Source organism: Bos mutus, chromosome 10 (genome assembly GCF_027580195.1).
Source record: "Bos mutus isolate GX-2022 chromosome 10, NWIPB_WYAK_1.1, whole genome shotgun sequence".
NCBI classification, from domain to species: domain Eukaryota; kingdom Metazoa; phylum Chordata; class Mammalia; order Artiodactyla; family Bovidae; genus Bos; species Bos mutus.
This window is the reverse complement of record NC_091626.1, coordinates 19,175,362-19,667,765: the sequence shown is the minus strand read 5'-3', so window position 1 is coordinate 19,667,765 and position 492,404 is coordinate 19,175,362. Positions and strand designations below refer to the sequence as shown.

The 492,404-nt window shown below is 42.5% G+C and overlaps 2 protein-coding genes across 3 annotated transcripts; one reads left to right on the top strand and one right to left on the bottom strand.

Annotated features, from left to right (window-relative positions):
• The first annotated feature begins 70,814 nt into the window (after window positions 1-70,814).
• On the top strand, window positions 70,815-112,630 carry HCN4 (hyperpolarization activated cyclic nucleotide gated potassium channel 4). Its single transcript, XM_070378502.1, is given in 9 exon segments — window positions 70,815-71,605; window positions 95,609-96,032; window positions 105,498-105,659; window positions 107,684-107,902; window positions 109,839-109,985; window positions 110,083-110,323; window positions 110,749-110,913; window positions 111,025-112,040; window positions 112,042-112,630. Coding segments are annotated over 9 exon segments (3,606 nt in total). The 3' UTR covers window positions 112,483-112,630.
• Window positions 112,631-131,247: 18,617 nt separating this feature from the next.
• Window positions 131,248-368,452, bottom strand: NEO1 (neogenin 1). Of its 2 annotated transcripts, none has more exons than XM_070377403.1 (29): window positions 368,178-368,452; window positions 295,215-295,532; window positions 287,176-287,451; window positions 283,165-283,318; window positions 268,191-268,327; window positions 228,342-228,496; window positions 226,680-226,800; window positions 195,601-195,820; window positions 188,800-188,954; window positions 186,728-186,733; window positions 184,322-184,464; window positions 183,800-183,938; window positions 180,896-180,945; window positions 179,799-179,946; window positions 176,659-176,769; window positions 175,394-175,588; window positions 168,153-168,248; window positions 165,234-165,457; window positions 165,013-165,151; window positions 162,843-162,950; window positions 157,533-157,727; window positions 153,596-153,664; window positions 149,187-149,334; window positions 145,370-145,608; window positions 144,730-144,822; window positions 140,559-140,717; window positions 136,534-136,797; window positions 134,509-134,645; window positions 131,248-133,813 (listed from the first exon to the last, which is right to left on the bottom strand). In XM_070377403.1, exons 1-29 carry the CDS (start codon window positions 368,302-368,304, stop codon window positions 133,730-133,732), a joined length of 4,410 nt encoding a protein of 1,469 aa, XP_070233504.1. In that variant the 5' UTR covers window positions 368,305-368,452; the 3' UTR covers window positions 131,248-133,729. The 2 variants fall into 2 exon arrangements, with proteins under 2 accessions (XP_070233504.1, XP_070233505.1); XM_070377404.1 differs by having other exon boundaries at window positions 195,601-195,760.
• Between the last annotated feature and the right edge of the window lie 123,952 nt (window positions 368,453-492,404).

Genomic DNA, 492,404 nt, shown 5'->3' with positions numbered 1-492,404 from the left:
GGCTGCGGATGCTGTCAGACACCCGTCACAGGAGCAGATGGTGCTCACAGTTGGGACCCTGTCAGTGCCCAAGGACACCCAGGGCCCTGCTGGGCTCCCACCTGCAAGCTCCCTTCCTAGACAAAGCACCTGTGCTCGAGCTTCTGGGGCCACCAGCATCTGCCAAGAATGGATCATGTCTGCAGAGGGAGATACAAAGCCACAGCTCAATACAAAGCCACAGCTCAATGCACAGAGGCTTTTAAAAACCTCTGATATTAACAAATGTGACTTGAGCATTCACGAGATCCCAGACACAGTAGTAGGTGCTGGGAATACAGAAGATAAAACAGATGTTCTGTCCACCTGAAGCTTACGACCTAGTGGCTGAAGGGGTGGGGTAGACAGAACACAAATTAATCCATGTTTTTAATGGCCATTGTGTTTTCTTTTTTAAAGATATGTCTGTAATATTTATTAAGGTATAATTTTATACAATAAAAAACACAGATCTTATATATTCAATTAGGCAAGTTTTAACACCTGTATACATTCATGTAGGCACCATCCAAAAAAGATGCGGAACATTTCCGAACTTGGAACACCAAGTTCCCTTAGGAGCGCCTCCTTCCAGTCAGTCTCCAACTCCCAGGGGCAACCATTGGTCTGATTTTTTTCCACTGGTCTGACTTTAATCACTGTAGATAAGCTTTTTTATTTCTGGACTTTATACATATATATCTATGTATATGCTCAGTCACTCCATTGTGTCCAACTCTTTGCAACCCCATGGACTACAGTCTGCCAGGTTCCTCTGTCCATGGGATTTTCCAGGGAAGAATACTGGAGTGGGTTGCCATTTCCTCCTCCAAGGGATCTTCCCAACCCAGGGACTGAATCCACATCTCCTGGACCTCCTGTATTACCACTGAGCTACCTGGGAAGCCATATATATATATATATAAACCACAGGATATATTCTTTTATATCTGCTTCTTTTGTTCAGTGTAATTTTGTCTTTTAGCTTCATCCATGTTGTATAAACCAGTCGCTCATTTCTTTTTAGTGATGAATAGCATTCTGTTGCATGATTATATCACGATTTGTTCCTCACTTGTTGATGGGCATTTGAATTGTTTTCTGTTTGCTTGGCTTTTTAAGCTGTTGTAAACACTTTTTGTATTAGTCTTTTTTTGTAGAGATGTGCTGTCATTTATCTTCATTAAACACCAAGAATGGAATTTCTAGTTTCTAGAAATAGATATGTTTAACCCCATAAAAACTGCCAAAGAGTTCTTCATAGTGGTTGTACCATTTTGTACTCCTACCAGCAAAATATGAAAGTTCTAGTTATCCATGCTGACATTTGCATGTCAAGTCCTTTCAGTTTTAGCAACTCTACTGGACCTATAGTAACATCTCACTGTGGTTTTAATTTGCATTTCCCTGATACCGAATGATGTTGAGCCCCATTTCAAACAGCTTACTGGCCATTTGTGTATTTTATTTCATGAAGTATGTGTTCAAATCTTTACCATTACCGATGTGTAGGGGGTTCTTTATATATTCTAGATACAAGTTTGTTGTTAGATATATGTATTGAAAATACTCTTCCCATTCTATTACTTGTCCTTTCATTTTCTTAACAATGTTTTCCAAAGAGCAGAAGTATTTAATTCTGAATGAAGTCAATTTTATTAATTTTTAAGGGTTTTTTTTTTTAGTGCTTTTTGTGTCCTGCCTAAGAAATCTCTGACTACTCTGAGGTTGTACATATATTCTCCTATGTTTTCATCTGAAAACTTTATAGTTCTGTCTTTTACATCTAGACATATGATCCTCCTTGCATTAAATTGTTTGCATGAACTGAAGTGAGAATTAAGGTTCATCTTTTTTTTGCATTGACATACAATTACTGTTATACAGGAACTGCCCTCAACCAGTGACTGATGGAAACTGGGATATAAATACCCCAATTTCCTCACTCCTCAGGTGGGACAACTCTGAGATTTGTGTAATATCCCATTCCCCAGGCTTCACCCGTGGGATCAGGTTCCAGTTACCCATGATATAACTTCTTGGTAATGATTCTTTTTTTGGCTTCCCTGCCTCCCTCTCCTACTAGTGTTTCCTGTAATCTCCTCTCAAATAAATTGCTTGCACTTAAATTTTGGTCCCAGCATCTGTTTCTCAGGGAAGCCAAACTAAGACAGTGACAAACAAGGCAGACAGTTCCCTGCCTTCATATATTTAGCAATAATTTAGGCACACGTAAGAAGATGGTACAAAAGGCATTAAGAGGAGAGAGAAGTCACATCCAAAGCAGACCCTTCAATACCTTGCTGACCAACAGCAGTAGAACAACAGTATTTATGATCAGGACTCGTGCATGACAGGTAACTATGAGCTACTCTGATCCCCTCTTAGAAGACTGTTACTAGCTTTTTTAAACATTATTTTTTTATCCCAAATCCTTTTCCTGTGTAACTCTATTTTGTAGGTGGCACGATGACAGAGATGCTTGTCTCATGAGTAGTCAGCATCATATTGGAGGCAAGCTGCAGGGCTAGTTTCAGAATCCTAGCGAGTCTTTTTCAAAACAGGCTAGGGACCCCATGTATCCCCTCTTGCTAGGAGGATGAGACAGCAAAGAAAATGATGGCTTCAGTCTCCTAGATGACAGAGAAATAAACATCTTTACTCTGCCTGCTGTGTCCCTCAGCCACAGCTCCAGGAACCACACAGGGACTGGAAACTGCAGGCACTGCTGGTGTCTGTGGGGTTTCCCAGAAGAGCCCTGTTTGCATAAGTCAAGCCAGGTGAGGTGTCTCCATGATGTCAGACCTGGGGATGCTGTGTAAGAAGGGGATGCTTCCGTGGAACTCTACACACACTGGTAAAAAGCAATTATTTTCAGGTTTCTGCTCTGTTTCTTTCACAGGCAAAAACTAACTGCTCCATTTCAGGTAATTGAAGGGATTTCAATGTGACTGGGCACAGACAATCCCAACCTGTCCACAGGTTGCTGATCATTGGCACAACATGAAGAGAGATTAACACAGACTCTTTCCATTTATTAAACACACAGAGAATAATAATAAGCTAGTAAAATGTTTGCCTGCTGGTAGATTTAGGGGCACATTTTACCAAGTTGGATTAGAGTCAGAAAGAGGAACTTCAAGCAAACCCTAAAGAAAGACTATGAATTTCCACTTTGAAGGGCGGGTTTATATTTTACTTAGGTTGGAATCCAGAGTTCCTGGCACATGGTAGGTCCCCAATTATTTTTAACAAAAGATTGCACATTTTAATATGGAAGAGTGAAAGGGATAATTTAAAAGTCATTTTGAGGATATAAAGCACTGACATGGGGGAGGTGGTTTATAACCCTTTCCTATCTTTGTCTCCACACAAGTTGGAACAAGAAGAAACATATCAGTGAAGCTAAAGTTGAGGAAGAAATTTTTGTACCTCAAAATCTCAGTCTCAGAGCTGTGTTTTCAGGAAATTTACAACCCCAAAGCCTACAAATATGTAATCATATATAGGAGCATAGACAGGAAGACCCCCTTGAAGTCTTTCCCAATTTGATGCATCACTTATTCCATCATTTGTTGCCTGACCCAGGAGAAGTCATTTAACGCAACTCTGAAGAGTGAGGCTGCGATATTTGCAATTTACGCCTCAGAGGACAGATGAGAGCCTCATAAAGAAAACGCTTTGTGCTGGAGAATGACTCAGCAGAAGCATTTCTGAGCTTCGTTATTGAGAATATTTTGAATATTCTGTAGCCATTGCAGTTGCACCTCCAGCAGATGGTAGGTTAGGGCTGGCAGAAGCCAGGAGGTCAACATTCTCAGGGGACCCCAGGGAACGGTCAGGGCCCCTTGCGCTGTTTTCTCACACCGAAGGCTTCAGCCCTGAGAGTGTCACAATATGTTTCCAAATGAAAATCCTTTCCCCAGGGGAGCATTCTAACAATAAACTGAGAGACCCTGAGGAAGGGCGATTTTATTTTTTTTGAGTGCTTTTGTTTGAGTTCAGCTAATTTGTTCATTCATTGATTCAGCAAGCATTTGTTGGGCTTTCTCTGTGTCAGACACTAAGCAAGATAACAGAGAAACAAATCTGAATTGGACACAGCTCTTCTACTGAAAATGCTTATAGTCTGACAGAGGGATAGACACAGGTAATTTGCAATGTAATGTGGAAGATACGCACTAAAGGGACAAACCAGGTATCGTGCTGGTGCAATTAAGGAGTGATGCATTCAAATGGGAGCAGTAGGAAAGGTGTGCCAAAGAATAGAGACTCTTTTTTCGTCTTGTGGTAAAATTCACATAACACAAAATTCATTATTTTAGCCATTATGAAGTGTGCAATTCACTGGCATTTAGTCCATTTACAATGTTGTGAAACCATCACCACTGTCTAGTTTTGGGATATTCTCATCACCCCAAAAGGAAACACCATACCTCCTATCAGTCATTCCCCCTTTTCTGCTCCCCCAGTTCCTGGAAGCCATCAGTCTGCTTTCTGTCTCTATGGATTTGCCTGTTGTGGATATTTCATATAAATAGCATTATACAATAGAAGCCTTTCATGTTTGGCTTCTTTTACTTAGTATATTTTCAAGGTCCGTCCATGTAATTGCACATATCATCAGTACTAAATTCTCTTTAACGGTTGACTAATACTCCATTATATAAGTATACCACATTTTGTTTACCATTTATCAGTTGATGGACATTTGGGGGTATATCCACCTCGATGGGGACTCTTGAACAGTGCTGTATTGATCTGAATAAAAATGGCTTTGCTATCCTTGTAAAGCAAAGCAACACGGACTTCCAGGCGCCATAGTATACAGTTGTTTACTGCTCTACAACTTCTTCCATCTCCAGAAACAGCAAGGACAGGTTGAATATTAAAAGATAACCAAAAAGAGATAACTGGGATTAAAGGCAAGGGAAGCATCTCTGGGACCAGAAATTTGCAACAGCAAGCAAGGGTGAAAGCCAAGGGCATGCTGGGCTCCAACTCTGGATCCAGACAATGGTGGCAGGAGACCCATTCCAAAAGAGAAACAGGAGCCAAAGAGCTTCACGCAAGGCTGGAACAGAGTCAGGCTCCCTGCGTGAAGCCAGGAGTAGGAGTCGGTGCCCCTTTTTTGAGGGGGGCTTCGCAAGGCTGCCACCCTGCCTCTTAGTGTAACTGTTTCCAGGTCAATAGGAACCTGAGGAGACAGCAGAACAGACACAACATCACAACCAGAAACTGAGCCAAGTCTCCTGCAGGCTCTGAGATTGGATAGCCCCATGTTGCAGCAGGAGAGGGGTGCCGAAACGTGCCTATATCGGTTCTGGACTGGGACTTGGGGAGTTAGAGGAAGGCACAAGCACACCCCTTCCACCTCTAGAAAGTAAAGGTAAGAGTGATGTATAACTGATTCACTTTGAATGGCAGAAAGTAACACAACATTGTAAATCAACTATGCTTCAATAAATCTTTTAATTAAAAAAAAAAAAGGAAAGATGAAGGAGCAGAGAATTTCTCTGTTTTAAGGTCACTTAAAATGACCTTAAAAATCAAAAGTCTAAAACACATGAGGAAATCTAATTCTAAGAAAGACAACAGAAGCAACAATAAGAATACAAACTCACTTCTGAAAAAATTTAATCAAATAACACAGACTGACAAAAATGTTTTAAAATGATAAATACAACATGGGTGAATATAATTCATAGATTATATTATAAATCATATATAACAATTAAAGTTGTATTGAAAGTGAAAGTTGCTCAGTTGTGTCCGACTCTTTGCTACCCCATGGACTATAGAGTCCATGGAATTCTCCAGGCCAGAATACTGAAGTGAGTAGCCTTTCCCATCTCCAGGGGATCTTCCCAACCCAGCGATCGAACCAATGCAGGGAACTCCTATTCCTGCATTGCAGGCAGATTCTTTACCAGCTAAGCCACCAGGGAAACCTATATAATAATACAGACAATATAATACTGAAAAAAGCTGGACACAAGAGTATACAATACATGCTTACACTGACATAATGTGAAAGAAAAAAAACATACTACAAACTAATCTATGATGTTAGAAGTCAGGAGAGTGGTTATCCTTGAAACAGAGCCCAAAGGGGTGCTAGAAATCTTTCATTTCTTAACTTGGGTGCTTGTTACATAAATGTCTTCACTTCATGAAAAGCCACTGTTACATATATAGTCAATCCTTTTTATTTGCCAATTTTATATCTGCAAATTTGGCTACTCATTAAACTTTCCTTGTAACTCCCTCAATCAATATTTGCCTCCCCTTTATGGTCCTTCATAAACTTACACATTGAGGGGAAAATTCTGAGTCATCAGATCCTTGAAGTCCCACCAAAGATGGAACAAGGCAACACTCGGCCTTCTTGTTTCAACTCTCATATCATAAATTAGGGTACTTTTTGTAGTCTACCTACTGTAACGTTTTTCACATTTATATGCTTTTTGTTGGTGATTTCACTGTTTGAAATGACTCCCAAGCGTAACGCTGAAGTGCTGGCTGGTGTTCCTGAGCTCAGGCAGAGATGTGCCTTATGAAGAAAGTAAGTGTGTTGGGGCTTCCCTGGTGGCTTAGACAGTAAAGAATCCACCTGCAATGCAGGAGACCTGGGTTGGGAAGATCCCCTGGAGGAGAGCATGGCAACCCACTCCAGTATTCTTACACGGACATAGGAGCCTGGCGGGCTACAGTCCATGGGGTTGCAAAGAGTCGGACACAGCCAAGCAACTAAGCACAGATAAGCATCCTTCAGACATGAGTTATAGTATTGTTGGCTTTGAGTTCTATGTTAATGAATCAACAAATTAAAAACTTGCAAGCAAGACATTTTCCTGGTCTCTGCTTTGTGGGTGAATCTACACGATGATGTGCTTCCCTGATGACTCAGAGGGTAAGGAATCTGCCTGTAATTCAGAGACTGAGATTTGATCCCTGGATTGAGAAGATCCCCTGGAGAAGGGAATGGCTACCCACTCCAGTATTCTGTCCTGGAGAATTCCTTGGACTATGCAGTCTATGAGATTGCAAAAAGTCATACACAACTGTCAAAGATTCCCAAATTTATCATAATTACAAAAAAAAAAACCCCTTCTTTATTCTTTTATGTGTTTCCATGTAACCATGTGTAATTTATTCTCTAGGGTGTAAACCTAAAAATATTATTGCTCAATCACATGTGTGCATTTCCAATTTTATTAGCAATCCTCAAGTTATTTTCTCATGTAGTTGTACTAATTTAAACCATTGTCCATACTGTTGAAAATTCACATTTCCCCACATCTTCAATATTGATATTGTCTGTTTTAATTTTTGCAAATAGTCATTATTGTTTAGATATCCATTTCCTTGATCACTAGTGAAATCAAGCAGCTCTTCATAAGCTCACTGCCCATTTTGTTTTCTTCTTATGTAAATTCCTTGTTCAGCTCCTTTGCCCATTTTATATTGTGTGTCTTTTTGTTATTAATTTATAGCAGTTCTTCATATATTCTAGATACTCTTCCTTTGTCTGTTAAATATATTGCGAATATTTTTACCGGTGTTTTAGTTGTGTTCTAAGTTTGTCTATGATAATTAGTTTTTATTTTTAATGGATTCAAATCAATTTTTTCCTTTATTGTTCATAATTTTTGTGCCTTATTTAAGAAATCCTTTTTTTTTTAGAAGCTCATAATGATATTTACTTATTTTCCCTTCTCATAGTTTTACAGTTTGGTTTAACATTTAGGTTTAATACATCTGAAATTTGTTTTCATGCATGGTGTGAGGAATCAGTGTTTTTGAGCTAATAATCATTGAGAAGAAGCTTTTTTTTTTTCCCAAAAACATCTTGGCATTTTGCATAATGCACATGTGTCAGACTAGAAATGGCAGAAAGTTTGCAAAGGAGGGAGGAAGCAGGAAGAAACTGGGGATAGTAGAGGAATTCCATGTATCGTTCAATTGTGAGTGCTGCGACCTTGTGTAGGCAAAGCAATCATACAACAACCACTCTGAAGAGGTTTACAGTGGGTCTCAGTAATTTACAATGGAACATTAACAAATATTTTTCCATCCCCTCACCCCCTCTAGTCAGTTGAAATATGTTCTGGGACATTGTGAAAACTATGAGAAAAGAAAATAAGTAGTTTTACTCTGAACTAAACACAACGAAAAAAAGGAGGTCTGCAGCAAGAAGATCCCATTTCAAAGACTAAGCTAGTGGGTTGGGAATTTTCTGCTATTTTGGAATAGCTTTGAAGCTTATATTCATTCATTCATTCAAAACACATGTATTGATAACCTGCTCTATTTTAGGAAGTAGCTTGGGTACACAAAATACTCCTGTGTATCTTGGGTACACAGGAGCTATAGATGAATAAGTCCCACTTCTTGCCCTCAGTGAGCTCCCTTCTAGGCAAAAACACAAATACAAGGAAATAAGTCTCCATCCTAGGTGATAAATGTGAAAAAACAAACAAACAAACAAACCAACTACAGGGTACCACACAAACTTAGCACAGAGCACAGAGGAATGATGTTTTCAGGTCCAGGAAGGCAGGAGATCAAAGACATGTTTCTGGAGAAGCTAACACATGAGCAACAACTCATGAAGGGAACGAAACAAACATGGGCTGAAATTTACCTTCTTTTGCATAAATCCCTAAATTTCTTTCATTCACTAAGAAAGTTTTTAGTTAAGTGCCTACTGTGTGCCAGGTGGTAGAGACACAAGAGGAATACTTGTGAAAAGATGGTCATGCATACTTAAAACTAATACAATGTTACATATGAATTGTATCTGAGGGGAAAAAGGGCAGACAGGAGTACAGAGGTTGATAAGACAAATCCTCCAATGGAGAGTTGTACCCAGGTCCAGCACCCAATTCTGTCTGGGAGAATCAGAGAAGAGGGGCCCAAGAAATATGTGGTTCTTGGGTTCAAACTTGATAGGTGAATGGAAAGTTTGCCAGGCAGAAAGGTGGGAAGGTGTCCATTCCATGGAGATTGTAGGATATAAGGCAAGAAGCCTGATCACAGCCTCCCTTCCAGCTGTGCTGCCTCATCCATAGATCTGACTCAGAGAAGAAAAGCAAAGCCATTCTCTGAAGTATTGTGGCCACTGATTGCACAAGAGATGACCTCCTGACAAGTAGATAAGGTCTAATGCAGTAACTGGGCACAAAGGGCTTTGCACAATTAGCAGGCACTGGAAACTGAATTCAGTCTGAATTCCTTAAGAATTTAGAGAATACAGAGTATTCTGCATTCACCTTATTAGCGAATGAAAGAAATTTAGGGATTTATGCAAAAGAAGGTAAATTTCAGCCCATGTTTGTTTCGTTTGCTTCATGTGTTGTTGCTCATGTGTTAGCTTCTCCAGGAACATGTCTTTGATCTCCTGCCTTCCTGGACCTGAAAATATCATTCCTCTGTGCTCTGTGCTAAGTTTGTGTGGTACCCTGTAGTTGGTTTGTTTGTTTGTTTGTTTTTTCAAATTTATCACCTAGGATGGAGGCTGCGCTGTCCAGTCAGAGTAGAAGCCTGTGCTCAGAGATAAGAGGGCACCTGGTTAAAGCCTCTGGTGCCTGGAGTACCCTCAAGTCCTGGAGAGCTTTTGGATGCTAGATCAGTCCACTAGTAGCCTCATGACTCTAGGTCTTATAGTCAAGCCCTGCACAACTGCTCACACTCATATACAGTGTACAAAGTAATAGAGAGGGTAGCAAGACATTTTAGGGAACTTGTGAAAAATGAAAGTGTTAGTCACTCAGTCGTGTCCAACTGTTTGGGACCCCTAGCCCACCAGGCTCCTCTGTCCATAGAATTCTCCAGGCAAGAATACTGGAGTGGGTAGTCATTTCCTTCTGATCCAGGGATCAAACCCTGGTCTCCCCATTGCGGGCAAGTTCTTTACTGTCTGAGCCACCAGGGAACTTGGAATCTAGGGCAACTCTGGGTAAGATATAAGAAAGGTCAGGGACTTCCCCGGTGGGCCAGTAGCTAAGGCTCCACGCTCCAATGCAGAGGCCCTGGGTTTACTCCATGGCCAGGGCACTAGGTCCCACATGCCACAACTAAGAGTCTTCATGCTGCAACTGGAGATCCCCCACGTGCCACAACTAAAAGGTCCTGAATGGCAGAAAATAAGACCCACTGCACCAAATAAGTGCATGAAATTTTTTTTAATTAAAAGAAGAAATCATAAGAGTTCACGGTTACTGAGTGTTCACTATGTGCCAGGATTGTTTTAAGTGCTTCACAAATATACTCTTCTAATTCTTAAAAGAGCTCCATGAAGTGCTATTAGCGCATTTACCAGTAAGGAAATGTAGGGACAGGGATGTAAAACAATACACAATGCACAGCTATTAAGTGGCAAAGAATTTGAACGTGGGTGGTTTGACTTAGCTACCAAACCACACCCATTCTAGAGAATTAAAAGATGTTGCTGTAGAGGCAAGCAGGGAACAGATCATGAAAGACCTTGTATGCCTTGCTAAGGAGTCTACATAATTCAACAGAGCAGTCCTGCATTTATCTGTTTTATATATTGCACTTCTGTTTGAAGATTTCATTTAGATACAGGGTCTGCTTCTAAAACTGCAAAGGCAGTGGCAGTGACTGAGGAATTTTGAATTAGAGTGTGATGTGGTCTTTTGATTTGCCTTTTAGAAAGATCAAGCTGGCAGCAGTATGAAGAGTGAACAGGCGGTATCTACAACTAGAGGGAAGGCCATTGCAATGTTCCAGATGAGAGATGAACAGGCTTGATGAAGAGTAGGGTAGCAGGAATGTGTATGCAATGTATTTAGGAGGGGGACTCAATAGGACAGAAGAGACTGATTGAATGTGGAGGAAGAGAGTAAGGGGCCCGGGAGGCTAGGACTTCACACTCCATAGTCAAGGGCATGCTTCACACATGTGCACATTGGTTTGCATGCACACACTATGCCTAGAGGAGCATTACTGGCTCCAGGTAGGAAGACACACACTCAGATTCACAAATGTATTTCCACACGAGGTGTGGGAGTCTGCAGCTCTCCTCTCTCCTCTGACCCTCTGTCAGGATCCCATTCTGAAATCTGATGCTGTTCTATTACAGATAAACTCGCCATAAATCTATCTATCTGCATGGTTCTCAGCCTGGGGCATCCCACCCCTCCACAAAGGGAGGTTTGAAAACGTGTGGAGGCAATTTTAATTGTTACAATGACCTGGTCATGCTGGTGACCTTTAATGCCCAGGGAACAGAGTTGCTGAACAGTGTGCAAAACGAAACCGTACCCATAGCACAACCTCTGAGAAATACTTGAAGAACTTTGTACCCCCAAAAGTCCCAGACTTGAAACTTATCACCTCCCATTTACCAGATGGGGCAAATTATCATTTTTGAGCCTCAGTTTCCAGACCTGTAAGATAGGAATCTATTACCTGCTTCCCAGGATTCTTATGAGGATTCTGCAAGGGAACCTAATACTTAACATGGAGTTCTTGATAAGAGTAGTTTCCTTTTCTTGTTTAGCATCACAGTCCTTTTCTCAACTTCCTTTTATGGGTCATGAACTAGTGTTCTAATTTCCAAGAAACAAATGTTGCTCCCGCCCCTCTTATGATCCTGGATGCAGAGCAGGCTGTGCAGTCCACTTCAGGGGTAAGTGATTGACAGCAAAATGTCCCTTGAAATAACTCATGAACAGCTTGTGGAAGTTAGCTGTCAGAAATTCCAGTTCAGGAAGAGTTCTTTCCAGCACTAGTGGCTGTCAGCCCATTATATTTATAGAGACAGGGCAGCGTGGATGAGTGGATGGTTCAAGCCCAAAATGGGGGTGAAATGCTGGAGAGGTCTGTGCCTGAGTTTCCTTTACTTTAGAAATCAGAGGACTAATCCTACAATTAATCACTGAGTTGTCTGAAGTTTTCCAACCAGTCTCTTCGAGATGGTAATAACAGATACTTATGTTCGATTAACTCAGTGATTAACTAAAATGTCTAGCACTTAGCTAAACACTTTATTTGTGCATGTGTGTTTAGTTGCTAAGTTGTGTCTGATTCTTTTGTCATCCCACGGAGGCTGCCAGGCTCCTCTGTCCATGGGATTTCCCCAGCAAGAATACTGGAGTGGATTGCCATTTCCTTCTTCTCCAGGGGATCATTTTTATTTATATTACCTCTAAATGTTCATTAGACCATCACCAACTTGATGGACATGAGTTTGAGCAAGCTCCGGGAGCTGGTGATGGACAGGGAAGCCTGGCAGGCTGCAGTCCATGAGGCTGCAAAGAGTTGGACACGACTGAGTGACTGAACTGAACTGAAATGTTCATAACAATTTTCAAGGCAATTCTTGTATTACTTATAGATGTGAACATTGAAGCTTGGCAAAGCAGAGTAGCTTACCCAAGATGACACTGCTGCAAATGATCAGGTTCATTTTGACATTGGCTTTTCTTGACTGTGATGCTGTCTTTCTTCACTAAATGCAACAGAGGACCGGGAAGGCTTCTGCTGCGTTTTTTCATTCTCTTCAGCTCATACTTCCCTTTGTGTTTGACAATAACAGTCCTGATCTCTCTTGAAGTGTGTGTCTGGCTGTGGGGATCCTCTGTCCAAGTTCGGTGAAAGGCTGGGTGTCAGTAAGGATCCCTGGGCTATGGTGGGGTGCCCAGCACTGGAGACTGAAGGTAGACCAGATGGTTGGTTGTGGTACTCTGTGTTGACAGTGACTGCTAAGTGATAATGACTGTAATTGTTGCTGAGGTCACTGATGCAGTGTTAAGAGCCAATGATCCCCTGATTGATTGGGTGACCACTCAGACTGATTTATATTTGTGCCATGCTGTTCATTGAATATTTTGAATATCACCTCTCATTGTATTATTAAGTGAAGTCTGATTTAGAATGCTGGCCTCATTCTATACATTACTATGAAGAAGGCTAGTAAAAGGAGTTTGATATTTTTTGTTGCATAAAGAACAGTATTATTGTGAATATCAAAGAGCATTTATACATTTATGTTTTCTTCAGTTCCCAAAGAAATACAACTTCTTTGTAAAAATCTGGAATACACTTAACTATCTTTATCTGTTAGCTGCCTAGCCAGCAACTCTAGCAATACCCAGGATTTTTTTTTCAGACCTCTCCCGCTCCTGACTGTAGCCCATCTCCTTTGGGTGGGTCCTGATTATTTGGGGATAATCAGGATAATGACTCAGAAATGGAGATGGGACACAATATGACCAATGAGACTCAAGTGTCAACTATCTGGGCCATATGAGAAAGAAACTTCCTCTTGTTTTAAAAGCTCTGCCTGCAGAGGGATCATCTCCCTGGGACATTATGGTTCAGTTCGGTTCAGTTCAGTCACTCAGTCGTGTCCGACTCTTTGCGACCCCATGAATCACAGCACACCAGGCCTCCCTGTCCCTCACCAACTCCCAGAGTTCACTCAAACCCATGTCCATCGAGTCAGTGATGCCATCCAACCATCTCATCCTCTGTAGTCCCCTTCTTCTCCTTCCCTCAATCTTTCCCAGCATCAGGGTCTTTTCCAATGAGTCAGCTCTTCGCATCAGGTGGCCAAAGTATTGGAGTTTCAGCTTCATCATCAGTCCAATGAACACCCAGGACTGATTTCCTTTAGGATGGACTGGTTGGATCTCCTTGCAGTCCAAGGGACTCTCAAGAATCTTCTCCAACACCACATTATGGTAAGCAGATGCAAACTTCTGCAACCACTTTGGCACCATGAAGGGAGCCAGCCTTGGGATAAAGCTGCAGCCTTGGAAGGCAGAACAGAAAGAGGGAAGGAAACCAGACTCTGAAGGGGAACAGCATCAATGAACCCCTGAACCAAATAAGCCCTGAAGCTCTACTCACCTCTGTCCCTTTCAGCTATATGAACCCATAGATCCCTTTATTTTTCAAGCCAGTTCAATTTGAGTTTTCCATTTCTTGCAATTAAAAGCAGAGGTGGTTGGTTAACTGCCATAGAAATCTAGAAGGAACATAAATAACAAGCTCATGACAGCCTACTATCAAATCAAGACACATTGTGAAGTCCATCAAGCCTGCATGGCAATATTTAAAGTGATTCTCATTACCTTTAGCTAGGGGACAGATTGTGCTAAAAATCAGACCAAGATCTGATTGTGAAGGAAGATGAATTCATAGCCCTAACAAATCTATGCTAAAATCAGGGTCCTGGTAAGATAAAATCAGGATCCTGACACGTAGGATAGGCATATTTGGATAGATGCCTTTGAGAACCTGGAATCCTCTGGACCAGCAGAGGTGCCCCACACTTTTAGGAGAGTAGCTTTCCGTTGCCAACCCTAGATTGATAACTGGGGTTGGGTTTCAGCATGGCTTTAGGGGGTAAATATTGTCTTTTTTGTGTAATAAAAGAGATTATTCCCCAAAAGAGCTTCAGATCGTGACAAATATATGACAAAATATATATATGGAAATGGATCTCAAGATTACTGGACAGAAAGATTTGATATGAGGCTGGTAATAGAAGATTTAATGATGTGGAGACACTTCCATTGTGCCATGCTGTGCTAATTTGCTTCAGTTGTGTCTGGCTCTGTGTGACCCTGGGGACTGTAGCCTGCCAGGCTCCTCTGTCCATGGGATTTTCCAGGCAAGAATACTGGAGTGGGTTACCGTTCCCTCCTCCAGGGGATCTTCCTGATCTAGGGATCAAACCCATCTATGTCTTCTATGTCTCTTGTATCGGCAGGTGGGTTCCTTACCACTAGTGCTACCTGGGAAGCCCTGACACTTCCATTACTTTGTCTTTGATATGGCAAGGATGCCTGGAGCTGGCACTAATAAGCTGCTGGAATGGTTCCCTGAAGCTTGGAATCAATGATGGTCTACAGGAAATAAGGTAGAGATGCCTTGGCAGAGTGTTAAGGAGGAGGTCAAAACCCTCAAAGAGGTAAGCATTTGAATGGGCTTCTTATGTAATGCCAGAGAGCTCTCCAGCTGACTGTGTTCCCTGGGAAGACCCAGAAGACACTTCCTTCATTAAGGCAACGAGGAACATGCTAGAGAGAGGGCTCAGTGCTGTCGGTCTTCTACAGGCCAGCGTTGATGCTAAGAGATGCTGCTGCAGAACTGGCATCCCTAGTGTCAATGAGATGATAGAATTCTGGAATAGGGAGGTCAGGAGGCAACACTTAACTTCAGAGACAATGTGGGTGTAATAACCATAATGAACATCAAAGTCAGTTGGAAATCAAGGGCCTTGATCCATGGGGATCAGGGCAGTGGCTAATACACAATGATGTTTCTAAGGGCAGGAAGTGGACAGCCAATGAAGATGTGGCTTAACTACTGTGATCAAAATAAATCAGTAGAGGATGAGCAGCAGGTTGATTGCAATGAAAAAGTCATGATTTCTCACCTATTTTCCAAACCTGAGCCAGATTTTAGAGCACATGATTGAAGGGGCTGAGCTGTGTTGAAGAAGAACCCTGCAGTGCCGCATCAAGAGTATGTAGCAGATACTCTCCCAATCCTTCCTCCAAAGGGACCTACAGTCACTAGTGTAATTGCACACTGGGTGCAGTGAGAAGATCCAGATATTTGAAGGCTGCTGGACATAGGATTTTAGTTGACACTGCTATCATGGGGACCCAAAAAATGCCATTCTGGTCCCCATGTCTAGGGATGGGGTATGTGGAGGCCAGGCATTACTTGGAGTCCTGGCCCAAGTCCATTTTCTCAGTCTCTGATTGCATAATTGAGATGGATATACTTAGCGTCTTGTTCCCTGGCCTGCGGGGCAAGAGTCATTATAATAAGGAAGGTTTAAACCACCGCCCCCTGGGCATGATAGTAAATCAGAAATAATACTTCATCCAGCATGGAAGAGGAGAGATTAGTGCCACCCTGAAGGACCTAAAAATCAAATGAATCAGGGCAAAGATGGTTCATTGCTTTTACCATAAGTCTAAACAAATCATAATCCCAATTCCAGCTGTTATGCTAGATATGGTATCTTTACTGAGAAGATCAATACAACCTGTGGTACTTGATAGGCATCTATTGAAATGGTGAAGGTGTTATTTTTAATCTCCATCAGAAAAGCAAATCAACAGCAGTTTGCATTAACCTCCAACAGAGAGAAGAACACATTCATAGTCTTGCCCTAGAGCTAGATTGCTTCTCCTACCGTCTGTCTCATTGTAGTCCAGAGGCACCTTGATAATCTCCACATTCCACAGAACCTCATGGTGGTTGGACCACTCTATTGATGAAATCATATTACTTAGAGCTGGTAAGTGGGAATGATAAGTATTCTAGAAGCTTTAGTAAGGCACCGGAATGCCAGAAGGTAGGAGATAAATCCTATAAACATTCAGGGGGCCTAACACACTGTGAAGTATTTGGGGGTCCAATAGTCTGGGGTGTGCTGGAATGCCCCCCTCCAAAATAAAGGAGAGACTATTGCACCTCATACCCCCAGCATTGAAAAGGGGCCACAGTGCCTGGTAGGTCTCTTTGGATTTTAGAAATAACACATACCATGGTTGGGAATATCATTCAGTCCCATTTATCAGATGAATCAGAAAACTGTGGATTTTGAGTGGAGCCTAGAGTCAGACAGGGTGCTTCAGTAGGTCCAGGCTGTCACAAAAGGCTCTGGGCTCATATAACCCACAGAAGTCAATGGGGCTAGAAGTATCTGTGGCAGATAAAGGTGCTGCATGGAATCTCGGGCAAGTTCTATTGGGAGACAGTAGCAGTACGAATTCTTGAGGTTCTGGACTACTCAAAGCTATGCTGTCTGCAGCAGAGAGATGTTCATCATTCAAGCAACAACTCCTGGCATGCCATTGAGCCCTGGCAGAAACGGAGTATATGACCATGGGGCACCAGATGACGATGTAACTTATGAAGGTGGGATCCCGTCACTTCCACTGAGTCACAAGCTTGAGAGGCACAGCAGTAATCAATCGTATGAGAGAACTGAGTTCAAACAAAACTGGAGAGTTCAAATAATTTACACTATCAGGTGTTCCAAATCCCCACGCCACCTCCTTCTGTGGTACTAATACCTCTCCCTCAGCTCAGACCTAAGACCTCATGGGGAGTTCTATATGACCAGCTAATATAAAAAAATGTTAAAACCCGATTCTCATTCATGAATGATTTGTTGCTATGAGTCAAAGATATACTGCTGACCCATTATGGCTCTACTCAACGCCATAAACCTCCTAATAGACAGAACGCTATGCGGTACATCTGGTCATCGACTTTTGTGGAGGGAAAAAGCAACCTGAGGTAAAGTGTATTAACATTTCATCGCATGATTATCCTTTGTTTATCCATTTGAGTTGATGGACATTTAGGTGCTTTCTACTTTGACTATTATGCATAATACTGTTATGAACATCTGTGCATAAAGTTTTGTTTGAACACATGTTTTCTAATCCTCTTGGGTGGAATTCCTGGGTAATATAATAATGCTATGTTTGACTTTTGGGGAAACTGCCAAACTTTCCCACAGTGGCTGCACCATTTTACACTCTCACCAGTTATGTATAAGGGTTCCAATTTCTCTACATCCCACCAGCACTTGTTATTTTGTATTTGTTTTTTCAGTAGTCATCCTTGTGGGTGTGAAATGGTATCTCGTTGTGGTTTTAGTTTGAATTCCCCTGATGGCTAATGAAAGATTCACTTTTCTTTCTTGTAAGCTAGACCACACATTAAAAAATAATACGGGTTGTTATATTTCTTGTCAAAGTGTTTGTAGTGGACATACCCAGAATACTTTTCCCACCACAGAAGAGTCTTTCTCTGCAGTCAAGGATTATTAGGGTTAAAGGGAAAAACAGATTAGAGTTAAGTATACAGATGAACAGCTAGAGGGAACAATATGTTTTCAGATAGCTAGAATTGGTATCAGGAGAGGATTTCACATAAAAGATTTTGACATATGGAATAACTAGCATAGACATGAGATGGCTAATAGCAAGGCAAGAGTTTGTTGAGGAGATTGCCTCCCCCGTTATAACAGAATGCTCATTTTGGGACCATATTCATGTATTCAATATTTGGAGAGATATAGAAACTGTTCAAACCTAGTTTTTCCTATGTCCAGAACCTTCTCATGCTCTGGATCTGAAAATCATATCTTGAAATACGGGATTTAAACTATATCCAAGTGACTACCTAGACTACCCCACTGGATTGTTAATATGACAACACAGCTGCAAATCATTCATTCATTCATTTAAGAACTAGTTATCAATGGGACTTTCCTGGCAGTCCAATGGTTGGAACTCCATGCTTCCACAGCAGGGGACATAGGTTCAATCCCTGGCAGGGGAGCTAATATCCAGCATGCCATGCAGCATAACCAAAAAATTAAAAATAAATAAAAATGGAAAAAAGAACTAGTTATCGAGCATCAAGAACCAGCATTGGGAACAGCGGCAGTCATTGTTCAAGGTACAGAATATATGGGATTCAACATGACAGAGCATGTCCCTGGTCTCCCAAGTCTTATATTATAGCAACACTGAATACACAGTTCTTGCCTGGAGAGTCCCAGGGATGGGGGAACCTGGTGGGCTGCCGTCTGTGGGGTCGCACAGAGTCAGACACGACTGAAGCGACTTAGCAGCAGCAGCAGCAGAGAGCCTCTAAGTGTTCCTGGACCTGCTCCTCTCCCTTTTAGAGTTTCTACCCTCACATAGGACAGTCACTTCTTCAGAGCCCCCATGGCACCCTCTCAGAATGCAATTAGAATGATCCAGATAGAGACTATCAAGTGTGCACTTTCACAAAGAGACAATCTCGATTTAATTAGACCGAGGATGCCATTAACCCATTATTCAATCAACTGAAAGGCCCTCTAACCTAAAAATTTGGAAATGCAAATGAAGGCAGACACAGTTGGAGAGATTTTTAATATCTAAGTGTCCAAGGGCCAGATGACAGCTCACTCCGCATGCACAGTTCACACTCTCTGAGCCTTTTCCCAGTAATTACTGTAAAAAGCTTTGAGATACCTTGAGCATAATCACAGTTCTGGGAAAACAAATTAGACAGTACATTAATTATGTTGGTTGCTGAAAATATGGGGGGCCAGGGGACCAAATGCAGAAGGATTGGGGCCTTAGAGACAGCCAGGATGGAACTGTGTACTTCAACTTGTTAAAAACACAATCCAGGACATCTGGGAGAATTGTCATCTGGAATTCATATGGTCACAAGGAAAAACACTGCTGACAGAGAACTTGATCAAAGGCGGATTCGGCAAACCACCGAACTAGTTATTGAGCGTCAAGGACCAGCCCTGAGAATGGTGGCAGCCATTGTTCCAGGTACAGAGTATATGGGAATCAACAAGGGCTGGGCTGGACCCTATAGATGAAGCAAGGTGTGATGTGGGAGAGCCATGGGGCAAAACTCTCCTGAATGCCAAGTCAGAAAGGGCAGAGAGACACACTGAATTGATACTCTCCAACCTGAATGATTGCTGAGGGCAAACCAATCATCATTTCCAAAATTGGCTGGAGTTTCTGCACATCACCGCCATTGCCAATGCTATAATATCTTCCACTCTCTTTTGCCAATTATCAATTTCTGTTTATCTTTCAAGACAGTTCCAATGTGATTTCTTCAACCAGATAACCTACATTAATCTCTCCCTCCCCCAAGCACTGGTGGCTTACTTCCAAAGCCCATGTACTGATCATGGACTGCCTTAGGCAAAGAATGGGACCTTTATTCAGCTCCCCATTTCACTCCCAGCTCCTTCTTGCCCAACAGCTATCCTAGGCTGGCCATTCAATTAATGACCACCCAACCCTCATTTAACAAATGACCAATCAGTATTGCTGGAGCTCTTTCTTTGTGCCAGTCCCTGTGCTGGACGCTGGGAATATATTGCCTTTTGGACAAGTCTAATATGGTTCTTGTCCTCTCAGAGCTTATACTGTACATCTCTTAGGTTGTTCTCTTCTTGACTGAGAGGTAGTAAAACATGTAATTCACAAGAGCTGATTACACCAGCCAGATCCTTTAGGTCCAAAAGGGACAACCAGGGAATGTGGAGCAGGGCAGGGAAATAAAACTGTGTGGATCACAACAAACTGTGGAAAATTCTTAAAGAGATGGGAATACCAGACCACCTTACCTGCCTCCTGAGAAATCCATATGCAGGTCAAGAAGCAACAATTAGAACCAGACATGGAACAACAGACTGGTTCCAAATAGGGAAAGGAGTATGTCAAGGCTGTATATTGTCACCTTGCTTATTTAACTTATATGCAGAGTACATCATGAAAAATGCCAGACTAGATGAAGCACAAGCTGGACTCTAGACTGCAGGGAGAAATAACCTCAGATATACAGGTGACACCACCCTTATAGCAGAAAGTGAAGAGGAACTGAAGAGCCTCTTGATGAAAATGAAAGAGGAGAGTGAACAAGCTGGCTTAAAACTCAACATTCAGAAAACTAAGATCATGGCATTCAGTCCCATCACTTCATGGCAAATAGATGGGAAAACAGTGACAGACTTTATTTTCTTGGGCTCCAAAATCACTGTGGATGGTGACTGCAGCCATGAAATTAAAAGGCATTTGCTCCTTGGAAGAAAAGTTATGACAAACCTAGACAGCATATTTAAAAAGCAGAGGCATTACTTTACTGACGAAGGACTGCATAGTCAAAGCTATGGTTTTTCCAGTAGTCATGGATGTGAGAGTTGGACCATAAAGAAAGCTGAGTGCTGAAGAATTGATGATTTTGAACTGTGATGTTGGAGAAGACTCTTGAGAGTCCCTTGGACTTCAAGGAGATCAAATCAGTCAATCTTAAAGGAAATCAGTCCTGAATATTCATTGGAAGGACTGATGCTGAAGCTGAAGCTCCAATACTTTGGCCACCTGATGCAAACTGACTTATTGGAAAAGACCTTGATGGGTCTTTTTTGCGAAAGACTGAAGGCAGGAGGAGAAGGGGACAACAGAGGATAAGATGGTTGGATGACTTCATCGACTTGATGAGTTTGAGCAAGCTCTGGGAGTTGATGATGGATAGGGAAGCCTGGCGTGATGCAGTTCATGGGGTCACAAACAGTTGAACACAACAGAATGATTGAACTGAACGGAATCCTTATGTACACCAGGGTGAAGCTTCCAGCTTAATACTGGAGTCCCAGCTTAATACTGCCTGGACCATCAGTATGGGGCTGGGACCCTCGGAGAAGAATGAGGCTTTTTTACCTGCCCTTGTGATGACCCAAGTCACCCAGAAATGCCCTTCTCTCAGCTGTGTGGCTAACCCTTTCTGAACCGAACTACTGATGTTTGAGTTGAGACAAATGTAAAGTAGACGGAAAAGTCTTTACCCTGAAGACAAGAGGGTATTCCTGGTTCTGATGGTTACGAATTAATGGCCTTAGATGACTCATTTAAAGATCTCAGATTCAGTTGCCTCACCAGAAAATGGGGATGGGCTTAAATCAGAAGGTCTCTTAAAGTCTTTTCTGAGTATAATTCTGAAATGTAATACCCAGGGAAGTACATAAAACATGAATGTAGATTTTAATCATTTTCATGTAGTGACCACCCAGATAATCAACACAGGTCAAGAGAAACTATATCTAATACCATTGGAGCACCTTTACATGTCCCTTTCTAATTATCTCCCCTTTTTCCCCAAGAGGGGTACACTATCATGATATGTACAATAATCACATCCTACTATGCCAAAGCCTTTGACTGTGTGAATCACAATAAACTGTGGAAAATTCTGAAAGAGATGGGAATACCAGACCACCTGACCTGCCTCTTGAGAAACCTATATGCAGGTCAGGAAGCAACAGTTAGAACTGGACATGGAACAACAGACTGGTTCCAAATAGGAAAAAGAGTACGTCAAGGCTCTGTATTGTCACCCTGCTTATTTAACTTCTATGCAGAGTACATTATGAGAAACGCTGGGCTGGATGAAGCACAAGCTGGAATCAAGATTGCCAGGAGAAATATCAATAACCTCAGATATGCAGATGACACCACCCTTATGGCAGAAAGTGAAGAGGAACTAAAAAGCCTCTTGATGAAAGTGAAAGTGGAGAGTGAAAAATTTGGCTTAAAACTCAACATTCAGAAAACAAAGATCATGGCATCTGGTCCCATCACTTCATGGGAAATAGATGGAGAAACAGTGGAAACAGTGTCAGACTTTATTTTTGGGGGCTCCAAAATCACTGCAGATGGTGACTGCAGCCATGAAATTAAAAGATGCTTACTCCTTGGAAGGAAAGTTATGACCAAGCTAGATAGCATATTGAAAAGCAGAGACATTACTTTGCCAACAAAGGTCCGTCTAGTCAAGGCTATGGTTTTTCCTGTGGTCACGTATGGATGTGAGAGTTGGACTGTGAAGAAAGCTGAGCACCGAAGAATTGATGCTTTTGAACTGTGTTGTTGGAGAAGACTCTTGAGAGTCCCTTGGACTGCAAGGAGATCCAACCAATCCATTCTGAAGGAGATCAGCCCTGGGATTTCTTTGGAAGGGATGATGCTAAAGCTGATACTCCAGTACTTTGGCCACCTCATGCACAGAGTTGACTCATTGGAAAAGATTCTGATGCTGGGAGGGATTAGGGGCAGGAGGAGAAGGGGACGACAGAGGATGAGATGGCTGGATGGCATCACTGACTCAATGGATGTGAGTCTGAGTGAACTCCGGGAGTTGGTGATGGACAGAGAGGCCTGGCGTGCTACGATTCATGGGGTCGCAAAGAGTCGGACATGACAGCGACTGAACTGAACTGAACCTAAGTATGCAAGCCTAGATTGAGGTAGTTTAGTTTTGCTGGTTTTTAAATGTCATATGGATGAAATCATGTAGTGTTTATTCCTTTGTTTCTGGCTTTTTTGGTCAAATTGTGTTCATGAGATTCATCTATGTTGTTGTGTATAATAGCTGGGTTCATTTTTTGCTGTATAATATTCCATTGTATGCATTGAATATATAATACAGTTTATCTATTTCACTGTTGATGGACATGTGGGTTGTTTCCAGTTTGATACTTTTGAAAGCAACACTGCTACGAATATTCTTGCTCATGTACATTCTTATTTAGGAACTTCTGAGTCACAGGGTTAGCAAATCTTTAATGTTATTCAAATATGCCAGGTTTCCAAAGTGGTTACACCAGAATTATACTCTCTTATGTGGAATCTAGAAAAAGGTTACAGATGAACCTACTTGCAGGGCAGGAATAGAAACATAGAGAACAGACTTTTGGACATGGTGATGGGGGATGAATTGGGAGATTGGGACTGAGGCATGTGCACTGCCATATGTGAAACAGACAGCTGGTGGGAAGCTGCTGTGTGGCACAGGGAGCTCAGCTTGGTGCTCTCTGGTGATCTGGATGGGTAGGGTGGCTGAAGGGTGGGAAGGCGATCCAAGAGGGAGGGGATGTATGTATACATATAGCTCATTCACTTCGTTGTATAGCAGAAACTAACACAACATTGTAAAGCAACCATACCCCAGTGAAAATAAATAAATAAAAACAGTGTAAGAGCGTTCCCCACCCTAGCCATTACCTAGTGCTGCCAGACTTGAGAATTTCTTTAACCCATCTCATGGATGTGTAACAGAATCTCACTATGGCTTTAATTTGTACTTTTTGATTGCTAATAAGACTGAACTCCTTTCCTTAAGTGTATTCACCATTTTGACTTCCTTTTTACAACACGTCTGTTCGAGTACTTTCCCATTTTAAAATTGTGTTGTCTTTTCTTATTGATTTGTAGGTGTTCTTTATATAATGCCAGTTATAAGTGTGGAAAATATCTCTCTCCACTCTATGTCTTGTTTATTCACCCTCTTAATAGTGCTTTTGATAAACAAGTTTTTAATGTAGAATAATTTTCTCTTTTATGATTGGTACATTTTGTATCTCTTATGAAAATTTTTCCTTCTCTAAGGTCATGAAGGTATTCTCCCATATTATCTTTTAAATACATTATTATTCTATCTTTAATTTTTAGGACTCCAATCTATATAGAGTGTTCCAATTCATCAAAAAAATTTTTTTATAGATGATATGGGAATAGAGTCAGATTTTTAACCACATGGATACCTATCTACATGCACCTCTCATTTCTCATGTTTTCCCCAGTAATCTGCAGTATTATTTTTCTCATATATTCAGTATCTCTACATGCAAAAGCTATTCCTGAGTTCTCTATTCTACTCCACTGGCTCAATTTTCTATCTTGGCACCAAGATCATACTGTCTTAATTGCTGTAACTTCTTAGTAAATCTTGATATCTGCTCGAACAATTTCCCTTATCTTGTTCTTTTATAAGAATGTCTTGGTTAATCTTCACTTTCTATATTTCCACATAAATTTTAGAATCATCTTGCCATGTTCCATAAAAGCATCTTGTGATTTTAATGGGGATTGCACTGAATCTAGTGATCAGTTTAGGGAGAGCATTTCTACTTTTACAATATTGGCTTCCAGTCTGTGACTATGGCATATAGCTCTTTTTATTTAGGCCTGCCTTAAGTCTCTCAAAAATTCATAGTTACCTTCCTTGAGGTCTTGTAGTGGACCATCCACAATAGCTACTGACCTCACAACTATCTCAGTGCTCCTCTCCAGCACTACCGTTCACCCCAGGTCTCTCTATCCACTCAAGTCCAAGCCAGTTCAACAGGGGCAAAGACTCTTCTTCCAACTCTACCTCCTCAAGCCATCTCCTTTTCACCATTTCTCTTCTAAGTTATCCCAAATGCTGTAACCAATCTCTACACCAACTCGACCATGAGCAAAATTCTCTGTTAGCCCTGATGCTCCCTGCTGGTGCCACACAAATTTACTGGCATGTGGCCTCGGTCTGCTGGCAGCATACACCCCCATGGTAATGCTCCATCACCACCATCTGAAAAGTCAGTTTCTCAAGAGAGATGCAGTGGCCTCAAGAATTCTACAAGTCCACGGTGCTTGTCCAAGATCTGGGGATGACCGCAAGGGACAATGAACCAAGGAGGCTGGGGTAGACACTGATGAAGGGTACTCCTTCACCTCCCTCTGCACAACGCACAAATTCTCTGCAGCACAGACTGACATTGTCTGTGGTCCACATTCTCTTAGTTCACTCAGGCTTATCATGTGACTTCTTTCAGCCTTAGCTTCCGTATCTGGAAAATCTGGACAACACCTGCCCTGGCAGCTACCTGTCCTGCATCAGCCACCTGATTCAGCATTCATTTCAACCATGTTATCTTCTGCCTTATTCTACTACAGAGACTCGTCAGTGAATTACTTACATTTTGGTTTCTTTTTCAGATAGAGGTGGCCATGACATGACATAGCTCTACTGATGAGATGCAGGCAGAGGACCCCAGGGAGGCCTTCCCTTCCGAAAAAAAGGCAATGTCTGACCAAGAGGAGGCTGTTGCTTTTTACCCGTTACAGTTTGTGTCACTCAATCCCCTTCCTTTCTGTCTGTAACATGGATGGGATGTCTGGAGGGGCAGCATCCATCCTATTCTATTCAAGAAACAAAAACACACTAATGGTGGCAAAACAGGTAGATAGAAGAAAATTGAGCTTCCCTGGTGGCTCAGACAGTAAAGAATCTGCCTGCTATGCAGGAGACCCAGGTTCAATCCGTCAGGAAGATCCCCTGAGGGAGGAAATGGCTACCCACTCCAGTATCCTTGCCTGGGAAATTTCATGGACAGAGGAGCCTGGGGGGCTACAGTCCATGAGGTCTTAAAGAGTCCGACACAGCTGAGTGACTAACACTTTCACTTTTCAGAAGAAAATTACTTCTTCATAATGACTTTAACCAGTCAGACAGTGCTGAGTTTCCTAACTTGAAAACCCATTCATGTGAGAAAAAATAAACTCCTTACTTGTCTGAGTAAGTGGAAGGGTTTTCTAATGCTTATGGCCAAAAGCATTCCTGATACACTTACATGACAAGGTTGTGATAAGAAATAAAGAAGAATGCATGGAAAAACTCAACAGTACCTTCAGCAGCTATTATTATAGACCGCTGTGTGTGAGCCTGTTGCTTCTTTAGACAGACTACTGCTGCTGCTACTGCTAAGTCACTTCAGTCGTGTCTGACTCTGTGCGACCCCATAGACAGCAGCCTACCAGGCTCTTCTGTCCCTGGGATTCTCCAGGCAAGAACACTGGAGTGGGTTGCCATTTCCTTCTCCAACACATGAAAGTGAAAAGTGAAAGTGAAGTCGCTCAGTCGTGTCCGACTCCTAGCGACCCCATGGACTGCAGCCCACCAGGCTCCTCCGTCCATGGGATTTTCCAGGCAAGAGTACTGGAGTGAGGTGCCATTGCCTTCTCCACTTTAGACAGACTAGATACTTCCTAAAGGCAAGGGCCAAGAAAATGGACTGAGCACAGAGAGGAGGTCAATACAGACTGAATTGAACTGAAATGAGATCTCTCCTGGGCAAAATGTTTCATACTGACATGCCTATTTTAGCCTTTGCTTTATTATATTTTTTACAAACTGAAGGTTTGTGGTAACTCTACATTGAGGAAATCCACTGGGACCATTTTTCTAACAGCATTTGCTCACTTAGTGTCTTCAGGGTCATATTTTGGTAATTCTTACAATATTTCAAAATTTTACACTATTATTATATTTTTTATGGTGATATGTGGTAAGTGATCTTTGAGTTACTACTGCAAAAGATTACAACTTGGAAGACTAGATGATGGTTAGCATGTTTAGCAATAAAGTATTTTTAAAAATTTCTGTTTATTTACTTGTTTTGTTTTTGGCTGTGCTGAGTCTTCAGGGCTACACATAGGCTTTCTCTGGTTGTGTTGCATGGGCTTCTCATTGAGGTGGCTTCTCTTATCGCAGAGCATGGGCTCCAGACACATAGGCTTCAGCAACTGCAGCACAGAAGCTTAGTAGTTGTGCACAGGCTTAGTTGCCCCATGGCATGTGGGATCTTCCCTGACCAGGGATCAAACTGGGGTCCCTTGCATTGAAAGGCAGACTCCTAACCACTGGACCATGAGGGAAACCCAGGTATTTTTGATTAAGGTATGTATATTTTTTAAAAACATAATACTATTGTACACTTTATAGACAATAGTGTCAACATAACTTTTATGTGCACTGGGGAACCAAAAAATTGTTGTGACTCACTTTATTGCCATATTTGCTTTATTGCAGTAGTCTGGAACTGAACCTGCAGTATTTCTGAGGTCTGCCTATTCTTAGGGGATCTAGCAGAGGACAGATGCATCAGTCTGTTCAGTGTAATGAACAGAAATCACTCTAAGTATTTTGTCCGGAAGAAGACTTAATACAAGGAATTAGGTATGTCTGGGGAAGAGATTTGTGGTGTGGAAGTCAGGGTTCTGCCACCAGACTGCTGAATAAACGAACACATCACTGAAGTTATCAGCAACCCTCTATTGCTGCCCCCTCTACAGATACCACAACTGGACTTTAATCCCACAAATATGGACACTGGACACAAGAAGCCAGAGTCTGGCTGCTGCCATAGCAGAAAGAAGTCCCCTCCCCCTCACTTCTTATTTCCAAATGTAATTTGAGAGCATTTATTGGTGATAGCTACTTTGAATCCAGGAGCTTAGCTGCAAAGGAATCTAAGAAACACAGCTTTTAGTTTTCTCATCAATCTAACTAGAAGGTAGAATGAAGTTAAGAGGCCAATCTTCCCCAGCAGGGACATGGAGAGGAGATGGGTAACAGGAGGGGAGGGAGGGAAAATTGTGATCCAGGTTTTCTTGCGGTTCTGTTGGAGGCACCAAGGAAAGGGGATCAGCCACGGTATTTTCTAATCACTGATGGTTTTGCAAGAATAAGTTCTGACAGGCAAGCTGACAGCTCCTGGGAAAGGAGAAAGCAGCCCACATGCTCGTATCGTCTCATTTTCTTAGTGAAACAGAAATAAATAAGGATGAGCTGGGGGAAGCCAGACCAAGGAGAGCAGCCTCTGTGAATTGCTGGGCTCCTGTCACTTTCCTTTTGTCTGGCTCCACTGCACTTCAGAGGGCGTGCACAGGGAGGGGAGGGGAGAGAGGCTGGAGCTGCCCTTTCCCTGCGCTCGCTCATCCTGTGCTTGGTCAGGGAGACACTCTCGGTCTGAGACTTGGCTAGAAAGTCATTCAGGGTCTCTACTCACCTAGCAGCTCTCCAACCAGCGCCCAGAGTTACCATGATGGTTTCTACATCACTGTGTGCCAGGCCTTGTGCCCACCGCTTTGTGTACAGGTCTCACTCAACTGGCAATGAACATCCATTTAACAAATATTAGAAAGGTAGAATGCCTTTCGTGGAGTAGGTTCTGATCTAGATGATCAAAGGAAACACAACTATCTGACCTTATGACAGATATAAATGAAAGTCATGACCTTCAGATGCAGGAATTTGCACATATATTTATTTTCACAGGCCAAAACAAAGCAACCTCTGAAGCACCTCAACCCTTTAACATATAAAAACGTGCTCACCATGTTGCCCCAATGCTTTGCCTCCTTCTCCCTCACTACTGGGCCATATTTGGATTCCAAGGTTTATCTGGAGTCCAGTCTTTAGCCCCATGTGGTTAACATGGTTCCTCTTGCATATTTTTCTGTTCCCCATCTCCTCCCCAGGGAAACCCGGTATGCTACAGTCCATGGGGTTGCAAAGAGTCGGACATGACTTAGACACTGAACAACAACAATCTCCTACACTTTTGGTCTTTATGGAATATTGGCTCACTCATTATAGCCATCTACCTACTGACCACCACCCCTGTGCCCTTCCTCCAACTCAGTCTGCCCTACTGCTCTGAAGGTGCATGTCTCCCATGACAGAGTGGGGCCTTCCACTTGTAGAAGGACCCCTGGAAAAGGGTTTTCTGCTTATGTGAGTGTTTCTCAGAGAAATTCTCCCATTATCTAAGTGAGAGGAAAAACGGTTCTTCAGAGAGGCATCTGTGAAGCCTGAGGACACTGCCTGAGTCAGTGAGGCCTGATCTATATTATCATGAATTCTAACTGGAACTGGAGAAAGAGGAAATGTACCCTGTTCTAATAGCGGCAGTCACCATCCTCCTGCATCCTTGCCAAATGAATCTAGCATGCATACAAGCCCATGCTAAAATTCTGAAACTCAGAACCATCAACACATTAGGGGAGAAAATTCATATGACTCTCTTAAGAGATGCAGAAAAAGCAGTTGATTCAACACTCATTCATGATTTACAAAAAAAAAAAAAAAAAACAGAAACAAAACCAAAACCCTCTTAGCACAATAAGTCTAGGAGGGAGCATCATCAACCTGATAAAGGATATTAATCAAAAAACTAGAGCAAATGCACAAAAAGCATTCCTTTTAAAGTTAGGAATAAGACAAGCAGGGCCACCAATGCAACTTCTTTTCAATAAGGTACTGTGAGGTTCTAGCCAGTGCAAAAGAAAAAAAATCTTGGAAAGAAAAAAAAAATACCTTTAATAGAGCTGTCAAAATGTGTTAAAAATAAAGAAGCAAAACTATCATTATTTGGCAGAGAAATTTGCATTGGAAAATCATTTTCATATAAAAATCTAAGACAATCTGCAGTTAAATTATTAGAACTAAGAATAGAAGAAAATGAAAATACTCAAGTATCAATTCCAGTCATATACAGTAGCATTAATATTTATAAAATATAGTTTAAAAATATAAGTAAAAGAGCAAAACAAAACAAAACAAAAACTAGTAATTAAGAATAAACTTAATCAAAACATTAAGGGCCTTTAATGGAGAAAATTATAAAACATTATTGGAAAGATTTTTAAAACAGACCTAAATAAGTGTGTGTATATATTTTTATATACAAATATATAATATTTATATTTGGATAATTATAATATTTGTTTAATTTATTAATAATATTTATTATTATATATTTGTATTTGGGTAAAATAAAAATTATAAAGATGGCAGTTATCTCAATCAATGGCAGTTATCTATAATCAATATACTTTCAGGCAAAATTTCAATAAGGTTTTTAGTGAAACTAAACAATCTGATCCTAACATTTACATGGAATGTTGAAGGATAAAAAAAAAAAAAGCCGAGAAAAATTTGAAGGGGAGAACTCCCCAACTATATATCAATATTCAGTATAAAGCTATAGTAGTTAAGGGGCTTCCCCAATGACTCAGTGGTAAAGAATCTGCCAGCAATGCAGGAGCCACAGGAGATGCAAATTCGATCCCTGGTTCAGGAGGATCCCCTGGAGCAGGGCCAGGCAACCCACTCCAGTATTCTTGTCTGGAGAGTCCCATGGAGAGAGGAGCTTGGTGGGCTACAGTCCATAGCGATTTGGCATGCACACATTGTGGTTAAGAGAGTGTATTATTGGAATAAACATTAACAAATTGAAAACCCTACATAATAGAGAGCCCATCAACATGTCTGTGCCTAAATGGATGTTTGATATATGATAGAAGTAGAATTTTGAATGAGAGTGCTGTTGAAAACATCGATCATATTCGTATAAAAGAACTCTAGCTCATACCACACACAAAAATAAATTCCAGATGGATTAAAGATCTAATTTTGAAAGTCAAAACCTCAAAACTTTCAGAGGAAAATATAAAAGAGTATCTATGTGACCTTGGAGTAGAAAAGCGTGTCTGAAGTTAGAGCGGGAAAAAAGCATTAACAATAATGGAAATCAGATAAATTCAACTACATTGTAAAATAGGAACTTTTGTACAAAAGAGCTATGATGATTAAGAAGTCAAGTTATTGACTGGGAGAAGATCTGCACAACACATAAAACCAACCAAGGGTCAATGTATAGAATATACGAAGAACTTCTACAAATCAATGCAATGAAGGACGAATAATGCAATGGAGAAAAATTGACTGAACAGAGAAGTCACAGAATAGGAAGTTTCAGTTACCAATACATGGGGAAAGATGCACAACCAGGCAAATAATCAGTGACCCAAAACTGAAACAATATGGCATACCATGTCAAACTCAACAGAAGGGCAAAAACTAAGAAGTCTGATGCAACATGGACTCATACATCTACTTTGGAGAGAAGTTACTAAATATAAGATGTGTACACTCTAAAAATCAACAACTCTTTTACTACCAACGATATAAAATTCCAGCTGCATACAGGTGCATGAGAAAACATGTACAACAATTTTCATTTTAGCATAGTTTGTGTTAGAGAAATATTTGAGTTGACATAAATGCCCATCAACAGAAGAATAACTGAATAAATTGTGATATAATCAGGATCCACAGATAAATCTTGTAAAAATGTGAGTGGAAAAAAAGCGAATTGCCAAAAGATATTTGAGTGTGATACCATTTATATAAAATTTAAAAGTAGGCAATCCAGTGCTAATTATCATTTGCATCTAGATACATACCTAAATAGTTTAGGTGTGAAACGTTCATAGGAATGATGGACACCAAATTCAAGCTAGTGGTTACCTTGGAGGAGAAAGGGAAGAGAAGAGAATTGGAAACAATTCATAATGGCTTCAGCTGTATCCTTAATATTTTATTTCAATTTATTAAAAAGATATCAAGTAAAGATGGCAAAATGTTAAGATTTGCCACGCTGAGTGGTAGGTGCATGGATGTTAATTCAAACTGTTTTATGTTCTTTCTTTGGTTCCCGAGCTGTCTCCTATTTTCTTTTTTTGGCTGCGTCGGGTCTTAGTTGTGGCATGTGGGATCTTTCGTTGCAGTGCGCAGACTCTCTAGCTGTGGTATTCAGGCTTAGTTGCTGCACAGCATCTTAGTTTCCTGACCAGGGATCAAAACTGCGTTCCCAACATTGCAAAGTGGATTCTCAACCACTGGACCACCAGAGGAGTCCTCTAATTTTTAAAATTATATGGAAAAGAGCTACCAAGGCGGTCAATCCCTAGGTTCTCAGGAACTCTTCTGTCATCTGTCACTCCAGGCACGCTTGGTCTCCTAATCCTCAGTCTTCTTGGTGTAGAAAACGAAAGTTCTAGTCTCTCAATCATGTCTGACTCTTTGCGACCCCATAGACTATAGCCTGCCAGGATCCTCTGTCCATGGAATTCTCCAGGCAAGAACACTGGAATAGGTAGCCATTCCTTTCTCCAGGGGATCTTCCCCAACTCAGGGATCAAACCAAAGTCTCCTGCATTGCAGGAAGGTTCTTTACCATCTGAGCCATCTGGGAAGCCCCTTCTTGGTGTAACCTGATCCTAAATAGAACCTTCGTTGTGGAAGGGAGGGTTAGAACAGCGTACATCAAAATCGCCATACCATCAGTCAGGTGGTGGCATGCACCACTGGAATACTGGAAAGGATTAATCAGTCCTTTACTGGATTCAAGTGCTATCATCCCGCTTTTATGAAGCTGGTTGTTAGGAAAGGTACTTGGATCTGGGCCCCTTCCTGGGTGACCTTGCTGCCTTCCTCCTCTACTCTGGGGAGAAGTGTGTGACCCAGGAGGCAGGAACCTCTCTGCACCCTCCCCTCTCCCCCACAATCTTCCTGTCCTTATTTTAACTTTGTATCAGGAAAGATTTCAACATATAAAAGTAGAGTGAATGGTAAAATGAACCCTCACATTATCACCCAGTTTCAACAATGATTAATATTAATACTTGGCCAATCTTATTTCCTCTATCTCCCTGATTTTTTTTTTTGCTGCAGTATTATACAGCAAATCCAAGACATCATTTCATTTCATCCATAAATACTTGTGTTAGCAGATGACTTTTAAAAATTACCATAAGATCCTTATCACATCTAGCCAAATTAATAATAATACCTCAATATCTTCTGATATAATAATACAATATTACTTTCAGATCTGAACTAGTCCCTATTCTTTAGAGGTTTCCACATATTTCAAACACACAGAACATAAATTCATTAAGGAATGCATGGGCACCTCTACCCCTGTAGACACTGTGGTCTGGCACAAGTAACCCAAAACCCTAACATCCACGCTTATAACTAACACATTTTAAGCCCCAGGGAATAACTTATCCACACTTTTTGCCCTAGAACCTCTAGGTAAAAGGTTCGCATTTGAATACTCAGTAGACATCCGAACTCTACTGCTCTTAAGGTTGGAGATGCGTCCACTGCTGAAAGCCCACAGGATTTTAGCAGCAGAAGCACTTAAGTAAAGACAAATTAATTAATCCTTCCTCTTAGACAGCATGTATGTGGTAGATTTTACACAATGAACATCCATCCTAGTAGTGCCAAGAGATCATTTTCTTGCTTCTCTTTATATTCTAGTTCACAGTTCTGGAGTCATTCATGAATTTGCACAGTAGTTGCAATAATTGTACATGGTGACTGAGGAACGTTTTGCAAAATTAAATAATTTGTATTACTCTTAAATTTTTATGTTAGGTCTAGATGTGATATCCCTGAAATATGATGCTGATTCTTAACTTTAGCAAATAGAAAAACAAGGAATGCTGAAATTGTGATTTTTTTTTTTTTTGGCTGTACATTGCAGCTTGAGAGATCTTAGTTCCCTGGACCAGGGATCAAGCCCAGGCCCCAGCAGTGAGAGCACTGAGTCCTAAGCACTAGATCACCAGGGAATTCTCATGAGTATTTTTTTGAAAAAAAATGTTTATTGAAGTATAGTACAATATTGTTTTTAATTTCTGCTGTATAAAATTATGAATATTTTATAAAAATACTTAAGATAGAATATTTAAAATAAAATTTCAAGTTTAGCTAAATAATTTAGATTTAAATTCCTGATATTTTTACTTTTTCCTTTTAAATTCAATAGATAATTTAGAATATTTCAGACAAAGGGTGTGGAACCCTTTTCCGTAAAAATCTAGATTAAAAAATGGCCTAATATAGCATACAGTTTCTGTTCTATAGTCTTTGCTTTTGTTTGTTGCTTGCTTTTGAAAGTGAAAGTGTTAGTCAATCAGTCGTGTCTGACTCTTTGCAACCTCATGGACTGTAGCTGGCCGGGTTCCTCTGTCCATGGAATTCTCCAGGCAAGAATACTGGAGTGGGTTGCCATTTCCTTCTCCAGGGGATCCTCCTGACCCAGGGATCAAACCCAGCTCTCCCACATTGTAGACAGATTATTTACCAACTGAACCACTATGGTTGTAGCTTTTACAACCCTTTAAAAATTTAAAAGCCAACCACAAAGAGATACCATTTTATAGCCACTGGGATAGCTAAAATAAGAAAGACAATAATACGTGTTGACACAAATGTGGAGAATTTGGAACCATCACACTTTGCTGGTTGGAATGTAAAAGGTACAAACTCTTTGGAAAACAATCTGGCAGTCCCTCAAAAAGTGAAACATGACCCAGCAGTTCTATTCCTTGATGTGTACCTAAGAAAATGGAAAACATATGTTCCCACAAAAACTTGTGTGTGAATATTTACAGCAGCATTATTCATAATAGTCAGAAGGCAGAAATAATCCAAGCAGTCCCTCTGCTGATGAATGGATAATCAAAACGTGATATGTTGTGGTATGATAAAAAATGCATTTAGTCTTTGTCCCCTGTTCCCGGCACCGAGCTCCTATAACTCTTGGAATGTCCTGTGTGATAGAAGTTTGTTGTTCTTTATAGATCTTTCAGACCACGCATGATTTTATGCTAATGAGGTGACTCACAGTGGGAATCCCTAGATAGCTTCAAGATGGGGTTAGTCATCAAAGAGTCCTAACACGTGGTTAGAGAGGGAAAACTTTCAGCCCCATCCTCTGACCGCTGGGGAGGAGAGAAGCTAGAGATCTCAGTGTTAAAATTCTTGAGCCAGAAGATTCAGAGAGCTTCTGGGTTGGTGAATACAATGACCTGCTGGGAAGATGGTGCCCCATAGAGAGGGCATGGAAGCTCTGTGCCTCACTGCCTATACTCTATACTTTGCTCTACGCATTTTTTCCAATTGGCTGTTCATTTGCAGCCTTTATAATAAGCCAGTCATTATAAGTAAAGCATTTTCCTGACTTCTATGAGTTGTTCTGGTGACTTGCCAAACCTGAGGGAGGTCAGCTCCTGAATTTGTAGTCAGAAGTGTTGGTAACCCGGGCACTTCATTTGTGGTTGGCATCTAAAATGCAGGCAGTCTTCAGGAGCAACTAAGTCCACCAGCGGCAGCGCCTAGAGCCCGTGCTCTACAACGAGAGAAGCTGCTACAATGAGAGGCCTGCTCACGGCAGCTAGAGAAAGCCCGAATGCAGCAACGAAGTACCAGCGCAGCCAAAAATAAACAAATCTTTAAAAATAAAGTAGTATAACATGGGGGCGGTCTTATGGGACTGAGACCTTAAACTGTGAGGTCTGTACTAACTCTAGATAGCTAGCATCAGAACTGAATTGAAGTTTGGACCTGCAGTTGGTATCTAAGAATGGTTTGTTGTTGGTGTGGGAAAGTGACATGTATTTGGTATCTGAGAAAAAAACCACACATGCGGTGTCAGAAGTGATTTCAGAAAACATGACATCTATATCCATAGAATGGAATACTATTCATATGCACTACTTATATGGCACATGTTACAGCATGGATTAATCTTAAAAACATTATATTCTAGATCATCACAGAGGACGAGGCTGGGCCCCCTACGTTATACAGCAACTTCTCACCAGTTATCTATTTTACACGTGGTAGTGTATGCTACTTTCTATACTAGTCTATGCTACTTTCTCCATTCCTCCCACTCAGGGAGGTGAGGGGGGCTCAAGAGGGAAGTGACATATATATAATTACAGCTAATATATATAGCTGTTTATATATTATATTTAATGTATATATTATATAGCTGTATATAATAAAACATATATAATTATAGTTAATTTGCTTTGTTATACAGCAGAAACCATCACAAAACTGTAAAGCAATTTTCCTCCAAATAAAAAAAAACATTCAGTTCATTTCAGTTCAGTCGCTCAGTCGTGTCCGACTCTTTGCGACCCCATGATTGCAGCACGCCAGGCCTCCCTGTCCATCACCAACTCCCGGAGTTCACCCAGACTCACGTCCATTGAGTCAGTGATGCCATCCAGCCATCTCATCCTCTGTTGTCCCCTTCTCCTCCTGCCCCCAATCCCTCCCAGCATCAGAGTCTTTTCCAATGAGTCAACTCTTCACATGAGGTGGCCAAAGTACTGGAGTTTCAGCTTTAGCATCATTCCTTCCAAAGAAATCCCAGGGCTGAAAACATTATGCTAAGTAAAAGAATTCAGGTAGAACAGGTCACATAGTGTGTGATTCCATTTAGATGAAATGTCAAGAATAAGTAAATTCATAGAGACAGAAAGTAGATAACTGGTTGTCAGGGACTGGTGGTATCGGGGGATGGGAAGTGACTGTTAATAGATACAGATTTCTTTTGGGGGTGATAAAATATTCTGTAATTAAATAGTGGTCATGATTGTATAATTCTGTGACTATACTGAAAACCACTGAACTGTACACTCCAAGAAGGTGAACTTTATGGTGTGTGAATTATATCTCAACAGAGCTGTTATTTAAAAATGTAAAAGGACTCAAGTGAAAGTGGCTCAGTCGTGTCCAACTCTTTGTGACCCCATGGTCTATACAGTCCAGGGAATTCTCCAGGCCAGAATACTGGAGTGGGTAGCCTTTCCCTTCTCCAGGGGATCTTCCCAACCCAGGGATCAAACCTGGGTCTCCGGAATTGCGGGTGGATTCTTTACCAGCTGAGCCACCAGGGAAGTCCAAGGGCCATAAAAAAGCAGGCCAAGAGCTGAATCTGACCTGCAGACTGCAGATTCCTTTTTAGATGACAAAACTTTTTTTTGAAACGTATGAAAAAAATAACTGATATTTCTGGTCTTAGTCTGACCTGTGTAAATGTAAGTGATGTTCCTGATCTAATATCTAATCTATTTTTAAACTGTCTTGATTTTTTTCAAAATGTCTTTAACACATTCATTCTCTCCTCCCAAGGTTCTGTCCTCTCTTGTGTTTCCCTCTAAAGCCAATAGTTGGTCCTTCCTTATCTGTTGTTTCATCTGGTTCCATATCAATGGGAGGAGAAGCGAAGTGGGGAGAGGTCCTGGATCAGATATCTAAACGACAAGCAGATTTTTCACACTGTGGAGATTCAAGAGCATCAGTCCTCTGTATTTTATGGAATGCTGTAATTACGGCGATGATGGGAACACACTGAGGGTGCTCATGCGTGCTGATGGTGGGGGGAGCGTGTTGATGGTGCTGGTGGCAGGGGAGGACAGGGTTCTGATGCAGATAACAGCAGTCCATAATGGGATGATTACCAAATAGGAGATGTTTTGAGAAGAGCCCCTTTTTTTTTCCAGGCAATTCTGCTATTTTCTCTTATTCTTTAGTTGGCCTGGAAAATGAGTCTTTGCCAGGGTCTGGGCAAGTAGGAGTCTGCAGTAATATTTAGAGTTCTATTTTGTGATTTTATGGAACTGCTGAAAAGGTCAAGAACATTTCTTTAAATGTCAGTGGCCTGAGGGTCCAATTACCCAGGGGAGGACATTCTTGGAAGAGATGCTTTGTGAGTCTAGCAGAATGGTGTGGGAGGAGCTCAGTATGGAGGGATCCACGGAATGGCCCCAGGCTTCCCAGGGAGAGGGTCCTGGGAAGAGAAGCAGAGGAGGATGGGCTCCTGCAGAAGCTGCTACTGCTTCCCCCTCATAGACAGGGAAGCCCAGCTGGGCTGCCTTTTCTAAGCAGAGCTCACTACTCTCTCTGCTCCTCTTGTACTCCTGGGTCTACAGTGCCTATTCATTGGAAAAGACCCTGATGCTGGGCAAGACTGAAGGCAAAAGGAGAAGGGGACAGCGGAGGGTGAGATGATGAGATAGCATCACCAACTTAATAGTCATGAATCTGAGCAAACTCCATGAGATAGTGGAAGACAGAGAAGCCTGGTGGGCTATAGTCCATGGGTCACAAAGAGTCGGACACGACTTAGTGACTGGAGAACAGCAACAACCGTGTCTACTGGAGCTTGAGGAGCACCCTCCTCCCAAATTTCAAACTGTAGAGATCCCTGGGACTGATGTAAGAAAGGCCACGTGTTCAAATCCCTGAACAAGTGTTTTCAAAGTTTTAGTGAACATAGGTCTCTCCTGGAGCATGTATTCCAACGCAGAGTTCTGAGCCCCACATGGACTCAGAGATCTTACAATGAGCAGTATCACTATTTTATAATGAGACAGGAAGATATTTTTGTGGGAGTTGGCAGCTTGCTAAAATTCATATTCCCAGGCCCCCAACTGCATTGAGTCAATTCCCAGAGAAAGTGGGTGCCTGGAGGGAGGGGATGGGACACCAAAATTTGCATTTTCAGCAACTTCCTCCAAGGATTTTGAAGCTGCTGCTGCTGCTGCTGCTAAGTCCCATCAGTCGTGTCCGACTCTGTGCAACCCCATAGACGGCAGCCCACCAGGCTCCCCATCCCTGGGATTCTCCAGGCAAGAACACTGGAGTGGGTTGCCATTTCCTTCTCCAATGCATGAAAGTGAAAAGTGAAAGTGAAGTCATTCAGTCGTGTCTGACTCTTCCCGACCCCATGGACTGCAGCCTACCAGGCTCCTCCATCCATGGGATTTTCCAGGCAAGAGTACTGGAGTGGGGTGCCATTGATTTCCCTCTAAGAACCATGCATTTGACCTAAGGATGTTCTGACCCCTCTGAATCTCTCCTTTGGAAAACTGTGTCTGTTGAAATACAGAGTGGGCAGTAAGATAACAGAGCTATGAAATCAGAAAGATCTGAGGTTGAAAGCTGGCCCTGCCACATTCCATATGACCTTGGGCAAGTTACTCAACCCTTGAGCCTCTATTCCTCCATCTGTAAAACAGAGATATTAATGCCCACTTCTAGGGGTCATGGAAAGTATTCACGGAAATCATGAAGGCGAAGAGGTTATCCCAGAGCCTTGTACATGGTGAGCGCCCTGTAAATACAGCTCAATTACTATTATTAGGCATCTGGGAGGCTTCAGGTAGGGCTCTGGTCCTGGCCATCTGTTTCCCTCTGCACACAGGGCCGGCAGTGTGTGGGTGCCTGTGTGTGCTCATGTCTTTGATCCTCCTAGCTGTACCCAACCCACCCGTCACTTCTATGCCTACCATCCAGAAGCTCAAGGATGCTGCCCCAAAGAAGAGGGGGTGATGTGCTTTGCCAATACCCCATACCTGGTCAGGGCCAGCTCCTCAGAAGTGGCAGCCAGTGTTGATGGACAAGGCTGCTTTGAACACAGAAGCAGACCATGGTCCCATGGGACCCTGTGTTCAGGGTTTTCTCTGTGGCCTGAAGCAGATGTAAGAGACACGGGTCAGGAAGATCCTCTGGAGGAGGGTATGGCAACCCACTCCAGTATTCTTGCCTGGAGAATCCCATGGACAGAGGAGTGTAGCAGGCTACGGTCCATAGGGTTGCAAAGAGTTGGACCTGACTGAAGCAACTTGGCGTGCTCACCCACTGTGGCCTGAAACATTTGGAAGTTGAAGCTTACTCTGGACAGAGGTGTGAGGCCACTGGCAGGCCTCAGAGCTCTGAGGCCGCTGGCAGGCCTGAGAGCTATCAGCTTGGCTTTGGCCTTCTCTCAGCAAACAAGGGGCTCCCCAGGGTTGGCCTGAAAGGATGTGTGTGGACTCAGTTAGGGAAGTGGATTGAAGTTCCCTCCCCTAGCCTGCTTCCAGGAGCCTGGAACTGGAAGATAATTCTGCCAGCCTTACCACCAGCCACAAATTGCTCCTACTCTGGTACAGTGGTCTTGCTGCTTAAAAAATGAGCTGAGAAGACTCTACACCTTGGCATGGCTTTTCTTCAGGCTACCACTTATGAAGTGCCTACTTGGTTCCCAGAGCCTACATCCACTACCTCTTATAACCTGTACCATAACCCCGTTGATTAGGCACTATTATCTTCTTCATTTTAAAGGTGAGAAATCAGGACCTCATGGAAATTAAGATCTAATAGGTAGGGAATTCCCTGGTGGTCTAGTGGTTAGTATTCTGCCTTTCTACCACAGGGACCCAGGTTCATTCCCTGGTCAGAAAACTAGGATCCCACAAGCCATGCGGCACTGCCAAAAAAAAAAATCCAACAGATAGTAAATGGTGACACTTAATTCAAACTCAGGTCTGCTGCTGCTGCTAAGTCGCTTCAGTCGTGTCTGACTCTCTGCAACCGCATAGACAGAAGCCCACCAGGCTCCCCCGTCCCTGGGATTCTCCAGGCAAGAACACTGGAGTGGGTTGCCATTTCCTTCTCCAATGCATGAAAGTGAAAAGTGAAAGGGAAGTCGTTCAGTCATGTCCGACTCTTAGCGACCCCATGGACTGCAGCCTACCAGGCTCCTCCATCCATGGGATTTTCCAGGCAAGAGTACTGGAGTGGGGTGCCATTGCCGTCTCTGAAACTCACGTATAGCAAACTTCAAATCCCAGGCTTTTATCTTCGAATTTTATCCCAACTGCTGGTGGCTCAGTTGGTAAAGAATCTGCCTACAATGCAGAAGACCCAGTTTCTATCCCTTGGTTGGGAAGATCCCCTGGAGAAGGGACTGGCAGCTCACTTCAGTATTCCTGCCTGGAGAATTTCATGGACCATGGGGTCACAAAGTCCGTGGGGTCACAAAGTCCATGGGGTCGCAAAGAGTCAGACACAACTAAGCAACTAAGCAACTACTGAGCAACGAGTTTCACTTTCAAGTAAAGCTGACTAAGACGAGAGGATGCCAGGGCAAGATGGCAGGTGTGGGGCACCAGGGCCAACATGTGGGGTGACAGGTGAGAGCAGTCCATGAGGCAGGTTGACAAGTTAGGAGTTGTAAAGGAGGGAAGGGAATACATCCAGCTTGTCTGTGGCCCTAACAAACCAGAGCTGGTGACAGTAATATTCACAAAACTTCTATAGTAGGAACTGCAAATATATTCCAAAGGCCCGCTAGTGACAGGGCAGGTGAAGTAGGTACCTACTCTCCATTCCTCCTCTCAGTGTCTGGGCAGAGCCCCACCTCTTCTAGTAAATTGCTCCTTCTCCCTTTCCACCATAGGGTTCCCGTGGGAGCTGCCATTTTGTTACTTGGTCCACTGGCCATAGCTGAGAGCTCCAGAGGCAGTCTGATGTCTTTTCTGGGACTTTTTGAACTGGTACTGAGATAAAGACCTCATCTCTTTCAAGGAGGTAAGGCTGTTAGGGATGAAGCTCAGGAGGTGTAGGAAGTTGATCTATAGTCAGATCGGAGCAGAGACAGGAATGCAGATGTAAGGCCCCCGATTCCTGGCAGCATTCAAGACTTGAGCTCAGTGTTCCTGAGGCCCAGTGGTATTCCTGCTCCCTCTAGGTTGACTGTTCAATGCTTCTTCGGGTTGGAATGTTTTGCCAGTATCCCATATATGACTCCAGCCAGCTTCTCATGAGGGACAACCTGGGACCAGCCCATCTACCAGTAAAGTCTCTTTTGTGCCCAAGGCAGTATGACCTGGGTTCCCTTGCCACCAGAGACCTGACCAATCCATCCCCTCATCCATCACTACTTGCATGAGGAGGACAGAGCCAGCATGTTCCAGAAAGCTGGGGCAGTGAAGCCAACCAGAGAGGCTCAGGTGCTCAGTGGTGACACAGGGCCAAGTCCAGAGAAATCTTAGACCTGGAACAGCCGGCCCCAGTTCCGGGCTGCAGAGCCCTGGTCGGAAGCCAAACTTCTGGGCTAGGCTGGCTCCTGGTACCCAAGTGGAAGCCAAAGGGGCTGGGCTTAAAGGTGGCCACTCTAAGTTTGTCATCACTCCAATACCTGAGCCAGAAATGATGCCTTTCCTCTGACCTGGGCAGCAGGGCTGACTTTCAGGGAATCGCTGTGAGATTCACTAGACTTTCCCTGGGAGTCCAGGGCCTGCTCAGATCCCTTAGAACTCCTCATCCAGTCGTCCCTCAAAGCCAACGTGGCTGGGGAACAAAGAAAGGATGGGAGAGAGAGAGGCAGAGAGGAAAGGAAGAGGAGAGAGAGGTACTCTGAGAAGTGAGAGGAAAAGGGAGATAGGGAAGAGGAATCCGCAGAAAAATCCGTCTTTATTTCTTTTGTCAGCAGCTCCCAGGAGGTTCTTCCCCCTTTCCTTCCTTCAGCAGACACCATGGACTTAATTCACCCTTTAAGAAAGAGCTTTTCTGCTCGGCTCGAAGGAGTGGTCAGGAGTGTGGGGCTGAACAGGCAGGCTCAGCAAGGCTCCTGAGCACCCCTCTGGGTCTCAGCTACCCGCAGGGGCTTTAGGTTCTAGGGGAGGATCCTAGAGCAGGGGTCCCCAACCTCTGGGATCTAATGCCTGATGACCTGAGGTGGAGCTGATGTAATAATAATAGAAAGAAAGTGTACAATACATGTAATGTGCTTAACTCATCCTGAAACCATCCTCCTCTCCCTGGTCCATGGAAAAATTGTCTTCCACAAAACTGATCCCTGGTGCCAAAAAGATTGGGGATGACTGTCCTAGAGGATACCCATTTTTGGATGGAGAGCTAGACCCTGAGACTCTGCAGCCGGCCCTCCTGCGCACTGAAGACAGAACTGCGTATTTGGGCCTCAGTTTGCTGCCTGTGTGTAACTGAATAGGGTCCAACAGATGCTGTCCTGGGGGTCCTCCTGCTAAGGGTTCAGGGCAGAAAAGAAGAAATGCCCCGCCATCTCCCACATCCTCACTACCCTACCCCAGTCTCCTTTTGGCTTACACTAAACTTTCCATCGGGTTTTCTCAGGGGAAGGTCACCGGAGTCCCCAAGGGAAAGCCAAGCAATAGCCAGCATCTCCACATCTCTACATTTCCAGAAGGATAAGCAACCAGAATGGGAGGTTCCCTTGTTCAGAGCTGCTCAGCATGTCCCCATGGAACTGAGTTCTGCCCACTGCACCACTCTGCCCTCTCCTGCAGCCCCAGCCCCACCTCTGTGCCACTCCGCAGCTTGGCACTCCCCACCTAGTCACACGCCTTTCACAGGGTGCTTCTAGCTTTTGTCCTGGGCTAGCTTTTCACATGTTGTGCTCAGTCTCTGACTAGAGTGAGCTGCAGACGTTCAAGGCTGTATCTCACCATCTCTCTATTCCATTGTCTCTCGGTGCCCCCCTCACACCCGTTGCCCCTTCCCCTCTGAGAGCAGCCCCGGCCTTAGGACACAGTGGAGCTCCGAGATGTTAGGGGAATGGCGGGCTGACTGGCGGAGGAGCATGCTGTGCTGTGAAAAACTGTTTGGACCCCATTCTAGCCCCTCTTCCTTCCTCTTTAGCCTTTCCAGACACCGCTGAGGGCTCTTCAAGGCAGACCAAAGGCTGGTTAACCCCCAGGGTGCTTGGGAGGGAGGGAGGGGAAAGAAGATGCTTCATTAAAATTCACATCAAGAGAAATAACTAATCAGAAGACGTTTGTTGCTTAATTGGTTTTAAACTTCAGGAAGATTTCTCATTAGCCTAGGGGTGACCTCTGCAGAGCAGCCCAATTGGGAATGGGAGAACAACGGGCAGCGGGGAGAGGGCAATGAGAAGGAAGCCCTTTCCCCTCCTGCCACCTGCCCCCTTCTCTCTAGCTGGGCCATCAGAGGTGGTTCCCAGAGCCAGGCTCGGGCTTGGAAGTTTTTCTTTCTTCAAGGCTCCCTCTTCCAGGAAGCCTCCTCTGAATTGTCAGGGGAATGCCTCCCAGCCTTCTGCATGTCCAGTCTGTGCCGTACAGGCTGGGTGCCTTTGACAGGAATTGATGGTCCTTTCCAGCCTGAGAGCTGCTAGAGTGCTGAAGCTTCCTCCCCATCACCACCCCCCACACCCCTACCCCGCTCCTTTCCTTCTCCTTCCTCTGTCTTCCTTCCTCTCTCCTCTCCTCTCTTTTCTCCTGTTCACCCTCCTCCCTCTGCTCACTCACTTTCTCTGTCTTCATTGTCCTTCCTCCCCTTGTGCGGCTAAAGAAAACATCATGCTAGTGACCTGCACAAAGCGATAGTAAAGTCCTCATTATTTTCACCAGTATTCCAAAAGCTACTTCTCAAGCCTGGCCCCCATTCTACCAGACTGTTGCCTTCAGCCCAGGAGTGGAGGAGGAAGGGGGTTGGAAACCCATTGTACTCAGAGAGATGGAGGAGCTAGAACAACTATGCTTGGAGAAAAGAAGATTGGGCAGGCCATAATGACCCTTCATGTCTCTGAGGAACTGGTTCTGCAGAGTGAACAGCCTTGTCTTATGCAGGACAAGAGGACAGAGCTAAGGCTGGTGCTGAACAGAAGGCTCTCAGAAGGACACAGATCAAGCCTGATGTAAGGAAGAGTAGTGAGCATCCACTGATTTTCCCAGGTTTCTAGAAACAGCATTCCTCCCTTTGGGGACCCTCTCCTCCCACAAAATGGAACCCATTTTGGTTCCAACATGGCTACCACACAGAGTACGCTGTCTCCCATCCTTCAGTCACATGATAGGGCCTGTCCAATCATAACTGTCCATGGCCCTGCCCACAGGGGCTTCCCTGGTGGCTCAGATGGTAAAGAATCTGTCTGCTATACAGGAGACCCAGGTTCAGTCCTTGAGTTTGGAAGAAACCCTGGAGAAAGAAATGGCTACCTACTCCAGTATTCTTGCCTGGAGAATTCCATGGACAAAGAAACCTGGTGGGCTACAGTCCGTGGGGTCCCAAAGAGTTGGCCATGACTGAGCAACCAGCACACACACTGCTCACAGTGATTGGAGGTTGATAGGCATGTGACTCAAGGCTGGTCTGTGTTAATCATTCCCTATGAGTCGATGTGTGGTCACTGGGAGAAAGAAGCTGTCTTCTGGTTCACAAAGACGTGATGATATATGCTGAGAGCTGTTGACCGCCTTCTCCCTAGTTACACAGAAAAACAGAGTCAAGAGCTGCAAAGGGAGAGAAGGAACGTCCTGACAACATTATTCGGCTCTCTAGAGCCCTTGAGGTCACCTCTATTCCTATCCTTCCCAATTTCTTAAAACAATAATTCCCTTTTTTGGTGAGCCATTTGAGTTGAATTTCTGTCACTTCAACTCAAAGAGTTCCTGACTGACGTAAGGACTTTCTCACAGTCAGAGCTGTCCAAATGGGCCCTGGGCTGCCGCAGGACTCGGCAGCTCCCTGGGCAGAGCTGGACAGCCTCTTGCCAGGAATACTGTGGAGAAAATTTCTGGATCCAGTTGTGCCAGATAACAGCTAACATTTATCGAGTGCCTGTCGCTAGGGAACCATTACCTCAGCTAATTCTCACAATGCCCCCTGTAGGGAGGCATTATTCCCCCCATTTTATAGATGAGGAAACAGAGTTTTGGGGGAGGTTCATCAACTTGTCAGTCAAGGAGGCGCAGATCCAGGGTGAAGTGCAATTCTTTTTTTGACTCTAGGACTCAGGCTTCTTCCTATAAGCCCAGAGATTCAGAGGACTTTTGCTCACACCCCACCTCAAAGCCTGGCCACCTCTGGAGGGGGCGGATGCAGACCTGGTTTCTGCAGTCAGCTCAGCAGCTCCTAAATAGGGCAGTCGATAGAGGTGCAGCACTGTGTCCAGGTGAGCAGAGAGGCACACGGCCCCAGCTGGCTCTGGGGACAGGCTGCCAGCGGAGCCACAGGAGTGGAAGAAACACAGAGGGGAGGGCGGGCCTCGAGGGAAGTGGCCGGCCAGCAGGGGGCACGTCTCCCTGCAAAGATCTGGATGAGGGGCTCCACACCTATCTGTGTGTCTCAGATGCCTTTGGGAATCCAATGAACCTGTGGGCCTTCTCCTAGAGACAAAGATACATGTGCAAGTCTGAATCTTTGAACACAATTTCAGGAGACTCCCCTGGAACAATGCGTGAGACCCTAGAAGCCTAGTTAAGAAGTCCTGATCAAGAAGCATGAAAAGGGCTCAGGGGCCTGCCTCAGGCCAAGTGGCAGTAGCAGTAAAATCTCAGAATAGCGACCGACCACAGCCAGCGTGTCTACCTGAGGAAGGTGACCAGATGTCTCTGTCCCCTTTCCTTAGTACCCTGCCTCCCAGTGTCTTGCTGACCCACAGTTGTCTTGTCTCCAAGAGTGTTCCGGTCCAAGTGAAGGTGGAGGGATGTATCTGATGAGTTTCTTCAGCTTGAGATGGGGAAGGGCAGCTGAATGCCTCCTCATCTTTTCTTGGTCCACATCTACCCCAACCTGCAGCACCATGACTTTGACAATCAATCCACCCTCCCCCAAATTTTATGAGCTGCATAGTGACATGGGGAGCAATTCTTCCCTTCAGGATCCAACAGCCAAAGGTCCACAGAGTAAGGTTTGGTCCAACATGGTAGCCACACGTGGCCATGTAAACAAAAATGAATTAAAGTGAAATGAAATTTAAAACTCAGGTTCTCACTTAGTCACATAGCCACATTTCACATGCTTAAGAGCCATATGTGGCTACTAGCTACTACATTGGGTAGTGTGGTTATAGAATATTCCCATCACTGCAGAAAATTCTATCTGTCTGGTTTCAACAGATTCTGAGCAAAGACATAGACAGAACAACAATCTAGGTGCCAAGCTGCCTTGGTTCAAATCTATATTCTAGCTGAGGATTAGGGTAAGTTCCTTAATTTCTCTGACCTTCAGATTCCTTCTCTCTAAAATGGGGATAATGCATAGCTCAGAGCACTGTCATGGCCATTAAATGAGATGACCCACGTGGCACTGTGCGCCCTGCACATAGTCAGATGAACCGGAGACCTTCAGTTGGTCCCTGCAGACCCATTCTCTGCACTTCTCCACCCTACTGTGGCATGTCTGAGAAGCTGACCTCATGGGACTGCATCAGGGGATCTCCTTGCCCTCTGGCCTCTGGTTGGATTTGTTCATTGGAGGGGACCACAGAAGACCAGCGGGCAGGTTAGGGCATTTGTTCCAGGGCATCCTCCCTGCCAGGCCACTGTGGGTGGGCTCTGTGAGGGGCCACAGCTCCTGTCAAGTGGCCCTCTTTGGACACATCCTCACTCCAGGCTCAGTAGCTGCTCCTTCCATTTGCCCCTTCCGGCCAGGGGCGGAAGCTGCTTCATGCTGTTTCTCAATGTCCCTTGTTGGTTTCCCTTTATAAATATAAATGTATATATACATATTTGACTGCACTCCAAGACAGGGATTGAACCCACACCTCCTGCAATGGAAGTGCAGTCTTAACCACTGGACCACCAGGGAAGTCCCTATAAATGTTCTTTATTAACCTCTAATCCATGACCTTCCCTGGTGGCTCTGTGGTAAAGAATCCGCCTGCCAATACAGGAGGGGTCAGGAAGATCCCTTGGAGAAGGAAATGGCAACCCAATCCAGTACTCTTGCCTGGGAAATCCCATGGACGGAGGAGCCTGGTGGGCTACAGTTCTTGGGGTTGCAAAGAGTCGGACACGACTTAATGACTAAACAACAACAACAAACCATGACTTAGTGTGAATATGTCTTCCTTGTCCTGTGGGGACGCAGCTGACACAAAGGCCCCTGCCTTGGTTAGCCCTCCTGTTAGGGCTGGGAAGAGGAGGAGGATCATGGGTGTTCCTCTTTTTCCATCTCTGCCTCTGCCTCCAAACCTCCCCAGAAGAGAATGAGTTTCAGGAGTGATCCAAACGAAGAAGGCTGAGAAGCCTGGAGGGAACAACTCAGGATGAGCTGATAAGGCAGGAGCAGGTAAGTTGATAAGAGAGAGGGAGAGGCAGAAAATAGGAGGATGGAGGTGAAAAAGGAGAGCAGAAAGATGAGGAGACATCTAGGACCTCCTAGAGAAGCTTATCCCAGGGACGGGGGAGCCTGGTGGGCTGCTGTCTATGGGGTCGCACAGAGTCGGACACGACTGAAGTGACTTAGCAGCAGCAGTAGCAGAGAAGTTTTGGCTTCGAAACAAAACAGACTAGAGGTTGAAGAGCATAACCCAGTTTGACTGCCTGTGGGAAGAGGCTGCTGAGAGGGCCATGGAGCTCAGGCCTCCACTGTGGGGTCCACACCTCCCCCGCCACACCCCCTCAAACAGGACAGCAGGTCCTTTCCTTTTCAGGAGCCTGACACCCCTGCCTGAGGCACCCGCCATCTGAGCAGCTTGCCCCACTTATCTGTCCCCTTAGACTCCAAGCTGTGACTCTTATCAGGGTGCCTGGGCTCGTGGAGCCAGGCTTCTCAGAGAAGATGGAGACAGAGTGATGCTGGATTGCTAAGGAGGTGGCCCTAAACAGGCTCCATCTAACAGGACTGTCTGCTCCCCACCCCAAGCTCCCCAACCCAAACAATCACCCCATGTCTATGCTCCCCTTGCTGGGTACAAATTCCTTATCATAACTGCCTGTCTCTTCTCTTATCAAGGCACTATCTAGTTACTGTTATATCACATCACTAGCATCTAGTGACTTGCTTGACACACAGTAGGTATGCAACATCTGTTAAGGGTTCAACCAACATTTATTCATAAGAGAAACTGCCTTCCCGGAGCAGAAGACTCTAATCCCACAGGCACTGAGGGTGGGAAGAACCCTGCAGGGTGGGAGCCAAAAGGCCTGAATCACACTTCATTCCATCAGCCTGGTGGCTTTGGACATTCTCTTCTCTTTCTGGACCTCAGTTTTCTTATCTGAGACTTAGACGTGATTGGATGTGATAATCTATGGTTCTACTGCCAAGGAAAGATTATTTAAAGTACCATGATTAATACATATAAATGACTAATACAGGAAAGTTTTGAATCACAGTCACAAACCTTATCTGAGTCTCTCTTTTTAATTCTGGCCAAAAAGCATAGGTATTTTTATATACTGTTCCCATCCTAAAAAGAATACATCTCCTTGGCCATCCACGTAAGGCCTCTGTGCCCACAAAATTAGGTAATTGATTAATTCACTACCATACTCATTTATTTATTCAACAAATATTTATGGAATGCTTGTCGTGAGTCAGGGATGCATCGCCCATTTCCTTCGCTGCCTTTGTGGGAAGACCAGAGAGAGCTAGCGGTAACAAAGATGACAAAGAATTTCACATTGGCATGGAGGTGGCTTGGTCTTCCCAGGTGTCACAGATTAAAGAATCTGCCTGCCAACGCAGGAGATGCAAGAGACTTGGGTTCGATCCCTGGGTCAGGAAGACCCCCTGAAGTAGGAAATGGCACCCCACTTCAGTATTCTTGCCTGGGAAATCCCATGGACAGAGGAGACCAGTAGGCTACAGTCCATGGGATTGCAGAGAGTTGGACGTGAATGAGCATGTGCGCACACACACACACACACACACACACACACGGAGTGGGTCAGGGGAGGCCCCTCCCTCATCACTTGCCCATTTCACTCCTCCTATTATTCAGCAAAGGTGCTTTTCCTGGGAGACAAACCCTGTTGCACCAAGCAGAGGTCTGTGGCTGCTTCACAGGCTTCCTAAGGGACATGTGATGACATCTGATTGTGTTCTAAAGCTCAGAAGTCTGGAAAGAACAGGGGGCCAGGTAACCCGCAGGCCTTTCCATATGGCCCAGTAGAGTCCCACTCATACCCATCAACTATGCCCTGACACACACCAGCCAGATAGAGGTAGGAAGTGCCTCCAATGAGGCTGACCTGGAAGAAAGCCTCTGAACCCAGCAAGGGCCCAAAGGCTTTTCCTGAGTCACAGTCATTGATCTGTGGAGGATGGCCAACACCCCAAGGCAGAATAAGCATGCTCACCATCCAACTCAAGGATGGATGCTGAATAGGACCCGCCAAGGACTCTGGCTAGAACTGAAAGGGCCTTTCCTCTGAGTGCTGGGTTCTGGTCTGCCCATGTGACTCTTTCCCACATAGCTGTGGAAGCTATCTGACTGTAACAGAGTTCTTGCTCCTCTGTCCAGTCCGTCAGTACAACCATAGCTTCGTACAATGGGGCAAACACAGCATTCACGTAATCAGAGTCACAGCCACAGCAAACAGCAGTCTATTCCTTCCAGCAATCCCTTGGATATTTCAGCCTTCCTAAAACCTCCTCTCTCTTTGGTCTTGGGCTAAGCATAGTCATCTGCAGGGGTGGGAGGAGGGAGAAAATTTCATTTATGGCATCTGGATTGAAGATGCTGGCTCAAGGATGGTGGGCTGTCTGTGGAGCCCCAGATGGGCAATGTGGGACAGCTCCTCTAGGACGTGTCCCATGGGTGGCACCCAGCAGCACTGGGCTGGGTACAGTGCTAAATTTGGCCAGGTTGTTTCCCCTTTGGAAAGAGGAGCTGCTGAGGGCAGCTGGAGAGAGTGCATCCAACAGCATCCACCAGCCCCTCAACAGATTCCTCCCTCAGGCTCAGGTGGGGCCCTATTGCTGCTTGGCAATTTTTTCACAAAATAACCGTGGTATTTAACTTACCAAAAAAAAAAAAAAAAAACCGCAATACAAGCACATCATAGGAAATTTAGAAAATAAAGGTAAATACAAAGAAAAATCACCCTTGATTCCACACCCAGAAATACACACTGCTACCTGGTATATATTCCTACAGTCTTACATCTGTCCATAGTTAGACCTATTACATATTCTTCTCAAAAATCAGATTGTCGTGTTTATACTAGTTTCTCAATGAACACATCCTGAATATTTTTTCATTTTATCAAATACATTTTTTTCCCTAATATCATTTTGAATGGCTGCATACCATTCTATTACATGAACCTGCTTTATCAAGTTGGGGTACAAATTAGATGAACATTTCATAAGCATTTTTCATTAACCACTTAAGCCCATCTGAAGTAAAAAGAAATACAGTATCTCTCTTGAGTTCATCCTCCACCCTGAATTGCTCAAGCAAATCCCTTGAAAGGGTGGTACACCCAAGGCCAGGTGATAAGAGCACTGGAGCCTCTGATTGCGTGACTTCTGTTGCTACTCCCAACCTGTCCCTGTAGAACGTGGTCCTGTACAGTCTCAGCATCTTTGTCCACCAATGCAGTGACGTCCTCACTGTCCAGATTTCTAAGAGATCTCTAAGGTAATTCTCCAATGGAGGTAGGCACTCCATGTGCCAAAGCGCCTAGGAGGGAGGGGCTTCCAGCTCTACACACACACAAGCCAGAACCCTGACAACTTAGCACTTGGCTCTAAGTTTGGACAGCCTATCAATTCCCACCAGCAGTGGACCTCATTCAGAACAATCCTTATCTAGTAGAGAGAGTCTGACCATGTTGATCTCGAAAGGGAAGAAGTTAGATGTTTCCAGTCCTTTCCTTTTGGAGGCTTTTGCATGTATGCTCGCATGCTAAGTCACTTCAGTCATGTCCAGCTATTTGCGACCCTATGGACTCTAGCCCACCAGGTTCCTCTGTCCATGGGGACTCTCCAGGCAAGAATGCTGGAGTGGGTTGTCATGCCCTTCTCTAGGGGATCTTCCCCGGTCAGGGATCAAACCCGAGTCTCTTACATCTCCTGCTCTGGCAGGCGGGTTCTTACTAATAGTGCCACCTTGGAGGCTTTTGGCCTGATATCAATTTGCCTCCTTCTCAGCCACTACTCTTAGAAGTTAAATGAATTCCTTCAAATTCTCTCTCCGCACCTCAACTTTTCACTGGTTTGTCATGCGTTATTTTATTTGCCTCTCATATAACAGAACTGTCTTCTCTTCCAAGCTCAACTCATGTCTTGCATGGGCTGTTAATATTCCTTCCATCCCCTCCTGTATGTCTTCTCTTTATTATTTATCATGTCTATATCTTGCATCTTCAATCTCTCCCTCTTTACTAAGTTCTTTTCCTACCCAGACAGACAAATTCCTCAAGACTCCAAAACCAACAAGCAAATGAACCCTCTTCCAATCTTAATTTCCTTGCAGCTATGACCCAACTCTCTTTTCTGGCCAAACTTTAAAAAAAATTTATTGGAGTACAGTTGATTTACAATGTTGTGTTAATTTCAGGTGTGCAGCAAAGTGACTCAGTTATACATATACATGTATTCATTCATTTTCAGATTCTTTTCCATATAGCGTATAAGTCATTACCCAAACCTCTGAAAAGAAGAAGTGAGAATCTACTCTTACTGTCTTGACTCTTCAACCCATGCACCTGGGCACCTTAGCTATCATCAACTAAGACCACTTTCTCAGAGGTCACCACCAACCAGGGTCACCGTGTGTTCCAGTTTGCCAGGAATAATCCTGGTTTATTCCTGTTGTCCAAGAGTCTTCTCCAAGTGTCCCAGTTTAAATACTAAATGATAAGGTTACCTTACCAGTAACCAACTACAACCAACACAGCCCACGGCTCCACCGCAGTCATTCTCCACCATCTGCCAGAACACTGGCCTTTACTGACTGTGCCATTCTTGAAATGTTCCCTTCCTCTGACTTACTTGACACCTCTCTGCTGGTTTCTCACCTCTCCTTTCCACATGCCAGCTCTCATTCACATCCACCGCTTTCACTTTCCCCATAAATGCTGGAGCCTTGCAAGCTTCTGTTGCTCTCATTTAACATTTACTCTCCTTCTGAATTTCACCCACACCCACAGCTTCAGCTCATCATCCCCGCCTTCGCCCTCAATTCAGTGCAAATCTAAAGACTTCTGGAATCATGGTAGCTTAAATGCAGGTTTACAAAACTACCCTCCCCAAACTTGACAGAAATGAACAAAAAGAAACAAAAATGAGAGAAAAGGCTGCACCAGGGCTGAAACCATGGCAGGATGCTCCTCAGATACAAAAAAGATTTAAATAGAGACAGATCTTCCTCTTGCCTTGATATAAAGATACATATATATATACATATATCCCTCCTACATTAATTTATAAATTTAACACAGTTCTAATCAAAGTACCAGCATGGTTTTTAATATAATCAAATAATTTTATGGTTAATCTGGTAAAAGAAATAGGAGAATTCTAAAAGAGATGAGGAGTAGGGGATAGAGATTCCTTTTTTAAACAAAAAAAGAGAGAGAGAATAGTACATTACAGTAATGGGGTGGGCAAGAAATGATATAGGAAGAGCACAAGGAAAGGAAATCATGGAGCATATATAGACTCCAGAAATGTGTGTAGAAATGCAGTATATGAGAAAAGAGGCATTGCTAATTAATGGAGGAAGATGGATTATATGTGTATATGAAAATGCATTTACAGACAAGAAAATGTAAGTGAGTATTTCTTGAGGTGGGGAGGAGCTCTTTAAGCATGTTATCTAGGTCAGAGATCATAAAAGCAAAGTCTGATATGCTTCACTTCATAAAAATGAAGATTTCTGCATGACAAACCCTCCATAACAAAAGTTAAATAACAAACAGGGTGAGGGGGAATAAGTATTTGTAGCAATAAATGATAGAAAAAGGGAGTATTCTCCCCAATATAGAAAGCATTTCTTCAACTCTATAAAGAAAAGATGAAAACTAAATAGAAAGAAGGGGAAAGGGATGAGAAGGGTTTGCAAGTCATTATTTGCTTAATCAGCTACCTTGGATAAAGGCAGGGAGGGTGTAGTCAGTTGGAAGAGCGACAGAACACAAATGTTATCAAACCCTCCCGTCTGGGACTATAAATAAAGTTCCATTAACATCCATCACCCAGAGTTCCTGCTGTTTCTCTTCTGGCACCTACAGGACCTCTGCCCTCTTCCTCCTCTGCCACAAGTATTTCTGGGAGTTCCAAAAAGGGAGCCCACATATGCTGAAGCATCACCCCAGCAGCCACAATCCCCATATGGCTTCTTCAGAATTCTTCCTCTCCTGTCCTAGATCAGTGCCTGCTGCCAGCAAAGCCATTCCGACAGTGACCTGTGTGTGATTACCGCTCTGAGGAGGCATCTCCCTTCCCAAGTTCCCAAAGCCACCATTCCCTGGAGCCAGAGTGCACTGGGCTTCCTTTACCACCCAGTATCTGGCCTCCCAGCTAACACCAAGGGGATTAGCCCAACTTCAGAGGAAGACGTGGGGGAGGGGTCCAGTGACCGAGAGGGAAGGTGAAAGGGACTGCATTCGTTTCCCATCACCGCTGGAACAAATGACCACAAACCTGCTGGCTTGAAATAATACGCCTTTGTTCTCCCACAGCTCTGGAGGCCAGAAGTCCGAAATCAGTTTCCCTGGGCTGACGTTGGCAGGGCCACACTCCCTCCAGAGGCTCTAGTGGAGAATCCTTGCCTTTTCCAACTTCTAGTGCCACACCGTGTTTCTTGGCTCATGGGCCCTTCCTCCACAGTCAAAGCCAGCAGCATAGATCATACTTCAGGGGTCATGTTGTCTTTTCGTTCTGCGTCAATCCCCTTCTGCCTCTCTCTTATATAAGGACACTATAAGAGGTGCTTTTAGGGCCTGCCCAGAAAATAAAAAACAATCTCCCCACATTCGAGATCCTTAATCACATCTCCCAAATGTGTTTTATCATGTAAGGTAACATTCACAAGGTTCCAGGGATTAGGACGTGATTATCTCTGGGGACCGTTATTCAGACCATCACAGGGGCAGATGCCTTTTCATCATCTCCTTTCTAACTAACCCCAACCACCTTCCCCACTTTAGGAAAATCACCTTCATGCATATTTAGAGATGCAAAGAAATGGTAATGTTGTCCATACCAGGAGTATCAGATCCCTAGCCTGACAAACCAAGTGCCCCTTGAAGTGGGTTAGGCCACCAGTCCTGAACGTATATGGAGGGTAGTCGGCTAGTCAGGGCTACCGATCGAAGCCTCTGAGGACAAAGCACCCCGCAGGCTGATCACAGAGAGTCACCGCAGAGAGAGGGCTTGGGGCACCAGCTGGCTGGAGCCCTTTCCTGCAGTCCCCTGGCAGGTCTTGTCTGTCTCCCCACCAAGTCCTGACAGCAGCCGCATCTTTACATCTACCACCTTGCTCCTCTACCATCATGGTTACTGCTGCTCCTTCAACAACATGCGGAGCCCAACTCAAGGCTGGAAAGAGATGCACATTGGATGTAGGTTAGGGCTGATATCTAAGAGTCAACATGGGACAACAGTCCTGACCAGAGACTCCGAAAATAATCCCCAGGGGAGATGGTCCTGAGACAGGCACCCATAAACAAATAGGAGATAGGAGCAAGGGAGCACATGGAATGGGGTCTGCCTCCAAAAATTGCTTTAAAGTGAGGTGGGCAATGTTTTAAAGTTATCACCATAATCATCAACAACTGACATCTTCATAATCACCAGCTCAGCCATTAACAACAGAGTCCCCATCATCACAAGCTGAAAGCCTATGAGTGTGCGTGGGTGGAGGGTGCCAGGGTAAGGAGGGCATTACTGAGAGGGAAGTCTGGGGAATTACTGTCAGCCAGGCTGGCACCCCACTCTGGTACTCTTGCCTGGAAAATCCCATGAACGGAGGAGCCTGCTGGGCTGCAGTCCATGGGGTCGCTAAGGGTTGGACATGACTTAGAGACTTCACTTTCACTTTTCACTTTCCTGCACTCGAGAAGGAAATGGCAACCCACTCCAGTATTCTTGCCTGGAGAATCCCAGGGACGGGGAAGCCTTGTGGGCTGCCGTCTATGGGGTCGCACAGAGTCAGACACGACTGAAGTGACTTAGCAGCAGCAGCAGCAGCAGCAGGCTAAAAAGCAGCTTGCTTACCAAGTCAGAGACTTTGGGTTTTATCCTAATTCCAGAGGAAGTCACTGAAGAGTCTTCAGTAAACATGGCCATTTTTACATTTTGGAAAACCACTCTGGCAGCACTGTGGATAATGGATTCTAATAACACAAGGCTGGATGCGGGGAGAACAGTTATGAGGCTGCTGCCACAGCCTAGGAAAGAAATAATCTGAAGCTGTGTCATTGGGCATGGGAAGAAGTAGATATATTTGAGAGATACTTCTAACAGAAAAATAGCAAGATTTTTGAATTGATTGGATGTGGGAAGTAGGGGGTAGAGGAAGACATTAGGAATGATGCCCAGGTTTCTGGCTTTACCCCTGGAAAGATGTTGGCATCATTCACTGAGTGGGAAGAACAGGGGGTCTTTGGAGAAGAGCAGGTGGAGGGGTACTTGTAAGACATCCAAGAGGCCATTGGTCAAACAGGTCTGGAGTCCAGGGGAGCAACCTGGGCTGAAGGCAAGGATGGGAAGGCCTGGATGTGAGGGTCCAGGGACACAGATCACACAAGAGAAGAAAGGGCTGGCAACAGACTCAGGAACAACGCCAACAGGTGAAGAGCCAGAAAAAGAGGCCTTCTTCCCCCACAAGGGAAATCAAGGACTGGCCAGAGGTATAGAAAGAAAATCAGAAGAATATGTATTTCTGAAGTCAACAGAGGAGAATGGGGGAGGACGTGTGGTCAGCAGCATCACACGATGCTCAGGGGCCACATAGGAACAGGAATGAAAGGTGGATTTGGCCTTGCTGAAGACACAATGTGTAGTGAAGCCCAGTCTGTGGGCTAAGGAAAGAGTAGTAGTTGCTGTTGTTGAGTCACTCAGTCCTTTCTGACTCTTTGTGACCCCATTGACTGCAGCATGTCAGGCTCCCCAGTCGTTCACTATCTCCTGGAGTTTGCAAAACTTCACATCCATTGAGTCGGTGATGTTTTCTAACCAGCTCATCCTCTATCACTCCCTTCTCCTCCTGCCCTCAATCTTTCCCAGCATCAGGGTCTTTTCTAATGAGTCAGCTCTTCATATCAGGTGGCCAAATATTGGAGCTTCAGCATCAGTCCTCCTAATGAATACTCAGGGTTGATTTCCTTTAGGACTAACTGGTTTGATTTTCTTGCAGCCCAAGGGACTCTCAAGAGTCTTCTCCAGCACCACAAATCAAAAGTATCAATTCTTCAGTTCTCCAACTCTCACATCTGTACATGACTGCTGGAAAAACCATAGCTTTGACTATATGGACCTTTATCAGCCAAGAGACGTCTCTGCTTTTTCATATGCGTCTAGGTTTGTCATAGCTTTCCTTCCAAGGAACAAGCGCCTTTTAATTTCGAGGTTGCAGTGATTTTGGAGCACAAGAAAATAAAATTTGTCACTGCTTCCACTTTTTCCCCTTCTATTTGCCATGAAGTGATGGGACCAGATGCCATGATCTTAGTGTTTTTGAATGTTGAGTTTTAAGCCAGCTTTTTCACTCTTCTCTTTCATCTTCATCAAGAGGCTCTTTAGTTTCTCTTCACTTTCTGCCTTTAGGGTAGTGTCATCTGTCTATCTGAGGTTGTTGATATTTCTCCCAGGAATCTTGATTCTAGCTTGTGCTTCATCCAGCCCAGCATTTCTCATGATGTAGTCCACATAGAAGTTAAATAAGCAGGGTGACAATACACAGCTTTAACATACTCCTTTGGAGAAGGCAATGGCACCCCACTCCAGGACTCTTGCCTGGAAAATCCCATGGATGGAGGAGCCTGGTAGGCTGCAGGCTATGGGGTCGCTGAGGGTCGGACTTGACTGAGCGACTTCACTTTCACTTTTCACTTTCATGCATTGGAGAAGGAAATGGCAACCCACTCCAGTGTTCTTGCCTGGAGAATCCCAGGGATGGGGGAGCTTGGTGGGCTGCCGTCTATGGGGTCGCACAGAGTCGGACACAACTGAAGGGACTTAGCAGCAGCAGCAACACACTCCTTTCCCAGTTTGGAACCAGTCAGTTGTTCCATGTAAGGTTCTAACTGTTACTTTTTGGCCTGCATTCAGGTTTCTCAGGAGACACGTAAGGTGGTCTGGTATTTCCATCTCTTTAAGAATTTTCCACAGTTTCTCATGATCCACACAGTCAAAGGCTTTAGTATAGTCAATGAAGCAGAAGTAGATGCTTATCTGAAATTCCTTTGCTTCCTCTATGATCCAGGGGATGTTGGCAATTTGATCTCTGGTTCCTCTGCCTCTTTGAAACCCAGCTTGTACATGTGGAAGTTCTCGGTTCGTTAACTGCTGAAGCCTAGTTTGAAAGATTTTGAGCATTACTTTGCTAGCATGTGAAATGAGCACAATTGTATGGTAGTTTGAACATTCTTTGGCATTGCTCTTCTTTGGGATTGGAATAAAAACTGACCTTTTCCAGCCCTGTGGCCACTGCTGAGGTTTCCAAATTTTCTGGCATATTGAGTGCAACACTCTAACAGCACTTTTTAGGACTGGAAATACCTCAGCTAGAATTCTATCACTTCCACTAGGCTTGTTCGTAGTGATACTTCTTAAGCCTCATTTGACTTCATATTCCAGGATGTCTGGCTCTAGGTAAGTGACCACACCATTGTGGTTATCCAGGTCATTAAGATCTTTTTCGTATAGTTCTTTTGTGCATTCTTGCCACCTCTTCTTAATCTCTTCTGCTTCTCTTAGGTCCTTACCACTTCTGTTCTTTATTGTGCCCATCCTTGCATGAAATGTTCCCTTGATATCTCCAATTTTATTGAAGAGACCTCTAGTCTCTTGCTATTCTCCGGAACTCTGCATTCAGATGGGTATATCTTTCCCTTTCTCCCTTCCCTTTTGCTTCTCTTCTTCCCTCAGCAATTTGTAAAGCTTCCTCAGACAACCACTGTGCCTTCTTGCATTTATTTCTCTTTGGAATAATTTTGGTCACTGCCTCCTGTACAATGTTATGAATCTCCATCCATAGCTCTTCAGGCATTCTGTCTACCAGATCTAATCCCCTGAATCTATTCATCACCTCCACTATATAGACGTAAGGGATTTGGCTTAGGTCTACCTGAATAGCCTAGTGGTTTTTCCTACTTTCTTCAATTTATGCCTGAATTTTGCAATATGGAGCTCATGATCTGAGCTACTGCCAGATCCAAGTCTTGTTTTTGCTGGCTGTATAGAGCTTCTCCATCTTTGGCTACAAAGAATATAATCAATCTGATTTCAGTATTGACCATTTGGTGATGTCCATGTGTAGAGTCATCTCTTATGTTGTTGGAAAAGAATGTTTGCTATGACCAATGCACATTCTCTTGACCAAACTCTGTTAGCCTTTGCCCTGCTTAATTTTGTACTCCAAGGCCAAACTTGCCTGGCATGAGTGGCAGTTGAGAAAGGAAGGCGAGTGAAGATCACCCTTTAAGAAGATTAGGGACAGGACAGAAAGTGACAGTGGAGTTCAGGGAGGACCTTTTTTGGAAAGAAAAGATGTGCTTAGGTTTAAATGTGGGTGGGAAGGATCCTGCAGGAAGAGGTTGAACACTGTGGGGAACTAGTAACTGATGGATGAAGACAAGGCAGATAGGAAAACACAATGGGGTTGCCAGGCGCATCGCACTGAGGCAACTAGACAATGAACTTGAGCAAGAACAAAGTTGGGTGGCTGTGGGGCTTTTTCCCTGGCCATCTTGGCAGGGCTGCTGTAGCCCAGAACCTCAGAGAAGGTGGGTGGCTGCACTGACCCAGGGCTGGTGTTTCCAATTTGACAATCAAAAAAGATTGTGAGGCTGGAACAAGAGAGCAGAGGGCACTGGAGGTGAAGGCTGAGGTGGTTGGTGGGTCTTGAAGTCGAAGCTGGGGAAGGAAGGGATGAGGCTTCCTTCATGTGGGATGTGGACAGAGCTCACTGTACCATCAAAGAGCAGGTGTAAAGGGAAGATCCAGAGAAGGTGGAAGGAGCGGAGGCTGAGGTCAGACCGGGGAGCCTGAACTTCAGATTGCAGAAGGTGGAGCAGTGCTAAGTGATAGCATGGAGTGGGTGACTGAAATTGAGAAGGGCTCTGAACATCCAGAGTCAGGGCCATGGTTCATGTGGAGCCCTCTCCAGGTGGGTAGGAAGCCAGGTGGGAATGACCCTGGTGACAGCCATGAGAGCTTGCGGCTTGCAAGCTTCAGAGGAGCAGGCGGGTAGAGTGTTATGGACGGTAGAGGTGCAGTGGTCTGGGAGAAGCAAAAGGGACTAGCCATGTCACCACCCCTGACCTCGGGCTGGGGGCGGTCTGTGATCCATCCCTCAAGGACAGCAGAGTAGGGTGGTCTCTGTGAAAAGATCTGTATTCTCAAGGGACCTGGCCGAGAATTCCCTTCTGAACATGACTCCAGAAGGGTGTTGAGACAAGGGGCCATCAGAACAGATTGCAGAGTTAGCACAGCAAGACAGGACAGTGACTCCTTGTCTAGAAATGTATGACCCACGTTGGTCAGTGAGAGCCTGACCAAGAGCTGCAATGACCACCACAGCCTTGGAAGCATTATTCTGTGCTCTCCTTGAACAGAAATCATGTCCTGCTCATCACCAATCCCCTGCAATGCTGCAGACCTGGGTTCAATTCCTGGTTCAGGAAGATCCCCTAGAGAAGAAAATGGCAAGCCACTCCAGTATTCTTGCCTGAGAAATCTCAGGGACAGAGGAGCCTGATGGTCTGCAGTGCATGGAGTCACAATTGTTGGACATGACTTAGCGACTAAACCACCGTCACAAGGAGTGGCAGAGAGGAGATGAGTCTCCAAAATGCCCATGGACTGGAGGAATGCTTCCCAGTAGGTCCAGTTGGAGTACAGGGGCCTCTTTTTCACTGAAAAAAAATTCTGACTTTGAAACCTCAAAATATATCTGACATGGGAACAGCTGCAATGGAGAACACTGGCAGTGGTAGGCGAGGGTAAGAGACTGGGTCAGACGTAACTGCCTGCAAACCCTGGCTCTTCCTCCATCCATGGGAATGTGGGCAACTCAGTCATCCTCTCCAGCCTCAGTTTAATCATCTGTAAAATGGGGATAATTCACCTTACCTGGCAGGGATCTAGCAAGGATTACACAAGCTAATCCATGCTAAAGTATTTGGCGCAGCGCCTGGCACTCCTTAAATGTTAGTTATCATGACTATGAATTCAGTTATGCTTTAAAACACATTTCTGTTTTACTCATCACACTAGCACCCACACACGGGAGAAATGGTTGTTCATATCCATGGAAGGCACATTTCTTATTCAGTCAGCAGGCTGTGCCTGGAGAGGCCATGGAGATTCAGGGACCCCTTGCACTAACTCGAAGTCTCGCAGGGCCCAGCGGTCAGTCCACATTATCCCCTGTCTCACCCTGTGATCTGACTCTCCCCAAGGCAGGCATAGTAAGGAAACTGCAACCCAGAAACTTGCCCCTGGAAGGACGAACAGGAATGCTCAGAAGAGTTGGTGGAAATCGGCCTCGCTCACCTCCCTCTCGCGCTCTTCCTGTGGCAGCTTCAGCCTGTTGGCGGCTCCACAGACGCCTGGGCCTGGCTGGGCCTGTGTGTTTGCAGTGTTGCTGCTGTCACCGCCAACTGCGCCGTCGGCCGTGGGAGTGTGGGCCTGGGCTCCAGGAACTGTTGTCCCAACTCTGACTGTGGCTCCAGACTTAGTCACACTTCCGTCTCAGCCCCGGCCCAGTCCCTGTCACAGTTCCTGTGTCAGACCCTGTCACAACATCTGTCACGGTGTCACAGCCTTTGACACAGTCTCCATCACAGTCCTGTCACAGCCTCTACCACAGCATCTGTCATAGTTCCTGTCAGCCTCACAGCCTCCGTCATAGTTTCCGTTACAGTGTCTATCACAGCCCCGACGCAATCTCTATCACAGCCTCTCTCATAGCTCCTGTTACAGTCCCTTGTCAGGGCCTCTGTTACTGCCTCTGTCACAGCCTCTGACACAGCCCATTACAATCCCTGTCCAACTTCTGTCACAGCCTCTGTGACAGCCCTTGCACAGCCCATCAAAGTCCCTGTCACAAAGTCTCTATCACAGGTCCTGGCACAACTCCTATCATAGACTTTGTCATAGTCTCTGTCACAGCCCCTGTCATAGCCCTGCCACAGTCTCTATTACAGCCTTTGTCATAGTTTCTGTCACAGCCCCATCAGTCTCTGTCACAGCTTCTGTCATAGCCCCTGTCACAGTCCCTTCATAATCTCTATTACACCTTGTGTCATAGCCTCTGTCACAGCCTCTGTCATTGTCTCTATTACACCTTGTGTCATAGTCTGTGTCACAGCCTCTGTCATAGTCTCTACTACACCTTGTGTCATAGCCTCTGTCACAGCCTCTGTCATTGTCTCTATTACACTTTGTGTCATAGCCTCTGTCACAGCCCTGTCATAGTCTCTACTATACCTTGTGTCATAGCCTCTGTCACAGCCAGCCCATTGTCACCTTGTGTCAGCCTCTGTCACAGCCCTGTCATAGTCTCTACACCTTGTGTCATAGCCTCTGTCACAGCCCTGTCATAGTCTCTACTACACCTTGTGTCATAGCCTCTGTCACAGCCCTGTCATAGTCTCTACTACACCTTGTGTCATAGTCTCTGTCACAGCCCTGTCATTGTCTCTACTACACCTTGTGTCATAGCCTCTGTCACAGCCCTGTCATAGTCTCTACTACACCTTGTGTCATAGTCTCTGTCACAGCCCTGTCATTGTCTCTACTACACCTTGTGTCATAGCCTCTGTCACAGCCCTGTCATTGTCTCTATTACATCTTGTGTCATAGCCTCTGTCACAGCCCTGTCATTGTCTCTATTACACCTTGTGTCATAGTCTCTGTCACAGCCCTGTCATAGTTTCTATTACATCTTGTGTCATAGTCTCTGTCACAGCCCTGTCATAGTCTCTATTACATCTTGTGTCATAGCCTCTGTCACAGCCCTGTCATTGTCTCTATTACACCTTGTGTCATAGTCTCTGTCACAGCCCTGTCATTGTCTCTACTACACCTTGTGTCGTAGCCTGTCACAGCCCTGTCATAGTCTCTACTACACCTTGTGTCATAGCCTCTGTCACAGCCCTGTCATAGTCTCTATTACCCCTTGTGTCATAGCCTCTGTCACAGCCCTGTCATTGTCTCTATTACATCTTGTGTCATAGTCTCTGTCACAGCCCTGTCATAGTCTCTATTACACCTTGTGTCATAGTCTCTGTCACAGCCCTGTCATAGTCTCTATTACATCTTGTGTCATACCTCTGTCAGTCTCTATTACACTTTATGTCATAGCCCCTGTCACAGCCCGTCATAGTCTCTATTACACCTTTTGTCATAGTCTCTGTCACGGCCGCTGTCATAGTCTCTATTACAGCCTCTGTCACAACCCCAGTCACAGCCGCTGTCATAGTCTCTGTCATAGTCTTCTCACAGTGTCTATGATAGCCCCCATCAGTCTCTGTCACAGTCTCCATCACCCTCTCCCTGACTCTGACTCCGCTCTAGACCCTGCAGGGTAGTCTGTGGGGCACAGCTTTCATTACACAGCGGAACTGTCTCTCCCTGGAAGGCGTCCAGCAGAAGGCTCATGTAATAGCAGGTTATCCTGATGTGCAGGGTTTGTGGGAGGGAGGTTGGGCCGTGGGGCTCATACAAAAGATGTGCTTTGCAGGAAGCTGGAGAGCAGATCTCCCCACCAGCCTCCTGGCCCTGGCTGTGGCACATTCCCCGCACCCAGGGGTGGGAGGGGGGTCCATGACTCTGTCTCTGGGAAGATGACTAAATGGTTTTGTGGTTTTCCTTCAGTCTCTGCAATCCCACTATGAGCTTCCAAGAGCAAAGACTGTGTCTGATTCTTTTCTCATTCCCTCACTGCAGAGCTGAGCACACGGCTGGGCTCCCAGGCACAACTTGAAGGTCACACCCAAAGTCCTGGCTTGTCTTGAACTGGTTCCAGTCGCTTCCGTTTGCCTCCAGAATGAACCCACCGTGGCTGCTCACTGCTCCCTGACGCCAGGGCTGAGGTCTTCCAGACCCAGCCCAGTGCACTGGGTCCAGTGCCTGGTGCGCCCACCACTCTGCCTCCACTCTTCAAACCACACATGCCTTCTTCAGAGACCAATTCAAACCTGACTGCCTGCCCTGTTCCCCTCCTCTATGCCCTTCCCCCTCCTTCCTCTGCTCTCCAGCCACTTGTCCACATCACATGACCCCCGTCCCTGGCTTCCAGGTGGGAGTTTCTGTATCTGTCTTATTCCTTCCACAGCTGAGGTGCCTGGAGTTCAGGCGCTGGACCTTCTAGCATCATGTAGGAAGTTCTCTACATTGGGCTAGATAAATAAACCGGCGGGTGACCGAACAAATGAAAGGAGTGACGTGAAATTGGGAGGAGAACATGCAGAGGCATGGGGAGGGGACAGAGGGCATGTCAGGGAGGATGGCACGAGCAGAGCTTGGCAGTGGGGAGCCCAGTGCTTGTGGGGGGCGATGAGCCCACTCCCTGGGCCACCTCATGTTCCCGGGTGAGCGCCACCTTCCCAGCTCTCCTCACTACCCCTTCCATCTTTCCCCATTTGCCCATACTCTTCCCCCTCTCCCAGGCCATCCTGTCTCTTCCTTCCCTCCCTGACACCTCCTGCCTGGGCTGCTGAAACCACCCCCATGGCTCCTGTCTAAACTCACTTCAGCCCTGATAGATTGTGAATTCCAGACATAGGGCAGAGGAGTCTCTAGTACTTACTTCTTGGCAGCTCGGCTCCGCCGGCACCTCGGGGGCCTCCCCCCACCCCAAATGCCTCACTTTCCAGCCTGGCTCTGAGTCCAGGTGGCCCAGACGCCCTGGAGCCCCAGCAGGACACAGAGACACAGTCCAGGCCTGGCTGAGCTGTCAGCACATCTTTCTTCTGCCTCCCTGGGAGCAGAGGGGCCTGGTGTCCCGGCCAGGGCTCTGGCAGAGTACTGGGGGAACAGCTGGGAGTGCAGGATAAGGAGCTGGGGCTGGCCTGCAGATGAAAGGCCTCTGGGCTCAGCTGGGCACCGGGCACTCCCAGGTGGGGTCCTGCACAGAGGCGGGGGTGGAGAAGAGGACAACTGAATAGTCCACACTCCCAGATCCTACAGAAAGCAGGCAGAGTTGAGAAGAAAGCAGTTGGCAAGGCCAATACGAAGTTGAACTTGGCAGGAGGCTATCTTTCACTAGTGCCTTAACATCACTGAGGAAGGGTGGGCATGGGGGCTCCTGGGGGAGGTTGTTGGGAAGAGGGGATTGGAAGGACTAATACCCTTTTTCTATGGGGACAGCAGACTTTCTTCTAAGACAAGCTTAGGATAACAGGTAGTGACCCCTTAAACTAGATCTTTAGCCCTGCCTCGTTTACCCCACTGAGAGAGGCCTCACCCCTACCAGGCTGCTCCACATACTATTTCCCCCTTTCTTAGGGGAAATACACCAGTAGAAAATCCTACTAGAAAACTTGGTTTACTTTCCACCTCCTCCAGGAAGCCTACCTGGACCATACATGCTCAGGAGTACCATTGCTCTGAGCTTCTGAGCCACTTACTCTGATCCTTGATTGCAAACCTCTGGGGGTGATAGCCTTTCTCTGCTTCAACCAGACTAGGAACTGCCTAAGCTAGAGAATCTTTCTGCCTTCTTGGCCTCCATCCATGTTGTGGCTGTGGTCAGGGGTGGACACCCAAGGGCTTGGTCAAGACTGGGTGATTGACTTGTTCTCTTCATACATGTACAACCTATTGGCCAGCTCCCTGTGTGTCCTATCCCCCCGCCCAACCCCTTCCCATTTCTTCATCAGGAAGCCTGAAGATAGGAAACCTGAAGGAATATAATGGGTTCTTGGGGGCCTAGTCCCCAGATCAGGACTCTCAGTAGGAAGTGGATACATCTCTGATCCAGCCCACAGTGCAGACCTGCTTCAGAGGAGAGCAGAAGGGGCACAGGCAGAATGGTATCTATGATAAACAGAAAGATGAAGTTGTACATGTATTGGGGGCATGGTCTCGAGCACTGGCTCAAGGGTGTGACCTCTGAGTCAGTTCCCTCTGATCCCACTTAAAAAAGTGCCTACCCCAGAGAGAAGGAAGCCTGCCTTCTGGACACCTGGCCAGGATATATCAAGGATGGAGAATTCGGAAAAAGCAATCTGTATAGCAAGACATCCCTTTCATCCCAATAGCAATTTTTAAGATGACCTAAATTGAATTCCAAAGGCCAAGTGTCTCCCCCTCTGTTGGCTAACACAGGTTTCATTCAACATTCCATCACTCAGTGTTTATTAAGAACAGACCACACTTGAGAAGCCATGCCCACTGCATTTGTTTTCTCATATAGTCTTCAAAATAATTTAGGAGAGTCACATCATTTTTTTCCTCCTTTTTGGCCATGCCATGCAGCATGCAGGATCGTAATTCCCTGACCAGACACTGAACCTGTGCCCTCTGCCGTGGAAGTGCAGAGTCTTAAGCACTGAGCCACCAGGGAAGTCCCAGGTGGTACAGATCATTAAACCCATCTTACACACAAGGAAGACTGAGGAGTACAGGGCAGTAAATGACAGTCTTTCATTCCACAGCTTCTGTTTTCCGGTCTCACGCTCTATTGTTTATAGCAGGGGCTCCCAGACTTTTGGAATCCACAGACGAATAACATTTCAAAAATGATTCCGGGGAACAAACACAAAATCCTATGCCAACTTTTTATTTAGCCAAGGACATGAAAAATACCCTCTCTCAGCACTATGATTTCATAAAAGGGCATTTTAACACAGAAGATGCAACAAGGATATAACAGTAGGATAAAGACAGCTTTCTAAGAAAGGACGTTGGCAACCTTACCCTAAAAATCCTACATTGTTCTCTCTTTTTCTGGTTAAATTTCAAGCAGAACTGGCCAAAACCTTGGCATTACACAGTGTGGGAGCCACTGCCCTATCCCAGACTTGCCCCTTTAAGCAAGAGCAATGCCCTCAGACCGTGAGCAAATAAACTTCCGGAATTTTCCATTCCCCTCTGCCCATGCAGATTGCCACTGCTGTGGCAGTGATCTGAGATTGGTATGTAATAGTCAGCTACATCCCCACCCTATCACCAGCAGGTCTTCTGATATTCAGCATTCCCCCCAGGGAAGGAAGTCTATTCTCCCCAGCCCATGCTTTCTTGGACCCACATCTTTTCTGGATTTGCATTCCGGGAATACCCAGGCCCCCTGCAGCCTGGCAGGGTACACATCTGTTTCCCAGAGGTACTCAGTTCTCCACTGCAGCGGAGAGTCACAGATCTCCTCCTTATCTCAGTCCAGAGTAGGGCCTTCCCCTTGCTGGGGTCCCCAGATCTTGTGTATTATGTTACCAGATCAGTGCAGAGCAGATGTCAGGCTTTCTAGGCAGTGCTGGAAAGGAGAGTGTGTGAGACCTGAGTGAAGCAGGGGGGAGACTACAGACGTGGGGGCTCCATTCTTCACTTGCTCTCTGCTTTAGCCACACTAGACTCAGAACTGCCTCTCCCTCCTGTACCTGGGCCTGCCCCCACCCCATCTGTGTGAGTCACCTGGTCAGCAGAGAAGAGGCTGACCTGTAGAGCCCTAGGTGGGGCTCCAGTTCCATCATATTCTTGCTGTGGGATGTTTAGCAAGTCACTTAAGTCTCTGTGCTTTAGTTTTCTGGGTTGCAAATGGGAGTACGAATGTTAGGCTGAGCTTTGTGAAACTGGAAAGTTTTGACCATATTTGGCCCACAAAAATTTCATATGGTTTAATAAATGAAGTGTAAGCTGTAAAGCGCTGGATACATGGTCTCTCACCAAATCTGACACCTCCTCCAGGAAGTGCTCCCTAGCTACCCCCAAGCCTCAGTGAAGTACCCCTCCTCAAATCTCATTGGTCAAGGCATGATTTAGCACACACTTCTTTTCTGTCTTGCGTTTTCTCCTCTTTCTTGAACATGATTGTAGATTCTCCCCAACATTGAGCCCATCAAGGGCAAGACCTGGGTCTCCCCTCCTAATTCCCTCAGATTGCTGGCATGCCACAGCTATCCTCTATAACAGTTTTCACAGACAGGAGACCAGGCTTCACAAGGGTTTTCCATGAACCTGCTTTAATAAACAGTCATTTCTTCACCCAAGGGTGGTCCTGCTGCTAAGTCACTTCAGTCGTGTCCAACTCTGTGCAACCCCATAGACGGCAGCCCACCAGGCTCCCCGGTCCCTGGGATTCTCCAGGCAAGAACACTGGAGTGGGTTGCCATTTCCTTCTCCAATGCATGAAAGTGAAAAGTCGGACCATGTATCTGACTCTTAGCGACCCCATGAACTGCAGCCTACCAGGCTCCTCCATCCATGGGATTTTCCAGGCAAGAGTACTGGAGTGGGGTGCCATAGGGCAGTCCTAGATAGTCCTGAATGGGTGGTATTAATTAAATTGAGGGGAGGGGAGGTGCTAGATGGGGAGGAATTAAGGGGCCCTGACTCCTGGCCAGCCTGTGACACCAGTGTGCCAGGAAGCAGAACCCTGATTGAATCCACCATGTACTACACAGAGCCCCTTCAGTGACATTAACTAACTTCTAGGGTCCCTCACTCATGTATTGAGTTGATATTATGGATCTGTTCTCTGCCCCCTCCACCACCACCACCACTCTGAATTGGTGCTGAGTTCCCTGAGATGAGTCTGACCTGTCCTCCCCCTAGGGAGCTCAGTCCTGAAGGGGACACGGACTACACTGTGTAATCAATAGTCAGGCTGATGGGAGCTCCTGGGCCATGGGACCCCAAAGCAGGGACATGGCCAAGATTTGGGTGGTCAGGAAGGGGGTTCCTAGATGAGGAGATGTCCCTGCCATGGGTCACTGGGGAGCTGGTTTGGGTTGACTTCCTAAAGCTGGGGTAAGGCAGCCTAACTCCTGGCTGACACAGATACCCAAAGAAGTGAGTTAAATGGCACACCAGGGCAGGCAGGGCTCACCACTGGATAAAAACACTCCTCCTCAAGGAGACCCAAGGACATTCAGGGATTAGGCCTCCCAGCATCTGTGCAGAGAACTGTCAGCTCAGAACCGCTCAAAAGTAGAAATGCCAGCAAGCAGTGATGTCATCACCCTAGTCATTCCCTCTCCCCCTGGGAAGTCCTGTAGTCCAGTGGGTGGAGAGCAGAAAAGCTTCTGCAAGATTGCAGAAAATTTCTGCTCTGAATGGGGTGCGAGAGATGGTCACAAGTGGGCTAAGAATGAGAATTCAAAATTCTTTGAAGAAAACCTTGCTGTTATTCTTTAGAGAGGTGGCAGGGCTGGGGGACCTTTTTGTCTTCCCCCTGTCAGTGCTGAGAATCCACTTCAGCATTAACACGAACTCCAGCCTTCTCCAGCCAACCCCTTCCCATCTCATCTCTGAGCTAATCTGGCGCGTTGGCCCTGACAGGGTCTAAGTAACCCCTGGGCCATCTCGGCAGCCCCCAACCCCGGGGGGAGGGTCTGGCCAGCCCGGCTTGTGAGGATGGGGGTCAGGGTGTCTCTTAGAGTGCTGGAGAGGAGTACCGCTGTATCTCTGGCAGAGCTAGTGGGATTTGTCCATAAGCCCGGAGACTGCACGGAGAGAGATAAGCACCGAGAGACTGCACAGCTGGATCGCCTGCGGGCCTGGGGGTGGGGGTGGGGAGCGGACTCAAAGGGAGTGGGGGCTGTGCAGCTGCTCAGGGGTAGGGGGCCTGGGTGGAGAAGGAACTCCCCTAGCGTTGGGGTGCCACAATTTGCAGGAGAACCCAGGGAGAAGGAGGTCCACAGCTAGTCCCGGAATGCCAGGTCGCCCAGGAGAGCCCGCTTGCTGGCTCCCCGCTGCAGCCAGCTAGTCTCGGAACCCGCATCGGAAGCACCCCGGAGTGCGTGATCCGACCCCGCATCCGTGACTGCTGCAGGAGCATTTCCTCGAAGTCTTACCTCGAAGGGTTTGGGTCGCACCCGCGCGCCCTGTGCCTCCTGGAGTTTCCCCCACGCCCTCCTGGCCGGGTCGCCGCGAGGTTCCGCAGGGGAAAGACCAGCGGGGGATTCGCCCCCGCCCGTGTCACAGGAAAACCCCGGGAGCAGCCCCGACGCAGTGCATTTCCCGGAAACCCCCTCTCCAGGCGCGCTGCGGGAAGGCCCGGGACTCCGCAAACAGACGGCCCGCCTCCCCGGAGGAGGGTCGGAGACCCAGCCGAAAAGCATAACCGCGGGGGAGAGGCGAGCCCGGAGCTCAGAGAAGGAGAGACCGGGAAACCCGGCCCCACCCCCCTATCTTGGGGTGGGGAATTAGCAACCCAAGCCCGAGCCCTGGGCTTGGGCGCGCTCCCAGCCTTAGGCCAAGGAAAGATACTCGAGGGTTGAGGATTAAGGTCGTCTCTCACCTCAGCCCCTAAAGTCCGGCAAGGGTCCACCCTGCTCCCCCCGCCGGGCCCGCCTCCGCCCCCCTCCCGGCCCCTGGCCCGCGCGCCACTGCCCCTTTAAGAAGCCCAGGTAGGCAGGCCGGGCTGCGGGAGCCGCTCCTATGGCAACCCGCGAGCTGCGGCGGCTTCATGAATATTCCGGGGCGCGGGAGCCGAGGGCTGCCGGAGGGCGCTCCGGGGGAGGCGGCCGCTGATGTAAGCCCGGCGGGCCGCTGGGCTCCGCTTGGCTGCAGCGGGAGCCCCGGGACGTGCTGGCCGGGCTCGGCCAGAGGAAGCGAGGCGAGCTCGCGAGCAGCAGCTGGCCACAAAGCCCAGGCGGCAGAACAGACAGACAGCCCGCCTGCCCGCGGGACACACGCCCCAGAGGAGCGCTGGCCGTGCGCTCTGCGCTCCGGAGCGGTTTTCCGAGCGCCGCGGCTGCAGCGCCGTTTCAACCCGCGCCCATTGTTCCCCGCGGGGGCGGGGCGCCTGGAGCCCGGCCGCGCGCCGCGCCCCTGACCGCGGGAGTGAGGGAGGGAGGGAGAGCGGGGTCCCCGCGCTCAGCTGGACCTGGGAGGAGGCGCAGCGCGGAGAGCCCCGGGACCCGAAGCCGGACAGGGAGCCTCCCCGCTGCTCACAGCCTGCCTAGCATGGGCGCCTGAGGCGGCTGGCGCCGGCGGCGAAGGACGCGTCCCTGCGGGCGGACTGACCGGCGGGAGGAGCTGGAGCCGGTCCGCGGCACCGCACCCGCGCCCCTGCCCCCGGCCCGGTTCGCGCCCCGGCCCCTGGAGCCATGGACAAGCTGCCGCCGTCCATGCGCAAGCGACTCTACAGCCTTCCGCAGCAGGTGGGGGCCAAGGCGTGGATCATGGACGAGGAAGAGGACGCCGAGGAGGAGGGGGCTGGGGGCCGCCAGGACCCCAGCCGCAGGAGCATCCGGCTGCGGCCGCTGCCTTCGCCTTCACCCTCGGCTGCCGCGGGCGGCACGGAGCCCCGGGGCGCGGCCCACGGGGCGGCAGACGGCGAGGGGTCAGCCCGCAGCGCGGGCAAGTCCAGCACGAACGGCGACTGCAGGCGCTTCCGCGGGAGCCTGGCATCTCTCGGCAGCCGGGGCGGCGGCGGCGCGGGAGCGGGGGGCGGCAGCAGTCACGGGCACCTGCATGACTCCGCGGAGGAGCGGCGGCTCATCGCCGAGGGCGACGCGTCCCCCGGTGAGGACAGGACGCCCCCAGGCCTGGCGGCCGAACCCGAGCGCTCCGGCGCCTCGGCGCAACCTGCAGCCTCGCCGCCGCCGCCGCCGCCCCAGCAGCCGCCGCAGCCGGTCCCCGCCTCCTGCGAGCAGACCTCGGTGGACACCGCGATCAAAGTGGAGGGAGGCGCGGCCGCTGGAGACCAGATCCTCCCTGAGGCCGAGGTGCGCCTGGGCCAGGCCGGCTTTATGCAGCGCCAGTTCGGGGCCATGCTCCAGCCCGGGGTCAACAAATTCTCCCTGAGAATGTTCGGCAGCCAGAAGGCGGTAGAACGCGAGCAGGAGAGGGTTAAGTCGGCCGGGTTTTGGATTATCCACCCCTACAGCGACTTCAGGTAAGGGGCCCCGGCGACGGTCCGATGGGTTCTCTGAGCGGTCGCAGGCATGCTTGTCTTCTCGGCCCTGCCTCTCAGCCGGAGTTAACTTTCCTTCCTCGCGCTGGGAGCTTGGGGCGCCTCGAGGCTCCGAGACACCCCCAGACCTCCTCTTGCACCGCGCTGAGAACTTTCCTCTGTGCTCCAGCCTCCCAACCTCATCCTTTCCCGGTCTCGGCCGCATTAGAGGCAAGCTGAAAAGGTGTTCTGAGCCTGGCCTAGCCCTGCCCGCAGCCACGATGAGGCTCTGCCACCTTAAGCCCCACATCCCGCCTCCCTCTTCTGGGCTGCAGAGTCGGGGTGGACATCCCCAAGGCTGCTCCAGGTCTTTCAGCCTGCAGAGCAGGGCCCGGAAGACAGAGACTGACCTTTTGGCAGCTGGGCCAGCTCCTTGGGCGCTGACCCCAGGCATTATTATCTGCCTTCTGTTGTCCTGGGAAGCTGCAACTGGGGAGGAGCTCCAGGGAGACTGAGGTCACTGGGGCCTCAGGTCCAGGGTAAAAGCCTTCTGCACCCACCTTAGCCCTGGGCCCAGCCCCCCATGCCAAGTAGTGGGCCAGGAACAGGCACCCTGGGCAGCTGGCATCCAGATGAGCAGGGCAGCATGACCTTGCTTGTCGTGGTCAGTGAAGATGCCTGGTGCCCTGACTGATGAGCAGTTGCCCCGTGCCCCATTCTCACCCCAGTGGTCCAAGCACCAGCATCTGCTAGGTCTTTGATGGGTCAGCTATGGTTCCCCAAACGGTCTAACTACCAGTCAGGGAGAGGAACCCCGCCCCCTCCTCATCACCAGAGTAGATGCCACTCTGGGCCTGAGGGGGTACTGTGCAAAAAGAGAGATTGATGATTTTCTCTGAAGTTAGAATCAGCGATGCCCCTACCCTCATCAGGATGTTGGGGCCTCCCTGGGCTTTCCTGATGCACAGCATTGAAGTGAGTGTCGAAAACGTTCACTCTTTTGAGGTGGGTTTAATTCATTCTCTCCCTCTCTCCCTCTCTCCCTCTCCCTCCCTCTCTCCCTCTCTCCCTCTCTCCTCTCTCTCTCTCTCTCTCTCTCTCTTGGGGCCCTGCCCCCTATTTAGCTCTCTTCCCTGCCTTCCCTGCTCATCTGCCAATATAAATGAACATTTTGCCAACGCAGAGCCCTCTTTGCAAACTCCAGGGAAGCTAGGTTTGTAATGAGAGCAAAGCCGTTTTCCATCCAATGAGAGAGATTTCTTATGCTAGGAATGACCAGTCAGGCAACACTCAACGGCTTAAAATAGGTGGTGAATGGAGGGCCCCTACCTTTTCCTATTTTGAGGGATCGCTCTACCTAACTCTAATATCCAAGATTCCTGTTCCCAGAGGGCATGGGCATCCAGAGGACAGACTAAACAAACAGCTACAGTCCTCAATGAGCTGATGTGTGAGCTGATGGGAGACCCTCCCATGAGGAACTGTGGCTGCTTCCCTATACCAGTTTCCTAAAGTGTGGCCTCCCCTCAGTCAGTACTGGAGCCTGAGGATCCCAGCCTGAGCTAGGGGAGGTGTGGGAAGGTGCTGTTGTCTCCTGCATTCCCCCTTAAGGCGGGGCTTGGGGGGTGGTATCCTGGGCTCCTCCTGTCTCTGAACTCCCTGGTGGTGCTGGCAGGTAGGCCATGTCAATATCAACCTCCCTTCCCTTGCTTGGCTCCCTGCTGGCTTTGTTGTCTTAAAGCCTCTGTTCAGAGTTCTCACCACCAGCCTCATTGCCTGGGATGGGAGACTGCTAGGGACCAACCCCAGGTATGCCTAGCTTCTGCTTACAACAGGCATTAATGGAGCACCTTCTGGGAGCTGACTTTTACCCTCCCAGTTGCCCCTTACCCGGGATGCTGAAGGGGTGGGGCCGGGCTGACTGCATCTATCCAACCTCCCCTGCCTTCCTGATCGAACTCTGCCTATCTTGGCATGTCTGTCTGCAGTCCCCTTGCTGCAGAATCTCCTACTAACCACAGGCCACCTGGGACATGGCGGAGAAGAGGGTGGTAGGGATAGGGAGGTGTGGCTGCAATGGGATTGATAAATGGGCAACCAAAGAAGGGTCAGACTGGGCTTTGAATTTGGGTTTGTGCAACAAGCTACAGGAATTGGGAGCAGCAAGCATACACCTGTGTGTAGCCTGATGCTAGGTGCGGTGCAAGAGAAGAAATCCAAGAAAAACTATGTGTGTGTGTGTGTGGAAGGGTTGTGATCATGCCTCTAGACCAAAGCAGCTGGTCTCATCTTCACAAGGTCAAAGAGACAAGGACTATGGCCAAGTCTTCCAGGCTGAGAACACCCACCAACTCAACCCAGCCTCACTCACCACCCTGCCCCACCCGCCCCAGCCAACCCAGCACCCTAAGCCTCAGTCCCTTGAGTTTCAGCCACTGGCCTTGGGCCTCTATGTGGAGCCAATCCCCAGTGTCCAGCTCAGGCTTCACAAGAGCCTCTGTGAGCATTGTTCAGGCCCGTTGAGGATTGATCGATCATTTTGACGGGCAGGAAGCATTGATCCAACAGAATTGGTTTAATAAAGAATCTCCAGCAAACCACGATAGATTGAGTTTGTGGTTTGGAGTTCAGGGCTTGCTGTCACAGTCTGCTTCCGGCATCTCCTCTTCCTAGGGGAGAAAAGTTGGGTGCCTTTTCCAGGGGCTGGACTTGGCTACGCTCTGAAGGGCCTACGTAACTTGGGGCCTGGAGATAACAGGCTTTTCTTGGTTGCCTCTGCTTCTGCACATCACCCACTACATGCACACATACCGTGTCCTGGCTACCCGCATGACTCCTCCAGTCTCTACACGCTTGTCTCACTTCCTCTCCCCTTCTACTCCGCACTTGCCTTTTGAACCCATATTTAGGGTTTGGTAAGGGAAGAGACCAGAACATGCAGCCCCTCAGGACTTTGCTCCCCAGGCTCCTGCCCAAGGCTGGTTGGCCCTTGGGTCCTGGGTGGGTCCTTCCTTCCACATGAACCATGTCTTGGAAGCTGAGCTTGGTGGTGGGAAACTGGAACAAGTAAAAAATAGTATCTGTGTGATCTTGTTTTCCCAAGAGGAGAGGAAAGGAGTGGGGAGACAGCCCCCCTTGCCCCAGTGAAGATGTACCTGGTTTTGTTCCCAGAAACTAGTCAGGCTTTCAAGTGTCAGTCTCAGGGGGTTGTCCTGAGTATGTGACCTCTAGGTGTCTGAGCAGATATCTTGGGGCTGTGTGTGTGGCCTTGGGGACTGGAGGGAAGTCCCTATGTAGGACGTCAGTTCGAGGGCTACTCCTATGCCCCAGACTCCAGCTTGGCCTTGAGAGTGGAGACAGGCAGAAGCTTGACTCTTCTCATCCCCCTGCCCATTCCATCTCCTCGCCTAAGCTTTCTGAAGCTATAAAGAAAGGAAGGAAAGAGCAGGCTCTGGAGGGTCCTTCTGCCAGGGGCAGAAACAGCTGGGTCCAAAACCACATAAACTGGGCCAATGGCTGGTAGGTCCCCGGGTTGGCCTAAAACTGACTTTCTGTGCTGCTCGATGGCCCAGGAACTGCCACCGCCCACCTCATGTCACTTCCTAGCCTTGTCTGCTAGGGGCGCCTGCTTGGGATATGAGCCTTCCCTGCAGCTCAGTTTTCCCATCCAGAAAATTGGTGTCTGCCAAGCCAGACACCCATTGTCCAGCTGTGGTCACCCGGTGGAGGTAAGGTGAACTGTGAGAGAACAGAAATGTGGAAGTGACCCCCGCCACCCTGGCCACACTGCTTCCTTCCCTTAGATCTGAGCAGACCAGATGGGCCTCTGTCCTTGGTTCAGGCCAGTGGTTCTGGATCTGCATCAGAGAACTGAGAACCTGCTGGAAACTATAGAGTTTCTATCCAGAAAGACACACGTATCCAGACACACTTGATATGCACTCTCTGAATTTCTGGGGTCTGTGGACCCCTCCTAAGTTGAAAACCATCTAGGTTGTGAGCCTCACTCTGGGCCAGCCCCAAAGAGAGTCTTGGCCTGGGAGGGGCAGAGGCTGGCCTCCAAGAGCCTTCACTGGGGCCCTCTGTAACCTGAGGCTTGGGCTGCCCGTGGCCTGCAGCATGCAAATGAAAACGGGGCAGACGAGATGCTTTAGGAGGAAAGGTGCCCTGCTGGGGGACGAGTGATTTGTCTGCCTCCTCAGTGCTCTGCCTGTCTCTCTCCCTTTCACCATGGGAAGGGTTGTTCAGGTCAGTAGTGAGGAGGAAGCAGGCAGAAGCAGGATGCTGGGCCTGGGGCGTTCTGGGGCCTTCCTGGGGGGTCTTGTCCAGGACTGTGCTTCTGCTATCAGTGTGGAAAGCCAGGAAAGACACTGCAGGCTGCTGTGGCGCTAGGGGAGGGGGAAGGGCGTTGGTGCAGAGGGGAATTCCAAGGTGAGCTGCCTGGGTGGTGCTGTCAGCTGGCTCAGTGGGCAGCAGGATTCTCCAGTGACGAGGACGTGCTCCACCTGCTAAGACTCGGGCAGGTGGAGGATGTGCTGCAAAGGCCAGCATCCAGCGCAGGGCCAAGGTGCTCCCGGGATGTCGGGTGCACAGAAACCCAATGGGGCCGGGGGACCAGGACCCTCTGGGTTCTCCCCATTGCAAGGCTTCAATTCCCTGTCCAGCTGCTGCAAGATGAGGCCGGGGGCCTTTCTCCTGCCCGGCCCCGCCCCATTTGTTCCCTTGGCTGCTGTGAGCGCCAGGCTTTGGGGCAGTCAAGTGGGCTGTCTCACACAATGCTGGGCCCCCTGCCTTCCATGTGCCCTCCTCTCCCAGGCTGAGGGCCCTGGGGTCTCCTGGGATGCCTTCTCAGCCCAGTGTGGCCACCCTCATCCATCTCCCCCTCCTTGCCCATCACATGGCATTTGCATAGAGCTCTGTGTCGGTCACAGTGCAGCGCTTCTCATGCCATCCTGGCATCCTACTCACCAAGGGCCTGTTAAAATGCAAATTCTGACTCTTTAGGTCTGGGATGGGTCTGAGCTTCTGCATCCTGATAAGTGCGCAGGTGAACCGAGGCTGCTGGTACCCTGCCTAGAACCATGCTGAGAGTACTGAGGTTCAGAGCGTGTGTTCCACGCATAACCTGGGCTCCCTGACTGAGTTTCTTGAGACCAGAGACTCTCCTCCTCTTGGCCTCGAGGACACACAGCAGGGTGAGTTCTGTGAACTGAGTTGAGTGGCCCTCAGCCACAGAGGTCGGCACAGGCTTGGGGATGTCAGATCCACGGCCTCCCTCCCTTCCTGCATCACTGTCTGGACACTGCCGGCCCCGGATAGTGGCTGTTGGGATGGGGCGAGCAGGAGGAGGCCAGGTGGCCCGAGGGCCCTCATTAATCCGTCCTGTCCCACTGTTTTCACAGCTTCTTGCCCCTTCAAAGGGCCGGAGGGGTGGCCGGCTAGAGAAGGGGCGGGGAGTATGGTGACTGCTGTGTTGTAATGAGATTTCTGGGAAGGAACAGATGTTGTCAGTGAGGGAGTCCAGAGGTGCCAGGCAGGCGAGCTGGTGTGAGGGGAAGCTGATGGTGGCCGGCTGGGAGGAGGACAGACACATTCAGTGAGAGCAGTGGCCTTGGCACCTTCGGAGGGGGGGGTCTCAAGCTTAATGCCCCTTCCCCCACCCCAGACCATGCCTAGCGGCCCCACTGGGCTGGACTTGCCTGTCACTTCTCGCTGCCACTGCCCAGCCTGGTAAGCATCCATCTTCATCTAGATGACAGGGCTGACAAGTGTCATCGCAGCCTGAGTGGCCCTTGTGCCTGTCACAACACTGGCCACCGTGGGAGAATTCACCCACAGCAGAAGGTCTGGCCCCAGTCCCCCGGGGGACTTGTCATGTAACTGAGGAGGCAGCCGGCTCCAGCACACATACCCCTTGGCTCAAGGGCTCTCACAGAGCTGCTGCTGCCAGCTGCTAATTAATAGAAGGGCTACTGAGGCCGGCCAGGCGGTCCTGCTTGGGCCCAGGGGATGTTGAAGAATCCACATTTCCCAGCCAGAGCGGGCCACAGGGAGGCCAGGGGCACTGCCTTGGCTTCAGAGAGGATGTTCTCTGCCAGCCAGGCTTTACCAAGAAAGCATTGCCAGGGCCGTGGAAATCTGTGATCCTGGAGCCTAGGCGGCCACTCAGAGACACTCTGTATCATCATCACTTACCCAGAGCCGGGGCGAGAGTCTGCCCAGTGAGGTAGTGAGCTCCCTGTCACCGAGGCTGCTCAAAATGAGACAGCAGTACTTACACCAGAGGTTGCTAAGCAGCATCCTGTGGACCAAATACAGTGCCCAGATGTGTTCTGTTTGGCCAGCACAGCGTGTCATAACAAGTCTGAGACAATGTTTAAAACGGAAGGATGTCAGACAAAGATTTGGCTTCCCAGCTTCTCTTGAAAAATTGGAAACTGGCAATGCCGGCCCCACGTTCCCACCCCACGGCAGGGAACTGGCGCTCAGCAGAGGCCTTAACCTGGCTTTTGGTCTCCAGGTGCCCACAGTCCCCTCCGGTCCTGTGGTCTCTGGCCTGCACCCAGCCGTATCACTTGTGCGCGCTGCCTGACCCCACGGGCTTCTGAGTTTACAACTCTGGACTCCAACCAATAGAGACCGAAGGTGGGTGGACTCACAGACCAATAACCACCACTTACGAACCACAGCCACGTGCCAGACTGTGCTAGGAACTCCATTTCTCATGTTTCACTTATTCTTCACCGTGGCCCGAAAAATAGGTTCTATTGTCCGCAGCTTACAGATATGGGAACTGAGGCTCTGATGGGGGAAAAAAAAAAAGGATTTGCTTGAAATCACACAGCTCTGAAGCACCAGAATTTTTAATAGAATTTGAACCTGTTCTCTAGGACTCAAAACTTGTACTTGTCCCTTTTCTCTCTTCCTTCTTTTCTCTCTGTGTGTGTGTATGTTAGCTTTTAAAAGCTAAATTACAAAAGTAGTTCAAGAAAACATTCTCCTAAGGATGAAAACATGGCAGATAATACTGAGCACACATTATCTGTGTGGAGGAGCTCAGCTGGCATGGGAAATTGAACAGGCCTCAGAGTACCAGATCTGGACAGGGCTTAGCAAGCTCCTGGCCTAAAGTCTTTATGTTATAGGTAGGGAGCAGAGGACCAGAGACGGACAGTGACTGGCCCAAGGTCATAGAGTAAGTCCAAGTCAGAGATGAAACCATAACCCAAGAAGGGTTTTGGCTCAGAGGTCTTAGGGCTCCACAGCCTACCCCACCCCCAGCCAGAGAGGGGTCCAGGGAGGAGTTCTGAATGGTCTCATCACTGGGACGTTTTTTGTCTCCCCAGCCTCATGCCTGAATTTTGGACTGTTGAGTATGTTCAGGATCCATCTTAATTTAAGCTCATGCCTATCCTAATCCCCCACCCTGGGGCTGCTGCCCCTGGGGATCTGGACTGGGACACTTGCCCACCTGCTTCCCCTGCACAGCCTGACATGGAGACCTTTGGGATTTTGGAACTACATCTGGATGCCACTGATGTCTTTGGGGTTCAAAGGGGAAGGGGACAAGTAGCCAGTGGTGTCTGTGTCTTCTCCACCAGAGAAATATATGGTCACGGGGTCTGTGAAGAGTGGAGTCAGTCTGTGGCTTAAGGCTTAGTGTGCGACCAGGATCAGGGCTCAGCCTGGGACCAAGATAAGGCCTTGGTCTGAGGTGAGGAATTGGAGTCCTTGAACAGAGTCTTGGAGCCAACCTCAGTGCCTCCCTGAAACACTGGGGCTGGGGACAGGGTGGGCAGGTTGTCCATTCCATTCTCTGCCCTGCCAACCCCACCCCCAAAATCCCCCCTTCTTTTAAGCTCCCAGAGCTCCTACACCTCTTAGCATCTGAGCCAGCTGCCTGTGGTCTTCTCAGGGAGGTAAAGTACGAATTATAAATACTCAAAGGTTCTACCGCTGCCAAAGCCAGAGCCACCAAACCTCACACGTGCCCACTCCTGCCATGCTGTGGTCTCTCATTGTTTGGAACTGTATCTATCTTCCCAGCCAGGCAGCCAGCTAGTGGCTCCTGCAGAGTAGTGCTCAGGCTGGGCAGAGAGATGTGCTGGCTTGGTAGAGGCAGTCCCTATTTCCCACTGCATCCCCACCTCTGGGCTCCCACAAATAGCCGAGCAAGCCGCGGGACCTCCAGGTCTGCTCTCGGCAGCTGCGGGGGCCTGATAATTGGCTGATGATGATTTTGTGTCTGTCTAAGCATTTACCCGTGTGGGTGGATATGTTATGTCTGCACAAACGAGGTTTTCAGAAATTAATACATAACACAGGACTGGCTAATACCTTGTCTTCTGGGCTTGGAAAGGGGTGAATGAAGGGAGGTTGTGCCCACTGGGAGATCAGATGCTCCAGTCCAAGATTATTTTCACCCATCATGGAGAATGGGGATCTCTACCCGTCTGGCAAATAGGAGGGTAGTATTTCAGCTCCTCTTAGCTGAAATAACCCTGGTCGGCTTTGCAGGAGGGCAGATAAGAGATAGACCAATTTGGACTGATGGTCGGGGAAGGCTTCCTGGAGGAAGCAGAGCTGAGCTGGATCTGAAGGAGAGAGAGACCCATTATGCACACTTTCTTGGAGGCGAGTGCCTGGGACCTTGAGACGCCTGACTGGGTATTGTCAGACAAGGGGGCAGATTACTCCAAACCTGCCCTTTTGGACCTCCACTCGTGAAGCTTAGCCCTTGAGGACTCTGACCCCATGACCCCGGGTCTTGCCCCCCAATGCTGCCTGAGTATGTGTGTGTGTGCATTTGCAGGTAAGTTTGTCTGTGTCTCTCTGGCCTCTGACCCTGGGTCCTTGCAGCCCAGGCCAGCTCTCCCAGGCCTCAGTCCCAGCTGCACAGCCTCTGAGAAGACTGCTTTCTTCTGCCATCCTAGACCCGGAAGGCAGATGTTACCACTGTAATAATGTCACTGAGTGTGTGGCCTGGAGCCCAGAAGTAATTACCCTGCGGTTCCCCATCACAGGCTGGAGCAGCCCCTGTCAATGATTAACCTGAGTCCCCGGCCACTTGACGCCAAAGCCAGCCATGGGCTTCTCCTACCTACGATTTGTCAGAGGATACTAGGTGATATCCCCTTCCCCACGGACAGGAAAGACCCTCCCCCTCAAGCCCACAAGGCTCCTAAATGCCACTGGCAGCTTTTTGAAGAAATATGGTCCAGGAGGAGGGACTCTGCAGCTGTGGCCTGTCCTCATGTAACATCAGGGCCAGCCCAGCCCGGAACCCTGGGCCTCTCATCCCAAGCTTCTCCGGCTTGTAACTGTCCACCCTCCCACGCTGGGTTTGCCTTCCTGACCCTCATCCTGTTCTGCCGGGTGACCTCAGCAAAGTCCTTTCCTCTCTCAGAGTCCAGCGTCATAGCTCAGTCTGAGGCTGAGAAGGGAGCAGAGCTAATTGGCCAAATAGGTATTGAACCCGTAATCCTGACCCCATTAGTGCAAATTGAGCCGGCAAAGCAGGGACCGTGCTGCTGACAAGTAGAGCTGATGAGAATCTCCTGCCCTGTTTCCTGAGACTCTGAGAGGCCCATCCAGGCGTGATCTTGGATTTACATGGCCCCTGTGCTCCCGGAGTGTGTGTGGGGTTCCTCTTTCTGTGGCGTCTCCACCAGCCCCTATCCTGGGGATCAGGGCCGGGGCTCCCTAGCACATTGTTCGGTTATGCTGTGTCTGTTGCCTTCCACCCCCCCAGCCATTAGATCACAGCCCCTGTGGGGGTGGATATCAGGCTTTTCTCTGCGCAGAGGCCCCCACCCACCCCTTCCTCCCAGTCACCTCTTCTCTGGGGTCGGGGCTGCTGTCTCCTCCTGGAACTTTCAACATGGTCTCAGTTTAGATAGGAGGATCCACGGAGACCAGGTCACATGGACAGCTAAGGCTGGAAGAGTCCTGCAGGGCAGAGCAGTAGGACCATTGGCTTTGGAATTGGCAGGGGAAGGAAATGCGACAATGTCCATCCTGTCCCAGAGGCTCTGGGGAGTCATCTTCCTGCCATGTTGCTCCAGGGCTTCTGTGGACAGAACCGAGGGGGCCAGCTGGAAGAAGAGGCCAGGTGAGACCAGGCTGTGCCCCATGTAGCTGGGTGGGCTGAGCCATGCCCTTACCACCTTGGCTTTGCTCTCCTCATCTGAAAATGGAGCTGGAGAGGGGTTGGGTTTTAGCATGACCCCCAATCTGAAACTGGTGGTTGAAGAGTCACCTGGGAGCTCTCTGCAATTATGGATGCCTGGGTCTCCATGCATGAGGCCTGGGCAGGTAGAAGTTTGGGAAGCACCCAAGTGAGCTGGGCACCCCGAGTGCCCTTTCTGCGCTAACCGTCTGCCAGTCTCCCACTGCAGTGTGTTCACCACAGCCCTCCAGTGCTTCCCAGAACCTGGTAGTGAATACCGCCAAGCCATTCATGACGTTCTACTCCCCAGGGAGTCATTCCCTTTCCTTCCTCACGGCAGGAGCAAAGAGAATCATAAAACTCTGGGCCTATTGGGACCCCAGGGAACATGGCCCTTGCTCTGTGTCCTTGTCAAACTGTGTTTTCCTGGAGGGAAGGCAGAGTCCCATCCAACTCATGTCCCCAGAGCCCAGGCACTCCCGGGAGAACCCCATCCTAACAAGAAGAGGGGTCCGTAGAGAGAGTCAACGTTTAGCCACGGCCCTCCCCCCATCCCCGCCGGTGCCCTTATTCACCGTGTCTGCCACCTGCTTGGCCTCAGGAAGTTCTGCTCTGAGTGCATCCCATCTCCTCCTTGATGAGGTGTGCCTTCCTGCAGAAGCCGGTGAGCCCTCCTACCTGATCTCCCTTGAGCTTGTGCTCACGTGTGACTCCACAGCAATATTCTATTTTTACTTCATTCTCCTAAGTGGGAAGAGCTGTGCTGGGGCCTTTTTTGTTTCTTGTAAGCCAGCTGAAGAAGTTCTCCATTGCTGGCCCCCTCTACAATTTCCCCCAAATGGTCTTAGTGACGCTCAGAGAGGTTGGACCACTAGCCTTAAGGAACACAGCATCCTGGCAGTTCAGGGCCATTGTAGAGTAGGTGACCCCTGCTGTATAGTTTGGTGTGTGTATGTGTGTGTGTGTGCACGCGTGCACGTGCATGCTTTTATGCTACTGTGTGTCTGATGAGTGCACAGATTTAGAGTCTCCAGTACAGGGCTGGGGCCTTCAGAGAAGCAACGGGTTGATGTCTTGGGTGCTCCTTATGGCCAGGGCTGGGCTTGGCTGTGCCGTTGAGAAGGTGCAATAACAATTCTTTCCCCGAGGAACTCTTTCCTCTGCACCTTCATGGCTCCCCATGTCCCCAGAAGAGTCCTGACTACTCAGTCTGACATTCAGTATGCCCCCATCCTTTCTTTGGGTCAGGATTGAGTTCAGGGAGGGAGTGTCATGGATTTCTGAGATGGGTGCTTTTCTCTCAGCAAGCTTTCCCCCTGGCCAGCTGCCCTTGGCTAGCCTCTGCACTGCAGAGATCCATGGAATCAGCATGTCTTTAGAGAGTGTCTGGCTCCATCCTCTCATTGTACCACTGTGGACACTGAGGCAGGGATCGTGGGAGGCAGGGACTCCTTCAAGGGCACACAGCAAGTAAGAGACTGAAATGGGTAGAACCCAAGACTCTTGGCCCCTGGTCTAGCTTCCTTCTGCTGGATAGCACACACCTCCTTCTTGCAACCACAAGGCCAGCCTTCCTGACCAGTGGGCACTCTCAGGTCCCATCCATTTTGGGGCTTTTGTGCCCAACAAGCCACGCTGCTCCCCCCTAGACTGAGGGCTTCTCGAAGAGGGACTGAAACCGCTAGGTGGCATTCTGGGGGGCCCTGAGGAGCTCCAGTCCTTTATGTCTCAGCTCAGAAAGATTTCAGCAAGAGGCAAGTGATAGATAAGAAGTGATTTATTAGAATAGGATGCTTGTGAGGCTTACAAGTGGGTGGGTGAGAGGGTACCATGCCAAGAACTTAGTGGGCTACAGTTTTATAATCAAAGGAGACTAAAACCACCTTATTCCTCATTCTTGAGTAGACATCACACTTCCATCATCAGTTCCTCCTCTCTGTTGTGTGGGGGAATTTTCTTGTCCCTATATGGTCAAGCCAGGACTGTCATGGCACTATGGAAAAATTATCTCAGGTCTCAGTACAGTGAGGGTCTTACACTTTGAAATGTTCCCTTTCCACACACCTCTGGATCCCCTTAGTCCTGAGGCCAGGACCTGCATCTGAGTGGTTGTAAGAATAATAATGATGATGGTAACAGCCAGCATGTGCTGATTACTTGCACTGTGTAGTACATTATTAATGTTATCTCATTGAATCATCTTGGAATCCTGTGAGATGGGATTAAAGGTCTCATTTTGTACATAAGAAAACAGACTCAGAGAGGTTGAGGGATTTGTCCAAGGCCACACCGCCAGGTATCCGGACACTAGAGAGCGTCTCTGCTGCACTGTCTGCTGTGACCTAGCTGCTCCACGTGTGGCCCCTGGACCAGTGGCCTCAACATTGCCTGGGATCCTGTAAGCAATACAGGTGTCGGCCCTCACCCCACACCCAGTGAATCCGAATCTGCATCTTGGTAAGATTCCCCAGGTAATTTAGGCACTGTGCAGTGTGATTAAAAGATCACAGAAGGGGAAGGGAAGGTTCTAGCAGTTTCAGCCCTCACACAGCTCACCTTCTCCTTGGGGAATGGCTGCAACTAGCCCTCATTGTTTGCTGAGGGACTAGGAACTCAGCCCAAGACTGAGAGGGACCAGGTAAGAGTTACCAGGGAAGAGGCAGGGGTAAAATGTCATTTTGTCTGGGTCTTCAAAAAAACAGAAACAAAGCCAAATTATGTTCTTCAGGTAATAGCGCATCCTCACAGGAAAGCGAGTTCCCAAAAACACTCCAGAATCTGGATAACCCACCATAAGCCCAGCGTTAGCTGGATGCCCTTGTCTGAATCGCACTGGTTGGGAGGCAGCCTCAGGCGGCCGAGGGAGCAGCTACCTGGGAGCCCTGTGATTCTGAGTCAGAGAGTTTGAGGTGGGTTAAAAATAGAGCCCTAGTGGCCAGGCGGGGGTGGAAGACAGCAATTCATCTGCTGTAGGGGAAGACCCCAGGCTGGGTCAGGGGACGGTGGACCAGAGGAGGGGGGTTGGGGAGGCGTTTATTCCTCTCAGAGGCCGGAGTTGAGGGCGGTGGGAGGCAGAGCTTTCCAGTGTGAGAGGGGCGGCGAGGCAAAAAAATACCCGACTCCTGCGCCGCGTCCCCCTCGGGTGGGTGGAGCGTGGTGAGGGGGGCTGGGCCGCAGCTCTGCCTCGGAGAGCCTGCGATGGGGAGGGGCTGGTCCCTGCTTCCCAACAGTTGTTATTGGTTGTGGGAGAGGGAAGGCAGGGAAGGTGTCCCACGTGTGTGCGTTCCCGCGCGGGGCGTGCGTACGTGTGTGTATGTGTGAGTTGTGGGCAGGCACGTGGTCTCCTTTGCCGGTTACACCTGCCCTTCAAACGGCCTCCCTCTGTCTCCTCATCCTTAACCGCCTCCAGAAAATCTGCTCCTCCTGCCGTTGCGTTAAGACAACACCTTTGTCTCAGCGCCTAGGAGTTCCCCGCGGACCCGTGTGTCTCACATCAGCGGACTCTTCACCACATGGGTCACTGGTCCGTGATTAATTTTTTTTTGGATTATTTTTCTGATTAAAAGGTAATATTTGCCCATTATGGGGAATTTAGAAAATAAAGAAAGCTATAATATAGAAAACAAAAATCACCCATAATCCACTACTTAGAAATAGCCATGTGACTTCATTTTTAAAATTTTTGACAGTCACCCCCTCTCCCCACCGCAACAGTGTTTAATACACGCATTTATTGAACAATAAGACAATTTTACTGAGACCTCACTCCCCCCATCCTTCTCCTTCTGGGTGCCGCTATTGTGTCTACATCTGGGAAAAGGAAGAGGTGTCATTTCTGCTCTTGGTTAGCACACAGCAGGTGTGGGGAGACGAGACTAATCCTGGGTCTTCAAAGCGGGGGCGACGTAGGGGAATTCAAGGGAAGAAATGGAGCTGCCTCTTCTGTGCACCCCCCCCCCCACCTTCTGGATCTCTGTGCAAGCCTATCAGGTAGATGGGAGAATCTGCCAAGTCCCCACCAAGGGGGCGTGCCTGAAAGGAGGGGGCGTGTCTGTAATGAAGGGGCGTGCCTGAAAGGAGGGGGCTTGGTGTGTTCTGCCTTGCCAGGCTTGTGCTGGTCAGGATGGAAACACAGTCGTGGCCTTGGTTGACATCTTTAGCCTCAGTCACCCCCCACCAGCCCCTGTCATCCCTGTGTTAGAACCCCGACCCCACATTCTCCTGGCCCCTCTCTTGTTCATCTACCTTCCCCACCCCAGCTCCCACTCCTCCTCCGTTACTTTTCTGCCATCATCTTCACTAGGTGGGAGCCGTTTGCTAGTGGATGTTGTTGGGAGTTTTCGGGTCTTGGCGCGGGGGGCGGGAGGGAGGCAGCGGTTTGCATGGGATAAGTTCTCCCTGCTCTTGGAGGAGGCCTGTGAAGGCTTCGTGGGAAGGAGTCAGGGTCTCAGAGGGCTGCCCATTTTGTGTAGCTTCTGCCGGACCTCCTGCCACTCAGTCTCTGGCTCCCAAGGGACTCATTCAGTCATTCATTTATTCACTCATCCACCCATTCCCAGGCTTTTTTTTGGACCTACCTCATAAAAGGAACTGCACTAAGTTCAGAGAGTCAAGTGACTACAATTACATCCTAGTGTGATAAACTGCTCAGTTCAGTTCAGTCCTTCAGTGGTGTCCAACTCTGTGACCCCATGGACTGCAGCACGCCAGGCTTCCCTGTCCATCACCAACTCTCAGAGCTTGCTCAAACTCATGTTCATCAAGTCGGTGATGCCATCCAACCATCTCATTCTCTGTCATCCCCTTCTCCTCCTGCCTTCAATCTTTCCAAGGGGTACCTCGCCAGATTTCCTGGGAGACAAAGAAGACCTCCCAGGAAAAATGACAGCTCCTCTGAACCAAGTGGCCTGGAGTGGGCAAGGCTAGGGAGGGTATCTCCAGGCAGAGGACAATATGTAGGAAAGCCTAGAGGAGAAGAAAAGTCCTGGGTGCCTGGGACACGGAAAGCTGCTGAGTGTGTCTGGAGCAGAACACCCAGGACAGGGCTAGAGGAGGCTGAGTCAGATCAGGAAGTGCCCCCAAATGACAGCAAGGAGCTTAGATTTTAGCTGGGCGCCTGGAAGGACTTTGGGTTTGGCAAAGCATGGAGAGGATGCAGACCCTGAGGTCTGTGGGGTCCTGGGAAAGGCAGGAGCCCAGGTAAGAAGATGCTGAAGTGGGCCAGGTGGTGGGTTGATGAGCCGTGCTGGATCCCACATGATTGAGTGTTGGAAGGTAAGCAAGATGGGAGAGTCGAGGATAATTCCCAGGTTTCCAGGCTAAGTGTCTGGGTGAATGGTAGTATCACATGCTGGGAGCACAGGTTTGTGCAGGGAGCTGCTAAGTTATATCTGGCTCTGTCAAGAATGAAGTTCCCATTGGACATCCAGGTGTAGGTGTGTAGTCAGCAAGAGAGCACATGGCTGTGGGCTCAGGACAGAGAGGTATGGTTTGGAAGCCAGCCGAATAATTTTGAGACCTTGGGAGTTGGTGAGGTCACCCCAGGAGAGTGTAAAGAGGGAGAGGAGGTGGGGGCCCCAAGAAACAAAAACATTTAAAGGTCACGGAGGGATAGAGGAGCTCCTGCAATGGGAGGGAAAGGAGAACCAGAGAGAACAGAGAAGAGCCAGTGGAGCAGAGTGTCTCAGCGGAAATGGTGCACAGTGTCAGATGATACAGAGGGTCAAGATGGAATGGACCGGAAATTGTAGGATTTGGCAGCAGGATGTGTGCCTCGGCAGTGTTGCTGCAGGATTGAGAGGCATGCTGGGGAAATGGACGTGGAAGTGAGAGAGTGGGGACGGCCACACGTCTTTCAGGAAGCTTGGTTCTGAGGGGAGAAAAGATAAGATAGTGGGGGTTCGGGAGTGATTTTATTAAGTGCGAGATCTTAAAAGCTGATCAGAAGGGCCTGAAGATATGGGCGAGAGAGGGGATAACCTGTTAATGTTCCTGGGGAGGAAAAAGGGAACAGTGTTGAGAGAGCAGATAGTAGAGTCATCAACTGATTCCTTGTGACTGGGGGGTGGAGGGGGAAAGCGGGGAGGGAGAGAGACAAGCAAGGGAGTAGTCAGATGGCAGGAAAAGAAGGGGGCATTTTGCAGGCTTCTGTTTCCTCTGTGAAGAAGTGCTGTTATCTGCTGGGAGGGAGGGGGAAAGTGGTGGTTTCAGAGCTTTGAGGAGAGAGGAGATAATTTGGAAAGGCCGCTGTGGAAAATGGGTGGGAAAGGCTGTTAGGGTCTCCTGGAGGATAGGCTGGCAGAGGTGAGGACCCTGCTGAGTACAGAAACACTGATGAGGAAATAGAGACACAAGGAGCTAAGGCACTTGGTATTTAGTAGGACTGGTCTGAGGTTGTGAGGTTTTCTGTACAGCCCACCCCCCTCCATGGAAACAGGGGAAGAGCTGATGATGGCTCTGAGTTACAGTTATGATCTAGTGAAGTCGGGGCCAGAGGACGGGGCAAGAGAGGTTGATGAGCAGAACCACTATGTGTGGGGGGAATGGGAGGAGGCAGGAGGGTTCTCACAGGATAATTAGAGGGCCAGTGACTGCAGGCTCCTGGGACACCAAAGAACAGACTTAGCATGATTGGATAAGAGAACTAGCAGAAAAGGAGGTTAGGGTGGGAGAGAGCACTGCTTATCTGAGATTAAAGATGGACCAACTGCAGACAGTGACCCAGTCCAGGATGTGCTGTTGGAAGGGACTGGAGCGAAGACTTTAGAGGCAGGACTTCAAGCCAGTGGGAGGCTGGGTGTTATTGCTGGTTGATGAGGGGGAGTAGAAGTCACCCAGGATGAAGGCAGGATTCGCAATGGAATAGAAGATTGTGAACCAGGTGCAAGCCTCACCACGGTCCCCAAGAGTGGCGAGTGGATGCTGTAAAGAAGGCCAGCAAATGACAGGATGCTCAAGAGATCTTGTAGACATTCCTACCACAGGCAGGAAGAGGCATTAGCATGGACAAAGCTGCTCACTCCACCCTAACCTTGAGGTCTGTGGGGTTTGGGAGAGTGATGTCCTTAGGACACAACTAAAGTTCAGGTAAGGGAAAAAGCAGGTGGGTTAGAGGGTGAAGAAGTTGAGAGTGAAGGTACTGTGGAAGAGAGCACAGGGGACAGGTTTGGGAGGGAGAGAGGGAATAGGAGGAGGCACAGAATTTAGGAAAGGGAAAATACTATCGACTGGGTTTATATTTGTATAGAGCGATAAGAAGTGGGACTCTGGAGTCAAGCTATTTGGGTGTGAAATCCCGATCTACCATATACAGCAAATTTCCCAACTTCTTGAGCCTCACTTATCTCAACTGTAAAATGGGCGTATTCATAGTATCTACTTCATAGGATTAGATGAGATAGTCTATATAAGGGTCTCAGATGAGTACCTGGCAAACAGTAAGTTGTTGATGGCTGTCCTGAATTCTCATCAGCTTCATGGTCAGCTTGTGCAGTTATCTGTGCTGGGCCTAGAATGGAGGGGGAAGCTCTTAGCTCCCATCTAGTTCTCAGACATGAAGATGCCTGGCTTCTTTGTTTTGGGGCTGGAAGGAGAGTTAGGTAGTACCTGGTGAAACGGGCAGAATGTGACGACTGCTATCGCAGACACACTGCACAGTCAGGTGAAGTTCATGGAGGAGGAGGCAGTTGAACTGCCTCCTTTTGGATGAGAGAAGGGACTTCAAAAGACGGGGGTTCAAGAGATAGGGGCAGTTCTCAGAAGGAGGAGGAACCACAAAGTGGACGGACATGAGGCCACAAGTTGGGTGTCCCGTTGGCTCCTGTGAATGAAGTGGAAGGGAGAAGAAGGAAGAGGAGTCAGGGGTGCGGATCTAGGAGCTTGAACCTTCCTCTATAGCCACTGGGGTCTCCAGAGTGGAGTTCAAGCATGGAGTGACATAATCATAATGTTGTTTGGCCAGATAACCCAGAGAGCATGTGACATGGAGGGAAAGAAAGAGGAGGCAGGGGACGAGGTGGGTGGCAGGGACAAAGTCTGCATGAGGAGTAGTGAGGAACTGATCTAGGACAGAGCTTTGGGGACAGATTCAGAAGCTGTCATTGAAGGGGCCAGACAAGACTTGATTGCTGCTAGGGGGACCTGCAGGGGCAGGTGGGAGGACAGAGAAAGCAGCTGAGGGTGGCTGTGAGGTTTCCAGCCCAGGTGATTGAAATGCTGACTGTGCCCTTCAGCTTTGAGGAGGAAGATGCTGAGCTCAGCCTTGGACTTATTGGGTGGAGGAGCCAGCAGGCCCTCCAGGTGGCAGGCGGGAATGCAGTCTGGTGCTAGGAGTGGTGTCTGAGCCAACTGCGTGGGGGGCAGGGGGAGGGGTACAAGATGGAGCTGTGGGTGTGCTGCTTATCTGAGAGAAAGCACGGGAATACCTCCCCTTGCTGCTGCCAGCCCTGCAGGGGCACAAGCATGTCTGCGACAAGGCCCCTGCACTCAAGAAACCCACAGCATTCTAGGAGATCCAGGGCCAGACCTTGGGCTGGGCTTCAGTGAGAGGCTGAGAAGGCTCAGAAGTGGTAGCACTTCAGATGAATGTTGAAGATGGAAAAGATCTTAGCAGGCAAAAACCCAACATTCTCTTCCTTGCAGCCGACAGGATTCCCAGTGGCTACCATTTGTGTCAAAATGTATGCAAATGGATGTGCAAGAATATGTATGTGTGAAAATGGATATGTGTACAAAGGCAGAATTGCCAGATGACCCTCCCCATCCCATTGTTCCCTATGAACAGTGGTACAAAGATGAGAGCGTGTGTACAAAAATGTTTTTGTGTCTGTGTGTGTGTGAGAAAACATATGTGCTCAGAGGCAAGCGTGGGCAGGTGTGGACAAGAAGAAACTAAAGGAGGTCATCCCTGCTCTGGGACTTCCACTTCTGCCTCTGTTTTATCACCCTTCGCATCCTCTTCAGCCTCCAGGGAAGAAGAGGGCCCTTGGTCTGGCCCTTGAGTTTCTGAGTTCAGGGTCAGGAGCCTCCTGTCTTCTCTTCCCTCAGCTCCCCTGAGGCCATAACCTTCCTCTCAGACTGTGAACTGTTCCAGGTATTAATGGAGTGGGCTGTTGGGCTTTGTGCCACCCATCTTCCTTCTGCATGTGCCCCCACCACCACTCCACTCCACCAAAGCCGACCCACAGGCCATTCCCTCCCTTGCTGGCTCCGACTTCCTCTTAACTTAGAGAACACTGGGATGGGGAAGGTCATCTGGCTTTGGGGAGACCAAGTCTTCTAATTCAGGTTTGTGCCAACTCCAGCATGCCTGAGTCTGGCTATCCATTGCCTCCCTGCCAGGGCCTGCCACCCGCCACCATGGATGTATAGAGTCTGGATTGTGAGATTTATTCATGAATGATTCTACACCCAGTGGGAGTGGGCAGGGGAGCATTGGGCATAAAGCTTGAGGCTTTGGAATGTTACTATTCCTTCCTTTGTGAACCTCAGTTTTCCTTTTTACAGGTTGGGTACAATTTGCCCTACTGGCTGCTGATGACTGGGGTGCTTTTAATACTCAAAAGTTGTGTTGGTTTGCTCATCCAGGAAGTACCTCAGGAGTCCTGGTGTCAGGAGGATGAGTCCCCTTGAAACCTCTTTGCAACCTTCTTGTCTCTGGGGTGGGGACTGTACCTGCTGTGGCAGGCTTACCTCCCCAGTGTGATGCAAAGATGCCAGAAAGGTTTGTCCACCTCCCACATTCTGCTGAGGTGCCTAAACTTGCAAGAGGTCTGACTCAGGAGTTCCACTGACCTCTCTGAATTTGGGGTCTGCTCCTTCCTAACTGTGTGGACTAGGGGAGATACTGCTCTCTTGAGTCTCAGTGTCATCATCTATAAAATACAGATAATAGCAGCCACATTAGTCCTGGTGTGAGGAATAAATTAAGTAATGCATTGAAAGCACCAAATATTAGCAAGTGCTTGATATACAAGTTTTGGGGTCTTTTTGAATAGAGTGTTGTCAGTCACCAAGGAGTCCCCAATGAAAATGCCCAGGGACATTAAGGAATCACTTGAGATGCTTCTGATCACTAAGACTGGAGGAGAAGAGGGGCCAGAGAGGTGTGGAGGCTGTTGCCAAGTTCCCCTGGCTGGACCAGTGCGGTTGGGCTGGCAGGCACACCGGGAGCTGTCCGTGGTGCTGAACATCAAAAAAAATTTTTTTTTTTTTTTTTTTTTGCTCTTACCCAGCCTTCAGAAATCTGTGCAATCGTCTGGCAAAGAGTAAGGAACATAGTGTACACGGCCAAGGTCAGCTCCCAAAGCCCAACTCCGATTACCTCTTCCAGGAGCACTTTATGACCTCATCCGTCTAGGCCCCCAGGAGCCCACCTTTTCAGATGCCTGGGCTGCCTGAGATGGTTTCTTACATCATTGCCCAACATGTCTTCTGTCTAAACCTTGTCCTCTGATTGGACCATGAGCTCCCTGAGATCAGGGCATCTCTCTGCTGAGTTAAATAGATTCTGCCATCCAGTTGTCCAGGGAATATTTTGGGCCCTGACTTCCACCACTGGCTACTTGAACCATTATAAGTTCCCTTTCACCACCCCAGCAGATGCTTTGCTTTGACTCTTCCCTGGAAGATTTCACTTACCTTCCTCACCTCTTTCCTGTTGACTTGAATTACTTATTTACTCATTTAAAAATATGGGCTAGGCATAGGTCAGAGCATTTTACAAATATCAATTCATTTCACTCTTTAAAAAGTTCCACTAGTTCGTTAATATTATCCTCATGCAGCAGATGAGGAAACTGAGGCTTAGAGAGATTAAATGACATACTAGTAAATGATGGAACCAGGAATCAAGTTCAAGTTGGTTGGCCTAAGAGCCTGTACTTCTTTCTTCTTACCATATTATGCTGCCCTTTGAGTTTCTCTTTGATGTTCCAGAACAGTGGTGTGTGGGAAGAAGTGCTCTAGTATTCTGACCCCAGCCCAGATCAGGCACCAGAAATATCCCTTAGCATCTGGAAACTCATGATTGAAACAATTAGTCAGAATGCAAGGAAATGGGTGTTTTTGCCTCGTGTAATTTGGTTTTATGAAGATCACTAAATGCAAACATTCTCCTGTTAATTACTGCCTCAAATTTGGGCTGTAATTGAGAGAACTAGAGCTTGGAGAGTGTAGAAACTGCTGGAGTGGCAGGCCTACCCGAGTCAGCATTCCCAGCCGCCTTGCACCCGCTCTGTTAATTTTAGAAACTCTTCCAGTCTGGGTATATTATTAGCTTTATGTACAGAGGGCCACAGGGCCCTCCATGGCCTCTATGTCACAATTTTTTGTTTTGTTTTTCCCAAGAGATTAAGTAAAAGGAACAATGACCATGTGTATATAGGGGTGTTTGCACACTGCCTGTGTGAAAGGGGATACCTGTGTATGGCACTAATGAGTTGTCAGCAGCTGTTTTTGAATGAGTTCACGAGGCTGAATGAAGCATGTACACAGCTTGAAAGCAGCATAGAAGCTGAAACCACTCTCGCAGGGCCCACGAGTCATTAGCAGGATGCTCCGTGTGCTGTGGAGTGGGTGTGAAGGCTGGGGTGGGTTTTCCCAGGTGGCATAAGGGAGTGGGGCTGATGAAAGGGTGGTGGGCTGAGGGGCAGGGAAGGAAACAAAGTTGACCTCTTGGCACCAGACTTAGAATGAAAAGCCTTAGCCCAGTGAAGCTCTGACTTGAAGTCTCATCTTGAGCCCCTGAAGAACATGGCTTTCAAAGGAGCGGCCAGAAGCTGTCTTTTGGGAAGCCGCACTTGCCTGGGCTGTGTGACATGGGACAGCCGCCTCGCCCTCCTTCCCTGAAGCAGGCCCTGCCCTCTTCTTGACTCATAGCATCATTTTGAGTCTGACAAAGAAAACAAGTTGCTGTGGAGTAATTTTTTTTCAAACTTTGACCTCATTAGGCAGGGACACTTTGGTTTTGTCCTGCTGTCCCCACTCTCTTCCTCCTGGCTTCCCTGCGGTAGAGAATTAAAGATGGCTGAACTGTTATTTCTCTTGGGAGAAGATAGGCTATGTCTGCCCAACATAATACCTTTATCTGTCATTGTGTAACTGTCTAAATTACTAGCAGAGAGAAAAGCTCTGCAGTGCAAGTCTTTTGTTTTAGGGCAGCTCTGGAGTGGCCGGTGCTTGGGCATATCACGCCTCTAGACACAGGGTCTACGCTTTCCTATGCTGTCTTCATACTCCCTGCTGCTGCTGCTGTGAAGTCGCTTCAGTCGTGTCCAACTCTGTGCGACCCCATAGACGGCAGCTAACCAGGCTCCCTTGTCCCTGGGATTCTCCAGGCAAGAACACTGGAGTGGGTTGCCATTTCCTTCTCCAATGCATGAAAGTGAAAAGTGAAAGTCAAGTCACTCAGTCGTGTCTGACTCTTCTCGACCCCATGGCCTGCAGCCTACCAGGCTCCTCCGCCCATGGGATTTTCCAGGCAAGAGTACTGGAGTGGGGTGCCATTGCCTTCTCCACTTCATACTCTCTAGGGGCCCTTTTTGGGCCAGGTAGGAGACCTGTGAGTTAGTTTTTACCTCCTCATATTGCTTAACCTTTCAGAGGCTTCACCCTGAGGGTCCCTCCCCACCTCCCCAGGAAGTATTAGCAGTTGCTTTGAGGCCTTGGGAGAAGTGATGCTGGAAGCCCCCTGGTCTCATTATATTGCATTGAGTAGTACTTGAAATCCCCCATTAACACTGCCTATCACTTTGCTGTACACCTGAAAGGAACACAACATCAACTCTCATAAAAGTTTAAAAAAGTTTTTTATCACAAAAACTTCCAGTTAACTGAAACAGTGTATGTACCTTCTACCAAATAATGTTTAAAGGAAACTTTTTAAGAAAAAAAATGAGAAAATATTTCTAATAGTTTATTGTGATTAATGTATTGATTGTGCAATCTGTGTTTATTTAAATGTGTACTTGAACATGAAAAATATCTACTTTGCTAAGTATAAATTATTTGTTGGAAAAAATGAAATTGTTGAAGTATATTAGAAAAAAAAAAAAAAACAACCCTGCCTGCATTTGAAGATATCACTGACTTTCCTGACCACTGTGTTAGAAGCAAACCTCTAGGGGAGAGAGATGGTCAGAGGTTTTCTGACTGTAGGGAATAGACTAACAGGAGACCTGCCCCCCAGCACCAACCCTGAGAGCCAGTGTGGGAGAAGGCCAGATCTGAATTATAGGACTGAGTGTGCAGACCTCATTGCACAGTGGGGAAACTCAGGCCCAGATGGGGAGGGCACCGGCCTGATGTCACACAATGTTAGTGACAGAGCTGGGACTGGATCCCACGCCCACAGTCTCCCAGACTCCCGCTGTGCGTCTGATCCTCCCCTGTTCTCTGGTCACGGTCTGTGGCATGTCTAACTGCCAGCCTGTCTCAAGCCACAGTTGACCATCAGGGAGGATGGAGCAGCCTGGCCTGAGCCTGGGGGTGGTGTGGGGTGAACTACTTCTGCTGCTAAAACAGCCTCTCACCTCTCTCTGGATGTCATTATTTAGTTTGCTTCTCAGCCTCTCACTGGGGTATAGGGATTGGAGTAGGAGGCTTGTCATCGGGGAGTTCATGGAGAGGCAGGCAGAAAGCATCCCTAAGGATGACTAAGGAAGAGCCTCTCGCTATGCCAGTCACTACATCTTGCCCCGGTACCCATGCGCCTATCTCCTGCAGGACTTTGGAAGCTCTCAAGACTTCTCTCTCCACCCTTGCTCTCTTTGAGCTTTCTTTTGGGGTCTGTCATTCATTCCCTCTCTCCTCCTATGACTGACCGGTGTGTCTCTGGGCAGATTTTACTGGGACCTGACCATGCTGCTGCTGATGGTAGGAAACCTGATCATCATTCCTGTGGGCATCACCTTCTTCAAGGATGAGAACACCACACCATGGATTGTCTTCAACGTGGTGTCGGACACGTTCTTCCTCATCGACTTGGTCCTCAACTTCCGCACAGGGATCGTGGTGGAGGACAACACAGAGATCATCCTTGACCCGCAGCGGATTAAGATGAAGTACCTAAAGAGCTGGTTCGTGGTGGATTTCATCTCCTCCATCCCTGTGGACTACATCTTCCTCATTGTGGAGACACGCATCGACTCGGAGGTCTACAAGACTGCCCGGGCCCTGCGCATTGTCCGGTTCACCAAGATCCTCAGCCTCCTGCGCCTCTTGCGTCTCTCCCGCCTCATTCGATATATTCACCAGTGGGAAGAGGTGAGTGTTCAGATCCAAACCTCTTCAGGGGAGAGGTACCTCCCCACCCCGAGGGGAGTGATGAGTCAGCAAATAGTTGGATATGGGCTGTCGGATTGTAGTAGGCACATCTCCTCCAAGAGGACAAATATTAGTAATTTCTTGACTTCTTACCATGTGCTAGATACTACACAAATCACTTTACAGGCAGTATCCCATTTAAGTTTCAAGCATGGAAGGTACCAAATAGGTACATGTAAGTACTCATTTTTCACATGAGGAAATATAGAAAGATGAAGGGATTTAGATAAGGGATTTATGAAGGGATTTATATAATGTCACAGAATTATTAATTGGTAAATCTAGACTCCATAGCTTGTACTGTTAATCACTGCACTTTATTGTGGGGTCTGAAAACTCATAAGCCTGGCAGAACATATGAAAATGGCCATTTGAAGGACAATAGGGAGTGTGGTGGACTGGGGAAAACTGGAGAGCATATCTTCCATCTGTATCAGGCACTTCTGCTCATCTCTGGCCACTGCAGCCAAATGGTATGGGCCCAGGTTTCTAGATCTACAGATCTATCATAAGAAGAAGAAATGGGGATTTTGGTGCAAATTTTGTTGACAACTATCTTAGATTGGGCTCTTCTGGTGCAGACCTTCAGGTGAGGATTTGTATAAGGTGATTTGTGTGTGTGTTAGGGGGGGAGAAAGTGTTTCTAGGAAAATCTGGTAAGAGATTGGAGAAGAGGGACAGGGGAAGGAAGGAAAGGAATAGAGAGGAAAGAAGGAAGCCAAACAAGGCTGACACCAAGCTAAGTCTCAGGGGACACTCTCTGACAGGACACAGCACACCTCAAGACCTCAACTTGCAGGCAGCAGAAGCGGTGGCAGAGGATGAGGGGGTTGGATGGCATCATCGACTCGATGGACATGCATTTGAGCAAACTTTGGGAGATGACGAAGGACAGGGAAGCCTGGCATGCTGCAGTTGGTGGGGTCCCAGAATCAGACGTGACTTAGTGACTGAACAACCACAGCAGCAGCAGCTCGCCTGGGACTTGTCCCAATCAGGGCAAAGGAGGTGGGCGTTTTATATCCCTTCACCAGTCAGTCACAGGTTCAGGGCACTGACAGCGCTAGCAGGCAAAGTGGTTTCCTGGAGCCAGACCTCTGATAAAGAGCTTTGAGTGCTGGCTGTAGGGAATGCAGGCCTGGTGCGTTTCTGGAGACGTGTGAGCACAAGCTGTAAAGGGCTGCTAGGGGCCCTGGGCAGAGCACTGGCTATAGAGACTACATAAAAATTGTAAAACAGCGAAGTGGCCAAAACCATCTCGAACAAACCTAACTCATCTGTGGGCTGAATGCAGTCATCTATGGGAGCAAGAGAGGGCTATAGGCTGGCAGCAGCAGGCAGGCCAGCCTGGAGGTACCAGGCTCAGGGTCCAGCGTGGGCCCCCACCTGGGGAAGCTTCTGCAGAGGGCCATGTCTTGCCACGGCTCACTGTTAGGCTCCTGTTCTTTGGAACCTCTGTGTGATTGGACGTAAGTGCCATGCCCAGGACAGCAAGCCCCGCCCCCTGCCCACTCCCTGCAGCAGCCTGGGCTGTGGGCAGCAGTGCCCATGGCTGATAGTTAGGGCACTGGCAGATTGAGGTCAGAGGTGTCATGAACACCTGTGCTGCAGAAGTGCCTACACCAGCCTGGCAGAATCCCTTCATGACAGGAATTCTCTTTGGGCTGAAAAGTTTGCATGATTTCTGCTGATAGAAGAAGCAATGGCTTGTCCAAGGTCACACAGCAGACCTCTAGCAGAGCCGGATCAGGTCCAGTTAGCGCTTTTGGCTCCCAGCAGTGTGGTCCACATCCCTGCAGAGCGTGGTGAAATATGTGTGGGCTTTGGGGTTAGGATTAATTAGACCTGAATTAAAATCCTGGCTGACTGACTAAGAGGCAGCCTTACCCCCAAGCCTCAGTCTCTTATCTGCAAAGTGGGAGTAAGTCATCCCTTCCTCAGTGGATTGTTGCGAGGATTAAAAGAGATAACGTTTGCAAAACCCTTGGTGTGAAGCCCGGTGCAGAGAACTGTTTAATAGACGCCCCTCCCCACTCAATTTTCTTGTAACCCCCCTGCTTCTATAGGGTCTTTATTTTTCTTAAAGACTTTCTGTCCATGGTTTCTTTGGTTCCTCACACCTGGCTGACAAGCTCAGCAGGGTGGGATTTATTATCCATATTTGTCAGAGGAAACCGAGGGTGAGGGGGTCAGCTGCCCAGTGGCAGGATTTTGACCCAGGTCTCCCGACTCCAGTTTCCTGCCCTTCCCACGTTCTCAGGCAGCCTGAAAGGAGGCTGGCTGGGTCTGTTACCACTCCCTCTGTTGGGAGAGACTCCCCGCTCAGACTGGGGAGGCAGGCAGTGGAGGGGAGGAGCGTGGGGTGAGTTCTTTGGGAAGTTTGGGTTTGAGGAACCTGGGGGACTTGGTGCAGAGAGGGGTTAGCATGTGGGTCTGAACTCAGGGCTAAGAGGGGACAGTGCCTGGGGGGGCTCAGGGTAGTGGTGGCCAGGGCAGCTCTGAGTGGCTGCCGAGGGAAGATGGAGGTGAACCTCCTGGAATGCCCTGATGGGCTTATCTCTTGGTTTCTGTCCCAGGTGGAAATTCAGAACCATGTGGGGCCCCTCAGTCCCCAAGAAACCCCAGAAGTTCTGTGTGTCTTGAAATTACCGCTAGTCTGCGGATTAAAAGCAAAGGAGTCAGGACTTCCCCGGCAGCCCAGTAGTTAAAATTCTACACTCCCAGTGCAGAGATGCAGGGGGTGTGGTTCGACCTCTGGTCAGGGAACTAAGATTCCACATGTTGTGGAATATGGGGGAAAACAAAGCAGAGGCGTCGCTCTTTCCCTTCTCTGACATCAGTGCATGTCTCCAGGCCCCAGACCCCTGGGGGCGAACCTTGCTCCTCACCTATGCCAGGGCCCTGGGGACCATGTATTCTGGGGAGAGCTGGCTGAGTTGCCAGTGGCTGGGCAGGGTGGGCCCGTGGCCTGTTTCCCCTCTGGGCTACCCAAAACTGGCCAGGCAGGCTCTCACCCTGAACAAAGGCCCCAGGTCGGGGCTGGAACTGGACAACGTTACCTGCTCTCATGGGCAGGAAGGGAGATCCTGGGAGGCCAGATGGAAGACTCCCTGCCCCCCATCCACACACACACCCTTATCTTGCCGACCAGCTGGGAAGGAAATTACTTTGAGTTGGTGGCTGCCAGGCACACTGTCTAGCCAAGGGCTCCCACTAAACCCCTGGGATTGGATTGGGGTTTCCCAGCTGGCCCCGGGAGCCCTGATTCCAGATTCTCAGTAGCCTACCCAAGTCCTGGGGCTGTTCCCAGTTTCACTTTGGCTGGGAGGAAGCAGCAGGGAGACCCTCTGAGGCCTCCAATCTCAGGCTGAGCTGAGGAAGGAGGTATTTCACAGGGAAGACTCGGCTCTGTCTCCTCCACTGACTGTGACTCACACGCATCTCTTCCCTTCTTTGGACTTCAGTTTCCCCACCTGTCACATGTGCTCCGATGTTCCCGGAGGCTGGGCCTCAGGCCCCCTCCAACCTCCCTGGGCGAGGATCACGTTAGCTGGTCGTCCTGAGGACACAGTCATGGCCCTGGATGGGGGCTGGGGAGCTGGCCTCCTGTGGGGAAGGAAAAGCTTCTGAGAGGCTGGGGTCCCGACCCTCAGCCTTCAGACCCTCCCCGAGCCCAGCCCAGCCCAGCCCAGCGCAGGCCAACCTCCCGTCCAGAGGTCCTGAATGTTAGTATAGCTGCTCTTAGGAGTCAGGGCAGGTGGAGGGGCTTGGCAGGCGTGGGCGATTGTCTCCGAGGATGCCAGCCTCTGCCTCCATCCTGGGTGGCTCTTAGGAGTCAGGGCAGGAGGCCAGCCTCTGCCTCCATCCTGGGTGGCTCTTAGGAGTCAGGGCAGGTGGAGGGGCTTGGCAGGCGTGGGCGATTGTCTCCGAGGATGCCAGCCTCTGCCTCCATCCTGGGTGATCTAGGTCAGCATCTTCCTCCCAAACCTCTTCCAGCCAAGCCTCTTCCCTCCCTCCGAGGTGAGAGCTTGTTAGAGGCACAGAGGCTATTGTTAGAAACCATGGTTACCCCCCTTCAGATGTTCCCTTGCAGGGCCCAGCACCCCAGTGACCCATCCCAGAAGCCTCTTCTTTCCCTCGGCAGCATCTTGGAGTGGTGGGAGGGGCTGGAGGCAGAAGGTCAGGCCGGGGCGTGTAAACCCTGATAAATATCTTCTCCTTTTGGGGCTCAATTTTTCTACCTCTCTCAGAATTGGGAGTTCAGGATGACCCAGAGGCATGGTCCTGGGGGGTGGGAGTGGGTCTTCTCTACAAGCTCCAGGAAGGGACCTAGCATGATGCTCAGCTCAGCCACCTCCATTTGGTACCCAGGAAACACACACACACACACACACCATCCACTCTCTCCAACCCTGGACTGCTGTCCTTAATGTGGTCACTTGTTCCAGAGACACAGGGAGAAGGTTTTCCCTCTTCCCTAGGAGGAAATGAGTCTCAGGAGGGAACTCAACCAAGAAGAGGCCTTGGCAGAAACTCCAGTTTCTGGTCTCTCCCCAGGACTGAGGAAATCAGCTCTTTGTTTTGAGGGCTGGGAAAAAGATGGAAGGAAAGGAACTACCATGTGCTGAGTACCTCCTGTGTGCCAGCTGATCCCCAGGACAGCCCTGGGAGCTGGCATGAGGAAACTGAGGCTCAGAGCAGAGAAGGCACTTGCCCACTGTGGGAGGCAGTGGGAGACACATGCTGCCCTGTGGTCCAGAAGATGCAGAAGGGAGCAGGAGTAGGAGCATCCCTTGAGTGCCATGCTAGGCTTGGAGAGGGAATTGCCCAGGCCACCTGCCTAGCAAGCCTTGTGGGGCCCTCAAAATGAAGACACTCAACCCCTGGAGTCAGAACTAACATCATAAAAGGGGGTTTTAATGAGGTATAAAGAGCAAGACAAATATTTGCACAGTGCAGCTGACTTGCAGGTGGCCTGTGGCCCCAGCTCACAGTGGGGACACACGAGTGTTTAGCAACCTCTCCCAGCAACGTTCAGCCTTGCTCTCAGGAACCACACCTGGGTGCTGTGGAGTGTTGGGGGAGGGGTGAGTGTCCACTATCTGGGGTCTCCTCTTAGACTGAATGGAAGTGCCCCCCCAAGCTCTTTGCAGAAAGCTCAGACTTTGCATGTCGGTGCCCCTAGCTTAGTGTGTGAGAGCCATCCACGGTACCCCTCACACCACCAAAACTCTCACTACCCACCCCTGCTGGACCTGCTAGCACCTGCACCCTTCAGCCAATACGAGGCACACTGCCACCACCACCACCACCACACTCTTGTATGAGGATACGTGAGTCTGTGCCACGTGAAGGGAAAAGCACCTTTTTCCTTCCTGCAAAGCCAAGTGTGTGCATGCTCAGCTGCTCAGTCGTGTCTGACTCTTTGCGACCCCATGGACTGCAGCCCGCCAGGTTCCTCTGTCCATGGGATTCTCCAGGCAAGAATACTGGAGTGGGTAGCCATTCCTTCTCCAGGGGATCTTCACAACCCAGGGATCAAACCTGGGTCTCCTGCATTGCAGGCAGATTTTTTACTGTCTGAGCCACCAGAGAAGCCCAGAGTGGGGCCTTTTTCAAATGCCACCGTGCACCCTCATGGCACCTCTGGCCCCTATCATCCCCATCACTGTCTTCCTCACCTTTGCCTTTGTCACTTAAGCACGTCTCAGTTCCGGAGACCCTGCCACTTGTCCTGCATACTTGTTGCTGAGATCCTGATAAAGGCAAGATTAGACAGGGACCTGATCTTGGAAGAAAATTAGTTACAAAGAAAAGAAAAACAAGGATGATAGAAAAAGGAAAGACATTGCATTAAAATGTGCCAACCTTGATCTGGTCTTTAAGACCCAAAGTAAGACATAGGAAGGAGCCATTATCATAGGCTGTAGAGTCTGGGATGTTTTCTAAAATTGGTCCAAGGCTTTCTTCAGTGCAGTATATGGTTCAGGCTATTAGAACAAGATACCACAGGCTGATGGGCTTAGACAACAAATATTTATTTTTCACAGTTCTGGAGGCTGGAAGGATATTAGAATGCTGTTGTAGTCAAGTTGTGGTAAGGGCCCACTTCCTGGTTTATAGATAACCATGCTCTTTCTGTGTCCTCAGGTGGCCATATATTGTTTCATATGTCTCTTCTTAAAAAGGCACTAACTCCATTCATGGGGATCCCACCCTTATGACCAAATCCTCTCCCAAAGGCTCCACTTCCTAATACCATCACATTGAGGTTTAGGGCTTCAGTGTATGGATTTTGGAGAGACAAATATTCAGTTCATAAGAGTCGGAAATGAAGGAACTTAATAATAATGATTCTGTCCCCACTCCACCTCCTATGTATTTCTGTATGGCCCAGAGCACTTTCTTAGCCAGTTTAATTTCTTGAACAACCCTGAGAAGTGAGGGCAGATATATAGCTTTATTGTAGTTGAGGGGTGGTGGGTGGTGAGAACAGATGCTAGCCATCTCTGAGACTAGGTGGTTCCATGTCACTCCCCCTCCCCCTCCCCCCAGAGTAGGGGAGCTGGTGTCACCCTTATCGACCAAGACTGTGAAAGGTTAGTGAGTCGAAGGTCATGGAGCTACTGAGTTTACCTAAGCAGGTACTGAAGAGACATAAGTGGAATATTCCCTTGGAGCTGCATCTGGGGCGCTGGTCCTCAGGAGCTGCCTGCCCTGCCTGGTCTCTAGTACCCACCTCTCCTTACACAGGGATATGTCAACTTAGTCAGGCAACGGCATGCTGACAACCCTGGGGCTGGGATATGGGCCCCACTGGGGCTAGGCTGCTGGGCACACAGCTCTGTCTATGGTATTACACTGTGTGCCAGGCTTCCAGGATGAAACACCTGAGGTCCAGCTTGCAGTGTGGATCGGGCCACATCACTTGGTCACTTTGGGTTTGAATTGTAGGGCTTCCCTGGTGGCTCAGATGGTTAAGAATCTTCTTACAATGCAGGAGACCTGAGTTCAATCCCCTGACTCAGGAATATCCGCTGGAGAATGGAATGGCAACCCACTCCGGTATTCTTGCCGGGGAAATCCCATGGACAGAGGAGTCTGGGGGGCTACAGTCCATGGGGTCACAAAGAGTCATACACAACTGAGCAACTAACATTTTCACTTTATTTACAAAATGGAGTTACTGAAAACCACCCTTTCTGCCCTGGACCAGTCTAAGAATTTTCAGGTAGCCCTGGGTTCCAATCTGCCTCTTCTGTTGCCACCATGACTGAGGGCAAGTCCCTTTACTTCTCTGAGCCTGGGTGTAAATGGGTTAACATCTTCAGCAAAGTGTTGTTGTGAGTTTGAAAGAGATGATGAATGAGGGACTGGGTGCCTCCCGGCAGGTACAGTGTTACTGTCCCTCTGTCCCAGGGATGTAAGGGGCGATGGGACAAGCTAGAGCTGCCATGGTTCATGAAACTGTCCAAGGTCTGTTTCGTCTTTTCAGCTGGTACATCCAGAGTCATGCTACTAAGGGGGCCACAGGTGGGCACAACCCAGGGGGTGATGGACAAGACGTATTCATCTTCGGTTTCTCCAGACCAAGACCCAGGCTAAGCCCACATTTCAGAAGGGGAAACTAAGAGGCTTCCCTGGTAGCTCAGTGGTAAAGAATCCACCTGCCAATGCAGTAGACACAGGTTTGATCCCTGGTCTGGAAAGATACCACATGCTGTGGAGCCACTAAGGCCATGCACCGCAACTCTATGAGCCTGTGCTCTAGAGCCCGGGAGCCACAACCACTGAGCCTGTGCACTGTAGCTACCGAAGTCCGTGCGCCTGGAGCCTGCGCTCCGCAACAAGAGAAGCCACTGCAGCAAGAAGCCCGAGTGCCACAACTGGAGAGGAGCCCCTGCTCGTCACAACTGGAGAGAAAAGCCCACGCAGCAACGAAGACCCACCACGGCCGAAAAGAATAATAATTTTTTTTAAAAAAAGAAAGCAAAACTAAGGTCTCAAGTATCAGAATATCCTACCACCAGCTACAGGGCTGTTACTAAAAGACCACTAGCCAGGGGTTGAAATATCTAGAGTCTGTTTCTTGAGGTCTCAGTTTCCCCCATCTGAAATGGACTTGAACTAGCTCTCTGTGGCACTTGACAAGTCTCCAGTTTTTGCCCAAAGCCCCTCTCCAGGAAGGCTGTCTACCTGGGAGTCACATGGAGGGACCAGAACTCTGGGTGGGGCACCCCCAAAGTCTCCCAGGCCAGAGGCAAGGTCAGAACTTCCAGAAGCTTCCCTCTAGACTTCCTTCCACCTCTGTCCCCTCACCATCCTGTCTCCAGGATGACCCCTGCTGAAACTGGGCCAAGAGGCAGCTCTGGGAGGAGGGGATGGGGCAGGGGTGCTGGAATGTGCCCCTCGGGCCTGCCCAGCCACACTTCAGCCCCTCACTTTAGAGCCACAGGAATAGAGATGGATGGGTGGCCATCCACCTGGGGATGGCCTGGGGCCCCTCTGGGGGCTAGGTGGGCTGGCGTTGAGGCTGACGTGGGCTGGGGTTGAAGCTGCTGTATTTTATTAAACTGTACAGGAAAGTATTACTTCTCATACATATTAACTCATCAGAAGGATTAATTATTAACAACTTATCAATTAATAATGGTTTGCAATTTATTGAATACTTCCATACCTAGTACTAAGCACTTTATATGTATAATTTAATCTTTTTGACAACCCACTCAAAGTTAAGAAGTTATATTGCATTTTCCAGATGAGGCAAAAAGGATCAGAGAGGTTCAGGGACTTTCTCAAGGTCACACAGCTAGGAAGCGGGCAGGAGTGGGGTCTGGGATCAAGGACTGTGGGAACTTGGAGCCTGTGTGTCGATATGGCTCCCCCTCAGTTCCGTGGCTGCCTTAGGCAGAGCCCACTTTCCCTGGGGTCTACTGAGAGACCAGTGACGGATTTAGGGAAATACCATTTGCCTGGCCTGACCACCCACGGTGGTCCCCTGAGAAGCCTCTGGCGGGCTGGCTCTTCTGCGTGTTGTCCTCACAGTCCATGCAAGCTGAGGAAGCAGTTTCTCTGCCCACTTTGGGCCTCATGGACCCTGCAGGCCCTCCCTTCATGTGTCTGGCCTGGGCAGCTGGACGCCCCATGGGAGGTACTCGGCATCCATGCGGATCCCAGATGGCATCCCTCTGGGGCCCCACTGCCTGCAGGCTGCTTGTCCCAGTGTCTGGCCTGATGCCTTCTCTCCTCGTCACGGCTGAGGCATGCACCAAGCTGGGCGCACTGCCCCATGTGTGCAGAGCAGCGGGGGGCTGCAAACAGCTGCGGGATCTGCCAGGTCTGGGACCAGGCCAGCCCCCCCACCCACTGCCCAGTGGGCCACTCTCTCCCCTCTGCCTGCAGATCTTTCACATGACCTACGACCTGGCGAGTGCTGTGGTGCGCATCGTCAACCTCATTGGCATGATGCTGCTGCTCTGCCACTGGGACGGCTGTCTGCAGTTCCTGGTGCCCATGCTGCAGGACTTCCCCGACGACTGCTGGGTGTCCATCAACAATATGGTGGTGAGCACCGGCCCGGCTGTGGGGTGGACTGAGGACGGTGCCCCGGCCAGAGCAGACCCCGTGTGGGGCCCTTGAGTCGCGGCATGCAGGACCTTCCACCGAGTGCTGGTTAGGGCGGCGCCCCCGCCTCCCTGCTGCTGCCGCTGCCACCTTAGAGCCTCCACCAAGCTTCCCCAGGGCCCCAACAGCACCAGGGAGACTAAGACCTGATCTCCCTCAGATTATACCAGGTGCGAGAAGGCCGGGCTGGTGGCTCCTGCCCTCTTACACGTCTGCTCCCAGGGGCAGAACAACCTTTAACAGCCTAGGAGAGAGAAGCCAGGGAGGGGCGCTGTGGGCAGCCCACACAGACCCCAGATCTCATGTGGCTGCCGCTTTCTGCTCCAGCAGCAGCCCAGGGCTGCCTTTCTGCCTCCTTGCCCCTTCTCACCCCCCTCCTTTCCCTGCCCCATAGACCCACACTCTGGTCACGCGTGGGGGTCCTGAGCAGAGAAGGCCGGTTAGATGGAGCCTGATCTCCCTCCCCCTCCAGCCCTGTGGGTGGGTGAGAAGAGCCATGGGGCAGGGTCCCCCAGCCTCCCAGGGACAGGGTGAGCTCCAGGCAGGATGGAGGATCCCCTGGACCTGTGAGCCTTTCTCTGGCTCTGGGAACCCTCACCTCCTCCTCTCAATCCCAGTTAGTTTGGTTTGGTCTCTAGGGATCCCAGGGGTGGGAAAACTGGCTTTGAAAGAGGTGAAAGAGACCCTGAGGCATCTTTCAGCATTTTGATGAGTTAAGTGTAAATGAATTGGCCAAATGGATCGAATTTCCGGGTCCCCAGAGGCTCAGCAGTAAGGCCGGAAGCCCTGGTTGGAGGCAAGTGGGGGCTGCCCCCCCAACCCTGTGCCCCAGGCCAGGAGCCCAGGGCCCTCCACCCCTGAAGATCATCAGCCCTGCAGACCTCCCACCCTTGTCTGAACTGAGAACCCCAAGACTAGCTCAGCTCTGTCCAGGATGGTCAAAGTGACCTTGAACTTGGCAGCTCCTGTGCCTCCCTCCAGGTGCTGGAAAACAATCTTGGTGACCTCTGTAGTGCTTAGGGCTCTGGGCAAGAGTCTGGGGGTCATGCGTGAGGGTTGATTTCCACATCAATGCTAATGCACCCACCTTGTGGGCAGAGAGCACTGGGGAGGTGGGGTGTCACCACCTGGTGGCCCCCTCATTTGGGGCAGTTAACTCTGCTCTGTGTGTGGGTGACAGGCCCACACAGGCACTAAATTTAGGAGGTGGCCCTTCCAAGCCCAGTGTTCCCACACTGAGCCTTCCTTGAGACACGGACTGGCTTTGCAGACAAAAATAGCCAGGAGCCTCGCTCCCTTTCTCTGTCCTCCCGCCCCCAGCATTGTGTGGGTTTCCGACCATCCACCTTTGGGGTAGGGGAGGGTAACAAGCGGCGCAGCCCTGGCTGGATGCAGGCTGGGTTCACACAGGAGGCACCTTAGCTCGGCAGCTCTTTAACTTTGCTCACCCAAAATGAGGACAGCGTTTTTGGCTCAGTCTGCCTGAGCTTGTCCCCCCAGGGGAAGCATATCTGGTTTTATAATTGAGGTCAGTGGGGAAATGGGCTTCACTTGGCAGTAGCTTGGTGGGAGGGATGGAGCTGCTTCAGCAAGTGCAGGACAGCGGGGTGGCCCAGCCGGGAGCCCTGGCTACTGGGGAGACTCCCGGCTGCCCCAGGGGCTGAGACGTCAGCCAGGGGCTAGGCTGAGCCCATTCCTTTGCTGGGACTCCCGGTCTGAGCCCTGCCCTCCCTGCCTTGCCAGAGAATGGCCTAGGTGAGGGATTCATTTGGTCACCCTGGGCTGCCGAGCCTCCTCGCTCCTTAACCAAGGTTTTCAGCTGACAGCAAGGTTGGGAGCCTGGGCCCCAGCTACTGGGAGTTAGGCTGGGGGAGGGGTGTGGCTTTTCTAGATGCTGAAGAGAAGGGCCTGCCTCTCCTTGGCCTACCCCTTCCCCATCTGCCCACCTGTGCATCTGTCCACAGAACAACTCCTGGGGAAAGCAGTACTCCTACGCCCTCTTCAAGGCCATGAGCCATATGCTGTGCATCGGATATGGCCGGCAGGCCCCGGTGGGCATGTCGGACGTCTGGCTCACCATGCTCAGCATGATTGTGGGTGCCACCTGCTACGCCATGTTCATCGGCCATGCCACCGCCCTCATCCAGTCCCTGGACTCCTCCCGGCGCCAGTACCAGGAGAAGGTAGGGCGGAACGCCGGGGTCCACCCTGGGCTCTCTTAGGAGAACCTGCCCGTCGCTCCTTCCCACAGGGAGCACAGGCTGACAGGCACGGGGCTTCCATGGGTCCAGCCCCTTCTGATGGGGGCTCCCTGGGTGGGCGACAGAGTGGGGGACTCCTCTTAGGGGACGCTCAGCTCCCAGCCTTAAAACACCTCTAATGTCTTTTATCTGTACCCCCTTTCCTCCTGCTGTAATGGGGGCCTGTGTCTCTTGCCTGAGGGCCCCTTTCCCACCTGGCCCCCTATGCTGTGTCCACAGTCCCCTCAGGCCTCCTCCTCTCCAGGGCCCTCACACCAGCACTGACACTTGCCCCATCTCTCCCTTCTTAAAAATGTCTGTCCATCCACCATCATTCGGCTTCGGCTGCTATCTTTTCTGCTCTCTGCCTCTTTCTCATGGACAAATTCCTAAAACCAACCAATGCACCATGCAACCAACCCAACTTGCATTGTTTGCGGATGCTGAATCTGCCCTTCTCTCAGCCTGCTGAGTCTGAGGTCATCTGTGCCCTCTGTGTTGCTAAAGCCAGCGGGTCCTGTGGGGTCCTTGTCTTGCTTGGCCCCTGACAGTTATGACTCCCTGCTGGGCTTCGTACTTGTTTGCACAACCGCGTGATCTCTGCTCGTTTCCCCACTCTCCTTGGCTGGCTCATCTTCTCAGTCATCCCACGCTGGGCGCCTGGTGGCGTGGGCCCAAATCTCTGCTTTTCTCTCTCCAGTTTTCTTAGGGGTTGCTGTCTTCCCACCCCACCCCATGTTCTGTGTCCATCTCACTGCAGTGGGACCCAAATAGTATAATCAGCCCCCAGCTCCTTCTTAAGCCCCACAGTACTTGATGCCTCTTTGGACCTCACCCTCATCACGTCCAAGATGAGAACATTCTCCAGCCTTCTCCACTCCAACCTCCCCTCATGCCTGTCTTCTTAGTGGATACAGTAGTGCAGACGCCCAGGCCAGAATCCGGGAGCCATCTTTGGTGCCTGGTAGCGGCTGCCCTGTCATCAGCTCCTTCTCCTTCATCCCAGCTGGCTCCCGCCTGGGTCACGGCACTTGGAAGAACCTTAGGGAACATCACCTCCTTCTTGTCATTGCTCTGTCGCAGCACTGTGTCCCCCTCTTTGGAGCGCTAGTACATCCTATTTCTGATGGTTCCTGGGGTACAGGGACTTCCCTTACATCCCCCTGTGGGAACATCTGTTTCTTGCCTAATTGTGCCTCCTATCCCAGCTATGCACCTGAGGATCCCCACTCTCCACCCACAATCCAGGGGTGGCTGGAGCGGCACCCACCCATCACCCCGGGGGGCCAGGGGCAGGAGCGTTTCTTAGTTGGTTAAGTCCTGGGCACTTAGGTTCACAATCTTTTGTCCCTAAACCTTTACTTAACATCCCTTCTCTACCCAGCCCCTCCCTCCAGCTGGTAGGCCTAGCTGGAGTTGCTCTTTAAGCAAAGACTCAGCCTCACCGGAGCCCATGGTTGGACACATGCCCCACCTGATGCGTCAGGCATCCTGCCTTCAGTCTCCAACCCCTCCAAACCTCTAATGCAGCCCATTCCGCTGCCTCTGCCAGTTTGTTACAACTGCTGGGAAACAGCTCCTTCTAGAGTCTGTGAGCGAGGCCGCGCTGTCCACAGTGTGACATAGAGGAGACTGACCTTTAGAGGAATCATTGTATTGAACATGGTGAAGACTGGGTGCTCTAGTGCCCCTCCTCTACCCCAAGTGGCTGGGAGTCAGGGCCACATCCACGCTGAGGCCCTCACTCTCAAAGGTCAGCCAAAAAGGCCCACGGGAGCCATGCTGGCTCTAGTCACCAGCAGCCGAGACAGCGTGGTGCCAGCTGGGGCGGTCAGACTGGCTGGCTAGGAGGTGACACTCTCTCTCTCCTGGCACTCAGTACAAGCAGGTGGAGCAGTACATGTCCTTCCACAAGCTCCCGCCCGACACCCGCCAGCGCATCCATGACTACTACGAGCACCGCTACCAGGGCAAGATGTTCGACGAGGAGAGCATCCTGGGCGAGCTGAGCGAGCCACTGCGGGAGGTGAGCTTGGTGGCTCGGGAGGGGAGCCAGGCCTTCCTGCTGGGCGGTTCCCCTCACCTCCGCCTCCCTTTCTCAATTCACCCCATCTTGGGAGCAGGAGATCATCAACTTTAACTGCAGAAAGCTGGTGGCCTCCATGCCACTGTTTGCCAACGCGGATCCCAACTTTGTGACCTCCATGCTGACCAAGCTGCGCTTCGAGGTCTTCCAGCCTGGGGACTACATCATCCGCGAAGGCACCATTGGCAAGAAGATGTACTTCATTCAGCACGGGGTGGTCAGCGTGCTCACCAAGGGCAACAAGGAGACCAAGCTGGCAGATGGCTCTTATTTTGGAGGTGAAGCAGCTAAGGGGTCCTGGGGGGACAGGGGAATGAGTTGGGGAGTCACCAAGAATGACATCACAGACCCTCACGCCACTGCCTGGGAGTGGGTGTCTGTGAGGCTGGCGCATGCTATCCGACTCTTTTCAACCCATGGACTGTAGCCTGACAGGCTCCTCTGTCCATGATGGGATTTCCCAGGCAAGAAAACTGGAGTGGGTTGCCCTTTCCTCATACAGGGGTGGTTCCAGAGATGGGAGTTAGTCTGGTACCCATTTGGTTGCAGGCTGGCATCCGAAGGGGTCACAGCCTGGGGATGGGGCCTTGTGAGCCTGTCAAGCTTCTGTCCCAGCAGCAGGGCCCAGGTCAGGGTGGGACGGGGTGGTGGTGGGGTTCTGTGGAATCTGCTGGGAGGCCACTGACTCCTGATATCCTGGCAGAAATCTGCCTGCTGACGCGGGGCCGACGCACAGCCAGCGTGAGGGCTGACACCTACTGCCGCCTCTACTCGCTGAGCGTGGACAACTTCAATGAGGTGCTGGAGGAGTACCCCATGATGCGGCGGGCCTTCGAGACGGTGGCGCTGGACCGCCTGGACCGCATCGGTGAGCTGCCTGCCGGGAGGGAGGTGGCGGCGGGGCGGGGGCGGGGGCGGGGTACAGGCTTCTGTCTGCTCCCACCCCGGCCTAAGTGCCTGATCTTGTTCGGTGGTCCAGGCAAGAAAAACTCCATCCTCCTCCACAAAGTCCAGCACGACCTCAACTCAGGCGTCTTCAACTACCAGGAAAACGAGATCATCCAGCAGATCGTGCAGCACGACAGGGAGATGGCGCACTGCGCGCATCGCGTCCAGGCCGCCGCCTCCGCCACGCCGACCCCCACGCCGGTCATCTGGACCCCGCTGATCCAGGCGCCGCTGCAGGCCGCCGCCGCCACCACCTCCGTGGCCATCGCCCTCACTCACCACCCGCGCCTGCCGGCTGCCATCTTCCGGCCTCCCCCGGGGCCCGGGCTCGGCGGCCTCGGGGCCGGGCAGACGCCCCGGCACCTGAAGCGGCTGCAGTCTCTGATCCCATCGGCGCTGGGCTCCGCCTCGCCCGCCAGCAGCCCGTCCCAGGTGGACACGCCGTCTTCCTCCTCCTTTCACATCCAACAACTGGCTGGATTCTCCGCGCCGGCCGGTCTGAGCCCGCTCCTCCCCTCGTCCAGCTCCTCCCCGCCGCCAGGGGTCGGCGGCTCCTCCCCAGCGCCCACGCCTTCCACCGCCGCCGCCGCCGCCACCGCCGGGTTCGGCCACTTCCACAAGGCGCTCGGGGGCTCCCTGTCCTCGTCCGACTCGCCCCTGCTCACCCCGCTGCAGCCGGGCGCCCGCTCCCCGCAGGCCAGCCAGCCGCCGCCCCCGCTGCCGGGGGCCCGGGGAGGCCTGGGACTCGCGGAGCCCTTCCTGCCGCCCCCGCCGTCCGCCAGGTCCCCGTCGTCCAGCCCCGGGCAGCTGGGCCAGCCTCCCGGGGAGCTGTCCCCCGGGCTGGCCGCCGGCCCGCCGAGTACGCCAGAGACACCCCCGCGGCAGCCTGAGCGGCTGTCCTTGGTGGCAGGGGCCTCAGGGGGGGCTTCTCCTGTCGCCTTCACCCCCCGAGGAGGGCCCAGCCCTCCTGGCCACAGCCCGGGCCCTCCAAGAACTTTCCCAAGTGCCCCGCCCCGGGCCTCTGGCTCCCACGGATCCCTGCTCCTGGCCCCCTGCATCCAGCCCCCCGCCGCCCCAGGTCCCCCAGCGCCGGGGCACGCCGCCCCTCACCCCTGGTCGCCTGACCCAGGACCTCAAGCTCATCTCAGCCTCTCAGCCGGCCCTCCCCCAGGACGGGGCGCAGACTCTCCGCAGAGCCTCCCCGCACTCCTCTGGGGAGTCGGTGGCAGCCTTCCCGCTCTTTCCCAGAGGCGGGGGCGGCAGCGGGGGCAGCGGGGGCCTCGGTCTCCCCGGGAGGCCCTATGGTGCCGTCCCTGGCCAGCACGTCACTCTGCCTCGGAAGACATCCTCAGGTTCTTTGCCACCCCCTCTTTCTTTATTTGGGGCAAGAGCCACTTCTTCTGGGGGGCCCCCTCTGACTGCTGCTCCCCAGAGGGAACCTGGGGCCAGGTCTGAGCCGGTGCGCTCCAAACTGCCGTCCAACCTATGAGCTGCGTCCCCTCCCTCCTCCTCTCCTCTATTTTTTCTTTTTCTCCCTTCTTTTTTCCTTCAGGTTTAACTGTGATTAGGAGATATACCAATAACAATAATAATTATCATTAAAAAAATCCACACCAGAAAAACAAAAGACAGCAGAAAATAACCAGGTATTCTTAGAGCTATAGATTTTTGGTCACTTGCTTTTATAGACTATTTTAATACTCAGCACTAGAGGGAGGGAGGGGGGAGGGGAGCAGGCAGGGCCCAAGTATAAAAGCCAGAGGAAGGCAGGTGGGGTCTCTGGGGCTTGGCAGGGGTGGGGATGACCCATGTTTGGGGTTCCTAGCGCAGACCGGTCATTGTATTCATTTTAGGGCAGTAGCCACCACTAGGCCCTTAGCTGTGAACCTGGAGCCCCACTCTGCTGGGAGTCATCTCCGTTCCTCCAGGAAGGGCTGCCCATGAGTTTGTTCCTAGGGAGCCTCAGTTGCCTGAGTCCTGGGGACAAATGGGTCAGGGTCCTGAGAGTCTTGCATTTTTTTCTACTGCAAATTTAGCAAGATGTATATGTATATGTATGTAAGATGTGTATATGTATAGCTATGTAGCGCTCTGTAGAGCCATGTAGATAGCCACTCACACATGTGCACATGTGTGTGCAATCTAGTTTAACCCCATGTTGCCAGGACACCCAGGTCACCTTCCATCCAGTAACCTGCCTTGGCCCGCAGGCTGGGCACCACAGGGCCTGGGGGAAGTATCTTCTCCAGTCCTCAGGGAAGAAGACCCCAGGGCCTCTCGGCAGGCCTCCTCTCTCCCCATCTCTGGTCTCAAATTCAGCCCCAGCCCAACCTTCCCTCATGGAAGCGGAAGACTCCAGGCCATGCCTCTCCTACCCTGCAGGGCCTCAAGCACATCCCATCACCTCTGCGGCCCTCAGTTTTCCCATCTGTAGAATGGGAGGGGAGGGAAGCTTCTATTTATTGAGTCTGCTCTGTGCCAAGCACTGGTTTAGCACTTTACACATATTAACTGCTTCAATTTTACAAATTGAAGGAGGTGTAGCTACTTTGATTCTTCCCATTTCACAGACGAGGAAACCGAGTATTAGTCATTGTTCCAGAATCGGATAATTACAAGTGGCAGAGCTGGGACTGATTTGAGATTGTAATCTAGGCCTACCTTAGGCTAAAGCTGATGTTCCTTTCATTAGAAAATTGTGTTGACAGGAGCTGAATTTGACACCCATGCAGGGTATAGAGGGAAGAAACCACATTTTGGAGGTAATCAGACCTGGATTTCAATCCCAGACCTACCACTTCTTAGCTTTCTGAGCTTTCTTAGCTCATCTGAGCTTTCTGTTAACCGTCTGTAAAATGGAAGTACTCGTGGTACACCTCACAAGGACCTATGAGGACCAGATGAGAACTGTAGCACACGTGACATGCCCAGCCCAGCACCTGGCACATAGCATAGGAGGTGCTCAATAAATCATGTTTCTTCTGCTTCTCATGTGCCCAGCACCTTGCCCCAGTGAGCTATGGTGAGATCCCGAGGAGCTTTGGCTGCTGCTCCAGGACTTACAATCTCAGGACACAGGAGGTAGCTGGAATTTTCTAAGGGTCTAAGGAAGGTGTGTGGCCAGTGGTGGGCTTGAGCCAGGCCTCCAGGTGTGGGAAAGTTAGAGGGAGGGAAGGAGGGGGCAAGGAGTCAGATGGTGTGCACAGTGGGGAAATGACTGAGGTGGATGTGGAGTTGTGGAGTCAGGGGGTTTGGGAAGAGATCTAGAAGCTGTGGTCAGAAGGAAGCCTTGTGTGATAGGCTAAGGGAACTGACTTGGATTCTGAAGGCAACCAGGAGCCAGAAGCAGGTCCAAAGTGGAGGCCATTGTGAAAACAGCTCAGAGCCATGGTTAGCGGTACCTCCACTGCCTAAAGCGGGAGAAGAGGTTCGGCTGCCAAGGCCTGAATAATAAGAGGGGCTGATGTTGCCTTGTCCATCTGAAACACTCCTCCACATTCTTAAGCCAGAATGTTGGCGAGATCAGGCTTTGTCCTGGGATGTGGACAAAATTTCTCTATAGATGGGTCACGGGGTGTGAGGCAATAATCCAGGAAAGAAAAGGGGGAAGGGTCCTGGGGTCTTCGGAAGAGCCACCTAGCCTTGGTCTCTACTGGGCAGAAGAAGGCCCCCTGAGTTTTCAGGGCTGCACATAGCAGCACCTTCTATGAGTGCTGCTCATAGAAGTTTGGCACCTACCTGTGCCCCACAAGGAGGGCAGGACTGGATCCAAACTCAGCCTAGACCTGGAGGTGGCAGGGGGTGGGGAGGGGATAGGGATAGTGGGGGGTGCAGGGCCGTGAGTAGTGAGGACCCTCCTAGCCACCAGGACTTGGTCTCACCACCCTCCACACACATACAGAGACACAGATACACACGCAGTTTATGAAAGCTCTGACTCAGCCCAGCCACTCCAGAGAGTGGGAAAGCCAGGTCTGGTCAGTGGACCCTTCCATCCCCCATCTCTCACAAGCAATTTTCAAATCTTCCACTTTTAAAACAGAAAACGGTAAATGCACCGAGTTGTATATTTTATTTAAATAAAAAAATTCCAGCAGATGCTGCCTTCTTCTAGGGGCAAGGGATGCGGGGTGCAGCGTGGATTCTGAAGCCTCAGGAGCCTGGCCGTGGAGGGCAGTGGGACACTGTCCCTAGAGCAAGGTGTGCTTGTACGCACAAGACTGTGCCCCCAAGATCAGGGGGCGGGGAGCAGAGCTGTGAGAGAGTGTGAGGTCTGGCTATGGACAGAAGTGTGCACTGTTGGTGGGCTGGTGAGAGAGAAAGCGTGTGTCCTTGGCTAGTGTAGGCATGAGACCCTGACTGAGGTCCTTCCCACCCCAGCTGTGGGGGCTGTCCTGGGACTCCTTGGTGCTGCCTGGAGAAGGATAGTGTGCACATGAACTCCAGTGAGATCCTGAAGAGGGAGATGCCATCTCAGCCTGATCAGATGGGTCACAAAATGTTACCAGGCTGGGAGGAGGGTGTCATGGCCAGGGCAGAAGGTTGCATGTTAGAGTAGCCAAGGAGGCAACACAGCTGCTGGGTTCTTGCGGGAGTTGGGGAACCAGAGAGGCCTCACTGTAAGGAGGTGTGACATGGCACTCCCGACTGTGGGTGCTGGAGGGGGTGCCTGACTCCAGACCCTCTGAGAAGACCCTCAGGGCTGCTTCCTCCACCCCTTGCTGAAGAGGGTCCCAAGGGCCCTCAGAGTTGTACCTTGTGGTGTAGGAGAGAGGCAGCGATCTGAGTCTGGAAAGCAAATTCCCCAGGGCCACATGGTGGTGGCGGAGGATTGCCATGTTGCCCGCACTCCAGAGGGGAAAGTCCTCAGAAAAGGGCAGGGAATCCGTTCCCATCCCCATCAGTGATCGCCTAGTAGATGTTGTTGCCATGGTAACTGGCCTGGGAGTCCCGTTGCTAAGCAGGCAGCTGCAGCAGGCCCTGCATCCCCATGACAACTGCCCCCTGCGGCCCAGGAGGCCACGGGTCCTCAGGGACCCACCAGGAGGGCAGGGCAAAATGCAGGCCTGGCATCTGGGGCTATGGGGAGGCCTTTGCAGACAGCCAGCCACTGGGGGGTGGGACGAATTAGCTACACACCCAGCCAACTTGCAAGGGGTAGATCCAGGCTACTTGCCTCCACTCAGCCCCTCAAGGATCCACCACAGGCTTGCACTGGGCCTTGCTCCTCCACTGAGGGCTGGAGCAATACCAATCACTATCTTCTCTGTTCCCTGACTACAAAAGGACACTTAGTAAGCACCCACTGTGTGCTGGGCACTTGGTGCTTTCCTGTTCTCTCATTCCATCCTCAAAAATACCCTAAGGGAGGGCCTCAATACAGTAAGCCCAGGGGCTCAAAGAGGGAACCTGCCTAGACCAGTTGGCTGGAATGTGAAGGAGCCAGGGTGTGCACCTGGGGTCTGGAGACTCAAACCTGATCACTCCCATTGGTGGCACGTACCAAGGGCTGAGTGCCAGGAGCAGTCTGTAGAAAGGTAGGGGTGCACAGTCTGTAGAAAATTTTTAAAACCGCATATAAATGACTAAATGTGGTTTGCTTTCTCTTACCTTTCACCATCTCCAGCTAGCAGCAATTCTGAACAGTCAGTAATGATACACTTCTCCCCACCAGGGCAGTCAGCCGGCCCCTCCTCGAAATGCCACTGAACCCCCTGCTTCGACTCCAGCGGACACCTGCCAGGCTTACAGCTGCCAGTTGCCCAAAGACACTCTCTGCCCTAGTGGGGTTAAACCAGACTGGGAGTTTTTTTAAACAAACATTTTAAAAATTGAATAAAATCCCTCCTTGACTCCGAGTCTCTTCCCAGCTGCCGCTCCTCATCTGTCAGCCAAACTTCTTGAGAGCTGTCTGGATGCCCCACCCTCATTTCCCTTCCTCTGAGTCACTTCCTCCTCCACAGCGATCTGGTGCTGCCGCTTCTGCACAGAATGCGGTGGACGAGGTCCTCCCTGGCCCCCTGGTAAACCTAAGGCGGATCTCCGCCGGTTTTGTCCTGCTGCCCAGCCCACCCCAGCTTTTAGGACCTGCTTTCCTCTCACTGCTCTTTCTGTTCAAAGAAAGAGCTCTTCTTTCTCCTGAGGCTCAGTGCTTTGGGCCCTTGGCCATGACCCCACCGTCTTCTCTCTGCCCACCTGCTTCCTGGAAGCCTCACCCGTACTCATGGCTTTCCCCTCAATTCAACCCCCCCCCCAAACATGGCTCCTCATCGTTTTCTGGTCAACCGTGGTCCTTTTATTCTTTCTTGAGTTCGCAGTTTCCAGTGCATCCAGTGGAGAAGGCAATGGCACCCCACTCCAGTACTCTTGCCTGGAAAATCCCCTGGACGGAGGAGCCTGGTAGGCTGCAGTCCATGGGGTCTCGAAGAGTCGGACACGACTTCACTTTCACGTTTCACTTTCATGCATTGGAGAAGGAAATGGCAACCTACTCCAGTGTTCTTGCCTGGAGAATCCCAGGGACGGGGGAGCCTGGTGGGCTGCCGTCTATGGGGTCGCACAGAGTCGGACACGACTGAAGCAACTTAGCAGCAGCAGCCGCAGCAGCAGTGCATCCAGAGTGAGTCTTCTCCAATCCCGGCCCTCCCCCTGATGTGGCATTTTCAATTTTCTCTCGAGGGTGGAATATTTCATAACACAGAGCAGAAGATATAACCATAACAAATACTTAATATTAAAAATGTGATAAGTAGCCATACACCAATCATTTGGTTTTAAAAATAGAATGTAAGGCATACCTTTGGAAGCATCTGCTGGTCCCCAACTGTATCCTTGTCCTGCTCTCCAAGATAAACCACTCAGATGAACTTTAGTCATCCCATTGCTACTCATGATACTTTTTTTTACTGCAAAAATAAAATGTCTCTAAACAGTGTGCTCAGTTGTGTACCAAGACGGAAGTGTGGGGACTGGAAGTAGTTGTCTTTGTGGGGAGGAGGGTTTCATCAATAATATTGTTCAGAATCGCTGATGCATAAGGATAAGCAGCAGCAGATTGAGTCTGTTTTTATTATTGCTTAAAATTTCTTTACAAATATCTCACCTTTTCATTGCCTGCACCAGGAGTGGACCATACCGCTTCCACTTACATACACCACTGAATGTATCTGTAAAATTTTGAACTTTATATAAGTGGCACCCTGCTGTATGTATTCTTTAGTAATTTGCTTTTTTTTTCCATTCAGTATTGTAATTTTGAGATCTTGTTGATGCCCGGAGCATAGTTCACTCACCTTCACCACTGTATAGCGTTCCAGTATCTGAATATGTCACCATAGACATATGTGTTCTTCTGGAGACAGATATTTCAGTCATTTCCAGTTCTCTCTATTACCAACACTGTTGCTACAAATGTTCTTATTTGTGGCTCCTGATACAGATATGTCAAAGCATCTCTAGGCTCTGCATCTGGGAGAGGAAGAACTGAGTCATAGGGGGACTTAACCTTCACTTTACGAGATAATGCCAAGCGGTTTTAACTAGTTCTAACAATGTACACTCCCACCTGCAGGGTATGAGTTACTCTTAATCCACATTCTTGCTAATGATTGCAATCATCAGACTTTCTTATTTTTCCCAATCTAGTGACATCCAGTTGTGTTTTAGTGTGCAAGTCCCTAATTACCAGTAAGGTTGGCATTTTTTTGAATATTCATTTGCCATTTGTTTCCTCTTCTGAGCAATATTTTTTCATGTATTTTTCCTGATTTCCTATTGTCTTTTGTTGAGTCATAAGAGTTTTACATACATACATATATTTGTTCATTGTATGTGTTATAAATATCTTCTTCCAGTATATGGCTTATATTTTCTTTCTTTCTTTTCTCAGTGTTCTTTGGTGAACAGAAATTTTACATTTTAATGAGATCAATATTAGCAATATTTTTTCAAAAAGTCTAGTACTTCCTTAGTGCCTTCTTTGTTGGTTTAAGAAACCTATTGTACTCTGTTGTTATAAATATATTCTGTGTTAATTTTTAAACTGTGAAGTGTTGCTTTTCACATTTACTTAACCTAACTGACCCAGACTTTGGGTATGATGTCAGGACACAGTTTGATTTCATTTTTGTCTTATACAGACAACCAATTGTTGCTACTAATTTAAATGTCACTTATATGTCACATCTGGGTTTATGTCAAAGCTCTCTATTCAGTAACATTAGCTCGTCCATCCTGTTCCAACCATCTTAGTTACTGTAGCTTTATAGAGTGTGTAGATCTTAGTAGAGCCTGTGCTCTCACCTCCTTCTTAAACAATGTCTTGGCTACTCTAGTCTCTGTGATATCATATACTTTGTACAGTTTGTTAAGATGCATGAAGAACTCAGTGGACTTCTGCTTTGAAATTACATGAACATTATTATTAAAATTTGTATTTCTATGGATAAATGAGACCCACATTTGGGTCTTCTTTACTGTTTCTTTTGTATTAGGACAATTAGCACTAATGACCCCAACAGAAAAACCCCAATCTTTCAATGGTTTAACACAGTGAAGATTTATTCCAGCTCAGGTTAAGTCCCCAGCAGGCCAGGCAGCCACTCTCCTTACTGACAGCAGCTGGAACCCATGGTCTCCAAGATCATGTGGAAGGAGAAGAGAGACCTGGAAGAGACCACGGATTCTGAACGACTCTTCTCCGGCAGTCTCCGGCAGTGACACACCTCACTCCTTCTCATCCTGGCCCCAAAGTAACGGCAAAGGAGGCTGCTCAATGTGGGCGGGCAAGTGGAGTATTTACTGGGCATTAACTGTCTCTGCCAAGTCTTCACATGGCTTTCCAGTTTTCTTCATGAAGGTTTGTGCATTTGGCTAGTTTTATTCCTAATACCTTTAATTTTTGTTGCTATTGCTAATTGTATCTATTTTTTAAATTGAGATATGATTTATAGATAACAAAATTCACCAATTTTCAGTGCACAGTTCACTGAGTTTTGACACATTTTCCCAGTCCTAGAACCACCTTGATAATGAGGATAATCAACATTTCGCTCACACCTGCAGATCCTCCTCCACCTCTCTGAAGTCAGCCTCCTGCTCCTGGCTCCTGGCAATCTGCTTTCTATCACTAAAGTTTTGCCTTTCTGGCAAAATATAGGTAGAATTTCATATAAATGGAACCACGAAGTGTGTCAGCCCTTGTGTCTAATTTCTTTCCTTTAGTCAAAAGCCTTTAAGTCCTGTCCATTTTGTTCTATGTTCTGTGGAGCAAGTGTCCCTGGCTGAATATGCCAGGATTTGTTATTCCTTCACCCACTGGTGAGCAATTGGGCTGTTTCCAGTTGGGCTACTAAGAATAAAGCTCCTATGAACATTCATGATCAAGTCTTCATGTGAGCCTGGATTTTCATTTTTCCTGAGTGGCACTGTTGAGTCATTTGGTGAGTATAGATTTAACTTGATCAGACACCACTAGATTATTTTCTGAGGTTGGAATACTCCTTTGTATTCCCACCAGCAACTGAATCAGAGTTCCAGGTACCGCAGATCTTTGCAATATTTGATCGTGTCTTTTATTTCTACCATTCAAGACAGTGCGTTATATTAACTCCTGGTTTAAATTTCCATTGCCATAATGACTAAAGATGCTGAGCATCTTTTTGAGTGTTTATTTGCTATCTATATGGGTTCTTTGATAAAGTGTTCAAATCTTTATTCATTTGTTTGAGTCATTTGTTTCTTATTATTAAATTATAAATAATATATTCAGGAGACAAGTCCTTTATAAGATGTATATTTTGCAAATATTTTCTCTCAGTTTATGGTTTACCTTGCCATTTCCTCAACCATGTCTTTCAAAGAGTAAGTATTTTTAACTTTGAGGATGTTCAACTCATCAAATTTTTCTTTTATAATTTGTGCCTTTTGACAAGGGCATTAAAATGGTACACGGAAAAATGGACACAACACAAAGGACAGTAACAAAGTAACAGAGGGACAAAAACCCAGCAATCCCACTGCTGGGCATACACACCGAGGAAACCAGAATTGAAAGAGACACGTGTACCCCAATGTTCATCGAAGCACTGTTTACAATAGCCAGGACATGGAAGCAACCTAGATGTCCATCAGCAGATGAATGGATAAGAAAGCTGTGGTACATATACACAATGGAGTATTACTCAGCCATTAAAAAGAATAAATTTGAATCAGTTCTAATAAGGTGGATGAAACTGGAGCCTATTATACAGAGTGAAGTAAGCCAGAAAGAAAAACACCAAATACAGTATACTAATGCATATATATGGAATTTAGAAAGATGGTAACAATAACCCTGTATACGAGACAGCAAAAGAGACACTGATGTATAGAACAGTCTTTTGGACGCTGTGGGAGAGGGAGAGGGTGGGATGATTTGGGAGAATGGCATTGAAACATGTATAATATCATATATGAAACGAGTCGCCAGTCCAGGTTCGATGCACGATACTGGGTGCTTGGGGCTGGTGCACTGGGACGACCCAGAGGGATGGTACAGGGAGGGAGGAGGGAGGAGGGTTCAGGATGGGGAACACATGTATACCTGTGGCGGATTCATTTTGATATATGGCAAAACCAATACAATATTGTAAAGTTAAAAAAAAATTTAAAAAAAAGAAAAAAAATTGAAGACATAGAAAACAAATAACAAAACTGCAAGTGTAAATACTACCTTATCAGTAATTAACATAAAATGTAAATAGATCAAGTACTTGAAAGGAAGAAATTGGCAGGATGGATTTTAAAAAACGATATCATTTTGAGATATACCTCTCTCAAAATTATATTACATAGCTTTAATATATAATTTATATATTACTAATAGCCATTAATATAATATTAATAATATAGAATACTACTTGTTGATATTATATTATTTAACATATATATTTTGGGCTTCCTAGGTGGCGCCGGAGAAGGCAACGGTACCCCACTCCAGTACTCTTGCCTGGAAAATCCCATGGATGGAGGAGCCTGGTGGGCTGCCGTCCATGGGGTCGCTAAGAGTTGGACACGACTGAGCGACTTCACTTTCACTTTTCACTTTCATGCGCTGGAGAAGGAAATGGCAACCCACTCCAGTGTTCTTGCCTGGAGAATCCCAGGGATGGGGGAGCCTGGTGGGCTGCCGTCTATGGGGTCACAGAGAATCGGACATGACTGAAGCGACTTAACAGCAGGTGGCGCTAGTGGTAAAGAACCTGCCTGTCAATGCAAGAGATGTAAGAGACGTGGGTTCCATCCCTGGGTCAGGAAGATCCCCTGGAGGTGGCCATAGCAACCCTCTCCAGTATTCTTGCCTGGAGAATCCCATGGACAGAGAAGCCTGGTGGGCTACAGTCCATGGGGTCTCAGATAGCTGGACACGACTGAGGTGACTTAGAATGCACACAGGCATTATATATTTTATGGGCTTCTTTTTGAGACAAAATTGTTGCTAAAGATGAAGTCTACTTTAAAGTGATAAAAGGATCAAAAAATGATAAAAGGAGCAATCTGTCAGGAACAATTAACTATTTAAACATATATGCACCTAACAGCAGAACCCCAAAATTCATGAAGCAAACTTGACATAATGAAAGGAAGGGATAGACAGTGCAACAGTAATAGCTATAGACGTCATGCCCATTTTCAATAATGGATAGATGAACAGGATAGAATATCAGCAAGGAAGTGGAAAATTTGAGCAATATAATCAGGGCATCTAGAACCCTCTACTTAACAACAGCAAAATTCATATTCTTTTCAAGTGCACATGAAATATTCTCCAAGATAGACTCTGTGTTAAGTCACAAAACAAGTCTCAAGAAATTTAAAAGGATTGTAATCGTATGACATATGTTCTTTGACCATCATACAATGGTTTTAGAAATCAATAACATAAGGAATTTTGGAAAATTTGCAAATATATGGAAATTAATGCATTTTTACTGAACCAGTGGATCAAAGAAGAAAGCACAAAAAACATTAGAAAGTAAATTAAGATGAATAGAAACAAAAACACAACATACCAAAACTTATGGGGTATAGCAAAAGCAGTACTCTGAGAGAAATTTATAGGAGCCTACTGCTATCTAACGGAGAAGGCAATGGCACCCTACTCCAGGACTCTTGCCTGGAAAATCCCATGTACGGAGGAGCCTGGTGGGCTGCAGTCCATGGGGTCGCACAGAGTCGGACACGACTGAAGCAACTTAGCAGCAGCAGCAGCAGCAGCAGCAGCTCTCTAAAGATCTTAGATCAGTAACATAAGAAACTAAGGAAAAGAGCAAACTAAACAAAGCAGGTGGCAGGAAGGAAGTCATAAACATCAAAGAAGAAATAAATGCAATCGAGAATAGACAATCAGAAAATTGGCAAAATCAAAAGTTGGTTCTTTGACAAGATGAACAAAACTAACAAATTTTAACAATTTGATCACTGACCCTGTTGGAGACAGTAAGGCAATTGAGAACATTTTTCAAAAATGATGTCATAGAAATACGAACTCTCTTTGCAAAATGCACATTCTTTTGTATAAAAGGATGGACGTGGTATTACAGAGCTGTCAGAACTCTTACTTAGAGAACATTTTTTCCCCTGGTAATTATGACTCTGGGATAGAACTGCTGTTACTGAACCAAAACCTGGATCCCCTTGCTCACAGGGCACAGTAAAGCCAATCTACAGACACCAGGTTGTGGTGAAGGAAAGTGTAGCATTTATTGTAAAGTGCCTTACAGGAGTCCAGGACATCAGTGCTCAAAAAGCCCAAACTCCCTGATGGCTTTGAGCAAAGCGTTTGGTGTCCCAGGGTATGTGATCAGTTCAGTTCAGTTCAGTTGCTCAGTCGTGTCCGACTCTTGGCGACCCCATGAATTGCAGCACGCCAGGCCTCCCTGTCCATTACCATCTCCCGGAGTTCACTCAAACTCACGTCCATCGAGTTGGTGATGCCATCCAGCCTCATGACAGTTCTCTGCCTGGTTGATGGTAATGTAACAGGGCAGTGTCATGGGGTGAACATCACCAGTCCTTCAGTGCCAGGAGGTGCACATGGAGTATTTGGTCATCAAGTAGTTAATTTCTTCCATTTGGTGGGGGTTTTGACATCTATGAAACAACTCAGGAATTGTACATCAGATACCATAATCAGGCACTTCAGAGAGGAGTTAAAACTATGGGAGGGAGAGGTGTCTGTCCTGGGAAGGGCCCCATAGCATCCTGCTCAGTTTCACTGCCATTTTGAAACTTCCCAAATTAACAAATTACTTCCCAAAGTAACAAATTTTTGATTTATGTGAACAAACTTGAAATTTAAGTTTCTTTGATCTGACAAGCCATAACAAATCTGAATAAGTGTTTGAAGGAAAGTTTTCATATGCAAATGTTGCAGCATTACCTCATTTGAGGGGCATCAAATTAACTCTGTTAATTCTTTTTTTTTTGGTTGCACCAAGGCATAGGGGGTCCTAATTCCCCAACCAGGGATCGAACTTGAACCCCTTGCATTGGAAGCACAGAGTCCTACCCACTGGACCACCAGGGAAGTCCCAACTCTGTTAATTCTTTATCTAATAAAATAAACCTGCTGCTTGAAAGTTTAAAGAGAGAGAGAGATTTACTGCCAAAAAAGAAAGGAGAAAGAGAGAGACAGACGCGGAGACAGATATATTAGGTTGTCCAAAAAGTTCATTTAGATTTTTCCATTACATCTTATGGAAAAACCCAAATGAACTTTCTGGCCAATCCAATACTAACAGGAATGAAAGATGGGATGATACCACCAACTTTTAAGAAATGAAAAGGGACATAAGGGAACCCTATGAACAATAGTATGCTGAAAAGTCAGATAACCTAGGTAAAATGGACAAATTCTTAGAAACACACAAACTACCAAAAGTGAATGAAGAAGAAATAGGGAATCTGAATAGACCTATCGTAAGTGGAGAGATACAAATAGGAATAACACTTCTCATAATGAAAAGCCCAGGATCAGATGGCCTCACTGGTGAATTCCACCAAACGTTTAGAACCATGGACACCAATCCTTCACAAACTCCCAAAAAGTAGAGAGGAGGGAGCACTTTCCTTACTCTGCTGCTAAGTCGCTTCAGTCGTGTCCGACTCTGTGCGACCCCATAGACGGCAGCCCACCAGGCTTCCCTGTCCCTGGGATTCTCCAGGCAAGAACACTGGAGTGGGTTGCCATTTCCTTCTCCAATGCATGAAAGTGAAAAGTGGAAAGTGAAGTCGCTCAGTCGTCTCCGACTCTTTGAGATCCCATGGACTGCAGCCTACCAGGCTCCTCCATCCATGGGATTTTCCAGGCAAGAGTACTGGAGTGGGGTGCCATTGCCTTCTCCTTCCTTACTCTAGGAAGCCAGTATTACACGGATACCAAAACCAGATTAAAAAAAATTACAAAAGAAGAAAACTACAGACTGATATCCCTTATGAATACTGACACAATAATCTTCAACAAATTCTTAAGGGAGATGAGAAATTTCACCTATTTTTTAAAAATACAGTGGTGCCAGTCAGACTTTCTTGGTCTCCTTTCCTGACAGGCTTTGGCTCCCAGCTCCCAGTGCTCCTCTCCCTGCTTCCACATTCCTGTTTATTTGGCTTTTCCTTAGGGAAGCACCAGTTCCTCTTTCTGTTTGACACTTGTGTTCAGGTTTCGGGTCCTCTGTTAGGGAAATCTCTTACTTTCTTTTGAACAAATAATTCACAAGTTTCTCTGTTGTTATTTGGACTTCACAGATGGCGCTAGTGGTAAAGAACCCCATTGCCAATGCAGGAGACTTAAGAGATGTGGATTCGATCCCTGGGTCGGGAAGATGCCCTGGAGAAGGGAATGGTAACCCACTGCAGTATTCTTGCCTGGAGAACCCCAGGGACAGAGGAGCCTGGTGGGCTACAGTCCATGGGGTCGCAAAGGGCTGGACACGACTGAAGCACCTTAGCAGTGTTGTTATTTAGCCAGTTTCCAGATCTAGTATGAGCAGTGCTGGAAGAAACAGCATTTCCTCTCTCCAGTGCATCCCCCACCATTCTCACCGTCCTCAGTGGTACTTCCTCGGTATCTGGCAGATGCTGTAGTCCGGGTTGGAAGCTCCTTCCTGGCCTTGCCAGATCACATGGTCAGGCCTCTTAGCACTATTCATCCTGGACGGTAGCTTCTGTCCGTTCCATGTCTGAGTCCTCCTCCAGACTGTGAACACACCAGCAGAGATGGTCGTACTCATTCCATGCTCACTGCCTCACCTGTAGTTGGTCCCTGTAATAGGGACAGAGTCGGAACCAAATAGCTCAGAAATCCCATTAGAAGTGTGGCTAGACAGGGAACGTTAGGGGGATTTGGGAGATCCCTGTAAGTTAATGATCACTCAAGAAAACAGGTTTGCTTGACCACAAAACCAAGCAGGCCTGCTAAGCAGCAAAACCATACCACAGAAGCCTGAGACACGCCCCAACTCAATAAAACAATGGTGGCTGAGACCCACATCCTGCCCAGAGAGCTCAGCAAGTTAATGACCCTTAGGACATGCTCTCTGCACACATAAAAAACAATAATTTATGGGAGAGGGACATTTCAAAGTGAAAGACCCTCCTTGTACTAAGACCTGAAATAATTTTCCCGTAGTGCCATGACAGTTCTTGTTTGACCATTTAGGAACAAGAAAACTCCCCTGTCTCACCTGGAGGAGGAGATGATGATGGAAGCAAGGCGTCTACTCAAGAATAAGGAAGAAGATGGTCTTTTCCATCTCCCCACTTTTCCTTTGATTACAAAACTCTAGCCCATAATGCTTGCCCACCCACTTGTAAGCCTCTCAAGGACCCTGTTCTAATAAATCACTTCTTATCTATCACTTCGCCTCTCACTGAATTCTTTCTGTGCTGAGAGAGACATCAAGGACTGGAGCCCTTCAGAGCCCTGCAAAAAGCCACGTAGTGCTTTCATTAGGAAACACTCGTGAAACCAGGAATGATTCCCAGCTTCTCCAGGGAGGAGGGCTTTTCTGACTGGCCCATAAAATTCCTTTTCTCATACTACCTACCCACACTGAGATCTCTTTGGTTTCAGTTCCAGTTTCCCTCCTGTGTGTTGGTCTGGAATGCTCATCAGCTGGTTTTCTTGAGCGTGATCCATCATTTTGCCTTCAAGAATAGATCCCAGCTCTTTATGTCCTCTTACAGGAAGCTGCCCAGAATTCTCTGTTAGACCCCGGGGTTTGAGTTTACGGAAAAAACTCACCTTATTCTTAACTCACTAGGATTGACCCCACCAAACCCAGCTCAACACAGCCCTTGCAGTGTTCAGGGCTTTGGGGAGCAGAGCACTAGCTCCACGTGTTAACCATATCCAGGGCTCCCAGCACTTTATCTAGTGCCAGGAGCCCCATACGGTCCTAGAAGTCCCAGTGCCATGCAGGATGGCTGGATCCTCAAGGTATCTCATGGCCATGTGGAGCAGGTTAGATTCCCAGCTCTGCATTGGCCGCCTCCTCCCTCCAGACAGAAAGCCTCATTAATTCCTAAACTCAGCTCAGCCTTACCTCTGCTCCAAAACCTTTCTGAATATATCCTCTCCAGCATAATTAGGATTTTGTCCAATTACCCCAGCACTGGCCCACAGTGACTGCAAGTCCATCTTCCTCACGAGGCAAGTTCATCAAGTGAACACCTCTAATGTGCTAGGCGATGGAAGGGAGGATACAAACGCAGGCCTGTTTTCCTGAAGGAGTTCACAGTGTATTGGTAGAGACGGAGACCAGGCACAAGAACCATCAGGGGACTGAATGGTTAGGCTGGGTGTTTAAAAATAAATAGAAATTTATGAGGCAGAGAAAGCCAGCAGTGAGGGTAGGTAGGGGTTAGGGAGACAGTTTGAGCAAAGGGAACAGTACAGAGGTCAGACACCAGGGTTTATTCTGTAAGTGCAAATTGCTCGGTATTGCTAGGGCCAAATTTGGGTCAAAAGCAGACTAAGGGGCAAACAAAAGCCAAGAGGCAGCAGGGCCACACCGGATTCTATTTTGCAGGGCAGGTGACAGGGGAGCCACCGCATGATGTTGAGCAGGGGAGGGAGGCCAGATGTTAGAAAAATCAAATCCTTTTGTGGAGGCTGGACTGCCAGTGAGGCTGAGGTGGGGGGATGGGTCGAGGAGGCATTTGCACAGTGGATGACAAAGAAGCTGTTTGGGGACATTATGATAGCTGTGGGGGTTGATGAGTCACATGCTGGCATGTTGAGGGGAGAGTTTAGAAAGGCTCCCAGAATTCTCCTTGGGGAGATCACCTCCACAAAAGGCAGGGACAGTAACGAGAGGCAGGCACCTGTGTGTACCAGGACGGGTGATGGGGCTTTGCTCCAGGCCACTGAGTTGGAGGGTGTGGAAATGCAGAACGGTGGCAACCCAGACACCTCCTGAGGTCAGTCTGCCTCTTCAAACCTGGATAAGGCTGGCTGGGATTCTCATTTCTTGACCTGGGAAAGGCCTCGTGCCTTCTCCTGTGTCCCCTGATTTCCATGAACTTTCGGGTTTTAAACTCTCTTGGTCACTTCTGGCTCATGCCAATCCCATGTTTGGTCACCCTCACTCACCATGCCACACTCGTGGTCTCTCACCGTGGTGACTCAGATGCTCCTTCCTTGGAAGGGGGAAAGTCAATAATTTGTGCAAGGCCTGTGCACATGGAAGATGTTATGTAAGACGAGGGGAGTTGATGGGGTTCAGGTCACGGAGGTGCAGTGAGCACACGACATTGAATTCCCTCTCAGATCTCATTTCTAAACCTTCTTTGGAGTGCCTCAAGAGAAGCCCCTTCCCACTGCAAGCATCCTCCCGCCGGCCCTCGTTCTCTCATCTTCTTGTTGATATACCTGCTGCTTCCCCTCTCCCGATTATTTCAGGCAATTCCAAATTCTTCTCACTACAGCACAGCAAGAGCTCCTATCTTGAGCTTAGTCTAGGCCCATGTTTTCATTTCTCTAATCCACAGTCAAGTAAGAGAGTGTCTTGAGATGAACATCATCCACTGTGCTTGGAGGGTAATTGTAGTTGTATCATTTTTCAACATTACACACTTTTACAAGATTATGAAAAATGTAAAGGACTATTTCCTTGAACTATTCTCTCCCACGTCTCCCCCTTCCCACCCTCACCTGTGGAGACCCAAGGTACCGAGATCCTTTGTATGGGGTAGGGCTGGCCTGCTTGTCCATTCCTGCCCATGTCCTCTCCCCATCAATTTGATGGCTGAGGCTCCCCTGGGGCTCAGATGGTAAAGAATTCACCTGCAATGCAGGAGATCCAGGTGTGCTCTGTGGCTCCGGAAGATCCCTTGAAGGAGGGCATGGCAAGCCACTCCAGTATTCTTGCTTGGAGAATCCCATGGACAGAGGAGCCTGGTGGGCTACGGTTCATGGGATCGCAAAGACTTGGACACGATTGAGTGACTTAACACTTTCAGCACAGTTACCGTCTTTCCTGATGGCTCCACACCCCTGACCGGCAAGTGGCTAAATTCAGGAGGAGCTGATGGACTGGGAAAGGAGGGCATTTCTTCTTCATATAGAGCACTGTTCAGTGTTCGTCTTAGAACCAGTTCTTAGTTCCCAGCACCCAGTCCATCATTGTGGCATCAGCTTCATTTCTTATGACTGTGCCAGGCAGACAGGTCTTTGTTACCATTGAAGTTCACTGCCGGATACCAAAGGGCCGGTAATAGTAACACTAGGGACCTACAAGGGTCCCTCTAAGGGAGGGGGTGCACATGTGGGAAGCCTTCTCACACACTCCAGGCCTTGAGTTCCTGAGCCTGTCTGTCCATCCACCTGGGCAACAAGCATCTGCTATGTTAGAATCTGCCTCTGGCATTAGGCCTTCGGAGAAGAGTGAGAACTTCTGTCCCCACTGAGTCAAGTGGGAAAAGACTGAAGACAGATAAACCACTATGAAATGTGCCAAGAGCTCCAACTAGGGATGCAGAGGACGGCCCGGACGGCTTCTCTGGCTGTTCGAACGAGGCAGTAGTGGTGTTCTGTGTGAAAACACTGAGAAGCGTGTCCCAGGCTGCCTTCCTCTCAGCCGGACGCTGGGTGCACAAGGCTATCTGGACTGGGGGGCTATGGCAGACGGGCACAGGCTCTGGCACTGGGAGCTCTGACTCCACGGCTAACGGGAGTGATAGGATCCGGGTTTCCTACTGATCACTCGGCTGCAGAGCAGATGGAATCCCAGAGCCAAAGGGGCAGTGAATAGGGATGCTGGGCTCCATATCCAGCCCTCGCCCTCCTCCACATCCAGGCAGGGCAGGGCCTGTGGCTGCTGTGCTCACCTGAGCCCAGACGCTCACCCTGTGAGAAAACTTTCAGTGCTACAGACTGAATGTGTGTGTCTCCCCAAATTCACATGTTGAAATCCTAATCCCCAACATGTGAAGGTGATAAGGCTGTGAGGGTGGGTGCCCAGGATGGGATTAGTGCCCTTATAGTAATAAAAGAGACCCCGGAGAGCTCTCTCTCCCTTCTGCCAGGTGAGACACAGTGAGAAGATGCGAACCAGGAGGCGGGTCCTCACCAGACACCCCGTCTGCCCATTCCTTGATATTGAACTTCCAAACCTCCAGAACTGTGAGAAAATAAATGTTTGGTGTGTAAGCCTCCCAAGTCTATGGTATTTTTGTCATAGCAGCCCAAGCTAAGATGCAGTGAACATAGTCAGCATGTGAGGCATCCAGGACAGGCAGGGCTCCTTGCAGACACCTGCTCTAGGGCTCAGCCATCACACTCTGGTGTGAGGTGTGGGTGGGGTCAGGAAGGCCCAGGCTGGGTGTGGGTCCAGTCTGTGCACCAACACAAACCAAGCTGCTTCCCCAGACATTGCCACATCAGGGACATGGCCTACACACCATTTAGGAATGGCTGTGTTTTCCTGCTGGGGTCACCTGTCTCTTTCTGACAGGTGTGGCCTTCAATCCCTCAGACTCTCAGTCCCTGCAGGGGAATATCGGGGGTGGGAACAGGACTCATCTCCGGGGCTGGTGGACCCCTGGATCACCACCTCGCTTCCCCCGCTGCACCACCCTGTGTGCCTCTGGCACTCCTGCCTTTACGGTGACGAGGGCAATGGTGTCTGCTTGAGGCTGGGAAATGGGATTCCCCACCCCCGCAAGTTCTGTTTCCCTAAGGAAAAAGGAAAATAACTCTTTGTCCAGACCACAGTTTGATTGAATTAAAAAAAGTGTATTGGATTTCCAATACTAAATAAAAACATGAAACTGTTTTTCAAAAAGCCATAGAGTTTACAGCATCAACTACAGAAAAGGCCAAACAAGTGTGTACAGAAACTAGTTCCCAGCAGCCCTCCAGGCCCCCCTCCAGCAGGCAACAAGGCAACAGACACGTTCGTTCCAGATCTTCCTGAAGGAAGCTGCTGGCCAGCAGCTCAACTAGGACATGACAAGACACACAATGGTTTAATTTCAAAAATCACAGGAAAATGTAAGAAAATGTATTAAATTGTGAAAAGGTGCAATACAGAATAGCTTTCCTATTTCTTACTTTTAAAAAAGTCCCCCAACTTTGAACAGTTATTTAAAAATAGGTCCCTCCCCCCGCCCCAGTTCTGTGGCAGTATGCAGGTACCAAGGCCCTGAGGTAACAGAAGTATCAGGGTTCATGGGAGGGAATGCCCCGAATACCGAGCATGTCTCTTTGGGCAAAAGGTAAGACAGTTTCTGGGGAATCTCGCGCTCCTGGTGTCCAGAGTGCTCTTCTCAGGATCAGCTGAAGTGCACTGCATTCCAGAATCCTGCCTGGCACTATCCTCCATGACCAGCTAGCAGGGCAGCAGGAGGTCCCGCACTGCTCTTTTCACTGCCCCCAATTAAGAGACAGAGAGTTTATCTCCTAGAAGAGCCAGTGTGCCATGAGACCTAAACGGGGGAAATGACCAGCGCAGAAAGGCAAGCGGGGCTCCTGCCTGCTGCAGGCTGAGCGCCCCCTGCTGGTCCCAGCCAGTAAGATGCTAGTTCTTGGCTACATCTCCATCTGCCTTACACAGCTCCCTCAGCCTTACACACTCTCTTCTAGGATTTGCTGGGGAGTCAGGGAAGATGCCTGAGGGTCAGTCCTGTATTTTTTCTTAATATATTCTTAATATATATTAAAAAAACTCAGCTTCTTTCCTTTTAAAGAAGCACACGAGAACCACCTGTAAAAGCCAAAGGTTTCTTGTATGGCTGGCCTCCCAGAGCCCCTCAGAGACCTCCTGCTGCCTTCTTGGAATCAGGGGCTTAGCTGAGCTGCTGGGAGGGTGCGGGGGGGAGCGCTCTCCTGGTCCCCTGCTACTTATGGGACAGTGTTCAGAAAGAACTGCGAGCCTCACTGGTGCTGCTTCATTCTTGCTAACGCCGTCTCCACAGGGGCTCTGAGACATAGAAACGAGGGCTGGACTGACCGAGGACAGGAACTAGGGAGAAGCAAGGAGTCTTGTGTGGGAACAAAATCCCCACCTTAACATCCGACTTCCCCAACGTCAGAGGGTTAACAGCAGGACAGGGGGTCCATCCTCTTCTCTGATTTCCTAGGAATGTGCCAGGCTTGTGCCCTGAACTCCATCACTCCTGTAATATGATGTCTGACTCCTCAGCGTGGATGTTATTATCAGGATATTACCAAGACACCAGGCAGCTACATCCTTGAACCCACCTATTGCACAGAAGAACTTTTTTTTTTACTAGATCCAAATGAAACTCCAGTTGCAACTTAGTGACAATAGAGATGGACATGCCAGGACAATAAAGAAGATGCTTCCGTTCTCTGCAGGCTTCTGGAAGAAAGTACAATGACTGAAACATTCACAGGATCTCAGCAGCCCCTCCATTTCCAATTCCCAACCCTCCCAGCCCGCCCCCACCCCAATACTGAAACTGCACAGAAACCAACAAACAAGTCTTTTCAATGTTACATTTCATTCAGATAGATCTGTAATCTCACAGTGATGAGAGGAGAAAGTCAGGCCTTTAATAATTATAAAAAAATAATAAAAAAGCTTACAAACAGCAATGCAGTATTTCCTCCCCCCTTCAAAGTGATGGATTAACAGCTGGTAGAGGATGCAATGACTCAGAATCAAAAATAAAAACAAAAACAACAACAAAAAAAACCAAACCAACCCCTGGAAGAACCCACACTGTCAATGACTTTCCATACATAATTCAAACAAGTAGTCAAATGTCAACCACTTGTGGAGAACACCACGGACTTCCTTGGTTTTGATAGTGTTTTTCTTTTGAAGGTAAAATAAAATAGAACACAAATAAAATTGTACAGAAATGCCAATGTCTACACTCCATAAAGGCGATGCTGTCGCAGCATGAAGACACGGCCTGTCCACCAAGTCAAACATAGGTTGCACTTCTTGCCTCTTCCCTGGACACAACATTCTGGCCCATGGTGCCCAGTCCTGCAGGGTATCGGCAGGCAAAGGGAAGCTGCCTCAACACGGGCGTCTTCCAGGCTGACTGGGAGAAGGCAGGTGGCCAGGCCTGGAGCCAGCCCCACGCCGGGGCACTGGCCGGGCGGCCTGCTGACTCCGTGTTCTCAAGTGCTGTCCTCTGGTGCTCTGTACAACTCCTTGATTTCAAGGCTAAGTCCCAAGACTTCTGGACTCGGGCCGGGAGTCACGTCCCGGTCAAGGTGGTCATGCTGTCGTGATGGCGTTTAGGTCCTTCATCAGTCCTTCCAGGTGGGCCATCTCTTTGGTCAGCTCATCTGGTTCATAGCTCTACGGAAAAGAGAACAGTGTTACTGGGCACGATCCAAATAGCCGTCCAGAAGCAGGGCCCACAGAAAGAGGTCACAGTGTCGAGGGATGAGTGAGAAAACTGCTGGACAGCCTGGACTGCCCACGCCCCTACCAGCCCGGCAGAGTCAGAGGCTGCAGGATGCGCCCAAGCCTGCAAGCACGCATTTCTTTCCATCGCAAAATACCTTTCCTCCAACTTGTGCTGCCAGGGTCACAAGGACCTCACAGGCCCCACCGCTTGCCCCTTCTAGTCTCTGTTGGAGCCAACACAGTTGGTACAACCCCTTGATCTCTGTGCCCCAAGCTCTCCTCCTGAGAGAGTCCTGTACCAGGAAATGCAGAGGTAGGGCATATTTATTGGAATGCGGGAGTGAAAGATCAAGGAGAGACTCTGTTGATGTTGTTTTGAGAGCAACCACTCAGGCAACTTCCTCTATAGCATCCTGCTCAGGAAAGATCATAAACAGGGGCTGGGGGGTAAAAGAACATGTGGACAGTTCAAACCAAGACAAGAGGATCAGAGAGACAGGCCAGAATTGAAAGGGAGGCAGGTGTGATAAGCTAATCCAAGCAGATCGAGCCTGCGGCACAGCCCAGGCTCAGGGGAGCAGATGAGTGCTCGCCTGTGGAATGAGCGAGCCTGCCCCACACTCTGGGCCAACACGGGAACTCACACTCTCGGAGTCTTCCAGCATCCTTGTGGTCTCCTGCACTTCAGGGGCACTGGGAACCACCACTGGCATAGGAGGCCGGCTCCTTCCTAAAGTCCCGATGGAGGCCGTCTTCACGGCGTGGATGTGATGATTCAGAGCTGCAGGGGGAAAGGGCACCATCAGGGGTGTGTCTGAGCCTGCTCCCCTGGTCCTCACAAAGGTATCTGAGGTCCAGATGCTGCTCAGGGTGAGGGATGCACACACACCCAGCACAGAGCTCCTGCTCTGAAAAGGGACTGGAACAGGATGGAAGGAGGGAGAGAGCAGGGCATCCAAGAGCCAGAGAAGATGTTCCACTTGGCTTTAAAAACTCATCTCTTGGACCAGTGGTTCTCACAGTGCAGAGGTTCCAGGGCCCCTCGCAAAATGTCTGGGAGGGCAAAACTCCTTTCATAATGATACCCAGACACATTTTGCCCTTCCACTGATGGTACAAAAGCAATAGTGGGAAAAACTGCTGGAGCCTTAGCACAAATGAAGGTATTGGCACCATGTTGTAAAGTCATTCATGAACACACACACTTGACAAGTTTAAAAAAGAGCCAGTGTAATTAACGCAGAAAAAGTTATGTTATGAAATTGATTACCCATCTTTTAAATATTCTAAAATGGAAATACGGGTAAAATACTACTGCACACCAAAGCATGATGGCTGTCTGCAATAAAGGCACTGGTAATTGAGTTGTGAGCTGAACTGTTGCTTTCATTACGAAACACCAATGTTATTAATAGTTCAAAGAAAGACCAACGCACAAACAGGTTATTTAGACTTGAGCATTTGGCAGACATTTTCTAGAAAGTGAAAGAAGTCCGTCAGTCACCTTAGGGAAGACAATGGACAGCATTTATTTCCAATGATAAAATTTAAGTTTAAAGTGAAAAATCAGAATTTTGAAAAACTTGTATCTGCTACCATGATCTTGAGGGCTTCCCAATATTTAGACTAAAGTGCAGGCTAGACGGATTTAGGGGACAGAGTACAAATAATTATATGGTTTTGGATTCCACATGACAAAGAAATCGATAAAAAAATCACAGTTTGCTGAGTTTTGCTGTAGTGTCAAAGAAGAATACCCACAGCAGTCTGAAAAGTTTATATAAATAATCTTTCCTTTCCAGCTACATGTCTGTGAGGCCAGACTTTCTTTGACCAAAACCACACACTGCTTGGTTTAAATGCAGAAGCAGGTGATGACAATCCGGCTGTCTTCTATGAAGCTAGAAACTAAAGAGATCTGCAAAAATGTAAGGCTGCTACTCTTCTCACTATATTTTTATTTTGAAAGTTATTTCTCATGAAAATAGGTTATTTACCTCAACGTGACAGATTTATTGCTATTTTTATATGAATACAATAGTTTTAAAATGTTTTGATTTCTAACATAGTGAATAATGACAGGTATAACTCGTGTGAAGAAAAAGTTCCTTTGCAGCTTCAGTAGCTTTTAAGAGTTAAAAAGGGTCCTGAGACCAAAAGCTTGACAACGAGTGACTTATTCTGAAACAAATCATCATAAGAGAGAAATTTGTGTGAAAGAGTAGGAGGCAGAAAGCATGCCTTTGAGGCGAGAGGACCTTTGTTGAGCTGTGTGAACTCAAAGAGTTAACAACCCTTCTGCAGGGTTATTCCTGCAACCTTGGTTTTTTCCTTGCTTCCAAGTCTTGAACTCCCTAATCCTTCTCTAGCTGGCAGGAATCCTATGGAGGCAGGCAGTTCTGGGAGGCCCAGATAGGTTGTTCATACTCATGCCACTGGATTCTACCACCAAGGGTCCTGCACACAAAACATACTTCAGAAAGTCAGCCTTTGCTTCCTGCTGAATTATTCTCTTGTTTATGTATGCTCCCAAAGGAGGAGCCCATATCCTCTCCGAGAGGATAAGGATAGGCTTGGAGGACATGAGCTTTGTTATTCTGCAAAGACGTGGCGACTGGTGTCTTGAGCCAGAGCCACGGGGCCCCTCCGATGCTGCTCTCCTTGCTCACCTTGCTGGGAGAGTAACGGTGTGCTTGGCAACGCTGGATCGTAGGTGGGAGGCCCGGTGGGTGGGATTGCCGGCACAGCAAAGCTCTTCAGTGGGTGGGAAGGGCGAACGTGGGCTGTAGGGAGACTCTGGCCCGAATCTTCCTCTTGGGAGCTGGCCAAGTAAGAAGAGCTGGTAGCACCTTCAGGATCCTGATGATCGGTACAGCATGTTTGAGATGAGGAGGCTGGCATGGTGTCAGTGCTGGGGGTGTTTCGAACAGATTCTACAGCAGGAAAGTCTAAATGTTAGCATTTATTTTACCACTGAACGTATGCACATTCTGGGGTTCTGGCTACCTACCTCTGAGGGCCCCTGAAACTGGCTCAAAAAGCACTTCGGGTCAATGCTAGTTCAAGGGAACACAGATTGGCACCACTGCCAAGGCTAAGTAAGAATGGTCTAATTTCAGAGTCCCCCCAGAATCTGTCCACCAGATGCTGGACTTTTTTCACCCATACAGCTAAGTGGTCACAATTTTACAGATTTAAAGCTCTTCTCAGTACTCACTATGGAACACACATAAAGGTTCCTGATATGTTGTCTGTTAAGATGTAAACAAGAAAATTTAAAATTTTATTCACTGACTGACAGCCTCTGAGACTAGCCTTTCTCAGACAACACATCACCAAGGCCTCCTGGGTGCCTGACAAGGAGCAGCTCTGCCCCGAGGCCTGGTGGTCCCTGCAGGAGAGGCCGTGCCACAGGCCCCGCACGCGCGCTGGCAACTGCGCAGCCTCCCCAGAGCCAGAGCCCCACAGCTCAGGTGAGGCCTGGACAGCCAAAAAGTCCAAAGGTCTGCCGAAGGCTTTAAGATAATGCCACGAGGTGTTTGGGCGTCCACAGGAAAAAACAGGGGCACAATAGCCTGAAGAAGGGGCAGCTCGGGAAAAACATGACAAAAATCTCAAAATAAGTGAAGAGGCGTCAGAGCTGTTCTGGAAGGCAGCATGCTGGGGTACAAAAAGCACTGGCTCTGGAGTCAGATAGACCTGAATCCTAATCTCTTCCTATGAGCTGAGTCAACTTGGCGGTAACCAAATCTGTTTCTTCACCTACAAAAATAGGAAGAATAACACATAATTTACTGAGGATTAATTAAGAAGATGAATAAAAAGTGCTGAACACGGGGCTTGAATGACTGATAAGACTTTTTTCTTTGTAGATTACCAGGTGCTTACTCTGAGCTAGGCACCACACTAAGTGCTTTATTATTCATTAGCTCATTCAATCCTCATAGTAACACATCAGACGCTGGGAGCCTAAGCATGGCCCAAGGACACAGACCTGATGGGCGGAATTCCGAATCCTGGCCCGAGTCCCAAGCCCAGGCTCCATCCACTGAACACTGCCTGCTCTTCCAAGCCCAGTCCACACGGCCCCGATGCTGCACGGGCAGAAGCAGCACCAGTTCCCAGGGCAACCACAAGAGGAAGGCTTTTCACACAGTGTGAGCTGGTGCAGACCACCATCCGCACCCTGAGGAGGGGCCTGGAGGACACCAGGTAACCTGAAGGAAGACCTCCTTTGACTCCTAGAGTCCTCAACCTTATCAAGGAAAATTAACCCTTTTAAGTAGTAATCCATGAACAACCTGCTGAAATCCAACCTCTCCCAGCCTTTGTTGCTGAGGCAGCCATGAATCTGTTCCCTTGGGCTCTCGGGAGATGGGCCATGGTGGTCAAGAGTGCTACTCAAAGATCTGGCCTTGGGTTCCAGCAATAAGGGACTCATACACCCTCCCCGAGTGGTGAAAGCCTGGCTATCTTAACCTCCCAGGCCTAGGTCACTTCTTGTCCTTTCCAGGGCTGCGCTGAAGGTCTCATTTCTCTTGCCTGCTCAGGTCAGCTGTCACCTCACCTGGGGAGCTGCTGGTCCTGCTCTGTGTGATCCTGGGCTGGGTGGAAGCTGATTAGTGAGGGTAACAAGGATGAGGAGAGAGAAAGCACGAGGCTCTAGCCCTGACCATGTACTGGCAGATATGTTAGGACAGCTCTACCACAGCTGCCTCGACTGCCTTACTTAGACGTATAAGCTTCCGAGGGCCAGAGATGGCAGGAAAGGTGAAAAAGGAGAAGAGGCCTGCTTACGCGGAGCAGAGTGCAGTGCAACCCCAGAGGGCATGGTACGCTGTATTCTCTGTGCAGGGTGCGCCCTGAAATTGCGCAACACCCCCGGCTCACAAGGGAAACAATGCTGTAACTAGAATTTCTACCTCCTGACTGATCTCTCCGAGTTGTCTAAGACACCAAGTGCACAGCGGCTGGGTACCTGGGCACGTGGACAGTGTGTTTTCTGCATCAGGTGGTAGTGACAACAGTAAACGTCCAAGGAAAAGACAGAAAACACCCTCTAGGCAAGGACGGCCCGGCCCACGATGGGCTCTGCAACACTGGGGTCTAGAGACACAGGGAAATACGATAGTAGCAGAGCTCTGGTCACTCTAGACACCTGCTCTACATTTCAAATCCATCTTCAGAGGCTCTGTTAGTTTTACCTGCTTTTAACCCCTCTGGTTATTAAAACAAGGAACCGTTTAGTGGAGGAAATCATTACTTTCTCCTCTTTTTGCTTTCTGCCTAAATACATACAGAACCAAACTTGTATCAACACTGACCCTTTGGGTGAGGGGTGGGTGGGAGCTCTATGCTTCCTGCCCAAACTTCAACCTCCTTCTCGTCCAGGAGGGAGGAGGCAGGGGGCTGACCTGACTGGGAAGACCCTGCCATGCACTTAGGTATGCTCATATCCCAGTGGGGGAGATTTTTCTGCCTTAAAAATGGAGAAATATAGTCAGGGCACAAAAACCTCTTTCTAAGAGCAGGTCTGGAGGGCTGTTTCTGGTCTGTTCTGAGATTATGTCTGCGAGGCAGAGTCTGGTTCTCCATACAGCCTCCCTCAGGCTGTCTTTCCCTAAAGGCAGGAACCCACACCTGGACTGGAGGGAGGGAAAGGCCAATTTCAGACATGAGTTCAAGCAGCATTCTCCAAACAAAGTAAGAGTTTGGGAGCAGGTAACTTTGGGAGTTATCAGGCATGTCTTAGTAAGCTTGGATCTCCATCTGATGCTTTGCGTATGTTTATAACTGACCAAAACTTAAAGGAGGAAGGGATGTTACTGTCAACCCAAGCTTCTAAGCATGAAGTTTTGAAGTTCTTTTAAAAAATGGGATTCACATGAAACTCCCTTATTTTCTAGAACTACCAAAACTCAGCTCTACTACTAACATCTGTAACTATTAAAAGACAAGTTTCAAGTTTCAAATGATGGAAAAAGAGTAAACTGTATATATGAGACGTTTTTTTTTAGCACCTTAAAACTGATAAAGCTGTTTCTTAAGATTTTCAAACTGAGACACGGTGGTCTAGAACGGTGTATCTTTACATACACTGCAGATTGTTAGGCTAATGTCCCATCTATTTTCAGAGATGATCTATGCTTGGGAGCCCTTTTAAATTTCACTCCACTAGGCAATCTGAGGTTTACAATCTGCATAACTCCAGCGTGGCAGCTGGCCCTGCTGCCCCCAGGTTGTTGCTCTTACTTTGATTCCCGGCAGATATACGTAATTAAGAGCTCACATTAGAAGTACCTTACGGTTGCCCTAAGAATTCTCCCACCATTAGGCAAAGGCAACCTCTAGTGTTTAAAAATCATCCAGATTACATTTTCCTTTCAAAGTGAAGGATTAAACAAACTGAAAATATGATGGAATTAAGATGCAAGTTGATGGAACAAGACATGGCTGTGTGATTACAGTTATGTTTCTTACTAAAACAACACCTTGCCCTGAGTACTTAAAACTCTGGGAGAAACATGAAGTGAATTTTATAGAAAAAAACTTGAGTCAGTAACAGAAATGTTATGATAGACAGATAACACTGACAAAAACTCCAAATCCTTCTAAGTGGGGCAGGTCCTCCCCCTTGCAGCCTGCCGACTCTTTCAGAATGCTTTCAACCTGGCGCTCCATCCTCATCTCTCACCTGTGGAACTGGCCCTGTCTGAAAGGGACATGGATGTGCCAATGGGCCATGGGCTGCCCGGGTGGTAGAGATGACTGCGAGCTGGAGAAGCGAGGCTGCTGGAGTGGAAATGATGGTGAGGGTTATCGAGGGAATGGATGGGATGGGCACTAATCACAGCTGTGAATGAACACAAGACAGAGAAATGCTTAGCATGCTTGCACGGACACACACACGTCACAGTCAAGAGCAGTGACCCCGCACCCCCTGCCCCTGCAGTTCCACCATTCCCTGGTTTTGCGGTGGCAGCTTAGGCAATTAGCCACGGGTTTGGGCCATTAGCCGTGGGTTTTACATTTGTCTTTAAAAAAAATCAACACACTCTTATGCATATGTCTCTATATATACACAGAAAGAAAAAAGCCTGATAATTTTTACTAAAATGTTAACACATTATCTTGTAGGGAAGAGTGGTGAAGATTTTTTTTTTTAATTTCTTTTGGTTTATCTTTATTTTCCAATTCTTCTACAGTAAACATGGATTACATGAGTTATTAAAAATACCTACTTGAATATGTCACAAAGTATAAACCCATAAGCCAACAAATGATGGTTTTGGTATCTATAATTTTTTTTCTCCTGCTTATAAAGATAGAAGTCCCTTTTCCTTAGAGTATATTCCTAATTCATTCTGTCTTTTCTTACTTGCTGAGTGAAGCATGAAATAGGTATTTAGGCTGAATGAATAAGTGGCTGTTTAATCAGTTTTCATATCTTAAAAGGAATGCAAATGGAAATGAACTGTTAAGGTCCAATCTAGTAGTAGAAGCATGAAATACAGGCCTAGGGCACCATCTCTTCCTGCTTCCAGTCTGGGACCTTAGCCATATCTACTCACATTTTAAAATATAAATGGATTTTTTTCTAAATTCTCTCTTTCCTTCCCACACTGGCTAAGGAATTCAATTTGCTGCATTTAGCAAATGAATCCACATTTTCACACAGATATTCCACATACAACTTTCTAAGAATACAAAGTGCTTCTTTAATGAGCTTCCTTATCAATCCCAGAGATGGAAAAACAAAATCAGAAGCACAGCCGAGGTACAAACTTTTCTTAGGTACTCCCTTAGAGTAGCTGTGGAAACACTAAGTTTAACATCAAGATGGTGGTGGTGTAATTGCTAAGTCATGTCTGACTCTTGCGACTCCATGAACTCTAGCCCGCCATCAAGATAACCAGTTCTAGATTCTTGAAATAGGCAAACAGGTAGGGTTGATCAGAAACAAGTGGGATCTTTCCCACCCACCCTCCCCTTCCCTTTAGCAAGGACTTCACAAACTTTGTGATAAAACTCAGTTAGCCCTTGGATTCTATTAAAATGTCAGGTCACCAAGAGTCTCCCTGATCTTTGGCAGCAGGGGGGGGCACTCAACATTACTTAGGTGAGGAAAATCCCAGGCAATACAATAGAGGGCCTTTGTTCTGCAGCATTCTCCTCACCACGTTCAAGCAAGCAGGTGGCACAGCCAGCCAGGGACCCTGGAGCAGGGCCACCCTCTCCCCTCCTCAAGGCCTGGGAAACTAATCAGGGGCTTTCCCTGCTCTCAGGGACCAGAAAGTGAAGGCGGGCCCCTGGAATAAGATACAATGTGGTAAAAGCTGGCTGAGGAGAGGTCTCAGGGCAGCTGGGCAGTCAGCATCTCCTCCATGGGAAGACAGTAAGTTTTCAGAAGTGGGGTGTTTCAGAATCAGTGTTTTTCACAATTAAGGCCAGGGTGGGGGGAAAGACGCCTGACGTTTTACCCAGGAAGTGCAACTTGAAAGTGTTTTAGGTATAGAGACTCTCACAAAAGTAAAACAAAGCTGATTTTTGTTAAGGCTTTGTCAGTTTTTCCAAATTTAGTAAACCAAAAAATAAATAAAAGAATGTGACAGTGCCTGTCCGGAATACAGTTGGCAAGCATCAGCTATTAGTTGAATCAGAATCCACTGCTTCTGTGCAAGGCCTTTGATGGAACCTCATCCCACCACCACTAAGCCATCCCAGCAATGCTCAGACATTTATAGCCACGGTAGGTGGATGGGGGATGCAGCCTCCAGGGAATCCTGGCTTGTAAAAAAGGACTGAAGCCATGTGGGGAAAAGCATATCTCAAGCCCGATCCCAAGTATATCTGGGCACTTGGTATCAGATTCTTGAATTAAAGAATCCACTCACTCAGCTGCTGGGGCACAAATGAAATACCACTGTATATTTATACGTACTCCTTCCCACCACCAAAAAAAGAAAAGGAAAAAAAAACAAAAACAAAAACCAGGAATGCTGTCAACTAGTACAGCTTATCTTTTCTCTGTAACATATTTAAAAGTAACAACTCTAGGAATAGGGTAGTCAAATTTTACAAGTTTTAAAAATAAGCTAGTTCAGGCAAGAACTAAAGCCTTATATAAAACAATCAACTAGTCAAGCTACCATCTTCTTATAAATCAAAAGTAACTAGAATGAACCAGTCTACTCTTTTTGGAGGTTCCCCTGGTGGCTCAGATGGTGAAGAATCTGCCTTCAATGTGGGTGACCCAGGTTCAATTCCTGGGTTGGGAAGATCCCCTGGAGAAGGAAATGGCAACCCACTCCAGTATTCTTGCCTAGAAAATCCCATGGACAGAGAAGCCTGGGAAACTCCAGTCCATGGGGTTGCAGACAGTCGCACACGACTGAGTGACTAACACTTTCATTCTTTTTGGACATTGCTAAACCTGGGGACCTTGTCCAGGGAATGTCTGAGGAGAGGAAAACCTGTTTTCCTTGCACACATCCAAGTACAGGCCCCTCTTCTTATCATGGACCCTAAGCAAAGAGTACTTTGTGCAGAAATGAACTATTAGTAAATGAGTCTTTCAGTCTTCCAAGGCTGATTTTTAGACTCTTGCGCGAGCGACAGCGTGTGTGCAGACAGGACGTTCTCAGGGATCCCACTGGTTTCCAAGTTTACAGCGCCATCTTCTGTGTGTAGGATATCTGTGATTATTTAAAATCTCTGTCACTTGTGGACAGACATGGCCGACAGTCCTGAAATGGGACATCTTTTAAGAAATGAATAAAAAATTCCAAAGTTCATTTAGGTTAAACTGAAAAGTGATTTTTCAGGATTTAAATCTAGGTCTGACACTCAAATGGTGAAGAATCTGCCTGCAATGCAGGAGACCAGGGTTCGATCCCTGGGTCAGGAAGATCCTCTGGAGAAGGGAATGGCAATGCACTCCAGTATCCTTGCCTGGAGAATCCCATGGACAGAGAAGCTTGGCGGGCTACAGTCTGTGGGGCTGCAAAGAGTCGGACACGACTGAGCAACTAACACAATGACTGACAGTATTAATGTTTGCTGACCTACTGTGCAGCCCAGAGCAAATTTCAAAATTAAATAGTTTCTTACACTTGGATTTGGTATTGGTAGGCAGGTGGCTGCTTATCTCTTTAGAATGGCTCAGAGGACCCTCAGCTGGAAGCCCCAATGTGCCAGTTCATCTGAAAGGCTTCCTCATCTTGAAAACAGTAACAAGGGAGAAGAAACACTAGTGGAAAACGTAATTGGTTTGTCCCATTGCATTTTGGTTTTTAATCATGATTATATACTTGAGTTTCAAATACTGCAGGAGGCTGGGCAACTTTTATGCTTATCAAAGTGAGGCACAGGTCAAGCAAGGTTGAAAAATATTGCTATAAAAACAGAAACTCCATGCTATCTACCTCAAACTCCTCTAAAATATACAGTCTATTGATTAAAAAATATTTTGCAATGCCTATCAACACTGATCATGTATCGGGAAGCCTAAGGAACACTGTGACATCTGGCCATCCTTAGCCCCAGCCTAGAGCGATGACGCCCCATCTCTCCTGAAGAGACTTGATCTACTTTTAAAGAGACTGGTTACTTCCCTAATGCCTGGGAGACTTGTGGAAGTTGGCCTTGCAGTTTATTTACACTGAAATTAAAGAAGCTACTAGTAAGAATAAACACTAATCACAAAATATGGCAAACGTTTGATTCTTCTTCTCTCAAGGTGCCAAAGCTTTGGTAGATCAATTTTTGCATTAGGATCAAGTGAAGTCAAAGAGATCATTTGTAGCTGTTCCCCAATATGACTGGATAATTGGCAGCACTTGGGAAAAGAGAAGCTTTTAACTTACGCTGGGGTGGCTGGGAGTCAAAGGGCATCATCATTTTTGGTCTCATTCCCCGCCTTCCTGCCAGTGTAGACATGCTGTCCTCTGATTCATGCCCTAGACATCAAATATGGAGGTTGGTTACAAACATGCATCTAGGCCAGTGAGCAGCCTCAGCAGTAAAACATTTCAAGTGAAGGAGATTCAGGACTCACAGACACAGAGTAGGGACAAGGTGTTTTCGCAGGAAGTGAAATAAAGAGGAAAATGAGCACCATCACATTACAGGAACCCCTGCTGAGTCAATAAAGTTGACACGATGCTGCCTATCATGTTTCAGTGCAGGTCTGTGAGGAAGAGCAGGGAGACCAAGAATATGCCAGACACGACAATGAGAGCTGGGCTCCAAGTGAAGGGATGGAAATGCGCAGACATGTGCTAGGCTGTCTCAAATCTTGAGCTGATGAAGTGTGATGAGAGACCTGAGAGAGCTAGAAGGCTGTTTCGTCTGCGTACAGAACCTCTCTCTCTCAATAGGCCAGCTATTCTGCATCAGAAGTTGCTGCTGCAACACACGTTTCTCTAAACCTAACGTCTCATACAAATTACCAAATTAAGGCAACTTTACAAAATGGAAAATGGTTTAAATGAAAAAAACCTGTACCTCTATATGAATTCCGCCTTTGATGGATGTTGCTGTCCATGGAATTGTCAACTGGTGTGATATCTTGAGAATTACGAGGAATTGGTGTATCAGTCATGATGGGGTTTGGGTCTGGAGACTTATCAATGGGTTTGAGCTCCAGTCTCTCGTGATGGATCCAGAGGTCTGGGGGTTTGACATCTTTGGAGTTCCCTTTATACTTGTGGGAGCCATTCACTGATTTGCAAGCAGCTCGTTTCCTAGGTACGAAATTAAGAGGATTTTAAAAAGTAACTTGTGAATATTATTGGTCAAAAAAGCTTTAAGGTTTAAAACAGTCCTTCTGAGAGATGCTTCAGGCAAAATCAGAAACTACAAACAAATAAGAAAAACAGGCAAGAAGTTTTACCCTGAGGAGAACGATGTGAAATGATGCTGGCAAGATGGGCTGGGGTCAGATCATTAAGGAATTTTAGAGCCAAGACCAGAGTCTGAACTTGCCTCTGTGAGTAAAGAGAAATCCCTAGATGGTTTTAAGCAGGAGAGTAAGGAGATCAGTTTTGAGTTAAAAGTTTAAACCAACTGGGATGTGAAGAATGGATTTGAGGAGTAGGGGACAAAGCAAGGGGGCCGTTAGGATGCAGCTGCAACAATGGCAGCCTGGTTGACAGTGGCCTGGGGCAGGGAGAATGGAGGGGAAAGGGAGGTCTGATGGTTATTAAGGACCCAGAAATGACAAGCCTTGCTGAAAAAAATGGATGTGGGAGAAGACAGAAATAAAGACACAAGAGGAATAAAGGATATTGCCAAGGTCTCTGGCTTAAGCCATTTACTAACACTGGGGAGAAGTAGGTTTGACAGAAAGAATTATAAATTGTTTTGAACATACTAAGTGTCCATCTGAGACATTAAATATAAAACATAAAACAGGCAATTGGGTCTGAGACTGAAGCAAGCCTGAGATTCAGAAGAGAGAAGTCTTGGCTAGAGATAGAAATATGGTAGTAGTTGAAATTCAGAAGTAAATGAAGCCACAGGAGCAGGTAACTCCAGGACCAGGCCCTGAGGAACGTCTATCTGATGGCAGAGTAGACTGGAGAAGCTGTGAAAAAGAACACACAATCATGCAATACGAGAAGAGAGTGTTTTAAGAAGGAAGGAGTAGTTGACTGTGTTAAGTGTTAAGAGAGTAAGATGAGGACTGAAAAATTCCCTTTGGCTTTCGCAACACAGAGGTCAGTAGTAACCTTAGCAAAAGCAATTTTGGTGAAGCAGTGGGAGCAGAATTCGGATTAGAAAGGACTGAAGCATGAGTGGGCAGCAAGTAGAGGAAAGGCTATAATTCTTTCTTAGGATGGAAGAAGTCTGAGCACACTTGAATGTGAGAGGGACGGAGCCAACGGAGAGTGAGAGGTCAGTTGTACTGACAGAAGGACAACCACAAGGACAAGGTCTTTGAAAGCAGGAGGCACTGGGATATGTCAGGTAAGTGGAAGAGCAGGTTTCAGATGGGAGGAGGGGGAGAAAATGACTGCTGCCGACATGGAAGGGCTTTAGACCTAACGGTGGTACACTGAGGTAGGAAGTTCTCGTCTGTTGAGTGAGGGGGCTCTAGAGGGACCTGCGAAGAAACTCTGAGGGGCTAGACTCTAAACGCTCTGTCGACTTTGAGGCTGTGAGAGTCTATACACAGCTACAATTGAAATGGGAGATGCCTCAGATGTGAGAGAAGACGAAAAGTACTAAGAAAAGCTCACATTTTTCCACAGTCAATGGAACACTTGGAAAGTAGGTCACTCGGGGAGGAGGAGGGGAAAACTCCATAAAGACTTGATGCAACTCTTTTAAACAAAGGGACCCGAACTGTAGGACCTGCAGATTCAAATACAGAGTCCAGAACCTATGACAAACTCATTTTCCTGCCTCTTAATCTGAAGACTTAAGTATTTTAGGACTTTATTTTTTATTTACTTTGGATTTTAGATTCCCCCAAATAAGAAGGAATTCTGTCATTTTGTTTATTCAGATTCTTTTAAATAAAGATCTCAAGGTCTTTGATTAAAACTAGATGTAAAATCAAGTTCATAAAGATAGATAAATGGGAAATGCTGAAAAAGAAGCTTGTAGAAAAGTTCTAGCATAGAAAAATATGATTTTAGAGGTTTTAGGGAGAAACGGTTTTCTACAATCAAAGGCAGGGGAAGCCGTAGGAGGCAGTGATCAAGAGGCAGTGACACAATGTAAGCTGCTGAAAGCTATTTTACTTGGGCAAAAGAAAGATTAAAACCATCACATAACCTATAAACAATAACAAAGTCATTACTAGCAGCAGTTAGAATGTAGCTTGTACTTGACCTCTATACTGAAAACAAACAGATTTATGGTTATTAAATACATGCATCCTTGCCTTGGGCAGAGTTCTGAGGATAATCACATAGACATGAATTTCTTTCTCTCTTTATGGAGCAATACCTCCATCTTATGATCTTTTAGGATACTGCAGCTAAAGTTGTTCTATTACTCATACTGTGTTTTTGCTATTAGGGGTAACTCAAGAATCTTCTTTTTTTAAATGGCACTGTCTTGCTGGCCAGAGATATGAATAGAATGTGACCTAGGGTCAAGGATTCCCTCAGTTTCAGGAGTGAAGGCTATTATCAACCACCACATAATGGTGATCACCTTGCTATCTGCTCTAAACAATTAGCCACAAGCCTCAAAATCCCAGGTGAGTTCAGGGCTAGCAGCCACCTTACCTCTCTGCTAATATGATACAGTGATTATAAATAATCCTTTCTCATTCATTCAATCAATACATCTCCCCATCACACCCCCAACCAGCTCTGCCTCCTGTGGTCCCAACCTCAACTGCTACTTTTGGTGAGTGAAAGTCGCTCAGTCATGTCTGACTCTTTGCGACCCCATGGACTTATACAGTCCATGGAATTCTCCAGGCCAGAATACTAGAGTGGGTAGCCTTTCCCTTCTCCAGGGAATCTTCCTAACCCAGGGATCAAACCCAGGTCTCCTGCACTGCAGGCGGATTCTTTACCAGCTGAGCCTTTGGTAGCACTTCTTTAAAAATACTCTTAAACTTAGAACTAGAGGTCTATGGTGTCCTTCCATCTCAGCTGGCATTTGTGCCATGAAATTCCACAGACTCCTGTGTATCTGGTTCGGTGAGTGCCCAGAGACAGTCAGTCCTCCAAAGGGGCTCCCAACAAGGCTGGACATCATCTACTTTCCTCTCCTAGACTGATTCTGTACACTTGGCTCTTGTGACTTCAGAGGCTGAGTTAAATGAACTATATCTGCTTGGTAACTCTGCCCTGGCTTCCAGTTCAGTGTGGCCAGTAGAAGGCACAGACAAGAGACTGGAGGGCGGGAGGTTATTTCCTCTTCTGCCCCATCCCTGCTGGGCTAGAGGGTGGCAGTCGTTACATTCCTACCACCATACGTGGTTCCTGTTGCAAGTCCTCTCCTGCTGCTTCAGAGCTCTGGAAACAGCTCTGTCTTCAGAAAAAGCTCTCACCTTTCTAAGGATGACAGGAGCCTGTCACCACTGCTGCCTAATGCTAACTTCACCTTGGACGCTGTAAATGGTCCCTTCACTAAAGCCCCCTTCACCCACCTTGAGTGTGCCCCTCTTCCCTTCCCGAACCCAGAAGGACACATATTTAGCAAGAGGAATCATTCTGCATTTTCTTTAAAAATATTTAAAACATTGCTTTTCACGTATTTTATATTTTAACTCTGTGTACAACTCCGGACACAGAGGTCACACAGAAGCAAAAGAATACATACAAAACATGTATGAGCTACATCTGGGGCTCCTTACTTTTTCTGGTGAGAGGTAGTCCGCCGGGTGCAGAAAACAGCAATGATCACGACCACCACGATGGTGATGACACCAACGGAAACGATGATGACCAGCAGCATGTTACTGTCCAGAGGAGAGGTGGGGCTTCCATGAGGGCTGTTACTGCCTGGGAAGGGAAAGACCGTATGCTTGTGAGTGTTCCAGAATTCTAAAGATGCATACAATCAGGCTGCAGAACCTTCACGTGAGTATAGATAACTTCTGTGAGCTTCTGTATGAAAGTAGTCATTACTGTGCATTCTATAAAAATGCCTTATGAATATGGCCATCTCCTCCAGATGATGAAATCTAGAGAGCTGAGTTTCTGCCCTGGGTGTATCTGGCACAAAGTCGGTGATCAATAAAAGTTGCTCAGATTGTACTGAACTCTAAGCTTGGACCAGTAAGGGAGTCTGTCCCTTGGTGTCTTATATATAAGCTCATCTTATAAAGCACCATTTGTAAATCACTTAAGTTTTCTGACTTTCAAAACCTTTAAAAAATGCATACTCATAGAAAACAAAAGTCCCCCCTCCCAACATATAGCATTGGGATGCGGTCAACTTGAATCACAAAGTCTGTTTTTATAAATACACATTCTGTGCAGAGTTAATTTTCTTATTCAGTTTCAGGAAAACAAAGGTCTGTACATATGCACTAATTTGACAAATATTTACCGAGTGGTTACCATGTGCCAGGCATGTTCTAGGAACCAAGGATGCAACAGTGAGCAACAAAGATGCGAATGCTGGGACAGGAATGGGGGCAGACAATACACAAATCATTAGTTTGTAGTAAGTGCCATGAAAATATAAAAGGGGATATGGTACAGAATGACTGTAGATTAAGTGGTTGGGAAAAGCTTCTCTGAGGAAATGGCATTTGGGCTGAGATTTGAATGATCCTACCATACAAAGACCCAGAGGAAGAACTTTTCAGAGAAGGGGGAACAGCTAGTGGAAGGCTCCTGAGACAGGAATGAGCTTGCATGTTCAAGGGAGAGAAAGGCAGCTAGTGTTGCTGAAACAAAGAGAGATATGCAAAGTTAGAGGGAAGGACGTGAGCAGAAAAAAAAGATGAATATGAGGCTGGAGAGATGTGCAGAGGCGAGATCATTTAGGACCCTGAGGAAACAGATCTTCTTCCTATTACCGTTCCTCCGTGCTCACTGGGTGCGGTTCAGCTTTTTTTTTTACGAGGCCATTTGTAATCCTGCTCTATTCTCAGTCTTGCTCTTCCATGTTCTGAAACACTGTACTTTGCTTCTCACCTTGTTACAAAAGTTATGCATGTTCATATTATAAAATATGGAAAATCCTACAACACAGATTTAACCACCATGGATGTCTGCCATCTTTTCTTCCAGCTACTCTCTCTTATTGCCCTAATAATCAAAGCTGTACCATAATGGGATGAGCTTAGATTTGCTAAGTAATGAGTGTTCAGTCACTAGAAGTACTTAAGAAGAGTCATCCTACATGTCTGGAATGCTGTGGAAATTTCTACCAGGAAGGTGTGGCCTGGGAACTGATGTTCTTAGGAAGGCTCCTAAAGTGATTTTCATATACAACCTGGTTTATAAACTCATGATCTAATTCAAACTACATTTACTGTGGGACTCCCATAACAGTGGATTAGCTGACCTTCTGCTTCTTATTCTATGATTTTATAGGCTACATCCAAGCACAGTGCTAAAGCTGGGCTAATTTTGAAAGCTTAAGAGCTTATTCTTCTACATTTGGTTGAATCACTTCTATCCATTTTGGAGAAGGAGATCAGCAGACAGACAACTTAAAATGGATATAATGACCTTCAATAAAATAACATTTTTATATTTGGGAAAGACTATGGAACTAGGGGCCAATACAATGAGACCAAATGAGGGCTTTCCATAAAACCATTATAAACAGCAGTACTGAGCTATTGGGTGGGGCAAGCGGTAGAGCAGGCGCTGTGAATCAAAGGCAGGGAATCTAGGCTTTGGGAGGCAGTTCTTTCCTGCATTCCCCAGAGATAAATTCTCATTTAACTGCAAAGGGCCTCTACCTTCTGAGTTGGCCAAAGGCTGTCTTCTAAACTAGAGTAAGAGTGAGCTGCAAATGGGACCCTAGACCCTCCTACTAGGGATATTTATTAAGCCTCACTTTTTCCAGTGGTCATGTATGGATGTGAGAGTTGGACTGTGAAGAAAGCTGAGCACCGAAGAATTGATGCTTTTGAACTGTGGTGTTGGAGAAGACTCTTGAGAGTCCCTTGGACTGCAAGGAGATCCAACCAGTCCATTCTGAAGGAGATCAGTCCTGAGTGTTCATTGGAGGGACTGATGCTGAAGCTGAAATGCCAATATTTTGGCCACCTGATGCGAAATGTTGACTCATTGGAAAAGACTCTGATGCTGGGAAGGATTGGGGGCAGGAGGAGAAGGGGCTGACAGAGGATGAGATGGCTGGATGGCATCACCGACTGGATGGATGTGAGTTTGAGTGAACTCCGGGAGTTGGTGATGGACAGGGAGGCCTGGCGTGCTGCGATTCATGGGGTCGCAAAGAGTCGGACATGAGTGAGCAAGTGAACTGAACTGAACTGGACTGGACTATTGCGACAGTCTCCTAACCACTCTGTTTTGACTTTGTACTCCTGGCACCCAACTCGTTCTCTACTGTCATCAGGGTAACAACAGATACTCAATAAGTGGGACGTCATAGTTCACCAGTAGTATCAGACATCTTACATTTGTTACTCACATGAGGAAGCTCAACATTTCTTAGCATCAGCACCTGAGCTTTTGACAAGTTGGTTTTAACCTACCTTCTCTAACCTGAGCCTATCCTGTTTCTAAGCAGTGTGGTTCCTGGAGAAAGCAGGCTGTTTTAAACTTTTTTTTTTTTTTTTTTTAATTTGGACCATTTTTAAAGTCTTTATTGAACTTGTTACAATACTGCTTCTGTTTCATGCTTTGTTGTTGTGTTTTTTTTTTTGGTTGTGAGGAATGTGGGATCTTAGTTCCCTGACCAGGAATCAAAACTGCATCCCTGAATTGGAAGGTGTAGTCTTAACCACTGGACCGCCAAGAAGTCCCAAGCAGGCTGTTTTAAATTGCCACACTTCACACATGTTCTTACTGCACTGCATCCTAGAAATGTTTGACCCCCTCCTAGATATTCAATAATTTTCTCTGTGCCTTTTAAAATCTGGGTCAGAGATCTCTTCCAGAAAGCTTTCTCTTCTCTCTGTCAAATAGCTTGTTACATACTCCCCCTGCTTCTACAGTTTGTTACAGCACCTGAACCTTTAGAAATACGTGTGAATAAATGAATGAATACATAAGCAAAAGAAAAGACAGAGAAGTAACTGCTTTTCTCACAGTCTTGTGGACAGCACATAAATGTAACATATGCATTCCAGGAGGAGAAACTCATAAAGTCCTAGAAATCACAGCCTAAAAATTTCTTGAAGCAAGAAAGTCTGTCTGGCTCTCCAAAGAAGTGGCCGATTTCACTGAAGTCTGGGCAATACTTTTTATTTAAATTGATAGCTGGAGATTGAGGGACCATTTTATTTCTATAATTAGACCAGGAGTTTCTGGAGGACTAGAAACTCTTTTTCCCTTCTCTTCCACGTGTTTCTCATGAAACAGTAAGGTTCATGTGGACATTTTACCATCCTGGATCCCCACGTCTGATCTAGAAGGCTGCGAGCGACAGCAGAAAAGGCACAATATGAAGTCGGAAGCCCTGGGTTTTGGTTCTAGGGCTCCTATAATAAGTGGGTAGGTCCGGGCACATTACTTCTCCCGAGTCTCTTAATGTAAAACCTGGGAATAATGATACCTGTTCTCCCTCCCTCACAATGTTATGACAATAAAATATGATTTCACGTGCAAAAGTAACTTACATATGGTGACGCTGTACAGAGAAGCAGGTGCCACCATTTAAGCTCTTAGGATGGCTAGGAGAGGGAATAATTTTTCAGAATTCCCAAACTAAGAACACCACAGTAAGCAGAGTGGAGAGAAATGAATGACTCCAAAGCGTTTCTCAGGCTCATTTTAGATGATAGCTAATTCCACCAGAGGGTTTATTTTTGAAAGTAAGGTTCTAATTGTTTTGAAAAGAGGCAGTGGGCAATGACAAGACTGTTTGTTTAGAATCATTTTAAGTTGTATACGCAAATTGAAACAATTTTATTTGTGAATCTATAATAAATGGGTTTACAGTAATTCGGCAAATATTTGTCAGAAAATGCCTAAAGCCAGCTCTGTCGAATAAAAAGAAATAGGTAATAGGCTACAATTCACAAGACAGGAGCTACAAGAAACATTTCAAGATTTCAAGCAGAACTGCATTGTGCCCACAGGAAGCCAAATAAAGCCAGAGGAAGGGCTTTACCGCTCATTGGAGGTTTGTAGTCGGATCCCAGGTCTGGCAGTCGGCTTCCTTTCCCTGCAGACCCCGAGGCTGAAGAAGAAGAAATCATGTCAGTAACAACCCACTCCACTGGTGTGACAAGTCTACTTCACAGCTAGTGAGTGTAAAAAAAAAAAAAAAAAAAAAATTTTCAGTCTACGCTGTCCATAAGAAAAGAAGTAGCACGTACACACGACAGGGGAAAATACAGCCTATTTATGCAAAACAAACTATGCACTGAGGCATCTGAAAGGCTGACACTCCTGTTCCATGGCCGTGTCCAGGGTGTTACAAGGCTGCCCCTTGCTGTTACGGTTTCTCTAGGCCAAGAAACAGTTGCTGAAAAACTGCTCAGAGCACGTAGGGCCAAAGCAGCTTCTGGTGGAAAAGGAACCAAGGGGACCGTTAAAGAAATGGGTTCTTCCAAGGGACTGGCTTGATCTGGCTGAGCAGGTGTCAGTAGTGTTTGGATTCTTTTCTCCAAATAGGAAGCTGCCTTTCTAAATATAAAGTTACCTTAAGTGGGAGCAGGAAGGCAAGCAGAGGTTCAGATTAGGTTCTCAGTTTCTGCTCAGTCAACCTAAATACCCAAAGATAAAAAATAAAAGTCTCCCCTCTGGTTGCTCACAAAGACACTGTCTCCTACTCCATCATCATGGAACATAAGAAGTGAGGCTGCTGACCTTGAGCTTGGGGCCACCTCATATGCTGGACTTCCCTGGTGGCTCAGATGGTAAAGCATCTGCCTACAATGCGGGAGACCTGGGTTCAATCCCTGGTTTGGGAAGATCTCCTGGAGAAGGAAATGGCAACCCGCTCCAGTATTTTTGCCTGGAAAATCCCACGGATGGAGGAACCTGGTAGGCTACAGTTCATGGGGTTACAAACAGCTGGACACGTCTGAGCAACTTCACTCATATGCAGGCCTCAGAAGACCCCTGGGGCTGGAAGGCAGCCTCAGACTTCTCTTGAAGAGGTCTGCAGGAACTGCAAGGTAAGGCTGATCCTTGGCTCATCCAGCTCAACAGATTGCCTGTGCTGGCAAACCAGCACCATCAGGCACTAACCACTGGACTTCTGGCCAGTTATTTAGCTACTATTCTGGGGCCTTGGTTTCCTCATTGTAAAGCAGTGATGATAATGGCACCTGCTGCACGAAAGGGTTGTGAGGATTAAATAGAAATTTAATCCCATAAAATATTTTGAATCCTGCCTGACACACCTAAATGTTTTATAAATATTAACTACTAAATAAATCTTAAGGGAAGAATCTCATCTTACACTCCGCAGAGAGCATGAAGCTTCGGAAAATGCTTATAAATTAGAGTTATTTCTACAAATAAAGCTAGACTAGAAATGCATAAACAAGATGTGTTGCTGTAAAACATTACAGCTAATATCAAGTACCTCTATTAAATTATCAGACATGGAGGAAATGGAAGGAATTAAAGTCTGAAGGTTCCTATGCGTAGTTCATTTAACAGAATGAATCTAGAAATGAAAACAAAAACAAACCTACTTTCTATGTTTCCAGAAGCTCAGTGTCCCCAAAGGCAACAGAAGTTCCTGGGTATCTATGGGGCATATTCCAGAATTTTAAACTCACAGTCCTCAAACCTTTTCCACTGTCCACACCTATGACTTTACTTCACTTCTACTGTCACCATTCCTCCCCAATGACACACACCACATGTCACGATTCCATTTTTCTTTTCACTATAAGCTGGCAGAGATGACACAGCCCGTGTAAGGCTCTTCATAGTTGAGGTACTTCTTCGTCAGGTGGCCCATATTTAAGTCAAACTACTCAGAGTAACACGTTATATAAATAGTTACCAATGAACACTTTTGCCAATAAACCAATTGGTTTAACGCCTATATTTCTTAATGTTTTCCTTTTATATTTAACTTATGAACAAGAAATCCAAGGATTAGCCAAATACCAAAATAAATATGGGCAAAGAATTTTAAATACCAAAGGGGTGGTGTAGCTGAGAACTGCAGCCTGGCTTATGGGGTGAAGTGAGGGAAGAAAATGAGCACATATATACTCTGTACACATTCAGTGTTGTCACTGTTCTAGTCTCGTGCTTAAGGTTAAGGTTCTACCATAATCAGGGTGCTTTACACACACACACACACACACACACACACACACACGGGCATGTTTGCAGTTTTCCCAACATACAACAAAAGACTCACTGAATGCAAACACATTTCCCAAACCCTGAAACTTGAAACCTCACACACACACACACACACACACAGAGGCATGTTTGCAGTTTTCCCAACACACAACAAAAGACTCATTGAATGCAAACACATTTCCAAAGCCCTAAAGTTTGAAACCTCAAACTCTGAATCTTCCTTGCCATTAACCAAGATCCAAAGACTTTGTATTTCTAAAAACTACTCTTAAAGAATAAAAGAAACCAATTTACTTTAACTGCTCCTGCTATAGAAAACAGATAACCAACTTTAGCCGACTTTCCAGAGATGAAAATCACAAAGTATAGTTCTCTCTCACCACAGCAACTGCAGTGAGGAGACTATGCTGACAGATAATTCCAGAATGGTGACACTGAGGCCCGTACTTCCTAAACTTCCATTGTACACTGTCTCTATCCTCTTATAAAATAAGCAAATATATTTAAGAGAAGAAATGGAAAAAGAGCCCTGAATTAAGCTTGCAACAAGAGAATGGAGAGCAGTAATTTTGTGAAAGATAATCATACAATTCAGTAGGATACATTTGTACATTCTCTGTTGAGGGAGGAAAAAAGGGTATTCAATTGAATTTGATTAAACTTTTCATTTAGAGACATCAATAAAACTCTAGATGCTACAAATATGACAAATTGGTGTACTTGTTCTCATTATGGCCCAAATCCCTATCTGTATCACAGAATTTTAGTATCTTAGCACAAAGGATAATCTGACCCACATTTAAGGATTATCTCCTCACATCTGCAGAAGTCCAACCCAGTTTTTTTTTTCCTGCCAGTCTGTTTAGCTCCTAAGTAGATTCTCCAGCTTTTCAGATACCCCAGGTGCCACAAACATGGACTCAACTCTACTTTGGCCAATAAATACGTGATTTTTAACACATAGTACTGGTACTGATTTTCAGGAAAAAACAAAAACAACAAAAAGCTAATAATAGGTCACAAAAGAGAGAAAAGGAAAGAGAGGCCAGCTACTCATTTACCTTGATCATTAGCCATTTTATCAGAGGAGTCCGCTAACAGGCCAAGCACAGGGGAAGAAAAAGACAAGAGCAAGGATCACAAGCTTTGAAGATGGGACAGGCAGAATTTTTAAAGGAAAAAAATTAAAACCCCGCAAACTTCCAAGCACCTTGAGTCTTCTTTTTCGTGCTAACAGAAAAGAAATCCATGTATGTTTTCCATATTTCCACAGACTCAGTCCCCAACTTACTGTTATTTCCTAAGCTCACCTGGTTCAATATTTTACTGTCACTTTCTTATCTAGAGTTTTCTTTAAAGGGCCCCTTTTGTCTCTTTCTCTCTACAAAGGTCAGTGAACAAGCCTTTCACCGTTAAGAGCCTGCATGTGTTGAAAGAGAATCATCCATCACAATAACATGCTACTACTCTATCTAGGAACCAAGAGAATCCCATCTGATCTGACTGGCTTAGATCACTGCAGTTCATCTGCCTTGAGCAGCCCGGAGTCAAAGTTCCCCTGTCAATGATAGGTTTAGGTCAGTAACCTAGGGAGCACTGATCTGGTGGTCAGGGGGTAGGATCATGTTCAGATAAATGCCCACACGGTAGCTTGTAAGCACATCATCAGGATTTTCTGTATCATCCACAGTCTCTACATGCTAAAGTGACATGTACACGCATAATCCCACTCAAGAGACACACAATGGAACACTCTGTTTGGGGGCCTTTACCTTTGGGTGTTCTGAACTGGACAGCTTCAGACATGGGCCCCATGCCCTTTGAGTTCCGGGCTTGGATTTTGAAGTAGTATGGTGTGTCAAGTGTTAATTCCTGTATCTGGTGAGTCAGCCTGTTTCCCACAACAGGCTCGATAACCCAGTCATGTATCTCTGCATTCACATCCGTGCTGTAATATATGATGTAACCTATCCAAAGGGATTAATGGAAAAAGAAACCTTATTCCTGCTCTTTCTTTTGTGATCAGTAAGTCTATAAAAGATATATGTCACAGCATACACAAATAGAGAACTAGTTACAGATTAAATTAACAATAGTAACAAGTATTTTAAATGCTACACTAAATATAATACAGAGAAAACCACAATTTCAACAGTGCCAGACTATAAATTATTATCTGTATCAGCAGCTGAAGTAATAAAAGTAGTTAAGGTAAAAATATAGGGTTAACTACTCTCAAAAGCTAGGAAATTATATAAGGAAACCATACTAATCAACATTCCAACATTCTGTACTTCAACGGTCTACTTCAGTTAAGTTAATGCAGTTTTGAAAAAACTTAATGGCCATTACCATCAGTAATGGCCTGACAGTGCTATTTGAACTGTCACCAATGTGATCTCCCAGGAGAAAAACTCCGAGGAGATGGGCAGCCACCTTTGCTAGATTCTCCCAAACGTGAGGTAGGTGAAGTCACAGTGAAACATCACCTGATCGCATCCACCAGAGGGCGCTCTATATCCACAGTTGAGGAAGGAAGAACTACACCCACAAGCGTACACAGTGCAAAAAGGCACTGACAGCATCATTTCTGGTTTTTAAACACAAAATGTAATGTAATCCATGTCAAGTCACACTTAATTCCTTTAAGGAAGAGGCAAATTATAAAACCTAAATTAAAAATGACATAACGACTGGGGATTTAAGGAAAGGGATTCCTAAAGAAAGCTGAATGCTCAGTTCAGTTCAGTCGCTCCGTTGTGTAAAACCCTTTGTGACCCCATGGACTGCAGCACGCCGGGCCTCCCTGTCCATCACCAACTTCCAGGGCTTACTCAAACTCATGTCCACAGAGTCGGTGATGCCATCCAGCCACCTCATCCTCTGTCGTCCCCTTCTCCTACTGCCTTCAATCTTTGCCGGCATCAGGGTCTTTTCAAATAGGTCAGTTCTTCACATCAGGTGGCCAAAGTATTGGAGTTTCGTCTTTAGCATCAGTCCCTCTAATGAATATTCAGGACTGATTTCCTTTAGGATGGACTGGTTGGATCTCCTTGAAGCCCAACGGACTCTCAAGAGTCTTCTCCAACACCACAGTTCAAAAGCATCAATTCTTCAGTGCTCAGCTTTCTTTATAGTCCAACTCTCATATCCATACATGACTACTGGAAAAACCATAGCTTTGACTAGATGGACCTTTGTTGGCAAAGTAATGCCTCTGCTTTTTAAAATGTTGTCTAGGGTGGTCATAACTTTTCTTCCAAGGAGTAAGCGTCTTTTAATTTCATGGCTGCAGTCACCATCTGCAGTGATTTTGGAGCCCCCCAAAATAAAGTCTGTCACTGTTTCCTCTGTTTCCCCATCTATTTCCCATGAAGTGATGGGACCAGATGCCATGATCTTCATTTTCTGAATGTTGAGTTTTAAGCCAACTTTTTCACTCTCCTCTTTCACTTTCATCAAGAGGCTCTTTAGTTCTTTGCTTTCTGCCACAAGGGTAGTGTCATCTGCATATCTGAGGTTATTGATATTTCTCCCGGCAATGATTCCAGCTTGTGCTTCATCCAGCCCAGCGTTTCTCATGATGTACTCGGATAGAAGTTAAATAAGCAGGGTGACAATACACAGCCTTGACTCCTTTTCCAATTTGGAACCAGTCTGTTGTTCCATGTCCAGTTCTAACTGTTGCTTCCTGACCTGCATACAGATTTCTCAAGAGGCAGGTCAGGTGGTCTGATGTTCCCATCTCTTGAAGAATTTTCCACAGTTTGTTGTGATCCAAACAGTCAAGGGCTTTGGCATAGTGAATAAAGCAGAAGTAGATGTTTTTCTGGAACTCTCTTGCTTTTTTGATGATCCAACAGATGTTGGCAATTTGATCTCTGGTTTCTCTGCCTTTTCTAAAACCAGCTTGAATATCTGGAAGTTCACGGTTCACATGCTGTTGAAGCCTGGCTTGGAGAATTTTGAGCATTACTTTACTAGTGTGTGAGATGAGTGTAATTGTGCAGTTGTTTGAACATTCTTCGGCATTACCTTTCTTTGAGATTGGAATGAAAACTGACCTTTTCCAGTCCTGTAGCCACTGCTGAGTTTTCCAAATTTGCTGGCATATTGAGTGCAGCACTTTCACAGAATCGTCTTTTATGATTTGAAATAGCTCAACTGGAATTCCATCACCTCCACTAGCTTTGTTCATAGTGATGCTTCCTAAGGCCCACTTGACTTTGCACTCCAGGATGTCTGGCTCTAGGTGAGTGATCATGTCATCTTGATTATCTGGGTTGTGAAGATCTTTTTTGTATAGTTCTTCTGTGTATTCTTGCCACCTCTTCTTAATATCTTCTGCTTCTGTTAGGTCCATGTCATTTCTGTCCTTTATCGAGCCCATCTTTGCATGAAATGTTCCCTTGGTATCTCTGATTTTCTTGAAGAGATCTCTAGTCTTTCCCATTCTGTTGTTTTCCTCTATTTCTTTGCATTGATCACTGAGGAAGGCCTTCTTATCTCTTCTTGCTATTCTTTGGAACTCTGCATTCAGATGGGAATATCTTTCCTTTTCTCCTTTGCTTTTCACCTCTCTTCTTTTCTCAGCTATTTGTAAGGCCCCTCAGACAATCATTTTGCCTTTCTTTTTCTTGGGGATGGTCTTGATCCCTCCTGTACAATGTCACGAACCTCTGTCCATAGTTCTTCAGGCACTCTGTCTATCAGATCTAGTCCCTTAAATCTATTTCTCACTTCCACTGTATAACTGTAAGGGATTCGATTTAGGTCATACCCGAATGGTCTAGTGGTTTTCCCTACTTTCTTCAATTTAAGTCTGAATTTGGCAATAAGGAACTCATGATCTGAGCCACAGTCAGCTCCCGGTCTTGTTTTTGCTGACTGTATAGAGTGTCTCCATCTTTGGCTGCAAAGAATATAATCAATCTGATTTTGGTATTGACCATCTGGTGTTGTCCATGTGTAGAGTCTTCTCTTGTGTTGTTGGAAGAGGGTGTTTGCTATAGCTAGTGCGTTCTCTTGGCAAAACTCTGTTAGCCTTTGCCCTGCTTCATTCTGTACTCCAAGGCCAAATCTGCCTGTTACTCCAGGTATTTCTTCACTTCCTACTTTTGCATTCCAGTCCCCTATACTGAAAAGGATGAAAAGGACATCTTTTTTGGGTGTTAGTTCTAGAAGGTCTTGTAGTTCTTCATAGAAATATTCAGCTTCTTCAGCATTACTGGTTGGGGCATAGACTTGGACTACTGTGATATTGAATGGTTTGCCTTGGAAATGAACAGAGATCATTCTGTCGTTTTTGAGATTGCATCCAAGTACTACATTTTGGACTCTTTTGTTGACTATGACGGCTACTCCATTTCTTCTAAGGGATTCTTGCCCACAGTAGTAGATATGATGGTCATCTGAGTTAAATTCACCCATACCAGTCCATTTTAGTTCACTGATTCCTAAAATGTCGACGTTCACTCTTTCCATCTCCTGTTTGACCACTTCCCATTTGCCTTGATTCATGGACGTAACATTCCAGGTTCCTATGCAATATTGCTCTTTATAGCATCAGACTTTACTTCCATCACCAGTCACATCCACAACTGGGTGATGTTTTTGCTTTGGCTCCATCCCTTCATTCTTTCTGGAGTTATTTCTCCACTGATCTCCAGTAGCATCATGGGTACCTACCAACCTGGGGAGTTCATCCTTCAGTGTCCTATCTTTCTGCCTTCTCATACTATCCATGGGGTTCTCAAGGCAAGCATACTGAAGTGGTCTGCCGCTCCCTTCTCCAGGGGACCACGTTGTCAGACAATGCTAAGAGATGCTTCTCAGTTTCCTTTGTTGTTCAGTTGCTCAGTTGTGTCCGACTCTTTGCGACCCCCATGAACTACAGCACACCAGGCTCCCCTGTCCTTCACTGTCTCCCTCAGTTTGCTCAAACTCATTTCTATTGAGTTGGTGATGCCACCCAACCATCTCATTCTCAGTCACCTCCTTCTCCTCCTGTCCTCAATGTTTCCCAGCATCAGGGTCTTTTCCAGTGAGTCGGCTCTTCACATCAGGTGGCCAAAGTTTTGGAGCTTCAGCTTCAGCATCTGTCCTTCCAATGAATATTCAGGGTTGATTTCCTTTAGGACTGGATGGTTTGATCTAGTTGCATCCAAGGGACTCTCAAGAGTCTTCTCTAGCACCACTGTTCAAAAGCATGAATTCTTCGACATTCAGCCTTCTTTATGGTCCAACTCTTAACATCCATATGTGACTACTGGAAAAACCACAGCTATGACTCTATGGACCTTTGTCAGCAAAATGACAAAGGTCACTCTGCTTTTTAATGTACTGTCTAGGTTTATTACAGCTTTTCTTCCAAGGAGCAAGCATCTTTTAATTTCATGGCTGCAGTCACCTTAGGCCACCTTTTCATACAAAGGAACTTCAGGAGGCGAATTCTGGCTCCACAGCATATATTATCTGGATCAGAGGCAGGTTTTTCTCCTTGATAAAGATGAGGAAGGCATAGTGCCTTCTACTCTGGAAGTCCAAGGGAAAATTCAAGGTCCTGTCAGAGGTCCAGGCCAACTCAGACTTTTAACTTGAGTTGTAAGAGCACAGGAAGCTGAAGTAGCAATTCTGGATGAAAAAAGAAACTATAAGCCTAACGGATATTTTTGAGCTTTGGGGTAAAAGAGGTGAATTTATATTTATTGGGTATCACCCTGTAGAATTAGGCAGCGTCTTCAACCCCAAGACCCTGGTCATGTAGTCAAAGACAGAGAAGAATAGCTCTCTTGAGGACAATAAATAAGTCTGTATGTTCTACCATAACCAAAGACCGTCTAGTGCAACCCACACCATTGGAGTTTCATGAAATATGGGTCAGAACAACCAGCTGGCGACTCCTTTTTATGTCATTGAACAGCACCCCTTGCTTCAATTTCCAGGACCATCATGTCACATAGCACCCCAAAAAATGGTCAGGTCAAGTCTTGAGACCCCCATTCCTCCCAAGAAAAAGGCATTCTCCTAGAATGCAGGAACAGGGAACAGCCACACACTCACAGGCATCTCTGGCCTCTTACCTGTAATCTTGCCATTGGCTTCAGAGGGAGGCTGCCAATTTACAATTATGGTCCTAGGTTTCCCCTCTTTACTCACAACTGTCACATCCTTGGGCGGAGAAGTAGGAACTACAAAAGAATAACACTTTTAGTAATTCCTGTTCATTTCAACTGAATTCACCATTTCCTCAACCGTCTCCATTTAGAAGGCACAATAAAGGGTACAGCCTCTTGGCTTCAAAGAACTCACTGTCTGTCTATAAACAGCCCCAAGAAAAAGAAGAATATGCAAAGTACCAAAGAGGAAATACCATATTGAGAGGACAAAGAACAGGCATCCCAGACGGGGAGGTCAGGCAGGATGGTTAGGTAAAATTAAAAGCCACCTGCAGTCCCTGCTTGGTAGATCAGGAGACAGAAAATGAGAAAAGTCATGTAATGTGCCCAAGACTACGTTTTCTCCCCTAATTTGGATTATTTTGTTAGAAAATTTTTAAGTGTAAAGTAACTTTGTCTCTACCTATATATAGTTGGCTTTCCAAACCAAATATGATATTTGAAAACCACCATTCCCCTAAAGAATAAATGATTTACAAATTAATGTTTTATTATGTTAAATTTGCACCGAAAAGATAGTCAACCATTAAAGGTTATTGCTCTGAAATGTAAAGCTGTTTACGGAACAGAAAAGCCAATTAAACAAAAACGACAGTGAGTCTGGGTTTCCATGGTAGTGGTGGTGAAGTTTCTAGGTCGTGTCTGGACCTTGCGACCCCATGGACTGTAGCCCCACCAGGCTCCTCTGTCCATGGGATATTCTCAGGCAAGAATACTGAAGTGGGTAGCCATTTCTTCCTCCAGGGGATCTTCCGAGCCAGAGATCAAACCCACATTTCCTGCATTGCAGAAGCCCCTTATGTTTCCATATTATGGCTGAAAACTTTTAATGTATTAATACTAGTTGGGAAATCAGCATATTAAGTATATCCTTACATTTATTCTTTTCCTGAAATACTAGAAATCTCCTGGTATGAAATGGAAGGAAGCCAAGCCCAGTGAAATGTAAACTCCTAATGGAATATCATTTATTACCTAATGGGCTGGAATGAAAGCACAAAGGTATTTTTAAAACTGGCAAAGAAAGCAAACTCAAGTTCTATTTACGTTTTTGTGCACTGCATTTCTTTCTCTCCGAATCTATCCCTTTTTTTTCTCTGTAGGAAATTCAACCAACTGTGCCAAAGATAAGACATCAGGGCCAAACCCAGTCTGGAGAGACTTTATAGCTCCGTTTTTTTCATTATTCACATAAAGGAGAGAAAGAAATAGGGAGGTGGAATAGACAGAGCCTCCCAATGGTTACACATATCCCCATGCCAGGGAAGTATAAGGGGCAGAAGGGCAGGCCTACAAGTGAGCAAAAAGCAAGCAAACCTTTCAAATTAGATGGCTTGCTTTCCCCTTAATTTACTTAGCTGTATTTTTTCTTTCATGTTTACTTACAGACAAAAACCCTAAGAATACTCCAGTGGGAGACTTTATAAGACACTAACCAGTTTGCAAGAAAGCTTCCAGGGAAGTTTAGGAGAGCTCTGGTAAAGTGCTGAGGCTCTAGCAAGCATGGTATTGGTAAAGGGCAGGCTACTTCATCTTTTCTATCTCAATTTTCCAGGAAGGCAAGGTTAAAAACCGTAATTCCTTACATCTACACAGTGCTTTATTACTTACCATTTGCTTTATTTATTGGGTAATTTATTTTACCCTATCAAGTAGAAAAGACAGCAATTACCCCTCTTTTATAGATGGAAGAAATAGCTTCAGAGAGGCTGGATGACTTGCTTATATAGTCAGTAGGTGGCTGACCTTGGAATTGAACTCATGTCTCATGATTCCTAAACTCTAGTACATTCTGCATTATTTCTTTCTGCTATTTGCTAATGTTCTTGAACAATGATGAAAAAACCAAAATTCTTCAGCTGGGAAAGCAAACACTGAACTCCAGCTGTAGCTGCTCTCACTGTGTTCTGTAAATATGTCAATTCACACACTTAGTTCTTTCCTTGGGTAGTAAAGAGAGGTGATGAGGCGCCTCATGACTTCGGATGTGGTACAACATTAGCACGGACTTTCCTGGCTTTCACATCTAGTGAAGAGAAGAAATGCCATGTGACAAAGTTCTGACAACACATACCTAATTCAAAAGTAGTCCCGTGGGCTGTCATGCTCCATGTGCTTGATCTTCGACCTTTGGTCACCATCACAGAGAATTCATAGAGTGTATTTGGTTTTAAACCAGTCACCAAATAACTCAAAGTCGTTGCATTAGCATTCTGGAAACATATGAATCAAGAGCTTCAGAATCAGAAAGTATGAATAATTAGCTCTTCTTACCCAGAGTGAATGTGCCAGTACCTTGTACTTGGTGTTTGCTGGGATGTTGGTTTTCCATCGGACTGTGTAGTATCGGGAGTCTGTGATCTTCTGGTGTTTGGGCAGGGAGTTGTCTGCCCAGGTGATCCTTATGGTGTCATGGCTCAGAATGGAAGCCTGAACTCCCACTGGTGGCATCATGGGAGTGGGATCTGGCACTGGAGTGTATGGAGCATTAATAACAAACAAATCAACTTCAGAAGTGTCTGGGGTAAAAAGTAATTAAAAATGGAAGTGGCATTTTAACATAAACAAAAACAAAAGGGAAATGCAAGGTAATATAATGGAATGAAAGGTGAGAAATGGAGAAAGAGAAAGAGAATCCAGAGTTAATATATAACCATCATTCATTTAAAACAATATTTCCACTTGTGTTCTTTCAGGAAACACTTGCAGGAAAGCACCTAGAGAAATAGTACTTAACTATTTTCTACTACTGTAAACTGCGTGTATATTGAATAGGTAAATAAAATTTGGTAATCCAGTGTTCCCCAGTGGCTCAGACGGTAAAGAATCTGCCTGCAATGTGGGAGACCTGGGTTCGATCCCTGGGTTGGCAGGATCCCCTGGAGGAGGGCATGACACCCACTCCAGTATGCTTGCCTGGAGAATTCCCACTGAGGAGCCTAGTGGGCTACAGTCCACGGGGTCGAAAAGAGTCGGACACGACCGAGTGACTAAGCACAGCACACATCATTCAAACTTGACTTTTCTTTGTCTTAAAATTTTTTCTTTAAATAACTTGAAAATTCTACCTTAGATCCAAAAAGGATCACTAAAAGAAGAAAACTGCTTCTAAAATCAAGGGTATTTTTCCTAAATAAGTAACACAAAGCTCATGATCTATTTTGGTATTTCAGTGAATGTGGTTGAATTTTGGGGGATGTTGCTTATCACACTGGACATGTAAGGGCCTCTCCTCTAAAATCTGAATTTGAATATCAGCCAGTGGAAACTCAGCCTGGTCTTGGAACTGGGTGTATCTGAAACCCACACAGGGTCCAATTCAGATCTGCTGATGCCCAGGGTCTAAAAGCAGTACCACAACATGGCTTACATTCAAGTAAAGCAAAGGGAATCCAAGGGCATTACTCTTCATGAAGGAAAGGTAAGCTTATAACATGCGGGAGTATTTTATACTTTTCCCAGTAGACTCAGAAAACAACCCACTGATTAATCCCAATCAGTTTTGGGAAATGCCCCAGCTATTAAGGATTTAAGTGACACAGCTTTATGAACTTAAGAAATCAGAGCACTTTTTGATAGAAGGAAAAGTCTATACTCATGTGCTGTCCTGAACCATATGCAACAGACATATTCTCTAAGCAGCACCGTCAAAACAAGGCCGGAACGAGCCCAAAGGCACCATGACGTGCGGTAATAGGGAAGCATCCAACGCGCTTTCCCAGCTCTCGGTCAGGTACTTAAGTACACACACACTGATTTATTTTAAGTGAAGGTCTTAAAATGGGTATCCCATTTAGCTATGGTGACTAGTCCTTCCTATAACCTAAAATCTGAGACAGCAGGGGCCTTATTTATGAATAATTGCCAAGCTAAAGCAATAATCTCCATCTGTGTATTTCCTACCCAATGAACACTGAAAATAACAGAACAGCACACATAATAATCAAGGGCTTTGTTCAAAGATCAGGACACATACCAATTAGCTAAAGAAAATGCACCTTCAGGTGCAAAAGTCACTAAGACTGCGAGATTTTTTCTTATTGTAACAACTCTTAGAAAAGACAGCTAGGTAACATGACTTAGGAATGTTTCTTCTTGTGTACTTCTAGCCACGCTATATTTTTAAATCACATAAGAGAAAATAATTCCAAATTTGTTTTTTCCCTATTACAGACTGATTTAAGAAAGTAGCAAACCCTTTATTTAAATATTCTCTTTCATCTTATGTTTTTTCTTTTCTGACATACCAAAGCTATTTTTAAAAGAACTTATAAATTGTAAGCACGCAGGAGCAGAAGACAGAACTATCAAATATGCAGTAATGGTATTGATCTTGGTAAGTAAAAGCATAAAAACAGGCGACAGAGATTATCTTTTTAAAATGAATAATGCCAAATCCGTACTGTATGCAAAGCATCCAGAATACACAGCAGGCAATACAGAGTCACAATTTTGTTTTGAGAAACAAAAGAATATTACTGAAAGCGATACATTCTTTGATTTCCAGTACCATTTAGAAAAATTTACAATTCTAATATATTTACTTCAGTAAATTTTCTCATTCAGATCTAGATCTACATCATGTTTTACATATCTACAGAAATTTTACATCATTCTTTTAAAGATATTTTAATAGATAAATTACAAAGAAAAGTAATAAATATTTGGTCTCTTTTGTAATAAATTTACAGTTTATCAAATGGATGGTACATATAGCTTTATGCTGTCTATATAAATAAATCTTATAAAAAGCACATAGAAAAATACTTTCCCAACTAATTCAAGTACTAATAAAGAAAATGTTGGATTTATCAATCTAATACATTTATTCCATTAATAACCTATATATTTTCTCAGAGATATGGAGATCCTTTAACTTTTTTCTCCTTTTAGTTATAACTCACATGACTAAAAGATGAAAAATCACTTTTAACTCTCTCATGACTACGCTTTCTAGATCCCAACATATTAAAAACATGTGCTATACAATTACATAGATGTGTTTACATGACAGGATTAATATTTTCTAAAAAGCAAAGCAGGATTTAACAGAACTTTCTGTGTTGAAAGCCCATTTACCCTCCTATGAGGCCTCACCCTAAACTGCCATATCCTTTTCCTTCCACTGACACCCACGGGGCAGGCCTCATGCTAACATTCTACTTAAGCTGCAGGAAAATACGCGGACAACCAGGGATGGACAGGATACCTTACCTGTGTGAGGTCTGGTCACAGCACTCTCGTACAAGGGGATACCTTCACCTACGTTGTTAAATGCTTTCAGGGTAATCACATAGTGAGAGCTGGGATCTGAAGGAAAGAAACAAGTGGAGACACGTAAAAAACTCTCACTACAGAATTTTAAACATTCACAGATGACTGTGTGTAATCTTAATTGTAATAAAAGCCGAGTCAAGTGAAGTCGCTCAGTCGTGTCTGACTCTTGGCGACCCCATGGACTGTAGCCTACCAGGCTCCTCTGTCCATGGGATTTTCCAGGCAAGAATACTGGAGTGGGTTGCCATTTCCTTCTCCAGAGGATCTTCCCGACCCAGGGATTGAACCTGGGTATCCCGCATTGTAGGCAGATGCTCTTACCATCTGAGCCACCAGGGAAGTCTCAAAAAAAAACCAGGTCATACTTTAAAATTTTTTTATGTGGGATTATTCTGAGGGGTGGGGAGGAATGGAAATGGGAGCATACAGATTATAGAAAAACTGGCTGGGATCAACTTCCTGTAGTCCCAGGAGCAAGGGAGACTGTTCCTGAATCTTCTCTTGGCTTCAAGTCATCAGTGGTTTAGTGATGTTACTGTATAGAGAAGAGTCTGGATTAAAAAGAATACGTAGGATTTCCATGTGTTGGAATCCCACAGGTGCAGCTTGGACTTAAACAAACCCCATTCCTTCTCAGAAGGAGGCAGCGATTGGAACAGCCAAGCTAGAGAAGTAGGAGAGAAACTGTTAAACCAGTTAACCGTTGACGGTCCTTAACTCTCTGGGATGCCAACCTCATCTAGCTTTCATGCAGACTTCTTGGTTGGAGAAGACATGGCCCAGGCTTTCAACTGGCTAAGATGATGATCATGTAAAATGCTGCTAGTTAGATTTGGTGAAAAAGAGGGATATTATATAGTTGGAATAGCATTCATTCTCCTATTGGCTAAGGCAAATCTGGAAGACTCTGCTTTATCACATTCCTGATCCAGGCAAGGTTTAGTACAGGTACTTCGAGAGTCTAGTCTCAAAATGAAGACTGGGGTTCCACTGAAGCGTTGTAGGGTGGGGAGTTGACCCACACCACTCACTTCTGGTAAAGCTGGGCAGTTTTTCAAGGTGGCCACACCTCAAGTGGCCTTCATTTCTTCAAAAGCTGCTTGGTGGCCCATTTTCTAGATACCATTGAGCAGTATATAAAGGTACCTGGTCTTCCAGTGTGAGAAAGAACTGACAACAAATGGAATAAATAAGAGTTAGTACTTGACTGGCAGGAAAAGGTGCTGATATGGACAACATGGTAGAAGGTGATGCCATTCATTGAGACTGGGGACAGAAGAATCACAATACACATTTTCCAGACTTGATTCTAGGCCCCCTTCTAGTCCTACTCTTCACTCTCTGCCCATGTGCTTCCATTCATTTCCTTGGATGGATTAGCATACATGTGTGATCCAATGCAAATTAGTCCTGACTTTTCTTCTGAGCACCAGACCTGTTCAACTGTCTATTGGGCATCTCCATCTCTTGGATGTCTCAAATCTCTTTCTCTCCCCTTCCTCCGCCCCTTCAGATCTGCTCCAGTTTTCCCTAGAGTTCATAAATGGCATGACTAGGCATGCTGTTGTTCAAGCCAGAAACATGGGAGTCATTAAGACCTCTCTCTCCCTCCTTCCTTACATAAGTGATCAAGTCTTGTTGATGCTACCTACATGCCTCCCACCACTCTGCCTCATTCCCTGTGCTCACTCTTTATTGGCCACCTCTCAGTCCACCGAGCGGTGTGTGCTCTCCTACGACTGGGTTGTAACCTGTGCAGCAGATTGTAACCTGTGTAATCTGTCCCCTATGCTGCAGACATACAACACTCTTATTTACTCAGACACTGCCCGTGCATCTGAAAGGGGCCATCCCAGACTGGATGACCTCTTTAAATACATAGCCTGTAGCATCTCAATTCTCCTCCTCAGCATTCTAAAAATTTAAATTATTTAAAAATTATATTATCTCTAATCATTGGAATCACATCTGCTTGATTCTCTATTTCTATTGTGCTCTATTTCTAGCACAGTGTCTGGGGTATTTGCTGATTGAGTGAAAGTCTGCAGAAGATACTAACTTTAATTTTGATTAAATTATGATAGACTATAAGATATTCTATCATGATTTATCATATTCCAGTACAGATACCCAGCAAGCAGATGTTTATATAGATTTGAAGCTCAGAGAGAGCTCTAGTTTGATTAATAAATGCATTCTTATGTGTATTTCTCCACTCCACTGACTTTTCTTTTGTTCAACATTATATGTATCTTAAATCTATCTGATAAATACTGCAAGTTTATTTTACTTTATGCCACACCAATTTTTTTTGCTGCTTCTCAGTGTGCACCTTCTTTACTACTAAAGTATGTCTACTGCCTTCAGCACATGCAGGGCTCCTTCTCAGCTCTTGTTTCCAATCACTATTCTCCCTCAGTCTTTCAAGTACAAGTCAGGCTTCTTCCCTGCCTGCTCCACTGTGCCTTACCACCTCCTCCTCCTCTGAACACACTTCACTTCAACGCTTCTGTTTCCTGTGTTTTACTTTCCTTCTCCTGTTAGACTGAAAGAGGATTTTCATTTCAGTAGTTTTGTAAAGGAAACAGGAGGAGTGGGTGACCACAGAAGTATTTTTATCCTAGCCTATTCCTTTGCTCTCCTACAACTGCCTTATAAGACTGTTCATGTGGGGAACACTTCCCAGGTTAGCTGTGCTGTTTCTTCTTGAAAGGAAAAAGAAAAAGGCTACTCTGTTTTTGACTAAAGCATTAAATTGCTGCTTATCTTCTACCAGAAAAGATGACCCTAAGTAATTTATCGCTTGTTCTTGTGCTTAGTCGCTCAGCTGTGTCCAACTCTTTGTGACCCCATGGATTATAGCCCACCAGACTCCTCTGTTCATGGGGATTCTCCCAGCAAGAATACTGGAGTGGGTAGCTAGCCACTTCCTTCTCCAGGGGATCATCCCAACCCAGGGATCAAACCCAGGTCTCCCACGTTGCAAGTGGACTCTTTACTGTCTAAGTCACAAGGGAAGCCCTAAGTAATTTATCAGACACTTAAAACTGTCCTTAGGAAAGATATTTACAAATAAATTTGAATAAAAAAGGTTGGTCAGGGAAGATTCTAAATTAAAAGGCAAGCCTTTCAGAGGAAGATCTCAATAATGATATTTAATTTGGAAAAATATGCCTATCTAAATCAGTTCATTTTCTATTATAAAATATTACTGTTTCTCAAAATGTTGGCTTTGTAACTCACCTTTGAGGTAATAATTTATATATAACACAATATACCCATTTATATGTACCTTTTTGGCTTTGACAAATACATACACCTGTTTAAGAGTCTACTACTTAGCACTAAACAACAAAAACAAATCACGACCACATATTCCCAACACTCTGAAGAGTCCTCCTATTGCCAGTCAACTGCAGTCAATCCCACCTCCTCGCTTTCTAGTCACCCACTCATCTTGCTGTGTCACTATAAGGGCCACACATGCTGCAATTTCATGAAAATGTAGTAACACAGTATGTACTCTCTTGTGTTTTGCTTCTTTTGCTCTGCATAATGTTTGTGAGATTTGTTATGTCGTTGAGTGTACCTGTAACCCATTTCTTTTAACTGCTGACTAGTATTCCGTTGTCAGAGAAGGCAATGGCAACCCACTCCAGTACTCTTGCCTGGAAAATCCCACGGACGGAGGAGCCTGGTGGGCTGCAGTCCATGGGGTCGCTAAGAGTCAGACACGACTGAGCGACTTCACTTTCACTTTTCACTTTCATGCATTGGAGGAGGAAATGGCAACCCACTCCAGTGTTCTTGCCTGGAGAATCCCAGGGACGGGGGAGCCTGGTGGGCTGCTGTCTATGGAGTCGCACAGAGTCGGACAGGACTGAAGCGACTTAGCAGCAGCAGCAGCAGCATTCCATTGTATGGATATAGTACAATTCATCACTTAACTTGTTTACCCCCTTTAGATTATTATAAATCAATTATGAACATCTGTGTAGAAATCTTTGTGAAGATATGCGTCTTTATTTCTCTTGGTTAAGTAACTATGAGTGGGAATGTTGGATTGTATAGTCAACTTTTTCAGAAACCTCCAATCTGTTTTCTAGAGCAGTTGTACCTTCATATGTGTCTACCAGCAAGTATGAGTTCCAGTTCTGCATCCTTGCTGATATCTGGTATTATCAGTCTATTAAATTTTGGCAGTTTTAGAGGTTGTGTAGTGATATTTTATTGTGGCTTTATCTGCATTTCTCTGATAATTAATGAAGTTGAGAATCTTTTCATGTGCTTACTGTCCACTCATATATCATCTTCTTTGGTATACTGTCCATCCAAATCTTTTTCCTACCTTTTTATTGGACTATTATCTTCTGAGTTTTTAAAGAAATTTTTAGAACATATTCCAGACTCAAATTCTTTGTCAGATACTTGAATGATGAGTGTTTTCTCTTGGTCTGTGGTTTACCTTTTCATCTCACAGGTCTCTTTCCAAGTAGAAGTTTTAAATTTTGATGAAGCCCAATTTATTCATTTTTCATTTTTTTAATTTGTACTTCTTTGTATCCTAAGAGATCCCTGTGTACCCCAAAGTCACATAGATTTTTTTTCTGTATTCTACTAGACAGCATATTAAAAAACAGAGATATAACTTTGCTGACAAAGGTCTGTATAGTCAAAGCTATGGGTTTTCCAGTTGTCATGTGTGCATGTGAGAGTTGGACCACAAAGAAGGCAGAGCACTGAAGAACTGATGCTTTCAAACTGTGGTGTTGAAGAAGACTCTTGAGTCTCTTGGACAACAAGAAGATCAAACCAGCCAATCCTAAAGGAAATCAACCCTGAATATTTATTGGAAGGACTGATGCTGAAGCTGAAGCTCCAATACTCTGGCCACCTAATGCAAAGAACCGACTCACTGGAAAAGACCCTAATGCTGGGAAAGATTGAGGGCAGGAGGAGAAGGGGATGACAGATGACAAGATGGTTGGACGGTATCCCGACTCAATGGACATGAGTTTGAGTAAGCTCTGGGAGATGGTGAAGGACAGGGAAGCCTGGTGTGCTGCAGTCCATGGGGTCGCAAAGAGTCAGACACAACCAAGCGACTGAACAACAACAACCAGAAGTTTTAGTTATTTGTTTAGGTCTGTTTCTGTGTATGCTGTAAGAGTCAATGAAGGCTCCTTTTCCTTCTCACAGAATTATCCAATTACTCACGCACCTTTTGCTGAGAAGACTATCTTCTTTTCCACTGAATTATGTCAGTGTTTTTGTCAAAAATCAATTGAGCATGTATCTATTTCTGAACTCTATTCTGTTCCATTGATCTGTAACACCTAACCTTTACACCAACATTACCACAATGTCTCAGTTACTGCAGCTTTATAATATGTCCTGAAATCACATAGTATGGGTCTTCTAAACTTTATTCTTTTTTAAAAAATGTCTGCTCCTTCACTTTTTTCATGTAAACTTTAGAATAAGTTTATGAATGTCCAGGAAAAAAGTCTACTGGGATTTTACTTGAGATTGCATTAGAGAGGACTGTCATAATAATATACTGTCCTCTAATCCATAAACATGGTATCTCCATTTACTTAAGTCTTAATTTTTCTCAGCAATCATTTTCCACTCTTCAGTGTACAGATTTCCTATACATACACATACACACACACACACATAAATAGCTTACTGTTAGTATGTAGAAATACAACTCTTTCTGCATATTGACTTTATACCTTGTGCCCTTTTAAACTCAGTTATAGTTTTAGTAGTATTTTTTAATAGATTTCTCAGGCTTTCTACGCTAGTAACAATGAGCATGAATAGTGCTCAAATACTGGTTTCCAAATATCATTTGCTATAAAAGAAACAAGGAGCAATGGCTGATTCAAGGGCAAAAGCTAGGAAAATACCAGATAAGCCTGAAACATCTTACTGAATCAAAAAGGAAGAAAGTGCTCAAATAAAGACAGGAGATGTCAAAAGGACAGAGAAACTAGTTATAGAGAGATTCCCATTGGCCATTCCTTCAATATGGAAGAGAAGCAAAGCTCTTCTTTATCAAAGAATGCTAATAAATGCAGAAGAAATAATGGAATTAGAAAATCACCACTTGAGAAACACCATAATAATGATACTGAAGATGATAAAACTACTGAGTAAAAGTTTGACAAGAAACCAGATATTTACAAAGACTCAAGATATTTCCCTACAAGGTACTTTTGAGTTATGAAGGAAAAAAAAAATAACATTATAGAAGAGAAATGTTGAAGATATCATTTTAACCAAGTGGTTAAAGTTAATGTCACTAGCATTAGGCTCTCATCTGCCTCCTGATATGGTGTACTGACAAGAATACACACATCTATGCTATTCCTTCCAAAAATGTGTAAGCTGAATATAATGATGAAATAGTACATAGGTCTAAGGGTCATTCTATAAGGCATAAATGTACTTTTCAAAAATGTCATAGTCATAAAAGAGAAAATAAAGGAACTGTTCCATATGAAAGAAAACTAATGAAACACACTAAGTAGATACATGAGATCCTGCACCAGAAAACAGTGTTTTTCTTTCATTACAAAGGACACTGATGAGACAACTAGCAAAATATAAATGAAGTCTATAGATAGTGTCTCACAGTTAATTTGCTGATTTTGATAACTGCACTGTGATTATATTAGAAAATGCCCTCATTTTAAGGAAAGGGACATTAAAGCATTAGTGGGTGGAGGGGCATCATTACTCTCAAATGGTTCCTAGAGAGATAAAACAAAATCAGGTACAAATAGCAGACAAAACGCGTTTCCCCAGTGGCTCAGTGGTAAGAGTATGCCTGCAAGGCAGAAGACACGGGTTCAATTCCAGGGTCAGGAAGATCCCCTGGAGAAGGAAATGGCAACCCACTCGAAGTGTTCTTTCCTGGAAAACCCCATGGACAGAGGAGCTACAGTGGGCTACAGTCCATGGGGTTGCAAAGATTCAGACACGACTGAGCACACACATTGGGTACACAGCAGATAAAGCACGTGTGATAAAACGTTAACCTCTGGGGAACCTGGGTGAAGAATAAAAATTGTACTATTTTTGAAAGCTTTCTATAAAAATAAAATATACAATAAAAAAGTTAGAAACAAATCACACCCGCAGTTACTTCCTTTACTTAGCATACATACCCAGATTTTCGATGGTGTAATAGCGTTGTTTATAGTCTACCTTTATGGTCTGGGCATGAGGGCTGCCAATGCCATAACCAATGGCATAACCTCTGACCACAATGTTTTGATTCTCTGGAGGCGTCCAGCTTACTACGATGCTAGTGACCAGTGGGCGGACGTGAAGAGAACTAGGCACTTCTGGAACACGAGTTTCTGCGAAGGAGAGGAGAGCAAGATGAGATTCAGATGCACCTTCCTTTGTAATATTTCATTGTCCTTGGGGCAAGGTGTTTAGGCTTCTGCCAAATCATCTGGGGCTAAGTTTTTTTTTCCATTATGGCCAAGAATTCTCAAAGAGAATCTGCATGTATAGTGAAGCACGGACACAGTTTAACTGCAACCTAACTCAACCTGAAACACAAGACACTGCAGGATTATTATAATTTGGAAGGAAAGACAAAGAGGTCCAAGAGCCTTCCCAATGGAGAAAAATAAACTGTCTTTCCACTGCTGCCCACTCCTCTTGGTCCCACAGCTGATTACCACACTCCATCAGGTGGAATGAGAAAGGAACAGCACACTAAATAGAAGCCTGCTGTCAACAGGTGATCACGTTTCACATGACAGTGATGATATCAGTTATTTACTCCCCAAACTAATACGGTAAGTCAGAAAATACGAAACTCAGAACCACAAACTGATTTAAATGGTGGGAGACTAAGAGGCTTTAAAAGGTGGCAATTTGCAGTATCGTTCACACACATTATCTCAAGGCATAAATTCCTACCTCTATTTAAAAATCAGTAAACAAAGAATTACATTAAGTACCCAGGTCTTTTGCCTTTTAAGCGGAGCACTTGTCTCTGATAAAGGCAACATACACACACTCATATGGAGTCACTGAATAAACTGGTGAGAAAAACGGCGAGGTTTCTAGGACTAAGGGAAAAGGGAAACGTAACTAAAACAAAGGCCAGTCTACAGGGTGCAGCCTTAAATTTTAGATCCTCTGCCTACTTAATGGCCTTGGTAAAAAAGCCAGACTTAAAGCACCTGCACATTTTTACTTGTTCTGGTTCTACTTACAGGGACAGTTCTCAAAAGGCCACTATAAAAAATACATTTCAGGAGACTTGCTATATTACAGGAACGACAGCAGTATAATCCACAAAAATTCATAGATTTTAGCCACATACACCCCAAAATCTATGCCTTTATAGTTTGACTCATTTGACTTCAGTTAGTACCCAGACTGTTCCAATCCTGCTGATTGTTGCTCTTACCATCTAAGTCACTTTCAAAAGTTTCAGCTGACAGCCAGTCAGTAGCTGGGCCTGTACCATTGACTGTTAGAGCAGCCACTCGGAAATTATATTCAGTTCCCCGATCAAGACCTGCGATGCAAACAATTTAAAAAAAACAGATGAAACAAGAGTTTTGGAAAAACAAAAGATTAAAACCTCCCATTAAAGCCAGTATCTCACTTACCATCTTAGTACAAAGCTACTACCCTAGTGGCTTAGTCGGTAAAGAACCTGCCTGCTATGCAGGAGACCCAGGATCGATCCCTGGGTCAGGAAGACCCCCTGGAGAAGGGAACGGCTATCCACTCCAGTATTCTTTCTTGGAAAATCCCAGGGACAGAGGAACCTGTTGGTTACAGTCCATGGGGTCACAAGAGTCAGACATGACTTAGTGACTGAACTACCAACACCACCACCACCTCTTCCTGGTAACATTTCAGTTAAAGTTAATACAGAACAAGCAATACATAAATATACCACAGAGGAGCTCCTATCTCTAGATAGGAAGCCCAAGAATCCAAGAGCAAAACAAAATAAAGCAAGCTCCCAGGAGACTTTAGACCTTTGAAAAGAGCTTGAAGGCACCTTAGAAATGAGGGCTTTCCAGGAGGTGCTAGTGGTAAACAACCCGCCAGCCAATGCAGAGACATAAGAGATGCGTGTTCCATCCCCAGGTCGGGAAGATCCCCTGGAGGAGAGAGTGGCAAAATGGGCTTCTTGGTGGATAAGACGGTAAAGAATCTGCCTGCAATCCAGGAGACCTGGGTTTAATCCCTGGGTAGCGAAGATCCCCTTCTTGCCTAGAGAATTCCATGGACAGAGGAGGTGGCGGGCTACAGTCCATGGGGTCACAAAGAGTCTCACACGACTGAGCAACTAATACTTTCACTTTTTCACTTTATTTTGTTACTAAGGAGGCTAAGACCAAAAACAGCCCAAAGGAATGAGAGTTACAACAAAGGAACAAAGTCAGTTGGTCTCAGAACCAAGACCAGAAAATAAGCAGAGGTGTAACTCCTACCATTTTACCTCTGTTCTCTGGGTCACCCCATAACCACAAAAGAAACATTTTAAGCATCAAATATGGCCTAGAAATCTATTTCTCAACAACCTACTTGCTCATAAATATTACAACAAGTAAAAGAGGAATAAAGCCTTTTTACAGTGCAATCTTTCATATTTACTATTAGCTAATGAAGTACACGATATAAGAATGTATCAAAGGTAACAAAGATATACATGTAAAAGTCTACAAAGTGGAGTAACAGTCAACTTTTTTCTTTTTGTGTTAAAATACATATAATATAAAATTTATCATCTAAGCCATTTTTGAGTGTACAGTTCACATTCATACATTTTGATACCAGATATTGTGAAAGGTCTTATAAAGGTTATGAAAAATTATCCTACACCTCCCATTATTCAAATAACAGGATCACTGGCCAGAAACTAGTACAAAAATTCCTAAGGGAGAGCTACTGAGAGAGAGGTTGGCCAGGATGCAGGACGAGCCCTGGCTCAGCTAATTCTGTCACATGGTATGAGGAGAGGTGGGCCTGTTCTCTGTACGCCCATCCTGATTGGTGTTGGTCCACAAGCAAGCAAGCAAGCAGCAAGACAGGAAGAGAAACAGAATAGCTGGGCCCTAGTCAGTTTACCCCTCTCTCCTTCCTGCACACACTGAACAGAAAGTGCCAGAGTGGGCCACACAGGCATCTGTAACTGTTAACAGATAACAGTCTGGACTATTAACAAACAGGCTCTAGAAGAATTCAACCAATCAGGTTATCATTCCCTCTCCTCTGAGGAATTGGAATGTAAGAGTGAGGGCAAGTGGGAGGGAGTACACACGAGTAGGTAAAGTGAGAGTAAGTACAGAGGCTAAACTCCTGTCCCTCAAGATGACCTACAAAGCTCGCAGGTTAAAACCAAGGCACTCGATCCATATTATAAAGATACAGCGGAATGTGTTAAATGCTGTAAGTAGTACAAAAGAAACAACAATTACTGGCTAAACCTTAAAATCCTGTAATTTGTTGTTCAATACAAGATCTTGGGAACCCATACTATTCCCCTTATCAGCTTCAAGTTAATGCTCAAGAGAATAACAACCTTCCTTTCTCAGGTTCGATATCTGGGTTGGGAAGATCCCTTGGAGTAGGAAATGGCACCCTACTCCAGTACTCTTCCCTGGAAAACTCCATGGGCAAAGGAGCCTGACAGGCTACAGTCCACAGGGCTACAAAGAATCAGACACGACTGAGAGACTAAGTGCACATACACCTTTTGCTCATCATTATATAAAAGTTCAATAAAGTCTATTAAATGAATGAATGAATCTAAATATAATTTTAAAATGCAAGAATTTTCTTGATAAACAAAAGGCTATTTTTATTAAAGTGGTATTTTGCTTATACATCAAATGTTTCATTGAGAAAATGAATAGTCTCCTCAGGGGCAAGGACTGTATCTATTTTTATTTATTAGAAATAAGAACCGCGACTGGTATATAATAAGTACCTACTATTAAATATTCAAAATAAAAGCCTCATGTTTGGGAAATGTTATTCACCTGGGTCTGGAGTATAATCAGACTGACTTTTAAAAACATCCATGACCAGTTCTGCAGTAATGCTCCTTTGGTGAGATTTCTCAGCAACACTCCTGCAGTCGTATTTATCTCCTGCAGCTTAGAGCTGCGGGGTTCAAGTGAGTAAATAAGAAAATGGAAAGATACCCTTGAGGACAAACGTTCTCCTTGCATGGCTGTGGCCATTCACAACTGTTTCAGGTCACGGATACCCAAGTGGTGTCAGTGTTAGAAGAAATCATTTTGTAGGCCTCTGCTACCACCTAGACTGAGTAAGATTCTTTGCTTATGTAGCTTTGTTTACGTGGATAATACATTAAAATAATTTCACCACAGAACCGGCAAAACCTGTAAGAGTATATTTTACAATTTTTATCAGGTCAGAAGTTGACTGAACTATTACAAATTCCTTTAAACCATTTTTGATTTGTGTAAGTCAACAGCCCGGAGCAGTCATTAGACTAGCGTTAATTCAAAGTTTGAGAGACACACTATCTTTGAGCTTTTGCCTACATGCAAAGCAGCTTACCTTCAATCAGCTGTGACAGCTGTGTCCCAGACACCAAGGTCTCAGTGACATCACTCTTTCGGGAAGCCTTTCGGTAGCGAACCTTGTAGCCAGTGATCTGTCCATTTTGTGCGGCTGGAGGAGGTGGCTGCCAGTGAATCACAATACTCTAGGAAACACAAGATTAGAGGGAAACACAATATATCAAATCTTGGTCCTGTTTTACGTATTACTACCCTGAATTCACTGTGTAAGAGAAGGAATACAAAGGCAACAGAGTGTTCAGAGTTTTATTACTAAGCTATTTGATAATCACTCAAAGATAGTTTTAAATTTTAAAACCCTCAAAGATGGAATGGGGAGACTGTATTTGTGGGGAGTGCACTCTGGCACCTGATCTATTTTGCTAGAATGAAGATACCGGGCAAAAGTCTCAGGAAAGTTTCCGAAGGAAACCATGAGGCCAGAGGCATGTGGATGAGGAAGTAAATCAGTGTTAGGTTCTCTTCTACCTCTACTGTAAGAAGAGTGAAATTAGATAGTTTCTGTCTAAAACTTTTCAAAGAGGGGACTGTTAATTATCAGCTGATTGTTTCTTAAAAGAAAAGGAGTCCCAGATTACTTTTTGAAAGGACTGCCTGTCTGAGTTGTCTATGCAGCCCAGGAGGGGCTCTGGGCATCTGAGAGGCACACGTGGTCTTCAGGGCACAGTGAACTTGTCCAGGAGAGCTGGCTACAGCAGTGCAACCATAGGACAGATGTCTGCCTTTGACTCACTCTGGGTTCACCTCACAGTACTAAATGGCTCCAGTATCATAAACCACATCACCAAGGTTCTGGATGTTGAAGGTCTATAACACCATGGTTTACATAGTAACAGCAGTATACTTGCAGAAAGGCTAAAGTAATTTTGGCATTAGAGAAAGGCAGTAAAATTAAACAGAATAAACCAAACTTGGCGTCTAAGTCCAGCTTTAAACTGGCAAGTGTAATATCTATGTCACTTTCTTTCTCTGCTTGATTATGATTGTTTTGATAGAGAATCTCCCTCTTTATAAGCCCTCCTGAGGCCTAACAGGCTACCCGTAAAAATGAACAACAGCAATATAAAGTTTTACCTTTGAATTTCTTACTTCTAAAGACAGATTCTGAGGAGCAGCACTGGGAACTGCACAGACCAAAAAAAAACAGAAAGGAAATGAAAAAAAAATTTTTAATTTCAATTACATCATGTGACTGTTTTTGGCCAGACCTTATACAAATGAGCATCTCAAACACAGATACGCAACCTGAAAGGCTAACCCAGGAGCCAGTGTCCTCATGTTGACAGCAGTATTTGGATAAGGTGTGGCCATATATAAGTCATTTAAAATGAGACACATTCACATATACACACATCCATACCCAAGTCAGGATATACCTTTGGGAAGTCAGATACTTATTTCAAGGATATGATGATGACTCTAAACTTCTCTAGAGCCCAATTATATTCTGAACCTTTAATGTATTCTTCTGAATATTCTTGGGAATAGCTATCTTTATTTTGGTGTACAATTTCTGGAAATGAGCCTAATGAATATGGGAAGTGAATCAGCTGGGTATCATTACAAGTCCAAAGTGTGATGTACACAAATCAACGACCTTGGCTTTCTTGTGGGGTTCCTAAACTGGTTTTGAAGGCAGTTTCGAGGAGAGCAAAGAGTTGTTAAACAATGGAAGTCCAGTTAAGTAACCATTTGGCTTCTGAAGGCAACTATATAGCAGGAAATACTCATTCAGATGTGAGAGGTTTGGGACTATTAGTTACAAAACAGCTGTATAACTAGTTTCTCACATATTAGAACATAAGACAGGGTATCTCAAAGTTTATTGTACATATGCCCTCCAGTGTCTTCTTTTGTAGTAACTATAGAAAGAAAAAAATTTTAAGCAAACCTAATTAGTTTCTTCTCCAACCACAAAATGCTGACTTTAGCTTTTCTCTCCTAATCCATACATGGAAATTTCTCCCTTCCATTCTGATACCTGGTGACCAGACACATAACTCAGTGCCCACTGTGGTGTAGTCTTCTGGAGGATAGAGAGGATAGAGATCTCTCAACCCAGAGATTCAGAGGGTCTGGAGAAGGACTTCTCCATTTGTGTTCTGAAAAAAGTCCGTGGATGGTTTCAGTCATCTCCTTTTTAAGAACCTCTGACTCAGCTGCAGAGGCACCAACATAATTGTTGTTGCTGTCTTCTTCTCTTTCATCACCACCACCACCATCACGGCTAAGATCTGCTTCATGCTCCTACATGGCAGGTAGTTTAATCCTCACAACAATCCTACAAAGGAGTTTCTATTATTATCTCACTTTACAGATGACAAACTACAGCTGCAGCTCAGGGGAGTTAACTTGCTTAAGGTATTTGTTTCAACTGGTGTAAGAACCAAGATTTCTCTTCCTCTGAAGTGCTGCCCTTAACCAACCACGCTGAGACATATTCAGTTCCTGCAACAGGCACTGCAGTCAGCATGCCAACCCACTTGATGCACTTAGAAGTGGCTCATGGGTAGATTTAAAAGCCTATGTTAAACACAGGCTAACCAAAATACAGTCCGCATTAACTTTTTATCCTGAAAAATGTCAAGTGCAAAGAGTGGCAAGAAGAATACAATGAACACCATACACTCTTTTCCTGCATTTACCACTTGTTAATATTCTGCTGCATCTGCTTTATTTCTCTCATTATATTTATACATATTTATCTATCTACATATTGTTTCTGGAGAGCTGAGAGACAGTTACAGTCATGATACTTCACCCCTAAATACTACAGTATGTATCTCCTAAGAAAACATTCTCCAACAAAATTATAATACAATGATCACATTAAAATCTAATCAGCACAAAACTACTATCTAATATACCTACAAACGTATCTAAGTTTTAATACTGACTGATACTATACCCACCTAATTATTAAGTAATTGTACCAAGAGTGTCTTTATACTGGTTTTATTCCCAGATTCAGGAATCAAAGATTATACATATTTTATTTTATTCTATATGTCTTTACTTTTCTTTAATCCTATAATGACTCCCCTTTTTCGTTTCTTTCATGAGACTAATATTTTCTAAGAATTCAAGCTAGTCTATTTTTTTGCAGAATGTCCGCCGATTTGGATGTATGTCTAGCTGTTCCATCACGATCACACTTAGAACGTTTTTGGCAGGGACACAGCACAGGTGAGACAGACGAAGCTACGTCTTTCTTGATGCAGCACATTACATGATGCCAGTCTGCTCCTTTGATGGTGATGTGATGTCTCACCCCTTGTTTAAAAGAGTCAAACTACAGCTCTTAAAACTTGTTTAGACATTCAGTGTAAAGGCTATAACATGTACACACATTTTTAAGAAAAAGACATTTTTGAAATATTTGGATTTAGCTGAGTTTCAGGATACAATATATACATTAAGTGCAATGAACTGTTATTTTCTGTTCTACTCTAAAAATATCTTTTAAAAAAATGTGGGTCTTGACCTACTCAGTTTCACTGGTAAGCTGTACTTTGAAAACCACTGCTTTAGGTCATGGGTCTAAGCAAATAACAGTGAGATATAAACTGTCACAAAATATTGAGGAGTTAAAAGACCTATTTGGCATGGAAATATAATTGCTATGTAGAGTAAGGGCAGCCCTCCAATAGCCTTGGATGATCTGTTCTATGAACAAGCAATAATACTCACTTATACAAAAAAATCTACTAAAAATAAAATACCAAGGAGCTATTCAAGTACCAGGTACTACATGTCCTATGACCTCTCAATGGATTTTTATAGCCACCCAATGAAGCTGGTATTATCTAAATTTCACATGTAAGGAACCATGCTCAGACATGTAAAGTGACTTGACTGAAGTCACACTACCAGAACTGGTATGTGAACCAAATCTTCTTGATATTGAAGCCCTGATCTTGTTACTATGCCACCAGGGCCCTCAAGCTCGGTATTCTGTTCCAGAGGAAGCAAACTCACCATCTGAAAAAGTTCGAACAGCAACATCTTGTGTGGAGACTCCAGGACCATGTTTATTGTAGGCCACCACTCGGAAACTATACTCCGTGTATTTTTTCAATCCGTTAATGGTGTGGGAGTGACTCGAAACATCAACATCCTTGAGTAAAATAAAACATATATATGTATGTGTATATATATATATAAGCCAAAAGAAATGAAGCAAATAATTAACTATACAAATTCTATATTTGACATAATGCAGATTTTTGTCCCTCTTATAGAACGTTATTTCAATAGTCAAAGCAAATTTATCATAAACACTGGCAATTTGCTGAGAAATACTTCTTAATAATGTTTAGTGACCGTTAATGGCAAAAACTGCAGAATGAACCTTGGTACTAAGAAACAGAATTTATCAACTCATCATTTCTTATGCATATTTTTTCCTCAGATTTCTAGACAAGCAGGTATTGAGTTTTTGAAATATATTTCAAATCTACTACTCCAATCAATGCATTAAAAAAGGGCTTCATATTATACCTGTTCTTTATCAGTCCCCTTTTCCATGTAGTACAGTTTGTAATTCTGAATTTCCCCATTTCCAGACAATGGTGTTTCCCAGGTGACAGTGATAGAAGTCGGTGAAGTTGCACAGGCTCGGATGTTAGGTGCTGGGCCAGGAGCTGAACTAGAAGGAAGATTTCAAGATGGCAAGATATAAATAAAATTTATGGTACCCCTCAAGACCACTCTCAGCAATAACGGCACCCTGGCTATGTTTTCAAAACGATAAAAACAGTTAAACTAAGAAAACAAGTGATTTGATTCAAGAGGTTTCAGGATAATATATAATTAAACGATTTCCCTCTTTATGACCGCAAAACCAAAAATTATCTGTGAAATATCTCCAATTTATTCAAAGAAAAAAGTGAACACTGAAGAATTCTTGTGGTTTATAAAATCCTATTTTGCAGCAGGACTGCAGCACATATAGGCAGACATCACAGAAAGGAGCCCTCTCTTGACAGGCTATGGGGATACAATGAATGGTGGACAGAGGCCCTGCCCACAGAGAACTCCAGTTTAGAGTGAAGTCAGACATACAATTACAAAGAAGATCATAAAAGTGCTGGCAGATTAGGCAACAACTGTAATGAAAATGGAAAGAAGATAGTACATAATTTTGCTCTGGGCAGGGTCGTTAGGAAAGGGAAGGACTGAAGTAGACTTTTAGGGAGCAGAAAGAATTAACAGTTTTCTGAGACATCAAGGGAGATAGTACTCTGGTCAATGGGGGTGACAGGTGAGAAGACAGTGTTACATGGTTCAGGCTGAAACAGGGAATAGATATAGGATACAGAATGCTATAAAGGATAACAAGAGCCAGATAAGGCCCTGCTCTGAGTCTGGATTATTTCTTGTAAGTGTTAGATAATTACTGAAAAATTACGAGCGGGAATATAACAAGACATGACCAGATTTGCCTTTAGAATGAGCATATGAACACATGCACAGAAGAAAAACAGCAAGGGAATAAGACTAGATAAACACTCATTTTAAAAAGAGCTACCATTTATTGAATGTTTGCTATCAGTCCAGCATTAAGTGCTTTACATTTAAATGTTTTACATTTAAATTATATTTACGTAATCTTCACACAAACCCAAATGAGACAGATACTATTATCATCCCTACTTATGGATGAGGCTGAGAAGTTAAGAACCATTCCCAAATGATGGAAAAATTGGTGAGTGGTGGAGCTGCGAACCAAGCCCTTCCTGGTTCTAAAATGTGGACTCAGGAAGATCAGGTAGGGAATTATGACAAGACCTTCTGAAGGAAGATGTGACTAGAAGACCCCATGAGTGAGTGACTGACCGATCGTCTGCCCAGTTCACATCCTTTTTTACTATATTCTTTTCGTCTGACTGTCAGGTTCCAGTCCCAATTTATATACAAATCCTGGGCAGCTGCCTGTGTCTACACTCTGGTGGACACTCTGCATCTGAAAATCATTTCTCTGGTGCCAGCGTTTTTGTAACAGACATCCATTAGACTTAAGGAAAGGGGGGTGGGGGGCGCGGAAACTAACAAAATGTAAAACAAACTGGCTTTCTTAAATAACAGCATGACAGCTTAAGATTAGTTTAGCTACCAAAGTAGAGAAACCTGAATATGGTTATTCTGACAGTTGTTTGCTTTATTTAGTCATGAATCATGTTATTCACTTAATGTTAAGAGCATATTTTGCACAGCCTGACAGGTGGGATTTGTCACACTTCTGCTGCTATGGAAAACTTTCCTCTAACTTTTTAAAAGGGAAGGAAAACAGAACAAATTCCCTTGAAATCACTTTCAGTATATTCACTGGTTAAACTTAGGCAAATATGATCCTAAAAAAGGCACTAATAAATTCTTTTGTCTGTACAGTGGCATTAAAACATGTGAAAAAATTTAAGTTGGCTTGAAAAGCTAAAAATGTAAAATATTTTCCAAGGGCTGACTCTAACACTTTGGCTCTCCCCACCCCCGCCTGAACACATCCAGATGAAATCTCTTTCCACTGACTCCTCTTTTGCCAAAACATGTTAATAGTCACTCTGCATCCCCAAAACAGTCTCCCCAGAAGCTGTTGCTCCTTCCATCTATATTCTTCAGTTCAGTCGTTCAGTCACGTAAAACTCTTTGTGATGCCACAGACTGCAGCACGCTAGGCTTCCCTGTCCATCACCAACTTCCAGAGCTTACTCAAACTCATGTCCATTGAGTTGGTGCTGCCATCCTACCATCTCATCCTCTGTCGTCCCCTTCTCCTCCTGCCTTCAATCTTTCTCAGCATTAGGGTCTTTTCTAATGAGTCAGTTCTTTGCATCAGGTGGCCAAAGTATTGAGCTTCAGCTTCAGCATCAGTTCTTCCAATGAATATTCAGGACTGATTTCCTTTACTTCTGACTGGTTTGATCTCCTTGCAGTTCAAGGGACTCTCAAGAGTCTTCTCCAACACCATAATTCAAAAGCATCAATTCTTCGGCTCTCAGCTTTCTTCATGGTCCCACTCTCATATCTATACTCTTAGCTACTTTCTTTTAATCAAACTCCCTTGAATAAATGATCACAATACTGCCCATTTACCAGTCCTTGTCTGGTACCAGACTATTGTGTGAACAGAAGTCTTACTCATCTTTACATCTTGCTGCCTAGCACAGTGCCTGGCACATGACAGGCACTCAATAAATCTCTTCTTTCATCTCTAACTTGACAGTGCCCCTTTTTAGTTCTGTAATTCTCAGTAGTCTGACTTTAGGTTCTGAAGTGATCAAGAAAACCACAGGTTCTTTCCAAAGGCAAACGTGAATATGTACAGACACACAAATATTTTCATGTACGGCCCCAGGATGGAACCCTTGCACTGAATCGAATTCAGTGGTCTCTTTCATTTTCATCATGACTCACCCTGCGTGTATACTGCTAATCCTAGTTTTGGGATTGGGTCAAGCGGTTTCCTTCCCCAAGAATGTTTGCTCTAAGCCAAATGCTTTAAGGCCAGCCTGGGGTTTCATGTTTTCCTAGGAACCAGATTTGATTTACCTAACTTTACAGTAACCGTTCCTTGTTCTGTATTTCATTATCTCTCATGAATGATGCCTGTACGTGAGAATTAATGAAGGAAAATTGAGTCCGAAATCTAACAGATTGTCCCTGCTCTTATCCGAACGCAGTAATTGTGAAACTCAACATCCTTTCCCTGTAGCGAGAACACATTCTTTCCTTAAGTCAACACCCCACCCCCCACCCAGCTCTCTTTGGGTCCTCTCCTTGTTGCCTGGGTTTGATTCCTGACCTTTAATGCTCTATTACAGAGATGATGAATGGCCTCCTATCTTGACTGCTCATTCTTTAAGGGGAGGATTCCTGTCCTGTCCCCTGCATCTCCAATAGCTTGTGCAGGGCCTGGTAGAGGAAGTCCTCAGTAACTGTTTGATGGGTGAACGACTTACTGCAGCATTAGAAAGCGAAATTCCACAGCTTCTTGACTTTACTTATTCCACCCATCAGGCAGAGTCCTTGAATTATTTCCATAGTTTCAGTGGTAAATACATTTAATCTGTTTAGTACCCTAGTCAGCAGCTTCCTCAAATTTATCGCCCATGCCCCTCAGCTGCAGTAGAATTTTTGTTGCTGCAAATTTGTTAACACAGAAACACTAGTGCAGTTAATAGGAAAAGAAAACTGGAGAAGGCGCCCAAGAAAAACAATGGCTTGTGTTAAAAGAAGGTACAAGTGTAGAAGAAAGCCTCATGAGAAAAGCATTAATTCTAAATTTGACTGCTTCTCATAATTTCTGACCTATAGTTTGAAAAACCAAACCTTAAGACATAGAAGACATTTATAAAGTAAACCCCCTTGACACTAATTTCAGTTGGAAAAATCTTAAGAAATGTAACTGGAAGTAACATTATTTGGCACAAAAGACAACAGGTTCAAGGTAAAGCCTTGAAGAGATTTTGAAGAGTATGGTATGTATAAAGACCAGGGCAATTCCACTGACAATTACTATTAAATACCTACTTCCTGTGTGAGGTACTGCATTGGACATGGTGGGAAATAAAAGGACAATAAATACTCTGTCTTTGCCATAAAATTAATGAAATATATTCATAACCATAATTCAAGGAAGATGTACAATAATACATCTCGTAACTTAAATAATACATAATGTACCTCAGGACTGTAGAAAACAATATTAGATAAGATCAGAGGAAGATTTTAGAACGGCATCTGAACTGGGTCCAAAGAATCGGTAAAATCTGGGTGTCTTCCAGCAGAATTATACTGTCGTATACTATGTGCTGCTGTGTGATGCAGTTAACTTGATTTCCTGTAACTAATTCACTAAGATCCCTAAAAGTGAGGCACTGTTATCTCCTGCACACCTATGGTACGCCAGGCTATACATAAGATAGCCCTTCATACAGGCCTTGCTTCAGGTGGGGCTGACAGACAGGTGGGAGACTTACCCTCAGGCTGTGTTTCTACCCGCAGTGGAGCTGAACTCTCTCCAGGGCCATGCTTATTTTGAGCCATAACTCTAAAGATGTACACTGTTGCTGGCATTAGGTTTTGAATGGTCACCTGCATTTCTCCTGGGCGACTGGTATTCTCAACACGTTCCCTTTGGATAAACAGGGATTTGGAAAGAAATAACATTGATTATGGAAATTTCTAGAATGTGCAGTTTCATTTTCATTGCAATATCTATAGACACCACACTGCATCAAAATCTTAATAAATTTAAGTCAAATTAACTCTCAAAAAAGGAAAGTTTTGGGGGTGGAATGGTGCATGGAATATGGACACTGGTTAAGACCAATGTCACAGATGTCTGAGAAGTCGCTGATGTTCTTGCTTAAACATCACTGATATCGCTGGTCATAATCACAACTTCCTTTCAAGAGTCTTCTCAGTGCCATCTCAAATAGGGTAACTAGTCACAAATTTTGTACACTAGAATCACTGAGTTTTAAGGGGTTATGTTTAGGGAGACAAACAGAAGGTGATTATAGGTATGATCCGATTTTCACAGAAAATATCAAAGAATGTTACGTATCTTTTGGATACTAAACTCTTAATAAAAGGAAAATTAGAGATTATCACTTAAAACTGGGAACAAAACATTAAAAATTTAAATGAATCTAATCTATAAGATAAGCTAATAACTACTCTGATTTTTACAATCTATTTCTTACTTTTTAAAAAATTATTTTCAAACTGATCTAAAATATTTAGCAAATCTTATCACAAATGGTGCAAATGGCTAGTGGTCTGGTGTTATGAGATGAAAACATAAAAGTAGTTATCAGGTTCTTTAAAACAGGTGGCTTCCAGGCTCTATTTTTGGGGTCTGTGTGTCTACAATAATTATGCTCAGTGTACTATGCTTACTATAACAAAGACTGTATTTGCTTTCAATGGATACTGTGAAAGAAAATACTTGTTTTAGACAAATAGCTATTCTTTTTTTTTTAAGAATTACTGATTATGTGAGGAAAGATCTGTGTCTATCTTGAGAGAGTAATAAAAGGGCCCAAAACTACTTTGTGGGAGAAATTATTTGAAATTGCCTAAAAATCTATTGAATTAAATTCTTACTTTAAAATATTGATAATTTTCCCTGAAATTTGTTTAAATAAATGGTTAAACAAACAGATTAAAATTTGTTAAGTTCTACACAACCATATGCCAATTTGTCTGACTGTATGTGAATATCTGCATTTCAGAGACTCAAGTGTTTTTCAATAGTTTTCTATGGTTCTTTAAACTACCTTATGTTAATTAAAACAAACAGTACCCACCCACATCATACTTATAGAGGCTGCTTGTCTACAGTCAGGTCCATTGGAAAATATCATGGTAACAAAAGTTACTGCTCAGAAACTCTTGAGATATCTATTGATATTTTCTCTTCAGCTAAACCTCTCAATCATAAGATTTAGGAGAGTATCAATTGATTTCCTATGATGTGAGGTTTCTGGCATTCAATCCAATCACAAATGACTGCTGTCTAAGACAAAGTATGGTATGTGACACTTCACTAAACTAAAAGCTCAGTGCCAGAGCACAGATTAGTTTGTTTTGCTCACTGCGCATCAAAGTTTAAACAAGACCTTTCCGAGAAAGACAGTGAAAGGGGCACTATTTTACTTTAAATTGAAGTGAGAGTGTTTCATCCACGTTCACATACTCCAGAAGCACTAGCAGAAGGTTCATACACCGAAGCAGCATCACATGTATGTGGAATGAATGAATGGAAATTTGCCTTCTAATGTGTAAATTTTATATAGTAATGATATCATCTTTATCTTTTTGTTTGTTCCTATGTAAAATGGGGGCTTCCCTGGTGGCTCAGTGGTAAAGAATTCACCTATCAATGCAGGAAATGAGGGTTTGATCCCTGGGTTGGGAAGATCTTCTGAAGAAGGAAATGCCAACCCACTCCAGTATTCTTGTCTGGGAAATTCCATGGACAGAGGAGCCTGACGGACTACAGTCCACGAGATCACAAAAGCGTCGAATACGAACGACTTAGCAGCTAACCAACAACAATGTAAAAGGGGAAAAAAACCTAGAACAAATTTCTACAGAAGCATTATGATAAGAAAAAATCAATAGTTGATATGATTCCCTAAGATCAAACATCTAACACTCAAAAAAACTTCTAACAGTAGACTGATCTGAGGTCACAGAACCAAGTCTGGACTGATCTGAGGTCACAGAACCAAGTCTGTCTGGAAATAAAACTGACTTCAGGGAAGATTTGGGGTGAGTTATGAAGGACAATTTTCATAAATGTGTGAGGTTACAATGGGAGTTAGGTTAGAATGTCTTAGCTAAGAGTCAAAAGAGAAAGAAAAAGGTACATTTTGTACCAAGACAGTGCTGGGTCAGAACTTAGGAGCTCCAATTCTAGTTCTGGCAACACTGCTGGCTTGCAAAGTCACTAATTCTTTCTGGGCTTCAGTTTCTTCATGTATTAAATGAAAGAATGAGCCCAGGGTGGTGAATTTTTTCTTAAAGGGCTTGATAGTAAGTATCTATAGGCCAAGACACAAAATGAAAAATAGTACTGACCATCTCCACAGTGAAAAATCTAAGTATAACTTTACAGCTGGCCCTCACTATCCACAGTTCTGTATCTGGGGATTCAACCAACTGTGGATCCTGTAGTACTATACTACAAATTTACTGAGAAAAATCCACATGTAAGTGAACAAGTACAATTCAAACCCATGTTGTTCAAGGGTCAACTGTAGTTATTTATATAACCTATTAAAGTGTAACCACTTGAAAAATGTAAAATTTATTCTTAGGTCTTGGGCCATAAAAACAAGTTTGATTTGGCCCATGGTACATAGTTTGATGATCCTGGAGCAGACTAACAGATTTGTAAGGCTGTGTGCTAAGTTGATTCAGTCATGTCGGACTCTATGCACCCTACGGACTGTGGCCTACCAGGCTCCTGTCCATGGGGATTCTCTAGGCAAGAATACTGGAGTGGGTTGCCCTGCCCTCCTGTAGGGGATCTTCCCGACCCAGGGATTGAACCTGCGTCTCTTACGTCTCCTGCACTGGCAGGCCAGTGCTTTACCACTAGCACCACCTGGGAAGCCCTTATCCAATTCTGAAAGTGAAAGTTGCTCCATCTTGTCCAACTCTTTGCAACCCCAAGGACTACACAGTCCATGGAATTCTCCAGGGCAGAATACTGGAGTGGGTAGCCCTTCCTTTCTCCAGGGGATCTTCCCAACCCAGGGATCCAACCCAGGTCTTCCGTGTCGCAGGCGGATTCTTTACCAGCTAAGTCATGAGGGAAGCCCAATTCTAAATGCTATTAATTTCTGAAATAACTTACTCTGTACTTCCGCTTAGTGGCTAATAGAAAATACTGCTGTTTAAAGGCATTGAAAACAAAAGTGAATATTTCACAGGTAAAATGGCAGAGGAAGGGCCCTTTGAAATTTCAGGAAGCTAGAGTACCCAATCGGAGAAGGCAATGGCACCCACTCCAGTACTCTTGCCTGGAAAATCCCATGGACGGAGGAGCCTGGTGGGCTTCAGTCCATGGGGTTGCTAAGAGTCAGACACGACTGAAGCGACTTACCAGCAGAGTACCCAACAGAATCATACAGCTCATTACCAAGGCACACAGTGCCCCCTGGTGGTTAAATTATCAGATGCAAGAAGTAGGGGAATTTGTAAATGCAGGCAGTGGCGTATACCCTCACATCGAAAGGTTGTCTATGAAAATAATACATTACCTTCAATTTTTAGATGAGAAAATGTAAACTTATAAAGATTAAATAAATTTTGTTTATAAAACAATTAATAGAATCTAGTCTCTGACTTGGTGTTATTTCTATTCCTTCACTGCTTCTATTCAGAAATCATGATCTTAATGAAATAGCAAAAATTATTACTACAATCTCCAAGAATCTTCCATTGAAATATTCCCCAGATTTACTGTTGCAAGTCACTGCTCTCATCTCCATCCAGGCCTACCATATGCTTGTGTGTGTGTGTGTTTAATTGCTCAGTTATGTCTAATTCTTCACGACCCCATGGACTGTAACCCACCAGGCTCCTCTGTCCGCGGAATTCTCCAGGCAATAATACTAGAGTTGGTTGCTATTCCCTTTTCCAGGGGATCTTCTCAACCCAGGGATCGAATCTGGGTTTCATGCATTGTAGGCAGATTCTTTACTGACTTCCCACCACGGAAGAAGCCCCACATGTTTAGATCAACCTAACTACTGCTGATCTGTCTCCCTGACTCCACCACTCTTCTTCTCTAATCTTGTGTAGAACCTGCCAAGGACTGCTAATAAAAGCTGTTTAATAAACCATGTGCACACTTGCTCAGGAGTCTGAAATGGTCCCTTCTTAATTGATCATGTCCAGATTCTTACTTGCATTTTAACACTTGGCTCCAAACTTCCTTATACTTTATTATAATCTCTTACTAATTCTGACCAAAAACTCTAGGCCAGAGCTTTCTTACTTTTCCATCTTTTCAACGATAGACACACAAATTGGATCCTCTTCCTTTATGTATATTGCTACTTGCCTTGTCCTCCTGCTCCGGCTAATTGATAAAAATGATTTCTATACTTTTTTCTAATATACTTAACAAGTCTTAAAAAATATGTTTTGATACATTTATAACATTGTTATACACAAAGATATAACTTGTATTCCTTCTACTAAATGGGGGTTAACTATCAACATTATTTTTTGAATAATTATTATTTCTCCACTGTCTGAAATTACTCACTCAACAAATATTTATTAAGTGCTACTAATAAGCCAGGCTCTGTTCTAGCTGATGGTGATACTCTACTGAACAAGACAAATGCAACGAATGTGTTAATAAAAAGAGAACACTTCTGAGTGTTAAGTGTTCCGGAAAAAAAAAAAAACACACAAAAGCTAAAAAACAAGACACGGTGGTATGTTACAGTGATGTTCCGGAACATGTTTAACAACTGGCTCTGCTTTGTAGCACTTGTCGCTGTAAATACTCCCCCACGCCCAACTTCGAGCTACCAGGTCATCACTGGGTTTGCAAAATTTCTTGAAAACTTAACAACTGGCTTGGGAACAAGCCACCAAGTGCCCCAGTGTGTGACAGTGACCAAGAGGCTGTGTTGGGTGGGTAGTCACGGAAGACCCGAGAAGAGACCTTCTGAGGATGGTGGACAAGAAGCCAGACAGTTGTTTGCGAAGGAAATGCAATCCTGGTAGAAGGAACAACAAGGCCTTCTACTAGAAGCAAAGACCCTGTGATGTATGTAAGATTGCTTCTGAGGAATTACTAAAAGCTTCTGTCCTTCTGTGAAACCCCACGGACTTTGCAATGGGATTTGAAAGTCTACTGGAAACATTTCAAGACAGGTGCTGTTTGGCAGTCATGCCTTGCCTTTCTGTGACCAGCAGGATGTTTCCTTATCGCTGTAACTGCAAAACATCCACCGCAGTGTTCAGATGAACACTCCATCACCCTGTGAGCAGCGCGATCCTTCTGACTCAGATTATGTCACTCACTTAGGCATCTCCAGAGTCTTAACCCAAGGGGCACTGACTTGACTAAGGTTCCTGTACCTTCTGAACTTGCCAGTTTGGTATTAAATACAATATATATCAAATGTAAGCACCCTAGTAGAAATACAAGCTTAACTGCATGGACCAGAGCCCTAACCCAAACAGGTATTTCAGCTTTCTTATTTTGGTGTGAAGTAACAGCACAATGAAGGGTTCTACTCAGCAATGTTAAGAATACACAGTCAGCATGTGGCGTGGGACCTCCCAAAGAGCCTATGACTGCCTGGGAAAACAACATAAACACACATAAAATAACAGAAGAGTAACAACTATGGCAGTATCAGATGTGTTATCATAACTAAGTGCCAATATCAGTGGCACAAATATACATAGAAGAGAAAAGCTACATGTGCTGAAAAAGTACAGGGAGATTTATGAGGGCTCCACTGGGCTTAATCTGAGCCAAGAAAGATTAACTGAATTTTATAGTGGTAGTTGAGAAACGGGAAAGGGGGAACGTGACCAAAGAGAAAACGGGGGGAAAAAAGGCTGCAGAGTGACAGGAATTAGACTGGTTTCATTAGAAAGTGAGTTAACTAGGGTTAAAGGAAAATAAGGTTGGATAGATAAAATACAGGTAGACTGTGCAGTGAAGTAGCCTGGTGATTCTGGAAAATCTCCAAAAGCAATGGAGAGGCAATGTGAGTTCCTGAAAGAAGTGGGGATGGAGAGGAATGTAATGAAAATACTGTTTTAGGAAAATGGGTCACTTAGTAATCTCATGTCATCAAGCAGACCCCTTGAGCTCAGCAGCCCACACCTGCTTAAGGGTGCAGGCAGATGTAACACCCTTAATTTCTAGAATCTGAAAGTTCTAAGTAAGACATAGCCTATAGGTTGTACTTGACTCAATCATATTAAAAAGGGTATTCTTGGTTACATTTTATTATTATTTTTTTTTGGTTACATTTTAATATTTCTACTTAAATACCTTTATTTACCCTCTCCCCAGTCATCCCAGAAAGGCAGGAAAGAACACCAGGACCTTCTCTGTTTAGGGATTTACTTTTCATGACCTACGACTAGAAACAACGTATCTCTGTGACCACATTTTCTGGACTGAAAGCTGGTACAGATTCTGCACAGCAGAGAGTCAGGGTGGGCACAAATGGTCTTGGGAGGACAAGATGCAGCCAACTGGCTCCAGACATACAGGCACTTACCTAGCAATCCCCTCCTTGGTGTAGAAGACAGAGTAGGTAAGGTTGTCCCCATGAGGATCGGATGCAGGTGTCCGCCACGTCAGTTTGATGAAGCGGGTAGAGACCAGGGAGGCCACGACATCCCGTGGGGCTGAAGGCAGTGGTCCAGCTGTGGCTGGTGCTAGATGGTCAGTAGTGGCACTGGTCAGTGAAGTGGGAGGTAATGTTGGGATGGCAACATCTTGTCATGTGCAAATATTGGGGAATATGAAGGGCAAACCACGACGGTTTTAAAAAAGAGAACAGAAAAAACAAAAAACAAAAAAGAAATAAACAAAACCACGATGGGAAATAAAATAAAATGAATGAACATAAAAAAGGCCATTAAACTGAAGGCTAACATGCAGGCCAAGGGTAACTACTGAAAACTAATGGGCACTAGTCAAGACACACCACCGCAGAGCAAGCAGGCTTTCTGGTCACTATGATGGCTGTGGGTGAGGGAAAGGGAGGTGACAGCTGAGGACAGGACATCTCACAGAAGCACATCAGTGCCCAAGGCATTTTCTTTAGTTCTGAAGGCAGCATGCAACATCTGTCAAATTTTGCATGTGTAAGTCTTATACGTGATAAGAACCTCAGTATTTTTTCCTACTTTATCAAATATTGAACAATGTGTGTAGTATGGCTGAGCCTAGTTACACTTACCTTGGGCCCCAGACTATCGTGACCTCACTGCAGAGCTGTGTATGCCTCTAGCTCTGCAGGAGTTCAAAAGTCACATCTTCAAGTGAAATCTAACATTAAAGTCTGCTCTCTGTGGTTGGCAATACCCAGGGAAGTTTGATAACCTTCCTCAATTCACTCAGTTCATTTGCCATCTTATCAATTCATTTAATTACAACAGTATAGTATCATGAATCCCAAATCCCAAAGCCACACAAACACAATATGTATTGTTTTGTGCTTACACAAAATACATTGTTCCATCTGTTTGGTACAGTCCTCACTACCAAGTAACAGATTACAACTGCTAGCAGACTTCAGGGACTCAATGGGACAGATGAAGCAGTGGCAAATCAGAGCTCTGCTGTTCAAATGCTTGTCTGTATGTCCCTTCTGTTGCAGGACACTTCTGATTTTAGAAGCCCATTCCTAATATACATCTAAAATATCCTTCACCTTGCAGTACACATTTAATCTCACAATTTTAATTTTAATCTCACAATTTTCAAATGAAGGAATTCATTAGAAATGTGTCATAACCTTAACGGGGAAGTTAGAAGAGAGGCAGACAGGAAAATATGAAAATTCTGGACCTCATTTCAATGAAATAGTAGGAAAACCACCTCCTGAAAATGAGGGAATCTTTTAAACTGAGGCAGTCTAAATGAATATGCCGGTGAGAATAAATACTCCAAGGGAAGGGACAGAGGAAGACCAATGTAAAGTCTCCCTACAGCTACCATTTATTGAGCACTTCCTACATGGCACTCTGGCTCTTTGTATGAAAGTGTTAGTCACTCAGTCGTGTCTGACTCTTTGTCACCCCATGGACTATATCCCTCCAAGCGCCTCTGTCCATGGAATTCTCCAGGCAAGAATACTGGAGTGGGTTGCCATTTCCTTCTCCAGAGGGTATTCCTGACCCAGAGATCGCATCCGGGTCTCCTACATTGCAGGTGGATTCTTTACCATCCAAGCTATCAGGATTCTTTATGTGGACTCATTTAGTCTTTACAACTCTATGAAATAGGTACTATTGCTGTATCTCTGTATTATATATGGAGAATACATTTAAAAGGGCTAAATCACCCTTCCTAGGAATAGGAAGTAGCAGAGTGTTAAAACCAACCATAGTTTTTAGCTTAAGAGACCTCTGGGTTTAATAGGAGTTTTTAGCTGTGGTCATGCCATTCAGGGTAATGGCAGTGGTCAGGGGCTCCTGCTTCTTTTTGTCCCCCCCCCCCCCCCCCCGGCCTGCAAATCCCAGGAAGGCAATGCAAAGGCCCAGGACGAATGGCTGCATATGCACTAGGTGTTATAAGAGAAAAATCACTGAGTTTCTGAGATTTACCACTTTTATAGCAAGGGAAAGCAAGCTCTAGACAAAGAATAGACCTGCTGTGGATATCTAATTTAATTCTGTTGTGCCTTTTATGGCTTCAGTCTTTAAAAAGACACTGAAACTTGTTTTGTGTCCCAACACGTGGATTATCCTGACAATTGTCCCATATATGCTCAAAAAGAATCTGTATCTGCAGTCATTGGGTGGAAAGTCTATGTTAGCTAGGCCAAGATGACTGAGAGGATCGTTTTAAGTTCTCTATATTCTTTTTAACTTTTTCTAATTGTTATCAGTTTTTGAGAGCAAGATATTGAAATCTCCCACTATTATCACTGATTTACATATTTCTTTTTTTGAAAATAACAACTACAAATGCATATACAACAACAAAGCCCCCAAATATATGAATCCAAAGAAATCTGGGAAAATCTCAAATATTTGGAAATGAAGCAATCCATGAGTCAAAGAAGAAACCACAAGAAATAAAAAATTTAACAAATAATAAAAAAATTAATAAAAAATTTTAAACTGAATGAAATGAAAATACAACATATTAAAAACGGAGACATGCAATTAAAGCAGTGCTTAGAGGGAAATTAAGATGTCTTTATCAGAAGAAAAGTCTCATGTGAATTATCTAAGCTTTCACCTTACTGAAGAGTATAGATCTTAAGCATTTTTACATACAAAAAGGTAACCATATGAGTTAAAGGATGTGTTAACTAATTTAACTGTTGGAATGTTTTCACAGTGTATATGTATCAAATAATTATATTGCACACTTCAAATATATTATCATTTATTTGTCAACTGAAGTGAAGTGAAAGTCACTCAGTCGTGTCCGACTCTTAGCGACCCCATTGACTGTTCATGGAATTCTCCAGGCCAGAATACTGGAGTGGGTAGCCTATCCCTTCTCCAGCAGATCTTCTCAATTCAGGAATTAAATCAGGTCTCCTTCACTGCAGGCGGATTCTTTACCAACTGAGCTCTCAGGGGAGCCAATTTGTCAATTATACCTCAACACAAATGAAAAAATTTAATTTTATCCACATTCTTAAAAAAACACAAGGTTAATAAATTAAGGGAAGATGTTGTTGTTGTTGTCGTTCAGTTGCTCAGTTGTGTCCAACTCTTTGCAACCCCATAGACTGCAGCATGCCAAGCTTCCCTATCCATCACCAACTCCCGGAGCTTGCTCAAACTCATGTCCCTCGAGTCAGTGATTCCATCCAGCGATCTCATCCTCTGTCGCTCCCTTCTCCTCCTGCCTTAGATCTTTCCCAGCACCAAGGTCTTTTCCAATGAGTTGGCTCTTCCTATCAGGTGGCCAAAGTACTGGAGCTTCAGCTTCAGCATCAGTCCTTCCAATGAATATTCAGGACTGATTTCCTTTAGGATGGACTGGTCTGTTCTCCCTGCTGTCCAAGGGACTCTCAAGAGTCTTCTCCAACACCACAGTTCAAAAGCATCAATTCTTCAGTGCTCAGACTTCTTTATGGTCCAGCTTTCACATCTGTACATTACTGGGAAAACTATAGCTTTGACTTGACTATACAGACTTTTTGTTGGCAAAGTGATACCTCTGCTTTTTAATACACTGTCTAGGTTTGTCACAGCTTTTCTTTCAAGAGCAAGCATCTTTTAATTTCATGGCTGCTAGTCACTGTCCATAGTGATTTTGGAGCCCAAGAAAATAAGTCTGTCACTGTTTCCATTTGTTCCCCATCTATCTGCCATGAAGTGATAAGACCAGATGCCATGATCTTAGTTTTTTGAATGCTGAGTTTTAAGCCACGTTTTTCACTCTCCTCTTTCACCTTCATCAAGAGGCTCTTTAGTTCCTCTTCAGTTTCTGCCAAAGGGTGGTGTCATCTGCATATCTGAGGTTATTGATATTTCTCCCAGTAATCTTGATACCAGCTTGTGATTCATCCAGCTCAGCATTTCGCATGATATACTCTGCATATAAGTTAAATAAGTAGGGTGATAATATATAGCCTTGATATACTCCTTTCTCAATTTTGCATCAGTTTGTTATTCCATGTCTGATTTTAACTGTTGCTTATAGACCTGCATACAGGCTTCTCAGGAGGCAGGTAAGGTGGTCTGGTATTCCCAATTCTAAGAAAATTCCAAAAAAAGAAAATTCCACAGTCTGTTGTGATCCACACAGTCAAAGGCTTTGGCATAGTTAATGAAGCAGATGTTTTTCTGTAATTTCCTTGCTTTTTAAATGATAATCCAACGGATGTTGGCGGTTTGATCTCTGGTTTCTCTGCCTTTTCTAAATCCAGCTTGTACATCTGGAAGTTCTCAATTCACGTACTGTTGAAGTTTAGCTTGAAGGATTTTGAGCACTGCCTTACTAGCCTGTGAAATGAGTGCAACTGTGCGATAGTTTGAACATTCTTTGGCATCGCGCTTCTTTGGGATTGGAATGAAGACTGATCTTTTCCAGTCCTGTGGCCACTTCTGAGTTTTCCAAATTTGTTGGCATTCTGAGTGCATCACTTTAAGAGCATAATCTTTTAGAATTTGAAACAGCTCAGATGAAATGCCATCATCTCCACTAACTTTGTAGTAATGCTTCTTAAGACCCAGTTGTCTTACACTCCAGGATGCTGAAATGCCATTATCTCCACCAACTTTGTAGTAATGCTTCTTAAGACCCACTTGCCTTACACTCCAGGATGTTTGGCTCTAGGTGAGTGACCACACCATCATGGTTGTCCGGGTTTGCATAGTTCTGTGTATTCTTGCCACCTCTTCTTAGTATCTTCTGCTTCTGTTAGGTCCATGCCATTTCTGTCCTTTATTGTGCCCATCTTTACATGAAATGTACCCTTGGTATCTCTAATGTTCTTGAAGAGACCTCTAGTCTTTCCCATTGTATTATTTTCTTCTATTTCTTTGCATTGATCTCTGAGGAAGGCTTTTTTATCTCTCTCTGATACTCTTTGGAACTGTGCATTCAAATGGGTATGTCTTTCCTTTTCTCCTTTGCCTTTAGCGTCTCTTCTTTTCTCAGCTATTTGTAAGGCCTCTTCAGACAACCATTTTGCCTTATTGCATTTCTTTTTCTTGGGGATGATTTTGATCACTGCCTCCTGTACTATGTTACGAACCTCTGTCCATAGTTCTTCAGGCACTCTGTCTACCAGATCGAATCCCTTAATTCTTGTTCACTGATTCCTAAAATGTCAGTTTTCACTCTTGCCATCTCCTGTTTCACCACTTCTGATTTACACTGATTAATGGACCTAACATTCTAGGTTCCTATGTAATATTATTCTTTACAGCACTGTACTTTAATTTTACCACCAGACACATCCACAACTGGGCAGCGCCGTGGATGCCCAGCCTCTTCATTCCTTCTGAGAGCTATTTCTCTGCTCTTCTCTAGTAGCATACTGGACACCTACCAACCTGGGTGGGGTTCATCTTTCAGTGTCGCATCTTTTTGCCCCTTTGTACTGTTGATGAGGTTCTCAAGACAAGAATGCTGAAGCAGTTTGCCATTCTCTTCTCCAGTGGACCATGTTGTGTCAGAATTCTTCACCATGACCCAGCTTTCTTCGGTGATGTAAGTTACCAAAACAAAAAATCAAAGAGGGAATAAGGCTACCAACCATACAGGTACTAAAAATCACAAGGGAATATGTGGCTTCCCTGGTGGCTCAGATAGTAAAGAATCTGCCTGCAATGCAGGAGACCCAGGTTCAATTTCTGGGTCGGGAAGATCCCCTGGAGAAGGGAACGGCTCCCCACTCCTGTATTCTTGCCTGGAGAATTCTATAGGCAGAGGTGCCGGCTGGGCTACAGTCCATGGGGTCACAGAGTCGGACACAACTGAGGGACTAGAGAGAGAGATTGTGAACAAATTTATGTCAATAAATTAGACAACTTAAAGGAAATACAAAAGTACAAAAGTTTCCAGAAAGAGAGTAATTATCAAAGCTACTCAAGAGGAAACACAAAATCTGGATAGAGTTATGTAATAACTTAGTTAGTAAATAATAATCTTCCCACAGAGAAAAGCCCAAGTCCAGATGATTTTGCTGGTGAATGTTATCAAATATTTAAAAGAAGACTTGGTACTAATCCTTCACCACTCTTTCAGAAATAGAAGCACTTTCAACTCATTCTGTGAAGTTAGTATTACTCTGATATAAAAGCCAGATAAAGATACCACATGAAAAGAAAACTACAGAGCAACATCCCCCATTGTCACAGATACAAAATATTAGCAACCCATTTTTGGGAACATAGCAAGAGGTTTTTTCTGGGCTCCAAAATCACTGCAGATGGTGATTGTAGCCATGAAATTGAAAGACGCTCATTCCTTGGAAGGAAAGCTATGACCAACCTAGATAGCATATTCAAAAGCATAGACATTACTTTGCCAACAAAGGTCTGTCTAGTCAAGGGTGTGGTTTTTCCAGTGGTCATGTATGGATGTGAGAGTTGGACTGTGAAGAAAGCTGAGCGCTGAAGAATTGATGCTTTTGAGCTGTGGTGTTGGAGAAGACTCTGAGAGTCCCTTGGACTGCAAGGAGATCCAACCAGTCCATCCTAAAGGAGACCAGTCCTGCATGTTCATTGGAAGGACTGATGCTAAAGCTGAAACACCAATACTTTGGCCACCTCATTCAAAGAGCTGACTCATTGGAAAAGACCCTGATGCTGGGAGGGATTGGAGGCAGGAGGAGAAGGGGACAACAGAGGATGAGATGGCTGGATGGCATCACTGACTCGACGGACTTGAGTTTGGGTGAACTCAGGGAGTTGGTGATGGACAGGGAGGCCTGGCGTGCTGCAATTCATGGGGTTGCAAAGAGTCGGACACCACTGAGCGACTAAACTGAACTGAACTGAAGTAAGAGGTTTATAAGTCATGATCAAGTAGAATTTATCACAGGAACTGAAGACTAGTTTAATATCCAGAAATGAATGTAATACACCATATTAAGAGGAAGAAAACCCAGTTCCACTATGGTTATTGGTTCCAGTTTAATGATACACTAGACCTTGACAAAGTATCACTTTTAGTAGATTATAATTATGAGCTTTGCCTATAGGTCTATGCACTTAACTGTTTCTAGGTAGAGATCATTAAATTCAGTGCTGGGCATGTTGCTCTCAGTTAAGTGGATGCAGTTATTTTAATCTGACACCCACTTATACCAGCCAAGCGAACTATCTGCAGCAGGCACGTTTAAGTTTTCTTTGGAAATTTCACTTTGTAAAAATTTGTTTTAAAAATTTGTTCCTTTTGCATAATCTTTCTCTGAAAATAGATTAGGTTTAGAACTTCTTTAAAAATCTTCTGAACCTCCTTCCAAAGTTAAGAACGTATTGGGGAAAATGTCTGTTTTGCCAGCCCTGCATTTCCATATGTAAAGGAATAACTTAATTTGTATTTCCCAGGAACATTCATAGCAGCATTATTCAGAATTCAGTGAACACTGAACAGAACTGAGTCAGATTTACATGGTGCTTATTGCTCCAAACATAACAGCAATGTGAATGAAAGTATAGTTCCAGAGTTGGGGGAGTGTTAACAAGTATGCCACAGAAAAAGAAAATAATCATATTTGGTCATGCTTATCACATGTTAAAGACTCAGCAATTTTGTAGCAAAGAAACATGTTCAGTTTGTTAACCTAGCATTTCTTATTCGATCATGAAATCTCTTTTTCCACAAACAGGGATCTCGGTTGGGCAATCCTGAACTAAATGAAACCCAAGTGATAGCTGAGATACTATTGAGCAGCGAGAGCCTTTACAAGAGCCCCTGTCTGAAAACCTCCAGTCATGGTTCAACTACTTCAGTAGATAATCTATTTCACATTTTTCATTTAAAAATAAAAATGAATAAGCTTGTTGTAAAAGTTACTTATATAATACATAAATATACAAAGTATCTTAAGAATCAAAGTTTCGCTTTGCATTATCTCCAAAATACCACCCTTATTTTGGTCCATGTTCTTCCAAAAATCTTCCTTTTCATAATACACTTACATGTACACATAAGTATGAGAATGAAATTATACCAACCACGTTACTTTCCAATCTACTCTATGTTATAATATATCTTTAAGAGCTTCCCGTCAGTATAATAAAGAGGCCTCATTATTCTCAATTGCTGCATATTACTCTTTAATACAAATATATCACAATTTTATTCATTTCTTTATACTGTTTGCATTTATGTTGGTTAATTATTTAAGGCTCCTATAGATAATGTTTTTGTAAACTTTCCTATACACATATCTTTGTGCACATGTATAAACATTTCTGTAAGATAAATTCCTATAAGTGAAAATGCCGAGCCAAAGGTTTGTAAATTTGAAAGTTGACAGAAGATGGTTATTTTGGCTTCAGTTTAAGGACAGAGAGTTGAATACATCTTTGTGTCTACCACTTTATTAAAAAACAACAGCAGCAAACAGGACAAGAAATAGACACACAAACTCCACTTTGGATAAAACTCAGAGATATGTGCAATCTGAACCCAAAATATACGAAAAACAAAACAAAACCAAAAACGGAGAGAGAAGTAAATTAATTAATGGAGCAAAGTCAATCTAAGTGCCTCCAGAGGGACAGATTGATAAGACTCAAACCAACTGACTTTGAGGAACTGGCAGCACTTCAGAAGACAGTGGTGATATAGGGGGCAGAGGCCTTAGGAGCTATAAAATCTCCAACTCACCCATAAAAATGGAGCTTTACATTCAGAACAAACCAAACCAAAGAGGCTCTGGGCTCACAGGAGACCATCAGAAGGATTAAGACCACATACTAAAAAGTTTGGAACTGCCTATCTCCCTGGCTCAACAAGTTCCAGTAGGTTGGCAACCAGGCAGGCTTACTATCACTCTGCAGGAGACTGAAGTGAAGATGTGAAGTGAAGATCTGAAGATTTATCCAGATCATTCTCTGGATAAACTGAAGCAGAGAAGACTTACAAATACTGCTACCTGGTGAGTTCTCAGCAACAGTTACAGAACACATGGCTACCTAATTATTCTATACTAAAGCTCAGCAGTTAAAAAACTTTACCCTCAAAAAACTTTATCCTTTTTTTATCCTGAGAAACAGGATATTTGCACAAAAAGTTTAATGGAAAACAGGGTCAGACCTGTGTCTCCTGAATTGGCAGGATGAAATCTGTGTAGAGTTTACGTTAATAGTGATTATATTGGTATTAACTTATGTCAGCCTTTAGGCATAGTTCAACAAGACAGTCGAAAAGATAAATTTATACTTGTAAGCATCATTGGTTTTCCTTAATTCTGGCAAACTTCTGCTCCTCCAAGGGTTAGTGCAGATGTCATATTTTTCCACAGAATTTTCATTTAGTTCTTTTACACATTTCCATTTCTTTACTGAACTACCATTTGTTCCCTCATGATGTTCCTGTTTTCCTTTATATCTGAATACATTTATAATAGCTGCTTTAAATTCCTTGTCTGCTAATTTCACCATGTTTTCCATTTCTGGGTTTGTTTTCTACCAATTGACTTTTCTCCAAATTGTGGTTCACATTTTCTTTATGGCATGTGTAGTAATTTTGATTCTATGTCAGATACTGTGTACGCTACCTGCTGCTTGTTTAAATTTGGTCATTTTTTTAAGTAGAGTGTTGAATTTTGTTCTGGCAGGCAGTTAACCCAACTTGTTCCTATCAAGGTGTGTTTTAAGCTTTTAGTATGGTTCTCCAGAGGCCTTGAATTTAGAGCTGTATTTGCCTTATTCTCAAAATACAGCCTTTTTATAGTATCTGCTGAGTGCCTGGAATGTTTTATGAGGTCTCTCTCTACTCTGGTTGAATAGAATGTGAACATTTCTCACCTCTGTGTATACTCTAGTAATTTTTCAGCTTTCCAGTAGCTATTCTTTTTAAAAAAATTATTATTTTTAATTGGAGGATAATTGCTTTACAAACTTTTGTTAGTTTCTGACATATATCAAGATGAATCAGCCATAGGTATACATATGTTCCCTCTCTCCTGAACCTCCCTTTCACCTCTTACCCCTTCCCACCCCTCTAGGTTGTCACAGAGCACCAGGTTGAGCTCCCTGTTATAAAGCAACTTCCCATTAGCTATTTATTTTACATACGGTAAAGTATATATTTCAGTGCTACTCTCTCAATTCAACCCACTCTCTCTTGCCCCCACTGTGTCCAAAGTCTGTTCTCTATGTCTGAGTCTCTACTCCTGGCCCTGCAAATAGATTCATCAGTATCATTTTCTAGATTCCAGATATATACATTAATATATGATATTTGTCACTTTCCTACTTACTTGACTCTGTATAACAGGCTCTAGTTCATCCACCTCACTACAGCTGATTCAAATGTGTTCTTTTTTAAGGCTGAGTAACACTCCATTGTTTATATGTACCACAATTTCTTTATCCATTCACCTGTCAGTGGACATCTAGCTTGTTTCCACATCCTGGCTACTATAAATAGTGCTGCAATGAACATCAGGGTACACGTATCTTTTTCAGTTACGGTTTTCTCAGGGTATGTGCCCAGTAGTGGGATTGCTGGAGTCATATGGTAGTTTTATTCCTAGTCACTATTTTTTCCTTAGAGGCGTTCTTTGCCTGGACCACGGAGAATTTGGTCTGTTTTGTGCAGCTTAGTGTTTAGTAGAAGACTCATGGGGACCCTGTACAGCTTTCCTGAGCTTCTTTGCACATCTCTCTTCTCTCCAGCAGCCTGCCCCACAAAGTCCACTATCATTCTAGCCCTAAACTCTGATCTCTGTCTCCTTAGCTCTCTGAGACTGCACTCCAGCCTGGAAGTGCTTCCAGGAAGAAAGCTGGGTGTCATCTCTTAGAGATTATTGTCCTGCATATTTTCAGATGTCTAGAAACATTTATTTCATATAATTAGTCCAATTTTCTTGCTGCTTACATGAGGAAAGCCAGTCCAGTACTAGCTACCCTGGCATGGCCAGAAGTATAACTTCCAAGTACTTTAAGTTTTTACAATAAATATCTCTTTCAAAGAAGTACTGCTATAATAAAAAGCATTGTATTAAAAATATTTCTAAGCTCTTATCATTATAAGAAACATTTATGTACTTTTACATTAATTGTTGTATTCATTTGTTTCCTTTGCAGGAACTAATATCTACTACACATTCAATAAATATTTGTTCAGTGATTGAATAAATAAAAACTTTAAGTCTGGTTTGCCAAAAGAAATAAAATAAAAGACTTAGTGAAATTATCCTGGCATTTCAGATACTATCTATAAGGTAATGTCACCATAAAACCAGTGGGCCAAAGAGGTAAGTTATTTTTATAACTGCTGTTGGAAAGCAAATCAAAATTGCCATAAGTACTTGTCCCATTCTGAAATTACCATAAAAATGTATATATGAATGTTCAAGTATCTCAGGGTTCACCCTTAAAATTTCTCTACTGGGTCCTACTTCACAATTCAAATAGAGAGGTTCATTTTCCCTCACTGTAGATACCTCAAACAAAGCAATCAAAAAATCTTGAGAAGCACAGAAAAACAAGAGTCCAATAAAACAACTGTTCCTTCAGATTAAAGACATTCATATGAGGCATTTACACTCAATGGGGAAACAGCAGTTACACTAAGGCTATTAATCACAACATTTCATTAAAAATAAAAACACTTACACAATGTGAAAAGAGCTGCAAATTATTTGCTCTTGAGAGTAATCTGTCATACAAAGGAGCCAATGAAAAACATGTGGCAGTTGCAATGAGTTCAAGGCTGTACACTGGTTGTTTTCCCAATGGTATCTCTCAACAGAGTAGGCATATTTCATGGAAGCTCGTTAGAGAGACGCGTAAGAAAAAGATGTCTTTTTGCTTTCTCAAACTAAGAGGATTCATCACTATTTCCAAATTTAAAATGGAATGATACTGAATTAAAGAAAACTAAAGCGGAGGAGTAATGCTACACAATGGTGATGGCTTAGGCTTAGCAATGTCACAGTCTGATTTATAAACATCTGCTTTCAGGAGACTCGTATAAAGAGCAGCTGTAGCCCTACTACCTATGCCCTATCCCATTCTGCTGGATGCCCGACATGGGAGTTACTGTTAAAAAAAACTTAAGTTATTTTTATAACTGCTTAACTTCTGCATTGGCCACAATACCAGAAGTTATAGGTAACATTGGGAACATAGAAGCTTTAGAAAACAGGAGCAGATTTTAGTTTAAAGCAAGGAATAATTTCTTAAACCATAAGTTCCATTCAACAGTAGAATGGGATGGATGTCTTGTGAGAAAGAATGTCCTATCACTGGAAAATACTAAGGGTGGATGACTGTGAAGACAATAATTGTACAGGTAAAATTTGTAACTCTAAAATTCTATAATTTTCTGAAACAGAAAAAAATGGTCTTTCCAATAAATCTCAAGGATTCTACGCTTAACGTATCACTTGTTTGAAATGGCACAAATCTGACTGTTAACATACTATTAAAAAGATACTTTATATAATCAAACTGCTTTGTGAAATTGTGACATAGATTTTAAGACTTGACAGATACATACTATTCTCCTTGTAGGTTTACTGTGACAGAACAATGATTTATTTGATGCCTATTTTTGATCTATGAATCATCTTCCATATTATGATTCATGTTATTTAACTTCTAGAAGCAGAAATCAAAATGCTTATTTCACATGCAAATAACTTCCAAATATCTTGAATCTCCTTGGAATATTTATGCAAATTCAGATACCTTTATCCATACCAGTATAATGAGGAGCCTCTAATCAACTCTAAAACTATTTGTTATTTCCCAAATATTCATAAATATTAATCCCAACAGCAGGATTAAAACAGATGTGCTCAAGACCTCTACTCATATTTAAATAAAATCCACACAAATATTTATAAGTCAACATGATGAAGGAGTTGATTTAGAAGGATCCACTTTTAAATTAAAGACAAAATGAAGCAGAATAAATATAAATTATTTATTAATAATACTTACCAAAATGGTACATGTTAGGCAATGCTGGGAATCATAAAGATAAATGACAAAAATGATGGAAGGCACAAATCCTTTTTGCAGTGACCTTTCAGTTTAGTAGGGAAGAAATTACATGCATCATGGGGTCGTAAAGGGTCAGACACGACTTAGCAGCTGAACAGCAATGACAATGACAACAATAACAAAACTGAAAACCAGAACGGCTATATGGATAGCAGAACGCTTGTAAACGTTATTGGTTGTTTACCCTTGAGACTATATGACTGACTGGGAGCTCTGGCTTGCTGTTGCCCAGTACCATAAACATATCGTGTGACATGCCAACACTCACAATTCGAAGTACAGTTACTACTCAATGTGTATTGCTTCTGTACCACCGTAAAGGTTGTCTGTACTTCAAACTCTATGCCCATATAATTTGATAACTTAATGAAATACATTTCTTGAAAAATATAAATTATGAAGACACACACAATAAGAAACGTACAACCTCAAAAGCCCCGTATCTATTAAAGAAACTAAGTCAATACTTAAAAACCTTCTATAAAGAAAGCACAAGTCCCAGATGATTTCACTGGTGAATTCTACCAGCCAAAGGATAAACAATACCAATTCTCTACAGTTTCTTTGAGAAAACGGAAAACTTCTAAGCATCCTATAGAGTAAGCATTATCCTAATATCAACACCACATAGATACTGCCAGAAAACTCTAGGCCAGTATACCTCATGAACACAGATGCAAAAATCCTTGAAAAAATATTAGCAAATTAAATAAATAAGTAGGGGAGAATAGACAAATCTTCTGTGCAGAAGAACTGCAAGCAGCTTATGTACTCTGCCTATGAGGAGATGCAGCACAGCTCACTACTCCGTGAGTGCAGGCTGTGCACTGGGGCTTCCTTCCTAAATGTACAGTATGGAGAAGGGGAAAAGGTGTCACTTCCCAGTGACAGACCTGACAAACGCTACCTCCGCAGGTGAGCAGCGTCCACACCCAGCGGTCAGCCATGCTGACAGTATATACCTTGACATGATGCGATGAGAACGCAAATGTATTTCTTCGATCCTCCTCTCCAAAACACATATTCCCAGTATAAGGACAAGAAAAATAATAGACAAATCCTAATTGAAGGACATTCTACAAAATACTTGACCACTGCTCCTCAAAACTTGTTATCAAAAACAAGTAAAAGCTGAGGAACTGTCACAGCCAAGACAAGTCTAATGAGATATGCTGACTAAATGTAATGTGGTATTCTGGACAGACACCGGAACAGAAAAAGGACATTAGATAAAGATTAAGCAACTACGAATAAAGTATCATCTTCAGTTAACAAGACAAAGTATCAGTGTTGTTTAATTACTTGCAACAACTGACTCTTACTAATGTAAGACATTAACAATAGGGGAAATTGCATGGGATATAGGGCAACTCCTTACAGTATCTTCATAACTTTTCTATAAATCTAAAACTAATATCTAAAATAAAAAGCTTACTAACATGTAGGCAGAAAACCAAACTGGATTCAAAGATAAAATTAGTGGGCTAGAAAATAATTCTAAGGATTTTTCCAGGAAAAAAAAAAAAAACCACTTAAGGACAAGAAGCGGCATGTAAAGCAAAAGTTTAAGAGGACTTAACAGAATAAGCAGCAAAAGCAATAAATGTCAAATACATAAAGTCATAAAAATTTTCTGAACCTAAACAGATGTCTGTTCTAAAGGGATCACTCAACACTGGATAGTATGAATTGGGAGTGGAGGAAGAAATCCACATCTTACAATTGCAGAATTCAAAGGATAAAGATAAAAATTCCAGAAGCTTATAGAAAATAAAACAAGTGACTATTATCTAAAGATGAAAAAGATTTTCAACACTATTACAAAAGACAATGAAACCTTAAAAGAGAACAAATAATGTATTTTCAAATATGTAGTTTTGAAAATTTATTTTTCACACATCCTTTCTAAAAAATGTATGATGGCATAGCAAAATAAATTAAAAATGACAATTCCAAGAAAGCAGAAATTGTAATCCAAAGAATGTATTTGGGAGGAAGGTACAATATGTGACCAAGAAAGCAGTGAAAGCATGGTTAAGTTTTGTAATTATCTGGTGAGGGGAAAGAGATCATGATTAACCCTAAGTGCTGCTGGGAGAAAATACAGGTGGATATGTATGTCAAATTTCAAGGATAACTATTTGATAAACAGAAACAAGTTAAGGTGGATTGGCAGGACTTATAAGGACATAAAGACAATAAGTGTAAAGCTAGGTCTATAGTCAGTAACCATAAAATTAAAAAAAAAGGGGGGGGCTTCCCTTGGGGCTCAGCTGGTAAAGAATCCGCCTGCAATGCAGGAGACGTGGGTTTGATCCCTGGGTGGGGAAGATCCCCTGGAAAAGGGCAAGGCTACAGACTCCAGTATTCTGACCTAGAGAATTCCATGGGGGAGTTGGATACAACTGAGTAAATTTCACTTCACTTCACTATAAGATAAATAAGAACAAAAGTATGAAAATGAAAAGCTAGAAAATATACTTATCAGGTAATGCTGTTAAGAAGAAAGCTGCTGCTGCTAAGTCGCTTCAGTTCTTTCCAACTCTGTGCGACCCCATAGACGGCAGCCCATTAGGCTCCCCGGTCCCTGGGATTCTCCAGGCAAGAGTACTGGAGTGGGTTGCCATTTCCTTCTCCAATGCATGAAAGTGAAAAGTGAAAGTGAAGTTGCTCAGTCGTGTCCAACTTTTCGTGACCCCATGGACTGCAGCCTATCAGGCTCCTCCGTCCATGGGATTTTCCAGGCAAGAGTACTGGAGTGGGGTGCCATCGCCTTCTCCGAAAGAAGAAAGCAGGCATAGTAAAGTCAACAGTGGACAAAACATAATCGAAGGTAATAAGAAATAGGGCAAAATGAACATTTCCTGCTGATAAAATATATACCCTAATTTTTAAATTCTAAGATGCTTTCTAAATTCTAAGTTTTTTTCTTTACATTTTAATGTCTCTGAAGTCTGGATGCATCTTATAACCCATGGTGTCTTACACTGCATGAAACATAGTAATCCACCAGGAAGTGAAGCCATGATTCCTAATGTATTAACAACATAGTTCCTAAATATATAATGCAATAATAGAAACACTGCTGCTGCTGCTGCTAAGTCACTTCAGTCATGTCCGACTCTGTGGAACCCCATAGACAGAAGCCCACCAGGCTCCCCCGTCCCTGGGATTCTCCAGGCAACAACACGGGAGTGGGTTGCCATTTCCTTCTCCAATGCAGGAAAGTGAAAAGTGAATGTGAAGTCGCTCAGTCATATCCGACTCTTCGCGACCCCATGGACTGCAGCCTACCAGGCTTCTCCGTCCATGGGATTTTCCAGGCAAGAGTACTGGAGTGGGGTGCCATTGCCTTCTCTAGAGTTGAACAAATCCATAATCACACCTTTCTTAGAAATTGGCAGATTTAGTAGACAAAAATTAGGTGAGGCTCTAAAGAATTTTACAAGCATACTTAATAGATTTAATCTAATATTTATAAACCATAACATCCAGTAAACGTAACACCCATAGAACTGTCACCAAAAAACCAACCATGAATTATATCAGAAAAGGAATCTCAAATTCCAGTGAATTGAGAAATGCAGTCATCTGCTAACAGTAAGGGAACAGTAGATGTAATAGAATTGCTATACAGGGAAGGTGAAGGGAACAGAATAGAAAACCCTAAAAGGAGTTCCCAACAGTCTGAAGCCCAAATGAAGTTGTATTAATTCAGTACTTGTCTTCCTGGTTGTGAGAGAAGAGTAACACGCTCCAAAAGGAAATAATTAAAAACTACCCAAATACCTGAAATGTCCACTGGCACAGCTGCTGAATAGCTAAGAGACTGGTTCGGGGCACAATGCAAATGTGAACATATACTCAAAAAAATGGTTGGCTAAGGCTACTTATTTTGAGTGTTCAGTTTCAAAGAAAGGGAATAGAGCTGCATGTGAATGCTTCCACAGACTTCAAAGCTCCTCCTCTGAGGAACTAAGTCCCAAAGGCAGAGCAGAACTAACCTGATACCAGAGGAAGGCACTCTGTTGGAAGTTTTAGTAGGTGTATGTTCTGTTAAGCAGCCCTGGCAGTGAACTGTTGGTTTAAACAAATGACTTATATAAACAATTGAAGGAAGTTATAAAACAAAATGAACACTAAACACTCCTCCCATTCTTGTGTGTGGGAGAGATTTTTTAATTTTAAGGAAATCATCTGACATTTTCCTGACATCAAAAGCACTCATTAAAAAAGGTGTGCCAGCCGCTAATGACGCACCAATCACAGCAGTGAGCCCAGAAAAAAGATAGCCTTCTCTCCTTTCATCCTAAATCAAAACGCTGTTTCCTAAATAAGATTCCAAAACCCAAGAGGAAAGGGAAGACAAAACGTGTAAGGTATTTCTGTTCATTACCAATTTAGACTAAACAAAAAGGGAAAACTGACTTTGTTCCAGTGTGCTTAATGATTTACATTAACATCTAATCACAATTTCCCAAGACATTTCCCAATGCCTTCCCAAGACAAGGCATTTTTAAAAATTCAAAAGTCCAAACTCTTGACAGTTTTTATTTCCTCAGATTTTATGAAATGTTAACAGAGTGCAAGAAGTACCTAATCCGAATCTTTAACAAGAAACTGCAAGAAACTGTCAAGAAACTACAACTACTAAAATTTGTAAAGGAGTGTAAACTGAAGAGGAGCTCTAAATATTAGGAGAAAATTGTCATCAAACTAGAAGCCAGCTAAGATGTCTTTCACATTCTTTCTTTCTATAACTGTAAGAGGAATTTCGGAGAGTAATGCTGGTGGTGAACAGTTTTTTTTTTTTATTATGCATACAGCTAAAATATTAGGACATTATAGTAGTTATGAGGCAGTAGTAACATTTAAAATGCTAACATTATAGAAAAACATTTCTCAAAATGCATATCAAATTAGACTATACTTTTTATGTCTAATTCTCTCTTAAGGATGCATCAACAGGGAGATATTTTCAACAACACTAAAATCTGAAATGAAATATACTCTGATCCATCACTGAAATTATATGAAATCAAGCAGCCAGATTGTCAGTGATGTCTTTTAGACCCAAATGATATTCTGCCAACTATGACATTATTGTATAATTTAGCATCTTTTAAATATAGCTACCAATTAAAAGATATTCAAACATACTATCTTCCTTCTGGTGTTTTAGCACTGCATAATGGATTCTTTCTTTATAACAAAATAATAGCATCAATTGAAATTCAAATCTACTCTCTGATAATCTCTAAATCCATTTCTGTGTCCAGGAAGGTCACCTGCAAAGCTTCTATTTAACTGTTAAATGCCAAAAATTATAATTAAGGCACTAAGTTATTACCTGGACCTCACAAGTCCTGGTCTTAAATTCATGATTTTTGACACAGATGAAATGTCATGTTTGTTTAAATGTTAAACAAACTAATCATACTTTAATTCTATTTCTATCCCCCCAGAGCTATCTAAGGGCTTCCCAGGTGGCTCAGTGGGTAAAGAATCCATCTGCAATGCAGGTGAAGCAGGAGATACTGGCTGGATCCCTAGGTTAGGAAGCTCCCTTGAAGGAGGGCATGGCAATCCAATCGACTCCAGTATTCTTGCCTGGAGAATCCCATGGACAGAGAAGCCTGGCGGGCTACAGTCCATAGGGTAGCAAAGAGTCTAGAACAACTCAACAGAAATGCTGACAAACTTCCTAAGTAAACTAAGCTCATAACCTTGGATTTATACAGAGACTCTCTCTACCTGTATTCAGTACAAAACTTCAATCTTTTCAGCTCCCTTAAATATAAAAAAAAAATCACAAATCATGTCCTATTTTCCTTGTAGAAATAGCTACCTGCCATTTAATAAGCATTTCCCATATATGAGCCATGGAGGGATAAGAAGAATTTCTTTTTCCACTGTCAGCACCTAGTTGAGGGTCTCAAACATGATATCTGATTTGGTAGAAAATTCTCCTAATTGGTATCACAGATACCATTATTTTCTTCTCTAAACTCATTCAACGTATTTCTAATATCCAAATCCTCTTAAAGTGCTATTGTTTCATCATGTACTTTTGAAAATTGCTAGGGTATAACAGCTAATCAAAAGATCCCAACCTTTTAATTTGGTATTAAATAATCTGGCTTGTACACGTCTTCTATGATGTACAATCTTATATTTCTGAGAATGCTAAACTACGCTGCTTTCTACTGTTCAAATGGAGTTTGAGCCTTCTTACTTATACACCTGAAATGTCATCCTTTTTTTCCACTTTGTGTAACGTGACCAATTTAAAATTCCATTCATCCTTCTATGCTAAGTTTAAATGCCATAGTCTCCAAGAAGCCTTCCTTGTTTGTCAAATCCAGCAGATGGCACTTATTCCCATTCAAAATTACAAACCTCTACCCTAGTAACTGTTCAGAACCTTTTAGATTCAATACGCTAGAAATATTGGAATGATTAGAGAATATATCGTCCATACTCAGGTAACTTTGAGAGTGAACAAAAGGCACTTTTGATGATTATGCTGGGATAACAGACATAAACTAGAATGTCTCTGGCAAACTAGATTCATGGCCATCCTTGCAAAATGATAAACCTGACCAACCCTGTCAATAACTGTAACCGCAATAGACTGCAGAATTAAAAGACAAACTTGAAATTAAAAGAATGTAAATGATCCGTGTCTTAAAACATTAAGCTTTGTTAAAAGATAAAAGTGAATTTGAAACTGAAAACCTAGTTATCAGTCCTAACTTGATGCCAGCTAGCTCTGTGATACAAGGTGAGTCACTTAACCGAAACTCCAGCTCAGCTAGACTAGATACTCAGGTCTCCAAGGTCCATCCCAGCTCAGCTCTCCATGAGTGTACATTCTTTTTCTGATGGACTACATAGTAGCATTAGTAACTATGAATTTTGATTTACACAGTATGTGTATTCAATAAAATACCTGGCTTACCAAAACAAAATTGCTTTCAATATTTTAATGAATTACACTGACTGTCTTAGTATTTATATGACATGATTCACCTTCCAAGGGAAAAATGCTGTAATAGAAGATGTTATATTTAGAGATAAGAAGATAAGCTACTTGGAGGTAGTTGCCAAATAACTGTTAAAAACCTACGTTTTTCTCACACAGCATTTTCTTTCAAGAAATAAAAACTCAGGAAGTTTTAAACTACCCTGAACACTAAGCACTTTTTTTTTGACTTAAAAATAGTCAAAATCACTATGTATAGACCTGATTGCAATACTCCAAGCTTAATTTCTAATAGTTTTTACTTGGCTTTTCAAAAACTTACAACAGTACATTGTTCTCGCCTCATGTTTAGATTTTTCCAGTCCTACTCCTCATATATAATCACAGTTAACAGACTCTTGTGTAGATTTTTAAAACTTTCTTACACCACCACCATTACCTATCTATTGGGGCTTCCCTGGTGGCTCAGCGGTAAAGAATCCCACTGCATGCAGGAGATGTGGGTTCAATTCCTGGGTAGGGATGATCCCCTGGAGAAGGAAATGTCAACCCACCGCAGTATTCTTGCCTGGGAAATCTCCTGGACAGAGGAGCCTGGCCGGCTACTGTCCACAGGGTTGTAAGAGTCACACATGACTTAGCAACTAAACCACTACCACCACACATACAAGCATACATAAATCCAAAGCCTTCTCTCCTACCACTTCCACAAATCTTTTCTGCAACTTGCTTTATTGGTAATATAACTTGAGTATTTCCCCATATCTACCTCATTTACCTTATATAGATCTACATTATTAACAGGTATCTGGTATTACATTATATTCATGTATTTGTTAATAATCAGCCTCCTTATTGGCTGCATGATTGAACTGTTTCCAGATTTATGCTAGTCTAACACAAATATCTTTAAATATTTAGTAACTATTTCCCCAAGACAAATTATAAAGAGGATTATATGATGAAAGGGTATGTGAATTCTAAATTATTATTAAATTACATTTCAAAAAAATTTATATTGTCATCAAGAATGCAAAACACTAGCCTCCTCATACTCAAGTCTGATGAGAATAGAGAAGTTAAAACAAAAAAGGTAAACCTTTAAGTACTGACATGAACATAAAATACTATTTGGTAAAATCACAAAACATGATTTCATATCTGCAAATAAAAAGATATAAAGCTTTTACATGAATGTGTATCTATATACATATACATACACACACATATATACATATATATATAGAGAGAAGATTACTATAATGCTCAGGTCCCAACTTGCACAGCCCATCAGAAAGGCCTCTCTGTGTATCCTATTTAAAGGAACTCTCAATATACCCTCAATAACTCTTAATCAGAGCATTTTTTTTATTTGCCTTAAGTACACACAAGACTGAATTAATTTTGTTTATTTATTTGCTTAAGGTCTGTCTCCGTTAATACAACAGAAGCACTATGAGGGCAAAGAATCATATCTGCTTGTTGATTATTTAATCCCCATCATGTAGTGCAATGCATACAGAATTTTATATCACAGAATTCTGTTCAACAAATATTTACTGAATGAATAAACACATATACAATGTCTGTTAACAAGGGCTATCTCTAGAAAGTGAGCCTGGGGAAGGATGAAAAGAAAAGTCCATTTACTTTTATTTCAGTCAATTATGCATTCTAAGTTTTGACCATGAACATATATTATGTTCATCTACTTTCATGCCAAGCTTAGTTTTATTTCAAATACCTTGCAATCTGGTCACACAGATCTTTTCTCCTATTTTACAGATTTTAATGATTTAACTGAATATTGAATGGATTTTTGTTGTCTCTTTAAAAATCCTCAAAATTTGCTTCATGAAGTTAGCCTTTTATGTGCACTTTGATTTGCTTTAGTAACAACTGAATTCACATTCAGTAGTTTTGCCTTTGCATACTCTTTCAAATTACTACTACCTGAGAGTACTTACCTGAGAAGGCAATGGCACCCCACTCCAGTACTCCTGCCTGGAAAATCCCATGGACGGAGGAGCCTGGAAGGCTGCAGTCCATGGGGCTGATGAGGGTAGGACACGACTGAGCGACTTCACTTTCACTTTTCACTTTCATGCACTGGAGAAGGAAATGGCAACCCACTCCAGTGTTCTTGCCTGGAGAATCCCAGGGATGGGGCAGCCTGGTGGGCTGCCGTCTATGGGGTCGCACAGAGCCAGACACGACTGAAGACTTAGCAGCAGCAGAGTACTTACAATGTACAAAATACTTTACATATATTGTTCCATTTGCCCCTGAGAGGTGTACTGTGGAAAGGTTATTCCTTATACTATTGATTATTGTTCATACTATTATTATTATTTCTTATCTATAAAGATAAGAAAACTGATACTCAGAGATTACCTCATCTTAGTAGGGCTAAGACATGAAGCATTCAGATTTTGAGCTCCAGGTTTGTTTCATTATACACACTGTAGCAGGTAACATAAAATTATTAACTGGGAATGCCTTAATCTTTCTACAAATAATGTATCTATTTATTTTAATACCTAGACAGAAAGGGTATCTTGAAAAGCACCTTATATTTAATGCATCTATTTCTAAAACTACATTTAATAGATTATTTGAGTGATGCAGGACCTCAGATCATTTAATTCCTTAATTACATATAAAATTTAAAAATCACAGAATTTCAGTACCTGATCCAATCACTCAGCAAGTTAATGCCAGATAAAAACTAGAACCCAGGGATTGACATTAGATGCATTTTCAATATTTGAAAGCTCCTAGACATGGAATTCATGTTAAGAAGTCAAATTTCAACACAGCTATCTTGAGTTTAGACTTTTCTTATAGTTATAATTACTAGTTGTTGCTGTTGTTTAGTCACTAAGTTGTGTCCAACTCTTTTGTGATCCCATGGACAGCAGCCCTCCAGGCTCCTCTGTCCATGGGATTTCCCAGGCCACTAATACTGGAGTGGGTTGCCATTTCCTTCTCCAGGGGATTTTCCTGACCCGTGGATCAAACCCATGTCTCCTGCATTGGCAGGCAGAATCTTAACCACTGAGCCACTAGGGAAGCCCATAATTACTAGTACAAAAAAGCAAAAAACTAACTGGAATTTATGTTTTAATTAAAATCAACACCAACTATTATACATTCTAGTGCATCAGATTTAAAATATTCCACTTATGACTAACAATTTCCTGCTATCTAGCCAACTTTTAATCCTGCCAGGTCATTAGTCACTTATTCCAGAACTTCTACTACTCAATATTTACCTCAGATACAAAATGGAATTTTTTACAAATGCTTCTGTTAAAAAAAAAAAGTAAAATTCAGTATATGTATCCTTATCTCCCATGGCCATAATATCCTAGAAGTCATTTAATGAGTTGGTAAAGTATGAATTTCCTTTACTAAAAACAAGTTCACATTACTCCTTTTCATCAATCCTCTTTCCCTTACTGGAACGAAAAACCTGCCAATTATCAGACTTGACATGAATGAATGTACAGAGAAAAATTACATTTGTGTTTTTATATTTTAGCCTTACATGATAGTTTTAGAATCTATTTTTAAATTCCAACTGACAGGAAGAAAGGGTAATAAAAAGTTAACAGACAAAAACACATTTTACCTTATTTCTTACTACTCATACTTGCAATAATTTATATGCTAATACTTAAAAAAATTCAAACATGATTATAAAACAAAGTATATTAGCATAAAATGCAATAATTTGAACTAGCAGCAAATAATACTGCCGTGTTAAATAGCTTTAAAGCCATAATCTTCTAAAATCAAGAATTACTGTTCCAAAAATGCATGTGTAAACATTAAAAATTACATTTTAAATGTTTAATATTAAGTAAGTATGTTTGACATGAAACTCAGAGAAACAAGAGAATGGTATGGTGGTTGCCAGGGGTTGAGGGATGGAAGAAATGGGGAGATGTTGGGAGATGGGGAAATGGGGAGAAGTCCAAGAGTATAAACTAGTTTAAGAGTTGTAAGTTCTAGGGATGTAATGTACAACATGTTGGCTATAGTTAACAATTCTGTAGTGGATACTTGGAAGTTGGTATGAATATTGAACTTTAATGTTTGCACCATAACAACAAAAGGATGTGTTAACTAACCTTACTGTGGTAAACATTTTGCAATATACATACATATATATCTATATACACACACACACATACATACATCAAACCATCACATTGTACACACAGTGTTCACCTTAAACTTACACAATGTTTTATATGTTAATTATGTCTCAATAAAGCTGCAGGGGTGGAAAGGAAGTATGTCTGAGACATACTCATTCTCAAATAATACTTCCCAATTTGATTAGAAACCGTTTCCTAGTGTTGTTGCACAGATGTTTCATATATTTTAACTATAATTATGAAATTTCATTTAATGTTCATAGGTGATAATTTACTTAAAAATCATGCTATCCAATTATATCACAGCCCAACTGTGGGTGCTTGAAAGTACCTTCCTGAATCCAAACACTAGCCAACATCTTGATGGTCAGGATTTACAGCTACACACTTCCAAGGAGAATCGGAAAATTCCTTTTACAAAAATAAGACTTTGTGTCAAAGATGCTCAAATACTTTCACGTTACTTTTAAACAAGGTATAGGAAGATAAGCACCATCACAACAAGTTTCTTTCCACTTTCCATAATTTACCCCGTGGTGTTTCTAGTGCTGAAGTGTCTCAGAGGTAGCAATGAAGATGTGCTACCTGACTCTGTAGTTCGTAGATCTCCATCACAGGTCCTCCTTGGAGTTAGTCACCATTGTGCTTCTTCTAGTTATCCACATACCAAGTCTGACTTTTTCTCTTGTCCTTTTATCCTCAACCTCCTGCCCCTCTTCTGCTTTTCCCCACCTACCCAAATTTCTTTAAATTAAAAAAAAATGTAAGTGACACAGACTTTCACTGACTCTCACAAACTATCAGGGCTAAAAGATATGTACCAGAGTAGAGTGCCTGGCAAATTTTTTTTTTTATAAAGAGCCAGAGAGTTAATGTTTTAGGCTTGGGGGACATATAGTCTCAGACTAAACTACTCACTTCTGTCATTATAGAGTCAAAATTTTTTAGACTGGACAGAGACAATCTGTGAACAAACATCTGTGGCTGTGTCCAATAAAACTTTATACACAAAACCAGGAGGCTGGCTGGATATGGCCTGTGGGCCACTATTTGCCAACTTTAATCTTGTCCATCCTCCTTTGAATACCTCTACATCGACGATTCCCAAATTGCACCTTTTAAGATATTCATGGGTCTACTTAAAAAAAAAAAATCCATGGCCAAATAGATTTGGGAAATGCTATATATGCTCATGGAGATTTACAATGCTATGAACACAAAGGAAAAAGTTCCAAGTGGGTCAGACTCTACCCTTCTCCCGCAGGCTACTTGAGTCTCTGGTCCTTGTTCCACTAAATCAAAGGATATCAATGAGGTTTATCAGAATTTGCTCTGTTTACTTCCTGATACACAGCCCAGCTCTCTTGTGAAGGGTGTTATTTGTAACTCTTAACTGCTATCCATGATGTTTTTGGTAAAGTTCTCAAAATTATGTATTTGGTATCTTTTCTAAACTGTAGCACTGACTAAAAGATGGCTTTGCTTATTAATTAAAAAAAACTTACTATTTATAAAAGTAATATAGAGCTATTTTAGAAAACTGAGAAAATATCACTACCCAAAGATAACCCGTTAACATTTTGGTGTGGGAATGTCTCAGTGTGTAACATATTAATCTTTTCAACTAAATTTGGATTATTTGATACATATTATTTTGTACTTTACCACTTGACCAAGATTTTCCTGGTACCAGTAAAGACTGTTCAAAGGCATGGTTTTTAATGGCCAAATAACTTTGCCATCATAAGTTTGTACTATACTTATTTTAACTATTTCCTCTATTTGGGGATATGCAAGTCATTTCCTAACTCTTCTCTCTGTATCCCTACCTTTTTTCTCTTTTAATTACCAGTGATGATATTAATAGTTTTTGTCCTAATCTCTGATTCCTTCCTTAGGGAAAAATCCTAAAATAACAATTAATGGGTTGAGTCAGTAATGTTTAAGATAATTGTCCAAATGGATTTAATAAATGATGTAACAATTTACATTTTCACTGAGGGTGAAAGACATAAACATAATCACCCTAACCAGTCATAATAAATGAACATTATAGTGAATGTTCATTAAAACATATAAAATCTTTATTAGATAAAAATGGCATATCACCAAAAGTGATTTAATTTTATATCTTTAAGTAAGGTGAAACATTTGTCATGTTTAGAAACTATCTTTATCTTTGCCATATCGTGAATTATATGCTTATGCCAGTCACTTTATCATATCCATTTGTGTGCATTCCTGTTACATTCACAACACTCAGTTCAGTTCAGTCACTCAGTCCTGTCCAACTCTTTGCGACCCCATAAACTGCAGCACGCCAGGCCTCCCTGTCCATCACCAACTCCCGGAGTCACCCAGACCCATGTCCATTGAGTCGGTGATACCATCCAAACAAATTTCTGTAATTCTTATATTCTTCCCTAGCTTGTCCTCTTTAGTTAGTTAAAGTATTTCTCATACTTTACATATAAAGCATTTACATTTTTATATCCTGAGACACCAAATTTTTCATCTGTGTTCCTTCATTTCTTTTATAAATTAAATTATGATAGATTGGAAATAATCTAAATGCTTATTAAATGGTGAATGAATTAATAAATCCTGGTGTATTGTAAATGGTGAGACTCTTCTATCATCTTTCAACATTTTTATGGATTTAATTTAAATTTTAACTCTTAAATCAACTCTTCATTGATATAAGGTAAATATATAGTTTAATTCTTTCCAAATCACTAACAAATTGTTTATTCCATATAATGTATGATCCTTTCAACCTACACTGATTTCATATTTCACTTTTTCATACATTCAAGAATTGTGAAGTGTTATTTTTTCTATATAAGTTCCCTTTCCCAGATTCTTTTAGTTAGACTATCATATTTTTTAAATGATATACATAAGCTTGAGATTAGAGAGAAGTGTTTTAAAAATCAGCAGGATAGATGCAGGTTCTATTAGAAATAACTTAAGTAACTGGAATTGGTAAGAAGGAAAAACCAGTAAGGGGATAAATCCTATCTTTAAGTAGATAAAATAAGACACAGAAAATAGTGGTGGTTTAAGGCAGAAATAAGAATGAGCTCCTGACCAGTATATATTTGTTACTTGGTGATAAGGTCATGGTTGGGGAAGGTGGGATTTTCAGTTGTCCTAATACAATTTTAGCTAAGATCAAGTATAATATGGGTGCTTCCCAGGTGGCAAAATGGTAAAGAATCCACCTGACAAGCAGAAGACGTGGGTTCAATCCCTGGGTTGGGAAGATTCCCTGGAGGAGGGCATGGCAACCCACTCCAGTATTCTTGCCTGGAGAATCCCATGGACAGAGGAGCCTGGTGGGCTAGAGAGAGTCCGTGGGGTTGCAGAGAGTCAGAGACAACTCAGCAACTGAGCACACAATACAGCCTCAGTATTAGATAGCACTGGTGCCTCTTCTTTCATGGCAGCCAGAATCTGCTTTGTATTTGTGTTGGTCTTTAGTGGTAGTTCCCTATTCTTCCTAGTAAAGACCTCTCTTAGCTATTGGTGTAGGATCACAGGGCCCATGGCAGTTTTATGCACTTCTTTCAGAGGTAAAGAGTTTTCTCTTCTACCCTTCCACAGCAGCAGTGGGTCTTTGCCTGTGTCCTAGAGACCAGATGGTCCTCCCCCAAGAAGCAGAGTAGCTTTGCTTCTAATGTCCTGCCAGTGATTTATGAAGTAAGTTTTTCTGCCCCTCCCCTACTTGTTGGAGGCTGAAGGGAGTCTGAGTAAACGGGAGGGGCTTCGTACCTCTCCCAGCATCCACAGAGCACCTCCTTCACCTTTATTCCACCAAAACGACTTTTTTCGAGTCTCTACCTTGTCCCCAGTCTTAACACTGAACATCCTCTGAAGCCCCAGGGAAATATATTTGCAAGCAAGTGTGAACTCCCCTTTTATCTGAGGCCCCCAGTGATTCCAAACTAGGCCATACTTAGTCTTCAAAATTCTGTTAAAATTTTAGTTAATTTCTTCTTATGCATTTCTATGGCAGCCATCTCTTTCTCTCATGTTCTACCAAAGGTCAAACAATTCATGACCCATTCTTGGGGAGAGGAGGGTTGTCTAATTCTTTGCCATTTAGGTTACTTGGTTGTTTTGCAAGCTCAGCTCTCTGATGGGCTCACAGAAATTATGGTTTTGTAGATGATCCAGCTTTTGATCATAGGTGAGGGTGGTATGTTCTATGTACATTCTTTACAGCTTGAGTAGAAGTTTCCTTCCACTTCAATTAAATTTCTTCTTCTATTTTTGTAAAGGCATCATCATTTTTTCCGTCATCCAAATAAAACCTTAGAAGTATATCTGATTCCTCTATAATAATGTTTTACACCCAATCAGTTGATAAAGTCTGAATTAGATACTACCATCTCTTTATTAGGATTCTATTTCTCTAGTACAAGTACTTATTATTTCCTCATGGTCTTATAACAATATTTCTTCAGCCACTGTCTTCTAATTAAATCTGACTTTGTTATTAGACTCCCTTACTACAGAATTGCTTTGATTGCTTGTAACTAAGGCCATGATTAATCTGATCCTGTTCTGCCTCAACACGCCACCTTTCCATAGGAACAGATACTCTAATTATTCTGTTTCCATACTGAGCCAGGTCCTCTTTTTAACATCTGGTCCTATCATTTGAAGTCTATTACAAAGGGAACACATTGCATGAAAAACTTCCCTGTTCACATAGGATTCCTCTCTCCTAAACTGTATGCTGCCTTATTTGAATTATTATGGACTGGGTATTCAAGTCATGTACATCTCTCACATCCCTTACAATATCAAAAACTTCAGAAAGGCAGAGATAAGATTTTATAAATTGTTATAATTTCTTTTAGTTTTCTGCAGAAATATTTATCTCGCAAATTAAAATACCAAAAATAATAACAAGACATTTACTCTCCTTCTTGGAATCCATGCATCCTTAATGCATACCTGACAAGGTCACTAAAAATTTTCAGTAGCTCACAAAATGTCTGTTTTTGAAAGCTTGTTTCAAAAAGGATAAAACACAGGTCAGTTCAGTTCAGCTGCTCAATCATGTCTGACTTTTTGCGACTCCATGGGCTGCAGCATGCCAGGCTTCCCTGTTCATCACCAACTCCGGGAGCTTGCTCAAACTCATGTCTATTGAGTTGGTGATGCCATCCAACCATCTCATCCTCTGTTGTCCCCATCTCAAACCAGTATATAAAAATCCTATATGCTATTTGAGTGAAAAGCCAGAGTGGATGCCATCTTTGCCAATGAGCTTTCCTGACCACAATGGAACCTGAACTTAAATTTGACTCAGATATCAAATCAGATGTCTAAAGCAGCTCTTCCTTATGCATTCTTGAGAAATGCACAAAATGAAAAACACTTTTCCTGCTAAAACAAATAGTATACCCAACAGCTACCCTTATCAATTTCACATAAAAGTGTCATCCAACAATTCAACTTTTAATAATTTAGTATGAGAAAATAATCATATAAGGAAGTTCAGCATAGCCTTGTTCATCATAATAAAAAACAGGAAACAATTTAAATATTAACCAATAGGGAATCACTTATATAAAACAAAGTGCATACATACTATTCAACAATGAAAAATGTTTATGCAGATGTATATTCAATGATATGGAAACATGTCCAAAGCATGCTGTTGCAAGAAAACAGGTTATAAAACCATATACACATCTATGCATGCTTATACCCAGTACTCCTAGATGGCAGGGATTAAAGCATGTGCCTGTAATCAATTTACTATTTAAGCTCCACATTCATACTTCATTGCCTGCTCTGCAAAAATGAAGCTGAGCCCTTTACATTATTTCTCCTTTTGCCAGCTGCCATGTGTTAAAACCTTATCAGTACAGAGTGCTGGTGAGTAGCTTCCTTCAGTACCCCAACTCTGCTGGTGTATTCTTTTTTTTTTTAAGGCAGAATGCCTTCACTGAGACATCTCCTTGTGAACAACTTTTCCTCAGCACACTAGACAGCAGGTTTTTAGCAAGCTTCTGTGGGATGGGAGCATGGCTGCTTCTCCATCACCCATTAAACCATGGCCACATCCTCTCCAACATGGTCTGGATCAGTCCGGAGAGAGGCCTCTTCCTGAACATTCTCAGACCTATGGGTTGTGGCTGCTCCTATGTCTGCCATTCTTTTATATTCACTAGAATTCTTTTTACTTCTTACTAGCCAATTCCTTGGTACTTCAATCCCCTGTTATAGTTAATAGATTTTTACCAAACAATATTCAATTTTTTAATTTGGTTTTAAGTGAAATTACTTTGCGGTTTCCTTAGAACTGACCCTGACTGATAAAAAATGAGTTTTTTCTCCCCTTTTTACTTCTCAATGTTGTCTGAATTTTTAGTAAGTATTTTTTGGGTGTGTGAAAATCAGAAAAGGCAAGTTAATTTTTACTTTGGAAAAATTAAAGAAAAATTCACTGCAAAATAAACATTAAAGTTTTTCTACTTTAACAGATTAGAAATATATTTGTAAGATTAAATAAGATTAAATCTGAAGAGTATCCATTTATTGTCTAAGACTATAAATGTTCAGTTTTTCCTTTCTTAATACCAATTTCTCTGCAACAGTATCCAAAACTGTGTTTCTCAGTCACTTAAAAAAAGATAATTTAGATGGCTATTTTTTCTCTCTTAGTTATGCCATATATTAGCCTTTATAAACAGTTTATTAATCACTAGGTATCCTGGAGTGATAGGTCCTCTGATAGGTATGAGCTCTTCACACACAGTCTCTCTCAGCTTACTATTTCAGTCCCTCTTACCATGTTCAAGGATTATCAGCTGGGCTCCAGCTTGTGCATTTCCAACATCATTTTCAGCAATGCATTGATAGAACCCTTCATCTGATTTCACCAGACCCAAAACTTGAAGATTATGTTCCTTCTGAGGAAGAAAAAACAAAATTTTATGATTCAACTGATGAACATTAGTTCAAATCTCAAGGATATGCTCTTTCTGGAGAGAAAAAAAACAAGTACAATTATATGATTCATATAATGAATATTATTTACCTATGAACATGTTGACTCAGTTTTAATGACAAGGTACTGACTTAACTAGCAAAGGAAGCACTATCATCAACAATTAAGAATTCAATCCTTATAGGAAGGCATGTCTGCAATGCATGCAAACTTATACTTTTGCTTGGTGGGAATATCTGGCATGAAATACTAAGTCACCATAGTGAAAGTCTGAATTTGTGAATTCAAGGCACTTTCTTAAAATTATTTCTAATATCTGTTGTTATAGCAGATTAGAACCCCCCTATATAAAAGTTTTTCCTAAACTATCAAGTACGATATGAATGTCAACTATCATTATTGCTATTGATATAATACAACATAAGTTTAAGATTTTTTATAATAGGATGAAAATAATGATAAAGAGTAAAATGCTAAGTTAACTGTAACATGCTGCTTTTTAATTAGGATTAAATACTTGTGAATTACTTTTTTGTAACATATAACATTATGCATTTTAAAAATAGAAAACTGTATTCCTATGAAGAATGAATTACTTATGTGAGAAATTTGTAATTAGACATTAAGTCTTCAACAACTATAATTACTTCTGATTATGTCTATGAATGTCATATATGCATCTTAAGATATATCACTTTTTTAAAACCTAGATAATGCTATTATAAGGATATTAGATGATAATAACAGTAACAGTGGATAACATTTACTAAAGTGAAAGTGAGAGTCGCTCAGTTGTGTCCAACTTTTTGTGATCCCAGGACTATACAGTCCATGGAATTCTCCAGGCCAGAATATTGGATTGGGTAACTGGTCCCTTCTCCAGGGGATCTTCCCAACCCAAGGATTGAACCCAGGTCTCCCGGATTGCAGGTGTTCTTTACTAGCATTTACTATATATCTATGAAGTAAAAAGCAGAAATGGCTGAGTCTTCTTAATAGATTAAGGCTAATTAATTACTTTTGCTTTACTTTTTAAAAGAATCTTTATGTCTATTTTCACAACAACTGCCCAACACTGGGTATTCTTATTTTGAAGGGCTTGAGCATCAGTATAACAAGGACAGATTTCTGCTCCTTGACTACAGAGCTATGAAGACAACGGGGGCATGTGAATACACACACAGGATAATCATTACCCAGAAAGTGGTGCAGGCTGTATTTAAAAATGCTAGTATGTCTGAGTAGGAGGACAAGACTGTTGATCAGGGAACGTGAATTTCAGACTGAGTTTGAACACTGGTTTCCTCTGTGATCGTATATGAGCTACCAAAACATTTCTGGGCTAGCCTTCTCATCAGCCAATGAAAAGATTATATTCTAAGTGAATTTTTCTATGTTCATCCTAATACACCAGTTCATGTACTATGGATAACAGATCTCTTGGTGACTACATTTAAAGGGACTTAAAGGTTTCAGAGCTAAGTTTCTTTGAAAGATACTTACTACAATCTTAAAGTAATCACTTGGGATAACCATATCCCCATTCTTGACCCACTTCACAGTTGGAGTTGGCTTTCCAGTGACTTCACATTCAAACACAATATCCATAGATTCATGAGCATATATATTAGTAGGCTGCTTCAGGAATTCAGGTTGGGCTTTAAAATAGAAAGGAAATTAAGATATTAATAAAAGTAAAAATAGCTATTTGTATTTCAAACAATTAAAAAGTCACAGAATTCAGAAAGTTTTTAATTATTTGAGACTCACATTTTTTAGAAAAACGTAACATATATTTTTAAACATATGTTAGGAACATATGTTTAAAAATTGATATTCTGGTCTACTTAACTGGCAGAATAATTATAATGATAATTCTGAGTTTCTCTGTTGAGAAATATTTACTAAGTTGACTGTACTGAAAAATTGGAAAGTTCTAAGCTGTCTTTAAAAATGAATATGAAAGTCTATTTCCCTAAGATTTAAACCATTTTGGAAGAGCCACGATTACAATTCAAAAAGAGTTGATAAAACCGACATTATCTTCCTTTTCAGTCAAGATTGATGAGTAACCCACCCTCCAAAGAAATACAAATGTCACATTCAGTTCACTTCAGTTGTTCAGTCGTGTCCAACTCTTTGCAACCCCATGAACTGCAGTATGCCAGGCCTCCCTGTCCATCACCAGCTCCCAGAGCTTACTCAAACTCATTTCCATTGAGTCGGTGATGCCACCCAACCATCTCATCCTCTGTTGTTCCTTTATCCTCCTGCTTTCAATCTTTCCCAGAATCAGGGTCTTTTCCAAGCAATCAGTTCTTCACATCAGGTGGCCAAAGTATTGGAGTTTCAGCTTCAGCATCAGTCATTCCAATGAATATTCAGGACTGATTTCCTTTACGATTGACTGGTTTGATCTCCTTGCAGTCCAAGGGACTCTCAAGAGTCTTATCCAACACAACAGTTCAAAAGCATCAATTCTTCAGCACTCAGCTTTCTTCACAGTCCAACTCTCACATCCATATATGACTGCTGGAAAAACCACAGCTTTGACTGACAGACCTTTGTTGGCAAAGTAATGTCTCTGCTTTTTAATATGCTGTCTGGGTTGGTCAAAACTTTTCTTCCAAGAAGCAAGTATCTTTTAATTTCATGGCTGCAGTCACCATCTGCAGTGATTTTGGAGTCCCCAAAATAAAGTCTCTCACTGTTTCCATTGTTTCCTCATCTATTTGCCATGAAGTGATGGGACCAGATTCTATGATCTTAGTTTCTGAATGCTGAGTTTTAACCCAGATTTTACACTCTCCTCTTTCACTTTCATCAAGAGGCTCCTTAGTTCTTCTTCACTTTCTGCCATACTGCTGTCATCTGCATATCCGAGGTTATTGATATTTCTCCCAGCAATCTTGATTCCAGCTTGTGCTTCATCCAGCCTGGCATCTCGCATGATGTACTCTGCTGCTGCTGCTGCTGCTAAGTCACTTCAGTCGTGTCCGACTCTGTGCAACTCCATAGACGGCAGCCTACCAGGCTCTCCCGTCCCTGGGATTCTCCAGGCAGGAACACTGGAGTGGGTTGCCATTTCCTTCTCCAATGCATGAAAGTGAAAAGTGAAAGGGAAGTCGCTCAGTCGTGTCTGACTCCTAGCGACCCCATGGACTGCAGCCCACCAGGCTCCTCCGCCCATGGGATTCTCCAGGCAAGAGTACTGGAGTGGGGTGCCATTGCCTTCTCCGGATGTACTCTGCATATACGTTAAATAAGCAGGGTAACAATATACAGCCTTGATGTACTCATCTCCCAATTTGGAACCAGTCTGCTATTCCATGTCTGGTTCTAACTGTTGCTTCTTGACCTGCATACAGATTTCTCAGGAGGCAGGTCAGGTGGTCTGGTATTCCCATCTCTTTAAGAATTTTCCACAGTTTGTTGTGATCCACACAGTCAAAGGCTTTGGTATAGTCAATAAAGCAGAAGTAGATGTTTTTCTCTAATGTCACATTAGAGGCCTTAAATAGTTCACTCACTGCAACACACACACTTCCATTAGTAACACTCTTCATTACATGAAATGGTTTTTAAGGATGGGAGGTAGAGACAGAATCTTTGGGGACGAGTTAGATATATCTGGAAAAGCTTGGCAATTCCAGTATCTCCCTTTCCCCTTAACCCAAAGTTGTAAATTATTGGCTTAAAAATAACAAGATTCAAGAAGATTTTGAATTTAAAGGGTAAAAGTACATCTAGTCCAGCTTCCTACATAATGCCGTAATTTCCTATTCCTACAACATACATGACAAGTGGAACTTATAAACTTCTGTTTGAAGTTCCAAATGACAAGGAATTCCCTATATCAAATAATGACAACAGAGGCATTAAAAAAAAAAAAAAAAAAAAACAGCTGGGCTAAAATGTGCTCAGCCTGCTGGAATTCTGATTGTGATTGGGCTGAATCTGCAGCAATTTAACACCTTAACAACGCTGAGTGTTCCTTCTATGAACATGGTTTCTCACTCTATTATTTAGAGCTTTGGTTTCTCTCATCAATGTTTTATATATTTCAATATACAAATTTTGTTCACACTTTGTTACGTGTACCCCTAAGTACTTCAAAAACTTTGATGTTACTATAAGTGGCATGTACTTTTTTTTTTTAGTTTCTAATTGTTCACTTAGTATTGAGAGATGAAACTGATTTATGCATATTGACCTTTTATCCCATGGTTATGCCTAACATATTCATTAGTTTCAGCAACTTTTTATAGATAATTCTGGGATTATCTACATAGGCCATGTTGCCTGGTACTAGAGACAGTTTTCGGAGAAGGCAATGGCACCCCACTCCAGTACTCTTGCCTGGAAAATCCCATGGATGGAGGAGCCTGGTAGGCTGCAGTCCATGGGGTCACTAAGAGTCAGGCACAACTGAGCGACTTCACTTTCACTTTTCACTTTCATGCATTGGAGAAGGAAATGGCAACCCACTCCAGTGTTCTTGCCTAGAGAATCCCAGGGACGGGGGAGCCTGGTGGGCTGCCGTCTACAGGATCACACAGAGTTGGACACGACTGAAGCGACTTAGCAGCAGCAGAGACAGTTTTCTTTCTTTCTTTCTGATCTTCTTTCCTCTTTTTTCACTTTTTTAATCTATAGCACTGACTAGATGGGTTCAGGTCCTGGGAAGAAGTCGACTAACTTTATAATTTGAGTAAATGAAGAGTAAGAGTATAGAGAGCAGGCAGAATCCCAAGTAAGCAGTAGAAGCCAAGGAAGATAAGAATGTATATAATATTAAGAAGTAACATAATAACACAATCAAGAAAATAAAGTCTGCACAACTAGATGAAGTCAGGGAAACTTATTAATAGTGAATTTAACTCTTTTCAAACACTGGTTATTGTTGTTGTTCAGTAATCCAGTTGTGTCTGACTGTTTGTGACCCCATGGACTGCAGCACACCAGGCCTCCCTGTCTCTCAACACCTCCCGGAATTTGCCCGTTCATTTTTATTGCATTGGTGATGCTGTCCAGCCATCTCATCCTCTGACACCCTCTTCTCCTTCTGCCCTCAATAACTCCCAGCATCAGGGACTTTTCCAATCAGTTGTCTGTTTGCATCAGTTCAGTTCAGTTGCTCAGTCATGTCCGACACTTTACAACCCCATGGACGGCAGCACATCAGGCTTACCTGTCCATCACCAACTCCTGCAGCTTGCTCAAACTCATGTCCATCAAGTCGGTGATGCCATCCAACCATCTCATCCTCTGTCATCCTCTTCTCCTCCTGCCTTCAATCTTTACCAGCATCAGGGTCTTTTCCAAGGAGTCAGTTTTTCACATCAGGTGACCAAAGTATTGGAGTTTCAGCTTCAGCATCAGTCCTTCCAATGAATTTTCAGGAATGATTTCCTTTACGATTGACTGGTTTGATCTCCTTGCAGTCCAAGGGACTCTCAAGAGTCTTATCCAACATGACAGTTCAAAAGCATCAATTCTTTGGCACTCAGCTTTCTTTATAGTCCAACTCTCACATCCATACATGACTGCTGGAAAAACCACAGCTTTGACTAGACAGACCTTTGTTGGCAAAGTAATGTCTCTGCTTTTTAACATGCTGTCTAGGTTGGTCATAGCTTTTCTTCTAAGGAGCAAGTGTCTTTTAATTTCATGGCTGCAGTCACCATCTGCAATGATTTTGGAGCCCCAAACTAAAGTCTCTCATTGTTTCCATTGTTTCCCCATCTATTGGCCATGAAGTGACGGGACTGGATGCTATGATCTTAGTTTTTTGAATGTTGAGTTTTAAGCCCACTTCTCGCATCAGATGACCAAGTGTCCGCATAAGATGACCAAAATTCAGCTTCAGCATCAGTCCTTTCAGTGAATATTTAGGGTTGACCTCTAAACATTGGTTAGTCACCTATATTTATCCTTCTATGAATTATCTACACATGTACTCTGCTATTTTTTCAGTTAGAGTATTCACAATTTTCTTATCTATTCATAAGAGCTTTTCACATCATGCCAGTTATCAATTCATGGTCTTTCAGCTCCAAATCCATTCTTCTTTGTAAGAGACCACTTCACAGGCAGTGCCCTGTCCTTCCATCAGGAAGGTTCATAATGTGTGACTGCGTCTCTCGTGATGTTAAAAGCCTTTGATAATCACAAAAGGAGTTGCAAAACAGTATTACTCATTCTATCACTCCTTCTACAAAGAAATTGGGCTGAATTTGCAGCAACTCAACCCCTGTACAATGTGGAATCTTCCTTTCTATGATTCTCCTCATCAACTATTTTGTTACCCTTAAGTATAACGCTTATAGAAAGAACAGGATAATGCTTGATTCTTTTCTTGGGCTTACCAATTTTCAAAACAATGATCTGGTTCTCTAATATCATATCCCAAATGTGATCAGTGAAGGCTTTTTAAAAGTATGAGTTCGTGGATTAAAATATATTTGGTTTGTTTCAATCCACTAAAGTTAACCCTCTTTTCATTTTCATACTATCCCATCTTTGACCAAAAGAAGCCTAGATCCACAGGAATTTCCTGAGTCCTTTTTGACATGACCCAAGTGGTCTTTAGTATCTTCTGGTCACTGATTTTAGGCCCTACTGTGGATAAAGCCAGGAAATCTGTACTTTTTAAATATAAAATTATGATTTCATTTTAGTATCTCCAATTAAGTTTGGGACTATAGGTTTTAACTGGAACCTATTCATTTTACATCTCTATTTCCTTTCTCTCAAGCAAAAAATTTCTGTTCTCAGTGATGCCAACTTAATTCCTTATACGCTTTATCTTACACCTAGTAGACTCAGAATAACAGTACCCACATTTCCATCAAGAGAAAAAAGTTGAGGATTTTGGGAGTTTGGCCTTGTGCAGATTCTACTAGGTGTTTATTGTCCAATTACTATGTGACATTTATTTGAAACAGTTTCTTTCACTTGGAATTTTAACTCTCTGTGTGGCTATACTACCAAGTAGTTACACATTTAGAGTCATTTGTTTCATTTTGCTTCTCCTTTCTGGCAATTTTAAATAAATTTTTTTAAAAAAGGTATATTCCAAGAGGTCTTGCTTCTACCCTATTTTCTCTACGCTCTTCCCTCTCTTCACCTATAGGTAACCATGAACATTTTAAAAAATGATTTATCCTTCCACTTAAAAAATTGTAAGCAAATAGTCACATACAATTTGTACCCATCCCTCTTTATTGGATTAAATAAATACACACGAAATGATCTTTCCCACGTTTGAAGCCTTCAATCTTTAACCCCTATGGTACCTTGTTTCTGAGGAACTGACATATTCCTTAAGTCTAAAGGACTGCTGCTACTGCTGCTAAGTCGCTTCAGTCGTGAGCGACTCTGTGCGACCGCATAGACGGCAGCCCACCAGGCTCCCCCGTCCCTGGGATTCTCCAGGCAAGAACACTGGAGTGGGTTGCCATTTCCTTCCCCAATGCATGAAAGTGAAAAGTAAAAGTGAAGTCGCTCAGTCGTGTCTGACTCTTAGTGACCGCATGGACTGTAGCCTGCCAGGCTCCTCCATCCATGGGATTTTCCAGGCAAGAGTACTGGAGTGGGGTGCCATTGCCTTTTCCATCTAAAGGACTGAGACTCCCCTTAAGGCAGAGTACATAATTCTGAAAAATAGCAACATTCTCTTCAAAAGAAAATCCAGTTATAATTTTAGTATGCATTTTTAGTAAGCAGACTTTCAAAGACTATTAGAAAAAAATCATCACAATGTTCCATTCATCATTTACTTTTCCCTTTCATGAATCAAAAAATAATACCTTTAAAATGTTCTTTGGATCTTAACTTCTCTGTAGATAGAATTCACCCCAATTAAACACAATGTAAGAGCAGATGTTTGTGGTTGGGAAGTTAAATTGATAACCAGAGAGCAAATGAGTCAATTACCATAAGAAAATAAGCATCCCAATGGAAGATTATGCATTTTGTTACCAATGAGATAATTAACCTTCAAATTCTCTTTGACAGTTCCCTATCCCTTCTAATGCCATCATCATTACACAAATAATTTTAATTGCTAAATGCACAAGTAGAACCTAATACTAAAACATATTATACTTGCAAAATTCTCTTACTGGGAACATCAGTGAATCACAGCAGTGTTATACAATGCTGGAAATTGCCACTCAATTCAAAAACAATACACCAACACCAATGTTTCAAGGTTACTTGACTATGCTGCTATTTAGAAGATATACCAGTTTTCGTTTACATTAGCTCTGAAATGTTGGAGTTTCTATTGTTTGATTTGAAACATTTAAGCACTGAAATTCTTAAAAAAGTACTTTAAATAGAGAAACAAAGCAATTTTGCCCATTTTATGTTAAGCTTCACACTTGCTGTTTTTAAGTTTCTTTTCAATAATTCACAAGATTACATGTAAGTCCTTAAAGAAAACCCAACAAAATAAAGCCCAAGCATTTTTAACAACCTGAAATTCCTTCATGGATGTTGTCTGACGGTCTAATCATAAATATGCTATAAGTACTGGCTCAACTAATGGAACAAAAATACATTAGAACCCTTAATACTTCTTGAGAAAGCTTCTTGTTCCAAGGAAGGTAAATGTTTCCCTTAATCTCCAGGTGAAACAGGTGAAACCAGTTATGAAGCAACAGAAAGACAGAGTTGTCACATGACCTTGAAATTATATTTCTATCCTCTCCCTGCACCTCCACACCCAGGAGCATTGCATTTCCTTAACCCTACTTCTCAACTTAGCTAACAGGTACTCATCCTTCAGATATGGGGAGGGAGGAGGGAGGAGGATTCAGGATGGGGAACACATGTATACCTGTGATGGATTCATTTCGATATTTGGCAAAACACAATAAAGTTTAAAAATAAAATAAAAATTAAAAAAAAAAAACAAAAAAACCCCCAATCCCTTAAAGAAGCTTTTCCTAATCCACAGCATCCCACACCCTGCCCTTTCTTTCTCATTCCTAGGCCATCACTGCCCTATTTACTACTGAAACCTCAGTGGCCTAAACCATAACAGGTGTTCAGTGCTGTTGTTCAATAGTTGTTGACATCAATGGTTACCTGAATTGTAAAAATCCTACTAGTCAGCACTATCAGAAAATTACATGTTGAGAACAAGAATTTTTCAAGCATTCTCAAGTTTCTCAAGGATTTAATATTTTATACCACTGCTTCGCCAATAGAAATTAATAAATCTATCTTTGCTGTGAATTTTCTGCATACGTTTTAAAATGTGCTTTTAAATGTTTATGATAATATAAAATCTTAATAATCATATAACTTCAGTGCTCACATTTATGTTTATAAACTGGCTTATATGATTGTAGAATTTATTCCTAGTGCAATGTTTCTCAAACTTGGAGTCTTAGGGTTCTTAAAGCTCTTAAATTGGACAAACACCTATAAACATGATTTTTTATGTGTGAAGAAGTCACAAAAATCTTTATTAAATATAGGTTCCTCTTCCCTGACAAGACTGAACCGCATTTTTTGAATGATGCCCCTCTATTATCATGAGGACCATTAACTGTGCCATGTTTACACAGAGAAGGCATGGAGGCCTCCAGGTTGATTATTTTCACTTTGTATTATACATACATTAGACATGCTCCCAAAATAGCTAAACTCAATCTGTAAGCTCTCTCCTTTCAGCACTGTAGAAGTGCACAAATGACTGAGGACAATGTTTCTCCAAGAGAAAATCATAGACTACGTGCAGAGAAATGCAAAGATCTTAGAAAAGTTTTGGTTGTTGGGTTTCACCACACATGCTTGAGAATTCCAAACAGCTACAGAATCATCATCTTAACAAGTTTTCCCAGATTACTCTACCGTGCTGAGGTGTGAGAACCTCACATGAGAGGTCACTAAAGGAGAACACTGTACACATCACCACCTTTCTATATACACAGAAACTCCCCAATTCTTGTGCCTTCCAGGACCACAAAATTCATTTGTTTGCTCAATTATTAAACAGGTATTTAAATGAGCAACTACTAAGCTACAAAGACATTTCACTGTATGCTGTGAGTGAGATAATAAAAACGTGTTTAACAAACTGTTAAGAAAAAGGTATGACATTTTAAGAGAAGAAGACCAAGTGTTATACAGATGTGAATTCAAAGGGAAGAGATGTAACTACCAGTGATGCATAGAAGGATACACAGAAAACTGGTCTAGTGGCTACCTCATAGGATAACTGGGAAACAAGCAGAGTGACTTGTTACCACATACTCTCCCCCTCAAATTAAAAAAAAAAAAGGGTAAAATAAGCAAAATATGAAATTTACTATCCTAATCATTTTTAAGTGCACAACTCAGTGGTATTAAGCACATTCATAAGTTGAGGCAACGATTACCACAATCCATCTCCAGAACTCTTCATTTTGTAAAACTGAAAACGCTATACCTATTAAACAGTAACACCCCACTCTGCGGCCTCCCACAAGTCCCTGGCAACCACCATTCTAATTTCCATCTCTGTGATTTGACTACTCTAAGTACCTCATATAAGTGGACTCACTTATTTGTCTTTTTTGTGGTATCTGTCATTACAGATAATATGCATCTCTGTATACAGATCTTTGTACACATGTGTAAGATCTTCAGGAGAACAGAATCTTAGCAGGAATAGCTAGTCAAGGTGATTTCATATATAAAAATTTTATAAATATTACCACTGGCTATACAAGTTTTATGTTCCCATCAAAGAACCATTATCAGTAAGAGTAATTAACATTCTACTAGAGGGCCTAGTTAGTACAATTTAAAAAAAGAAAAATATAGATAAGCGGGGGGAGGTTGGAGAAATCTGTTCCCCCAAACAAGTACACCATGGCAATGACTACTAGAACATTCAAGTAACCTTTCATGGAAAAATTCCAGTGTGTACTGTTATACTATTTGTGGTCAAGGGGAAACTTCAATGTTTTAATCAACCGGATAATAACTAAACTACGGTACACCTAGCTGAAGGATATATTATAGCCTTCCCATTCAAAATGTAGGACCAACAACAGCATTGGCATCATCTGGGAGCTTGTTAGCAACACAGGATTTGTGTCCTCCACCCTAAACCCCCTGATTCACTATCAGCATTCTTACAAAATCTCTAACATTTTAACTGTATGTTAAAAGTTTAATAAATAAGCACTGCTTTGAGCATTTAAACACTGAGCAGTCTGACATGTATAAACATGGAATAATCTAAAGACTGTCAAAAGCAATGTCAAAAAGCAGTTTGTAGAGCAACACATATGGATGGGATGGTCCTATTTATTCACAAAAACTATATATTTCTAGATGTACACATCTGCAAATGCTTTTTAAAGGCAGTTGAGAGGTATATACACTAAACTGATGATAGAGGTTACTTCTGAGGCAGGGGGTGGGAATGAGGATGGGACAATGAAGATTTATGTTGTTAACACGGTTTGACTCTTTAACAGTGGTACTGTATTTCTTAGAAAATTTAAAAAGGAAAAATTAAAGCCAAAACAGTAAACTGAAAAGCTATTAGAATTAATATAAAATTTTCACCTAGCAGTATAAATGCTTAACATCCTTTTCTATGTCACTCATATACAATAAGATATATGTATAAATTTAAAAATATAATTCACAATAATGACAAAAACAATTAAATAGGTATGCACCTAATGAGGAAAGTAAAAAACCTTTAAGAAGATAACTGTAAAATTTTACTAAGGGACATAAAAGAAAGTGCAAACGAATGGAGCCACCAATAAAGACCCAGGCATATATGAAATTCTCATGATAAAAGTGACACATTAAATCAGGAGGAAAAGATGCCTAACTCAGTAAATAACCCTAGAAATGATGTAGCTATTCAGAAAAGAATAATGCTGGGTTCAGGCCTTATTTCTTATACCAAAATAAAGCCCATATCTAAGATTTAATGGTTAAAAACAAACAGACCCATAAACAGACTAGAAAGAAAACATGAGATTTTTAAAAATAATCTTTGAAGAAGGACTAAGTGTGACACAAACCAAGAAACCAAAAAAGGTAAACATACTGTGCTACATAAAACTGTGCATCATTAGTAACTATCATAAATTAAAAGATGGGGGAGAGGGCACACAAAGGTCTAATTTCTTTAACATATAAAAGTTCTAATAAATTAAAGTAAAACGCTCTCAGTCTTGTTAAAAAATGAGAAAAGGATATGAATGGACAGTGTATAATAAAGAAATACACAATTTCTAAATATATGAAAAGATGTTAAACCTCATTTGTGTAAAAATAAGCAAATAAAAATGTCAAGATACTATTTTTTTACCTCTTAGGTTGATATGAGTAGAAGAAATGGACATTCTCTCATATATCTTGGAATTAATACAAACTGATACAAAGCATAGAGAGAAAGTATAGTAAAGCAAAATATAAGCTGCTTATACTCTTTAAAATCCAGCATTTCACCTTGGGAGATACATCTAACAGACAGACTCACATATTTACATAGACATGAGGGTATTCTCTGCTTGCTGTTTTTAGCAGTAAAAGATTGGAACCATTAACTAGTAAGCTATTTTAACTACAAACCATTAAGACACTACTGAAATGGTATGGACCTAATAGAAGCAGAAGATACTAGAAAGAGGTGGCAAGAATACAGAGAAAAACTACACAAAAAAGATCTTCATGACCCAGATAACCACGATGGTGTGATCACTCACCTAGAGTCAAACATCTTGGAGTGAAAGTCAAGTGGGCCTTAGGAAGCATCACTACGAACAAAGTTAGTGGAGGTGATGGAATTAAAGCTGACCTATTTCAAATCCTAAAAGATGATGCTATGAAAGTGCTGCATTTAATATGCCAGCAAATTTGGAAAACTCAGTAGTCACCACAGGACTGGAAAAGGTCAGTTTTCAGTTCAGTCCCAAAAAATAGCAATGCCAAAGAATGTTTAAACTACTGCACAAATGCAGACATTCACATGCTAGCAAACTAACGCTCAAAATTCTCCAAGCCAGGCTTCAACAGTACATGAACTGAGAACTTCGAGATGCTCAAGCTGGATTTAGAACCAGAGATCAAATTGCCAACATCCAATGGATCATAAAAAAGCAAAAGAATTCCAGAAAAACATCTACTTCTTCATCTGTGACTACGTTAAAGCCTTTGACTGTATGGATCACAGCAAACTGTGGAAAATTCTAAAGAGATGGGAATACCAGACCACCTCACCTACCTCCTGAGACACCTGTATGCAGGTCAAGAAGCAACAATTAGAACTGGACATGGAAAAACAGACTGGTTCCAAATTGGGAAAGGAGTACCAAGGCTGTATATTGTCACCTTGCTTATTTAAGTTATATGCAGAGTACATCATGCAAAATGCTGGACTGTATGTAGCACAAGCTAGAAACAAGATTGCCAGGAGAAATACCAATAACCTCAGACATGCAGATGACACCACCCTTATGGCAGAAATGAAGAGGAACTAAAGAGCCTCTTGATGAAGGTAAAAAAGGAGAGTGAAAAAGCTGGCTTAAAACTCAACATTCAAAAAACTTAAGATCATGGCATCTGGTCCCATCACTTCATGACAAGTAGATGGGGGAAACAGTAGAAACAGTAAGATACTTTATTTTCTTGGGCTCCCAAATCACTGCAGATGGTGACTGCAGCCATGAAATTAAAAGACACTTGTTCCTTGGAAGAAAAGCTATGACCAACCTAGACAGCATGTTAAAAAGCAGAGACATTACTTCGCCAACTAAGGTCCATCTAATCAAGGCTATGGTTTTTCCAGTAGTCACATATGGATGTGAGAGCTGGACCACAAAGAAGGCTGAGCGCTGAAGAATTGATGCTTTTGAACTGTGGTGTTGGAGAAGACTCTTGAGAGTCCCTTGGACAGCAAGGAGATCGAACCAGCTAATTCTAGGAGAAATCAACCCTGAATATTCACTGGAAGGACTGATGCTGATGCTGAAGCTCTAATACTTTGGCCACGTGATGTCAAGAGCTGAGTCCTTGGAAAAGACCCTGATGCTGGGAAAGATTGAAAGCGGAAGGAGAAGGGGATGACAGAGGATGAGATGGCTGGATGGCATCCCGACTCAATGGACCTGAGTTTGAGCAAGCTCCGGGAGATAGTGAAGGACGGGGAAGCCTGGCATGCTGCAGTCCACGGGGTTGCAAAGAGTTGAATACGACTGAGCAACTGAACAAAACTACACATGTTGGGTAATGGTGGAGTGGCTGATGGCACCTTTGAACTCAAGGGAAGCCAAGAGGAAACTGAACTACATACACCTTTGGCTAGCTTAGTGGGATGATGTATTTATGTGATTTGCCAAAACATCCATGTAAACATAAGTCGTCTCAGTATAGAATGGATTCCAGAATACTCCTTCTGCCCAGTACACTAACATGACCCAACAAAGACACAAAGGTTCAGAGTCATATTCATGTTACACATCCTAAACACTGGAGCAAAAAAACCCTACTTAACTTTCTATTCTCATAGAAAATGACCTTAAAAAAAAATCACTGTTAAGAAGAGACAAATAAAATGCAGCCAAAATAAATATGACATAAGTGTAATAGTCAAAAAGTAGTGCTATTTTTCTGGAATTTTGTGCGGTTTACAGCATTTATTTTTTTTTTTAAACTATAATTTGTTCTGTTTAATCTTCTCATTGTAAATGACTATTCATTTTCTTACACAAGGCTTCCAAAATAATTTTCACTCCAAGCCCCACAAAAGCTGAATCTGCTTTAATGACAATAATCTCTGACCACTGATTATACTTAACGTGATTTTTACACATAAAATTTTTGCTTGACTAGGCAAAGAATCTCTCTTAGTGAGTCAGTTCAGTCACTCAGTCGTGTCTGACTCTTTGCGACCCCATGGACAGCAGAATATCTCTAGAAAGATATAAAAGAAATTAATGGCAGTGGTTGCTTCTGTGGAGGGGGTTGGGACAGAGTTATATTTCATTATATATATATTTTATCTTGTGCATATATCACCTATTTAAAACAGTTAGCTAAAAATAAAAGTGGAGAGACATATATATACCTGGCTGGCCAGATTTGATTTTGTAAAAATATTTTGAAGTTAGTCTATAAATTCAATGAAATGTCATTTACTATTCCAAGAAAATTTGAAAGATAACTTGACATGCTGATCTCCTGGTCTTTTTTTAAAAATGTGGGAAGCTATATATATAAAACAGAAACAGACTCACAGACATAGAAAACAAACTTACAGTTACCAAAGGGGAAAGGGAGGGGGCGGGATAAATTAGAAGTTTGGGATTAACAGACAGAAACTACTGCATGCAAAAAAGATAAACAACAAGGATTTACTGGATAGCACAGGGGACTATATTCAGTATCTTGTAACTTATAATGGAAAATAATCTGAAAAAATATATACATGACTGAATCACCTTGTTGTATACCCTGAAACTAACATAAATCAACTATATTTCAATTCAAAAATTTTCTGACCGAATTTTTAAATTAAAAACAATGAGGAATTCTTAAAAAAAATATCAAAACTAACTCAAACAGTATTGATGTAGGAACAGACAAATTGACTGACAAAATGGAGTCTAGAAATAAGACCATATAATTTTAGAAATTGAGATTATATAGGGGTGATATTTCTTTTTTTAAAATTTGTTATTTATTTATTTTGGCCATACCACACTGCATGTAGATCTTAGTTCCTTGAACAGGGATTGAAGCTGTGCCCCCTGTAGTGGAAGCATGGAGTCTTAACCACTAAACCACCAGGGAAGTCCCAGTGATGATATTTCAAATAACTGTAGGGCAAGAATAGTGTTGGTCAACAATCCATTTGGGAAAATGCCTGATCTCTACTTGTTACTATATATTTAAAAAACTCTAGATGAACCAAATATTAAAAAGTAAAAATAAACTACAAAAGTATTAGAAGAACACGGGAAAGAATATTTTCAGTTGAGGAGAGGGGGAAATCTGCAGCCTAAGCAAGATCTAATTCCAAGAGGAGAAATCTCAACATAGTTGATACATAGAAATGAAAATTTTCTGTATGATAAAATACACCTTAAAATTAAATGATAAATTACAAGAATGTTCATAGTAGCTTTAAGTAGACAAAATGTGGAAACAACCAAAACGTCCATCAAAGATAAATGAACAACATTTATACACTAGAATACTACTCAGCAAAAAAAAAAAAAAAGGAACTACATGCAATAGTGTGGCTGAGCCTCACATAGGTTGAATGAAGACAAAAAAAGAACATATGTAACACTTGTGTAACTGCATGTATATAAAACTCCAGAAAACTCAAACTAACCTACAGTGACAGAATGCACATCTGTGGCTACTTGGAAATAAGGAGTGTGACGGGCAGGTAGGAGGGATACCAAGATATGAGCACGATACCCAGTGAAGCCACAGAAACAAAACTAGAATAAATGGCATAACTTCATTTGAAAAACTCATGAATTTGTTCATGAAATAGCTTGAAATATATAAACTAAAAGGTTAACAGCAATGATATTTATGGGTGATGAGATTAGAGGTGACTTTAATTTTTCTTCTTTCCAGATTCCTTTTGCTTTTGTGGAGGGAATATAAAATACCAATTATTCTTATAATGTAAAAAAGCAATAAAATTATTTATGCAGTATCAATCTACAGTCTGGAGAAATAATTTTGTAATCTCATTATGAAAATCTTGAATGAATATAGTTCCCTTAACTATAATTCAATCAAAATGATTAAATAATCATTAAGCTTCTTCTGAATTAATTCCGCATCTCCAAAGATGAAAAGCTTGTTCTTAAAAATGTTCTTTATTTATCAAACTGTTACTGGCATATTTATTTTTCACTCCTTACCACTCATGAAAATTCTCCAAATTGGCCTAGCAGAGAAAAATCTCTATATACTTTTTCCAAATGCAAATTACAGTATGTATGTTTGAAAATTCCACACAACAGCTGAAAATGAGCATGTTAGCTCTGAGTAGAAGTTTAATAAGTCTCTGAATGTGCTGCTCAATACATGCTCCAGCAGTTCAGTACAAAGCAGAATACTTCTTTTCCAAACTGTTCCCCCACTGGTATACCAAGGGCAGCCCAGTGGGCACAGCCAATTCTGGTGCAGGCACTGATGAAGTACATTGTCCACAGAAGGTAAAAACAATAACTTCAAAATTTAAACATTAATATCTTTAACTCTAGCAATAGTAGTCTTAGAAATTACCATAAAAAGATAACTAAATAAGTTACACACTGATGAAAAAAAACATCAGTATGTACCAGCAATTCTCAACAATATCAGTGATTAGATACTCCATCAGGGCAGACTACTCCCACACCCTTGTCAGCTGACCTATTAGTGTTTCTTGAAATCAATTTTTTAAAACATGAAATAGGAAAAGACAGGATGGCGTGGATTAAAAAACAATGTTTATCTCACACAGTATGGGTATATATTGCTTTGTAAAGCTTATTTCAGAGACAGACATATATATGTATATTAGGCTACAGCTTAAAATGTATTTCTTACTATTTACAGTAGTTAAAAATGTTTTAAAACCACTGAGAGAGAATAAAGACTCTAATGAACTGGTAAACACTGATTCAGGAGTACTAGTCTAGGAATCAGAAGTTCTAAGTTTTGCCTTCAAATGTGTTTTGTGATCTTAGGGAATTATTTTTCCTTATAAGGATATAAGAAATATATATGTGAAAATAGCTTCTTTGTTAATTCAAAAGATAATTTAAAGAATTTTCCAGTACTCAGCCATTAAAAAGAATACATTTGAATCAGTTCTAATGAGGTGGATGAAACTGGAGCGTATTATACAGAGTGAAATAAGCCAGAAGGAAAAACACCAATACAGTATACTAACACATATATATGGAATTTAGAAAGATGGTAACAATAACCCTGTGGACGAGACAGCAAAAGAGACACTGATGTATAGAACAGTCTTTTGGACTCTGTGGGAGAGGGAAAGGGTGGGAAGATTTGGGAGAATGGCAGTGAAACATGTAAAATATCATGTATGAAACGAGATGCCAGTCCAGGTTCGATGCATGATACTGGATGCTTGGGGCTAGTGCACTGGGACGACCCAGAGGGATGGTATGGGGAGGAAGGAGGGAGGAGGGTTCAGGATGGGGAACACATGTATACCTGTGGTGGATTCATTTTGATATTTGGCAAAACTAATACAATTATGTAAAGTTTAAAAACAAACTAAAATTAAAAAAAAAATTTTTCCAGGTAGATCCATATAACATAAATGTGATAAAGTATACAGATTACACTTTGTGAAGAAAATAAAAGTTACCTGAGACTATTCTACTGTAATAAAATTTCTTGGCAAATCAAAATGGCTCATAATTTCACTGTCCACACTACTGCAATTTTTAAAAATGCATTGGCCAACTATTTTCAGCATACCAAGGAAAAGGTTTAAGTGGAAATATACTTTGGGGGCTTTCAGAAGCTTTATCAATCAGTAGATTAGTAACAACATCTCTTAAGGGTTTTACAAGAGAAAAGGGAACTAAAATCTACGGAGTGTCAGCTATTAAATCTCTTTAAAGTCTCAAAATGTAAAGCATATATATGTAAGCTATAATTCTGCTACACAATCACTGAAAATCAATTATTATGCTCCCACTACAAAGGGCTGAGGATGACAACTCTGGCCAATGTGACAGTTTGCTTACATATTATTTTCTCATTTTAACACACTAGTGATTTGATCTAGATTCTCTAGTTCTCTTTGACTGGACATCATGGCCAATGAATCATAAATAATTTACCTACAAGCATAAAATGCCAAAATAAAGGGGTTTTGCCAAAAACGTGTTTTACCACTGTCAATGCAATGACTAGATTTTATAATCAGATTTTAAAAATACTTGTACCACAATTAGATGAAGCCTAATTTATTACAGGTACCGATATTATCAAAGAACAATATATGGAGGCAAATATATTTGGGATTAAATTGTAAATTACTGACATTTCATAGCACATTTAACATTACTCCTTTGCTTCTTCAAGAGAAATTAAAATAGGTATCCTGAGAAAAATTTCAAATCCCAAAATAATAAAAGTAGAAGTGATGGAGAACTAAGATTCAATTATTCCTAAAGACATGACAACAGAAGGCCTGAAATTATATTAATATTTTAATTTTTCTATTGCCCATTTCTTTCAGGAACCAATAAACAGATAACTGCCTAACATTCTCTTTATAAGGAAATCTATGTTTAGAAAATCTAGAAAATAACCTCAAAAAGATACAGGAATGACCAATAAGTAGATGGTAAAGTATTCAACATTATTAATCACCAGGGAAATGCAAATTAAAGCCATGGAGAGGTACTACTACATACTCACAAGGATGACTGCAATTAAAGAGATTGACAACACCAAATGCAGCCAGTGTGGAGAAAGAGAACATTGTTGGTAGAAAGTTACATTGGTACCAACAAACTTTCTACATTGTTGGTAGAAAGGTACCAAAAATACATTGTTGGTAGATAGGTAAATTGGTACAACCACTTTGGGAGAAGATCTACTATAATACACTCAGAAATACTACTCAGCGATATAAAGGAATAGACTGCTAATATATGCAACACCATGGCTGAATTGAAAATGTTATACTTTGTGGAAGAATCCCTATATAACAGCTACACATGACATGATTACATTTAAATGACACTTTAGAAGAAGCGAAACTAAGACAGTGTGAAAACACCTGAAGAGTAGATGGCTCTGGGGCAGTAAGGAGAGGATTTCCTGGGAAGGGAACTTTCTGCAGTGATGGCAATAGTCTGTATCTTGATAACAGTTTTGGTTGTACAGTAACACGTTCTGTGGGAACACAGTCAGGGCACCCAAGACGGCTGTTCTCTTCCCCTCTGTACATCCCCTGCATGACCAGTACCTGCTTCACCTATACCCTACTCACATGACTGACCTTCCTACAGACATGCCCCAGGCCCTAGCTAATGATGTTCAATGATGTTCTACCTTTAGAACAGAGCTCTCTACTCTACTTATCAAAGGGACGGTGAGGGTTCTGTCCCTCTGTGATTTCCCTGGTAACTGATGAGCCATCAATTCCTCTACAACTGGTAGTCCTCCTATTCCCCCCATCTCTGGGAATGAAGACTGCCACCATATCCTGCCTCGCCATCTGCTGCACACAGCGGTGAGTCACTTCAGGATCTTGTTTCAGACGTGTAATATCCCCCCATTCATAAAACCACTGATATTTCTGTTGCTGACTCTGGGCTCTTTTTTCAGTCCTGAAGCTGGGCAAGACCATACAGACCTGCATGGTGTAGCCCAACAAACACATTCACAACGCTCTTAAGATCTGTGCATTTCACTGTATATAAATCTTTACTGGAAAAGAATTAAAATCCCACAAACAAAATATTATGTCTAGCTAATGATATGAACACTGAAGTATTCAGGGATGTCTACCACTTACTCTGAAATGTATCAAAAAGTTGAGATGACTAGATATAGCGATATACATGTGATATGAGCAATTACAATAAAATGTCAATTGCAGACTCTAGGTGGTGGGTGTTTGCTGTAAAATCTTTCAACATTTTATTATGAGATTTTCCCAACACAGAGAAATGTTGAAAAAAAACAGAAAAGATTTTTTTTTCCTTAGGAAAAAAATAACTCTTCAGCACTCCATCATTCTTACTACTAGAAAATTACTATGATTAAGGGTTTAAAATCAAGGAAGTACTACCATTTGAAAAATAGTTGAGAAAAAAGAATATTACCATATAAGACAGAAGCAGAAATGGATGGTAAAGATCAGCATCTTCCCAAATGATCTGGTTTTGACAATGACACAGAACACCTAACTGACCCTAGTCATTTCTCAGTATTCCAAAGTTCACATGCCAAATTCTGTCCATTTTGTTTCTTCAAAACTATAGAAGAAAATAATTTAGTCCTGTGATCACTACTGAATTTTATGTTTCACACAAATATTCCTTTCTTAAACTTTTACTGAGAAATAATTCACATGTAACGTTATACTACTTTCAGGTGTACAATGTAATGATTCAATATATTAATACTGCAAAAAGAACACAATTAAGTCTAGTTAACATAAAAAAATGTCAACACAAATATCTTTCTTATGGAAATGTTAAGATTAACTCTGTGAGCAACTTTCAAATATATAACCCAGTACTGCTTACTACAGTCACCATGTTACACATACTATATTCCCAGGGCTTGTTTATTTTATAACAGGAAGGTTGTACCTTCTGATCTCCTTCATCCATTTCACCCACCCTCCACTGCCAATGATCACCAATGTTTTCTGTTGTCTTTGTCTTTAAGATCCCATCTATCAGTGAGATCAAATGGTATTTGTCTTTCTCTAACATTTCAGCAGTGGCCACAGGACTGGAAAAGGTCAGTTTTCATTCCAATCCCAAAGAAAGGCAATGCCAAAGAATGCTCAAACTACTGCACAATTGCACTCATCTCACACGCTAGTAAAGTAATGCTCAAAATTCTCCAAGTCAGGCTTCAGCAGTACGTGAACCCTGAACTTCCAGATGTTCAAGCTGGTTTTAGAAAAGGCAGAGGAACCAGAGATCAAACTGCCAACATCCGCTGGATCATGGAAAAAGCAAGAGAGTTCCAGAAAAACATTTATTTCTGCTTTATTGACTATGCCAAAGCCTTTGACTGTGTGGATCACAATAAACTGTGGAAAATTCTGAAAGAGATGGGAATACCAGATCACCTGACCTGCCTCTTGAGAAACCTATATGCAGGTCAGGAAGCAACAGTTAGAACTGGACATGGAACAACAGACTGGTTCCAGATAGGAAAGGAGTACGTCAAGGCTGTATATTGTCACGCTGCTTATTTAACTTATATGCAGGCTACATCATGAGAAATGCTGGGCTGGAAGAAGCACAAGCTGGAATCAAGATTGCCGGGAGAAATATCAATAACCTCAGATATGCAGATGACACCACCCTTATGGCAGAAAGTGAAGAGGAATTAAAAAGCCTCTTGATGAAAGTGAAAGTGGAGAGTGAAAAAGTTGGCTTAAAGCTCAACATTCAGAAAATGAAGATCATGGCATTTGGTCCCAACACTTCATGGGAAATAGATGGGGAAACAGTGTCAGACTTTATTTTTTTGGGCACAAAATCACTGCAGATGGTGACTGCAGCCATGAAATTAAAAGACGATTACTCCTTGGAAGGAAAGTTATGACCAACCTAGATAGCATATTGAAAAGCAGAGATATTACTTTGCCAACAAAGGTTCATCTAGTCAAGGCTATGGTTTTTCCAGTGGTCATGATTGGATGCGAGAGTTGGACTGTGAAGAAAGCTGAGCACCGAAGAATTGATGCTTTTGAACTGTGTTGTTGGAGAAGACTCTTGAGAGTCCCTTGGACTGCAAGGAGATCCAACCAGTCCATCCTAAAGATCAGTCCTGGGTGTTCACTGGAAGGACTGATACTAAAGCTGAAACTCCAATACTTTGGCCACCTCATGCGAAGAGTTGACTCATTGGAAAAGACTCTGATGCTGGAAGGGACTGGGGGCAGGAGGAGAAAGGGACGACAGAGGATGAGATGGCTGGATGGCATCACCGACTCAATGGACCTGAGTTTGAGTGAACTCCGAGTGTTGGTGATGGGACAGGGAGGCCTGTGGCGTGCTGTGATTCATGGGGTCTCAAAGAGTCAGACAGGACTGAGCAATAGAACTGAACATTTAATTTAGTATAATGTCCTTGAGGTCCACCCATGTTATGGCAAATGGCAAAGAACAACTGAAAAAAGAGCCTGGACTCATTATCCTTTTCTGACTTACAATATGATGTCAAGAATTCGGGGAAGAAATTTATCTATTAAAAATATGTCATTTTTTTCCTTCTACTTTCTTAATAGGAATCACTGAGATCAACTGAATAAGAATGAATCTCAAAGACATCTGACACATTACATTGCAGCTTTTGTCATTGTGGAGGAGAAATGCTTAATTACTCTGGTGTTGCCTACTGTATCCTTGAGGAAGAGGACTTCACCCTATTTGATTCTATCTCCAGTGATATTGGATTCTGCCTACTGCCTAATTTACAGTAGATTCTGAATAAATATTGCTTGAAAAATATCTTTGATATTACTTTTAATATAGTTACTGAAATTCTGTATTTGTAATCACAGACAAGAAAGAAAATCTAAAAAGCAGTGGAGGGGTGGGGCGAGGAAAACTCCACCCCCACCCTGCCTAACTTACAGTAGAGCGCATGCTTGCTGTCACTTTATTCATGTACAGCTCTTTGCAACCCCATGGACTGCAGCCTGCCAGACTCCTCTGTCCATGGGATTCTCAGGCAAGAACACTCAAGCGGGAGGCCATGCCCTCCTGCAGGGGCTCTTCCTGACCCAGGGATTGAACCCATGTCTCCTACCTCTACTTGCACTGGCAGGTGGATTCTTTACCACTAGCACCACCTGGGAAGCCCTACGGCAGAGCAGTTCCATGTTTACCTGTTTTAAGTTTCTGGCTTTCAAAGTGAGATTTTACTGTAGTTCCTTGCCCCAACCTCCAAAGAATTTTGAAAATCTCTGATGTGATCTCAGTCTAAGAAATCTTTCTGGACCAAAAGGACCAGTAAAATGTTGATTATCATTACAGTGAAGATTGGGGAAAAGCAGAATAGATTTAGATTCATTTAGCTTTTCAGCAATTATCCTAAAATGTAGATCACTATTCAACGCAGTTATAGTTCAGATAAGTTGAGGGTAACTGTACTGTGATAAGATGCTCCTGTTGGGGCAAAATCTCATTCCTGTGTATAAACTGGGTTTACCTGAAAGTGTCATCAATAAACACTTAATGGTAGAGGGTGGGACCGTGTAAATGGGGAAGAAATCTGCAATGAAGAAGAAATACTGAATATTTTCTAGATATTCTCACTAGGAGATTTTTTTTTTCTTCCCATTATGGAGCTTCTTAGCTCAATTTTTAGTAAGATAACGATAAAACTGCTCAACTTTTCCTGCTGTTCCCAATTCTGGCTATCATTTCTTTTATGAAGAAAGTGGAATATAACTAAAATTAAAGAAGAGAATGGAAAGTTTAAGATGTGTAATATATTTAATATGAGAAACTTACTGAAAATATGATTAAAATTACTAACACTATTCCTAGCACAGATCTCTTCAACAAATTTGGTAAATTTGATGACACCCCTTAAAGTAAAAGAAAGAAATATTGTTCAATCAGTTCAGTCGCTCAGTCCTGTCCGACTCTTTGCGACCCCATGAAGTGCAGCACTCCGGGCCTCCCTGTCATCACCAACTCCCGGAGTTCACTCAGACTCATGTCCATCGAGTCAGTGATGCCATCTAGCCATCTCATCCTCTGTCGTCCCCTTCTCCTCCTGCCCCCAATCCCTCCCAGCATCAGAGTCTTTTCCAATGAGTCAACTCTTCGCATGAGGTGGCCAAAGTACTGGAGTTTCAGCTTTAGCATCATTCCTTCCAAAGAAATCCCAGGGCTGATCTTCAGAATGGACTGGTTGGATCTCCTTGCAGTCCAACGGACTCTCAAGAGTCTTCTCCAACAACACAGTTCAAAAGCATCAATTCTTCGGCGCTCAGCCTTCTGCACAGTCCAACTCTCACATCCATACATGACCACTGGAAAAACCATAGCCTTGACTAGATGAACCTTTGTTGGCAAAGTAATGTCTCTGCTTTTGAATATGCTATCTAGGTTGGTCATAACTTTTCTTCCAAGGAGTAAGCATCTTTTAATTTCATGGCTGCAGTCACCACCTGCAGTGATTTTGGAGCCCCAAAAAATAAAGTCTGACACTGTTTCCACTGTTTCCCCATCTATTTCCCATGAAGTGATGGGACCGGATGCCATGATCTTCGTTTTCTGAATGTTGAGCTTGAAGCCAACTTTTTTACTCTCCACTTTCACTTTCATCAAGAGGCTGTTTAGTTCCTCTTCACTTTCTGCCATAAGGGTGGTGTCATCTGCATATCTGAGGTTATTGATATTTCTCCCAGCAATCTTGATTCCAGCTTGTGCTTTTTCCAGCCCAGCATTTTTTCATGATGTACTCTGCATATAAGTTAAATATTGTTCAATAAAAGATAGTAAATACTATATAGAACACATTCCCTCAGAAAGATGGAATATATATCAGATTCAAGACAAGATAGCTAAAATCAATGAATAAGAGACCCAGAGTGGGCTAAGCTTAAAATTCTGAGGTCAAGACACATAATTTATTAGGTTGGTGCAAACATGATTGCAGTTTCAGATGGTGAATTTTAAATCATTATAACTAGGCTCAAACACATCTTTTTAATCAAAACAGGAACCATTACAATCAACACATTTTTGCCCATAAGACATAGGTTTATTATTGTAGCATAAAAATCTGTGCTTCATGGTTCAAAGAACTCTTGGAAGCATTTTCTGCTGCTGGTTGTGGAAGCATTTTCCCTGCAAAACGTTGTCGTGATGCTCAAAGAAGTGGTTGGCTAGAGATGAGGTGAATATGCTGCATGAGGCAAAACTTCATAGACCAATTCGTTCAACTTTTGAAGTGCTGGTTGTCCGAAGTGCAGTCAGGTATTATCATGCAGAAGAATTGGGCTTATCCTGTTGCAGTTTTCAGTGCGTCTCATCTATCTGCTGAGCATACTTCTCAGATGTAATGGTTTTGCCGGGATTCAGAAAGCTGGAGTGAATCAGATGGGCAGCATGCCACCAAACAGGGACCATGACCTTTTTTTCGTCCAAGTTTGGCTTTGGGAAGTGTTTTGGAGCTTCTTCTCAGTCCAGCCACTGAGCTGGTCATCACCAGCTGTCGTATAAGATCCATTTTGTGTTGTATATCACAATGTGATGGAGAAACGGTTTGTGTTTTTGCATAGAAAAAGAAAAGCTGACATTCAAAATGACAATGTTTTTTATTTTCAGTCAACTCATGAGGCACCCACTTATGGAGCTTTTTCACCTTTCCAATTCGCGTCAAATGCTGAATGACTGTAGAATAGTCAACGTTGAGTTCTTCGGCAACTTCTCGTGTAGTTGTAAGAGGATCAGCTTCGATAAGCTTTTAATTGGTCATTGCCAACTTCCGATGGTCGGCCACCCCACTTCTCATCTTCAAGGCTCTCATCTTCTTTTCAAAACTTTTTGAACCACCACCGCATTGTACATTCGTTAGTCCAAATGTGTTGTTGATCTTGCGAGTTGTCTTCGTTGCTTTACAACCCATTTTGAACTCAAATAAGAAAATCGCTTGAATTTGCTTTTTGTTTAACATCATTTCCCTAGTCTAAAATAAATATAAAATAAACAGCAAGTAATAAGTCACAATAAACTGTGGAAAATTCTGAAAGAGATGGGAATACCAGATCACCTGACCTGCCTCTTGAGAAACCTGTATGCAGGTGAGGAAGCAACAGTTAGAACTGGATACGGAATAACAGACTGGTTCCAAACAGGAAAAGGAGTACGTCAAGGCTGTATACGGTCACCCTGCTTATTTAACTTATATGCAGAGTACATCATGAGAAACGCTGGGCTGGAAGAAGGACAAGCTGGAATCAAGATTGCCAGAAGAAATATCAATAACCTCAGATATGCAGATGACACCACCCTTATGGCAGAAAGTGAAGAGGAACTAAACAGCCTCTTGATGACAGTGAAAGTGGAGAGTGAAAAGGTTGGCTTAAAGCTCAACATTCAGAAAACAAAGATCATGGCATCCGGTCCCATCACTTCATGGGAAACAGATGGGGAAACAGTGGAAACAGTGTCAGACTTTATTTTTTTGGGCTCCAAAATCACTGCAGATGGTGACTGCAGCCATGAAATTAAAAGACGCTTACTCCTTGGAAAGAAAGTTATGACCAACCTAGATAGCATATTCAAAAGCAGAGACATTACTTTGCCAACAAAGGTCCATCTAGTCAAGGCTATGGTTTTTCCAGTAGTCATGTATGGATGTGAGAGTTGGACTGTGAAGAAAGCTGAGTGCTGAAGAATTGATGCTTTTGAACTGTGTTGTTGGAGAAGACTCTTGAGAGTCCGTTGGACTGCAAGGAGATCCAACCAGTCCATCCTAAAGGAGATCAGTCCTGAGTATTCATTGGAAGGACTGATGTTGAAGCTGAAACTCCAATACTTTGGCCACCTGATGCAAAGAACTGACTCATTTGAAAAGACCCTGATGCTGGGAAAGATTGAGGGCAGGAGGAGAAGGGGACGACAGAGGATGAGGTGGTTGGATGGTGTCACCAACTCAATGGACATGGGTATGGGTGGACTCTGGGAGTTGGTGATGGACAGGGAGGCCTGGCATGCTGCGGATCATGGGGTCACAAAGAGTTGGACACGACTGAGCGACTGAACTGAACTGAACAAGTCACTATCAAAAAAACAGATAGAAATGCTCATTAAAATGATGTACAACATAACCATATTTATTTAGGAATACAGTCCAATATCAAATGGCAAAGTTCAACAATGCAAAATCACAGTTATTTATGCACCAACCTAAGAGGAAGTAAGGCCAAAGATGACAGTCAAACCTCTTCACTTATTTCTATGCTGGAAGGCACATGAATTTGCCCTAATTTTGCAATTCTTATGTTCTTTAAGTAAAGACTGAAGAATACTTACTAATAATTTGTTCAATCTTCTCATCTAGATAAGCAAAGTCCAGCACACATAGCTAGACTGGGCACAAGAGTGAGTATGACTGGCCTGGCTCACAGACCACAAAACATGGGGCCAAGGTCATGTGACAGTTGGTGGCATGGGACAAAACTAAAACAGAAAGTCATCTGCGATGTCAATCTCCATGTCCCAAGGAAGAAGCAGGATCTAGGTAAGTAGGCAAAAAAGAACCAAAGGAAGTAGGATCAAGGGAAGAGGGCCCAAGGACATTAGCTGAGGCACATTTATTAAATGCCTGTAATGAGTCAGGTGCTATATTAGGCATCTTCTTTACACCATCACAACAAAGAAGTCTGTTCTCATTTTATAAGTTAGAAAAATGAAGATGAAGTAAACTGATTAATTTGCCAAGATCACATGGACATGCCTCCAAAAACTTCTCTCTCTTCATCATACCATATTCCTTCCATGAGGTGCTCTTAGTGGTTTTATAGAAACCAGGGATCCATTTCCATACCGCAATTCTGGCTTATTAATTCTACAAAGCTTCCTCCTGATTAGGGTCATTTGTTAACATAAAATCACATAAGAGGTGAGTTCTTCTCATGCTGTATTTTGACTAATGCATGAACAGCAAGTAAACAAAATCTTTAGGCTTATTAGTGGCTCTTCTATTCTGTAACATTTTCATGGTCAAAAATCGTGCATCTGTATTCCACATAAATCTAGGTTCTAACTGTACATCACATTTCATTTTAGTTCACTGGATATTCTTTGTCTTTTCTAAAATACCTTCAGGTTCTCTCCTGAAGGTGATTAGTTACCATGGAAATGAGGCTACCATAGTTCAGAATAAATTTACATAACTAGTAGAAAATTATTTCAAGCTTGTAAAATATGAGCTTTATCTGAAAGTTAACATGACCACTGATATGATAAAAAAATAAGAACTGAAAATCAATTCAAAGTGATTTAGTTCCCAATGTAGGATTATAAAACAACTGTAAAGCATTCTTAATTTATAGAGATAACATCAAAAATGTAAGTTTATAAAGTGAAATAGTGAAACAGTCTGGATACAGACAGCAAACTGTAAAAATGTCCCAACATCTTATCCATTAGTTGTCAAATATGTAATATCACGCACTATGTAAGGTGCTAAGGATCTAACAGTTGACAAAACCTAGTCCTGTCCTCAAGGAACTCAAGTCTGGAAGGAGAGAAAGATACACAAAATGAAAAGAAATTTAAATGTGACAGGTAAAGCAAGAAAGATATGTATAAGGCATATGTGGAAACGTAGAGTACCCAACAGAAGGTAGTGGGAAGAGAATGGATAAAAAGGATGGGAGTGAGCAGGGCCCAGAGTATCAAGAGATTTCAGAAGAAAGCCAGGCAAGAGTGTGAAAAGAGAAAGATTCGACACAGAAGGGACAGTACTACAAAACAACCATATGGGGTTTAAGCAGCTAGCTGTTGTCCTTGAAATTAAAATACCTTGAGAAGCAATAACAATACTGCTCAGACTTAAGCTCTAGTTCTCGCTCAGCTGGGCTTTTATAAGAAAAATGACTCCCTTTAAGACATGTAAATATCCAGCATTCTGAAAATTACAGGGACGAAACCTTAGGGGAAGAAACTTAAGGTTTCTTGCTAATTCATTTGAAGTAATTTTTTAAAGAAAGTCAAAGAATATGGTAATTTTATGACATAAATCATATCTCTTACATATTATTTTGGAAATTTATTTTTCTTTATTTAATAGTCAAAGCATCTTGTCATTTAATAGTTCTTCTAAAATATGATTTTTGCTGGATGCACAGTATTCTGACACATTTAGTTTTTAGTTGCTGAGTTGTGTCCGACTCTTTTGCAACTCCATAAATTGCAGCCTGCCAGGCTCCTCTGTCCATGGGATTTCCCAGGAAAGAATACTGGAGTGGGCTGTCCTTTCCTTCTCCAGGAGATCTTCCCAACCCAGGGATCGACCCCACATCTCCTGCATTCCAGGCCTTTTCTTTACCACTGAGTCACCTGGGAAGCGATATGTGAGTAGACCATTATTTATTTAATCAATCATGTAGTACTGGCCCTTTAGGTGGTTTGGAATTTTTCTTTAATTCCAATTAATATATATCATCACAACTTTTATGCCTAAATCTTTGTACACATCAAGGATTATTTCATTAAAGCAAATTATTAGAGGAAAAACTGCTTGTCAAAGTAGGTCTAAGTTTTAAGGGTTTTGATTATATCATCAAACTGCCCTCCAAAAAAGGTTAAATTTGCACTGTTACTACCAGCAATGTGGGGTTCCCTGTTGACTCTGATGGTAAAGAATCTGCCTGCAATGCAGGAGACCTGGGTTCAATCCCTGGGTCGGGAGTATCTCCCAAAATTCCATGGACAGAGGAGCCTGGAGGGCCACAGTCCATGGGGTTGCAGAGTCGGAGACGACTGGGCAACTAACACTTTCAAAAACTTTCACACTTACCAGCAATGTATGAGAATCCCGATTTCACTGTAATTTTGCCCAAAAAGGGGCTACATTAACCTGCACTTATGCTTCTACTATCAAGAGTGAACTCTTTTCAGGTCAATGGATAATTTTCAACCCATTTTTGTAAACAGACTATTTTATCTATCCCCTTTTTCCAGGTAGCACAGTGGTAAAGAATCCTCCTGCCAATGCTGGAAACACAAGAGATGGGGGTTCGATCCCTAGGTCAGGAAGATCCCCTGGAGTAGGAAATGGCAACCTGCTCCAGTATTCTTATCTGGAAAATTCCATGGTCAGAGGAGCCTGGTGGGGGGTCACAAAGAGTCAGACAGGACTGAATGATTACGCACATTCACCTGGTTCCTGTAGATTTATAACTGCTGCTTGTATCTGCTGAAATTATTTTTCCAAATTTTTAATGAAAGGATTTTGATCACTTTAGCCACTGTGAAGAATGGAATTGAAGAGGGAACAGGTTAGAACAAGAGAGACAAGTTACCATACTACTGCAGTTATCAAGTAGTAGTAGTAGTAGTAGTTAGCTGCTCAGTAGTGTCGGACTCTTGCGACCCCATGGAGCCCTCGAGGCTCCTCTGTCCAAGGGATTCTCCAGGCAAGAATACTGGAGTGGGCTGCCATTCCCTTCTCCAGGGGACCTAGGAAACAGATTAACTGAACTTAAACTTGGGAGTAAAAGCAAGGAGAAAAACCCCTAAAGAACTGGATATGGGAATAAATAAAAAAGATCAGAATGATCAAGAATGCTTCCCAGGTTTCTACCACAAGAGAATAGGTGGGCAGATATTTAGGGGATATTTAGGGGAAAATGTTAAGTTCAATTTTGGACATGTGAAGTTGGAGGTAACTGTAGGCACCTAATTATAAAAGTCTGAAACTCAGCAGAGGGTCTGGTCTAGGAATTTGGAAGTTATTGTTATGTAAGTTATATCTAAAACCATGAGCATGAAGGGTAATAAGCTGAAGTCAAAACTTTGTGGAACTAATATTAATAACTAATAAAATACTAATATTTTAATGAGCAAGACAAAGAAATGATGCTCATGAAAGAAAAAGAGAAGAAACAGAGAAATAAAAGGAGAAATAGGATACAGACGGTGTTATCAAGCCAAAGGTGTGGAGCATTTCATGAGGTTGTAATTAAAATGGAGGGATTCAATGTACACAGTCTTGAACAAGATGAAAATATGGATTATGAGAATTTTTAAGCAGCCATTTGGAAGAAAGTTCCTCTATTAATGGTTTTTATTTTATGTTGACTTATTGAAGGCCTTAAAAGGTCAAGAATGGGAACTTAAAAGATAAAGTACTGTTTATAAACATATGTGTTTATGAAGATGGTAATTATAACTTCAATTATATAAATGAGGGCAATAATTCATCTCCTTCCAGAATAACTTTTCAGTGTTTTTTTTAAAATCCCAGTTGCTTTTCATTTCCTCATGCCATACACAAAAATAAACTCAGAATGGCTTAACAACTTAAATGTAAGACATGACACTAGAAAACTCCTAGAAGAAAACACAGGCAAAACGCTCACTGACATAGATCATACCAGTGTTTTCTTAGGTTAGTCTCCAAAGGCAACTGAAGTAAAAGCAAAAATAAGTAAATGGGATCTAAGCAAACTTAAAAGTTTTTGCATAGCAAGGGAAACCATAAATAAAATGAAAAGACAACCTACAGAATGGGAGAAATACTCTGTTATGTGACTGAAAAATATTTATTTTCCAAAATAAACAAATAGCTCATACCACTCAACAACAAAAAGCAAACAATCCAATAAATAAATGGGCAGAAGACCTAAATAGACACTTCTCCAAAGACATACAGATGGCTAACAGGCACATGAAAAGGTGCTCAACATCACTAATTATTAGAGAAATGTAAATTAAAACTACAATGAAGTATCTATCAGCTCACACTGGTCAGAATGGCTGTCATTAAAGTCTACAAATAATAAATGCTGGAAAGGGTGTGCAGAAAAGGGAACTCTCTTATTCTGTTGGTGGGATGATGCAGCCACTAAGGAAAACAGCATGGACATTCCTCCAAATACTAGAACTACCATATGATCCAGCTATCTCCCTCTTGCGCATATATCTGGACAAAATCATAATTCCAAGAGATATATATGCCCCAATGTTCATAGCAGTATTATTTACAATAGCCAAGACATGAAAGGAACCTAAATATCCATCAACAGACAAATGGATAAAGAAGATGTGATGTGCGTTTGTGTGCATTTATACATACATACAATGGAATACTACTCAGCCACAAAAAAAGAATGAAATAATGCCATTTGCAGCAACATGGATGGACCCAGATACTGTGATCCTAAATGAAGTAAATTAGCTAAATATCATATGATACCACTTACATGTGTAAGCTAAAATATGATACAAATGAACTCATTTACAAAACAGACTTACACACATAGCAAACAAACTTACGGTTACCAAAGGGAAAAGATTGGGGGAGGATAATTAGGAGATGGGATTAGCGAATACAAACCAATATATGTAAAATAGATAAACAAGTCCTACTGTACAGCATGGGGAATTATATTTAATATATAACTTATAATGGAAAAGAATATATATATTACGTATGTATAACTGAATCACTTTGCTGTACCCCAGAAACACAACATTGTAAATCAAACATACTTCAATTAAAAAATAAAAAAAAATTAAAGAAAATAATTCCACTTGCTTTAAAAATATTAGAAGTTGGGACTTCCTTGGTGGTCCAGTGGTTAAGACACTGCAGGGGGCTCAAGTTCGATCCCGAGTTCGGGAACTAAGATTCTACATACGGTGTGGCAAGGCTAAAAAAAAAAAAACTAAAATCTATTTGGAGAAGCAAATGGCAACCCACTCCAGTATTCTTGCCTGGAGAATTCCATGGACAGAGGTGTCTGGCAGGCTATAGTCTATGGGATTGTGAAGAGTAAGACATGATTGAGCGACCAGCACTCACACTCACTCAGAAATCTATTAAAAGCAAGCTGTAAAGGAAAACATGAAAATAAAGTAACCACAAACATGAAATTATTCTAGCTGTCACATTTCAAAATTTCAACACAGAGTTTTATTCACTTATTCAATAATTAATTGCTGATAATCTGCAATGACAATGGCTTCCCAGGTGGTGCTAGTGGTAAAGAACCTGCTTCCAATGCAGGAGACTTAAGAGACTCGGTTCAATCCCTGGGTTGGGAAGTCCCCTGGAGGAGGAAATGGCAAACCATTCCAAAATTCTTGCCTGGAAAATCCCATGGACAGAGGAGCCTGGAGGGCTACAGTCCATGGGGTTGCAAAGAGTCAGCCACAACTGAAGCGACTTAGCACAATGACAAAAAATTATTATGACCAGTCCTTGTTGATAAGAACCTCAGTCTAGTAGTAGTGGGGAAAGGCACATAAACAAATCAGTGAGAGACACTACTGGTAAAAAGAAAGTTATTTTAAGAGATATAATAATTACCTGAGGGTGAGAAGATGATTATGAAAAGCTTCAAAGAGAAATCAGGAAAAGAACTATCTGGAAATTTGGAAATTTTAGCTGAGGGTGAGAGGCTACGGGGCTTCCCAAGTGGCTCCAGTGGTAAACAATCTGCCTGCAATGCAGGAGATGTGGGTTCCAGGAAGATCCTTTGGAGAAGGAAATGTCAACCCACTCCAGTATTCTTGCCCAAACAATTCCATGGACAGATGAACCTGGCAGGCTACAGTCCATGGGGTCACAAAGAGTCGGACATGACTGAGTGACTGAGCACATGGTCATGAGAGGATACAGGGGAATAGAGCCCCATCCAATCACGTAGTATGTCCAGGACACTAAACACAGTTTGATAAAGACGAGTTCCATTTCCACCCCAGGTTCTGGTGGAAGAGTGCCAGAAGTTTCTTTAAGCCTTATAACAACTCATTTAACTGATAAAAGAAACTAAGACACAGGTAAGTTAAATAACTTCGCAAGTTCACATAGCTAAGAAGTGATAGATGTAAGACTGGAACCCAGGTATGCTGGGTCCAGAGACTGCTCTTAACTGCTTCTCTGTGATCTCTCTCCGTTAACACATGAAGGGTCGGCTTGTGTTCTGTACATACGCCATAAGCAGTTTGCTTTTACCCTAAGCCAAGAGAACCGAGAGTTCTAATAAATGAGGGCAGACTATTGTAAATTATCATGAAGTAAAGGGGAATGAGATCATGAAGATGACTAGGAGAAGAGGGGCGATGAGTGTCTTAATGTGGACAGAGATCAGAGAGTAGAAGGGCAGGAAAAGTAGATGATGTTACCATATGACTTCAGAGAAAGACTGTGGAATTCTAAATTTTTTTAATCAATTTAGAATATATCAATTTACCTCACAAAAATACATATGGAAAATTTTCTTCTTTTGTGGGGAGGGAAGATGTGTATCATAGACTATAAAGAGTGTTTTAAGAGAAAAGGAAAAATTCCTGTTTAAAAAAAAAACAACTCATGACCCATTTTAAGTGTTATCAACAATCTAAGATGACAGGAAATACACGGTGGGCTAATTCACGTCACAGCATGTGTAGAAATCCCAGGAGTTAACGATAAAACAATAAATTTGAAATATTTAACAGATGAAGACTGAACTTATAACCCTTTCTGCATTAACACTCACTATGGCATTTCCTGTAGCTATAATCTTTTAAAAAACAACAGAAATCAGACAGGTATGACTATAAATACAAAATTAACTATATAAATAAATATTTATATATATATAACCCAAAACCATTTCGCATAATTGCTTTCCCATCAAAAAAGAAACGAATATTTTCAGCTATGGGACAAGATTCAAAATTAAATTTTCCAAAAAATTTTTGTACGTGACTTTTTATCTGTAAACAACAAAAAAGATCTCATGTGACATACATTAACATTACAGCCTGAATTACTGTAACTACCACCTACATTAAGAAACAGAATATTAACACACTAGAAATTCCACTGTACAAGAGTCACTACCCTACCCCTGTCCAAAAATAATCACTATTTTCACTTCTAAAATGACAGATAAGTTCTACCTATTTTCGAACTTTATAAAAATGGAATCATAAAGTATGCATTATTTCATGCCTGGTTTTTTCTTCTTTCAATGATATTTGTAGATTTATCAATCTGCTGAGCACTGGACTCCCAATTTTCATTGCTGGCAACATGCCATCATATGATTAGAGCACTATTTTCCTATTCTAGTATTGTTTCTGGTTTTGATTCACTGTGAATAAAGTTGATGTGAACAACACTGTACATGTTTTTAGATGCATATATTTATATACTTCTGATGAGTATACTCCTAGGAATACAACCACTGTATCCTGAAACAAGTCTGTCTGCAGTTTTAAGTAGAGTCTGCCAAATAGCATTAGAGCTAAAGTGATTAAATCAATGTACTGTCCTAACAGCAGTATATTAGCATCCCAACTGTTCCTCATCCTAGCCAATACCCAGTATTGTTCAGTCAGTTCAGTTCAGTCACTCAGTCATGTCCGACTCTTTGTGACCCCATGAATTGTGCACAGCACGCCAGGCCTCCCGGAGTTCACTCAAACTCACGTCCATCGAGTCAGTGATGCCATCCAGCCATCTCATCCTCTGTCGTCCCCTTTTCCCCAATCCCTCCCAGCATCAGAGTCTTTGCCAATGAGTCAACTCTTTGCATGAGGTGGCCAAAGTACTGGAGTTTCAGCTTTAGCATCATTCCTTCCAAAGAACGCCCAGGGCTGATCTCCTTCAGAATGGACTGGTTGGATCTCCTTGCAGTCCAAGGGACTCTCAGAGTCTTCTCCAACACCACAGTTCAAAAGCATCAATTCTTCAGCGCTCAGCCTTCTTCACAGTCCAACTCTCACATCCATACATGACCACAGGAAAAACCATAGCCTTGACTAGACGAACCTTTGTTGGCAAAGTAATGTCTCTGCTTTTCAATATGCTACCTAGGTTGGTCATAACTTTTCTTCCAAGGAGTAAGCGTCTTTTAATTTTTGTTTGCATTCCTCTGAAAACCAAAACCAACAATCTCTTTTTCAAATGTTTAGTAGCCACCTGGTGAGGGCTTCCCAGGTGGCTCAGTGGTAAAGAATTAAACTGCTAATGCAAGAGACCTTGGTGGGAAGATCCCCTGGAGTGGGAAACCTAATCCAGTATTCTTGCCTGGAAAATTCTGTGGACAGAGGAGCCAGGGGCTACAGCACATGGGGTCACAAAGAGTCCACAGGACTGAGTGACTGAGCATGCAAGGCATGGAGATCTGTGAGGTTCAAGTCTTGCCCATTTTCTACTGGTTTATCTGTCTTTGTTTACCTATTAATCTATAGTTCTTTATAGAGTTTATCAGAAGTCGAAGGTTTTTCTGAAAAGGACCAGTGAGAATCTTTGGCTCCGTGGGCCTACTCAAATCCTCTGCTATAGCATGAAAGCACCCATAGTCAATACATGAGTGTTACTTTGTGCCAATAAAATTTTATTTATGGACAGTATAATCTGAATTTCATAAAATTTTAGGTATTAAATATTATTCTTCTGATATTTTTCAACCATTAAAACCATATAAACTATTTTTAGTTCACAGGCTATGCAAAAAATAAGGAGTTAGCAGATCTGGTCCATAGCGTGTAGTTTGCTGACTCTTGGTCTAAATAAAGATCTTGTCAATTTATATATAAGTCTTCTCACGGTTTATCAAAGTTGTTATTCTCTACACGCACCAACTTTTGCCTTTGTGGAAACACCTTATTTTGAACGTCTGCTTTCTATTTCATTAATTTTTGTTCTTATGATTACTTTCTTTTTTCTGTTTTCTTTGGGTTATATTTGCTATTCTTTTCTCTTTTAGCTTTTTTTGAGTTAGATATTTATTTATGCATGCATTCTATTAAAATATAGCTGATTTACAATGTTGTATTAGTTTCTGGTGTACAGCAAAGTGATTCAGTTATATATATATACACTTTTTCATATTCTCTTCCCTTATGGTTTATTACAAGATATTGAATATAGTTCCCTGTGTTATACCATAGGACCCTGTTGTTTTATGTATAGTACATTTGTATCTGCTAATCCCAAACTCCTGATTTATCATTCACCCCTCTTTTCTCCTTTTGTAACCATAAGTTTGTTTTCTATATCTGTTGAGTCTTTTGTAAGTTCATTTTTATCATTTTAGCTTCCACATATAAGTGATATATGATATTTGTCTTTCTCTGACTGATTGATTTCACCATTTTACCATTAGTACGATAACCTCTAGGTTCATCCGTGTTGCTGCAAATGGTATTATTTCATACTTTTATGGCTGAGTGTGTATACATATACACATATATATTAATACATATACATATCATATCTTTTTTATCCATTCATTGAGATGAATATTTAAATTACTAAACTTTCAGCCTTTCTTCCCTTCTAATATATGTACTAAGTAAGAGCTTCATAGGTGGCTCAGTAGTAAAAGAATCTGCCTGCCAAAGCAGGAGACACAAGAGACACGGGTTGGATCTCTGGGTCTGGAAGACCCCCTGGAGTAGGAAATGGCAACCTGTTCTAGTATTCTTGCCTGGAAAATTCCATGGACAGAGAGCCTGGCCAACTACAGTCCATGAGGTCGTAAAGAACAGAACACAACTGAACACACACAAGACTGTACATTTCCTCTAAGCATCCCCTGCGTGCTGCATACTTAGTCGCTTCAGTTGTGTCCGACACTTTGCGACCCTATGGTTGGTAGCCTGCCAATCCATGGGGTTCTCCTGGCAAGAATACTGGAGTGGGTTGCCATGCCCTCCTCCAGGGGATCTTATTGACCTAGGGCTCAAAACCAGGTCTCCTGCATTGCAGGCAAATTCTTTACTGTCTGAGCCACCAGGGAAGCCCCTACTTCTGTAATTAATTTCAATCTTAATTCCACGGAGGTCAAATCCATAGAATTTCCATTTTCTTAAATTTGTTAAGATGTGTTCTATGATCAGTATATGGCATATTTTAATAACAGTTTCATAGGCACTTATAAAAATAGTTTATTCATTTGTTTGGTGCAATATTTAAAAAATGTCAATTAAGTCAACTTTGTTAATTGTGTTGTTCAGTTTTGTATTATGACGATTTGCAGTTTTTATTTTGTTTGTATTTACTTGCTTTGTTCTACATATCCTATCTACTACTGAAGTGTATTAAAATCTACCACTTAGGACTGTGGGTTTGTTTAGTCTACTTCTTGTAGTTCTATTAGTTTCTGCCTTTCCTATTTTGAGATTATGTTATGAGGTAATATATATCTGGGCTTCCCTGGTGACTCAAACAGTAAAGAGTTGCCTGCAATGCAGGAGACCTGGTTTCAATCCCTGGGTCGGGAAGATACCATGGAGAAGGAAATGGCAACCCACTCCAGTATTCTTGCCTGGACACGACCCTAATGGCAGAAAGTGAAGAGAAACTAAAGAGCCTCTTGATGAAGGTGAAACAGGACAGTGAAAAAGCTGACTCAACATTTAAAAAATTAAGATCATGGCATCTGGTCTCATCACTTCATAGCAAATAGATGGGGAAAAAGTGGACACAATGACAGATTTTATTTTCTTGGGCTCCAAAATAGTGCTGATGGTGACTGCAGCCATGAAATGAAAAGACACTTGCTGCTTGGAAGAAAAGCTGTGACAAACCTGGACAGCATATATTAAAAAGCAGAGACATCACTTTGCCAACAAAGGTCCATCTAGTCAAAGCTATGGTTTTTCCAGTAGTCGTGTATGGGATGTCAGAGTTGGATCATAAAAAAGGGTGAGTGCCAAAGAATTGATGCTTTTGAACTGTGGTGCTAGAGAAGACTAGCAAATCAGTCCATCCTAAAGAAAATCAACCCTGAATATTCATTGGAAGGACTGATGCAGAAGTTGAAGCTGTAATATTTTGGCAACCTAATGCAAAGAGCCAACTCACTGGAAAAAGACCTTGATGCAGTGAGATTGAGGTCAGGAGGAGAAGGGGGTGACAAAGGATGAGATGGTTGGATGGCATCATTGACTCAATGAACACGAGTTTTAACAAACTCTGGGAGATAGTGAAGGACAGAGAAGCTGGGCATGCTGCAGTCCGTGGGGTCACAAAGAGTCGGACATGACTGAACAACTGAACAACAACAATACATATTTAGAATCGTTTTATTTTCCTTCTATATTAACTCTTAATAATATGAAAAGTCTACCATTTCACTGTTCGCTTTCTCTTAGTCCACCTTATTCTATGTTCCTTTTCCTTTCCTTTCTTATCTTCTTTTGGAGAACTTTTTATTTCTACTTTCTTCTTCTATTATCTTGTTATAGTTAGATTTTTCTATTGTTCTTTCAAAGCCTCCCACAAAGATTGCAGGACACATCCCTGCCTTATTTTTTTTTTTTTTTTTTAAATTTTATTTTATTTTTAAACTTTACATAATTGTATTAGTTTTGCCAAATATCAAACCTCTAATATAACATAGTACTTTTACCACTTCCTGGACATTTTAAGAATCTTAGAAGACTAACTCCACATCCTTACTCCCGACTTACATGTGTGTGTATTCTATTTTAAATCCCATTTAACATTATCATTCTACATAGTCAACATCCACTTAGATTTACCCAAATATTTAACCCATCCTTTGCTCCTCATTTCTTCTTCATCATCTGAATGTTTAAAATATGCTTTATCTGACATGATCCAAGCCATCAATGTCTTGCCTCATGATTTCTGCGTCCAAAATTTTATTTAAAATAATCTTTTCCTGCTCCTGGGTGACAAAGTTATCCTCCTATACTTTCTTCTACTAACTTTATAGTCTGTAGAGTAAATGAGATGGAGTTCCAAATAAGATGGAGTTCACTAATATTTTATTTGTCCAGTACCATCCATATAGAGGTAAAGAAATAAACTGGTCATTCTACGATTGGTCTAAACCTACTTTCCATCTAGCCAGAGCAACGGCTGAGCTCAAGTGAGGTAATAGTTACATGAACTCTAAGACTTGCTCTTTTGGTTTTCAGAGGTTATAAGTCCACCCACAGATGGCAGTAGAGAATATAAACATTCTATGCCTCTGCCAGCATAGAGCCCCAGTGTGCTCCTCAATTCCTATCAATCAGAGTAGGAATGTGACTACTTCCCACTCTGAAACCCACAAAATGTACCAAGAGAAAGACTTATATATAAACCATGAAACTACCCTAAACCACACAGCAGGGAGCATTCTATCAAATATAATACACTTGGAGACAACTTGAATGTCATGAGCTAACGTATACTTCCACGAATCCAAGCAGTGTTGGATTTCCCTAATAGTAACAGAGGTCTTCAAGATTTTTATTTGAAAAAAATATGTGCAGACAAATCATAGGAGAGCAAATGTTCCTCTGACAGTACATTTCCAGATGGAGGAAGAGCAAGGAAGATGGTGAGGTTATGTGTATATGCCATGGTCATTTTCTTTGACTTCCGAATCACAGAACCTATAAGGGAGATGCTCTGATGGTCAGCATTAGTTGAAAAGAAAAAAAAAATCATAAAATCAAATGTGTTACATTCAAAACCACAGCAGACTCCTTACTGGATGATCTATTCACCTGAAAGGTGGGAACACCAATGCTTAGGATATGTGGTTCTTGGTCAGAGAAAGATAAAGCATTCTGAGACAAGAAAAGTAATCTTCTAGATGCCCCAGACTGCACCCTTCTCTTCCTTATACTACAGATAACAACAACTAATTTTGAGCTTATACCATGTTCTAGTCACCATTCTGGGAGTTTTATAAGTGTTACTCTTCTGATCCTGAAAACAACTCTTATTATAGAGCAGTAAATCTCCTATAGTTCTACAGCTAGGAAATACAAGACCCAGCATTTGAGCCCAAGCAGCCTGGTTTAAAGCTTAGACTTTTAACTAGTATGCTGTATTTGCTTCTTCTACATTAATGTTTAACAATTAGCAAAACCATAAAGTACAACAGTATTTTTAAAATTTATACAAGAAATATTTGCATACCTTGTACTGTAAGCTCTGCTTGAGCTTCAATGGTCTCATTTCCATTATCAGCTATACAAAAATAAGTCCCAGCATCATCCTCGGTGACATCATTGATCTCCAGACTACCACCTGCCAGCAATACCAACCTTCCAGAGCTGCATTAGAAATATTGATATGTTTCAGAACGAGAAATATGATACCTGAAAAACTCTCGAAATAAAACAGATAAAACACTTATATTATTTATACAGCTACAGAAGGACTGAGACCAATGTAAAATAGCAGAATTTAATTTAGTCCAATTTACTTTGCTCATATTTTACATGCATAAGTATCATAAATACAAATCAAAATGTTACAATGAATTATCTCTGACACTAATTATTCCCAAAGGGATACCACTGTTGTGACCAATTCCACTCCCCACAATCCATCCCTGCTTACCCACTCCACCTAGTTTTTTTTTTTTCCCCAAATTGTGTCATTCTGAAGTCTGGTTTCACACTGTGAGTCACACCAGCACAGTGATGCCACACTCAAATGACTAACAGAGAGGGCAACATGTCAGATTAGAAACAGTAAGTCACGGGGTCATAGAGCCTACTGAAAGTTTCCAATGATAGCTTGGCTAGGAAAGGAAGGAAAAGAGGAAGGGAAGGGAGAGAGAAGAATGGTTGACAGCAATTTCCTGGGTGTGGCAACTGGGCACAAACTAGCCACCATCACATCATTATCAGCAAGGATGCTAAACATTACTGACCCAACTCTACATGACTTAAGTCTATTTAAACAGAATATATATTTTTTAGATTTTTGTACAGGTAAAGTATTTTTATAAAGGAATTTTTCTATCTGTAACAGTGTAGTATGTTATATATACATTATTTGAAGTAATCACTGGAAAGTGAAATAGCTACCACAAGAAAATCTCATTTCCTGTCACACTCCCTCCCTCCCTTTCTCTCTCTCTCAAAAAGAATATTTAAAAGGAAAGCTGAATCATTCTGTAACATCAAGGAAGAAATCACAAATCAATATTCTGATGAAAATTTTATAAAGTTAATAAGTTTAGTTAAATTTGAAGATTTTGGAGAGTTACAATTTTACTTTTACTTTAAGGTTTTGTAACTAACTAACTGGCTTTCACAGGCAGATTTTTCTCATAGATCTTAATACTGTTATAGTTCCTGTCTGTATTTATGCTCAACAAAATAGTTCTGATTACAATTTGGCTTTTCATATGAATTCCTGATGGGGAAGAAAAATCAGAGGAAATCACTATTCAGTCTGGGCCATGCTTAAAACAATTCTCATTGTAAGTAAAGCACTGTACTGGCTTAAGTTTTAGTACATTGTGAATTTGAGTAATTAGTCTTCCTGAATCCAACAGGCAAGATTAAGTTTCTGTACCACAACGGGAAAACCAGAATCAGATGTGGTGACTTCTCTAAGAAATACTCTGAAAGATCATGACTAAATTTATCAAGTGGCCTTCCAATGTGAACTATTAATTACACCCTCTAATTACAACTTCATGTGATAGAGAAGCTACACAACATATAACGGAAGAAAGCAAGAAAGAGTGACTAGGATAAAAGAAAAAGAGATAAAACAAGGTTTGGGTATCTCACAAAACAAGACAAATTTACAAAAACTAATATCCTATATTTTACTTGGAGAAGGCAATGGCACCCCATTCCAGTACTCTTGCCTGTAATATCCCATGGACGGAGGAGCCTGGTAGGCTGCAGTCCATGGGGTCGCTAAGAGTTGGACACAACTAGGCGACTTCGCTTTCACTTCTCACTTTCATGCATTGGAGAAGGAAATGGCAACCCACTCCAGTGTTCTTGCCTGGAGAATTCCAGGGACGGGGAAGCCTGCTAGGCTCCCGTCTGTGGGGTCACACAGAGTCGGACACGACTGAAGTGACTTAGCATAGCATAGCATATTTTACTGGTCAAATTCACTACTATGTTTCATAAATGGAAAACAATATTCATAAAGGGGAAATCAGCCCTACACACATATGATACCCAGCTGAGTGGAACATAATTTGAAACACTAGTTAGTACTTTTGAAACTGAGGTATAGTAATTTATATCTAATAATTATACTCAGAAACATTCCTGGTACTTGCTATGCCTCATATTTGCCATGAGTACAAGAACAGTGGAAGTCAGTCTTTCTTAACGCAGCTGATTTTACTTTCCTTAAAAGAAGTCTGGGAGGAAGAATGTCCAACAGCTTCTCAGAAATGATTTAAGTTGTTCATGTAACATATGGTGGCTTACAGTACAAAGGAATTCAAGCTCCAAAATTCAAAGATGCAGTCAACAGAAACAGTAAGTGGAGAAGTATTCATGGTCAACGGACCCAAACTGAGCACTGCTAGACATAAGGAGTGTATTACATATGTGTCTCTGAGTAACCAGGGGTCAGTTGAGGAGAACATGGTGTGCTAAGACCTATGTCTTTGGCCAAAGGGAAAGGCTTTTGAGCAGATTAATAACATGGTCAGATTTAGTGAAGAAACAAGTAGAAGTTGTAAAGTCATTGTAATGGAATTAAAGAGAAAAGGATGAATCACGGCAGTAACAACAGGGGTAAAGAGAAGGCATGAAATAATGGCCACTCTTTTGAAAAGTTGGATGATGAAGTTAAAGAAAGGGATTTATTCATTCATTCATTATTTACTGGTATCCCTATGTATGTCAGGTAACAGCTGATATACTGAAGCAAGCAAAAACAAAATCAGTGCTGTCATGCAATTTAGAGGGAATAAATTAGAGGACATAAAAAATGGTAACTCTACACAACGTAGAGTTATGGGCTTCCCTGGTGGCTCAGACAGTAAAGGATCTGCCTGTAATGCAGGAGACCTGGGTTTGATCCCTGGGTAGGGTAGTTACCCTGGAAAAGGAAATGGTGACCCACTCCAGTATTCCTGCCTGGAGAATTCCATGGACAGAGGAGCCTGATGGGCTATAGTCCATGGGGTCACAAAGAGTTGGACACTACTGAGCGACTTTCACGACACAATGGTATACCAGAAGAATCTGTCAGAAAATCAGAAAGAAATTTCACTGATAAAAATAACCTTTGAGCTGAGATCTGAAGAATGAATAGGAACTAACTAATGATGAAGGGGAGGAAGAGATTTCAAAAAGAAAGTCTAGCACATGCAAAGGATTGTGAAAGAAAGGATCACAGTGTGGGGATCCAAAAACCACCAATGTGGCCAGATATAAGAATTAAAAAAGCAAAAATATGAGGATGGAGCCAGACCACACAAGGCTCTGAAAGCCATTTTAAGAATCTGAATACTAAAAAAAAAAAAAAAAAAAAAATCTGAATCCTTAACTTGAAAAAAATGGAAGTCCATTAAACATCTTTAAAAGTGGGTGGGAAGTTGACAATGATGTAGTTAAGACTTGGGCTTTGAAAAGACTGCTATGGCAAGGGCATTTGGAATGAGGCCAGAGTATACGTGGGGTTAAAAGGAGGCTACTGAAGTAAATGATGTGACAGTCAACAGCACCTTGGAATAAGGTGTTAGCAACAGGCATGAATTTCAGAGATGTTTAGGAGGTAAAATGACAGACGGACTGGACAGAAAAGCTGAGGAAGAAACACACGTCAAAAAAGACTCTTAAGTGTGACGGGGAATGCAGAAGGAAAATGACTTGTTTAAATGTAGGTTTTTCTGTGTTGTTATTTGAGTGAGAGAGAGGTGAGCTTTTTTAAAGACAAAAGACAGGTAACCATCGGAGAGGAAAACATCTGAAAAGAGGATTTACAAAAGTACTGGAGAGAATGGAAAATAATATCCAGAGCACAAAAGAACTTCTTAGACACCTCTTCCTCTAAAACAGCAGTTGAGGAAGGGTAGGAGAAAGCTAATCTTACATACACACTCATTTGCTTTTTTTCTTTAAACTTTTGAGAGATACCTGTAGATTCACATGCAGGTCCAAGGAATGATACGGAGAGATCTCACGGACCCTTTACTTAGTTTTCCTCAACAGTAAGATCTTGTGGAACTGTAACTAGGAGACTGACATTCCCACCATCACAAAGATCCCTCCTGCTGCTCTTTTATAGCCATATCCACCTCCCTCCCTCGCCCACCTCCTCATTAACCCCTGGCAACCACTAACCTGTTCTCCACTTCAATAATTTTTGCATTTCATGAAGAATGTTACATAGATAGTCACATGGTATGCAACCTCTGGGGATTGGCTTTTTTCACTCAGCATAATTCTCTGGAGATTCATCCAGGTTGTTGCAATTGTCAATAGTTTATTCCTTTTATTGCTGAACAGTAATTTCAGAGTATGAATAGACATTGTTTATTTAATCCTTCACTCAATGAAAGACAGCTGAGTTGTTCCTAGTTTGGGGGTATTATGAATAAAGCTGCTATAAATATATACGTGCAGGTTTCTGTCTGAACGTAAGTTCGTTTCGATGGGATAAATGCCCAAGAATGTAAATGTAGGTGATATGGCAGTTGCAACAAATTTCTTCAGAAACTGTCAAACAGCTCTTCTGAGTGGCTGCACCACTTCACATTCCTACCAGCAATGCCAGAGTGATCTCGTTTCTCCACGTACCTGACAACATCTGGCACTGTCACTCTTGAAGTATGCAGTGATAAGTTGTGGTTTTAATTTGCATTTCCTAATGGCTAATGATATTAAGCAATTTTTCCTGTGCTTATCTACCATCTGTACATCTTGTTTGGTGAACCATCTATCTAAGATGACAGAGGATGAGATGGTTGGATGGTATCACCAACTCAAAGGACATGAGTTTGAGTAAGCTCCGGGAGTTGGTGATGGACAGGAAAGCCTGGCATGCTGCAGTCCACAGGGTCGCAAAGAGTCAGACACCACTGAGTGACTGAACTGAACTAACTCTTCTGTCTACATTCTAACTGAATTATATACTTTTTAAATACTGAGTTTTGAGATACCTTTACACATTTTAGATACTCCTCCTTTGTTTGATACATGGTTGGCAAATATTTTGTCCCCACAAAAAATCTGTAGCTTTATCTTTTCATCCTCTTAACATGGTCTTTCACAGAGCAAAAGTTTTTAATTTTATTGTTAAGTTGCTAAGTCATGTCCCATTCTTTCGTGACCTCGTGGACTGTAGCCCTCCAGGTTCCTCTGTTCAGTGTTTCCCAGGTAAGATAACACAGAATTTACATGCACCCAAAATGTGAGGCATAATAAAATTCTCACTATATAATATTAGCTCCAATTCTTTCCATTTTCCAGAAAGACTGTGTAGAATTGGTTCTAACTCTTTAAACACTGATAGAATTCTCCAGTGAAGCCATGTGGACTTGCAGACTTTTGGGGAGAGTTTAAAAATTACAAATTTAATCTCCTTAAGAGTTAAGAGGACTACTTATTTCATATTGAGTTAGATATGGTAGTTTGCGTTTTAGAGGAAATGGTTTGTCTCAATCAAACTTATGTGATGTACAATTGTTTATGTCGTTGTTCAGTCACCAAGCCGTGTCTGACTCTTTGCGACCCCATGGACTGCAGCACGCCAGGCCTCCATGTCCTTCACCACCTCCTGAAATTTGCCCAAGTTCATGTCCATTAAATTAGTGATGCCATACAACCGTCTTATCCTCTGTCACCCTCTTCTCCTTCTGCCATCAATCTTTCCCAGCATCAGGATCTTTTCTAAAAGATCCTGGCATCAGGCGGCCAAAGTATTGCAGCTTCAGCATCAGTCCTTCCAATAAGTACTCAGGGTTGATTTCCTTCAGGATGGACTGGTTTAATCTCCTTGTTGTCCAAGAGACTGTCAAGAGTCTTCTCCAGCATCACAGATCAAAAGCATCAACTCTTTGGCATTCTGCCTGCTTTGTGGTCCAACTCTCACATCCATACATGACTACTGGACTACATGACTAGTAGTTGTTTATAGTATTCTCCTATTATCCTTTCGATGTTTGCTGGGTCTGTAGTGGCAACCCCGGCTCAGCCCTAATATCGATCATCTTGTGTCGTCTCCCTTTTTTTCCAGTCCACTAATTCTTTCCTTTATCCCATCCAGTCTCTTGTTAGCCCATCTAATGAGCTGGGGTTTTTTTTTGTTGTTGTAGTTTTTATTGTCTTAGTTCAAAATTTCCTGTTTAGTTCTTCTTTAAATCTTCTATTCCTTTGAAGAGACTATTTATCTCTTGAGATATTCTGTTTTTTGTTTATTTCAAATGTATTCATAATTCCTTGTTGAAGCATTTTAATGATAACTGCTTTAAAAATCTTTCTTACATAATTCAAAGACCTGTAATCTCAGTTTTAGCATAAATTGTCCTTTCTCATTTGAGATTTTCCTCATTCTTGGTTTGATGAGCAATTTTCCATTGACATCTGGATATTTGGGGCATTATGTTATAAGATTCTGGATCTTACTAAACCTTTTGCTTGCAGGTGGCTTCTTCTGACACCCAGTGGAAAGGGGAGGTGCTACCTCATGAAGTCCAGGTTCCACTCTCAGTCTTGACTGACACCTGAGGGGGAAGGGGGACTCCACATCATGCCTTAGCAGGACTGAGAGTCCTGGCTCCTCATTACGCTGCCACTGAGCCTACTCTCTGGCTGGGTGCAGTACGAGTGCCTCATTACTGTTTCCCACGTGGCGTCCAGTAACACCATGAAGAGAGAGGGTTCGACATTACAAGGTACTGCAAGTCCTGACTCCCCACAGGCCTCCTTCGATACCACCCTGGTGGAGAAGGGAAGCTGGCAAAGAGTGTCTCTATTGCCAGGTGGGATAAAAGTCCAGGCTCCCCAGGCACCTCCACTGACACAGCAGGGGTGGGGGCCTCAATACTGCTTGGTTGGGATCAAAGTCCTGGCTCTCTACTTAGCCTCTGACACCATAGAGCACGGAGGATGGTTCATCACAACCTGGTGAAGGCAGAAGTCTCGGCATCCCACTAGGCCTTTGCTGGCATTGGAGAGGATGGGGTCACAGTTCTTTATGTGGTATTTGGCTGGAGTAGGACTGATTAGAGTAGTTGAAGTAGTTTTTATCTTGCTGCCCCTCTCTGGTCCTTTGCCTAGAGAAAACACACTTTGGTGGTGCATTTTTGTTTGTGCCTAGTGGTGGTTGCAGGTTACCAGCTTCTTCAGCTCAAGCTGGGATATACAAGGTAAAAACAAAACCCATGGAACTTAAAACATCATGTTGTTTCTTAGGTCTAAGGTCCCTTCCTCTCTCCACCTTTCAGAGTCTTACATGTGTTCTACCTGTAATGTCCAGAGTTTTCAGTTGTATGCAACAGGAAGATCAGGGGAAAATACTACTCAATCTTCCCAGAAATGGAAGTCCTCCACTTGTCCTTTAAACAATCTAATTTTTCTACTACTGTCAATTGTAATCTAACATTAAGCATTTTATAACTATAACCTGTTTCTTTTGCAGCTGAGTTCTAATCTATCATTCCACTAAAACATAACATTATTTAATTACTAAATTACATTTTGCTGTCAGTCACCGTGCACTTCAGCATTTGTATTTTCTGAATTCTCTCCCTTTCAAATAAAACTACTCAATGAATGGGATACATTTCTACCACCACCCCCACTTCAATAGCTATGTTTGGTTTGGATCCAAACAAATGTGATCAAAAGATTAACCAAATATATCAATTCTTAACACACTTATAAAAGTCATGGACATGTTTTGAAATATTCTTAACTAGTTCTTAAGATGAATAATTGAGAAGGATGTCTAATAATTTGTTTGGTTTTTCCTTTTCACTAGAGCCAGCCCGGCTACTATCTAGATTTCTAGTCACATTTTTCTTTCAATTTCTAAATTTCTTTCTAATTTGAGGTCTACATAATTTATTAACTAAGATCCATCTACATATCTCATAAGACTGGCAGAAACAAGGATACTTTGAATAATCACTTGTATCTAACCTGAAGCACGGTGTTCCATTCACCTACTTACATTTTCCTATACTACATTCAGAAATTCAACCAAAATACATTGGTCGCCCTCTTCCTACCCAATTATATGCCAAGTACTGTGCCTGGGTCTGGAAACACCAGTGTGAAGAACACCAGCACTGTCTTGCTCTTATATTCTTCTGAAGCTTCCTGACACAGTGGTATGGCAAAGCAATGCTTCTCAGACTTTTCTACCACATAACTGAAGCATTGAGAAGCCTACAGAACTCAAGATGGGAAAGTCTACTCAATCTTCTATTTATCCTTAAAATTCAAAGTAATGTAACTAGGAAATTACTAAATTTGTCTTAATTTTCTTCACAGCACTTATTATAAACTGAAATTTTATGTTCATATGATTATTGCCTGACTCTTGTCCACTAGAATATGAACTCTCTAAGAGCAAAAATCTATTTGGTTCACTACTCTACTTCCTGTACCTTGAATAGGGCCGAACATAAAGAGCATTTAATAAATACTTGTTGAATAATTATTGAATAAACAAATGAGAATCATGGAAATTCTCACTTTTATTTCTTATATAAGAAATCAAACTCTTATTATTTGTCTTCAGAATGTACTTCTACGAAGATAAAATATAAAAGCTTTAAAAATAACCTATCTCAGCTGTCCTATTCCTGATACTTTGTTCTAACATGTAGCCAATTAAAATTTCTACTCTAAGAGCTTAACATTTACATACCCTTTTTTTTAATATAAATTTATTTTAATTGGAGGTTAATTACTTTACAATACTGTATTGGTTTTGCCATACATCAACATGAATCCGCCACGGGTATACACGTGTTCCCCATCCCGAACCCCCCCTCCCTCCTCCCTCCCCGTACCATCCCTCTGGGTCGTCCCATTGCACCAGTCCCAAGCAACCAGTATCATGCATCGAACTTGGACTGGCGATTCGTTTCATATATGATATACATATTTCAATGCCATTCTCCCAAATCATCCCACCCTCTCCCTCTCCCACAGAGTCCAAAAGACTGTTCTATACATCAGTGTCTCTTCTGCTGTCTCGTATACAGGGTTATTGTTACCATCTTTCTAAATTCCATATATATGCGTTAGTATACTGTATTGGTGTTTTTCTTTCTGGCTTACTTCACTGTTTATAATAGGCTCCAGTTTCATCCACCTCATTAGAACTGATTCAAATGTATTCTTTTTAATGGCTGAGTAATACTCCATTGTGTATATGTACCACTGCTTTCTTATCCATTCATCTGCTGATGGACATCTAGGTTGCTTCCATGTCCTGGCTATTATAAACAGTGCTGCGATGATCATTGGGGTACACGTGTCTCTTTCAATTCTGGTTTCCTCAGTGTGTATGCCCAGCAGTGGGATTGCTGGGTCATAAGGCAGTTCTATTTCCAGTTTTTTAAGGAATCTCCACACTCTTCTCCATAGTGGCTGTACTAGTTTGCATTCCCACCAACAGTGTAAGAGAGTTCCCTTTTCCCCACACCCTCTCCAGCATTTATTGCTTGTAGACTTTTGGATCGCAGCCATTCTGACTGGAGTGAAATGGTACCTCATTGTGGTTTTGATTTGCATTTCTCTGATAATGAGTGATGTTGAGCATCTTTTCATGTGTTTGTTAGTCACCTGTATGTCTTCTTTGGAGAAATGTCTATTTAGTTCTTTGGCCCATTTTTTGACTGGGTCATTTATTTTTCTGGAATTGAGCTGCAGGAGTTTCTTGTATATTTTTGAGATTAGTTGTTTGTCAGTTGCTTCATTTGCTATTATTTTCTCCCATTCTGAAGGCTGTCTTTTCATCTTGCTTAGACTTTCCTTTGTTGTGCAGAAGCTTTTAAGTTTAATTAGGTTCCATTTGTTTATTTTTGCTTTTATTTCCAATATTCTGGGAGGTGGGTCATAGAGGATCCTGCTGTGATTTATGTCGGCGAGTGTTTTGCCTATGTTCTCCTCTAGGAGTTTTATAGTTTCTGGTTTAAGTTTAGATCTTTAATCCATTTTGAGTTTATTTTTGTGTATGATGTTAGAAAGTGTTCTAGTTTCATTCTTTTACAAGTGGTTGACCAGTTTTCCCAGCACCACTTGTTAAAGAGATGGTCTTTAATCCATTGCATATTCTTGCCTCCTTTGTCAAAGATAAGGCGTCCATACGTGCGTGGATTTATCTCTTGGCTTTCTATTTTGTTCCATTGATCTATATTTCTGTCTTTGTGCCAGTATATACCCTATCTTAAGGTTCCTCATGTTTTCAGTTAGTGTAGGTTTAAAAAAATTCCCTTAAAGTCTTAGGAATTCTTTGTATAATATTTAGCTGGAAAAAAGAGTGGGGGAAAAGGGAGTAAAATATAGGCAGAAGTTGGTGACTGGACAGGTGTTCAGTAAGAAATCAGGTGACACTGAAGATGGTGCTATCAGTTTGGCTAATGGAACATGTGAGGAACAATCTGATTGCATTCTAGCATCCCCACTGATCAGTAAAGGCTGATCACCAAGCTGACTAGACAGATACTCCTTTCTGTATCTTGTTTACTGAACTACACAAATTAAGATTACCTGCTTACGCTAAATTAGTCAACTGGGAAGCTCTACACTTGCTCTATCCAAACAACAGCCACCAGCCACATGTGGCTCCTGACACTTGAAATGTGGCTAGACTGACTGAGGAAATGTAAATGTAGGATATGAAGCAGGACTAAACACAAACTTTATTGTTTTGGTAGAACTAAATTTCACTTTAACCAGTACATTGTATAAATTATTGTATTTAGTAGTGCCATGTGTTCCAGAAAATTTTTAATTATTTTTGTGGCTTTCATCATGTTCCCATTGCACAGCACTGCTCCGGGAAAATGGTCCTCAACTGGGGATAATTTTGTCTCCTGAGAGGTATCTGGCAATGTCTAGAAACATTTTTGGTTGTCACAACTTGGGAGTGCTACTGCATCTCATGGGCAGAGGCCAGGGATGTTACTGTACATTCTACAATGCACAAGATGACTTTGTTATGGAAATAAATCATATGGAACTACCACCACCTCCATCACCACCACCCAGTTCTCTTACCAGAATACAACTGAAAAAAAAAAATCTATTACCTAAGGAAGTAAATGGCCCTTCATGGATCACAGCATTCTTGGGGTGAAGGGGCTTGCATAACTCAATGAAGCTATGAGCCATGCCATGCAGAGTCACACAAGAAGGACAGATCATATTGAAGAGTTCTGACAAAACATGGTCCACTGGAGAGGGGAATAACAAACCACTCCAGTATTCTTGCCACAAGAAGCCCATGAACAGGATGATAAGGAACCCCATCAACAGTATGAAAAGGCAACATGACATGACACCAGAAGACAAGCCCCTAGGTCAGAAGGTATCCACTATGCTACTGGGGAAGAGCAAAGGGCAATTACTAACAGCTCCAGAAAGAATGAAGCAGCTGGGCCAAAGTGGGAACGACACTCAGTTGTGGATGTGTCTGGTGGTGAAAGTAAAGTACGATGCTGTAAGGAACAATATTACATAGGAATTTGGAATGTTAGGTCCATAAATCTAGGTAAACTGGACATGGTCAAGGAGGACATGTTAAGAGTGAACATCAACATCTTAGAAATCAGTGAACTAACATGGATAGGAATGGGTAAACTTAATTCAGAAGACTATTATATCTACTACTCTAGGCAAGAGTTCCTTAGAAGAAATGGAGTGGCTCTCATAGTCAACAAAACAGTCCAAAATGCAGTGCGTGCATGGGAATTCACTTCAGTTGTGTCCAACTCTTTGTGACACTATGAACCATAATCCACCAGGCTCCTCTGTCCATGGAATTCTCCAGGCAAGAATACTAGAGTGGTTTGCCATTTCCTTCTCCAAGGGATCTTCCTGACTCAGGGATAGAACCTATGTCTCTTATGTCTCCTGCATTGGCAGATGGTTTCTTTACCACTAGCACCACCTGGGACTTGCTTGAAATCTCAAAAATGATAGAATGATTTCAGCTTATTTCCAAGGGAAATCATTCAACATCACAGTAACCAAAGCCTATGCCCCAACCACTAATGCTGAAGAAGCTGAAATTGGCCAGTTCTGTGAAGATCTACTAGATCTAAGACCTTCTAGAACTAACACCAAAAAAGATGTCCTTTTCATCACAGGGGATTGGAATGCAGAAGTAGAAAGTCAAGAGATACATGGAATAACAGGCATGTTTGGTTCTGGAGTACAAAATGAAGCAGAGCAAAGGCTAACAGAGTTGTGTCAAGAGTACACACTGGTCATGGCAAACACCCTCATCCAACAACACAACAGACGACTCTACACGTGGATATCACCAGATAGTACCAAAATTCAGATTGATTATATTCTTTGTAGCCAAAGATGGAGAAGCTCTATACAGTCAGCAAACACAAGACTGGACTGACTGTGGCTCAAATCATGAGCTCCTTATTGCAAAATTCAGACTTAAATTGAAGAAGGTTGGGAAGACCACTAGGCCATTCAGGTATGACCTAAATCAAATCCCTTATGATTATACAGCAGAGGTGAAGAATAGATTCGAGGGATTAGATCTAGTAGACAGAGTGCCAGAAGAACTATGGATGGAAGTTCATAACACTGTACAGGAGGCGGTGACCAAAATTATCCCAAAGGGGAAAAAAAAATGCAAGAAGGCAAAGTGGCTGTCTGAGGAGACTTTACAAATAGCTGAGAAAAGAAAAGAAGTGAAAGGCAAGGAAAAAAGAAAAGATGTATCCAACTGAATGCAGAGTTCCAGAGCATAGCAAGTAGAGATAAGGCCTTCTTCAATGAACTATGCACAGAAATAGAGGAAAACAACAGAATGAGAAAGACTAGAGATCTCTGCAAGAAAAGTGGAGATATCAAGGGACTATTTCATGCAACGATGTGTACAATAAAGGACAGAAATGGTAAGGATCTAACAAAAGCAGAAGAGATTAAGAAGAAATGGCAAGAATACACAGAAGAACTGTACAAAAAGGATCTTAACGACTTGAATAAACATGATGGTGTGGCGACTCACCCGGAGCCAGACATCCTGGAATGTGAAGTCAAGTGGGCCTTAGGAAGCATTAGTATGAACACAGTTAGTGCAAGTGATGGAATTCCAGCTGAGCTATCTAAAATCTAAAGTACTGCGCTCAATAGATCAGCAAATTTGGAAAACTCAGCAGTGGCCGCAGGACTGGAAAAGGTCAGTTTTCACTCCAATCCCAAAGAAAGGCAATGCCAAAGAATGTTCAAACTACCCTACAATTGTGCTTATTTTACGTGCTAGCAAGGTTATGCTCTAAATCCTTCAATCTAGGCTTCAGCAATATATGAACTGAGAACTTCCAGATATACAACCTGGATTTAGAAAAGGCAGAGGAACCAGAGATCAAATTGCCAACATTCGTTGGATCATAGAGGAAGCAAGGGAATTCCAGAAAAACATCTACTTCTGCTTCACCGACTATGCTAAAGCCTGTGACTGTGTGGACCACAAGAAACTGTGAAAAATTCTTAAAGAGATGGGAATATCACCATACCTATCTTCAGATAAACCTGTATGCAGGTCAAGAAGCAATAGTTAGAACTGGACATGGAACAATGAACTGGTTCAAAATTGGGAAAAGAGTATGTTAAGGTTGCATATTGTCACCCTCCTTATGCAACTTCTGTGCAGAGTACATCATGTGAAATGGCAGGCTGGATGAATCACAAGCTGGCATCAAGACTGCCAGGAGAAATATCAACAACCTCAGATATGCAGAGGACACCACCTAATGGGAGAAAGTGAAGAGGAACTAAAGAGCGTCTTGAAGAAGGTGAAAGAGGAGAGTGAAAAAGCTGGCCTGATCATGGCAAATAGAAGGGGAAAAAGTAGAAGTAGTGACAGATTTTATTTCCTTGGACTCCAAAATCACTGCTGATGGTGACTGTAGCCATGAAATTAGAAGACACTTGCTTCCTGGAAGACATTTATCCATGACAACTCTAGATAGCATATTAAAAAGCAGAGACATCACTTTGCTGATGAAGGTCCATATAGTCAAAAGCTATGGTTTTTCCAGTAATCATGTACGAATGTGAGAGTTGGACCATAGAGAAGGCAGAGAGTCGAAGAATTGATGCTTTTGAATTGTGGTGCTGGAGAAGCTTCTTGAGAGTTCCTTGGACAGCAAGGAGATCAAAACACTCAATGCTAAAGGAAATCAACCCTGAATGTTCAGTGGAAGGACTGATGCTGAAGCTCTAATACTCTGGCCCCATGATACGAAGAGCCGACTTACTGGGAAAAAACACCCTGATGCTCGGAAAGATTGAAGAAAAAAGGAGACGGGGGCAGGAGAGGATGAGAGGGTTAGATAGCATCACCAACTCAATGGACACAATCTAAGCAAACTCCAGGAGACAGTGAAGGACAGGGAGCCTGGCATGCCGCAGTTCATGGGGTTGCAGAGTCAGACGTGACTTAGCAACTGAACAACAAAAGGAAGTAATGACAGTGTTTGGGAGGGAAAATAGGGTGATGGTCGATGTCAACAGAAAAGGCTTATGTGTAAGATGAAAAATCTGAGGTCATAGAAGGAAGCTGGTATGACCCTAAAAGTCAAAAACAAAAAAATGAGGAATACATTTTCTTTTACTGTTTAAGTAAAGGAAAAAACTATCATCGACAAAATGCATATGAGAGTAAGTTAGACATCTCAGGTAGTCAGCATTAGAAACTCTTGCAACAATTTAAGGAAGGAAATCCTAGGGCCTTAAGCTAAGAAGAACCAATGGAATAATTATCCCTTAATATCTTAAAAGCATTCTTTAAACATCCTAATCATATATAGCATATAAACATATTTCAAGAATGATAAATAAGCATCATGATGTGTTTAAATAAAAATAAAAGAGATAACCTTTTTAAAATTAATCAATAGTCTCAAATAAGATTAGACCAAGTCACAAGCCAAGGCTGGAAAAGGCTTTTAGGCAGACAATGTTACCTTTCTGTGTCAACTGTCTCCTGGTTTTTCACCCATCTAATGCTTGGAGTAGGAAGTCCTGAAGCAACACATGGCAACACTGCACTCTGACCAATGACTCTGATTAAGGAAGAAGGTTGTTTCAAAAATACCAAGTTTGATGTGGCACCAGGATCTGAAAACAAAATTAAAACAAAAGAAAATGTTTAAGAGTCTGTGTGGCTTTATACAACGAAATAGTTTAAGCAAAAATGACAGGAAAATTCCATTTAAATTAGCAAGCATTTCTTAATAATTCCCGTGTACACAACTTTGTCCAAGGCTCTCTGGGAGGCTTAAACATGTTTAAGTCATAGCTCCTGCTTTCAGTGTCCTTACTAGTTACCTAAGTGAAATCTGACTTGAACCCCCTTCATTTTAAAAGATAACATAAGGAAAATACTTCATAAGTGGTACAAATATGAAAAAGACTGAGCAAGCTCAGGACCTTAGTATCCTCATCACTCAGAGAGATATTGTAAGAGGTTTCCTTTCTTTTCCTTCCCTATACCTATATGCTACCTCTAAAAATCTTTGAGCTTCATCTATTTAACTTGCTCACTGAGACAGTCACTCCTTTAATTTCTACAATGGTACAACTATCAAGCTACCACTGTATGTGTATTCACACTTTATAGAGTCACCCTCTTACAGGCATATGAAAAGATCACACTCCTGGGGTAGAAGATAGGGTTATCTGTTAGATGGGGTGATAGTTCTAGTTTTTTCTTAAATTGGAAGATAATTTTTCACAATATTGTGTTGGTTTCTGCCACACATTAACATGAATAAGCCATAGGTATACACATGTCCCCAGCCTCTTGAATCTTCCTCCCAACTCCCACCCTTCTAGGTATCACAGAGCACCAGCCTAAGCGCCCAGCATCAGAAAGCAATTTCCCAATGGCTGTTTTACATATGGTAATGTGGGAGTTGGTGATGGACAGGGAGGCCTGGCGTGCTGCGATTCATGGGGTCGCAAAGATTCGGACACGACTGAGCGACTGAACTGAACTGAATGAATATGTTTCCACGCTACTGTCTGAATTCATCCCACCCTCTCCTTCCCCCACTGTGTCTGTAAGTCTGTTATCCATGTCTGAGTCTCCACTGCTGCCCTGAAAACAGGTTCATCAGTACCATCTTTCTACTGTTAAGTTTTTTTTTTTTTAATTTTTAAACTTTACATAATTGTATTAGTTTTGCCAAATATCGAAATGAATCCACCACAGGTATACATGTGTTCCCCATCCTGAACCCTCCTCCCTCCTCCCTCCCCATACCATCCCTCTGGGTCGTCCCAGTGCACTAGCCCCAAGCATCCAGTATCGTGCATCGAACCTTGAAAAGAAAGACTGTTCTCAGGCAGAGATGAGATTCTTTGCTCCAAACTCTTAGGAAAACATGTTCTATAACCATTTTGACAACCACCAGAGCTGGCTTTAAACTTGTGTAACTAATCGATGACAGTTCGGTAGTCATGGTAACAAAACATTGTCTAATAGTTCAGCACAACTCTCTTCAGTGAACATGCTTTGAAAGCCAACCAATGAGTTTATCCAATGCCTCTAAAAGTTATTAGCCATTCAGTGGTGGAATCCCTTGCTTCTAAGGCTGACATTGTTCTCATCTCTGTAACCAATGATAAAACATGTTTCTATTACTGACATCAACCCATCCCAGTCTCCTAAACAACACACTAAGAACAATGTCTTTCAAAAAATTTTATAGGAGACTGTTGGTTTAGTCGCTAAGTCATGTCTGACTCTTGTGGCCCCATGGACTGTAGCCTGCCAGGATCCTCTGCCTATGGGATCCTCCAGGCAAGAATACTGGAGTTGGTTGCCATTTCCCTCTCCACAGGATCTTCCTGACCCAGTCTCCTAACCAAGAACAATGCCTTTCAAAAAATTTCACAGGATATTAGCAGTCTGCATTATTCAAGATGACTATGCTTTACAAACATAGCTCTCCCTTAGGTAAACAAAACAATCTGTATTTTTAGTTTCAGATATTTCATGGTGGTTCATCTTTTGACACCAAGAATCTTATTTACCTCAACCTGGTTTGGAGGATTTGTGATTGATAACACAGATTCAGAGAAAAAATATCACCTCTGTCTGCCATGAAATAAGACCTCTTCTATATAAAAGCAAGTCAGAAAGTAGGTTGGAAGACATTGCTATAGAGCACTAGTTCTTTCTTTTCCTACCTTGAACTAGGACTTCCCTGGTGGCTCAGACAGTAAAGCATCTGCTTATAATGCGGGAGACCGGGATTCAATCCCTGGGTCAGGAAGATCCTCTAGAGAAGGAAATGGCAACCCACTCCAGTACTCTTGCCTGGAAAGTCCCATGGACGGAGGAGCCTGGTAGGCTACAGTCCATAGGGTTGCAAAGAGTCGGACACGACTGAGTGACTTCACTTTCACTTTCAAGTTTTTATTGAAACAAACAAATCTGTATATTTATTGGCTTCTGTGTGCCAATTACCATTCTCAGTAGCAGACAAAATTCTCCGCCCTAGTTGAGCTTACATACTAATAAGGGGAGAGAGACAACAAATAAAAGATATAGTGTGTCAGATGGTGATATATTCTCAAGTAAAATGCAGGGGGAGAAAGCACTGGGGCAGAAATGGAAGACTGTTGTCTTAAACAGTGGTCAAGGAAGGCTTCACTGATAAATGATATCTGAGCAGAGAGGTAAGACAGTGAGTCAAGCAGAGCTATCTGAGGGAAGAGGATCCAGGCAGAGAAAACGATAAGCAGAAAGACCCTAGAGCAAGAGCATGTTTGCAGTGTTCTAAAAATGTCAGATGCCAACAGTCACACAGTGAGGGAGAGATGGGTATGAGATGTAAGAAGAGAGATGGGGAGGGAAATGGCATTAGGATTATACAAAACCTTACAGTCCAAGGGCTTTTAACATTTACTCTGAGATGGGAAACTACTAGGAGGCTTTGAGCAAACATGTGACATGATCTAATAAACATCTTAAAAGAGAACTGTGGCTGCTGAGCTGAAAATACACTGAGGAACAATAAGGACAAGAATGATGATGACAAAGAAAGAAACTGCATTAAATAAAAAATCGGTTCAAGGGCCATCAGGAATACTCTCAAGAGTGGTTGCTCATAATGTTGGCCTCCCTTTGCAAGCCAATCCATGGGCTAAAAAAAACTGTACACAATCATTATATATTTATATATATATATATATATAAACTGTCCAAACAAGGTAGGAATGGTCCAATTATATTCATAAACTCAGATTTGAAATATAAGAAATATGAAATACAGCAGTTGGAACAGAAGGTAAAAGGTCATGAAACACCAAGAAGTTACAGGGACTATGATGAGCCACAAGTGAGAGGATGGCATGAGAAAGCAGAAGTTACACATTTGAGAAAAGACACACAAAACAGATTATGAGGAAAGCCAGTAAGGGCAGCAAGAATGAGATCCCAGAAAAAGAAGGAAAGACAGAGAGAAGAGCTAAGCTGACATAAAACGAGGGAGCATTATGAAGACCTCTGACTCACCAGTATCTCTAGAGCTGCTATATTAACAGTTACTATTCTGCCCATCCCTTATATGAACTAGCCTTAGTAAGTCTGTGATTATTATAACTAAAAAGACTTAACTATCACAAGGAGGTATGAGAACTGTAAAAAGTGTATTACTGGAGGAGACAGAAAAAGACAGAGCTTTGACAAAAGACACAGAGCTAATGTTTGTTTAGCCAAGAAGAATGCCAAAGATACTGACTGTACTTTATTGCTTCGTAAATATTTACTGACCAATCTATTCACTAGAGACGATCTTTCCGGTATGTTTTCTTCTTCTCTCTCCCTGCAAGAAACTGAAACTCTTTACGCTGGCATTAATATGTCATACCACACCTGTAACCATGTTTATTTAAAAAAATTCTAACAGGACAATTTTTACCCATTAACAAATATAAAACCATCAATCCTGATAATGAATTAATACCTGGAAGAACTTTTAATTCAGCTTCCTCACTATACTTTGGTGGCCCTCCACTTTCAACCATGCATCGATAGAGTCCCCCATCTCCTTCAGTTGCGTTGCTGATAACTAGCGTTCCGCTTGGAAGTTTGATAACTCTATCATCCAGAAGAAGAGGCTGTTTGTTCTGTTCCCATCTCACAAATGGGACCAAATCTGCATTAACTTCACAATTCAGAACCGCACTGTTCCCAACGTAAACTGAAGAAGGCTCTGGTTGGCTGGCAAATCTTGGAAGACCTGGACAATGAAGAAAAGGAAAAAAAATAAAATGTAGTTAAATATTACTATAGTCATGGAACTAGGAGCAAGTTAGCCTGTTTGGCCACAAGTATAGTGGAACCAGGTTTAAAAAGAAGGTCCATGGGTCAGGAAATTGGCCATACAGGGATACAGATCAAGTGAATAATGTACTAGGAATTACTGGAGTCAGATTCCTCATGGTTGAAAAAACAAGGTACAAATATCTATATATATACATTTCACCTATAGTTATTACAAATATGTACGCACACACACACATCCTAGCTCTGTCCAGAAAGAGCCCAGAATCAATCTTACTCCAGTAACAATGAATATATACGGTGACCTGATCATGATTTCTAAAATACTATTCTCCACCTAAAGGAAGTAATGCTTCTTGGATAAATGGCTGATTCTAGGACTACAGTATGGAAATATAAGTCTGGAACACATTGTGACAGAAAGTAAGGAAGTACCCAAAGACTAAAACGGACATAGCCAAAGGACACAGAAGTCAGACAAAAGGAGTTCCCTCTGGCTAACTCTGGGATAATGATGATTAATGCAGCAAAGAATGAAGAATGGATGCTAAAACTACTAAGTGAGAGTTGGAAGAGGAATAGGGATGTTGATAGAGTATCAAATTATATCTTCTCCAAATACTTAAAAGTACAAAATATTTATTAACTTTTGAGTAGAGAGACATAGTACAGACAATCTTAACCAAGTAATAGAAGCTAACACTACCAGTAATGGAACAAAACACCACATGCTTTCTGATATGATGCACTAAGAATACAGCATCACTTCTGTGACATTCCTCCCCAAAATGCAAAACCTGAATCCATTCATGGAGGAAAACTAGAAAATCCAAAATGAGACAAGGATGAACTGAATAATGATATGAGATTGTCAAAATCTAAAGAGAGAACGACTAAGTACTAAACTTGTAATCCAGGACTGGAAAGGAAGAGGGATGCTGGGGCAGAGTTTTCGCTTTTGTTTTTTCTGCTATTAAGAACATTACTGAGATAACCAGTGAAATCTGAATTGTACCTATCAATTAAATGATAGTATTTTTTATTAAGGTTAATTTCCTAATATCAATGGATGTTTACTAAGGTTCTTGTTTTTAGGAAATATAAACAAAAGAATTCAGGCTGGGGTAACATTTGCAAATCACCCTGAATGAGTTAGAAAAAATTTTATGTGGGTATGCAGATATTAGATGATAAGGCAAATTTGGTAACATGTTAACAATTGGGTAATAAGAGTTTAGAATATATGAGATTTCTTGGTTTTGTTCTTGCAACAATTCTACAAATTAGTAATTATTTCAAAATAAAATATTAACCAAAAAAATAGTCATAAATACTCTGCAGATGCCACAGAATGTAACAGTTAGGAACAGATATAGAGAACAAATTAGTGGTTATGGGAGGCAAATATGGGGTGTGATACAATGGAGGGGGAGGTATAAATTACTGAGTGTAAGACAGGCTCCAGGATGTACCGCACCACACGGGGAATACAGACAATCATTTTTATAATAACTGTAAATGGAAGTGAAAGTGCAAGTCACTCAGTTGATCTGACTCTTTGTGACTCCATGGACTATACAGCCCATAGAATTCTCCAGGCCAGAATACTGGAGAGGGTAGCCTTTCCCTTCCCCAGGGGATCTTCCCAACCCAGGGATCGAACCCAGGTCTCCAGCATTGTAGGTGGATTCTTTAACAGCTGAGCCACAAGGGGAGCCCAAGAATACAGGCATGGGTAGCCTATCCCTTCTCCAGCAGATCTTCCTGATGCAGGAATTGAACTGGGTTCTCCTGCACTGCAGGCGGGTTCTTTACCAACTAAGCTATCAGGGAAAGTAACCTCTAAAAATTATATAAAAATGAGGCCAGAGCCTCTCTTGGCTTGGTCCACCTCTTCCTTAAGGTGTTCTTTCCATTCTTTCTTCAATAATCTTGTTTTTGCCAAGGGGAAAAAAAAATTGTATAAAAATTAAAAAAAAATTAAGTGACTTTAACATGCTCAGACTGCAACAAAATGTTTCTTTAAAGAAACATTTCCTTAAAGAAACAAATTAAATTATCAGAAACATAATTTCAGGTTTTCCAGTTCTATGATGGTCAATTACTCCATATGGAAATAATACTCTTAAAAGTGTCTAACCCTGCTACAATTTTTTATCTTTTTATTTTAAGAGGACTTTTGAAGGAAAAAAATAGACATAATTAGCCAAATATCTACTTTTCAGAAATTAGAAAATTTGAAGAATTAACAAAGATAAACACAGAAACTAATAAAACAGGAAAAAGGAATCAAATAAAACCAAGAACCAGTTCTATTTTTAAAAAGTCAAAATATTCTCCCTCCTGTGCTCTCATGAAAATGAGTAATTTTTAAAAATACAAACCCACAACAACATATGTGGAGTTGGCAGACAAGAGATTTCAAAAAGTTTCTGGATAGGGAAAGCAGATGGAGAAACTCGTAACTGACATATCGAGGCAGAAAATGCTGCGGCTTCCTGTGCTCACAAGTGGGAGACCAGTTTGTCCTACTGCCTCTGGAGAACTGCAGAAGGAGAGTGGGAGTGAGATATGAGGTTGACACGATGGGATTAACAGTGTCTGTATTTAGACTACCCAGTCATCCCACCTTCGGGCACAAAATACCCACAGCTAGAGTACTGCACAGACAGTCAAAGAAAAATTTCTGGTGTGCAGAGATGAGACAGCCCAGGGAAAATGACCTCTCACATTTAATTCTATGAGCTATCAACTTAGTAGGTTTTCAAAAGTTCCTCTTCTTTATTTGACTTGGCCAGTTTCTATTCCTTGCAAACAAAGAACTCTAATCAATAATCTTTCAAAATGGCAATGCAGCAGCATCCTTTTTTTTTTTTTGGCAACATTTAAAAAAAGTTTAATTGAGCTACAATTTATATACCTTAAAAGGTACCATTTAAAGTACACAATTCAATTGTTTTTAGTATATGCCCAGTTTTGCAACTATCACTATAATCTAATTTTCAAACACTTTCATCATCCCCAAAGAAACTTTGTATTCGCTTGCAGGCATTCCCATTTCTTACACTCACCCCTTTCCCACCCACTCCATGCCCTTATTCCTCCCATCTCCAGTCCTAGAAAACCACCAATCTACCTTTTGTTTGGTTCTATATATTTGCCTATTCTGGACATTTCATATATATAAAGTCATATGATATGTGGTCTTCTGTGAGTGACTTATTTCACTTATCACACTGCTTTTAAGGTTTATTCATGTTACTATATACAGTGACTGACTTTATTTTTTTGGGCTCCAAAATCACTGCAGATGGTGATTGCAGCCATGAAATTAAAAGATGCTTGCTCCTTGGAAGGAAAGTTAGGACCAACCTGGACAGCATATTAAAAAGTAGAGACATTACTTTGTCAACAAAGGTCCATGTAGTCAAGGCTATGGTTTTTCCAGTAGTCATGTATGGATATGAGAGTTGGACTATAAAGAAAGCTGAGCACCAAAGAATTGATGCTTCTGAACTGTTGTGTTGGATAAGACTCTTGAGAGTCCCTTGGACTGCAAGGAGATCCAACCAGTCCATCCTAAAGGAGAGTCCATCCTGGGTGTTCATTGGAAGGACGGATGTTGAAGCTGAAACTCCAATATTTGGCCACCTGATGTGAAGAGCTGACTCATTTGAAAAGACCCTGATGCTGGGAAAGATTGAAGGCAGGAGGAAAAGGGGACGACAGAGGATGAGATGGTTAGATGGCATCACTGACTCAATGGACATGGGTTTGGGTGAACTCCGCAAGTTGGTGATAGACAGGGAGGCCTGGCGTGCTATGGTTCATGGGGTCGCAAAGAGTCGGACACGACTGAGCAACTGAACATATATATATATATATATATATCAGCACTTCATTCCTCATTATTGCTGAATAATATTCCATATATGAATAAACTATATTGTAGTTATCCATTCATCACTTGATAGACATGTAAGCTGTTTCTACTTTCTGGCTATTACAAAAAATGCTGCTATGAATATTCATGTACAAACTGCTATGTGGACATATCTTTTCATGTCTCTTAATGCCTAGGAGTAGAACTGCTCAGTCATATGGTAATTCTATGGTTAACACTCTGAGAAACTGCCAAACAGTTCAGTGCTATCTTTTTAAATGACATATACACACAAAGTATACCCTATGATCCAGCTATTAGTAGAATTACAAATTCTAACAGTCTATACTACAGAAATAAAGACTAACAAAATTTGTTCACTATGTTACAGTATTCGACAAAAAGGGAATGTTTAGATAAAGCACAATATATACAAACATAAGGGATACTATGCAACTATTAAAAAGAACTTCTATTCATCTCTTAGCTTAGATATTATTTCCTCCTGATATCCAGACCAAAAGCATATTAAACTCTCCTACAGAATCCTGTTTGCAGCAAAAGAATTTTGGTTTTGTATTAAAATAACCTGTTTACTTAAATATTGAGTCAAAAATGCTTCCTAGAGATGGGAATACCAGACCACCTGACCTGCCTCTTGAGAAATGTGTATGTAGGTCAGGAATCAACAGTTAGAACTGGACATGGAACAACAGACTGGTTCCAAATAGGAAAAGGAGTACGTCAAGGCTGTATATTGTCACCCTACTTATTTAACTTATATGCAGAGTACATCATGAGAAATGCTGGGCTGGAAGAAGCACAAGCTGGAATCAAGATTGCCAGGAGAAATATCAATAACCTCAGATATGCAGATGACACCACCCTTATGGCAGAAGTGAAGAGGAACTCAAAAGCCTCTTGATGAAAGTGAAAGTGGAGAGTGAACAAGTTGGCTTCAAGCTCAACATTCAGAAAATGAAGATCATGGCATCCGGTCCCATCACTTCATGGGAAATAGATGGGGAAACAGTGGAAACAGTGTCAGACTTTATTTTGGGGGGCTCCAAAATCACTGCAGATGGTGACTGCAGTCATGAAATTAAAAGACTCTTACTCTTTGGAAGGAAAGTTATGACCAACCTAGATAGCATATTTGAAAGCAGAGACATTACTTCGACAACAAAGGTCCGTCTAGTCAAGGCTATGGTTTTTCCAGTGGTCATGTATGGATGTGAGAGTTGGACTGTGAAGAAAGCTGAGTGCCGAAGAATTGATGCTTTTGAACTGTGGTGTTGGAGAAGACTCTTGAGAGTCCCTTGGACTGCAAGGAGATCCAACCAGTCCATTCTGAAGGAGATCAACCCCGGGATTTCTTTGGAAGGAATGATGCTAAAGCTGAAACTCCAATACTTTGGCCATCTCATGCAAAGAGTTGACTCATTGGAAAAGACTCTGATGCTGGGAGGGATTGGAGGCAGGAGGAAAAGGGGACGACAGAAGATGAGATGACTGGATGGCATCACCGACTCGATGGACATGAGTTTAAGTGAACTCCGGGAGATGGTGATAGACAGGGACGCCTGGTGTGCTGTGATTCATGGGGTCACAAAGAGTTGGACACAACTGAGTGACTGAACTGAACTGAACTGAAAGGATATGAAAGCTAAAAGGAAGAATGAACCAGAGGAGAAGAAAGAGAAGAAAAGGTAGAGGATAGGATTAATAGGCAGTGAGGAAGCCATAAGCAAAGGCCAGAGGCAGAGAATGAAAGGGAAGTGAATATGCTAGAGCCTAAACGAGGGGAGGGTGGTGATGGTGGGGGCAGAGTGCTAAGAAATCAAGTTGGAGAAGTGGAGGCCAGCTCATGAAAGGACTCAAGAAGCCTGTTAAAGAGTCCAGCCATTAACTTGATGCAGTTTACATTAGAGTCACTGAAGGGTGAGAAAGAGTCCTCTGACCACAGAGTGGAGATGGGTAAGACAAGGGAAAAAACAAGATGTCAGGTAGTTACTAGGCTGTGCTGAGGGATGACCAGGAGTAGCCTCAGGAAGGAGCCTGTGAATCAAACACCGAGAAATTAGGAAGCAGAATTCAGTGGATTTGGTGACTGGATGTGGGGGACAGCTGAGAGGAATGAGTCAAGATTAAAAGCCCAGTTCAAGAACGTGAGTTATAGAGTCAGTCAGTCATAATGCTAACTTATTTTTCAACAACTGGAAAGAGCCTGGCAAAAAAAGATTTTTAAAAGAAAGAAGAAAAAAAGGAAAAGGCAAATTGTCAAGAGGCCTGATTCTTTTTTTTCCCCCCAATCCTCAATCTGTGATTATGAAATAACTACAGTGGCTATACATCACACTCAAATTCAACTTTGAGTATTTGGCTCCAAAGAAGAAAAGAGCCATCATATACTGAGTGAATGAGCAAATATTAATACAACCTGGAGTGAGCAGGGGATGGGGGACTCTGGAATGGGAATAAGATAGGAAACTACTGTCTCAGACATACTCTTTTTTCACATGTTCACATTTCACCAAGGTGAGAATATAAGCCAAAGATAAAACAATTTTTGTACAATGTGACCCTTTACAAGAACTTACTTCATCCGATTCTCAAGTGTAGAAACAATGATCTGATTGTTTGTCCACTACAACTCTTTAGGAAACATAGCTTACTCTTCTAGATCTTTAATTGCTATTACACTTTCCAACATTCTTCAAATAGGAATGCTCTAAAAGAGAGTGACCTTTTTCTCTTTACAACTTTTCTACTCTTCATTCATACACACACATATAGGCATACATGCGTGCGTGCATGCATGCTTCAGTTCAGTTGCTCAGTCGTGTCCGACTCTTTGTGACCCCATGAACCACAGCACGTCAGGCCTCCCTGTCCATCACCAACTCCCAGAGTCCACCCAAACCCATGTCCATTGTGTTGGTGATGCCATCCAGCCATCTCATCCTTTGTCGTCCCCTCCTCCTCCTGCCCTCAATCTTTCCCAGCATCAGGGTCTTTTCAAATGAGTCAGCTCTCCGCATCAGGTGGCCAAAGTATTGGAGTTTCAGCTTCAACATCAGTCCTTCCAATGAACACCCATAGTCATGTCTAATTCTCTGCGACCCCATGGACTACAGGACTGTAGATGCCAGGTTCTTCTGCCCATGGAATTTTACAGGCAAGAATACTGCAGTAGGTTGCCACTTCCTACTCCAGGCGATCTTCCTGACCCAGGAATCTAACCTACATCTCCTGCATTAGCAGGAGGATTCTTTACCACTGAGTCACCTGGGAATCCTATACACACACACACACGTTTATATGTGTGTATATATATGTGTGTTTATATATGTGTATACACACACACGTATACACACACAAACACACATATATACATCCTACAGATTTTTAAAAATCCAATTAAATATCATTTCCCTGGTTAAGGCATAAAGAACAAAGTCTCTGGCTATACTACAAGCTTTACAGAATCACACTAAATGGTTATGCGGGGTAGGATAAAAGTTCGTAATCAAAGTGGCTCAACTTTCCTACACAACTTTTGTCATTTCCAGGTTAAAAAGATTAAAAGAGCTGGTTCAGTACTTCTGATAACACCTTGAAACCATTAGAAAGTGAAAAAGTGCTCCAGTTTTCTCCCTACAGAGTGAGCAAATCCAAGCATAATCCTATACACATTATATGCTCAATTGATACTTGTTAAATGAGTGTATTTGCTGTAACCAGTTTAATGAAAACTCTAGGATAATACCACTTTTATCAAGATTCACTCTTTATGAAAACTTGAAAATACAAATAAATTATTCAACGAAACTTACCTGCTACTGTGAGCTTGGCCGTTCTGCTGACAATAGTTCCAAGACTCTCAACAGTGGCTACACACTGATAATAACCTTCATCAGGTTTATTGTGTTTGGAATGCACCACACTGCTGATAAACAAAGACCCATCTGGGAGAAGCTGGCGTCGATCATCTGACACTAAGTTTAAAAGAGTTCCATCTTTTTTCCATTCAATTTTTGGAGATGGCTCAGAATATGCTGAACAGTTTAGTATAACAGAAGAGCCTCTAACTGAGAGTGTATCCACTGGTTCCACCAAAAAGTAAAATGGAGTGAATGTCCGAATGCTGGATCCTATAGAAATAATAAAGAAAAAGAACAAAGGTAAACAAAACTTTTCTCCTTTATTTCTGTAAGAAGATATAACATGTCCAAAAATTATTTTTAAGTGGCTTCTCCTTTAGGTATGATACAAAAATACAGTCATTTTACTATGAATATCCAATAAATTCATATTCATATCTAATAAATAAAACCTATTTTTTATTAGGAAATAAAAATTTGACCCATTTAGGAAAAAAGACCCTGCTACTGGAAATACCCAGCCTTGCTAGATGATATGAATATTTAGTAGAAGTTTTATTATAAACCCTATAATGAGATTTAGAAATATTTAAAATTCTAGTATTCAAAAAGTGAAATTTTCTACAGAACGTAAAAGAGAAAATTGAGATGATTCTTTGGTAATAAGGTATTTCTTCTATGTTAACTGGCTGTATTTCTTTCATAAAGTCACTATACAGACACTCTGTCCATTTTTCTAATGGATTATTCATCCTAGTGACTAAAAGCAATCTTTGGGCATAGATAACCATGTTTTGTAAATGTTCTTTTTTCTACTTTGATTTTTAGTTAATACATTTTAACTACCTAAAAGTAAACCTGTTATATTTTAAAAGGTTTTCTTTGTCCTAAGATTATTTTTAAAAATTTAGCTTTGTTTTGTGCTACTACTTTTGTGGTTTCGTTATTTCTTTAAGCAGAAATAAAGCTACTTTCATCTCTCTATATATAGTGTGCCCAGAAGGGAACAATATGAAAAGTCTAGGGTATATTCATATACTGAGACTTAATGATTATCAAAACGCATATATTTGCTAAATAAAAAAATTTAAGTTTTAAAATGTGTACAGGATGATCCCACTTATATTAAAATATATGTGCTGCTACTGCTAAGTCACTTCAGTTGTGTCCAACTCTGTGCGACCCCATAGACGGCAGCCCACCAGGCTCCCCCGTCCCTGGGATTCTCTAGGCAAGAATGCTGGAGTGGGTTGCCATTTCCTTCTCCAGTGCATGAAAGTGAAAAGTGAAAGTGAAGTCGCTCAGTCGTGTCCGACCCTCAGCGACCCCATGGACTGCAGCCTACCAGGCTTCTCCATCCATGGGATTTTCCAGGCAAGAGTACTGGAGTGGGGTGCCATTGCCTTCTACACAGGAGTATATATGTGCATGTGCATATATTTAAATGTAAATATAGAGGAAGAAGTCTGGAAGAATAAACACTAAACAGTCAACAGAGTTTTCTCTCGGGGAGAGTAGTGGGATTGAGCTGCTGATGGAGAGCATATAGGGAGAAGGGTTTTAACTTCATGGATTTCTGTATTATTTACTTTAAAAAATATGAACAATTGCTTACGCATACTTGTCATCCTTTTAATAACAAATTTTCTGTTGTTGGTGGTGATTAATCCTTTGTTGAGGACAGAGGATTATTTTTCAAAAGATCCATCACCACTGTATTTAACCACTCTTCCTTTGTCACAGTAGAAGTGTTATCAGACACCCACTTCTCAGCTGACTTTGTATAAAAACCGTCCTATACTTCTCACCAGGGTTCTGATTCCCTATCCACTTGTTTGTTTAATTTTAGTTTACTATAACCAGAGTCACCATACAAATTATTCTGAAATAGGTTTAATGATCCTATCTGATCTCTTCTATGCTCCCAAGTCTCTGCAAATTTCTCACTTCTTAATGGAATAGCTCTCACTTCTTGATAGACTATTCCTCACTTTTTGATAGAATATTTCACACTTCTTGATGGAATTCCATCTTATGAAAGGAAAATATCCACAAGAAACTCATTTCAGCTGAAATGCCCCTACCCCCAAATATCAACAAATCATAACACTCACTGCATACTTTAATTATGCAGCCAATAATTATTTTTAAATTGTACTGGACCCAGAGTAAAAAAAAACACACACAGACACATAGGATATGAATACTGGCAGAAATAAAAAGATATCTAGCTGTCTTACTGCCTAAAGAGGTTCAAAGTTATTGATAGCAGCAGGAATATGGAACAGAAGGATAAGCAAACTTTTTTATACACCTACAAATATAAGTGCTCTGTACAGTGTTACTCATCCTAGGAAAATTATCTCTTCACTCTAAGCTAAGACACTAATGTTGATGGACTTCATATTTCTTTTACTCTTTAACATTACTTTTGATCGTCCTATTCCATCTAGTCAGTCTTTAATCCCATATTTCATCCATCCTGAGCTCTCAGAGTTCACTATCACCATTCAGGAACCTGAACTCTTGTTCCTGAGAGTTCAGGTTCTCTTGTTTCTGGTTCTCAATTTATAATTAAAACATTTAAAAGTCAGTTCAAGTAATTCAACATTCTAAGGGCTCAACCAAATACATCAATGTTATCTATTAAGAACAGGCAACACTCAAGCATTAACAAATGTTTTCTATCTTGTTTTCCTATACAACAATCAATGTCCCCTCTCTGCCCTGTACAGCTAACTCCTCCAAAAACTGAATCTATTAAGCATGCAGAACTCCTTTCCTGGGAATTTCAAGTTAGATAAGAGGCTAGCTGTTAATATTACATGGATGATTTTAACTCATAAACACATGTTTTGAAAAACTTTTACGGCACAGATATATCATTTAAAAAAACAAATGTCCACTTATAATCAAACCTGGATCAGAAATTCTTTTTCAAGTTCATAATGTCCTAATACAGAAATTCAATTTGATGGTTCTAATTTATAGCATCTACCTTTCCAATCACACTTCAAAATGAAAAATATGTGAATTTATTCAATAAAAATTTATTATAGTAAGAGCACTTTCCTTTTCTTCAGTCTTCAATGTTCTTCCTTTCTCCTTCCCCTAGCAAAAACAGCCAAGTGGGAAAAAACTTCAGTAAAATGCAGTCAGGTAGACATGGTAGCAAATCCTAGCTCTGACGGGGCTAGTTAATTTCTTTCTGTATTCAAAACTTTCTCCCTTATAAAATAATTGCTTCTCCCCTCAGTCCAGGTCAGTTGCTCAGTTGTGTCCGACTCTTTGCAACCCCATAGACTGCAGTGCACCAGGATTCCCTGTCCGTCATCAACTCCTGGAGCCTGCTCAAACTCATGTCCATCGAGTTGGTGATGCCATCCAACCATCTCCTCTGTCATCCCCTTCTCCTCCTGCCTACAATCTTTCCCAGCATCAGGGTCTTTTCCAATGAGTCAGTTTTTCACATCTGGTAGCCAAAGTATTGGCGCTTCAGCATCAGTCCTTCCAATGATTATTCAGGACTGATTCCCCTAGAAAACAATTTTCTCCCCTATAAAATAATGGCTTCCTTTTAAGGAGATTTCTGTGAAGATGTGTAAAAGCACCCACCTCACTGCTTGGCAGGTAAGTGAAGTGAAGTGAAAGTCGCTCAGTCATGTCTGACCCTTTGCGGCCCCATGGACTATACAGTCTATGGAATTCTCCAGACCACAATACCGGAGTGGGTAGTCTTTCCCTTCTCCGGGGAATCTTCCCAACCAAGGGACTGAACCCAGGTCTCCCACATTGCGGGCAGATTCTTTACTGGATTCTTTACCAGCTGAGCCACAAGGGAAGCCCAAAAATACTGGAGTGGGTAGCCTATCCCTTCTCCAGCAGATCTTCCTGCCTCAGGAATCGAACTGGAGTCTCCTGCATTGCAGGCGGATTCTTTAACTAACTGAGCTATGAGGGACGTTCTGCTTGGCAGGTAACAGGTCCTCAATTAACAGTAACTATTCATAGTCCAAAAGCCTACACTATTTTCCCCCAAACTGCTAACATTTACAAACTCTGTGTTTACCAGTCGCATTTTAGAAATTGTAATGCATAAAATATGGACTTTATTTTTTATTTTTAATTACATTTTGATAATTATGTATAAAATAACATGAAGAGATCTTAAAACTCAAATTTGGTCATCTTTCTTCTCTGCCTAATCTTTCAACAGCTCCCTATTACAGCTAATATAAAATCCAAATTCATTACCAAGGCATTCAAAAAGTCTACAGGATCTGCTTCCTGCCTCTCTGCAACCTAATCTTATATCACACTCTAACTCAGTAAACTCTGGCCACATAATTTAGTTTCCTGAACAAGCCATTTTCTTTCCCGTACTAAAGTCTTTGCACTTGCTCTTCCCTCTGCCTGAACACTTGCTCCACAACCACTCATATCACAGGTCTAGCTCCTTCTCATTCTTCATGTTTCAACCCAACTGTCACTTCTACAGAGGCCTTCCCTGACGACTCTCTCTGAAAAAGTCTTTTACCCCGCCCTGTATGTGCTCTTCTCAGCAATTAACTTTGTTTTTAAGGCCTATCCAAGGCATCGACCAAATATTTCCTAACCTAATCTACAGCTTCAATATTACTAATAATAGCCGTTATCATTAATTTAATGTTCTCAGGCCAATGGACCGTAATAAAATTATTCAACCCAACAGCATCTATACTTATAACAATAGCTCTCACCATAAAACTAGGAATAGCCCCATTCCACGTCTAAGTCCCAGAAGTAACACAAGGCATCTCCCTGTCATCTGGCCTAATCCTGCTTACATGACAAAAATTAGCACCTATATGCGTACTCTACCAAAGTTCTCCATCCATCAACCTAAACCTAATCCTTATTCTATCAATTTTACCAATTATGATTAGAGGCTGAGGAAGACTAAACCAAACCCAACTATGAGAAATTATAGCCTACTCATCAGTTGCCCACATAGGCTGAGTAACAGCAATCCTACTATACAACCCACTATAATATTACTAAACCTAGTCATCTACATCATAACTTCTACCATATTTACACTATTTATAGCCAACACAACCACTAGTCTAGAAGGCTAGACTACAGAAGAGGATTAAAATGACCTCTGGTTTGTCAATGCTTCTTGCCCTTTGTACCTTGGTTTGTTTCGTGTTTTGTGTACTTTTCAGAATTCTACAGGTTTGAAGGGTGGGTGGGCCAAGATGAAATTAAGTATTAGTGATCCTTAGTGGCTTTGCATAACATCAGATTTCCACTGTTTAAGATCAGCTTCATTGTTGAAAATTTGATATTCAGATGATTTCAAATCTGTCCTTTGTAAAATGTTTTATTATCACTTTTCAAAGTGTCATAAATAAAGAACATTAATATTTCATAACTTTCTATGTGATCAGCAAGAAGACTATCTGATAACCTGCAAACAATATCACCAATGCTTTGAACAATTACCTGAAAATCCTCTAATTCTTAGGAAAGGTACATTAATAATAGCTAACAGGCCAACAATATTAGCAATACTTTTTCAGCTGAAAATTAAGGGAAAATCTGAATTTTTCATTCTACTAGATGAGAAAGATATAAAAATTTTTACACTAAGTAGAACTTCTATACCCACTTCAGTATTTTTGCCTGGAGAATCCCGGGGACGGGGGAGCCTGACGGACTGGTATCTATGGGGTCACACAGAGCTGGACACGACTGAAGCGACTTAGCAGCAGCAGCAGCAGCAGAACTTCTATTAACTATATAAATCTTCATGTTTAGATAGTTATCTAAACATCTTATGCTGTTAAGTCTGATAAGTCGCTGCAGTCGTATCCGACTGTGAGACCCCATAGACGGCAGCCCACCAGGCTCCCCCGTCTCTGGGATTCTCCAGGCAAGAACACTGGAGTGGGTTGCCATTTCCTTCTCCAATGAATGAAACTGAAAAGTGACAGTGAAGTTGCTCAGTCATGTCCGACTCTTGGCGACCCCATGGACTGCACCCTACCAGGCTCCTCCATCCATGGGATTTTCCAGGCAAGAGCACTGGAGTGGGGTGCCACTGCCTTCTCCAAACATCTTATAAGCAACTTTTGTTATTTGTGGCCAGAAGATTGTCCTGAGAGTAATATATCTCACCCAAAACCTGATGCAAGGTCTTCTGAATTTCCGAAACAAGAATTTTTTAGTTCCATTTTTGTATATTATACAAGAAAATATAAGCTCAATGATAATAATATAATGCAAATATTAACATTGAGGTGTAACCCAAAGATGTGAATGGTGACACTGTTTTATCAATACACTGTAATTCTATACTACTTTGTTAAATGTTTCACACTTTTCTACCATGACTAGTATTTAAAAACTTACTAGTATTCTGACTGCAAAATGTTTTATCACAGTACATTGTCAACATTTTTTAAAAATGATGTGTCCTTTGTAAAATTTCATTAACTACTGCCCGTGCAATCATCTACAGTTACTCTGATCTAATGCAAAAATGGATAATCTAAAACACATTCTAAATAACTCTGAACTGGATACAACTATCATGAATATTCAAGATCACCTCCACTCCATATGTTAACATTTTATCTCATTGCTACAACTACACAGGCTTTTGTAATAGAGGGAATTTTAGGATTTTACAAAGAGAAATACATCAACCCAGTGTTACTATAGCTGTCAATCTTTTGTGGGTTTTTTAAAAATCACAACAATAAGTCTTTTATTAACTCATTGCGATTTGCAGAGTTGGATTTCCCCACTCATTTCAATGAATTATAGTAACTAGAGGAGTAAACACTAGAAAGCAGAAGTGTCCTGGAAAATCTAGTTCATCTTACTGAAGTCACCACACAGGAGGTAAAGGAGACTGGGGGCAACAAACATCCTGATACAGAAGTGAAGTCAAGGGATCCAAGATCTAGTCCTATTTCTAAAAAATATAATGATACTTCTATGAAAAAAATGGTAATTACGGGACCAAGTCTAAAGGTACAATAATAATAGTTAACATTTACTGAATATTTACTATGTACCAGCCGTTACTCTAATGCTTTGTTTGTATTCTTTCAATTCTCCAAAACGAGTATTAGTAATTATCATTCTCATTTACAAAGAGAAAACCGAGCCACAAAGAGAATGAATAATGTCCAAAGTCATGAAGCTACCTATTCTGTTTGTTAATTAGTTGCTCAGTCATGTTTGACTCTTTTGCGATCCCATGGACTGTGGCCCACCGGGCTCCTCTGTCCATAAGGGTTTCTCAGGCAAGAATACTGCGGTGGGTTGCCATTTCCTTCTCCAGGGGATCGTCCCAACCCAGGGATTGAACCCGTCTCCTGCACTGGCAAGTGGATTCTTTATCACTGAGCCACCTGGAAACAAGCGACTAACACTTTTAGAAGCTACCTATGAAGAAAGCAAAATTTGAATCAAGTTAGTCTGGCTTTCCTATGACCAAGATCATAACCACTAAACTAATATCCAGTTGGATATTGGCACTGCCCAGTAGTCACTTAGTGACATGCGGCTATTGGGAATGTGAAATGTGACATTCTAAATACATAAAATACACACCAATATTAGAAGACTTATTGTGCACACACACACACAAAGAACGCAAAATAACTTTGTACTGATTACATGTTTAAATATTTTGGATATATTGAAATAAAATATCTTAAAATTAATTTCACTTGTTTCTTTTTGGTTTTCTAATGTGGTATGGTACATGGAAATTGGCACACTAAAATTTTTAATTATGTACATGGCTTACACTGCATTTCTACTGGTCAGTACTGCAATGGACTATGCTACTGTTCATTAATATTCTTTTTAGCAAACAAGAAAGTTCTTTCTTAAAAAAAAGTTGCACTGTTTCTGCAAAGAGTAAAAGATTATGAATTGTGACAGTAGATGTGAGGAATCAAAGCAAAGCTCTTTCTGGCTGTAAAATACAAACAACCAGTCTACCATATCCAAATAGTAAAAATTATGGAATTTAAACTATCAACATCTTCTCTTTAACACTTACTCAGAAACTCCTATTTAAAAACAAAATTTTTTAGAAACTTAATCTAAAATTGTAGTAATAATTAATTCATTATTGATTATTGCTCAAACTACTAGGTGAAGGTTTCTGGAAAAAAGGATAGTCACACAATTTCAGAGTGTCATCCACAAATTACTCATTAACTATAAGGAACGAAAAGTACTTTCATAACGAACATAATGATCACCACCTTAACTGAGGGATCAAATTCAGTATTAAGGGTGGTATGAAAAATGACTAAAGAGACAAAAATACAATGAGTGAACTTTTACTGAGTCCTGGTTTACAAATAGCATATAGGGAATAGTGACTTAAACTTTTTAGTATATTAGATAATATTCATTTTAATTTTTTTTTAAATTTTATTTTATTTTTAAACTTTACGTAATTTTTTAGTTTTGCCAAACATCAAAATGAATCCATCACAGGTATACATGTGCTCTTAGATGTGATTAATGGTACTGTTATATACAAAAATGTCCTTATCAAAAAAAAAAAAGTCCTTACTCCTAGATGCTTTTGCAATGTTAAAACATTGAGAGCAAAGCAGTCCACTGGATTGTTGATTGTCCAGGCAATTACAGCATATCAGACACTGTACAACATGCGACATATATATCCTTAGGCATGAGGTCTCAAGAAAATTCAAACAGAATTAATTATATAACTGAGAAGAATGATAATTTATAGAAAAATAACCTTTTTTATCTAAATGATATAGTAGACACTTTGGTTCTTTAGTTTTTCCATTGATCCTTTAAGCTGTCCAACATCATTCTAATAAACTTTCTTCTTTGCTCAAGTTAGTTAAAATCTGTAATGCTCGGAATAAAACACCTTAATTGATACTCTGGGTAGGAAAGACTTTAAAGTTATAGGAGTCATTGTTAATTGCTCATACAGTCTCTTAAGCATAAGGAGAGAACAACTGTTGATGGTGTGAGTAGGCTGGAGATGTGAAGAAGGCATCTGCAGGTAGTGGTGAACACCTGAAGTAGCTTCAGTCAGGAAGAGGGCACAAAGACAGGGGAAACTGGATTACTCAGCTGCACTGAGAGCCCAGTTAAGGTTGGTAACTGTATTTAAAGAGGTTCAAATAAAAGAACATGACTTTGTGGAGAATAAAGGGAAGAAAAAGTTTAGACATTTAAAACTGATTTCTTTCTAGGCACATGAGTAGAAAGTGACAATGAAATAGGAGAGTTGAAGGTATCAGCAACTGGTTGTCAATGGAATCTAAAGATAGGAAAGGAAATAAATAGGAGTGACCGGATATGGGCAAAAATGGTGCCAGTTTAATGTGAGAAACCTGGAAAGACAGGAGACTATACTGAGACTGTTATATAATTTCAGTATTTCAGCACTGCTGAGTGGTGACAAGGGTAGGATGCAGTTATGGAAGCTGATATTTGAAGTGGCATAAAAGAGAAGTCATTGGAGATGAGGAAGTTAAAGTACTGAAAGTACTGAAGATGGTATTAAAAAGATAATAAGCAAAGTAGACACACAAGTTATCCAGAACTTGGAATGGAGAGCAAGATGGTAAAACAAGGCCTAAAGTTCTCAATGAACCAAAGAGAATAGTAAGTACACAAGTGGAAGTAAACAAAACAGATAAAATCCAGTGGCCCACATCTTTAAAGAACAGGAATTTCTCTGACATTTAATTACTTCACATTTTTTTAAGCTTTTTTCTATTATTCTTCAGTAATCAGCTATGTTCTGGAGAGTTGATGTTGCTCTAAGGATCACTAATAGACTACTTTTCTCGTACTGAAAACAAGCATTACAATTTGTATTCAAGTGTACTGTACACCATATGTCTACAAATTGTTATCAAGTTCAGCTAAAAAAATTCCTGCATAAAGATGCATTAATTCTTGAACACAGAAAACAAACATTATGAATAATTTATTGAAAGCTTTTGCTGTCAGCAGCTTTACTAACAAAAGCAATATTTATGAAATCCCACAGGACAATCTAACAACTTAAATATATACAAAAAAGAATAACCTAAGACTACAAATCCTTAATAATGAGTCTTACAATATCAAAACTATTTTCTGCAAAGAACTTGATGCATGTAAAGCTCTTGTTGCAAAATAAGCAGATGTTTCAGAAAACTCATGTGATAGTCTTACAAGGTCTGTAGACGAGGTTCTAGAATCTTTCTGTTCAACTGTATTATTTACTGATGAAAAATAAACTGAGTTTAGACTTGTTGACTCAAGCCTGCATTAGTAAGCTGTAATGTTGTCATAGACAAATTCATATTTCATTCACTGGTCTATTAATCTCTTGGTGACATATTTATGATTGAAATAACCAAGGGGAGGAAAAAGAGAAGACTTCTAAAATCTAAGAGAGATGCCAACAGTATCAGAAAGATAAGTATCAGAAAGATAAGAATGAGCCCCAAAATACACACAGTGAAGCCACATATATGCATGTATATAATAACCAAGTAGTTGTAAATACATTTGTGGAAGTAAAATATGACTTTCTATACTACTATAATTACATGCCGTTTTCACACAGATGTAGAATTAGACTGAAATGGTCCTTTTATCATTTTAAAAGATACTTAACCTCATTCATAATAAGGATGCAAATTAAAACTACACTCAGATACAACTTCTCACCTATCATAATGGCAAAACCCCAAATGTTTTCAACATACTCTATAGGCAATGAGACAGGCTGATGGGAATGCAAAATGGCATGGCCACTAGAGAAGGGGGTTTGCAATATCTAGCACCCTTTGATTCAGCAATCCCCTGTCTCTGAATCTACTCCTTCCACAGACCGGCCAAAATACGAAAACAGGTACAAGCAAGACTCATCACTGCAGCACTACCTGCAGTAACAGCATGGAAACAATCCTGACACCAGCAATGGACACACTGAACAAACCGTGGTACACGGACACGGTGGGATACTATGCAGTGGTGAATAGGTAAAATGACAGAATATATTCTACCATGGAGTGATCTCTAGGATAAATTAAGTGAAAAAGCAAGGTTGAAGAAAGTAGATATATTTATCTAAGAAAGGTGAGATACTAATACATATCCACATAGTTTTTAATGCAGCTAAGAAGGAAAAAATATGATTACAGGAGACTGGAACTGAAGTTGGATGTCACTGAATAGATCTTCTTCATAGATTTGACATTGATGCTGATAAGTCACTTCAGTCGTGTCCAACTCTGTGTGACCCCATAGACAGCAGCCCACCAGGCTTCCCCGTCCCTGGGATTCTCCAGGCAAGAACACTGGAGTGGGTTGCCATTTCCTTCTCCAATGCATGAAAGTGAAAAGTGAAAGTGAAGTCGCTCAGTCGTGTCCGACCCTCAGCGACCCCATGGACTGCAGCCCACCAGGCTCCTCTGCCCATGGGATTCTCCAGGCAAGAGTACTGGAGTGGGGTGCCATTGCCTTCTCCGAGATTTGACATTAGGACCATGTAAATATTTTACACAGTTAAAAAACAAAAAAATAAAATTTCAAAGTCTCTAAAAATTAAAATCAGAAACGAAACAAACCTAAATATCCAGTTATCCTTTTAACCACACAAAAAGAAACTAGTCAAGAATTTAGGACACAATTTAAACTGTTTTAGTAACCATTTTATTGCAGTTGCTATTGATACTGAGACTGGGAACGGGGCTGGAGAGTTGGGGGGTGGGTGGTGTCTGTGTGTGTGTGTGTTGGAATAAAGCAAATGAGTAAATTCACTGAGTTACAAAAAACAAGATTCTCATCTCAGTGTGGAAGCAATACAGATGTAAAATCAGTAAGATTAAGTAAAAGCCATGTACTCCTCTGTTTTGTGTGCAACATGAATTTGTATTTTATTTATTTAAAAAATATGTTATTTCCTAATAACACTTCACATGAAAAGGACTGGTGACAATGCTCAGCTCAGTAGCAATAAATACTTTCCATACACAGATGTGGCCTCTAAATTCCATTTTTTCACACAAAACATTTAAAAAAAAAACTGGTTAATTCCAGGTTTGCAACTGGCACGTGAGATGAATCTGCAACATCTAGTCACACCAGAAAACACAAAGCGATTGATCATCCCCAAAGACTCAAGACTGGCCAAACATGGGACACTTAAGCATCAGTCACTATAATTACATAAAAAGTTGAAACACTAAGATATGCTGGGTACCAATGGCTCAGATGGTAAAGAATCTGCCTGCAACCCAGGAGACCTGGGTTCAATCCCTGGGTTGGGAAGATCCCTTGGAGAAGGAAATGGGTACCCACTCTGGTATTCTTGCCTGGAGAATCCCATGGACTGAGAAGCCTGGTGGGGAACAGTCCATGGGGTCACAGAGTTGGACATGACTGAAGGACTAAGCATATTACTTTATAATACCAACAAACAAAAGCACTAATTGGTCAACTTTGGAGAACATTACAGAATCAAACCATTATTTTTAAAAAGTGGCATGTAATTTAGTGTTTTTCCTGATCAAATTGTTCTGATGGGAATCAAATTCACCAAGTAAGTTTCTGTTTATGGAGGCAGTCCACCTAATAATTAAATAATGAGATAATATCACAATTTTGCAAACCCTAATAAATTAACCACTCTGGGAAATAAACACCATTGACCCGGGAGTCAGCAAACTTTTCTGCAAAGGGTGAGACAGTACGTTAGGATTGGCAGGCTACATACAGTTTCGGTCACATATTCTTTCTTTGTTTTTCATTTTTTTAATGCTTTAAAAATATAAAACCCAACTTTGGCTAATACTATGTAAAAAAACTTCCAGATGTTCCAGATGTTCAAGCTGGTTTTAGGAAAGGCAGAGGAAGCAGAGATCAAATTGCCAACATCCGCTGGATAATCAAAAAGGCAAGAGAGTTCCAGAAAAACATCTATTCCAGCTTTATTGACTATGCCAAAGCCTTTGACTGTGTGGATCACAAGAAACTGTGGAAAATTCTTCAAGAGATGGGAATACCTGACCACCTGACCTGCCTCTTGAGAAACCTATATGCAGGTCAGGAAGCAACAGTTAGAACTGGACATGGAACAACAGACTGGTTCCAGATAGGAAAAGGAGTACGTCAAGGCTGTATATTGTCACCCTGTTTATTTAACTTATATGCAGAGTACATCATGAGAAACGCTGGGCTGGAAGAAGCACAAGCTGGAATCAAGATTGCCAGGAGAAATATAAATAACCTTAGATATGCAGATGACACCACCCTTATGGCAGAAAGTGAAGAACTAAAAAGCCTCTTGATCAAAGTGAAAGAGGAGAGTGAAAAGGCTGGCTTAAAGCTCAACATTCAGAAAACGAAGACCATGGCATCTGGTCCCATCACTTCATGGGAAATAGATGGGGAAACATTGTAAACAGTGTCAGACTTTATTTTTGGGGGCTCCAAAATCACTGCAGATGGTGATGGCAACCACGAAATTAAAAGACGCTTACTCCTTGGAAGGAAAGTTATGACCAACCTAGACAGCATATTCAAAAGCAGAGACATTACTTTGCCAACAAAGGTCTGTCTAGTCAAGGCTATGGTTTTTCCAGTGAGAATGTGAGATGTGAGAGTTGGACTGTGAAGAAAGCTGAGTGCCGAAGAGTTGATGCTTTTGAACTGTGGTGCTGGAGAAGACTCTTGAGAGTCCGTTGGACTGCAAGGAGATCCAACCAGTCCATCCTAAAGGAGATCAGTCCTGGGTGTTCTTTGGAAGGAGTGATGCTAAAGCTGAAACTCCAGTTCTTTGGCCACCTCATTCAAAGAGCTGACTCACTGGAAAAGACTCTGATGCTGGGAGGGATTGGGGGCAGGAGAAGAAGGGGACGACAGAGGATGAGATGGCTGGATGGCATCACTGACTCGATGGATGTGAATCTGAGTGAACCCCGGGAGTTGGCGATGCACCGGGAGGCCTGGCGTGCTGCGATTCATGGGGTTGCAAAGAGTCGGACACGACTGAGTGACTGAACTGAACTGACGTACAAAAAGAGGCCACAAACCAGACGTGACTCATGGCCACAGTATGTTGAACTCTGGCGGCTGACAGCAACAGGGAAACACACACGATATGCCTCTTGATGAAAGCATACACCACCACCACCTATGTGGTAGTCTCAGCAAAACAACAGCAAAACCCTGAATCAAGCTCTAGATCCAATGACAAATTAAGAAAAAATAAAAGGACAGGGTAATGTGGTAATAGACCCCATGGGGTTGCAATCAACATCATCCCCACTGAGAGAAAATTCTTGGTGACAAATGACCCAGTTACTTCAACAAATAAATTACAAGGAATAAAGGAAGGTATAGGGGGATACTTTTAGCTTAAAGGAAACTTAAAATGCATACAAACCAATAGTGTAGATCTTGATTCAGATCCAAACAAAAAAACTTCAAAAAATTTTTGTACACAAATGTACACAGCATTATTCATAACAGCCAAAAAGTAGAAACATGAAAACGACCCAATATCCATCAAACAATGAATGGATAAACACAATGTGATCTATCAGTATAACTGATTATTATTCAACAGTAAAAGTAAATGAAGTACTGATAGAAGCTACAACATAGATAAACCTTGAAAACATTATGCTAAGTAAAAGTAGTGTGCAAAAAGCTACATACTGTACAATGTCATTTACATGAAATGTCCACAACAGATAAATCCAGAAACAGAGTGTTATCCTGGTGGGGAGTTGGGGGGAGAAACAGGAAATGCAAAGTGAGTGCTAACAGGGTACAGTGTTTCTTTTCATGGGGACACGTGTGTGTGTGTGTGTGTGTGTGTGTGTGTGTGTGTGTGTGTTTAGTTACTTCTGACTCTTTTGTTCTCTGAGGGCACAAGCTCAGGTTCGGTTGCATGGAAACAGGAGCTGAGGTGTCGAGGCCAGGTTGTCTGGGCCGCACTGCCCTCCCTCTAAGCCCCCTGTCCGCTCGGAACTGTGCATCTTTATTGTAAGACCTGGGAGCAGCCGTGAAGAGATACCCGAGTCCAAGGTAAGAGAAACCCAAGTAAGACCGTAGGTGTTGCGAGAGGGCATCAGAGGGCAGACACACTGAAACCATAATCACAGAAAACTAGCCAATCTAATCACACTAGGACCACAGCCTTGTCTAATTCAATGAAACTAAGCCATGCCCTCTGGGGCCACCCAAGATGGGTGGGTCATGGAAGAGAGGTCTGACAGAATGTGGTCCACTGGAGAAGGGAATGGCAAGCCACTTCAGCATTCTTGCCGTGAGAACCCCATGAACAGTATGAAAAGGCAAAAGGATAGGACACTGAAAGGGGAACTCCCCAGGTCAGTAGCTGCCCAATATGCTACTGGAGATCAGTGGAGAAATAACTCCAGAAAGAATGAAGGGATGGAGCCAAAGCAAAAACAATACCCAGTTGTGGATGTGACTGGTGATAGGAGCAAGGTCCGATGCTGTAAACAGCAATATTACATAGGAACCTGGAATATCAGGTCCATGAATCAAGGCAAATTGGAAGTGGTCAAACAAGAGATGGCAGAGTGAATGTTGACATTCTAGGAATCAGCAAACTAAAATGGACTGGAATGGGTGAATTTAACTCAGATGACCATTATATCTACTACTGTGGGCAGGAATCCCTTAGAAGAAATGGAATAGCCATCATGGTCAACAAAAGAGTCTGAAATGCAGCATTTGCATGCAATTTCAAAAACGACAGAATGATCTCTGTTCGTTTCCAAGGCAAATCATTCAATATCACGGTAATCCAAGCCTATGCCCCAACCAGTAATGCTCAAGAAGCTGAAGTTGAATGGTCCTATGAAGACCTACAAGATCTTTTAAAACTAACACCCCAAAAAGATGTCTTTTTCATTATAGGGAACTGGAATGCCAAAGTAGGAAATCAATAAACACATGGAGTAACAGGCAAATTTGGCCTTGGAGTATGGAAGGAAGCAAGGCAAAGGCTAATAGAGCTTTGCCAAGAGAATGCACTGGTCATAGCAAACACCCTCTTCCAACAACACAAGACAAGACTCTACACATGGACATCACCAGATGGTCAATACTGAAATCAGATTGATTATATATATTCTTTGCAGCCAAAGATGGAGAAGCTCTATACAGTCAGCAAAAACAAGACCAGGAGCTGACTGTGGCTCAGATCATGAATTCCTTATTGCCAAATTCAGACTTAAACTGAAGAAAGTGGGGAAAACCACTAGACCATTCAGGTATGACCTAAGTGAAATCCCTTATGATTATATAGTGGAAGTGAGAAATAGATTTAAGGGCCTAGATCTGATAGGCAGAGTGCCTGATGAACTATGGATGGAGGTTTGCGACACTGTAGAGGAGACAGGGATCAAGACCATCCCCATGGAAAAGAAATGCAAAAAAGCAAAATGGCTGTCTGAGGAGGTCTTACAAATAGCTGTGAAAAGAAGAGAAGCAAAAAGCAAAGCAGAAAAGAAAAGATATAAGCATCTGAATGCAAAGTTCCAAAGAGTTCCAAGGAGAGATAAGAAAGCCTTCCTCAGCGATCAATGCAAAGAAATAGAGGGAAACAACAGAATGGGAAAGACTAGAAATCTCTTCAAGAAAATTAGATACCAAGGAAACATTTCATGCAAAGATGGGCTAGATAAAGGACAGAAATGGTATGGACCTAACAGAAGCAGAAGGTATTAAGAAGAAGTGGAAGGATACACAGAAGAACTGTACAAAAAAGATCTTCACGACCAAGATAATCACGATGGTGTGATCACTCACCTAGAGCCGGACATCCTGGAATGTGAAGTCAAGTGGGCCTTAGAAAGCATCACTACGAACAAAGCTAGTGGAGGTGATGGAATTCCAGTTGAGCTATTTCAAATCCTAAAAGATGATGCCGTGAAAGTGCTGCACTCAATATGCCAGCAAATTTGGAAAACTCAGCAGTGGCCACAGGACTGGAAAAGGTCAGTTTTCATTCCAATCCCAAAGAAAGGCAATGCCAAAGAATGCTCAAACTACCACAAAATTGCACTCATCTCACACGCTAGTAAAGTAATGCTCAAAATTCTCCAAGACAGGCTTCAGCAATACGTGAACTGTGAACTTCCAGATGTTCAAGCTGGTTTTAGAAAAGGCAGAGGAACCAGAGATCAAATTGCCAACATCCGCTGGATCGTCGAAAAAGGAACAGAGTTCCAGAAAAAACATCTATTTCTGCTTTATTGACTATCCCAAAGCCATTGACTGTGTGGATCATAAGAAACTGTGGAAAATTCTGAAAGAAATGGGAATACCAGACTACCTGACCTGCCTCTTGAGAAACCTATATGCAGGTCAGGAAGCAACAGTTAGAACTGGACATGGAACAACAGACTGGTTCCAAATAGGAAAAGGAGTACGTCAAGGCTGTATATTGTCACCCTGCTTATTTAACTTATATGCACAGTACATCATGAGAAACGCTGGGCTGGAAGAAGCACAAGCTGGAATCAAGATTGCCAGAAGAAATACCAATAACCTCAGATATGCAGATGACACCACCCTTATGGCAGAAAGTGAAGAGGAACTAAAAAGCCTCTTGATGAAAGTGAAAGAGGAGAGTGAAAGAGTTGGCTTAAAGCTCAACATTCAGAAAACGAAGATCATGGCATCTGGTCCCATCACTTCATGGGAAATAGATGGGGAAACAGTGTCAGACTTTATTTTTTTGGGCTCCAAAATCACTGCAGATGGTGATTGCAGCCATGAAATTAAAAGATGCTTACTCCTTGGAAGGAAAGTTATGACCAACCTAGATAGCATACTGAAAAGCAGATATATTACTCAGCCAACAAAGGTCCATCTAGTCAAGGCTATGGTTTTTCCAGTGGTCATATATGGATATGAGAGTTGGACTGTGAAGAAAGCTGAGCACTGAAGAATTGATGCTTTTGAACTGTGGTGTTGGAGAAGACTCTTGAGAGTCCCTTGGACTGCAAGGAGATCTGACCAGTCATCCTAAAGGAGATAAGTCCTGGGTATTCATTGGAAGGACTAATGCTGAAGCTGAAACTCCAATACTTTGGCCACCTCATGTGAAGAGCTGACTCACTGGAAAAGACTCTGATGCTGGGAGGGATTGGGGGCAGGAGGAGAAGGGGACAACAGAGGATGAGATGGCTGGATGGAATCACCGACTCGATGGACATGAGTTTGAGTGAACTCCAGGAGTTGGTGATGGACAGGGAGGCCTGGCGTGCTGCGATTCATGGTGTCATAAAGAGTTGGACACAACTGAGCAACTGAACTGAACTGAGGCTCCTCTGTCCGTGAATTTTTGAGGCAAGAATACTGGAGTGGGTTGCCATTTCCTAGTTCATTTTGCAGGGATAAAATGCTCTAAAATTGATTGTTAAAACTACACATTTCTGTGAATATCTGAAAAAGTCACTGAACTTTACATTTTAAACAGGTAATTTATATGCCAATTATATCTCAATAAACTTATTAAAAAATTATATTATGAAAGCAATCAGGGCTCAGTGGAGAAATGGCTAATTCTAGGAACAGGGCAGAAAAGTCTGGAACATCTTGTAGTGATGGAAAGTACAAAAGGAAAAAAAAGCAAAACAAAGCCAATATGGCACTATATCAAAGGGACAAATGAACAAATGAAAGGTCTTCCAAAGCTAGAACACTTTGAGCAGCAAAATGAAGTGGTATTATTTGTTGTTGTTCAGTTGCTCAGTCATGTCTGACTCTTTGCAACCCCAAGGACTGCAGGACGCCAGGCTTCCCTGTCCTTCTTCATCCTCCGGAGCTTGCTGAAACTCATGTCCATTGAGTCGGTGAAGCCATCCAACCATCTTGCCCTGTGTCATCCCTTTCTCCTCCTGCCTTCAATTTTCCCCAACATCAGGGTCTTTTCTGATTAGCTTGCTCTTTGCATCAGGTGGCCAAAGTATTGGAGGTTCGTCTTCAGCATCAGTCCTTCCAATGAATATTTAGGGCTCATTTCCTTTAGGATTGACTGGTTTGATCTCCTTGTAGTCCAAGGGACTCTCAAGAGTCTTCTCCAACACCACAATACAAAAGTATCAATTCTTCAATGCTAAGCCTTCTTTATGGTCCAACTCTCACATCCATACATAGCTACCAGAAAAACCATAGCTTTGACTATATGGACCTTTGCTGGCAAAGTGATGTCTCTGCTTTTTAATATGGAGTCTAGGTTGGTCACAGCTTTTCTTCCAAGGAGCAAACTTTTCTTAATTTCGTGGCTACAGTCACCATCTGCAGTGATTTTGGAGCCCCCCAAAATAAAGTCTGTCACTGTTTCCATATTTCTCCATCTATTTGCCATGAAATGATGGGAGCAGATGCCAAGATCTTTGTTTTTTGAATGTTGAGTATTAAGCCAGCTTTTTCACTCTCCTCTTTCACCTTCATCAAGAAGCTCTTTAGTTCCTCTTAACTTTCTGCTATAAGGGTGGTATCATCTGCATATCTGAGGCTACTGTATTTCTCCTGGCAATCTTGATTCCAGCTTGGGCTTCATCCAGTCTGGCATTTCGCATGATGTACTCTGCATATAAGTTAAATAAGCAGGGTGACATATACAGCCTTGATGTACTCCTTTCCTGATTTGGAACCAGTTCATTGTTCCATGACCAGTTCTAACTGTTGCTTCTTGACCTGCATTCAGGTTTCTCAGGAGGCAGGTGAGGTGGTCTGGTATTCCCATTTTTTAAAAGAATTTTCTATAGTTTGTTGTGATCTACACAGTCAAAGGCTTTAATGTAGTCAATGAAGCAAAAGTACATGTTTTTCTGGAATTTTCTAGCTTTCTCTATGATCCAATGGATGTTGGCAATGTGATCTCTAGTTCCTCTGCCTTTTCTAAATCCAGCTTAAACATCTGGAAGTTCTCAATTCATGTACTGATGAAGCCTAGCTTGGAGAACTTTGGGCATTACTTTGCTAGCATGTGAGATGAGTGCAACTGTGCAGTAGTTTGAACATTCTCTGGCATTGTGCTTCTTTGGGATTGGAATGAAAACTGAACTTTTCCAGTCCTTTGGCCACTTATGAGTTTTCCAAATTTCCTGGCATATTGAGTACAGCACTTTCACAGCATCATCTTTTAGGATTTGAAATAGCTCAGCTGGAATTCTGTCCCCGTACTACCTTTGTTCGTAGTGATGCTTCCTAAGGCCCACTTGACTTCACACTCCAAGACGTCTTGCTTTAGGTGAGTGATCACACCATTGTGGTTATACGTGTCATTAAGATCTTTTTTGTACAGCTCTTCTGTGTATTCTTGCCACCTCTTCTTAATATCTTCTGCTTCTGTTAGGTTCATACCATTTCTGTCCTTTATTGTACCCATCTTTGCGTGATATATTCCCTTGGTATCTCTAATTTTCTTGATGAGATCTCTAGTCTTTCCCGTTCTGTTGTTTTCCTCTATTTCTTTGCATAAGAAAGGCTTTCTTATTTCTCCTTGCCATTCTTTAGAACTCTGCATTCAGATGTGTATATCTTTCCTTTTCTCATTTACCTTTTGCTTCTTTTTCTCAGCTATTTGTATGGCCTCCCCAGACAACCATTTTGCCTTGTTGCCTTTCTTTTATGTGGAACAATTTTGATCACCACCTCCTGTACAATGTCACGAACCTTTGTCCATAGTTCTTCAGGCACTCTATCAGATTCAATTCCTTGAATCTATTTGTCATTTCCACTGTATAATCATAAAGGATTTGTTTTAGGTCATACCTGAATGGTCTACTGCTTTTCCCTACTTTCTTCAATCGACATCTGAATTTTGCAATAAGGAGTTTATGATCTGAGCCACAGTCAACTCCCAGTTTTGTTTTTGCTGACTGTATAGAGCTTCTCCATCGTCAGCTGCAAAGAATATAATCAATCTAATTTTGGTATTGACCATCTGGTGATGTCCACGTGTAAAGTCATCTCTTGTGTTGTTGGAAGATCTTCGCTATGACCAGTGTGTTCTCTTGCCAAAACTCTGTTAGCCTTTGCTCTGCTTCATTTTTTACTCCAAGGCCAACCCAAAGTATAAAACAAATATCCATGAATCATACTGATACAAATAAATGGTTGAATACATGTAACAGTAGAGAAGAAATACCTCCCATGTACAAGAATTTCAAATAATTTAAACAGATACTCTACTCTGAAGGAGGAGGAGCATAATCACCTATCTTTAACAATAGGCTGTGTACAGATCTTCTTCCCAAAAGAGTATGGTATTGCAGCAGGAAGCAGAGGATGAGGAGATGGTGCTAACTTTACAGTGGAGAAATTTAACATTAACTATCTTAGGCAGGTGATCAAGGTAGACATCAACAGTGATAAGCTATATTACAAAAAGTGAAAGTGAAAGTCGCTCAGTATTGTCCGACTCTTTGGCACTCCATGAACTGCAGCCTGCCAGGCTCCTCTGTCCATAGAATTCTCCAGGCAAGAATATTGGAATGGGTAGCCATTCCCTTCTCCAGGGGATCTTCCCAACCCAGGAACGGAACCCAGGCCTCCTGCACTGCAGGCAGATTCTTTACTGTTGGAGGCACCAGGGAAACCCAGGTCGTATTATATACCCTGGAAGTGATATGATGACAACAGTTAGCAGTTTACCTCTAAGGTCTTCCTATTAAAAACCATAAACCCAGTCAACTCATGAGAAAAACACCAGAAAATCCTATCAGGAACACTGTAAAATACCTGATCAGTACCTGATCGCAAAAGTACCAATGTGATAAAAAAAAAAAAAGTCTGAGAAATCCTCACAGTCAAGAGGGACTAAGAAAACACGACAACTAAATGTAGTATAGTATGCTTGCTAAGATTCTGGAACAGAAAAAAAAGACATTAGGTAAAAACTAAAGAAATCTGAATAAAGTACGGACTTTAACAATAATGTATCAATATAGGCTCACTAATTGTAATAAATATTTCATTCTAATATAAGATGTTCATAATCGGGGAAACTGTGTGGAGTATGACAACTCTGTACTATGTCTGCAATAATCCTGTAAATCTAAAACTAATTTTAAAAATAAAGTTTATTAAAAAGTAATAATTATATCACTCAAAACAACTGGAAATATAATTAAGTGGGTATTATATAACATAACTATTATTTTCACCTTTTTTGTTTCATGTGTGAAAATTTTTATGACTAACATAAAATACAAACACAAGATAACTTAAAAAGAACAGGTACACAAGCTACATACTGTAACCATTCAAGATCAAGGGACTAATGAACATTTCCAATGAAACTGTCATCAAATAAATGCTATATTGAATGCAAAATTTTTTAGAAAGATTATTAGAAGTGCCATCAAAAATACTGACAAATGACATAATTCAACAGAGAGGATTCTAAATTACTTGTTAGATAAAATAAGAACAAAGCACATTGTTAACAAGTATCTAGAACTCCAACAGGTGAGCTTTAGAATAAAGCTCTTAATTATCTCCCTCAGACCAAAGACAGCAGCTGACACTTACCTAGCTAGCACTTAAGGAGTTCTCTACTAAATTGATGCTCTATTATCACCCAAAGATAAAAGAGCAGTAACTAACCTAGATCCAGGGAACAGAGTCAGAAAGATATCTAACCCCTCCTACATTATAAATCTGACTTCTCTATAGGAATCCTGTAATTTTACCCTATTTCAACACAGGCATAAATGTATATTCTAAAGGCAAACAAAAGATGTGAGAATTAACCATATAATCTCTCCATGGGAACAGACAGTTCAACTTTACACGCTATTATTGAGTAACCACAAATCATTTTAAGTTGTTTACTTAATAACTTTTCTTACAGGTGTCATGTGAAAGAATATAATAAAACACAAAAGTAGAATCTGTGAAGGCACCAAACACAGTGCTGAGTTCACTGCTGATTTTTATTAAATACTTTTATTATTTGAGAGAAAAAAGTACTGTTTTCCAGAGAACTAATTCTTTAGAATAGTGAAACTAATAAAAAAAAAAAAGTAGTTATATTAACAAATTTTCGCCTCATATCTTTTCAGGAATGTAATGAATAAGGAAAGGTCAAATAATACTAAACCATAACTGCATGTACACATACCCATACCCATAAAGGTTTCCGAAGAGGAGGCACCAGATTGTTTAATTTAAAACTTCTGAGGATCAAATTTTAAGGCCTATTAACCAGCTATATAACTAGAATGGCTAAATAAATTATAGCACATTGATATTATAAAGTCACTAAAAAAAAATGATGAAGAGAGGGAACAAGAGTAGTGGGTAACAGTATGTGTTCAAGAGTCAAGCTATATGAATTCAGATCCCATTTCTATCATTTGCTAATTATGTGACCTTAGGCAAATTATCTAGTCTCTGTTTACTCATCTATAAAATGGAAATAAAGGGGTCATAGCCTCATAATGCAGTTGAGAGGGGTAAATCATGTAATACATGGAGAACATTTAGCACAATATGTAGCTAAGCATTCACAAATGCCAAGTACTAGACTGTAACAAAAAATATACTACAGAGTGTGCCTTTAAAAAATATGAAATTAACTCTGAGCTCTGACAACAACTATCTAAAACTATGTATATACAGAGACAAGGAATAGGAAGGAAGTAATATGAAAACGTTATTTATTTGTAAAGGTGGAATTATAGTGATAAATTTATGATTTCCATCACTACATTTTTAAAATATGACACTTATATGTAGAGTACATCATAAGAAAAGCTGGGCTAGAAGCAGCACAAGCTGGAATCAAGATTGCAGGGAGAAATATCAATAACCTCAGATATGTAGATGACACCACCCTTATGGCAGAAAGTGAGGAGGAACTAAAAAGCCTCTTGATGAAAGTGAAAGAGGAGAGTGAAAAAGTTGGCCTAAAGCTCAACATTCAGAAAATGAAGATCATGGCATCTGATCCCATCACTTCATGGCAGATAGATGGGGAAACAGTGGAAACAGTGGCTGACTTTATTTTTCGGGCTCCAAAATCACTGCAGATGGTGACTGCAGCCATGAAACTAAAAGACACTTACTCCTTGGAAGGAAAGTTATGACCAACCTAGATAACATATTGAAAAGCAGAGACATTACTTTGCCAACAAAGGTCCGTCTAGTCAAGGCTATGGTTTTCCCAGTGGTCACGTATGGATGAGAGAGTTGGACTGTGAAGAAAGCTGAGCGCCGAAGAATTGATGCTTTTGAAGTGTGGTGTTGGAGAAGACTCTTGAGAGTCCCTTGGACTGCAAGGAGATCCAACCAGTCCATCCTAAAAGAGATCAGTCCTGGGTGTTCACTGGAAGGACTGATGCTGAAGCTGAAACTCCAATATTTTGGCCACCTCATGCGAAGAGTTGACTCATTTGAAAAGACCCTGATGCTGGGAGGGATTGGGGGCAGGAGGAGAAGAGGACGACAAAGGATGAGATGGTTGGATGGCATCACTGACTGCATGGACATGGGTTTGCGTGAACTCCGGGAGTTGGTGATGGACAGCGAGGCCTGCTGCTGCTGCTGCTGCTGCTAAGTCGCTTCAGTCATGTCCGACTCTGTGCGACCCCACAGACGGCAGCCCACTAGGCTCCTCTGTCCCTGGGAGGCCTGGCGTGCTGCAATTCATGGGGTCGCAAAGAGTCAGACACGACTGAGCGACTGAACTAATAGTTATAATTTTTATGTTAATACTTTCTTAATGATTTCTAGTTAAAAATTATAGAATCTGTTGGCAATCAACAGTTCCTTCTGTTTTGTTGCTTTTATTTAAAAAAAAAATCAATCAACATACGACCATTCATGGGGTCACCATCTCTCTCTAGAGGTTACTTTTTAACAAATTAGTGTGACTTCTTCCATATCTTTTTAATAATCCTCTCAGTCTCTTTCATTCACACACACACACACACACACACACACACACACACAGAGTTTAGGGATTTTACTTTAAAAGCTCAAAGTGACAGTACATATTATTTTGCAACTCATTTATAATATATCTTGAATATTGCTCCATGTCAATGCATATAGTTCATTCTTGAACAGATGCATAGTAATCCATGCTACTAGTGTGCATATGTAACATCTAAATTACCTTCCAAATTAGGATACTATTGAGAGGGAAAGAGAGCACTCTTAAAATTATGCTGGTACTGCAGGTATAAATAAGACTCATCCCAAGCTCACTGGGACATAGGGCCACCTTTCACAGGAGAGTTATACCTACTGGTTAGCATTTAAGCCATCTCCAATTTTTTGCAAGTAGCAATAGTAGCATAGGAGAATTTTTTTGCTGCTATGAACAATGCCTTGATGAGCATCCTTGTACCTACAACTCTTTGCACATGTAAGAGATATCTGTAGAAGAGATTTCTAGAAGCAGAATTACTAAGTCAAAAATATCTATCTTAAAATTTGATAAATATCACCTACAAAAATGATGTATCAATTTATAATTAACATCTATATAAGATCTCATTCTTTGTATGGTGACATAGGTGTCTAAAAAGTCAAGTGACTGGTCCATTAGTTGATACTATACCATATTTTGATGGAAGTGAAAGAGGAAAGTGAAAAAGTTGGCTTAAAACTCAACATTCAGAAAACAAAGATCATGGCATTTGGTTCCATCACTTTATGGCAAATAGATGGGGAAACAGTGACAGACTTTATTTTGGGGGGTTCCAAAATCACTGCAGATGGTGACTGCAGCCATGAAATTAAAAGACGCTTGCTCCTTGGAAGAAAAACTATGACCAACCTAGACAGCATATTAAAAAGCAGAACTTTGCCAACAAAGGTCTGTCTAGTCAAGGCTATGGTTTTTCCAGTAGTCATGTATGAATGTGAGAGCAGGACTATAAAGAAAGCTGAGTGCCAAGAATTGATGCTTTTGAACTGTGGTGTTGGAGAAGACTCGTGAGAGTCCCTTGGACAGCAAGGAGATCTGAACAGTCCATCCTGAAGAAGATCAGTCCTGGGTGTTCATTGGAAGGACTGATTTGAAGCTAAAACTCCAATACTTTGGCCACCTGATGCAAAGAGCTGACTCAATGGAAAAGACCTTGATGCTGGGAAAGATTGAACGTGGGAGGAGAAGGGGATGACAGAGGATGAGATGGTTGGAGGGCATCACTGACTCAATGGACATGAGTTTGGGTAAACCCCAACAGTTGGAGATGGACAGGGAGGCCTGGCGTGCTGCAGTCCATGGGGTTGCAAAGAGTCAGACATGACTGAGCAGCTGAACTGAACTGAGCAAATTAATTCTAATCTGTACTCCCACTTCTTTTACTTCATATAAATATGCCCAGTCTTAAAAAGGCAAAATTTCCTACTTAACAGGGTAGGAAGGGACAAAAGAAATTTGCTTGTAACGCAACAAAATTTAGTTTCATAACTATAATCAAGAAACAATGACACAAGAACATGGATGGACCTGGAGGGTGTTATACTCAGTAAAGTCAAGTCAGAGAGAGAAAAACAAATACTGTCTGTTAGAATTTTATGTGGACTATAAAAAATAAAAGAAAGTATAACAAAACAGAAATAGACTCACAGATAAATGAACTAGTGGTGACCAGGGAGGAGAGGGAAGAGAGGAGGAGCAAGATAGGGGTAGGGGATTAAGAAGTACAAACTACTATGTATAAAATAAGCTATGAGGATATATAGTATAGTACAGGGAACATAAATATTTTATATTAATTTTAAATGGAGCATAATTTATAAAACTTTTGAATCACTGCTATACACATGGAACTAATATAACATTGTAAATCAACTATACCTTGAATAAAAAATATTTTAATACATATGGAGAAAATTAAATAATGACACCAAAAGCAAAGGCAAAAATATGGAAGTGGGACTACATTAAACTAAAAAGCTCTGTACAACAGAATAAAAGGGCAACCCATGGAATAGGAGAAAATATTTGCAAATCATATATCTGGTAAGGGATTAATACATAAAATATACAAATAACTCATACAATTCAACAGCAAACAAACAACAGAAACAAAACAAATCCAGTTAAAAACGGGCAGAGGATTTGAATAGACAGTTTTCCAAAAAAAGACATACAGATAACCAACAAGTACATGAAAAGGTGCTCAACATCAGTAATCAACAGGGAAAAGCAAATCAAAACCACCATGAGATCAGCTCACACTTGTTACAATGGTGATTATCAAAAAGACAAACAAGTGTTGGAGAGAGGCTGTGGGAAAAAACCCTTTGTGCACTGCTAGTGGAAATGTAAACTGGTACAACAAACTATGGGAAATAGTACAAAGTTTCCTCAAATAATTAAAAATGGAACTACCATATGCCCCAGTAATTCTCCTTCTGGACTGAAATGAAGGAAATGAAAGCACTATCTCAAAAAGATATCTGTATCCCCATTTTCACTTCAGCACTGTTTACAAAGGCCAAGTCACAGAAACGATCCAAGTGTTCAATGATGGATAAATGGATAAAGAAAATTTGGGATAGACATACAACGTAACAGTATTTGATCATGAAAAAGAAGGAAATCCTGCCACTTGTAAGGATGGACTTGAGGGCATTATGCTAAGTGAAATTAGTCAGACAGAGAAAAATACTGTAGGATTTCACCTATACATGGAATTTGAAAAAAAAACTGAACTCATAGAATCAGAGAACAGGCTGCTGGTTAACAGAAACAAGGGTGGAGAGGAGGTGAAATGATGAAGGTGGTCAAAAGGTACAAACTTCCAGTTATTAGATAAACAGGTCATGGGTAACAAATAGCATAATGACTGTAATTGCTGCTGCTGCTGTTTAGTTGCTAACACATGGTCTCATTCTTTGTGATGCCAAGGACTGTATAGTCCGCCAGGCTCCTCCGTCCATGGGATTTCCCAGGCAAGAATACTGCAGTGAGTAGCCATTTCCTTCTGCAGGGAATCTTCCTGACCCAGGGATCTCCTGTACTGGCAGGCAGATTCTTTGCCACTGAGCCACCAGTGAAGCCCAATGACTATAGTTATCAATATAGTGCTGTATATTTGAAAGCTGCAAAGACAGCAAAGCTTAAAAATTCTCATCCAATCAAAATAAATGTAAGTATGTATACATTAAGTAAACTTATTCTGGTAATCATTTTATAATACATACATATATCAAATATGTCATACTCCTAAAACTAATACAAAGCTATGTCAATTATATCTCAAAAAAAGAAACAGATGTAGTAAGATAAGTGGTTTGAAAATTTAGGACACTGTTGAATTATTAACCAAAAAATAATAATAATAAAATGATCTTTTCTCTGTATTTATTTTCTCATTTTACTCATTTTCCAAATTTCAACCTTCAGTTGAAACAACAGTACACAAATTTGAATTTCTTCATGTCGACTCAAGCCCAACAAGGTAAAACCTAACACCTCTCCCTCCTTTCCAAATCTTCTTGGGAAGAAACATTTTTTCACTCTTGTATCTCACCCAATTCCATCCCGGATTAACTGGGAATGATCTCTCTCCAGTGTGCCCACCCTCTCCATTCCTAGTGCCTCTCTTTTTTGTTAAGACCATGCCTCTTCATTTATCGATGTCTTGAACTCCCCAGCCTAACATTCCACACAGTATATATATCCAAACCCTTTTCCCTGTTTCATGAACTGAGCCCATTATATTAAGTGACTCTGCATCCTATTTGAGAAAATGTAATCGCTTTTATATAAATTAGACATATCTTTGTACTTCAGAATTTCTTCATTCCCATCTTTTACATTCTGTCACTAACATCAAGCTAAACCATTCAAAATTACAAACTTTTTAGGTAAAAACTGGTCAGGTATCAGCAATCTCATATGGTTTAACTAAAGTGAAAGTGAAGTCATTCAGTCACGTCCAACTGTTTGTGACCCCATGGACTGTAGCCTGCCAGACTCCTCCATCCATGGGATTTTCCAGGCAAGAGTACTGGAGTGGGTTTGCCATTTCCTTCTCCAGGGGATCTTCCCAACCCAGGGATTGAATCCAGCTCTCCCACATTGCAGGGAGACTCTTTACAGTCTGAGCCACCAAGGAATCCCAGTTTAACCCTAAAAGAGGCATAATTCCTTTGCTCCCATTTTTCTCCCTGGTATCATTTTTTTCCCTCACATTTTCATCTATATCTTATTTCATCATTTGGAACAACGCTCTTGCTCCCTTGTTCCTGTTCAATCTCTTTCTACTAGATCTTTGCCTTGATCCCAAAAAATGCCCCGTTTGTCAGATGAAGAAAAAAAAAAGTCTTCTTTACCTTTCCCTTATGCTTATCAATGCCCTGAGATACTCTCTTCTCTCACTCTTTCCCTTCCACTGTCAAACTTCCTGAAACAGCAGTCTGTACTCCTGCCTTCATCTTCCTCACTTTTCATTCCTTAACATTTTACAACCTGGCTTATGCACTCATTGGCTGTACTGAAATTCTTTCCAGGAACCAACAATCTCTGTTTTGTCAAAAATCAAGGCCTTTAGCTTCTAGAGCCTTCAGGAGTTTCATGTTGGCCACGTCAGCCCCTCATCCTTCGGGCTCTCTCCTGTCACAGTGCACTTTCAAAGTTCTTTCTTTTATCTCGACTTCCCTGCCACCTTCTATGATTCTCTAAATGAAAGGATTTCACAAAGATCAGTCCTCTCTTCTTTTCCTATGTTCTTGTCCTTTGGTAACTTTATGCAAATTTTCTGGCTTCGTGATAGCTGAAATTTGGATTAATGCTTTGGAAATATCGGTAGAATGATGTCAGGACAGTGCTGAAGTCACTTGCTGTTCTTTGGTCCTCGGGATATAGAGAAATGACCAGGACTGTCCATGGGAAGTCAGGTTTCAGTTAGGACAGGTGAACTACGAAAATTTCAGACTAGACTGAAGAGTTGTTTACAAAAAGAGGAATTTGATAGAATACTACAGTATCCTCTCAGAAATGATAATAATGAGAGGTTTTGTGTAAAATCCCTTCTCCTCTGATGCTTGAGCCAGTTATTAACTTATTGCCTCTCAGCTTTAAATCCACCTTCATTGCCCTACTTTTACCTACTGGAACTGGATTCTTCAGATAACATGCTTCCTCGGTCAGTGACCCAATACCAGGCTCAGCCAAGACAAGGGTGCTAAAGAGATGTACCTACCTCTATACACCTTAAATACTTCTCTTTTACTCCTGTTAGTAGTAAAGGAGTTATTACTACAAAGGCAGTTACTCCTGCCTTTGACCTGAGTAACAATTATTTTTATTAACATTTCCTTGCCGAAATTACTGGCGTGGTTTCTATCTCCTCATTGATTTTGATTGATCTGGGCTTATGCCCTTTGGCTATAACACTCTTACTACCCTCTTATTGCTTGTCCCTCCTTCCCCCTTCTCCTAGTTTCTTTAAAGTCATAATTCAAGCTTTTAAATGATATTGAGACAACTTTGACCTCACATAAATCTAAACTGGATGCCTTATGCATCCAGATTAACTCACTTTCGTGCAGGCCCAGAATAAAGTGTATATTAAACTAGACTTAGAACCGAACATTTTCTAAATTTGTCATTGATAAGAAAAGTTCTTACTACATCATTGTCCTTACTATATTTTATATATATATATATATATAAAAATCTTACTGAGATTTTGATTAAATTTAAGCCTGCATAAAAACTCACATAAAATGTGTACACAAGAACAACAGAAAAGATGCACCTAGCTTGATTAAATTCCAAGCAAGATCTGGGCACATCTATTCTATGTGGCAAATTTGGCCTTGGAATATGGAATGAAGCAGGGCAAAGACTAATAGAGTTTTGCCAAGAAAATGCACTGGTCATAGCAAACACCCTCTTCCAACAACACGAAAGAAGACTCTACACATGGACATCACCAGATGGTCAACACTGAAATCAGACTGATTATGTTCTTTGCAGCCAAAAATGGAGAAGCTCTATACAGTCAGCAAAAATAAGACCGGGAGCTGACTGTGGCTCAGATCATGAACTCCTTATTGCCAAATTCAGACTTAAATTGAAGAAAGTAGGGAAAACCACTAGACCATTCAGGTATGACCTAAGTCAAATCCCTTATGATTATACACTAGAAGTGAGAAATAGATTTAAGGGCCTAGATCTGATAGATAGAGTGCCTGATGAACTATGGACGGAGGTTCGTGACATTGTACAGGAGACAGGGATCAAGACCATCCCCATGGAAAAGAAATGCAAAAAAAGCAAAATGGCTGTCTGGGGAGGCCTTACAAATAGCTGTGAAAAGAAGAGAAGCAAAAAGCAAAGGAGAAAAGGAAAGATATAAGCATATGAATGCAGAGTTCCAAAGAATAGTAAGGAAAGATAAGAAAGCCTTCCTCAGCGATCAATGCAAAGAAATAGAGGGAAACAACAGAATGGGAAAGACTAGAGATCTCTTCAAGAAAATTAGAGATACCAAGGGAACATTTCATGCAAAGATGGGCTCGATAAAGGACAGAAATGGTATGGACCTAACAGAAGCAGAAGATATTAAGAAGAGGTGGCAAGAATACACAGAAGAACTGTACAAAAAAGAGCTTCACGACCCAGATAATCACAATGGTGTGATCACTGACCTAGAGCCAGACATCCTGGAATGTGAAGTCAAGTGGGCTTTAGAAAGCATCACTATGAACAAAGCTAGTGGAGGTGATGGAATTCCAGTTGAGCTCTTTCAAATCCTGAAAGATGATGCTGTGAAAGTGCTGCACTCAATATGCCAGCAAATTTGGAAAACTCAGCAGTGGGCACAGGACTGGAAAAGGTCAGTTTTATTCCAATCCCAAAGAAAGGCAATGTCAAAGAATGCTCAAACTACCGCACAATTGTACTCATCTCACATGCTAGTAAAGTAATGCTCAAAATTCTCCAAGCCAGGCTTCAGCAATTCGTGAACCATGAACTTCCAGTTGTTCAAGCTGGTTTTAGAAAAGGCAGAGGAACCAGAGACCAAATTGCCAACATCCGCTGGACCACTGAAAAGGCAAGAGAGTTCCAGAAAAACATCTATTTCTGCTTTATTGATTATGCCAAAGCCTTTGACTGTGTGGATCATAAGAAACTGTGGGAAATTCTGAAAGAGATGAGAATACCAGACCACCTGACCTGCCTCTTGAGAAACCTATATGCAGGTCAGGAAGCAACAGTTAGACTGGACATGGAACAACAGACTGGTTCCAAATAGGAAAAGGAGTATGTCAAGGCTGTATATTGTCACCCTGCTTATTTAACTTATATGCACAGTACATCATGAGAAACGCTGGGCTGGAAGAAGCACAAGCTGGAATCAAGATTGCCAGAAGAAATACCAATAACCTCAGATATGCAGATGACACCATCCTTATGGCAGAAACTGAAAAGGAACTAAAAAGCCTCTTGATGAAAGTGAAAGTAGAGAGTGAAAAAGTTGGTTTAAAGCTCAACATTCAGAAAACTGAGATCATGGTATCCGGTCCCATCACTTCATGGGAAATAGATGGGCTAACAGTGGAAACAGTGTCAGACTTTATTTTGGGGGGCTCCAAAATCACTGCAGATGGTGACTGCAGCCATGAAATTAAAAGATGCTTACTCCTTGGAAGGAAAGTTATGACCAACCTAGATAGCATATTGAAAAGCAGAGACATTACTTTGACAACAAAGGTCCGTCTAGTCAAGGCTATGGTTTTTCCAGTGGTCATGTATGGATGTGAGAGTTGGACTGTGAAGAAGGCTGAGCACCGAAGAATTGATGCTTTTGAAGTGTGGTGTTGGAGAAGACTCTTGAGAGTCCCTTGGACTGCAAGGAGATCCAATCAGTCCATTCTGAAGGAGATCAGCCCTGGGATTTCTTTGAAAGGAATGATGCTAAAGCTGAAACTCCAGTACTTTGGCCACCTCATGTGAAGAGTTGACTCATTGGAAAAGACTCTGATGCTGGGAGGATTAGGGGCAGGAGGAGAAGGGGACGACAGAGGATGAGATGGCTGAATGACATCACTGACTCGATGGACGTGAATCTCAGTGAACTCTGGGAGTTGGTGATGGACAGGGAGGCCTGGCGTGCTACGATTCATGGGGTCACAAAGAGTCGGACACAACTGAGTGACTGAACTGAACTGATTCTATGTAAATTGTGTAAATTTATATAGGAAATAGTGGATTCCTAACACATCGCACCATGATACTGCAGTTAAAGTTCAGAACTGTGTGTGTGTGTTAGTTGCTCAGTCGTATCTGACCCTTTGCCACCCTATGGACTGTAGCTGCCAGGCTCCTCTAACCATGGAATTCTCTAGGTAAGAATACTGGAATGGGTTGCCATTCCCTTCTCCAGAGGATCTTTCCAACCCAGGAATCAAAACTGAGTCTCCCACATTGCAGGCAGATTCTTTACTGACTGAGCTGCCAGGGAAGCCTTTAAGTTCAGGATAACCAATGCCTATTTTTAGTAAAATGTATGTTTAAACACTCTGTCTTCCCCACTAAACTATATGCTCCATAAGGACACAAACTGTTTATCTTATTTAGTGCTCATCCCCTGAATGTAGAATAGTACCCAGAACATAGTATGCATAAAATAAACTTTCTGCTTCCCACAGTTTCGTGCTTTGCAGGTTGTATTTCTTCTCTAGTTGCCCTGAAATAGAGTATTCTTTGCATTTGAATTCATTTTTCATTTTGTGAATCTTGGCAGAACACTCGTCACAAATTAAGCATGGATAAAGTTTATTTTTTGAGTTCAGGCTTCTATCTATACATACCAAGACATGGAAAAAAAAAATTCTGTTTTTCACACTATCTCAAAGACCTGAAAACGTAGTCTACAGTGGGAGGAAGCAATAATTGTTGTCCTGTTACTCTGTTAAAGGGAACTGAATAAAACTGAACATACATTGAAATGGTGAATTTTAAAATGTTGGTACACAAATACAAAATCAGTTCTTTTCAAAACTGCCACTGGAAAACCGTATTTGACAAAGGATTACCAGATGTCAAAAAATGCTGTTTTTCCTGAGCACACATAATTTCCTAAATACCAATCTGAAAGTTCCCTAGTTGGTTAAACTTGGTTCAGAGATTTTGGTAAGTTTATATTCTGAAAAGGTCCAATACAGAGTGATTTATATAAATTTATTATCCAAATTGGAGAAGGCAATGGCACCCCACTCCAGTACTCTTGCCTGGAAAATCCCATGGATGGAGGAGCCTGGTAGGCTGTAGTCCATGGGGTCGCTAAGAGTCGGACACGACTGAGCGACTTCCCTTTCACTTTTCACTTTCATGCATTGGAGAAGGAAATGGCAACCCACTCCAGTGTTCTTGCCTGGAGAATCCCAGGGACAGGGGAGCCTGGTGGGCTTCCGTCTATGGGGTCGCACAGAGTCGGACACGACTGAAGCGACTTAGCAGTAGCAGCAGTATTATCCAAACCAGGACATTTCTGAGAGTAAGAGAGGACGGCAAAAATAATTATACCCGGAGCAACAGGTAAAAACTTCCCCAAGCAAACCAGGACTTATGGTAACTGTTTATATGTAACGTTGCCCAAACTTCCCTGGTAGCTCAGATGGTAAAGCATCTGTCTACAATGCAGGAGACCAGGTTCAGTCCCTGGGTTGGGAAGATCCCCTGGAGAAGGAAATGGCAATCCACTCCAGTACTACTGCCCAGAAAATCCCATGGACAGAGGAGCCTGGTAGGCTACAGTCCATGGGGTCGCAAAGAGTGGGACATGACTGAGCGACTTCACTTCACTTGCTAAAATACACCAAAAAACAGGTTCCTGCCTACTATTTTTGGGTGTTTTACCTATTTTTATACCAAAGGAATATGTTTCCCTAACTGTGTAAATCAAAATATCTATTTGACACAAATGACATAAGCATTTCCTACAAAAAATTTAAAGAACATGTTTTCAAAAACAATTTTATTAAAGGTATACTGTGTAAAATAAACTCAATGATAAAATCAATAGAGAGTAATATTATGGAAATTGTGTGCTAGCAACTAAACATATATTTTTATAATCAGAAATTAAACAATGTAATCCACCACACTAAATGTAATCTACCAAACCAAAAAGGAAAACTGAATGATCTCACCAACGTGCAGAAAAATCCTTGACAAAATTCAAATCTTACTCATGATAAAAGAAGTCTCAGCAAACTAGGACAGAAACTTAACTTGATAAATGACATCCACAAAAGTCCTAAAGCTAACATCACTAATGGTGAAGAACTGAACTGCTTTCCTCCTAAGATCAGGAACAAGTTAAGGATGTCTACACTTAAATCATTACTATATCACACTTTACTGGAAATCCTACCAAGTGTAACAAGGCAAGAAAAGTTAATAAAAGGTCAACATACCAAAAAAATCAATCATATTTCTATATACTGGTAATCAACAATCAGAAATCAAAATTAGAAAACAAAACCATTCACAATAGTTCCCCACACAAGAAATACTTAAGTATCTGAGAACTTCAAAATGCTGATGAAAGAAATCAAAGGTAACCTAAATAAATGAAAAGACATTTTGTTTCTGGACTGAAAGTCTCACACAGTTAAAATGTCAATTCTTCCTCAGATTGTTCTATGGATTTAACACAATTCTAATCGTAATTCCAACTAGCTTTTTTGTAGATAAAGAAAAGATGACTCAAATGTATGTAGAAAAGCAAGCAAAGTAGAGTAAAGAATTTTAAAAATGAGAAACAAAGTTGGAGCATTCAAGTCACTATAAGACTTACTACAAAGCTAAGGACATCAACCCTGAATATTCATTGGAAGGAGTGACACTGAAGCTCCAATACTCTGGCCACCTAATGCGAACAGCTGACTCATTGGAAGCTGGGAAAGACTGAGGGCAAGAGGAGAAGGGGGCAACAGAGGATGAAATGGATGAAACAGAGGATGAAACAGAGGATGGTTTCACCAACTCAATGCACATGAGTTTGAGCAAACTCCTGGAGATAGTGAAGGGCAGGGAAGCCTGGCGTGCAGCAGTCCATGGGGTTGCAAAGAGTTGGACACAACTTAGTGACTGAACAACAACGACAAAGATACAGTAATAAAGACATTGTGCTATTAGCAGAAAGACAGTCATACAGATCACTAGAACCCAAAAGAGAATCCAGTATAACTCACACAATTATGGTAACTGATTTCCAAAACAGATGAAAATACAATTCAATGGAGAATGGACAAACTTTTTAGCAAATATAGTTGGAACAACTTAACATCCATATGCCCAAAAAAAGGAGCAAAAAACCGTGACTTTACATGAAAAATAACTCAACATGAATTATAAATCTAAATACTAAATGTAAACTATAAAATTCCTAAAAGAAATCAGAAGAGAAAAATTTTTATAAACCTAAGTTGGACAAATTCTTAGACCTAATACTAAAATCATAATTCACAAAGGAAAAAAAAAATGATAGGGCTTGCTTGGTGGCTCAGTAGTAAGGAATCCTGCTGCTAATGCAGGAGACGTGAGTGTGATCCCTGCTCTGGGAAGATCCCACATGCTGTGGAACAACTAAGTCCATTCGCCACCAACTATTTAGCCTGTGCTCTAGAGCCTGGGAACCCCAACTACTGAGCCCATGCACTGAACTACTGAAACCCAAGCACCCTAGGGCCTGTGCTCAGCAACGAGAGAAGCCACCGCTATGAAAAGCCCATGCACCGCAACAACAGAAAGTCCACATGCAGCCACAAAGACACAGCACAGCCAAAAGTAAATAAAGAGGATAAAGGGATTTTATTTTTTAAAACTAATAATTCAAACACCATTAAAATTTAAAACTTTTTTGCTCTGTGAAAGATTGAGAGTGTGAAAAGACAGGCTGGGAGAAAATGTTTGCAACCAGTAACAGAGGAAATTGTGTATATATTATATAAAGAACTAAAAACTGAATACTCAACCATCAGAAAACAACCTAATTTGGGCAAAAGGCTTAAATGAATATTTCACCAATAATGGCAAGTAAGCACAGAAAAAGATGCTCAACAATACTAGTAGTGGTAGTTCAGTCACTAAGTCGTGTCTGACTCTTGCGACCCCACAGACTATAGCCTGCCAGACTCCTCTGTCCATGGGAGTCCTTTATTCAACTGATGAAGGCCAACCAGATTGTCTTCAGTTTATAGGGTTTATGAATAAAACAGTCATTAGCATTTATGTATGGGTTTTTGTGTCGACATGTTTTCATTTCTCTAGAGTAAATATCCCAATCACTGGGCCATGTAGATAGCTCAGCAACATTAGTCATTAGAGAAATGCAAATTTAAACTTCAAGATACCCTTAGAATGGCAATAAACAAAACAAAAACTGACAACAACAAGTACTGGTAAGGATACCAATGAGAACTCTCACATACTGTTGAAGGGAGTAGAAAAAAGTACAACCACTTTGGAGAAGAAGTTGGCAGCTTCTTATAAAGTTAAACACCTACTGCATGGCCCAGCAATCTCACTCTGGGATATTTACTCCAGAGAAATGAAAACATGTTGACACAAAAACCCATACATAGATGTTAATAAGAGTTTTATTACAAACTGTTTTATTACAAACCCTACAAACTGAAGACAATCTGGTTGCCCTTCATCAGGTAAATAAAAGAATCCACCATATACTGATAAAATTCCTATAACTACATGTACATGCACAGTTAATTTTATGTTAATTTAAAAATTTAACTAATTATCTTTACTCAACCCCTAGCTTTTGCCCCAAACTTTCTCATCACCTATGTTTCCTAAATCAGTAAATAATACCACCATCCACCTGGTTGCTCTGATGCACTTCTTTAAGCTTCATGCTTCAGCTAAGTACTTAGTATATCTAGTTGACAATTCTATACTCATTGTCTAGAATATCACAGGTACTCAATAGATATGTTATCTAAGTATGGAATCTAATACTATTAAAGAAGCAGAGAATGTAGGAGACCAAGAGTCACTAACACAAAAATGCACAGAGTAAAGTGAATTTTTTTTTAAAAATCAATAGATTTAACATTAAAATTAATGATTTCTATTCAAAGGACACCACAGGCAAAGTAAACAGAGGACAGAAAAAAATGATTTGTAATGTCTAGAATCAACAAAAATGGTATCAGGAATGTACAAAGAACTGCAAATTAACACTAAAAACTAATAACCTGACACAAAAATGAATACAGAATGTAAACAGGAAAGTTACAGAAGCAGAGAGTTGAAAGGCTGCAATCACTGCAAAACACTCATCAGGTATCAGGAATGTACAAAGAACTGCAGATCAACACGACGGACGAAACACCTGACATAAAAATGAATACGGGATGCAAATAAGAAAGTTTCAGAAGCTGACAGCTACAAGGCTGCAATCATCGCAAAACTCGTCAGTAATCAGAAAAATGCAAATTTAACCGACACTGAAATAACATTATATACCTGTGACAAAACGACAGGCTAGAAAGGTAAGTCCTATCAAATACTGGCAAGGATAAAGGAGATGGCAATTCACGTGTATTGCTGGTGGGAGTATAAACTAGCACAAACATTCTGGAAAACAATCAGGCCACACTGAATGAAACTAAATTATAAGTATGCTGTAAGTATGTCTCCCTTGCTAGATTATAAACTCCACAGGGTTAAAAAACATTTGGGTTTTTATTCACTGCTTTTTCTTCTATACTTAACACAGTTCCCAGTATATAATAAATAAATGTTTGTGTTAATAATCTAATTGAGGGCCATAAAATACTGCTAATCTATTTGCTAAAAAAAAAAAAGCTTTAAAATGCTTGCAGCTGTTTTTCAAAGTGAATAAACAGTATGCTTTATTTCTCTCTCCAAAAAATTGTCCTATGATTTCTTTTTCTGAGTCAATGACTATTCATATTAAAATTTTAAAATAATTAACAAACTTCTCAAAAAGCTCATCTTTTTCAATTTAAGGGGAGTACATTCTCATATTGATTGGAGTAACTATTCAATTCAGTAATATATAAATTTCATTAGCCAGGAAGAGTTCTATACAATGTAGACAACAGAAATACATTAATTGAAATTTCCCTATTCTGTCCTGTTTAAGTAACATTTTCTCAGTCAAAAAAATTAGGACAGGAAAACGTCATATCTAAAGAGCTTAAGTAGACTTTAAATCTTAACACTTATCAAATATTTAGGGCTTGCTGTAATACTTCACCACCAGGTGGCAGATCCATACAACTTTCTAGAAATGCTCTTATCGGTCCTGAAAAGTTAGTCCAATTAATTTTCGGAACAGTGAAATTTTTTTTATAACTTTTTTAAAAGATTTTTTTAATGTGGGCAATTTGTAAAGTCTTTACTGAATTCATTACAAAATTACTTCCGTTTTACACTTTGGTTTTTTGCTGCGACATATGTGGGATCTTAGCTTCCCAACCAAGGACTGAACCCATGCTCCCTGCATTGGAAGGCAAAGTCTTAACCAATGAACTGCCAGGGAAGTCCCGGAAAAGTGAAATAATTTTAAGCATATTTGAACCTGAGTCAGTTAACCACAGGCTAGATACAATTGCTCCTTAGAACATTACATTCTATTTAACTGTAAATTTGTCTCCAGGCTATGCAGAGCACACAATTATCTTTAAAGAAAGCAGAATACTAAAATACAATTTTAAAATGTGGTTACCCACAGTCCAGTCATTCAAAATCCTCGGAAGTGTAAGAAAGAGCTTTGAATCCAAACATAAGGAAAGCAAGAGATGAAAAGAAATTGTGGAAAAAGAAATGAAGAGTAAAGAAGAAAGGACAAAGAGAAGAACACCTACCAAAACCAAGAAGCTATCAAAACTCAATCTATAGCAACCCAAAAAAAGAAAAACCAGTGACATTTCAGTGTTTTCAGAAACATTCGCATCAATAAAGACTAATCTCAAGTGTATCAGTTAACTAAGAAATTGACTTCTCAAAATTTTTCAAAAAAGTGATTCTTAAATTCTAAAAATACATTAGATTTCAAGATGAAGTATGTTATCTTGGAATGGATTCTCAGTTACAAGATGCTATTAGAAGCACTTCTTGCAAACGCTTATTTTCTCTCTAAGGAGAACATCCTCACCTGGTCACCACCCAGGCACACTGTCCCTTCCACCTCTCCTCCAGCCCGAATTCAACTCCTCCTGCCTCCTCCTGACCCATGTTTGCAGAAGCAGATAGCTCCCGACACTCAGAAATAAACCCCTGGCCACTGCAAATTTCAGGAAATAGCTCAGCTTCCTCACTAATATTTATCCTTCCTGGTATCCTCCTTCAAATCTACCTCAGCCACAATTAGAAATCAATACTCAAGCTGCCTGATGAACTAGGGCTGATCTGAACTTTGCAGGGTTTGAAAAATATATAATATGGGGGTCTTTTGTAAGAAAAAGAATAGGGAAGAAAGTCTCAATTTTGCAGACCTTACAAAAATATATATATAAGCACTGAACACGTTGTCAGAGACTCTCCAGACCCTAAAAGGGGTCCCTGAAAGTGAGGGGATCCAGAACTCATAAAACTTAAGGGTGAATTGCCCTGCCATGAACACATGCTAAGGAAAAACAAGTCCCTAAATACAGTTCGCTAAATACAACAGCTGATACATTAATTCCAGTCAATAAAAGGAAAAATACTGCTTAGAGAGTGAGTGTTCTTAGTTACTTTGGAACAAAATGGCTACAATTAAGGACAGAGCCAAACAGTCTAATGATGACAAGAGAACAAAGCAGAGGAAGAAAAACTGTTAGAATCGAGGAGGGGAGCATAGGGAACAATTCCCACCATGGGCTCTTGTTTACAGAACCCAGCTTCAGAAAGCTCTCACTTTTCTTCCTTGACAGAAACGCTCAAGTAGAGACAAAACAATTCTCAAATAACTTTGCTTTGGGAAATTTTTCTTTCAACCTTGCACCATACACTCCATCATTCTAGAGTCCACAGCCCCTAACGCTATAAGAAGAAAGTTGCCAAACCTCTCATTTCTTCCTCTAATACAAACTGTTCTAATATACACAAAGGTTTCAGCAGCTTATCTAAGTGAACAAGAACACAAGTTCTCATTTCCTAATAACTTCCTGAATATTTTATTATCGTTTCCTCCCAGGAAATTTATTCACTCTGTGTAGATCCAACACTAACAGTCCGTTTTTGAAGGGAAACTATTCAAGTATATCAAAGTTCATACAAAAGATCACCTCAACTACCAGATTACTGTTTGACATATGCCTGCGTAGAAAAGATATGAGTTGAAAATACATATGAATTTCGTAACGTACACAGAAAACAAAGAGAGACTATTTAAATCAGAATATATTTTCACAAACCAATTGAAAAAATGCAAAAAAATTAAAACTACATATATTCAAGCTAACTGAATAGTACACTTAAAATCTACATCTACCTTTCAACTATATCTACATTTCAATTATACCTCAATAAAAATTAAAATTAAAAAAAAAAAGGTCAAGATTAAGATTGGGTAATTTCACCCATCAACAAGAAAAATTATTGGCACTTTTTACTAACTCTGGTTTCAGGGGAAATGATTTCTAAAAATTATCGTGTATGTCTTAACATGAGGATACTTTTAATACAAAATTTGTATTCCTAGGGTCACAAATTCGGGACCCTATCATAACAGCATATGATACAATACATACCAAACTTTTTACAGCAAAACCTCTGCTCTTTGGAGCAAAGGATTTGGGTCAGTAAATAACCAGTAACAATAAGACTCCAATACTGTAATGGGCCTTATCTGCACCATATATATTCCCAAACAATTTAAAAAGAACTTCTTTCCTTTCTCAGCAGAAGTAGGTACGACTAAACAAAGGGAATGGGAATGAGTGCATGCCAAACAGGGGAAAAGCCTGCATTGCAGGAGGGAAATCTACACTGTTCATTATTTTGCAGTATAGCCAGCTGGTTAACAGTCTTGCCTAAATTCAAATTCCTGCTTGTCACTTACTAGGAATAAAACCACAGAGTAAATGACTTGTTAGGTGGAACATACTTCTTAAGTCTCCAACATATAGAGCCTTTCACAAGAAAACTGAGGCACAGAGAGGTTAACCAACTTGTCCAAAGTTCCCCAAACCTTAGAAACACCCAGCGCTGCTAGTGAATAGGCATAAGGAAGAGATTTGCAGAAAGACACAAGGAAAATATAACCAACTGTATGTTCCACAGCAGAAGCACAGGGCACCTCCTATAGCTGTGTAGCCAAAGATTGCCTACACCATGCTCTACTCCACAGGGCCCCTAAAACCTTCTAAGAACGTTTTACTGTGCACTGGACTTCTTACAGAGTAGGAAGGTAGCAAGCACTACCATTATCTAAATTACACAGAACCTTCTGTGGAATGAGGAGAGGGGAGTGAGGTCAGCCCAATCACCTACACTGCTGCTCTTCAATCATCCTTGAAGACATCATCATGAAAAACTGCAACAAATTCAAATGATAAAATCTATAGAACACTGGAACAGCCACTATTTTTAACACAGAAACAAAACTGAATACAGTGTATCACAGAAGTCATTCTAACATATCAGTATCAATTTTTCCAAGGAATTCTATAACTTATTTTAGTAGGGAATACTTTTCCCCCCACAATAAAACCAATAACTTGACTAGAGCAACAATGGTCCAAGAAACACCAATTTTTGTTAAACAGCCTAGACTCACAACCTATTCCTTCAATTCACAGCACACTCCATTGCCAGATCAAGCACCCATCCCTATCTTTTGCTTCACATTAACACTCTAAGTTGCAAAGTATTTTCTGTCAGTTCAGTTCAGTTCAGTCGCTCAGAGGTGTCCAACTCTCTGCGACCCCACAAATTGTAGCATGTCAGGCCTCCCTGTCCATCACCAACTCCCGGAGTTCACTCAGACTCACGTCCATCAAGTCGGTGATGCCATCCAGCCATCTCATCCTCTGTCGTCCCCTTCTCCTCCTGCCCTCAATCCCTCCCAGCATCAGAGTCTTTTCCAATGAGTCAACTCTTCACATGAGGTGGCCAAAGTATTGGAGTTTCAGCTTTAGCATCATTCCTTCCAAAGAAATCCCAGGGCTGATCTCCTTCAGAATGGACTGGTTGGATCTCCTTGCAGTCCAAGGGATTCTCAAGAGTCTTCTCCAACACCACAGTTCAAAAGCATCAATTCTTTGCCGCTCAGCTTTCTTCACAGTCCAACTCTCACATCCATACATGACCACTGGAAAAACCATAGCCTTGACTAGACGGACCTTTGTTGGCAAAGTAATGTCTCTGCTTTTGAATATGCTATCTAGGTTGGTCATAACTTTCCTTCCAAGGAGTAAGCGTCTTTTAATTTCATGGCTGCAGTCACCATCTGCAGTACCTATACACAAATGCTTTCCTACTCACAGATGTTTGCTCATTGTATTTCCTGTCCCCCTTCCCATCTCCACATCCTCTATTCAACAACAGGCCAACAGCCTGTGCTCCAACACAGCCCTTCCCCATCCAGTTCAAATTCTACCATCCCTATAAACTGTACCCTGAGTCACTCAGGGTAACTGAGTAACCTTCTAGAAGTAATCACTCCATCTTTAGAACTCCCAAAGCACTCTGAACCCTTTTTATAGCATCCATCATTTTCTACACAGCATTATGACTATTTTTATGCATGCCATGCCCTATATTAGACTGATAACATTTCTTCCATCTCCCAATACCTAGCACGGCGCCTCACGTGTGTTAGCTACTCAATGCAAATGTTTGTTGAATGAATAAATGAGTCTAAGAGTCTGTTTCCCATTGGAGAATCATAATTAAGTCTTTACTAAACAGAGTTAAATAGACTGGACTTCTCCCTCAGAGAACACAAACTATCTGAACGTGCCAAGAGCTACATCTTAAATCAGAGAAAGTCACTGAGCTATAGAGCACAACCTCATCCACACAAGCTTCCTTGTACTTACTTGTTTACGTGTTCTTCTCTGTGAAACAGGCCTTTATACTGCCAAAACTGAGGAGGGTGGAGAACATAACTAGTTTAATTTGTGTTTAAAAAAATGCAGCCAATTAAAATGTAGTTACAACAGCCTGAAAATGTGGCTCAAAAACTGCTATATGTGTCACCTATCCTACAGGATTTTCCTCTTAATGATAGATGTTTCGAAACTTTCTCTGATAACTCAGGTCTTTCCCAGATAATGCCTCACCTCCCCCTCAGGGGAAGAGGGAACTAGGACCTAAGGAAACACAGTCACCTTATAAACCAAAACATGACCCCTGTAAATCCAAAGAGATAAACAGCCAAGACTTTGGAAGAGAAGAAGAAAGGAAGAGTTAAGGAGATAAACAAAGCAGTGGCAAAACCAAAGTGAGAGAATCAGGTTTGCTTCAGAAGAAGTAATCAGTTATCAGAAGGAAGAAGCAAGAGGCGGGAGGAGTGGGAGTGCTGAGGTCAGGAACAATCAGAAACACAAAATCAGACAGAAAAAAGTTACTTACCCTTTGCACTGGTCAAGATCTCGGGCCTTCTCCACCTGCCACGGCCCTCAGAGGCTCTCGCATGTTTACTATCAGTACCTTCTATTTATCCATCGATCAATAGTAGTAACAATAGTAGTGTTAGCCACTCAATCATGTCCGACACTTCTGCGACCCCATGGACTGTAGCCCGCCAGGTTCCTCTGTCCATGGGATTCTCCAGGCCAGAATATTGGAGTGGGTTGCCATTTCCTTCTCCAGGGGATCTTCCCAACCCAAGAATCAAACCCAGGTTTCTTGCATTGCAGGCAGACTCTTTATCGTCTGAGCTACGGGGAAGATCCCCATCGATCAATGCTTACTGAAAATCAACTACCTGGCACTTTTCTAGACCCTGCGGAAACAGTAATGAGCATTCATCTGGCACAAAGGACAAGATATATGCCACAGTGATTTAACTTTTTCAGGTCCTTTACCCCTCAATCAGACCACAAACCTTTTGAAGGCAGTACATCTCAACTAGATTACAAACACTTGAGAGTAAATAGTATACACTAAATGTCATTATCTTCATAGCTTCTTGTATCTCTATATGTCACAGGATCCCCATATTGCTATTGATAAAAAGGAAAATACTTATCATGACTGTCTGCAGGTGAAGTTATGCCATGACAAACCAAAAGAAGCCAGAAGCGAGACCAGAACTGCACCTATGTTCCAGGTACTTCTAATAAATTCACTGAAGTCAACATTTCACCATTTCCCTCCCAAATTTCTACCCTCTCTTTCCACACTCAACTCTTCCCTAAATAGTGAAAATATGAGAAAGTTATGTTATATGTGGAGAATATTTTGCTAAATTTAGCAAGAAAGGAAATTCAGCAGAGGAAAAATAAGCTACAATTTACAAGAGAAAGAGTCATAGTGTCAGTTAGAGCTCAAGTAATGTTCCAGCTAATCAAGTGGACCAGAGAGAAAGGAAGGGGTGAAGCAGTTGAAGATCCTCTTTCAGCGGGGAAAAAAAAAATTCATGAGTTTTTTCACACATGCACACACATGCGGATAAAACAATTTTACAATAGGCCAGCACTGTTCAACTGAAATGAGTGGGTTTGAATTCCTCAGCTGGTGACAAAGCATCATATGACACAAAAGACTCCATCAACCAGCCTAATCTCCACACGGACAGTTTACATCGAGCAACACCCATCCATCATCTCCATCAAGGAGGTAAGAATCAACAACGTGTACTTCCAGACACAGAATTCTCCCAATTCAAATTTGTTTTCACTTCTAGAAAAGCAACTGAAAATGCATGTCCTCCTAATGACGGATCATTAGCATTCTTTTCATTTTATAAAGCTGTCTTATATAAAGGTATACCACTTACCTGGCATTTAATCATATATCGCTTTAAGACATACTGATTCTTATGTTGTCTCATGATACATTAGACAAGTTCCTTTAGGGCAACAGCTATATCTTCTGCAACTCTGCACCCACCGTATCATAATATCCCCAAAATATCGGCACCAGAAAAAAAAATGAAAACAAAAACCACTACCATCAAACACTATCCCACTATCCCACCTAACACACACACACACACACACACACACACACACACAGAGGAAAGCTGCTAGATAACTGGCTTACTGACATCCTACTTAACTTGGGGTTCCTGGAAGGGCACGGTTATATATTATATTCACTTACCTCTTTGTAGGGTTTAAAATATAATTAGCTCCATCAGAGGAATATAAACAATTACTACTGAATCTAAGCCTCATGTTTTTCATCTATAAAATCAGAAAGATAAATAATGTCTCCTATACTTTAATTCTGAAATAGTCTTTCATTCAAAAATAAAACATTTCTGGAGACATCATATATGCCAGATACTGGATTAGGCCCTGAGGATACAGAGATAAAAATTAAGGCCACTACTTAGACGGGGCATGGTCTAGGGATCATAATCAGAATTCCATTTGGCCTCTGCACCCTGCCTGACCTAGGTCACACTCTGCTCAGGTCACGAAAATGACACCATTTCATACTCTTGCACAGCAATCAATGGAAGCAGGGAGGAGGAGGAGGCTGGGCATGCCAGGGGCTATGGGTTAAGATGACAGTTACAGTGGGGAGGGCTGTGAAGACAGACACAGAGAAAAGGGCTACTCCCCATCCATTAAAAGCCATATGCCTATATGGAAACATAAGGAAATAATTCTATCTGCCTGGAACTGTTCATTATCTCTATCATCTAAACAACACACACTGAAAACCAATTTTATTACACTAAATATTATAACACATCTGACAGATTCCAATGGACTACAGAAATAAGAAAGCAGCAGCAAGAAACTAGTCAGCAAGAGAGTTTCATTTTAGTCATTAATTTATCTCCTTTCTATGCTTTTCTTCTCCTTACCTTACCCATGAGTAACAAAATGCCCAAAGCCAGGGATAGGTTAGAAAGGGAGAAACAAGGAGGCTGCCTAATCTTAAGACAAATAAACTACATAATTAGCCTCTAAACGGGGGGGGGGGGACAGGTTACAAAAGTCCCCATTTTTACACACCACAGGTTTTTAGAGATGGATGTGTCCAAGTGAACTGCCCTGAGGTCAAATTTCAAATCTATTTACAATGTATCTTAACTATGCCTGAGCTGTTGTTACCTCTATCTGTTTAGACATGGATTGAGTCCTCAAATGAGCAAAATCTGCTGTAAATCAGATAGTTAATTAAAGAGAAAAGCTTATTAGTAGGCTGCAGGGAGAGATTTGATGAAATGGTGAATTAAACACAGAGAAGAGGCCTCCTTCACTTATTAATTCTATCATTAGTCTACAAAATTTAAGACAGTCAAGATGTTGATGCATTTTTCTTTTAAAGAGCCTCGTTTAGGGTAAATATTTACGAGAACCTACTACCCCGAAGGTGCCGCCTCATGGGCCTCTGGCCCGTGAGGGGGAAAAGCCACAGAAAACCACGCTATTCCCACAGAATTCAAATTCATGGTTTATCTAGTACAGTATATTCTTGTATTAGTACTTTTTAAAAGTATTGATAATAATAACTCTGTGATCAACTCATTCCCCAACTCTCCTGAAAAGTGGTTCTTGCTTTTCAACTCTCTACAGGCACAGCAGAAGACCTCACTTCCACATGAAGAATGACCACATCTTCTGCACTCCTTCCCTCCCGCTGAAGAGTACCTTCTCTCTCCTCCCCTGTTGCTGCTGTTTAGTCACTCAGTCATGTCCAACTCTTGTGACCCTATGGACTGCAGCGCGCCAGGCCCCTCTGTCCATGGGATTTCCCAGGGAAGAATACTGCAGTGGGTTGCCATTTTCTCCTCCAGGGCATCTTCCTGACCCAAGGATCAAACCCGCATCTCCTGCATTGCAGGCATATTCTTTACCGCTGAGCCACTGGGGAAGCCCCTCTCTCTGTGACCTACTGTAAATCTTTCTACTTGGGCTGAGAACCAACTCCATATTCTCCCAACCTTCCCAGGAAATATATTATTGATTATTTCATTTTTCTTGTATATTCAAACTGCTGCTGCTGCTAAGTCACTTCAGTCGTGTCCGACTCTGTGAGACCCCATAGACGGCAGTCCATCAGGCTCCCCCGTCCCTGGGATTCTCCAGGCAAGAACACTGGAGTGGGTCGCCATTTCCTTCTCCAACGCATGAAAGTGAAAAGTGAAAGTGAAGTCACTCAGTCGTGTCCGACTCTTCTCGACCCCATGGACTGCGGCCTACCAGGCTCCTCGGTCCATGGGATTTTCCAAGCAAGAGTACTGAAGAGGGGTGCCATCGCCTTCTCCAACTACCCCCTCTCAAACAGTCTTCTAATGCCTTTTAAACATGCTAAAGAGTCTCGCCCATTAAACACACATACCATTCTTATTAGACCTCAACCACTACATTCAGTCATCACAGCTAAATTTCTGGAACTTCTCAGTCTTCGTTTTCTCCCTTCCCACTTGTCCCTCAACCTGCTTTCAAATTCCACTTAAAACTCTTAGGTAACGTCACCAATGACTCATGGGTAGCCTAATGCAAAAGATATCCTTCGCGTCTCACCATACTTAATCTGTCAGCAAGTCTGATGCTCCTTTCTTGATGTCTCTGATACAAGCCTCTCCTGGTTTTCCTCCTACTCCTCCACTCACTTCTCTGCCCTCTAACAGCCCACCCTCTTCACTTGACCATACTCTAAACAGATGGTTCACAAACCTACAGTCCACATCTTTCACTGCACTCTGGACAGTAACAAACTGCCCCCCTGGACAACTCTAAGGCATATAAAATTCATTATGTCCAAAATTAAACTCAGGTTCTTCTTGTTCCCCATAAACTTCCTTCTTTCCCCTCAAAAGGTAACACCATCCATCCTACTATACAAATCCTAAAGAACCGTAGGAGTCATCTTGGACGTATTTCTCATCACAAAGTCCAACCTACCACCAAAATCTATTTTATCACCTAAATGTCTTCCTACTCCATAAGCTCTTCTCCACTTCCATCATCCTAATCCAAGAAATCAGTGTAGACTGTGCAGACTATCACACAGCCTAACTGTGAGGCAACACCAGCACCACCACACACGGATACACACTACAGGCGTTTTTGTTGCATGTATTATAATGGTCATTTAAATACCTTTTAGTGGAATTTCAAATTCTTTAAAGTTAGGCCATGCACAGATCACCTTTCCTATCTCATTCCCATTAAAGTGAACTTGACTAAAGCAAGGTATAAGTCTGAATCATCCTCAACACTTCCAACATAAAGTTTAGTATACAGCATGTACTCAATAAAGGTTTACTGAATGAATCAGTCTGAAATTCACTGTTTTGGAGAAAGAATTTTTCAAGTTTATATACATAAGACTTTCAGTCAACACTTAGAAAATATTTCTCAAGCTTTTGAATAAGAAATCTTGCTGTTTCTCAAAATGCAAATTTCCAGGACTCTGGAGTACAGATTCTATGTTAGTATGTGTACAATAATGCTCTGAAAAATAGAGACTATACTTCAAAAATTACTTAAGCATGTTGTCCTTGGCTAAAGCAACCAGACCCTATGAAGACCTCAACTAATCTTAAAAGATACTGTAAACCACTGATGTCATTGGGGAGGCATGGAAGAATTTTACTTCTGCTTTTTTCTACCTCTTCCATAACTCATTTTCATCATGAAATTATCTTGTGTTACAGTGCACAACAAATATTCATTAAACATTTCCTCAAGGCTTCCCTGGTGGTCCAGTGATTGAGAATCTACCTGTCAGTGCAGGGGAAAAGGTTCAATACCTAATCCAGGAAGATTTCACAGCCCACACCGCGAGCAGGCCTGTGTGCAGTGATTTCTGAACCTACGTGCTGTGACTACAGAAGCCCATGAGCCCCAAAGCCTGTGCTCCGCACCGAGAGAGGCCAGCACACCGAGAAGCCTGCGCACAGCTAGAGAGCAGCCCCGGCTTGCTGCAACGGGAGAAAGCTCTCACACAGCAACGAAGACCCAGCACAGCCAAAAATAAATAAATATACAACATAAATTTTATTTTAAAAAATATTTATTCCACTGAACTCCTGAACTGTACTTACATGTCATATTTACAGTTTGTAGAATAATACTTTTGTTTCATGTAATTAAAGGTATTAATACTTCTCAATATCTCACAAAGCACACCACTACTTCCAGATGTTGTAACACTTAAGTGTGAAAGCCACTGCATTAAAAACAGAAGATCTGGCATCAAGTATACTTTGTCGTATCAAGTCCATAACATAACATACATAAAATAATGTATTTAACCTAAGAACAACATATGAGGAAAACAACTTACATCATAACAAAACATTACTCAGGAAGACTCAATTTAAACAGCATCTCCTAAATTGTACCATTCTTACTGGATATAAAGTGAAGATGGCCAACTTTCCTTACAGTGTATTTAATGTCTGTGACAGATAAAACCTTGTTCTTCTCAAACAGCATAATGAAGCGGGCCATGTTCTTTTCCAATCCACCCTGTGGCCTCAGCTATCTACTTTCCTAATTCCTGCTACTATGCCTAATCATTCAAAACATTTTCAAAGAATGATTCTCAGACTGGCAAACTCTAGATTTAAGGCTAAAGCGGATTCCTAATTTTTCTTCCTGTAAGTAAAAGGTTGTATAATGAATATATAATACTTCTACTTTTCTGTTTCATGTCCTACCCATCTTACTGGACTCTGAATTCCTTATTAAAAAAAGAAGTCATGCCATCCTACTTTTCATAATACATATGCAATCATATGTAAAACATGAACCCTTATCATTTGATATGGTCACCTGGTCGACGACAAACTGAAATTTACTATATATGGGGGAAAATGAGTAACACAACCAAAATTATAAATAAGGCTTTAACTGGAATATTTTCTACATAAAGAACTATTATCAATACTTTATACACATGAATAATTAACAATAGGTAAAAAAAAAAAAAACAAACAACATTTTAAGAACACTGTTGTTTTCATCCTCCCAAAGAAAAGTCTTTCAACCTCAAGAACAGATACACAGGATCGAGAGACTTGCTCAAATCTATAATCCCAAAACCTGGCACAGCCCTGGAAATATACCCAACATTTGCAAAAAATGTCTGTGGAATAAAAAATACTCCATTCTATAAGAGTTCCTGGGCTTCCCAAGTGGTGCTAGGTGGTAAAGAACTCACCTGCCAAAGAAGAAGATGTAGTAGGCACAGGTTCCATCCCTGAGTCGGGAAGATCGCCTGGAGGAGGACAGGGCAACCGATTCCAGTATTCTTGCCTAGAGAATCCCACGGACAAAGGAGCCTGGCAGGCAAGAGTCCGTACGGTCGCAAAGAGTCGGATACAACTAAAGCAACTTAGCATGCATGCATAAGAGTTCCTATCAGGCAAGAGTTAATTGGCCTATTAGAGTCGTTCAGAAATTTCATTATAATCTATATGTACGTAAAAGTAAAAAGAAAATAATAAGAACTATTCTTTTTTAATTGCGTCAGACACCAAACTAAACCCAACTGAAAAAGAGAAAACATACACAGTGTAGATTATCAGTTCAAGATGGCAAAACTGGGCTCATAAATGTAATCAATGCCTACCCAACACTCCACCACCGATATACACTGAAATAATCAAAGGATTACATTTTTTAAAAACACCTGGGAGAAAAATCTGTAGCCCAGTGAATATCACAGAAGAGTGCCAACCATATGTGGGCCTAGGGTTGCCTCCAAGAAAGAAGCCTGGCAAAGCATTTGGCAAAGCACTCACACTGCAGATCATGTGCTAAACAAAGTTTTGAGACAAGGGGTAGAAAGAGAAGAGGCTGCTACTGCTATCTCCACAACCAACTGCCAGCATTTAAATTGCAAATTTTTTAATTCCAGCACTGAAAACAAACACTGTAGCAATAAACCTCCCGATTCCACAACAGACTAACTATACCTTGCCCTTAATCCCTGCAAACCACCAAACCAATGATCTAGCAACATAAAATTACTGAAATTTTCTCTTCTTTCATCTAGACCTGAAGCATTAGAACATAAGCCCATAGAAGTATAAAAGTCCATATCAACCAGCAATACTGAGCAGACACAGACACCCACTCCAGTACTCTTGCCTGGAAAATCCCACAGACAGAGGAGCCTGGCAGGGCTACAGTCCAGAGGGTCGCAAAGAGTCAGACACGACTGAGCAACTTGTCAAGAGACCTAGGAACTAAAGAAGTAATTGTTCTATCAACTGAAGCAAAATATAACAGGGGCAATAAATGCAAACTGCACATGATGAAAAATGAGACAAGTGTGAAATTTTCTCATAGAACACTAATAAGAATGATGATGAAACGGGTATTGCAAGACCCCAGCTTCCAGGAATGACAAAGTAGATGATTCGTATCAACTCTTCCACTAAAAAGAAATAAAAAGCTAGACAAAATACAAAAGATCTGTGTGAGGGCAATCAAGGTCATGAGGAATTATGGGACCAAGATCCAGAAAACGAGAAAATCCAAATAAATAAATCTGGTATTTGACGCTGTACTTTTTTTACCTAGAGGTATCTGTGGATTCTAAAGGCCACCACTGCTGAAGAGACTGAGAGGATGAGTGCAGCTTTGGACAGACGTAAGCCCTGAGGGGACAAACTGGAGTGAGGGGCTGCCAAGGAGGAGGGTCAACTCCTTAAACTGTCAATTAGGACCTCAAAGGGCCACATACAAGAAATAAAGGTAAACCCAAAATATTTCAGCTCATAAATTCTGAAGCCCAATTTTAAATTATCTCAATCCCTGAATGGATTACAGTGATCTGAGATTGTTAGTGACTTCATATAACCACATACCAGAAGAGAAGCAAAGGTACATCCTTTCTGGGAGAAGATAGTAGCATTCATATTTTTCATACACAATCCCTGACACTCAATCACAATAAACAAGCACATAAAAACACGCAAAAATCCCTAAACCAGAAGAAATAACAAATACAAAAGCAAATCCTCATGGGAACACATGTGACAGGATGGATTAAAGGAATAACAATAAAATATGGAGAATTTCAGCAGGGCCCTAGAAACTATAAGACAAAATAGACAGTCTAGATTTGAAAAATGCAATAAATGAAATTAAGAAATCAATAAATAGAGAGCTGTCTCTGTTTAGAATGTAGAAAGTCGTAAGAGACTTGCTCTTACCCAACAGCCAAAATAGGACAGACCAGCTACAAAAACCATAGTTGTTCTCAACCCATCAGAATGATGAGGACTCAAAAAAGCCAAACTAGACTAGACTACAGTGGGGAAGAAATATTTGAAGAGATAATGGCCAAGAACTTTACAGAAGTGATTAAAGTAATCATTCCACAGATACAAGAAACTCTGAAAGGATGAAAAATACAAAGAAACTGACAATGAGGCTCATCGCAGTCAGATTTCTGAAAGTCACAGATAGAAAGCAAATTTTAAAACTGGCAGCCAAAGGGGCAAAGAAGGAGGGAAGCACATTCTCCACAAGAGGAAAAATAAGACTTACGGCTGATTTCTCATCAGAAATAGAGTTCAGTGCACAGTGAAATGACATTCTTAAAGGGCTGAAAGAAAAAACCGTCCACATAGAATTATACATCCACCATCCCCCACCAAAAAAATATTAAAGCTGAACATGAAACAAAGGTTTTCAAACAGACAAAAGCTGGATGAATTCATGTCCAGCAGACCTAAACACTAAAGAATATTCTTCAGGCAGAAGGAAATAATTCCAGATAGAAGCTCAGAGATGTAGAAAGAAAGAGTAACTGATAAATAAAAACAACATGAGTAAATCTAAACCAGTAATGACATAAAAGAATAATGTCTTGTGGATATCAAATATAAACATAACTAAAATATGTAACAATGGCAACGTAAAAATTAAAAGAAAAGGAAAAATAGGTGTTCTAAAGGCCTTGCGCTGCTGCTGCTGCAGCAGTCGTGTCCGACTCTGTGCGACCCCAGAGACAGCAGCCCACCAGGCTCCCCCGTCCCTGGGATTCTCCAGGCAAGAACACTGGAGTGGGCTGCCATTTCCTTCTCCAATGCATGAAAGTGAAAAGTTAAAGGGAAGTCGCTCAGTCGTGTCCGACTCTTAGTGATCCCATGGACTGCAGCCTACCAGGCTCCTCCGTCCATGGGATTTTCCAGGCAAGAGTACTGGAGTGGGGTGCCATTGCCTTCTCTGAAAGGCCTTGTATTACCCAATAAATGGTAAAAATAATGAGTCAAGGGTATATTTAAGAAGCACAAGATGAAGAGTAAAAGAATATGCAACTGGTAAACTAAAAGAAAAAACTGCAACCAAAAAGAAGCAAGGAAAAAAAAGAGAAAAGAGAACACAGAACAGGTAAAGAAAAAATAAATAAAATGGGAGATTTAAAGCCAAGTATATCAGCCATTACATTACATGTAGATAGACAAAGAGCCCTAGAAAAAAGGCAAAAACTGTCAGTGTAAATAAAAAAGAAAACCTAACAATTTACTACATATAAAACATAAATATAAGACTACAAAACAGGCTGAAAATAAAAGGGTGAAAATTTTTCAACACTAATCAAAAGACAGCTGATACTACTATATTAATATCAGAAAAAGTAGACTTTAATCACCAGAAAGATAACAATCTAAATCTGTATGTATATAATAACACAGTCTCAAAACCATAAAGCAAAAATTAACACACCAAACAAAGAGAAATAAAGCATCATAGAGAAAAGAGAAAGAGCAAATATACCTATCTGGAATTCCAGAAAGAGTTAACAGAGTATAGGTAGTAAAGTAACAGAAGAAATTTTCCTACCTTGAAAAAGATAAACATGTTCAGAACAACAATAAAAACTACACACATTTTAAGTTAAATGAGTTCAACCATACATGAAAGAATAGGGAATACTTTAAACAGAACAAGCCCTTCTACCTGCCGTTCCATATAAGCACGCAACATGAGATGCGAACTTGTTCTCCTACTTTAGCACAGCTCCAGTGTGCCACTCTTAGTATGAATATCTCATTACACTTTTAATTATAGAGTTTAAAAAATGGTTTCGAACAAGGCAAATCTTCCTCTTTATTTAGTGATCAACAACAAAAAAATTTTGTTTCAATGCTAAGAAGAGAAGCTATCTAAGCCCAACTTATTGAGAGATGAAATATCAGCCTCCAAAGTAGGGTTCCCCTGGAGAAGGAAATGGCAACCCACTCCAGTATTCTTGCCTAAAGAATCCCATGGACAGAGGAGCCTGCCAGGCTACAATCTATGGCGTCACAAGAGTCAGACACGACTGAGTGACTAAGCACAATGTAGGGCTTCGTAAGGAATGTTAAATGGGAAAATAATAATATGCAGTCTTCGTATTACCGGCTGAATTTAAATCTAATGCCTAACCAAAATGCAACTCCATGTACCTACTTTCTAAAAAGGAAAAAAAAATTAATGAATAAACTTCCATCTAATCATATTCTGGTGAAATTTCTAAATCTCAAAGTTCACACACACACACAATTCTACAAGTATACAGAGGTTTTTAAAAAAGATGAGGGTATGAAGGTACCTAGTAGACATTACTATTATATAGAATATTGAACTGGAGCGGCCAAGGGGCTGTCCAGTGAATTCTGAAGAAAAAGACTGTAACATGAGAACTTTATATCAAAGGAAAAATATTATGCATATGCAGAGGCAAATTTAAAACACTCTTAAAGTGGAACTACGTATCGAGTCATTACCGCATTATCTGATATTTGTACCCACAAATTTTAATGGCTGATAGATAAGACTGATTCTGAAACTGCAAAATCTCTTACATAAATACACCTACTCTGAAGTACACTATTCCACAAAGCTTCCACAATTTTTTTAAAAAATAAGGATCTCTTCAGTTCAGTTCAGTCACTCAGGCGTGTCCAACTCTTTGCGACCCCATGGACTGCAGCACACCAGGCTTCCCTCTCCATCACCAACTCCCAGAGTTTACTCAAATTCATGTCCATTAAGTCGGTGATGCCATCCAACCATCTCATCCTCTGTCATCCCCTTCTCCTCCAGCCTTCAATCCTTCCCAGCATCAGGGTCTTTTCAAATGAGTCAGTTCTCTGCATCAGGTAGCCAAAGTATTAGAGTTTCACTTCAGCATAAGTCCTGCCAAAGAATATTCAGGACGGATTTCCTTTAGAATGGACTGGTTGGATCTCCTTGCAGTGCAAGGAACTCTCAAGAGTCTTCAACACAACAGTTCAAAAGCATCAAATCTTTGATGCTCAGCTTTCTTTATAGTCCAACTCTCACATCAATACATGACTACTGGAAAAACCATAACTTTGACTAGATGAACTTTGTTGGCAAACTAATGCGTTTTTGTTTTTTTTTTTTTTAATATGCTGTCTAGGTTAGTCATAACTTTTCTTCCAAGGAGCAAAAGTCTTTTAATTTCATGCCAGCAGTCACCATCTGCAGTCATTTTGGAGCTCAAAAAATAAAGTCTGTCACTGTTTCCACTGTCTCCCCAATTATTTGCCATGAAGTGATGGGACCAGATGCCATGATCTTCGTTTTCTGAATATTGAGTTTTAAGCCAACTTTTCCACTCTCCTCTTTCACTTTCATCAAGAGGCTCTTTAGTTCTTCACTTTCTGCCATAAGGGTGATGTCATCTGCATATCTGAGGTTATCAATATTTCTCCTGGCAATCTTGATTCCAGCTTGTGCTTCATCCAGCCCAGCACTTCTCATGATGTATTCTGCATATAAGTTAAATAAGCAGGGTGACAATATACAGCCTTGACGTACTCCTTTCCTGATTTGGAACCAGTCTGTTGTTCCATGTCTAGTTCTAACTGTTGCTTCTTGACCTGCATACAGATTTCTTGGGAGGCAGATAAGGTGGTCTGGTATACCCATCTCTTTCAGAATTTTCCAGTTTGTTGTGATCCACACAGTCAAAAGCTTTGGCATAGTGAATAAAGCAGAAGTAGATGTTTTTCTGGAACTCTCTTGGTTTTTCAATGATCCAACAGATGTTGACAATTTGATCTCTGGTTCCTCCGCCATTTCTAAATCCAGCTTGAACATCTGGAAGTTCATGGTTCATGTACTGTTGAAACCTGGCTTGGAGAATTTTGAGCATTACTTTGCTAGCGTGTGAGATGAGTGCAATTGTGCAGTAGCTTGAGCATTCTTTGGCATTGCCTTTCTTTGGGATTGGAATGAAAACTGACCTTTTCTGGTCCTGTGGCCACTGATGAGTGTTCCAAGTTTGCTGGCATATTTAGTGCAGCACTTTCACAGCATCATCTTTTAGAATTTGAAACAGCTCAACTGGAATTCCATCACCTCCACTAGCTTTGTTCACAGTCATGCTTCCTAAGGCCCACTTGACTTCACATTCCAGGATGTCTGGCTCTACATGAGTGATCACACCATTGTGATTATCTGGGTCATGAAGATCTTTTTTGTATAGTTCTTCTGTTTATTCTTGCCACATCTTCTTAATATCTTCTGCTTCTGTTAGGTCCATTCCACTTCGGTCCTTTATTGTGCCCATCTTTGCATAATATGCTCCCTTGTTATTTCTAATTTTCTTCAAGAGATCTCTAGTCTTTCCTAATCTATTGCTTTCCTCTATTTCTTTGTACTGATCACTAAGGAAGGCTTTCTTATCTCTCCTTGCTATTCTTTGGAACTCTGCATTCAAATGGGTGTATTTTTCCTTTTCTCCTTTGACTTTCGCTTCTCTTCTTTTCACAGCTATTTGTAAGGCCTCCTCAGACAACCAATGTGCCTTTTTGCATTTCTTTTTCTTGGGGATGTTCTTGATCACTGCCTCCTGTACAATGTCATGAACCTCCATTCATAGTTCTTCAGGCAGTCTGTCTATCAGATCTAATCCCTTGAATCTATTTGTCACTTCCACTGTATAATCATAAGAGATTTGATTTACATCATACCTGAATGGTCTATTGGTATTCCCTCTTTCTTCAATTTAAGTCTTAATTTGGCAGTAAGGAGTCCATGATCTGAGCCAGTCAGCTCCTGGTCTTGTTTTTGCTGACTGTATAGAGCTTCTCTATCTTTGGCTGCAAAGAATATAATCAATCTGATTTCAGTACTGACCATCTGGTGATGTCCATGTGTAGAGTCTTGTCTTGTGTTGTTGGAAGAGGGTGTTTGCTATGACCAGTGCGTTCTCTTGACAAAACTCTTAGTCTTTGCCCTGCTTCATTCTGTACTCCAAGGCCCAATTTGCCTATTACTCCATGTATTTCTTGACTTCCTACTTTTGCACTCCAATCCCCTACAATGTATAAAAAGACATCTTTTTTGGGAGTTAGTTCTAGAAGGCCTGTAGGTCTTCAAAGAACCATTCAACTTCAGCTTCTTCAGCATTACTGATCAGGACACAGACTTGGATTACTGTGATATTGAATGGTTTGCCTTGGAAACAAACAGAGATCATTCTGTTGTTTTTGAGATTGCATCTAAGTACTGCCTTTCAGACTCTTTTGTTGTCTATCATGGCTATTCCATCTCTTCTAAGGGATTCTTGCCCACAGTAGTAGATTAATCATGGTCATCTGAGTTAAATTCACCCACACCAGTCCATTTTAGTTCACTGATTCCTAAAATGTCAATGTGCATTCTTGCCATCTCCTGTTTGACCACTTCCCATTTGCCTTGATTCATGGACCTAACATTCCAGATTCCTATGCAATATTGCTCTTTTACAACATCAAACTTTACTTCCATCACCAGTCACATCCACAACTGGGTGTTGTTTTTGCTTTGGTTCCGTCTCTTCATTCTTTCTGGAGTTATTTCTCCACTGATCTCCAGTAGCATATTGGGAACCTACTGACCTGGGGAGTTCATCTTTCAGTGTCCTATCTTTTTGCCTTTACATACTGTTCATGGGGTTCTCAAGGCAAGAATACTGAAGTGGTTTGCCATTCCCTTCTCCAGTGGACCATGTTTTGTCAGAACTCTCTACCATGACCCATCCGTCTTGGGTGGCCCTACACTGCCTGGCTCATAGTTTCACTGAGTGAGACGAGGCTGTGGTCCATGTGATCAGACCGGTTAGTTTTCTGTGATTGTGATTTTCATTCTGTCTGCCCTCTGATGGAGATGGATAAGAGGCTTATGAAAGCTTCCTTATGGGAAAGACTGACTGAGGGGGAACTGGGTCTTGTTCTGATGGGCATGGCTACGCTCAGTAAATCTTTAATCCAACTTTTTGTTGATGGGTGGGGCTGTGTTCCCACCCTGTTATTTGACCTGAGGCCAAACTATGGTGGAGTTAATGAAGATAACCGCACTGGAGTGACTTTGAGGAGATACCCCAAGTCGAAGGGCAAAGGAGAAGCCCCAGCAAAACGGTAGGAGGGGCAAAATCGTGAAATCACATTTAGAATCAAACCCCATACCTGCCAGAGATGCTCAGAGGGCTCAAACAAACCTTGGGTCCACCAGAACCCAGAGACCCCACAGAGACTGAGACAGAGCTGTGTTTGAGTGTCTTCTGTGGGGTACGGGTCAGCAGGGGACTGCTGCAAGGGCAAGAGCTCTGGGCGCAGTAGACCTAGGTATGGCATAAGCCCCCTGGGAGGAGGTTGCCATTAACCCCACACAGAGCCACCAGAACTTACACAGGACTGGGGAAACAGACTCTTGGAGGCACAAACAAAACTTTGTGTGCACCAGGACCCAGGATAAAGGAGCAGTGACCCCACAAGAGACTGATCCAGACTTGCCCGTGAGTGTCCAGGAGTCTCTGGTGGAGGCAAGGGCCTGCTGCAGGGCTGGGGGCACTGAGCGCAGCAATCCATGCTTGGACCTTTCGAAGGAGGTCCAACTCATTATGTTCATTAACTCCACCACAGTTTGGCCTCAGGTCAAATAGCAGGGAGGGAACACAACCCCACCCATCAACAGGATCTCTTCATAAAGTAGCAAAAATTTAATTCCTTAGTACTTCCCAATACACATCATCCTGAAGCTTATTTCTGGAGTTTTGAATAAAATCCAGAGAAATCAAATGTTTCAGAAAAGATACTCACAATGCCTAGCAGATTTTAGGTAACAAATATGTCATGATAAGGTCAATTTTCAGGCATTAAAAACTGGAACAAGCACTACCTCCAGCTTCCTTTCTAGCATCAGAATCTTTAAAAGATTATCTGGCCTATGATTTCATCATCTAATAATCACCCCTCCGTTTCATAACAAATGATAAACTTCAGAGTAACAGAAGTGAGCTTTTTCAAGAAACAGTTTACTGATCAAGAACATTCTGCCTCAATTCATACTGCTCTTCCTTATACTCTCCTTGCCAGAAGAGCCTGCCCATATAAAAAGCTTACTCATGCCTTCAAAACCAGCTCAAGTCTTACCTCCTCCAAGAAACTTATTAACCAGATACTCCAAATGAAACAAATTCTTATCCTTCCCTACATAAATTCACTCATTTAACAATCTAGTAATACATAGTCATCAGATAATATAAACCAAATTATATGTATCTTTAGCTAGCCTCTCCAATTCAGTTTATAAAAATAATAAAAAACAAGAGTTTATGTTTAATGAGTAATTAAGATAAACCAGGTTCTGTTCTAAGCATGAACACACAACTCATTTACTGCCTACCTCAGTTCAGTAGAGTGGTAAGTTATTACATGTTATTTATAGTAAAGAATTGCTCAGAATTCTTTGTAAGCCTCCCCTCTCCCTGCCTAGCACTCTAACCTAGGGCCACGACATGCACGTAGAGGTAAGGGAAAATAACAAAGATGACTTTATCACTATCCCATTTATTCACACAAATGTTTCTAAATAAGACATCCAGGAGCTAAATGAATTTTATCATTTTGCATAGCTCTGATTCTAGGTACTTACCTTGTTCTGCAGACACAGCACTACTTCCTTCCTTTGGACACCCAATGAAGGCTATACTTTGACGTCTTTGCCCTAGGTTTTCTTCTTCCTTCCTCAAGGAAATGATTTAGTTTCTGTAGCTCAGTGGGTAAAGAACCTGCCTGCAATGCAGAAGACCCAGGTTTGATCCATGAGTCAGGAAGATCCCCTGGAGAAGGAAATGGCAGCCCACTCCAGTATTCTTGCCTAGAGAATCCCATGGACAGAGGAGCCTGGCAGGCTACAGTACGTGAGGTCGCAAGAGTTTGACACCACTTAGCAACTAAACCACCACCACCATGGCTTGAAGTATCACCTCTATTAGACAATTCTTGAACCTACATTTCTAGCCAGACCTCCCAATTCTGTAATACCTTTACAGAGACGTTATGCTGGCATCTCCGTCTCAGGGTATTCAAAAATGGAAATCAGATCCTGTCCCTTGTCTTTCCTGTTGCATCCTTAATCCATTTTCCACTTTAAACCACCTTGGTATCTTGAGACAAACCAGCCTTCAAATATTTGATTAATTGAACTTATTCTAAACTAAAAGTAGTCATCCTGTCTTAAAAGAGGTAATATCATTTTCAACTCCTATTTTTCACTCAAATCAATGATTAAGATTTTTTCCCTTCAAAATAGAACTGTTTGAAAGTTTTGAATACACATCAAGCAAATAGCAGTGGCTAGCAGAAGCCAGGTAAGCAGACTGACTCAACTACTCTGTATGCTTCTCATTTTGTGAAAAACCACAAGTAGCCATGGGAGTTTTGACAGTAGTTTTAAATTGTTCCTATTCTTAAGTATATTATCTAATTTATATTTATAAGTGAACCATCAATTTGAGAAAGGATAGGTGGCTCAGAGGTTAAAGCATCTGCCTGCAATGCGGGAGACCTGGGTTTGATCCCTGAGTTGGGAAGATCCCCTGGAGAAGGAAATGGCAACCCACTCCAGTATTCTTGCCTGGAGAATCCCATGGATGGAGGAGCCTGGTGGGCTACAGTCCATGGGGTCACAAAGAGTTGGACACGACTGAGCGACTTTAACTAACTAAAGGAATATGAGCAAAAGTCAGACAATTCTCAGAAATAATATAAACCATTAATAAAAATCTGAAAGATGCTCAACTCCATTAATCATTTTAAACTATAAAATTTAAAGAAATATACTTTATTCATCTATCAGACTGACACAGCCTGAGGTCTGAAAATATTATTTTGGCAAGTGCGTGGATAAACAGGCTGTTGATAGAGAAAAATCAGCGTTTTGAAAAACTTGGAAATAACTAGCAAAAATTTTAACACACGCAGTTTTATCCTACAATTCCAACATTTACAAACTTGTTCTATAGTATATTCAGACATGTGCACAAAGACATTTGTTAAAGTGGGTTCCCTGCATATGACTGCAATAAATAATTTGAGAACATTAAATGGAATTGGTTAAATAAATTATGATATATCTATAAAATACCATGTGACTATCAAAATAGCTGTGATAAATTATATGTACTCACAATGGAAAGATGTCCCAAAACAAGCTGGAAAACAGAATGCACAGCACAATCCCACTTGTATATGTATATATTATATATTTTAAAGATTTATTGTATACATAAAACAGAAAGTCCATAACTATTAAAAGTGATTATCTCTGGGGAGTGGGTTGAAATGTATGATCTCACTGTATGTTACATATTGTTTGAAATTTTTAAAATATTTTTTATTTTCTTAAAATCAAATCAACAATTAATGTCACTCCCCAAATTTAAATTCATATGAATATTTGAGCCACCAGGGTTTAAAATGTTGCTAATAGAGAAATTCTACGGCTTGAGGGGCAGGGACCAGCAGAGAAGGAACCCTGCCCTGTCACCTCACCTCCCTGTCTATTCACATTTCCTTTTCTCCCACCTCCAGAGCCGACCTGGACTCATGCTAATACTCTGAAATGAGATGGGACTCCAGAGATTTCTGAGGGAAGATATTTCTTCCCAGACAGTGACTGTATCTATAGAACGAGGGGCAAAAGAAATGGCCAAGGGCAGGAAATATCCATTAGCAGTGATGGAAAGGAAAAGAAACTCCTCAATCTGGCTGAGACAACCGCTTCTGTTTAAAAGAAGATCTTTGTGTTCTTATACTTATTTTACATCTTCTTCGTTACAAAGGTGACCAATTGCTGTTGTTAAAGGTCGTTTCCAAAATAAGTCTTCCAACCAGTTCTGATCAACCATGGACTCAGAAATCAGATAACATAGTTTGTTAGAACTACATGTGAATTAAAGATAAACAGGCTCTAAACAAAGACTTCAGGGACTCTGAGAAACTTATTTACTTTGATATATAGATTTTGATTATTTCTTTTATCCTCTAGTCTTCAGCTGTGTTTTGGAAGTGAGGGTTCAAGACAGTTGACTTCTGTGTAGTTGGGGTGTTATTAATAAAGGGGGTTTCCCTTGAGGCTCAGCTGGTAAACAATCCACCTGCAGTACGGGAGACCTGGGTTCAATCCCTGGGTTGGGAAGATCTCCTGGAGAAGGGAAAGGCTACCCATTCCAGTATTCTGGCCTAGAGTCAGACACGACTGAGCGACTTTCACTTTCACTTCACTAATCACCACAATACACACAATCTCCTGGATATACAACACTGTGTAACTTTGAAACAACTAACAACATCCTTCAAACCAAAAGCTTTCAAGAATTAACCAAAAAGATCCTCAAATTTTAGTTTTTACATGAAAAGTCATGCTACAAATAAAAAATTATGAATAAAACTTGTAATTTGTTATTGTATTCCCTGAATTTGTATAAGATAGTGTTATCATCTTAATTAGACCTTAACATAAAGATGTATCTTGGTAATTTTTTTACTCACTCACTTTGCAGCTGAAAAACAAATATTCTGTATTCAGCTTCCATGCGGTTATCATTTTAAAAATTCACTCTGCTTAGGGCTCCTCTGTAAGCTTTATTGGCTATTACTGACCAGTAATAAATAAATCCTGAAAACCTGTACGATCAATCTCCGGATTTCCCGAAGACATGGAAGTAGCTGTACCCCTAGATGGTTCCGTTATTAGCATTCTCATGTATTCAAACATTCCAGTAATCATTTCACCCAGAGGACATGAAAAATAACTCCCTTTGAGAGTTCTAGTCTACTGACTTGTTAAAACTAAGTTGGGACTACTCTAAACACACAGAACCAAAACTATGAGAAAAGCAGTAGTATTATTTTGATTAATAGTAACACAATAATTCCAGAATTTGTTTTTCCACCTACAGCAGTAATTATACCTTCTCTCTCCAAATTAAGTTATTATCTCTGCTATTAGACCAAGGTTTCCTAAGGACAGAAAACATGTCCAATGAATCTTAGTAACTCTACAGTGCATGGCTTTGGCATAATTATACCTCCAAGATAACATGTTTGCAACTAGTCAAAACTACCTCGATTTTTAGTTTTGGCTATACAACAACTATCCAACTGACTACAAAATTAAATTGAAAAATTCCTGCCATAAAACGAGTTTAAAGGAAGTTATTTTTTAATGTCATTTGCAACAACAGGTGGAGAAGGCAATGGCAACCCGCTCCAGTACTCTTGCCTGGAAAATCCCATGGACGGAGGAGCCTGGTAGGCTGCAGTCCATGGGGTCGCTGAGTCAGACATGACTGAGCGACTTCACTTTCACTTTTCACTTTCATGCATTGGAGAAGGAAATGGCAGCCCACTTCAGTGTTCTTGCCTGGAGAACCCCAGGGACGGCGGAGCCTGATGGGCTGCCGTCTATGGGCTCGCACAGAGTCGGTACGACTGAAGCGACTTAGCAGCAGCAACAACATGAATGGACCTAGAGATTATCATACTAAGTGTAGTCAATCAGAAAGACAAATAGCATATACGTCACTTACATGCAGAATTTAAATATGACACAAATGAAACTATTTACAAAACAGAAACAGACTGACAGACATAGAAAACAAACTATGGTTGTTATCAAAGGGGTAAGGGGATGGGGAAGGATAAATTAGGAGTTGGGGATTAACAAGCTACTATACATAGGAAATGGCAACCCACTCCAGTATTCTTGCCCGGAGAATCCCGTGGACAGAGGAGTCTGGTGGGCTGCTGTCCATAGGGTCGCACAGAGTCGGACATGACTGAAGCGACTTAGCACGCATGCACTGGAGAAGGAAATGGCAACCGATTCCAGTATTCTTGCCTAGAGAATCCCAGGGACGAGAATCCCAGGGACGTCTATGGGGTCACACAGAGTCGGGCACGACTGAAGTGACTTATCATATCATACATGAAATGGATGAACAGGTCCTACTCTATAGCACAGGGATTTGTATTCAATATCCTATAATAAACTATAATGGAAAAGAATATGAAAAAGTATATATATATAAATGAATCACTTTTTAATAACAGCATTGTAAATCAACTATACTTCAATAAAATGTTTTTTTCAAAAAAAGAGGTTGTTTCTCATGATTCTTTTTAATAGGAAAAGCAAAGACACAATGTGCATCTCCAACTGTCCAACTGGTAACTCCTTAAAAAGAACCCAAGTACTGATTTTAGTGAAATAAGACATAAAAACCACTACCTCTCTCTCTCCCCTTTCTTTACAAAAGCAAGTCAAAGGGAGAATCAAAATCTGCTCCTTTCAGCTACATCAGTAACCTTGCCAGTTTAGTTTACATCCCTTATAAGCCTAAAATTATCTAATATTTCAAGTAATACTGCAACTTAAAACATGTTACAATTGCTTAACATTGAAACTTTATTTCTTGAAATCAGCCCTAAAGTTATCTTTACACACATGAAGTAAAATCATATATGACCATTAACAGGCAACTTAAAAGATTCTCCCAATCATATCCAACTTCACATTAGGGGGAAAAAAAGATGTACAGTAACTTGGGCTTTCAAGAATGACAAAAGGTAATTCTTGAATCAAAGAACAGAACTGATCAGTGCTCAAACACATGAACAGAATAGAAATCATTTAGCTGAGGTAAACCTACCACTTAGTTTTATAGACTTCAGAGTTATAGAAACTTGGAGATAGAAGTGACCTTTGAAATTACTTATTAATTAAGTAATTAATTAATCTCTTCAGTTTTGAGTCGAAACAGAGAAGCTATGGGACCTGCATTTTAAAATATTGGCCTTAAGTTCACAATTAAAGATGAAAATGTCTTGAAGAATCATAAAAGTACAGGTCAATGATATTATTCTTAATGATCTCATTACTCTTTCAAAAGTAATGGAACCCTGATTCCCACATACACACAAAAATTACCTTTTCACCAATAATCCCATATGAGGGAATCCAAAATATAGAGAGAAAGACTGTATGTTCATTACAGCATTTTCTATTAGAGCAAAATATTGAAAACAACATCAACATCCATAAAAGGAGAATAATCATTAGCAGCACTATGCAGTATACTAAAGATCAGTATACTGATCAGTCTTTGGACCTGTAAAGAACTGGATCTGAATGCCAACTTTTCCACATGACAGCTGTGAGTCCTATGACAATTCACTTAATATTTCAGACTCAGTTACCTCAACTATAGAATGGGGAGATATTACAATCTTCCTCACCGGGTTGTATACTGGATTTAACACATGTATTAGAGCACGGCACAGCACTTATAGCTCAGTGAGTACTCAATAAATAGTACTTTTATTGGCCACTATTAATATTGAACTGATTCACTGGAATATTATACAGACATTTTAAATATTATAGGAAAATCTGTAGGTAGTGGCATGAAAAGATTGCCAACACACTGTTAACCAAAAACAAATTGAAAAACAGTAAGTAGCATGTACTGGAGTGGGCAATGGCACCCCACTCCAGTACTCTTGCCTGGAAAATCCCATGGACAGAGGGGCCTGGTGGGCTGCAGTCCATGGGGTCGCTAGGAGTCGGACACGACTGAGCGACTTCACTTTCACTTTTCACTTTCATGCATTGGAGAAGGAAATGGCAACCCACTCCAGTGTTCTTGCCTGGAGAATCCCAGGGACGGGGGAGCTTGGTGGGCTGCCGTCTATAGGGTCGCACAGAGTTGGACACGACTGAAGTGACTCAGCAGCAGCAGCAGCAGCATGATCTTGCTTATGTGTAAAAAATAAAACCATACACATATATAAATACAGAAGGAAAAGTATTAGAAGTGGTTATTTATGGGTTACAAAAAGGAATTTGTTGGTGGAAGATTTACTTTAGGTACTTTTTCTTTTCCTTCAAACAAACATGTATTTAAGCATTTTTAAAATTTTTAATTGATTTAAAGATAGTGTGGCAACAAAGAAAAATGGCATAATGTACATAAAAGGTTGTACATATACCACTATTACAACATAAAAATTATGTGCCATATAGACAGTGACTAGAAAGAAAAATACCAAAATTATACCAGGGGGTCTATATGAAATGTTTTGTCTCTATTTCCAAAAATTTTCAGTCAAAAAACTCATTTGATTCTGAACAAATCCCAAAATTGGGGCTATATTTTAATATCATCTTTCACTGCTTGTGTCCCATGATAAAAGTCAATTTTGAAAAAGTCATAAACATAAGATTTTTTTCTCACCTCATTAGCTCTCTGATCGATAAGATCTTAACTATAGTCATTTCCCCTGACTACTTTCTTATTGTTGATGTAATTTTACCCAGAAGTCAAAACACCACCAATTGCCTGGTAAACATCTCCCAATCACACACAAGTCAGTAAAAAAAAAAATGAAGGGTCTGGCAAGAAAGACTACTAAATAGATAAACAGAGCTTCCACATAATGAGATTAATATTATCCCTATATTTTATATTAGCAAGAAGTAATAAAGAAACCAACAATTATCAATGCTGGAAAAAAACTACACTTTCAAAAAATTTAATAGAATTATACTACGTTTTTAAGTTCATAAAAAGCATTAAAACCATTCTTTCTACACAGACACTGTACTTAGCAGTTTATCGGCAATTTTATCAAGACACCGTATTCTTCTGACAACTCAGATAAGCAAGGTATTATTCTTGCCTGCCTATAGCCCCCAACAGATGAGTCATGTTCAAATTCTCAGCCTCTATATGGTAAGTCTTTTTTCACCATTCACATATTAATTTTCATATGGTTTACTAAAAGCAGTCACATTTCTAATCTCCTTTGAGCACTCACCCTGCAAATCTACAAACCCTCTTATCCTTCATTCTATTATGCAGGCAAAGCAGGGCATTAGCTTCTGTTTACAGATCAATTAGTATGATCACTGATCTTTCCAAAGATGAGTAAACTACTAAACACTAAAACTGCAGCATATCCAGAAAAAGATGACCAAACTCACAAAAGGTGAAAAACTAAGTAATATGAAGAGTGGCTGAAGGAATTAGGATGATTAATTTAGAAAGAAGAAAGAGAAAGCAACACATACCCACACACAAAATTTTTGTCATCAGACATATGAAGGACCATCATAGAAAGGAATCAGATTTGTGCTATAAGGCCCAGGAGTTAAAAATAAAAGAGATTCAGTATTCAATAAATAAACAATTAATGGTAATCAATTCTGTGCCAGATGCTTGTTTTATACCAGGTAAGAAAATCCAAACCCTCAAGAGGTTCAGACTAGTAGAGAAGATAAGAAATAAGTAACACTACATGAAAAGGACTCAAAGAGCTATGGGGACACAGAAAGTGACTCTAAGTCTCTTTGGGGGTACAGGAGAGTAGAGAAAAATTCACTGAACAAATGAGTATGAGTTTCAAAAGTAGATAAGATGGGAAGTGGCATTACCAGGAAGAAAGAACAGCATGAACAAAGGCCTGGAGACCTGAAGTTAACCTGGAGAGGTGGACCACCAGGTACACGTTAGAAGAAATGAGGCTTTAAACTGGGAGTGCGGGAGCCTGTGGTAAAAGTCACAAATGCCTCACCATTTCCATGCCAAGAAGTTTATACTTTAACATGCAAGCTATGGAACACTACTATGAGATTATAAGTAGCAGAGTGGCATGCTCAGAAAACCATATAAGAAAGCTCATTTGGGCAGGACGACAGATTTCTAGAGGCTAACTGTGGAGATAAAGAGATTAATTACAGAGCCACTGTTGTTACTCTCGGTGAGGTGGTGATGATTCAAGAAATATTTAGGAGGTAAAAATCAAGAACTATTGGCTATAGTTGGGGTTGCTTCCCAGGGGCACAGTGGTAAAGAATCCGCCTGCCAATGCAAGAGACACAGGAGACTAGTGTTCAGTCCCTGGGTTGGGAAGATCCCCTGTAGGAGGAAATGGCAACCCATTCCAGCAACCCATCTTGCCTGGAGAATTCCATAGACAGAGGAGCCTGGCAGGCCACAGTCCATGGGCTGGCAAAGAGTCAGATACGACTGAGAACGCACACACAGACTGGCTAGGGGAAAGAGGGAGCGGCAAGAGTCCAGGGTGACTTCTAAATCTCAACTTCGTTGAGTAATGAACAGTGATGTCCAAGGCAGGTAACAAAGGAAGACAAGTCCATGTAATCAATCAATCAGTGTAAGAGTCCCAGACCAGAAATTGGGTTGTTACTGTCTGGGGAGAGGGGATGAGAGAAGAGGAGCAAAGATAAGTTTACCTTTGGTCTTGTGTAACGTACGGTACCTCTTCAGTGAAGCTAGAGAGTGATACATGAAGAGGGGACCAGGAGAGTCATTAGCTTAAATCAGCAACTGAAGACAAGTAAAATGTACAGAATAAGATCGAACTTAGACACCAATATGTAATGAGAAGATGAAAGAAAAACCTGAAAACAAACGAAGAACTGATTACAGGAGTACCAGATGAATCAAGAGATAGGGTGACACCGAAAAAATGGCAACAGAAGAGAAAAAAATTCAAGAAGGGTGGGGAGGGTGAAAATTAAAGTTAAATGTACTGCATAAAACAAAGTTTATGCTCTGTTAGTTTAAATAACTAACAGAAGTTATTTGAAACGGCAACAGACTACCTTGTGAGGTAATGAATCACATCACCAAATTAATGACTCAGGCTGACAGTCACCTACGCAGGACGTTAACAAGAGGAGTCTTTCCTTAAATGAGAAGTATAGCTACATGGTCTCTATAGTACACCTCTGAAGTCTAGGTCAAGGCTAGCCTCAGCATCATTATGACATTTTATCAAATATTCTTCTGCAATTTGATCAGAAAATTGAATATTTGATTATTTTAATAAAAGCTTAAAAAAAACAATTTCTACGTTTCATGTAACTCAGAAGTAATCAATACTGGATTAAAACTTCTCACTAATTCTGCTCTTGGGATACAAAAAGTTGCCACTGAAAGTGCAGACAGCTGATCGAGTCTCTTGAAACTGGAACTTCAGATTTCAAATGAGCTCTCACGTTGTTTTCCGACCAGTCTCCATCCTGGCACCCTAATTCCACCTGTGCACCATTCCTCATTACTCTAATCAGAGAAGACGCGCACTGCACAGGCAGCTCTGTCCTGTCCTCTTTCTCTTGGTCCCTGCACATCTTTTCAGTAATCTGCTTCTCCTTCCTTCCCGAAGACCGTGTACCGAATCACTTCCAACCCTCTTCCACTGCTGACCATTTTCTCTCCCCAGTCCTCCCCTCTTTCCTCTACCACCTCTTGTCTACCCAATGTTGGAAAAACACCCCATTTATCCTGCAGCCCCACACTCTATTGTTCTTTTACTATCAAGTATCTCCATATCCCACCACCTATTTGCTATAGTCCCCTACAGAAAGGTGTCTGAGTCTACCCCTTAACGGAAATAAAAAATTTGAGCCACTGACAAAAGACATATGATTTACTGAAACAGCTTGTTCAGTCACTGCTGACTCCCTTTTCAATTCCCTTAATGTCTTTGCAGCCTGCGACTGAACTGACCAACCCTTCCTAGCTGCAGTTACTCCTTTTCCTTTTGCAGTGATGCTGGATGGATTGTGGAAAGCATTCTGCAGAGAATCAGAAGATTCACGCTTTAGACCCAACTATCCCACTAATTATCTGTGCATCTCCCCACCTCTGCTCCTACTCAGATCTCACTGCTGACATCCAGTCTAGGTTAGGTCCCTGCAGTCTAAGCTTTCTCAAAACCTAGTCTTCTCAGTAGTGCTTATCAGAACAACTTAATTACTATATAATTAGTATTTAAATGGCTGTCTTTCCTACACAGGACTGCAAACCCCATGAAGGCAAAGTGCACGTTTCAGTCATACTTCTCACCTCTTAACAGCACAAAATAAAAGTCCATCAAATGAATTAATGGTGAAATAGTTGCCATGACTTCCTAAGAGACTTCTTGTTTTTATTAATCTAAAATTACTAGCACTTTACTTACAAAATTACTGACAAAATTTTAAACAGAAACTCCACCAATTACCTACCACAAACATGATGAACTATATATAAAATTTTACATGTAAAATTAAATAAGTCTTCTATGATAGCTATATTTTTCTTGCTTATCCACAAGAATAGAAAGGCGTGGATCAGGTACTTACATTTCAGGACCAACATGTGTATTCCAGGTTGAATGTACAAGTGTAAGCTTGGTACTAAAAACCTATTGTTTATGTAGCTGATTTGATAGTACTTTGGGTTTAAAACTTTTTAACACTGGTGAAACCTATGTGCTACATATACTCTGAGGAAATCAAAAAAGAAAGCTTTTATCAGGCAAGTTACATTGCAGTGTGATTTTAAATATAAACCAGGGAAAAATAATAGTTTAGTTGAATAGAAGCTGCCACTGTGCCTGATAAAATGACTTTCAAATATAAAAATTTCAGATCTCATGCAACTAGGTGAAAGTTGTCGTTTTATGATACACCGCCTTGGTCAAACAATTGAAACAGATTACATGCATGCTAATTTGCCCTTCTGGTGAGTGTGTCCCGCTCCTCAATTATACAGTAAGGTCCTTACGGGCAGGTTTGGCGTTTTGTTCATTGGTCCCCTTAAATAAATAGGAATGCAGGTGATTTCAATAATCTATGATCTACAAAGCCTGAAAATAGCTTTTGTGGATAAATATATTTAAATATTGCCACTTGAAAACAACGTGCAAGTACTTAACATCCGATACTTAGACAATTCCCTAGGTTAACAGCCCGATAACAGGCTATAAATATTGTTGTAATCCCCAGGAAAGACGAGGTATTTTCATAACGGAAACACTAACAGATATAATCACTTGGAGCTGTTCTCCAAGGCGCTCTCATCGTTAAGTCAACACCACCAGTTACGGAGGGTCAGTCGTGTCCCTCGGACACCCTCGCTCTTCCGCTGCCTCGGGGCTACAAATCCCGCACGAGGAGTCCCTGGAGATCAACCAGCGCTTCCCTGGGACTTCAGCTGGGAAATCCCTGGCCAGGGAATGCAGAGTTCAGGCCCCCCCTTTCCTGAAATTAATGAATTGGCCATACGATTGTTTATTTAATGAGGTGTGTAGTGGCCTCTACTGGTGCTTGTGTGAGCACAAGAATGTCCCACTCTTACAAGTGGGATGAGCCTTGGGGGAGGGGAGGGAGGCGAGGGGTGAACCTGCCTCCGGGTACAAAGCGCACAACTAGACCCAGGAGCCCCCGATGCGCCCCCACCGCCGCCTCTCTCCTGGCGGCGCCCCAGCCTGCCCACTTCACTCTCCACCCTGCGCGATCCCCTTTCTCCTCCGCAACCCAAGACGAGACAGAGAAGTTCCTGCACGTTTCCTCCTGGATCCTAAACAAAAACACCGCAGCCGCCGCCGGTGCCGGTACCGCGCCCCCGCCCCCACCCCGAGCCTCCCGGGTCGGCGCCCCGCGGCCGCCGCTTACCTGAGGACTGCGGCGGGGAGCCGCTCCTGGCGGCCGCGACGCCTGGCGCCCGGCGCCCGAGCAGCAGCAGGCAGCAGAGCCAGAAGGAAGTGCTGAGGAGTCGCCAGGCTCCCGGCTCCGCCGCCATCTCTTCCCGGCAAGCGGCAGCGGCGGCGGCAGCACCGCGGAGCCCTCGCCTCCTTCCCTCCCGCGCGCCTCAGCCGGTCCCTCGCTGCAGGCTTGGCTCCCGCGGCGGCCGCCGCCGCTGCTCCAGCCCGACCCGGCCCGGCCCGCGCGGCCCCTCTCGCGGGAGGGGAGACTCGGGGGCGCCTCCCTCCTGCAGGGAGGCGGAGAGGGGAGGAGAGCGGAGAGGGGGGAGTCAGTACATTCCGGGGCTGGGGGGCGGGGGGGCTGGGTCCGTCTCTAGGTTCCAGGCGCCGCCACCCGCCGCCGACTCCGGCTCCACACACACCAGCGCGAGGGGGCGGAGACCGCGGGCTGCAGGGGTGGGGGGCGGGGGACCCCGGGCGCGCACCCCCGCGCACGCGCAAGCGCGCGTCTCCCTCGCCCGTACCCTCTCGGCTCCGCGCGCGGCCCGCCCCCGCTGCAATCCCGGCTGCCGCCTCACGGCCGCGGCAACGGACCCATTCCCCTCCCCCTTCTCCCCGGAGCCGCGGACGGGCGCGGGGAGCGCGCGCCGAGAGCTGCTGCTGGCGTCAGGGAAACCCCGGAGAAGCGGATCCTCCTCCTCCTCCTCCTCTTGGCCTCCTCGCACCCGGGAGAAACACACCCCTTCTCTCCTCGCCGCCCGCCTCACCTCCCCAGACGCCTCTGGCTGCGGAGACCAGAGGATGAGAGGCGCTCCGAGCCCGGGCTTGTCCGGGAGGCCGGAGCGGGTGCGCACCTCTTTCAGCCTGGGCCCGGGGCCTCTATATAGGGCCTCAGAGGAAACCAAATGGCCTGCGGGAGGAAACCTGGGTGCGCAGAGGGTCGGCGCGGGGATTTATGTGCCAGCCAAAAACAATAGCGATCCCGCCCGGCTCTTGCTGGGACCTGGCGCGGCTCCCGTGGGAGGGGGCCCACCGCGCCGCCGCTGACCTCCAGCTTCCCGGCCGGGCCGCCCTCGCCGCGAGCTTCCCCGGGACAGTGCCAGGTCCGCGGGGCCCGCGCCCCCACCCGCGGCTCTCGGTCGGGGTCCAGGGAAGCGGAGCGCAAACAAAGGTGCCGGTGTCCGCTCCACCAGCCGGTGCGGGGGCCTGGGCGGAACCCCATGACCCGCTTTGGGCCGATCCGCGGGCTGTAACTGAGACCTTTTACCTCTGCGTTTGCGGGCCACCTCGCGTTTTCGTACCAGGAAATCACATCTCTTCGCTGGTGAACCGGGAGCTGGAGGTTGTGATTGTAAACCACTTAGTAATCGTGAGGTAGAACCAGGCCACCCAAACTTAGGAGAAAGCAGTTTGTCCTTACACGGCTGCTGAGAATACCGAAAATCGTACAGGTTGCACCCATGGAAAATATCTTGAGAAAAAACCATGTTGTGTGGTTATGCACTTGGAGAGTCATGTTTGATTGTTAATATGAGTTAACAATTATTCTGTATACTGTATACTCAGTAATCAAAATGTGTTGCTTTCCACAAGTAGATGGCTAGTTCTCTGACTTCCGTAGCCCTCTGTGCCATCTCGTAATTACTTTCTTCAGTTATTTACTTTTATTCTGAAGTGACAGAAAGCAGTGTAAGGTTTGTGGTAACATTGGGAGGGATAAGCTCAGAATCCTCGTAAAACCTCTCAAATCATCAAAACAGTGGAATCAGAAACCCTTCGAAACAATTGACTCTTAAAAGAGCAAACACAGGCTTATTGTTTTCCACTAGGGAAACAATCTAAATATCTTTTTGTTTTGGTTAGACTTGTTAACCAGCAAAAATATTTCCTAAATACTCCTGATTGACCTGTTAAATTAGAAATACATTACTTCCCAATTACTTCCCAACTATTTGCTTAATTAACCTTTAATAATCACATCATGATTCAGTTTTCTGAGATAATTAATGAGAAAGCTCTTTGGAAACTATAAATTGCCTGGCAAATGTTAATATTCACATTATTTCTAAGTCTGGGAAATTTTCGTTGTAAGTATAAAATGCGTGATGTGGGTTCTAAAACGAAATTTGCATTTATCTCCCAAGTTCGAAAAATATATGATTTGTAACTAATCAGATTGATTTTCATGTCTGACCTTTGTGAACTGTCTAGTTAATTGATCAGTCCACTGTGTGTATCGGGGTTAAATCAAAACTTTAAAGCACTTTGTGTAAAATAGGGTGACTGAATTGTGTATTGCTGGCATGTGCTTAAATCACAGTTTTAACAAAACCCACTCTAATTACTAATAAATGGAGCCCCAGATTAAAAGTTACAAATTTTGTAACTATTCAAGAGTAAGATTGTAAAGTAAGCCAGACACACTTGAATTCAGATCCTTCACCTTGTTTCAGTGTAAATGACTTTGTAGAGGTTCCCTTTAAAAATCATCACTTGGGGTAATTAATCTCTCTCTTCTTTAGTAAGGCATCTCAGCAAAGATTTTCTTAGGCATCTTATCATTTTCATTCTCCGAACAAGATTTTCAACTAATATCTCAATCCGCATTTAAACAACTAGTCATCATATTTTATGTAGTTTAAACTATATTAACCTATGAAGTGATATTAAACCATTCATGAAATTAACACTTTTTTTTTCATCTAAGTAAAGTTAGAACGTGAGGCCCATGTTCAAGGAATAGTGCACAAAGACTTTTACAGCAAAGAAAACAGACTGGCCATTGTGTTAGTATAAGTTATCAAAGTACAGGCCAAAAATAATTAGAGAAAATATTCTTGTGAAATTTAAGTGTACGTCGATAGAAAAATTAAATGAAAAATTAATAAAGCCTATGAATATAAAACTTAATAAGAATCTTATTCTCTATAGGATTACTTTTCAACTTTAGAGAGGCAATATAGTTCAGTGTTTAATTGTTGGCAGTAATTAGGTGCTGCAGCTGATTTCCTGGCTGAAAACCAGTATCCAAGGTAGGAAAGAAAGCTAGCTCCCTGACAAGTAGGTCCCAGTATAGAACATGTCCTAGTCACAGCACTTTTTAACTAGGAGTTACCCATCTCTTAAGAACATGGTTTTTCTTCTGCGTAGATGTTGACATTTTTACATTTCCACTTTACACTCCACTAGGTAAGAATTTCTATTTCTTCCTTTCTGTTCCAAAAGCCACCTGTTCTAGGGAACCATCTCTGATTAAACCCAGTTCAGAAGAATATGTGCTCCTTAAGGACAAAGCCTTCATAGTATTAATTTTGCTTCTTACACATTTCTTTAATCACATATCTTTAGTTCAACGACAGACTATGAATTCAACAACTATTATTGAGGACCTCTTATTTGCCAGATGTGCTGGAATAATAAAATTATTGGTCCTTTCATTTTAATGTCTACAATGCCTATGTCTCAGGTCCTTCCAGGTGTTAGGAGAATGCAATGGTGAGCCAGATAGACAAGGTTCCCAGCCTAGCAGGAAAGATAAACAATTACAACAAAGAAGTGTGAAGAGTGTTATGGTAAGGAAAGATAAGAGGTGTGGGAAAACATAGTAAGTGCATCTAATCTGACTAAATTGTGTGTGGGGGCGGGGGAGGAGAAGGGAGGAGGGATGAAGAATTAGAGGAGCACCAGGAGTCTCTAAACTGAGGCGAATATAGAAGAAGGAGGGTAGGACTTGACTCCCCGTGCAGTGGGAATTGACATCAGATTTGCATTTTAGAAAGATTACTCAGGCTGCTTCATGGAGTGCAGGTTAAAAAGAGATAAGACCAAGAAAACCAGTTCAGATTTTTGTTAACAGTAGTCTGGGAAGGAAATACCAGTGGCCTGGAGTAAAGCAGAGGGAATTAAGAGAAGCAACAGATAAGAGAGAGATTTAAGAGACAGAAACCACAAGGGTGTGTGGGGGAGAGGAGACATGGATGACAGATTTCAGCTTGGGCCACTGAATGAAGGTGGTGACATTCACTGAGAAGGGATCAAGGAAGAGGAGTAATGGGAGACAGTGTGAGTTTAACTTTGGACAAGTTTAAAGTGTCTATGTGACATTTGGATAGAAACAGCGAACTGTTTGTTATTTACCTCTAGAGTTTCACAGGGAGACCTGGGCCACAGAGAGGTGGCCATATATATCCAAGTGTAAGGTGCTTCTGAATACAAGGTGAGGCCCCATTTTCCCAATTAAAATCCATCCACTTAATAAAATTGTGGTCAACTTGAATGTATAAATTTTTAGAGACATAGGTGAAATAATAAGAATCTGCTTATAATGCTCAGTGTATTAATTGAATTATACTTATTTTAAATTACGTATTAAAGTAAAATGTAAAATGTAATTTTTAAAATAAAACATTTTATTTCTATAAAATATAATTTTAAAAATAATTTTATTGAAACTCCTGATACAGATTTACGACCACCAAGGTCACATTTTGAATCTCTGATATCGCTTTAAAAAAAAATACTTTTTTTTCAGGTGCAGGCAGATTTTTAAAAATTATTTATTCATTCAGTTTTTTTGGCTGCGCTGGGTCTTCATTGCTTTGCTTGGGCTTTCTCTAGTTGCAGCTATTGAGGGCTACTCTTCGTTGCAGTGCACGGGCTTCTCGTTGTGGGGACTTTTCTTCTGGCAGGACATGGGTGCTAGGGTGCCTGGGCTTCAGTAGTTGCAGCACACAGGCTCAGTCGCCGCAGCTCCCAGGCTCTAGAGCACAGGCTCAGTAGTTGTGGTGCATCAGCTTAGTTGCTCGTGGCATGTGGAATCTTCCCGGACCAGGGATGGAACCCATGTCCCCTGCATTGGCAGGCAGATTCTTATCCACTGTGCCAGGGAAGTCCCTCTGACATAGTTTTAAAAGACACTCATCTCCCCTTCCATCTAAGTTTTTGACCCTATAGATGATACTGTCACTGGGGATTTTATTCCAGACCACTATATCTAATCACATTATGTCATTCGTTCTGTAATCATATTCACTAGCATATCCTCTTCTATATCATCTTTCAAAGACTTGTTTACAAGGACATCCAATATTTGCAAACATGAAGGAATTTTTTAGAAATAATTTCTAAATCTGTGTTAAATTTCCTTGTTTCCTTTCTTACCAATTGCGTCAGGTGGCTTCTAGATGAACATTGAATGAGATCATTGTGTACTAATGAGTATTCCCCCAAAGAGCATTTTGTTGTTCAAGGACATTTTAAGGGTCAGAATGAATATAAAGTGACTCCCTCTTTTCTGAGAGATTATTGTATGCTGAAAGAGGGAGGGTGTTTGTCTTGTACTCAGGCATATATGGTAATGCCAAGAAAGCACTTCAATTGTCCCAGGAAAGTTGAGGACTGAAAGGAAGGTTGAGGACTAGATGAAAAGCCAAGGAACACCAGGATGTTTAAAGCATAGAACAGAAAGAGGAACTTGTAAAGAAACAAGCAGACTTGTGAAAGAAAACTAGAGGCATATGGTACCACAGAAGCCAAGGAAAGAAAGTGTTTCAGGACTATAGGAGTGATCAGTACTGTCCTGTTCTCCTGAAAGGTCAGGTAAGGTAAGACCTGAAAAACATCCGTTGAATCTGGTGATAAGGTAGTCATTACAACCTTAGTAAGTGCATTTATAGCAGAGAGTAAGGCCACCTGAGGGCTAAGGCTTGTCACTGAGTCTGAACAACTTTTTCAAGGAAGAAGAAGGAAGAAAGAGTTGGGAAGTCTCGAATGGACTTTGTTGAGAGGGGAGTGGACTTAAATGCTGATAAGAGAAGCAAATATAGAGGGACGTGTTGAAGATTCAAGAGAGAAAGGGGATAATTGATAGCTGTAGAAACAGCGTAGTAGATAATTTGGCAGCTGTAATTCAGTAAAGCCCATGATTATCTGACCTCAGTCGTCTCAGGCAACTGGCAACAGGCGAAAAGGACTTGACAGAACAGAGTTACACCCTGGCCTTGTGGTTTCCAGGCAGCTTTCAGCTGTATTTGAGCATGTTCCATTCTTGTGACACCTTAATGAAGACTGAAAGTAAGAGGCAGTATTCTGACATTTGCTGCCCAGCAGTCCTCTAAAATTTTATCCTCAAAGACACATGAATGGGTCCCAACAGACAGCACTCACGAAACAAGGCAGTCCAGCTTTTCAGTAAGAATGACAGAATCTTGCTTTTTGATTGCAAGTAACAAAAACCTAAAACAAAATACTATCATAAGCAGAAAGAAATTTTAATGGAAGAACCCTGGAATCTTAGAACAAAGATGAAACCTGACCTCAGGAATAGAACCAGAGGCTAGAACACCTTAAAGAATTCAGAAAACCCTCTTTTGGAAAATGTCTTGTCTCTGTACGTTTCTCTGAGTCTGCCTCAGCTTCACTCTTGTTGCAGAATGGCTTTCTGTGTGTCTTGGTCCATATCACAGAAAATGCCCACTCCTATCAGCTTCCTAGTTACTCTGTTTCCTTGTGATTCTGTCAGTCCCAGTTGCAAATTTCCCAGTGAAAGGACTGATTGCCAGCCTCAATTTAGATGCCCACTGCAAACCATCCAGGGAATAATATGACAGCTCCCACTGTAACCAAATAAATAAAGGAGGAATGTGCAATTCATAGAGAAGAGGTGCCAAACAATTCAATAGGCATTGCGGCTGTGTTCTGTTTGTTATTGTATCTCAATTGTCCGGCCTGGTACCTGGTGTTTAATAATCATTTGTCTAAGGAATACATATTTGATGTGGATACAAAGATTTTTAAATTATGGGAGGGAATTTAGATATAAGTCAAGGGTTTTGCCTGGATGGGAAGAGCCAGAAAAGGAGGCAAAGATGTGTGTGTGTATTAATCAGTCATATCTGACTCTTTGTGACCCCATGGACTGAAGCCCACCAGGCTCCTCTGTCCATGGAATTCACAGGCAGGAATACTGGAGTGGGTTGCCATGCCCTTCTCCAGTGGATCTTCCCGACCCAGGGATCGAACCTGGGTCTTCTGCAGTGCAGGCAGATCCTTTACCATCTGAAACACCAAGGCTGATGGGTATAGGCAAATAGGATTGTGAGAGGATACATTGTGAGATGCTACCCTAGAGCATCTTGATATTCTGCATGATGTAGGCAACATGGCCATCAGTACAAGAAAAGAGGGGATGTGGTAGGGTATTTAAGGAGGGTAGTAAAGGTTTGCATCACAGAAGGGCTTGTGGGAAAGAACTATAGATGGATTCAGCTGAAATTAGTAATGATACATTGGTAATTCTTCTCCATCAGGCAATGCATGGTAGGAAGAGAGATGGTAGATAGTTCCCCTGACCTAGAGTTTCTAGATGTAGGTGAAGAAGTAAAAGGACAAGGAACTGAGGCACTCAAGGATTCTGAAAAGTTAATTTATTGAGGTGATAAATCATTTAGTCTATATAGGGAAGGAAATAAATCCAGAATGGACAGAATGACTAAGATAAAACGATAGTGTCAAAGAATTGGAGCACTCAGGAAAACCAAGGAGTAAAGGTGCCATGTGTGAGTAAGGGGTCAGGAGCACAAAAGAGAAGACTATGTATTCAAGACTAGAAGTTCACTGTTTCAGTAGAGTTAAGGAAACCATAAAACTTTTAGGTAGTAGTCTTCAGTGCTTTCCCTTGTGTGGACTACTTGTGTGTTTTGGAAATGTTGGGAGTTCCCCTCTTACTGCTCTGAACTCAACTCTATCTGGTTTCCCACCACTGAGCTTTCATATCTCATATAACCCACACACACACACACACACACACACACACCCCAAGCTGCTTTGCACAAAGGATTTGAAGTGACAAAAAATAAAAGAGATTACCAGAGGTGGTGATGTAATTAGATAACAGAAGTAAGCAGTGACTCAGGCAGAGATTATCAGGCTCCTTATTCCAAGTTATAACGCCTCCCCCAGCACATATACAGACAGTTCTCCAACCCTAGGAAGCTGATTGCTGTTGCTGCTGCTGCTAAGTCGATTCAGTCGTGTCCGACTCTGTGCGACCCCATAGACGGCAGCCCATCGGGCTCCCCCGTCCCTGGGATTCTCCAGGCAAGAACACTGGAGTGGGTTGCCATTTCCTTCTCCAATGCAGGAAAGTGAAAAGTGAAAGTGAAGTCGCTTAGTCGTGTCTGACTCTTAGCGACCCCATGGACTGCAGCCCACCAGGCCCCTCCATCCATGGGATTTTCCAGGCAAGAGTACTGGAGAGGGGTGCCATTGCCTTCTCCGAGGAAGCTGACTAGACAACATTAAAAACCACAAGAAGCTTATTTATTCCATTAGCTTATGTCCTTTATAAGGGCCACTTGTGTTTTGGTCCCTTTTTCTCAGCCCTTCCTGGCCCATCCTGAGCTGAGAAACTCCCACACAAAAGGCACCCCACAACTGCTACCCCCACAACCTCACTACTAATGGAAAACAAAAAGAGACTTGCCTCTTTCCAGGTTTTGCTATAGAAAGAATCAACAGGAATGCTATTTTTGTTTTGGACTTTTCCTACCATGCACATTGCCATGCAATCTCTTCCTAGGTGTTGAAGGTGGTGGAGAGGGAGAAGAAAGGGAGCAGGCAGAGGCAGTGTAGTGCAAGCCACTTTAGACTTAAGATATCTGAGAAGTGACTCAGATGTCCAACATTAGATAATCAACAAAGAAACAAAAAAAGACACTGAACGGGTTGCCTGGATGCCATGTTTCTCAAAATTGAACAGAATTTTTGTTTTGCTTGGGATTTTTCATTTTTGCCCCAAAATATAAGCAAAATATTGAGAAATGACAGTGGGGGCCCAGGTGAATATTAATACCTGCTCCTGGTCACTTGAGATCACCCTGAACAAACAGGGTCCACAGAAGTGGCCTCAGGAAAGAGCCAGCTTTCAAATAAAGCAGGAGATAGAGGGAGTGCATGTTCAGAGACTTGGGAAATGGAGGCATTTGTTTCCTGTCCAGTAGGACTTCCAGGGGAACAGCGGAAATGGTTGGGAAGAGGGGTCAGCATTGAGAGCTTGCATCATTGGGGAGGATATACAGAATGTTTTAAAATGGGCAGGCAGGACAATGACATTGGGTGAGGGGTTCTGACTCAGTGGGAACACTAAGCCCATATATCATGTTGACATCTGTGGAAGGTAAGGAGCCCTGCCCAGCCTGGCACAGCCTATGGTGTTTGGGTCAGTACATAGAGGTCCAAGGACCAGAGGAGAGCCAATCTGTTGGCTCCTCCAGTGAGGGTTCTAGATCACTCACACATGCCCTCAGCTGGACAGCCAAGAACTACACCAGCAGGGGCAACACTGCAGGAATGGTGGTGACCCAAGGGCAAATGTAAGAGAGGTTTCTCTACCCCAGAGCTACAGGGTGCTCCTCCTAGGAGGAAAAGTCTTCCTGTCACTTAACCCAGAGATTTCCAAACACAGAGCACCTAGGGACTGTGTTTAAAACATACACAGAGGACTTCCAGTGGCTAAGACTCCGTGTTCTGAATGCAGGGGGCTCAGGTTCCATCCCTGATCAGGGAACTGGATCTCACATGCCCCAAGTAAAGATCCACATTCTGCAATGAAGATTGAGGATCCCACTCACAACTAAGACCAAGTTAATAAATAAATAAATATTAAAACACAGATTCCCAGACCTCATGCCAATCCTCTTGAATTAGAGACTCCCAGGTGGGCCCCAGGAATTTGCACATTTGAGAAGTCACTCAGTGATTTCAGAATTTCTACAGAGGAGGAACTTAAGGGTGGTGATCAAATTAGATAACAGAAGCAAGCCGTGACTCAAAAAATAATCAGATTTATAGATTTTCATATGCTAAGCCCAAACTTATCTAATTATACAAAAATAAATCAAAGCATGGGCTTTCCTGGTGGCTCAGCAGTAAAGAATCTGCCTGCAATGCAGAAGACCTGGGTTCAACTCCTGGGTTAGGAAGATCTGCTGGAGTAGGGCATGGCAACCCACTCTCGTACTCTTGCCTAGAGAATCCCATGGACAGAGGAGCCTGGCAGGCTGCAGTCCATAGGGTTGCACAGAGTCGAACATGACTGAAGTGACTAAGCAGCAGCAGCAGCAAATCAAAGCATTCGCTTGTAATTTCCTAGTTTTAGCACTTTTGTTTTTTCTCCTCTCTTTTTCCTGCTTATCATTGTTTTAATTTGAAATCATATCCTCTTATCATTGGTGATTTTTACAAAACTGTCCCATTTGGTGTTGTATTTATCAGATTTTCCAATATTAAAGAAATGCATTTTTGGAACACCTGGAAAATGCCCAAAAGTAAATTGAAGATGAAAATCACCTGTGTTTAGCTGTACCTCCTTCCATGTTTATTTCTCTCCACAAGTTTCTTTCTCTATATTTGTAATTATAATGTATATAGAAAAGGGAACTTTGAAATTTTTGTGTGTACTAACTTTGTAGGAAACTAGTGTAGAAAAATTCATAATCATTACACACATGCACACACACACCAAAGCTAGTGGAAGTGATGGAATTGCAGCTAAACTACTTCAAATCCTAAAAGATGATGCTGTGAAAGTGCTGCACTCAATATGCCAGCAAACTTGGAAGACTCAGCAGTAGCCATAGGACTGGAAAAGGTCAGTTTTCATTCCAATCCCAAAGAAAGGCAATGCCAAAGAATACTCAAACTACTGCACAATTGCACTCATCTCACATGCTAGCAAAGTAATGCTCAAAATTCTCCAAGCCAGGCTTCAACAGTACGTGAACAAAGAACTTCCAGATGTTCAAGCTGGATTTAGAAATGACAGAGGAATCAGAGATCAAATTGCCAACATCCTTTGCATCATATAAAAAGCAAGAGAGTTCCAGAAAAACATCTACTTCTGCTTTATTGACTACGCCAAAGCCTTTGATTGTGTGGATCACAAGAAGATGGAAAATTCTTCAAGACATGGGAATACCAAACCATCATACCTGTCTCCTTGAGAAACCTATATACCTGTCTCCTTGAGCAACAGTTAGAACCGGACATGGAACAATGGGCTGGTTCCAAATTGGGAAAGGAGTACATCAAAGCTGTATATTGTCACCCTGCTTATTTAACTTATAATTTCATGCGAAATACCAGGCTGGATGAAACACAGCTGGAATCAAGATTGCAGGGAGAATTATCAACTTCAGCTATGCAGATGACACCACATTTTGGCAGAAAAAGTGAAGAGGAACTAAAGAGTCTCTCAATGAAAGTGAAAGAGGAGAGTGAAAAAGCTGGCTTAAAACTCAACATTCAAAACACCAAGATCATGGCATCCGGTCCCATCACTTCATGGCAAATAGATGGGGAAACAATGGAAACAGTGACAGACTTTCTTTTCTTGGGCTCCAAAATCACTACAGATGGTGACTGCAGTCATGAAATTGAAAGATGCTTGCTCCTTGGAAGAAAGGCTATGACCAACCTAGACAGCATTTTAAAAAGCAGAGACGTTACATTACCGACAAAGGTCCATCTAGTCAAAGCTATGGTTTTTCCAGTAGTCACGTATGGATGTGAGAGTTGGACTATAAAGAAAGCTGAGCACCGATGATGCTTTTTAATTGTGTTAGAAAAGACTCTTGAGAGTCCCTTGGACAGCAAGGAGATCAAACCCGTCAATCCTAAGGGAAATCAATCCTGAATATTCATTGGAAGGACTGATGCTGAAGCTGAAGCTCCAGTACTTTGACCACCTGATGTGAAGAACTGACTCATTGGAAAAGACCCTGACACTGGAAAAGATTTGAAGGCAGGAGGAGAAGGGGACGACAGAGGGTGTGATGGTTGGATGGCATCATCAACTCGATGGACATGAGTTTGAGCAGGTTATGGGAGTTGGTGATGGACAGGAAAGTCTGGTGTGCTACAGTCCATGGGAGTCACAAAAAGTTGGACATGACTAAGCAACTGAACTGAATATCCTGCTTTCTCTTTTTTTTTTAATTTTAATTTTTTTGGCTGCACCATAAGGCATATAGGATCTTAGTTCCCCAACCAGGGATCAAACCCATGCCCCCAGCAGTGGAAGCAGAGTGTTAACCACTGGTAACCACTGGATCAGCAGGGAAGTCCCCTATCCTTATTATTTCATCATAAATTTATTATTTCTTAAACTTTCTATTTCATCATAAATACTTCCGCATGTAATAAATTATTATTCTTAAAAATGTATAGAATAGCTTCACAATATTAAGTAAGTGAATCATGATTATGCAAACCATTTCTTATTGTTGGACATTTGGATTTGTTCATTCATTCTACAAATATTTGTCAACTTCCTAATATGTGCTGGGTAGGGTTCTAGAGCCTAGAAATATAGTAGGGAACAAAGTAGGCAAATTCTCCTGGGGTTACATTCCAGTGGGGAAAGACTGGCAATATACAATCATCATATGATAATAAATGCCATAAAAATAAAACAAGGAAAGGGGGCTGGAAGATGACAGAACTCCTATTTTATAGAGTATGAAGTAAAGTGAAGTTGCTCAGTCGTGTCCGACTCTTTGCAACCCCTTGGACTGTAGCCTACCAGGCTCATCGGTCCATGGGATTTTCCAGGCAAGAGTACTGGAATGGGTTGTCACTTCTTTCTCCAGGGATCTTTCCGACCCAGGGATTGAACCTGGGTCTCCTGCATTGTAGGCAGATGCTTTACCGTCTGAGCTACCAGGGAAGCCCCCAATGCTTCATTGAGTAGATTGGTTCACAGGACTTTCTACTTTTTAAAATTATTTTGTCAGGATAATTTACCAGTGAAAGATTTACAGAGTCAAGAAGTGTGAATATTTTTCATGTTCTTGATACATATGTACTCTTAATTACATTCCAAAGGTTATAGCAATCTGTACTTCCAGCTTTGCGGTGGGATCATTGTGTTTTGACACTATTTTGTAATCTTTACTTATTTGTATTTATTATTAATCTGAATGAGTTTTTAAAGAGCACAAAATTAACTTTTACCACATTTGCTGCAAATTTCCAAATTCTTGTTTGACTCTTAAAATCACTTACTTTTTGGCTGCATTGGGTCATAGTTGCTGCATAAGGGCTCTCTCCAGTCGCGGTGAGTGAGGGTTGCTCTCCAGTTGCAGTGTTTGGGCTTCTTCTTGTGGTAGCTTCTCTTGTCGTAAAGCACATACAGGCTCAGTAGTTGTGGCCTGTGGTTTAGTTGGCCCTCAGCCTGTGAAATCTTCCTGGACCAGGGATCGAACTGGTGTCCCCTGCATTGGCAGAAAGATTCTTAACCACTGGACCACCACGGAAGTCCTTGATTGACTCAGTTTTAGTAGTGTGTGGCTTTCTCTTTCCATAACCACCATTTGTCCCAATGCTCTTTGCTGACTACATTGTCCTCATACATTGATTTCTGCAATTATACTTATCATATATGGTATTAATATTTTAAATACATCAGGATCTGTTTCAAGGTTATTTATCTTGTTCACTTATCTATTTTGTATTAAAACCACAGTGTTTTAATTATTCAAGTTAAGGCATTCTAATATTTGGCAGGGCTAATTCTCCTTCATTATGCTTACCATTAATATATATTCTTTGTCATTCTCTATGATTTATTCTTCTAAATAAATTTTATTCTAAGGATCAAATATTCATCCCAGTCTGCTCCCTACCATTTTTGCATTTTTGATGCCATTAGAAATGATGTTTCCTTTTTCATCACATTTTTAACACATTATTGCTGTTACAAGGCTGTCTATTGATTTTTGTGTATTTATCTAATCCTACCATTTTATTGAACTCTTTTTAACATTTCAAATAGCTTTTTGATGGAATCTCTTTGGTTTTATACATATACAATTTATTTTCCCTTTTATTTCTAATAGGTTTTACTCTGTGTTCTTGATATTACTTGATATTTTAGGATTTATTCCTATTGTGTTTTTATTTTGAAATACACCTCTTATCAAAATAAAATTAGTCTCTTTACTGAATGGTTTTGGCTTTGAATTTTACTTTCTTTATGTTTATTTGTGCCTAAGATTGCCTTGCTTTGCTAGTATGTTTAAATGTTTTCCTTCTTGCTCTAGCTTTATGTAGTGGACACCTGTGGGAGTGCTTGTCACTCACCCATTCTCTTCCAAGCATTTGGTGCTACCATGTTAGTTCAGTGTGATCCTATTTCCTGGCCACAGTTGATTGGGCTTGATATAGACACCTGACCTGAGACTGTCCAGTCATGGTACCCTAACGCACTAGCCATAATTGACTGGTTTATGTATGTGTATCTGACTTAAAGTGAAAGTGAAGTTGCTCAGTCGCATCCGACTCTATGTGACCCTGTGGACTGTAGCCCACCAGGCTCCTCCACCCATGGGATTCTCCAGGCAAGTGAGTTGCCATTTCCTTCTCCAGGGGATCTTCCAGACCCAGGGATCGAACCCAGGTCTCCCGCATTGCAGGCAGACGCTTTAACCTCTGAGCCAACAGGGAAGCTTGGAGTCCCAAATCAAAGGGACTCTTTGATTTGAATCCTGAAAGAATGAGTCCGGTTTCTGGTGATTTAAAGCCTAAAATTCTAAAACAAAAACTAAGGCCATGTTTTTCAGCATGTGGAGAAAACTCGTGTCTGGCAAGGGAGAATTAAGCTGACATACAGGATTTCAGCAACAATAAATAGGACACTTGAGTGTTGTCTGAATCCTCAGTTTCTGGTGTTTCTGAGTTATAGCTGCATCTCTGCACTAGACTGGTTCAACCATACTTTGGGTTTTGTGAAACGCTTTGGTCTTGGTCCAAAAAGTTCTCCTCTTTGCTCAGGCTAATTTGGTTTTCTGTCACTTGCAATCAAAAGATTCCCAGCTAATATAATATATATCTTTGTAACCCACTGAGATTTACTGTTGAGGAAGGAATGCAAGTGAGATAGCTTTCTAATTTCTCAAGGTGATTAATAATTATTTTTAATGTTCTGTTAGCCAGATCAGTTCATCAGGAACCTAAGAGAGGGAAGAATACAATACATTGCTTTAGGTTATCTTAGTCCCTTTCACCCGATCTCTTATGCCATCAATTCTCCACTGGATTAAGGTCGTGGGTGGTCTGGTCATTATGTGAGCGCTTTTCCAGAGCCCATATCTGAGCAGCAATTAATTTCATGGCCTCTGAATGAAGCTAAGGGGAAAAGAGACCAGACTGATAGCCTTTGAGAATAACCTGTTCCCTTTCTAAAACATGCCCTGTGGTGCTGTCTTGAGGGCTGTCAGCTTGTACCTTTTGCCAGCTAAAGGTAGTTAGAGAAGAAAAAAAATCACTTCAGGGAACTGGCTTTCTGAAAGGAACATCCATCCTGTGCCCTCCCAACATTCTTAGGGAATTGATGGTCAAAGTCAGACTCTTCAGGCATGTGACACTGAGAGACGCTGAAATGAATCAGTAGATGAAACGTAATCAAAGCCTACCATGTTTCCCTGACAGTTACGCCACCAAGGATGTCAAGATCTGTACTTGCTTTCAGGACACGGAGTCATCGTTTTGGACGGTTCTTAGTCCCTTACTAGCAGCTTAGAAATCAAATTTCTTTACTCAGTGCCAGAGGCTGTAGCTCACCGACTAAACCACTAAATCAGACTAATTGAGGTAACAAATATGCCTGAATAGTGCTTCCTTGAGAAAATGCACCCTTCAGAAGACATGACATTTACTTCTGACTTAGCTGGATGTATTGACAACTAGGCATTTCTAAGGCTGCCCTTGATTTCTATCTATTAAAAGAAATATAGAATGAATTTTAACAGTCCAAATGTAACTTTGCCCTGATTCAAACACAAGTGGAAATACAAGGTGGAAAATTGTGAGTAGAATGCAAACCTAGCCCAAGTCAGTAACAACTGAGAGCTCTTATCACCTGACAGCCGCTTTCACTCCTACGAAATGATTTGAGGGGTTTGGTGTAGTTCATAATAAGCCAAGTGTCAATGGCACAAATGCCTTCTAGAAATTATTACAGTAGTTTGGCTACTGTGTTGGCAGTCTCAGCAAGACAAATAAGAAGTATTAGGTTACCAACAGCTTACATTCCTTTCTCAGTTCTAGATGTGGTGCTCTGAAGACAAAAATGGGGTGAGGACAAATAACTTTTACTATTTCTGTCCACTTGACAGATATCTTCAAAAGGTTCAGTTTAGCTCTTTTAATCATAGTGAAGCAAACATTAAGGGAAAAACATCAGAGGATTCCTTTAATAATTGGATTGTAGAGTTAACAGCAAGAAGGAAATGCTGTAATATAATATAACGTGATAAAAGAAACCCCCCAGAAGTGTGTGACGGTACAAGGAAGGAAGATATTTTTCTGAGGATTGCCACGTGCTGATATCGTCGTCAATGCTTAGAACCCTATAATAACCTCAAAGATCCTGAGATTTTACTTTAAATGGATTATCCATAGACCAAATAGCAAATTAAAAGTAGTATTATTTGGACTTCCCTCGTGTAGTGGCTAAGACTCAATGCTTGCAGTACAGGGGGCCTGGGTTCAATCCCTGGTCAGGGAACTAAATCCCACATGCCTTAACTTAGAGTTCACATGCCACAACTAAAGATCCCATGTGCTGTAACTAAGACCAGTGCTGCCAAATAAATAAAAATAAAATTTTTTAAAAATAGCATTATTGCACAATCCCTTTTCACCCACACACAGCTCTAAGAGAAAGAAAGGGTAAACACGGTAAGTAGAATAATCAAAGCCATAAATCAAAAGAATTGGACTTTTTGTGTGCCTCGCTTTACCCCTCATTAGCTTACTTTCATAGATTACCCAAATTCCTTCTATCTACATGTACCAGATTCCAGAGATACTTCAACAGCTATGAGCCATAATGTGGACCATATCAACGTAGATAATAACCCACAAACCACGTGGTTTAGTTTTCTTCCTCTGATTTTGATACTGAAAGATATTTCATGAGGAAACATGATTTTCTTCCAGGGGGTCAGCCCTGAATATCCGCAGCTTCCTTGATTGGCCATTGTGAACCATTTGCCCATTTCAGAGTAATTCTCCTAAAGCACAGGCTCCAGGAGGTAGTGTGGCTGGATTAGAGGAGAAAGAAGGTGTAACAGGAATCGGGAGGCCAAAACTTAGCATCCTGCTCGGCTCTGGTGGAACTTGTTTGCTTTTACTCCATCTGGTTCCAATACAGGTAAACTCTGAGTGCAGCCGAGGTCACAGGTGAAGTTGAACTGCTAATTCCCTCAGTCCTGGCTGAGTGATCACAAACAGATTCAGCAGTATGTTCAACCCCAGCTTCTGTAAACATGTTATCAGTTTCTATAAGATCCAAGATATTAAAAACACTGGGTTGGCTAATATTGACATTTCTTGGTCTAGAAATACAAAGGCTGAAATAGGACTGTAGCTTTATTATTTTTAAATTTACCATTTATTTATTTTTGGCTGCACTGGGTCTTCGTTGCTGCCCACGGGCTTGTCTCTAGTTGCAGTACCGGGGCTTCTCATTAAGGTGGCTTCTCTAGTTGCAGAGGATGGGCCCTAGAATGCAGGCTCAGTGGTTGTGGTACTTGGGCTTAGTTGCCCTGTAACATGTGGGATCTTTCCAGACCAGGGATAGAACCTCTGTGCCCTGCAATGGCAGGGGGATTCTTAACCACTGGACCACAGGGAAGTCCTTATCCCATATTTTTCATGCCTCCATGCCTTTGCTCAAGCTGTGCCCTCTGGTTAGAGTGTGTATGCCTGGTAAATTCCAAGTCTTCTTTCATATTTCAACTCTTGAAGGAAGCTCTCCTTGCTCCAAACCCCATATTCTTACAATCCCGCCATCACACAGTCATCGGCTCCCTTCTTTTTAGTTACCATCTCGAGCACCCTTCTGTGATTACACTATTTGCCATATTATAACTTGCAGGTCTGGCTCTCCCACTCAGGCAGGGACCACACCTTGTTTGTCTCATTAATTCTGAGAGCTGGCACAGTAGGCACTGGGGTAGTGTTTGTTGGGCAGATGGACATACTGACAGATGGTTGAATGGATGAATGAATTCAAGTTAATGTGACCTTGTTCACCAAATCTCAAAACTCTGGTACAACAGCTTTATGAATAAAAAGAAGTAAAATTTTATGTAATGTAGACTCATTTGGTACTTAGCATGACACAGTTTATCCTCTTACATTAATCTCCTGTTTCTCCCAGGAGATCATAACTTACCAACATACATATCAGTGAGGTATACTATCGGTAGCAAGGATCTTGATTCTTCCTAGATTGTGTATTGCAAGTGTCTTGTCTCCAAGACAAGTCCAGTCACTGTTGTTCCAAGGATCCTCCTGGGAGCAGCATTATTTAATGGGCAACCAGTTAGAACTGTGTGGGGCTTAAGATTTGTTGCCAGAGCCAAAGGCCTGCCCTCCCTCTAATCTCTGGAGGTGTTCCTATGAACCAGGAAGAACCCTCCCTTATCTTTACTTCTGAGCCCAGAGCTTAGCTGACTAAAGTCAATAGAGCTAGAATCAAATGGCTGTTTTCTCTCTAATTCAAAGCATCATCTCTGAATTGAATAATGAAGTTGAATTAGGGATTTTGATTTTTTTAAGTGATTTTTTTTTTAAAGGTGGTTGCTACAGCAAAGAAAAATATCTGAAACAAAATAGGACGCTTCAATGGAGTGAGAATTAACCTTTTATTTCATTCTCTTCCTCTCAGTGCTGGGATTCAAGAACTGTGGGGATTATGTAGATTAGCAGTATCTATAGTTATTCTTTTCATCTAAATCAGAGGCCCTGAATCATGGAAATGCAATTTGCTAGGGAAACAGGACTTTTTGCTGTTAAAGCCTCTGTGATGTCCCTGTAAGAAAGCCCTTATTAGGTTGGCCCTTGCAATGTCGAGTTTCAGGAAATACTCGACTCTTCTGAGTTTATGGAGTTACTGCTTTCAGGAAGCATTTTTTGCTGCATAACTGGAGAGTGTCTTTTTGAGTTTGGACTTCCTAACCTTGAGAAGGAGTTGACGTGCTTCTTCAGAGTGTGAAATGAGCAGATGGTGTTGTTTCACTCCAATTTGTTTTGCATGGACTGAGGAGAAGGCGGTGGGGGGAGGGATACATGTGTTCTTTTCCTGATGGCTAAAACACAACGTATTGGCACAAAAAAGCCACTTCACTAACATTGGATCATCTACATCTTAATAAGGACTGGCGCTTTACTTACTCCACCTCAGTCTGGAAGTTATTTTCACCATGTTTTTCACTTTCTCCAGAAGGGATTATGCTCTCATTACAGCAAAACCCAACATATTTGGACTCCCCAAGCCAATAACTGAAGGAGCCTACTGTGAGCCTTTTGAAGTAATGAAGTCGCTCAATGCACTTTCTTTTTCAGTATTAGTTGTCCCTCTCCAGCTGTGTTCACCTCATTTTCAACTCTACATTCAGCTCACCAACACCCAAAAATGTCTCCAGCGAACCAAGACAAGGAGCCTGAACACACTCATGGAAAAGCTGCAAAGTTTCCAATGACCCTCAGCTATCTATTTATCTATCTGAATGAATACAGTCCAGAAAAGTTGTGAGACCTCATTTTCCACCTTATGCTAGAGAACATTTGAACCTTCTCCTAGACAAGTAGGTAGAAACTCTATTCCAACCTCATCCAAGGAAAAGGGTTTAAAGGGCTAGCTGCTTTGGCGGCTGTCTCACTGTGTAAGTTCTGTTTCTACTACACCTGCTTTGATACAGCTAAGGCAGACTCTTATGTCCCTGCCCACCCCACCACTCACCCTGTTTCATCTACTGGCAGAAGAAAAATCAGCAATTAATGTAGACTTTGCTGAAGATTTCACTGGGGAGAGAGAAGGAATAGACAAGAGAGTTAATGTTCATACCACCCAGAAATGCCCCCCAGACACCATCATCCGTGGGTGCACTGTGTTTCTGTCTACTCCTTCATCCATTCAGCTCTAAATTCAGCTCTGTCCCCAGATTTGCATAGTTCTCTCAGTAAAAGCTTTGCAGTTATTGGACCTCTCACTCACTTTAGAAGGCAAGTTAGTAACCATTTATTATTATGTAAACTTACCCCCTGGGAGGTTTCACCTTCACCCCAGGAGACATTGAACACCACCAATAGTCTTCCCAAGAAGTAATCTTGTATATATAATCTTTTTCACCTCCTTGTACCAGCTCCAACCCAGTCTCCAAATTTTACTGAGGCTACTTGCCACTTTGCTTATTTAACCCACTACTCCCCACTGTCGTCTTCTGTCTCTTTGACCTCCTTTGGCCTCTGCCCCTCGGCAATCAAGACTCATCTTAGCCCTTCCTTGCTTTGCTGACCTGTTTTGTATATCCTTCTTCAACCAGGTCCACCCATCTCCCTAGAACAAGACACCCCACTGCTTCCATCCTGCCTGGACCACTTGCTGAGGGAGGTGAACTAGGTAATACCAAATCCCTGTCCTTAAATGAGACCCCGACATAGCACACAGATAATTTACAAATGTGTTCATCTGCCACTAACACCCTTCACTCTGAGGATCAGGATACTAGTAGCCGCAGAGACTGACCATAAGTTGGAGATGACTGATCAGAGTGCAGCTCTGGAATTCTTCCCGGTCTCTGCTCTGTCCACTGTTCATTGAATTTAACGCTTATGACCACCTTGCTGGTTTTGACAGCCGTCCATTTGGGCCTGGGTCTGCCTTTGGAACACTTACCCTCAAAATTAGAGCCTTGCCTCTGCATGTCAAGGGCTTCCCTGGTGGCAAATCTGCCTGCAATGTGGAGGTCCTGGGTTTGATCCCTGGGTTAGGAAGATCCCCTGGAGAAGGGAACCCACTCCAGTATCCTTGCCTGAAGAATTCCATGGACTGAGGAGCATGGCAGGCTGCCGTCCATGGGGTCCCAAAGAGTTGGACATGACTGAGTGACTTTCACTTTTCACTTTTTTCTGCATGTCACTGTCAGGTTTGATGCTGCCTGGAGGCTCCCGCTTTTATCTTTGGTGGCCCTGCCTCACCACAGGTGTGGGAAGACCCCCTACCTGGGGACCTGCCTGGTGGGCATCTCCCACCACCCACTCTAGTCACGAAGGTGGCACGAAACACAGCAAAGTTCCCAGGGAAAGAGCTACATGAACTTGCAAAGTTATAGTAGGTTTGCCTGGTGTCTGGTACTGAACCAGACAGTCTGGTATTTTCACTTCCTATCTAGTTAAAACCAAAAAAATTTTTTAAAAAGAAAACACATACTTCTGAGATAAAAGAACCATTTCTAAAATGTTATATATATAGTATATATAATTATATATATATATATATAATGCTACAAAAGGATAAATACAAACATTTGAAATAGGCAAATAAATTACTTAAATCAACTTCTACATCATTCCCTCTTCCCTCCAAGTTCCATTCCAAATGCAGGTTTGGCACTTTTGTGGGAAAAAAAACCTAGAAGCCTAAATTATTATTGTTGAATGGCAAACCTCTTTTTTTTAATTTAAAATATACTGCTAAAAAAAAAAAAGGTACAGCAACTTGCTCGGTCATTTTTCAAAACAAACCATGTATGTTAGGAAGATATACAGATAACAAAAGTATGTGTTCGATCAACTATCAACTATTTAGAATTATTTTCTGTGGAATTGTTATCAAATGTTTGGTTTTCAACAGAATACAGAATGTGGTCTCCCTGGAATCTGTCTCCTAATCTTTAAAATACAGATGGATTTCAAAGGATATTTAATCATGATTTTCATTCCTTTTCATTTAATGATATATTTTGAAAGTGCTATTTGATATCTAAGAGAACCTCATGAATTCTTTTAATAATTTCCTCTCCTTTGAGCTAAGGAGTATTTTGCCAAAAAGAATTGGAACCTACAAAGCTTTGGGACTATATTAAACTGTACTGGTTTTTCATTTTTCTGAGAGCTTGCCAGAATGTTATCTCCTCCAGTTTATAATTTTTCCCCCTTTTCCCCTCACGTACCAGTTGAATAAAAGTTAAAAGGTCACATCTTTCTCATTCTATCACCAAAGTAAACATTTCTCCAATTACCCATAAAGGGCAGATGCTTCCAAGAAATTATTTATTGTATATTAGCAAAAAGGCCCAGGCTGTAATAGAAGGCTCAGTGTCACAGATATAAGTTCTCAGCCATAATAATGAAGTATCCCTAAGCCTAGGGAAAAAACAAAGAAATCCTGCCACATTGACTGTATTCCTAAGAACGTGTTAACCAACTGGCTGCTAAAATTCAACTCTATTGTGGATTTGAGGAATGGCTTCTTGTAAGTATCACCTTCACAATTCATTTGTTTCACAAATGTTTATTGCCTGGCCCTGTTACAGACACCGGAAATACAGCAGCAAACAAAATACAGGCGAATCCCTGTACTTTACAGCTGTGAGAAGAAAGTCTCAGTTTCTTTAACAGCACTAGCTCACTAAAAGTAAATAGAGGACATAAAAGATGACTCGAATCCAAAGAAATCCAGGCTGCCACAGTCAGACTGTAAATTTCTTTTTGCTTGGTACCCTCCTGGAAGGAAGGGCTGAGAAGTATGCATCTCCAGACTTCTCCTCTGCCCAGATTAAGTGTTTTTAAACACTTCGATAATTTGTTTAAACCATGGATGGTCCATTCCTGGATCAAAAACTTCTGCATCCCTAGAAGGATTTCTTTTTAATATTTATTTATTAATTTTTAGCTGTATCAGGTCTTAGTTGCACACGGGCTCCAGAGCACATGGGCTCTGTAGTTTGCATTAATAGTTTGGTCTGTAGTCTGTAGTCAATGGCACGTTGGCTCTCTACTTGAGGTGTGTGGGCTCAGTCGTTGCAGCTCGCAGGCTTTGCTGCCCCATGCCATGTAGGATCTTAGTTCTCTGACCAGGGATCGAACCTGTGTCCCCTGCATTGCAAAATGGATTCTTAACCACTGGGCCACCAAGGAAGTCCCCCATGGAAGAATTTTTTTATGTAAATGACCAACTTTTTTTTTCAGGTTTACCAGATTGTCCACATGCAACAACCATTCTTTAAACATCTCTCGTGTGAGAAAAGGAGAAGACAATGGCAACCCACTCCAGTACTCTTGCCTGGAAAATCCCATGGATGGAGGAGTCTGGTAGGCTGCAGTCCATGGGGTCGCTAAGAGTTGGACACGACTGGGCGAACTTCACTTTCACTTTTCACTTTCCTGCATTGGAGAAGGAAATGGCAAGCCACTCCAGTGTTCTTGCCTGGAGAATCCCAGGGATGGGGGAGCCTGGTGGGCTGCTGTCTATGGGGTCGCACAGAGTTGGACCCGACTGAAGTGACTTAGCAGCAGTAGCAGCAGCAGCAGTATAAGAAAAAGTAGTTTTGGTCATTGAAATGTAATCAAATCAAATAAGGAATTATTCTCACATCGTTGCAGGTAGGTTTGCATTACAAGTACAATGCTGCAAAATAGCATGTGTTATGGAATCAATTGGAAGAAACCAGGGAAGTCCCATCCACCCATACTCCCCTCTCTCTACCCCAACTTATCTCTTCTACCCAGATGTCTCCCTGCAGGAAAAAAAGAGAAATCCACTTGGGACTATGCTGAATTGCCTTCTCTAGGTATCATTTTTTTAAAATATGCAGATACCTCTTGGAGGTCACCACATCCGGAAGACTGAAGGCAACTAACACTGAAAGGGTTCAAGCTGCGTTCCAGGCACTTCACATGTCACATTGGTTAATTCCTATGACAACCCCTAAGAGTAGGTTTTCTCAGCTTACTGATGAGGAATCTGGGGTCCAGACAGGTTAAATGACAAACTGCCAGATCACACAGCCCACAGTTCAGGAGCGAAGAGTCAAATGTGACCTTTCCCTGCCTCCGTCTGAATTCATTTATCAAATCCCTTTCCTCTGTGGCACAGAAAACCTACAGATAGCCTTGAGAGTGATGACTGCCTGGCAAGAGGCTTGAAAGTGAGGGGAAAGAACAAAGAAATGAAAATAGAGACAAAAAGGGAAACATTTTGCTGACTTCTCAGTTTTCTCGGAGGTCAGATTCAGCACAGAGCTCCATGCGTATTGCTTTGATAAAATTCCTGATTCTCAGAAATACTGACTTGGCAGGACCTTAGAGGTCATCTAGCCCAACCCACCATTAAAAGCTTGATTCAGTCATTAACTCACTTTATTACTGTTGGTGTGATCTGGGAAGGAGTGTCATTGACTTGGCAAGTGAGAGAATTTCTTTGAACCACATTTTTCCACTATCTCACTGTGGGCTTGTCTGGAGAGATTTGACTTTAAATAATAAGGATTCCTTACATCTGCTGAGCTTTTCACAATTGTCAGAAAGCCTTCACATACACCATGCTCTTTAAACCCTCATTTTGTTTGATATAGGGAGAGGGGGTTGTTTTACAGGGGTGAGAGCTCGGCTGGGTAATCAGGGTTCAAATTCTCAGGAGCATCATACTAGCCATGGGAACTCGGGGAGATCATTTAATCTCTATAAGCTTCCTTGGAAAAGTTGCCTTTTCCTTTAAGGCTCCGAGTCCTCATCTGTAAAATGGGAATAATCATATGCCTCTCGTGAGGTTGACCTTAAGTGAGGTGTGTATGTAAAGTGTTTGCTCATGGCAAGTGCTTAGGGTTGGTTGCTTTTTCCCCTTCCCTCTCTTCTTTTTACAGCCAAAAAGCTGGTGAGGAGAAGAGATCAAACAACTTTCCCAAGATGAAAGAGCCAAAAATTGATGAATAGAAGATAAGCCCTTTTGCTACAATTATAGGGCCCTTGGTTCTATATCATCCTGCCTGGAATCACTTTGTCTTTCTTCTCTGCCCTATGGATTTGTACACACCTGACTCTTTTCTCTCTCTCTTTTTTTTTTTTAGTTTATTTATTTAGCTGCACTGGATCTTAGTTGCATCACATGGGATCTTCAATCTTCGTTAAGGCATATGAATCTTTAGTAGTGGCATATGGGATCTAGATCCCTGACCAGCGATTGAATCTGTTCCCCTGCTTTGGGAATACAAAGTCTCAGCCACTGGACCACCAAGGAAGTCCTTACACCTGACTCTTCTTACCTAACTCCTGATTTCTTTGTAGTGGATTTCTTCCACTCCCTTCCTTTACACAAGACCTTCTGTTTTGCTGTTTTTGAAAGCTTGCCAATTTTTGTGCCTGTCGCCTCTTTCTAGTTTCCTGTGTGTTTTATATGCTCTTTGGAAGTTCAGGACAAATGGACAGGGTACTTTCAGCCATGTCCCTCAGACACAAAATCTGCTTCTCCTACAGGTGACAGCGCAGCTGGGACAGCATTTGGGCAGATGGGCTCTGAGTCACCTGGCTCTGGTGCCCGCGTGTGATGTGTTCCCGGCTGCCTTCTGGAGTTTGATACTGCTCCCAGGGCACTGCAGCTTCCCAACACTCCTCCAACAAACTCTGATTCAAACAGCCCCACGCTCAGCCTTCCACCTACCCCTGACACATGTGCAGCCCATTGGGAGCCCCTTAAATGAATCGCTGCCAAAGGAATGGGTGTTTTCAAAGAGGTCATGCTTCCATGGCTACACAGAAATACATGCAAGCCTTAAACACTATCTTTATTTAGGTAGTTTTCAAAATGCATGGTCACAGTGTTGCATTGGAGTGTGAAATAAATGTGTAGGCAAGCAGATTTATGATACAGCCTGCATACAAAATGTGGGTGTTTATGCAGAAGACATAATAAAAAGGTACTTGTCACTCATTTCCTTTGTCATAAATTCTAGTACAACTGGAATATTACCTAACCCAGAGGAAATACAGTATCAGAGATCTGAGAGAATTCTCAGGAGATCATCCTGTCGACCTACCTATCTATCTGTAAGCAGAGGAAATGACTAGACTAATCCGAATTGAGAGTTAATGCTTCCTTATTGTATATTTCTATTCTGCTATGAAGCCTAATTCCATATCTAAAATTGTTTTCTTCCTACAAACAACCCTTTGGGAATTGCCGCAAACCAGGAGGATCATATCTGTGTTCCTCCCCAGGGAAGGCCCTCGGGAGATGATCTTAGGAAATTTGTCAAGAAATTCAAGGTCACACACCCCTCAAGTCCGCAGAGGACTCTGTTCCCGCCAGGTTCTCTCTCGCCATGCCCTGAAGGGTCCTCCGGTGCTGGCCCACCACCGCCCAACTTGGGTAAGGCCTATTGCCTACTTGATGCCTCTGGTCTATAGGATTGCTGGGTGGGCTGAACAAAAGTAAATTTAGCTGTTGGCTGGAGTTCTGTGCCCTTCTGGGGCCCCAATAAAATTAAAGATTCTTGTAGTCCATTACAAACCAGCTTCACTTTTTAAAAACATGTATTTAGCTACACTGGGTCTTAGTTGCAGCACTTGGGATCGTCTTTCCTGCACATGGCATCTTTAGTTGTGACATGTGGACTCTCTTTCTTTTAAACTTATTTTTAATTGGAGGATAATTGCTTTACAAAATTGTGTTGTTTTCTGCCACACATAACATGAATCAGCCATAGGTATACATATGTCTCCTCCCTCTTGAACCTTTCCCTCCCACCCTGTCCCACCTCTCTAGGTTGTCACAGAGCACCAGCTTGAGCTCCCTGCTTCATACAGCAATTTCCCACCGGCTATCTGGTGTGAACTCTTAGTTGCAGCACGTGGGATCTAGTTCACTGACCAGGGATGGAACCCCGGGCCCCTGGCATTGGGAGTGTGGAGTCTTAGCCAGAGAACCAGCAGGGAAGTCCCCAAACCAGCTTCACTCTTTTGCTGCTCCCCACCCCTGAGCACCAGCATGCCCCTCAAGGGATGAGAGAAGGGGAGGGACAAACTACATGGCAAGCAGTGCAGATGGTCTTGATTCCACGTGTCCAGTCCAGCGAGCCCTTCCCCATACCTTCTGCCTTTCCTCCACTGGTCCCTCCTCCCATGGAGCAAAGCAAGCAAAGCAAAGCAGATAAAGCACAACCGTAGACCACGCATAGGCTCCTGCAGGACGCAGCAGCCTCTTCTGCACCCTGCCTGACCATCCACCATGCTCAGCACGCTCTTAAACTTCTTTATACAGTTGCCAGAATTCATTTGAAAGGGCAACTTTAAGGGAGTTTATCTCCCTTTCCCTGGATTCCCATCTCTCCAGAAAAATCCAGTTTTGTGGAGTAACAAAATAACGCTGTGTCCCCACACAGTTTTAAAATATGCTTATAAACAATATTGTAAGAAAGAGGGGAAAATAAAGTATACACAAGAGCTGGCTTAACTGTATTATGAGTCAATTATTAAAAGAAATCTAATTAAAAAATTTTAATTAATTTTTTTTTTTTTTTGGATTTTCACAGCTGCATGAGGGCTTTCTCTAGATGCAGTGAGCAGGGGCTACTCTTCCTTGCTGTGTTCAGGCTTCTCACTGCAGTGGCTTCTCTTGTTGTGAGCAAGAGCTCAGTAGCCATGGCGCACGGGCTTAGTTGCCCCGTAGCATGTGGGATCTTCCTGGGCCAGGGACCAAACCTGTGTTCCCTACATTGGCAGGTAGATTTTTAACCACTGGACCACCAAGGAAGTCCAAGAAATCTCATTTTTTTCTGTGGGAAGACAGGGGAAGCAAATAGGTCCCATTCAGCCTTAGGAGTCAAAATCTACAACCACACCTGGGAAAATCCTGTCCATACCAGGAGTGATCCAGTTCCATTGGATATACAATTTCCACCCCCAGCAACTCTCCCAGGGCCACAAGATTCTAACATCCACTCTCTCTGGACCCTGACGCTGGCTCAGAGCTAATTTGGGATACAACTGCTTACTCAGTCTGTAAGTCTGGGCTTTCCTGGTGGCTCAGTGTAAAGTATCTGCCTGCAACGCAGGAGACCTGAATTTGATTCCTGGGTCGGGAAGATCCCCTGGAGGAGGGCATGGCAATCCACTCTGGAAATCTTTCCTAGAGAATCCCATGGACAGAGGAGCCTGGCAGGCTGCAGCCCATAGGATCACACAGAGTTGGACGCAACTGATGCGCCTGAGCAGCAGCAGCAGCAGTCTGTAAGTCTAGTTAGAGCCTCATTCACAACTACTGTTTCTTATAAACATGAACATACATTTTCAGTCTTTTACCATCTCTTGATTTTCTTTTCTAGAGTACTTCCTGTTCCAGGTCAGGGCCTGGGACTTTGTGAGCTTCTTTCTGGCCCAGCCCAACTCTGCACCACCAAGCTCCACCCAGCCTCGGTGCTCACACTAAGCCCATCACCTGCATTCTTGGTCCTGCCCTTCAACAGCTTCCTGTGCATTAACTGGGCTCCATAATGTTTCAAGCAAAAGATCCTTGTGGGTGAGGATTGACTGCCAGCAAAGTTCAGAATGTGGGATCATAAGTGTCTTCTTGGCTGGATTGTCTCTGCTCCAGTGCTCTCAGTTGCACCGTGACTGGCCCACACCTTGCTCTTAGTTTCTCCCAAAGGGAGAAGTGAGTTGGGTATTTATATTAACCTATCAGGGCTGCCATAACAAATTACCCCAGACTGGATGGCTTTCACAGCAGGAATGTGTTTCCACAGCGTTCTGGAGACTGGCAGTTGAAGATAGAGGTGTCCGCAGGCCTGGTTTCTTCTGAAGCTTCCCTTCCTGGCTTGCAGACAGCTGCCTTTTGCTGTCCTCACATGCTCTTTCATCCTCTGTGCACGCCCATGGTGTCTGTGCGTATCCTAATTTTCTCTCCTTAGAAGAACACGAGTCAGATTGGATTAAGGCCCACTCTAATGACCTCATTTTCTTCCCTCATTACTTAAAAAAAGAGTTTATTTGGCTGCACTGGGTCTTAGTTGCGGCACATGGGATCTTTTTTAGTTGTGGCATGTGGGATTTGGTTCCCTGACCAGGGATTGAACTCAGGTCCCTGCACTGGGAGTGCAGAAAATTAGCCACTGGACCACCAGGGAAGTCCCAGGGCCTCATTTTAATGTAATCACCTCTTTAAAGGATCTGTCTCCAAGTGCAGCCACATTCTAAGGCCCTGGGGGTTAAGGCTTCAACATACAGATTTGGGGGAGGAACATAGCCTCTAACAGGTGGGTTTGCACCTTCCCATATAAAGTGCTCTCTCTGGACAGATTTTATGCCACACTACATTGGAGGCAGTTACCATGTCCAGCTCATGGGAGGGTGCCTTTAGCTTGGCATTAGTGTCTGGTGAAGCCAGTTACAGTGAGGGTAATGAATTGGTTTCACTCAAAACATGGCATAAGCAATAGCAATTGCCACAGGAAAGAACCGGTTTGGGCCACTTGCCTTGAAAGGTAACTTCAGGTGTGGCAGGTGTTCTGAGACTCCGGTAGCACAGGCTGAGAATCCATGAGGCTGCCAGCTGCTGGCAGCACATCAGGTGCTTCCTCCTCCTTCCCCACCAGCCCAGGCCTCAGCCTCTGGGATCCGAAACCCAGGATTGTGTCCTCCCCACCCGACCTCACCTAGGCCCTCTCCAGCCTCAAGCCAGTTTCTGTACCTGGTTTGACTCTTCTACACAAACACACACACCCCTCCTCTGGAAAAATGCCTCTCTCTCTAGTTTCTTGGTTACTACCCCTAGATTCATCTTTCACTAGCGCTTCCCACAAATCACTTAGTTCTCTTGGCTTCTAACCTCGGTACAACTTCCTCACTATTGCTTTCAAATCTCTCTGGTCTTGCTTTCCGGGTCACACTTGACTTGGCCTCCAGTACTCCTCCACCAGTCTGCTCCCCTGAGGCAGCCCCTTCTGATCCTTTTAGGATGTCAGACCTGCACATAATACCTTGGACACAAAGGTGTGATGGACTTGGTAGGTCAGGGTCAAGGTTTTGGCTTTGGGGGAACGTAGTGCTGAAGCTTCTGACATGGCTGAAAGATTTATCACCCTATATACTTTGCAATTCTCAGGGTAATTGAGAGAATGGCTCTATTAGTCAGGGTTCTCCGGAGGAACAGAACGTATATACTCACATCTAAAATAAGAAATTGGCATATAAGATTACAGAGGCTGAGAAGTGCCATGCTCTGTCATCTTCAAGCTGGAGACCTGGGAACGTGAGTGGTGTAACACAGTCTAAGTCAAAAGGCCTGAAAACCAAGGGAGCCAATGATGTAAATCCTAGTGCATAGGCAGGAGAAGATGAGATGAGATGTCTCAGCTCAAGCAGTGAGGCAGGAAAAAGAGAGAACAAATTCCTCCTTCCTCTGCTTTTCATTCAATGAATTGGATGATGCCCACCCACATTGGAGAGGGTTATTACCGAGGTCATTGATTCAAAGGCTAATCCCATTCAGAAACACCCTCACAGACACACTCAGAATTAATATTAACACTGGGCACTCCATGGCCAGTCAAGTTGACATATAAAATTAACCATCACAGGGGGCTTTTTGGGTTTTTACCTGCTGCGGGGAGGGTAAGAAGTGAGTCATCCTCATGAGCAGCTAGACACATAAGCACAAATAGTTTATTTGGCAGTCTGCCCCCTTAGGCATGGCAAGAGCTATTCAGGCCCATGCTGGAGAGGGGGGAGATTGAGGAACAAATGAGACTCTTCCCAGAAGCACCTCCAGCCATGGACCAGGTGGCTAGGTCATGCCTAAATTGAGACGCTTGAGCCAGAAAGGACCTGGACTTCTGCCATAGTAACCCACACCTGGGCAGGCAGTTGCCTTCCTCCTGGGGGCCATCTTACCCTTCTCCTCTTCTCATGCCAGGATGACTCAGGACATACAGACTGCCCCCCAGGGAGCAGAAAGTTGAGGGACTGCCCCTTCTTTGGTTTTCAATTAGAGCCTTACTGCAGACCCAGCCCGAGGGTCCCTTCTGGCCTAAACTCAGCTGCTTCTAAGTTCTGGTGCTATTTGAATGGAAAAAACAACAATCAGTGAGCTGAAGTTCCACCTGTTCACCAGGCCTAAATGCAGCATTTGCTGAGTGCTGATACCTGCTCTTACTCATCCATCTGGTGAAGGGACCCAGTGTTCCCAAAGGAGCAACCAGGTGTGCAGAATCATGTTCATTCATGGAGGAAGCAGAAGAAAGCATCTCCCAGAAACACTTGACTCTGTGGATTCCACTGCCCAGCATAATGCATTAAGCTTGCCCTTCGGGACCTAGGGGTGATGAAGGTATTCAGGTCTTCAGGCTATCTATGAGAAAACCTGGAGAACTGCCTACTGACAAATCCCTGGATCTCCTGTTAGATGTGGCCAATGCTGTCAGAGCAATCCAAATCCCAGAGTGATGTTTCTTTGTAATTATGAAGCTAATACCACTTTATTATAAACTTCTGAAGAAGTACCTTATCACCTGGCCTTTGAACTAAAGTGTTCAAAGATTCCTTTTACCTTATTTAAGTTTGGACTATGTTTTTGTCTGCCAGGCCTCTTTCCTTTTGGACAAATGTCCCTCCTTCCAACATGTGATTCCAGGAAAGCTACAGATCAAGGGGACCTCCCCCTTCCCTCACAATCCCTAGTCGGACCCTTTCTCCCAGGTGTTTGAACCTGCAGTGGGAACACAGAGAATCATAAGATAGGGGCAACTGGGCTTTCACCAAAAACTGTTGCACTGGAGGAAGGCAGCATCTCCCTTGTGGTAAAGATGGGAAAACTGAGAGGATTAAATATCTTCGATTGACACATATACTCTATTAGTACTATATACAAAACAGATAACTAATGAGAACATACTGTACATAATGTGCTGTGGTGACCTGAGTGGGTAGAAAGTACAAAAGCAAGGGGATATATGTATGCATGGCTGATTCATTTTGCTGAATGGTTGAAAATCACACAACATTGTAAAGAAGCTATACCTCAATAAAAATTAATTTTAAAAAGATTAAATATCTCGTCCAAGGTTCCACAGTAGTAGATGGCAGAACCGGATATGAACTTGGGTCTGTGTGACCTCAAAGCCCATGATCGTCCTGCTCATCCAAAGAGTCTCCATATACAAAGTACTCACTTTTTACAATGGTGTCATTAGGGGGAACTGGTCTAGTGCTTAGCCCTTTCATTCAGTGAGTTTGATGTAGAAACATACACGAGGTTCAGCTATTCCTCATTTATTGCACAGTAGCATGGTATTTCACCTCCCCACCTTGCTGCAGTGTCCACGTCTGATGACCCTTGTGTTTCTCACACCTCCTACTATTAGCCAGTAAGGGGTTTGCAGTCTTTTTTGATGCACACTGTTCTCAGATTTCAGATCTGCCCTCATCTTCACCTCCATTAAACAGGCACTGTCCTATGCATGTGCTCGATTTTCCTGAATCTTTCTTTTCTCGCCCAATTACTGTGCCCTGCTGGAGTCCCTCTACCCCACCCCAACTGCCTGTAAAAGCAGGCTGGAAGCCAGCATGTCCCAGTAAATGCCGAAATTGTTCTTGTGTTTTGTCATTAGACATTACGCTTTAACCGAATAAAGCATGTCTGCGGAGGGCACTGGAACCTCTTCAGAGATGGTTTATTTTCATATGACCTGGAGCTTCTTTCTTGCTGATGAATCAGCACTGCCACTCTGCTCCCAATGCTCCAGCAATAACAAGGCACAAAGACGGTGAAGCTTCAGCCCATAAGTGACTCTAAATGCACTTATTATTCCACTGTTTTTCCAGTTGACTCCTCCTGAGTTCAATACTCTGTTCTAGACAGTTGTAAGCACCCCTATATCTTGTTGAAGGCTCCCAGGGTTCGAAAAAGCACTTGATTTCTTGGGTGTGCTGGACACTTTGGGAAAATCAAACCAAACAAACAACTCTTATTTGAAAATCACAGTCTTTTCATAATTCTCAAAGGGAAAACTTAAATACAGTGTCAACCTCTCCCAATTAGCCCTGAAGCACATGTCAGCCTGTTTCTGTGAAGATAAACTCCATAAAAAAGGACCTGCTTGACACGCCCCTCATGGACTTGAAAAACGCTTTCAGTGCTATCTTGCCTCTGGCCTGCATGTACTTAGAAGCAATGGAAGGTGCACTGTAATTTAACTTAGCTCGAGCACAATTATTTCCTTTCAGGTCTAAGGGTCACGATCAGATGTGCTTGGGTTAATTCTTGCCGTCACTTCTCTGCTTTTGCTGTGGACTACATCAACTCTTGCCTCCCCCTCCCCAACCCCAGCCTCCATCCCCCTTTTATTTAAAGTGCCTGCCTTTCTAGGCACTGTGGGAGGGAGACACAAGATATGACCAAATAATTTCCTTTCAAGGGCCTCTCAATACCAGTAGTGTAAGCAGATTGTATCACTGGTGGCCGGACCCTGAAAAGAATTTCAATTCTAGCAGAAGCAGACAGAAATAGGCTTTTAAAATCCTTTGCCGAATTCTAACCTGCTTGGGAGCTGGTTGCCCACTTTTGCTGGTCTCCTAGCAACCGAGCCCCTTCCTCTGCAGGCGCTGCTGCTGTCCAACAGGCCAGACTTGGGAGAGACGGCTCTCCCCAGCACAGGGCAAGGATGTCACCGAGGGAACGGGTGTGAGCACTTGGAGAAATTGCTAAATGGTCTGTAAATTCACGAGGAGGACGACGATCTAAACGGGGCCACCTTTCACACGTATTTCAGGGGATCTTGCGATTTAAATTCATCCTTCTGCTTCTTCCAATAATAGCTTGCACGGGGGGAATGCTTTGTATTTTACAAAGCACTTTTGCATCCATTACCTCATGCAGTTCCCCCCAAGAGCTTTCAGAGACCTATACAGGAGGAGAAAGCAGAGGGAAACTGTAATAGTTCACTTTTAGATGCTTTTAAAGGACCCAAGAAGACCCACCAGGTCATTAGATTAGTAGGGTTAAAAAAAAGTGGGGAAAATTCCAGAGACAAGTCTTCATTATTATTATTGTTGTTGTAGTAGTAGTGCTACACTACTAGTAGCAGTAGCAGCAGCAGCTGTAGTAGCAGCAATAGTAGCAGTAGTAATAGGAGCAGCAGCAGTAGTAGTATCAGAAATAGTAGAAGGAGTAATAGTAGTGGTAGCAGCAGCAGCAGTAGTAGCAATAGTAATAGCAGCTGCAGTAGTAGTAGCCAACAAAAGTCCATCTAGCCAAAGCTATGGTTTTTCCAGTGGTCATGTATGGATGTGAAAGTTGGACTACAAAGAAAGCTGAGAGCCGAAGAATTGATGCTTTTGAACTGAGGTGTTGCAGAAGACTCTTGAGAGTCCCTTGGACTGCAAGGAGATCCAACCAGTCCACCCTAAAGGAAATCAGTCCTGGATATTCACTGGAAGGCCTGATGCTGAACTGAAACTCTAATACTTTGGCCACCTGATGTGAAGAGCTGACTCATTTGAACAGACTCTGATGCTGTGAAGGATTGAAGGCGGGAGGAGAAGGGGACAACAGAGGATGAGATGGTTGGATGGCATCACTGACTCAATGGACATGAGTTTGAGTAAACTCCAGGAGTTGATGATGGACAGGGAAGCCTGGTGTGCTGCAGTCCATGGGGTCTCAAAGAGTCAGACACGACTGAGCAACTGAACTGAACTGAACTGAAGTAGTAGTAGTAGTAGCAGCAATAGTAGCAGTAGTAGCAGTAGCAATAGTAGCAGAAGTAATAGCAGTAGTGGCAGCAGCAGCAGTAATAAAATAGTGTTCCTGCTGCTAAGCTTTGCCTTGTGCCTAGGAGTTTGAGTTGAGCCCAGGAAAGGTGATGTATTCTCTACCATTCTTGTCCTTTCCTCAGTAGTCACTGTTGGATAAAAGTGCTAGAAGTCTCTTTGTTTATAACTACCTTATTCTGAGTTTTGCCTGCAATATTCTTCCCTTTTGGTGAAAAGAAAAGTGAAAATGAAAGTTGTTCAGTTGTGTCTGACTCTTTGTGACCCCATGGACTATACAGTCCATGGAATTCTCCAGGCTGGAGTACTGGAGTGGGAAGCCTTTCCCTTCTCCAAGGGATCCTCCCAACCAAGAGTGAAACCGGGGTCTCCTGCATTGCAGGCAGATTCTCTACCAACAGAGCTATCAGGGAAGAAGAGGAAAAGCATAACGGAGAAAAAGCTCTATACCAGTGTTCTCAGGCTTCCATAACAAAATACCACAGATTGGATGGTTTGACCAACAAAACTTATTGCTCATGGTTGTGGAGCTGGGAAGTCCCAGATCAAGGTCTGGCTGGGTTGGGTTCTGGTGAGGCCTCTCTTCCTGGCTTACAGAGAGCTGCCTTCTCACTGTGTCGTCACATGGTGGAGAGAGCTCTGGTTCTCTTTCTGTTCTTATAAGGACACTAGTTCTATCAGATCAGGGCTGCACCCTTATGATCTCTAACAAAAATCATCTCTTGAAGGGCCCCATCTCCAGTATAGTCACATGAGGGGTTGGGGCTTCAACATATGAATTTAGGAAGAAAACAACTCCTTCATTCAAGCTCCTTCATTCTTTGCAGGGTGGAGGGAAGAGGAGTCTTCTCATCTACTCAGAAACCAGGCAAAATCTCCCTTAGGTGGAGATGTAGGCAAGTCTTTAACCTGTGGGTCAGGAAGTTTGGCCCAGTGATAATATTTATTTGTGTTTCCCTGTCTCTTATGTGGATTGAAACTCTTTGAAAGAAGTTATTGATTCTCTGTGGTTTACAGTTTCTTTGTCATTTTAATGGTGTTCAAACAACTAGCATAATTGTTCTAAAAGACACTGCTATTAAAGATGGAATCTAAGAATGCCATTGAGGAAGATGCTCCTGCTGTCTCCCTTACATTGGGAAAGATGACAGCAGCTGGAGATCTCAGAGTCACCCCTTCAACAGCACCTGCAGTGATGGTGGTACCCTAGGTGCCAGGAAGACCAAATACAGTGGTCTTCCAGGAAACACACACTCCTTCACACTTGCCCTGGCTGTTGATGTCATCTTTTCACCAGTGTTTCTGATTATCACACTTGAAGGAAAGTTACACAGCTCAAAATAGCCTGGAGTTAAAACTCCCCTCGGGGTCCTCCCCGCCATTCTATGCAAAACAAAGAACTCTCTCACCTGAAGGGAAAAAATGGACATTAAGGTTGATTTGCCCAGCTCCCAGCCAGTCCAGCCTCTGGCTGATCTTCAGAATTCCTTGCCCCAGCCATTTAAGAGATAACTACTCTGAACAACCTTGGAAAAGAACAGGCCCCCTTAAGACAGTAGATTTCTACATATATTCCTATATATACTTACTCTTTTCTTGGGTTAGTGCAGCAGCTCACTAATCTGACTGCTGCCCCTTCTCTCCTCATTAAAGGTGATCTGTTCCTATAAAGTGCCAGTCTTGTTCTTTTTCCAAATCCAATTCTCTAACTCCCTTACCCTACAACCCTGAAAGGAAAAATAAGAACTCTGTGTTGTAGCCACAAGAGCAGATTCTTCATCATATCACAGAAGGCTCTGAATAAAAAGCAATCAGGCTAAACAAAGTCCTAACTTCACTGGTTCACAATATAGAAAAGAGACAAAGCAAATATAAAATTTTAATATAAATTTTACATTTTAGAATACTTTCAGATTTATAGAAAAGTTGCAAAGATAGTACAGAGAGTCCCCGTATAGCCCTCAGCTATTTTCAGTGTCCCCTAATATTATCTCATATTACTAAGGTACATTTGTCAAATTGAGAAACTAACTTTGGGACATTACTATTAACTATAGTCTAACTCTACCCAGACTTCACCAGGTTTTCCATTAATGTCTTCTTTCTGCTCTGGAATCCAGTTTTTGGTTTCACATTGCATTGAATTGTCATGTCTCCTTAGTCTCTTAATCTGTTACAGTTCCTTAGACTTTCCCTGTCTTTCGTGCCCTTGATATTTTTGAAAAATACTGGTCAGGTATTTTGTAGAATGTTCCTCATTTTGGGTTTGTTCTGATGTATGATGATCAGACTGAGGTTATGATCAGACGGAAATTATGGCTCTTTTTTTGGAAAGAATACCACTGAGGTCATTCGCCCTTCTCATCACACCATATCAGAGGGTACCTGATGTCTGCATGACATTACTGATGACGCCGACCTTGAACATTTAAACAAGGTGGTGTTTGCCAAGTTTTTTCATTTTCATACTCTATTCTTTGCAAGTGATTCACTAAATCCAGCTAATCCTGGATGGTTGGGAATGAGAAGAGAGAGTTTCTATGTATATTATATTGGAAGATTTGTCTCTTACCCTCTTATTTATGAAATATATATTTTTAAAAAATCATAATACAATCTCTGGAAGTTCAGTGTTTTTGGTCTGAAACAAAGTCAAGTACTCTAAGGCAGGAATATCAAAAAGAAAATAAAAAATAGGAGGTTTAGATCCCATTTCAAAATCATGGAATTTTGAAATTGTTAATAGAAACTTTTATTTTTAAAAATGCTTTAGAATACACCATACCTACAGAAGAACAGATTCTTTAACCACTTCCTAATACACACTCATTGTTAGAAAAGGTATCAAACCACAATATTTCCAGGCCTTGCAAAGGACTGGCAATTACTTCTAAAAATTGAGGCCATAGAGAAAAGCTTTCAGGGCAAAAACGATATTGTCATTTGTGATATGTGAATGTTAATTTTCAAGACTGAAAAGAGAAGTAAAGGAAGGGTACAAGCTCCTTCACAAACCAGACAGCAGAAGCCTGACAGAGGAGTGGAGGCCAGAGGTTGCACCTCTCCTGTCTGGAATTGCAGAAAAAATGGCAATATTGGTAGCAAAAACAGTCTGGGGGTCTCTTGAAGAAAGAGTGCCTTTTTCCTTTGGGGTTGGGAGAGATCATTCAGCTGGATTTGCAGAAACTATTTGTCTTTTGGAAAAGTCCAACAAGGCCAAGAGAGAACCAAGCAATAGAGAACCAGAGGCTTCCCAGGTCAAAGAAGCATCAGTGAGGAGACCTAAACCCAACATTTATTCTAAAACCAAGGCAAGAATGTCAACCACCTGGCAAAACAAAACCAGGGAAACCTTTTTTTAATGTTTACTCTTAAATTTTAAAATAAAAAACATCTTGTGAAAATAAAATAATCAAAAGTGTATACAATGAAAAAGAAATCTCGTTTTTTTTTGTTTTTTTTTTTTAGAAATCTCCTTCTTATTCCAAACCTGTGGGCCTGTTCTTAAAAGGCAACCTTGGACTGGAGCTCTGTGACAACCTAGAGAGGTGGCAAAGGGTGGGAGGTGGGAGGGACGTTCAAGAGGGAGGGGACATACGTACACCTATGGCTAACTCATGACAGAAATCAAATATTGTAAAGCAATCATCAATCAATTAAAAATAAATTAATTAAAAGAATTTAACCTTGGGTGCTTCTCTGGAGGTCCAGTGGTTAAGATTCCAGCTTCCAGTGCAGAAGGCACACCTTCAATCCCTGATCAGGGAATTAAAATCCTGAACGCTGAGCAGTGGAGCCAAAAATTAAAAAGAAAAAGGCGCAATCTCTATTAATGATTTCTTATGTTTTCAATGATGCCCACTGCAGCATTATTTATCACAATAAAAAGACTAGAAGTTAGCGGGTGTTCTCAGGCAGTGACTGGTAAAATAAATTATGGTTCATCCATACAATGGGATGCTATGGAGATATTACAAAGAATGAATTCATTATAAGCACTTATATGAGAAGGTCTGCAGAACATATTATTATGTGAAGCAAAGCAAGGTATGTAGAGCATGACTTGCCTTTCTGAGGATTTAGGTCACACGAGCTTTATTCAAAAATAATTGATCTGACATCACCACTAAGGTTAGTCTTATCAGAATATGGGAGAGAAGTCACAGACTTGGCAGCAGGATATTGGAAATATTGTACCAACTAAAATGATGTTACTACTGCTTTGTCTTGAATCTAAATGTCACCAGAAATTTTGCCCTTGACATTAGCATGGCACTTCCCCTTATAACTCATGGCTTACTGCAATAACCCGTTATGAATACTATGTTTCAGTTGTTCTAAAACACTCTTACACATTTTAACAACTCTGAAATCAGGATGTGTCTTAAACATTTCTATCTTCCAAAAAGCAGTTGGTGAAGAGGCTGTCATTGCCTGCCCCTGCACAGCAAAATTAGGTGAGGGGCTTGGAAGAAAATCTAAGAGATACTAATGAAGAATTCTGAAAGAAATGTTGCATCAGTGAGGATGATACTCTGTGTGTGTGTGTGTGTGAGAGAGAAAGGGGAAAGGAACACTCTTAAAAAACACTAATTCAAGAAGTAACTTACCAGAGCCAACTTCTGCGCGTGCAAAGTTTTAAGAACACTGTGGCCAATTTATTTTGCTTAGATTTTTCCTTTTTATGTACACACAAGAGTAATGTAGGGTGAAAAACCTATGTTTAAATAAGTTTAAAAGAATTCTTTCAACAAGCACAAAAAATTTCAAGTGATAAAACAGCGTGATATCAGAGTTTAATCAGCAGTCTTTATTATTTCTTGGCAGAGCATAAAACAATGTCAAGTCTTACAAACAATGGTATTTTCGATTCAGTGAAACATGGAGTGTGTTTCTTATTTAAAAAGATAACCTGCTGAGGGATTCAGAATACACAGCTCATATCTTTGGTAGACTCTGCTCTTAAATAAACTGGCTGATTTTCAGGCACCCTTCTGTACCTATGAAAGGAAAGGTTTAGATTTGAAAAACGTTTGGGAAATGACAAGAGAGAGGTGCTTAGTAAAAGTGTTCTTTCCTTACCTATAAATTGTCTTTTACATCAAACAAGTGTATGTCAACAATCATTCATTTGTTCACTCTTTCCTTTTGTAGATATGTTCTCTGATGCCATTCCAGTTTGTGGTTTATATAGGTCACTTTGATGATGATAAACTGTATTTTTCTAATTTGTCCCAACTGCAACTCAGGAACTAACTACAAAGTTGCTTCCCAATTAGCAACTATTTCTGGATTTACCTGGAGTATCTCTCATGCACCTAAAGAGTATGTAGGTCCATTGCATGAGGCTCTGTTATTTTTGTCTTCTCCTTTGGTCTGCTCCCCTTCCCTTGAGAGAGCTCAAGTCCACTCAAGTCCACTCAAGTCCACTTAGCCAGGCACTGCTGCTGCTTCCTCTGGCTGATGCTGGTACATGGTTTCCCCCATGTTCTATTGCAAACTAGAGAAAATAACTACTGCATCTCCCTTTTTGGCTCACACTATTGCTTACCAGATAGGAATGGACGAGAGACAACTGAGCCAATAAAGCCTCTTGCCTGGTATTTTTGAACTTGAAGCACTCTAGCCTCTAAAGTGGTAAATCTAATGTGAACTTTGGGAGTTGCTGGCACAAGTTCTGAGACCCAGGTGGCTCAGGGGTAAAGAATCTGCCTGCCAATACAGGAGATGCAGGTTCCATCCCTGGCACAGGAAGATCCCCTGGAGGAGGAAATGGCAGCCCACTCAGTATTCTTACCTGGAAAATTCCATGGACAGAGAAGCTTGGCGGGCTACAGTCCATGGGGTCGCAAAGAGTCGGACATGACTGAGTGACCTAGCACACGCTGTGGGCCCAGCACACAATGTGGGCCAGACACACAAGTTTCTGGAACTGGTTTGAGTCAAGAAAGACAGCAAGCAGAGAAAAGCAGAGATCTGGATTTCAGGTCAGGCCCAGCTGATCCTTTGCTCTTCTTGTGATCTCGTTACATCAGTCAAATTTGCTTAAGCTGGGACTTCCCTGGTGGCCCAGTGGTTAAGAATCTGCCTTGCAATGCAGGTGATGTGGGTTCAATTCCCGGTTGGGGAACTAAGATCCCACACGCCTCGGACCAACTAAGCCCGCTCGCCACAGCTATTGAGCCCGGGAGCCACAACTAGAGAGTCCATGAGCCACAATGAAAGATCCTGTATGACCCAACAAAGATCCCACATGCTGCAACTAAGACCTGATGCAGCCAAATAAACACATTTTTAAAAATTGCTTAAGTTAATTTAATTTGGGTCCTGTGACTTGTACTTGTGTACTTGTGTTTATCACTCAGTCATGTCCTACTCTTTGCGATCCCATGGACTATATCCCACCAGGCTCCTCTGTCCATGGAATTCTCCAGACAAGATTATTGGAGTGGTTTGCCATTCCCTTCTCCAGGGAAACTTCCCAACCCAGGGACTGAACCCAGGTCTCCCGCGTTGCAGGCGAATTCTTTACCATCTGAGCCACCTTGGAAATCAAGGTGACTTGTAAACCAAAGTACATTAACCAACACCGTGACACTCATTGTTCACTATTTATACCTACTCCTCTTCATATTTGAAGCCATGATAGGCCACAGTGGAAAATAAACTCAGGTGAGAAGCCCTACACTGAGCCATCACTCACTGTCTCCATCAGTCAAAGCTGTGGTCTTGGGCTAAACTTTCCTCTTACTCTCTCCTATGATAAGTTTTCTACCGGATCATTCATTTCTACACAGCTCAGCACTTCTCCCTTACTCAAACTCTGGTTTTTCCCTGCTTCCCAAACCCCATCTCTTTTCCTGTTTAAGGAATCATGCTCGCATTCCTTAAGCACCAAATTCCTTTATATCTTCAGTATTTTCATCAAACATTTTCTTCCTTTTCGGTCTTCATTAGTACCAGACTTTCTCCCAGAGACGTCACTTTCTTTGCTCTCCTCTTGAAAAGAGGCTGCTTGTTTTTGTATGCTTCATGTTCTTCAGCCTCAGAAATCGACTTCTTGTCCCCCTTGTTCCAAAAGGCTGATTCTAGAACATTGTCTTCCTACTCTGTTTTGAAACTAAGAAGCCCACTTTCAGCCCTACCACCTCTCCTCACCTTGATGCCCACGTTGACTGCCCTCTTAGTATCTCCCCTTAGTTCACTGGTGGCATTGTCCTTGATTCACAAACTATCTTTCTATCCCACCATACGCAATCATGTTGGGTGACGCAAGGTCTCCAGAGGAACAGCCACCCAAAATCTCAGTCTCCCAGTCACTGACTTTTTCATTGCCAAAGGCCTTCTCTCTGACACCACCCCAGACATCTCCTCCCACTGCTTCTGTTTGATCTTGTCATTCCCCTAAAAGTGTACCAGTTTTGAACCAGAAATTGCCTTTTCTTCACATCCTGTAAGGAATGTTCCATTTGCTTGAATATCTGTGGTAATTTATAATTCACAATTTCTATTTAAACCATTATGCTAATGCCTTTCGGCTTAGAAAAGTAATCCTTAAATCTTTATTTCTTTATCAATGGCAAGAACATAAATCTTTTCATAAAGCTCATGTTATTATTATTTTTTTTCTGTTTAGTCTTCAATGAATGAAGCAAATAGATTCAAACTCAGGGTTTTCCAACAGACAAGATATCAGAAATTTGCTTGACCCCTTCTGTTCAAAACCCATAGACTGAGTTGATAAAGAGCTCCCAGTTGACATTCATGGGTACCTTTCTGCTGAACCCAGAAATATACGCCAATCAACCTGCCTTCTATTTCAACCTGTAAATATTCTAAACAAGAAGTCAGATGCAGTTGGCAGCATTTCTCTAACCAGTGTCAGAGTGAGGGCCATGGAACTCCGGCAGCCTTCCTGTTTCCACTCCTGCTCACACTGCGGAGGTGACTCTATCCAGGATGCGGGGCTTCTCCACTTGCCTCCTACTATTTCCTGTAACTTGCTGGGAGTCACAGCCTACAAATACTTGGAGAGCAATGCTAATGCTGGTAGAATGAGAGGAGGCTGAGCCTGGCTCTTTCAGACTCCAGCACGGTTAGGAAATGGCAATTTGTTTTTCTGGGTTGTCTGGTCTGCACCTGAATTATGTTTAGATAATGAAGTAAGACTAAATAATTCCTTCTTTCTCTAGGGCCATCTGCCCCTTTCTCCTTCAGAGGGTAGAGCACGCAGGATGCAAATCAAATAATATGCTGCTTAACCCTTCTTCTTGTCTGTCCCACCGCAGGCCTGTGACCCTGCTTTATTTACAGTTTACAGGGCTGTCGCTAGTTTTTTTCTGTGGTCTGTCCTCCTGGCATCTAATGGGAAGGCGGGGCGACTGTATTAGGAACAGCACTCTGCTGCCATGCTAACCCAGAAGCCATCTATATATCTTTTTTTCACAGTAAATGATGTAACTTAAAACCTACCCAATTCAGGAAATGCAAAATTTGCAGTTCTTGTGGGAATATTATATCACCATCTTTGCATTCACTTAGGATATTTCACTTCAGATGCAGAGTAGTAATCCAAGATACTTCCCACTTTATATGTATTAATGCAATAGTCACAGGTTAATATTTCATTAGTATTGAATTAACTGTTTACAGATGTGCATATTAAGGGTGACTATCTTAATATTGTATTGATGGGGGCAGGTTGATAAATCTATCCATTTCAAAATGATTCATACTAACCATAATGATGTCTCCTTGTAAGAAAGTATAGTACTGCATTGACACGTTTTTCCCAGTGGGACATTAGTAAGTTTATTTTCTAAGATGTCCTGCATAGTGCCTGCTGCTGCTGCTGCTAAGTCGCTTCAGTCGTGTCCAACTCTGTGTGACCCCATAGATGGAAGCCCACCAGGCTCCCCCGTCCCTGGGATTCTCCAGGCAAGAACACTGGAGTGGGTTGCCATTTCCTTCTCCAATGCATGAAAGTGAAAAGTGAAAGTGAATTCGCTCAGTCGTTTCTTGGACTGCAGCCTACCAGGCTCCTCCGTCCATGGGATTTCCCAGGCAAGAGTACTGGAGTGGGGTGCCATTGCCTTCTCCACATAGTGCCTAACAATTGTGAAAAGAGATTTTTTTGAGCTGAGGGCAGGTAGGAGGGCAAATGAGTTCTTGGGACAACAAAGAAAAAGGAGAAGATAAAAATTTTAATTTTTTTCTTAGCCTCCCCACCCCCAAATTGTTATTTCTTTGCTATGAAGTACAGCAGCCCTAACTTTATTATTTTAACATTTGCTCTTATAACTCTGCCTCTATTAACTTTATGAGTCTGGGCAAGTCCTGCACCTGATTTTCTATAAACTATAGAGCGAGGCAGGGAACCATGGGGCAAAGGAGGTAGGTTACATGACAGCTGGTGTAGCTGGAATTTTTCAGTGAAGCACTGGGTCTCACGGATAGAGAGTGGAAAGTAAACATTTATTAATCTCTGTTAATAGGCTCTGGCACAAGAAACCTGTGACCCAGATCATTCTGAACTCAGGACCACAATGGAGGCATCGTGTTCACATCCAGGCCTCTCATTTCAAGAGAGAGACAACTGAGAGAGTGCAATGTGCCTGAGAAAGAGTATCCAGGTGGCAGAAATTAAAATGAAAGAAAACAAACACCCCCGCACCATGGATGGTAGAAGAACAGATTGAGAAAGGGGCAGAATATTTTAGAATTAGAATATTTTAAGTAGCACTATGGAGAAAAGATGTTACCATTTGCCTCTGTAGCTCCAGGAGGCAGAACCAGGAATAATGCCTGGAAGTCTCAAGGGGACAAATTTGATTCGACGATGTGAGGCAGGATTTTCTCACAGTGGGCGTTATTTAGCTCTGAGAGAGGCTACCTGCCGAGTCGTTGCATTTCCTTAGTACTTAGAGTTTTATTATGTTAAGTCAGAGGCTCAGGATACAGGCCAGGATTCCTACTTGGAGGAACAAATAATTAGATGATCCATGTTCCTTCTGACTCCAAGATTTCTATTCCACTTTCCTATTATAGCCTGGGATTATAATTGAAATATTATAATATTTAAATTCAGATAATACTTTTATACACCATCAGACCATGCAGCAATAGAAATGCATGAGAAGGCTTTGAAACACAAGGAAATCACAAAAAGCCTTCTTTGTTCCAGAATTTCAGAGCTAAATTTTTATGACCCAATCTTTAGACAGTTAAAAAAATCCTAGTTCTTTTTCAATGTATGACAGTATTTTCAAAATACCTCTCGATTTAGGTTAAATTATTTTTAAGCCTCTCTCTCTCCTGCCCTCCTCACGGACTATTAAGGATTAGCCATAAGGCTGAGTCAAGGAGGAGGAAAAGTAGGGAGGAAGAGGGCGCCCACCTCTTTTGGCCAAGGTTACTGAGAAGGAGTCCTGGGCAAACAAGAAGAGGAAGGAAGAGAAACATCCCTTCCTCTGGCCTAGGAGACTGAACTAAGAAAGCGGAGAAAAGCGGAGAATGAGAATGTGCCCAGAACTCTTCATGAAAGCATCAGCGCAGAGTAGGGAGGAGGGTTAGTCAGGTTATGGAGAATCTTAGGGGGAGGCCGCTCTTTGTTTTGGGTTTGGCACTCTGGAGGGAGCTCATCTCAAAGGTTGCGCTGCCCCAGTTTTGTAGGGGGCGGGTCACCTTGGAGTACGATTTGATGGGACAGCATGATTTGCAGAAGGAGTTTGGTTTTTCTGAGTGGCCGCTGGGTTTGGTGTGACTTGGGTAAGACCTAGAAGTTTCCATATGTCCCTGAGTGGGGCTGCATGTCCGAGACACAGCTGAGTCGAAGGCTGGTGGGCCTGCAAGAGGGTCTGTGATAGTGAGGAGCTGAGTCAGACCTGTCCAGGGTTTGGGTAGAAGACAAGGCAGAGAACCTCAGAGGGGTCTGTGATGCTCACAAGAGCTGAGGAGCCAATTGGCCAGGGAACTTCACTGTGGCTTGGTCAGGCTGAAAGACCAAACCACAGGCAACGGCAGAGGAGACTCACCGAGCAAACAGAGGTGAGTCAGAAAGAGACACTATTGCCACAGAGGCCAGTGAGAACATGGTGAGCCACATAGGAGCATAATCCAGAACTAAGACCTTCTTTCCTGCTGCCAAGGGCACTGAGCCATACCCCTTTCTCACCCACCTAGGCGCCATCTTTCAGAGGAGCAGCAAAAACAGCTGGATATCTGAGAGGCAGAGCATTTTTACCTAAAGAGATTGAGAACTTTCTTAAAAACATCATTTAATTTCTTTTTTGATTTCTTCTGTGATTTGTTGGTTATTCAGCAGGGTGTTGTTCAGCCTCCATATGTTGGAATTTTTAATAGTTTTTCTCCTGTAATTGAGATCTAATCTTACTGCATTGTGGTCAGAAAAGATGCTTGGAATGATTTCTATTTTTTTGAATTTACCAAGGCTAGATTTATGGCCCAGGATGTGATCTATCCTGGAGAAGGTTCCATGTGCGCTTGAGAAAAAGGTGTAATTCATTGTTTGGGGATGAAATGTCCTATAGATATCAATTAGGTCTAACTGGTCTATTGTATCGTTTAACATTTCTGTTTCCTTGTTAATTTTCTGTTTAGTTGATCTATCCATAGGTGTGAGTGGGGTATTAAAGTCTCCCACTATTATTGTGTTATTGTTAATTTCTCCTTTCATACTTGTTAGCATTTGTCTTACATATTGTGGCGCTCCCGTGTTGGGTGCATATATATTTATAATTGTTATATCTTCTTCTTGGATTGATCCTTTGATCATTAGGTAGTGACCATCTTTGTCTCTTTCCACAGCCTTTGTTTTAAAGTCTATTTTATCTGATATAAGTATTGCTACTCCTGCTTTCTTTTGGTCCCTATTTGCATGGAAAATCTTTTTCCAGCCCTTCACTTTCAGTCTGTATGTGTCCCCTGTTTTGAGGTGGGTCTCTTGTAGACAATATATGTAGGGGTCTTGTTTTTGTATCCATTCAGCCAGTCTTTGTCTTTTGGTTGGGGCATTCAACCCATTTACGTTTAAGGTAATTACTGATAAGTATGATCCCGTTGCTATTTACTTTATTGTTTTGGGTTCGAGTTTATACACTGTTTTTGTGTTTCCTGTCTAGAGAATATCCTTTAGTATTTGTTGGAGAGCTGGTTTGGTGGTGCTGAATTCTCTCAACTTTTGCTTGTCTGAGAAGCTTTTGATTTCTCCTTCATATTTGAATGAGATCCTTGCTGGGTACAATAATCTGGGCTGTAGGTTATTTTCTTTCATCACTTTAAGTATGTCTTGCCATTCCCTCCTGGCTTGAAGAGTTTCTATTGAAAGATCAGCTGTTATCCTAATGGGAATTCCCTTGTGCGTTATTTGTTGTTTTTCCCTTGCTGCTTTTAATATTTGTTCTTTGTGTTTGATCTTTGTTAATTTGATTAATATGTGTCTTGGGGTGTTTCGCCTTGGGTTTATCCTGTTTGGCACTCTCTGGGTTTCTTGGACTTGGGTGATAATTTCCTTCCCCATTTTAGGGAAGTTTTCAACTATTATCTCCTCAAGTATTTTCTCATGGTCTTTCTTTTTGTCTTCTTCTTCTGGGACCCCTATGATTCGAATGTTGTAGCGTTTAATATTGTCCTGGAGGTCTCTGAGATTGTCCTCATTTCTTTTAATTCGTTTTTCTTTTATCCTCTCTGATTCATTTATTTCTACCATTCTATCTTCTTATTCACTAATCCTATCTTCTGCCTCTGTTATTCTACTATTTGTTTGCCTCCTCCAGAGTGTTTTTAATTTCATTTATTGCATTATTCATTTTATATTGACTCTCTTTTATTTCTTCTAGGTCCTTGTTAAACCTTTCTTGCATCTTCTCGAACTTAGTCTCCAAGCTATTTATCTGTGATTCCATTTTGATTTCAAGATTTTGGATCAATTTCACTATCATTATTTGGAATTCTTTATCAGGTAGATTCCCTATCTCTTCCTCTTTAGTTTGGTTTGGTGGGCTTTTTTCCTGTTCCTTTATCTGCTGGGTATTCCTCTGTCTCTTCATCTTGTTTAAATTGCTGAGTTTGGGGTGTCTTCTGGCAGTTTGTGGAGTTCTCTTTATTGTGGCGTTTCCTCACTCTGTGTGGGTTTGTACAGGTGGCTTGTCAAGGTTTCTTGGTTAGGGAAGCTTGTGTCGGTGTTCTGGTGAGTGGAGCTGTATTTCTTCTCTCTGGAGTGCAATGAAATGTCCAGTAATGAGTTATGGGATGGATGTCTATGGTTTTGGGGTGACTTTGGGCTGCCTGTATCTTGGAGCTCAGGGCTGTGTTCCTTGCTGCTGGAGAATTTGCTTGGTATGTCTTGCCCTGAAACTTGTTTCGCCCAGAGAGGTTTACAGCATTATATGGAGAAGAGAAGAATGAGGAGGGAGTTAGAGGTGACCCGAATGAGATGAGGTGGAGTCAATAGAGGACAGAGTGGGCTATTCAGTAATCTCTTCCTTATGTGCACTCCACAACTGGACCACTCAGAGTTGTTCACAGAGTTATACAGAGAAGAGAAGAAGGAAGAAGGTGGCATAGGTGGCCAGGAGGATAAATGGGGGGATGAAAAGGAGGGAGACAGATCCAGCCAGTAATCAGTTCCCTAAGTGTTCTCCACCGTCAAAATTTGCATAGAAACTAATGAGTTGCACAACAACTCAAAACCTGTGGGACACTTTAAAAGCAGTCCTAAGGGGAAAGTTCATAGCAATAGAGGCATACCTCAAGAAACAAGAAAAAAGTCAAATAAATAACCTAACCCTACACCTAAAGCAACTAGAAAAGGAAGAAATGAAGAACCCCAGGGTTAGTAGAAGGAAAGAAATCTTAAAAATTAGGGCAGAAATAAATGCAAAAGAAACAAAAGAGACCATAGCAAAAATCAACAAAGCCAAAAGCTGGTTCTTTGAAAGGATAAATAAAATTGACAAACCATTAGCCAGACTCATCAAGAAACAAAGGAGAAAAATCAAATCAATAAAATTAGAAATGAAAATGGAGAGATCACAACAGACAACACAGAAATACAAAGGATCATAAGAGACTACTATCAACAATTATATGCCAATAAAATGGACAACGTGGAATAAATGGACAAATTCTTAGAAAAGTACAACTTTCCAAAACTGGACCAGGAAGAAATAGAAAATCTTAACAGACCCATCACAAGCATGGAAATTGAAACTGTAATCAAAAATCTTCCAGCAAACAAAAGCCCAGGTCCAGACGGGCTTCACAGCTGAATTCTACCAATCATTTAGAGAAGAGCTAACACCTATCCTGCTCAAACTCTTCCAGAAAATTGCAGAGGAAGGTAAACTTTCAAACTCATTCTATGAGGCCACCATCACCCTAATACCAAAACCTGACAAAGATCCCACAAAAAAAAAAAAAGAAAGAAAGAAAACTACAGGCCAATATCACTGATGAACATAGATGAAAAAATCCTTAACAAAATTCTAGCAATCAGAATCCAACAACACATTAAAAAGATCATACACCATGACCAAGTGGGCTTTACCCCAGGGATGCAAGGATTCTTCAATATCCGCAAATCAATCAATGTTATACACCACATTAACAAATTGAAAAACAAAAACCATATGATTATCTCAATAGATGCAGAGAAAGCCTTTGACAAAATTCAACATCCATTTATGATAAGAACTCTCCAGAAAGCAGGAATAGAAGGAACATACCTCAACATAATAAAAGCTATATATGACAAACCCACAGCAAACATTATCCTCAATGGTGAAAAATTGAAAGCATTTCCTCTAAAGTCAGGAACAAGACAAGGGTGCCCACTTTCACCATTACAATTCAACATAGTTTTGGAAGTTTTGGCCACAGCAATCAGAGCAGAAAAAGAAATAAAAGGAATCAAAATGGAAAAAGAAGAAGTAAAACTCTCACTGTTTGCAGATGACATGATCCTTTACATAGAAAACCTTAAAGACTCCACCAGAAAATTACTAGAACTAATCAATGATTATAGTAAAGTTGCAGGATATAAAATCAACACACAAAAATCCCTTGCATTCCTATACGCTAATAATGAGAAAACTGAAAGAGAAATTAAGGAAACAATTCCATTCACCATTGCAACAGAAAGAATAAAATACTTAGGAATATATCTACCTAAAGAAACTAAAGACCTATATATAGAAAACTATAAAACACTGGTGAAAGAAATCAAAGAGGACACTAATAGATGGAGAAATATACCATGTTCATGGATTGGAAGAATCAATATAGTGAAAATGAGTATACTACCCAAAGCAATTTATAGATTCAATGCAATCCCTATCAAGCTACCAACGGTATTCTTCACAGAGCTAGAACAAATAATTTCACAATTTGTATGGAAATACAAAAAACCTCGAATAGCCAAAGCTGTCTTGAGAAAGAAGAATGGAACTGGAGGAATCAACCTACCTGACTTCAGGCTCTATTACAAAGCCACAGTTATTAAGACAGTATGGTACTGGCACAAAGACAGAAATATTGATCAATGGAACAAAATAGAAAGCCCAGAGATAAATCCACGCACCTATGGACACCTTATCTTTGACAAAGGAGGCAAGAATATACAATGGATTAAAGACAATCTCTTTAACAAGTGGTGCTGGGAAAACTGGTCAACCACTTGTAAAAGAATGAAACTAGAACACTTTCTAACACCTTACACAAAAATAAACTCAAAATGGATTAAAGATCTAAACGTAAGACCAGAAACTATAAAACTCCTAGAGGAGAACATAGGCAAAACACTCTCCGACATACATCACAGCAGGATCCTCTATGACCCACCTCCCAGAATATTGGAAATAAAAGCAAAAATAAACAGATGGGACCTAATTAAACTTAAAAGCTTCTGCACAACAAAAGAAACTATTAGCAAGGTGAAAAGGCAGCCTTCAGAATGGGAGAAAATAATAGCAAATGAAGCAACTGACAAGCAACTAATCTCAAAAATATACAAGCAACTCCTACAGCTCAACTCCAGAAAAATAAACGACCCAATCAAAAAATGGGCCAAAGAACTAAATAGACATTTCTCCAAAGAAGACATACAGATGGCTAACAAACACATGAAAAGATGCTCAACATCACTCATTATCAGAGAAATGCAAATCAAAACCACTATGAGGTACCATTTCACGCCAGTCAGAATGGCTGCCATCCAAAAGTCTACAAGCAATAAATGCTGGAGAGGGTGTGGAGAAAAGGGAACCCTCTTACACTGTTGGTGGGAATGCAAACTAGTACAGCCACTATGGAGAACAGTGTGGAGATTCCTTAAAAAACTGGAAATAGAACTGCTTTATGATCCAGCAATCCCACTGCTGGGCATACACACTGAGGAAACGAGAAGGGAAAGAGACACGTGTACCCCAATGTTCATTGCAGCACTGTTTATAATAGCCAGGACATGGAAGCAACCTAGATGCCCATCAGCAGATGAATGGATAAGAAAGCAGTGGTACATATACACAATGGAGTATTACTCAGCCATTAAAAAGAATACATTTGAATCAGTTCTAATGAGGTGGATGAAACTGGAACCTATTATACAGAGTGAAGTAAGCCAGAAAGAAAAACACCAATACAGTATACTAACGCATATATATGGAATTTAGAAAGATGGTAACAATAACCCTGTGTACGAGACTGCAAAAGAGACACCGATGTATAGATCAGTCTTATGGATTCTGTGGGAGAGGGAGAGGATGGGGAGATTTGGGAGAATAGCATTGAAACATGTATAATATCATGTATGAAACGAGCCAGTCCAGGTTCGATGCACGGTACTGGATGCTTGGGGCTGGTGCACTGGGACGACCCAGAGGGAGGGTAGGGGAGGGAGGAGGGAGGAGGGTTTAGGATGGGGAATGCGGGTATACCTGTGGCGGATTCATTTTGATATTTGGCAAAACTAATACAATATTGTAAAGTTTAAAAATAAAATTTAAAAAAAAAAGAAAAGGGAAAAAAAATCATTTAAATGACTGTACCACTATACCAGGTTATAAAAGTGGACTAAAACTTAAGAGTTTTTGCTGGCTTTCCAGGAGGTGAGATCTCATCAAAGATCTGTTATAGAATGCCTGGAGGAACAACATGCTCTTTGCAAGTCGAAGTTGGAGCACAAATAAATTTTTAAATCCATTATAAGTGTCAATAGCATAAAAATTGTGACACTGAGCTTGCAGATAGACATTTGTATTTCCGGTGCCTAGCATGCTCCCTAGAATACAGTTCGTGCCAGATAATTATTTGTTAAGTTAATAAATTAATTAATAGCCAATTTTCAGTAATAGGGTGAAAAAACGTTTTTACAAACTCAGATGTGTTATTGTAGAAATATCAGTCACTTCCTTGGTTCGATGCAGGCTCTCTGGGGAATCTATATAATTCAGTCTCCATCTGAAACAGAACCAGCAAGATAAGGTATCTTATCAGGGAGAAATTGAAAAGATGAAATGGAGTAGGAGGGATTAGCACGAGAAGGGACTGTGTAATAAAGGTCACTGAGAGGAGATGGAAGAAAAAAATCAATGAAGTGCTGCAAAAGACAGAAAAAAAATTGTAATAGCCAAAGATAATTTAAGACAATGACAAATGGAGTTGAGTTTGGGTTATGTCTATGAGGTCTACCTTGTATAGTCCATTTTATTTTTATGCAATAGCCTTAATACTCCATGTCATAAAGCACTTAACATAAAACACTCAATAAGAGAATCAATTACCAACTGGAAAAGATATAAAAATAATTTAACGTTTTTTTTCACATTGCATTTTCATACCAATGAATTTCAAAACAAGTTGCTAGTTTGTTGATCTGCATATTTACTACTGAACACAAATCTCCTCTTTGCATCAGCACAGTCCAATACAGTCACAGCATAGAATTAAAAAAAAGTATTTCAGGAGGCACTAATGGTAAAGAATCTGCCGCCAATGCAGGAGATGCAAGAGATGCGGATTCACTTCCTGGGTCAGGAAGATCCCCTGAAGAAGGAAAAGGCAACCCACTCCAGTATTCTTGCCTGGTAAATTCCACGGACTCCAAAGGAGCCTGGCGGGCTACAGTGCATGGGGTCGCAAAGGGTAAGACATGACTGAGTGAACACAGATACACACAGAAACAAAGCCTCTGGGGGAAATGTTTTCATAACACACTTTATAAGAGAATTTCTGCAAGGCTAAAGATGAGCCACCCATCCTAAACACCTTTTTCTTCCTTATCCATCTCTTTTGATTATTTTTTATATTATTAACACATCGTATCTCAGATCTGCCCAAGCTCAGACTCTCAACACCTCTTGTCTAAACCAATGATAGGAGATATATTTAACTCCTGTGCCATTTCATACGGACGGGGGTGCTGTGCTTTTAAAATATTTCTTTCTTTCTTTGTTTGGCTGCCTCAGGTCTTGGTTGTGGCAGGTGGGGTCTTTGTTGCATCATGCCAGATCTCTCATTGTGGTGTTCAGGCTCTCTGGTTGTGTTACGCAAGCTCCGGAGCACGCAGGCTCAGGAGTTGGGGTTCCGAGGCTTAGTTGCTCTGCAGCATGTGGGATCTTAGTCCCATGACCAGAGGTTGAACCCAGGTCTCCTGTACTGCAAGGCGGATTCTTAACCACTGGACCACAAGAGAAGCTTCTGGGTGCTGTATTGAAAAGGATTCTGAGGCATCATCCAAATACACAGGGGAAAAAATCATGATGGTTGAGTGACATCTACTGTGGATGTGGGAGGAGAGCCAGTATGCCAATCATTCATGAACCATCCCAGGCCCAGATGTTTTTAACAACCTCCCCACTATCTCCTCATCTTCAGTCTCTTGCCTGCATAATATTATCTTCCGCAAATAGTCAGGAATATTCACTTTCCCCCTCTTACACCTTTCATGGCTCCTTATTTCTTACTTACAGGAGTCTAGTCTCCTTAGCATGGTGTTCAGGGACTTCACTGTCTGGCTTTACTTTTCCATCATTCAGTTCTGTGATAGCTTTACATCCCTTTACTAATCACCCCACTTTCCAGCCACTTTGGCCTAGTCAGAGAGATTCCAGGAGCATGCCTGTATTTGTGTTTTTCTCTTTCTATGAAATACACTTTCACTTGTATATCTTCCTTATCTTTCATGCTTTAGTTCAAATGCCCTCTGCTTTGAGAAACCTTCTTGTGTCCCTTCCCTCTGATCAGATTTAATTGGTGATTTCTGGAATGTATTATGAACCCAGATGAAAATGAGCTCAGTTAAGCATTCTGAACAAGAAGCTACTTGCCAGGTTTTGCCAGCTCTGGGTCTCAGGACCTTTACTGTGGTAGAGAAGTGGCCTCCTAACCAGAAATGTATGTATTGCAATACCTGAACAGACATAATTGAAACAATGGGAGGATCAGTAAACCCATATTCTGGAATGAGACTAAATACTTTGAAGTTAAGTTATCACAAACCAGTGGAAATCTTAGTCAGACTCTGTTCTGATTCAACAGCAATGAATATAGACGAGATAAAATAACCCATTAAAAGTAAAAGACTCATAAACTTGTTTTTTTTTTTTTCCAAATATTTATTTGGCTGCATCAGGTCCGAGTTGCAGCATGTGGGATCTTTTGGAGAGGTGCCCAGGCTTCTCTAGTGATGGCTCGTGGGCCTAGCTGCATATGGGATTTTAGTTACCCCACAGCACATGAGGTTTTTTTTTCTCGAACCAGGGATCAAACCCATGTCCCCTGTGTTTGGAAGGTGGATTCTTAACCCCTGGATTGCCAGGGAAGTCCTAGGGTTTTATTTTTAAAATGACAGTATATGGGTTATTTGAGACACTTTTACAACATACTGAGTGCAAAATGGAAAATACAAAGATGAGAATGTGAACAAACAGAAACAAAAGAGATTAAGATATTATTATCAGATAAAGTTGAATTCAAAGCAAAAAAAAAGTTAAACAGAAAATATTGTCACCATAATGAAATACAACACTAATGAATCTTTTTGTACCATTGACATAGCAGTAAAATTAATCAATACACTGTGCTAGTGAGAATGAATGAAAACAAGGGTTTTTCTGGAAAACCTGCACACAGAAGGGCCCAGGTAACTCTCACAAGACCCAGAGACTTCACTGATGCCAAGTTACCTACCGAACATCTTCACTGGATATTTAACAAGCATCTTAAACTTAGATTTTAAAAACCAAATTCTTTATTTGTCTCCAGATATGTTCTTCCGGCATTCTCTAACCTCAGTAAGTAGGAAGTCCATTCTTCCAATTGTTTGAACCAAAAACCTTGGAGTTTTTCTTGACGCTCTTCCATTTTCACATAGCTCACATTCATTCCTTCAGCAAATTCTGTTGTACCTCCAAAATACAGCCCAAACCTGATCACTTTACATCATCTCTCTAGTTGCTACACTGGTCCAGGCCATCCTCACCTTTCATCTGAATTATTGCAATACCCAAAGCTGGTCTCCCATGCCCTCATGAGAACAGCCAGAGGAGTCTCTTTTAAACCCCAAAGGGTGTCAACCCCCCTGCTCAAAGCTCTTTAATTGCCTTTTATCGACTCAGAGCAAAAAAAGGCAAAGTCTTTACTCTGTTCTACAAGGCCCTAAGTGATCTGGCTCCCACTTACTTTATTTCCTTTCACCTTCCCCCTTGTCTCACTGTGTTCCAAACACACTGACCTCCCTGTCACTCATAAAATAAGTGAGACCTGTCCTTACCTCTGGGGCTCTGCCCTAGCTGTTCCCTCTGGCTGGAACCCTCTTGCCTGGAAAGAGCATGGTTCACAGGAGTTACCTACCAAAGGCAGTGACAAATTTTCTCTTGGGCTCCAAAATCACTGCAGATGGTGACTGCAGCCATGAAATTAGAAGACACTTGCTGCTTGGAAGAAAAGCTATGACAAACCTAGACAGCATGTTAAAAAGCAAAGACATCACTTTGCTGACAAAGGTCCATCTTGTCAAAGCTATGGTTTTTCCAGTAGTCATGTATGGATATGACAGCAGGACCATAAAGAAGGCTGAGTGCCCAAGAATGGATGCTTTTGAATTGTGGTGATGAGGAAGATTCTTGAGAGAGTCCCTAGGATCCTAAAAGAAATCAACCCTGAATAGTCATTGGAAGGACTGATGCTGAAACTGAAGTTCCAATGCTTTGGCCACTTGATGTGAAGAGCTGATTCTTTGGAAAAAGACTTGATGCTAGGAAAGTTTGAGGGCAGGAGAAGGGGGCAACAGAGGATGAGATGGTTGGATAGCATCATTAACTCAACAAACATGAGTTTGAACTCTCTGGGAGATAGTGAAGGACAGGGAAGCCTAGTGTGTTGCAGTCCATGGGGTCACAAAGAGTCAGACACAACTTAGCCACTGAACAATAGCCACCATCACCTACCAAAGGAGGCTTTCCCTGATGGCCCCACCCTCAGTGAGATAGGAATTCCCTCATTCCCACCTTCCCCTCCCCTGCACGTCCCATATCTATATAGTCCTTATCACCAGCTGACCTATGATATTTTTATTTTTTAATTAAAAAAATTTATTTATTTATTTTTGACCGTGCTGGGTCTTTGTTACTGTGCTGGGCTTTCTCTTGTTGTGGAGAGTGGGGGCTACTCTCCAGTTGCAGTGCTCGGGCATCTCATTGCTGTGGCTTCTCTTGTTGCAGAGCACAGTCTCTAGGGTGTGTGCTCAGTTGCTCTGTAGCATGTGGGATCTTAGTTCCCAGTTCAGTTCAGTTGTGTCCAACTCTTTGCAATCCCATGAACTGCAGCTTGCCAGGCTTCCCTGTCCATCACCAACTCCCGGAGCTTACTCAAACTCATGTCCATTGAGTCAGTGATGTCATCTAGCCATCTCATCCTCTGTCATCCCCTTCTCCTCCAGCCTTCAATCTTTCCCAGCATCAGGGTCTTTTCAAATGGGTCAGTTCTTTGCATCAGGTGGCCAAAGTATTGGCTTTTCAGCTTCAGCTTCAGTCCTTCCAATGAGTATTCAGGACTGATTTCCTTTAGGATGGACTGGTTGGATCTTCTTCCAGTCCAAGGGACTCTCAAGAGACTTCTCCAACACCACAGTTCAAAAGCGTCAATTCTTCGGCATTCAGCAGAGATCATACCCATGTCTCATTGGCAGGCGGATTCTTAACCACTGGACCACCAGGGAAGTCCTATACTTTTTATTATAGTTTGTCTGATTTCTTCCAGAGAAGGCAATGGCACCCCACTCCAGTACTCTTGCCTGGAAAATTCCATGGATGGAGGAGCCTGGTAGGCTGTAGTCCATGGGGTCGCTAAGAGTCGGACACGACTGAGCGACTTCCCTTTCACTTTTCACTTTCATGCATTGGAGAAGGAAATGGCAACCCACTCCAGTGTTCTTGCCTGGTGAATCCCAGGGACAGGGGAGCCTGGCGGACTGCCGTCTATGGGGTTGCACAGAGTCAGACTTAGCAGCAGTAGTCTGATTTATTCAGCTCCTTCCCCTCTAGAATGAGCCATGAAACCTACTCAGGGATTTTTTTTGGGGGGTGGGGGGTGGGTTATTTGTTTGTTGCACTAGCCCCAGAATCTATAACAATGCCTGGTGTATGGTAGAAGTATAATAGATTAGTGGAGTGGTTTGAATGATTGGTCAGTTATCCAGTTACCCTGAGCTATCCCTTGGAACTCAGGAAAGATCCATCAAGGCCAGGAGAGGTAAAGGTGGTTGGCTGCGCTGGCCTGGACTGACCACTGAAGGAGGGGCCTTGGTGCTTGGCTCCACTTCAGTTAGGAGAGCAAATGTTGTGGGTCCCCTGCCTTGTTCGCGGGGCCTCCCCCATGTGTCTCTTGGCCTTTCTTGCTTTCACTTCCTTCCCTTTCTTCTCACTACCATCACCATCACCCTGGTCAAAAACCTTTTTGAATACTTTATGAAGCACTTTCTAGTTCTAGGACATCTGCTGTGAGCAGCTGTGGGGCTCCAGGGTGTGGACTGCCTGATATTTTTAGGTGAAGAGAATGTTGGGCAATGAGATCACCCACGTGAGCTGGAACAGAATAGGGTCCAACCACCTGCCCTGATCCTGCGGGGTAACTGATGCCTCCAGGTGCTGTTAGCATGCTTATTCAATTAGTCCTTGTACTTGAAGGTCAGATGTATTTAACTCTGACCTTCTGTATTTAGCTCTGTATGTATTAATGAAGAAGTTAACAGTATGGACTTTGGCAGACCTGAGTTCAAGCTCTGCCACTGAGCAGCTCTAAGAGACTGGGAAAGACACTTAAACTGTCTTGGCCTCAATTTCCTCATTATTGAAATGGATAATGCTTGCATCACAGAGCTGTTGTTAGGGTTAAACAAAAACCCAGGTCAAACATTCAGCACGGTAACACAATGCTTAGCCCACAACAAGGACTCAACTAATACCAGACGCTGCTATTAACAATGGTTGGTGCATGCATGCTCAGTTGTTCAGTTCTGTCTCTCTGTGACTCCATGGACTGCAGCCCAACAGACTCCTCTGTCCATGGAATTTTCCGGGCGAGACTACTAGAGTGGGTTGCATTTCCTCCTCCAGGGGAATCTTCATGACTCAGGGATCAAACCAGCGTCTCTTGTGTCTCCTGCATTGACAGGCGAGTTTTTTACCACTGCCCTACCTGGGAGGCCCACAATGGTTGGTATTTTCACCCACATTATATAATAAAGCTCATGTATCATGAGAGATTCCTGACAAGAAGAAAACCACTTACTCAAGAAAATCCTGCTCTCAAACACTTAATATGGACCATTTGAACTCTGAATTCTCAGCGACTGGGTTGTGTGCTTTAAGTTGCTGAGTGGCTACATCTGGGGAGAGTCCGTGAGACAGAGCCCAAGGGATTAACAAACAAAATAAATGTTTACCTGCATTTTATGTGCTTGGTCTGTTAAATAGCTCTGTTTTCATTGACTCGGCCCAAATTGATCAGTGATTCACAGGAGACCTTAACTGTGCACTTCTATATATAAAGTTGATTTAGCTGTTTGTTTTTTAACGACATTGATATTTTTGGACTTTCAGAGTATACTTTTGCCATTACTATCAACTGAAAAGTAATGTTCCCTGCTCAAAATGGATTTCTAACCACTACTGAAGGAACTGTGACCTCAGGTTACCTCATGTGTACCTTGGGATAGTGCTGTCAGACACTTTTGTCTCTTGATTGTTGGATGTCTGTGTAGTTCTTGCACATATGTTAATCTGGAGACCCCTCTGAGATTAAAAAAATAAAAATATGGGATTTCACTTTCTTTTGTTCTCCACAAAATCTAATTGTGGTCTGTACAGTGAGAGATCTTGAACAACAGTAGATAGTTGGTTGCCTGAAGTGTGGATTCCTGACTCATATTTGCATTCTGCCATCTCAGTGCTTTTGGGAATCACAGGTGGCCTCTCTCCCAATCCCTTAGGACTCATTCCTTTACCTTCTTAGTTCTACTGGTCTCTGTTTAATACGTATTTATTAGGGGGTCTGTGTGTGTGTGTAAGAGAGAAAGACTTGTCCTTAGCCTGCAGTGGGATTCAGACCTACCCAGGAATGTCTGATGAACCAAAGAATAGATCCAGAAGAAGGAGCTGATTTATATGAAGGTTTAATATGGAGCATAAGGCTTGGAGCTTATGAAGAGAGAGCTGATGTCTGCTAGAAACTTGTTCCCTGGCTCCTCTCCCAGGGTCTCAGTCTTGAGGTCTGTGGAGAGAGGGACTGGAAGAAGGAACCATTTTCACAGGGGCTTGGAACACCCAAAGATCACTGGGTAGCTGCCATGCAGTAAGGAACTCTTCTGGTGTGGGCCTTCTTTGGCAACTTCAGGAAAAAAAGGAGAAGACTTGAGGTACAAACAGCAGCATTCTCACAGAGGACCCAGCAAAGAGGGTAAGGATTAGGCATCCCCTCCAGCAGCTTCTCAGATAATACCCATCACCCGCTGCAACGGGTGGGAACCATACCAACATTCTTATCCTTATTGTTGGCATTGAGTGTGCCCATGTGCCAGGCACAGTGCAAAGCACACTTAATGCCAGTTTACAGCTTGAGATAGTAAATTGTCCTAGGTCACTCACACAGCATGATGTACTTGGTTTTTAAAAAAATTTATATTTTGTATTGGGGTACAACCAACTAACAAAGTTGTAAGTTTCGGGTGAACAGCGAAAAGGTTCAGCCATACGTTTACATGTATCCATTCTCCTCCAAACTCCCTTCCCATCCAGGCTGCCACATAACATTGAGCAGAATTCCATGTGCTATACAGTAGGTCCTTGTTGGTTATCCATTTTAAATACAGCAGTGTTCACATGTCTGTCTCAAACTCCCTAACTATACCTTTCGATTTTAATCCAGGCAGTTTGATTCCAAACCTCTTGCTCTTAATCATCCCTTGACATATCTCCAGGGTTGTATGGAGCACAATAGAAAATCCAGAAATAGAACCAAATACATTTATCTTATAGATGATAAAGGGAATACCTTTAAAAAGTATAAGAAAAATGGATTTATAAATAAATGGTATTGCGGAAAGTGTGCAATCATCTGGAGAATGGTAAAATTGGATCCCTACCTCACACTGTATACTAGGAAAAACTTCATACTGATCAAACATGTTTCAGTATAAACATAAAATAATATGCACACTAGATGAAAACATGGAAAAATTCTTCTATAACACTGGGGTAGGAAAAACCTTTCTTACAGTGATTCAAAAGTCATACATGAAAACTATGATAAAGTCAATTATATAAAAAAGTCAAAAGACAAAAATGGAAAAAAATTAACACATATCAGAAAAAGGGCTAGTTTATACAAAGAGGTCTAAAAACTGATAAGATCAAGACTAATTCCTCAATAGAAAATTAGGTAAAGGATATGGACTGTTGACAGAAAAAAAAAGCTTAAATGATTTTTAAACATATGAAAAAGATTCTCATCCTAACATATAACAAATGAAATACAACGAGATGCCATTTGAAATGATGTTGAGATACCATTTTTCACTTCTCTAATTAGCAAAAATCCAAACATTTGACAACATACTCTGTAGGCAAAGTTATTTGGGAAAACAAGCATTTTCCTCTGTATACCTTTGGTGGATGTACACAGTGCTACAACCTTGTGGAGGGCAATATGACAACATCTATTGAAACACAAATGCACTGACCTTCTAACCCAAGAAGTCTATTTCTGGGAACTCATCCTACAGATCCACCTGCACATGTGCAAAACGACAGATGCCTAAGTTAAGTCATGGCAGCATTGTTTGTCTTGGCAGACTGGAAATAACCCAAGTGTCAATCATATGGGATCTGATTAAACCAGGCCAACAACACAGTAGAATGCTGTGTGTTTGCAAAATGAAAGGAAAAATGCATAGGAACCTCTTTCTATATTGTTTTGTCAAAATAAACAGGTCACATTGCAAAAAAAAAAAAAAAAAAAAGCACAAAAGAAGGTATATAGTTTGTTATCTTTTATGTAAGAAAGGAAAAAAAGAAAAAAATATATTTGCATTGGTATAAAGAAATGGAGGGAAATGTAAAATATAAAGTGTCTCTTGGGACAGGGGAATGGCAAACAGGCTTATGGGGAATGGGAGAAAAACCTTACACTCACCCCATAACGTTTTATACTGTTTTGATTTTTAACCATGAGAATGTATTATCTAATAAAAAGTATAAAAAAACTTGTCTATATATTTATGTTTGTTGGCTGTTTTCCTCAACACTGTGTGCTGATTTGTGCCTTGGAAAACAGAGGCTGACCTAGTTTTGGTCTATCTTCAAAACAGTCAACTGGTCCCAAAGTTATCAGCCGTGCAAATTAGAACAAGGTCAGTTGTATTTGGTCCAAGATTGCAGGCAGTGGCAGCTGAGCAGGACAATTTCTTAAGAATTTTGAAAGAGGCTTATAACTGAGTATTATTAGGGCAAAGAATGATAAGAACCCAATTTAAAGTTATAAGTAGCCTACTCCAAGAGAAATGCAGTTCTCCAGACTATTCTAGAATCAAGACACAGGTCAATATCAACCTGGGGGGGCCTCTACTGTCAGCTCTGTATCTTGGAATTCTCTGCATGGCTAGCCTATCTGACAACAAGGGGGAAGGTCTCAGACCTGGAGACATGGCCAGAGACAAGGAAGGTTGGTATATACCATCAGCCTCCATCATTCTTTGAAAAACAATAAAGGAAGTTGAAATTGAGAAAAGGAATAACCGAAGGAGAAGAGTAAGTGACCTGTGGACAGAAGAATCTGAATAGACATTTTCCAGAGAAGACATACAGATGGCCAACAGGCACATGAAAAGACGCTCAACATCACTAATCACAGTGTGCATGCTAAGTCGTTTCAGTCATGTCTGACTCTGTGACCCTACGGACTGTGGCCCGCCGGGCTCCTCTGCCTTTAGGATTCTCCAGGCAAGAATACTGGAGTGGGTTGCCATGCCCTAGGGGATTTTCCCAACCCAGGAATCGAACCCGTCTCTTAAATCTCCGGCGTTGGCAGGTGGAGTTCTTCATCACTAGCACCACCTGGGAATCACTAATCACCAAATGAAATGCAAATCAAAACCACTATGAGATATTGCTTCACACCTGTCAGAATGGCTATCATCAAAAAATTAACAGATAACATGTTGGCAAGAATGGAGAGAAAATGGAACCATAGTGTACTGTTGGTAGGAATGTGAATTGGTGCAGCCTCTATGGAAAACAGTATGAAGTTTCTTCAGACTATAAATAGAACTACTATATGCTCTAGCAATTCCACTCTTGGGTGTATGAAAAAAGCACTAATTCAAAAAGATACATGCACCCCAATGTTTATAGCAGCATTATTTGCAGTAGCCCAAACAGGAAGAAGACAGTGTCTATTGACAGATGAGTGGATAAAGAAGATGTGGTACATATACACAATGGAATATTATCCAGCCATAAAAAGAATAAAATTTTGGAATTTGCAACAACATGAATAGACCTGGAGAGTATCATGCTTAGTAAAATAAGTCAGACAAAGACAAATATTGTATGTCATCACATGTAGAATATAAAAAATAAAACAAAACCACTAAATAAAACAAAAAAAGAAGCAGATTCACATATGAAGAGAACAAACTAGTGGTTACCTGTGGAGAGAGGGGACAGGGAAGAGGCCATATAGGGGGAGGGGATTAGAGGTACAAGCTACTACGGATAAAATAAATAAGCTGCAAGGACATACTGTACAGCATAGGGAATATAGCCAGAATTTTATATAATAACTATAAATGGGGTATATTTAAAAATTGTGAATCACTCTGTTGTACACCTGATACTAACGTAATATTGTAAATCAACTATACTTCAATTTTTACAAAAAGAATAAGTGACCTGAATCAAGAAGTTTAAATAGAGGAGGGAAGGAAGGAGAAGGGAATAGTGTTTGAGTGCCTACTGCTTGCCAGTATTTTGTTATGAAGTCCTCCCAACAACTCTGTAAGATAGGTTTTATAACACACGTTTTAAAGACAAGGAAACTGAGGCTCAAACTGGCTAACCAGTGCAGCGTTGGTGGTATAGTGGTGAGCACGTGTACTGTGCTAAGTCGCTTCAGTCAGGTCTGACTGCCTCAGTCTGTCCATAGGGACCACAGCCACCAGACTTCTCTGTCCATGGGATTCTCCAGGCAAGAATACTGGAGTAGGTTGCCGTGTCCTCCTCCAGGGGATCTTCCTGGCCGAGAGATTGAACACATGCCTCTCACCTCTCACCCATTGGCAGGCGGGTTCTTCATTAGTAGTGCCACAACATACCTACCTTCAAACTGGTTAATGACACCAAGCTCTCGAAGGTAGTAAGAATGAAGTCAGGGATCTTCGATGCCAATATCCACGCTTTTGGTTCTATAACTTTCAAGTTCATATTTAGCAACAAGCTCTTCAAGTCATTGTCACTTGTTTTCAAATAGCTCTTGTTTTTCCTGGTATGGGGCTCCCCTGCTGACTCAGATGGTAAAGAATCCACCTGCAAGGCAGGAGAGCTGGGTTTGATCCCTGGGTTAAGGAAGATCCCCTGGAAAAGCGAATGGCTACCCATTCCAGTATTCTTGCCTGAAGAACTCCATGGACAGAGGAGCCTGGAGGGCTGCTACAGTCCATGGGGTTGCAAAGAGTCAGACATGGCTGAGTGACTAACACTTTTACTTTCTCCTGGTATCCTCAGCCCCAGCTTCCACCAAGAGAGGAAGCTCTGAAGCCTCCCTTCAGTTGCCAGAGCTCCCTGAGTCCCACCTTCTCTTGAAGTTTTTACTGCTGGTCCTTGATCTCTCCCTGCCCTGACCAAGGCCTCACGTAGTCAGTGTTACAGCTCTTACAGATACCTATCAAAAAGATGATCATACTCTCTCAAGGTTTTTGTTTTTAGAGCTTTTTCTCTTGAGGAACTTGCTCTGGTTCTGTCGAGTCCCAGTGCGAGTGGTACCACCTTACTTCAAAATTCAAGTCGCCCTTTGGTGCTTAACATTACAGGTGAGACACTTCCATCCCCTCTCTCTGACTTGCTTGCTGCTTCAGGGAACACTGATGAGTTAGGAAAACCCTGTGCCTTCTCTTTGATTTAGAGACTTTATCTTGAGGTAGAAGATCTTTTTAAAAACTTTTATTTATTTACTTAATTTTTGGCTGTATTGGGTCTTCGTTGCTGTGCACAGGTGCTCTCCAGTTGTGGCGAGCAAGGGAGGGAGGGGGGCTACTCTTGGTTTCAGTGTGCAGGCTTCTCACTGCAGTGGTTTCTCGCGTCTGGAGCACCAGCTTAGGTGCATGGGTTTCAGCAGTTGTGGCGCAGGGGCCTAGTTACCTTGTGGCATATGGACTCTTCCTGGACCAGGGATCAAACCCATGTCCCCTGCATTGGCAGGTGGATTCTTAACCGCTAGATCACCAGGGAAGTCCTTTGAGGTAGAGGAGATTTCTGACTTCATCTCTTTACAGGATTGTGGGTCTTGATGCCAACGCTTGAGTTTCCAGAGTATATGGCCGTATTTGCCTTTAGACCTTTGACGTCTCTACATTCAGATAAGTCAACCGCCATACTGGATCTGGTCCACAGATGTTCAGTTGTGTCTGACTCTTTGCGACCCCGTGGACTATAGCCGGCCAGGTTCCTCTGTCCATGGAATTCTCCAGGCAAGAATACTGGAGTGGGTGGCCATTTCCTTCTCCAGAGTCCACAGATGGTGGCAGCTAATTCGGGCATTTCTCTCCAGGCCCAGGACTTTCCAGTCACTTATAAAAGTATCACAACCCCATATACTGCAACCTACAGACTGCTTTCTGCCTGCCCAGCCCTCCTTTCATGTGCTACCTCTTCTAGAATCAATAAAATCTCAAATACACTTAATCATTTAAATAGCAGTTTTGTGGTGCTATTCATCTGGCTGAGGTATAAACATACATGTATATACATGTGTAAGACACACCACACGCTGGTGTTTACCCAAGTTAATATGCTGCCATCCTGAGGGGTTGTGCTCCTTTTTTCTTTTTTTTCTCACTGAATTTCTCCGTGACAGCCCAGTGACCTTTTGCCTGAAACAAGGCCATACTCTGTGAAGTTAACTTCCACTACTGCACACATTTTGACTTGTAAGCCATAAAGGGATATCCACAAGTCCTGACTCTTTATAGATAAATTTAACGCATACATATGTATCATCCCCGGGTGCCTCAGATTAGAAGCCTTTGGAAGAACACAGTGTTCATTTATATTCCTCTCATAGCTGGAAGCTGCATTAAGCAGTTACTTTTTTATTGATGAGCCTAGAGCCTGCAGGCCAGGGAGTTCTGTCTCCTGCCGGTCACTCCTCCAGCCAGCCCTTTCAGGAGCCTATGGAAACTATTTCCCGTCTTGAAATAGCTAAGAGTGCTGGGTAGAAGCATCCTGAAGAGATGTCACTGGCAGCTACAGTCCCTGCTTGAACTCTGGGAAACAAACCGCCCACTTTCCAAACTGTTGCAATTTACTACAAGTCTTAGCATGAACAGTCCCTGTTTCAGACTGGCACCCAAATGTCTGGGGTTTGGAAATTTATAATTGGTACTTGAAAGAGCCACCAAAACTTCTTGGAAAATAAAAAAAAAAAGGTTGAAAGACTTTCCTGCAAACATCGATATTTACACTTGTCAGGCAATTCACAGCAATAGTCCTCAAGCCGTTTTCACCTGTGGACAAACGAGCACCCAGTTTCTCTGTAGGACAGCTGTGCCCCTCAACAGCCCCTGGCCCCAGCCAGCTTTGTACGACTTGGATTCTCTCCACTCTGGAAACTGCAGAGGGATGACTTGAAGATTCAGGTGGGAATGTTCAGGAGGTACAAATGAATTCTGCCAGCCGTGAGCTCACGTTCCCGTTTGCATACAAATATCCCCAAAGATTTAAAAATATTGAAGTGAGATGCGTAAGTCAATGATTTTCTACCTTCTTCGTTAAGGCTTCGTGCTGGAAACTGACAGGAGAAAAGCTCTCCACTTCAGCAGATGAACCAGGCTTGCTTAAATGTGGGTCTATGTCACTCTGTTTAAAAATTCCAACCCTTTCATTTTTAAATAGTTGTTAAATAAACTTACTTTTTTATAATGTGAAAATGATAAAGTTGTCTCTATATCATTTTTGAAAAAGCCAAAAGTAAATGAAATCGGGGGGAGGGGGGGACTCTCAATCATCATCCTACCATCCAAAATCAAGTGCTGTCACATTCTGTCGTATTTTCTTCCAATCTTTCTAAAGTTTTGGCTTTCAAGATTTTGCTCTTTTTTTTTTTTTTTAAAAGAAATAGATTCCTTTGCCAATATTTGCCTCTCCAAATACAAAGCAAACCTTATAAGACAACTGCACTTTTCTCATTTACTGGGCCTTGTAGACAGCCCCGGGGGCCTCTTCCTGCCCCACAGCCCTTTCAAGAGATGGGGCTGAACCTCATCACAGCTTGGGAATAACCTTCCCTTCTCTCCTTTTGGAACCTATACATTAGGGCTTTTGGGAGTGGACCCAGGTTTCCCTTGATGTAATTCTCTGGTGATTTAGCCAATAGGCTCCGCCTCCTTTCCCTTTAGACATGGTTTATCAAACACCCTCCACCACTCCCGTGTCCCCCACCCCTGGAAGTGTTATTTACACTCCGTCTGTCCTCCCAGCTCAATCCTGGGAATTAGCAGCTTCCTTCAATAGGAGACAGATGTCCCCTTAACAGCACCCTCTGTGAGCAGGAAGCCCAGGAAAGGTGGCAGGACCCAAACAGCCTATTGCCAGGATATTTCTGCGAGCAGTTCTATTTCAGAAGAGCTAGGCTGAAACTTGACAAGATGAATAGGCATGTTTAAGAAATCTAAACACGGGCTGGAAGGGTGCCACAGAAGTCATTAGCACATGAACACACACAAACTTTCCTCTTTCCTCACTCCCTCTGTGCCATCAGATTCTGGATGAATTTCCATTCGGTTTTTCTCAAAGTTGGATGAGAAAGCCTTAGAAGATGAGTTCTGGGGTATCTGTAGGGAAAGATATCTCATTTGTGGGACACAATGCAAAAATAAAAATTCCTGCCCCAAAGTATTAAGAATGTCACAGAGGTGACAGCAGGGCATTATATTCACTGCTATGTGTAAAATAGATAACTAATGAGAGCCTACTGTATACCACAGGGAACCCTACTCAGTGCTCTGTGGCAGCCTAAATGGGAAAGAAATCCAAAAAAGAGGGGATGTATGTCTACGTATGGCTGATTTACTTCACAGTGGAAAATAACACCACATTGTAAAGAAACCATACTCCAATACAATTAAAAAAAGCAAAAACAACCCACACACACAAAAAAACAAGCAAAAGATCTGTCCGAGCATGGGGTCCTATATGCCCACACAGAAGTATGATTCATATTCATGTGCCATGCATCCACGCGCCTGTGCTGGTCTTAGGGATCTGCTTTGTATGTAGAGAACACTATTTCACTTTCTTTATGACAGGGCAGTACAGGAGGCCTGAAATGGAGTAAGCCGAATAGGATATGCCTAGGCCCATTCCGGAGAAGGCAATGGCACCCCACTCCAGCACTCTTGCCTGGAAAATCCCATGGACGGAGGAGCCTGGTGGGCTGCAGTCCCTGGGGTCGCTAAGAGACAGACATGACTGAGCGACTTCACTTTCACTTTTCACTTTCATGTATTGGAGAAGGAAATGGCAACCCACTCCAGTGTTCTTGCCTGGAGAATCCCAGGGATGGGGGAGCCTGGTGAGCTGCTGTCTACGGGGTCGCACAGAGTCGGACAAGACTGAAGCAACTTAGCAGCAGCAGGCCCATTCCACTAATAAACTCGGCTATTCATGATTAATTTGGGGGTCAAGAATTAAACCAGCAAGTGACCGAAAGGGGGAAAATATTGACATGTTGATATGTTGTTGGTTAAGAAAAGATGAGTAATGTATTTCATCCCGTTATTTTCTCATTATGTGCTCTGTGTTACCACACACTTTATACAAAAGAAACCAATTCTTGATAAATCCTTGGGAGCCAGGTCCACATTGGTCTCACTTCTAACTCCTTCAAGGCACTTAGCACTCGACTGATGTTTTAGGAATCAATTCAGATATGGCCAGAATGTCAGGTTTTGGAGATGAAAGGGACAAAGGAAAAGGAAGACCTAATGCCTTTATTTGTTTTTTTAAAAAAGTTTGAAAATACAGGAAATCTTTCTTCGCTGGGCCCGGGCAGAGCAAAGAGATTGAACTGCATTCAAGGTTCGGTGGAAAAGAGTAAACAAGGGAGAGATTATACATAATTATAGACAATCATGTTTTGGGGGATAAACAGCAATCAAAAGCAAGGAGGTGCCGAGGGCTGGCCCCTTTCCAGCCTCAACCAGGACCCAGGGGTGGAGAGAAAGCCGTGGTAGGAAACTCTCCCTGGAGAGCTGTTATCAGTTAGGGGATGGCTTGTTGAGCTCTTTTGTGTTATTTGGATTTTACTTTTTCTGCCCAGGGGTGGGGTAGCAGTTATGGAGTTGCTTTGGCTGTTCCTTTGGCACTTTGGACTTCTTTCTTTTTTTTTTCTTTTCTGGCCTAAGGCATTACCAAAAAAAAAATCAACTCTCCTAAGGAACATTGAAATCAAAGCCAAATCATTTGAAATGCTTGGCCGGTACAGAGGAAAAAAAGAATTCTGAACCCAAATCTCTCCATTTGTTTAACACATCACAGGATAGCACACCAAAATGTATTCTTTGCAAAAACAAACAGTGACCAAGTTAATGCCAGAGCCAAAACAAGAGACCAAGAAGATATTGACCACTCAGGCCCCCAAAATACATTTTGGGAAAATAAAATTACATTTGACATATTTTGTGGTCAAGTTATCCAAATAATTACATTTAGATCTCTGCTGGGAGAGATTTAGTTATCTGCGGGACTCGGCTGTCTTTTTCCTGAGTTTAAAGCCCACTAGTGGCGTTAAGACTTAATTGGACTCTGTAAAGACTGACTTGGGAATCGGGGAGCCCAAATCTTGAGAATTCTACCAGCACCAGATGGTATGGCATAAGCTTAGGAAGGAATAGCTCCCATGCTCTGTTCAAAATCTGCTCTTCACACCCTTAGGCCCCTGAGCATGATCAGCGTAATCTTTGCCCCTGTGTTTAAATTAAATGTGTATTTCACACATAATTATAGGGTTCCGTGGGACTTCCAAGATGGTATCCACCTGAATTAATCATGTCAAGCTTCTACACAGGTAATTAACTGGGTAGAAATAGCCTGGGGCATTAAAATAACCCAAACTGCTTCAGTGTTGGGACATTGAAATATCTTCAGAAGCCTAGCAAGGATGAGGCATGGTAGTTCTTAAAGTTAATATGCATTAGCCTCACCTGGGAACTTGTGAAACACAGAATTGAGGCTTCACCCTCTGAGAACCTGATTAGGTGGGCTGGGGTGGTGTCCTCGAATCTCCATGTTACAAAGCCAGGTGATTCTGACTAAGGTGGTCAGAGGTTCATGCATGAAGGATATTATAGGTCAGGGATCCCCAGTCTCTGGGATCTAATGCCTGATGATCTGAGGTGGAGCTGATAATAATAATAGAAACAAAGTGAAAATATTAGTCGCTCAGTCACGTCCTACTCTTTGCAACCCCCCGTGGACTATAGCCCGCCAGGCTCCTCTGTCCATGGAATTCTCCATACAAGAATACTGGAGTGGGTAGCCAGTCCCTTCTCCAGGGGATCTTCCTGACCCAGGGATCCAACCCAGGTCTCTTGCATTGCAGGCAGATTCTTTACCATCTGAGCCACCAGGGAAGCCCAGTAGAAATAAAGTGCATAATAGAAATAAAGTACACAATAAATGTAATCACTTGAATCATTCCCAAACCATCCCTCCCCCCAACTCCTGTCTGTGCAAAACTGTCTTCCACAGAACAAGTCCTCTGTGCCAAAAAGGTTGGGGATCACTGCTATAGGTTTTCAAACTTGAGCAAACATCAGATTCACCAGGAGGGGTTGTTAAAACACAGATGCTGGGTACCTGCCTCCCCCCACCCCGGAGTTTCTGATTCAGGAGAAATTCACAGAGAACCTGAATTTCTAACAGGTTCCCAGTGATCCTGCTGCTGCTGGTCTAGACATCACACTGTGTGACTCACTGCCTCAGACCCTTAATATTCAGAATATGGTTCCTAGAAACCAGTAGCATTAGCTTGAAACCTTGTTAGAAATGCAGAATCTGAAGTACCATGCCATACTTCATGAATCGGGATTCGCCTTTTACTAAGATCCCTATGTGATTCACATCCCAGGAAGTTTTGAAACATGTTGATTTCAATTATAATAACAGTTTGCAACCTTAAGTACACATTAGAATCACCTGGGCAGCTTTTAGACTGGACTGATACCTTAAACCCAGCTTAGGAGAGTTCTGGTTTGTTTCATTACTCTGGGTACAGCCCAGGTATCAGGATTTATCAAACCCTTTCAGGTGATTCTGACATGCAGTCAAGATGGAGGACCACTGCTGAAGAAGACGCTGGATGAGTATTTATTGTGTGATTGTTGATGGAAATTTTCAGCAATGCTGGGGACATGGCTTTCCAAGTGGTGCAGTGGTAAAGAATCTGCCTGCCATTGCAGGAGACACAAGAGAAGATGGTTCGATCCTTGGGTGGGGAAGATCCCTTGGAGAAGGAAATGACGACCCACTCCAGTATTCTTGCCTGGAAAATTCCATGGACAGAGAAGTCTGGTGAGCTACAGTCCACGGGGTTGCGAAGAGTTGGACATGACTGAGCACACATTGAATCACATCATCTTCATTTTAACTCGAGTCTTCTTCCTTCTGAGTTGTAAACAGGGTGCCAGCCACACTGAGCGTTCACAGTCCTGACACTAGCAACCAAGGCAGAGGAAAAGTCTCTTAAAATGTGAGTACTCTGGGCATGCACAGAAATTAATACAGAAAAAAGAAAATTAAAAAAAAAGACACTCTAATTAGTATTCTCAGTGAGGCTTGAGAGGACATTGCAGTGCTAAAATAGAAAAAAAAACTGTCACTAAAAAGGAGCAATCTGAGAACAACGAAAAGTTCTTAAGATGAAAAACATTGTTAAAATAAAATGCTCAGTAGAGCAGTAAATGGCAGAGTGGATATTACAGTGAGGAATTAGTTATAAAAAGTGGTTTCTAAATGTCCAGCTAGCTGAATTAAAGTCACCAATCTTCCAGTGCACTTTAATTTTAAAAAAGTCTCTGGACCTTACCCTAGACTTGTAGAATCAGAATCATCAGCTGGGGGCTGGGAATCCATATCTTTAAGAAGCTTCTGGAGGTCATTTTAATGCCCTAACAGATTTTGGAGCTACTCAGTCAGAAGACAGGCTTAAGGGATTCTCCCAGAACCTTGAGAGGGAAATTTTGAGAACCCTCAAACAGTAAGGGGCACAGAAAGGGCCATAATGTTGCAAAACTCTGTTGGGGTGGCAGGACTGGAGTGGGAGAGTGGGGTGCAGGTGTGGGGTGGGATGGAAGGTGAGCTGCTAGTACACCTTTCACCACTGTGAGTGATGGCGTCCGAGTTGATCATGCTGTGGTCTTGAACATATACTATGTGAAACAGAAGCTCCAGAAGTGGATAAATGAACAAGTGCAGATGAAATTATCAAACACTTAATAGACGATCACCTTCAGATCAAAAAGGACATCAGGGACTTCCCTGGTGGTCCAGTGGTTAAGACCCCCTGCTTTCACGGTAGGGGGCGCAGGTTCAATCCCTGATGGGGGAATCTAAGATCCTGCATGCCACGTCCTGGCACAGCCAAAAAAAAGGCACCAAATAAGAGGCTGGCTCTATTTTTGTGGGGGCCTTTGCTGTGATATAAAAAACAGCTTACAATCACTCATTTAAAGTACAATTCAATGGTTTTTAGTACATTCACTGCTGCTTAATCACTAAGTTGTGTCTGACTCTTTTGTGACCCCATGGAGGAGAAGGGGACGACAGAGGATGAGGTGGTTGAATGGTGTCACCAACTCAATGGACATGGGTTTGAGTAAACTCTGGGAGTTGGTGATGGACAGGGAGGCCTGGCGTGCTGCAGTCCATGGGGTTGCAAAGAGTCGGACACGAATGAGTGACTGAACTGAACTGAACTGGACTGTATCCCACCAGGCTCCTCTGTCCATGGGATTTCCCAGGCAAGAATACTGTTAGGCAACTATTAATTACAGAACATCTTCATAACCTCCAAATGGTAACCCATACTCGTTAGAAGTCTTTTCTCATTCTCCACCTCACACTGTCCCACCCCCCAGCCTTAGACAACCACTAATCTACTTTCTATTATGCCTATTCTGGACATCTTACATAAACGGAATCATACAACATTGGTCTTCTGTGCCTGGCTTCTTTCACATAGCATGTTTTCAAGGTCCGTCCATGTCACATGCTTCAGTATTTCATTTCATTTTATGGCTGAGTAATATTCCATTGTATAGACATACCACATTTTAGTAATCTATGCCTAAGAATCTGGATTGTTTCCACTTTGGGGCTTTTATGAATAATGCTGCTGTGAACATTTGTGTACAAGTTTGTGTGTGGATATATGTTTTCATTTCTCATGGGCATATACTTGGGAGTGAAATTTCTTCATCATAGGGTAGCTCTGTGTTTAATATTTTGAAGAATCACCAAACTGCTTTTTAATTTTACTGACACAATCCCATCAGCAATAGATGAGCATTTCACTTTCTCCACATCCTCATGAACACTTGTTATTGCCTGTCTTTTGATTTTAACCATCTTGGTGGGTATGAAATGGCATCTCATTGTGGTTTTGATTTGCATTTCCTTGTTGGCTAATGATTTTCAGTATATTTTCGTGTGCTTATTGGCCACTTATGTATTTTCCTTAGAGAAATGTTTATTCAAATTTTTTGCCTATTTTTTAGATCTGGTTGTTTGTCTTGTTGAGTTGTAAGAGTTCTTTATATATTCTAGGTCCTAGACCCTTCTCAGATATATAATTTGCAAATATCTTCTCCCATTCGGTGTGTTGGCTTTTAATCTTCTTAATAATGTCCTTTGAAGCACAAAAATTTAAGCTTGCTTAAGTCCAATTTATTTATTTAGGTCATTTGTGCTTTTGTTATCATACCTAAGAAGATGTTGTTTAACCCAAGATCACAAAAATATACTCCTTTATTTTCTTCTATGAGTTTTATAGTTTCAGCTCTTTATTTAGGTCTATTATTCATTTTGACATGATATTTGTGTATATGGTATGAAGTAGGAGTTCAAGTTCATTATTTCACACATGGCTCTCTAGTTGTTGCCATTTGTTATAGAGATGATTCTTTCCCCCATTCAACTGCTTGGAACACTTTTGGAAAATCAGCTGACTATAAATGTAAGAATTTATTTCTGGATTCTCAACTGTGTTTTATTGATCTATATATCTATCCCCCAACCCTCATACCAGTATCACATCCTCTTGGTTACTATAGCTTTGTAATAAGTTTTGAAATTGGTAATTGTGAATCTTCCAACTTTATTCTTCTTTTTCAAAATTATTTTGTAATTCTGGGTCTCTTAGTTTTCTACATAAAGTCTTTAGAATCAGTTTGTCAATTTCCAGGGGAAAAGGGGCAGTTGGGATTTGATAGGGATTCCACTGAATCTGCAGATCAATTTGAGTTGCATTACTATACTTAACCACTTCCACTTAAGTCTCATTGGCCAGGGCTAGTTACATCTGAAAGTGAAAGTTGATCAGTTGTGTCCGCCTCTTTGCAACCCTATGACTATACAGTCCATGGAATTCTCCAGGCCAGAATAGTGGAGTGGGTAGCCTTTCCCTTCTCCTGGGGATCTTCCCAACCCGGGGATTGAACTCAGGTGTCACACATGCAGTGGATTCTTTACCAGCTGAGCCACAAGGGAAGCAGTTACATGTAGGTTTGCCAAATAAAATACAGGATTCCCAGCTCAATCTGAATTTCAGATAAGCAGCAAATAATTTTTTATCTTAAGAATGTCCCAGATATTGGCTCAGACATACTTACAGTAAAAATTATTCATGGTTTATCTGAAATACAAATTGAACTCGGCATCCTGTGTTTTTATTTGTTTAATCTGGCAACCCTATTCAAATAGTCACCCAGAGATATATGGAGGGTGTTGGAAAGGTGAAGTGAATATTTAGCTTTCCTCCCTTAAGGGAGGAAAAGATGAAGGGGTTGGCAGTAGGTGTTAGGTTATCTAACCGATGCTATCCGCTCTCACGATGCCTTGTTCTTTTGGCCACAAATTCTTCTTTGTCTAAATTTACTTTGGGGATCCAGATTTTTGTTGTTTATCTTGACCTGGAATACATTTGTCCAGGAATACATATTTAACCTGAAATACATACACTGGTTATGTCATTTTGTTTTAGGCCGAGCTCTAGAATGTAGTCTCATTTCACCTTTAAAAGTGATCCCAACCTCAATCTTTATCTTTTAATAGGGAAATAACCTCAGATAAGCAGATGACACCACCCTTATGGCAGAAAGTGAAGAGGAACTAAAAAGCCTCTTGATGAAAGTGAAAGTGGAGAGTGAAAAAGTTGGCTTAAGGATCAACATTCAGAAAACTAAGATCATGGCATCTGGTCCCATCACTTCATGGGAAATAGATGGGGAAACAATGGAAACAGTGTCAGACTTTATTTTTTTGGGCTCCAAAATCAGTGCAGATGGTGATTGCAGCCATGAAATTAAAAGACGGCTACCTTTTAATGTGGCTGCCTTTACCTTACAATTTGTAATAAAAATTTTTGAGCCTATGTTTCTCTCAGAGTTCCCTGCTCAGTAAGAAATGACTGTTGGCAGCTATCAATTCTTTCCTCACCTCCTACTTTGTAAGTTTAAGAATTCCAGAGTACTACTGACTTTGACATTACATGTTCTTCTTAAAGAAACTTTTTTTTTTAAGTTTGCATTGTAATTTATGAGAGTATCAGCATTTAGATTTAACTCTTATTCCAGTTTCTCATACTCCTTCATCCTTTGATCCCTTTATTCCTATTTTCCATTTGGATGAAATTCTTCTTTGAGAAAAAATTTTGAAAGGATACATGAGTGGCATCCTTCCCAAACCTTTCCATGTCTGAGCATGTTTCCCTCTGTCCTTACACATGAACAGCCAGTGGTTTCCCACAGATTCTTCAGACCTAATCCTTCACCCTCAGAAGTCTGTGAACCTTGTCATCTCTCAGTATTTAGTATCACAGATGAAAAGTCCAGCATCAATCTAGTTCAGTTCTCATGGTAGCAAATGTATTATTTTTTGAGTGGATGATTTTAAGATTTTCTTTGTTCCTTGGAATTCCTAAGGTGTGAGGCTTTTAAAAAAACTAACCACTCTTTGTGATGTGAAAGTGTCAGTCTTTCAGTCGTGTCTGACTCTTTGTGACCCCCATGGACTGTAGCCCGCCAGGCTCCTCTGTCCATGGGATTCTCCAGGCAAGAATACTGGAGTGAGTTGCCATTTCCTTCTTCAGGGGATCTTCTTGATCCAAGAATCAAGCCCAGGCCTCCTGCATTACAGGCAGATTCTTAACCATCTGAGCCACCAAGAATACTCAAAGTAGAAACAGAAGGTGTTTTCCTTTTGTATTGCTGCTGCAACAAATTGCCACAAATTTCTGGCTTAAACAATGCACGTTCATTGTCTTAGTGTCCTGAAGTCAGAAGTCTGATACTTGTGGGATGCTCATGATTGTGCTCAGTCGTGTTCGACTCTCCTACAATCCCAAGGACTGTAGTCCACCAGGCTCTTCTGTCCATGGGATTTTCCAGGCAAGAATACTGGAGTGGGTTGCCATTTCCTTCTCCAGAGGATCTTCCCAAGCCAGGGATGGAACCTGGGTCTCCTGCTTGGCAGGCTGATTCTTTACTACTGAGCCACCTGGGAAGCCTGTGGGATGAAAGTGAAAGTCACTCAGTCGTTTCCAACTCTTTGTGATGCTATGGACTATACAGGCCATGGAATTCTCCAGGCCAGAATACTGGAGTGGGTAGCCTTTCCCTTCTCCAGTGGATCTTCCTGACCCAGGAATTGAACCGGGGTCTCCTACATTGAAGGCAGATTCTTTACCACTGAGCCACCTGGGAAGCCTTGTGGGATTCTGAGATTAAAATTTAAGGTGTCAGTAGAGCTGTGTTCCATCTGGATGCTCCAGGAAAGAATCCAGTTCCTTCCATTTTCCACTTCTAGAAACTGCCTGCATTCCTTTGTGATAACATTGGGCCCACCTGGATAATCCCAGTGACTGGCCCTATTTTAAAGCTAGCTGATTAGTAACAAACATTAATTGCATCTGCTAACGTAATTCCCCTTTGCCATGTAACCTATCATATTAACAAATTCCAGGGATGTGGGCATCTTTGAGGAGTCACTACTCTGCCTACCACAGAAGTGAACTTCTTCAGCCTTTTAAGTACATCTCCAAAACAAACAAAAAACATAGCTAATAATCATATTTAATGGTGAAAAACAATGTTTTCCCCCAAGATCAAGAATAAAATAAGGATGTCTGCTCTTATAGACATTGTGCTGGAGATTCTAGCCAGGGCAGTTAGGTAATAAAAAGAAATAAAATATATCTGGATTGAAAAGAAATATAATTGTCTTTAAGATGACATGTTCTTTTAACTAGAAAATCCTAAGGAATCTACTAAAAACTGCTAGAAGTAATAAACAAGTTGAGCAAAGTTACAGGACATAGTGTCTATATACAATCAGTTCAGTTCAGTTCAGTTGCTCAGTCGTGTCCGACTCTTTGCGACCCCATGAATTGCAGCACGCCAGGTCTCCCTGTCCATCACCAACTCCCGGAGTTCACTCAGACTCGTGTCCATCAAGTCAGTGATGCCATCCAGCCATCTCATCCTCTGTCGTCCCCTTCTCCTCCTGCCCCCAATCCCTCCCAGCATCAGAGTCTTTTCCAGTGAGTCAACTCTTTGCATGAGGTGGCCAAAGTACTGGAGTTTCAGCTTTAGCATCATTCCTTTCAAAGAAATCCAGGGCTGATCTCCTTCAGAATGGACTGGTTGGATCTCCTTGCAGTCCAAGGGACTCTCAAGAGTCTTCTCCAACACCACAGTTGAAAAGCATCAATTCTTCAGTGCTCAGCCTTCTTTACAACTCTCACATCCATACATGGCTTGAAGAATTTTGAGCATTATTTTACTAGCATGTGAGATGAGTGCAATTGTGTGGTAGTTTGAGCATTCTTTGGCATTGCCTTTCTTTGGGATTGGAATGAAAACTGACCTTTTCCAGTCCAACTGTCACATCCATACATGACCACAGGAAAAACCATAGCCTTGACTAGATGGACCTTTGTTGGCAAAGTAATATCTCTGCTTTTCAATATGCTATCTAGGTTGGTCATAACTTTCCTTCCAAGGAGTAAGCGTCTTTTAATTTCATGGCTGCAGCCACCATCTGCAGTGATTTTGGAGCCCAAAAAAATAAAGTCTGACACTGTTTCCCCATCTATTTCCCATGAAGTGATGGGACCAGATGCCATGATCTTCGTTTTCTGAATGTTGAGCTTTAAGCCAACTTTTTCACTCTCCTCTTTCACTTTCATCAAGAGGCTTTTTAGTTCCTCTTCACTTTCTGCCATAAGGGTGGTATCATCTGCATATCTGAGGTTATTGATATTTCTCTCGGCAATCTCGATTCCAGCTTGTGTTTCTTCCAGTCCAGCATTTCTCATGATGTACTTTGCATATAAGTTAAATAAGCAGGGTGACAATATACAGCCTTGACGTACTCCTTTTCCTATTTGGAACCAGTCTGTTGTTCCATGTCCAGTTCTAACTGTTGCTTCCTGACCTGCATACAGATTTCTCAAGAGGCAGGTCAGGTGGTCTGGTATTCCCATCTCTTTCAGAATCTTCCACAGTTTATTGTGATCCACACAGTCGAAGGCTTTGGCATAGTCAATAAAGCAGAAATAGATGTTTTTCTGGAACTCTCTTGCTTTTTTGATGATCCAGTGGATGTTGGCAATTTGATCTCTGGTTCCTCTGCCTTTTCTAAAACCAGCTTGCACATCAGGAAGTTCACGGTTCATGTACTGCTGAAGCCTGGCTTGGAGAATTTTGAGCATTACTTTACTAGTATGTGAGATGAGTGCAATTGTGTGGTAGTTTAAGCATTCTTTGGCATTGCCTTTGTTTGGGATTGGAATGAAAACTGACCTTTTCCAGTCCTGTGGCCACTGCTGAGTTTTCCAAATTTGCTGGCATATTGAGTGCAGCACTTTCACAGAATCGTCTTTTAGGATTTGAAATAGCTCAACTGGAATTCCATCACCTCCACTAGCTTTGTTCGTAGTGATGCTTTCTAAGGCCCACTTGACTTCACATTCCAGGATGTCTGGCTCTAGGTGAGTGATCACACCATCGTGATTATCTGGGTTGTGAAAATCTTTTTTGTACAGTTCTTCTGTGTATTCTTGCCACCTCTTCTTAATATCTTCTGCTTCTGTTAGGTCCATACCATTTCTGTCCTTTATCGAGCCCATCTTTGCATGAAATGTTCCCTTGGTATCTCTAATTTTCTTGAAGAGATCTCTAGTCTTTCCCATTCTGTTGTTTCCCTCTATTTCTTTGCATTGATCTATATACAATAGTCAACTGTATTTCTATACACTAACAATGAAAATATTAAGATAAAATTTAAAAAGCAACTCCATTTATAATAGCATCAAAAAGAATGAAATAATAAGAATAAGCTTAATAGAAGTACAAGACTTATATTCTGAAAGCTGCAAAACATTTTTTTAATTTGATTTTATTTTTAAACTTTACAATATTGTATTAATTTTGCCAAATATCGAAATGAATCCGCCACAGGTATACCCGTATTCCCCATCCTGAACCCTCCTCCCTCCTCCCTCCCCTACCCTCCCTCTGGGTCGTCCCAGTGCACCAGCCCCAAGCATCCAGTACCGTGCATCGAACCTGGACTGGCAACTCGTTTCATACATGATATTATACATGTTTCATGCAAAACATTTTTTTACATTTAAAAACTTTTATTTTTAATTGAAGGATAATTGCAAAACATTTTTGGAAGAAATTAAAGACAACCTAACTAAATGTTCATGGCAATGCTATTGGGAGTGTAAAATCGTATAGCTGTTACAGAAAACATCCGTCTCCAGAACTCTTTTCATCTTACAAAACTAAAACTCTGTACCCATTAAACACTAACTCTTCATTTGCCCCCTTCCCTTGGGCCCTGGAAATGAACATTCTACTTCAAATCTTTATGAATTTGATTACCCTAAGCACTTTGTGTAAGTGGAATCATACAGTATTTGTCCTTTTGTGACTGGCTTATATCATTTAGCATAATGTTCAAAGTTCATTTATATCATGGCATGTTTCAGAATTTCCTTCCTTTACAAGGCTGAATAATATTCTGTTGGATGTGTAGACCACATTTTGTTTATCCATCCATTCATTAAGGGTCATTTGGGTTTCTTCCATCTTTTGTCTATTGTGAATAATACATGTTAACTGGATCAATACCCTTTAAAAAGCTTTGCCTGTAGCCCCATCCTATGACTTTTATTTTTTGGTTAGAACTGAAACCTACCTGCAAGGGAGTTTCAGAAATGTAGTTTTCACCTGAGTAAATTGAGTCCCCAAATAAATTAGGGTTCTGTTAGGATACTAGGTAACCTAATAGCAGTCTCTGCATCAGATTGTTAAACCTATAAAAAGCGAGTCTAGAGCAGCTGGTAGTCATCGTGCACAGCATATGGAGAGAGCCTACCAAGAGCTGGAGAGACAGAAGTCAGGCATCATTTGACTGCTTGTTCCAGCTGTGCCTTAACCTTTCAGCTACACCAATACATTCCTTTGCTTCTTTTTTTTAGTATTTATTTTTACATATTTATTTGGCTTCTCCAGGTTCTAGTCATGGCTCACAAGATCTTCATTCTTTGTTGCAGCATGTGGAAACTAGTTCCTTCACCAGGGATTGTACCCAGGCCCCCTACTTGGGAGCACTGAATCTTAGCCACTGGGCCAGGGAAGTCCCACTTTCTTTGCTGCTTACAAGCTAGTTTGAATTGGACTTTGGTCATCTGCAAGAGAGAGAGTTCTGAATAATGCAAGAAACACCAGGAAAAGAATACATTCTAGTATATCTTTAGAATAAAATGCATATATCTATTAAAATTAAATGTACATAACAATATACATATATAATCTGTCCAGATATCTCTGAAAAAAAGTTTTAATATACCTGAATGTTCATGGTGATTTATCTCTGAGTCATGGGACTCTCAGTAATATTTACTTTGTTTTACATCTTAATGTTGCATAGTAAATATGTATTACTTCTAAAATAAAAGGTAAATATGTAGTTATTTTCTCTTGTAAAAATTAACAGAATTTTTATGATGATTTATTTTAAAGTGTGTGTGTATTTGAATTTGCAAAGAATAAAGTCTGGGAGGATATTCACTGAGAGGTTGGCAGTGGTATCTCTGGCTGGTAGATCTCCTGGTAGCTTTTTTGTTTTATTACTTTATATTTGGGGGTTGTCTAAATATTTTGCATTGGGCTTCCCATTGGTTCAGTGGTAAAGAATCTTCCTGCCAATGCAGGAGGCACAGGTTTGATCCCTGAGTCAGGAAGATCCTCTGGAGAAGGAAATGGCAACCCACTCCAGGATTCTTGCCTGGAAAAGCTCATGGACAGAGGAGCCTGGTGGGCTACGGTCCATGGTGTTGCAAAAGAATTGGACATGACTTAGTGACTAAACAACAACAAATATTTTGGATTGTCTCTTTATAATTAATGTGTGATGGTCAATTTTATGTGCCGATTTGGCTAAGCTATAGCTCCCAGTTAATCAAACACTAATATAGGCATTACTGTGAAAGTGTTTTACAGGTGTGATTAATTTCTATAATCAGTTTTTTTTAAGTAAAGGAGACTGTCCTCCATATGGGTGGGCCTGATTCAATCAGTCAAAAAATTTGAAGAGCAGTGCTGAGGCTTCTCTGAAGAAGAAATTCCACCTGGGACCACCTGGGACCTGCAGTGTCAGCTCATATCTGAGAGTTCCAGCCTGCCTGTCCTAATGGACTACCATGTGGATTTCAGACTTGCCCAGGGAGACCCCTCTCCATCTCCACCCACCCCCTACATATATACTCACACATATTTTATATCTATGTGCATGTATATATATGTATATATATTGTATAATTTTTTAACTGGTTCTTTTTCTCTGGCAGATCCTCAACTGATACAGATTTTAATACCTGGAAGTAGAGAGCTGCTGTAACAAATATAGTTGACCCTTGACAATGAGGGGTTAGGGACACTAACTCTCTGCAGTCGAAAACCTCGGCATAATTTTTAGTTGGGCTTCCCTGGTGGCTCAGATGGTAAAGAACCTGCCTGCAATGCAGGAGACCTGGGTTCAATCCCTGGGTTGGGAAGATCCTCTGGAGGAGGGGATGGCAACCCACTCCAGTATTCCTGCCTGGAGATTCCCCATGGACAGAGGAGTGTGGCGGGTTACAGTCCATGGAGTCGCAAAGAGTCGGACATGACTGAGGCCTCTGTATCTGGAATTTATATCCATAGTTTTGCATCATGGATTCAAACTACCTCAGATTATGTAGTACTATAATATGTAGTTCGGAGAAGGCAATGGCACCCCACTCCAGTACTCTTGCCTGGAAAATCCCATGGACGCAGGAGCCTGGTAGGCTGCAGTCCATGGGGTCGCTAAGAGTCGGACATGACTGAGCGACTTAACTTTCACTCTTCACTTTCACACATTGGAGAAGGAAATGGCAACCCACTCCAGTGTTCTTGCCTTGAGAATCCCAGCGACGGGGGAGCCTGGTAGGCTACCGTCTATGGGGTCGCATAGAGTCGGACACGACTGAAGCGACTTAGCAGCAGCATAGTATGTAGTTAGTGAAAAAATGTATATAAGTGGATCTGTGCAGTTAAAACGCATGTTGTTCAAAGGTTAACTGCTCCTAAAAATGTGAAAGTGACTTTGGAATTGGGAAAAAGGGGAGAGACTGGTAGAATTTGGGGGCACATGATAGGAAAAGCCAAGATTGCCTTGAACAGACTGTTGGTAGAAATATGGATGTTAAAGCCTCTGCCAGTAAGGGCTCAGGAGGAAGTAAGGAGCATGGTAGAGAAAGCCTGTTATCATCTTTGAGTACACACATATTATCATAAATAGAATATTGGCAGAAATATGAATGTTAAAGGCATTGCTGGTGACAGTTCAGAAGGAAATGAAGAATGTGTTATTGGAACTTGGAAAGGAGATCCTTCTTATACTGTGGCAGGGAGCCTAGCTGAATTGTGTCCTCCAGTGATGTGGAAATCAGAACTTGCAAGCAATAGACTTGAATAGTTAGCTGAAGAGCTTTCCAAGCAAAGTGTCAAAGATGCAACCTGGTTTCTTCTTATTGCTTCTGTAAAATGTGAGAGGAAAGACACAAATTAAGAAATGTTAAGCAAAAGGGAACCAGTACTTAATGATCTGAGAAATTCACAGCCTAACCAGGTTGCAAATAATGCTAATATTAAGAGATTCACTGTAAGGCAATTGTGCTCTGGAGAGAAAGCCAAGGCTGTGGCTAGATGATCTTTTGCTAGTGCTGAAGCATTGAAGGTAGCCACTTCACAGAGCCACTCAGTCAACAGAAGCCAGGAAGCGATGTGGGATGAGCCAGGGCTGATCTGTAGAGGACCATCCCATCTGATGCCATGAGTCTCAGTGAAATACATGTGGACTTACCAAACATGGTAAGCCAGCAGAAACACTGCTGACTCGTGCTAAAAGGGACAGGGAGAGGATGAAATAAAGGAAGATGATCAGACTCTCAAAATCTACAAGCAGGAAAACTATTTAGCTTCAAACAAGGAAAAGGAAGAATAACTCCTTGGGCCTTGGGCCCAGAATCAAGACATAGCAGCCAGAGCCCTAAGCTCAGAGGGCAGCCTCTTATACCAGGGAGGGATGCTCCCAGGCCTTGAAACCTAATGAATTTTCCCAGCTGGCTTTAGACATTGCTTGGAAGCAGTAACCTCTTTATTCTTTCCATTTTTCTCCCTTTGGAATGGGAATATCTACAACTATTATACTATGTCTGAACCACCATTTTATTTGGGGAACAGAGAACTTCTTTTTTAGTTTCATAAGTGCACAAATAGTGAAGAATTTTACCCCAGGTAGAATGATACTTAATCTCCCCTATATGTGATATAGATGGAGAGATTTCAGACTTATGAGCCAATGAGATTTTGAACTCTAGCTGATGCTCTAGTAGGTTGAAATTTGGGGGCTGTTGGGATGGGGTGGTTGTATTTCTCTCATGTCGCAGGCATGAATCTTTAGGGCCAAAGGGAAAACTGTGGTAGGCTGGGGAAAAAAAAATGATCCCTTCAAAGACATCCACATCCTAATTTATGTAGAAAAAAATCTTTGCAGATGTGATTAAGAATCTTGAAATGGGAAGATTATCCTAGATTATTCCTGTTGGCCTTAATATAGCTCTTATGCGAGGAAGAAGGCAGAAGGGGAGAATGTTTACACAGAGAGAAAAGGCAGTGTGATGACTTTTGGCATGGAGTGAGAGATTGGAAGATAAATACTTCAGATTTTGAAGATGGAGAAAGGGGTCATGAGCCAAGGAATATGGGCAGAAATGAGAAGCTCAGAAAGGCAAGGAATGTAGCTCTAGAAGTTGGGAAGGCAAGAAAAGGAATTTTCTCCCAGAGTCTCTGAAAGAAGCACAGTCCTATAGATATCTTGGTTTTGATCCAGTGAAACCAATCCAAACTTCTTGCCTCCAAAACTATAAGAGAATAAATTTGAGTGTTTTTAAGTCACCAAGTTTGTGGTGATTTGTTACAGCAGCAATGGGAAACTTTATGATCAAAAACATAATGTAGCAATATTAATTTGACTCACATGCTATCTATAAATACCACTGAGGCTAAGTTCTAAGATTTTATTTGGAAATTTTATATTGGTATTCCTAAGAGGGTTGGTCTGTACTTTGCTCTCATGTACTATCTTTGTCAAGTTTGGGTGTCAGGATGTACTAGTCTCTTAAAAAGAAATGAGATGCCTTTCCACTTTTGCTAAGTTCTGAAACAGCTTAACTAGCAGTTAAAGCAGTGAAATTGTTTGCAGTGTTCTGATGAGGGCTGGCTCTTTGCCAAAGTTCTTAATGTCTTCCACGGTGCTTTTAAATTTTAATAATCACAGCAGTGCATCAGGCAAGCTGTTTACATACATCTTTTAAAATCCCCACATAATATTTCTATGGGGTAAGTTCTATTGCTTGTATCATTTTACAGATAGGGAAACTGAGGATGAGAGAGGTGACGTAATTTGATATGGTTACACAGCTCCCATAGAGCAGAGTGCAGATCTGGAATGAGGAGTGTCTGGTTTCAAGTTTCATGCTTTTTATTTTTACCTTTGCCTTAATAATGTCTCCTGGTTCTATACTTCTTGCATACTTTTACTAACCTATATTTTCTTAGAAAACCTCTCATTTCATTTAGATTATTAAATGTATAGCATAGTATAGAAAGTATCCTTTAAATTCTTTAAAATTTCATCTGTATTTTTGGTTTTATCTCCTTCCTTATTCTAAATTGTGTAGGGTTATGCTTGTGCTCTCTTTCTCCATGATTTTTTTTTTTTTTTTTTTTTGGCTTTGTTGGATATTCGTTGTGGTGTGCGGGCATGTGGGTCTTCTCTAGTTGTGGAGCGCAGCTTCTAGAGTGTATGGGCTCAGTACGCGTGAACGGCGCATGGGCTTCCTGAGCTGCGGCACGTGGTTTAGTTCACGGCATGTGGGATCTCAGTTTCCTGACTATGGTTCAAACCCACGTCCCCTGCACTGGAAGGCAGATTCTTAACCACTGGACCACCGAGTAAATCTCTCTTTCTTCTTGGATTGACTGCTTTATGGATAATCTATTTTGTTGCCCTCTCCCGCCCCATCCGGCTATCTGACTTATTTTTTTTCAAACTAATAATTAAGGTTTTAACATGTTTCTTTTATCCCATTTGCCCTAAGTTTATTTTGTCGTTTTTAATGAGTGTTTCTTCACTCACTAAATGCTTATTTGTTGCTTAATATGTGCCAGACATATTCAGTCGATTACTTGGTTCATTTTCATTTTTTCTAATTCGGTGAGTTGTTTAAGTCTATACATTTCCTTCCAAGTACAGCTTTGGCTACATCCTAAAAGTTTCAAAATGTCAGGTTCACAATATTAATATTTACCAAACATTCTGTATTTGCATTTTGGTTCCAAGAAGTTTTTGGTTATTCTCCCGTTATCTATTTATAGTGGCACTGAATTGTAATCAGAGAATATGTTTTATTTATACATTTTAGGATGCCTCACAGACCAAGAGATCAAGTTTTGTAAATATTCCATGGACATGAAAACACTGTGTATTCTTAGTTACTAGATCTAGAAATCAGTATCAGTATTAATCAGTATTAGATTATCTTTGTTCTTTCAATTATTCAGCTTCTTTGGAGTTCTCTATATTTTGCCAGCTTAACAGACAGCAACTGAAAAGGATATGCTAAATACAGAGGATTTTTTATTCAACAGGATTTGTTGTATATATGTCGGTTTAACAGTGCTGGTATAGGCCTTCAGCCAGAATATAAAAACAGAGTTCAGCGGTATCCTGAGACTCGCACACTCTGCAGAATGTCTCTTCAGTTTGTTTGCCCAGTAAAACCCCTTGGGTTTTTAATACCCAAATCTTATTGAACACATGTATTTGTCAATATATTTTTGGCTGATCTTTATAGAGGGGGGAAAAAAGGTATTTACAGACCAAAACCTCAATTCAGTATTTTAACAAAACAACATTCAGCGAAGTCTTAACTTCCTTTCCAAATGCAAATGGTAGATTATCAGAATCATGTCCATCCACAGGGTCATGGGAATGACATGTGCTACTGTATACAAAGCAACCCACCTTTGCTAGTTTTGTTGCTGCTGTTTCTTAAGGTATAATTTATATACAGTAAAATATGCTCTTTAAAAAAAGTGCACAGTTCTGCAGTTTGACAAACCTCGCCACCATTGAGATCCAGAATATTTCTCTCATTACACAAATTTCCCTCTGTGCCCCTTTGTGGTCAGCTCCTCCCCCACCCCTGCCACTCTGGGCAACCTCTGATCTTCTTTCTGACCTTATCGCTTTGCCTTTTCAGAATGACATCTAAATGGAATCATACAGTAGGTGGCCTTTTGAGTCTGGCATCTTTCACTTAGCATAATGCATTTGAGATTCATTTGTATTGATGAGTGTATCATAGTTTGTTCCTTCTTATGGCTAATAACCTTCCACTGCATGAATAGGCCAGTCCATTTATCCATTCTCCAACTGAGGCACACTGAGTTGTTTCCAGATTTTGATTTTTATGACCAAATGCTATAAATTCACATACGGGTTTTTATATGAACCATACACCTTCATTTCTTTTGGATAAATATCTAAAAGAGAGAATGCGATGTGTTTGTTATTGTATGTGACTATTGTTTGTTTCTCTTTATAAGATACCACTGAACTGTCTTCCAAAGTGACTATGCCACCTTGGAAATGTAAAAACATTTCCACCAACAGTGAATGAGAATCCCTCATCAGCACTTGGTACTGACAGCTTTTTTTTTTTTTTAATGTTAGCTGTTCTAATAGGTGTATAGTGCATTTCTCTAAAGACTAATGAGGATAAAGTATCTTAGCATATGCTCTTTTTATTATCCACATACCTTCCAGTGATGTCTCTGTCCAAATCTTTTGCCCATTTAAAGCAGGATTATTTATATTGTCCAATATTGAGTTCTGAAAGCTCTTTACAGATTCCTGAGTCAAGTTCTTTATCCGATGTGTAACTTGAAAATATTCTTTCCCTGTCTGTGGCTAGTCTTTCCATTCTCAACAATGTCTTTGGAAGAGCAGTTCTCAATTTTGATGATGCCCAGCTTAGCAGTCTTTTCTCTTTTACAGACTGTGCTTCTTTGTGTGTCACATTTGAGAAATCTTTACCTAATTCAAAGTCATAAATATTTTCTTTTGGCAGTTTTATAGGTTTAAATTTTTCATTTCTGTGTTAGATCCATTTTGATTTGGACTTTGTAATTTCGATGATCAAAGGATGGTGTCTTAAACATTTAACAAACAAAGATGATAGTTGGTACATACGTAGGCATTTTTCTGTGTTTCAATTATATTTTAGGAAATTATCTTAGAGTTTTGGATTGTTACAGAATGGATTGTGGAAGTGAAAGTGTTAGTCTCTCAGTCATGTCTGACTCTTTTTGACCTCATGGACTATATAGCCTGCCAGGCTCCTCCGTCCCTGGGATTCTCCAGGCAAGAGTACTGGGGTTGGTTGCCATTTTCTTCTTCTGGGGATCTTCCCAACCCAGGGATTGAACCCAGGTCTCCCACATCACAGGCAGATTCTTTACCATCTGAGTCACCAGGACAGAACAGATTATCACCCTTTAAAGTAGTGGTCAGTGTTTGGGGACAGAACTTCTGTTTTTTCAGGAATATATTACTGATGTTAAGCGAGATATGCTTGTTTTGTTAGGATCGCATTGTACCTGTCTAGCTCTCTGCAAAACGTTGTTTGGTGGCGGCACAAACTCTAATTCTTTCATAATTATTATTCAATAGCAGGGTCAGAATAAATAAGAACAGATGAAATTGTATTCGGATCACTAAAATATGCGATAGTTTGCTTCTTTTTAGTCCCACTGAATATCCTTACTTACAAAACCGTGCTACTTCTGTAAAAAAATGAGTGAAATTTTAATCAGCTGGAGGAAGCAGGTGTCCAGGGGAGGATGGATCTGTTGCACTGTCAGAAAACCCCTCTGCCAGCACACACACAGATAAAACACGCACAGCAGAAGGAATGAAAGGAATCAGCCAACTAAGGAGAATCACGCAGATTGTGTTTGCACCTGACAAAGCTGTGAGTGGGCAAAGCATTACATTCTTTTTTGTATTCGTTTGCTGTTTTGTTTGAATTTTTTACTGTGAGTAACTCAGCTTGATGTGTTTCTTGCTGGGGATTTTCAATAAATAATCAAGAACTACCCATATAATCAGATAACTCTTCATGGCATTCATTCACTTATTTATTTTTCCATTTACCTAATATATACTGGTGTCTACTCCATGGGCTTGACGTACCACGGTGAATAAGGAAGATGCAGTACACTGGTTCCAGTGATGGGCAGTGGGCAGAAGATTCACACTTGGAGGGTCTCAGAGAATGTCTAGCATAATCACTATAGGAATTAAGGCCTGATGACAGGCACTTAGTCATTATATGGTTGCCGGGGCTCTAGGTTCTGCATCGAATGCAGGTTGTGCTGTGGCTGTGGCAGGTTTGGGTGATGGCTCTGGAGAAGGCTCAGGAGCGGTAGTGCATTTCCCCTTACGTATTAGTGTCTTACTGCTGCTATAACAAATGACTACAAACTCAGTTGCCTAAAACTACCCAAATATATTCTTTGACAATTCTGAAGGTCAGATGTCTGAAATGGGTCTCACTGGGCTGAAATCAAAGTGTTGGCAGGACTCTCTTCCTTCTGAAGGCTCCGGGGAGAATCTGTTTCCTTGCTTTTTCCAGCATCTAGAAGCCACCTGCCTTCCTTGGCACATCCTCCCCTTTCTCCATCTTCAAAACTAGTAGCATAGCATCTTCAAATCTCTCTCTGACTCTAACACTCTTGCCTGCGTCTTTCACTTTTAAGGACACTTGTGGTTACATTGGGTCCATTCAGATAATCCAGGATATTCTCCCCATCTTGAGATCCTTATTTCCTCGTATCTGTAAAGTCCCTTTTGCCATGTAAGGTAACACATTCACAGGTCCTGGGGGTCAGGATATGGACATCTTTTGGGGGACATTATTCTGCCTACTATACCTTGGGCTTCCTGGGTTTATCATTTGTCTCATGCCCTACAGAGAGGCCTTGTATCTTTCGTGATGCCCTACACTCAGAAGTTCAGGGCACTCTTCTGGGTATTTGGAAGAAGGCAGGCCAGGAAGTCCATGGCTATGTCATTAAATGGATAATCACTCCCAGCCAAGAGATCATGTAGGAGCTTACATCAGACCCTAGAACTTCAAGAAAGCTGTAAGAGGTTATCTCAAGGCCACCTTAGACAGCTAGTTTGCCTATCAGTCAGAATAGTCTAGGTTATGTTATGATAACAAATTATCTCCAAATCTTGACAGCCTATGACAACCGAGGTTTACTAAGTAATGCTATACGTCCATTGTGGACCAGCAGGACTGTGCTCTGTGCTCCTTACTCTGACACCCAAGTGGACAGGGCAGCCACCTTTGCAAACATCACCAATTGTCAAGGTAGAAGGACACAGAAAGAGATCATAGTGGGAAAGGAGTATCTTGCCCAGCAATTAAATATCTGGGCTTAGAAGTGACACATCACTTCAGCTCACAATTCACTGGTCAAAGCTAGTCAGATGGTCACACTGAAATGCAATATCAGGAAGAGCAACCATGCCATGTGTCCAGAAGGCAGAGAACCAAGAGTATTTGCTGAATAGCACTCATGACTGCTATACTTAGTGTTTTCTGTAGGTCCCTGTTATGAATGCGACTATGAATGAGGCTTTGCTCCCCACAAGGCCATCTTTGTGAATCCTAGGAATGATCTGAGGTGATCCAAAAGCTGGTGTTAAGTAGTAGCAAATAGCAGCCCCATATCATTACCATGTCCACTCCTGACAGGCCTGGTTTATCCAGAGCTCCCCAAGATGTGGCAAAAATTTGCTGTGCCTCTGAGTTCCTACACACCTGGATATGAGGCTTTGAAAACCCATGCTTGTACTTGGCAAGGTTTGTCCCAATACAGCTCAGAGGTTGCAAGCTTGCGTGGTTCTTATCCAGGTGGTCTATGAGGATATTTACATGGTCTGTTGATACCAAGACACTGGAGTGAAGTTGGCAGGGCTGAGGGAATTGATTCCAGCTGCGTCTCATTGTTAGCAGGAAATAAAAACATGAACATGGGATGAGTGACAATATTGACCTCTCCTGTATCCCTCCCCTTCATATCCCGTGTCCCTATCACTCACCTCAAACTCCACAGGTAATACGCAAAGCATTTTATACATGAGAGGCTTCTGTCCCACTCCCTACCACAATTGTGGATACCAGAAGATGCATCCACCTGGACTGGGACCAGCTTGCACTGGGTGGTTTATGGGTCCTTTTAAACCAGAGTCCAGATCCCAAATTTGGAATGAATGGATTTTTTAAAAATTATTTTATTTTAATTTTATTTATTTTTTTGCTGTGCACGGTCTTCATTCCTGAAAAGGCATTCTTGAGTTGTGCCAAGAGGGGGCTACTCTCTAGTGGCTTCTCATCGCAATGGCTTCTCTTCTTGTGGAGCACTGGCTCTAGGGTGCAAGGGCTTAGTTGCTCTGTGGCATGTGGGATCTTCCCAGATTAGGAATTGAAACTGCATCTCTTGCATTGGCAGGCAGAGTCTTTACCACGGAGCTACTAGGGAAGCCCCTGGAATGGATGGATTTTATCTAAAAATCTCCTTGCATTTTGGTGAAAAGTCTAAACATTCTCTGGCTCAGAGAGGAACTTGAGGTGGTAGGGGAAAAACTCAAGCAGAGGAGATTGATTTCTCTTTCCAGTCTCTTCTAGATGGACACAGGGCCCACCCAACTGGGTCCCCAAGCACCAAGATTCACTATGCTAGCCAGGGCAGGCAGTGTTCAGCTCTACCTCCTCACTGAATTTTCTCTGCAGCTGACTGCTTAGGACTAAGAATAGAAAGTCCTCTGTACTCCTGCCACCACCTCTCCTCAAACCCCTGGTGAGGCAACCTTGGTCCCAGCCAGGGCTGGATGACAAGTACCCAGCACCTAGTAGCATTTCAACCCAGTGACTATAGTCCAAGTGGTGCAGCCAACTGGCCTGGCCCTGATGGAGGGCCCTGGGTCCTGAACGGTATCTGCTTGAGTGGCTCTCTTGGGAATCTAAGAGCCCTTGAGTGTGCTGCTGACCGCTTGTGCAGGAAGACCCACCTCAAGGTTCCCCCAACAGGCAAGTGTGTGCAGGCAAGACTCTGTTGGTATGATCTGATGCAAAATGACCTAGTTGCAGCTTACAAGTCTCCACAGTTACAAAGAAACCTGGGTGGAAATACTGTCTTCCCAGAGCACAGAGTAGTAGGGGCTCCAAGATTGGAGCCAGCATGGTCAGGGGCAAGACTTATGGGTGGCACAGGTAAACATCTGGACCTTGACCTCACCCATGTCCTCAGATGGTGAAGGCCTCTCTACATGGAGGAGTTTATGCTTGCTTCCCCCTAAGAGTTAATACTGCTGCTGCTGCTAAGTCGCTTCAGTTGTGTCTGACTCTGTGCAGCCCCATAGATGGCAGCCCACCAGGCTCCTCTGTCCCTGTTTCTCCAGGCAAGAATACTGGAGTGGGTTGCCATTTCATTCTCCACCAGAGCTAATACTGAGTATGTTCAAATCTGAGGATATATCTTCCTTACCATGCAGCCAACAGGACAGCCCTGGAAGGGTGAGTTCATGGTTCTATCATTTACAATGGGCCACACTATACCCTGTGTGGGCTCCACCTCTGAACTCTGGAGAGGATGAGCTTTAGGCTGGAAAAACTGAGTGGAGAAGATTTTTTTTCGGAATTATTGAAACTAATCCATATTTTCCTATTGGTAAATGCAGAAGTTACAGATACTGAAGCAGGGCCAATCTCTTGCCTGGAAATGGATTGTGAAATATCTTTGAAAAAATAGACATAGATGACCCATGGAAAAAACATTATTTTCTTCCTGTTGTGTCTGCCCCAAGGTCTAGAGGATACTGGCCACAGAACCTTCACGTTCTGGCTGTGTAGACTAAAGTTTCCAAGCAATGTTGAGCTAAGGGCAACCAGATGGTTGATGGAAAGAATTTATCTTTGTAGAAGTATTTTAGCAAATAAATGAAAACAGAATAATAGAATTAGAATGTCACCATTTTGCAGCCCGTGATGAAATTGATGAAAAGTAGATCAGACAATGACACTTAATGGCTGTTAATATCACTCACAAAAAATACAAACAGAATTATGTGCTCCCTGATATGGGAGAACACAACATGATTTATAAAGTATTCTTGTTTTTTTTTTTTAAATCAAATCTGAACTCAGTGAAGCTCTTCACCAATTTAAAGAAAATATAATGGACAGAGGAACATGGTCAACAATACCACAGGGATGCAATCAGCAAAATCCAGGCTGTGGAAATGCCTACAATTCAGATGGTTGAATTTCTTCAATAAAATTTAAGAAAGAAAAAGAGAAGCTATATGAAAAACAGACCTTTAAGCCACATAAACTAATTGCAATATAGGGATCTTATTTGGATTCTGACTTGAACAAATATAAAAATAAGACATTGGGGAAACTTTGACACTGGATATTTGGAGACATTAGAAATTTTATTGTTTTGTGTAATAATGAGATTACATCCAGAAAGGCCTTTCTCATTGGAGACATATGCTAAACTACTTACAGATTAAATGATTTCTGAAATTTGCTTCAAAAATCATCCCAGTAAAATGAGTGGGTAGTAAGAGTAAGCAGGCATACAACTGAAACAAGACTGGCCATGAGTTGATAACTGTTGGAGCTGGGTGGTGGATTTATGGCATTTGGGGGATCATTTCACTATTCTCTCTAATTATGTATATATTTGAGATTTTCTAGAAAGAGAAGGAGAGGAGGAAGGAGGGAGGAGAGGGAGAAGGAAGGAAAGAAGAATTAGATAGTAGTGCAGAGGGGCTTCCCTGGTGGCTCAGTGACTAAGAATCTGCCCTGCAACAGGGGGCACAGTTTCAATCCCTGGTTGGGGAACTAAGATCCATCCCTGGTCAGGCATGAAGCTAATATCCCACAACTAAGACTCAGTTCAACCAAATAAATTTTTTAAAAAAAGGTAATGCAGGGGGTCAAGCAGAAGAGAAGGGCAGCCGAAGTGCGGCCAGGGATTCTGAATTGGCAAGAGGCTCATGGTGTGAGACTCCAGAGGTCAACCTCTGCAGCCTTCTGCGCTGGCTGGGTGGTGTGAGAGGACCCGCACGATTGGAAGCTCTCCTCTCACCTTCCACTGGCTTGTGTGTTCATGTTCAGTTGTGTCTGACTCTTTGTGACCCCATGGACTGCAGCCCACCAGGCTTCTCCATCCCAGTAGCAAAGTGACGCTGGGTCTGTTGTGAACGGTAAGAGCCTGCCATCTTTACTTCCACTTCAAGTTGAGAATTAACTACCTTTTCCTCTAGAAATTACCAGCATGCTTCTCCCAAGTAAGGACTGTATGGTTGTCCCTTTGGCAGAGAGCAGAATTTCAGGCACTGTGACCTCAGAACTGTGGATTGTGAATCCAGAAAAATTCTGGATAGGACTGAGGGCAGCCAGGGCCCCTTGATAAAAAGTACTTGGAATGCAGGGAATTGAGAGGAGGAAAATCAAAGCCTGAGACTGAACCAGCAATTAGAGTAGCTCCTGGAATATATTTAAACCAAATCAATCCATGAGGGAATTTTAGTCACGGCTTACTTTCTCTCCTACAGCCCACAGCTGGAATCCTAGCCCTTCAATCAGCTCAACAGCAATGCAGCAACATCCATCTTCTAAAATGCTTTATCACAGTTTTGCAAAGTCCTAGTACATCATCCCCCACCCCCCCGACTTGTGTGTTTATTTACATATTGATTTATTTATTCCTCTCTCTACAGTAGCAAGCCTCTTGAGATTATACTATATTATTTACAAAGATATTGGGATCATGCATCCAGACTGTGGGGTCAGGGAGAAGGCCATTCTTGGGCTTTTGCTGAGCTGCACAGATCAGTCTTGTCAAAATCATGTGTAGGAAGGGAGTGTGAGGAGGCAGCCTCTAACCCGCTGATTCCTTCAGTCATCTTGCCACCGAAGGAAAAGATTGCACTGGAGGGAAGCCCAGGAGAAGAAGGAAATAGGAATGAAACAGCAAAGAAGGTGCTAGGGAAAGCAGCAGGGATGTCTGGGTAGGACCTTACTAGGACCCCACTAGCTGAGAAATGGGGTCTTCCTACTGCAACTCTAAATGGTCTCATGCCCCAACAGCAGGGAACCAGCCACATCTGCTTCCAGGGTTGGCTCAGCGCAAGCCCCTCCAACACCCCCCCGGATTGCTTCCCAGACAGAGAGGACTCTGTTAAAAGACGAAAGAAGAAAGGAAGTAAGAAAAAAGGAGAACATACAAGAAAAGGGCCTGGAAAAAACTGAGATGAAGGAGAAAAATCTGTCCCCTGGCAAAAGCCCCCAGGCTGCCGGAAAAAGGTTTCCAGCGCTTTTTATATGGATGAATTTTTCTTTTCTTTTTTTAATGTGCTAGCAAAGCAAATTCTGGAAAACTCTATGCTGATTAGTATTCTTATCACTGCATTTCCTCTCTCTTCTCTCTCAGTCTCAGGAGCACTTTTATTTTTAAGGGAAGGGTTAGCTGAGACACAAAGATGACGTCTTCCCAGTGATCATGAAGGAATTCTCACTGGCATTGTGTTGGGCAAACCCACACTGTCCCCTGCCGCTGCTTCTGGTCAGCTGACTGGTCAGACTAGGGAAGCCGAGGGAGCCCAGAACTTGGCTTTCCACTTCCTTTTCAGGGTGGAGGCTCTGAGACTTCAATGTTTAAAAGGAGATGTTTGTGTTTGCGTGGGATGGATTTGTAGGAGAACGTCAGCTCAAGGTTAGGGCAGCTTTCTGGGCAGGACATGAGTGTTCCAATTGTGGCTTGAACTTCCAACTGAGGTTTGGAGTTGGAACCCGAATTTGTCCACTTCTTAAAGGAGCAGTTCTCACACAGCACCAGTGGGAAAGTCTGACGGACCTAGCTGTCTTGGCTGAAGGCTCTGAGACGATCAAGTTCCCCTCAGAAGTCTGCATTCTTGAATCTGCTGCCTCAGAGGTTTGAAGAAAAAGTAGCAAAACGAACCTCATCCGGGAAAAGTTCAAGCTAATACATCTTGGCAAACATAATGAAAAACACAGACAGTTGCTTTAAGAGAGGAGCTCAGAAAGAGGTCAAGTTCTGCTGAGAGAGGCAGAGCAGCAATTAGATGGGAGCTTATGTTGCAGCGTGGTGGCAAAGGGGTCAGAGGGAGGGTAGAATGTTCTGCATCTGATTTCAGGAAGGGGCACCTCGTCACCCCAATACGGCAGCGCTGAGCTCGGTTCTAGGAGAGCGAATCTGGAGCCATGGAATCTGAGGGCAACGAGAGGGTCTGGATGGAGAAGCGCTGAGCAGAGCTAGATTTATGAGCCCATGTTTAAGAGCTCAGTGTGGCTTGTGTTGCTTGGCTGGGTGGCAAGTCAAGGTTTTATGCTAATAATGGATGCAGTCACATGTGCAGGCAGGGAACGAGAATTACTTTACTCTGATTTGACATTTCAGATTTAAGAGTTATCATTGGAAGGCATAAAATAAAGTTTTCAGTAAAATCAGGGACATCTCCAAATTCTATCAGCTTATGGAATACACCTCTGAGGGAAGTGTTAGAAAAATAACATTATTAGATACTTCCAATTATAGAGGGGATATTAGTACCAAATTCACAAATTATATAACCAAGACCAGTTGGAACACAACAGCCATGTATTATCTTAGATATGGGGCTTCTGTGGTGGCTCCATGGTAAAGAATCTGCCTATCAATGCAAAAGACTTGGGTTTGATCCCTGGGTGGGGAATATCCCCTGGAAAAGGAAGTGGCAATACACACCAGTATTCTTGCCTGAGAAATCCCATGGACAGAGACGTCTGGAGGGCTATAATCCATGCGGTTGAAGAAGAATCAGGCCAAAAAAGAGCCAAACACTACTTAGTGACTAAAAAACAACAATCTCAAATATACGATCAACCAACTGGAGAAAGAACCTGAGGACTGGAGGTCAGAAATGAGATTTCCACCCAAGAAGAGTCTGGGTAACCACCACATTCCCCAGCCCCGCAAACCCTTCCCAGGCTCATAACAAGACAATGACTGGGGCCAGATAATAAGCCCTGATGTGCTTTGCCTTAACTCTCAGTATTTTAAAATTTATTATTTACCAACAACTCTTTTTTTGAAAATTGGCTATTAAAGGAAAGCATTTTATATATATATATATATATCCTGTTCTTCTATTAGGAACCTCCAGGAGTTGGTGATGGGCAGGGAAACCTGGCGTGCTGCAGCCTGTGGAGTCGCAAAGAGATGGGCACGACTAAGTGACTGAACTGAAATTGAACTTCCATTAGGAGCTGTATTTCAGAATATCGAAATAGCCACAGTTGAGAAGGAAAACTCTGAAAGTTCCCATTTTGCAACCCTATTGGGATAATGGATTCAGACAAGGATCATCAGAGAGTGTTCAAACCATCCAGAGAAAATTTGATAGTGAATTACATATCTATAAGTTATCAGTTATCACCCTTATGTTTACTTGCTAGTTCCAAGAGGGGAAATCCCTTACTTTTCAATGAAGGAATCAAGTCATCACCACCTTAGCCCAGTGACTGATCTCGGCATCACTAACATTTGGTCAACCAGACATTCCAGTTGACCCTGAGGGGTGCCAACCCCCAGTGGAGTGAGCAATCCACATATAGCTTTTGATTCCCCCAAAACTTACAGTCTTTTGTACCAATAACAGAAACAATTAATACACATTTTGTACATTATATGTATATCTATTTATACTTCATGCACTCATGACCTATCTTTTTCTTTATTTTGTAATATCTCTAGGCCACATAGTACATCTGAGAGTTTTTTCAAGCTGTCATAGATCTCAAAAAATTTTTTCTGATATGTTTACTGGAAAAAAAAAAAAAAAGATTGCATATAAATGGATGCACACAATTGAAACACATGTTGTTCAAGGGTCAATTGTATATGCCCCCTGGTGGGATGCAGTGCTAAGTGTATATCATCTTCTACGGGGTTTTCTGGATAAAAATCTGTAACCTGAATCACATCAGGACTTTAGATTTAACTTCCTTCTCAGGAGAAAAACAGGGAAGGCAGGAACACGTTAGGTGTCATCTTCAATGAAGCAAATCCAGAAGATCAGATATTCTAACATCTTCAATAAGTCAGTGGCATAGAAAAAAGGAACGGGGTGTGCAATTTTGATCCTCTGTTTGGCCCTAGAGTGAGCAGATCAGTTTTAAAGGGTCTTTTTATGAATAAGGAAGAAATATGAATACAGACTAGGTATTCTATGATTTTTAGGAGTCATTGTTAATTTTTGTCGGGTATGATGATATCATGGTTGTGGAGAAAAATATCCTTTTCAGAGAAGTATGCTATATATAATAATTAAGAATGACGTGTTATGACTTTTACAATGTATTACAAAATACTTGAGAAAAAAGATAAGCAAAATCAAATAATTTTGCCACTGACTATATGAAACAGTGAGAACAAATTCTCCCCTGCAAATATTTGTTAAACCCTTGCTGGGACTGGGAGTCCAGTGGTTGAGGCAGTACCCTTCCATACAAGAGGCATGGGTTCAATCGCTGGCCCGGGAACTGCGATCCTGCATGCCAAGTGGTGCAGCCAAAAAATAGAAAAAAACAAAACCTTGCCATATGCCAGGTTTGCTACATGCTGGGTGTTGTTGTTCAGTTGCTAAGTTGTGTCTGACTCTTTGTGACCCCATGGACTGCAGCACAACAGGCTTCCCTGTCCTTCACCATCTCGTGGAGTTTGCTCAAATTCATGTCCCTTGAGTCCATGATGCTGTCTAACCATCTCAACCTCTGCTAACCCCTTCTCCTTTTGCCTTCGCTCTTTTCCAGAATCAGGGTCTTTTCCAGTGAGTAGGCTTTTCGCAACAGGTGGCCAAAATATTGGAACTTCAACTTCAGCACCAGTCCTTCTAATGAATATTCAGGATTGATTTCCTTTAGGATTGGCTGATTTGATCTCCTTGCAGTCCAAGGGACACTCAAAAATCTTCTCCAGCACCACAGTTTCAAAGCATCAATTCTTCAGGGTTCAGCCTTCTTTATGGTCCTACTCTCACATTTGTACATGACTATTGGAAAAACCATACCTTTGACTATACAGACATTTGTCAGCAAAGTATTGTCTCTGCTTTTTAATATGCTGTCTAGGTTTGTCATAGGTTTCCTTCCAAGGAGTAAACATCTTTAAAGTTCATGGCTGCAAGATGGACAAATGGGTCTCACTATCATGAAACTTAAAGTTCAGAGGAAAGGTCAGGAATACCCAATAATGATAATAATAAAAATGTACATTATTTAGCATTTGTTATGTGCCAGTGGAAGAGTGCTTCTGTGCTGGGCCTCGTATAATCCTCTCAATAGCCCTGTGCATTGGTACACTTATGCTTCAGTAACTTCATAGTGTTTTGTGTGAGTGGCTCAGATGCTAAAGAACTTTCCTGCAATGCAGGAGACCCGGGTTCAATCCCTGGGTTGGGAAGAGAAGGGAATGGCTACCCACTCCAGTATTCTTGTCTGGAGAATTCCATGGACAGAGGAGCCTGGTGGGCTACAGTCCATGGGGTCATGAAGAGTCGGGCACAGCTGTGACTAACATGCTTCAGCAATTGGAGCTCAGAGAGGGATGTCACTAATCCCAGGCACAGAGCCGGTGAGTGGCTGAACCAGATCCTAAGTCTTAGATTCGTGTGCTGGTCCTGGCTGTTCTCCCAGGTGTGTATCAGAAGTCCCTCTGACTCTGTAATGTTGGAGTGTGGATCAACGCTGCCTCCCTTTCTCTACTTCCGCCTCTTTTCTCTTGTAATTCTTGTAAAATGATCCTGATCTTGGCTGTCAATCAAAAGAGAATTGCTGCTTCATTTATAGAAAGAATACAGAAAGTAAAAGAATAAAAATGCAGTGCTTTTCATCTCTCTGGAGGAGGAAGTGGCAACCCCCTTCAGTATTCCTGCAGGGATAATCCCTTGGACGGAGGAGTCTGCGTACATGGAGTTGCAAAAAGTCAGAGATGACTGAGTGACTGACCAAGCTTCTCATCTCTCAACTCTTGAAACTACCTTGATTCCTCCTTAGTCTCTGCTGGACTGTACATTTTCACCTTCCTCTAGTTGAGACTGCTTTCTCCTAAACACATTAAGATAAATATATTTAAGACTAATTATTCAATTATTTAATGCTTGGGATGGTCTTTGGTTACTTTAATTGCTGGCATTAAGCAAAACTGCTTCCTATATTCAAAACATACGTGGCTTTTGGCTATGTTATGCTTCTAAGAGCTACAACTGGACCTTGACCTTCACTTGGCTGTCACTGGTCATCAAATATTTATTCAGTATCTACTATGTGCCAGGAAATACGCTATATTTATAACATGGTTTCTCTGGTACTCCAGGTTCCTCAGGAGTGAGGAACACTCACTTTAAAAACAAGGTTTAGGATCCTGGCTCATTTGCAAGTTGGAAATGACCTGAATGCTGACCATATATGCCCTTAGGGCTAGCACTCGGTGTCCACAGGGAAGTCAGGTTTTATGAGTTTGTCACCACCACATGATGCATTGCCCAGGGCAGACAAATTTATGGGATTATGATAACTAGTTTCTACAATAGAGGCTCCTGCTATCAGAGGAGGTATGGTGGTTCCCGGCAATTCCATCTACCTGTGCCAAAACCGCAGCCATTCCCAGGGTACTGATAGCCATGTTACAATGAAGACTATGAAAAGGGACAGTGGGGGAAAACACCCGCCCCCTCACCAAGGAGTCTTTGGCAGCTCAATAAGAGACAGATGTGTAGTATCCCCCGTCTAAAGCCATCTTATTTGTGGCTTGTTTTTTCCACATATGCCTTTAAGAGCTCTATTGATCTTACTGGATTTCTATATCCAAGAGGGACTTGAAGAGCTCCAGAGATGAATGGACTTGTTCCTTGTTACCCAGGAAGTCCGAGGCAGAACCAGAAAGTCACAGCTCAGCACTCTGACCACCCGTTAGTTTGTCTGAGTTACAGCCGGAGGACTCCAAGTTCCCATGTGCCATTAAAGGAAATATTCAGTGCGGCTGCACAGCTTTGGCATGTGTGAAATTTCACACCTCAGAGATAGCACTTCTGTGTGTGTCCAGGCTGCTTTCTTGCATGTTAGTTTTTTTTAAAACTGTGAGTTATTCTATACCAAGACCTTCATCATAAATTATTTAATTTCTTGTCCAGAAAAACCTTTCTCCCTTCTCCATTTTGTTAATCACCTAGCTAGTCACAGAAGCAACTGCTGTGTTGTTTTTTTTTTAGTACATTTCCTTCCTGTGATTACATGTTTATTGTAAAAATATAAAAGGCCGAAGGGAATAGAGAAAAAAATTAAACTACCTGTAATTCTATCACTCAGACATAACTACTGTTAACATTTTGTGGAATTGGCTTTTAGCCTTTTCTCTATACACGTATAACTTTTTAAAACCCAGTTGAGATCATACTAGTGCCTATAATTTATGCAGATTTTATTCTGTTTTATTTATGGAAAACATCATATTATATGCAGGCTCTTTTGCTTGTGAATAACTTTCAAAAACATTAAAACAACATTAATTTTTTAATGGCTACATAATGTTTTACCAGGTGAATTAGTCATTATCTATTTAACAAACCTCTGACCTTGTAGGTACTTTCCAGTATTTTACTAACATAAAATATATTTTGTTGAACATCCTCAAATATAGATTTTGCCCTACAAGAATTTTTTCCTTAGAATGAATTTCTAGGGTGAAATTTTTGCATCAGAAGGAAGGCTCTCTTAAAAGTCCTTTACCCTCCAGAAGGCTTAGCCAACTTACCTTTCTGTCAGGAACGTACTGTTCATTTGATGCTACTAGGCCATTTTATGGGCTTCCCAGTTGATGCTACTAGTGAAGAAGCTGCATGTCAATGCAGGAGATGTAAGAGACCCAGGTTTGATTCCTGGGTTGGGAAGATCTCCTGGAGAAGGGAATGGCAATCCACTCCAGTATTCTTGCCTGGAGAATCCCATGGGCAGAGGAGCCTGGAGGGCTACAGTTCATGGGATCCCAAAGAGTCAGACACAACTGAAGCAACTTAGCATCCACTCACATAGGCAATTTTACAAATATATTGTTTTAATGCTCTCCCAGTTTAACAGACTTGATAACTCTGTATTGTTCTAAGACGATTTGATCATGGGTGAAACTATGCCTTGTAATACAATAAGTTTCTGGGCAGAACAAAAAATCCTTTCAAGCTTTGGTTCTATTTTATGGTTATGATTTATTACAAGGTTTAACTATTCCAAAGTTCCCTGTTATAAAAATAAGGAACTATTCAGAACTATTACTTACAAAGTATTAATTGTGGAGGATTTTCCAAGGCTGCTAATTATCATAGACACATTTAGGTTTATTCAGCAACAGTTTTCATACATAGGGAAAATGCCCACAATATTTTTGCAAAGACTATTCCAGTTTGCTTTGGAAAACACTTTCCTCAAAGACTTTTTCATTGGTAAATTGTACATAAAAATGAAACCCCTAAACAAATGTATAGCTCTAACATTGCAAACCATGACTGGAAAGGCCTATCTTTTGTGGTTATATTCTTACAGATTTAATCCTCATTCTGCTATTATGATGTAAAAATATAGAACTTGCTATGCTGGCGTGCTGCAATTCATGGGGTTGCAAAGAGTCGGACACGACTGAGCAACTGAACTGATAGAACTTTATGTATATAATTTGATACACATTTCCGTGACTGTTTCCTTTTTCTCAACATTAATTTTTAAAATATGGAAACCACATGTATATTAATTTTGATAATTCTACAGATATTTCAGATTTGTTCATACTGTGAAATATTCTCTAAATTAGCACTCAGCAAGCACCAAAATATAATATTTACATATCTATCTATATATAAATTTAGAAATCACTATTTGATAAATGAATAAATGCAATTAGCCTATGAGTAGGGTCACCGAACTACTTAAGAGAGATTTTTTAAAATCCTTAATTGTGTACATCTATGGTTCTGAAGACTCAGCAGTGGCCACAGGACTGGAAAAGGTCAGTTTTCATTCCAATCCCAAACAAAGGCAATGCCAAAGAATGCTCAAACTACCGCACAATTGCACTCATCTCACATGCTAGTAAAGTAATGCTCAAAATTCTCCAAGCCAGGCTTCAGCAATATGTGAACCATGAACTTCCTGATGTTCAAGCTGGTTTTAGAAAAGACAGAAAACCAGAGATCAAATTGCCAACATCCGCTGGATCATGGAAAAAGCAAGAAAGTTCCAGAAAAACATCTATTTCTGCTTTATTGACTATGCCAAAGCCTTCGACTGTGTGGATCACAATAAACTGTGGAAAATTCTTTAAGAGATGGGAATACCAGACCACCTGATCTGCCTCTTGAGAAACCTATATGCAGGTCAGGAAGCAACAGTTAGAACTGGACATGGAACAACAGACTGGCTCCAAATAGGAAAAGGAGTACGTCAAGGCTGTATATTGTCACCCTGCTTATTTAACTTATATGCAGAGTACATCATGAGAAACTCTGGACTGGAAGAAACACAAGCTGGAATCGAGATTGCCGGGAGAAATATCAATAACCTCAGATATGCAGATGACACCACCCTTATGGCAGAAAGTGAAGAGGAACTAAAAAGCCTCTTGATGAAAGTGAAAGAGGAGAGTGAAAAAGTTGGCTTAAAGCTCAACATTCAGAAAACAAAGATCATGGCATCCGATCCCATCACTTCATGGGAAATAGATGGGGAAACAGTGGAAACAGTGTCAGACTTTATTTTGGGGGGCTCCAAAATCACTGCAGATGGTGACTGCAGCCATGAAATTAAAAGATGTTTACTCCTTGGAAGGAAAGTTATGACCAACCTAGATAGCATATTGAAAAGCAGAGATATTACTTTGCCAACAAAGGTTCGTCTAGTCAAGGCTATGGTTTTTCCTGTGGTCATGTATGGATGTGAGAGTTGGACTGTGAAGAAGGCTGAGCACTGAAGAATTGATGCTTTTAAACTGTGGTGTTGGAGAAGACTCTTGAGAGTCCCTTGGACTGCAAAGAGATCCAACCAGTCCATTCTGAAGGAGATCAGCCCTGGGATTTCTTTGGAAGGAATGATGCTAAAGCTGAAACTCCAGTACTTTGGCCACCTCACGTGAAGAGTTGACTCATTGGAAAAGACTCTGATGCTGGGAGGGATTGGGGGCAGGAGGAGAAGGGGACGACAGAGGATGAGATGGCTGGATGGCATCACTGACTCGATGGATGTGAGTCTGGGTGAACTCCGGGAGTTGGTGATGGACAGGGAGGCCTGGGGTGCTTCGATTCATGGGGTCACAAAAAGTCGGACACGACTGAGCGATTGAACTGAACTGATGGTTCTGAAGCAGGAGCAATTTTGCCCACCAGGGGACAGTTGACAATATTTAAAGACAGGTTTTGTTTTTGAACTGTTTGGTTGTTGGTGGGATATTGATCTTGTTTTGAAGTTTCAAATACAGGTTTTTCCCCAAAGATCTGTGTTCCGTCCTCTCCTTTTGTCTTGAAATTTAAGTCAGTAAGCCATATCTACTTGCTACTTTGTGCTTCACCAAAAAGGACAGGACATGGGTCTGGGCTTATAGAGTCTTACAATTTACATATGCCTACAAATAAAACTAGATTAAAAATGCCTATGATGCCAAATGTTGTTTTAGGGGTATAAGATGCTGGAAGGCTACTGGAGGGTGTGTTACACCACCCATGAGGATCCAGGGAGGCTTCTTATGCTGGATTTTGAAAGAGAAGGCAGACTGAATGACTGAAATGACTGAAAAAAACTATTCCTGCTCTTGTCGAACCTTTTCATCAAGAGGTGGACTTCCAGTCCCTGAAAACCTGAATGGGCCTTTATGATTGCTTTGAGAAGCAGAATCTAGCAAAAATGGAAAGGGGGTTCAAGAAAGAGGGGACATATGTATACTTATGACTGATTCATGTTGACATATGGCAGAAACCAACACAATATCTTAAAGCAATTATCCTCCAATTAAAAATAAATAAATTTTTTGAAAAGACACTAGCAAAAGCAATGCTGCATGACTTCTGAAATTAGGTCATAAAAGATGATGTGCCCTCCTCCTGGCTCTGTCTCTCCTGAGACACCAACCCTTCTGGAGCCACCATGTGAGAAGTCTGGCTACCCTGGACACCTAAGCTACCATGCTGGAGAGAAGACAGAGAGGGAAGAAGGGGAGAGAGACATGCCTGAGGATCCCCAACTGTTTCAATCCCTGCCTATGGGATTTTTCCCAGGCTGAGCTTTAGACACATGGAGAGGAGCCTCCTTCATTATTAGGGATGACTAGTTCATCCCCTGGAGAAGGAAATGGCAACCCACTCCAGTGTTCTTGCCTGGAGAATCCCAGGGACGGGGGGACCTGGTGGGCTGCCGTCTATGGGGTCGCACAGAGTCGGACACTACTGAAGCAACTTAGCAGCAGCAGCAGCAGTTCATCCCCAGCCACGGTCTGATGACAGCTATAGTCGACCCTTGAACAACATGGGGGTTAGGAGAATAGAGTTAAAAATCTGCCTATAACCTATAATTATTCCTCCAAATTTAAGGTTTCTCCATATCTGCAGTTCAACCAAACATGAATCATGTAGAGTTTACTATTGAAAGAAAAATCCTCATGAAAGTGCACCCGTGCAGTTCAAACCTACATTGTTCAGGGTCAATGATACTTGAGACATCCTGACCGAGGACTGAACTAAATCCACAGAACTCTAAAAGTTAACAATAAAGCGACCATTGTTGCTTTAAGCCACTAAGTTTGAGGTCATATGTTACCCAACAATAGCTAACTGTAGCACCAGATGTGTGAGAAAGAGCATTCCAGGCAAAGGGCCCAGTCTGGGTATTTTTCCCTTTCGGTTTGCTTTCTCTGTTTGTTTTCAACTGTCCTTTTTATGCAGATGACTTCTAGCTGCAACTCCAATCCTCACTGCTCCCAAACTGATGTGCCATAGAACCAACTGCTTACTGGACAGCTCTATCTAAGTATCCTACCAAACCACCGACTCAACATATCACAGAGGGAACTCAAAATGATATCCTAGGAACAGGTTTTCCTGTGTTCAGTATTTTTATTAATAGCACCATCATGGTTACAGTCACCTAGACTGCTCACTTTGGTGTTTTCATTGATTTTTTTCCCTTCAACCCAAATTTGATAGCTATCCTTTCATGGGCTTCCATCGTGGCTCAGACAGTAAAGAAACTGTCTGCAATGCAGAAGACCCAGGTTCCATCCCTGGGTCAGGAAGATCCCCTGGAGAAAGAAATGGCAACCCACTCAGTATTCTTGCCTGGAGAATCCCATGGACAGAAGAGCCTGGAGGGCTACAGTTCATGGGGTCACAAAGAGTCAGACATGATTGATATAATCCTTTCTTATATCCTGTAATTCTACTTCCATAATACAGATGATCCTGAACAACATGAGCTTAAACTGTGCGGGCCCATTTATACATGGATTTATTTCAATAACAGATACTATAGTACTACACAATCCTAGGTTGGTTGAAACCATGGATATGGAGATGGGGAGTCAACTATAAACTATATGTGGATTTTCAACTGCAGCAACCATTGCATTGTTCAGAGGTTAACTGTATTTTGTTTCAGCACTGCTGCTGCTGCTGCTCCTTCTAAGTCACTCAGTCGTGTCCAACTCTGTGCGACCCCATAGACGGCAGCCCACCAGGCTCCCCCGTCCCTGGGATTCTCCAGGCAAGAACACTGGAGTGGGTTGCCATTTCCTTCTCCAATGCAGGAAAGTGAGAAGTGAAAGTGAAGTCGCTCAGTCATGTCCAACTCTTAGCGACCCCATGGACTGCAGCCCACCAGGCTCCTCCATCCATGGGATTTTCCAGGCAAGAGTGCTGGAGTGGGGTGCCGTTGCCTTCTCCGCTGTTTCAGCACTACCATCACCATATTTTTGTACCTACTTCAAGTCTGGATCCTTCACATGGCCCAGACCAATACCTCCAGACTGGTCACCAGTTTCCTCCATTCTCTGCTGCCATGATGGTTTCTTAGCACAGAGCAGCTCTGATCATGTCATGGTTTGCTCACAAGCCTCCAGTAACCTATTATTCCTTCTCCCTTACTCCAAATGTCTTGTCAGTGTATGGAAAAAATAAGAAAAAAACAAATAAGGAAGATGTAAGGCTTCTGATTTGAGCAGATGATGAAATGATACACAGTTTGGAGGGTAAGGAAGGCATATGAAAAAGTAGAAAGCCTTCTGTATTTTCTGTCAGTCTCCACTCACCCCAGCGTTGTTTCCGATATTCCTGGGAATTTGTCTCCTGCCTGGGTCATATTCCTCCTAGTCACTAGTCATTCGCTCTTCCATCTATATGACCAGCTTAGGGTGGGGCTGGAGAGCAGTTCTGGGGAGAGTGTGGAACCAGTCTTGAATGGTAGCTGAAGGTTAGGGAATAGGAATGGTCTGCAGTGTCCACACAAGTGTCTAGCCCAGCCATTGGAACAAGATCAGTGCCAGACGGGCATAGCAAAGAGTCAAGAGCAAGATCAGGAGCAAATACAACAGGTCTGAAGCCAAGGAAAGTGTGGGCAGAGGGTGCGAGTGTAGGCACAGGGTACTTGCCTGCGGTGGAGCAGAGAGGTGGTGGGGATGAGGGGGGAGTTAATCATAGGCTATGAAACAGTGAGGTGGGTGAGATCCACTGCTTAAGGTGTCAGGCTGGGCCCTTTCTGGGGAATCTATACATGCTCTTTCCTCTCTGTTTTAAAGTAGAAGCTTCAAAAAAGTACCTGTGTGCATGCGTGCATGCTAAGTCGCTTCAGTCATGTCCGACTCCGTGTTACCGAGTCGTTGGCATTCAGTCATGTCCGACTCTGTGCAATGCTGTGGACTGCAGCCCACCAGGCTCCTCTGTCCATGGGATTCTCTGGGTAAGAGTACTGAAGTGGGGTGCCATGCCTTCCTTCAGGAGAGCTTCCTGACCCAGGGATCAAACCAGTGTCTCTTACGTCTCCTGACCCCATCCTTATTTTTGTTGGATAAAAGGACTGAGTGGTTGGCATTAGCAGAGCAGTGCAAAAAAGATAAGAAGTGGGATGGCGGCAAACTGCCAGGAGGAGAACCGATCAGCAGGCTGGTCAAGCATTCCAACTTTTTTTGTGTGTTAGTTGGGGTGTAGTTGCTCTACAGTGCTGTGTTCGTTTCTGCTGTACAGCAAAGTGAATCCACTACACATATATCTCCTCTTTTTTGGATTTCTTTCCCATTTAGGTCACCACAGAGCACTGAGTAAATTTCCCTGTGCGATACAGCAGGATCTCACTAGCTATCAGTTTTATACATATTAGGGTCTATATGTCAATCCCAATCTCTCAGTTCATCCTACCTCCCCCTCCTTGGTGTCCATCCATTTGTTCTCGATGTCTATGTCTCTATTTCTGCCTTGCAAACAGGTTCATCTGTACCATTTTTCTATATCCCACAGATTCAAGCATTCCAACTTCTAAGATCAATCATCTGTTCCATAGTTCTGGTATCTTCAACAATTTTAAGAAATGAAAATAAGCGGTCCTCCTTTGGTTGAGTAGGTCCTAGGGAGTTCCAATATGGAGCACCCAATATTGATTATGACTGTGTCAGACTGTCTGAGGCAGGAAGATCTTGCAGGAGACTTTGTACAGGCCATGACAAAGGTTGTCCTGAAAAATGACAACCTTGGAAAGCCTGAGGTTAGCAAGAGCTATACAGATGGTGGTGGGAGCCATCCTTCCCAGGGTGGGATTGTTGTTCAGTCACTAAGTCATATCCAATTCTTTTCGACCCCATGGACCAGGGGTTACAAGCCACCTGTGTTTCCCAAACCCAAGCTAGGAAGGAAATTACCAGGCTCCCTTGTCCTTCACTATCTTTTGGAATTTGCTCCAAGTCATGTTCATTGAGTCAGTGATGCTATCTAGCCATCTCATCCTCTACTACCCACTTCTCCTTTTGCCTTCAATCTTTCCTAGCATCGCAGTCTTTTCCAGTGAGTTGGCTCTTTGCATCAGGTGGCCAAAATATTGGAGCTTCAGTATCAGTCCTTCCAATGACTATTCAGGGTTGATTTCCTTTAGGATTGACTGATTTGATCTCCTTGCAGTCCAGGGAACCCTCAAGAGTCTTGCCCAGCACAATTTCAAAGCATCAATTCTTCAGAGCTCAGCCTTCTTTATGATCCAACTCTCTCACTTCTGTACATGACTACTGGAAAAACCATAGCTTTGACTATTCGGACGTTTGTCGGCAAAGTGATGTCTCTGCCGTTTAATAGGCTGTTTAGTTTTGTAATAGTTTTTCTTCCAGAGAGCAAGCATCTTTTAATTTCATGGCTGCTGTCACATCCACAATGATTTTGGAGCCCAAGAAAATAAAATATGTCACTACTTCCACTTTTTCCCCTTCTATTTGTCATGAAGTGGTGAGACCAGATACCCTGATCTTAGTTTCTTTAATGCGTGGGGTAGGACGAGTATTTCAGTCATTTAGTACTCACCAATGGCTTGTAGCTGAGTTCCTACTGTGCTGCATCCTACACCAGTCTAGGGAAATAAGGGAGAAATAGCACAATCTCTGGCGTCAAGAAACTGTGTATTCAGGAAGTCAGATCAATAAAAGGTGATTTCAGTGCAGCATGAGGCAGGCAGAGAAGCAGCAGGTAGGACACCTACCTCTGACCTGGGTATCAGTGATGACTTCCTGGAGAGAATCTTGATTATTTGTTGAACCCAGGAAACCACCCGTGTTCCCCAAACCCAAGCTAGAAATTTCTCAGCACAAAAATTTGGCACCAGATTTGGTCTTTGAATTTTAGGAATTTAGGATGTCCTTGACACTTCAGGGAGAGCTCATGCCAGCAGTTACAGGCCAGGAGGTCTCAAAGTGGCTGCACCATTGCAGATCTCTGGCTGAGTGGCTTGCTCTAGGTGATATGTCCCTCCACTGGTAAGCATGGCCAGCTTGAGCTCACAGTGGCTGGACACCTGATTTTCAAAGAAATTGGGCTCACAAGCAATTGCAGAGCCCACACACCTAGAACCCTTACTCCCCAACAAGGGAAGCCACCACAGCGAGAAGCCTGAGCACTGCACCTAGAGAGCAGCCCCTGCTCACCACAACTAGAGAAAGCCCTCACACAGCAACAAAGATCCAGCGCAGCCAAAAATAAATTAAAAGGCAAAAGAAATTGAGCTCACAAACATGTGAGTTGGTAAGCACCCATACCCTCCATCCCCAGAAATCTGAGGGCAGCCACTGGGTTGAGAGCAGAATTAAATGAAGGCGGGCCTGAATGAATGGCCCACCGTGCATTCCTCACACACCAGCACAGCTTCTAGCTCTTTCCTAGCTCCCCACCTGGCCCAAAGCAGGAACAGCTGCTCGCCTGACAGGTCGGAGTCCAGAATATTTGCTGGGCCGCATTTTACTGCCGAGCAGGGTTTTGTGTGTGTGTGTGTGTGTGTGGTTTCAGCAGGTTGACTGTTCTTTAAAGGCACCCACCCGGGTTCCACTTTCTGTCTTTTTCTTCCTGCCTTGGTCCTAGGAAAGTCTTGGTCTTTGGGGCCAATTGTGCTGTGCTTCCCTATGTGGTGGGCAGACTCAGGATAAACCTGGCCACAGCTCTCTCTCCCTGAATAGGTAAATGAGCAAATCAGATCGGGCTCCCTCAGTCTTTGGCCTGTGTACCTGCATTTGCTCCCTCTAGATTTAAATTCAAGAAGAGGAGAAATAGGAGATCTTGCATAGACCTCAGGCATCTCATACAAACATCCTTGCACCTTCATCTTCATGTCTGCTTCTTCATCTGTATGTCCGCCACTAATAAGGTTAATTATTATTTTTTAAATATTTTATTTTTATTTATTTGGCTGTGCTGGGTCTTAGTTGCAGCACGTGAGATTTTTGATCTTTGTTGCAACATGTGAAATCTAGTTCCCTGACCGAGGAGTGAACCTGGACCCCCTACATTGGGAGCATGGAGTCTTAGCCACCGGACCACCAGGGGAGTACCAACAAGGCTAATTAAATGGCACTTTCTAGCATTCACCCTGCTATTCTTCCTTATATGGGATCCAAAGAGGCAGGTTGATTGTCAGTATGGTATTTTAGTTTTGTTGGGTCCCTGTCTATAATACCATTATAATATTTATAATTTCACTGAAACCTTAGCCCAAACTTTTAAGGGTGAAGGTAAGATAGAGCCTTCTGTTTATGGGCACATTGGATCAAAGCCTAAAATCCTTGAGATCCTCCCAGGCATATTGGCCCAGCTTCAGAAAAACAGCAGTAAGCAGACAGATTGGGCAGCTTGGGGCCCGGGGTGAGAGTACCAGCCTTGCCCTCAACTCTCCAGGGGCAGGAGGCTGTGCCAGGTGTTCAGCTTCTCCTAGAGCATGATGCATTGTGGCATGAGTCTAGCAAGGTCTTCAGCTGGGAAGCCTGGATCAACTGGTCCCAGGGAGGTGGATATGTATGCAGAGGAGGATGGAAGGGCAAGAGTCATGCAAGTCTTCCTTGGACTAATCTCTGAGGCCCCTTTTACTCCTGGATGAATCCTGGCCAAAAAAGTCATAGTAGGCCAATGGCCCCCTCTATACCTTATCCCTGGAATCTGTGAATATGCTATGTGGCAAAAGGGACTTTTTGTGTAATTAAGGTTACTACCATTTTTAATTAATTAAGATTTGATTAAGGTTATGTATCTTAAAATGGGATGATTATCCTAAATTATCCAGGTGGGCTCAATGTAATCATATAAGCCCCTAAAATAGAATCTTTCCCAGCTGAAGAGAGAGAAAAAGATGGTAGAAAAGATAAGGCTTTTGAGAAGGATTTGAACTTCTGTTACTGGCTTTGAAAATGAAGGGGGCCATGAGCCAAGGGATATGCTGCTAAGTCTTCAGTCGTGTCTGACTCTGTGCGACCCCATAGACGGCAGCCCACCAGGCTTCCCGGTCCCTGGGATTCTCCAGGCAAGAACACTGGAGTGGGTTGCCATTCCTTTCTTCAAAGCATGAAAGTGGAAAGTGGAAAGTGAAAGTGAAGTCGCTCAGTCGTGTCTGACCCTCAGCGACCCCATGGACTGCAGCCTTCCAGGCTCCTCCATCCATGGGATTTTCCAGGCAAGAGTACTCAGTGGCTTCTAAAAACTAAGAATGGCCTCTAGCCAATGGCTCTCATTCCTACAACCACTCACAACTGGATTCTACTAATAACCTGCACAGGCCTGAAAATGATCCTCCCCTAGAGCCTCTTAAAGAGCACAGCCCTGCTGAAACCTTGATTTTAGCCTATTGAAACCCATATTAAGCTCCAAACCTAGAAACTGGGAGATTATGAATGGGTATTGTTTGAAGCCCCTGAATTTGTGGTAATTTGTCATGGCAGCAATAGAAAACCAATACAAAACTGAAGATACTACAGAGTCAGTCCATGACATTGGTATTGAAGTGCACTCGGCCATCTGTACTTTCTTCAAGAGCTCATGGATAGGTTTCCTAAAACACAAACTGATTCTCACTGGGATGCTGTACCAGCCTCTGGGGGCTCTGTTCTGAGCAGTGAACTCTGCCTCTTTCTCATCCACTGTTGTCATGGCTGCTACCTGTGCCTTGCTATGGCAGTCCTGGGTCCATTCGCCTGATGATAGATGACCCCACAGTTGCCCTGAGGCCTTCCAAGCAGAAAGAATGGCAGGGAATAGGAATGTCTAGTACAGCCAGGGACAGCATTCTCTGGGTCCTAAAAGGAGAGAATTGCAGTGATCAAAAGTAGTGTCTTCTCTTTAAGGGTGTGGTTCTAGACCCTATCAGCTGAGAAGTCTTGGAGTGCTCCTGGAGACCAGATCAGAGAGAATTTATGTGAGCTCTGAGCTATGGGATCAGCCAAGGCTAAGCTAAACCTTCATGAGAGGCCCCTGGACAGAGGTGATCTAGAAGGTGACCTTTCTCAGATTGTATCCAATTAGCCAGAGGATGTTGGTGAGTTGGGTTTTTACCTGTATTCTTTGTCTCAGCTGTCCTGCTCTCCTTATTAAAGAGGAGAAGATACTTCTGATGAACCACTGGGCATTACTTTCCCAACTTCTCACCTAAGTAGCCAGTTTTTCTAGAAACTCAAACAGCCCCAACTCGATCAAGTTGTCCAGGTGACAGGAGTGGTGTCAACTCAGGAGGGAAATCAAGGTTCCATCCTTTCACCAAATCTTTCTGGCAAATTAATAATTAGGAGAGGAAAATCCCGATTAGATTCTAGCCTGCCTTTCAATTCAAATTCTAAAAAGAAGATGCGAACAGTAACCAAACCACCAGGGAATGGAGTCAAAGAGATTTCACTCATACTATTTTTTAAGCAAATCCTAATAGAACTGCCGTCAATTAAAGATAAGCAAGCAGAAAAAAACTCAGCATGGAACCTATGCAAAAAAGCACCTACAATAAAAGACTACAGTAGACAAAAGATGAATGAAGCGATTCTTCTGAAATTTTACTCTAGGAACAGAAGAATGACAAAACCTTGGACTGGCGAGAGGCAGATGCTCACTCCTTTCATGCTCTGTTGGTGGTGACATAAATTGGCCCAGCCTATCCAGAATACAGCGGGATGGGAGGAAGCAACCTTTTCAATGAGTGTACCTTTGACCCAGGAATCTCACTTCTTGTAACTTTTCCCAAGACAATAATTACCAAAGCCTACAATGATCTACAGACAAGAATGTCCATCTTGGTTTCTTTTTTAACAATAGTTTAAAAAAAAAAAAGGATAGTTAAGTTATCAATAGGGTTAAATCATTGGTTAAAGAAATTATAGTACTTCCATCTTGATAATATAAAAATGACAATGTAGCTCTTTATTTGATGACCTAGAAATTTGCCTATGACACATGTAATTGAATGCAAAAACGTGGATAACAGAACAGCATGGTTCCACTTGTAAAATATTTTAATAACTGCGCTAGTAGTCTGGAAGGGTGCTTACCTTAACTTAGGCTGAGTTTTATTTTATTCTTTGTGTATTTCTGTATTGCTTCAACATTTATAAAGAGCATGACTCTAACAGAATAAAGCTACTTTCAAAATAAAGGAAGAAAAAAATGTGGTGAGTCAACTCACCTATGATTGGCAACCTGGAAAATGTCAGTTACTGTGGGGAATCCCAAAGAATGACATAGGCATATGTTTAGCATTTCATTTCCATTTAAAACACATCAATGAACACCCATTCACTGTTTTTTGATATAAGGCTATGTGTTATAAAACTACAATCTGAATGCAGAATTCTTACAGGTTTTCCCCTCTATAATATCTGCCTATATTTAATTTGATACTTTTTTTGTAATCAATACTTAAACTGAGGTTTTAGTCAATACTCATCACTATTTCTCCTCTTTCTTGCTTGCTTCTAGATTAAGAACAAAAAAAGCTGAGAACTTGTTTTTACAACATGCTTATTAGCAGGGGTGAACATGTGGCAAAATTCTGGTTAATAAGGCATTAGCAGTATACTGAGGTTTTCTGTGACCCTTTTATTTATTTTTTTAATTGAGTGTAGTTGATTTATAATGTGTTAATTACAGCTATACAGCAAAGTGTTTCAGTTATCAGTTCAGTTCAGTTCAGTCTCTCAGTCGTGTCTGACTCTTTGTGACACCATGAATCGCAGCACGCCAGGCCTCCCTGTCCATCACCAACTCCCGGAGTTCACTCAGACTCACGTCCATCGAGTCAGTGATGCCATTCAGCCATCTCATCCTCTGTCGTCCCCTTCTCCTCCTGCCCCCAATCCCTCCCAGCATCAGGGTCTTTTCCAATGAGTCAACTCTTCGCATGAGGTGGCCAAAGTACTGGAGTTTCAGCTTTAGCATCATTCCTTCCAAAGAACACCCAGGGCTGATCTCCCTCAGAATGGACTGGTTGGATCTCCTTGCAGTCCAAGGGACTCTCAAGAGTCTTCTCCAACACCACAGTTGAAAAGCATCAATTCTTCAGCGCTCAGCTGTTTTCACAGTCCAACTCTCACGTCCATACATGACCACTGGAAAAACCATAGCCTTGACTAGACAGACCTTTGTTGGCAAAGTGATGTCTCTGCTTTTGAATATGCTATCTAGGTTGGTCATAACTTTCCTTCCAAGGAGTAAGCGTCTTTTGATTTCATGGCTGCAGTCACCATCTGCAGTGATTTTGGAGCCCCCAGAAATAAAGTCTGACACTGTTTCCACTGTTTCCCCATCTATTTCCCATGAAGTGATGGGACTGGATAGATGCCATGATCTTCGTTTTCTGAATGTTGAGCTTTAAGCCAACTTTTTCACTCTCCTCTTTCACTTTCATCAAGAGGCTTTTTAGTTCCTCTTCACTTTCTGCCATAAGGGTGGTGTCATCTGCATATCTGAGGTTATTGATATTTCTCCCGGCAATCTTGATTCCAGCTTGTGTTTCTTCCAGTCCAGAGTTTCTCATGATGTACTCTGCATATAAGTTAAATAAGCAGGGTGACAATATACAGCCTTGACGTACTCCTTTTCCTATTTGGAGCCAGTCTGTTGTTCCATGTCCAGTTCTAACTGTTGCTTCCTGACCTGCATATAGGTTTCTCAAGAGGCAGATCAGGTGGTCTGGTATTCCCATCTCTTGAAGAATTTCCCACAGTTTATTGTGATCCACACAGTCAAAGGCTTTGGCAGAGTCAGTAAAGCAGAAATAGATGTTTTTTTGGAACTCTCTTGCTTTTTCCATGATCCAGCGGATGTTGGCAATTTGATCTCTGGTTCCTCTGCCTTTTCTAAAACCAGCTTGAATATCAGGAAGTTCACGGTTCACGTATTGCTGAAGCCTGGCTTGGAGAATTTTGAGCATTACTTTACTAGTATGTGAGATGAGTGCAATTGTGCGGTAGTTTGAGTATTCTTTGGCATTGTCTTTCTTTGGGATTGGAATGAAAACTGATCTTTTCCAGTCCTGTGGCCACTGCTGAGTTTTCCAAATTTGGTGGCATATTGAGGGCAGCACTTTCACAGCATCATCTTTTAAGATTTGAAAGAGCTCAGTTATACATACATACATATATATACGTACATTCTTTTTTAACATTCTCTCCCATTATGGTTCATCATGGGATATTGAGCATAGTTCTCTGTACTGTACTAAATAGGACTTTGCTGCTTATCCGTTTCGTATCTAAAACCCTGCATCTGCTAACCCCGACCTCTTACTCCATCTGCCCTCCAATCCCCTACCCCTCGGCAACCCACAGCCTGTTCTCTGTGTTCGTGAGTCTGTCTGTCTCACAGGTGGGTTCATTTGCGTCATATTGTAGATGTCATGTGTAAGGGGTATCACGTGGTATTTGCCTTTCTCTTTCTGACTTACCTTACTTAGTATGACAATCTCTAGTTGCATCCATGTTTCTGCAGGAGGCGTTGTTTGTTCTTTTTATGGCTGAGTAGTATTCCATTGTATACATGTGCCACACCTTGTTTATCCATTCATCTGGTGATGGACATCTAGGTTGTTTCTCCATCTTGACTATTGCGAATACTGCTGCTGTGAGCACAGAGGTGCATGTATCATTTTGAATTAGAGTTTTGTCCAGATATATGCCCAGGAGTGGGATTGCTGGATCATATGATAGTTCTATTTTTAGTTTTCTAGGGAATCTCCATGCTGTTTTCCACAATGACTGCACCAACTTACATCTGGGACTGCCTTTTTTTAAATTTATATTTATTTATTTTTAATTGGAGGATAATTGCTTTAAATATTGTGTTGGTTTCTGCCATATATCGACATGAATCAGCCATAGGTATACATATGTCCCCTCACTCTTGAACCTCCTTCCCACCTCCCACCCCATCCCACTCCTCTAGGTTGTCACAGAGCACAAGATTTGAGCTCCTTGCGTCATACAGCAAATTCTCACTGGCTATCTAATTTTACATATGGTAATGGATATGTTTGAATGCTGTTCTCTCCGTTCATCCCACCCTCTCCTTTCCCACCTATGTCTGCAAGTCTGTTTTCTGTGTCTGCTTCTGTCAGACTTCCATTTTACTGTCCATCCAGCTACTAACATTTTGACCTTTACTCCTGTTTTGATTTATTCATTCCCATCCTTGTGTCACTGGGCTCGCCACACCCACTGGGCGTTACTGGCCTTGTCGTCGTCACTATGGACACAGTGGGCTCCGTGACCCTGCTGCACTAACTGGAAGCGGCCCTGCTGCTGCGGGCACTGCTGCAGCTGGTGTGCATGCCTGTGCGCTGCTGTTCCTGCCATCTCAGCATCTGTTGCTGCCACCATCATGGGCACCACTGCCAACGCCCCAGGCCCCAAGGTGTCAAAGTTGCACAGTGGCCTATAGTGAAGCGGGGATAGAGTGCTTCTACCCCTCGATATGTCACATGCAGAGGATCTCCAAGAGAGGACTACTTATACCCCTCTGTCTCTTTGCTGCTGCTGCTGCTAAGTCGCTTCAGTCATGTCCGAATCTGTTCGACCCCATGGACGGCAGCCCACCAGGCTCCCCCATCCCTGGGATTCTCCAGGCAAGAACACTGGAGTGGGTTGCCATTTCCTTCTCCAGTGCATGAAAGTGAAAACTGAAAGGGAAGTCACTCAGTCGTGTCTGACTCCTAGCAACCCCATGGACTGCAGCCCACCAGGCTCCTCCGTCCATGGGATTTTCCAGGCAAGAGTACTGGAGTGGGGTGCCATTGCCTTCTCCACTGTCTCTCTGAGTGTGCAGCAAAAGCCACCTTTCTCCATTTTATTCACACTCTCTTGCTGCGACCTGAGCCACAGGAGACTGGCTGGGGCAGGGAGATTTTCTCTCATCCCTGAAAACCAATGCTCCATGAATGGGTCACCTTGACTTCTGTGCTGAGTGAGTTCTCTCCTAGCAGGCTTTTTGACCCCTCATGCCAAGAGACACATTACAAGTTCTCTAGATATTTTTATATTTTATTAGTAAGTACATTGGCCTCAAGCTGGTTTTCTCATGGCAGGTTTTGTCAGCAGAGTAGGGGGCGGCAGGTAAGGGTCCTTAGGTCTTTTTACTCTTAAACAAATAAACCTTTTATGACAAAATTAATAATATTTTTTATGAGAAGTAAAATGCATAGAGGAAAAAAGACACAGTGAAGAAAATAAAACTCACCTGTATTCCCACTACTTCGAAGTAGTCACAAGTAATGTTTTAATGATCTTTATTCCCCTATTGCTTTACATTATTAGGATCACACTGTTTATGTAATTTCGCAGGCTGCTTTTTTAATTACTCACCATTATACCATAAGCATTCTCCATTGACACTGAAAATTATTTATAAGAAAACTTTTAATGGTTGCATAATATCCAATGTTATATTTTGTTATAAATCTGTTAGCATCTGATAACATCTGTTAGAAGTCTTTTGATTGAAAGTCACAGAAACCTGCTCAAGTAAGTATAAATTTTTTTAATGAGAGACATTTATTATGAGGATCAGGGATGTTTCCTGGAACTAAAGGCAGAGATGCAGCTAGACCTCAGGACTAGGTTATTCACCAAGCCTGGACTAGAGAGTAGGGAAGCCAGGAAGCCCCCTCCCTCTGACTGGCCTATTTCCCCCTCTGCTTCTCCAGTTTCCTCTGCTTTCGTACATCAGCTTTTGCAGGGGACATGGCCATTGACTCCTGAATTTTCACGCCCAGAAATTCAAGTGAGAAATTGATCCTCTCTCAGCTCTTGTATCAAATACTTGTGGAGAAGCCTTGCTTAGTCCAGTTCTGATCAGGTGCTGACCTTGGTCCAATCAGCAGCAGAGAAGGGGACCAGGGTCATTTTGTGGGAACTTGCCCGTTCCAATTTGAAATAGGAACGTGAGGGGTAAAGAAGAGGGAGCTCCCCCAGTGCTGGGACACGCAGAGTTTGTCAGACACCCTATGCTGATATTCCATAGTTCACCAAACCAGTTCCCTATGTGTTGATCACTACACTCAGGTAGGTACTGAGCTGGGGGTGAGGGTTTATGTGTTACCTCACTCTACTCCCCAGGAGCACACAGCTCCCAGATCCTGCTCGGCCCAGATACACTCATTATGCTCATAATTACACTCATAATGCTAATGCTAAGTTGCTTCAGTCATGTCCAACTCTTTGCGACCCCATGGACTATAGCCCGCCAGGCTCCTCTGTCCATGGGATTCTCCAGGCAAGAATATTGGAATGGGTTGCCATGCCCTTCTCTAGGGGATCTTCCTGACCCATGGATCAAGCCTGCATCTCTTAAATCTCCTGCACTGGTAGGCGGGTTTTTTGTTTGCTTTTTTTTTTTTTTCCCACTAGGGCCATCTGGGAAGCCCAACTTACATAGATGGGTATTAATGGAATGAACAGAGAGAATTCTTCTAGGTTATCAAAGGGTAACATCTGGATATCTCCAGATCTAGTCAGGGAGGGTTCGGTGGGCAGGGATATCTCCCTGCCTGGAAAAGCTTCAACTTGTCCATAATAGAATCGTTCAGTAGAGTTAATGACTGGTATATTTTAACAAAGGAAAGGAAATGTATCTTTTCATCATGAATAACCAGTCTGCAGCAGGGGGTAATTGTGTTAGAAATAAGGCTGAGATTTTTGAAGGAGTTGGATGGTTTTATGATCCTTAATAACGTTCACAGTTATGCATGCATGGATTTCATATTTCATGGTATGAGCTGATTGCCTGAAGGGGTCAGGAAGGCATATTTTCTAGGATTACACGAGTGGGTAGGCCCATTATCAGAGACCTTTACCTTCTTCTGAAGCATTAATTGCTGGTCAGTGACTTGACGAATTGCTCAGAAATGAAACAAACAAAAGCCCTGTGGATTTCTCTGCTTCTTTCTGAGCTTGTTCCTGAGGTCTCACTGACTTAAGGCCCTGGGGGATGCTCTGGTTCAGTGATCCTGGCTCAAGTCTGGGAGAGACTGGTATTGAGGCTATCTATTGGTATCACTCTGATTGCCACGGATTGAGAAGGAAAAGAATTTCCTGCCTCACACAAGAAGGAATCTTTCCCAGTCACCTCCCCCAAATTACACCCCCAACCCACCCACACATCAGAATTCTCTTCTGGCTCCAGTTGTGAGGACTGGTTCAGTTCCCTTCCTGCGAACTAGAAAACATGGCCCTGGGATCCCTTCTTGACAGCGTCCAGTGGGCAAGCTGGCTGCCAGCAGGAAAGCTGCTGCTGGGTGGGCAACTGTGAGTGTGTCCCACTGTGCGAAGCACAAGGCCTGGTGCCAGGCAGCCCGGCGAGACACAAACAAGTACAAGCCGTGGTTTCCACAGAGCTCAGGATCAGCCAAGTGCAACCAAAATGATGGCTAACTGTGATTTAGAAAAGAAATGAAAGGATGAGGAGCCCAGTATGTGCTAGAATAGTTGGAACAGACTTTAAGAAGTAATGAGAACAGAGCAGGAACCTAAAGTGGGTGGTGGGATTTTTTTATTGTAATAAAAGACACACAGAGGAAATAGAGGAAAACAACAGAATGGGAAAGACTAGGGATCTCTTCAAGAAAATTAGAGATACCAAGGGAACATTTCATGCAAAGATTGGCACAATAAAGGACAGAAATGGTAGGGACCTAACAGAAGCAGAAGATATTAAGAAGAGGTGGCAAGAATACACAGAAGAACTGTACAAAAAAAGATCTTCACGACCCAGATAACCATGATGGTGTGGTCATTCACTGACAGCCAGACATCCTGGAGTGTGAAGTCAAGTGGGCCTTAGGAGGCATCACTACAAACAAAGCTAGTGGAGGAGACAGAATTTCAGATTAGCTATTTCAAATCCTAAGGTGATGCTGTTTAAGTGCTGCGCTCAGTATGCCAGCAGATTTGGAAAATTCAGCAGTGGCCAGGGGACTGGAAAAGGTCAGTTTTCATTCCAATCCCAAAGAAGGGCAATGCCAAAAAATGTTCAAACTACCACACAATTGCACTCATCTCACACGCTAGCAAAGTAATGCTCAACCATACGTGAGTCAGGCTTCAACAGTATGTGAAATGTGGACTTCCAGATGTTCAAGCTGGATTTAGAAAAAGCAGAGGACCCAGAGATCAAGTTGCCAACATCTGTTGGATCATAGAAAAAGCAAGAGAATTCCAGAAAAACATCTACTTCTGCTTAATCGACTATGCCAAAGCCTTTGACTGTGTAGATCACAACACCTGTGGAAAATTCTTCAAGACATGGGAATGCCAGACCACCTTACCTGCCTCCTGAGAAACCTGTATGCAGGTCAAGAAGCAACAGTTAGAACTGGACACGGAACAACAGACTGGTTCCAAATTGGGGAAGGAGTACGTCAAGGCTGTATGTTGTCATCCTGCTTATTTAACTTATATGCAGAGTACATCATGAGAAACGCTGGGCTGGAAGAAGCACAAGCTGGAATCAAGATTGCCGGGAGAAATATCAATAACCTCAGATATGCAGATGACACCACCCTTATGGCAGAAAGTTAAGAGGAACTGAAGAGCCTCTTGATGAAAGTGAAAGTGGAGAGTGAAAAAGCTGGCTTAAAATTCAACATTCAGAAAACTAAGATCATGGCATCTGGTCCCATCACTTCATGGTTCATGGGAAATAGATGGGGAAACAATGGAAACAGTGAGAGACTTTACTTTGTTGGGCTCCAAAATCACTGCAGATGGCGACTTCAGCCATGAAATTAAAAGATGCTTGCTCTTTGGAAGAAAAGCTATGACCAATATAGATAGCATATTAAAAAGCAGAGACATTACTTTGCCAACAAAGGTCCGCCTAGACAAAGCTATGGTTTTTCCAGTAGTCATGTATGGATGTGAGAGTTGAATTATAAAGAAAGCTGAGCACTGAAAAATTGATGCTTTTGAACTGTGGTGTTGGAGAAAACTCTTGAGAGTCCCTTGGACTGCAGGGAGATCAAACCAGTCAATCCTAAAGGAAATCAGTCCTGAACATTCATTGGAAGGATTGATGCTGAAGCTGAAACTCCAATACTTTGGCCACCTGTTGCAAGAACTGACTCATTGGAAAAGATCCTGACACTGGAAAAGATTGAAGGCAGGAGGAGAAGGGGACAACAGAGGATGAGATGGTTGGATGGCATCACCGACTCACTGGACATGAGTTTGAGCAAGCCCCGGGAGTTGGTGATAGACAGGGAAGCCTGGCGTGTTGCAGTCCACGGGTTGCAAAGAGTTGGACACGACTGAATAACTGAACTGAATTGAAAAGACATGTAGTATAAAACATACCATCTTAACCATATTTAACTGTACAGTTCAGTGGCACTAAGTACATTCACATTGTCATGCAACTCTCACCATCATCCGTCTTGTAAATTTTCCCCCTTGCTCACCTGAAACTCTGTTCCCGTTAAACACGAAGTCCTCCTTCCCCCTCTCCACCACACTCCCAACTCCTGGCCCCTGGCATCTACCAGTGCACTTTTTGAGTCTATGAATTTGACTACTCTAGGTGCCTTGTGTAAGTGGAATCAAACTGTATTTTTCTAACACCTAATGTATATTGGAATACATTTTTAAGGTTAACCTTAAATATGTCCTAAAAACAAATGCCTTCTTTTTTTTTTAATGGAGGATATTCTGAGCTAGGGGAGCACACAGAGGCTAAGCGATGATGTAAGGAGAAAAGACTGCTGCCTGGACAGACGCCCTGGGTGGAGGCAGCCGGGCTGAGCAGAAGGTGGTGGGGTGGGGAGCGGTGGGGAGGGTGGTGGGTGGAGTTGGGGGGTAGTGCCCAGGGCCAGCCCAGAAAGAGGCTGTCTCCACAGAGTGGTTCAAGGCCCTGAAAGGTGGGCAGAGAATTTGTACTGAGTGCAGACGTATTCATGACCCGATAGAGGTTCTTGAGCAGAAGGGTCGGCTGGCCACAAGCAGTGAGGGCCCCTTCAGGAAGAAGACCCTGTTACTAGTATGGTGCTGAGTGAGAGGGGAGCGAGCCTCAAAGAAATAGGTTAAGAGGCTGCTTCAGTGACTCAGGTACAAGCGGTGGGGATGAGAAAGACCCCTAGGTCATGTTCTGGAGCTACAAGACCAGGATTCCAGGATTCCAAGGTTTCTGGTTAGGGTAAAGAATAGGAAACTCAGGGAGGGACTGGTCAGGTGGGCTGGTTATGCAGGAGGTCTGAGCTTAGGACGATCAGTCTTTGCAGGGAGCCAAGGACACTCCAGATGCATCCTCCACCTCGGTCAGTCCTTTGGGGCCAGAGAAATCTGTAGCTCAGGAGAGAGGCCATGAGGTCCCACATGTTGGGACCAGCCTAGGGCTGGTAGCAGAGGTGATCCCTGCCCTGCTCAGAACCCAGAGTCCTTGAGGTGGACCTACTCTGACAGCTCCCTGGATCATCTGGGGGGCTCAGCCAAGGGAGGGAACTGGGACTAGCTGACTGTCAGACCAGGGCAGTGGCTTTGGAATGGAGTGGAAAGGGCAGGCCAGGGGCCCCTTGAGACTCTCCCCTTCTAGACAAATGTCCCAGCAGAGCACAGACATGCAGCCTCTGGAAAGGAAACCATTTATCAAGCATCGAAGTAAACCCTGCAACAGCCTCTGGGAAGGGACCCCATGGATGTTCTCACATCATCTAGCCCCTTGGTTGCAGAGCAGGGGAATCGGTCCAGAGAACAGGGGCACTTGCCAAGTTCGCAGATGAGTCCTGCCACCCCTCCCAGGGAGACTCTGACAGGCGCAGTGAGTCTCCCTGCTATCCTTCCAGTACTTGTCTGCCAGCGTGGACGGATGCTGGAAGACTGAGCCTGTGTTTGCCAGCTCAGTCCCTCTTGGAGACTCATTGTCTCAGTGGGGCAAGCAACTGGATTCTCTTCCTCAAATAAATCCCAGATTGCTCTGAGCAGGGTATTCCCCTCTCCCTCAGAGGTCTCTGTAGCTTCCTCCACTTGGCGTCCTGCCAGCACTTTACCCTGGGGGCAGCATTAGGTCTCCTCAGGCCCTCAGAGGGAAGGTTGCCCTATCACGGCTACAGCTGTGCTGAGAGAGTGATGACCAGGTCCCTGGTCCTCTGGAGTGTTGGCTTCTTCCCTGAGCCAAGCACTCTTGGCACTGAGTTGAATTGTGAATGTCCAAAGACTTCTCTGGGGACCCAGGTAGCCTGTCCTTTGGCTCAGCATTTGGGAGAGAAGAGGCTCAGATGCACCCCTCAATTACACAGCTCACAACTCAGCAACTCCCTCAATTACACAGCTCACAGCACTCAGAACTGTTGGCTGGAACTTGGTGTGATCAATGTATCCATAAAGCATAGGTTTTAATAATGAGACCAGGACATTGGAGCCCTAGCTTTCAATCCTGGCTGCATAGTGTAATCACATGGTAAGTTTGAAAAATTGATGCCTGGATCCCACCCCCAGAGCTTCTGATTTCTCTCATCTAGGGTGTGTCCCAAGCATCAGGATTTTTAAGCCCAGTGTACAACCAGGAGTGAGAATCTCTGAATTAGAGATATTGAGAGAAATTCACTTTATTGCAGGGAGTCAAAATATAACCTCTTCTCATTCCAACTTTTATAGGTGCTACAGGGTTATCTGTGGATTTTGCTATAACCTTCTAGTAATTGCATAGCAACTTTCCTTTGGGGAACCATCCTTCCTATTTCTGCCCACTCTCTCCCAATCCCCTCCAGTTTCTGGGGTGGGTACAAGGCC

Excerpts from the sequence above, each read along its gene's own strand:
- NEO1 (XM_070377403.1), bottom strand. The coding sequence starts at position 368,304 with ATGGCGGCGGAGCCGGGAGCCTGGCGACTCCTCAGCACTTCCTTCTGG. Across the intron at positions 157,728-162,842 it reads AGCCAATGGCAAGATTACAG|GTTACATCATATATTACAGC; the intron begins GTAAGAGGCCAG and ends CCCTTTGGATAG. Across the intron at positions 149,335-153,595 it reads CTACAAACCTCCAATGAGCG|GCAGTAACAGCCCTCATGGA; the intron begins GTAAAGCCCTTC and ends TTCCCTTCCCAG.